The 488990-nt window shown below is 37.2% G+C and overlaps 12 protein-coding genes and 3 long non-coding RNA genes across 38 annotated transcripts; 10 read left to right on the top strand and 5 right to left on the bottom strand.

Moving 5' to 3' along the window:
- The first annotated feature begins 24935 nt into the window (after positions 1 to 24935).
- On the top strand, positions 24936 to 75829 carry BOLL (boule RNA binding protein). Of its 4 annotated transcripts, none has more exons than XM_034430141.3 (11): positions 24936 to 25177; positions 39272 to 39367; positions 40926 to 41017; positions 45883 to 45937; positions 46684 to 46759; positions 48613 to 48737; positions 57718 to 57789; positions 58421 to 58468; positions 67297 to 67425; positions 69536 to 69634; positions 72221 to 75829. In XM_034430141.3, the coding sequence occupies exons 1-11, from the start codon at positions 25160 to 25162 to the stop codon at positions 72377 to 72379; spliced, it is 969 nt and encodes a 322-aa protein (XP_034286032.1). In that variant the 5' UTR covers positions 24936 to 25159; the 3' UTR covers positions 72380 to 75829. The 4 variants fall into 4 exon arrangements, with proteins under 4 accessions (XP_034286032.1, XP_034286002.1, XP_034286011.1 ...); XM_034430111.3 differs by having other exon boundaries at positions 24966 to 25177; positions 39224 to 39367; XM_034430120.3 differs by lacking the exon at positions 24936 to 25177 and adding an exon at positions 25691 to 25908 and having other exon boundaries at positions 39224 to 39367.
- A 14229-nt stretch (positions 75830 to 90058) lies between these two features.
- On the top strand, positions 90059 to 121190 carry RFTN2 (raftlin family member 2). Of its 2 annotated transcripts, XM_034430097.3 has the most exons (10): positions 90059 to 90394; positions 90859 to 91005; positions 92999 to 93182; positions 96465 to 96573; positions 99132 to 99450; positions 101262 to 101465; positions 103241 to 103359; positions 106517 to 106620; positions 113464 to 113542; positions 120327 to 121190. In XM_034430097.3, the coding sequence occupies exons 2-10, from the start codon at positions 90867 to 90869 to the stop codon at positions 120588 to 120590; spliced, it is 1521 nt and encodes a 506-aa protein (XP_034285988.2). In that variant the 5' UTR covers positions 90059 to 90394; positions 90859 to 90866; the 3' UTR covers positions 120591 to 121190. The 2 variants fall into 2 exon arrangements, with proteins under 2 accessions (XP_034285988.2, XP_034285978.2); XM_034430087.3 differs by lacking the exon at positions 90059 to 90394 and having other exon boundaries at positions 90515 to 91005.
- A 3592-nt stretch (positions 121191 to 124782) lies between these two features.
- Positions 124783 to 137214, bottom strand: MOB4 (MOB family member 4, phocein). Its single transcript, XM_034430034.3, has 8 exons — positions 136796 to 137214; positions 132164 to 132226; positions 131629 to 131729; positions 130341 to 130383; positions 130070 to 130156; positions 128733 to 128812; positions 128511 to 128622; positions 124783 to 126991 (listed from the first exon to the last, which is right to left on the bottom strand). The coding sequence occupies exons 1-8, from the start codon at positions 136853 to 136855 to the stop codon at positions 126860 to 126862; spliced, it is 678 nt and encodes a 225-aa protein (XP_034285925.1). The 5' UTR covers positions 136856 to 137214; the 3' UTR covers positions 124783 to 126859.
- Positions 137215 to 137345: 131 nt separating this feature from the next.
- LOC117672964 (uncharacterized) lies at positions 137346 to 143036 on the top strand. The gene is made up of 4 exons (XR_015731187.1): positions 137346 to 138285; positions 138487 to 138639; positions 142062 to 142143; positions 142520 to 143036. It is a non-coding gene; the product is annotated as an uncharacterized LOC117672964 (long non-coding RNA).
- Positions 139365 to 144084, bottom strand: HSPE1 (heat shock protein family E (Hsp10) member 1). Its single transcript, XM_034430041.3, has 4 exons — positions 143933 to 144084; positions 141513 to 141677; positions 140665 to 140754; positions 139365 to 139572 (listed from the first exon to the last, which is right to left on the bottom strand). Exons 1-4 carry the CDS (start codon positions 143933 to 143935, stop codon positions 139522 to 139524), a joined length of 309 nt encoding a protein of 102 aa, XP_034285932.1. The 5' UTR covers positions 143936 to 144084; the 3' UTR covers positions 139365 to 139521.
- Positions 144085 to 144271: 187 nt separating this feature from the next.
- On the top strand, positions 144272 to 157331 carry HSPD1 (heat shock protein family D (Hsp60) member 1). The gene is made up of 12 exons (XM_034430023.3): positions 144272 to 144656; positions 146642 to 146817; positions 147828 to 148080; positions 148743 to 148825; positions 150013 to 150108; positions 150425 to 150518; positions 151589 to 151757; positions 152998 to 153097; positions 154556 to 154801; positions 155971 to 156145; positions 156470 to 156648; positions 156732 to 157331. The coding sequence occupies exons 1-12, from the start codon at positions 144338 to 144340 to the stop codon at positions 156879 to 156881; spliced, it is 2040 nt and encodes a 679-aa protein (XP_034285914.2). The 5' UTR covers positions 144272 to 144337; the 3' UTR covers positions 156882 to 157331.
- COQ10B (coenzyme Q10B) lies at positions 157190 to 171192 on the bottom strand. The gene is made up of 5 exons (XM_034430030.3): positions 170858 to 171192; positions 165617 to 165766; positions 163865 to 164057; positions 160530 to 160631; positions 157190 to 158906 (listed from the first exon to the last, which is right to left on the bottom strand). Exons 1-5 carry the CDS (start codon positions 170932 to 170934, stop codon positions 158739 to 158741), a joined length of 690 nt encoding a protein of 229 aa, XP_034285921.1. The 5' UTR covers positions 170935 to 171192; the 3' UTR covers positions 157190 to 158738.
- Positions 171193 to 172364: 1172 nt separating this feature from the next.
- Positions 172365 to 176521, bottom strand: LOC117672969 (uncharacterized). Its single transcript, XR_004593432.3, has 3 exons — positions 176373 to 176521; positions 172765 to 172945; positions 172365 to 172559 (listed from the first exon to the last, which is right to left on the bottom strand). It is a non-coding gene; the product is annotated as an uncharacterized LOC117672969 (long non-coding RNA).
- Positions 176522 to 176716: 195 nt separating this feature from the next.
- SF3B1 (splicing factor 3b subunit 1) lies at positions 176717 to 199629 on the top strand. 2 transcript variants are annotated; one of them, XM_034429995.3, is made up of 25 exons: positions 176717 to 176842; positions 180794 to 180960; positions 181171 to 181272; positions 182205 to 182319; positions 184107 to 184186; positions 185863 to 186030; positions 186329 to 186566; positions 187072 to 187284; positions 187734 to 187855; positions 188904 to 189101; positions 189191 to 189292; positions 189633 to 189812; positions 190506 to 190592; positions 190987 to 191257; positions 192094 to 192239; positions 192327 to 192473; positions 193085 to 193210; positions 193952 to 194173; positions 194768 to 194950; positions 195045 to 195156; positions 195244 to 195364; positions 196264 to 196395; positions 196994 to 197266; positions 198234 to 198450; positions 199026 to 199629. In XM_034429995.3, exons 1-25 carry the CDS (start codon positions 176815 to 176817, stop codon positions 199182 to 199184), a joined length of 3909 nt encoding a protein of 1302 aa, XP_034285886.1. In that variant the 5' UTR covers positions 176717 to 176814; the 3' UTR covers positions 199185 to 199629. The 2 variants fall into 2 exon arrangements, with proteins under 2 accessions (XP_034285886.1, XP_034285893.1); XM_034430002.3 differs by lacking the exons at positions 176717 to 176842; positions 180794 to 180960; positions 181171 to 181272; positions 182205 to 182319 and adding an exon at positions 182333 to 183792.
- A 4233-nt stretch (positions 199630 to 203862) lies between these two features.
- ANKRD44 (ankyrin repeat domain 44) lies at positions 203863 to 343295 on the top strand. Of its 8 annotated transcripts, none has more exons than XM_034429972.3 (28): positions 203863 to 204151; positions 253584 to 253667; positions 263513 to 263591; positions 272801 to 272871; positions 278704 to 278904; positions 279168 to 279255; positions 282670 to 282812; positions 284817 to 285029; positions 286125 to 286203; positions 289060 to 289174; positions 292711 to 292793; positions 295407 to 295470; positions 300121 to 300189; positions 301754 to 301894; positions 305844 to 305924; positions 308935 to 309046; positions 312924 to 312995; positions 314907 to 315108; positions 317092 to 317170; positions 318943 to 319060; positions 320344 to 320557; positions 321375 to 321462; positions 322825 to 322908; positions 326355 to 326500; positions 329067 to 329149; positions 331623 to 331705; positions 331911 to 332002; positions 337919 to 343295. In XM_034429972.3, the coding sequence occupies exons 1-28, from the start codon at positions 204125 to 204127 to the stop codon at positions 337975 to 337977; spliced, it is 2970 nt and encodes a 989-aa protein (XP_034285863.2). In that variant the 5' UTR covers positions 203863 to 204124; the 3' UTR covers positions 337978 to 343295. The 8 variants fall into 8 exon arrangements, with proteins under 8 accessions (XP_034285863.2, XP_034285846.2, XP_034285820.2 ...); XM_034429955.3 differs by having other exon boundaries at positions 295353 to 295470; XM_034429929.3 differs by having other exon boundaries at positions 336506 to 339712.
- A 5704-nt stretch (positions 343296 to 348999) lies between these two features.
- Positions 349000 to 403285, top strand: PGAP1 (post-GPI attachment to proteins inositol deacylase 1). Of its 3 annotated transcripts, none has more exons than XM_087882125.1 (27): positions 349000 to 349680; positions 358620 to 358773; positions 360438 to 360613; positions 361162 to 361333; positions 363503 to 363663; positions 364915 to 364967; positions 365095 to 365161; positions 366216 to 366321; positions 367412 to 367467; positions 368808 to 368891; positions 369735 to 369784; positions 373496 to 373547; positions 373747 to 373824; positions 374215 to 374290; positions 374614 to 374687; positions 374786 to 374837; positions 376284 to 376350; positions 378737 to 378842; positions 380422 to 380460; positions 382834 to 382927; positions 383964 to 384054; positions 384232 to 384417; positions 387005 to 387140; positions 387790 to 387840; positions 388789 to 389012; positions 389593 to 389697; positions 403218 to 403285. In XM_087882125.1, exons 1-27 carry the CDS (start codon positions 349381 to 349383, stop codon positions 403219 to 403221), a joined length of 2814 nt encoding a protein of 937 aa, XP_087738251.1. In that variant the 5' UTR covers positions 349000 to 349380; the 3' UTR covers positions 403222 to 403285. The 3 variants fall into 3 exon arrangements, with proteins under 3 accessions (XP_087738251.1, XP_034285798.2, XP_087738252.1); XM_034429907.3 differs by lacking the exon at positions 403218 to 403285 and adding an exon at positions 390456 to 393207; XM_087882126.1 differs by lacking the exons at positions 360438 to 360613; positions 403218 to 403285 and adding an exon at positions 390456 to 393207 and having other exon boundaries at positions 349475 to 349680; positions 360675 to 361333.
- A 729-nt stretch (positions 403286 to 404014) lies between these two features.
- On the top strand, positions 404015 to 405148 carry C1H2orf66 (chromosome 1 C2orf66 homolog; the record flags this gene model as incomplete). Its single annotated transcript, XM_087882127.1, is given in 3 exon segments — positions 404015 to 404131; positions 404872 to 404941; positions 404944 to 405148. Coding segments are annotated over 3 exon segments (261 nt in total), but the record flags the coding sequence as incomplete, so codon positions are not given.
- Positions 405149 to 405467: 319 nt separating this feature from the next.
- On the top strand, positions 405468 to 410702 carry LOC148116614 (uncharacterized). Its single transcript, XR_015731184.1, has 3 exons — positions 405468 to 405605; positions 407637 to 407687; positions 410608 to 410702. It is a non-coding gene; the product is annotated as an uncharacterized LOC148116614 (long non-coding RNA).
- Positions 410703 to 413239: 2537 nt separating this feature from the next.
- On the top strand, positions 413240 to 438329 carry GTF3C3 (general transcription factor IIIC subunit 3). 2 transcript variants are annotated; one of them, XM_034429882.3, is made up of 19 exons: positions 413240 to 413496; positions 414881 to 414983; positions 417203 to 417381; positions 417769 to 417892; positions 419537 to 419728; positions 421659 to 421824; positions 423293 to 423440; positions 424191 to 424263; positions 425595 to 425669; positions 426747 to 426847; positions 427090 to 427261; positions 428745 to 428947; positions 429143 to 429244; positions 431008 to 431134; positions 431388 to 431625; positions 432124 to 432314; positions 432873 to 432997; positions 433879 to 434031; positions 437565 to 438329. In XM_034429882.3, the coding sequence occupies exons 1-19, from the start codon at positions 413395 to 413397 to the stop codon at positions 437685 to 437687; spliced, it is 2697 nt and encodes an 898-aa protein (XP_034285773.2). In that variant the 5' UTR covers positions 413240 to 413394; the 3' UTR covers positions 437688 to 438329. The 2 variants fall into 2 exon arrangements, with proteins under 2 accessions (XP_034285773.2, XP_034285784.2); XM_034429893.3 differs by having other exon boundaries at positions 413363 to 413496; positions 417769 to 417914.
- A 1198-nt stretch (positions 438330 to 439527) lies between these two features.
- CCDC150 (coiled-coil domain containing 150) lies at positions 439528 to 470472 on the bottom strand. Of its 9 annotated transcripts, none has more exons than XM_034429864.3 (27): positions 470351 to 470472; positions 469656 to 470183; positions 467899 to 468069; positions 467326 to 467546; positions 465684 to 465862; positions 462009 to 462077; positions 461577 to 461693; positions 460432 to 460561; positions 459417 to 459460; positions 458965 to 459057; positions 458116 to 458223; positions 456451 to 456575; positions 456090 to 456258; positions 455266 to 455334; positions 454582 to 454674; positions 451190 to 451297; positions 447611 to 447739; positions 447237 to 447406; positions 446859 to 446949; positions 445959 to 446128; positions 445022 to 445148; positions 443530 to 443724; positions 442065 to 442133; positions 441837 to 441977; positions 441526 to 441612; positions 441119 to 441232; positions 439528 to 439954 (listed from the first exon to the last, which is right to left on the bottom strand). In XM_034429864.3, the coding sequence occupies exons 3-27, from the start codon at positions 468042 to 468044 to the stop codon at positions 439850 to 439852; spliced, it is 3069 nt and encodes a 1022-aa protein (XP_034285755.2). In that variant the 5' UTR covers positions 468045 to 468069; positions 469656 to 470183; positions 470351 to 470472; the 3' UTR covers positions 439528 to 439849. The 9 variants fall into 9 exon arrangements, with proteins under 9 accessions (XP_034285755.2, XP_034285751.2, XP_034285745.2 ...); XM_034429860.3 differs by having other exon boundaries at positions 470041 to 470183; positions 470361 to 470472; XM_034429854.3 differs by having other exon boundaries at positions 470041 to 470183; positions 470351 to 470470.
- Positions 470473 to 488990: the final 18518 nt, after the last annotated feature.

Below are 488990 nucleotides of genomic sequence, written 5' to 3'. Positions count from 1 at the left end.
CATGTTCCAGCATGCAGGCATCTGCCTTCTGCCTTCAGAGCAATCTTCCATTTACAGTATGCTGCACAAATCTACTCTGTTAGCAATATGGCTGGAACCAGCATACCAGTTGGAGGCCCATCTGACCACAACCTCCACCTACCAGGCAGCAATACCTGCATTTGAGAAATGATTAGTGGTAGACAATTCTTGGGAACATCTTTGCTTTTTAAAAATTATCTTTGTGGCATACAAATTTTCTGGAGAAATGAAATTGATTTTTCCCGCAGTTGTAGGAAGTTTTCAAGCCAATGATCAGGAATGATGGATTGCAGTCTAATAATTGAAGGCCGTAATTTGATTATCAATGGCATAATTTAAAACAAGTGAAATCTCAACTGAGCCTATAGTGTTGGATTGACATGCAAATGGGAGGAGAAAGAACACCCATTTTCTCAATTACTTCCAAGTTAATTGAGAAGTGTTATTGTTTTTGTCTTCACATTGTGCTTCCGAGTGTAATATTTTTAAGTGATCCAGACATCTATGATGAATGCCCTGCTTATTTAATCACAAAAATCAACCATCGAACAGATAGATTAACTGTAAACAGATAGATTAACATCAAAGTAAACTGAAAAGAGAGCAACATATAGGAACATGTAGAAATCTGCAGATTAGTTATACTATACTTTAAGAATTATTATGGTGATGTGAGGGGACAGAATATCAAGTGGCATTTTAGTACACTGCAAAGTCATCAATACTGTAGATCTGACAAATTTCTTTCCTACATCAGCTATTCAACTGATGGAGCAGGAGTCAAATTATTATAACCAAGAGGACAAATCTAGTACAGATGTCAGAATTGTTTGAACAAAGTTATCACACCAGAATAAACATGGGCATGGGTTCTAAACCTTAGGCAGAGATCATCATTACCTGTACATTCAGAAGGGTAGCCAGTTAGTCTGTTGCAACCAGTGACTACATTGGAAGCTGAAAAACCCAAGGCTGTATATTATCACAAGATTGTTTTATTATTTTGGACAGATACCTCCATTTCATTGCTTTAGTTCAATAAAACTGCACTCGCCTGTCAGCAGTCTTCATTTATTAAAGCACAATCTACTCCAATATCTCTAATAATAAGTTTATATTCACCAGCAGTGGAAGAATAGAACCTATTAAAGAATTTCAAAATGTGATATTTGTCAAAATAATGCGGCCTTTGCTTTCTCGGCCACTGCAAGTTATTTTATTCTATTTTTGTGAGATAGAAATTAAAAAAATTATATAATTTAGAAAATGCAGTTAAGGCTTCAGTTTAACCTGTTAGTCATGCATTTTTGCTAAATGTTGATTGAAACATTGTGTTTTAGTTTATTTACACTAATAACTACAATTCTCCAAACAGTTTAAAGTTATTTAAAACAGTAAGATTGTCAAAATAATACATTAATACAATTTATATAAATACATAATTTAATGAACAAACATTAATAAAACATAAAAATAAAAAAACAAAAAAACAATCTTGCTAGCAAAATGTTGGGGCCTAAAGTATTATTATTGTAATTATGTTAAGGAATGGTTTTATACAGTGCTGGGATTCAAATAATTTAACAACCGGTTCTCTGCCCTAATGACTGGCTGAGTGGGCGTGGCCATGGTGGGCATGGCCAGGGGGGTGTGACAGGCAGCACTCGGCCTCCTGCACCCCTCTGGGAAGAAAAACGGGCCACAGAGAGGCTGCCTCCCGTGCCCTATTTTGGGCTTAGTAGGCCTCCCTGCAGCCTCCTGGGAGCAAAAACAGGCCGCAGGGTGCTGTGCTGCACCCCACCCAAGCCCCATTTTGGACCCTGTACTTACCTGGGATCCAAAACAGGCCATGGGGGTAATCCTGGAAGGGAGAGGGCAGGAAGGGGTGGGGCCAGCCAGCAATTTAACAACTTGTTCGCCCGAACTGGCTGAATCCCACCACTGGTTTTACAGTAATCTAACCATAGATGTTTTAAGTTTTGGTATTGTAGACTGTAAGCTGCTGAGGATAATTTTGATTTAGAAGAATAGACCTATGTTCAATAAATAAACAAAATTAAAATGTACTATAAAAATCCTGAGATAAGAAAATTAAGCCACTTACTGCATTCAACATATTATTGTCATGGATTACAAATTTTAATTTTAATAAATCCAAAGTAGAGGCTGCTCTGGGTTCAGATAACATAGTAAGCCTACTTTAACAACTTCATATGACAGGGGAAGGAGAATAATGATGGCTTACATCAATTTGACTTTTGAGGCTTAATGAGTTGTCTGAAGACAGCCATAGGAATGTAGTATCAATCTATATGTCTGTGATGGTGAACCTATGGCACGCAGCGCTATCTATGTGGGCATGCGAACCATCTCCCCAACTCAGCTCTGCTGCGCATACGTGTGCACCTCCCACCAGCCAGCTGGTCTACAGGTCTCTGCCACGCATATGCGGGGGGGCGCATGCAGGGGGTCACGTGTGCATACGGGGGGCATGGGTGCTGTTCTGTCCCCAACCACATGCACACACACCAACAGACGTTCAGGAGTTAAAGACCAAACCAGCCGGCAAAATCCTTTTCCTTAAGATAACGGAACTTGGCAACAACCTAGTGGCTGCCTGCCAAGAGTTTATTATTTACAAAGAGGAGAGATAACTTCTCCCCACTTCTGATACATCAAAAGAAACAGCTCAAGACTTCCGGTTGGCGCCATCGTCGTTGCTAGACGGTCTCTTTAAGACTGCCAGCCCCGCCGCCCGTAAAGAGCCGCCTCTACAGCTGAGAGGCGGCTTGAAAAACCACGTTCTTGAAGAAACGGGAGGAGAGCCGGCGAGACCAGGTAGAGCCCCCTGTGAAGTCCCCAGATTGTCCTTTTTGCTTCTGGGGTGGAAGCAGGGTGAGGCTCCCTATCCAGCTCGCCAAGGCTCCAGACTCCAGGGACAACTCTGCATCCAGCAGAGCCAGACGACGTGACCAACATAACCAGCGAAATCCAAAAGAATTATCAAAAATAAACAGGGTGGAATCTGGACTTGAAATTCAAAACTGCAAGTATTTGTATTAGCCCTGTGATTGAACTTAAAACGGACAAGTGAAAGTTTGCTAAAATGGCGTCCGGCTTCAGCGATAGGAAAAAAGCTGAAAGCGAAAGTGGATTTGCCTGAGTGTTTTAATACGTTACAAAGTATCTAAAGTAATAGCGCTGGCTAGAAGAAAAGGGAAAAGTTTTTTTAAAAGTGATTCTGATCTGTTCCTTCTCCGTTAAGAGATTTGTTTAAAGCTGGGGAAATTTCTGAGAGGATTCTGTGGTGAAAAGGGAGGACTTCCTTTTTAGAAAGAATCAGACTGCGTGGCAAAATGGCTTCAAAGCAGACAAAGCCAGCCAGTAAAGCTGCAGGGGGGGGAGCGTTCCCCCACTCACAAGTCACAAGAGCAGCTATTAAGTTTGCAGACTCAGAGCCAAGCACAGGAGACTGGTTTTAAAGATTTGAAGGAATTTATTGCTGCGGCTCTGATGAATCAAAATGAAGTTTTGGACCAGAAATTTGAAAAATCTCAACAGGAAATTAAGGAGGTGGTTCAAGAAAAGTATGACAAGATGAAGCGTGACATACTGACAGTTGTGACTGGCTTGTCAGAAGTAGTTGTTCAGATTGATAAAAAAGTGGAAGAACTTAGTTCAGAAGTAGAATCTAAAATGAAGGAAGCTGATTATAATATTTCTAATATTGACAATAAAACGCAAAGGATTGAAAATGAGGTGACAATGATGCAATTTAGATTCATGGAGTTTGCTGTAAGACTGAGAGGAATAAAAGAAAATAACAGAGAAGATTTGAGAAGGGTTTGTGCTGATGCCCTGGCTGTGATGCTAAAGGTTAGCCCTGAGGAGATTTTGTGCAAGATGGACAAGGTCTATAGAGTGAATTCTTGGGTGGCAAGGCAAAGGCAATTACCTAGAGATGTGGTGATCTACTTTACAGATAGAAGAATAAGAAATGATATCTTGCAAAAGTCTTTTGTTTCTACTATTCAAGTGGATGGAAGGGAGATTGGGATTTACAAAGAGTTGCCGCCTAAGATGCTAAGAGATAGAAAGGACTTTGGATTTTTGGTGACTGAATTAAAGAAACAACAAATTCCATTCAGATGGGATGCTCCAGTTGGCATAATATTGAGGTATCAAGGAGAGATATCGATTAAATACTGTTGAAAAAGCGGAAGATTTTTACTTCAATGTTTTTAAAACTGGCGCAACATCTCCACGTACATCCTCAGTGTTAGGTATAGAGGAGGGTGAGAAAGAGAAGCAATTTGAACAAGAGCTTGAAGAGCAGCGGAAACAGATGGAGGTGGAGGCAATGGAAACTCAAGGAGCAACAGGGGGTTTTTTGGATGAACCTTTGCTGGATCTTCCTTTAGAGGCTTTAGGTGGACCACCCAAAAATACAAGAGAAGTGGCAGTGGCTCTCGAGTTGATGTCGTATAAAGCTAAAGACCAGCGTATAACTCGAGCAGCTTATAAACAAATTTTAGAGAAACAACAACAGCAGAGATCTAAGCTATCGCAAGATAAGAAGGGAGTCAATGGTAAAGCACAAAAATCCGAAGCCATGGGAGGAGCTAAGCCGAAGACTACCAGTCTGGAACAGAAACTTCAGCAAATGCTCTTAACGCTTCAGGAGACTACAAATGACAATTAAGTTTTTATCTTGGAACATGAATGGATTGAATTCACCACAGAAAAGAAGGAAGATATTTCATTATCTGAGACAATTTAATAATGATGTTATTTGCCTACAAGAAACTCATATTAGAATACAAGATCAAAAATATTTGATAAATCCTAGATTAGGAGCACAGTTTATAGCCTCAAATTCGGAGAAAAAGAATGGTGTAGTGATTTATATAAATAAAAGATTGCCAGCAAAAATTTTAGAAGCAGATGACTGTGGGAGATATATAGCAATTGAACTTTCTACAGATAATAGTCCAATTTTGGTGATTGGAATTTATGCTCCTAATCAGCAACAAGAAATTTTTTATAAAACCTGGTATTCTAAAATATTACAATGGGACTATAGATCTATTTTACTTATGGGAGATTGGAATGGAGTAATAGATCCCAAAAAAGATAAAAAGAGTTTGGCAAAGTCATGTGTTAAATTACCACAGATCTTTTTTGATATGAAAGAAGATTTGGAATTGAAAGATATATGGAGAGTGCACAACCCAAAAGAATTGGACTTTACTTTTTTCTCAGACAGACATAGATCCTTCTCTAGGATTGATTTTATTCTACTTACGGCTGACTTACTCTTAAAAACAAAGAAAATAAAAATATTTCCGAGGACTTTAACTGACCATAGTCCAGTATGGATAGAAATAGAAATGGGAAAGAATGAGAGAAGATCGTGGAGAGTAAATGAAAATTTGTTTAGATATGAAAAGAATGTAAATGAACTTAAAAAACAAATGAAGGAATTTTTTGAAATGAACTTGAATAAGGGTACCCCTATTGAAATTGTTTGGGATGCGAGCAAGGCGTATAAGCGGGGGGTACTGATCCATATGAATTCTAAACATAAATCAAATCAACAAAGAAAAAGATTAGAATTGGAAGGAGAGATAAAGAAAAAAGAACAGTTGCTTATAAAGAACCCAACAGATGAAAAACTACAAGGAATTATAAAACTTTTGAAAGACCAATTTCAAATGCTCACAGCGGAACAAGTAGCAACTAATTTACAATTTGCGAAACATAATACATTTTGCAACGTTAATAAGTCGGGCAGGTGGTTAGCTTACATACTGAGGAAACAACAGAGTACTCGGACTATTGGCAGTATTGAGTATGGAGGGAAGGAAGTTTTTCAACAAAGACTAATCAAAGAAGCCTTCTTAGATTATTATACTAAATTATATGCCAAAGATGAAATACAGAATAAATTTATAAATAAATATCTAGAAGAAAGGAGAGTTATGAAAATTTCTAGTGATCAAAAGGAAAGAACGAGTTTACCAATAACAGCTGAGGAGATTATTGTTGCTATTAAACAATTGAAAACAGCTAAAGCTCCAGGAACGGATGGTTTAACTGCGGTGTATTATAAAACTTTACAAGCAGAAATGATTGAACATCTTAAAGACTTATTTTGTAGCATACAACAAGGGGGTAAAATACCCCCTTCATGGAAAGCAGCTTTTGTTTCTTTGATACCGAAAGAGGAAGTAGGTTCTATAAAATCGGAAAATTTTAGACCAATATCTCTCCTGAATACAGATTATAAAATTTTTGCAAAAGTATTAGCCAACAGATTAATGCCAGTTATTCAAGAGGTGATTCATCATGATCAAGCAGGATTTATAGAAGGCAGATATATGAAGGATAATGTGAGGCAAATTATAGATTTATTGGAATATCTTGAGACGAATAAACAGATCCCTGCAGTGTGGTGTTTTTGGATGCGGAGAAGGCCTTTGATCAAGTGAACTGGAACTTTCTATTAAAGACTTTAAGAAAGATGGACTTTGGGGATCAGTTCGTGCAGGCGGTTTCAGCAATTTATCAAGAGCAAACAGCACAAATTATCATTAATGGAAGCTTAACTACAAACTTCAGTATAGAAAAAGACACAAGACAAGGTTGTCCATTATCCCCATTGTTGTTTATTCTAACTCTAGAAGTCTTGTTGAACACAATACGGGACTCAAGCACTTTGAATGGAATAGTTGTAAGGCAAGAGGATTACAGAACAAGGGCATTTGCAGATGATCTGGTTGTTACCCTAACACGGCCGATGGAATCAATAATTCAGATGAAAGACATTATAGAAGAGTATGGTATGGTATCAGGATTTAAATTGAATCAGAAAAAAACCAAGATGATAGTTAAAAATATGACAGTTGATCAAAAGAAGGAACTTGAAAGGAAGGCAGGCTTTGAAATAGTACCAAAGGTGAGATATCTAGGAGTTCAGGTTGCAGATTCAAATATAAAACTGTTTCAAAACAATTATGAGGTGTTGTGGCGAAAGGTACAAAAGGAAATGGAAACTTGGAAAAAACTGCAGCTGTCTCTACTTGGAAGAATAGCAGCAGTTAAAATGAATGTTCTATCTAGATTTTTATTTTTGTTTCAAATGATTCCGGTGCTTAAAAGTGATAAACAGCTGATGGAATGGCAAAAAGGAGTGAATAAGTTTGTTTGGAATGAGAAAAAGCCAAGAGTTAAATTGAAAATTATGCAAGATGTTCATGAAAGGGGTGGTCTTAAACTTCCAAACCTACGATTGTACTATGAGGCAGCAGTGTTGACACAAGCTAGTGATTGGTTTGGAAGGACAAAGACTGGAATATTGAATATAGAGAGTTATGATCTTGAATTGGGTTGGCATGCATATTTATTCTATGAAAATAAAGTGGATAAAGTATTCAACAGCCACATGCTTAGAAACTCCTTGATGAGAGTATGGAAGAAGCACCGGTGTCGACTGGCGGCCCCTAGGGGGAGAGCCTTCTCTGTGGGGGCACCTACCATCTGGAATGAGCTCCCCCTGGAGATACGGAGGATCCCGGATCTGCGCACCTTCCGCCGCGCTGTGAAGACCTTCCTATTCCATCAGGCGGGCTTGGCCTAATATCTTCCCTTTTTAAATATGTAAATTTTAATCTGTTTTTAAATTATTGGGGTGTTTTAATCTGTCTGGGCCAAAATGATTTAATTTGATTTTATTGGTTTTTAAATTTTTTGTATCTATGTAATTTATTGTTTGGCTGTTCACCGCCCTGAGTCCTTCGGGAGTAGGGCGGTATACAAATCAAATAAACTAAACTAACTAAAACTAAACCAGTTCAAATGGGATTATAAAATACCGTTGTGGTTGGATTTTGGTCATATTATACGGAATATAAATATAAAGTCACTCGGGGGGGGGGGTTATACAAAGAAGTACTTTTTAATGATGGGGCAGATGGCAACTAAAGACATTAAACACACTGTTGGAAGAAGGGATTAATTTAACTTGGTTACAGTATAATCAACTTCAACTGAGATAGAGAGAAGATAAAAAAACTGGTTTAATGTTGCATGAAGAAGAATTGGTTAGACAGATAAAAGAGAAAGGCCCAATGCATATCAAGAGGGTTTATAATGTTTTGTTAGAAAGAGACTCAGAAAATGAACTGGTTAAAGATTGTATGATAAAATGGGCACAAAATTTTGCAGAACCAGTTATGATGGAAACGTGGGAAAAAATATGGGTTCAGAATGTTAAATTTACGCAATCACAGAATTTGAGGGAAAATTTTTATAAAATGTTTTATAGGTGGCATTTAGATCCTAAGAAATTGTCATGCATGTATCCTAATGTTCAACCAAAATGTTGGAGATGTGATTGTTTGGATGCTACATATTATCATATATGGTGGACCTGCAAGAAAGTGAAGGCTTTCTGGATAAAAATTTGGTGGGTTATGCAAGATGTTCTAAAGAAAAAACTCCAATTTTCTCCTCAATTGTTTTTATTGGGCATAGTTAAGGGTTTTTCAATGGGTGAAACAAAATTGATATTGTATATGGTGACAGCAACTAGGTTACTGATTGGTCAATATTGGGAAAGGGATGTTTTGCCTACTATTGAAGAATGGATTTTGAAGGTGACCAGTTTTGCAGAAATGGCGAAGATATCAGCATACTTAAAAGACCGGACTCAAGAGACTTATGTATGGGAGTGGAAGAAATGGATAGATTATGTGTAGAATAAATACCAAACTAGGAAGTACCAGATAGCTTTTAGTTGAATGTTGCGTAGAAATGTATAGTATATAGGGGGTAGAATAGTTTAATGTCATGTAGAAATGTATAGTACACAGGGGGGAGAATAGAAGGGCGGTAAAGTATGATATAATATGATTTGGATTTCACCTTGGGGAAGTCATGGGAGGAGGGGAGGGTTAGGGAGGGTTAGGGAGGGAAAGGGGGGGAAATGGGAAAATTTGTATTTGTAAAACTTTTTCAATAAAAAAAAAGAAAGAAAGAAACAGCTCAATAATTACGGAGTTAATCAAGTCCAGAGATAATCCAGATAAGTCTTATAGCAAAAGTCCGGCAATGCAGAATGGCGTGGAAGCTTTCAGCTTTGTTCGTCACAAGGTTTGACTGGCCACCACACTCTCTTTTATATCCTGTGGGGTATGGTCCAGTGACTCAGCCTAATCTCGGGCATGCCTTTTCTTCTGTTGCGCGCGCTTATCTCTGCGACACTGGCGTGGATCCAGCCAAGACTCATTACCCTCATCACTGTCCATCTGTTGCTGCGTGGACGTGCTTGGCCCCGGCCCTATCTCTTGCCCTTCGGCGGACACCGAAGGCATTGCCAGAGAGGAGGGTCCTGGAGAGGGAGGCCTTGTCAACTCCTCTTCTTCACTCTCGGAGTCCTCTCCTGCCGATGACACAGGCTCAGGTAATGGAGCCACAACAGGTGCATGTGGGTGGCACACAGGCATGCAGCAGCGCAAGGAGCATGTGGGAGCATGTGCACATGCCCAGGGATGTGGGACGCATGTGGGGGGTGCATGCATTGCATTTTGGGAGTTTGCATGTGCGCACGCACGCTTTGGGCACTCGGTTTGGAAAAGATTAGCCATCACTGCTATATGTCATATGTTAGCAGCAAGTAATGCATGTACCCCTGCAAATGTATATGGTTGATTTGATTTGGATTGATTTGGGTCATTACCTGATACAAAATAGCAATTATAAATCAGACCAATATTATAATTTCCTATTAGTACATTTTAGGTGAATGAAAAAATGCTATGTTAAAAAGCATGCAATGCAAAACATTATAAACAAGAATAGAACTTCCATATACTGCAGAACATATTACTAAGTAAAACTTCACTCAGCATGATTTGTATTTTTGCATTTATATTTTTCCATTAATTTGCAAACCTAGAAATAGAATACCTTTGTGACTGTATATATTCTGGATTAAAAGGATGCCCTTAATGTTTGCTAGAGGAGGATTGGTGGTAGAGAGTATTAGGGACCAAAATGGGCTAGATAATTATGAGAAATAGACAAGACCAAATTAATTATACAGATGGTGCAGAATTTTTCTTTTTTCTTGATTCTGGGCAGTCTTCATTTTTAAACCTAGTATGCTTATTATAAAGTTCATTTTATTGTTTTCACTGAATAAATACTGTAGAACTGTATCCATTTTGCAATTTTTTGCAATTGTAAATAAAATGCAGTGATGCAATCAAGCTAGAAAAAGAGTTGCTGAACCCTGTTTTAGAATGGTGGGGAGAAACACGGCACTTGAGATTTGTCATTATATCTTTTGATTGGTGAATTCAGCAAAGAAGATTTAAATTCTAGGCTCAGAATACATTATTTGAGTAATTGTTTTCCCTATGTTGCTCATTGCTCAGGTCAAACACTAAATGCCTTCTACTCAAGAGTTCTAAAAAGAAAAAAAATATTTTGCAAACAAGGCAAGAATATTGTGCATTAAATTAATTGTGCATTAAATGAGGCAAGTCCCATGCAAGGGGTGCAACGCCCTTTTTTATAGCCATGTATAACAACTACTTTGCAAATACCTAATTCTATAAATCTCAAGTTTAACTTTCCAAATATGGTATAGCCCCGATTTCTCACTTTCTAACTGGTGTGCTTTATCTCGTTGTTGGAATCATAACAGTTTCTTCTCATTCCTTTTTAACCTGTTTGCGTGACTTTCTCTCGCCTCTCTATAATGTTGACATACTACCTTCCCTTCTAAAATGGTATTAGTTTAGTTTTTTTTAATAACTACTGCCTAACAACACCTAGGAGATGAACATTAGAGAATATTTGGGCCAAAGCAGTTTTAAAAAAACTAAAGACCTTTAATTTAAACATTACAGTGCTTTGCTTGATACTTGTTTTCATTCTTCTCTAAATAAAATTCCTTCATTTATTGATCCTGGACTGTCTCTTCTGGAATGTGCATTTTAAAGGCTAAATATCTACTTTGAAATGAAGTATCAACATAGCACTTTAAAAAAAAACATTTTATAATTTGGAGAATGCACACGTTGCAACATATTTTTTTCTACAGGTGATTCCTTAACTGACAACCTAGATTTCTAATACTTCTTGTTTATTGATTTTCCGTAAAAGAATAGCAATGATGGAACATTCCTGACAGTGTGCATTTAAAATGTATCCAACCGCCAGACATAAATGTAATCAAATCAGTATTACTCTCTAAGGAAACATTATAGGTCAGACTTTGACTAAGAGATGTTAGAACATAAGGAGAAAAAAAATATTAATAATAAATCATGAAGAGCATTGTAACTGACAATCTTTAATGGCTATTACACAAAACAGCTTTAAAACAAAATAATCTAGAAATGAAATGATTTTTCTGATTATTTTTTGTAACTGCAGTTATAGCATCCAAATCAATATAAATATCTTATGCTATCCAAGATTGATTGTAAGTGTTCTAAAACATAACTAACATGTTTCCAGCCACCATTTCCCGTAGGAAAAGTCGTCCTCATCATCCCTTAGTCTTCAACTAAAATATGTTTTCAAAACAGTTTACAAAGATGTATAGGTTGGTCTCTGCCTTTTTCCTTCACTAATTATGTTGCAATTAGGTTCCCCTACTCCTTGATATAATGCTTTTCCTGAGAGGCAACAAAGGGACACTTAGTCCAATGGCCAATGGGGGAATATAGCAGACCTTCTCCTTTAGTTCTGCAGGCAACTAATCATTCAAGCTGAATGTTTTTTCCTGAGAAAATTAGTTCCTTGCAGCTGCTTTGTTTCTGGGAAAAGGACAGAGCTAGGTTATATTGTAATTCATCATTTTACTGATATAAGAAGATGAAGAGAGTTGGTAACTCTCAAGTTTTACCCAGCTATAAAAATGGATTGTCAGTAACCTTACACATCAAATCTAGCAGATACAGGAAACAATTAATGGCTTTACTAGAGCTTTATAATGATGGTTTAATTGGGTGAGAAAGAGAGAACACACAGGCAGATCGCTTAATTATAATTACATTTTTGTAAGTACTTATTGCTCTGTTAGGTTTGACGTGTCCACAGAGATTGAGCTTCACTTTTTTTCTTCTTATGACATTCAGTGGCTAAGAAAGAGAATGAGAAACTTTAAGTTGAAATTTTAAAATGTCTTTTCATTGCATATATTTCTAACAGTATTAATGTTACGTTGTATTATTTTTAATTGGCAGAGAGTTAAGCATATGCTTTACTTTATGCTGTTTAACAATCAATGAGACAGATTGTCATTAAGTCCTGAAGACCACCAGGTGGCTTTACCCAAGAAAAGTATGATAGTCATAAGGACACAACCAGGATCCTTATAGGGGCCAGAGTAGAACCGTTGCTGGTAAAGGGAATTTGCTCTGCTCGTTTGCTCTTCCCGGCTAAAGTAAAGATCATACTAGCAATAGCCAAGTTTACTAGCCAAATAAATTCTGCCCTACTCAGGAACAAGGACCATAAACTGCTATTCGGACAAAAGTTTCACGGAGAAAGATCAACTAGCACAACTGTATGAATTGATGCAATTATTGTTTATCATTTCTTATTGGCCCTGAATCCCTTTTTCTCCATTTTATGTCCACTCTTTTCTTCTGCATCTCTTATATATTTTGATTTTTAAATTGTAGCTTGAGGGCAGGACCAGTCTGGGTCTTTTAATTGGAGCAAATCACAAGACATCATTTCAAAACAGCAATATACAGTATGAGACTGCAAATCAAATGAGTGAAGGTTTTAGGAATCTAAGCACTTATTCAGCCAAAATCCAACACGGTGACATTTACAGGGTTTCCAGACAGAATGTTTAGAACTGCCAGTATTATGATAATAATGATAATGCAGCTCTTCCACCTTTTACTCCTTAATGGTTTGATTGATCAAGAGGGAAAGAGGAGGAAACAATCCAAACTTTCCATAGGGTTACAAATGGAAGATCACATAATCTGCCTCCCCTCAACAAAATGAAGACTGCAAAATAAAAGCCTCTTCTGGATATATCTATGCAAACAAACAAAAAAAACCCCATATGGTTCAGCTCATCTGAATTGCATTCAAGTACAAAAGGAAATGCTATACAGAGCTACTGTTGCACCACATTGACCAGCCAAAACTGTCAGTGTTTTAATATTTTAAAACTTTGAAGGCCAATAAGGAACATTTTTAAGGGCTTCACAATGTAAGAGTTCACATAAGAGAAAATTATCATGAGCAAGATTGCCCCCTAGCTTTGATTTGCAAAAAATTAGCACACTGATGTTGCTCAAAAAGAATAATGTCCACTTTCAGTTCTTATATTTTCAGGTTTGTCTATTATTATCATGCCATAAGTCTTAAAATCATGAGAAACGTAAAGTAGAATGCTATTGATCTTAAATGTTAAGAACATGGGAACTGTAGTTAGCCTGGGACTATACATATCACTTCAGTTGTCTGCAGAGAAATAGATAAGATTGCACTTTTGATCTGAAAATTTAGAGATTTATCTGTATATTTAACTATTTGGCATATTCATTTGTTATGTTAAATATTTTAATTTCTCTTTCTTTTTTCAAATAATATTATTTAAATAAGATTATATTATATAACTAAAGTGTTTATAACCACAGAGCAAAGAAATACATTTACAAAAAAATAATAATAATTGAAAAGAATCCCATCTCACCCCTATGGCTGGTATGTGTCTTCCTCCATCTTGGCTCCTCTGGTAGAGGAGGAGGCTTGGGAGTTTGAGGGTTCTGCACAGTATCTTTGTCAGATGTAAATGCCTTATTCTCTAATGTGTAAATAGTATATGAACAGGGTATCAGGGGTTAATTTATTCTTCACTTCTTAATGTATTCATAGTTCACCACTCCCATGTCTAGCTCCACCCATTGTATATATAAGGAGCTGTTTGCCCCTTTTTCCTCGCTTCTATCTGTGAATATTCAGTGAATATAGAATGCCTAATGTAAATAAAAGGAGATATATTTAAACCTTTAACTCTTGCTAAATTTATTGAGTCTGATCCTGAAAATATTGCAACAAGCTGGTAGCAGAGGATGGTTAATTGACTCAATAAAAATTTAAAAAGAATGTCTAAGAGAGATAGGCCCAACACCAGGGCATACAGCAAAGAAATGGAAACAGAACAAGAAATAATCAACGAATCCACAAACGCGATTTCGAGAGAATCCGAAGAATACACCACTGAAGACGAAGAAATAATAGATGAAAATGATGACCAGGAGGAAATCGAAATAAAGAATAACGAACTCAGGTCAGAGATATTAAAACTATTGAAGAGCCAGAAGAATGATGAAAGCCTCATCGCGAACCTCCAAGATATGCTGAAGAACAGCGGAGCAGCGAGAGAGAAGCACATCACTAATGAAAAATCAAAAGACCCAAAAATAGTGAGTGATATGACTGCAGAAAAAATTATTGTGAAGAAGAAAAACGGTGATCCCGCGCGAAATTTTGAATGGCAGCCATCTTGGTTTCAACAGACCTCCAGGGTGAGCGAAGCAGAGCCAATCAGAAAACTCAATTCAAAATTTCTGGCGCGAAAAACATTATCAGACAACGAAAACGAAAAAGAAGATTCAAACACCTCAGAAGAATCAGAATCAGAAAGTGAAGGTGATTCAACAAACAATCAAATAAAATCAGCAATGAAAACGCTTTTTGCTGCATTTGGGCCAAAACTAAAAATTACTAAAAAGCTAACGAAGAAGCGAGCGAGCAAGCCAATGCCTCAAGACCTGCCCGCTCCCATCCTGACTACGAGAGCGTCGACACCCGAACCCAGAGAGCCCTGCCGATACCGCCTCACGCCACAGACCGAAGCAAGCACCAACGCCCTCAAAAGAAGAGGAAGAGCAGCCGCCATCGTCAGGACTCCCAAAATCGAGCCAGAGACCGATTCGTCTGAGGAGGAGCAGAGTGAGCGAGCCGCAACGAGGAGAACCTCTCACGACGACTTCAAGGAAGAAATGGACAACGCGCATGCACAAGACTACGCAGACGGTCCGGGAAGACATGAATTAACGAGGAGACCGTGCAGGCTCGTTGCGAGCATCCCCACGCCGTTTTGTAACTTTCTGCATTTACAAGACCACGGACTACCTCAGGTTGTAAGTAATGGACCTAATAATGTCGGAAATTTACCCAGTGACTTCCCAAAGCTAAGGATAGATGGCATTAATTTGCAAGAATGGTATCAGCAGCTCCAGGTTGTCTTTATGAAGGAAAACTTACTCTTTTTTATCACTAGTCCCCCAAAAAGACCTTGGACTCTAAAAATAGACTATTTACACCATAGAGCATTTTTCTTATTAATATCTAGTGTATCTCCTGCAATGTATCACAGCATTAAGCAAAATCTGACTGTTTCAGAAATTATTCAATGCATGTTCAATTTGTTTCACAGTGACAGTGTAGCTACCACCACAAGGATGTCTAAAGATTTCTTTTCATCTAGGATAAAACCAGGGGTTTCCATAAGTGAGCACTTAATATCTTTAAACAAAATAAGAGCTGAGCTGCATTTAAGGGGGGAGGTGATTTCAGACCAAACAATGAAAAGTGTTATTATCAACTCACTTGATCCATCATGGGACAATTATATGTCACATTTAGACACAATCAACCTAGGATACTTATCCATAGAAAGCCTATCCAATAAATTAATAGCAGAAGACAATTCAAGAAGGAATCGTTCTAACAATCACATAGAACACAAACCATATAGGAAAGTAGCTTTCCAAGAAAAATATAATGAAACATTTAAATGTCACAACTGTGGATCCAGGGAACACAATAGAAGAGATTGCCCCAAAATTTCAAAAGAAAGACATAGGTCAGAATATAGAAACAAATACAATTATAGACAGTCTTCCATGGAAAGACATAGATATAGAAGCCCACCAAATTACAAAGAGAATAGATGGGGCAGAGATAATTCAAAGGATAGAAAATCTGGTTCACTGAATGGATTAAATAAACAAGACATTACTAACATACAGCAGAATGAGAACAATAATTGGCTTATTGATTCTGGAGCAACTAATCACACCACTAATAACAAAAATATATTGTCTTCATTTGTAGAAGATAAATTTGTAATAAAGGTAGCTAACCAAGAAAAGGTTCAAGTATTAGGTAGAGGGAATGTAACCTTGCCTGGTCTAGGAAAAATAGAGGGGGTATTACTAATACCTGAAATACCTCATAACATACTAAGTGCCATAAAACTAAGTAGGGATTCTGATATTAACATTGTCTTTTCTAAAGGAAAAGCGACTTTGGAGAAAAATAAAATAGAGATAGGCACTGTGATGATTAAAGGAGGCCTACCTTATCTAATAACAAAGGAAAGATGGTTGCACAACATTGATTCAAATATGGAAGATTGTATTGAAGTAGATGAGGGAAACATTAGCAACAGTGACAATGATGAATGTAAAATATCTCATGATCACAAAGATGCACACAATGAAAAAAAACCAAAAATAGGTAAGCCAATTCATGATGAGTGTGCTCACATCTTACATAGGAAGTTAGGACATGCCAGTTTTCCTGTAGTACAAAAAATGACTGAACACGCAGAAGGTGTTAAAATAAAAAATTGTGAAAACTATCTGGAATGCTCAGTATGTAAATCTACAAAACTAAAAACTAGCCCCAGGCCAAGAAAATCTACTAGATCAACCAACAAAATTTTTGATTTAGTACACATGGACTTAGTTGGTCCACTAACTCCATCAATCACTTATAGAAAACGTTACTTCTTGACCATAGTAGACGATTATAGCCGCTATGGATTTGTTTATACATTAAAACACAAAGATGAAACCTTTCAAAAATTTAAAGAATTTTATAAACGCATAGAAACACAACACAATATCAAGATAAAACAAATCATGACAGATAGGGGATGTGAATTCATGTCTAAAGAATTCTCCCAATGGTTAAAGGACAAAGGAATGTTACATTACACGTCTAGTCCATTTTCTGCGTTCCAGAACGGGATTGCAGAGAGGAAGAACTCAACATTAGAAACCATGATTAGATGCACATTGGAAGATGCTGGCTTAAGCAAACAATTCTGGTCAGAAGCCCTACATTATTCCAATTACACACAGAATAGAACCTGGTCCAGCATTGTAAATAAGACACCATATGAAGTGATGTATAATAGGAAACCAAAATTGACACACATGCACATATTTGGAGTCACTGCAGACGTACACATACCTAAGCAATTAAGAAGAAAGGGAGAAAACGTGTCCAGGAGACTCAGATTTATGGGATATGAGACAGGCACTAAAGGGTACAGATTCATTGATAATAATAACAAATTTATAGTCTCCAGAACAGCTGTGTTCCATGAGAAGGCCAACTGGTCTAAAATACATCTTAATGAAATATTTCCAAGTAACAACAAAGATACAAAATCTCAAGAGAAAGGGACTATAGAAAAGCAAAATATCAACAAATATAAAAACAAAACCAAAACATGGACAAATAGCCAACACAAGATAAAGACAGACACACTAACAAAAAAGGAAGCAAGATATTTGCATGATAACAATAGTAAACCTGAAAAAACAATTAGAAACACCAGAAATCAGATGCCAAATAAATACAAGGATTACATAATGCATATGGATGATGAGTCAATGACACCCAATACATATGAGGAAGTGTTAAAACTCCCTCATAAAGAAAAAGAAAAATGGGAATTAGCAATGAAAAAAGAGATGGAAAGCTTACAAGGATTAAATGTATTTACACCTGCAATTGCACCAAAAGATAAAACAATTATTGGTACCAGGTGGATATATAAAATTAAGAACTTAGAGGGAGGCAATACCCTATACAAAGCTAGACTAGTTGCACAAGGTTATGCACAGAAATATCCGGAGGACTATACTGACACGTATTCCCCCACAGTAAGAACTGAGAGTGTCAAAACAGCTCTAGTGGTAGCATCAGCACTCAATCTCGATGTATTCCAATATGACATACAGACTGCGTATCTACACGCAAAACTAGATAAGGAAATATATGTAAGAGCACCTCACAGTCAATATACAAACAAGAATGAGACTTGGTTGTTAAACAAGAGTTTATACGGGTTAAAACAATCTGGTAAACGATGGTATGATTGTTTAGTAAAAGTACTTAAAACCATGGACTTCAATGCTACCACTGCTGATAACTGTTTCTTTGTCAAAAAGGGTGATAATTACATAGAATTTGTATTGATCTATGTGGATGACATTTTATACATAGGAAAACATAAAGAGAGAAGAGAAACTTTTGTAACTAAGTTAAATGAACATTTCTCATTGAAATCTTTAGGCAAAGTAAACAAATATCTTGGTGTTCAAATTAATAAGACTAAAAGAGGATTCAAACTTACTCAGAGAGATAAGATCATAGAGCTCTTAAACAAATGCAATCTAAGTGATGCCAAACCTTGTGATACTCCTATGCAAACTGACTTTCTAAAAAATGCTGATGAATCATCCCCTGAATTCAAAGATAACACATTTTATAGATCAGTCATAGGTTCACTTCTTTATATATCTAATTGGACAAGACCAGATATCGCTTTACCCCTCAATTTATTATCCAGACATGTCAGCAAGCCAACAATGTACCACTGGGAAGCTGTTAAAAGAATATTAAGATATCTGAAAAGTACACTAGACTTGTTTAATGTTGGAACCTAACGATAATAAAGAACCAAAGCTTACATGTTATGCAGATGCAGACTGGGCTGGAGACACCTCATGTAGAAAAAGTACATCTGGTTATGTATTCCTCTTAAATGACTGTCCAGTTTACTGGTACACTGGTAAACAAGAATTAGTGGCCACTTCAACGACAGAAGCGGAATATGTTTGTTTATCTAAAGCTGCAAATAACCTTATGTGGTTTAATGATTTAATTTCAGATGTTTGGAAAAAACCTGCTTTGCCTTTTGTTATGCATGAAGACAATAAAGCAGCTATTGAAATATCTAGATCTGACGCCATTGGACAAAGGTCCAGACACATAGATATAAAATTTAAACATGTGAGACAATTATCTCAGGATGGATTTATTAAAGCAGTGCATTGTGATACTTCTGAACAATTAGCTGACATATTGACAAAGCCTTTACCTTCTAAGCAGCATAAATACTTAACTTCTAAGTTGTATGTTTTGTATTGTCCTGAATCTGAATGTAATTGGTGTTGCATAACGAATCGGCATTTAGAGGGGGATTTGTCAGATGTAAATGCCTTATTCTCTAATGTGTAAATAGTATATGAACAGGGTATCAGGGGTTAATTTATTCTTCACTTCTTAATGTATTCATAGTTCACCACTCCCATGTCTAGCTCCACCCATTGTATATATAAGGAGCTGTTTGCCCCTTTTTCCTCGCTTCTATCTGTGAATATTCAGTGAATATAGAATGCCTAATGTAAATAAAAGGAGATATATTTAAACCTTTAACTCTTGCTAAATTTATTGAGTCTGATCCTGAAAATATTGCAACAATCTTATCTTGCACTCTTCTGGACAGAGAACTCTGATGTTGTTCTTTGGATGTATTGGAGCGACTCCAGCAGCTTAGGAGTCAAAGCCCTGAGTACTTCAACCACTACTGGGACACTTTGACCTTTACTTTCCACATCCTCTCCAGTTCCTCCTTCAGGCTCTGGTGTTTCTCCAGCCTCTCATACTCTTCCTGATGTTGCTGTCACTTGGCACAGCTACATCTACCACCACGACTATCTTCTGCTCTTGTCTACTACCAATGTCTTATTGATTGGTCAGTACCTGCATGTTGATCTGGATTTGGAAGCCCTGTTATTCTCAATTACAGGGAATATTTGGTGGTATTTGCCGGTTCTCCGAACTGCTCAAAATTTCCGCTGCCGGTTCTCCAGAACCTGTCAGAACCTGCTGGATTTCACCCGATATAAGGCCTTTAAAGCTTTAGATAAGAATATGCATTTAACTTGCTGCCTGTATAGATATTTCAGATTTATAATCTATATGCTATAAAAGGTGGGGGGGTTGAACAGTGGTGGAGGGAGGATTCCCAAGATAAAGAATCTAACCTGAACAATCAGTGAAGCAGATTTTATAACTACCATATAACAGAAAGGAGATGAATTTATAGCAAGTGGATTAATGAGAAGGCAGAATTTAGCATTAGTTAGCAACATCCTACATGGAGAGTCAAGTAGTATCTGCTCTGGGCTTGTGTACCTAGGGAAAAATGGACGGAAGGAAGGGACTTGAGAGTAGTTATGTCTTAACAAAAAAAAAAGGCTGAATAGTAAATAAAAAGGCATAAATTCTTACCTCTCCATTCATTTTTTATTTCTTATGAGCCTAGATGACAACTTTGCCATCCAAAAGGTAGAGGAGGGAACTAGAGGATCAGCTATGCTGGACTTAATTCTTACTAACAAAGATGAAATGATAAAGGGGGTTGAAGTTGTAGGAACTTTGGGACAGAGCGATCATGTCATATTGGATGGAATTCAATCAGTGGTGGGTTGTTACTGGTTCGCCCCGGTTTGAGTGAACCGGTAGCAGCAGTGGTGGGAGACTCCGCCAACCCGCCCGGACCTCATCAAATATGCTCTGCACATGCGCAGAAGTGATGCGCACGTGAGCGAAGCGAGCGCACGCACATGAGCGAACCAGTAGCAAAAGTAAGTGAAACCCACCACTGAATTCAATATAATGCAGATACAAGCAGTAGAACAAAATCAGACTAGTGTCTTAGACCAGTGGTCCCCAACCTTTTTATCGCCGCGGCCCGCTGAGCACGCGCAGGGGTGGGGGCACGGCCCAGGAGCTTTTGCGCACGGCCCAGTGCGCAAAAGCAGCCGGGGGACATGAACGCTGCAGCGCAAAGGCTCCTGGGCCGTGCGCTGCAGCGTTCATGTCCCCCGGCCGCTGCGCGGCCCGGTGCAGGTACTCCACGGCCCGGCACCGGTCCGCGGACCGGGGGTTGGGGACCACTGTCTTAGACTATAAAAGAGCTGATTCAGTAAACTTAGAGAGCTTGGGAAAGATTCCATGGATGAAAATCTTAAAAGGGAAAACAATTTAAGAAGCTTGGGAAACTCTGAAAAATGTCCAATCCACCACAATACTGCTGAAAAAGAAAAACAAGAAATCCAAGGAACTAGCATGGTTGCATAAATAACTCTCTGATAAACTGAAAGACAAAAATAATACGTATAAAATATGGAAAGGGGGGCACATAATTAAGACAGAATAGCAGAATATAGTCCGAATCTGCAAAGACAAATCAGGAAAGTTAAGGCTCACAATAGCAATAGCAATAGCACTTAGACTTATATACCGTTTCATAATGCTTTATAGCCTTCTTTAAGCAGTTTACAGAATCCCAAGGTTCTGTCTTAGGCTCAGTACTCTTCAATAGCTTCATAAACAAGTTAGATGAGGGAATAGAAGGGGAATTCATTAAATTTGCAGACAACACCAAGCTGGCAGGACTAGCCAATACCTCAGAAGATAGACTCAAGATCCAGAAGAATCTCAACAGACTTAAACACTAGGCCCTATCTAACAAAATGAAATTCAGTGGTGAGAATAGTAAGGTTTTACACTTAGGCAAGAAAACCTAAGTGTACAGGTATACAATAGGTGGAACCTGGCTCATTAGCAGGAACTGCAAGAGGGATCTTGGAGTCCTAGTGGATAATCACTTAAATATGAGCCTTCAGTGTGCTGCAGCCGCCAAAAACATCATACATCATGCACGCATGCACATTGCTCATGCAAATGGAGCTGCGTGCATGTGCACTTGCTAGCTACTTGCGTGGAACAATCCCTTCTCCCCTCCCTCCAATCCGCAAAACTGGAAATGTTGAGGAACTCTGGTCTAGAGTATAGACATATAACCAGGGATCATTAGGATATGAATGATATCTAGTCTGATATAAATGAATGACCTTGCCCAGTTGTTTCATGTAACTGTTAAGTAACAAAGGAAAGAGAATAGCATCCTGAATAATCTGAAGCATATAAAGATCTGTTAGATTCTTTTATATGACAAGTATGCACTAACCACTGAGTTCAGTAGGATTTACGTACTTCAGAGTTATCCATGCTGTTGTTCATATAGATACCTATCTGAGCTTCTTACTATTGATTAAACCATAATTTTTGTCCTTTTTTAGGTAAACAATATTGCATTAGCTGTTCAGTCTCTCTTATGATTTCTGCTGACTTTTCTTTTCTGGTAATTTTTTTTAAATTGTTGTCATTCCTAAACTGATTCTCATTCTGATTTTGACTGATTTGTTTCCTCTTTATACAGCCCGTCTGTTTTTAGGTGCTCCTTTTAACTGCTATTCTGTTGAAGCTGTCATATTTCATTATCATTTTAAGCATGACATCCCCATTCACAGACACTTGATTACCTTTGCATATTGAGATTTTAGTAGTTCATAGATGTTTGTGGTAATATTCATCACATATCTTATCCTGGATCTCATAATCATTATGAAATTAGATATTTTTTTTATCTTGTTATTGCTGTTTATTGATCTAGCTTTTATAATTTTTCTTCTATTTATTTCTGAATAGTAAATTTTCTTATATGTCACTTTAGCGCCTAATCCTGAGAGTATCTTGAATCTCACAAATGAAGGCAAATATACATATCCCAGGATAATGTTGCAGGATCCAACCTGGGTCTGTCAGTGGGACCAGAGATTTTTTCTTCCAAGCTTTCAGACTCATGCTGGAGCCCATCTTCAGAGAACTTCTCTCCAGCAGACTATGTGCTGATCTGTGTGTGATATTTATAGTGCCTGTTGTAAGTGGTTTTTTAGATGTTGATTGGGGTGTGTTGATGGCTGGCTTTTAAGTCATTAGCTGTCATTTGCTTGGGCTGCCCAACCCTCACCTTCTAAGTACTTCATAGGTTGGTGATAAATCGGCATTCCTGTTGATTGGCCATGGGCCTGTTTCTCAGGCTTTAATCATTTCCCTGGCTGTTTTTGTGTCTGCTCATCCAACAATCTTAGTTGCTGCAAAGTTGAAAGTGTCCTTGTTCATTGCAGTGTGAGGCTATCCATGAGTTCAGGTCTCCTGATCTGACTGTTCACTTGTGTTCTTGCAATTTGATGGTTAGTTTCCTCCCCATCTATCCTATGTAGTCACATGGGCAATCCATGCAGGGGATTCAGTAGATTACTTTGGAAGTATTCCTGCCTCCCCCTATCTGAATCTGCTTTTTTTCCTATTATTTCAATTACCATATTTTAATTTATTAAAATCTCTACATTCTGTATCTTATTCTATGCTTTGTTATTTATTTTACTTCCAGTATTTCTTTTTGTATTTCATAATATTTTATTATTTTTAATGTGTGCCACATTTTATTCACTTTTATAATTTAAAGTATTCCTCTTCATATCAGATTGTTCTGGAATTCTTTTTGTATCACTAGTACTGTTGCTAATTTTCTATCTACAGCAGTTTCCATAAAAAGGCATAAGTTGTCCCAAATTTGGAGTGACATTATTATAACATCCATTTTTCTTTTATTATATGGCATTTCTATTCAATTCAATTCCTATCTTATTGTTCTACTGAATTTCATTCAACTTTTCCTTTCACTACATTTGAATTTCTAGATTTTAAATAACTAACATAGTCTGTTATATTTGATCATTGCTTGTATGTTCTTTTCACTCATTGGTGATTGGCAATAATTAAATATATTTTCCTGGGATTCAAATTATGACTTTCACTTTTACTCCTTCCATTCAATCTGCTGTTTATCCTGCAGCTGCTATTTCTTCATTGACCATACTTTTTCAATCTATTTCTAATGTGAGATAAGAATCCTATACTGCATTGTAGATTTAAATTTTCATGACCCAATGATAAGCAATTATAAGCAAAAACAAGATTTAATATTTCACTGGCCCCCTCCAAGCATGAAGCAAGTTAGAAGGTGTCATGGACAGGTAATAAGGCACTGTAAAGACATGTTTTTGTATGATTCTAATCTAGACTGACAGATTTAAAATAGCAAAAAGATTGGCAAGATACCAGGAAGGAATTTGAACAGTTTAAAATGGTGTTATTTATAAATACAGTATTTTTACCCAAAATCACTGTAGCATTGACCTTCATCTCCTGTTTACATATCCAGGGTAGACACTCCTTTTGCAAATTTACCAGTTTAAATAGTCCATAATGAAAGAACAACTTCAAATGGATGCTGCCATTCCAAATTGTGAGGAGGAATACACTGATATGGTAGCTGAACCAATCAATTTACGATGTCAGTGTAAGGCAGGCAGTTCATTATCTCCTGATGCGCTGAACCATGGATTTGTGAGGTGAGTAAGGGTGACAATGGTCACTGACATAAATTACCAGTTAATAAAATTCACTAATATAATTTATTTCCTCTGTTAATAGGATAGGAAGATATGAAACTAACATGAAATTTATTTATTGTTATAACATTTGTGTGCCACTCTATTCCTAATGGCTCAGATGTAAATTTAAAGTACATTCAAAAATGTGAATTTACTATAATTAAGGATTATGTTAAGAATGTATTATAAAATTGGAAACTAGAAAACTCATACTCCAATAAATCATATTTCATACCAATATACATACTACAACCAGTTTACATAACTATTATTTAACACTGATTTATTTTTTTAAAAATGACGGTTTTTGTCTCAAAAAAATCTTTGCAATTATTCAAGAGGCCCAAAGGCGCACCCTACACAGGAAGGGATCGATAAGAGATAGACATTAAACCTCCCGCCCACCTCACTTTTGGAATTCCGGATGCCAGCTACAAGCCTTTTCCCTCAGCCCCACCTCTTGGGCCAGCGAGGGGCCATTGCACCTGTAGAGAGCTTGTCGCGCCCGCCCACCCCGTTTCCCGTGCCTTGCCCCTTAGTAACGGAGGCGCGGCAGCTGCGTGAGAAGGCGAGCTGCGTGCGGGAAACGTGCTGGCCAGAACTTGAGGCGTGCCGTGTAAATACGTGTGAAGCGAAAGATGGAGCCCGATTCCTCGGTTAGTACGAAACTTTGCAGCGCTCAAAGGACACTCCGACCCCATCGAACAGAGTTCGCGTCGCCTAGGGCCGGGGTTGGCCCACAGGGGGTTTCCTGAGGGAAAGGCACGCCTTAGGCTTGAAATGGGCCCTAGGAACGGACGGGGCGGGAAGCAGCACTCTTCGTTGGGGTGGAAAGTTGACGGCGTGGGGAAAGGGCGAGAAATCACTTCAGACCAAGAGCCACGAATGATTTTGACGTCGCTTTCCCGCCAAAATACGCAAGCGCTCAGGAACGCTGCTGTCCTGCTGCCGCCGCTGCTCCTCCCTAGCACTCTCGAGCGAGAAAGACGCCGCGCCCTTTCTTCCCGTTTTCTCTCCCCTCCCCGCCATTCCTTGAGGCGCTTCTGTATTTCCCCCCTCCCCGCGAGATGGGAGGGGCCCTCAGCTGGGGCTAAAGAAACGGCCCTCCTGGGCACGCGCCCCCTAACGGCAGCGGAAGGCGGTTGGGGTGGGCGGAGGGAAGGAGACGCGGTTCTATCGGGCGGCAGAGAGTCGAGTCTCTTGCCTTGTGCTGCCTTTCTCCGCATCCCTGTAGTTGGAGGCGCTAGCCTTTCGCTTTGCTTTTGCAATCATCTTTTTATTCTGCCGAAAGTGATCCTAAGGCCAATATTCTCGATATCATTAGGAGTATTTTTACTCCTCTTTACCTCTTTATTAGGTGCCGGCGCAATTTTTTTTTTCTATTTGGGTAGGTGAAGGTAAATTCTCCTTTGTTTTCAGCGTGACTCTGGTGTGATTTATGTGCATACAAAATACACAAAAGGAAACAGATGAAACAGATCTCTCCTTTAAACAGGAAATATGCAGGAAATATGAACAATATTTTATACCTTATCTCTTTTCCACTATTTTTGCATCAAAGGTTCAAAAAATTTGATACTCAAAAGAATGTTTTATTTTGTTAAGAAATCGATTAAAAAATATAAGCATGCACTTTTATAAAGGAAACAAGTTCAACTCAAAGAAGCACACTTTCATAACACATTTGCTTAACGTCTGCATTTAAACTGAACAGTCATTCAAAGTGCCCAGAGTTGCTTGCTGGGATGGGCAGTCATAAATTGAATAAAAAATTAAATATCTTATGAATTTTTAAAAAAATGAACAAAACATTCCTATAGTACAGTACAGGCATTTAAAATTCTCAGGTCTGAACTATAAAACATGGAAGCTAATTCCTGACATGATTGTTTTTGTGTGTCTGCACCGTCTTAATTGGACATTCTAAAAAGATTGCATCTTAAAATGTTTTTTCTGGTGATTCTCACCAAGCTTCATTCAACAAGAACCCTGGCGAAAAGCCACTTTTTACAGATTGGAAAACTTCCAGTTTGGTGTTTTTCAAATGTATTGAAATTTGGGGTTTGGTCATGGTGGTGAATTATTGTAGAAATCTAGAATCTAGAGCATCATATTCAAGGAGATTGCTTTTTAAATATTGTGGTTTAAATTGAGCTGTTTTATCATACTAAAGATTTGGAAGTTTCCAAGACATTTTTATATGTTATCCTGTACATCACATGTTATAGCTACCTACTGGCAGATTACCAGAACATAACTAAATTATACCAGGCTCTCTCTCTTTTCAGATAGGGATGCTTCTGATTTATTTGATGTTCAAGAGATATAGCCACCTTCAAATCAAATATCTGAGCTAGAGAAATTGACCACTTGATAACGATGCTTGTCAGGATTGACCAGTTACTGGATTTTATTCAGTTAATTACTCTGCTCATGTTCTGTTCCAGTAAGTCATATATCTCAACCATTGTCTTGATTTTGTATTAATATTAATTAAATCTTCACTCATCTTCCTGTACTGTATATTATTATCTCCTTGGTTCCTACAGATGTTAAATAGCTCAGATGATAATATGGAATGAGGAATTCTGATACATAACTGTCACAGAGTAAACCACCCTTTTTGTAATCTGCTATCCAAGTAGGAACAGAAGCGCTATAAAATAATGTATATAGGTTAAACAGCTGAACTAGAAAGATATCATAACTAATAATGTTGAAAATTGTTAAGTAAAACTACATATTCCCAACCATGGGGCGGCTCAAGGTAGGGGATGTTCCACAATGGGTTAAATACGGTGGCTTTAGCTGAACAATTGAGGCCCTGCCCCCTTTTTAATTTGCAACATTTATCAGTATATATTTTTAAAAAGGTGAGACATTAATTGCATGGCCAATCTTGATCCAAGGTATTTTCAATCCCCATTTATTCAAACTGAATTGAAAGTTATATTTGATCATACACTACTTAAAATAGGTCATTGATTACTTGCTAAAGATCTTATTGTCCATTTATTCATATTTAGATTTTTCTAGAAGTGGCCCAGTTGTTGCCCCTTTCAAAAGAACCTGGTACTGTTCCTGGTACTACTATAATAGACAGCTAAAGAAAGAATAGTAACTTTAAAGATACAAATAGTTATCCCCTATTTATTAGAAGCAACAAACTTTCAACATGCAAGTATTTGGATTCCTTTTTATAGTTAGTTTTAGTTTCTTTTATTAAAACTAATACAAACTTTAAAAAGTAGAAGGTACTTAAAAGAAAAAACAGGAAAAACAAAAAACAAGAACACAGTAAAGAAAAAGAAAAGACATATATAAAATCACTTTCCCCTTCATCACAAGAATAAACTAATAACTTCACCTTCTCTTAAAATGCAACAAATGATTTATTCTTCCCATACCCCCTTATTTATTAAAAAAATATCCTTAAAGTATTGTTTCAGCCCTGATTACCTAAAACCCATTACAGGTTACTAGGGATAACAGCATATCTATTCAAACCTTGATCAAATAAACCAATTTACTTTTACTTTTAACAATCTACAGTCCCTTCAAATAATGTTCTAAAAGTTGAATTCTTTTCATTTTTTTTCTTTATCTCTTCTCAAAATTCTTCAAAGTTTTAATTACCCTCTTTTTTAAATCCAATATAGGAAAATTATCACAGATCACTGTGTTGGTTTGTTGTTTGTACATCCTTCTTAATTAAGCTGGTTTCTTTTGTATGTCTGTGTGGCATCATTATCCATATAATTTTTGGAGCCGATCATTTTTAAATCCATTTTCAGATCAATTTCAATTTTGTCAGGTAAAATTTTATCCTGTTTCATAACATCTTTGAAGCAGTCTATCAATGAAGGTACACTCTTAAAATTAACTCCATTTTTTAAAAAAATCCTTCAATATTTTCAATGTTAAAATATTTTGCATCATTCTTAAATAGTGATTAAAATGTCAATATTCTCTTTTAATTGTAATTTTTAGCTACTTCTGGTTGTCTCTAGTATCTAACCTTCATAATCTTATCCTATTATGTTTTTTTAAGAGAATTCAAAACAAAAACATTTTCTCATGGGAAGAAGTTTTATTAATAATACCAAAATCAGAATAATACCAAAAACCAAAAACAGGCTCAGGCTCAACTCATCCAAGACCAAGTGGCTGTGGTTTCCGACGTCCTGATATAGTCAGTTGACGCCATCGCTGACTATTGGGGGTGAATCGCTGGCCCCCACAGAGAGGGCTCGCAACTTGGGCGTCCTCCTGGATTCACGGCTGTCTTTAGAAGAGCATTTGACGGCCGTGACCGGGGGGGGGGTTTCATCAGGTTCGCCTGATTCGCCAGTTGCGTCCCTTTCTGGATCGGGACTCCTTGCACACAGTCACTCAGGCACTCGTCATTTCCCGCCTGGACTATTGCAACGCTCTCTACATGGGGCTCCCCTTGAGGAGCACCCGGAGGCTCTAACTGGCGCAGAGTGCGGCCGCGCGGGTGGTTATGGGAGCGACATGGCACTCCCATGTAACACCTCTCCTGCGCGAGCTGCACTGGCTCCCGGTGGTCTTCTGGGCGCGCTTCAAGGTTTTGGTTACCACCTTCAGAGCGCTCCATGGCTTAGGACCTGGCTACTTACGGGACCGCCTACTACCACAAATAGCCTCCCACCGGCCGGTACGCTCTCATAGAGAGGGGCTCCTCCGGGTGCCGTCGGCCAAACAGTGTCGACTGGCGACCCCCAGGGGGAGGGCCTTCTCTGTGGGGGCACCCACTATCTGGAACGAGCTCCCCCCGGAGATACGGAGGATCCCGGATCTGCGCACTTTCCGCCGCGCTCTTAAGACCTTCCTATTCCAGCAAACTGGCCTGGCCTAACCTTTTTCCCCTTTTCTTTTAAATTGAAATTTTTAAATCTGTTTTAAATTATTGGGATGTTTTAAATTTGTCTCGGGCTAAATTGTTTAATCTGGTTTTATTTCTGCTTTTAAATTTTGTATTTATGTATTTTATTGTGTGCCTGTTCACCGCCCTGAGTCCTTCGGGAGTAGGGCAGTATATAAATCTAATAAAAAAAAAAAATCTGATTTCAAATCTATCTGGACCCGTAGTCCACTTTTAACTTTCCAGAATCAAAGTTCTAATCAGTCCTTTGCTGTTCATTCCAAAATAATTAAGTCTTTAACCTTGAATAGGTAGTTTTCGCCTTAAAACCATTCATTTAGTGAGTTATAACAGCACTGAAAAAAGTGACATAACTTTTTCACACTTAACAAGCGTTGTAGCATCCCCACAGTCATATGATCAAAATTTGGATGGTTGGCAACTGGCATGTGTTTATGATAGTTGCAGTGGCCGGTGTTGTGATCACTTTTTGCAATTTTATAACAAGCAAAGTTAATGGGGAAGCCAGTTTAACTTAACAACTGTGTTACTAACTTAACTGCAGTGATTCACTTAACAACTATGGCAAGAAAGGCCATAAAATGGAGCAAAACTCCTTTAACTATCTTACTTAGCAATAGAAAATTTGGGCTCAGTTGTGGTTTGAGGACTGCCTGTATTTAAAACGTATTTCATTAAAAATTGAAGGAAACTCATTTGGTATTGTAAAACAATGATCCAAAAGGTTCCCAATACCTAAAATGCAGTTAACAAGCAATTTCCATAAGTGATTAGAAAAGCATGTGAACCCATTGTCCTCTTGATAGCACTAACCATGGTTTCAGCAATATGGCTATTCCCTTCCCTCTCAGGACTCTGGATGCTGGTGTCTTGTATTCTCCTCATGAAGAGTAGCACTATGGGGTACTTGTGGGTGATTTTAAGCCCCCTCCTTGACCAGAGAAGAATTGTAAAAAGCCAATCTACATGGTGGCTCTTCATTCTATTGAAATATTCCAGGCGCCTGCTGTGGCTGAGGCACTGGAGAGCGGACATGAAGTCAAAGTGGAGGCTTGCATCAGCCCCATATAAAGGGACTCATCTTTTTGGGGAGGCGTTAGACCCGATTCTTGTGGAAGATAAGGACAAGCGCAAAGTCATGCCCTCGTCCTACCGGCGGACCGAGCGCAAAATACCTTCATACAGCCAGAGGCAGCCCTTTCGAGCTGAACCCGGATCCAGCGCGTCCTTCGCCACAAGACAATATTCCCATGGATTTTATCGTCCCTATGACAGATCTTCCTTCCGGGATTGTGGCAGGCGCTCGGCCACACCCAAACGCCCTTTCAGAGGTGCGGAGACCCGTGCCTTTCGAAGAGGCAAATGACACCCTCCATCACCTTCCCATTGGCGGCCGCCTCCAGCACTTCGCAGCCCAATGGGAATCGACAACGTCGGACGCATGGGTACTCCAGACGATCCAGCTGGGATTGACCTTGGAGCTTCGATCCTGCCCCCACAACAGGTTCATCCAGTGCCCGGTGTCGTCCAACCCAACCAAATGTTGACTGATGGAGGCGGAGATACAACATCTTATCAACATTTGTGCCATAGAGCCGGTTCCCACAGAACACCATGGGACCGGTTTTTATTCAATCTTTTTCCTGGTTCCAAAACACTCCGGAGGCTGCCAGGGGATCCTGGACCTCAAAGAACTGAACAAATACATCCTCTATCATTAGTTCAAAATGCAATCCCTGAAATCTATCTTGGGATGCATCCGAGAGGGAGATTGGATGACCTCAGTGGACCTCAAGGAGGTCTCTCTCCACATCCTGATCCGGCCTTCTCAACGTCGTTTCCTCCGCTTTTCTTACAATTATCGGCATTTTCAATACAGGGCGATGCCTTTTGGACTTTCATCCGCACCCAGGACCTTTACAAAGCTCCTGTCAGCCATAGCTGTACATCTTCGGCAGATGCTAATCAGAGTACTTTGTTATTTGGATGATGTGCTCATCTTGTCATCCACACAGACCCAAACAGCACGGGATCTGGCCACAGTTTGCCACTGCCTTCAGCACCACGGCTTCTCCTTGAACCTGCCGAAGAGCCACTTGTGCCCCACTACCAGGATCTTACACCTGGGCTCTGTTATAGATTCCAGCAAGGGGCTGGTCTTCCTGTCCCCGGACCAGTGCCACAACATCCAGACATTGATTCATCAAATTCTCTCGCTCCAGTCCGTCCCTCTCTTGCTCCTGTCTTGTCTTCTCGGGAAGATGATTTCATGCATCTCCATTGTCCCGTGGGCACGTTTTCATGGTTGCCAGCTTCAATGGTTCATGCTCCCGTACCAGCGTTCCCGCCACAGCAATTCCACGGCTCAGGTATCCCTCCCGACAGAGGTTCGCGAGTCTCTTCGCTGGTGGACTTCGTCGGCTCTAACGAAGGGCTGCGCCTTCTTGGAACCGCACCGTCTCACGATAACGACTGATGCCAGCCTGACCAGCTGGGGCGCTCACATGCATTCCCAAGTTGCTCAGGGCAGTTGGTCGCCGGCGGATCGCCAGAATGAGATCAACTGGCTGGAACTTCGCGCGGTTCGCCTCGCCCTCCTCCAGTTCCAGTCATCGGTGGAGGGTCACCACGTGCTGGTCCGGACGGACAACGTGACAACGATGGCACACGTGAACCGCGAAGGGGGCACCCACTCGAAACCGCTGATGGACGAGGCATCCCGGTTGCTGACTTGGGCAGAGTGCCACCTCCTCTCCCTCCGGGCACAACACATCTCCGGGACGACGAACATCACCGCGGACTGGTTGAGCAGAACGCAGATAGACAACTCAGAATGGCGCCTTCACCCGGACATCTTCCGTGAGCTCTCCCACCGCTTTGGGCCCCCCGTCATAGACCTGTTCGCACGTCGGGACAACGCCCAGCTCCCTCGGTTCTTCGCTCGCCACCCTTGTCCGCAAGCAGAGGGGATCAACACACTCGCAATTCCCTGGCCTCCAGGGCTGCTATACGCCTTTCCCCCGATTCCGCTTATTCCACAACTCGTCCGCAAGATCCTGCGCGAGAAGGCAGAAGTCCTGCTTATCACTCCACACTGGCCACGGAGGGCCTGGTACGCGGACCTACTGAATCTGTCAGTCGCCCCTCCATGGCGAATTCCGGACAACAGGATTTCTCTCAGCCAGGGGGTCATACTGCACCCAGAGCCCCAATGGCTGCAGTTGACCGCCTGGCGTTTGAGAGGATCCTTCTGAGACGGGACAACATCTCAGGGAAGGCTGTCTCTACTATCCAGGCGTCACGACGTCCCTCCACGTGTCGCATCTACAATGCCACCTGGACTTCATTCTGCATTTGGTGCTCCTGGGCCCATACGGACCCTACCTCCGCATCTGTCGCTGAGGTGATAAGATTTTCTCCAAGATGGACTGGACAAGGGGCTTGCCCCGAACACGCTCCGTCGACAAGTGGCAGCCTTGTCTACGGTCCTCTCGGCCAGGAACGACTTACCTCTCTCGCATGACACGAGGATCCGGGGGTTTCTTAGGGTGCAGCGAACCTAAGACCTCCGGTTGTTTACCGCTACCCGACCTGGGACCTGTCCCTGGTCCTTCACGTGCTTACCCAGCCCCCCTTCGAGCCCTTAGGCTCCGTCAGCCTGTGGTTTCTCACCTTAAAGACTGCCTTTTTGGTCGCAATCACCTCGGCCCGCCGTGTTTCCAAGCTGGCCACCCTATCCGTACAGGAGGACCTCTGCACTTTCTACCCTAACCGGGTGATCCTTCAGCTTGATCCATCGTTCCTGCCTAAAGTCAATTCCCTCTACCACCGTCAGCAGGAATTGGTTGTCCCGGACTTCTGCCCAGACCCGAGACATCCACAAGAGGCCCAATGGCACACATTAGATGTCCGTAGAGCCTTATGCAGGTATATTCGGAGGACTCAGCATTTCCGTAAGTCGGAGGCGCTGTTCGTCTCTTTTCTGCCCGCGACGATGGGACAAAAGGTCTCCTCGTCCACCCTCGGGAGATGGCTGAAAGCCTGCATTTCCAAGGCGTACATGCTTCAGGACAAGCTGGTTCCCAGCATGATCCTACCTCATTCCACACAAAGTGCATCCACCACGGCTGCTTGGGCGACTCAGGCCAACATCGCTAACATCTGCAAGGCAGCAACCTGGACATCGCTGAATACTTTCATCCGCCACTATAGAGTTGATACGTACGCCTCGGTTGACGCCTCGTTCGGTCGGCAAGTTCTGCAAGCTATGTGTTCTGCTCCGGTCACGCATGCGCAGCATTCCACCCTTCCTATGTAAAACTTGCTTGGGCATGTCCCTCGCTTTTGGATTCTCCAAGCAGCGCACTGGAGAACAGACGTTGCTTACCTGAACGTCCCTTCTAGGCGCGCTGCTGGAGAATCCAACCCACCCGGTAAGGCTGCTGAATCTGGAACTACACAGGTCTCCTTGAACTGTTTCTTCGTGAACAAAAACTCAGCCTCTGACGAGCAAAAGGGGCGTGTCCAAGAAATTTAAAGACACATACACTCAGGGCTGACTGCTAGACTGTTGAATAACCCTCGCTTTTGGATTCTCTAGCAGCGTGCCTAGAAGGGACGTTCAGGTAAGCAACGTCCGATTTCCATAAGTGATTAGAAAAGCCATTGTGAACCCATTGTCCTCTTGATGGCACTAACCATGGTTTCAGCAAGATGGCTATTCCCTTCCCACTCAGGACTCTGGATGCTGGTGTCTTGTATTCTCCTCATGAAGAGTAGCACTATGGAGTACTTGTGGGTGATTTTAAGCCCCCTCCTTGACCAGAGAAGAATTGTAAAAAGCCAGTCTACATGGTGGCTCTTCATTCTATTGAAGTTTTTAACTCTGCTTCAGTTTGCCATTTCTTCCCCATAAGTCCTCAAGTAATCAGGTTCCTGATTGCATTTTTAGGCTTTAATACTCAAAACATAGACTGAATAGTTCATTGCCTCCAATAATAGAGCTACAATGTGTATGGAGTCATGCTGAATATTGCTGATTCTTTCTTTAAATATCTGCTGAATTTCTTATAACGATTCACTTAAGGTAGAACCAGTTCCAATCCTGTTCTGATTATAATAAACCACTTACTGTCTGAGACATTGCTTTGCAGATTACATTCCAAATGCCATGGATAGGAAAGAGAAATCCTTTGGCATAATCACAGCATAGACTAGATAATACGATCTAATATATAGTTGCCAGTTAAGTCTTTTTCCTACTTGCTTTATTGTTCCTACTAATTAAGATCCTATATCGTATTAAGTTATATCTGGAAACTGATTTGATCTTGTCAAATCAAGATTAAATATATATATGCCATATATATATAAATATATGGTTCAGTCACCAAGCATATCAATTGGAAAACCACTAGCAGAATTAGTTTCTTAACTAGAATCATTCTAGTACAATCGTTTGCCACTGTAAAAGAAATAAATGAGAAAGTAAAAACCACAACAATATTTATCTTTTCATCATGTCTGTATCATTATCATCCTACCATCAACTACAGCACATGATATGTCTGAATTCAATGCTTTGTTAAGCTGTTCGACATGCATTTAAAATACATTGTGAAATAGCCCCTCTTCTCTCACCTTATGCTTCAGAAACATTTTGTCATGTTCATAGCAAGCAAAGTAGACGTATTCTTCTGTATATGATAGGAATTATCATACATACAAGTAGACCTCTATGATCAACATGTAATTTGTAAGGAGAACCTCTATTTTATTATGTCAGACTTGATCCTAAATAATATATTACAAAGATGTGTCCCTTCAAAAAAAAATAAATAAATAAGGCTTCCTCATTAAGGCAACCATTGATTACCTATAATTAATTAGCAGAATCCACTCCTTTGCCAAAAATATAGCCAATCATGTGTAAACTAATACTATATGTATATTCAGTATTGAACTATATTGTAACTTTGAATCCATGTGTTTATGTAGTCTGTCAATTTCACTGTGCTGTATATAATGCCAAATACTTCAAAACAAACATATTAGTTTTAGAAATATGAAATGTTAACAGTTTATAGTAAAACTGCATCATAATTATATAACAATATATTCTTTTCTTTAATAATACTATTGTAATTTCATAGTGTACAAACAAGTTATTCATTGATCAATGTTGGAAGGTTTCAAAAATATTTTTGTTAGTTTAGATATAGTATTTGAAATAAGTTTAGAAGCAAGCATTATAAATGAGAAAACATTCAAACTGATTTATTAAAAATTATCAAAATTCTGAGAGCTATTCTAATAGTAATAAGCTCTTTGTCAGATAGAGTTGTCTCCATTGTTATTTTATCCCTGTACATCTACATGTTTGATTTCCACTGTTATTAAAACTTACATATGACAAATCTCATTTGTTTACAACAATTCAATAAATATTTGAAGAAAGACAATACAGGTAGTCCTCAGTTTACAGCAGTTCATTTAGTGACTGTTCAAGGTTACAACAGCACTGAAAAAAGTGATTTATGATAATTTCTCACACGATCTTTGTACCATCTCCATGGTCACACGATCAGAATTTGGATGCTTGGCAATTAGTTCATGTTTATGACCGTTATAATCTCCTGGGGTCATGTGATCCTCTTTTGCAACCTTCTGAAGAGCAATGTCAATGGGGGAAACCAGATTCACTTAACAACTAACTTTATTAACTTAACAAATGCAATTATTCACTTAACAACTGTGGCAGGAAAAGTCCTAAAATGGGGTGAACTCATTTAACCAATGTTTCACTTAGCAACATAAATTTTGGGCTCAACTGTTGTCGTAACTCAAGGATTACCTGTATAGAAATTAAATTATTGGGCTTCAATAGTGATGATAGTATTACATATGATGAGGATTTTTAAAAAATTATATTATTTTAAGAAATTACTCTTTAAGAAAGTACTGTCGATTATCATTTCTAGCCCCAAAATAGAAGGATTTTTTTTAATTGTTTCATGTTTGTACTCTATAGTACAGTAAATATTTAAACAACAGTAGAAGAAATGTGAGTTCTCGTATTATATGGTTCTGATACTATCAGTATGTTAATGTATTTCAAATATTGGCTTTTAACTCCTTTTGCGGGTAGGAATACCTAATAAAAAGGACATGATAATATGAAAATCTCTAATAATCAATTAGTGCAGACTAGATCAGTTCTTTACAAGTTTATATCTATAGTTTCTGAAGCATTCCAGAGAAATACTGTTGTCAGAATTGTTCAGAGGAAAATTTTCAAATAATAATAGTACTAATTAACCACAAATGATTTAAATATGTAGTATGATATATTTTGGCAATGAATACATTATCAATGTGAGGAAAACCAGACTGAAAAAAATAATTTTATTGTTACTTATGTTTATAACTGTACCTTAATTTCTGAATTACCTACAGTATATGATTGAACTTTTATAGTATTTTTTCTCAGCTTTGTTTTCAACAGACTCAGGAAGCAGGACCTTGCTGTTCTGTTGCTCATAGCACATTATGCTATGCTAATATTTCCTGTGCATGCTTTACATAAACTACACTGGACAATTCAGATATTCAGGACAGTGGTACTTTTCTGGAAAATAAACTGACACTTAACAATTAGGAACCCTGAGATAAATAATTTTATTATTAATGGATTTTTGATATTTTTGTGACTCATACTATCAATATGTGCTTTCAAAGTAGAGCAGTTTTAGAGACAGAAGGAGATGAGAGGAAAGGACTACATTTGAGACTATTTATAAGTCAATACAAGAACATTCTATATTAGTTCTTTATTGAATAATAACTGAAAATCTATCATGTTTCTTAGTAAATTATTATTACCAAATATAACAATATTTGAATCTAATAAAGGTAAAAATGGCCTGGTGTTTGCCTTGAATTTACTAAAGTATGAAAACAATCTTTAGAGGGGAAAAAGGAGCAAGCCTAATTGGATTTAACTGCTATATTTTTATGAGTGGGAATATATAATAAAAAAAAGCATAGCTAATTAGGTTTTCTTTAGATTAATTTATATATATTTTGGAATATATAAATGATATTAACTAGTAATCTGGTATCTGATTTCATATCACTTCATTTTTATGCAGTGGAACTCTTTCGAAACAAATGATTTGAAATTATAGCCTAAGTAATGAGATCTTTCTTTAAAAGCTAAATGAAAAATGTTTTCAATGTACAATTTAATTATGTGGAATTCAAATTTTTATTTTAAATTAGTGTTTTACTTTCTAGGTTAGATATAAGTTTCATTACTTATATTTAGTTTAATTTAATAAAGCAGGGATAATGTCCATACATATTTTTTTTAAAAGGGTTGTATTCTTTTAAGTTAAGACAATATTTAATACACTTATAAAATAATAACTTTTAGAACTTTATAGAATTAAGAAGAGTTGAGTAGAGGTAATCCCTGGGTTAGCGAATGTTCGAAGTTACGCAATAAGCACCCCCTAGCGTTTACTAACAAGTTCCGAAATTACAAATGTTGCAGCACCATGGCAGTTGTTCGCTCTTACGAACTACCACAGAGGCTCTGCAACATTCACCCTGCCTATTCTCCCCCCCTCCCCCCCACAAGCTGGGTCTTCACAGGCACTTCGCCTGTGGAGACTCACCTTGCAAAGATCTCTCTGTCCTGGTTTCTTTACCTGTTTCATTGCTTCAGGCTTTCGGTGCATTCACAGAGAACAGACCTAATCATGCAAGATCAGTAGTGTAAGATCTTGTGCTACTGATCTTGTTTGATCACACATTTTAGCCTCATTTCTCTGTAAATTGAGGCCTGGATGTTTGCAAACTTCGATCCTTCAGGCCTTCCCTCTGTTTGCTGTTTCCTTGCCAAAACCTGCAGGAAGATTGCGTTCCTGTAGGCTTTGGCAGCCGTTTGCAAAAGGCCTTTGTTGGCACCAGCAGATCTTGGGAGGAGCAGCTGCGTCCTTCCAGAACCTACCAGCAAAGGCTTTTTGCAAAGGGCAGCCAAAGCCTACAGGAACGCAATTCTTAAGCACTTTGCTGACGAGAAAGGAGGCCCGGAATGGCATGCATCCCTCCGGGCCTCCTTTTTCATCGCCAAAGGCTGACTCATGCAGTTTGCCAGTGAGAAAGGAGGTGCAGAAGGGTGCGTGTAGCCCTCTAGGCCTCCTTTTTCATCGCCGAAAGCCAACTTCAGCGGTGAGAAAGGGGCCTCCTTTTTCATCGCCAAAGTTTTCTTCAAGCCCTTTGCTGACGAGAAAGAAGGGAGCAGGCAATGAAACAGAGAGGCTGGAGAGGAGACAGTTCTTCATAAGGTAAGTGACCCGGCGCAGCAGGATGGGATGGAGCAATTGTGGGGACCCCAGGAGAGGGAGAATGAGGTATCTGAGGGTCAGGGGAGGCCTTGGGTGGTCTGAACCAGGTGACCTGTTCCACCACTAGGTTCCCCTATGGGAGTTCCCCACTTCGAGATACCATTCAAAGTAAGAGATTCACTCCTACGAGTCCTCAGGTTACGAATGGAATGGGCATGCTCCATTACATTTGTAACTGAAGGACTACCTGAATATGAAAACATAATACAAGATAGAGAAGCTTTTGATATTGTAGCATTAAATTACTTCTGGATTAAAGTAAAAATGCTTCCATTTCCTAGAAATGATTATAACTATTGTTTGTTCTTTTTCTCATTATAATTTTTGAAAATCCATAATATATTAGATCGAAAATATATTTAACAAGAATATGTTCTTTTAAACAGCAAACTGCAAATCAGATGCAAACTGATTCTTTGTCTCCATCTCCTAAGACTGTGTCGCCAGTGCCTTTAAATAACGCCACCAGTGCCCCAAGGTTTGGAACAGTTATTCCTAATCGCATCTTTGTTGGAGGAATTGATTTTAAGGTAATTTGGATGACTTAATAACAGTCCAACTTTTATTGTAATAGAATTGTTTTTATATTGTTACATATATCTAAGAATTTATTCTTATCATTTTATCGTCTGGTAGATAGATACAGAAAATAAGTGTTACTTCTCCCCCATCTCATTCCTTTGTTGTTGTTGTTGTTGTTGTTCTCTATTAAAATGGCATTGTCATTACAGTAGATTCCAGTCTCCCACTCTGATCTATTTCAATAGGTTGTGGATCTATTTCAATAGGTTGTGGATTTTCCAGAACAAATTTACTAGTGTCTTTGTGAAGATAAAGGGTAGGGAATCATTCTAGCTTATTAGCCATGTGCTCTAATCATTCTACCTTTTATTTTACTGATTTTTAAATCTTTCATTCATCCATAAATTCGCTCAGAGGTATTTCACTTTTTAGTTTTTCAAATTATTCTTCTTGAGTTTTAAGTAGCATCCTTGAAAAGATCCAGGTAACGTCCTCTCACTGCCTTCATCCGTAGGACCTTCTATTGAGTATGGAAAAGTGCATTTTTTTTTCTATAAGCAATTATGAATGAGAAGATGTATGTTGAGAGAAGTGTAAACTAGCCACTTCCAATCCATTCAAAGGTCAGTGTTGCAATTAACTAAGAGCAAAAGCAAAAATATCTATATTCTTAGACACTAGACATACATTCTTGAAAATATTTCCCTCCCATCATAGTTTAGTAAAATATCTAAATATGCACCCAGCGTTAAAAACTTAAAAGTGCTACTCAAATGAGATATTAATTCTTAAATATATTATTCAATTTATATAGAGAGCCATCGTGGCACAGTGGTTAGAATTCAGTATTGCAGGCTAATTCTGCCGACTGCCAGCTGTTCGATTGTCACCGGCTCAAGGTTGACTCAGCCTTCCATCCTTCCGAGGTCGGTAAAATGAGAACCCAGATTGTTGGGGTCAATATGCTGACTGCAAACTGTTTAGAGAGGACTGTAAAGTACTATGAAGCAGTATGTAAGTCTAAGTGCTATTGCTATTCGTTATATCCTTTTCAGCACTTCCAAGGTGATTCATTCTTTTTTAAAAAGGCCAATCCTTCCCATTTTATTTCCTGCAATAACATTTCTTTATGTGTCTTTGCAGAGTAACTTTTCTGGGAAATGGTCTTGAAAACCATTCATTATCGGGCATGCCAATATATCCAAAGAAACTCTGCTGATTTTTCTCTCCCTTGTATTATTTCCCTTTTTTAAAAAAAACAAATTTCAGAATACCATGGAAGTGGAAATTATATACAATATGGGTAAGTCTAGAAGAATTGGCCCACTTTAGAAAAGACTGCAGGTATCCTTATTGTACAAACTGTTGAAGAATATAATTGGAAAGTAAAAATAGGGTATAAAAGATTGAAATTAGTTTTGATTGAGCAAACATGCCAATTATTAAAAGAATGTCAATATTAAGTGATAATTGTATTTTAACTAGATTTACTAGTATTAAATCTAGTATTATAAGATACAGTCTTACTCTCTCTTTTCCCCCTCTCCCTTTTATTTATTTCAATAGACTAATGAGAATGACCTGAGGAAATTTTTTTCCCAATACGGCTGTGTAAAAGAAGTAAAAATAGTAAATGACAGAGCTGGAGTATCAAAAGGGTTAGTAAACCAAAACATTTATTAAATTAATACACTGCTGAGAGGCTGTATATAGTCTTCCAAAAATTAAGAGCATGGTATAAAAGTCCTTCAGGTCTGTAATTCTGTAAGCAAATTATCTGGGAGTCAGTTTAAACAGTGTTAGGTTTCTTAGTAAAAATGCATAGGCTGTGTTTGGTTGAAAACAATTTCTAGAGGCCAAGTTGTGTTATTCATTTGCAATAAAACAATATGTCATGATACTTAGTTAAAATCCATTTAATTAAATTCATAGAGTATGGTCCTCAGAAAAGAGTATACGCAGTTATTTACATGAGGGAAGAAATGCTAAAAAGCTATCCTCTTATCATTTACTTCTTCATTCACATTCCTTTTATCAATATTATTATTCTTAAAGATGCCGTTAAATTTTTTGAAAATCATATAATTTATATGGAATTATTAAATTTACTTAGTTTACATACTATAGAGTTATTCCAAACAGATAGATGGGCAGTATATAAATTAAATAAATAAATAAATATGTTGCAGTTATGCAACATAACTGAAATGTTTATTAATAATCCTGTGTTGTCAGTCTGTTGTATAGTTCTTATTCAATAAAAGCTGTTCTAAATCATCTTTTTAATTATTTTATTCTTCACTGTGATATTTATCTATCATGCAAATGAGTCTCCATGCTGTGCTGTGTATCATTTGGAATGTTTCAGCAAAGCAATTTTTGGCATATTATATCTCTGCATCTTTGTCCATAGCAGCATCTATTGTGTTACCTCAGCTCCTTCTCAACCCCCAGAAGTACTTTCAGCAGCATTCTCTGATTTTTTTTTCCTCTTCATCTTCATATTTCCCCAAATCATTTCTATTTTCTTGTTCCTTGTGGTTAGTGTTATTGTTTTTCCTTATTAATCTACATTTGAAAAGGAATAATTTGGGGAAAAATAGATTTCATTGAGGTTTTTGTTCAGACTGTTCTACTTCTTAATAAAGTTTTAGAGTTTAGATAATTAAAGAAGCCTTCCTGTAAATATGCAATTTGAGTAAAGTTACTACATCTGACAAACGTGTATGTCTCTTGTGTTTATAGGCAAAGGCCAAGAAGTTGAGGCATGTCATCTTTGCTAAGTATTAGTAAAACAAACCTGATAGAACATTGCCCTTTGGTTTAAAACTGAAGAAGAAAGCACTGCCTAGCTCAGAAAACATGTGTGTATGTAAGGTTCCTTCACAAAGCAAGTGTCTTCCGTTAGCTGAAATAAAAAAAATTCAAAATCATTCCAAGAAGCATATATAGTACAATAATGTATTTTCCCAAAGTGCATTTTTCACCACCTTTTGCAATGGCTAAAGTATTCAACACCTCTGCAGAAGATTCTGCCTATTCTTTATCAAACCCAGGGCTGACCAGCTCCAATATATAGGGAAGGTAACAGAAGCTTTATAGAAAATTCCTTAGTCTAGGGGAGGGAAATTCCTTAGTCCAGGAGGGAAATGTGAGCAACTTGGAGTAATTCTGTCTTCATTATGCTAAGAATCAGTTGATCTGGAAATTACTTGAGTAGGTTTTCAGTATTCTGTTATATTACTAGCAATATAGATAGTTCTCATTTAGTGATTGCAGTTGGGACTAGCAACTTGATCATTAAGCAAAGTAGTCACTAAGTGAAACTTCAACTGTGCTTGTGATTTTACTTCAGTGTTTCACTCCTTCAAAGGCTATAGATTCAAGGATAGATTATAAAGTTACTTTTTTCATCTTAATCGTAACTGCAAATGGTTGTTAAACATTCCAGAAATCCAAGTGACTGTTGTTTTCTTAGTTTGCCAGCTTTAAATGATTTGGTACATACTGCACCAAAAGCTACCATATTGTCAGTTTCATCAGCGATGGCTTCTGTTTCCATCCTAATGTATTCCTAAAGTGTTGGCTATCATCTTCTGGGTTTAGTAGAAATATTCACAGATTTACTCTTCAATCTTCATTATTCAGTTTGAAGATAATGAAGTAGATTATATTCCAAAATAGACATACTGCCTGTCATATGGGTTACCACAGGTCTATTTTCTTGAATAATCAATAGTACTACAGAGCACATTTCCATATGACTTAATATTTCTTAAATATTTCTAGAAAAATACTGTTTCGCAGAATTCTAGAGGATTCCCACATTCAGTCAGTGGAGAAGAAAATTGATCACAGAAAGAAATATATTTGATTCACCAAACTAGCTTACATTGACATTATTTTTAAACATCACCTCATATCCTTTTACAAAGTTCAGGCAGATAAAATAATAGCTCGCTGTTGCTGTAAATAGCCATATAATGGCTATACCTTTTAATTGCCTCTTCTTTGGTACAGTCTTTTCATAGGAAGGATACAATAACACCAGTAACAGCTATGTAAAGAGTGCTAATTTCTATTTCCATTACTGTACTAAAGAGACAAGGACAGTCTCATCCTTTAGATCTTTGCAAATACATCAATCCAATGCATTTGCCTCATACCTGTTGTCCTTTGTACTCCTAAGAGTCTCTCTACAGTACTTTTCTATGTAATGAAGAAACCTTTTGAACTTCTTGTAGCTGTTCTGTAATATATTCTATCAATGAACATGGTTTTCCTTTTAGCCTTTGCCTTATAGGAGGGCAAGTTAGGTGGCTTTGCCCCAGTGGTGAAATGTAAAATTTGTTACTACCGGTTCTGTGGGCGTGGCTTGGTGGGGGGGTGTAATATGACTGAGTGGGCGTGGCCAACTTTTTTTTTTAACTTTTAAAACCATTTTTTCTACAACCTCTTCAAGCGAAAAATGCTTTTAAAGCCTCTGACGATCCCAGCTGACTTGCCTGATCGGCAAAGGCTTTTTTTCCCTTTAAAAACATTTTTTCTATAACCTCTTCGGCCAAAGAGGTTGTAGAAAAAATGCTTTTAAAAGCCTATGATGATCCCAGCTGAGCCGCACGATCATCAGAGGCTTTTATTTTTTTTACTTTTAAAAGCATTTTTTTGGCCAAAGAGGTTGTAGAAAAAATGCTTTTAAAAATAAAAAAAAGCCACTGATGATTGCACGGCTCAGCTGGGCAATGGGGGTGGGCAGGGATTTTTGCTACCGGTTCTCCGAACCACCCGCCTCCATCGCTACCGGATCGGGCGATCCGGTCCGAACCGGGAGCATTTCACCCCTGCTTTGCCCTCAGATTTATCGTTCCTAGTGTTTCATAAGATAAAACTTTATCTTGGCTAAGGTATGAGCTGCTTAATTATGATTATCTGTCCAAGATAAAATTTTACCTTCCCAAACACTAGGAATGATAATTTTAAGGGCAAAGCCACTCATTTACTTGCCCTCCTTTCATGTAAAGGCTAAAAGGAGAGCTATTTTCATTGACACAATATGTTACAGAACAGTTGCAAGAAGTTCAAAAGGCTTTTTCATTTAATTATGATTATCTACTCGATGTATTCTTTAACCACTAGACACATCTATATTCTGTCAGTGTCTATACGGCACTTACTTTGCACCTGAATAGCAGGTTGATCTTCCCTTTTACTTAGGCTCAAATTCTAGATAATCAGTTTCATTTTAGTGATAGATACTTTCTTTTTAACATACTGATCACAAGTACATCTTTATCAGAAGGCGCTTCATTTCATTGGTTTATCTCTATTGTTATACTCATACCTGCCTATATAGTATTTCGTCTCTATTATACTTTTGTTGAGGTACATAGGCATATTCATTTATTACTATAACATGCCATCCTGGTAGGAGCACATGAAGATTTTGGACAAATAAACTTATTTTCTATTGTTGATTGATTACAGTCCTACTTTTCTTCTATTTAGAATATGATATAAAGCATAATTGGTTCAAAGAATCGAGGAAAACAACTTCAGCTATATGGTTTTAATTTATAGTTCACTACAACCATTCAACTGTATCAAGAATTATATCATAGTTAAAAATAAGCATCCTATTCATCTATACAAATCCCACAGAAAAGCTATATGTCATTTTATGCAAATAAATTATTTCTTCATTTGAAACCTTATTTTAAAAATCATCATAGTTGCCAGATGTGTTTCGTTTTATTGAAAGTAATTCCAGAAGGATATCTTTTATGCTAATTACAGCTTCAGCAGTTGAATTTTATACTGAATGATTTTTCTTCAGCATTAGTGAACTTGGAAATTTGACCAAGAATCAAATATTGCTACACTCTTCTAATGTAAATCAGAAAAGGTCTAGAAATTACAGGTTTTTTTAAAAGGACTAAACAAAAACTGAATGTAGAACTTAACCAAAGCATTAAGGATGTAAGTTTATATTAACATTTATGCTAGTTTTATTTTATTTGCATACCATTCTGAGTTTTATCTGTTTTTGCTTTTGTCTCATATAAGCCTTACTTGAGTTATATGTCTATTGTCAAGCTAGAGTTACAGCAGAATCTACACGTTTCAATTCCACATGTAAAGTGCTATGGTTCTTAACTTCCAGAATTCTGTTTTGATTAACATAGGAAGCATGTTTATTGTGAGATAGAGGTTTTTTTCTTGTTAATAAGAATTTGTTTTCTGGCTACTGTTTTAGGCCTGTGTCTTAAACTTTTTCTTCTATAAATAAAAAAACCCATGGAAGTAACATGTTTCTTTTAGAAGGTCATAATCTGTCTTCTCTTTGGGAAAAATGTTTTTTAAAAGCCTTATTCTCAGTAGAGAAGTAAAACAAACACTTTGTTGCTTCACATTCCTTTTTTATAGACTACAAAATGCCTCAAAATTGTCAGACAACACATTAACATTTTGGAAAACTGCACATATAAAGTACTTTAAGGAAAATAATTTCTGTTATTTTACTTAGGTATGGGTTTGTCACATTTGAAACTCAGGAAGATGCACAAAAAATTTTACAAGAGGTAAATGATTATTTTATTTTATATACATAGACAGTAGTAATCCTCTACTATTACCGTATTTGTGAAGATCGTTATTTGAAGTCTGTAGGAACATTATTTTTCTCCAGATTTGGTGGGCACCATCACAAAATAGCTACCATAATGTATAATCAATATTAAAGCTATGTATACAAGAGAGAATCGTGCAAGTTACTTACAGGAGATACAGAGGGTCTTTTTAGTTACCATAGAGATTTGGGCTACTCTTATGTTCATGGGCATTGTGTTATAGGAATGGGATGTTCAAAAGCAGAGAAATGGATTGAAATGTGCAAAAAGATTTTTTTAAGCTGTCTTCATTTCCAGTCAATGTATCCATGGCAATCAAGCGAGGGTAGAAGATTTCTGATGCTCCCTTCTAGCTTCCCACAATGAAACTCAGTGGGGAAGCCGGCAGGAAGTTGGAAGTCACTCCCACTACTTTTTTGCCCTCCCACGGTCATTAGGTAAGAAAATAACTCTGATATAATGACCCAGTGGGGCTCTGATTGTCCAGTAGAAAGTTAAAAATCACAACAAGCCTAATTATTTGAAAAAAATAATTGTAATAGTAACCAAGCATCCCCCCCCAAAGTTGCAAGAGGTTTTTTGTAAGATATTTAATGAAATAAATATCTGAAAAAATAGTTTGATTGTTCGTAAACATTTTGTAAAACAAGATTTAGAAGTAAGTAATATAAATAACATAGTTCCTTTGTTTTGTTTAGGCTGAAAAATTAAATTATAAAGATAAGAAACTGAACATTGGTCCAGCAATAAGAAAACAACAAGTAGGGATTCCTCGTATGTATTTGTTTTATCTCCCTCTTTGCCCATCCTTCAGTGAAATCCCTTTCAAGCAGAGCACTAGACATAACCATTAAGCTGCTAGAATCAAGAGACTATTTGCTACACATGAGCCTTCTGATTCACCCTATTTATTCATGTTACATCAACAATCTTGAACAGTGATAGCTAACCTTTTTCTTGTCGTGTGCCAAAAGCACACATGTGCATGCCCGACAGCATGCACGTGTGCTGGCACCCATAATGTGATGCGGCCGCCCTGCGCATGACCCCCCACGCTCCCGCCGTGCACATGCAACCTCACAACCACCTCGTTTTGGGCCTGGTAGGCCTCCCTGCAGCCAAAAACAGGCTGCAGGGGGAGCGCTGCTCTCCCGCATGACCCCCCCCACGCATGCGCATGCAACACCCCACGCATGCATGCGCATCTCCCGCATGCACCTCCCCACATCCCAAAAAATCAGCTGGCCAGCAGGAGGCGCACGCACATGCATGGTGGAGCTGAGCTGGGCGATGGCTCATGTGCCCACAGAAAGGGCTCCGTGTGCCAGCTGTGGCACGCGTGCCATAGGCTCGCCATCACGGATCTAGAATCTCTCCATGTGGCATTCAGTCTGGCCACATGAGGGTTATGGGAAGGGCAAGAGATGCATATCTCTTTCATTTCTCTGTAGCTTCTCCACCTACTACTCCTTTCTCTTCACTTTCAGCCATTCAAACTGCTAAGGGAGAACCACAATATTTCTGTTCCACCTGATTAACAAATATTGTAAAACTTTGAAATTTGCCTGAAGTGGAACCTGTTGACCATGGAAAATTTTTAGACCTACACTTCTACCGTGCAAATGCTATAGACAATAAGTATTTTATTTGCATTTTGGTGAAATAATGTTCTACAGATAGTCCTTGCTTAGTAACCATAATTGGGACCAGGAATTCTGTCACTTAAGTAACACAGTTGTAAAGTGTGACATCACATGACTGCACTGATTTACTATAGGAGTTCCAGTAATCCCAGTTGCTACTGTCACATAATTCCCATATAGTCACAGCATCTCACAGTCACATGATCACCATTTGCAACCTACTGACTTCCCCGTTGGCATTGTGTGTCCAAAGTTGGCAGTGAATGTTGCAAATGGTAGTCATGTGACCACAGAACACTACAACTTAATTGCAAGCTGATTGCCAAGTGCCCAAATCACAATTATGTGACTGGGTGGTGCTGCAATGGCTGCAAGTACGACGACCCGTCGTATGTCCCCTGAAAGGGATCAAGCCTAGATTAACTTGGATTGGGGTAGGTCTTTAGCTAATGACCAATAGCATTCAATTAATGTGGCAATGGAAAGTGTAAGAATCCCTATTGCTAAGTGATGTAGTCATGTGATGATGTGCTTTATGATTGCATTACTTAGCAACAAGTTCCCATCCCAATTGTAGTTTTAAGTCGGGGACTACCTGTTTATCACTATTGCCTTAATTTAGAATTATATGCCAAGTTCTGTACAGTGTTTTCCTGTTACTCGTAATGCAGATTTAGATTTCGGTTTAGACTTAGATTTGTTGTAGCCACCAAACCGATTGACTCTGGGCAAATTACCACTGTATTTCTCTGTTCCATCAATAAAATCCTACCTGTAAAACGATTTGTATGTACTTAAAATTCCTGCTTAAGAAATTTGAGGAAATTTAATAGATGCCTCCATTTCTGATTATTTTTTTTGTCCCCAAATTTTCAAACTTACATATGTTGCATATCTGATTTTTACTAACTAAAACCTTGTTGTTCTAAGAGCACAAAATGATAAAATAAAAAGATACAAATTTATATTCTGTCATTATTTCAGGTTCCAGTATAATGCCAGCAGCTGGAACAATGTACTTAACAACTTCAACTGGATATCCATACACTTACCATAATGGAGTAGCTTATTTTCACACTCCTGAAGTTGCATCTGTTCCTCAGCCATGGGTAATTCTTTTTTATATAGGAATATCAGATTTTCTGATAAATAATATGCTTTATTTTATTACTCTTTGTTAGCATGCTTTGTAAACTGTGGTTAATGCAGCAGATTTATAACAGCGTTGCCTTTGCAGTTTTATTCCATGCAGCTGTTGCAAATGATGATGATGATGATGATGATGATGATGCAGGTAGTCCATGGGTTACGACAGCAAACCTGAGAAGTTTGGGTTGCTGTTGTAACCTAAAGATATATGGATCATTAAGCAGAAAGAGATGAGAGTCCCAGCTAAGGAGGGCAGGAAGGGAGGAAGGCCTGAGAAAGCTGGCGCAGGCCACGTAGGAGGCCTAGGAGAGCTAGCATAGATCACACCTAAATTGTGAAGACTGGGGAGAACCAGTATAGACAATGCATGCATTAGGGTAAGGGGCAATCAGATTGCCCATATCTCACAGAAGACAGGTAGAACCAGCAGAGACTGTTATGGGTGGGGGAGATGCTGCAGGCAGGTGAAAAATCAGTAGCAACTTAATGGAGCAATTTGCAACTTTCCTTGCCAGCTTCCTTATTGTGTTGGCTTGTTGAACACTGCATTCACATACAGCACTAAGCCAAGACATAATCATGATTAACTAACATAAACCAGTAGTGGACTGCTTCCAACTACTTTTCACATCAAACCAAAAACCAAATTATAGATAAGTGTTATATATAAAACAGGATAGTAGTTTTATGAAGGTTAATATTTATCATGGTCAATTTCGATTTATTTCAAAACAGATTTCAAATTTTATTTATCAAATTTGTGTATTGCCAAGTCTTCAAAGACTCGTTAAATACAATAAAATTTTACCCAATAAGAGAAAATAACACTACATTATACACAAATACAGATCTATAATAGTGTTAGCTATAAATAAATACTAAAAAAATAAAACTTAAGAAAAAAGGCAAATGGTTATTTTTTAAAAGCCCAAGAGTTTGGTCTAAAAGCTTCCAGAAAGCTGTTACAAAGGAGGCCCATTTAACTTCTAAAGAAAGCCTATTCCACAACATAGATGTCACAATAAAACTTTTTTTTCTGGTCTTAACCTTTTTATTTCACAGAAGTAGTGTTCCACAAGTGGCCACTATTACAGGGATCTAGGAAAAGTCAAAAACCCAGATTCCTAATAATAAATTAGTAGTGATGCATATGAGAGCCTGTTTGGTGTAGTGGTTAAGGCATCAAGATAGAAACTGGGAGTTCATGAGTTCTAGTACCACCTTCGACACAAAGCCAACAGGGTGACCTTGGGCCAGTCATTGTTTCTCAGCTTTTAGGTAGCAGGCAGTGATAAACCACTTGAAATTTTGCTGAGAAAACTGTATGGACGTATCCAGGAAGTATCCAGGAATAAAGACTGATTTGAAGGCAAAAAAGATACGTATACAAATTATTTATGTTTCACATTTCTGAACTGCCTATCTCCCTCAAAGATTCCCTCAAGGCTCTCCGGAAATGAAAGGATGAGGGAGTCTGCCATAGATGACGAAGCAGGTAGAGCACACAACCCTAGACAAGATGTGCATTAACTTACTGAATGAAACTTATTTATCCTCTTTTACAAAAAGTAGTATTTTAACAATGCAAGTATACAGTGCATTCAGAAATTACTCAGACCCCCTTCATCTTTGTCAATTTTGTTATGCTGCAGCCTGATTCTACAGTTGTTGAAATTCATTTTTTTCTAATTAATCTACATTCAGAATTTTAGAAATGTCTGTAAATTTATTAAAAAGGAAAAAAAAACCTGAAATATCACATTGGGATAAGTATTTAGACCCTTTGCAACAACACTTGAAATTTAGCTGCGGTGCCTCCCATTTCTCTTGATTGTTGCTGACATGTTTCTACACCTTGATAGAAGTCCACCTGTGGTAAATTAAATTGATTGGACATGATTTGGAAAGGCACACACCTCTCTATAGAAGGCCTCACAGCTAACAATGCAAACTGTAGCAGAGCAAAAGCCATGAGGTCAAAGCAACTGCCTGCAGAGACAGAATTATTGCAAGGCACAGATCTGGGGAAGGCTACAAAGGAATTTCTGCTGCACTGAAGGTTCCTAAGAGCACAGTGGCCTACATAATTCTAAAATGGAAAAAGTTTGGCACAACCAGGACTCTTTTGAGATCTAGTCACCCAGTCAAACTGAGCAATTGGGGAAGAAGGGCCTTAGTAACAGAGATGACCAAGAACCCAATCTGACTCAGCTCTAGAGATCCTGTGTGGAAATGAGACAGAGTTCCAGAAGAACAACTATCACTGCAGCCCCTCCATCAGTCTGGACTTTATGGCAAAGTGGCTAGATGGAAGCCTCTCCTCAGTTCATGAAAGCCTACTTGAAATTTGCAAAAAAGCACCTGAAGGACTCTCAGACTGTGAGGAATAATATTCTCTGGTCTGATCAAACCTACACTCTGTGCACAATTATTAGGCAAGTGAGTATTTTGACCATATATTTTTTTTTATATTAAATTTGTATACCCCCCTACTCCCGAAGGACTCAGGGCGGTGAACAGCCATAAAATAAAACATAAATACAAAATTTAAAATGGAGATAAAACAAATTAAATAAATTTGGCTGAACCATTTTAAAACCCCAATAATTTAAAACCAAATTTAAAATTCCCATTTAAAAAGAGGAAAAGTTTAGGTCAGGCCAGCTTGATGGATTAGGAACGTCTTAAGCGCGCGACGGAAGGTACGCAGATCCGGAATCCTCCGTATCTCGGGGGGGAGCTCGTTCCAGATAGTAGGTGCCCCCACAGAGAAGGCTCTCCCCCTGGGGGCCGCCAGTCGACATTGTTTGGCCGACGGCACCCGGAGGAGCCCCTCTCTATGGGAGCGTACTGGTCGGTGGGAGGCTATTTGTGGTAGCAGGCGGTCCCGCAAATAGCCAGGTCCTAAGCCATGGAGCGCTCTGAAGGTGATAACCAAAACCTTGAAGCACACTCGGAAGACCACTGGGAGCCAGTGCAGCTCACGCAGGAGAGGCGTTACATGGGAGCGCCACGTCGCTCCCATCACCACCTGCGCGGCTGCACTCTGCGCCAGTTGGAGCCTCCGAGTGCTCCTCAAGGGGAGCCCCATGTAGAGAGCGTTACAATAGTCCAGACGGGAGGTGACGAGGGCATGAGTGACTGTGCGTAACGAGTCCCGATCCAGAAAGGGATGCAACTGGCGGATCAGGCGAACCTGATGAAAAATCCTCCCAGTCACGGCCGTCAAGTGCTCTTCTAAAGACAGCCGTGAATCCAGGAGGACACCCAAGTTGTGAGCCCTTTCCGTGGGGGCCAATGCTTCGCCCCCAATAGTCAGTGATGGCACCAGCTGACTATATCGGGACATCAGAAACCACAGCCACTTGGTCTTGGATGGGTTGAGCCTGAGCCTGTTTCTCCCCATCCCGATCCGTACGGCCTCCAGGCACCGGGACATCACTTCAAGGGCATCGTTGGGGTGGTCTGGGGTGGAGATGTACAGCTGGGTGTCATCAGCGTACTGATGGTACTCCACCCCGAAACCACGGATGATCTCGCCCAGCGGCTTCACATAAATTTTGAACAAAAGGGGCGAGAGGACCGATCCTTGTGGCACCCCACATATAAGGGGCCTCGGGGTCGACCTCTGTCCCCCTGTCAACACAGACTGCGACCGGTCGGAGAGAAAGGAGGAGAACCACCGTAATACAGTGCCTCCCAACCCCAACTCTTCCAACCGGTGCAGCATGATACCATGGTCGATGGTATCAAAAGCCGCTGAGAGATCTAATAGGACCAGGACAGAGGAACAACCTCTGTCCCGAGCCCTCCAAAGATCATCCACCAACGCGACCAATGCCGTTTCCGTGCTGTACCCAGGCCTGAAACCCGACTGGAACGAATCTAGATACATCGTTTCATCCAGGTACTGGGGAAACTGTCGTGCAACCACACTCTCAACAACCTTCGCCACAAAGCGAAGGTTGGAGACTGGATCTTGCTGGGTCCAGGGAAGGCTTCTTGAGGAGAGGTCTCACCACCGCCTCTTTCAAGGCGGCAGGAAAGACACCCTCGCCCAATGAAGCATTTATAATCCCCTGGAGCCAGCCTTGCGTCAACTCCCGGGAAGCCAGCACTAACCAGGAGGGGCACAGTTCCAACAAACATGTGGTCGCATTCAGTCTACCCAGAATCCTGTCCACGTCCTCAGGGGTCACAGAATCAAACTCATCCCAGATAACATTCTCAGGACCTGCCTCCGTCATCCCCGCTGGATCTACCCAGTCGGAGTCCAGATCTTCCCGAATCTGAGTGATTTTGTCATACAGATACTGAACAAAATCCTCGGCTCTTCCCTCCAAGGGGTCCTCCCTCGCTTCCTGGTGGACCAGGGAGCGGGTCACCCTAAACAGGGCGGCCGGGCGGTTATCTGATGACGCAATAAGAGCAGCAAGATAAGTGCATTTCGCTGCTTTTATCGCCACTAGGTAATTCTTAATATGAGATCTTACCAATGTCCGGTCAGATTCAGTACGACTGGCCCTCCAACTACTCTCTAGGCGTCTTTTCCGGCGCTTCATCTCCCTCAGCTCCTCAGTAAACCAAGGAGCCAGTTGAGATCGGCGCCAGGTCAGAGGCCGCAAAGGCACGACTCGATCCAGAGCTCCAGCGGCCGCCCTATCCCAGGCGGCCACTAGGTCTCCAGTCGAGGCGTGAGCCAGAACCTCAGGGATTGGCCCAAGCTCCATCTGGAACCTATCAGGTTCCATCAGGCGCCTGGGGCGGTACCATCTTATCGGTTCCGCCTCCCTGCGGCGGGGTGCAGCGGTTCGAAGGTCAAGGCGAAGGAGAGAGTGATCTGACCATGACAAGGGCTCGATGACTATGTCCCCTATCTCGAGATCACTCAGCCACTGTCCAGAGACAAAAATCAAGTCCAGTGTGTTTCCCCCCATGTGCGTAGGGCCATGAATTAGCTGGGTCAGATCCATAGCCGTCATGGAAGACATGAACTCCCGAGCCACCTCAGACGTCTCACCCACGGACGGCAGGTTGAAATCCCCCATGACCATAAGTCTGAGGGTATCAACCGCCACCGCGGCAATAACGTTGAGTAGCTCGGGCAGGGCTGCTGCCACGTGGCAGGGAGCCAGGTACGTGATCAGCAAACCCCTCTGAACCCCATGACCCCACTTCACAAGGAGGGTCTCACAACCGGCCGTCTGAGGAACAGTGGCCTCCCTCGGCCTAAGGCCTTCTCTAATAATAACCGCTACTCCCCCGCCCCTCCCTTGTGACCTCGGCTGATGGAATGCCTGGAAGCCTGGTGGGCACATTTCTACCAGAGGGACCCCTCCCTCCGGGCCCAACCAGGTCTCCGTAATACCCGCCAGGTCCGCTCCCCCCTCCTGAACCAGATCATATCATCCTTTGTATGCATATTTTCCATCTCCAAGCTGTATAAACTTAAATGCTTAGTGGATATAAGTAGATCAGGTGATGTGTATTTGTGTAATGAGGGAGGGTGTGGCCTAAGGAGATCACCCTATATCAAGGTGTGCATAATTATTAGGCAACTTCTTTTCCTCAGGCAAAATGGGCTAATAAAGAGATTTAACTGACTCTGAAAAGTCAAAAATTGTAAAACGTCTTTCACAGGGATGCAGCACTCTTGAAATTGCTAAGATATTGGGGCGTGATTCGAGAACCATCAAATGTTTAATTGCAAATAGTCAACAGGTCACTGCTATTGGTCTGTATTGGTCACTGAATTTTTTTTGAACTGTCAGAAATGTTTATTTGTAAATTTTGAGTTGTTTGTTTATTATTCTCACTTTAACAGATGAAAATAAATGAGATGGGAAAATTTTCAGTTTTCATTTAGCCTCATAATAATTCTGTAGAGTAATAGTTGCCCAATAATTGTGTGCACATAGATATTCTCCTAAAAAAGCCATAACCTCACTTTTATTTTCTTAAATATTCAAGTTTGAGGTTTCATTTTGGATTGACCGAGAGCACTGTAGTTGTTCAATAATAAAATTAATCCTCCAAAATACAGTTTACCTAATAATTGTGCACATAGTGTGGATTGAACTCTTTGGTCTCAATTCTAAATGTTATGTATGGAAGAAATCAACTGCCCAATATCATCCCAACAGTGAAGCTTGGTGGTGTTTTTCAGCAGCAGGGACTGGGAAACTGGTCAGGGTTGAGGGAAAGCTGAATGAAGCAAAGTACAGGGATATCCTCAATAAAAACCTGTTCCACAGCGCTCAGGATCTCAATCTGCACCGAAGGTTCACTTTCCAATATGACAGTGATCCTAAGCACACAGCCAAGACAATGCAGGAGTGACTTAGGGACAACTCTGAATGTCCTAAAGTGGCCCAGCCAGAGCCCTTACTTGAACCCTATTGACCATCTCTGGAGGGACCTGAAAATGGCTGTCCACCGACAGTCGCCAACCAACCTGACGGAGCTTGAGAATATTTGCAAGGAAGAATGGCAGTAAATCCCCCAATCTAGGTGTGCAACACTTGTTGCGTGATACCCAGAAAGACTCTAGGCTGTGATTACTGCCAAAGATGCTTCAACAAAGTATTAAAGAATGAAGGGTCTGAATACTTATGCCAATGTGATATTTCAGTTTTTTCTTTTTAATAAATTTGCAGACATTTCTAAAATTTTGTTTTCACTTTATCATTATTGGATACCGAGTGTAGAATGAGAAATGAGAAATGAATTTCAACCACTGTAGAATCAGCCTGCAGCATAATAAAATTGACAAAAGTGAAGGGGATCTGAATACTTTAGGAATGCACTGTATTTCTAAGTAACATTGAAAATATGAGTATATATTTGAGCAAAATACTTTTTCAAATACTTTTTACTAAGAATTATAAATAAAAAATAAAAATCAATACAAAATATAAATAGAAAAGTATAAGGGAAAAAGTGAGGGGTGTGAAAAGGAAAAAAAAAAAGAAAATAGAAAATAAGTACTGTATTTTTTGCACTATAAGATGCTCCAGACCATAAGATGCAGCTAGCTTTTGGGGAGGAAAACAAGAAAAAAAAATCTGCCTCTTGCCTCCCAGCAATTTGCCTCCTTGCAGCAAACAGCAAACACAGCCTGGTCAGCTTCAGCACAGCCTGCTTTAGCATGAGCAGCTGATTGGCAGTTGGATCAGCCTCCTGGAATACCGCCAATCAAATGTTCCAGGCGGCAGGAATTGCCACTGCCTCCGCGCCCCCCATTTTTGGCCTCCGCGCAGCCTGTTTTCAGCCTCCGTGTGTCCCTTTTTCAGCCCGTTCCAGGTAGTGGGGATCATCACTGCCGCCTATCGCCACCAAATGGGGATTGCCGCTGCCTGGAACGGGCCCGAAAATGGGGCACGCGGAGGAAAAAAATGGAGCGTGCGGGGGTAGTGATGGACGGCAGCAATAACAGCAGTCTGGAACAGCTGATCGGTGGTATTCCAGGAGACTGATCCAACCACCAATCAGCTGCTTGTGCTAAATCAGGCTGTGCTGCAGCTGACCCTGCTGTTTGCTGCAAGGAGGCAAATTGTTGGGAGGCAGAAACCGAAGGGTGGGGGCCGGCAGGTAGGCGGGTTTCAGCAACATTCGCTCTATAAGATGCATAGACATTTCCACCCACTTTTGGGCGGGTGGGAAGTGCGTCTTACAGACCAAAAAATATAGTAACTTTCCTGTTCATCCTAGCAGATAAAAACAATTTTAGTAGCGCTTCACTATCTCAAAATATAATCTCTCTTCTACCCATACCATATCTCAAATAAAGAAAACAAAGTCCAAATTCTAGGTCAATCAATCTTTTGTCACCAAAAGTCCAGTAAAGGGAAACAGATATAGCTATTTTTAACAATGATCAAATAAGCCAATCTTGCAAACCTTTTCTAAGTTTTTAAAATTATACTTTAACTCCTTCAAAAAAGTCCTAGAGTTAGTTTGCCCTATCATCTGTGCTTCAAAGTGAAAATTCTTCAGAACTTAACAGATTTTTTTTGTATCAATAAGTAAAGTATCCCTTTGTCACTTCTAAAAAAAGTCTTTCCTAATCTTAGTAGAATTCTTTTATATATCCAGAAGAAAAAATCCAAATCAGTTTCCTGTTTAACATCTGTTTATCTCCTTTAGGGAATAAGTCATCAGATCCATTTCCATTACATTTAAATTTCCCTTCAAATTAGTTTCATAGACATTATGCTTTGTCAATTTTATCAAACATTTCATCCATTCTGTCGAAAAACCTATGTAGAGATATTCCAAAGCCTACAATTTCTTTCCATTTTCTTTATCCTCTGGCTCTTGTCCGACCTTCAAGGTTTCCTTATCATTAAAAAAAAAATCAAAGCAATCTCCATTTTCCCATCAGAAAATATCTTCTAAATAATTCAAAACTATAATTCCAAGTCCTCTAGCCCCTTAATTATTAATTTTCCAAAATCTATCTAGTATCCTTAAAACTTTTAAAGTCAAATTTACACCATCATCTTTTAAGGGGGTGAAAACTCAGCCGATGAATACAATAAGACCTTGCTGATCTGAAGGGTTTTACTCTCTAATATGCAAACAATTTTAAAAAACCAAGGGATTAAGATATAAGACTCGGTCAAATGTGATTTCTATAAAGTCTGGTTTATGAGTGTGAGCTTGATGTAATCCTGAATCCCCGCCAGACCACTCATAACCGAAAAAACTGCAATTTCATGATCTACACATGAGTAGATGATACAGAGTCATGTCAATGATCACCACAAATCTCTCCCTTGTTCCAGAGAGATTTTGCCAGCTCGGATCTAGCATTGATTTCCCTTGCAAAAGCTGTCTTGCTAACCAGCCAAAACTAGAAAGACATTGACTCACCATGTGCCTACAGGTAATCTCCATCTCAGCAAAATACTAATTGATGTTCTTCTCTTCTTTTTAAAGTCACGTTCAATTTCTAGTTCTCCTGTGATGCTAGCTCAGCCAATTTATCAACAACCAACATATCACTATCAGGTAACAATTAAAGATTGCATTTGTTCAATATGATTGTAAATAAGGGAAATCATTAATTACACTTCTTTTTGTTTATGTAACAAAAACACTGAAAAATTATCAATATATTCCATTTGGATTTTATTGATTAATAATAGTTTAGTTTTTTATTAATTGTAATGGTTTCAATGTTTATTTTATTTAAAGTTTGTATAGACAGTCTTTGACTTACGACCATAATTGGGCCTGGAACTTTCATTGCTAAGCAAGACAATCCTTAAGTAAATTGCACCCGATTTTATGACCATTTTTGCCATGGTTATTAAGTGAATTACATCATTAATCCAGCTTCCCTCATTAACTTTGCTTGTCAGAAGCCAGCTAGGAAATAGTGATCGTATGGTCTTGGAATGCTGCAACTATTATAAATATATGCCAGTTGCCTAGTGTCCGAATCATGATCGCATGACTGGGGATGCTGCAATGGTTGTGTAATGACCAGTTGTAAGTCAGTTTTTTCAGCATCTCCATTACATTGAATGGTCATTAAACATATGGTCATTAGTCAAGACTACCTGTATATACAGTATACATTGCTTTATAATTTTGATTAGACACAGTATTAATAAAAAATTGTTTTTATCTATCCTAGGCTCCTGCACAGTGCCTTCCTGGACAATGGCAGTGGAGTATTCCCCAGGTAAACTGGAATATTTTTCTTTCTTTCTTTTTTTTTTAAACCTTTATTAACATTTAAAATCCAAAAATTGGATTTAACTTAAATCCAAGTTAAAATACCTCTATGACAAAAATACATCCGTAATAATTATACAATTCAACGTCTTTCTGACAGTACGTAATTCTCAACTTTCTTCATCTATTCCCAAATATTCCTACTTAATCAACATATTTAAACACATCTTATTTTATTCTATACATTCCTTATTTTTAATTTCTATCCATTGATACCAATTTGCCCAAGTTAAGTAGTATTCCGAGTCTTCCTTATTATTTAATTCTAAAGTAAGTTTGTCCATTTCTGCACATTCGAAAGTTTTCCAGATTATTGCATAGTCTGTTGGTATAGTGGACATTTTCCAGGCTTGCGCAAGTACAATTCTAGTTGCTGTAGTTATATGAATGAGTAAATATTTTATCCTTTTAGGGTAATTTCCTTTAATAATCCCCAGAAGAAACAGTTCAGGTTTAAATTCTGTTTTATAGCGTGTAATTTCTTTTAGCCATTTTTGTATTTTAATCCAAAATTTTTAAACTTCTGGGCAAAGCCACCATACATGGAAGTAGGTACCTTGTACTTGGTTGCATTTCCAGCAATTAGGTTTTAGGTTGGGGTACATTTTTGCAAGTCTTGTTGGGGCTAAATGCCACCTATAGAACATTTTATACTGGTTTTCTTTATATGTGGCAGATTTTGTTAATGTATAGTTTTTTCCGCAAATTTTTCCCATTCTTCTAGCTCAATGTTGTGCCCAATATTTTTTGCCCATGCTATCATTGATCCCTTTACAATTTCTTCTTCGATTATTCCCTGTTCCTTTAATTCTTAGTTAGATTTTAATCTTCCTCCATTGTCCAAAATTTCATTATATTTTACCATTTTACCAATATCTAACGTGTTGGGGTAGATCATTGCCTCCATAGTGGATAACCAGCCTTGTATTTTGAGATAATGTTTCTTCCTAATTCCCTCCCAAGTCTGTATCAGTGAATCTTGAAGTGTATGTCTATAGAAGTACGAATGTGAATGTTTCTTATTTCTGGTGTTCCATATGAAGGCATGCCACCCCATCTGGAGATTATGTCCTTCCAGTGTTAAAATTCTTCTATTCTTTAAATTAATCCATTCCCTAACCCAAACCAAACTCGCTGCTTTGTAATAAGTTTCCCATGCAGGAGTCCAAAGCCACATCTGCTTCTTCTATCTTGAAGTGAGATTAATTTTATCCTCGCCTTTTTTCCAGGCCCTTACGAACTTCATAATCGTTTTGTTTAATTCTTTAAAGAAATTCTTATCTAATTTTATCGGAATCATTTGAAATAAATAGAGTAGTTTTTGGAAAATATTCATTTTAATTGTTGCAATTTTCCCTAATAGTGACAACTGTAATTTCCCCCATCTTTCTAAGTCTTTCCCTATTTGTTGTATTAATTTTGTATAATTATCCTTTTTTAATGCTGAACATCTTGCTTTTAACTAAATACCTAAATATTTCACTATTTTTACGGTTTGGAGTTCCATTCTTTCCTCGAGTTCTTCTTTTTGTTTTTCCGTTAAATTCTTAACTAACATTTTAGTTTTTTCTTTGTTAATTTTAAGGCCTGGGGGCACACACACACACCCCCAATATTTTTCTATCTCTTGCAGTACTATTGGTCCAGATTCCAATGGGTCTTCTATAACAAATACCATATCATCTGCAAATGCTTGCACTTTAAATTCTTCCTGTTTAATTTTGGTTCCTTTTATTTCCGTTTTCTGTCTAATTCTCTGTAATAATATCTCAAGGGTCAGGATAAAGAGCAGAGGTGACAGAGGATAACCCTGTCTAAGTCCTTTCGTTATCTTAAATGAATTTGTAGTCTCCCCATTTATTATTACCCCTGCCTTTTGCATGGAATAGATCGATTCAATCGTCTTTTCAAATTTCTGTCCGAATTTTATGGCTTTAATTTGTCGAATCATAAATTCCCAATTTACATTATCGAAGGCTTTATGCGCATCCAGGAACATCCATCTTTCTGGATGCGCCTCGTAATATTCCAATATATTAATTACTATTCTGGTATTATTTCTAATTTGTCTCTTAGGAAGAAATCCATTTTGATCTGGGTATATCTTATCATTTAGTATTTTTTTTATCCGTTCCGCCATAATGTTCATAAATATTTTGTAATCCGAATTTAAGAGTGAGATTGGTCTATAATTCTTGATTTGTTTATTGTCTGTGCCTTCTTTAGGGATCAAGGTAATATATGCCTCCTTCCATGATTCTGGTGACTTTGCTTCCCTCAGGGCTTCATTACATACTTCCAATAATAATTCTACCGAATCTCCTAAGTGTTTATAAATTTCACCTGGCAACCCATCTGGTCCTGGGGTCTTGTTACTTTTTTGTTTTTGAATTGCTTCTTTAATTTCTAATAATGTTATCTCCTTATTCAATGTTTCCCTTTCTTCTTCCATCAATGAAAACCCAATCCCTTCCTTCAAGAACCGTATTTTTCGGACTATAAGACGCACCAGAGTATAAGATGCACCTTAATTTTGGGGGAGGAAAACAAGAAAAAAAAATTCTGCCTCTGCCTACCAGCATCAGGATCACCGGCGTCCTCACTTCCATTTCGATTTTGACAATGAGTAGCACAGATCTTTTTATCAGTTTAAAACAAATCCTATGGACTGGGTAGGGTGGGGTGGGGGATGATTTTCATGGGGGCAGTAATCTCAGGAAGTTAAGGAGAAGTCTGCTGCTATAGGGAGTGGGGATCTCCAGTCCTCACACAAGTTATGAAGGCAGCCATTAGAACTGCTGGAGCTGCTCCCAGGCAGATCGTGGAGAACTCGGAGCTCTCGGTGGCTAAAGGGGAAGAAGAAAACTCTGGGCATGTTGAGAACACACACACTCTTGTTGCTAGAAGAAGGGGAGAAGGGCTGCTTCTCCTGCAGTCTCTCCCACCCCCCCGTCCTTGCGCCTTATGCCTACACTCCTCCCTCCTCAGCCACCTTCTCCTCCCAAACGGTCTTCATGCCCAGAGGGACTCCAGCCGCAGTCGAGGTTGGTTCTCCCCCCCTTGCTCTCTTAAACTGAACTGCACTGAACAGCTGGGGGGGCAGTGTGAAGGAGAAATGTCTCAGCTCCCGACAGCCACTTGGCATTTTGACCACCCGAAACGGATCAGCGGCAGCTGCTGCTCTCTCCCAGGATCATTTATCAACGAGTCAGAAAAGCAGTGCAGTTCAGTTTAAGAAAGAAAGGGGAGGGGGGAACCAACTTCAACCTTCTTCCAGCAACAGGAGAGTGTGCTTTCTCAATGTGCCCAGAGTTTCCTTCTTCCCCTTTAGCCAGAAGGAGGAGGGTGCGCGGCTCTGCAAATTGCATTGGAGAATCAGGGAGGGAAATGCCGGAAAATGCAATGCATGGAGGCAATGCTCTTGCAAAGCAGGTGCTTCTGCGTGGAGAGGCGTAAGGCAAGGTGCTCGCCGCCCAGCCTGCCCCTTCTCCAGACTACCCAGGCTGAGGGTGGTCAGCTTCTGCTCCTGGCCCGGGAGCAGGATCTGGCCAGGAGGGAAGAGAAAGTGAGACTGCAGAAGAGGAGGAGGAGGGTGCGCGGCTTTGTGAATTGCTTCAGGGAATTGGGGAGGGAAAAGAGCATTGCTTCCATCCATCGCGTTTTCCGGCGTTTTCCTCCCCATTTCTCTGAAGCAATTCACAAAGCCACGCACCCTCCTCCTCCTTTCTGCAGTCTCACTTTCTCTTCTCTCCTGGCCATATCCGTCTCCCAGGCCAGGAGCAGAAGCAGACCACCCTCAGCCTGGGTTGTCTGGAGAAGGGGCAGGGTGGGCGGCGAGCACCTTGCCTTACGCCTCTCCACGCAGAAGCACCCACTTCGCAAGAGCATAGCCTCCATGGATCGCGTTTTCTGGCGTTTTCCTCCCCGATTCCCCAATGCAATTCACACAGCTGCACGCCCTCATGAAAATGCTGCGGCGGCAGTTTTCAGCCTGTTCCAAGCAGCACCCCCTAACTATTTCCACCACCTATCTCCCAGAGTGCAGAGACCGAAAATGCGATGCTCATTTTTGGCCATGTGAGGATCCCCACCACCTGAAACCACCGGAAAATGCAACGCACGGAGGCCGACAACCTCCCAAGGGTGGGGGCCAGCAGGTGGGTGGGGCTACATTCAGAGTATTAAGACGCACCCAGATTTTCACCCCCTTTTTGGGGGTAAAAATGTGCATCTTATACTCCGAAAAATATGGTAATCACTTATTTTCCCCTGTTCTGTCCCTTCCTATCTATAAAGCCTCTCAAAGAAGTCTTGTGTGATTTCTTTTTTCTTCTCCATATTACTTTCCACAATTCCATTTTCATCCTGTAGTTGGTGTATTATTCTTTTTTCTCTCTCCTTTTTAATTGATAAGCTAGCCACCTCCCTGGCTTGTTTGCATGTTCAAAATAATTTAGTTTTGCAAGTTTTAAGTTTCTTGCCATTTCTTTTTGGTCCAAAATATTCAGTTTATGCTTGACTAAATTTTGTTTTTAATTTGTTCATCCCCCGGGTCTATTTGTAGTTGATTTTCTAATTTCTTAATTTCCTCGGACAAAATGTTATGTTCTCTCCACTTATCTTTATTTCTTTTTGCACTATATGCTATTGTAATCCCCCTTAAATATGCTTTCATAGTGTCTCAGAGATTTTGTAAAGAGGTGTGGTGTTTTTTGTTGTCTCTAAAAAATAATTCCAATTCTTTCAGGATCTTTTGAATATATTCTTTTTCTTTTAGAATTTGTGGATTCAATGTCCATCTGCTTTTCTTTCTTTTTTGCCCTTTCCAAATTATTTTGAGGGGATTATGATCAGCCCAGGTGTTTGGCATAATCTCTACCGTTTCAACATCTTTTAACTAGATCTCCATATATCCAGGCCATATCGATTCTCAACCAGGATCTATGAGGGTTGGAATAGAAAGTAAATTTTGTTTCTTCTGGGTTACGAAATTTTCAGATGTCTAATAGATTTAATTCTTCTGCCATTTCAAAAAAAAACTTTGGGTAAGATGTTCCTTTTTATTTTTGTTTTTTGGTTATTTGCATAATCTTTTTTTTAAATCGGCCAAATCTATTTAATTATTTTAATTTTTAATCATTGTTGTGTCTTGTGTTTTTAAATTGGCTGTACACCGCCCTGAATCCTTCGGGAGAAGGGCGGTATAGAAATAAAATTATTATTATTATTATTATTATTATTATTATTATTATTATTATTATTATTATTATTATTATTATTATTATTTCCACTATTGCATTATAATCACCAATCAAACAAACATTGTCATTCCCTATCTCTATTATTTTATCATACACTTTTTTATAAAAGTCTGCTTGGTTCTTATTGGGCGCATATATCACCACTAGCAAAATATTTTTTTGACCCATTACTATTTCGATTATCAACATTCTATCTCTTGTGTCTGTATATATTTGTTTAGCTATTATCCCCTCTTTAATGTTGGAATATTTTTCAATCTCCTTCCCACATTTTACTATTCTGTTTGACTCTCCATATGAAATTCTTAAAGAACAAAAATACGGTAGTTTTTCTCTGTTCTTTTGATAAAAATTATAGTATATGAGAAGCAGGATTGAAAGTAAAGACATAGGGTTATTAGTACCGTTTTTGATTGAGTAATCACTAAGTATAGTTTGTTGAAATGGTTACAAACAGGATTTTGATGTAACATGTTGAAAATGCCACATAGTTTTCTGATTATTCCTGGCAACTGACTGTAAGAATTAAGGTTGATAACGTGCTAAGTTCCTCAGTCACCCTCTTCTCAGTGAATCTCAAACAGATAAATTCACATGTTATATTGAGAAAGATTGCATCATTTCAAGAGTTTTTTAAAATAATGCTATTAATAAATGTACCAAAGAATGTAAGGATATGGATCATGTTTTGAATCAAACCATTTGAATTTAGGAATGTTTCAAGGTCAAATAGTGTTCTGTCATTAGAATCCAGCTATTTTGACCTCAAAGCTTTTCCCAAATAATTGAAAGACATTTGATTTGTGTGAGAAACAGTGCATTGTTTATTATTGTTTGATGCAATTTAGCTGTCACTAACCATATGTCGTAGTTTGGATTGCTTTTCAATTGCTTATAATATTTTGGAAGATAGAAAATGGACTACTTGTATGGAGAAGAAAGTCTAAAAATAGAACATTTTTAAGTAAGCTATTCAAACTAAGAGCTAGTTACATACATGCATGCACATATTTTTTCAGAATATACCAATTTTAAAGAAAATCTGCAATCTTTATTAAATAATAGCTCAACAGGATTTTTAAAAAGATTTTATAACAATTGCCTTCCGCCTTGAAAGAGGCGGTGGTGAGGCCCCTCCTCAAGAAGACTTCTCTGGATCCGGCTGTTTTGGTGAATTACCGTCCAGTCTCCAACCTTCGCTTTGTGTCAAAGGTTGTTGAGAGTGTGGTTGCGTGACAACTTCCCCAGCACCTGGATGACGCTGTCTATCTAGACTTGTTCCAGTCCGGTTTCAGGCCTGGGTACAGCACGGAAACGGCATTGGTTGCATTGGTTGATGATCTCTGGAGGGCTCGGGACAGGGGTTGTTCCTCTGTCCTGGTCCTATTAAACCTCTCAACGGCTTTTGATACCATCAACCATGGTATCATGCTGCGCCGGTTGGAGGGGTTGGGGGCACTGTATTACGGTGGTTCTCCTCCTTTCTCTCTGACTGGTTGCAGTTTGTGTTGGCAGGGGGACAGAGGTCGTCCTTGAGGTGCCTTATGTGTGGGGTGCCGCAGGGGTCGGTCCTCTCGCCCCTTCTGTTCAACACTGGGTGAGATCATCCGTGGTTTTGGGGTGCAGTTCCATCAGTATGCTGATGACACTCAGCTGTACATCTCCACCCCAGACCACCCCAATGATGCCCTTGAAGTGATGTCCCGGTGCCTGGAGGCCGTGCGGGTCTGGATGGGGAGAAACAGACTCCGACTCAACCCCTCCAAGACTGAGTGGCTGTGGCTCCCGGCGTCCCGATATAGCTAGCTGGTGCCATCGCTGGCTATTGGGGGCGAGTCATTGGCCCCCACAGAGAGGGTTCGCAACTTGGGTGTCCTCCTGGACACACGGCTGTCTTTAGAAGAGCATAGGACAGCCGGGGCTTTTTATCAGGTTCGCCTGATTCGCCAGTTGCGTCCCTTTCTGGATCGGGACTCCCTGCGCACGGCCACTCATGCCCTCCTCACTTCCCGACTGGACTACTGCAATGCTCTCTACATGGGGCTCCCCTTGAAGAGCATCCGGAGGCTCCAGCTGGTCCAAAATGCAGCCACGCGGGTGATTATGGGAGTCGCGGGGCGCTCCCATGTAACACCTGTCCTGCGTGAGCTGCATTGGCTTCCAGTGGTCTTCCGGGTGCGATTCAAGGTGTTGATTAACATCTTTAAAGCACTCCATGGCTTAGGACCTGGGTACTTACGGGACCCCCTTCTGCTACTGACAGCCTCACACCGGCAAGTATGCTCCCACAGGGTGGGGCTCCTCGGGGTGCCGTCGGTCAGACAATGTTGACTGGTGACACCCGCCCCGGGGGAGAGCCCTCTCAGTGAGGGCTCCTGCCCTCTGGAACGAGCTGCCCCCGGAGGTACGGAGGATCCCGGACTTGCGCACCTTCCGCCATGCCCTGAAGACTTTGTTATTCCAGCAAGCCGGGCTAGCCTAATTTTAACGGTTTTAAATTTTAAATTGGATTTTAATGGGATGTTTTAATTGTGAGCCAAAGTATTTAAACTGGTTTTAAATTGTTTTTAACTTTTATATTTATGTATTTGATCCTGGCTGTTCACCGCCCTGAGTCCTTCGGGAGAAAGGCAGTATATAAATATAATTAATTAATTAAATAAATAAATAAATTACTACAAATTACTAAAGCACTGTCTTGATGGAATTTCAAGTATTCTGAAATAACTTAAGGCACATAGTTGTTATAAATAGATTTAATTCACAGCTCAAACTATGTGCCTTTCCCATTCACTGTACATGCATGCCCTAGTAAACTCATTTTTCTGTTGCAATCCATGTCATTGCCTTCACCTTGTTTTCAGCTGAAAAGCTTGATAGATTTAAAGTCTTTAAATATAATGTTAGTGTAGCTTGTTTGCCAACTGAGTTATGAACAGATAGTGGGGAAAGGCTCTATACTTATTTGAAATTAAGGCATATTAAAATATGCATACTGGAGGACTTCGAAAGAAAATCAGCTTTATGTGTCTTGCTTGGTTTGTGACTTGCTCAGAGAGCAGTTGCCATAGACTCATGCTAGAAAGCAGGATTCCATAACAGGGATACAATGATAAGAAATTGCTGAATGAATAATGGGGTTCATCTTCTAACATTTTTGTTGATTTGCTGCATAGGTCAGAGTAACCCATGCTATAAATTGAACTTTTGTATGGGGTAGTCAGAGGACAAAACATTGAAGTAGCCAGGAAAACAAACAAACAAAATGTTCTATATGTTTTTAACCACATTGAGATATATTGTAAATCTTTTAAACTAAATCTGCTTTTATTGGCTGATGACCTTCATTGGCATAACTGGATAATAGGGCTTTTTCAGTTTTGTGGAGACATTTTATTTATGTATATATAAAATGTAGTCAAAGTAATAATGAACTTTACATTAATTTCCTGATATCGTTGAATTACCAGTATATGGTTTAAGTATCCACAGTATTTTGTCTTATTGCTTTTAGTCACCTGCTTCTCCTACTTCATTCTTTTACCTTCATCCTTCTGAAATTACTTATCAACCATTGGAAATTGCACAAGATGGTGGATGTGTCCCTCCTCCTCTTTCCCTAATGGAAGCTGCAGTTCCAGAGGTATTTATATTCGGTAAAGCATTTGTATCTGCTCTGTTCAATCTATGATTTTTAGATTATTTTTTCCACAGAAAATTCAACTTTAAAATAGGAGAATTTCTTTGATTAATTGAGAATACATCAAAGGGGTTTGGGAGGCAGGAAAAGGTGCATTTTAAATTCAAGATCGTCTACCTTCTGGTAAATATAAACACTTATTTCAAGTTAGATAATGGGTTTTCCACCAGGGGGCAGGATTAGCTTTATTATGGATTTGTGCCCTTCTGTAGCCTTTTCTTAAAATGAACAACTAGTATTCATCAGTACCAAATAAAGTAAAAAAAAAAAAAGAAGCAGTATTTGTTAAAAGTATCATTAGTTCCTTGTTTGGGGGAGGGGTAAGTGGGCAAATCACACAGATTTTGTTTCTCAGTTTATTGATTGCAGTCTCTGTCTTGAAGAATTTGGAGGGAGCTGTTTAGAATTTATCTTTTGTCAGTATAGGACATTGTGTTTTTTGTATTACCACTTCTCAATTTAATTTTTATTACTCCAGATCACCAACAGTCTATAAACTAGCTTTTATTTTAGAGAATTCAACACATTTTGAAAGCTTTTATACATCCATTCTTGTTATTGGGAAGCCTATTATAATTACATAGGGATGTGGAATCTGCAAATTATCAACCAGTGTCTCCCTCAATGAAATACTATTCATTAGGGTTTGTTTGTACTTTGGTTTTTATATTTGTTTGTGAGGGTAGACTATATGACAAGGTGAGCCCAGGCTTTCTTCTGGGCAAGGAGAAAGTGTCAAGGTTATCTACTTGAGCTCTGGAAGATAACTGCTCACATGCAAATCTGTAGGATCTAGAGAGAACCTCTCTACTTGCTAGTAGAGAGCTTGGAGCTGAGGAAGAAAATATGCTCACAGCTTCAAATGAAACCTGCCTAAAGGACACTCAGTTTGCAATATCAGGACTCAACCTTAGCAAAAAATTATCAAAAAATTATCAGCAAATATTATTAAATAATGATTATAAAATATTTACAATGATTTTAGCTGAAAGGTTGAAAACTTTCCTGCAAGATTTTATACATGAAGATTGGTGTTGCTTTTTTGCCTAAAAGACAATAAAGAGATAATATTAGAAATATTTTTAATATTTCAGAATTTTTGCAACATCATAATAAAAAATAATCCACATTGATCTTTTTGGATGCATGTCTTTGTTGACTAGGATTGCTGATTTAAAACTGCATTTTGCAGGCAGTGATTTGATTTGACTGAAAGAGTGGGTATAGCTGAGAAGTAAAAAAATGTTACAAAAAGAAGTATATAACCTGAGATTCAGGTGGCATGGCTTTTTATGGTACAACAAAGTAAAAATTATTGTAGATTTTAAAAATCATCATGTGAGAAGTACCATTTTAAGCATTTGGAATAAATAAAAGCCCATCTTGTATGTATTGGTCTCAGCACAAGAAACATTATAAGAAATAGTGGACAAAGAAAAATGGTTAAAATACCAAAATGTGTTAGTACGGGAACATGGAAAACTTAAAGATGAAGTCAAGAGAACAATTGACTGCAGAGGGATTTGTTTATGTCTCAACCTTACCTTCCCCCCCCCCCAAGAATGCTTCTAGGTGTTGTTTATAAAAGCCCACAGGCTTTTGTAGAAAATAAAGGTGGGTGATTACACCAGAGTTTTGCAAGTATTTTCTTCCCTTCAAAAAAATGGTAGAGATAAACCAGGGCTGCTGGATAGAATGCAGAAAATTTTTACTTTCTAATAAGAGTGACAAGGCAGCTCTCACCAAATAGGCAAGCTTTCCTGTCCCCATACATTTATTACAAATTTATCGATACCTAAAGAACATTTTCATAGAATTCCAAATGTGCTTGCCAGTCCAAAAGACTAACCCACATTGCATAATGATGATGATAAAATTAAAAAGTATATAAATTTGGAGGGCAGAATATTAAGACTAGAATCAGTGAAGTTGACTTGCAGCTTAGTAGAATGTGAAAAAGGGTTTAAACTGAAAATCCAGTTTTGGTTGTTGTTCATATACTGAAGATATATTTAATTCTAAAAAGAAGTTGAAATATTTGTTTGCCTATCAGCCATATACTGATCATGGAGTGCAAGCAGCATATCACCAAGTTTATGCTCCAAGTGCCATAGCCATGCCAGCCCCTGTGATGCAACCGGAGACTATTAAAGTAAGGCTTCTAATTTTTTTGTATCAGTTAACGTGTTTTAGAAATCAGGAAAAACTCAAGTTGGAAAGATTATTGCAAAAAAAAGGGGAGGAATATAATACCTTCTTATCCAAACAAAAAATTGGTTGGGTTTTGATCTGGATTTAATAAATGGAAAGCTCTTGCTATTTAGGAATGGTTTGATTCCTTCGGGTTTCCTACTAGTAAAAGAGAAGCATTTTTCCATTATCTGCTTCGTACCCTCCAGGCATATCTATCTAAAGTTTTCCCATATAGTTTAGAAATTCCAAGTTTTGGGAATATAGTGTAACAACATAATGACATTTTTGAACCTTAACCTCTTTCCAAGAACCTAGCAATATATTTTAATTTCCTTTCTCTTTTGTTTCTGCTATTCAAAGCAAGTTTTCAGAGAATGCAGGTTGCTATTGGGAATCCACAAAAAATTATACCTTTATTGTCACATAATATTTGCTTTTTCTTTGACCCTTTGAAAGACTGGCTATGTGATACAGAAAAATTATACTATATCTTCTGCCTCCTGAAGCAATGTATAAAACTCTCACAATGATATCAGCCTGATATTTTAAACAAGATTTCTGTGCTCTGATTCTTGAGTTTCTGTGCAAGTATACTTCATATACAGGACAGCACTCTATTGATACTGATCCTTTTAAATAACTTGTACCATTCCTGTGTGCTGTGCACTAGTTACAAGTATTATCATATCAAATTTCACATATATATTGTCACATCATATTTCTCCTGAGCTATAATCTCTCTTTAATTCTATATCCTCTGGGCATTGATGTAGAAAACGGAGGTTTTGAGTGGCACCACCTAGTGTTTCAGTTTTCTGTGAAATTCAGAGTCCCAGGCAAAATTTTGTCCTCTTGCTTCTCCCTTTGCATTCTGCTTTATTGACCACAGTTCTTGGCTGAGTATATGGTTCTGGGCCTTCATCACCCTTTTTTTTTTTAGTTTAATGCCATCCTGATGAGACTGGCAAGATATATGCCAAATATTTATTTTTCAGGCTTTGAAGATGTAGCCCACCTTTTCCCAAGTGTTCTTTCTGAAGGTGGAACAGGTTATTCTGGTAGAATTCAAACCCTATTTGTATTACATTTAGGTAGCAATTTGTAAATACTTGCTAATAAATTACTTTGATTCAACTTCTGTTCTTTTTCTCTGGTACCTCTTTTTTCTTTTAGGATCTCTTTTTATTTTTCCATTTATTCGCAAATATATTAACCATAATAGATTTCTTCCTTCAATAAGCAGTTCTTGTCATGCCTTGAGTCCTTTTTGAGTCCAGATGTCTCATGTTTGCATATGTAATTAGATATTTCTTACTGTAATTATCTTTGAAATAAAAAGCATTTGATGATGGTGCTAGTTGTAAAAACATTAGATTTATCCTTGCTTTTAAGTAAGTCCAACTTTTTAATAGATAACTCAAATTGTGAACAGTTTTTGACTTCTCTTTTGAATCTTGCAAAATTTTGAATTTTACTTTCATTTATTTTTTCCCATTCCATATAAAAGAATTAATTGAACTTTGTCAATCCTGCATTTATTTATCCAGAAATCAAGGTGCTGTTTGAAATAAGAAATTTATCTTGGCTAGTATATTAGTGCTTCAAGTCCTAGCCAGAAAATTTTTAAAGATTTTTTACCTAAATATAATTTTGTTTTATTTTTCCCCATAGTTTATTGAAATTGTTTTGAAATAAGATTTTGTTATATACTGTCAAGTATAGTCCTAAATGTGTCATTGGAGTTTATGTTATCTCACAGTCAGATTTTTTTTAATGAAGTTTCTTCCTCAGAAGTCAGTGCTTTGCTGTTATCTTTGGGGTTTCTTTCATTGGTTTAGAATCCGGAAAAGCAACCCAAATCTTTGATTAATTTCATTACCTACTTTATGGAGTTATGTGGTTTTGTGATTGCTAATAGTATTTCATCGGCATAAACTTTCATCTTGTATCCTTGATTTATGATGAATAAAAATTATGTGCTTATTTTTGGGGGATCCTGTTGGCTAAGATTTCCAGAGCAATTACAAATAGTAAAAGCAAGTAGATATCCTTCTCTTGTGACTTTGCTAATGGAAAAATTTATAGAATGTTCCATTGACTGTAAAAAGCTCTGTTTCAAAGGGTAAAAAAGTATTACTGTGCTGTTCATTAGTTTGCTTACTTTGGAAATTATGCATTTCTGCAACACTGAAGAAAGCTAATAAAAGTAAAATAACCAGACTCCCTAATAAAAAGTTGAAATTCAGTTTGACAAATTATTCAGTTTGACAAATTATAACTAAAGATGCCAGCATTCAATTTATTTTTGTTAGTAGTTTATCAAGGTAAAGAAATGAATTTAGTTAATAGGATTGTTTACATCATGTTGTAAATTATTGTCTTTCTTTTCAAGCTGTATTTGTATTTGTTCATTTTCCTTTTGGAAACTTTCTTTTTTTTTATTGAATAGATTTAGCAGAATTTCATGCTTTTATTTAAACTGTATTACAGAATAAAGCTGTGTGGTTTTGTGAATGTGGGTTTTTTTTTTGTTGTTTTTTTTTAGGAAGCCAGGATACATTCAGTGAGAAGAAATTTTTCTCATCCTTCATCTATGAGTTTGAAGCCTCGATATGCACGAACTCCTCATTTTCACCCTAGAAAAGATTACAGATCAGATGACAGTATGCTCAATACTTCTTCCTCTACAGACTCTGTTAAATAAAATGTTAGATATCTACCAAATATGTTAACTCTTAAAGGTATGTAATATTTGCTTATATTTGCTGAATACAAAATTCCTCTCTTGTGTAGGGGTATTAAAAAACCCTTGCTCTTATGAACATAAAGTTAGTAAACAAACTGCAGGATAAAAATCATGGTTACTGTTATCAATTGGTATATTACTATGGTGACACAGACCAATAATTTGTAATATGCAGACTGTGCATATATTGCTTGTTTTAAACAATACATTTTAAAACCAGCATCTTTATATTGTAAGGCAAGCCTAACATTTATCTTCATCTGATAAATTACAAGGGTGATGTAATAAAACAACAAAAAACATTTTTGTTAGACTGAATTCTAGCGAATATCAGATTCACATTATTTTATCCAATCTTTCCATTTCAGTTCAATTTATTTTATATATTTTTTAAAAATCTTTTTTACATCTTGAAATTAATTTCAGTAAGTTGGAAGATTATTTAAGATTTTTAAAGTCCTTTTTTAAAAACTATAGGACTGCCAGCTTATATATATATAACATTTTGATTTTTATGGCTGATAATTTTCTTAAAATTCTAAACATTATACATATATGTATTTTGTTTAATGTTGAGATTACAATAGGCATAAATAATACTGCATACACTTATAGCTTTTCCCCTGTTTAAGTGCAGAATCAAATAAGATCTCTGCCTATATCATGTCTAGTGTATTCCTCTACACTATATTACACAACACTACACAGATCAGAAAAGTTTGCTTATTCCTTTTTCTAGTAAATTTTTATTACAATCTCTCAAACTTAATATAGCAGAATAAACATGAAACAATTACTATAGAAGCCCATTCTTGTAATTAACAGTCAAATATTTTTCCATTTTCTAATTTTAACTGAAATATTTTTCATATTTTAATTTTTTTAGTCAGCTTTAGAGCTATTTTTGTGGTTGGAAGGTTTTATTTATTAATACTTTTTACGGGATTGTTTTAAAGCAATAATAGTTTTGCCAGCAGTATTTAAGTAATTTATTTTGAAATTTCTTTTCTGTTTAACATTATATTAGATGCCTATATGCAATATATAGCTGGCAGTTTTTTTGGTATATATTCAGACTCTTTAACACTGGCTTTTCTAGTAACATTAATAACAATGTTTATGACAAAAGATCAATCGGAAAAGTATTTTATACTTTTTGTATAAATGTTTATGATAGCAGACCTTAGTCATTTTATGTCAAATATAAATAATTTGAATTGTTGAAAATATCATACTAATGTTTGTGTTTTGATATTTGCAGAGGTTTTAAAATATATATAAAGATGTTGACATCTCTTGAAACGGCTTTATATATATGAAAGGATTTGCTCTGTTGTAAATATTCTCGTAAACAATATAGAAGTAGACATGAAAAGGCCATGTGTTCTGTTATTATGGTCTTATTACTATCATGAAACATCCAAGTAGTCAGGGTTAATTTTAAACCCTTTGCTTGGGTTCCCATTTTTTTCTTTGTAGAATATAAAAATAAAATGTTGATTTCCTGAAAATATTTCAGAATATCCAAGGAAGCACTTGGAAAACAATATACTTGAAATTCTTTATTCCAAATATTGTGTTACAGTTATTGATATGCCTATCAGGTAAGAAAATACATATTTCCCACGTGAATTAATTCTACATAAAAGAACAGTGAAAACATCAAGTTTGTTTCATATTTGGCCAAAAGTTTATTTCATGCCATTATATATAATAACAGAAATAATTAATAAGCAGTTCCCAAATGTTTTAAGTGTATTATGTCCAAAAGTATTAAAACTGCTTTCTTTAATTTGGTTCTATAATGGACTATCACAATTCTTATCAAATTGCATGAGCATTTTTCATAGACTTCATACATCACAGAGCTTGGAATACTACCTGGGAAAAACTATTACTCTTCTATTTTTTATTATGTTTCTCCATAAAAAGCCAGTAGTTCCTGAATATGTTTAATATTCAGTCATCTGTATGCTACTTGAAAGGCTAGATTTATAATATTTTAATATACAGGACTTACATTTTTCTGTTCAAATGTTTATTAAGAATACGAAGTAGAATCATACTAGCCATGGATTTAGAGATAATTTATTTAAATAATATGTCGATATGATCAGAACTCCATATTTTGAGAAAAAGAGTGCTATAATGTTGAATAAACAGGAACTTCCTGTTACTGGAAAAATGGCCTGTTTTGAAATTTGAAAAAAAATACAAACACCAAATGTTACCTTACGAACCAGAAAAATGTTCAGTTTAATAATAAATCATTTAACCTTCCACTTCAATTTTTCTTTATGCTTTCAATATCCTAAAAAATCCATTTAATAAATTACTCAACAAAGACATTCTACCTAAACCTTAGTCTTAAATAACAGAACACATGGCTTTGCAATATATATATTTACCTATATCTTAGCATAGTTTTAGAATGCAAGTTTATAGTAATACATGGTTCTAAGTGTTAAGTAAAATAAAATAGTAATTTCAGAGGTTTAGAATAATTTTTGTAGCATAGCAAATTTTAAAAAAACAAGTGACAAGCTATTTGAGTAAAATATGTATATGTACTGTGGAAATTTATTTTTATATATGTCAATTCTTTTATTATTGTGAAAGTCTATTTTTAAACAGTATTATTATATGTAAGAAACTTGAAAAAGTACCTTCTTTTGAACTTCAAAACAAGAAGGTGCTTTTCAAAATGGTTGATACATTATTCTAAAAATACCTTTAACATGGCAGTTACAAGTGGGCTTTAGGATTGTATTTTATAATATAGGGATATTTTCCCAGGCATGTATATATCATCATAAGAAGCCTTTCATAAAGATGTAAATCATAACCAATATTTTTTAAAAAATGCTTGCCTAGCCATAGAAATATTATGCCTAAACTGATAAATTGTCTTCTTTGCACTACAGTGTATGCATTTGCTATAATTACTACAGCCTTAAAGACAATAATATGGATGCACAGAAAAATGTTTTATCAGTATTGAAAGTTTTGTAAGCCTATTAGCTGAATGTTTTCTGTAGCCATTAGTCAATTTCAGGCACAAAGGTAGTACACAGAAGATTACAGCATTCTTTTTTGTCTTTCCAAATAGACATAATCCTCAGCATTACATATTAAAGCAACAAGGGGAGCTAAGCAGGTTCATTTATTAAAGACCTATTAAAGCTTTCTTTTTTTTTTTTTGTACACACAGAGAGGAGTAAGCAGTTCTGTTAATAAATACTGTAAAAGGTCTTTGTACAGGCACGCTAAATCTATGCTGGACTGGATTGTTTCATGAATGTACTGTATAATAAATACAGACTAACAAATCAGTTCCTGTACATTGCATCTTTTAATTAAAGTGGTTTTGTAATAAAGGTTTATCTCAATAAAGCATTCTGTATTTACTGTTGGTGGCTCTTTTTTTCTTTTTCTTTTTTTAAGAAAAAAACATTTGCATAAAATAAAACAAAAGCTAGCTACAGGATTTTTTCTTTTTTGTATGAAAAAGCAGAATCCAGCAAAGGGACATAGCTGGCAGCGAGAAATCCTGGAATAGTTTGATTTTTAACTTCTCCTTCCAGAAGAAAAACAAAAACAGGTAGTCTTCAACCTACAATAGTTAATTTATTGATCGTTCGAAGTTACAACAGCGCTGAAAAAACTGACTTATGACCATTTTTCACTCTTACGATATTGCAGCATCCCCCTGGTCATGTGACTTACATTTGGATGCTTGACAAGTGACTCACATTTATGATGGTTGAGGTGACCCAGAGTGATGTGATCCTGTTTTGTGACCTTCTGATGAGCAGTCAATAGGGAAAGCATCCACTTAACAACTGTGTTACTAATTTAAGAACTGCAGTGATTCACTTAACAAATGTAGTGAGAAAAGTTGTAAAATGAGGCAAAACTCACTTAACTAATTTGTCACACAGCAACATATATTTTAGGCTCAATTGTGGTTGTAAGTTGAGGACTACCATACCTTTCCTAGATATTATTCATTGTGGTCTCTGTAATTCACACTTCTGAATTTGTGAAGTTCTTTGTCTCAAGTTCCATCCAGAACATTCTAGAGCTTTGAAATACTTGGCTACATCATGCTCTCTATGTATGCCACATGATTAAGTGTAGTTTATGTCAAACCCTTTCAGTCTGTTTTCAACTACAGCAGCATTAATATTTACCTTAGCTCTGATTTCCTTTAAATGCTGTCTTAATTTTTTTTAGTTTCATGTTTTTTAAAAAAACTTGTCTTAGCTTGACGTCAAACAAATGAAAACATTTTATTGTTTGAGAATTGTTACTCAATAAACCATTGTCTTCCCTCATAATCTATCCAGCCTTCAACCATATTGCCTTAAAGGTCACATTTCACAAGTATCAGCATTGCAGGAGCAAACTTCGCTCACAAGACAGGCCCCCACAAGTCTTTTTATTTTGGAGAAGGTCATTCAATAGACACTTGAGGATTACCAGTCATTTATTAGACAGACTTATTGCAATTAGTCATCTCGTTTGTGAGCAATTTTCTGGGAACAAACTCTTAATTTTAAAGCTATTGTAGTCATTGTCTTACTCCATAGTTTCCATTGTGCCCTAAAAACTATGGGTTCATCTCTTTAGGAGTTCGATCAAATCCTTAAATCTTAACTGAAATTTAATTGGCACAGGGTATATTGCCCAATAAGGGCTCAAAACGTTCTAGCTAGACGGCCTTGCCTGATTCCAACAAGGAAAAAAAGAGGGGAAAAAAAAGATAAAGGCAACTACAGCCTTAAGTTTCTCACCATATCAGCCTTCTCAGTTCTGCTGAAGTGAATTCTATAGATTCCAATTTATGTATCTAATTTTTAATCAGCTACTCTTCACCTGACTTGAAATCGGGGAAGATTCAGGAGACGCTGGACAGCTTTTGGTAATATTGCTATTCTGTCTTCAGGATTTCTATCTTTTAAAACATTTCTTTGAGATTTTGTTTTGGAGTTCTAGGATGGCAAGGTCCTTTTGCCTAAAGAGATCAGTGGTCCCAAAGCTGCTTTTTCCCAAAGGAGCTGTGGTAACACAGTGGTTAGAATGCAGTATTGCTAGCTAACTCTGCTGACTGCTGATTGCCAACAGTTCGGCAATTTGATTCTTACCGGTTCAAGGTTGACTCAGCCTTCCATTCTTCCAAGGTCAGTAAAATGAGGATCCAGATTGTTGGAGGCAATACACTGACTCTGTAAACTGCCTAGAGAGGGCTGTAAAGTCTAAATGCTATTGCTATTATTTTCTTTTTTTTTATTAAGTTTTTTATTATATTTTTATTGTTAAGGAATAACAAAAAGGAAAAAAAATCAATACAAAAAATCAATAGTAAGGAAAGAAAAAAAAAATTTCCCCCCCAACGTGCTATACAAACGGAAAGGAAGTTTTAGGAACTTGAAGTCTTCAATTCTTCCAGAAATCTCTTTGATAAGGTACTGGTGCCGATTCATCCAATCTCCCAAGTGCAAAGTCCACAAATGGTTGCCAAGTGTTCCAAAAAACATTTTCTTTATATATACCACTTCTAATTTTAATATCACAAGTCAATTTATCATTTAATGCAAATTTCCATGTTTCATTGTACCATTCTTCTAATTTTAAGTCAACATTTAATTTCCAATATCTAGCAATTATAATTCTCCCCATTATAACCAAAATCCTCACCAGTTCTCTTTCTCCAGTTGTTAATGTTGTTTCATTCAATATTAATAATAATATGGTTTCCAATTTCAATTTGACCCTCTTCTTAATTATTTCAAATATTTCATTTTCTATCCTAGACCAAAAAAGTTCAACCCCATTACATTTACACCACATATGAACATATGTCCCGAGTTCCACTTTACATCTCCAACACATTTTATCCACTTTATTATCCATTTGAAAAAGTCTTATTGGGGTCAAATACCACTTCCAAATAACTTTATAATTATGTTCTTTAATCCTTATTGATAATGTCCTCATTATTCTGCTAACCCAATTCATATTCCAATTTTGATCAGAAATTTCAATACCCAGTTCTTTTACCCAATTCTCTTTCATTACCCTTTGTGAATTATTATCAGAGTTAATAATTTTATAAATTTTACTAACTAATCCCTTTGGCCCAATTTCATCTTTTATTATTCGAGATGTCAAATTTTCAAATTCCGTTTCCTTTCTGCTCTCATCGTTCCTTTCTTTGCATTTCCTATTCCATTTATTCATTTGAATTCTTTCAAACCAATTAATGTTTAATTTTCCATAAATTTCCTCTTTCCTCATTTCATTTTCTATAAATTTCAACCATTCACTAATTGTTTCCACTTCCTCTTCTATTATAATCCTCTCTGTTACTATTTAATTTCATTGGGCAATTCTCTTTCAGTTTACCTAAATACAATGCGTCTGGTATTAATTTTTTTGCTACTCTGTCCCAATTTTTAGTCAAACTATAATAGTTTAATAATTTTGGAATTCCTAAACCACCTTGTTTTTGGTTCTGATACCACATTTTCTTAATCAGTCTTGGTTTTTTATCCCCATTACAAAATTTATCTATTTTTTTTTTATATACTTCAATGTCCTTCTCGGTTAAAAAAATTGGAAGCATCTCGAATAAAAAGTTAAATTTAGGAAGTAACATCATTTTACATAAAGCTACTCTACCAAACCAAGATAACTTGAGTTTTTTATATTTCCCAATTTTCTCTTCAATTTCTTTTGTTACTATGTCATAATTTAGTTTCTTTAAATTTTTAATTTTAAGTGAAAGTATAATACCTAAATATCTTAAATTATCCTTTATCCTAATTCCAAATTGATTTTGTAATTTTTCTAATTTATTTTCCTTATCAATTTCCATTAATAATTCTGATTTTGCCCAATTTACTTTCAAACCAGTCATATCTTCAAATTCTTCCAAATGTATTTGAACTCTTTTTATATCATTTGTAATATTATTTAAAATGACAAGAGTGTCATCTGCATATAAATTAACTTTGACGCCTTTATAACCTATTAATTCTGAATCCTCTTCAATCAAAGTTGTTAAAATTTCCATTGCTAATAAAAATAGGGTCGGAGACAGAGGACAACCCTGTCTTGTCCCTGCTTCCAAATTTATATCTTGTGTAAATATACCATTTACCTTCACTCTTGCCGTACCCCTCTGGTACAATTTGGAAATAATATGAATAAATTTATTACCAAATCCTAATGCAGAAATCATTTCTTTTATAGTATCCCATTGTATAGAATCAAAAGCTTTAAAAATATCCAAGGCAAGAATACCTATTTTATCACCATTATTCTCAGCAACATCAATAACATTTAATACTCTTCTAACTAAATCACACATATAACGCCCTTTAACAAAACCTACTTGATTATGGTTTATATATTTATCTATAAAATTATTCAATCTATTTGCTACAATTGCAGTAAATATCTTAGCATCTTGGTTAATCAAGGAAATGGGCCGATAGGATTCAATTTTTTCTAGATCTTTACCTGGTTTCGGGATTAAGGATATAATTGTTCTATTCCAGGACATGGGAATATCATCTCCATGTAATATCTTATTATACAATATCTGTAATTTTGGGATCAAAATTTCTTTAAACTCTTTATAAAATTCTGCTGGTAACCCATCCTCACCTGCTATTATTTTCAAAAGGCAACTGGGCTTTCTTCATTTTTCCTTGAAGATGGTTCACTTCTCATCCAAGCCTCACAATCAGTATCTGCAGAGACCTCTTGATCTTGTCCATTTAGCAGAGATCTCTCCATTCATTGCTTAATGAACTACAGGCCCATCGCCACAAAGCCAGTGTCAGTTCTTTGAGGTAAGCAAGATTAGGAAATGGGCAGGGCAGGAATATTAGGAATGTATGTATTGTTGTAGAATAGAATTAACAATCCTGAAAATCTTACCAAAATTTTTTCTAAGCTGCTTTCACCAAACAAAAGTTGGGGTTACCTTGACTTTCTTAGGAAATTTTTGAGTCTCCCTTTAATGGTTTACTCACTGAGGTTAAGCAATCTGAGAACCTGGTCCATCATTTAGTACAAGATATTTCACCAGTCTTCATCCCTTTCCTTCCTGTCTTATTGAAGAGATCAAGAAATGTATGGGCCAAGCCAGCTACTTTGCTATCACCCTCTTAGTGAAAGAAGACCATTTCTATTAATTTGGTGCATTAACACCATTAACAATTGTCTGTGCTGATGGATGAGAGATACTCCAAAGTAGACTACCTTAGAGTCTCAGGAGCTTTTTCCTCCAAATTTCAAAATAAAGTGAAATGCCAACATTTCTCTTGGAAAATATTCTCCTTAGCTCTATCTCATTTGCTAATAGACCACAGGCAGATAGTCCAGATTTTCTCAGGAAGAACCGTAAAATAGTTACGGAATCCCTAGTTGTATCTAGAGAGAGATTTATGTATTTATTCAATTTCTATAGCCACCCAACTCAGCCAAGTGACTCTGGGCAGCTATAGATGTCTACTGTACATTTGTCTCTCATTCTCCCAATAAATAGAAAGATGTTAAAAACACTTCAATTCCACTGAGGTTTTGAATGTTTTAATGACTAACTTAGTTTGGGATCTAATTTTAATATTACTAATTTTATTTGAATTTTCTGTTTTATTATTCTAAACTGCATTGAGTTTTGGAATAAGTAGACATTTTGGATGCAAATTCAAAAGTAAAAAATTTAAAAATGCTAAGCAAGAGTTGGATGTTTCATCAGGCTGTTGACTCAGCTGCCAAAATTAAAAAGCCTAGCATTGCTTTGCCTCTATTTTGGTTCCACTCCACTGTAAGGCCAATGTAAGCTAATGCTAGGCTTGAGAACTTCCTTTCAATGATCATGCGGGGGGGTCGCGCATGCATGTGCCCATACCCACCATTCAATTTGCCCCATCCCCCGCACATGCGTGTGTGACCCCCCGCACTAGCCCGTTTTCCGCCCTCCCCAGGCTCCAGAGGCTTTCTTGGAGCCCTGGGAGGGCAAAAATGGCCTTCCCTCCCCCACCCGGGAGGCCCTCGGAGGCTGGAAACAGCCCATTTTCCGATTTCAGGCAGGCCCAGAAGGCCCAAAAATTAGCTGGCCGGCGCGCATATGCACGCTGGAGCTAAGTAGGGCAACGCTCACGTGCCCACAGATACAGCTCCGCGTGCCACCTGTGGCACCCGTGCCATAGGTTCGCCATCACAGCTGTAGGAGGTCTAGGCAGTATTCTCTCTTATTTTACAACAATCCTTTGAAGTAGATTGGGCTACAAAAGAGTGGCTGCCCAAACTCACATATTGAACCTCCATGGAGGAGGGTGAATCAGAACTTGGATCTCCCCTGGGATAGTCCAACAGCTATTACATTACCCTGGTTTTCTTAATAACAAATACTTTTTTTACTATTCAGCAATAAGACTGGTAATATCCTGAACAAAATTCAAAACTATACATAACAAGGTGAAAATGAGGTCTCCCTCAACTATACTTCCCCTTCACTGTTACGCATGGTCCTGTTTGTGTCTTGACTAGAGGCCACCCATGTTTCACAGAGATAACTACCAATCTATACCCAGATATTCATCCAGGAGAGCTGTAGGTTCCAGGCTCCAATGACATCTTTGACCTCAATATTATTCTTCAGCTTTTAGAGGGCAATCACAGATATGTTGGTGTCACAGGATAAGAGATCTAGGGTTTCATTTTTTGCAAAAGTAATTGGATAGACCTCATTGCCTTGACAACATCTTTTTCTTGTTTGGAATGGGTGTCCAATTGGTTTCTACCAATGGTATTCCAATGGTGATTGGATCTTTTTATGAAGAGTGACAGGGATTCAAACCAACTGCATTTTCATAAAACCTTGGTATCTTTCCAGTTCTGTTTGGCTTACATTTGCCTCTTGAATCATTCTAATGCACTCCATGCATCAACTACAGGTCTTCCATTTGTATCTCAGTTTTTATTAACCAACTAATAAGATGCTTCTAAAGAACTTGATACACTTCTATGTGCTGACATCTCTCCTGATTTCATCTTGGAGCCTCTCTCTTTCTTTCGTTGAAATTCCTTAAGACCATTTCCATTCACTTTCATGGAAAGCAGAATTTTTAATTCAAAACTCACTACAGAACAGTCCTTCTTTTCACAGAGATAAAGTAGTCCAGCTGTCTTCTTTCTTTCTAAATCAGTCTAAATTTTTCAATTTGAATCAAAATATTATGCTACCTATATTTTTCCTCAACATCACTTGATATTCACATTGCCCTTCTTTTCTGCTTGAGTTATATGGTGCCAGGGGCAGCATTTATTTCTGGACTTTCAAGGCTCATGGAAAGGGAGCATTCTTATTTCCAACATTCTCTAAGTATAAAGGCAATCATCAAGCTTTGTTGTGAACTGGCTAAGCAGCAATGCCCCCCTTCTAATCTGTACCCACTTTATAAGAGAGAGAGCAACAGTGAAAACTTTTATCTGAAAAATTTTCTTGTCAAAACTTTTCCAGCCAGCCCTGTGAGTTCAGTCTTCCTCATTATTAAATACTGTATGTGGAAGAAATGCCTTCTATCTTATTGTAATAATCACACTAAGAAGGTTGCTGGACTTATTGAATCACAAAGGCCACCATGAAAAATAATTGGTTAAATGGTTTCCTCTACTGCATTTCTTTAAATGATCATTTGTGACCAAACACAACCCATCTCAGCCCATTTGGTATGAGGTAATTTTACCATTCAGGTCTGTTATATCAGTTTTAACAAGATATTTCTCTATTTCTCTCTCTTTTCCTTTTTTCTTCCAAAACACTGCATTCAAAAATACAACCTCAGATGTCCTATTACGTAGATGGAAAGTGTGTTAGTTTTTATACTTCTGATGGGTGTGCAGCCATGTTTGTATCAAGAAAATTATCTTTCCCAGTGATTTAATTTAATACTTTGGCAAATTTCTCTCTTTTATCTTTCTTATATAGAATGGCTAGACACCTATTTCACATCATCAACATTAAAAATAACCATTTTTATTATTATCTCCATTTATTTTGGATATATGTTATCTAGAATATGTTAAAGAATCTTATGTAATCACACACTATTGGTGATTGCTAGGAAAGAAAGAAAAAAGGATTGGTAAGTATTTCTGAATATATACTAAAATGTGTATAACATCACAGAAGTCTTTTTAATATTTTGCAAGTACCTCTGTATGTTTCTGTGTCACATTATATTCTATTTTCTTACAGAATGGAGCCAAAGTATTCCATAACAGTTTCTCTGGTATGGAATCAACCATATGTGTTGTTACTACCAGCATCTCCACTTAGTATAGCTAATAGAAATCATTCACACCATCTAGTTATGTGGAAGGAAATTTTCAAAATTAGGTATGCATATTATGCAACGATCTGTTACTAACTTAAATTAGTCAAATCCAGTGGTGGGATTCAGCCAATTCATACCAGTTCAGCCGAACAGGTTGTTAATTTTTTGCGTAGTTCGGCGAACTGGTTGATTCCACAACTGGCTTGCTCCGCCCTGCCCACCAGGGGTTGCCATTCAGGGTAGGGAGGCCGCAGGGGCGTGACTGGGAGCCACGTTGATCAGCTGGGAGGCAGCGAATGGACTGGCCAGTCCGATCAGCTGGAAGGCTCCCCACCCCACCCCCACGGACCGTTTTTGGCCTGGACAGCTTTCTGCAAAATCCTGCAGCAACCACCATTCCCTCACCAACCTGCTTTCCAGCTCCATTCTCTGGCATACAGGGCAACAAAAGAAGACCAAGTTACTACCAGTTTAAAAAAAGTTCTGTCAGACCTTCCAACTTCATGAGATACTTTTTTCCCCAAGAAGTTGAAAGGTCTGACGAGCCAGTAAAAGAGGAATGGAAAATTCCCTATCTGTAGATCAGCGTTTTTCAGTCTTGGCAAGTTTAAGATGGGCAAACTTCATGCTTCCTTGGGGATTCTGGGAATTGAAGTCTATGCACCTTAAAGTTGCCAAAGTTGAGAAGCATGGGTCTACAATATAGTTTAGGATTTTCCATTCCTGTTTTATTTAGAGTTTGGTGCAATTAAATAAATCAGTTGTGGTTTCTTTAACAAATAGTGATTAAAGCGATATGAACCATTACTGGACTTCTTGTGAGAAACTGAAATTAAAAGTTGATCTGGGCTTTGATGATTAGATAAGGGATTATGGAAATAATGTAGACAAATGTTAATCATAGAGTAAGAGTCTGATGTATTTTTAAAATTTTATATAAACCTTAATATTTAACTAATTAAAAAAAACGCTTTGAATATCTGATTTATATGTTTTGTAATTATTTGTTTTTGGAAAAAAATAAAAAATAAAATGATATTATTTATGTTTGTTTTAATTTATACAGGCAACCCTCTCAGTACATGACTCAGGATAGCTTATAACATAAAAGGTTTAAATTTATAATACTGCTTAATTCAACACTGACTGAGCCGTATATGATAAAATCAGTAACTAAAATACAAATAAAACTCCCAAATAATACACAGGATCCACTTCTCATTCTAATTCAAGATCTGAAGGAAGAGTTAAGTTTTCTGGGATCTTTTAAACACAGCCAGGGTGAGAGATAAACTTCAAGGGGATTGGTTTCCCAGGTCCCATCAGGCGATACTGCTTAAAGGAAGGGACTTGAAAGCATCTTAACTCAGTCCATTTGTTCCTTCCTGGCAAAAACTATAGAAAACAGTTCTTTTGATAACCAGCCCTATTTTATAAAGTGCTTTATAGACACTAACCAGAATCCTCAATTGCACTGGATACCTAGTGGAAACCAACACAGCTCATAGACCAATGGTGCTATATGGCCATGACAAGGCTTGCTGCTGCATTCTGAATTAGCTGCAGCTTTCACATGTTTTTGGGGGACCACCTCATGTACAGCACATTGCAGCAGCCCATGTGCACGCTGACCAAAGTATGAATGACTGTCCAAATAATGGCACAAATAGCAGCCAATTTGGATTTGTGTGAAGGCCTTCTTAGCCACAGCTGCCACTTACTCCTTGAGAAAGAGTTGTGAATCCAAGAAAACTCCAACCGTGGACCAGTCTTGCAGAGAACAGCCTCAGAAAGCCATCAAGATCCCCTGGACAATAACTGCCACCCTACACTCCCAGGTTGAATTAAGACCATTTCAAAAAAAAAGAATAGATAAAATAATTGTAAGCATATAATAGTTTTTGTGCAATACCCTACTGTTTATTTGTTCTACTTACATTGTTTGTGAACTGTAGCTCTCAAGTGCATCTCAAGTGTGAGATCCGTGTGTGTGTGTGTGTGTGTGTGTGTGTGTGTGTGTGTGTGTGTGTGTTGCCAGAAGGAGAGGAAGGGAGGGAGGGGAGAGAGAGAGAGAGAACATAGCTAATTGTAAAAAATAACTCATGATCACTCATTTGCTTATATTAACAATTGTATCTTAAATATAGAAGCACTTGTGCACACAAAATCATGCCTATATGTATACCTTCCCTTCTTTGAGCAAACAAAGGAAAAAAACAGTGAGGAACAGGATGATGATGGGATAACAGTGTGATGCATAAGGAATGGAAGATGAAGGGAGAAAGGAACTGGATGAAAAAGGAGAGAAAGAGGTTCCTGGACTGAACGAGAGAAACCCTGCTAGGATGTCACAAACAGAATTTTCCTCCTGGAGAAATGAGCCCCACTTCAAAGGCAAACCATTGCTGCTCACTTCCTTGTTTTTTAATTTCCTTGCTTAATTTTTAGCAAAGTTATAAATACCCACCCTATTCTCAGATGGAGGAATCCTGGCTTCTTAACTAAATGTGCAAAAAGAGCATACCATGTTGAGCATAACCCCTTTTCATGTTAAAATCAGCCATATTTTTATATCTATTTATTTCATGTATGGTGTTAAGCTACTAGCCTTCAAGTCAGTTTACTTAACAAAGGAAAAAAATGGAAACTCATATAAACTTTTGTGTGCAGTCTAAATTTCTAAATAGTCCTATGCATGAAATTTCCAGAAGTAAAGTGTTTTGTTTGGATATGAGATCCAGAATGAGAATTTTGGATCACTGTTGGAGAATAAGCATCCCTCTATTCTTGTATTATTTTTATTTTTATAGTTCATTGCAGTCAGCAAGATGTTTAGACTCTTTGGCATTTTTATCTATCCAGCCATTTCCTGGCATAGGCAGATGTTATTTGACCTTCTTGCGCTGCGAGACTCCCCACCTCTCGCAGGCTTGGCCCTCCTCACTATCGAGGGCCTACCTTGATGATGGATTTTGGAATCCCGAGAGGTGGCATGTTGCGAGGAGGGGGTTGTGGGTTTTTTTGGGGAAGTTTTTAGATAGGATTTTAAAGGGTTTGGGGAGGGGGTGGGTTGTGTGGGTTCGGGGGATAATCCGCGGGGGAGGGGGCCTGGTCCGGCTGAGGAGTGCGGCACGGGAGGTGCGGGACTCGGGGTCAAGGAGTGGTTAGAGCTTGTGTTGTTGATGGACATTATATCAGTACTGTGGGTGGGAGGGGCAGACATGGCAGGAGCAGGGGGCCATATCATGTGGGCGCACGCGCTCGCTGTCTCCGAGCAGTGGCGCGCTCCGGTCTCCAATGCTCCTCTCGTTCCCCAGGTTGCACAGGCCCTCTGGCCCTGGGCCTTCAGCTGATGCTATGCAATGCCAGGTCCGTGATAAATAAAGCCCCCCTCATTTGCGATCTTGTTCAGGAGGGGGGAGCGGACCTGGCGGGTATTACGGAAACCTGGTTGGGCCAGGAGGGGGGGTCCCCCTCGTTGAAATGTGCCCACCCAGTTTTCGTGCATTTTATCAGCCATGGTCACGGGAGAGGCGGGGTGGTGGTGGTTGTCATTAAAGAAGGTCTTGGTCCAAGGGAGGCCACTGTTCCTCAGACGGCCGGATGTGAGTCCCTCCTTGTGAAGTGAAGTCACAGGGTGCAGATGGGCTTGCTGGTTACATACCTGGCTCCCTGCCACGTGGCGGTGGCCCTGCCCGAGCTGCTCAACGTTATAGCCGCGGTGGCGGTTGATACCCCTAGGCTTATGGTCATGGGGGATTTTAACCTGCCATCCATCGGTGAGGCGTCTGAGGTGGCTCGGGAGTTCATGGCTTCCATGACTGCCATGGACCTGACCCAGTTAGTTCATGGCCCTACTCACAAGGGGGGAAACACGCTGGACTTAGTTTTTGTCTCTGGTCAGTGGCTGAGTGATCTTGAGATAGGGGATATAGCGATCGAGCCCTTGTCATGGTCGGATCACTCTCTCTTTGCTTTGACCTTCGAACTGCCTCACCCCGCCGCAGGGAGGCGGAACTGATGAGGTGGTTCCGCCCCAGGCACCTGATGGATCCAGATAAGTTCCAGACGGAGCTTGGGCCATTCCCTGAGGCTCTGGCCCACAGCTCGACTGAAGACCTAGCGGCCGCCTGGGATAGGGCGGCCGCTGGAGCTTTGGACCGGGTCGTGCCTTTGCGGCCTCTGACCCGGCGCCGGTCTCACCTGGCTCCTTGGTTCACCGAGGAACTGAGGGAGATGAAGCACCAGAAAAGACCCCTGGAGAGCAGTTGGAGGGCCAGCTGTTCTGAATCCGACCGAACACTGGTAAGGTCTCATATTAAGACCTACCTGGTGGCGATAAAAGCGGCAAAATGTAATTATTTTTCCGCTCTTATTGCATCATCAGATAATCGCCCGGCCACCCTGTTTAGGGTGACCCGCTCCCTGCTCCACCAGGAAGCGTGGGAGGACCCCTTGGAGGGTAGAGCCGAGGACTTTGTACAGTATCTGTATGACATAATCGCTCAGATTCGGGAACACCTGGACTCTGACGGTAGATTCAGAAGGGATGATGGAGGCAGGTCTTGAGAATATTATCTGGGAAGAGTTTGATCCTGTGGCTCCCAAAGACGTGGATAGGATACTGAGCAGACTGAGAGCTGCCACATGTTTATTGGACCCGTGTCCCTCCTGGTTGGTGCTGGCCTCCCGGGAGGTTACATGAGACTGGCTCCAGGGGATTATTAATGCTTCCTTGAATGAGGGTGTCTTCCCCGCCACCTTGACGGAGGCGGTGGTGAGGCCTCTCCTCCAGAAGCCTTCCCTGGATCCGGCAGTGTTGGCTAATTATCGTCCAGTCTCCAACCTTCGCTTCGTTGCAAAGGTTGTTGAGAGTGTGGTAGCGCGATAGCTTCCTCAGTACCTGGATGAATCGGCTTATCTAGATCCATTCCAGTCGGGCTTTAGGCCTGGATACAGCATGGAAACGGCATTGGTCGCATTGATTGATGATCTCTGGAGGGCTCGGGACAGGGGTTGCTCCTCTGTCCTGGTCCTATTAGACCTCTCAGCGGCTTTTGATACCATCGACCATGGTATCATGCTGCACCGGTTGGAAGAGTTAGGGGTGGGGGGCACCGTGTTGCGGTGGTTCTCCTCCTTTCTCTCCAACTGGTCGCAGTCTGTGTTGACGGGGGCAGAGGTCGACCCCGAGGCCCCTTGTATGTGGGGTGCCACAGGGGTCGGTCCTCTCGCCCCTTCTGTTCAACATTTATGTGATGCCGCTGGGTGAGATCATCCGTGGTTTCAGGGTGAAGTACCATCAGTACGCTGATGATACTCAGCTGTACATCTCCACCCCGGATCACCCCAATGATGCCCTTGAGGTGATGTCTTCATCTTATAGTTCACCCCACAGTCAACCAAATATTTAGACTAGATTTGGCATTTTATCAACTCCTTCCCAAAGACCTGGGGTAGACAAATGTTTTTGATATTATTATTAATAAGAAAAAAACTTTCCATTTTTCTTCTATTAGTTTGTAAATTATGGATTATAATAAAGTATATAAACATGGTATAATATACAAATCTGTTCTAAGCTAAGCAGTATTGGAAATAAATGGTTATTTATTTAGATTAAGTACAGAGTTGCTCTGAGATAAAATATTCCTGTAAAACTCAAATTCTGTCAGATTCAGGAATTAAGAAATGTTGTATAATCATTATAAAAATGAATTCAGTTATCACATTATCTAATATGAATAATCAATAATGCTACTGAGAATTTGCTGAATTCCAACACATGGAATTGATGCAAAACCTCATCATTTGTAATAAAGATTTTTACTCTCTTTTCTTGGGGGAAAATTGTTTCTGAAAATGAAAGTGCAGTGTTCCAAGACATCTCACTAGGCCTAGGGGATGCCCAAAGAGGGGGGAAACAGAATACTGCGAATCCTGTTAATACTTTTCAAAAAAGACCTGTAAGATGAACAACAGATTTGCTGTTTTTCATGGTTGTGATCTTTTATAGGACAGTCCAGCTGCCATCTTCTGAGGTGACAAAAATCTTTGATCACATTCTGGTTTAACTTGATTACTGCATCTATTTAAAAATGAACATAAGTAAAAGTATAATAGTTAGAAACCCAATGCTTCACCTACTATTATAGGAAAGTCAGATAAATTTTAAAATATTGTTTTTACAAAATGTTCCAGAAGATAGTAATTAGGAAGGAACGTTCCCAAGATCCAATTTTTAAAATGATGTTGGATTACCCTGATGATTGCTCCATTCATTGTTTTCAAGAAGGCAATTTTATCATTTCAAACACTATGATTTCATCACTCTAGTCAAATCTTTTTGCTTTACTAGCATGATGTGTAGTTTTCCAGCTGCCCTAAGAAAAGGAAGTAAGCAACTAACGCTCACATTTAAAATAGAGTTGAACTGCTTTTCATTTATTTTCCTCCCCTTTGAGATGCCAAAAGCAATTTCCTTTTAAAGTTGACTTCCTTTCTGGAAATGATTTTCTTCTCAGACCATGGTGAAGCTCTCTATCCTATTTCTTTGACTTCATTTTCCCGTTTTATTTCTTTTACTGGTCATTGTACTGAAGCAGATCTTCTGACTGTAAGTAATCACGCTAAAGTTTTGCTCTAACTTTATTTTGTTTCTTTTCTTTTCTTTTTTCTCATCATTATCAGCCAGCCAAGAGAGACAGACAAAGCACTCATTGGTGCCCTCTGCAACAGAACACTATTAGGGGGCTGGCTGTAAATTGACGTGGCATGGAAAATCTCTGCTCACTTTGTAGCAGTTTGTATTTTTTTGAAAGAGGAGTAGTACTCCTGCTGAATTTGTTGCCTGGTATCCTTAAGAGCGGTTGTGCCTTGCTGTAAATATGGAGAGAAAAATTCTCTTTTTTCTAACTTGGGAGCAGAAGATTGGTTTCTGTTTGGATGTTTGGTTAACAGCAATAAAGAAGATCTAAAACAGATTGCTTGTTTTTAACCCGTCTTGTGAGAGAAGCCGATTTTGTGCCTGCAGAGTTTCTTCCTTAGCTTCTTACTGTTCTCCTTATACCCATCCGTCAGGTCTTAAGATGGGGTGTGGGCTGAGAAAGCTAGAAGATCCAGATGACAGCAGTCCTGGAAAAATATTTTCAACGCTAAAGAGACCGCAAGTGGAAACAAAAACAGACTCTGCTTATGAGTACATATTGCTGGATTTTACATTAGAAGGTATGTATGAAGTGTTTTAACCTTTCAGAAGAACTTACTGTATAAACCAAATGTGGTTTCTTATGGTTAGATACAGACAAAAAGTTTGATTCATTTTCCCCTACTGTTTATTAGATTAAGGATTTAGAAATGACTATTAAAACATTTCTCTGTCTGTGCTTGTCATACCTGGGTATCTCTGAAGAAATATATCACTTTTCAAGACCTTCAGGATTAAGCTTGAGCTATTAATAGTAAGTGGAACATTGAAGATATCAAATACAAATATAGTTGAACGTACCCTTCTTTGTTTTAGACTGTTCATGGACATCTGTGTGGTTAGAAACAGACTACCCTGTAGGGCTACTTCCTTCTTTTGTAGGGTGTCTTGTTTCTAACCAACTCCAAGTCTCAGAAAGTTGAAAAAATAAACAAATAGTCCCAGATGGCTTCCCACTAAGAACAGACAGCTCTGTTCTGCAAAAGTTGCTTCTGGGAATTTTTTGAAGAAGTTTTCATAAAGCTATTTGGGTTTGTACACCAGCTTTTTTGTGTAGAATTTAGTAGGAATTAATCCCAAACACAACTTGCATATTCTAGTCAGCGTCAACATGGTTATAATTTAAATAGAATGATTTTATAATGTATAGGATGCATAAGGAAGCATTATACAGTATCGTTGAACTATATGTTAGCTTTTTAACATTTTTATTTGGTTTTGGATGAAACAGCTTTTGTTCATTATGAGGAGAAAAAATAGTAACAAATACTCTGAGTTTCATGTTTGATTGTCTAAAATTAAATGCAACTATATTAGTTACAACTGTGATTTAAATCACACTTTGTTTTATTTTAATGGGTAGTACGGTAGATTTAAATATGTATATTTTCAGGATTATAGAAGTACTTTGATGGAGATTATTTCTTGTAAAAATAATCATATTGCTAATAATTCAAATAATTGTTAGCAATTTTATGCTGTTACTTTGGTAACTGAGGTGATAGATGAGAGAGAGAAAGAGAGGGAGAGAGGGAGATGATATTGCTATTTTTCAATCACATATCATAATGAAATAGGCAGTTGGATCCAATCTTGTCCTCCTACTACTGAAAGGCTCTTTCCATTTCTGGCAACTAGTCAAAATTCAATGGAGACTCCTATTGGGGCAAACATGGAGGTAATGAAATCCAGTAGTAGAACCGAGATGGTAAGGTTAAATATGAAGACTCCAGAAACAATATGAGACTAAAACCAATTGTTGGGGTTGCATTTTTTTCCTCTTTCCTTCATATTTTATTGATGGTGGTGGGAAAGCTGAACAAAACTGCAATTAGCTTCTTCTGCAATTGCCAGCTTCTTTATTTTGGAATACCTCTGAGTCTTGCTATATACTATTGGTTATACTGAGAGGTAAAAATATTCTGCCATTTATAGATGCAAGCTTCCTATTAAGCACAGGATCAGAGTATGCTTTCTTTCTAGTTGTTTTTTTTTAAAAGCAAGTTCCTATATCACAGTATTCAAGGCTTGAAAATAGTTGGACAGTGACTGGTGTCAAAAGCACAACTTCATATGTGGTAAGGCTCCGGTGTCTACTCAAACTCCTTGAGTGTGTATACTAGAAACAAATACCTAATTCAGATGTGCAATATATATAGACCAAAATCTATTGTTATATAAACTTCCTTTTTAAAAATCACTTAATAATTTAATAACCCTTTGTTATAACAACAAATATAATTTGTTTAACTTTATGCCTGAACCTGTTATTATAACTATTAACCGTTCAACACTTAAGTCCCTATATTCTGTTACTGCTATAGTAATAGAAGCCACATGCAATGCTGTGTTTTTTAAAGTAGTTTTTTCTTAGTAAATTGATTGATTGAAATATTGCTTCTTTTCTCTTACTTAATCTTTATAAAAAGTTATTTTAAAAATCTTTATAAAAAGTTATTTTAAATGTTTTTTAAATCCTATATCAAGTGTTTCTGGTTGTTTTAATTCTTTTAGTTATCTCAAATCCAGAAATTATCAAAATATGCTCTGTTTTGGATATTGCAAAGAACGTGGAGGAGTATTATAATAAAGGATATGTGGTAGGAGCTATTCATCCTGTTTTACTGTCATCTGGACAAAGAAGGCATTTTCCAGCAAGTCACATCTATCGAGTTGTGCTTGTGCGTCTCAAATTCAGGTATGCCATAAGAAATGCTTAAATTCCAGTAAGCTTTTGTATTGAGCAGAGTTCCTTCATCGAAAAAATTGTTCCCTGCTTTAAGAGTAAAACCATTATTATGACAACCACATCATAACTTTGTTGCATCTTAGAACCAAATTACGTTAAACTGCATGACTTAGTTTATTCCCCATGCAAATAGCTGTTCAAATCAGGAGACTTGCAAAAATAATATCCTCTCCATCCTCCATGATGTAATGATGAGACCCTGATTGTTCTTTCATATTGAAAACACTTGTATGCAAAGACATAACATGTAGTTAAGTCACAGGTACTTTTAAGCCCATTTATTAGGACAGAAACTTTGGGAGATGAAATCATTTCCATTAGACCAGGGGTCCCCAAACTTGGGAGCCTTAAGACTTGTTGACTTCAACTCCCAGAATTCTCCAGCCAAGTGTGCTGGCTGGAGAATTCTGGGAGTTGAAACCCACAAGTCTTTAAGCTCCCAAATTTGAATACCTCTGCATTTCCCTTTAGAAATGGGAAATGGGGGAGAGGGATGGAAGCAAACAAGCAGTAACATCAGATAGAAATAGAACTAAAATAGTATGATTATGATTGGCATTGGCAATGAAAGGCATTATCTGCCTTTCCTTGTCTTTTATTTCCTTCTGACATTTTTGTTCTCTTTGTATCCTTGCCTGTGCATATCTATTAGTGGAGATATTATTTTTTTTTTTTGCATCTGAGGAAGTTACATTCAGCCCATGAAAGTTTATGCAAAAACTACATTTGATAATCTTTAGCTATTCGATAGTGGGTACTGTAATTGTGACCAACAATGTGATTTCCAGCTATACTTCTGAGATTCTTAAATTAAATCTCCAATGAAGAATTGCTTAAAACTGAAGCTGAACTTAAACATAGTACATACAGAACATTAGGTACTGATAGGAAAGCAAGCTAGACAAATAGGCTTTGTGAAATCAATTTTAAGTAGCCTTTTATATATTCTGATATACTTGATATATTCAAGTTCATATATTTGTATATTTTTACCTAACTAAAATTTATGTTGTAGGAAATTGGGCATTATTTTACTTGTCCAAGGCTGCATTCTCTGATGTCAGCCTATTTGGGTCCCAATTGTTGGCTTGTTCTAAAATTATGTCAAATATCTGAGCCAAAAGTGGCTATAACCATCTTGAGAAACATCTTAGTGTTTCTTGTCTTCTTGCTGACAAGCCTCTTTTCTGTCTCTGATTCATTTTTTAACAATCTCTTTGTTCTTTTTTAGTCCTGCAGACTATTAGGGGAGAGACTGATTACTCTTGAAAGCATGATCAGAACTGCAAGTTGCCCTTTGTAGGGTTATTATATTTATTTATTTATTATACTTTTACCCCACCTTTATTACTTTTATAAGTAATTCAAGGCAGAAAACACACACACTGTTCCTTTCTCCTCATATATTTTCTCAGCATGAGAACTGTTGCATTCTTAAATAGGAGGAAACTATTCCAGAAACAGAACAAAGATTGCAAGAAAATACCCTATATGACCTTAATATATTGTAACACTAAAACTAACATAATAAACTTTATTATTGGCATATTAATATTAATATCATGATATATAACAAAAAGGCCACAGATATTAGTTCTAAATGTATTCTTCTTGACAGCTACTTACAATTAATTTTAATTTATTGAACTCCTTCAGGTTCAGCTCTTGAAACTCTTCTGAAATATTTCAATATAGCTAAAAACTGTATTTGTGTGTGTTACATTACCTAAATTTGAGTGTGAGATGTTACGTGCTGTTAAAGCTCAAGATAATGAATATACTAAGCTCCATTTAAACCTTAAAATGTTAACTTAAAGCATTTCACAGGCAAAAGTTTCCAGTTCTGTCCTCTCCACAGCTATCTACACTTCATAAACAATGTGGGACAAGACAGTAACATTTCCTTACTGTTAGCTTCTTAAGCTGAAATATCCTAAGATTCAAATCTTTAAATCTAACTAGTTGTTAGAAAACAGTTATCTTCTGACTTAGCACTCAGTCATTTATTGCTTGTGTCATTTTGGTGAACCTCAGACAATAACAGTTGTTTGTCATGATGATTGCAACTATTTTGTCTGGAGCTGCAAGCCAAGTACTTTTTTTTTAAAGGGAAAATTGAAGGATAGATTGAAATTATCCAATTCATTATCTCAGTTGGACTCATTTTTCACATTCATTGAGCAGAACTCTAGAAATCTTTTATGTTGCTGCATCACCTGGGGTTCCTCTGAAAACTAATGAAGATTCTTCAAGCTCCACAGGCATAACAAAACCACACGGGTCTTACTGAATCCAAGACAATTGTCATCCTCTTGTTACAAGTGGTAATGGCCTCAGTAAAACCAGAACCCTAAGAATAACCCCAAGTTTCCTTTTGGATGGAACCCAAAAGAATCCATCAGATTCCTTGAGTGGACTAATCAAATAGGTCCTACCTCCCTGCTCAAAGGTCAATAGGGAGTGATCTGTCCAAAACAAGGGAGTTTCAAGTCTCCCAGAACAATAAGCCTGGTGTACTCCACCACAAACCCAGCCCCAGATTTAAGCTACTCAGCTATGGAGGCCACTCCAGATTTCTCTGCTGCAGTTCTGGATGTCTTGGCAGCCAAAGACCTCCAATAACTTCCAGGTTACCTCCCCCACACTCTGCATAATTTGGGCTAACTTGGGGAGGTTCTGCTTCATGGTGTCTAAGAACTGGCTGCCATAGCTCTGTCCTATTCCCAACTTAACCAGTTTGCACCAAAACCTCCAAACTCTAACCCTCAACAACATTCTTAATATGCTGAAATTCCTGCATACCTTGCACAGACACGCAGCCCTGACCCCAGAACCATTACAAAAAAGTAATGCATTTATAGCTCAAATTAAGTCTCTCAAATCTTACCCTCACCAGGTCTGCATTACAGTTAAAATACCATCAATGAAACCTCTTTAAATATCTGAAGGAAATTTGCTTTTTAACTCACGTATTTATACTTGCATATTTCAACAGAAAAATATTTAGTATTTTAAATGAAATGTAAATAAGGTTGCTCAATGTGTAATTCAGTTCTGTTCCAAGCAACATGTTTGGGCAAAAGAATCAAGAATAACAGAAGAGCTACCCAAAGAAGAGAGTTGCCAACATTCAATTTATAATTTTTGGGAATGGAAAAAAGTGTTGCTTGCTAGTATTTTGCACAAGATAGGTCAAATTTCAACGAAGGCTGCTTTCTTTCTGTGTTTTAGCCACAAGAATCCACCAATGAGAGAACCAAGACCCAGGCTTGTGATTGAAGAGTGTCCTTTAACATACGAAAAACTAACAAATGAGGCAGTTAAGGAAGTGTTAGAGAAGGTATGACCATCTTCACTGAATATTTTACTTTTCCTTTAACTATAATGCTACTCTGAGAACTCAGATAATGTTCACGAACAAAAACATACATATCTAATACCAAACTTTGTCTTGATGCTAACATAACTACTTTCTGGATCTTCTGTTTCAATCACTTCTCATAATTCCACATTTCCAAGAGGGTGAATGGGTAGCATTGCAGTTCTGTGGCATCACCAATACTATAAAGCAACCTCCTGAAGGGCGTCAGGTTGTCCTGTTCCTTGTCAGTTTTCTAAAAGCCTAAAAACTGAGTTGCTTTTAGAGGGGTTTTCTTTGAGTCTTTCCCTGATGCCACCTTGCTTTTTGGATTTTGTGTGGGGGTGGGTGAGTATATATATATGTGTGTTCCCTTTTGGTTTTATGCAGAGCTAACCTGTTGACTGGCTTTATTGTTATGACTGTTTGGATTGGTTTTACATTCACACAAATGTTTTAACTTTTATGTAACCTGCAAACACTGAGAATCATTCGATTGCAGCAGAGGAGAAGCACTATAAATAATGCTAGCACCCCATTTATAGACTCCTGCAATTCAGTTCTCCCATAACTCTTCCCGTTCCCTGTTGATTCTGTTGAGTCAAAGATGGGTAGTTGAACAAAACTGGTGGCAGCAGCTATGGAAAATGTTTTCACATCCATTTCTTTGTGTTGGCCTGCTTTACACAGAAACCTGATTTCTAAATTCAGAAGAGAAAACTATGCTAGGATTTCTTCAGAAGAACTCCAGGGCCTTATTGATGAAATATTCTATTGAATCATATATTTAGTTCTGTATGATAACTGAGTCCCTCAACTGTTCAGTAAAGTTGTTGCAGAATGCAGCCTTGAAATATTACATGTTGACATTCCATGATGAAAAGTTGAATATCATGTTGAATGAAATGTTGACTGACAACCAGTTTGGTCTAGTGCCGTGATGGCAAACCTATGGCACATGTGCCCAGAGTGGCAACCGGAGCCACGTGCCTGGAACGCACAGTGTCACCTGTTCTCTTCCGGGTTTCTGGCATGCATGCACACGCGACGATCAGCTTGCCTTTGTGCATGAGGCAGTGCCAGAAACCGGAAGAGCTGGTCTGTGAGCCAGGAATGGGGGTTCCTCGAACTTCAGAATTGGGAGTGTCCAGAAAGAAGGAGGACCAATGGGAATCTCCCTTCTGCAGTGTCATTGGTCTCTGGGCAGAGTCTCCCTTGACTTCACCCACTGGAGGAGTTAGTTCCGTGCAGAGAAGAAGCCCAAGTTGGTTATTCAGACCAAGATCCCCCCACCCATTTTCTCCACTTCTCTCTCTCCGCAGAACTGTCTCTCCTCCTTCAGGTGAAGCCCCAAAGGACTCTGCCTGGGGACCGATTACACTCAAGCAGGGAGAATTCTCATTGGTGTTGCCCCTCATTTTGGCCCCTCCCATCTCAAAAGTCTGAGATAAACACTTTCCCCCAATGCAGAACTGCGGATTCCTCCTCTGGGGCTGGAAGCATCTGGCCAGAAACACATGCATGTGAGCATGCGTGCCGTGAGCATGTGGGTTGCCAGCTGATTGGCGCATGTGCATGCGCGGCAGTAACCAGAAGACTTGCTGGCTGCCGCACATGCGTGTGCCAGAAGCCAAAAGTACCTTATCCGGCGCATGCATGCCTCCTGGGCAGCTCCTCTTCCTGGTTGCGGCCCTGACAAGTGTGCACAAAGTGCTCCCTTTTCGGCACTCGGTGCCAAAAAGGCTCGCTATCACTGGTCTAATGATAAGGCACCAGACTAGAAACCCGGAGATTGTAAATACTAGTGGACCGGTCACTCTCTTGCACCCCAACTCACCTCACAGAATTATTGTTGTGGGGAAAATAGAAGGAATAAAGAATATTAGATATGTTTGCTACCTTGAAGTATTTCTAAAAATAATAAAGATGGAATATACATGAACAAATAATTCCAGAACATCAGCATTTATTAAACCTTTGCATTGATGTTTAAGACATTTCAAGTATGTTTTAAGAGCTAATTAAGAAGGAGTTAAGGCATCAGGCTAGAAACTGGGAGACTGAATTCTAGTCCTGAGTTAAGTAAGAAGCTAGCTGGGTGATCTGGGGCCAGCCCTTCTCTGTTGGGTCTAGGAAAGAGAGAATGGCAAATCAATTCTGAAATCTTGCAAGTAAACTGTGGGGATTTGTGCAGGGTCTTGTCAGGATTCAACACTGACTCAAAGGCATAAATAACATTAAAAAAAAATCCCTTTACATACCATTAATTTTTACCCAGATACAAATAGGCAAAAGAAAGACTCCATATATCGTGCTCTCTGTAAAACTGAAGATACATGTTTTACAAATAGTTGAAATTTTTGAATAGGTGGCTGTTTCATAATATTAATAGTAAAATAGATATGCTATTTTTATATATCAATGAATATTTCTTTCTGTGAATCCATGTAAAACCATCATACAGAAACTAGCTACACGCCTTAGTGAACAATATGCATATCCATCCCACTGAATTAGTACTGTCTTTTTGAAAAATATAGGTCAATGATGCTGCTAAAAGAGGAATGAAGTTTGTTGGGTTTATAACCCAATCTTGCTCTCAATCTAAAATCTGCAATGGTACAAACCTGGGCGAAGATATGGAGTCTGACTCGACACTATGCAGAAGGAACAGAGAGCAGAGGAGCCATGATTCAGAGGAAAATGTTAGAATCTGGAATGAAGGGACACTGAGTAATCAATCCTCTGAGAGTGGAATACAGGAAGAAATTCATCTGGACATCAGGCCAGCACAAAAGACTGATTTTCAAGAGGGAATAGAAGGCTGTCCCAGCCCAAATAAATTAAAGGAAAAAGAAGGTATTTAAACACATCATCTATATGGTCTACATCAGGGGTGGTATTCACTTACCTTTGCTACCGGTTCACAAATGTGAGTGCACAGAGCGTCAAAAACGAGACGCGATGACATCCAGGTGGGTGGGTGGAGCTTCCCACCACCGCTACTGGATCGCGCAATCAGGATAGAGCCGGCTGAATTTCATCACTGGTCTGCATGCACTATGTAGCTATCTCAAACTACAGAAGAATCCATTTTTAAGAACAATAGTTTAAGAGAAGGATTATCAAACAGTACAACCATATTTAGAGGTGTTCTTAAACCTTTCTCATGTATCCCTGTGTTTATTAGCCCTTTTTTCAGCAAGGACAAACTATCCAAATTGAAAAATGTATTGCCTCTACTTTTTTTAACAATTATTTTCAGTCTGGAAAACTACAACAGAACAAAACATAACATCATATGCTCTCCATTCTTAGTGTCTTTAGGATAAAAACTGGCTGAACAAATATTCTCTCAAAGGCTAAATGATATGGCGCATCAAATGGAAGTCAACAATTATCACAGAGCCCAGAACTTAGGTTGCCAAGGATACTTAGGAATCCCCCAAATATTTAAATATTCTTACCTTTCCCAAATTGTGAAAAACTTTTTTAGGCAGATACAGCATCCTTCCCTCTAAAACCCCACAAGCTCAGCACTACAAACCTGAGCAGATACAAATTGTACACCACATTAATATATTATAACTTCCATGGGATACTCAAAAGAATTATATATAGTCTCTGTTGCAGCAATTCTCAGAAAGTACTGATTATTATGTAAACCTCCTTCTTTCAGATTGTTTAGTAAATAATAACAAATAAATGAAACCATGGATCTTCCATATTGTAACTAAATTTGTGTGACTGCAATGAAAATCAGGCAATAGGTGATACAAAACTGAACACTATTGTTTTTCATTATGTTCTTGTGTCATCTGCTGATTGTTGATCAAAATAAAATAAATTAAATTTAGTAACTTAGAGAAAATTGCCACTGAGTTTATTAGAAAAAATTAGCATGGTAGCACCCAGCCTTAAACCCCTCACAAATTGTAAAACAAAGATCACCATGTTATAAAAGATGAATTCTGAGCAGAGAGAGAGAAAGATGAATAATGTGAATCATAAAAAGAAGTAGCAAACAGTTGAATGGGAGTAGGTGGAAGAGGAGGATGAATTTAGTTCAAGAAGAATGAACTTTAGAGAGAAATATCAGTGTCGTGGATAATTTGGCTGGGAATATTAGGATGTAAGGTTGCCAAGTTTAGTTTGCAAACTGGCAGTCCCAGGGAGATGTCCACAGCATAGTTACAGCTGCAAGATTATTGGTGAGATGCATGATGGTAGCAGTAATAGATGAGCCAATTAAAATTTAAGAATGGAAGTGTAGGTTTTGGACGCTAGAAAAAGACCGAGAAAGAAAAATCCCGTTAATACGATACAAAAAGAGAAGAAAAACATTTTGCAAATCACAATGTAAATTGAAAGAGGAAACCATGTTCTGTACAGAGAGAATGAAGAGTTTGGATTTAAGCCCCTGAATTAAGTTGGCTTTCATAGTAGGATTTTCTAACATATTTGCTTACATAATTGAAGGATTGATAGATCAATTTGAATTAAAATAGCATTCAAATGTCATGCTGGACTTTTATCCAAATGGGTTTTAATTTGTATTCTTAATGCAAAATGTAATTTTGTAGATTTTTAAAAAATCTGTAAATATAACCCATTGACATTTTTACAATGCATATTACCCTAATATCTTTATTTCATTTTTTTTCTCTCAGACACCAAACTATATACAGTTTTCAATGTCTTTGAAGATGATTCCATCAGTTGGACCTATCATGACAGTATTTTGTCTCTGAAAGTGTCACGGAAAGGACCTGTGATTAGTACATTGGATGCTGATTGGTTAGATTTAACCACATTTTATTACAAACAAGGGTTATCATTAATTGACTCCTTTGTGTGTTGGGAAGCCTCTAAAGGTAAGGATAATGATACTCTTTTTCATACTTAAAAATAAGGATATTAGCAAAATTCATTCAGAAAATTCAAAATGATACACAAAGTGTGTGCAAATTTTAAAATAGGCTGCAGAGTAAATAAAGACAGTGGTCTGTTTGATTCAGGATAGTTAAAGCTTTCAGATAAGGCTTGCATCTGTCACTCACCCATAGTTATAGATACTACATTTATCACTCATTGGCTTTCTCTCCCAGGGAACTATTAAAAGATCACCAGAGGGAAGGGAGAAGCAATGAAGATCCCCCACCAGCTGTTGTCTATGCGTATCACTTGTTTCTCGCTGTAGAGAACCAACTGTTTTGAGCAGAATGGCTGGGGGAGGGGAATTCTCACTTCCTTTCCTCCCACCAAGAGAGAGTCAAAGAGAGAAAGAGGGATTATTCACCCTTAATTTAGGAGTGAAAAATAAGAACTACCAATAGCTGGGCAGAAGAAAGCTATAAAGAGGCTTGGAGAAGATTAAGTAGTTTTTCAAATTTCCAACTTGTTCTTTGTAGGAGAGTTCAAGTTCTCAGATTGATCTGGCCTTCCACTTTGAATTGAATTGCTTAAAAAGATAACCAGAAATAAAAATCTAAACCTGAAATGTTTGCTGTCATGGAAATTTTTTGTTTAAAAAAAAAAGAGACATATGATGAACTCCCTATTACATACATCACAAGAGCAGCTGTCTTACCCATTTTTAAGTGGTTTCTACAGGAAGAATTAAACACGTGAATCACACTCAACGGGTTTTTTTAACGTTAGCCAACAGAAAAAAGAAACATGTATATTCAAATTTTACTCTTATTTATATCTAAACTATTTAATTTCCAAAATTTAATTGAATTTCTCATTAAGGGCTAAACTAGACATGAAGTGATTTAAGAAATGAACTAATACATCAATCTCACAGATGCAGACGAAGACTGTGAATTCTTAACATATGCAGTCTCCTTTTAAACTTAATTTTTAAATATAATCTTTCTAAAAGTAAAATAAACAGCAGATGACTTGCTTGAAGCAAGTAAGAAGGTCGACCTAGAATTTGCTTTGCTGCTGTATGTTATTTGCCATCTTATTTGTAAAAAAATGAGAATGTCAGATTCATTTTGTGCTTAAGAAATGTACTGCATGTTCTCTTTATATTACATCTACCAAATCAAAATTTAAATTGAACATAGCTGAAAATAGGACAACCAGATCTGGGGGCGGGGGTGGGGAATCAAACAGCTGCTTGATGGCAACAAGGAGTCTTTCACATCCAAGATTTAGTAGCCCTAATTATTATTTAGAAATGTGTAATTCAAGGATAGATAACTTCAGCCTAGTCTGAAAAGCTTTTGCGGAAGATTAGACACTTGTATATTATTTGAGCATGGTGTTAGAAATGAAAGCGTAATGTGTCAAAAAGACAATTTGGGGGAGGGAGGTAATAGCCGAATGCACTTTGGGCTCTGACCTCATTTCTGCCGGTTCCAACCCTACTCATCATAGGAACCCAAGATATGTGGCATTTGACAGGAAAAAACTTAACCACCCACAGTCACTTAGAAAGTAAGATAGGCAGTGTCTAAACTTGCATAAATAAGTAAGAAAGTAATATAAATTTACCAAATCCTGTTCATTGACAATCACATCAAAATGATCATGTGTGAGACAGAAAAAGAAAGCATACTCCTCTTAATACATAAGTGTAGTACTATAAAGTTTAGATATTATATACTACTTTTCCTTTTTTTTTTTCTTTCTCTAGCTGACTTTGGACTCAAATCATTAGAAGGGTTATTTATATATGAAGAAGAACCGGGGTTTCCAGGTTCGGAGAAGAAAGGAAATGATGCTATTGTTGTAGAACAATGGACTGTCATTGAGGTAATTCCCTATTTTTGTTTTTAACAATTTAAGTTACTCTTCCTGATTAATTTCAAGGGTTTACATAAACTCAGTATACAATTAGAAAATAATCAATATGTGAGCAAGTTTGTGATATCTTGAAATTTTAAACATATTTGAGGTTTCAGCAAAAATAACTCACAGTTCAATTATCATTTTAGATAATCATTCCTTGTATATATCTTTGTTTTCTAGTGTCCATAAAGGCCAAATCTTTAAAGTAACAATGGTAGGAGTGGTTGTCACAACTAAAAAGTTGTTGATGATAGGCAGTCATTAAAGATAATGTTCTGTTTAAATTTTAAAAATCCTCAAAGAAATGAATATCAAGAGTTTGCAATAACAAATAAATGAAATCTTCAATTTAAGAAATGAAACAGGTGGTTCTGTTAAAGTTGAATTAAATCCAAATGGGTTTTTTCAGACTCAAAAAGAGACATATATGAGAACTTGCACTTTCCTGAAAGTGATGACAATTACAGTCTAAAATACTGTACAATATTATCTAATACTTTTGCATCCTGGAGTTTGCCTTTTATATAAATGGTGGGGTGAATTGAAAGGAGAAACAAAAGGAATCACAAGGCTAAATTTGGAAGTGTGAAACAATTGTCATTTTCCTTCTCTTGTTCTAGAAAGAAAGTCATAGCACTAGAATCAGTGCATTGGCTTCTCTGGACACAAAAACATATTCCAGAACTTAAAGTGGGCAACTTAAGCATTGGTTCTGGTTCAAGGGAGGTGACCACAAAGGTTGCCCTTTATGCAAGGAAGACTTCATGAAAGGATTAATTCTTTGCCTTCATGCAGAAAGAGGAAGTTTCATCAACTAAATTCAGCCACTGGCCTCCCCATAGTTATCCCTCACAGATTTACAAAGCTGACAAGTTTCAGATAGTCATCTGTTCTTTGGCTTCCCATATCCATCTTTTCAACCATCCACTTTTTGTTAAGAGGTCTGGTCCTATACTCTAGTACTGTAATGGCGAACCTATGGCACGCGTGCCACAGGTGGCACGTGGAGCCATATCGGGGGGCACGCAAGGGTTACCCTAGTTTAGCTCCAGCGCGCATGTATGCGCCGGCCAACTGATTTTTGAGCCTTCAGGGCCCACCGGAAGTCAGGAAACAGACCACTTCCTGCCTCCAGAGGGCCTCGGGGGGGGCTGTTTTTGCCCTCCCCAGGCTCCAAGAAAGCTTCTGGAGCCTGGGGAGGGCGAAAAACGGGCCTACCGGGTCCACCTTGCCATCGCATACCAAAAGCGGTGGGAGCGTGGTGGGGTTGCATGCGTGGGGGCCAGGGTGCATTGAATTATGGGTATGAGCATGCGCGTGTGTCCCCCACCCCCCTTTTGGCACGCAACGGCAAAAAGGTTAGCCATCACTGCTCTAGTATCTCATTTTCTATTCCTCTGCTATATTCCTTCTTGTTAGCAGTAAAAGGTAGCAAAGTCTGTTCTTATACAGTAAATTTTGTTGGAACAACTCAGATCAGCATATTTTGTCTGTTAAATCCAAATTACATTGAGGACTGTTAACTAGAGGGTTTACTATATTGCCATTTCTGTGTCACATATATTGAATAGATCATGCTGAGAAGCATCCTTCATTTGGATTTGCATATTTTATATTTTGTAATGCAGGACTCTTTGTCAAAAAGTTTGTCTAAAGGAGCAGCCATTCGCTGACAATGCATATGTGCAATCACTTCCACTTGGAAGAACAAAATAATTATTCAGAAGTTACCCCACAAAAAAGCTGACCAGTTCAGTTCCCCAAGTGATTCCATAAATAAGCGTTGACAACTGGAATAAACATCTTTGATTAGTTTTTAATTATATCAGCAATCATTGTACCATATATGTCAGGGACAAATAATGGAGTCTTCAGAACTTTTAAACTTTGATTTAACTCAGCTGATATACTTAAAGATAAGAAAGGAGCTGTGAAATAGTCCAAAACATCTAGAAGTTGCCAAACTCTTATTATTGCTTCAAGAAACTCATACAGATAACTGTTGTAGTGTGACTTTTGGAATTCAGAAAGAGACAGGAATAAACTGGAAAAAAAAATCTCTATTCTAGAGAGTTTGCATGTGCAGATGAAGGAGAATTACACATTACGTAGTTTTTGTCCCTGTTCCTGCCTTTTTACGATAAAAAGTGGGTCCAATGGTGGTGATATGGCTGCAACGGAAGCTTCTCAAGTTTTTTTTTTTTTTAAATACTGTTTTATATCCAATAATTATGCAGAAATGGGTTTGCATGAATTAGAGCTCTTAAGAGGGAAAAGTCCTCTCTATATATAAACAGATAATTTCTTTGTTCTTAGCTCATCAATTTACGTACATCATTAAAGTCACAATATATATGTACTTTTAGGTTCAATCACATTTAGAAACTAAAGAGAAGATTAGGGAGAAAGGGCTGTGAGGAACAAGAACATTTCAAGACCACACACACACAAAATCTTTTGACATAATGTAATTAGATTTTTTTTTTAGGCCATACCAGTAATAATAATATTTGTGTAATATAACATAACACTTTAAAAACTATTATGCTGTTACAGAAACAAAATGATTATTTAACCAATGGAAAAGAAAATGATGTGTACCATAACTTTTAAAATGTTTGATAAGTCAGACATTAAAAGTATATATTAATGTAATTTCCAGTGTGTTTTAAAACTGAATAAGATTGCAACTCCAGGAATTGGATTTCATTTCTGATTAGACCAGCATTGGGTTGTTCTATCTATAGTAAATATTATAAAATCAGCTTTTGGCATGCATTACCACAAATGGACAGAAGTTTTGGCTTGTGTTTTCAGGTCTACACTAAAAATAAAATGGAACTAAACTTAATGGAACTGAATTTCTTTAGGAAAAAAAATATGTAATTGTCAAATTTCTTTCTATAAACACACCAGAACAGCAATAGGAAGAAAAAAACATAACTATACCAGAAAAGTATATGCATGTTCTTATTTTTTGTATATTAATGGTTAATAATCCTTTTTTAATATGCAAGGACCTTTGGGTTTCCCCTCCTTCCTCTCCACATCTCGTGGTTAACCTGTGGAAATGCTTACCCTATTCTTACATATATATTTCTGTATCTATTTTTGTTAACAGGGCAGTGAAATCAAAACTGATTATGGTCCTTTACTGCACACTTTGGCTGAATTTGGCTGGCTTTTAACATGTGTGTTGCCTACTCCTGTCATCCGACTGGACAGGTAGACGAAATAACAATTTCTCTTCCTATTCCCGGGAATGTAATTGAATACATCTATTAATATAATATATATATTAAGGGAGATGTTTGTGGCCTATACGTATAAAATGTTTTTTAAAAATATCAATGATATTTCAGCAATCTAATGTGCAAACTGCTGAGTTATGGGAAATCTCATGAGGTTTTGGTATTCTTGTGCATGATTTTGAAAGACTGAGGGGAGGAATTCAGACCATCATTTGAGATTTGCAGAATGGTGGCTGAATCAGAGACTAGCCCTACATTTTTCCTCTTCAATGGATTATTCAGAAACTTGAATTTGAGAAATTAACTGAACATTTATCGGTTTACAAAACAAAAAATGATGGCTTAAATTAGGAAATGTTTGTTGAAATATGAAGCTGAGGACTAGTTGCTAAATACAACAAGAGTATACAGGTAGTTCTTGACTTACAACAGTTCCTTTAATGACTCTTCAAAGTTACAACGGCACTGGAAAAAGTGACTTATGACCGTTTTTCACATTTATGACCATTGCAGCATCCCCTTGGTCACATGATCAAAATTCAGATGCTTGGCAAATGACTCATATTTATGACGGTTGCAGTGTCCCAGGGTCATGTGATCACCTTTTGTGACCTTCTGACAAGCAAAGTCAATGGGGAAGCCAGAACTTAATAACAGTGTTGCTAATTTAACAACCACATTGATTCACTTAACAATTGTGGCAAGAAAGGTTATAAAATGAGCCAAAGCTCACTTAACAAATGTCTCACTTAGCAATAGAAATTTTAGGCTCAACTGGTCATAAGGTGAGGACTACCTGTAAAGCAAACATGACAATAAATGGAATGATTCATGAATGATTCAGAACTACACAGGCAGTAAGACAGGGACATGTGATATCTCCTTGGTCTATGTATTTATGGGTGATATCCATGCTCATCTCACTCAAATGCCCATCTGAGAACACAACAAATAGTTTAGTTATCTGCAGGAAGAAAGCCTTCATATTTGCAAATATCTATATTGTCTTCCACATTGGTGATTTTTTCCCCTTTTTTAATGTCTGCATAGGACTGTAATGGTCAGCTGTAACCAATAGCAGATTTTTAAACATCTATTTGATATTTAACCATCAGTTAGCACAATTAAACAATCTCTCTCTATGATACCTCCTAGGCAGCTGGCCCACTACTTCAGTAACAATTGCTTGAGCAGAGACAGGCGGGGGGAAAACCTTTCCATATAATCTGTTGAAGGGCAGAATAATTTAGGAATTGATTCAAGCAATTATATATTTATTTCATGAGAATTGGCCTAGGTCCTGCACCAATTCTCTTTAACTGAAAGGCAGCATATTTTTATTTTATTTCTCACAGGGATAACAGCAATTTTTGAATTCCCTGTTTAAAAATAATATCTTAGAAATATTCATCTACAGATTTAAAAATAACATTTAAAGTGTTTTCTGAAGATGTGCATTTAAAGTTTGAAATGCCTGAATGAAATAAGTGTCCTAGGAGTTTCACCTCCTAGAATTATATTTTCTGCCTGTTGCACGCTAAAGTGATCAGCTGAGAAAAGTTAACAGGATATATATTATCCTATTATTTCCATCAGTATCTTTGCAGACCAAATAGCATGTCTTTCAAGAAAAACAAGCTTGGCTTATATAGAATGAAAGCAAATAGCCTCAGCTCATAGACTCCATCCTTATCTTGAGTATTTGTAGATAGCAGAAGGGACATTAGGGAAAAAAAGGAAGTTTGAAATTTTTTATAACTAAGGGACTGTTGCAGGAAATAGCATTTTAGTCATTAAATAGCTATCATGTGGTAGTAATGAATAAGCAAAACTGTATAGTATTTTTGGGGTCATAATAAATAGCAGTCCTTTGTGAAAATAAGGCATGCAAAGATGGATGCGGATCATGAACTATAACTTTCCTACACATAGAGGAGTAGAGGCTCTCATCACAGCTGCAAAATGTGATCAAAGTCACATGCCAACTAGCTATTCAGTATGCATATCTTTATCCATATATGCACACAAACATATCCTGTTCTTTATGCCAGGTTTGGAACTGTTCTTAATTCCACATATACTAATATTTTATTGTATCAAACTGGATTAAACAGCTCACCTAGTCTGAAGTCCCTTGAACTATTATACAAAAAAAGCAATACAAATACAAAACTTATTTTTATCATATGCAAATAAAGAAAGACTAGTCCAGTGGTCCCCAACCCCCGGTCCGCGGACCGGTGCCGGGCCGTGGAGTACCTGGCACCGGGCCGCGCAGCGGCCGGGGGACATGAACGCTGCAGCGCAAAGGCTCCTGGGCCGTGCGCAAAAGCTCCTGGGCCGTGCGCAATGGGCCGTGCGCAAAAGCTCCTGGGCCGTGCCCCCAACCCTGCGCGCGCTCAGCGGGCCGCGACGATAAAAAGGTTGGGGACCACTGGACTAGTCCACAAAGAAAGCAATCATTTCTTATGAACTGAAGATTTCTGAACATAATTATTTAATAGGAGAAAGAGAAAATTGTACATATTTAAAAGGAAATTAAATCTGCTTTTCTAGCTAGTCTTCTGAAAAGGACTCCCAAAGATAAAATGATTTTCAAATATATCTTTACTGATTTGATTTTATTTATAAAATTAATAGGCCACCCATTTTACCTCAAGGTAACTCTGGGCGGCTTACAATATAAAAGATAAAAACTATGTAAGCTAAAAACATAAATAAGACAACACAAAATCCAAACATTACGAGCCAATTAAAAGACAGGGAGGTTGGGAGCAGGAGGGAGGGAGGGTAGGTGGGATCTGTTGTTAATCAACCACCTCCACTGTGATGCTCCCCCATTGGAGCCCCAAGCTAACTGGCAGAGCCAGGTTTGGACTATTGTATAACTTATGGGGAATTGATAATTTCTCACTTTATACACAGGAAAAATATTAACATAAACAAGACATATTACTATTGTCTTCCTGATAGTTTCCAAATCACTGGTGTATCATTCCAAATAAAACAACAATCTACAAAAACCGGATGTGTAAAAGTGTATTTTGAGCACTTGTTTTCCAACAATTAGTTCAACCTATCTACTTCTTCCTTTAAAAACATAGATGATCAGAAGGGAAATAACCTCAATCCAATACAATGTGTTGAGTCAGCAACCTTTCTTAATCAGCTATCAGAAAAAAAAAGTTTTTTTAAAAGAGTTAAAAGCTTTCTTTATCAGCTTCTTAAAGCAAGCGATTCCAGCCCCCATTTACTGACTGTGGACTATGTGAACCTGCCAGGCAATTGGATCAGCCACATGAATGATACACAAAGCATTTATGCACAAAGGAATCTGTAGCCTAGAAGCCTGCTTTGGCACATTCATGGCTAAATGGGAGTCCTGACACATCTGGGAAATTTGTTATAAGATGTTATTTGGTTCAGTTTTAAAAGTGCAATCCAAATTACTGAATTAATTAAATCATCTTTTTTTTTAAAGTACTCTACCTGCCAGAATAGTCTGCTAGCAATTCTGAATTAGAAACGTAGTTACTACTTTCATTTTAAAAATTGAGGAAGTGCTGCATTAATTTGTGTGAAACACTTTATGCTCAGTTGTCATGCGATATTGCTCACATTGGTTAAAAAAAAAAGAATAACATGTTTTTCAGTCTGCAGTTCTGTTTTTCCCACAGACTTTGAACTCTGACCCCAGTACGCAAGTGGAATATTAATAGCTTTTACTTTCTGCTAAATGCAGAGAACTTTTCTTTTGCATCAGTTCACACACAGTTTGTTCAGAGGATTACAGGAATATTAGCATTTCCCCCAAAATAACTCTTTAAATCCTGTAATTAGAAGAGTTTCTGTTTTCACAGTAAGATTTCCTGTTGTTCCTCTCTCTAAAGTAGACCCACCAAAAATCAACTATTGTAGAAAAGGATTTCCCCCCCCAGAAAATGGGGACAGTAGCAAGAAGAGCTACTGGAACTTCTCCCTTCTTACCTACATGAAAGCACTTTTGCTTGCTCAAGGTTTAGGGTGTCACCCTGTGTACCCATGGGCCATAGGATACCACTTTCCAGAAAACCTTTTCAAGGATTGGAAAATCCCAAGTGAATAAAGCTTTAGAAAAGGGATATTGGGCTATTTCAGGGGCAAATTTTAAAAAAGCACTCTGGCTCTCCCAATTCTTGCCCACAAACCTGACCTTGGAGGGAATTGTAAGATTTCCTTTGCAGTGAAAGGTGGAAGATGTCAAACATGGATGGAACAGTACAAATGTTTCTCTGTCTTTAGATCTGCCAGCACGGATTTGGACATTTTAGCATGATTGACATTAATATGGTTCACATTATCTTTAGTAACCATAACATAATTTCTGACCATAACAGAAATCAAGGTGTCAAAACAGCATATAATGTATTTGATGCATTGTGTCATTTAGTCTTCCACCACATTTATTTTTTTCTTGTAGTTATTCCAGTATGAAAATAAGCAGAACAATAAGTATAACTTCAATTCTTACTGGTAAACAAGTCCAATAATGCCATTAAATATAATCTGCAAGTAGCAAATTAAAAAGGCAAAAGCTATGAAAAATATCTAGTTGCAGCAATGTGTTTTCTTCCTCATTTTTCAATCCAAGTCCACCTATATCTTTTGTTAAGACAAAATATAGGAAGAAAATTCAACATATAAAACAGATCCTTTTAATGTACTTTCTTTCCCTCCTTCATTGAAATTCAGGGGCAATCCCAACTTCATTCAGTTCAATTGTGAATTTATCCCCTGACATTTATCGTGTTCAGCATTTTAATAAGGCCAGGTCTATTTTAAAGTTGTTTTTTAAAGCAGCTTCAGTACTTCAGTATGGAGCATTTCTTTAAACTTAAAAGTTTTAGCCATGAGTTAATGCCTTTGATGATTCTATGGTGTCACAACATAAAATAGGATATAGAAAGATGACTTGTTTCCAGATAAATTCTTAACCTCACTTTTTTTAAAAAAGCAGAAAAATAACAGAATTCCCCTTTTTCTCTTGTCTTTCTAATGTCATCCATAAGCATCCTCAATGGAATCCCATGATGTTTACAAAGCTAATGATTGATTGACTGATTGTTTGATTGCCAGATCATACTGTTGCTAATATCAGGCACTGTACTAAGCCAATCTTCTAAATCACTGTTTGCAGAAGAGGGGATGCATTGACCTTGATCAATCTTGAACAAATTAATCCTGGTGAGAATTTGGTTAGTTGCATTGATGAGAAGCTATCAGGAAAAACAAGGGCTGCAGCATAGATGGGAAATCATCCTGGAAGACGATTTAACAAGCCGCTTTGCTATTGTTGCCAAAAGCAAAACACCCCCTCCCTTCAAAACAAAAACAGATCAACAAAAAAAGCCATGTATGTGTTCACAAGGAAGTGGGAGTGTCTGGAGGGCAAATTTAACTTTTTGGGATGAACTTAATAACGATGAAGCTCACATAATGTACCAAACCAAAACTAAACAATTCACATTGGTTCTCTGCACAATATGTGGACCCAGATAATTTGACAATACTTAGAATGAAGGAAGCTCTTTCAAGACAGACAGATGTTGTAATAATAAGCAGTAGTGAAATGTAAAATTCGTTACTACTGGTTCTGTGGGTGTGGCTTGGGGGGGTAATATGACTGAGTGGGCGTGGCCAACTTTTTTTTTTTTTACTTTTAAAACCATTTTTTCTACAACCTCTTCGGCTTTTAAAGCCTCTGACGATCCCAGCTGACTTGCCAGATCGGCAGAGGCTTTCTTTTCTTTTTTTTTAAAGCCTCTGATGATCCCAGCTGAGCCGCGCAATCATCAGAGGCTTTTTTTTTTACTTTTAAAAGCATTTTTTCGGCCAAAGAAAAAATGTAGAAAAATGCTTTTAAAAAGAAAAAAAAAGCCTCTGATGATTGCACAGCTCAGGTGGGCAATGTGGGGGGCAGGGATTTTTGCTACCGGTTCTCCGAACCACCCGTCTCTATCGCTATCAGATCGGTTGATCCGGTCCGAACCAGGAGCATTTCACCCCTGATAATAAGGTATCTGTATGTGTCATGTTTATGAAATTAAAAAGAAAATGTTAATGAAAACAAAAGCGCTGCCTTAAAATACTCATCAAGATCATTAATTCCAAGGTCAAATATGACTTGGCCACATTACTGTTAGGGAAAGACAAATATGTACTATTTACATTAACAGATGTAACAAATTTGGGCATGACTAGTTAAAGATAAGATAATTTTAGAGGCTGCATTGCCTCTGAATAAATTTTGCTAGTACATTTCTTTTCAATATTAAGAGAAAAATTTGCTTGAAAAAGCAGTCAGTAATTTCATAAATATTATATGTTGTTGTCCTCAATTATTCCCAAAAAATTAAAATATGATGGGGTGACAGCTGACTTAAAAAACTTAAGGGGGAGATTGTTTTAGAACAATGTATAAAGAAAATCATAAGCTACAACATTTAGCATTGAGAAGAATTGCTTTGTAGATAGGAATGAAGTGGCCCCTGAGAACAGGCCCTGATGGCATATGAGATTCCTCCTTTGCTGAAATAGCATATGATTGAATCTGTTGTGACTGTAAGGAGTACTGTCTTTTTTGCTGGATGCTAAAAGGAAGGCAATATATAAACAAACATGTTAAATACATGCACAACTATGTTTGTTGTATGTGGCACCTCACTAAGAAAATATCATCCAATTTCAACCTCATTCATTCCAGTGAATACTGTAGAATTGTATATGAACAAAACCAGAGAAAGACAGAATTTTAAAAACAGTTTCTTTAATGTTTCAGTGAAGGCAATCTAGCCACTAAGCAAGTTGTTTTCCTTCAGCGGCCAGCTATGGGGAACCCAGCTGTCCAGATACCTGAGGTAAGAATAACAATCTGAAATAATCCCTGCTTGCTCACTTAAAAACCACTCCTGTGTCTTGCCCATCATGTAAAGGGGCAAAGGGCTCATGTGGGAAAAGGCAGTGGTGGGATTCAATTTTTTTAACAACAGGTTCTGTGGGCGCGGCTTAGTTGGGGGTGTGGCTTGGCAATCATGTGACTGGGTGGGCGTGGCTAGCTGGTCACGTGACTGTGTAGGCGTGGCTAGCTCATCATGTGACCGGGTGGGCGTGGCTATGTGCATAAGGACTACTCAGAGGGCTGAAAAAAGTCATTTCTGACTGGGCCTCGCACTTTTGACCGGTCCTCACACTTATGACCATCCTCACATTTATGCCCGTGCAGCTTTCTTAACAACCATGTCACTCATTTCATAACTGCTTCTCTTCACCATGGTGACAAGATAGGGCAAAAACGTAAAATGTGAGGACAGTCGTAAGTTCGAGGACTGGTCAAAAGTGCGAGGACCAGTCAAAAATAACTTTTTCAGCCCTCTGAGTAGTCCATATACACAAAAGGACTACCCAGAGGGCTGAAAAAAGTGATTTCTGACAGGTCCTCGCACTTTTGACCGGTCTTCGCACTTATGACTGGTCATCATTTATGCCCATTGTAGCATTCTTAACAACCATGTCACTCATTTCACAACTGCTTCTCTTCACCATGGAGACAAGATAGGGCAAAAACGTAAAATGTGAGGACAGTCGTAAGTTCGAGGACTGGTCAAAAGTGCGAGGACCAGTCAAAAATAACTTTTTCAGCCCTCTGAGTAGTCCATATGCACAAAAGGACTACCCAGAGGGCTGAAAAAAGTTATTTCTGACAGGTCCTCGCACTTTTGACTGGTCTTCGCACTTATGACTGGTCATCATTTATGTCCATTGTAGCATTCTTAACAACCATGTCACTCATTTCACAACTGCTTCTCTTCACCATGGTGACAAGATAGGGCAAAAACGTAAAATGTGAGGACAGTCGTAAGTTCGAGGACTGGTCAAAAGTGTGAGGACCAGTCAGAAATAACTTTTTCAGCCCTCTGAGTAGTCCATATGCATAAAAGGATACAGCAATAGAGAGGAATGAAGAAAGGGAAGGGAAATTAGAATAGGAGGGAGGGTAAGAGAGGGAGGAAGAGAGGAGGAGAAGGAGAAAGAAAGAGGAAGTAGGGAGGAGAAGAAGAGAGTGGGGGGAAGAGAAAGTAAGAAGGAAAGAAAAGAGAGAGGTGGTAGGTTTGAGGAGAAAGATTGCTGTACAATAAAAAAGATGAAAGGGAAGAAAGCCAACCCCAAACAAATATTAAGATATTAAGATAAAGAATGAATTGTTAAACTTTAAAGAATAAAAGAGAACAAATATGAATAAATAGCAATAATTAGAAACACACATACAAACATACGGTGTATTTTCTTTGAACAGAGTATTTGGCCGGTTCACAAATTTAAACAGTGTTTAGTCATTTCAATTAAATTTACAATTTCTATATTTCCTTTTTGCCATATTTATTCCTCATCTATTTTTGTAAAAAACCAATATTACCCTTCATCCTCATCTCTAATCTTAATCAAATTCAATTTTTCCCTTCTATTCAATATTATACCCCTTCCCATTGTCATCTATTTTTATATCCATTCTCACATTGGTTAATTATGTAATATTAGTTGTTTAATATAAATTCAACATTTTAATATAAATCAATTAGTTATATAACTACCTTTTTTGTATATTAATCAATATGAACATGAATATTCCAATTATTTCCATGCAATCCAATTTCTTACAAATCAATTAATTATATTTACCAATAATAATAAACCAAATAATTTCCCCCATATATTCCTCCAAACCGCAACTTAACCATTTCTGCTCTCAGAAATATACAATTAATAGTATCTCAATTATTACAATTCCCTAGTTAAATAGAGCTTTTTTTTCTTTTGTGTTTTAAAATCTTTCCCTAAATTTCCCATTGTTTGCACCTATCTTTTTTGGTGAGGAAAAAGAAAAGAATTCTGCCTGCCTAATTTTCCAACGTTGCAGCAACAGTAAAACAGTTTCAGTTTTGTGTTTCAGAAGAGCTAAGGGAAAAAAAATCTGCTCCAGGACTCTTTGCAAGGAAGAAGCAGAGCCCTGAGCAAAACAGCTGAGACAAATCAGCTGAGAGCCGGGAGGCCGATAGAATCAAGGGGCTAGTTAGCCTATGCTGAAGCTCCGTGGGCCAAAAAAATTACAAAAAAAACACCGAACCGTTTGTTAAATTGCTGGCTCGCCCGCCCCTCGCCCACCACTATTTATTGGCAATAAATAGTGGTGCGGAGGGGCGGTGCAAGCCAGCAATTTAACAAACAGTTCGGCTGCACCACTGGCTATAGGGCGGCCCTTTGAAGCCCCGCGGCAAGAATTTGAACAGTTTTTATCCCTCTAGCCATCAGCTGGGACTCCGGAGGCAGCAATAGATTGGGAGTGGGCAGGCTAAGCGAACGGCCGGCGATCCAACAGAGCAGAGAGTGAGGGTGAGTGAAGGCGTGGAAGCTGCTTTCTCCATCCTGCTCTCTTGCGTCCGGAGCCAGTGGGGAACCACGTGGCAGCCCACATGGATCCCAGGCAGCGGAACTCAGGCTAGGGAAGGGGTGGGCAATTGTGGCTCTTTTACAATCTGTGGCCTTCAACTCCCAGAATTCCTGAGACAGCCAAGCTGTCTCAGGAATTCTGGAAGTTGAAGTCCACAGGTTGTAAAAGAGCCACAATTGCCTACCCCTGGCTACGGTAGGCTGGCGCCGCGCGGGTGGGAGGAGGGGTGGGCGAGCCAGCAATTTAACAAATGGTTCGGTGTGCTGCGGGGCCAATAAATTACAAAAAAACACCGAACCATTTGTTAAATTGCTGGCTCGCTCGCCCCATTTATTGGGAATAAATAGTAGTGCGGAGGGGCGGGGCAAGGAGCTGGGCGAGCCAGCAATTTAACAAAGGGTTCAGCTGAACCCCCTAGAAGCCCCAGAATCCCACCACTGGGAAAAGGGGATTCAGAGAATTCAGAGAGTTAATTGGCACAAGCAGAGAGGATGTGTAACTGTAGAGGTCAACTGTCTCCCTTGAATGTGTTTTCTTTCATTTTCTTCCTGGAGCTTGCTGCTATACAAAATGCGAGGTGTATATACCGTGTTTCCCCGAAAATAAGACCCTGTCTTATATTTTTTTGAACCCTGAAATAAGTGCTTGGCCTTATTGCCATGGGCTCAAAAGCCCGATTGGGTTTATTATCAGGGGATGTCTTATTTTGGGGGAAACAGGGCATATATATTTATAAAATCTAACTTCCTCTTGTTTATCCTGTAAAACTATCTGAAGCTCTTAGGCATGCCCTGGGAGTCTGCAACACCTATAAGACAATATGTGAAAGAACTCCATTATTGCTGAAAGCATTTCTTTTTTCCACACCATTATAAAGAGCGCATTGTGTAGAGTTATGCAATTACTAGGATGAGCTATGTGACAAATTGTTATCCATTTCCTTGTAAGATAAATAGAACATTGAAAATGAAAGATTCAGAATACTTTGCCAAAGTGATGTCCTTGGATGATCTTTTTGCCTGTTTCCTTATGCACACTGTCCATTATTCAGCTTTTTTAGCAGGATGTGGTGAAACTAATAACTGTTTTATTTCTGGCTTGCAGTTACGGTCTCTGTGTAGAGTTCCTAAGGGTCAAGAACTGATTAACATTTTTTTCTTACAAGGCATCTCACTGCATATTCCTCTGTCCTCTGTACTGCCACATCCAATCCCACCCCCTTAAATCTTTTTGGAAGCCAAGTTGCCTATAGAATGAATATTGTATTTTGAGATTTGGCATTGTTAGTTTATCTCATGAAAAAAAAAAAGAATCAAAGGAAATAGCCACAAAGGACTGTTAATGATCAATTGTTTTCTTTGCTCATTTTCTCTTTTCTTCCCTAAAGCAGTCTTGGCAACAAGTTACTAAAAATGCCTAAAGTCTGAAAGTGTTTTTTTTTAAAAAAAGGGGTGGGGAGGAGGAAAATACAAATTGATGACATGTTTTCATACTTAGTCTGGACACCAAAGAAACAGAAAACTGAATATGAGAAAGTTTAGCAGAATACATTTTTAAGAGGTTGCATTTTGCAAATGCAGGGCAAGCATGACTTAAATTCTTAGAGCCATTCATTCATTTCAGCAATCACTTCCCCAGGGCAGCCCCCTCCCTTCTCAAACTTCTTTTGAAAGGCTCTCCTGAAGAGGGTGAGCTATTATGCTAAGCAAGGGCAGAAAAGCAGTCTATTTCATGTTTCCTGAAGGAGGCCTTCATTTCTTTAAAAATTTTCTTTCTCCTGATTTTAAAATTATATTTCTTGGGGTTGGAAGCAAAGGAAATTATAACTGATGGAAGGGACAGGAAAGGAGTTCACATGCCACATTTTTGTAGATCAAATCCATCGTTTCAGAAAAGAAATACATAAAGATTTTCAGAAACTTTTATTCCTAGAATGTCTCAATGAAGTATTTCTTTCTAATTAGTTTTAATTTACAGCAATAGCAATAGTACTTAGATACAGTATGCTTCATAGTGTTTTACAGCACTCTCTGACAGTTTACAATGTGAGCACATTGTGTCAAAATATTCATGAACTGGATAGACATGGCAACAGGTCAGCCATTGGGGACTGGCTGGAATAGGACATGGTAATAAGGTCAGCCAATGTATAGGCATAGCAACTAAGTCAGCCAATGAGGGCTGCTTAGAAATCTGCTGTTGGTATTGTAAATTTACTTTATGTGTTATTATGTATATAAAGAAGTTAATGAATCTTGCTGCATCAACCTGCCTGTGTGTGCTTTCTGGATTTGATTTTTGTAACAAACTCTGACACATTGCCCCAATAATATGGGACTTCATTTTACGACTTCAGAAGGATGGAAGGTTGAATCAAACTTGAACTGGTCAGGATCGACCTCCTGGCAGTGGAATGCAGTTAGCCTGCAATACTGCATTCTAACCACTGCGCCACCATGGTTCTAATCTAAACAGACTAAGGTTTTGATTTGCTGAGCAATATCACATCACAATTGTCTCCATTATTTGTCAGTGCTGAGACTAAACTTTACAATATTTGGACTTAAAAATATGATACACTAAGCATACAGTTACCACTGTAAAAAAAACCCTACTTGATTAAAACAAGTTTATAAATCTATAATATTGTACTACTCATTTAATGTATTAATTGTTAAGCTTTTTCTTACAGAAATATTTGCTTCTAAATCGCTGAATTAACTGTATTATGAGAGTAACAAGAGATTAAAGGACCATTAAAAACTTTTGATCAAGAAATTTGGAGATTAGTATTTCAGTTTCAGTTAGTAATACTAAATATACAAAATAGTGGCCTTTGGGAACTGTATCTTAAAAGGTAAAAGGGTAAAAAAAACTCTCCATAAGACTAGGAATCAAACATTTAAACTGAACAACATAAGTGTGTTCCTGTTTCAATGCATCAAAATTTTAATTTATCGTTTTAGATTTAAATTGAGGATACAATCATCAAAGTTGCTATTTTGCTCTTAAAAATATTCACGTATGTATATAATGATGCTGTTTAATTATAAATCACAGGTGTTGTGATATGCAATTCAAAGACATTTTCCAATTCAGACTTCACTTTATGCAAAAAAAAAGGGTGTGTGTGTGATTTGCTAAAATAACTTGGAGTGAACAAGAATACTGTTTGAAAACCTTGTACAGCAGTAGCTCAGGAAGTAGTATGACCTAGCCAATCTTGTCTTGGATCAGACCAGGGGTGAAATCCAGCAGGTTCTGACAGGTTCTGGAGAACCAGTAGCGGAAATTTTGAGCTGTTCAGAGAACTGGCAAATACCACCTCTGGCTGGCCCCCGAGTGGGGTGGGAATGGGAATTTTGCAGTATCCTTCCCCTGGAGTGGGGTGGGAATGGAGATTTTGCAGTATCCTTCCCCTGCCATGCCCACCAAGCCAAGCCACGCCCACAGAACCAGTAGTAAAAAAAATGGATTTCACCACTGGTTCAGATCCTAAATAACATCAACCCTGATTTATACTTGAACGAGAGATTAGGGAATCCCAAGGCTGTATCCTAAACAGAGAAGTTGAAAAACATCTCACAAAAGCCTGTAAGGTTGGTAATAAAGTAGTATGGGCATGAAGTCAGTAGGAATCAAGTTCACTATGAAAGAACCTTTACACTGTATACTAACTCTGGAAGCTTAATTTAGAGTTTTATTTAAAAATCCTCCTAATAAGTTACCCCTTGGCAATTACTATTGTTAGGTCAAAATGAGAACAAGCGTTGTTTAATGTATACAAAACAGGACTAGGTTAAGGATCCAGTAGCACTTGGGTTTCTATACTGGAGTGCCAGATTTATAGCCTGTTGAATTAATGGTTGATTCCAACTACAGGATAGGAATGCGGTGCAGACACTGGCAGAATCCTCTCTTTTCAACATCTAAAATCTTTTCAATCTCCTGGGAACTTGGCAAGGCTCTGTGCTGGCTATACATAATTATGAAGACAGGGATAAGGAACTACATTTCATAATTGGATTTGGTTGTAGAAATACACAATAGATGTCAAAGCTTGCTTTGTAAAAACAGCCAGTGTGTGAAAAAAAAAATCTAAATTCAACTTCCACCCAGCCATTCTAAAATCCCAGCTCATATTCAGAATGATCCCTGCCTATATCAACTATAAATTAAGTTCTTTTTTATTTCAGAAAAAAACTACTAAGCAATTTGGAGAAGAAAAGTTGAACATAAGTGGAAAAATTGGATCAGACACAGCTACTTCTCAGCCTGTCCAGCACATGCAACCTACAGAGGAATTCCATATAGTACCTTCTCCAGAGTGTTGGCCCAAGGATGAATCTGCCCAGTATGGAAGCTTCCCTGCATTCAAGAGCAGTGATGGCATGCTTAGAGAACTGGAGGAAGGACAGTTTGACCAAGAAGATGGAGTCACTCAGGTTACTTGTATGTGACCAGAAAATTACTAAGAGGAACCTATAGGTATTTTTAATGTAAAAATGTAATATTTTATTAATATGCATAGGCATATTTGTTTGTTTCCTCAGCCAAATAGGTATATGTTGGAGTCGTTTTTGCCAACTGCGTTGAGGAATCTATGGAACTATTTCTATTGCATTTATAGAATTATTAACTTGTACATTAGGTCAATTGTATTAGTATGTTACATTCCTAGAACAACGCTATAAACTGCTGGTGGCCCTCTTTGCAATCTTCCTGGCAACTGGAAAGGAAACGGCTATAGACAAGCTGTTGACTTTTGCCCTGTTGGAAAGCATAACCTTTTCTATAGTGTGACAATATGATGCAATAATACTACTATACCGTTATAAACATAATAAGGATTAAGAATAAATTAAAATGGTTTCTAAACAACCGTGTCATTACTGAGCTTTACTTTTACTCTCATTGTTTTTAAAATACTAAAATTCAAATGGTGATCATAAAACCTTTTGCTGAAATATCTTGAGTTCTTTGTAACATGAGATTGTTGAGAAGTTGAAGAAATAAAGTTTTGCCCAAATGCCTTTAGATTCTGTCCTGGGAAGGCATGAGAGAGCTGTTCTGTAAAGCTAATTATTCATTTTAAATGTATTTTTTCATATCTGATTTCATTTTTTAAAAAGAATGTATTGCTTCAGTCTGGGGAAGGAAAAATGACCAGAGCAGGCAGAAAGGGAATTTAACTGCTGGTATTTTGTCTGTATGAATCCTCGCTTGAGGAATTTTCCTTAGAAATACACCAGGGAAGAAAACTATATGAGTTCTCTGTGCTCTGGACACAACCTATCAGCCCCTTTACCACGTAACATGATTTTCAATTTACTTCTGCTATTTTTATTATATTTGAATAAATGATAGCCTAATCAAGGAACTTTCTTCATTGAAAGTAGACCATGTATCCCTGTCCTGATATTAGATCTGAGAAAAATGGTCTCTATTTCCCATCTGCAATGGGGCCACTTTGAAAACAGGTGGACAAATTCCAGTCTTTCCTATACTCCTGGCCATCTGCTGCTGTAATCACCGAGTAGGAATTTGTCCGACATAGCCAGAGTCAGCTGCTCACTCCAGCATTAGACCATATTCTTTTTTTCAGCAAATGCTTACAGCTGACTTCCCAACTGTGTTAAATTAGGAGATTAAAACATTCCTGAGTGGACATATGCTTTAGGCAGAGTGCCACTATGCCAAACATTCATCTAAACCTCCACATGAACCTCAGCTGGCATGGTCAGAACGTTAAGGACCAAATGTTGCTTTAAAATATACTGATCCCTTTCTATCATCAAACTGCACAAGTACAGTAACAGTAACACAAGTGTTACAGTAACACAAGTCCAACATTAGGATTAGGATTGAAATGTTGCATGGCAATTACAAACTTGAAGGTAAAGCAGTTAAGACATTCCTATATACCAGAGCAACCGCTTATAAGTCTGTGAGGTTGTCCGAGCTTGTGGATTGGTCAGAAAATGAACCTTCACCCTCATCCTACACCTGAGGTACAGATATTCGCCACTATTATAAAGTCTGTTTCCAGGAGCATCTTCTTTTTACTGGAGAATCAGATAGTATCTTTATAAAAAAAATAACTCCTAAACCGATAACAATATATTGTTTTCATTATTCTAATCAGCGGATATTTTAAATAAAACTCCAACAATACAATCTTATTTATAATTGCTCAAAACTAAATCCCACTATGCTGAGGAGTTTTATTTCTAATACCTAGAAATATAGGCTCAATTGAGGACAATATCAAACCTTAAGGAGGAAAACATTGAGTTCTACTAGAAATATAGAAAGAAAACAAAAACTACAAAAGAACTTAGCAGCAAGTACTGCATCCATTGCAGGTGCATATTTCTCACTTCCTTAAAAGTCTGAAGAGAGGTGGTTTTGGCCTTGAGATAATAATTCTTAACTGCTGCCTTCAAGCAAGAGGAAGTGATCAAGATATCATCAGCTGGCACCCAACAACACTTCTGTTTGTTTTGGGATAGTTTCACCATGCTCGGCTTTAGAAGCCATTTTGTGAAAGCACATGCCCCTGCACAGCAAGTATTTTATGGTTCACCTATAATGTATGCTGTATTTTAAATTCCAAAAGTTCTTCTCAAAAGTAGTCAACCATTGCCTTAAATCTTCTCCAATTGGAAACAGCTCAGCTGTCTGTTAAGGGAAGACTTGGGCTATCCAGAATCAGAAATGGGATTCACTATGAGGTTAAAATTATTTTGAAACAATTACCACCTAAAGATCACACTATCCTTTAAGTCTACAATGGCATAATTATAGCACTAGGTTTCAATCATTCTGGATATTTACAGTATTTATTTAGTTGTATTTGATTTCCATATGCGCCCATCAAAATGAGTGATTTTGGGAGGCCTATATCATAAAACGTAATTTTTTAAAAAACCAATACAAAATAAAGATACATGGTTGCTGAGTAGAACTATTATCATGGCGATAATACTTCCAAGAAATGGGCCCCCTAACTCACTTGAAGTTCCAGACCCAGGCACACAACCAAGTCTTCATGGCCTTACAAAAAGGGTCGGAGTAATTCTGATCTGTGAAGGGAGGATGAGGTCATCAGCCGCCTGGGAAAGCCAAGGGAAATCTTCAAAACCATTATAAAGCTAAAGTTAGAATTTTTGGGACATGTGATGCCACACCTGGAAAAATACGGCATACTTCACTTAATTCTCCAAGGAAAGATTGAAGGCAAACGAGGTCCAGGCAGAAGAACACTATGGCTTCAAAATCTAAGGGACTGGTTTGGACAAAACTCAGCAGCACTTTTTTGTGTTGTACTGATAAAAATAGGATCACCAACATGATCACCAACATCCGATGACGGATATGGCACAAGGAGGAGGGAAAATATTCTAGAAAGCAGGGACTACAGCAGAGAAGGCATGTCTCCTGGTCTCCATCATCTGACATTCCTTAGCTAACGAGACCTGTAACAGACCCAACCTACCAGAACAAATTGGACTGGTAAAAACAATTAACAGAAGACTGTCCCTTAAGTAACCCATCCCTAAGCCATAAAGAACTTTAAAAATGATGTGGAATGTAGGAGGGATGCAGCCCAAAGAGGCAGCAAAGCATGGACTCTGGTCAGAAGAGGGAAAAAGTTGTCTATAGTAATGCAAGTGTTGCTTTAGTTTAGCAAGATTTCTGTCTATATGTGAGGAACAATAAAGGAAACTACTCAAAAGTAACATGTCTTTCTTGGGTTTTTTGGGGGGTGGGTGGGGTGGGGGGCTAACAGATTACCAGCACCTTGAATTTCACCCAGAAGCCAATACTGCTCATATAGCAATGATTTAAAAACTGGTCAAAATCAATACTCACTTTTCTTCAATACCGTATCCATATAAAAAGGTGCTTTATAGCTTTATTTTTAAAATGCTGTCTGATAGCCAGATGAATCATGTTCCCTCTTACAAGTATTCTCTTTCACCTCATAAAGTATTGCTACAAGTTGAATGTAATAAAAATTAGCAATGTTCTTCTTTAGGGATCCACTGATCTTCAAGCCTTTTAAGTAGCTTCAATAAAACTTGTTCATAAACGTGTTCTGCACATACCGAAACATCTTACCTCTTTGACTGTAGTAGCAAATTCCAGAACAGAAATATTGGAAATATTAACTACCTATTAATATTTATATTAGTGTGAATCAAGAGGGTTATTCATTGACTTAATAAGTTATACTAGCAATGAAAGTTATAACTTGTTCTGCTCTTTAGATTGTCTTAGGTTATTAAATCACATGTGCCCTTAGGCTCATTTAACTCCATGGAAAATTATAGTGGGTCTTATGCATTGCTTCAGTGACATAGAAACCATATTTTGCATTCTTGAATCATCTTCAATATTCACAATTCAGAGTTGGTATTACTCAAACTGATCTTAATACTCCAGTGTAAATGTTTTTGTTTCAGAAATGTATTTTCTTTGCTTTCAAAAGACTTAACATGCTTTCAGCTTAAAGTTTGCTAAACGTTTCACCCAGCTATTAAGATATCACTCTCATGTGTTACAGAGCATAGGACTTAAGTGTGGAGCACCATATTTTTTTGACATCTGAATGCTCTTAACAAAGGTAACCATCATTTTGCAGCCCAATTTTTTTTGGAAAAAGAAAATTTTTAATTGCAACCTCTACTTTTTACAAAGTATTTCAAAAGACAAACATAGCTCAGTTTCCCTATAATGCAGAATGTAAGTTAAACCCTCAATATATTTAGCATACAAATTCAATAGTTCACTTAAGCTTAATGAAGTTCTATAGTATCAGGCAGGCACATGTGCACACACATTAGAGGTACTCAAGTCAACAGCATTAAGAAACTTAATGTAATTGTAGGCCATTTACAGAACTTTGATTATAGTGCAGACAAATCAGATTTATTAAGAGCAAAATCAGTTTTTCCCCCCAAAGGCATGTATTGGAAGAGGGAGACATGTTATGATTTTATTGCAGCCTCAAAATTAATGCTTACTGACATTTGTCTGTTAACTAGGGGAGGCTACATTCAAATAGAGAATGCCAGCTGCATCTTGTAACCCCTGAAACGTAACTCCTCAACCACATGCTCTAACCAAATTACACATGGGTATAATTGCTGTTGCTAAGAACCATCTGATGTGATGACCCTGTTGACCATTAAAACCATTCCAAAATAGATAATAAAAGCAGTTGAAGAAGCCAAATCTGTCAGTCCAGTGAAGAACTTTCAACTTCCAAGAATATTCCTCTAGCACAGTCTCACTCAAAGTGTCTATCATCTGCTATGAAGTATCCAAATATCTTTTAAAAAGATTTTCTTTCTATTAGAGCAGCAATCTTGATACTCTATGGGACCAATTCATAATATCTTATATGCAATTAAGGCAAGAACATTATGTGCTCTGAAATCAAGTTACGAATAGTAGGAAATAAACTAGTTTGACCACATAAGGGCCAAACAAACCTATTTCAACAAATAAAGGGACATCTTTGATAAGAATGAATCAGCCTTCAATTCCCAAAAGTTAAAACATCATACCAAACTTGACTGAACAGTGCTAGTGCTTTTAGATTTCTGTATTCATGTACATCCAATGTATAGAAGCCTATTATAATTGTCTTTTAAAAATATTTAGCTCTACAGCACTCAAAATAGTTTAAACTCCATTAAATTCTTACTGAACTTTAGTGCTAATGCACATCTTAAGATGCTACGTAAAGAACATACAGTTGGATTGGGGGACATAATTGTGGAATTCATTGACTAGCATACAAAATATTCAGATAATATTCGGGCAATATTTGGATCAATAAAAACAACCTGCAAATGATGGATAAAACTTTTCCAAGTACATGGGACTTGTCCTACAAATGAGTAAGATTATTTTGGCACAATCTGCTGTAGTGTTAACATAAATGTTTAATGCGAGGTATAGTCTGTAAGCAATTACTATAAATATGCACAAGTATAAGCCACAGAGAACTTTACTGTAGGCCAGGAGAAAGCACACACTGTTTCATCCACTGGCGAGAAGTTCAGCTAGGGAATCTTTGCCTTAAAGGGATTGGACATATAACTATTTATGGATATGCAGAAGCCTCCATTGATACAGCAAGGCAAGTCCAGAAAGAAACCAAAAGTTCTAGAATATACTTTAGGCAGCATAATAAAAGCTACCATTTGGTATTAATACTGCAGTAACAAATATTTCAATACACATGTACTGTAACAGGCTAGTTCTATATATGCATACAGCCAAAAGCAAAACTAAATAAGGATCATTTCCATAAAATACAAAAGTTAGAAAGAAATGAAATGGACTTGCAAGCTTCTGAAGTGTCAAACTAAGGCTAAATTCCAACTTCATTAGAATGAAAAGCTCAGGTTTAAACTGGACATTGTTTGAAGACTAAGATCCAATGATTGTTTAGCAGCAATTTTACAGAACTGTAAATTCATTTATTAACAGGCAGTATAAACAGATAATTCTAATTTTATTTAAAAACCATGAGTGCCACATTGAATATACAGCTCATGAATAACTTAAAACCATATCCCATATTAAGAGGCAACGCACACAGCATACAAAAAGTATACTAAACAACGCTCTAAGGATACATGATTGAAATTTCTAAAATTATATATACAGTACACAATGTTAATTATGTGTTCATTTCAGTCCCCGAAACTCCTCATGCCTCACTTTCACCAGAAACTGAATTCTGCACTTCCTCTTCTAAAATTGGTACGATCAGGTTATCCTTGGACATCAAGTTATATTTCATCACAAATTTGGTAAACCGATGACATAAGAAAGTCTCATTCTGAGGACAGAAAAAATGTACATGTTAATACACATTAGAAAAGTACATGTTAATACAGATTAAAATTACTCAGGGACAAAAATTCCTTCATGGGGAGCACTATGTTGGGGGGGGGGATGTAGAATACAATTTGTACTGTATTCTGAAGCTTTCGAGGATGTAAGATAAAGCTACTTTTAAGATTTTTTTCCAACTAAAAAAGAAGGAACCACCTGATAAATGACAGAATGTGGAAATGTCTTCTTACAGTGCTTCTAACACTATCTTTCACAAAACATCAGCACCCTTAAAACATGAAGAGATAGTCCCAAGACCCCAATTTTTAAATGGATTTTGTATCCATTCAATTTCACTAACCAAATACAATCCACTGTGCATGAATGTTAACATCCACACACATAGTTATCACAGTATACGTTTTCAGGATAAACAACGTTAGAGAAACCACAAGAAGAACCAAAGATATTAAAAGCACAAGAGGAGAAAATTTACACCAAATCCATTCATTCCTTTCTACCCTTGATTCCATGATATCCATACACATTTTATTTAAAATTTTCAGTGATTCAACTTAAATGCTCTCTAAATACATAATTGAGTGCTCATCTTAGTATTCAATCTACGTTCATTTTCTAAACTCTCTTTTCAGCCACATATTCTTCTCATGTACTCCTTTCCTACTAAATTAATTTTATGTTTTTCCTGACATATCTAACTCTCACTTCCATTGAACAAAAAGGACAAAAATACATTTTAGCCACTTCTATTTGTTTGTTTCATTCTTTCATGTCTCTGGGCAAACTACACATTGCTATCTTTTTACCATTATTTGCAACCCATCAGTACCACAAACATTCTTTGTACATTTACCATACATAAGCAGCCAAGACCACATACCTATATTCATTCAATACACTCTGCTATTGACTTATTTGTTTAATGTCCCATTAAAGAGAATCAATCAAAAATTTACAGAAAAGTATTAGTTTTTAAGATGAAAGTACTTTCAGGTTTTACAATCCTTTCTTCCACAATTTTTGTGAAAATGCTTTTACAGGATATCAGATGATCAAAATAAACTAAATGCATAAGGTTTTGATAAAGAAACTGCAAGACACACTGACTTTCCCTAGAGTTTATATTCAAATCCCATATCCGGAGAACATTTTGAAACCATAATTATACATTAATTAATGTCATAAAAACAATAGCAACATTCAGTAGGCATGCACTCTAAACAACCATTCCAAAGATAGCAATATAAAAAATAGCAGACCAATAAAGCTATTCCACCATTACAATTTCTGGTACTAAAGTAAGAGCACAACCTAAAGGTTTACCCAGAAATAAAATCCATGTATTCAGTTGTCCCAGTTAAATGCATTTAAAATTGCCATCCCAAACATTTACAACCCAATCCGATATGCATCTATTCAGAAGTTAAGCTTCATATAGTTTAATAGAGCATATTCTAGAACACATAGCTAGAGGGCAATACTCTTTGTAATAAAGCACTTACTTCATATTCATCAAATATTTGACGATGATGAAAATATGCATGTGAAAATATTCTGTAAATCCTACGGCAAACTGATCCTAGTTTGGCTACAGATGATTCCTTTATACTAACCCTGCAAAAACAAGATTTTTTTGTTGCATTAAATATTCCCCTAATCCTCAATTGACAATACATGAAATTAATACTGAAATAAGGTTTCTATAATTCTGAGAAAATATTTACCTGCTGGGGAAATATTTATTGCTATTCAGAAGACATGCAGCACCATCCAGTGTATGTCTAGTGTAGTCAATGGCAGGACACTAGAAAAAAATAAATGAAAGTACTGCATTTACTATATATATAACATTTTAATACTTTCAAATAATCTAAAATCAATTTATGAAAAAAAAATCATCCTTTCCAAATTCCATTCTTCACACAGCTATGAAATTCACTGGGCGATATTACTATTATAGGAAAAATGAGGAATTGCCTTGTGCTCCTCAGTTGAGATAAGAATGAGAACAAAATAAATAACAATGAATGCCAAATTATGATTTGAATTGTGTATTTTTTATAAAATTTAATGTGGAGTTACATCATAAGGAAAAGCCAATGCCGTCTGCAATTACTCACTTGCAAGCATATAGCAATAGCACTTTAGACTTCTTGTGGTCCGCCAGCAGCCTGAGGAGCTGGCAGCAGAGTCGGACAGTGAGGAGGGTGGGGAGGAACAATTGCCAGTCCTGGAGTCTGGGGAAGGCTTGGACAAGGGCTCTGCGTCGGAGGCAGAGAAAGGGCCATCTGGGAGGTACATGCTGCCTCCGGAGCCTCCAGAGTCAGACCTCAGCGAGGCAGAGGAACAGGGGGAGCCTGTTCCCAGTGTGTGCATGCGCAGAGCTGCCAGAAGGCAAGAACAGCTAAAACAAAAGGGACAACTTGGGAGTAGGGCTGGGAGATGATTGGTCCCTCCCATAAGACTTAAAAGAGGAGGAAGCAACATTTGTTCATTCAGTTCAGCTTAAAGCCTGAAGCTCTGTTTGATTCTGGACTCCGTGTGACTTTGCCAATTAGGTCTTTGGCAGAGTGTCAAGGGAGATAAGGATGGGTGATTATACCGAAGGACTTCTCCTGAAGGACTCTTTATAACTAATTGGGACTCATCTGTGAATGAACAGAATTCACAGCTGTTGCAATGAGGTTTTTGGGACTACTCGTGTGTTTTAATGACTCAGAAAGGCTAGGACAGAACAAAACTTATATACTGCTTCATGGTGCTTTTACAGCCCGCTCTAAAGAGTTTACAGAGTCAGCATATTGCCCCCAACAATTTGGGTCCTCATTTTACCAATTACTGATACAAGTGGGGTGGGGTGGGGCTTATGCATGGAAGATCATCAGAAATTAGAAGAATGCCACTAATAACTAGAGAATAGCAACTTATCTACACTTCTGTAGATGAACAGAAGTGTAAAATTTTGTTTCTGAACATACAGTATAGGAAAATAACATTTGCAGCACAGTAACACAATTAGTAAAACATCTTTAATTATTACAGTTCCCATTTTCTGTCTTACCTCTTTGGGAGTTTTATGGGCTGCACAAAGAAAAATCCATTGTTCAGTTGCTGTCATCTGTGTGCATGTGTCTGGGTGGCATTCACTCTATTAAAATAGTTGCACAATAAATACTTGTTGAGCCTATGTGAAAAATACATTTTGTGCAGATAATGTTCTTCCTATCTGATCATTATATATAGCTAAAAAACAAAATGTTAAAAAAGTGTTCTGTTTTAACTAATTTTTAAAAAGACTCTTAAGTGCCTAAAGAAAAATGAAAAAAAGTTACCTGAAGTTTAACTGCAAGACCATTTAGCTCCAAACAGAATTGCCTAAAATATTTAGGAAAAAAAAGTTAGATCATCACCCTTTTTTCTCTTATTTGATATAATTATAAGCCTAGGAAATACCACAAACATTGTAAAATGCTGTTAATTGTTACCTTTGGAAAGAAGCATGAAAAAATATCTTAAGTGTTATTTATATTCCTGTCAAAAGACAAGCGTTAAATATTTAAGATTTTCTAAAATTTTAATAAAAACAATACTACCATGTTTCTACAAAAATAAGACCTCGTCTTATATTTTTTTTGAACCCTGAAATAAGTGCTTGGCCTTATTGCCATGCGCTGAAAAGCCCGATTGAGCTTATTATTAGGGGATGTCTTATTTTGGAGGAAACAGGGTATTTAGTAAATTTGACAAAAATTTCTTCTATAGCAAAATTAGGTTACGCAGAGTTGACCAAAGCCAATAGCCTCTATAAAGAAGATGGACTATTCAGATGACCTGCCTAGATCTCTGATGGCTGATAGAGGGCAATACTGTGGAATACTTATATGGCCTCTAGAAAATATGTTATCCATCAGTTTGGGGCAAGGTTCAGTGAGTATATTTCTACCTCAGGCTGAGTGGGGAACATGGTAGAATATGAAGTTGAAAACATGCCACTTTGTATACCCACACTATTTTATTATAGCCACAAGACCCAGAGTAAAAAAGAATACATTTTAAAATACACGATAAACTATATTAACAGATAAACTATATTAACAAATATTTAAACAATCTGAAAATTATCTTTTGACACAGAGCCAATGAGGTAAACTACATTTGTAATGTTAAACTACATTATTATATTATAGTAAATTTGAATAGGTCAGTTATAGCAGGGATGAAAAAATGCATAGTTCATCCACCTCTAATAACCTACAGAGCTGTTTGTGTGTGGGGAAAACAGGCCAGGATTTTGGGGAGGGAGGGGGGGGAGGAGAGAATCTCTTGTAAATATGCATCCCACTCAAATCCCATGCCCACATGATTAAAAGAATAAGATTAAGTAAATGAATAAGGCATTTTAAAAGGATGTATCTTTGCCATTTCTACTTAACATATGTCCCTTTCCTTAAACATCTCATCACTAGAATCTCAGAAGCAATTAGCAATTTTCTTAATGAGAAAGTATTGCTATTTTCAGTCCTTTTTGTTTACTTGGATTGCAAATGGTGCAAATGAACACAATTTTCTTAAGAACAAACTTTTTTTAAAAGAGCAATTTACCTTAAATGTTGCAATTACCTTAAATGTTCATATTTCCAAACACCTTCGTCCTGTCCTTCTGGAGGTTCAAGAATTTTATCAATATTTGAACAGTCTGCCCTTATATTTTGTTGGATATACTAGAGAGGGAAATGTTTAAAATATATGTATTATGAATCACAGCATTAATAACCGTATATTGTATATGTGTGAAGCTAGCAAAATTTATATTGAACACTTCCCAACTAACCTTTTTACCTGCTCTGCTAATTCCTGTTCTCATTGTTTTGCATCTATGTTCCAACACAGATAACTTACTAAATGTACAATTTACTTTGACTAAAAACTGTCAGTCCTGTAGCTGAACTTATTAATTACAGGGCAAAACAATAAAACAACAGGCAGCTCAGTAAGCATGCAACATTTATGTATTTCTAGTGTAAAAATGATATAATAAGCACTAAACAGCAAAGCTGGTAAAACTACACCATTAATGCAATCTAGTCCATTATAAATCCATAACTGTCAAAAAGTAAATGAATAGAATACCAAGATATAGTTAAATGCTGAATACCTGTTGAACTGCCAATGTGCTATCCATCTCTTCAAATGATTCATCAGGCCAATTATAAAAATCCTAAAAACAAAAACAAGAAAGACTGACGCACAACAAAATCAAATCTTAAAAATACTCAAGTTTATAACAGCACTTGGTTTGCCTTTTAAAAGAACAAATCGCCTTCTAGTCTGTATAATTTCATGTTTTTTGTTACCTATCTCACTGAATTTTGTTCTAATACCAGAAATATCTAGCAGTACTATGAGTGCTTTTATGAAACAAAACCTCTTTAGAAGGACATCCCCAATCCTACCATCTCTTTTATATATTTCTATTACTAGCCACTCTATACAATGCAAATAGTTAAATTTGGGGTCTAAATATGATAAATACTGCAATAAACAATACATACCCGAATCAGTACAATGTATGAGTTAGAAAATTACAGTAGTGCAGTCCTACAAGTTTAACACTACAAAGATGCAGAATTTCTTGCATCTTACAATTGTTATTAAAGCAATTAAGCTACTAGACTCCATGTAGCATTAATGAAATATTAAGGGAGGTGCTGAGAAATAATAAAAAGGCCCAGACATCTTTGCCTATTACCAAAATGTATTTAAGAGTTTTGCCAACTTAAAAAAAAATAGCATACTTTTATTATAGTAGTATAAGTAACTCAAGGTGATGAAAGTATCAATTCCTTTCTCCTCCTATTTTTCCCATAATAGCCTTGTGAATTGGGTTGGGCTGAAAGAGAGTGCGCAACTGGCCCAAAGTCACCCAACTGGCTTTCATACCTAAGGTGGGACTAGAACTAGTCTCCTGGTTTCTAGGTCAGCACCTACATCAAACTGGTTGTCAATTTACCAACTCTCAGTTGTACACCATCCTATGCAAATTTAAGGTGAGGTAAATAACCAATGAACTGATATAGCACGATATATATTATTAAAATTATTAAAATGTAATACAAAGATAGGAAGAATAGCAAAATATTTTTTTCTATAACACCCATGTAAGACTATGTAAGGAATCACTGCTATTCATGTGGACAGAAAGTTGGGCAATAGAAAGGCATTTTTCTATTACATGTGGACATTTTAGCTGTGTGTGTGTTAAATGCTTCTGAAATAAAATTTAATAGCAATAGGGCTTAAATGTAATCACTGTATTGGTTAATCTAAACAATTTACTGCACTGCATTTTGGGATGCATTAGAGACATTTTCAAGAAAAAATATCAAGCTGTTTTACAATTAAAATTATATATGAATATATTTCACAAATACATTATATGCACTCTAACAACCCATGGCATTTTACATAGGTTTTATCAGATTTCCCCAAGCTATTTTGTGAGGATAACCCTAACAATCTTGGTTACTAAAAATTATAAATCCATAAATTTAATAGGAACAGACAAGAAAAGCCAAATTATCAGAGCCAATCTACCATCATGTTTCCATTTAGAGAATATTATACAGGCTGCAGGAAATAGATGGGAAAATAACCAACTTTTTGCCTCATTATCTGTTTTTGCTTTACAATATCTGAAAAATCACCTTAAAATATTACATGCTAATTTATACATGTTCTCCAACTGTTTTGTATTAATAGAGGCTAAGACTAATAGACTGAAAATAAAAACTAAGATCTTCCAGAGATGCACTATACAAATTCCATGTAAGGTGAATATATACATACAAACACACATATTTTATATTAGTTTCAAAGAGAAAAATCAGAGATATCACTAAGTATTATTTTTTTAAAAATTCTAAGTGCTTCAAGATGACTATTTCAACTTCGATTATAGAATATAATCAAAGACTAATCACTGTAGAGCAGGGGTGTCAAACTTGATTTGAGGGCCATATCAGGATTGTGTTTGACCTTGGGGGAGGCAGGTGTGGGTGGGCGGGGTGGGCATGGCCAGCTCAACATCACTAGTGTCGGGGGGCGCCTTTGGTGGCCCAAATGCTCTGCCAGCAAAAATGGGTTCCCAAGCTCCATTTCCAGCTGCGATGGCCTCCTGCAACCCGCTGCCAGGGAAAACGGAGCCCCAGAGTGCAGCCCACTCTAACTCTATTTTTGCTGGCAGAGGCACTGCGGACTGGTCCTTTGCTGTTTCCAGGGCGCCCCCACTCCCGGGCCAGATCTAAGCACCCTGTGGGCCGGATCCAGCCCCAGGGCCTTAAGTTTGACACCCCTGGTGTAGAAATCTTATTGTGAACTTTATATACTAATGTGCCCCTCTGATGTCTACAGAATAGCTTGAAAACCATTTTGTTGAATCTTGTTTCTAATATAAAATAAACTCCTATTATTTCTGTCTACCAAATAAGGTATTTTACTATTTAGAACGCTTCCAAGCACAGAATTACAGTATCATCTTCTCAGTATCTTTCATAGTAGAAAAACTTGTTTGATAGTAAAAGAGGAGCTTGAGTGACATACATATTCTATTCATTATAAACTAGTCTCAAGAAAGCAAGATGGCACCAGATGTATAGAAATCTAGCACACGCAACTACAGGTAGTCCTCAACTTATGATCATAATCGAGTCGAAAATTTCTGTTGCTAAGCAACAGTTGTTACGTGAGTTTCACCCCATTTTACAATATTTCTTGCTTGCCATAGTTCTTAATAAAACCGTCATTAAGTGAATCTGGCTTCCCAGTTGATTTTGCTTGCCGGAAGGTTGCAAAAGGTGATCACATGACCCCCTGGACACTGCAACCATCATAACTGAGTCAGTTGCCAAGCATCTGAATTTTGATCATGGAGATTCTGCAACAATCGTAAGTGTGAAAAATGGTCATGTCGCTTTTTTCAGTGCCTTCTAACTTCGGTCACTAAAAGAACTGTTATAAGTCTAGGACTACCTGTACACAATTAGTATACAAATGTTCTATCAGAAGTGGACACCTTAGGTCTGTGATGGTGAACCTATGGCACGGGTGCCACAGGTGGCACGCGGAGCTGTATCTGTGGGCACGTGAGCGTTGCCCTACTTAGCTCCAGTGCGCATATGTGCACCGGCCAGCTAATTTTCGGGCCTTCTGGGCCTGCCTGAAGTCGGGAAATGGGCTGTTTCCAGCCTCTGAGGGCCTCCAGGGTGGGGAAGGGAAGGCCATTTTTGCCCTCCCAGGGCTCCAAGAAAGCCTCTGGAGCCTGGGGAGGGTGGAAAATGGGCTAGCGCGGGGGGGGGGTGTCAGGTGCACATGTGCCAGGGGTGGGGCAAATTGAATGGTGGGTATGGGCAGATGCATGCGCGACCCCACCCCCCGCATGATCCTCACTTTTGGCATGCGACAGCAAAAAGGTTAGCCATCACTGCCTTAGGTCCTTCAGAGAGTTTGGAATTTCTAGTTCTAGGCAGCAAAAAGTCAGCTTCTGAGAGCTACAGTTCCAAATGTTAATCAAGTTCATTACATCTGCAGTAAACAAGCTGCCACTGGAAGAAGGCAGGAGAGGACCAAGAGAAATCAAGTAAACCTACAGACTGCACCTAAAAACCCTTTCAAGTTTTCAATAAAAATTCTAAAGCTTCCAAAACAGAAATCTGAAGAACACCTTCCAAAAAGGGAGAATCAAACAACTTATAACAATAACAATCGGCTATGATAGCATTGAATTATTGGAGAAAAGGTTTGTTGGTATCAGCATCGGGCAAAAACAAGCCCTTCCCAGCCTCGGCAATCCCAAAAGCACTAATTCTGGACAGGAAAGGACAAACGATTTCCAATACCGCCCATTTCTTCTGTGGGAAGATAGGAACACGTTGTTTCAGAAGCACTTTGGCACCATAACACACCCTGTAACATTCATCCACACCCAGGTTACAAGCCCACTTTGTGCAGTCAACTTCCGTCTTTCCCTGCTTTAGTCACGGCTCCGGCCTTTCCTTTACACCTTCCTCCTCCTCCTCCTCCTCCTCCCCAAATAGCCCCCGCCGTTTTCCCTACAGACCCACCCGTGTTCTACTCTCTTCCCGCTTCTTCGGGGGAGGAGGAGGAGGGGGGGGCGCCCGCCACCCTGACCTTGTTTCCAAGGCTTTTCTTCTCACGTTTTTCAACCTTCTAATTTCTAATTCCAGAGTGAAATCTCTTTTTGGCGGTTGATGCAGGGAGGGAGGGAGGGAGGGAGAAGGAATTATAAAAGACCCGAATCCTTGCCCTCTTGTTGGTTACAGCGCCCTCCCCCAAGGGCTTCGGGCCCAGTGACTAGTTTCTAACCCCGGAGACAGAGAGAGGGTTGTCAGTCCCGTCCCTCCCACACATACACACCTGCGGGGACGCCGCATTGACTAACCTTTTCTCGCCCCGCCTTCCGTTCCCACACCGGTCCCTGCTAGCCATGGCGGGGAGTGCCCTTTTTGCCCTAGCTATCTCCCAGCGGCGGACACCCCGCCCCCGCCGCCCTCCTGGTCCAGAGCAAGCAGAACGGCCGTCTTCCTGGGAGGGAGGACCGGGTGGGGTGGGGGCTACAAGTAGGCCTCCGCCACCAGCAGCTGTTTCCCCCCCACACACACACACACACCGTCCCGCGGCAATACCCGGCCCGTCTCCTCGCCGCAGCCGCGGTCCCCCACGCCCCTGCCCCTAAGCGTTCCCAGGCCTTGCGGGAGAACGACGGGCTTACCTGGGCCTTGGTGCCCGGCCTGTTCCGCCTTAGCACAGCCGTCCCCTCCGCCATGACCATAGTGACAGCGAGCGGCGCCAGGACCCGGATGCGGCGGCGGCAGCAGCAGCTACCCAACAGGCGGGGAGGGGAAAAAAAAAAAAGAGGCGGAAGACGCGCGGAAAGACGCGAGACGACGACGAGGCCGACTTCCCCCGAGGGGCGGGGAAGGAGTAGAGGGGCAGAGGAGCCCGCGGGGATTCGGAGAACTACGTAGCGTCCTACATCAGAGGGGCGGGGCTAAGGAGGGAACTTGGTGTGGGACTGATAGAGCGGGTGCTGCGGAGAAAACAGCGCCCTCCAGCTCGGGAGGAGACAAAGTTCAGCGGAATAAGTCAAGGGAGGAGGAGGAGGAGGAGGAGGCGAATGCGTGACGCAAACGACACCGGAAGGGGCGGGGAAAGCCGAACTGAAAGGCGTGGAGGAAGCAGGGAAGTAGCGCGTGCGCTGAGAGCTTGTCGGGGCGGGAGGAGTTTTTGAAGGCTTCCCGAAAAGAGGGCGGGGCGTCTCCTGTGGAAGATCTTTCGGGCGGCCGTCTGGCGCCTTCGGACCCTTCTGTCGTTATGCGCGCGCGGCTCCTTGAAGCTGGGGAAATTCGCACGCGTCAGTCAGGGGTCTCTTCCTCGGCTAGCAGCCGCAGAAAAAAGACGCCCCTGATCAGACTGCTGCTCTCTTCGCTACTCTCCGGACGGCCCGTTTATCGACCGGAGATGCGGAGCGCTGAGCCCTTCTCCCTCTCAGGGGGAGGCCGCTCCCCATTCGTTTGGTGTTTTGAACGGAGAGCGACCTAGTGCGCGAATAGTAAACCCTTATACAGATGTTCATTTATTGTTACTTCTGTATGACAATGAGGAGTTCAGAAAAGCTCGCGCCAAGTTAACCGACGTTGCCCCGAAAGAGGAGAGAGCCGGGTGAAGTGCTGGAGGGCAGCTGTTCCACAGGAGGGGCTCGCCAAGAAAGCCTGGCTGCGGATTCCCTGTAGATGGCATCCCTTCAGAGGCTGATGGGCCATTTGCGAGCCGCAGGCAAATCTGGAGGGGGGACCTCGCTCTCCACTCACCCAGCAGTTTGTCCAGCGTGGGCCTTCCTTGATTGAGAAGATGCGCTGGGAGGACAAATGAGCTTGGTCTATACAGAGCAGCTCTGGAAGGGCTTTAGCACCCATCTTCTCCCTCATACAAGAGGTCCTCCCTATCAGCTGGCAGGCAGCTACTCCTAATCTTGCTGAGTGTCACCTCTAATTTTATTAAATTTACATGCTGCCTACCTCACTAATTTGGAGATGTGGTAGCCGTTAATGAATGGCAGGGGTATTGCTGAAGCAAGATATTTGCAATTTCAAGCATATGGCAATTATAAGGTTTCTTTAAAAAAAATGCTTTTGGGTACATCTGGAATGTAAATACTTCACTACTGTACTAAATTTCCTGGGAAATTGAATTAGAACTAAGGTAATCAAAGAATTAAACCCTTACATTTTTCACAAGGATAGTTGGGTGCAGTGAATTTTCTATTTTGGCTGTTAAGAAAATATGAACAGATTTGCATTAAGAAAACCGTTGTAAACACGTAAGAATTAGAACCAAAATAAGTGTAATTTTAATCAGGGCTTTAATTTTAAGTGACTTGTATATTTTTTTATTTTTTTTCAGGGAGAAAATGTAGTTTCAGGAGGAAGAGAGAATAGGGAAGTTATTTGTTTCAACTACTTTTGTGGAGGAAGAGAATGCAGAATCTGGTTTCCATCACAAGCCTTGGAAAACTATCTTCGTGGTTCAAGCCATGTTATTCCTTGTGAATGAAAGGTGTGTTCATTACTTTAGATCACTCAATGATAGGACTAAGCTATCTGAGGGACTCCCTATCACCAGGCATTTCTACCCATCTGGTACATTCAGGCACAATAGCTGTGCTTCATGTTCCCTCAAACATTGTCCTATTGTGGATGCCTTCCCTGTTGCTATCATTGTACTTCGGAATAGGATTCCCCCCCCCCCCCCGCATGATATGAATGCCCATTCTTCTGGTGTTCCAGAAGACCTTTAAGATCTGGCTCCCTCCCAGGCCCTAGATGGAGCTGGGTATTTGTGAGGCTCCTATGGCCGTGGTGGCATGCAGGTGGCATGGAGAGCCCTCTGTGGGCACACGAGCTGTAGTCCCAGCTCAGCTCCGCCGCACATGCACCTCTTGCCAGCCAGCTGGTCTTCAGGTCTCTGCTGCACATGGACGGGGGCGCATGCGGGAGATTTGCACGCACACACAGGGGTCGTGTGCGCATGCACATTGCATTATGGGTGTGTGCGTGTTTTCAGTACTCGGTGCAGAAAAGGTTAACCATCCTTATCCTATGGTAACGTGTGTTTATTATGATAGTTTTTAATCTGGACCAACATTTTCTTTCATGCTTTTAACTATTCTAATTGTTTCTGTATAAGATGCCTAAAGCTTTTTGGGAATAGGTCATAATAAATTTAATAAATAATTGTAACAAGTGCTAAAGCAGCACCATAATGAACACATTAGCAAGAAATATTTTCACTATACAGATAAGTTTTATTTCAAGGTCACAATATCATTTGAGAAATGTTGCATTTATTAAGAAAATAATTATTTACATGATGGAGCAAAAGCATTTGAGCACTTTTTGTGGAATGACAACTTCATGATAATGCCATAGTATGAACTTCTCAGTCAAGATATTTTCCAAGAATATCACCATCTCTAAATATGAAATAGTCCTGCAAATAGAGAATATAAATTAGCATTTACCAAAGACAAAAAGTTACTAGTTCAGAAGTCAAGGCAATTAAGTTGTTCTAGCAGAGATGGATTTACGAGCACAAAGTGATTAGTGCTCTGCAAGTAGTGAGGCAAGGACATGTCCTTCACATTGTTATTTCTTTGAAAACTGGGGAGAGAAGAGATAATTGAAACTAATTTCCCGTAAAATAGCCTTCATGTGGACTGAAATATTCCAGTTTAAAGCAGACTAAATTACAAGTCCTAGCCACACTCTTACTGCATACAAGATTCCCCACTTGTGAGGACATTAAGAGACAGGAAGTCTTTTTTTAAAAAACAGTAACAGAATTGGAAGGGACCTTGGAGGTCATCTATTCCAACCCCCTGCTCACACAGGAGACCTGTACTAGGGATTTGAACTGCCGACCTTTCTGATCAACAAGCTCAGTGTCTCAGCCACTGTCTAGTCAGGTCAAGTGAAGCAAGGAGTGTCTTGGGCTGTACTAGGTCTCCCTCAGCTGGGGTCCTGTGTTCCACGTAATGATTTACGCTGTTTAATGACCAATCAGGGAGACAAGTGTGGAAGTCTTTAAGCAAGGCCAACTCACTTAGTGGCTGTCACATGCAATTGGGCAGGCTCCATTATGATCATAGATGGAGACATGTTTTCTAAATCCAAAAAATTCTGGATTACAAGATACCTTCATGACCAGATCTACAAATAGTAAATTATGCTTAAATACAGAATTGATAAATGCATTCAAAATGTATGTTTACTCTAGACTTCATGTCTGGACAAAGCAGAAACTAAAAATGCAATTGTCAGGCTCCAAGTAATGCACTCATCACAGATATTTTAATAAAGAAAAAGGACAAGCATTTTAGAAATAAATATGAATATTTGCAGCTAAGGACTAGTCAGATACAAATGGGCACACAGTTGAACACAAAAGCTTGGAATGTCAGGTATTTGAAGACTTGCCATGGTAGCTTTAAAGAAGTGGTGTCTAAGCATAAACTTAAACATAATTACTTTTTTAAAATTAAGCTGTGGAATTGAAAGAATGAACATTTAATGTAAAACTAACCTTATCATCCAGAATAACTTTTGTACCCCCGTACTCAGGTAGTAGAACCTTCTCACCAACTTTTACACTAATTGGTTGAGTGTTTCCATCCTAAAGGGAAGAATGTGAATTGTAAACATTACAGCACACTAAGAAATATTTTGTGGTGAGAATACATTTTAAATTCAAAGTTGCAAAATTAAATTAAAAAGAGTTCCTGGACATGGTTCTGTCTCTCATCTTGAGAGGTTTACTATAAACCAAACCTAACCCAGTGATTTAAATGACCTGTATGTCTTTTTAACCACCCCATTTCATGATAAAGTGAGTTGTAATATTTACTGGATTTCTAAAAAAGGAATATATCTGTGTGAACAAAGTAAGAAAACTAACATCCCAAAAATTGCCAAGGGCTCTCTGAACTAACCCCAGGCCTAGGAACAGAGCTAGTTCTTTAAGGACACTTTCAGAATTTTTAAAGCGCGGTAGTATACATATCTCCAAGGAGACACTTTCAGAAGGTGGGTGCTTCAACAAAGGTGGCATACTTCTTCAGTTGTGTAAGAAGAGATTTAACTGAAGGAGCCCAGAGCACACTGAATCTGGCCAAACATACTGGATGGGCAGAAACAATTAGAGACTGGTGATTTTTTAAATCACCTTGCTGTGGCATGAAGGGCCTTACAGATAAATTAGACAATCCATGTTCCTTTGGGTCATCACTTCAGATATATTTTCTTACTTAAACAATGACCATGGGTGGATAAAACAGCAGCGGGAAAGTGATTTCTGACTAACTACAGATTCCTCCATTGAACTCCTCTGAAAAGTTATGAAAAATGTAATTATAATGCTAAATTCCTACTTGCCTTGTTTTTTGAACCTGATCCAACTGCCACAACAGTGGCTTGTAGCACCTTTCCTTGAGATTTTTCTGGAATCATGATTCCCCCTTTAGTTACTGTCTCAGCCACACATCTTTCGACCAGTACTCGGTCAAAAAGAGGAAGAAATTTTTTAAATGCCTGTCCTGCCTGTTAAAACAAAACCAGAAATCATCATGAAGCCATAGCAAAAATAATTTTTCACCTATAAGGTAACTTAGGGCTTATATAGCTTGTATGAAATATGAAATACATTAAGAGCTCAGAAAAAAACTGATACTGAAATTACAGTTAAACCAATCTGGCTTCTCCATTGACTTTGCATATCAGAAGGTCACAAAAGATGACCCTGGGACACTGTAACCATCATGAATATGAACCAGGGGTCAAGCGGCTGAATTTTGATGTGACCATGAAGTGTGAAGAAATGGTCATAAATCACTTTTTCAGTGCTGTCATAACTTTGTGTCACTAAGCAAATGAGTATTACTAAGTATCTTATTCTCTCCTCCAACTTTTCCTTGTCTGTTCTAGACAATTCTCCAATCTTCTGCAGAGGGGAGGGAAGAACAGAGAAATTGATCTTTGGCCACTCCAATGATAAATGGAAAGAAATGTGAGTTAATTGTAAAATATCTGAAGAAAATAATTAACTGCAAGATAATTTAAGTTAACATTCAACAGTTCAAGCATAGTGAACTTTGGATGTGCACTTGGAAGGCTTGGCTACTACCGGTATTTTAGTGTGATTTTTAAAAATTCTGTAAATGCTTTATTCAGCTCAGTTAAATGCATCAAATCAGTTAACTGCAGATTCATACTACCAGCTGTAAATTATCATGCAATATAGTTAAGTATAAAACTATGTTATGCAATTTACTTGCACAAATAGTAAATGATTTCAAACAGTAACCACTTTAGTTAAGTGAAAACAAAATAAATCAAAAGGAAGCCAGCCAATTTACTAGGATGTTTCTTTCAATACATTCCAGATTATGGCATGGATGGTGGAAGAAATTACTAGAAGATTCTTCTAGTGTACTCTAGAATCCTCTAGAGGTCACTGTTGCACCAGCAGAAGAAAACTGAGCACCCCCTCATATAGAAAAATATCCCTGGCATGCAAGTAACTGGAAAGGGATATAATACTTGTAATATCTTTTTTTCTATGGGCTTTTCAGCAGTCATCAAAACAGCCATCCACAAACACCTCCAAATACATCCATTGGTGCCTACAAGGATAATCCTTCTTAATAATTTTCTGAAAACAAATTATTGATAGAGGGCTCAAAACTATGCAATTTATCAGTCGTTTTGAAATAAGATTTCTTTTGCACCAAGAGATGGGAAAGGAAATTAAACATGAAGAGGACAGCAGGGAGGTTTTTTCACTAAAACATTTCCAGTCCAAAGATCATTAAATTCTATTTCCCATGAAAACCAGTTTTAAGCAGCACTTACAAGTATTTTTGTTTTTTTTTTTAAATAAAGCCTCTTTCTTCTCTCTCCCCGTTCTCTTTGACCTGTATGTCTTTAAATGGGCGTTTACTACTACAGCTGCCCTTTACAAAGCATGGGAGCTGGCTCTACACACCAGAGAAATTTCACACAGCAATTTTGTAGTTATTAAACTTCACAAAATTTCAAATAAAACCCATACATACACTCATTTGCCAGGCAATGTCCCCCTGAATTTGGTGGAATATTGATTTCAACAAGAACTGGCTGCAGATACGCTATGCAAACATGCTATTTTAAAATCCAACGTGAACAGAACAAAGCTTTTAGGATGATGCCTTAGTTTTAGCAAAAATATTAAATAAAAGGAAAAAAACCTATTTATTTTTGAATGAATAATCCCATCGCACAAGGGCATAGTAATGTTCTTAGACGCAAAATAAATTTTGGCTAATTTATACATATCTTTTTTTAGAAGTTAAGTAACATTTCACTTCTGCCTGGTAACCCAGAGTTATGACTTATAGCTAATTTTATTAGAGAAGTCTTAGTCATAAGCAATATCACTTTCAAACAATAGAGGAAGAAGACGAAGCCACGTGCAAAATTTTTCCTCCATATAATCTCCCAAATATTTCGGATCAAAGTCTTCCCGTTTCTGCATTATCGCTTATTTTAGCTCAAACCAAAAGTTTGACGTATCGAGTGTCTCAGGATCCAGCCAAAGGCTTCTGAAGAACCAGAGGGCAGGAATAACCTTCCGGTGTCCTCTACCCTTAGGTAGAAATCTACTGAAATCACAGTGGACAGAAGACCGTGGAGCTCATGGAGACCCACATCATGCAAGGCCAAAAAAGGGTCTCAAGGCTCGTTTTCTTCCACTTTCCCTGCTGCTTTGCTCCACGGATGACAAAAGGCTGAGCGGCAGAAGCCCGTCAATCACTCACCATGCCGGCTGCTTCCAAGCTTTCCTCTCTCTCGGTTCCTGCCTTTGCCCCGGTTCGCGCTCCCCCTGCTCTCGGCGGGCAACCCACACGTGAAAGGGTCAGGGAATGCGCATGCGCCAGCCACACCCACTCCAAGGGGAAACTGCTTCCCGTGCCATCAGGCGGGAGAAACGTTCGGCTTTCCTTTCAGACGTTGTTTTTTACATTTCTCCTCGTTCCCTACGCGGTAAACTCCTTCACTGTTTCACTCACGCATTTGTCTCTCCCTGAATTCGGTGCTTTGCCATCCGAACAAGGCGAGACATGCCCGGAAATGATGTAATCCTGAGCACGACCTTTGGTGAGCATGGGCATTCCAGAAAATTCTGGAAGTACGGAGCCCGGGAACCTGCATAACCATCAGTAATGAAGCCTTGGGAGGAGTGGGCCAATCAACGCGGGCGGCTCGTTCGCAGGGAGGCTTTTGGAAGCTCCGCCCCTTCCCTCCCGTGGCCTGCCCGAATGAAGGCCGAAAGGGCGTGGCGCAGGGAGTGGGCGGGCCCGGCAGATTTGCTGCTAGACTCGTTCCCGGGCGCCCTCCCGCGCCAACCTTTCACGTGGGGAAGGAGGTGGGGCAGTGCGAAGGAGGTGAGAGCGCCGCGCTGCTTCCAGCCCCCGCGAGTGGTCAAGAGGAGCCACCTTGTTCGTGCTGCGGTATCTCGCCCGTTGCCTGCGCCCACCACAGGTAAAGCGGGGCTCCCGATCCGGGAGGAGGACGGGTGGCCTGCGGGGAGACCCAGGGCATGGACGGGAGAATCGGTGCTGCTTTCACGTGTCCCTCTCCTGTTTGGAAGGAATGGCCCAGCGCCTGCCCGCGATCGCCCTGCGGAAGCGCTGCCCCATTGCCCCTTTCGTCGTCCCCCCCCTCCCCGCCACCTTTGGGTGTGCTTTGAAAAGATGGGATTTGTAGTCCAAGGCATCCAAACGTTTAGAAAGGCCGGGAGGTGATTCCGTCAGTTCAGGGGCTGCGGAACAGAGGGCCGGGGGTGGCTAGATTGCGGGTCAGGCTGATCGGGGGCCGATCGTGAGTCTTGGTGCGTAGAAGTCTTTCTCCCGCCGGGTTGCATTGCGATCAATGGAGGCGGCCTTGGCCCTTCCCCGACCGGCCTGGTGTCCGCAGGCGATGGGTTTGGGTAACAGCTTCCAGCGGATCCACGCGGTGGTGGCAGTCCTTCGCTGCTGGAGGGCGTCAGGTTAGCGGCTCTAGGAGACTTAACGCAGCCCAGCCAAATCTTGAGCCGGTGGATCTCAAATTAGCGGCCTGCAATTCCTGTGCTTGGCCCTTCACACACCCGTGAAGCTAAGGGAGGGGGGGGAGTCTTCTGATGCCCCCACGAGTTTAGTTCAAAAGGATTGGTGAGCTGCAAGTTTCACTGGCTGTAGTACCGCTTTCCGAGTGCTAGGGGGCGCTGCTGCTCTTTTGACCTTGTCCTCCGACCTGGTAAATGAATGAAGCACGTGTGAGATCCAAAAGATAGGCTTGGCTTGTTAGTAGACTTTACTCTCTTCCTTCCCTCGCCCTCTTTTCTTTTGTTTCTCCCCCTTGCATTTTTTTGTAATGATAGTGGCTGGGAAGCTGCCTTTCATGCTTTGATGTTCTTTTAAGTTGATACCAATCCATAGATTAAGCCTGTTTCCCAGTGCATTTTGTTCCAAGATGAAATGGGAGGCGAGGTATAAACGATATCTGTATCATTCATTCGTGTATTTCTTTTAAAAAATGAATTCTGATAGGATGCGACTATTGTATATTATTACAGTTTAAAGAAGATTATCAATGTTTTTGCATTAGATTTGGCATTTTGAGGGATGTTTATGAGCAGTCTCACAAAATGGTTGCTGGTGTTTCAAATACAAAATATTAATATAATAGAAAGCAAAAAAAAATCCTGAACTGCTTCAGCCAGCAACTAATTTGCTTTATGTAGATGAGCACAGTATGGCTTGTACTGACTGTGCCGGTACAAAATTACTTTTATTAGGTAGTACTAAATAGATTTGTTGGAAATAACACCTGAATCCATATTCCTACCTCCCTGGTTGAAAATACAGTACATTTTCAAAGATCCTTTAAGAGCCAGTTTGTTCTAGTGGTTAAGGCATCAGGCTAGAAACTAGAATGAGTCCGGCCTTAGACATGAAATCTGGCTGGGTGACTTTGGGCAGTCACTTCTCTCAACCCAGCACACCTCACAAGGTGGTTGTGGGGAAAATAGGACAAAAAAGTATGTTCACTGCATTGGGCTATTATAAAAAAAATAAAGTTGGGATATAAATAAACAATCCTTTAAAAAGTTGTAAGCCAACATGTGATCCCTTTTCATGGAAGTGACATGTGAGTTGAATTCAAGGGCATTGAAGTTGGCATAGGTACTATAGTTCTACTGTAGTGATTGATCACACTAGTTATATACGTTCTATAATTGGGTATTTGCCATTTTAAAAAGGCAATCCTATTTTGATGTGTTGTAGCAAGTCACTGCTCATAGACTTACCATATTGTGCAATTCTTCTAAACCATGCTGGGAATGAATTGGGGATTTCTGGCCCAGCATATCCGTTGCGCATCAGTTTAGGAAAGATTATTTTGGCATTTATTAGGCATGATCTGTTTCCATTCTTGATTATGTTGACACTGACTTTGCATTTTTTTAAAATTTTTCTTTATAGAAATGCTGCGTTTACCATCAGTGCTACGTCAACTAAGGCCTGTATCCAGAGCCCTGGCCCCACACCTTACAAGAGCCTATGCAAAAGATGTGAAATTTGGAGCAGATGCCAGAGCTCTTATGTTGCAGGGAGTAGATCTTCTAGCTGATGCTGTAGCTGTCACTATGGGACCAAAGGTATTTCAACAAATAAGTCCAGCACTATGTGGATATTTACTTGTGAAGTGTCTTGATTTGATGAAGAACAAAATCCAAAGTAGTTTTGTGGCTTGATTTATCTGAAGTGACATAATTTCAGCAGGAAAATAAAATGTATTATATGGAAATCACTGGACTTAAATACATTTAATTTTTACGGTACCAGTTAGATTTTAATTAACATTTTTGTGTAAAATGTTTTGATATTTACTTCCCTGTGGCGTGTTAGAATATGCTGTCAAGCAAGCATATGCAACGTTCCCTATAAATTGATCATTCTTGATATCAAATTAATCCGATGAGCTTAAAAAAACTAGTGAAATTCTCCTGAATTTATAGCCATGTATGAGGTCAGTAAAAGTTGCCCTAGTCTAATGCAAGTAATTATAATAACAACATCAGGCCCAACTATACAATTGTATGGACAGTAATAGGTACAGATAGCCCTCAACTTAATGACCACAATGGAGCCTGCAATTCTATGTGACGGGGCTCAATTTTTGTCACCATTTTTACATAAGATTTTCAAGTGAATAAAAATTTAGAATAAAAATACTCCTTTAAACAAATGCAAACTTACTCGATAGCATGATTGTATTGTTGCATATTTCCTTGGACATATCTCCTTTTGTATGCCAGGTGGTTTTTGTGCACTGTTTTTGCAGATACATAATCCTGTTCATGCATAACTTTTTGCCAATATATGTACTTTAATGGATATGTGGACAAGCATGCTTTGTTCCTGATGATTCGCATTTGGCACTGCTAGCATTTCCAACTCTTGTTTACTTGGACGCTCTAAATATATTTTATTTATTTCATATTCTACAGTAACACATAATTAATTATGATACCTTTCTGGTATGTCTTAATAGCATTTATACTAATAAATTGTTGTAAAAATATTGTCTAATCATTAAGAGATCTGAATGGAACCTAAATTTGATATAAGTTCTGCAGACCAATATTTTAACTTTATGTTATTTCAGGGAAGAACAGTAATTATTGAACAGAGTTGGGGAAGCCCAAAGGTGACAAAAGATGGTGTGACAGTAGCCAAGGCAATTGACTTGAAGGATAAGTACAAAAACATTGGAGCAAAGCTAGTTCAAGATGTTGCCAACAACACCAATGAAGAGGCAGGAGATGGTACAACTACTGCAACGGTATTGGCACGTTCAATTGCCAAGGAAGGATTTGAAAAGATCAGTAAAGGAGCAAATCCAGTGGAAATTAGAAGAGGTAATACTAACCTTTCTGATGTGAGTTTGGTAAAAGAAGGTGTAGTCAGACTTACTCAAACCTGATTTTTTAAAAGTGTTTTGAAATAGGCCATTTTTGTTAGGGCATCCATAATTACCAAGGAAAAGTGAGACATATATTGATATCTGTGCATGGTGTTACTTTGATAGATAAAAGTGTTCTATATATTTTCATATATTGTGGATTGTAATCTAACTGTAGCTAGGTCACTTGGAGTCATATAAACACAAATACTTATATGCTGGTTATAAAGAGAATGAGGTTCTGATTTAAATTTCTCAATTTTTAATACACCACTGTTTCTAAACTCCCATAGAGTCATTTAAGACTCCCATAGTCTTAAATAACTATGTCCATTTTCCCTTCACTATTACAGTGCTGGATAATGTTGAATGGGAAAGTGCAAAATAAAGGAGTTTACCTCAGCTTCCTCTTATTATTTCTTGTGAGGTATAGCAGATTTGAACATGGTCATCATAATAATAGACTGATGTCTATTTATTTGAGACAAAATTGTGTGTATGTGTAAAGGAATACCACATATAACTTTGATATGGGGAGAATGTAAGGATAATACCTCTTAAATACCTATTTACTGTTAAATCCATGGATTATTTAAATGAATACTTTTTGTTTTTCAGGTGTGATGCTTGCTGTAGAGGCTGTAATTAATGAATTGAAGAAATTGTCCAAGCCAGTCACAACACCAGAAGAAATAGCTCAGGTAATGACATCTCAGCCTTAAGCAACTGATTCAGTTTTCCAACATGTTTTGAAAAATGAATACCGTATTTTCCGGCGTATAAGACGACTGGGCGTATAAGACGACCCCCGACTTTTCCTGTTAAAATATAGGGTTTGGGCTATACTCACCGTATAAGACTACCCCTCTTCCAACGCACACCAAATAAAAATTAAAAAACATCAACTGGCTCACCCACAATGTAAAAGCAGCTGTGCTAGACCCAAAATGGCCCCTGCAACAAGCAGGAACCTCACACAGCCACAAAAAGCCCCAAAAAACAACTTTCATACTTTACACACACAAAATTCCACATACAGCTTTGTGAGATTTTGTGTTTGTGTAGTTAGTGAAACACTACAGAAACACACTAAATCTCAGAAAGCTGCACAAATATTATTTTATTTTTATTTTTATATGAAAACTAAATTTAAAACTTCCTAAATTTTAAATGGCTAGGTCTAAAAAAGAACAACTAAAAAAACCCCAATTAACTATTTTTTTTAAAGATCCCAAAGGGGGAAAAAACTTACCCAATAGAACAGGGGTCTCCAACCTTGGCAACTTTAAGACTTGTAGACTTCAACTCCCAGAATTCCTCAGCCAGCTTTGTTTTGCTGGCTGAGGAATTCTGGGAGTTGAAGTCCACAACTCCTGCCTGCTTGATTGCAGGCAGGGAGTGGCTTGCTGATGGAATGGATTCAGGCAAGCAAAGCAAGGCAAGCGTTGCGATTAGCAGCTAAGGTAAGCAAGCTGGAGGGGGAAAACTTTTTTCCTTTTACAGGGCTCTGGCGATCCCAGCTGAGTTGCCTGATTGGCAGGCAACTCAGCTGGGATCGTCAGAGCTTGGATCGCCAGAGCCATTTAAGGCTCGTCAGAGTCTTTCGGGCTGGTCTGTCTGGTTATAGGAGAACGACACCCGGCGTATAAGACGACCCCCGACTTTTGAGAAGATTTTCATGTGTTAAAAAGTCGTCTTATACACCGGAAAATACGGTATATTATTTAGGCTACACTGTTTAATATGCCTAATAAAGCCTTCTAATTTGAGAACATACTCTTTAAATGTGTGGTGGGATGTCATGTTACCAACTCTTTAAAATGAGATGAGATTTTTGTATTTAGTTTAATTTCCTAGAGTATGTGATGTATAATTTGTCCATGTGCAGGTTGCCACAATATCAGCAAATGGGGATAAAGAAATTGGTAACATAATCTCCGATGCCATGAAGAAGGTTGGACGGAAAGGGGTTATTACAGTGAAGGTAAGGGTTGCACAAGTACAACCCTGTGCTCCTTGAATTATTTTGGTTGGTTTTATGATAGCATTTTAAGACTTACTGAGAGCATCTAATGAAATGTGAAGCATGATGTTTAGGATCCTTCATAGAATTTGTTAATAGGAGATTTAGGTTGGGGAATAAGATGCACATGTTATGTACCAAAATTAAGTTGGGTTTGGTAATTTCAATTACTACAAATTAAGCATTTTCCTCTTACTCAGTGAAAACTGTTAGCTGATAGAGCAATCTTGTGACTTCCAACCATACTAGTTAATTTTCCAAATCTTTCAAAAAATAGGATGGAAAAACTTTGAATGATGAGTTGGAAATCATTGAAGGTATGAAGTTTGATAGAGGCTACATTTCTCCCTACTTCATTAATACAGCCAAAGGTAAGATGCCATTAATTGAACCACATGTCTTGGTCTGGTCCATCAGTCTTTTTGTTTTAATGATAGGAATAAACTAATTCATGATTTCCCCTGGTCCTATTCATTTATTTTTGTATTCAAGAATGTTTTGCTACAAAATACAGCAATTTAGTGCTCTATCTTGACCCCAATTGGACAAGATATTGTTAATATTGGGCTTGGGGATCCTAAGGACGTATGGAGTCCATTAAATGGTTACATTGTATATAGTTAAAATGTACTCTTTTCTGCCTTATTATACTCTTAAATGTAGCTTTTTAGTTTTTTAGTATTTTAACATTGCATGTCACTATTATTATTTTATTGTTGTTTCCAATCTTAAACTGTTTTAACTATAGATTGCCCACACATAATAAACAAAATAATACGAAATGAAGGAATTAAAATGTTCTGGGATTTAGAATTCAGACAGACAAGTACATGCCATACAACATTCCAGATTTAACAATTCTGTCAATAAGACAGATTTTTTAAAAAGTCGGAATACTGGACATGGCAGAATAGCATGTCTAAATAGCAGAAGAGAAAAAAATGGAGAAAATACAAAAACCTTCAAATAAAAGTAGAATAACTGTGGCAAAAGAAAGGAAAGGTAGTACCAATAGTGATAGGTGCTTTCTTCAATCTCTATATCTGGAGCACCACTTGAACCTCATTGGCATTGACAAAATCATTGGTTACAAAAGGCAGTTTATTGGAACAGTTTACATTTGTAAATTAAGTCTTTAATATTATTAAATAATATCTGCCTATGCCAGGTCATTGGAAAGTACTCAATACCTGGACAAAAATGCTGAATGCGGTCTAAACATCTAGCTGACTATACATGCAACTATAAAAACTATTGCAATTGTGATCAAAGCACTTCTACGGGGTGCCATAATGGAAATTTTCTTTCAGCTAAAAATTAAGATAGCTTTGTGGATCCATCTTTGCATGGAATTTGAATGTGCATGTTTTGCAATTGCCACTGGAGGGCCTCTTGCAGACTCCAGATGTGTTGCCACTGCTCTTATTATGTTCCTCTGCAGGACAGAAATGTGAATTCCAAGATGCTTATCTCTTAATCAGTGAAAAGAAGATTTCCAGTGTTCAATCCATAGTACCAGCTCTTGAAATTGCAAATAATCATCGTAAGCCTTTAGTCATTATTGCTGAAGATGTAGATGGAGAAGCCCTCAGCACACTTGTACTAAACAGGTAGGTTTGATATAAATCTTTTTTTTAAAATGCATTTCTTCCAAAATATTTTCAATAAAAGAAGCTGCATTCGTACAATCAGTTTCAAGAAAGGAAGTCGTCTCCTTTGAAGAATTTGTGATGTTTGTGTTAGTGGAAGCTGGAACAGAAAGGGTATTTTTTGGCATTTGGGAGCAGATTTTGGAAAAAAATAATAGGGTGACAGAGCAAAGTGCTAAATGAGAATGTTCATACATGATATTTACTTTATCCTGCAGTATTAGAACAGCGTCCAAGGATAAACTTTGTCTGACAAGAAGGGAAACCTTGTTCTTGATAATTAGTGGTAGGAATTATCAAACAATTATGTACCTATTTTAACAAGACAATTAAATAACTTGTTAACAGAGCAGCAGAGCAGTAAAGATAACCGTATAATAGTTACGATTTTGGTATTACCAAGCAAAATAAATGAAAGATTAGCTAGTTGCAGTTGAGACTAATGCTGCAAACTTAAGGTAATCTGTAGTTAAAATTTGTATTCATTTAAAGCACAGGTTTTTAACCTGGGTCTGCAAATGTGGGAAAAATTACAACTTTTATCTTCACCAATTTCTACTTTAAATTTAGCTATACATTAAACGATTTTGGCCCAACTCACTTCACAGGATTGTTGTGGGGAAAATAAGAAACAGGAGGAGGGGGAAGGTGTGTTGGATGTGTTTGCTGCTTTGACTTGTTTATAAAAGTGATAAAACTGGACACAAATGATTTCTATATCCAAAGTAATTTATGGCTTTAAAATTCCTCTAAGAATTTTAAAAAGATAGTTTAAAAAGAATATTTTTATGATTGATTTCAATCAAAGCACATTTGATTACTTCGTTATATTCCTGTTACTTTTTAATATTTTGATAAAGGTATTTCAGAATAATTGGTAATACTAACTATGTATAATTTATTTTAAATACATTTTGAGAAAGGGTCTATAGGTTTTCCTGGACTTGGGTCCATAGGACAAAAAGGTTAAGAACTGGCCTAATGAGATTCTCGGGAGGGCAAACTGAATCTTTACTGGAAATCAGGAATGCAGTTTATATCAGAGGTTATTTTGGTCTGTAAATAACGGCCAATCGTTTTAGTTAAATTGTCATATTAAAATAAGCTCTAATTAAAATTGTACGTGAGGTATCTTGGACTAAGAAATATTAAAAAGATTTCAGATTTAAAGTGCACCCTGCTTACTGATTTTCTTTCTCAGATTGAAGGTTGGCCTGCAGGTGGTTGCAGTAAAAGCACCTGGGTTTGGCGACAATAGAAAAAATCAACTTAAAGATATGGCAGTTGCTACTGGTGGTGCTGTAAGTAAAACCTAAAAAGAAATGAAAAGGTTCTTAAGCCACAGAAAATTGGCAGCATTAATGCAAAATTGACACGTTTGTATTTGTATTATATCTAGAGCTGTAGGATTCTAACCTACTTTTATTATATACTTGACTTATTATAATATTTGATCCTTAGTTATATCAAAGGAGAATTTGGGAAGGTGTTTTATGCCAAAGCAGACTAGAGGTGTGAATATACTACAGGTAGTCTTCAACTTACAACCATTCATTCAATGACTGTTCAAAGTTACAACTGTACTGAAAAAACTGACAACCATTCTTCACATTACGATTGTTGCAGCATGCCCTGGTCACGTGATCAAAATTCAGATGCTTGACATTGGCATGTATTTAAGACAGTTACTGTGTCATGGGGTCATGTGATCCGCTTTTGACAAAGTCAGTGGGGAAGCCAGATTCAGTTAATATGTTACTAGCTTAACTGTGGCAAGAAAGGTCGCAAAATGGGGCAAAACACACAACTATCTTGCTTAGCAATGGAAATTTTGAACTCAATTGTAGTCATAAGTCAAGGACTACAAGGACATGTACTTCCAGAGGGTGTTGGGATTTAAATCACGGGTGCTCAATTTTGCATTCTTGCAATGGTATAATGGGCCCCACCATTTTAAGGTCAGCTATCTAATTGAGCCAGTCACTTGCTCACAGTCCCAATAAGACAGCAAGGGTAAACTATTCCTAAAAATCTTGCCAGATAACTGCAGGGACTTGTCCAGGCAGTAGCCAGGAGTCAACACTGACTTGAAAGCACCCAAAAATTGAATGCGTAAGATCTCCGACCTCCATGTATTTCGCTGTGCCCTCAAAACCTTGTTGTTCCGCCAGGCCGGGCTATCAATGTAAAGATTTTCATTGGTTTTAAATATGGGGTTTTAAATTTGGGGGTTTTATAATTGAGCCAATTATTTAATAATTTTAATTATTTTTAAAATTTGTTCGTCTTTGTGCTTTTAATTAGGCTGTACACCGCCCTGAGTCCTTCGGGAGAAGGGCGGTATAGAAATAAAATTATAAAAAATAAATAAAAAACAAACAAACAAACAAAACCCAATTATCTACTTTGGAAGCAAATGGCTTTCCATGTTGTGAAGCAGAAATGAGTATGTGCTCTGGTGCAACTCAGAACTGATAACACTGAAGCCTGTGCGGCTTCTTGAACATGCAAGCATGCAACTTATAATTTCATCTGAGCTACATAATTGAAAATTTTACACGGTTGAAGTACCTGGGCTGTAAATGGTTACTTCATATGACATTTAGTAAGTGTTTTTAATTTGGGAAAAACTTTTAGGTAGGAGTACTGAAGGTAGGACTAAGGAAGCAAATAAAGAGGGATGGTTTAGTAGTGATTATTAAACATTTGTAAAATTGCAACTGGTAACAAAAAACTTTGTTCAATATAACCTATTTCAGGTGTTTGGAGAGGAAGGTTTAACTATAAATCTGGAAGATGTTCAGCCTCATGACTTTGGTAAAGTTGGAGAAGTCATTGTAACCAAAGATGACTGCTTATTGCTTAAAGGAAAAGGTGATAAGACTCAGATTGAAAAACGGATTCAAGAAATAATTGAACAACTGGAAACCACAACAAGTGAATATGAAAAAGAGAAGCTAAATGAGCGCCTGGCTAAGCTTTCTGATGGAGTAGCTGTATTAAAAGTAAGGAAACTGTGGGTTTTCTGTCTGGGTAAAATGAAAATGTAATTTCATCTTTTTATGCTGATTTGGCCTACTTAATGTTTTCTTAGCTGGGCACATGCAAATTTAATAAATCAATAGAAGGTAGTATAAATGGCATCAACATGTCTGGGATTCGATTAACATTACAGCCTAGTGTAAGATCCATGAAGTATTAACTATAACCTGAATGATAATTTACCTGGTTAAGATAGGGATAGTAATCCATATCCAGAAGACACTGGGTTGGACATAATTGGTTTAAGAATTTGTTAAAAGTGGCTGTTGTGAAAACGTAACAACATATAGAAAGACTTCATACTTTCCTCCAATGTGGTTTATGACAGTAATGATTCGTTTAACAAATATTCATTTATGGCCTGAGACATCTCTTAAAACTGGAGAAGGTGGAGTTTTTCTTAAGCGGTAAAGGTAGTAAAATACTTAACCATACCACAGAACTGAAAACTAGTATAATTAGTTTTTTTTATGTCAAAGGGAGCTGTAACATTTATTTCTTGAAAAGCAGCATTCCAATCATACAAGAGAAGTTTCCTTTCCCAGTCAATTCAGATTTCACGATTTTGCAGATAACTTATAAGTACAGGTAGTCCTCAACTTAAGAGCAGTCATTTAGCAACCTGTTACAACCAACTCAAAATAGGGGACTTGTGACCCAGATTTGAAGTTCCACCCATCAGGCCTTCTTCATGGTCATGTGATGGACTTTGGGCACTCAGTAACATTTATGTGTTAGCATATTCCCCTCAGCAATCTGGGTCCTCATTCACCGACTTCGGAAGGATGCTCAGTCAACCTTGAGCCAGGGAATCGAACTGCCAAACTGCTGGCAGCCGGCAATCAGCAGAAGTAGCCTGCAGGACTGCGTTCTAACCACTGTGCCACCAGAGCAGTTGCATTACTGTCTTATCTCTGCTTTGCTGAAAACTGGCATTTTATTTTCTGCGCAAAACCACACCATAACAAATCCTTGGTTGGCTTAATGACCACCACAAAAAATGCAAAATTGTATTAGTCAGATGACTGACCACTTCGACTGTTTTAACAAAACTACCATAATGGGCAGGCTCCATTACAGTTGTATGTCAATGATTACCTGTAAGAACTTGATAATTAGGGATTTTTCTTAGGTTGGAGGAACAAGTGATGTTGAAGTTAATGAGAAGAAAGACAGAGTCACTGATGCCCTGAATGCCACTCGTGCTGCTGTAGAAGAAGGCATAGTCCTAGGTGGTGGCTGTGCATTGCTCCGTTGTATTCCAGCACTGGATACTTTGACTCCAGTCAATGAAGATCAGAAAATTGGTAAGTTAATACCAGTTACTGTAGCACTTACTTGGACACTTAGATTTTAAGTAACTTCCAATTTTCCTATAGTGCGCTCTCTTGTCCCCAGTGTAGCTGTCTTTTCTTACCGTCAGAAATTTACTCCCAACTATCCAGAGCTTGTTGAGAGCTGGAAAATAGATGAAAATTAATTTCCAGAGTCCGACTGGAAATTTTATACCTGGAAGTCTTCATTTTGAAAGATAGGCAATTTATCTGAATAATGGTCAATGTTGGTTCCATCAGCAGCAGTGAAATTAGTGTAGCTCCGTTTTTATAATAACCAGAACTCATTCGTTTTAGGCATAGAGATTATAAAAAGAACACTGAAAATTCCAGCTATGACTATTGCCAAGAATGCAGGGGTTGAAGGATCACTGATAGTTGAGAAAATCATGCAAAGCCTGCCTGATGTTGGTTATGATGCAATGCTTGGTGACTTCGTGAATATGATAGAAAAAGGCATCATTGACCCAACAAAGGTAAATACCGAATTTTCTAATGATTCTGTGATAGCGCTCTTAGTGTTTCAATATTTTACAAAATACTCTTAATCCATTCATAGGTTGTGAGAACAGCGCTGATGGATGCTGCAGGAGTAGCTTCCCTTTTATCTACAGCTGAAGCAGTTATAACTGAAATCCCCAAAGAAGAGAAGGATGCTGCTGCTGCTATGGGAGGAATGGGTGGAGGAATGGGAGGTGGCATGTTCTAAAGCCTAGGCTACATGGATGCGTATCATGAACTACAATGCATGACCTGATAGTTTAAGAGAACCTTGGGTCAGAGTCAGAAAGGATGGATAGTGACTGCAGAGAAAGGGTCTGTGTTTAAAAAAAGAAAGAAAATCACTGTAACATTGTTACTGGATTTCAGTTGTATGATTATTTACAGTCATTGTCCATGCCTACAGATAATTTATTTTATACTTTGAATAAAGACATTTGTACATTCCTGATACTGGGTGCAGATCCATGTACCAATCTTGTGCTCTGAACTTAAAACCAGTTGAAGCACTTGCAATTCTGCTAAATAAGACTTTATTGGTGCCTGCTGTCACTAAAAAATGCAGAAGCCATTGTGTGCAAGACTGAATAAAATTGTGTACAAAGTAGACAAATATACAATTATGTGACAACTTTATGTAATAAAACAATTGCTCTAAGCTATGGTATGTATTAACTTATTCACAACATAATCTGTTCATCCCAAGTACTAAATTTTCCAAGACAACATTTTTTGGATTTCAGAGCCAACTACAGTAACTAATCATTAAAGTCTTATTTTTCAAGGAAAGAAGTTATTCCTCAAAAGTTAAACTTTCATATAAAATTGTCAAGTTATTTTTCTTTAAATATGTGAAAATAGAAAGCAGGATGATTGAGCTGCCTTCCTACTACAAAAAGTTTTAATAACATTTTTGTGACAAATTAGAACTGCACTGAAGCAATTTAGAATCCAGCTGTACTTCAATTTGATCTACAAACTTTTCTTGCCTGAGTAACCATTTTTCATGATTAAGGGTCCAGAGCTAACTTGATGATGGGACTTACGACCATTGTGAAGCAGTTCGTAGTAAGGAATACAGCTGACCAGAGATTCCAGTACCCTCACATTTATGAAAATAAACAATGAGAGGAGTGCATAGTATCAAAAATAGTCATAGTATGTTTATGAATCTAGCTATAATCATCAAACTATTACAAATGGTAAGTGCAGCAATATATAAAATTAGATGTTAAATTCAAATACACTGTTTTAACTTAAACTATATTTACATATAGTTAATGCCAAAGTTACAGAAGCCAACTCTGGCAAACAGTAATATCCTTTTTCCTGTTCATTCCTAATTTATTTTCCAAGGCAGATGGAGAGAACTATGGAGGAAGGTAGGGAATGTGCTTTGTTAGCACTGTCAGTTCTGCTGGTAGAAGAAAGCCATAAACCCCCAGGCATTATGGTTTGTCATTAACTGGAACATTTTAAAAGCTAGAGTTCATGATTATTCATAGAAGACCCCCAGTATAGGTAGTTACCTGTTGGAATCTTACAACAGTTTACTACAGTACCATATTAAATAATGTACTGATGAAGCTGAGCCCTTTCTGTAGAATTCATACAACTTACTAAAATACTGCATATTAAGTTTGCTACCAAAGTTTATGCACTACAAAAACACTTTGTTTTCAGAACTGCACACTGCTTGTTAAAGCTAGTTTTGAATACTAAAAATAACTTAAATATGCATTTAAAATAATAACTTAAAACTTGATTTCAATAGTAAATATTAAACATTGTCAAAATAAGGCTATAGAACTGGTAACAGTGCTGAGTTTTATACATGCTGAAAAGATGAGGGGAGGCCATTGTAAATGTAGCTGCCACTCAGTGAACTTACCAGCACCTTAGAATTGCACTTGACTGAAGCTTCTATGTACACCTGCATCTTACATGCATCTTTTATACAGTAGTATTATACATAATTGGCAAAAAATGCCCCATATAATTGGAAGCCCACATGAGAAAAACATCTCATATGTAAAGATGGTGTCCAAGAAATTTCAAAACTACTTTATGTATGATGCACTTCATGAAGCATTAACTCTCGAGGTATTCTAGTTTCTGGACCATAGAGCTTGCCTGCTCTTCTTTCAAATGCAGCTACCATCTGTTTAACAACTTCATCAAAGAACAATGTGGCAAGCTGAGAATGCAGGAGAGAGCGAAACTCGAAAGAAATCTGTAAAGGAAAACAAATTATCACTCACCTCTAATGATTAAGATGAATAGGCAGTTGTTTTTATGTTAAATCTAACCATATTGGGGAATAGTGGCTAGTTACAAGATCATAAGAAAAACTGAACATTCATTTTCTGCTGTAATTTCAATTTAATATTTATAGATTTCTAACCATGAATCATTTTGTCTTCATTAACCTTAATTGCCATTCAGGTTGTGGTAGTTCTCAACAATATATAGACAAAATCAGTATCATAGGACTTACAACAAAGTAACATTAATTGGTTACATAGTTACATAGTGCTCTGCAGTCTGCACACAATACAATGCTTTCTTTGTCTTTTGTTTGGATTCCCCCACATAATCATTCTAGGTTTGCTATGTTCTATGTATTTCCAATTCAAAATGCTTCATGGTCCTTTGGGCACAGTGGGGGCATTCCAAAGCTCCTGTCTGTAATTGAAAGCAGCTGTGTGTTCTAGGATTATACAGCTGTCTTGCAGTCCAATCCTAAATACCATTTAATTTAAGGAAGTGCCAACAGGTATCATGTGCATGCCTATATATGGTCACTTCTAAGGACCCCTTTCTCTTTAGAATCAAAAGTGCTGCACAGTTAAAAATACCTAATCAAGGAATATATCTCCATAAGAAGGCTAAATAGTTATATTTAAATAAATAAATACCCTGGTCCACTGATACATTTTACTAGTCTTCTATATTCTAAAGAGTAATGTTTGTCAATAATAGGCAATTATTTGGCCAGTTCTGACAATTTCCTGTTCAATACAACAACATTAAAGATATAAAAAAAAACCAAGTTAGTCCTTGCTTAATGACCAACTCATTCAGTGACCATTTGAATTTACAATGGCACTGAATGAGTCCTGCAATATTGCCATTTGCAATCTTCATTGCAAGCTTCCAACAAGCAAAATCAATGAGGAAGCTGGCAGGTCGCAAATGACAACCATGTGACATCACTCTTAATGATAATGCAGGATTTGCTTAATGATGGCAATCAAGTGCCATCACTAAGTGGTGTAGCCACATTATTTCACATATACTTAGCGATGGTCATTGTCCCAATTATCATTAATTGAGAACTATCTGTATTCAGAAAAAAAAAACCTGAAAATACCTAAAGCAAAGCTGTATTTGAATGAAATGCTATAAAAATATTGAAATGATAATGAAATTACTAATGCTAATGGAATAATTTATTCCATGCACATTACGAGTTGCTTGGAAATGAGCATTCTTCGTTGCTTAAAAACAAATTCATTGAAGTTGGATTGCTGCAACTAAAAATTATGGTTCACAAAAGTAATTTTGCAATCATAATTAAAAGCAAACTATGCAAAGCCAGTCTGGCAGAGTGGTTCAAGTACTAAACCAGAAACTGGGAGATCATGAGTTATAGTCCTGCCTTAGGCACAAATCCAGCTGGATGACTTTGGACTCATCACTTTCTTTCTATCCTAGGAAGCCACTTCTGTACCATGCACAATAACATACAAATTTAAAATACTTATTTGTACTTATTAAAATACAATAAAGTATGGTTTCAAAAATACATTTTTCTTTGATCTCAATAGCTTGGAAGGGTTATTTTGCTACTTACTGAAAAATCCAAGGTGCATGTCCTTTGATAGCCAGGAATTCCTGGACTAAAGCGCCACACAGTTTCCAGATGATTAAATAATTTTCCATCTGTACACGATGCCTATGAAAAAATTTAATTAAGTAAATTTATATTGCATTCAAAACTTTGAACCCCATACTTTTAAAATGTCTTAATTTTGATACTTTGTGTATTATACGATCATCACCACAGTAACTTCAAGAAAAAAAATGTTTTTCAGCATGGAGCAAAATTGAAAGGAACATTACATTAATATTTTAAAAACTCCAAAATGAATGATTTTTCTCTTAGAATAGTCCAGCTTCCTTTGAACATTGCAATTGTTTCTCAACAGTATTTTTTCACTTCTGCAAATACAAAAGTGTTTTCTCAGGTAAAAGAGACTAACCCAACAACTGGCAAAATAATCAACAACTTGAAAATGGGTAATTTCTTTAAAAGTATAATCTAGGTCCATGCAATTGCTTTGTTCATTTTAATTTCTTCTCTCTGGGACTTTTTTTTAAATTTTTCGTCTGAAGGATACGTTTTGAAAAATATATCATGTTGGCCCAACTATAGCAATTATTTATGGGAAAAACCTAATCTTCACAGTGACTTAAAAGAAGTTGAAGTATGCATTACAGAAACAGCCTGGAGGTAAATAGAAAATATTGAACAAATACAGAAGGGTACTAAAAAGCTGGTGGAAGAATTTTCTAGCTTCAGTCCCTTAGCACCAGTACTTAAGATAGGAGCGATATGATCCAAGGCAGGCAGTGCCAATTTTAGCAGACAATAGAAATTCAAACATAGAACTAGTTCAACCTGGTATAATGCAGCAATGTATCTGTCATTATACCAGTCTATACAAGCAGAAAATGACATGGGGGTGAGGGTGGGCGGAGGCTTTTAGAAGATTGACAAGTTAGGAAATAAGATAAAAGTTTACTTTCTTAAAAGCCATTTTTAGATAGCTTCAGAGTTGTAGAATTGAAGAATCAGTATTCAGATCTTTATAGCTTTTTTTTTTTTTAAAAAAACTATACTTTATGGGCAATTTATTGGCTTGGCAGAAATAAAAAGAGGTACTCCTGGTAATATTTAATGTACAGTTTTAAGAGCAATGGCTGCATAATCTCAACAATTATGGTCTAACGTATGAGAGTGCAAAATTAAGTGTAAACTATTTACATAAATTTGGTAGGTAGCAATTCTGAGCAGTAGTGTAGTTTTGAATGTTTCATTCAATAATGGGCAACCTAATTGTATCTTGCCATTGGACTAGTTCTTTTTAATCTATTCAGTAGAGTTTATACCTGCTAATAATGGCTTTTATGCTATGGCATGATCTCAGCACAAGAAAAGTTATTCTGGAGCAGTGGTTAGAACACAGACAGCTCTAGGACAACTCGCCACAGCCAATTTTCCATGGCCAACTCACTATGGGATAAGAGTTACACCAATATCGGAAATGATGGAACTGAATCATTAAAGACAGGGCGCAAAAGGAGGGATGAAATAAATGACAAAAATTAAAATAATGTTTTAATTAATTTAAATAATTAAATTGAATGATTGTCCCATGACGATTTGGCCGTGGCAAATTGTCCCATTCCGTTGCAGGCTAACTCTGCCCACAGTCTGCAGTTCGATCCTCATGGGCTAGAGGTTGACTCAGCCTTCTATTTTTGTGAGGTCGGTAAAATGATGACCCAGATTGTTGGGAGCAATCTGTTGACACTGTAAACTGCCCATAAAGCACCATGGGATGGTATATATTGCTATTGCAAGAACTATGACTATTGCAAGAAGCTAGCAGTAGTGCTACTTTTGGAATTCATTCAAGCATTGGGGTTTTCTGCTTTAATTTCAAGCAGTATAGGGGAATTTAAAAGGACATTTCCACCCAGCCTCATATAAGAAAAATAAAGTCTATTTGCAAATTCAGGGGATTTAAAATTTCAGGTTTTCTTGGGTGGATTTGATTTTTAGGTAGGTTTCAATCATTTCAGGCACGGCTATAAAACAGAAGTTTTCAATGCTATTGACTACAGCATCCTCCTAGACAGGTTTCTTGAGCTGAGATATAGTAGCACTCTATGGTAGTCTACTCCTACTTGAATGTCCAACTAGTGCTGGGGAATTGCCATTCTGCCTCATCACAATTGGGCTGGATGAAAGTCAATAAACTGAGACTCAATCCAGACAAGATTTGTTGATGGAGATTCTGTCCAGCTGGGTGGTGCCCTGCCTGGCCTCGAGAGATCCACATTCACCCTAAAGGAGCATATTTGCAGTTTGGAGGTGATTTTTGATCTATCATTGTCAGAAGCCCAAGTGGCCTCACTTGAACAGAGTGCCTTTCAACAGCTTTCGCTGATTTATCAACTGTGGCCTTTTCCAAACAGCCTCACAGTGCTCTGGTAATTTTGATTGGATTATTGCAATGCACTGTATGTGGAGCTACTTTCAAAAACAGTCTGGAAACTTCAGTTGGTTCAACATTAGAGTGACTAGACTACTCGACTGGCTGATATGAATATATTATGCCAATATTTCATCATCTACACTGACTCTCAGTATATTTCTGGATCCAATGCTAAATATTGGATTTGACCTTTAAAGATTTCAAGGCTTAGGATCTGATTATCTGAAGGCGCACTTTCTCTAGTATGTACCTAAATTGGACCTTTAAGATTTTCTAAGGCCCTCCAGATCCCCCACCAAAAGAGGAAGGATCGGTTTCTACAAGGGAGGGCAATTTCTGAGGCTATTTCCCAAGGTAGACTCAACTGGCATTCACGTTATTTTAGTGCCAAGTGAAGATCATTTTATTTTCACAGGCTTTTAAAACATATTTTAATTATATTTTAACATATATTAATTCACATTGTTTTAGAGTGTTATGACCCCCTTACTGCCTCCTGGATTATATGGTGTATTTATGTAGTATTTGATTTGATTGGATATGTAGTAACTCAAACTGTATTCTTTCTCTTTTTTTTTTTGGTGTAAAATGCTCCGAGAGTTTTGACTATTGGGCATTTTAAAAATTTAAATAAATAAACAAACTACATATATACTGAATTAGTATACCGCTTACTCTTTACAGCAGACTTGCTTCTAGAGCTTTCCCTCCACATCCTTTTCCAGTTTAGTGCTAGTTACATACATCCAAATATCTTCCCAAGCCATAAATTATATCCAGATTTACAAGGAGAAGAATAATCGGAGGGAGAGCCAGCCCAAGATTTCTTGGTTTTATGGTTAGATCCCCTATTGACTACTGGCAACTCTTGGAGTTACATATAAAAACAACAAATATGCATTACCTTAACCAAGTGAGGTCTGACTAGTGTAACAACTGATGTATATCTTTCCAACACAGGAGGAAATCCTACTTCTAATTTAGCTTTGCAGTATCCTGAACGTTTGGATAATACGTCTGATTTTTTGCACCAAGGAACAAAGTTCTTGTATTCGCTTACAACAGCTACCACATCATACATTTCTTGCATAGAATACCTAGTAAATAATGCAAAATGGAAAATACAATTATTAGAGATATGTAGTTAAAATATATTTTATTTCTCTCCTTCCCTTTACTGTTTCAATCATTCTACAAACAAATATGGAATTTTAGCTAGCTTTCTCACAAAAGGTTGTACTTCAAGGACACAATCCTGCCTGTCATTCCAGTATTTAATTACTCTGAAACTGTTCAAACTTTTCCTCTGCACAAGTCTTAGTCCCAATGGATTTAGCAGAAGGCAATGTAATGCTGTGTATACAATACTGGCCTTTAAAAGAATCCTTAGTTTAATCATACCTCCTCTCAGCTTTGACTATTTCCTTATAACACAAGGATATTAAGGATTATTTAGAGTATTTTAATTCCAAAAATTAAACATATTGGATGGAAAGTAGAAAATAGAAGCTAGTAGTCAAAACTTTTGCAAACTGTGTTTGACTTTCCTTAAAAAGGGTATAAAAACTCTTAATAAAAAGATACAATAGTTAAAAAGTAGATCTTCTGTTGATTAAAGGGAATTGCAAACATTTGGGGCCATAATTTTAACTCATTATTATACATGGTCTAGGCAACATATTGAAAGGAGTTGTGGACTGCACCCTAACCTGCTACCAGAAGAGTGCATCAAAAGTAGAGGTAGTCTGTGAGCTAAGACCATAATAGAACCTGCCCATCATATTCGTAACTTGTGATGTTCGTAAAGCAGATTGGTCATGTGACTGAACTGAGTTTATGATTTTTTTTTGGAGTGCTCATTATCAATGCTTTAACTCTGCTTTTTGGCAAAACTTGTAAAACACAGTTATGTGACTATGGGATACTTAAAATAGTTGTAAATCTAGTCCAGTTGCCAAATGCCTGAAGTGTAGTCGTGTTGCTGTGGGGCAGAACTGTCAGAATTTCAAATCAGGTTTTAAATACCTCCCAGGTAGGCCCATTGGAACTATTAAGTTCCTGTCCTGCTACCCTAATGCAATACAGATATACATATGTTCACATACATATCTGAAGGAAGCATAGTATGTTCTCCAACATCATTATGACGGGGCTTCTTCAACGATGTTGACAAACCTACCCAAGATATATTGTTAACTGTATGGGATAATACACTACACTACACTGTATATACTGCCATACTATATCATTATCTCAAGAAAAGGACAATATATCTCATTCATAAATAACAATGATCTCAAACTAGAATTACATTGTAAGCAAGGAACTATAAATCTTGTATTTGCTTCCACAAATGTAGAGCTGCCCTAAAAATTATATCCTGTGAACTTTAATCCTGTTTATATATAGTCAGACTGTAAACTGCTCAGAGTGGATTAACAACAGCATATAACTTTTTAAAAAACAAATAAAATTTAAGGGTTGCTTAAATGATTTCAAATTAAAGTGTGAAATTCAAGAACGAAATAGATAAGCATCAATTTTAACTATATAAACAATGTGAGCAAAGGCAATTGAAAATGAGACTGTTTTCATCAATGCAATCCATTAATATCTACTTCTGTGTAACTGTACAATGTATTTTTCTTATACAAACCCTATAATTCTTCTTTCTGAATATTCTTTCCTTTTGTTCCCGAATGGTGCAGTAAAGCTGAAGTAAGTCCTTCTTGGAAAGGCACAATTTTTTGCTGGTATTTGTGGTAGTGGTGCTTTGCTCACCAATATTTCCCAAGAAGTCAAATGCCTGGAATGATTTAAATATTTTCATCAGAACAGGCATCTGGTTAACACAATAAAGATGAGCCAACAAAATGAGAAAACAAATAAAGAGTAACACAAGGACAATCAGACTCAGGATTAGGTTAACTTTTTATGCCTTGGACAAGCTAAATATATCTCAGTCATGAGAGAACCTGGCAACAGTACAATATAAAGGCTGTCCCTCTTAAAAGTTGGCTCTGAATCAATCTGAGGCCACACACTACTCGGTTCATATATTTGAAAAGCAAGTTTCCTGTCAGGATGGCAAGCATCAAATATATTGAGCCTTTCTTCTATAGTTATAAAACATAGCTTAAGCAGAAAGTATTTTTCATAAGATTATTTTTTTCTCTTTTAGAGGGCCTTAGGTTTTCAGTGAGAATATAGGGTATACAGATACAGACTGTTAGAATGATAACTATCTGTTATATTTTTTAAGGCCTTCTTCCTTTCAAATATTCTCTGGCACTTATCAGCATATTCAGCAAGGCATGGGTCTTCTATTATAAATATTTGATTCAGTTAACATTTTCTTCCATAGCCATATACTTCACTGAAAGAAATGCTGCTTGCTTAGATTTAGCTGTCTGTATATTCAGAGGTAGCTATGAAGGCATGAACAATTTCTTGCTAATGGTAATCTTATAATAAAATACTATATCCACCCAAAAGTTCAGCTCCTGCAATAGCACTTCTACCAGGAGTTATTGTATGTCTTTAAAACAGGAGTAAGAAACATTTCTCAGCTTGGGTCCTTGCCTTTGTGCCCTGCCTGGAAGGTACAGAAAGTTTTGGTATTACAAAAAACAATACCCCCAAAAATTAGTATTTTTTTACATTGAAGGAGGATTTTAAAGGTCAAATGGATGCTTTAGTTTAAACCTTACTGAGATACAAAAAATAAAGGACTTTTTAATATTTTTCCATATTCATTCGGGGAAAGCCCTGGCGCTGTAACCAATTCACAAACCATAAATTGCCAAGTGCTATTTTAAAAGTACTCTCCTAGAACTCTTTCATTCAAAAAGAAACTGCAGGAACCCTAGTCTTAAAAGCAAATCTGGATGGACATGGGAAGGGCTGCAAAGAGAAAGGAAAACCAACCTTTTTCACTTCTGCTGACAGACTGGAATCTGATTTGACAAGTTCACTCAGTTATCATATCTCATACCTTACTTCCTCCACAAATTTATTTAGAAGCATTAAAGCAATCTCCTTATTGATTATATTAATCCTAAAATATTTGCAAAGAGTCAAGGGGAGGATGAGATTTAATTCATTTCCCTGATCTCAAGGATTCCAAATTACAAAATAGTCGATATTAAATATACTAGTATTCAAATATGCACTAAAATGATTTAAACAGCTTTTAAAACTAAGAATTTAACATTAAATACTGGATAATTTCCAGTATTTAATCAGAGGTATATCATTTAACATTGCTTCAGAAAAATCACTAACAGCATTCCTAATTTCAACACAAAAATCAAATAATGGAAATTATACAATTTAAAATGACATTAAACTATTGTCTTATACTTTTAACTAATAAATTCAAACTATCTCTTTAGTATTCCTCTTAATTGCCTACACTATTGTTTGGAAAATTAAACAAAAATAACACTTAACAGAACATCTGATAAACAAATTTGTCAGGCCAGTTTTCAAAGGAGATAAAGCAATTAATTTAAAAGTGGTTTCATTTTTGCAGTTATTGAAGTTGTGAAACTCTTATTAACTAAATCAAAGGCTAAACTTTTATTTTCAATCACAAAAGTCTTGATCAATCTGAACTGTAACATTAGAATCAAGAAGTCATAAGAGAAGTTAAAAATGGACTTGACCTTCCTCAATTAGCAAATAGTTTTATGTAGGAGATTAAAGGATATATTTCATTGATCAAATGTAAGCATAATTATCTTTGAATTATACCACAAATAAGCATTCCAAAGAATAAAATTTATTTTTCTGCTTCTGAGATTGTGAATTATAATTCATAAATAAAAAGGAGGAAAATTTTGCAGTAGAAAGAGGAATATATTTAGTAGGAAATGTTTACCCTAGCCTTCATTGTATCTCAAGTGTCAGTTTTGGAAAAATGTCATCATATGATAATTATATGACGTTATGTTTGTATCATTTTAGTCTCTGAGGAACAGCTTTACATAATCTACAGATACATTAAAAGTAGCAAGAACCATTTACATTTAATTGAAGATAAGTAATTCTAATGACTGAAAATGTAGGTTATTGTCTAGTTTAAGAGGGTGTATGGTATGTTCAGAAAGAGATAATATCTCTGGTGGAGGGGCCTAAGGTGCCCTTTTTAGGGCTGCTTGTTCACCTTTGATACCCATCTGGGATGGGGACAAGCAATAAACAAGATTTTGCATGCAGCTCACTGCTGTAATCCAAACAAAGAAAATACTAATTATACCCATAAATCTCATTTGTAGACATAAATATGACTCTAGGATAGAAATTTTTAAATACTGCAATTTAAAAGAAAATGTGAGTTTTATACTTTATTCATATTTAATTCAAGCATGTATTATCCCAATTATGATTGTAGCGTTTTTAAACTTTGACTTTCATATATATATATAATATTAAGTTATGAATTACCGGAAACACAGGAAAAGTGAAGGTCATTACTGTCTTCATGTGTGCCAATGCACACAGCAGTAGTAGATAGAAGAAAAACAATACAAAATTACTGAGACTTAAGTTGCTCAGTAAAAATCAGAAAGTATGCTAGGATCAGATATATAATAACATTCTCAAAATATCAATTATTATATTTTACCATTCTAAATCATAAACCATGAATATCTGAAATATCAGAGTCTTTTAATTTTGGTACAATGCAAAAAAATAAAATTTTGTTCTTCAAGACAACCACTGTGTTTTTCAAACTTTGTGTTGAGATGAGAAATACCTAATGGAGAGATTAATACAAGATTTTATGAACAGATAAGATCTTGAGAAAATTGGAACATCCATGCCTTCATCAATCAAAACACAGGTGATATGAGTAAGAAAATATCTTTTTTTTGATAAAGATTTACAAATTAGCAAACTTTCCCCTATTTTACCAGAATAATCTGATATGGAAAGAATTGCTGCTTTACTTTGCTAAGGTATTCTTGTGTGTGATTTTTTTCAAGATAGGTTTGCTAGATAGGTTTTAGGACTTATTCCCCAAAGTATTATGATTAACAAGTATAAGGAAAGCAAGTGAGAAAGTGTGATTAAAACTAATATTTTTTCTTCAATTGTTAAAATTGTTAATCATTACCAGGCTCAAAAGAATACTCCAGATTAAATTTGTATACTGAATTACAGATTGCCAGATATTTCAATGCAGGACATTACACAACGTTTTCCTTACCAACTGGCCCACCTAATACATACAACTGACAGAGCAAAGTGAGACTTAGCATATATGTAATAATTTATAGGAGGAAGAGTGAATAAGTATAAGATCTGGAGCAACCATCAGTTCAGTCATATATTGAATTTGTCCAATAGCCTATTAGAATTACGGTATACCATATGTAGCCAGCTAAGAAAAGGCATACAATACTTGTTTCTCCAATAAGAAATGCCCCATTCCCCATGCTATTCATTTAGAGGTGCATGGAGAGTCTAAAACTTATGCCAACTCTCTCTCAATGCTAGTCTGGCTTACAGTTCCTAACTACCGGTACATATTAAATGGAAACAGTAAAACAAAACAAAACAAAAAGGAAATTTAAGCAAGTCAGAGTTACACATATGAGAGAAACTTAGAGATGTAACTTTGGACACTGTTTTCCTAGTAATAAATATCACAAAAATTCAATTTGATGTCATTCTCTTGATGGCTGACTAGCTAACATACAGTTAAGTACCTGCTCTTAACCAAGGCAGTTATAATACATACAGCCTTTACTTCTTTCAAATATAACACTTTTCAATATGAATTATTACCTTTGACATAAAGTATGCATTTTCTAATATATTCCTTATCATTTTCAAGTCTGGGATTTGAAGGGTGGATAGTTTTTAAAATATGTCTAAAGTTTCAGAAAAATATGAAGGTGTTAAATGGCTCCAAAGAGCAAGAGCTGAAGGACAATATTATGTATTTATTCTGCTTTAGAATACTGTTGATAGCACATGACAATATATAAGTGTAAGTCACCAGATAGCCAGGTACTTCATAGATTGAAAGAAGTAAAAAGAAAAGAACTCTATAAAAAAGGATAGTCACATCATTTAGACCAGCTCAAACTTAGAAGACTTAGGGAAGGGGGAATTTGCTTCTTTATCAGTGAAATGGTGAACTAAACTTAGCATGCAAATACATTAAAATATATAATGTACTTCCTTTACAACATTTGTGAGACACGTGCATACTAATAACACAATGGACTAAAAATTAGATGACTACCCCATGAGACCATTGATACTTTCTACAATTAATCGTGAAATTAAATATCACAGGGATAAAGGAGATATCCAATCTGTTCTATTACAAAAGTGTTTATTAATGTTAGTACATTTTAGGTTGGAAATCAACAACTATCTGTCATGGCAAACAACCTGAGTCTTTTGTCGCTTCTATTCTACCCACCACCCATTACAATAAAGTTGGCTATTAAGTTGATAAAAGTCGGTATGGGAGTTAAGCTGGCAATTAACGACGGGGGGGTGGGAGAGGGAACGAAAGCCAGCGGGGCATCAAGCTCATCAGGAGCTCCCCAATCGCGGGTCCTGTGGCTTTTCCGAGCCGGTGGACGAAGTGCCAGGAAGGCAACCGCGCCTCGATGGGACTATGGAAGCGGGCAGGAACTCTTTGACAGTGACGGGCGGGGAAGGAAAAAGCGAAGACGACGGGAACCACCCTCGGCGCTCGTGACCAGGGAAAGGAGTCTCGGAAACCGCCAGCGGCGGCAGAGCCGCTTAGCCGCCCACTCGATCTATGGGACGCCCACCAAACTTTCCTGCCCGAGCAGAGAAAAGTGACGGCTGGGTGGGTGCTTGGAGGGTGTGTGTGTATCCAGACAACCTGAGCTCCCTCTCGCCGTACCTGAGGGCTACTCTACGCGAAGGCACTGCCAACCTCTCCACGAGAGCCTTGCCGAGAGCCCGACTGCTCCGCGCCATATTCGACTTTCCGCGGCGCCTCCAACCGCCTTCAGTGCCCCATCCTATTCTGGCTCCCTCTCCCTCCGCCGCCGCCTCAACGGCCTCCCAATACCTGTCCACACCTCCCTCCCGGATGCAGAGCCAATCGCGGACGAGAGCCGCCTAACGCTAGCCTATCAGCGCAGAGTTCTAGCCGAGCGTCAGCCTTCGGATTTCACCGCCTCCTTAGACACTCCTATGGACTACTCCTTACCCTCTTCCTTTCGCCCCCAGCACGTGATTTACCGGACTCGCGCAGGAGATAGAGTTCAGGGCGTCGGGGCCGCGCCCGATCACAAGACTTGTTACCGGGGTTATACGAGGCCCTTGGGTTCGTGAATGTTACAATTGGCATACGATTGGCTCTACGGAATGCCACTCGCTCGCCCTTTTAAGCGACGTAGCTTGAAAAGCTAATAATATTAGAAAGGCATGCAGAGAATGTCCTTGTTATTCTTCCTCCTATTTAAATAATTTCTTGGCAGCAGAAGCACTCTTAAGGAAAAAGCTGCTGGGTTCGACCGTGGCTTCTGCTTTCTTTTTGCACTGAGGAGAACTAAAGACAAGATTTTGTGTCTGCCTTCCCCCCCCCCACTATTGACAAAACTAGTGGGCTGGGTTAACCAGTAGTTCAGGGTTCAACTATGGAGTCCTTGGTACCCACTCAGCTTGTTTTCTTGTATTAACATCTAACATTTTCAGTTGGTCAGGAAATGGGGGGAGGGACCCATGAAGCTCAATGAGCACCAAGGACTCCACAGTTTTGTCCTTTGACATTAATGAGAATAAGTCCACCACCAAATATAGCTGTAATGTATACACTTCTTCCCTTTTCAGTAGTAAGTGACAAACTGCTCAAGTGTAAAGAAGCCTTTGCTGCAAATAGAGTTGCAAAATGTGTTATTTACACTTCACAAATTTTATATCCGTTAGAGGAATATGAAATTCAGTTGAAGTCGAGTTTCACCAAAACAAGGTATATGGGTTTTTTTTAGAATAGAATGAGATGGAAGGGACTTCAGAGGTCTTCTAGTCCAGCCCCCTGCTGAAGCAGACCTATATACCATTTCAAATAAATGATTGTCTAGACCAGGGGTGTCAAACTGGCGGCCCGCAGGCCAGATGCGTCACGCACAAGCCACACCCACCCCAGTTCCGTGAAGGGGAAAACCATCTTGATAAGTCACGTGATAGCAACGTGATGCCGCGAGTTTGACCCCGTGGTCTAGCTTCTTAAAAACATCCAGTGATGGAGTGCCCACAATTTCTGGAGGCAAGCTGTTCCACTGGTTAATTGTCCTCACTGTTTAGGAAGTTTCTTCTTAATTCCAGGTTGCTTCTCTCTGTCATAGAAGTTTTCAACTACTGGAAACAAACTTAGAATTGATAAGAATTGATAAGAGCCATGCCTTGTGCCGTGAAGTAAGTTGTACCAGTGGTGTCATTCCTCTAGAAGAGGGGCATCAGCCTGTTAACAGAAAAGCCTTCACGTTTTCTGTATGTCTCTGCTGCTTATTCGTGGTCTGGAGTTTTGCAGCCAGGATGTGGTGGCATATTCTCCACCCCACACTTGCTCACATCATTTCCACATAATTGTGGGCAACCTAGAAGTTCAAACAGAATCAGGAGAGAGAACTAAGAAAAAAGTGCACTTCCGTACAGTTTTTTTTTTTTTAATTTGATTTATATGCCGCCCTTCTCCGGAGACTCAGGGCGGCTTACAATGCGCTAAGCAATAGCCTTCATTCTTTTGTATATTTATACAAAGTCAGCTTATTGCCCCCACAACTGGGTCCTCAATTTACCTACCTTAGAAAGGATGGAAGGCTGAGTCAACCTTGAGCCTTGGCGAGATTGTTGATAACCCCCTGTCTGTAACTTCCCAAACCAGGCATCATTCTGCCCTACACCATGCCATTCAAATCTCTGCACTCTTTTCAAAAGAAAGTCTGTGACTAATTGGTTGCAACTGTCCCTAATTCAAGGATACCTAAAACAAATAAGAAGACATTTGTTAATCACATGAGCTTGTTAATACTGAAAAACATTTCTGCTTAAGCAGGCTCATCTGTTCTATATTTAGCAATACATTTTTCTGTATTTAGCAGCAAGCATTATTGTAATTCGACTCTTCATTTCGCAAAATGGGAAATTTATACAAGCATAAATTAGACTTCCATATGTGGGCTGCAAAAATCCAGATGACTACTACATGGCAACAGAGATATTTTTCTGCCACCTAGTGGTTATCTGGATTTTTACAACCCAGATATAATAGGCCTAATGGGAAAACATACTTGCATGGGATTTTTCCATTGAAGAATCAATCCTTAGCAGAGACAGCAATCTGTTACAACAGGGGTCTCCAACCCTCAAACCACGGCTCACTGGGCTGTGGCTTATTCGGAACCAACCTTCATGAGAATCGGGCCAGTGTGCATAGCTCCACTCGTCTGACCAGCAAACCAGCACACACGCACATGCATGCTGATCCCTGTTTATGCGAGTGAAGTTGCACACACATCGGCCCACCATTCGTGTGGCCTGGTTTCTCTCTCCTGCCCCCCCCCCCAGCCAGGCCACCAAGCCACAAAGGTTGGAGACTTCTGTGTTAGAAGATCTAAATATTTTGCATTTTCCTTAGTATCAGAAACGTTACGTTAGTAAATATTATATTAGTTTAGTAAGCCAGAATGTAATTCTGGCTTACCATAATAATGTATCATCTATCTATCCTCCCTTTTTACGAGCCTGTAATTCCTTAATTTGGAGTAGAGTTGGGGCAACTGGATGGAGCTGAGTGTTTATTGGCTAGATACCCTTCCTGAAGCCATGCGGAGTTTGCAGCAAATATATTTCTTTGTACCCTAGGAGACAACCTAGAATTGAACTCTCAACCTTCTGAGTGGGAGGAGAGCATCTTCACCACTAGGCCACCACGCCACTCATCCATTCATCCAGTCTGGTCTCCTGCACTTGAGCTTGTGCTACATGCAGCATTACACATTCTTCCTGACCCTTGCCACAAGCCCATGCACTCTCTCCAATTCGCATGACACTTCTTACACACCCATTGCACCCTGCATGATCTGTGCAGTGCCCTTGCATCCCCAACCCACACAGTACCTCATCCTCCATACCTTAGTGATCTGCACTGCACTTCCATCCACCCTCCTTGACCCGTTCAGTATCTTTCATGCACACGATGTGCCCTTCCCTGACCTGCAGCACACTTACAGAAAGATTTGTATTTTAAACACCATTATTTAAAATGTAACTGAGTTGGATACAAATTTAAACTCCGTTATCCAAATTCTGAGAAGTATCAATGAAATTCACATTCTTATGCAGCATGCCTATAAGCTTCCATGATTCCCATTGCTTAAAGTTGACTCACTGAAAAAAAAATGCCAAAATGGCCATGACTGAAATTCCATTTATTGAAATTAGTCTTCTCTAAGCCTACAATCTACTGAATCAGCCTACAATCTACTGAAATTATGATGTTCATGTTTGGAACCAAGGTAAAAGGCAGCATTTCTCATCATATTTTTATCATGACCAACTAATGCTATGGCTTATTAAACTATGATCCAAAATAATCCCAAGAATGTCTGCTAAAGCCTGTTTGAATGAGTCCAGAATTTCTATGCACTTTATTACTATCAACTCCAAATATCAGAAAGTATCAAAAATCAAACTACTAGGTAATGACTCAAGCTGTTAATTATTGAACAATGTAAGAAGAAAAATGCCCTCATTAAAATGTAATTAAAACAGAAGGTAAGTTCATACTCCCCTGACACAAACAGCAAATTTTCTAAAGGTAGGTATTTTCTCTTTCATATCTACTTTTATGTTGTAATTTATAATCCAATCTAAGATACCTCTAAGGTACATCTGCTCTTAAGATACACACCCCATTCAAAAAGCATTACATTCCAACTAAGCATGCTCATTAAACCAATACTATTTTTCTACATATAAAAAATTGAATGTGATATATTAAAAATGAGAGCTATAATTCCAAGTGTTTTGCAACTTCTATCCAGAATTAGACGATCTGGACATCTGTGTTTGTCCCGGAATTTGCATATGGATTTTGCCAGATTTTGCTGTTCCAGATTGAGATTGAAAAAATACAAATCTTAAAGGAAACAGCATAAAAAATATTTAAGATTACTAAATGATTTAGGGGTAAAAGGAAACCAGGCCAAACATGGTGACTGGACACTTATCAGAGCTGACACTAACCAGAGCATAGAAAAACTCAAATACTGCAAGATCAGAAGATATAGAGAGACCTGGCCCATAGAATATCTAAGAGTAGGACTTGACTGAATGGATAACATCATCATCAAATGATTTAGAATGTTGTATATTTTAGGGCAGTTGAAACCAGATGTATCTGTTTAAAAATTCAAAATCATGCTAAATATTATGTTAATAAAAACATTAATCAACAAGTTCAATTCCTGTGGGAGATGAAAACTAAACTGGCAAGAGGTGGAATGCCTAGAGGAGAGCTAATTTATGAGACTCTGTAGCACGTAATCTTTGTTTCAGATTAATAAAGGCTGTTAATATTCCTTCCTTGTCAGCTCTTCTACCACAGAAAATAGTATGGTGTTGTGGTTAAACTGTTGAATAAGGAGCAGGGACACCAAGGATTTACTCCAACTTCTTGCATGACTTTGGGCCAATCCTTCTTTGTCAGCCCAACTTCAGGATTTTTGTTGTGGGAAAAAATAGAAGCAGCGACTTCTATTTTTAGTTATTAAATAAAAAGCAAACTTTAAAAAAAGGTAAGAGATGGACCCAAAAAAAGTAATTTAGCACTAAATGATCCTTGACTAAAAGTAGCTCTTCTTAACTGTCTGGACCATTTAATGTGTGAAAATGATCAGCAAAGAAGATAGAAAGTTTTTCATATGCAGTTGTTTGGCTGCAGAGATTTGTAGGAAACTGAAAACATGACATGATTGGTTGGGTTTAAAAAAAAACAGCTGTAAATATAAGGAACAGGAATGGGGAAAATATCTTTGGATGATGGAGCAAAAACTAGAAGCTAATATATAAAAGACACACACACACACAATGACAACTGAAAAGAGCCCACTGCGGTTGAAAGAACATAGAGTATGTATATTTCCAATTTGCATTCTAATCTTGTTCAAGAGTCTCAATAATATCCTGTATTTAACAGTCACGTATGTTATTTTTTTAAAAATAAAAAACATATTGCACTTTTATCCATGAATGGATCCGGATCCATAAGCAGACAGAAATGAAGTCCATCATTCAAGCTTCGCCTGGATGGTGCAGCTGTTATTCTTAATCTCACACTCATAGAGCAATCGAGGCTCAAAACCTCCTCTCGCGTTTGAACAAATGACAACCGCGTTTAAAATAATTACCTCCGATTCAAACTTCCCCCCACCAAAGTCAGGATCAAGAGCGTCAAATCTCTGGACTGGACTGGGAAATAAAGTTTGAAAGTCTCACTTAAATAAAAAACAAACTTACTCCTTTTGCCACCTATAAAGATCTCTGTGTTTTTTAACCTATAGGGTACTTACTTTCTCGGGACACACTCGCAACGAGTTGCTTCCGACAAGCAGGCGAAGGACGTGGTTATTACATAAAGGGCAAAATTCCAAGAGCAGGGACCTCGCCTATCGGTGCATTCGAGCGACTCTGAAAGTTTCACGATCTACCGTTTTACTGGCCTCCCTTCTTCCCCGCCTGCGCAGGAGTTTCCCTCGCAACCCCGCCCACTAGCGGAAGTTGACGTCGTCGCGAGAAGGCGCTCGGCGCCCCCTTCCATCTCGCTTCCCGTTTTTCTTCGAGCTCCACAAAATGGCGAAGATCGCCAAGACCCACGAAGGTAAGAAACGGTCGCGGTCTTTCACGTTTGGGCCGCGCCCCTTCTGGCCGCCTTTCCTCACCTTCCCTTTCAAACGGTCACCAAGCCCTCGAGAAGAAAGTGGAGAGTGTGAGGGGAGTCCGGGCGGTGAAGCGGTTGGGTCTCCGTCGGGCCTGGGCCTGCGCGTAATGGCGTCGCGGAGCGATTTTCTCCCGCTTGCGCGCTCCTCTTCGTTCGGCCTCTATGTCGTCGGTAGCTCAGTGCGGGGAAGGCCCAGAGGGCGGCTAGAGAAGTTGGGTGTGAGCTGGAAAGCCACGGGCGTTAGGATGGGCCCGTCAGATAACCGCCATCTGTTTCTTTCCCACTTCGAGGTAAGCGCGCACTCTTTGGTGTCCGCTCACCGGATTAAAACGGGGAACGTTTTTGTTCGTTAAACGACGAAGACTTTTATTATTTGACAATAATGGTTCGTTATGAAACTTGCGCGACCGGAGGAAAAACGTGCGAGAATAACAAGATTCGGGTCGACATGTGTTTGGGACGTAAGGCCCGTTTTTTCTTTTAATATCGGGCGTCCGACGAAAGGTAGCCTGCTTTTGGGGTAAGGGTGGGCTCTTTGTTTAACGTAGGACGGTTAAAAGGTGCAAACGGGGTTTACCAAAGGAAACCTGCGAGAGATGAGACATGAGAAAGGGACCTCAGAGTATAGGAGGGGTGTGGTTAAGGTTTTGAAGTAGGATGAAGAGACCACTAATAACAGCCGAAGCACTCTTGCGGTAAAGCATACCCTTAGGGTTACTACTAGGAGCATGATTTACTCTTAATAAATTAGTAAATTTATTAAGCACACTTTAATAAATTAATGGAGGTTTTTAAAAAGAGACTGGACAGTCACCTGTCTGAAATGGTAGGGTCTCCTGCTTGAGCAGAGGGTTGGACTAGAAGATCTCCAAGGTCCCTTCCAGATCTATTCTGATTGATTGATTATGATTTACCCTTAATAAATGTATTAAGCATACTCTTAATCTACGTCACTGGGTTGTTATTGTTGAAGTCTTGAAGATTAAAAACATAGATCTAGCATATGTGTACTTTGATCCTTCTGCCTTTCGGAAGGATTATAAGCAGAAGACAAAAGGTTATTTGTATCTGTTATGTGAACCTAGCCAGTTTGTAATTTTCGGTATGTAGCATACCATATTATAGGAATATAATTTGTGAGAGTATCTTTGGGCACATATGGTATTCTCCACCTCTTCGGTGGCTTCTATTAAGAGAGGAACACCTTGCAGCTCTTTTTGCATTTTTCCTGCCTGGGTTATTTATTAACTTTTTATTTCAGATTGGCTTGTTCTTTTCAATAGGAAGTTCAAAAGGTATCAATCCAGTTGAGCATCTTAGGTTTTGTTTTGTTTTTTTTTAGATGAGGAAATGGATTTTTCACTTTAAACTGCACATGTCATAAATGTTGATTGATGTACATTGAAGAGTGTTATATAATTTCTAGCTTTTCTAAAATCTTTAATTAGAAACAATTATAAAGATATTGGAAAAATTAAATGAAAATTCAGTGTTCCCATTACATACAAAAGGAGCTGTTATTTATGTAATGGGGAAAATGATCCAAAATAATTTAATAATTATCTAATTATAGCAGTCAGTGAATGTACCACATAATGTTTTAAAATTAATACCATATATGTAAAACTGATCAGAATTTTTTCATCAATTTCCCCCCAAAATTGAAGTGGCATGTATTTTGCATGGCATTAAGATTTCTGGAAATGGTACATAAAACATACATGGAGGGCAGGACCAAAGAGAATTCTAAGCATAGAATCTTCTGTATAAACTAGGAATGGAAAGGGAGCCAAATTTGGAGTAAATGTATTCTTTAATCAGAGATCTGAGAATTTTCCTAATAGTCTAGTGAGTCTTTTTTTTTAATAGAAAAATTATTTAGCTTGGATATAGGCTGAAAATATTCAGGGAAAGATTAAAATTATATGACCTATCACTAATAAAGCAAAAACGATTGATTTTTAATAAGTTGGTCTATTCATATTGAGAGTTGGATAAAAATAACAATGCATTTATTGAAATGCCTGGATATCATAGTTAGATATTCATGTATTACTTGCTAGATACCATGTATTATTTATTTAAGAGACAGTGTATTTGCATGTCACATTAAGCAATAACTTTAAGAGTTCCTGCTTAACTGGGGTTGATCAGAATGGTAGGGTATTTTGCTCAGGTGCTTCCATTTGGCTGTTGCTGAAAGCAGGATAGATTGAAAATCAACCATCCAAAGTGTATTATGATGTCTGAATTCAGACTTCTGATTTGTTCCAGTCTTACGAATCAGAGTTGAAAGTCATGAACAAAGATTCTAGAATGAATTCTAAGAATTAAAATGATGCAAGCACAGCCTTTATTTATAGAAGTGTGTTTCTTAATGTTCTTAGTGTGTTTTTCTCACTTCAGTGCACATGAGTAAAAGTTCTGGCATATAATATCTTCTCTGATATCTTCTTAGAAGACCTTTAAGCTTCTTAAAAATTATCTAACTTTTTTGATAATATGACCCATTATTTTTATTCTAAAAAGTAATGGGTAGCATTTTTACAAAATTGGAATATTGATTAAGCCAGTTGTTTGGTGTGGGGAGAGTTACTTAAATTTGCCAATGTTCAAGATCCCAAGCCCCGTGCAACTGTTACTTGTGCCAACTTCTGCCAACTAACAGTTTGAAAGTATCCAAATGCAAGTAGATAAATAGGTACTACTTCAGTGGGAAGATAACAGTGTTCCGAGCACCTTGGCATATAATCATGCCAGCCACATGACCGTGGATGTGTCTTTAGACAACATTGGCTCTCTCAGTTAGGAAACAGAATCACGCCTTAGAGTCAGACATGACTGGACAGGGAAACCTTTACCTTTTTTACCTTGCCCTACTGTACTTGTTGAATGGTATGCTGGAGAGTGCCCTTAATTAAAAGTTGGACATATGTGCTCTTTTTCCTTTGTGCATAAGAACAAATTAAAGTTTTTCTCTCTTGAAAAAATGTATTTTTGCATTATGGATGAATATGGATTTGGAATATATTGCAATATGGTTTAAGCAAAACATGATTTGACATATTGAATACATTTGGCTAAAACAGAATGCATTCCCCACATAATGTGAAACTTAAGTTTTCTCTAAAAATGCTTTAATACTTGCTTTTCCTATACATGGAGGAGAGGGCAAGCTGACAATATAAACCATGGTTTATTAATTGTAAGCATTTAACATGCAGAGTAATAGAAGGCAGATTATCTGTGCTCTCCAACTCAAAATCTTAAAAAAGAGGGTAGAAAAATTGGGAAACTTTGGGACCAGTCCCTAATATGTTGGTATTTCCAATCTCTAACAGTGCTAAAAATGCTGCTGTGGGACACCCAAAACCAGTTGTCCCACAGCACCATAACAGAAAAATTGATTCTGCTAGACTCCTTTGACAAAGAACCGCCCCCGCCCCCTTTTATATGATGAATTAATATAGGAGGTTTTTCCTGGCTGTTTTGTGTTTTCAGACAGTTGTGTGATTCAGATTAGAGTGTAGTTATATTCTGTCATTCAAAAATTCATTATGGTTTATGGAATTGCACAAATCAAATTTGACTGGGAATAAAGGTAAACTTCTCAAAATCAGGCAGAAATTTCCCCAGAGCATAAATGTGCATTTGATGCTTTTTTAAGCATATTCATATAATTGTTCTTAACATCAAAATGTGTGTACTAGAACATTCATCAAATTATACATTTAAATTGATCTTACACAGAAATAGTATGTAAGCTCTCAAAATCAATTTTGCCAAGATTCATAAATTAAGAGAAGATAAAAGTTATAGAAAAGGTCAATGTAATCCTTTCGATATGTTGTTTTGAAATGTATATAATGTTAGCTTGTAACTTTTTCACAGACATTGAAGCCCAGATTCGAGAAATTCAAGGCAAAAAAGCTGCGCTTGATGAAGCTCAAGGAGTTGGCCTTGATTCTACAGGGTATTACGATCAAGAGATCTATGGTGGAAGTGATAGCAGGTTTGCTGGATATGTAACTTCAATTGCAGCAACTGAACTTGAAGATGTAAGTGTAACTTATTTAATTATTTATTTTTTAATTATTTAATTAGCAATAGCACAACTGCATTGTTTAAAGACTTCGTGGATTCAGTTGTTTAACAGTTATGCTTAAACAGTTCCATTTACATTTTTAAAGAAATTTTGAATTTTTTAGTACAAAAATATATTCAATAAATATAGTGTTGATCTCTCCTAATCATTTTGATTTATGTAGGATGACGACGACTATTCTTCTACAAGTTTGCTTGGCCAGAAGAAGCCTGGGTATCATGCACCGGTGGCATTACTTAATGACATACCACAATCAACTGAACAGGTGATTTTAGAATATATTAATAATATACAGATGTATTTATTATATATATATAATATGTAGAGTATTGACAACCCCTGTGCCAAGAAGAAAGAACACAACAAGAGTCAATGGGGGTCGGCAGAATACAGTGGCCTCTTTATCAGCTATCCTGTGCAGGGAGTCCAAAAGACCAAAGGTGGAAGGGGTGTAATAGATAGGGGAGGAATTGAAATGGAGGCTGTTTGTGCAGGACAAAACAAATGTGAGGTCTTTGCCCAAGGACTCTGGCTTAATGACCACAGCAGAAACTGCTTCCACTAAGAGGAATGATTACATGATTTCCTGTCCAGCCCATATGAGGTCAATTGGAAATTAGAAATCAAATATACATGTATGCCATGAACGCAATACAACTGCTTCACTTTTATTTTGAAGGTGACTGTTTCAATTTACATATGTGCATGTGTGTCTGCCTATGCACCTTTATAGACCTGTTTTGGCCTTTCACAACATTACCTATTTCTTATGTGACCCCTTGGGAAAATTAATTGCCTACCCCTCTTAAGGGGATTGATGGCACTTTAGTGTTTGTAGAATGCATTATTTGAAAATAATTGTGCTGAAATCTGAAGGATTACAACATCATCTTAATTCATCTGACTTCCATGATGTAGAAAGGTGACTACAAATTAAAGCATTTTTATCCATATGTTGACATTTTACCATAAAGAATTTTTTAAAGAGAAACAGTGCTAATCACTACCCTTTTAGACTGTTGAAGCAAATGCTAAGTATAGCTACAAGAAGGGTTTTTTTTACCATAATTGTCTTCAGTTTATCTTTTCCCTGGTTCTCCACAATGTCTTTCAACACTCCAGAACAGATTTTGAGTACAATAGAATAATCTATTCCAGCCTTTATTGAGAGTTGTATCTTATTTATCTCACTTTTAGTATGATCCATTTGCTGAACATCGTCCACAAAAGATTGCCGACAGAGAAGATGAATACAAAAATCGGAGACGGATGATGATTATTTCCCCCGAACGTCTTGATCCCTTTGCAGATGGTAAATTATTTTCATTTTTCACTCAATTTTATCAGTTTTGTTTCCTTAAATTATCTTTAGCCCTTTGATTTCTGTTGGCATGCTTGAAAATTCAGGAGTTTTAGTTTATACACTTTGAAAGTTGTTTGAAATCATAGTTTGCCATTTTGTTCATCCTTTATAATACAGATTTTCTTTCCAGGTAGAAGGACAAGAAAATAATGAACCATTGCCATAGAAACACAAAGGGTTAAAGGTTTCTCTTTTCTTATTGCTTTGGTTATATATGCTGTACTTTGAGTGATTTTAATATTTAGTGCTCAAGAATCTTCCAACTTACTGGATGCTTTCAATCCAAAAGTAGAACATAAAGAATGACTGCTTTTAAAACGGTGCCTAGCAAACTGGAGCAGTTGATTCTCACATTTTGAATTTTCAAGAAGTTAAGCTTAAGAGAAACAAAAGTAACATTTAAAAACGTTTGTTACTTTTAGTGGTTCAGATATATTCTGATAAATTTTATAAACCTAGCTTAGTGCAAGGGGTATCTGTGGGCCTGATGGACGCTTTCCTTGGGTGTGTTAGTTTGACAAGAAACCTTAGAGCACCTGTTGATTAAAACTATAACTGGTTGCAGGTTTTTGTAAATTGGCATTTCAGCCTGCATGAATTAATAGGGATATGGATTTTACTTGCTTAACTGTCATTGATATAAACATGTATTGTCAGAATTCACAGGCCCATACTAACTGTCCTTAATTTCTTTCCTACAGCAGTACTGCTATATGCCAGTCCTGTCTGCATTCTTAAGGGTGCAGTTCAACACATCCTGTGTAGATAATGGTGAAAAAGTATCCCAAAGGAAAGTCCTATCAAAGCTGGTGTCAGAATGACACTGCCAATTGGGCATTGATGTTCAGCATAGAAAATGTATTAAGAATTATATTTTGTCCTAAATACTAATGCTATACTACTGGTATAGCCAATCTGCACTTTAAAAATAGTGCTTCCTAGATAAGATTGTTACTATATGGCTGGGCTTCTGTAAATATTTGAAATTAGAATAAATTTCAAGGTTCAAATTAATATTTATGATGTGGGGAAAGACTTTTTGCCTGTGAGTATCCTTTGGTAAAAACACTGTACTGCAATCAGTTCACAGTTGTAATTATACCTTCAGAATAAGTGGGGGGAGAAATTGGGTGCTCTTAAAGTGAAGCCCTTTTAGCATGCCTCCACAAAGTAAGAATCTGGGGTTCATTGTCCAGATTCATCAAACATATACACTGATCTGTATGATAAAACAATTTGAGTTATTTAGGTTTACAGTAGTACGTATAGTCAGATATCATAGGCTTTATCAGCTTGAACAAGGTAATGTGTTGATTATAAATATCTTTCCAAAGTGTTACTAATGGTAAAGAGATAATTTTCTAGGCTTCTATTCTGCTGCTTGAAGTCAGAACTGCTGATGGAGACAAAAGGCACGAAAGTGTACGTATTCCGGATTAGCAACCCAGGAACCCATCACTTCTGAAGACTCTTAACTGTGCTGTCATTTTATCATTCTTATCTCCTTTAAAATATTTGTTTTAAGCTGTTGTAGTTATGTTTGTGTTCAAACAGGTTAAATTGATCAGCAAAGTGAATAAAAGTAAGATTCATATAACTTCTTAAAAATCAGTCAAAATATTAAAATTAATTGATTTTGAAATAAAATAAAGTTAGAATAGAGCAGTTTAAAAGCCAACTTTTCTGCCTTTCCTGCACTTATTATGCTTTTGTCCTGTTGCTGTTCTCTTCTGCAGGTGGGAAGACACCTGATCCTAAAATGAATGCCAGAACATATATGGATGTTATGCGTGAACAACATTTAACAAAAGAAGAGGTTAGTTGGTTAAGATTGTTATTCTTAAGTTTCAGTTTTCATTATCTTAGGCAAGGCTTTTCTTAGTTCATGGCATGTTGAGTTCCTGAAGTACCACTAGTATTGATGTCTTCTTTTGGTGTATTTCCTCTCTGCTTTATGACCACTGCTTAGTTCCTGCAATGCTTTGGAGGCAGAACACGTCAGAATATTGTAGGAAAATTTAATGATACGCAACATACAGAGAGGTTCCTCTAACATTAAGACTTACCAAATCTAAACATGAAATATGGATAATATACAATTATATGAACATTTAAAAGCCTGGCAAAATGCCTGTCTCAACAAATAGATTAAAAATTCTAGCTTGGTGTTGTACATAATAATAAATTTATTTACGGTCACAGACCAAAATGCAAGCATAGCTACAGAAAAACATAGGAAAAAGAACATCATGAACAGCCGGCCACCGGAATGGGTTGATACAGTTGATCTGCCCAGAGTCATAATTTTGGTGGCCATGCCTCTATCGACTCCAGTTTATTTGACTCTGTCGATCTGACGAGACATATTGGCAGTTCTCTCATTCAACTCATTCCTGACCACCAGAATCAGATGGTCTGGACTTCAGGGTTTTTTTGTTTGTTTGTTTTTTGCTGTTCCTTGTGAACTGGTCAGTTTAGCTTTGGCTGGAAACGCCGCCGCCGCGCTGCCACCCTTCCCCCCCCCCGGACAGTTTAAATTGGCGCTTCTCAGCTGGGGAACCGTTTGATCCGCCGCGTTGCGCACCGCTCGGTCTGAGCAAGCCAGAGATCGCACCGGGTCTGGACTACAGCTTTGCTGATTCAGCGGCCGCCTGGGCAGCTAGCCGACGATCACCCCAGGATCTAGATTCCAGCAATCGCTAATCAGCGGGTCGCACGTGCCTCAGCCGGCTGCCTGTGCTACCCGCCACATTCTCTTAGTATATATAAAAAGTTGTAGTTTAATGTATTGTAAATTCATAGATGCACACACATGCACATACATAGTTCATTAATGGAACCGCATAAAACATGTTGCAATCACATATGTAAGTATAATTTGGGTATAAATTATTCAGCTAAATATTTGTTCAAATAAAAATAGTGATTTGCACTAGCCAGAAAATACTGTGATAATTTAGAAAATTTAGACCAATATATTCTGTATTTTGCTTCATATATACCACTCTCTTTATGTACATGGTTTGGGTCTATTCATTTGGCTATACAGGTAGTTGTCACTTAATAATGGTAATGGGACTGGAATTACTGTTGCTAAGCAATGTAATTGTTTGACATGCTGCTTAGTGGCAGCAGTTCTGGTCCTTCCAGTTGCCATTTGTTAAGCAAATCGCCATTCGTGACAGCTTCCCCATTGATTTTCTTCTTGGAAGCCAATGGTGAAGGTCTCAAATGAGGCTTGCGTGACCATGGGGAGACTGGCTAACATAAGTATGAGGACTGGTTGTAAATGCCACTTACTCAGTACTGTTATGAGTTTGAACAGCCGCTGAATGCTGGTTAAAGGAGGATCTTCTGTAATTGATTAATACCAATAATTAGAAATGTATATCCCAAATTAAAATGTGGATCCATTTAGAAGATATGAATGTACCAATAACTGCACTTATTTCTTTAGTTCATGGTATTTGAGACATCTTTTCTCTTTAACAGAGAGAAATTAGACAGCAACTAGCAGAAAAGGCTAAAGCTGGTGAACTTAAAGTCGTCAATGGTGCTGCATCCCAGCCACCATCAAAACGCAAACGGCGTTGGGACCAGACTGCTGACCAGACTCCTGGTGCCACACCTAAGAAATTGTCTAGCTGGGATCAAGCTGAGGTAACATCTTAATGCATATTCTATTTTTTTATTCATTATCTGCCAAGTTGGAAATAAAATATAGGACAGGCTATAGTGTTCAACAGATACCTGTTTCAAGCACGGATAACGTTCTTCTGTAACATTTTTAAATTAATCCATGCAAATGAATCTGCAGGTCTAAGACTCAACATTTTTAAAAAGAATAATGTATCCTGTCATTTGAACCAGACATAAGACTGTTGACTGAAAGATATATGTTTTTGTAAAACGTTATCTCGAAGTACATTTTCATTAAACCCTGTTTTATTTTGTTCAGACACCTGGACATACTCCATCACTGCGCTGGGATGAAACACCTGGTCGTGCAAAGGGTAGTGAGACACCTGGAGCAACCCCTGGATCTAAAATATGGGATCCAACTCCTAGTCATACACCAGCAGGAGCTGCAACACCTGGGCGTGGTGATACACCTGGTCATGCAACACCTGGGCACGGAGGTGCAACTTCCAGTGCTCGGAAGAATCGATGGGATGAGACTCCAAAAACAGAAAGAGGTATTCTTTGTGGAACATACTAAAATAAGTTCAGTCTACTGTATCAGTAAATTAGTACATTATGTTTAGCAGATTATCTTAATTTCAAATGAGACCAACTGTTTATTCGGTATGCTGTTGGAAAGCTTTTGCGTTCAGGAGTTTTTATTTTTTTAACTTGATTTTTGTCCCCCTAGTTCTAATAAGCTTTAGCTATATCTTGATAACATATTGATACTTATGCTAAAAATAGAATGTAGGTTCCTAATAAGCCACTTTTTAAAAAAGGATGTATTTGGGTATGTCGAAGGAGGTCTTTTGCTCAGAGGAGCAAGACAATATTGCATGTTAGTAAGCTCCCTGTATATCAGTCCCAGAAATTAAACTAATAACCTAATATAACTTTGCTTGGACAAATTATTATAGATAAATCTGAGATTAGGAGTTTAGATAAAAGTACTGTGAAAGTTTTTACTTCTATTTGTGAACTGAATTCAATTTGAAATGGTTGGATTTTGTTTTCCAGATACCCCAGGACACGGGAGTGGATGGGCAGAAACTCCTCGTACTGATCGAGGGGGTGATTCCATTGGTGAAACACCAACTCCTGGAGCGAGTAAAAGAAAATCACGTTGGGATGAGACACCGGCAAGTCAGATGGGTGGCAGCACCCCTGTATTAACACCAGGCAAAACACCAATTGGTACACCAGCTATGAACATGGCAACACCTACACCAGGTAATTTCAGTTTCCTTAAATAGCCAAAATTCTAATTATATCTGCTAGATTCAGTGGTATTATATGACAAGGGATCTTTGACCAGTAGAATTTTCATTATTCTTAAAGTTTAATTAAAGCGCACATGCACACATCTGCCCTGCTTGACATTTGCCTTGAATAGGAACATACTAGAGCATTCCGGAGACAGAAAAAGGAAAGTAGGGAACAAATGAAATCCTATTCTATAATCATAATTGTTTAATGCTGAAGTTAGCTTGAATATCCATCATACTGTCATACTACTGTTTCATATCTGTGCTCTACTTAAACTTCAGTTATCAGGTGTAGTTAAAGCATTTTTGGAAATATAATGCTTATCACAATGACTTGAAAACTTTGCCAATAATTTTTTAAAAAACATGCATGTTGTCTCCATGTACTTCATATATTGAACAAATTCTTTATAGGGCACATAATGAGCATGACTCCTGAACAACTCCAAGCCTGGCGATGGGAAAGAGAAATTGATGAAAGAAATAGACCCCTTTCTGATGAAGAGTTGGATGCCATGTTTCCTGAGGGCTATCGGGTAAGGAATAAGCCATGTACAATAATAGTATCTGTGTGCTAAATTCAGTGTATACATAAATCATCTAAATGTCACTGATGGGAATAAAATATTTTGATTCTATATGAACTATGAAAAAGAAATCTCTTAAAAGGCCAAAGAGATTTCATTCTAAAATTTAGCATGATCTTAAAAATTAGACTGAATTTCAAAGATCTATTTAGAATGAACCAAAGTACTTGAACAGCTAATTCATCTCCCATTTGTTGATTCTATTGTCTCTTAAGCTACTTTTGAAATGTCTTCATTTCTGATTAAATGGTAAGGGAAATAATAAATGGTTGAGGAGGATCCTTGCTTTCAGCTCTTTTCATGTTGTTCTTTCTTTGACCACAACATCCTCTAATGCAGTTTCATCAATAGGAGCTAAAATTACCTCTAATAATTCTTTGAAAAAAAATGTAGGACAAGATATAAGCACATTTTATAAGATGCCAGAGCTACCTGCCTGGCAAATTCCTACTTTCCCAGTATTTAAATAGTGATGTTCAAGAAGTCCATATCACTGATGCATGTTTTCTGGGGAGAGAGACTTCGAATTAAGAAGGGACTGTGGTGGCCTGGGTTATGGTTCTCTACCTCACATGTACATTGGACAGAATTCTCTATCTCACATGCACCTTGGACAGAAGAGAGCTTGAGGACCAGCACTGTTCAGTCCAGAAACAATGTACAGTAGTGCTCAGGGTAAAATGACAAAAACTCTTGAGTCATTACATTGGTTGCCTTGGTCTGGAATAGTAGAGCTATGGAAGGTCATGGAATGACTAGTTACTTGCTTTCTGTTGGGCCAAGTTGCCTTACAGGCGTCTTGTTTTAGTGAAACATTAGGAATGCTATATAAATCATCTTGAGCTTCTAGAATAAAGGCAGTGTATAAATTAACAAATAACAAATCTTAACAAACAAATTGAAACTATTCCTAGAAAAAACATAGCTTTTTTTAATTTGAAGTACGGAATTCCTTTTTTCTTCTGTGATGTGACAATGTGCTTATTTGTCCATTCAGGTTCTCCCTCCCCCAGCAGGTTATGTTCCTATTCGTACTCCAGCTCGTAAACTTACAGCAACACCAACCCCCTTGGGTGGTATGACTGGATTCCACATGCAAACAGAAGACAGGACTATGAAGAGTGTCAATGACCAGCCCTCAGGAAATCTTCCTTTCCTAAAACCAGATGACATACAATATTTTGATAAACTGCTGGTGAGTTCTTTGGTCTGACAGTGTTGTGTTCTTTGATGAAGAAATTCAAGTGAATATATGTTAATATTGTACATATGTGACAATTACAGGTTGATGTTGATGAATCAACTCTTAGTCCAGAGGAACAGAAAGAAAGAAAAATAATGAAACTGCTTTTGAAGATAAAAAATGGCACCCCTCCAATGAGGAAGGTAAAATAGTCTACTTTCATATCAATGGCATTTTCCTTTTATTCCCACTTTTGGTTCATTTTATCTTTTCTTTGTTCCTAGATTGCTTTCAGCTTTGTGTGTGTGTGTGTGTGTGTGTTCGCAAAGACATATACATACATATACACACACTCAGTTTATTAATAAACTGCTTCTGAAATATGCTTGTTTGCTTTATGTGCCATAACTAAAATGCTTCCTTTGTAGAAATGCACTGTGATGTCAAATGTAATAGCAATGTACCTTTATAACTGATTATTTGACTTGGTGGAATTTTGGAGTTTATATATAATAGTATGCTTTCTTTCTTCTGCTTCCATAGGCTGCTTTGCGACAGATTACTGACAAAGCTCGAGAATTTGGAGCTGGCCCATTGTTCAATCAAATTTTGCCCCTTCTGATGTCTCCAACCCTTGAAGATCAAGAACGCCACTTGCTTGTTAAAGTTATTGACAGAATCTTATATAAGTTGGATGACTTAGTCCGGCCATATGTGCACAAGGTTTGTGTCTCTGAATGTAGTATTTCAGTGTGTTGCATACTTGATCAGAAGCCTCTTGTAAACTCATAATTGTAACTATATTTTGTACATAAATGTAGAATGACTCTGGCTATAACGCTATTCTAGGATATAGGATTTCATGTGCAAGCTTCTAATCTTTGTGCAATTTTGATTCATGTACTTTTCCCTCCCCTTTCTTTCAAATGACAGGAAAATTAACACCATGTAAAAAGAGAGAATTGTTTAGAAACAAATTATAGGCTTTTTTTTTTTTAAGTCCATGGGGTTGGCAGGTGTTTTTTTTTTTAGCAATTGGTTAAATGTATCATTTTAATAGGCTAAGAATTGAGATAATTGAAACGAACCTTAATTTCTTCCACTTCCTAGCCATATAAGCAACAGAGAATGAGCAGGCAAGTCACAGGTTTTAAACAGCCCTTCTAAAGACTCTTTAGTGTTACCTATGAATTGCTATCTTGTTAAATGATTAGTTCAGATGGTTTCAATATATATGTGTGTGTACAGTTTTCCAAAATTAACCTTTAAATGGAATTCTTAAGCTGTCAATTTAGGTCAGTAAATGTTTATCTTACAAGAGACTGAAGCTTCATTTGTGCTTGCAAAATTAATATTACATTATTTGTATCAAACATTAATTTCCATGAGTTTTGACTTTCATTCAATTTCTTTTAGATTCTTGTGGTCATTGAACCTTTGCTGATTGATGAAGATTACTATGCTAGAGTGGAAGGCAGAGAAATCATTTCCAACCTGGCTAAGGTAATATATCTTTCTTAATTAATGAACAGATACTAGCTTAGAGATGAAGGAAGATATGCCAAATGGTTGTGTACAATTTGAATTTATGTATGGATATGCACACAAAATTGAGCTGTTAAGAACAAGAATGTTTCACTTTAAGCCATATTCTATCACTGAAAAGCAACCAATAATGGCAAAATATGGAACATATTTTAAATTGGGGCGGCCGTTTAATTTATTTTTAATTATTTTAACTTTTATATTGTATGTTATTTTAATTCTTGGCTGTTCACCGCCCTGAGTCCCTTCAGGGAGAAGGGCGGGATATAAATTTAATAAATAATAGTAATAATAATCAGTATTTTTGGTTTTTGGTTGGATTAACAGATTCTTATGTTTTTGGTCCATTCAGGCAGCTGGGCTGGCAACAATGATCTCTACCATGCGACCTGATATTGATAACATGGATGAATATGTTCGTAACACAACAGCTCGAGCTTTTGCTGTTGTTGCTTCTGCCCTAGGAATTCCATCCTTGTTGCCATTTTTAAAAGCTGTGTGCAAAAGCAAGAAGTCTTGGCAAGCCAGACACACTGGCATCAAGATTGTGCAGCAAATTGCTATTCTGATGGGTTGTGCAATTTTACCCCATCTCAGGAGTTTGGTTGAAATTATTGAACATGGTAGGTGTGTTAAATGTTCTGTAACTATGAGATTGAATGATTTAGAGTTGGATGTCAGTAATCTGTAACAATTAAATGAAGTGGATTAAAGCAGTCGTTTTCTCTATTCCTTTTGAAATGTAATAGTCTTTATATTTAAGAATCAAACTTACAGTTGATTTTATCCTTTAATTTCTCAGTAAATTAGCCCTCATGACAAATCAATACTGACTTGATAGGTTATAAGCAGTATATATCAATTAGATGGATTTTGCTGAAGTATAGAATGTTCTTTTAAAAATGAGGCTCTCTGGTAAAACTATTCAGTATGTTGATATTTGTCTCTCATTACAATCCAGGAAAACTTCCTGCTTATTTCTTTGCCTTCATCTCTTTGTGTGTTGGGCTCTATCTCATTCTGAAATCCCTCAAAAAGCCCCTCCGCTGCTGGTCTTGCCTATCCCAAAGTTTATAAGACCTAGTACCTATTGCAATACCCTAGTAACATCATTGCAGACTTTCCATCTGCCATAATGTTCCTCCAAAGCTATCATCACCTAGACTTCTAGGAGGATAGTTGCTGACTTCCCACCAAATGCTATCTCAAAAATTATTCTAGATGGTTAACCTGCAGAGCAGATCCTTGAATGTCTGAAAAAAACAGACTTTCCCTTTATCTGAAAGCAGTAAAGGAAGTTGTCTGAACCTTCCTTATTTAATAAATTAGATGTCCCCCCCCCGCTCCTTAGCAATATTTTTAAAAAATGGTAGCATAGTTTCCCCCCCACACACACACACACACTATAATAGGTAAAAGAAATCTGAAATACAGAATAAACTACATATTTGTTTTGCAGGCTTGGTTGATGAGCAACAGAAAGTACGCACCATTAGTGCTTTAGCCATTGCTGCTTTAGCTGAAGCAGCAACCCCATATGGTATTGAATCATTTGACTCTGTTCTAAAGCCCCTTTGGAAAGGCATACGTCAACACAGAGGAAAGGTATGTCCAATTTAACATCAGTCGGATAATATTCGTTAATAGGTGGTATTTATAATAATATTTGTTTTTTATATATATATATTTTAGGGTCTGGCTGCTTTCTTGAAAGCCATAGGATATCTTATTCCACTTATGGATGCAGAGTATGCCAACTACTATACCAGAGAAGTAATGCTCATTCTTATCAGAGAGTTTCAGTCTCCTGATGAAGAAATGAAGAAGATTGTGTTGAAGGTATGTAGGTATATTTGAACATGGAAGATTTTGTTGGAGTCTGCTTTGTTCTGTTGGTGGAAGCCTCGCCATTGGGAGGTAAAGAAAAATGGATATGACTCTGAAATGCATAAAAGTAGAGAGGTGTACATAAATGTAGAGATGATGGTAAAACTGAGAACTTCAGTTTCTTAATAAAAAAATATTCATGATTAGCACCTACGTTTCACTTTACCTGAAGAATTAGACTTCACAGTGTTAAAAACTATGTTGATACGTTCCTGTCCATTATCCAAATAAACCTGAGATTCTGAAATAAAAGTATAGCAGCTTTTTAAGATTTGCTAATGAAGTAGTGGTTGAGCTGAATTTTGAACTAATTGGTTTCTGAGGAGATTCTAAAGATTGTTAAATGTAAATATGAGAAGCCCGTAAGCACTCTGGATATTGCTAAATTCCCAGGTCTGCATTAGTATAATCACTACACATACGCAAATACATTCAGTGTTGCCCATTCTTGCTGTAAAGCTCTTCCAAATAATTTTATTTATTTGAAATGCATAAAGCACACTTGGTAGAATAACATCTTTACTTTTTGGAAAATTTTACATTAGCTTGTCTTTTTTTTCCAGGTGGTAAAGCAGTGTTGTGGCACAGATGGTGTTGAAGCAAACTACATTAAAACAGAAATTTTGCCTCCATTTTTCAAGCATTTCTGGCAGCATAGAATGGCATTGGATAGAAGAAATTATAGACAGGTATTACTATTATTGACACTAGTACAGTAATTTTTAGCAGAAATTCCTAATAATTACATTAAGCAGAATATAGATAAAACTAAAGGATGCTTATTGTTGGTCAAAATTTAATTCCAATTGCTAGGAAGTGGAATTGGGAACATCCGTAGAGGTTTCTAAGCAGAGATAATCGGCTTAGAAGAAAAATGAAAAGGAATATATATTGTGTGCCTGATACATACATACCCTAAAGCTGTGGTGGGTTTCAAAAAATTTTACTGCCGGTTCTGGGGGCGTGGCATGGCTTGGTGGGCGTGGCAGGGGAAGGATACTGTAAAATCTCCATTCTATCCCCAATCCAGGGGAAGGTTACTGCAAAATCCCCATTTCCTCCTGATCATCTAGGACTTGGGAGGCAGAGAATAAATGGGGGCAGGGCCAATCAGAATTTTTACTACCAGTTCTCCGAACTACTCAAAATTTCTGCTACCGGTTCTCCAGAACTGGTCAGAACCTGCTGAAACCCACCTCTGCCCTAAAGGGGAAGAAAATGAGGGGCTGTTCCCGCATGTTTTACTTTGTGATTGGTTACCTGTTATGTGGCAGCTAACTTGTGATAGTATCTAGAGTACTTTTCAAAAATCCAGATGTATCCATTTTGCCTTTATCCTTAATACATTATTTTTGTTTGGAAATGGAATTGAGATGGTTCCAAATTTCTAAATTGATCATTGATTCCATAAACTTTTGTGTTTGTTGTAGTTGGTTGACACAACCGTGGAGCTTGCAAACAAAGTTGGAGCTGCAGAAATTATTTCCAGGATTGTGGATGATCTGAAAGATGAAGCTGAGCAATATAGGAAAATGGTTATGGAAACTATTGAAAAGATCATGGGGAATCTGGGTGCAGCTGACATTGACCACAAGTTGGAAGAACAACTTATTGATGGCATTTTATATGCCTTCCAAGAACAGACTACAGAGGTATATGAATATACTCATAAAAGCTATTCTGGATTCAGATTCAAGTTATGACAAATATTGGGAAATGTTGGAAAGATATATTTATGCCATCAAAAATCACTTAATTGTTGCAGATGGCAAATTAATAAATTTTAGAGGTACACAAGGTCTGTGTAATGAGAGAACATTTCATCTCTCATTAGGGTTATGCTTGGACTGAGATAAACTATTCTCTGCCCCAGTAAATAATCAGCATTTTTTTCGTGATGGGAAAGAGCTCTCAATCTTTCTTCATGTAATACGTCCTGCTTTTGCGGTCAGCTTAGTCTTTTTTCCTGTAGAATAGAAATTAACATTAAAATTCTTAAATTCTCTTCGATGGGCATCATTGCTAAACATTCTCAAAATGGAATTGATCTATTTCAGTGTAAGAGCTGGAGTTAAGTTATAGAATGTTCTTGCATTATTTTGCTATCAGAGGACTACAGTAATATTTCTTGCTTGTCAAGTCACTTCAAAAGATGACAGCCTAGAATTTAATCTTGCCTGGAATGTGACAATAAAAACCCAACAATGTCAGTATTTTAACACTGGTCTAATTTTTTTGATTGATAGGACTCGGTGATGTTGAATGGCTTTGGTACAGTGGTAAATGCTCTTGGCAAGCGAGTGAAACCATATTTACCCCAGATCTGTGGTACAGTGTTGTGGCGTTTGAACAACAAATCAGCCAAAGTGAGACAGCAAGCTGCCGACCTGATATCTCGTACTGCAGTTGTCATGAAAACCTGTCAAGAGGTATTCACTGTTTGCTATCTTCTTCCCTAAACATCTGCTGTTGGTTTAAAATTGTTGGAGTCTATGTATATTTTTCTTTGTCTTTTGGTTCTAGGAAAAATTGATGGGTCACTTGGGTGTGGTATTGTATGAGTATTTGGGTGAAGAATACCCTGAAGTATTGGGCAGTATCCTAGGAGCTCTTAAAGCCATTGTGAACGTCATAGGTAAGTATGTGAGTTGTGGTTAGAGTGACATTTTTACTTTGAAAAACAGAAATGGAGATTAAATGTATTGTTTCTTACATTTAACAGGTATGCACAAAATGACTCCTCCAATTAAAGATCTGCTGCCAAGACTCACACCTATCTTGAAAAACAGGCATGAAAAAGTACAAGAGAATTGTATTGACTTGGTTGGACGTATTGCAGACAGGTAAATTCATTTGTAACAACATTATAAACAGTTAAATATGTCTTACGAATAAAATGACTTCTTAAAATGGATTTATACAAGTAATTCTCGACTTACAATATAGTTCATTTAGTGACCATTCAAATTTACAATAGCATTGAAAAAAAGTGACTTAAGACCATTTTTTCAACTGTTGCAACATCCCCAATGGTCATATGATAAAAATTCAGATGCTTGGCAACTGACTCATTTATGACGGTTGCAGTGTCCCGGGGTCATGTAATCACCTTTTGCGACCTTCTGACAAGCAAAGTCAATGGGAAAGCCAGATCCCCTTAACTGTGTTACTAACTTAATGACTGCCGTGGTTCACTTAACAACTGTGGGTAAGAAAGGTTGCAAAATGGAGCAACACTCACTTTACAACTGTCTCACTTAGTAACAGAAATTTTGGGCTCAATTATGGTCGTAAGTCGACTACCTGTACAGAGTTTATGAAATCCTAATGTTCTGATGAAGATCATGTGCGTACTATTATTGCTTCTGTCCTCATTAAATACCTTCCATCATTGCTTTTCCCTCAAAATTTAGCAGTGTATTTCAAAGATTTAGAAAAATTTCCAACCGGCTGACTGCTGTATCTGTCCAAGAGAAGTCAGGACAAGGCTGTTCTCCTTCCCAGAAATCCCTTATTCAGTGCCTTTCTCTGCATAGAGAAAACCACAGAAAGATTTTAGCATAAGGAATGTGACTGCATCTATCAAGATAAATAATGCCATCTTGGGGAGGTGCTTTGGTTTAGAGGTTAGAGTTTTGGGGAGGGAAGCCCTCTCTGTCTTCTCTACTATTTCACTTAATTTGGCAAATGTATTTAAATGTTCTTTATTACTATTATTAATACCATTTCCTCTTTCTTCCAGAGGGGCAGAATATGTTTCTGCAAGGGAATGGATGAGGATTTGCTTTGAATTGCTTGAATTGTTAAAAGCACATAAGAAAGCTATTAGAAGAGCTACTGTGAATACATTTGGTTATATTGCAAAAGCTATTGGGTAAGTATAAGCTTCCTGTACTGATTTGTTTAAATGGGGAATGAAAAGTTAATGTTACAGTTAACTCTACTGTAATTATCTATGTCTTGGTTGTTAGTGGCAAGACATTCTCACATTAAACATTTTACCTACCTTAGATTTTATGCATTTATCTGGAAATGAATTTCTTGGACAGAATCTAACATCTGAACCAGAAGAGAGCATTGATTTCATTTAATGTAATCATGTGACAGAATTGGAAAGAAGAAGAAAAGAGGAATTAAGTTAGCAGTAAAAAAAAAACCCTGATAATCTGGCGCACATTATATGTAATAAAATTGTGGATTGATTAATTATAAGCAATTAGAATTTTTACCAAGGAAAATACTATGCATCAAACATTATCACATGAGCTTCCCCATGATTATTGTAAGCTTGTGAAATAATTATATATAAAGTTACTTAGTTTCATATGATTTTGTACGTGTATTCTAAAACTTTTCTGTTAGCAAAAATACAAGAAATCTTTCCTTGAGAAAGATTAATTATGTGGATAGGCAGGCAGATAGATTTTTAACTGTAATTTTTCTCTAATATTTTTATCTTTCCCTTATTTTAGGCCCCATGATGTGCTTGCAACCCTGCTAAATAATTTGAAAGTACAAGAAAGACAAAACAGAGTGTGTACAACAGTGGCAATTGCTATTGTGGCTGAAACTTGTTCCCCTTTTACAGTACTGCCTGCACTTATGAATGAATACAGAGTTCCAGAGTTGAATGTTCAGAATGGTGTATTAAAATCTCTTTCTTTCCTATTTGAATATATTGGAGAAATGGGAAAAGACTACATTTATGCTGTTACCCCCTTACTTGAAGATGCTTTAATGGACAGGTAATTTTTCCCTCCACACTAAATTATTTTTTTTTCCTTTGCTCTTATCTGCCAGGTTATAGTAAACCTAACAAATATTAAGCCAATTACTTAGGTTCATGATTGTGGCAGTATGGAAAGACCACAGAGACATGTTCATTGAGATGTGAAATTTTTGGGATAGTTGAAAAATGTGGTTTTCTGTTTCTTGGACATCAGGAATATACATATATGTAATAATTACTTTTGGACCTCCTTTATGTATTTAAATAAATTAGTACATTCAAGAGTTATTCTACAGTATATAGCTTTTCTTGAAATACAGTAATTACAATGGTCTGGAGTTAAATAATCTTAAATGATAATTCTATTATATTCCTTTACCCCAACAGTAGAAGGGAAATGAGAAGGGAAAGAACAGTCCCTTTCTTACCCTTGTTTAATTATTTGAATAGGAATTCAGCTCCAGAGCACAAATAGGTGCTGGGATAGAGGGTGCCTCTATTGCTATGGTTCCTTATACTGGTTGTGTAAGTAAAAGAGAAGCAAGGGTAGCTTTGTTCTTTGATATTCTTTTTATTCTCTACTCATCCACCTACTAGCAAATCCACCCTGTCTAGCAACTTATCTGAGCTGGGGGAGTCAGCCCGTTGGACTGTTGAAGTGCTGCTGCTCCCTCTCATTTTTCTCTTTTTGACACGCCTTCTTACATTGATCTGTTTTAGGAATTTGGTTGACCTGGCAATGTTTCTTTTCTTCTTTTTGTGGTATTGAAGCACAGTTTTGACTTGGAGTCAAAAGGGGGGAAGTTAACTGTGCCAGCTATCAACCCAAGACTATTGAGGAGAAAAGGATGAACAATCATGTTTGATATTAAAAGATTTTATTTTATCAAACTAGAACAACTTCTGGCTCAACTTAAGGTTGAATGAAAGAAAAAATAGGGAGCAAGTTACTAATAATTTCTTCTGTACAATTTCTTTTTCAGGGATCTGGTGCACAGGCAAACAGCTAGTGCAGTAGTGCAGCATATGTCTCTTGGAGTATATGGGTTTGGCTGTGAGGACTCTCTGAATCACTTGCTAAATTATGTGTGGCCCAATGTGTTTGAGACATCTCCTCATGTCATCCAAGCAGTTATGGGAGCACTGGAGGGCCTAAGGGTGGCTATTGGACCTTGCCGGATGTTGCAGTATTGTTTACAGGTAAATTGGATAAAAATGCCTATCTAGATTTCTGAATATTTTTTAAAAACAATATTAAATCAGGAAAATTATTTAATTGAAAAGTATCCTGCAACTGTCTTAAAGATTTCTTTATATTGAACTCTAGAAAAGAATTGTAATGTAGCAAGGTTCCATGTATATGGTTTGCAAATGAACATAGATAATGAAATCTTCCAAGATCATTTTTTGCTAGTAGAAAATTTTCTGAATGATTCATATGATAAGAAATAATATCTAGCATGGGCAACAGATACATTTGCCTTAATAAACAGATAAATTATTTTAATAAAAGACTACATAAACCACAAAGTATAAAATCAACATAAGTAGAAAGGCAGTGGCTACATATAAGAACTTCTGCAACTTATTACTGCTGCTTCTCAAAGCTTTTGCCAATTATTTCTAGGAAGGAGGAGCTAGACAATAGAGATCGAGCTGAATAATGTATCCAGATTTATGACATGTCAAAAAATGCCATTTCTTTGTAAAATGATCAGTAAATAAGATGATTCACTTAAGTGCAATTTAATTTCTGGTTCTATTTTTTTTCCTAGGGTTTGTTTCACCCTGCCAGAAAAGTCAGAGATGTGTATTGGAAGATTTATAATTCCATCTATATTGGTTCACAGGATGCTCTAATAGCACATTATCCACGAATCTACAATGATGAAAAGAATACCTACATTCGTTATGAACTTGATTATGTCTTGTAATTTTATTTCTCATTTGTTTTGTGTTCAATAGACAGCTATTCCATATTTGGTTCAGAACTGGTGATGTACAATTTTTAAGACACTGCAGAGTACCGTAGAATGGTCAGAGGCAGAGCTTAGAAATCAATAGCATGATTTTTAAATAACATGTCTTTGTTTTGGTGTTAAAGCCAGTAGTGACCAAGAACACAATGATTACAGAGAATATGGGAGGGAAATCATCTTGATGAGGATTTAAGATTCTGTTCCTTGTGTTTAAAGGGGCTGTTTGAGAAATAAACATTTGTGTATAAAATATTAATGGTTATTTGTGTGTGAGCATTTTTGGGCAGGGAGACATATAAGAAGTCTCAGATCATCAAGCAATTCATGTAAAAAGGTGGCATATTACATTTTAATTGTCTTTGTCATACCCTAGCTTTTGAATAAATAAGAAACGTTCACATTTTGATTGTTGTGTCTTTATCTTGAAAAAGCACTTGTTATAAAATTGGCTTTTGTACTGAATTGCTTTGAGGTTTGGGTCTTTATTTTTTCTTTTCTCCACCAAATATTTTCCTATCATATATCCACTGTTTTCTTCCATTATGATTTGCTTTACTGAAGCAGTAATGAATACAAAACTGGATATTTATTGACTATTGAAACATGGCTGTGGATTATACACTAAAATAGATGTATATGTGGGGTTGAAATGTTATTAGGAGGCTATGTACAATATGTAATGTTCAGTGGGTAAACATTACACCAAATATCCACCAGCAAATTTTATGCTGGTGCTTCTTGCTCAAAAGGGGAAAATGGCACAGATGTCTAACTGATGATAGTAGCCATTGTATGTGGGATATGGAAAGATTGAGCACATTTCAGGCCCAGTATAAAAGAAAAACGAAGTCTATGGTTAACAGATGCCATTCAAGTTGTCATTTTGTGGCTGCTATTCCCACTTAACTATCTGGAGGTTGGAAAGGAAAATTGACAATTGATTAGCCAACATTCAATTCAACTTCAGATGACATTGCAAACCTGGGGTTTAAATGGGATGTCTGCTCTAGGCTCACACATTGTGGTAACTTGAATCAAGGGTTAGCACGGGAAAGCATTCATTTGTTGGTCAGGGACAACACTTAATTTGTTTAATTGGTCGTGTTGGTGGATGATCTCTGGAGGGCTCGGGATAGGGGTTACTCCTCTATCCTGGTCCTGTTAGACCTCTCAGCGGCTTTTGATACCATCGACCATGGTATGTTGCGCCGGCTGGAGGGACTGGGAGTGGGGGGCACCGTTTTGCGGTGGTTCTCCTATCTCTCCGACCGGTCGCAATCCGTGTTGACGGGGGCAGCGGTCGACCCCGAGGCGCCTTGTTTGTGGGGTGCCACAAGGGTCGGTCCTCTCGCCCCTCCTGTTCAACATTTATGTGAAGCCGCTGGGTGAGATCATCCGTGGTTTTGGGGTGGAGTTCCATCAGTACGCTGATGATACTCAGCTGTACATCTCCACCCCAGACCATCCCAACGATGCCTTGGAAGTGATGTCCCAGTGCCTGGAGGCCGTGCGGGTCTGGATGGGGAGAAACAGGCTTCGACTCAACCCTTCCAAGACCGAGTGGCTGTGGCTGCCGGCGTCCCGGTATAGCCAGCTGACGCCATCGCTGGTTATTGGGGGTGAATCATTGGCCCCCACGGAAAGGGCCCGCAACTTGGGCGTCCTCCTGGATGCACGGCTGTCCTTAGAAGGGCATCTGACGGCCGTGGCCAGGGGCGCTTTTTATCAGGTTCGCCTGATACGCCAGTTGCGCCCCTTTCTGGATCGGGACTCCCTACGCACAGTCACTCAAGCACTCGTCACTTCTCGTCTGGACTATTGTAACGCTCTCTACATGGGGCTCCCCTTGGGGTGCACCCGGAGGCTCCAACTGGTGCAGAATGCGGCCGCGCGGGGGATTATGGGAGCGACTGGGTGCTCCCATGTGACTCCTCTCCTGCGCGAGCTGCATTGGCTTCCGGTGGACTTCCGGGTGCGCTTCAAGGTGTTGGTGACCACCTTTAAAGCGCTCCATGGCTTAGGGCCGGAGTACTTACGGGACCGCCTTCTGCCACCAATTGCCTCCCACCGGCCAGTTCGCTCCCACAGAGAGGGCCTCCTCAGGGTGCCGTCGGCTAGACAATGCCGGCTGGCGACCCCCAGGAGGAGAGCCTTCTCTGTGGTGGCACCTACCCTTTGGAACAATCTACCCCCAGAGATACGAGTGATCTCCGACCTCCGGACCTTTCGTCGGGCCCTAAAAACTCATCTCTTTCAGTTAGCCGGTCTCTCTTGATTTTATGATTTTATGGTTGGTTTTAAATTTTGATATGGATTTTAAATTGATAAATTTTAAACTATGGGCCAAATTTAATTATTTTAAATCTATTTTTAATCGTATTTATGTATAAATGTTTTTATTTTGGCTGTTCACCGCCCTGAGTCCGAAAGGAGAAGGGCGGTATAGAAATTTGAATAATTAATTAATTAATTAATTAATTAATTAATAATTTATAAGGAGAATATGGCTGCAGCTGTGCAGTGAAAAGAATTGCATGGGACCCATGCAATGTTTATGGAAAGCTTCCAAGGCCACATTTTTTAAAACTTGTGTCTCAATTGCTACTTCAGATTTTCTTTAAACATACCAGAATTTTATGACACTTAGATTCTCTATTCTTGAACATTCATGGAAAACTTGCAGTCTCACATTTTAAACTTTACCCTGGAGTTTGACTAAAATAATGTGCATCAGATGCTTACATATCTTTTACTGGAAGAATATTTTTTTAATTCCAAAATTGCATAGGGTTCAAAACACTAAAGCTTACTAGTTAATCTCACTTTTTTTTAAATCCCTGTTGCTTCTTTACCCCATGGGGAAGACAGAGATGCTTTTCAAAGTTCCTTTAAAGGTGCCCCATGAGAGTCTAGGAATTATCTTTCCCCTGGGTCTTTTAAATTCATAATGAGCAGGGAAGTATGTAAACATTTAAATAAAGAGTTATATTTTGATTTTGTTTATATGGATTGCACATATGCACATTATGAATTGAAAATAATTGTTTAAATTCTCTTCTGACCCTTCCCATCTCTTATTCAAACAGAAAACAGTTGAATGGATCAGTAGTGGGTTTCAATTTAGTTTGCTACTGGTTCGCTCGTGCAACACTTCTGCATATGCACAGAAGCGTCCGGGCAGGTGGGTGGAGCAACCCACCACTGGAATGGATCCAATAAGTGAAACATTTTATGTATCTTTCATACTACCTGGAGAAAAGAAATTCTTGTTTCTTAGGATCCCCCTCTTTAGAAAGGCCTCTCTGATGTTACTTTATTGCTCACATCAGATATTTTTCAACTGGGAAATCCAAACTAAGTTTTTTTAGATATATGTATATGGCTGGTTTTCAACGTATTTTTAGGGCAGCTCACAGATAGAAAGCAAACAAGTTTTATTACTATTCAAAGAATAGCAGTCGAACAAAGCACACATACAAAAAATGTAAATAGAGCCAACATTTTATTGTATTTTTATGCCACCCATTTTGGTTTAGATTAAGTAAAAAGCAAGAAATTATTAAAATATTAGAATATTACCTTTAAAATTGACATAAAACCACCTCTGACAACATGGTATCTTCCAAGCGTCAGACAATGAGACTCGCTTATCTCCAGCCAACATGGCCTTAAGTCATTGATTTGACCTATTACATTACAACTGTACATTTAGTACAGTTGCTAAAGGTGAATTTAAACCATCACCTTTGTGGAAGGGGTCAAGGCAACATTGGAATATGTCCTTTTAAATGGTTCAGTGGAACATCTCTGTGTGAGCATGAGTCCTACCTGATAGGTTCAAGGGCTATTAATAAAAAAGCCACAGGATTTTAAAAAGGTGCAGGCCATCTACTCTTTTTAGCAGCTTTAGATGTTTACCTTCCACCAGCGCTAGCCTGATCCTTCCCCCAATAGTTCCAGTCCCCTTTAAAAACTCTTTAACTTTGGAGCCCATATCCACATTTGATGGCTGCAAATTTCATTACTGTAACTAGCCACTGTGTCAACAAGTATTTCCCTTTAATCTGTCCAGAAAGGAAGAATAGTTTTTCCACATCAGGCTTGATTTTTATACACCTTATCGTACAGCTCCTTATCTTTCATTATAAGACATGTGAAATTTGCCCTCCCATTAATCACGAAATGGGGATTTCATCCTAAATCTTAGAAGCACCCCAAAGTCCAGGATCGACCCCGGAAGCAAGAGGCTGCGGCCCATATAAGCGACGAGCTCCAAGGACAAAAAGGCTGAATTCCAAACGCAATGCCGTCAGAAGCTTGAAGGAGACACATGGTGTATCAGAATTTTATAGCCTGGCCCAACTACAACACCGAACCCAGCCGCCGCTATTTTAATTGCCGATAAATTGCGCATTGACCAAGGAAGGAGAGCAATCGCAAAGGGCAGATTTCGCGCTCGGGGGCGGCTGACACCAGGGAGCGGAACAAAGGAAACGATCCCGACGGGCTCTCCAGCAGTCGGGAGGAGCAGCTTCGCATTTCCGGACATGGAAGAGGAGGAGAAGGAGGAGGAAGGAGGGGGGGGGAGAGCCAAAGGCGCAGTTCCAAGCTACGCTCGGCAAGGGGCGCTCTTACTCAAGGCGAGCGCGGCCCGGAGAGTGTGTTGGAGTGATGTCAGGGCTAGCTGGGTTGAATGCATCCGTACTTCCTGTATCAGAGCAGGCTTGGCTAAATACCAGCGGGTTTTTCTCCTCCTGACCTAGCGAGCTGCTGCGGGAAGAGGAGGAGGAGGAGGATTGTCAGCCCGCGATCGCGCGCGTCTCCCCTTCGGAACGTGGCTTGGCATCTCCAGGCGGAGAGAGCTGCATGTGGGCGAGCAAAGCCCGGGGGAGATCATGGCAGTGCTCAAACTGACCGACCAGGTAAATAAAAAGAGAGACCACCAACAATAGAATCGGGGGACGGAGAAGGCGGGGGAAGCCCACGAAGAGCTGCTGCGTTGCTGGGAGGCTTCTGGAGAGCAGCCGCCGCTGCAGCAGCAGCAGCAGCAGCCGCCAGCAGCAAGTGAGGAGGCGGCGGCGGCAGGTCGCGTCGGAGGCCGGGTCTTCATTTTTGGGAGGTCGGGGATCCCAAACTGAGCGCCGGGTCTCCTCCTCCTCCTCTCGGGGGCGAGCCTTGCAAGCAAGCCATCTCGCGGGCTCCTGGATGCCGCGCTGCCCCAGGGGCGGGGGCAGAGGGGAGGGGAGTGCGACGATACGGCCGAGGCGGATCGCCCGTCAAGTTTCTCATTGTCTCTAGGAAATGGGAGCAGTTGTCAAAACAGGAGGCGGTGGGGCGGGCATCGCGGAAACGGCAGCGCTTCGGCCGCGTTCGCACAACCGCACAGCCCCGCCGCGCTTTCGGCGTTCGCACGGCCCGCTGACCTTTAAATGAACCACACGGACAGCCAGTCCCAGATCTCAAAGTAGCGGATTACGTTTCCGTGGCCCCCCGCTCCCTTCCCCCAGTTCCGACCCACGGCTTTTAATACCTACCGGCGCGTTTTGCCCTCCTCTTTCCTATCTTGGGATTGATCCGGCCAGAGACCTGCTTTCACGTGTTGACCTGCCTCTCCAGTGTTGGGGATGGGGGGAAGGGAAATTGGATAAGGGCATCTCCTAATAAACGTGTAGTGTGCGCCGGAGCGAGAGGGATCGAGAGCAAATCGCTGAATTGTTCTGTTACTTGTAATGCCTCTTCAGTCCCAGCTTTTTGACATGAATGGCTTCACCCGAAATGTTAATGCATCTTTATTGCGCCCCCGCCTCTCTCGTCTTCCCTGTTCAAACGTTTACACTTTATAGCGATCTGCGTTCATGGCTGTTAATTGGCTGCTCAGTCGGGGCCAGAGCCCAGTTGCTGATGAGCTCAAATATTTATGCAGCTTTTATTAAGCCAGAATTCTGAAAAAAGGAGCCGCTCCTAATAGGCTGTTTGGTGAGCCAATCCTCGGAACTTTTAGATTGGTCGAAGGACAAGGCTAGGAGGAGTGAGTTGGAGGGCTGATTGCCTTAACTTAATTAAAGCGCTTGGTGGGATGAAAAGCCACACAAGCCCCTGTTAAAAAGTGCTCTTGAGTGCATTCTTGCCAAAGAAAATAAGAAGGATCGACCTCACTGTTTTCCAAGCACAGGGATGCTATGTTTTGGATGCCAGGCAAATAGGCCCCTTTAATTCTTTTCTAGGCTGCAGGCGGTGGGTGAGTTTGGCAGAGATTCAGATGGGTTTCATAAATGAGTGAAATGTGGGGTGTGAGAGTTAAACTTCCTCCGCCTTCCCCAAGTGTGCTCCAAAGCCCACACATTATACATCTAATTTGAAAAATAGAGATTTATAACACATTAGCTTTGGAACACACCCAAAGAACTAAAAGGAAGGTTTAACTAGCGCAGTTCAAAATGTTCAGTTTAAATATTATCCTGGAATTTTGTAATAAAATTGTCTCAAAAATCCCAACAGTAGGGATTATCCCTTTAGATTTGCAGAAAAATGAAGAAATTGTTCATTGTCCTTGCATGAAATCGTATATGCTATTCATTAGGCAGGAATTATGTTTTCTTAGAGATGTTTGGGAAAGAACTTTTAAATGCATATTAAGAAGCACTTTGACCTAATTCATTCTAAATCATTTATTTCTATTAAATAGCACATTTTTTTCTAATTCTCTGATCAATAGTCAAGCAAAGCATTTAAGGGCGACACTAAGTTCCTTTAGTAGTCTAACTTGTCTCTAGAATATGCTGACTATTTTGCATTCAGTTAATTTAATCTACTAATTTTGGTTTAATTTAGTGTGTGTATAATTTGTCACAGAGGTTTTGGTCTCAGCCTTGTCCTAAAAGTATTAAGTTTTGTTTATAAGAACATAGCTTCTTCTCTACATCCAATACTGTACTGCAACATAGTGTTAGCTAATAACTTCGTGTAGTCTTACATGAAATAGTATGTATTTATTCTGTAAGGTAGACAATACATTTTGGTAGCTTAGATATTTTTTTTAGAGTTGTAAGGCTAGTAGCATTTATAAGTGCTGCCTCAGGTCTACCTCTTGATGCTGCTTTATTTTTATACAGATACTTCTAATTTTTAACAAAACACTTTCATTTTGGGTGGCTTTCTCTGGCCTCCACAGGGTAGGTCTAAATTCCATTAATTCAGCTAAGATTTGTAAATTGAACATCTTTGCTGCAGTGAATACTAAAGGTGTTTGTGCTTTAGATGTCATTTCAATGCTTAGACTTTTTCTTGAAGCCAGATTTTCCTGGGAATTAGTTATAAGGGTTTTAAAAATTTAATGAGCCTTGATGATTAATGGTATTTGTCATTTTTTTTCTTCAGAAGTGATTTTATTTAAGTTGCCCAAAGCCACTAGAACTGGGTAAGAGAGTGAGAGAAACAGAAAGAGAGACAAGACACATTCATAGGCACAACATAGTAAATCCAAACTAAATGAATAACTTTAAGGCTTAGCATTCTGTAAAAATCATGTTTTGGCTTAGCATGTTGTGATTTATTTAAAAAAAAAACATGAGAAGGCAAAGTAATATTTTAGCACAAGGTGCGAAGGAGTTTACTTTTTTCCTCATGTTGCTTAGTTTTAGTCATAGACTAATCAGTTTTAATCAGCCAAGCTTAGCAATAAGAAATCTAAGATTTCTCTGGAAGGTAAAGGCAAGAATTCCTGCTTTTCCTGAGCTGGTTCCAGCAACCCCTCCCCCTCTCCTCTCCATCCCACCCCAAGTAGGAGAACTTCTGATTCCCTGGAACTTTTTCGTTGGTTAAAAAAGAGAAGAGTCAATCCTTGCCAGTAGTCTTTTCCTCTGAAGGCTGGGGAGCAATCTAGAGTGGTGGGAGAGGTACAAGGAGAGACTGTTTCCATCCCTACCAATTGCAATAAAATTAGACATGTTGGGCTTTTGAATATTGACAAGAACAGCTTGACTGGTCATCTTAATCCAGTATTTTACCCCTCAGAAAATGGGCAACCAGATGCCCATTGGGTGCCTAATAGAGCAGAGACCACAGACATACCATTTTCCCACTCTTGTTTCCCTGCTGGTATTTGGAGGAGTGCTACATTCAGTCTTCAGGATTAATAGTTTTTGATAGACTGGTCCACCCTCTACCCCCACTCCCCTTTTGAGACCATTGTATTTCAAATTCTGTTTTAAATTATCATTGTTAACCATTTTCAAATAGCAAAGCTGGGAAAGAACAGCAAATAAATAAAATTTCTGTCAAAGGAAAAAGCATGAATAGAATATCATACATTCAACAGCCAAACATTATGCATGCTTAAATTGCCTCCCTTACAAATAGACTTAGATAATCTCTTCTGTGCGATACAAATATGGCCATTATCTTAGCTGTGATCCTAAATATATCCCAAAATTGTTTCCAAATTATTATTCTTAATAAGACAAAATGACAGAACACTCTTTTTAAACACATTTAAATGTAAATAAAATTTTAATTACATTTTTATTCTGGCTCCAGCATGACTACCTACAAGCAATTCAAATCTATATCAACTCTCCACCCCTCAAAAATTGCACACTTGTGGCTTATTGCAGCTGTCACAGCAGACACTATATGTTCATCTTGTTGAATTGATTGATTTTTGCCAGATGTCTTTAGCTATACTGTCCACATTTGCTACTTAAGGCTGGCGGTGCTTCAGCAAAAGCCCATTTCAGTCAGTGCGTTGTCCTGTTAAGAACTAATTTCTGCTTTTTAGGGAGAGAAGAGACTTGTGGTTTGTGTCAACATCCTGCTTGTGAGTGTTACATGAAGGTTGATGCAAGAACTTCTGCAATTAACTCTTGTGACACGCTACAAGACACCATGCCCCTGGATTTGCTTCAAGTCTGTGAATTTGAATGCAGTGTTACTACATGCTTAGCCAGAAATAAATGTGCCTCTTTTCATGATATACTTAGCATGGTACATTGCATGAAAAACCATTTCTAAACACAGATAAAGTTCTGTGCAGGAGTAGAGTATTGGTTCTATGATGAAACAAAGACGTTATTTTGCAAGTGACAAGCCAATTCTGCTTAACTAGTAAAACATCCAGAGAAAATACCCAGCAAAATCATATATATTCATTGATAGAGTTGTATAGATAATTGCTAAACTAAGGTACTTTCAGATGAGAATCCTGTTGACGTAACTCACAGATTCTTCCTAGATCCACACATTGATTAGTTTTGTATGTTTTATTATGCTGTGGTTGGCTCCTCTATGGTATATTGAATAAATCACAATAGGAGAGATTACATATTTCACCAAACCCAGTGATGAGTTACAAATAGTAATCATGTGCTTGACTTAATATGCTAATCCAAAACCAAATAATTTTTTCATACAAACTGATCAGTGTGATCCTCCATTACTAATCCTCCCATGTTGCAGGTAGTCCATGACATACAACAGTTCATTTAGTGACTGTTCGAAGTTACAATGGCACTGAAAAAAGTGACATGACAATTTTTCAACTTACAATCATGGCAACATCCCCATGGTCATGTGATCAAAATTCAGATGCTTGGCAGCTGACTCATATTTATGACAGTTGCAGTGCAACTGCATGTGAACACCTTTTGTGACTTTTTGATAAGATAAGTCAATGGGAAAGCCAGATTCACTTAACGTCCATGTTACTAACTTAATTGCAGTGATCCACTTAACAACTGTGGCAAGAATGTTCTTAAATGGGGCAAAACTCACTAAACTAAACAAATACCTCGCTTAGCAACAGAAATGTTGATCTCAATTATGGTCGCAAGTTGAGGACTACCTGTATTTTTGGAGTGAGTGCATAATGGAGTGAGTGATCTGTATAATGGAGTGAATGCTCCACTGCTAGAGGTTTTTAAGAGATTAGACAGCCATTTGTCTGGAATTTTATAGGGTCTGCTGCTTGAAGCAAGGGGGTTGGACTAGAAGATCTCCAAGGACTCTTCCAACTCTGTTATTCTGATATCTGTTATTTTCCTCCTGTTGTAGATGAGCCATTAAAAACAGAAAGGCAGAATAGTGACTGGTGGGAGAGGTAATATCCTTGCCTCACCAGACTGAGTATGGTTAAGGAAGCAAACAGCCGTAAACTGAGTTCAACCTAGAGTAAAATGATCAACCCTCTCACTGAATCTTAAATATTCTTTAAACTGTAACTCTTAGATTATGGTACTTAATTCTACCGCAACCATTTGTTGTACCCCATATCCCACTAAAGCCACAGGAACAATAAGGAGTCCATTTATTAGCGCTAGAAATAGCTTTAATGTCGCCTTCAGAAAATATCGCAATATGTTGAAGAAACCAAAATGATCCTAAATTTGACAGAAACCATTAGTGATTTCAGGTGACTTATATTGTATTCTGGCATAACCCAGCCATCACTGAGGGGATATAAACTCTTTCTTCATTACTATTCTGTCAACACAGTCAGGGTTAAATAAATCTAGAGGAAGCACTGTAGTCAATATGACCAAAGGCCTGTTTCACGCAACACTCTGCTCCCTCAATGGGCAAGGAGATGCCAGTGGAAAGCCCACAAGCAGGACTTTAGCCCAACAGTCCTTTTCACCACAGACACTGCTATTAGTATAAAGTTCAGCTGACAAATCATTTATCTCTGTTTGCATTTAAAGATCTCTCTCACAGTCACTCTATAGCCTGTGGTCAAAATTCAGTATTTTGCAAAAATGTGAACTCCGCAAACTTGTTAACCAGAGTAATGATGCTTTTAAAAATGCCTTTTTCTTTTATTCGGTTCATTGTTTGCTTTTTGAACACAGAATTTCAGAGAATCGCCATACTTTTATGACATTTTCAGAGCTAAAAGTATGGATTAGGAATAGGATGATTGCCACCATCTCCTCAGAGCCTTGCAGATAAGATTTGTGTTTATATTTTAGCCTCAAGGAGGGAAGAGATAAAATTAACTGTGTTTATCAAATGGCTCGTCCAAAAGAAATCTAATCAAAATATGTGCCTCTCCCAGAAAGTAATTAGCTACAACTTTGCTTTTCGAATAGGGAAGTGCAGCAGTCTATAAAAGTCTATTATATTATGTGTATCCATCGGTTGGGTGTGCATGCTGGGCAGGTTGCGCTTTCTCGAAATATAAATGTCATTCACCAAAACTCTTGATTCTTAAGATAGTTTTTTTCTGTGCCTAATGTGTGACTTGTAACCTTTTCCACCTAACTGCAGCAGAGGGATTTGGTTGTCATGCCAACGTTTGAATAGACGGGAACCTTATACTGTGCAAGCATTCATAGATGTCCCCTGGTAATCCCAAGGCCATATCTGACCTTATAACGAATGTTTTTTGGTTAGGTCTGGAGAGGCAGGTAAATTTTGCTTATAGCTTTCTTATAATATGGTTCCTTCTGTAAAATGGCAACATAATCCCCACTGCAGCTTTAACCAGCATAAACGTTTTGGAATCATGAATGGAGTCTGATTTGTCTGTAAAAGTTAATTTAATTGCAGATTAAATTAAATTCTTCTTTCCTCCTCTTTATCTTCCTTGGATCAAGCTGATCTACCTATGTCAAAAATAAGCAATCTAATGTTCTCTAGATACTTTCCCCAAACCTTGGGTGTGCCTCAGTGATACTAGTAAAGTGTAATTTTTAAGATAGATTTACAAACACCATAAACCCATCTACATATTAAGGAACCAGGTTTATGGAAATTTATAGTCAAAAACAACAACAACAGAAAACAGCATATTGCTTATCTGGTCTATGCATGATACACATTTTATAGTTTCTCCTTTTCCTTTTCAAGCTTCAAGGGAATCATGAAACAGATATTGAAATATATTTATTCACAATATTGTTTAGGGTAGGCTGTTAAAAGCATGAGAGAGAGAGAGAGCGAGAGAGAGAGAGCATGGCTGGCTCAGGTATTCTGGGAGTTGAAGTCCATAAATCATAAAGGAAACATAATTCCTCACCTCTGGCTTAAGTATTTATAGAGAACAGCAGGTGAATGAAGGCTGCTGTAGGAAGTCCTGTTTATGTTCAAATGAAATCCTGTTTCAGCTAAAAGTAAAGATATGGATATGTAGGAGATAGGCCCAGTATCTATCACTTTGTCCCCTTGCACAGTTTGAGCCTACCTGCATTTCAGAAGCACCCCTAATCTTCAGAATAAATATTAATAGAATATTACATTGGATGTATTGGGAACTCATCAAATTTGCAGATGATACTAAACTAGCAGGAATAGCCGACACCTCAGAAGATAGGTTCAAGATCCAGAAGGATCTCGACAGATTTGAACACTGTGCCCTATCTAAAAAAATTAAATTCAGTGTGAATAAAAGTAAGATTTTACACTTAGGCAAGAAAAACCATTTGTACAGGAATAGATTGGGTGAAACTTGACAGTATACTTGAAGTTTCTTTATCATGTGATTAAGAAATGTAGACAATGAATGCTGATTGATCCTTTGTATGTATTTTTCTCAGATACATGTAGAGCATTCAATATTCTATGCTGTGTAATAAAATGAATAATGCAACAATTAAAATCATAACTCCTAAAATAAAACATACTATTGAGGAAATAGTAGGAATTTCCTACTGGAATATACATTGGCAGATTATTCAAGATTATTTATTTTTAATTGAATAAAACAGTATTTCTGAAACAATCTTTTTTTTTTCTTTTTTAGATGAAATTGAATGCATTGCAATTGGGGGCAAAGAAGATTTAGAGGATATACTTAGGTGGCAAGCCAGCTAAATTTATTTCTTTATTTCTGTTAGCAAGAACTAAAATAGGAAACTCCTGACTCACCCAAATACAGTTGAGCTCATTGCCATCTACTGGTAGTGACTAAATGATACCATGGCACTATCCACACCAAAGGCATAATTTTAGAAAAAACATGCCGTCTTTTGAATAAAAATTATTTTAGAATTTTTCTGAGAATGCAGACTGTTCTTCTGCAGCATTTGTAAGTAGAGTCTTGATAAATTTATAAAATATTTAGAGTGGCATATAGATCTGAATGAATAAATAAGCACAAGAATTGGAACTGTATGTGCCATTTGGCCGGGCTAGTTGGAGCTAGTCTCAAACTTGGGAAGATAACAGATTTGAGAAAGCTGGGTTGAATAGTTACATAAGTTTTTATAGTAATGAATGGGCTATTCTTTTGGGAAATGGTTCTCAAATCCTGTACTGTTGTTCAAAGAGAATGAATGTTATGAAATGCAGCCTAATCCTAAACCTTGTAGTTAGGTCACTGTTAGTCTTTTAGTAGAACTTTGACTAATTCACCATTTCACTCTCTCTTTTTTTTTTTTCTATGATGATCTGCAAGTCTGAGAGTGTCAGTTTCTACATCTTTCTTACTTCCTCAAAAAAAATCATTTGGTGCACGCATATAAAGAGGAAGTGAGTATTTTGTAAGAATATTTTGTTAACATATGCTGCATTGAATATTAAGAGTCAACATTCATTTCTTATGATATATTTAATAGATGAGGAATCATTTTACCAGTTGCATATACCAAGAGTTTTATGAGTCCTTTAGGTAAGTAAGAAAGAGCTTAGAAGTCTTAAAAAGCCACTCACTACTGTAATAAAGGAATATTCATTTTTGCCTTTGACTTAAATGTATAATCATAAATCCAGTACAGCTCTCTAGTGTTGCCTTGTCATTTTCCTGTTTACAGGATTTTGGTCACATTAGTCTTATACCCTTGGCCAATAGTGTATTTCTCTGTTGTAGGAAAGAAAATCTAACAAGACTTGCTAGAAGATAAGAATACTTGTTGTTTGTGTTAGGCCTCCTGCTTATTTAATAACCTGCCCAGGTTATTGATCTTTAACATGGTAACAAGAGAGGTTTTACTAATGATAGCTAGCTACACTGCCAAAGCATCATCACATTTTGCCAACTTGAGCATGCCAAATTATCTGGCTGTTTTCATCTTCACAGTGGGCCCTTGTTAGTCTAAGACTAGCATTATTGTGGTAGTACATCAATTATGAACTTTGGCTTTGGGCTCTTCCTCATGACTTCATTAAGGCCTTGAAGGGACAGAGAAATAGAAAAACATATTTTGCTGAGCCCTATTATGCTTTAATAATGAAGCCAGGGGGTGGTGATGTTCCTACAGTTTTAATGGTGGATTTTCCTGGTTTCATTTATTCTGTCATTTATTTTAATATGGGGTAGGTTGTGTCAGATGGTTAAAGGAGTTGGGGGGTTAGTCCTTTGTCAAACCTTGTTCTGTCTTTGTGTAAGCGTTAAGAGGAAGCCGGAATGGTTTTTTTAAAAAAGTGTTAAAACAGCAGTACTTAAATATTACTTAAAACTATTTAGAACAGGTAAAATCTAATTAAGGGATACTTTTCAGTCTGCTGCTGGGTCACACATTTTATAAAGTAAACAGTTAATGCTTCATTCCCTGTGAAAAAGTTTGAATATATTTTGAGATCTACTGGAGTTCTAATTGTCTAATTGTAATTCCTCTAGTCTAGGCTGAAGTTTACTTAGCTGAAGTGAATTTACTTTCTCTTGGCTTGCCCTTGAAGGGGGCATCTGAACACATTAAGAGCCAGTACTGTATCTGAAGGGAGCAAGTTCTGGTACAGAATCTCTGTCTGCAATTGGTGGTTTAAATCTCTGGTTCATATGCAAGCCATATGACCTCACCCTCAAAGACCCCCTGTGGTAGGCAGAGATCAAATGCTCTGAAACTGCAAGCAGTGACTCCTTCAGCAAATTCTGGACTGCAGCTTTCTCCAAAGATGAAACTGCAAACAATTGTCTTGGGTAGGATTTACTCTTTGCTTCTGTCGTGATTAGTATATTGAGGTTTATAGTTCCTATGGCTGGGCTGAGACCACCCAGAACCAGCAGGTCAATTGCAATCCAGGCCTCATTCTTTTGCACTGGTGATTAAAACCTGGTGACCTACTAAAGAGATGCAGGGTCTAAATAATGGCAGACATCTGTCAAGAGCTGGTTTCACACTGTTTGTATAGGACCAATATATATATAGAGAGAGAGTCTGCAGTTTAGGCAAGCTCACAGTGTAGCATGCATTGCCAACTGGCATCCCTTGCTTGCTTGCTTGCTTTCTCTCCCCCCCCTTCCCCTTCCTTCCCTTCCCTTCCCTAAAACAAAAATAGTAATCCAATCAGTGCACCAGATTTGCCCTTCTGACATCTGTTTATAGTTACCTGTTTAGTATGAAGCAGGCAGAGTTTAAATCTCTAGCTGTAAACATTGAAACAGCAACCCCCTCTCTCTGGCCATATGTGCTCTTTTCCAAGTACCAAGAATCTAGAAATAATTGTTATCTACTGAGATTGTATGTTCATGCTGTTATTTTGCCAGAAGGTGTGGGTTTGGAGAAATATGGCTTCAATTAAGAACTCCCTCCTACTTTTTCTTAACACTGCAGCATCAAATTCTACTTTTCCTCCAGCATGTAGCCCTTTTGGGCCTTGGCTGTACTTTTTCACTTGTGCCGTAATGCATCTTGCCCTGTTTTGACACTTTCCAATTCAATTTCAGGTGAGTTGGAACTGCAGCTCCCAGAATTATGAGCTTGGCTATGTTGGGTGGGAATTCTGGGAGTTGCAGTCCCCGCAGAGTTGGAGGGACCAGCATAATAATGTGCTTATGGCAAACTGTGTAATAGATCCTGAGCTATATGTATCAAATCTCATATTGTTTCATGTTTTTTCCCCCTGAAAACTATTTAAAGGAATTAGGGTCCAAATGCAAGACCAGATTTGGAGGCTTTACCTATACATGCTATAGAACAGTTTTCCTCAACCTTGGCAACTTTAAGATGTTAGACTTCAACCCCCAGAATTCCCCAGCCAGCATGAAGTCCACACATTTTGAAGTTGCCATGGTTGAGAAACACTGTCCTAGATAATGGATTCCTGCAAAATGTGATGTTAAAGCAACATATTAAAAATGGCATACCCAAGAACGAGAACTAAAAAAGTTATACATTTAAAAGAAACATATTAGACACCAGATCTGAATATTTATTATTTCTATTTAAAAAATTTTTTAAATCGACTTATTTAGGCAGAGCCATTTCCTTTGGCAGAAAAAGAAAAAACAGTTTTCATTTTTGAAATGCTTTTCCTTGTTTTTGTCCTCTGTACTTCCACAAAACTGCTGTAACAACTGCCTCTGATTCAGCTATACTGTATTGTAGGATAAAACCAAAAATCACGAAACATATCTATCTCAAGAGTCCTATTTCTAGAAGTAACATCCATGTACTCGTGTACTCCCACTCACTGTTTCCTGTCTTTTGGTCAGTTACTTCATCATAAAGCAACCTGTTTTGTTAACCAACAACTACTAAGCTTTTTAAAATTTATCTTTATTATTTTTTAATTAAAAGGGGGGCATAAAAATAGTCCAATCTTTATGCAAGGTAATATTAGTTTTATTGTTTAATTCTGTTAGCTGGTTCTATTAATACTAGGAGCAATATTTCAGGTTTTGGATATTCTTTTTTACTGATGAAAATACCTGTCATCTTAAGACTATTTCTGGGTTAGAAATTGAATCTAGCCAATACTATTAATGAGAAAGCAGATATATCATCTGTGGGGCACTTATGATGTCCAACTTTTCCTGGTGTTTTTTAATTCCTTAGAATCTTGCAGAGTCATGCCACCACCAACAATTTAGTTTCTTGATGGAAAAAGAATAGGTATATTAAGCTCTGAAAAAGGCTTAGCATAACTAAAATGGCCCAAACCCATCTAGAATAACTGTAGCTCCACCTACTTACATGGCATCAAGATATCTGGGAAGAATGTTGAACCAACTCTGTTCTGGCCAGAGTTGTAATGTTTGACTCAACTCTCTTTTTTATTCTGGAAACCACAGTGTTCCATAAATGGTTGCAAGTATTTCATGTGTTTGTGTTTTAGTGTGCTGAAGTAATGTGATTAAGCCTGCTTTATCACCTAAGCTTAGATTTTCTTTCACAGATGGACTGTTTATTCCTTTTTTCAATCATTAAGCTGGATATCATTAAGCCATATTCATTTATTATACTTTGGGAAAGGGAGGAGCTAAGTCAGTGTTGAGTGACCCATCAGCTAGCATTGTGCCTAAGGCAGGACTAGAATGCACAATCTCCTAGTATCTTACTTGTTTCTTTACCAATACACCATATTAGATATCTATTAGATATTAAGCCATTTATTAAAAGTATTTGTTGCCACTTGGCAAAATGGCAGGTACTGAAAATTGGTTGAGTCCTTTGGTTTGCCAAAAGTCAAGGTACAACTATTATATCTTAAGTTTATATTTTGCCTTTTATTCTGGAGTTCATAGCAATGTACAGTAGGTTCCTTTCTTCCATTTTTCTCAATAATAATATTGTGAAATAATGGCTGAGAGAGTGACTGATCTGAAGTCATACAATGAGCTTCCATGGCTGAGGTGACTAGAATCTGGGTCTCCATTCCTATTCCAAAAATTTAACCTCTGTGTCAAAAATAATTCAATAAAATTATATTAAAATAAAAAATATCTAAAAGATCAAATTAACTTTAACAATCCTAATAGACACACACATTCCATCTTTGTGTGTGTGTGTGCGTGTGTGCGCGTGTGCACCAAAAGCTAGGGACAGTGAACCAGCTTTCACAAAGACTTTCATAATCAGGTGTTGGTAAAGACTTGTGTCATCTATTTCTAACCAATATTTCTGAGTAGTAGAATATACAACAGCCTCAGATGGAGATTCAAGATTATGAATAGTTTTATATACAGGAGAAAGGAATTCCAATGTGCATGTATTTTCTATGTGTACATGCACTATATCAAGTGCATGTACACAATACTTATTTCAGAATGAAAATAATATTTACACAAGGAAACAGAACATGATTAAGTAATGTGGAGTTGAGATTGATGTCAAAGCTGTGAAAGTTTCTAGTTTCTAGAAGAAAGCACTAAGATCTTAGTGAGTTAAATGAGGAAATTCAACAGGACTGCCTGCAGTTTCAAAACTGCGTTAAGATTTATTGGATTTGGGCAGATGTGGTTTTCTACTGTTTAATTTAAAAGCTGCCCTTGTGGCTAATTAAGTCCTGATGACAATGTAAATCTATTATTATTTTGCTGAGCTACTGAGTGATATGGGCTGCTAGAGTGACAGAATTCGAAGGACCTGGCTTTTGATTTTCATGATCTAAAATGTCTACACAGTTGCCCTCAGCCAACTTTCAACATCTTGCCATGTGTCAACAATTGCTTTCTCTTTCCTTGTCTCCTTCCCCTTCAGCTAGATGTTGCATATCTTTCCTTGTGAAGCATACTGCTCTGTTTTCAGCAGTCTTGGACTCGTCAAGAAAATGATTGGTTTAGAGGATAAAGAACTCTACACTAGTGGAAAGAGTTGTCTTAGAAGTAATTGGTATTTATTCACGGTCTCATCATTATTCAGTTTCTTTATGCTGATTTCATTTTGCCTTGGGTCCATATTCCAATGTTAAGATAATTATTTGTTCCTTTCCAAACTATGTCATTCTAGCTAACATGAAGTGAATGTTGTATAGAAGATTTCTGACCTTACTGATAGAGATCCGCTGTGAACCATTTCCCTCCTCAGCTGCTTCCCCAAACATCTGGCTTCCTTCAAAGAGAGAAAACACAAACAATTTTTCCCCCATGCTGGTAGTTTGTTTTGGTTGTAGGCATGATAGCAGGAATGGTAGCAACTTCTTTGAGTTCTAAGGTTTTCTAATTTAGTTTTGTATTCTGGGTTCACAAATTATATGAAGGTTGCCTTTCCTAAGCTGGTAGCCTCCAGATGTGTTGACTGAAGCATGGCCATTGTTGAGAATTCTTGGACTCAAAGTCTATATGATTGGAACACTTGCAGGTTGGGGGAAGTTACTTAAAGTCATAATATATTTTGTTTGATCTTAATTTAATGTGTTTTGTTAACGTTGTAAGGCATAGTTAAAACTTGATATGCTATATAAATCTAAATAAAAAATAAATAATGTATTTAATACAAGTGTGAGCAAAGTCGTATGGGACATAAAAAAGAGGCGGGGATAAAAATCACAATCTATACAAGTTGTGATGTAAGTTGTCAATAGTATCAGTATGAGCAGTGATATTGGTTAAGATCTACAGAGTTGTTGGTATTGGTTGCTACGTAGCTTTGAGATTAATAAATGCTAGAGTGGAATGTGTATCAGACATTAAAATGAAAATCCTGTAGGGAAAGTATAGTTGGGAGTAAGGGTGACATCAGAAGATTATCATCCCCTATTGTGCTAAGCTGTCAATTGTGTATATATCATTTCTCAATATCATAAACTTTGATTTACAGAATATAAAGGCTCTTGGAAATAACCTGAAAAGGGAATCAAATCATATCACTATCATTTATCTAAGATTCATAGTAATGAAAGAAATTTAGTAGATTCTTTTTTTTCTTTTTACATTGCAGAATCCTAACCTAAAGCAACCCTAAATTTTCATTATATTTTTAAAAACTTTCCTCCCAAAAGGTATCAGGTAGCAAGTGATGGTTAAATTCTTCACCTGAGACATTGAAAGACTCGCTTAGTCCAGTAAAAGAAGACCAGGGGAAAGTTGACTACAGATATAGTACATAAGAGCAATTTAGTTTTCTGCTGCAGCCTTAACATCCCTCTATAACCCTCAGGAAAATATATATGGTTAGACTTTAAAATTAAAAAAATCCCGGAACAAAGCTCTCAGCTCTCTCTACATGAATATCCACTCCTGATATCTCTATTTCATCTCATGTGCTTTGTTTCTATGGAAAACTGGCAGTCAGAAATCCCTGCTGGTTGATTTTTATTTTTATATTTAATCGACATCCTATCTCTTATATATGAATTAAAGAAGTGTATATAAAACTCCTCTTGTTTATCCTTCATAAAGAACCCAGTTGAGAACCACTGGCCCAAAGTCTTCCACTGAGCTTCCATAACCACAGTGGACTAAAACCCACTCCTCTTCCTAGACCAACTGCACATTGTAATTTATCAGTCAGTTATCCAGTAATTTTCAGTAATCTCAGTATCAGCAGATTCAGAACTACTTCCTGATGGGTTTTAGAGTAGACAGGATTGAGGTATAAGCTTAAAAGTATGCATTTATTTATACAGTCAAAAACCGGTATATAAATACACAGGTGTAGTCAACGTTCATGCATGTGTCTGAATTAATATAGTCTATGTAACTGCATGCAATTGAACAAACTCTTTACAACAGTCTTTGTTTTCCAAAAAGTAGTAGAATTTCACTGTTCAATGTTCTGCCCCGGTACAACGTGTGAAGAAAGTACTGTGCAGAATCCAATTGAAGCAAAGCCCCTTTCAACGCAGAAGGCAGATCTTCACTGAGTGTGAAACTACACATACTTTAATTACATAACATACTACATACTTTTTATTTACTCTAAGTGTATGGGGTTAAATGCTTATATATACCTTGTTCGTTTTATTTAGATATTTAGATTGTGCCTAAATATTTAATTTAAATCATTTTCACTCCGTCCCTTTCTAGTCCTACAACTGGACTAACAAAACAACAAAACCCTGTAATAATTACAAGCAATGTTTGACAAACTTTATAATTAGAGTAGTAAATAAAAAAGAAACTCTTGATGTTTCAGTGTTGCAAAACTGGATTCAAATTGTAAAGCTTGGCTAAGTCAAAATAGTTTTACTTAGGGCCAAAACCACATTTGCATTGCTGCCTGTTCGGTCTTTCTGCTTGGTAAGTGAGATGTCATGGCAAAAAAGACCTTCTGCAATGAAGACTTTCTGTGATGAAGAAGCATTGGGGGAAGAAGGTTTAGGGATGGAGAAGTGTAGTAGATCTGCACTTGGTGGGAAGGTAACAGTGTTCCGTGCGCCTTTGGCGTTCAGTCATGTCGGCCACATGACCACGAGACAACTTTGGACAGTGCTGGCTCTTAGGCTTTGAAATAGAGATGAGCACTGCCCCTAGAGTCAGGAACGACTAACACATATGTGCGAGGGGAACCTTTACCTTTACCTATTTTTATTTTCTCTTTCCTTTTTTTAAAGTAACATTTTTGAAAAAAAAAAAGAAAAAGAAAGAAAGAAAATACACTTCAGAAATAGTTCTATTCCAAGTCCACCCAGTAGACTGAATTCTGGAATCGCAGTGATGGAACAAAACATTTGGAGCAAAAGCTGACGAAACTTTGTGTTTGTGGAATGTTGATTGCTGGTAGGAAGCGAAGGAAAATGTAATATGGGGATGCCTTTGATAAAGCTATGAAGGATGGAATAACAAACGGGAGGCTGTCATTTCCTTTACAGTGCCCTCTAGGCTTTTGTTATCAGACTGATGACAGAACTTGCATAGGTTCAGGCTACCATAACTAAATGTATTATTTGTGGCTTGCAGAGAGAGAGAGACTTTCAGTGCAGGTTTTTTAGATGAAAAGAAAGCCTGTTCATGTCTGCCATTTGAGATATGTTAAAATATAGCAAGAGTATTATATAGTTCTAAAAATAAATCCATAACTTACTATTTCTGAAACACATCCAAGGGCTCTGTGTTATTGAGGCTCACCTTAGCAGGGGTCCCAGTGTTGACTCACCAGTAATATTCTGTCTGCTATACTGCTCTTCCTTCTTGCTCTCAATGTCTGCACAGGCAAACAGAGATGAGAAGTTGAAATGCATCAGCATTTTCTCTTCACCTTCTGGCTCTCCTTCTTATTTAATGGTGGTGATAGGGACTGGGGGGACCTTATCCAAATCTGTAGCCAACACCGACACATCAACAAATTGTATTACACATACTTTTGAGTATATGTAGACGTTGTGGCCACTGAATCCATTCAGAATTAGTGGTCAAATTATCACTTGTAATGTGAAAAAGTAAAAAAGATAAATGTACAAAGAATAATCATACAGTCTACTGAATCGATTTTAACTATGTTTACGTTTAAATCAAATCAAATTTATCTTTTTCCTTGTCCTACCAGCACTACTTCATCTTGGAAACAGCATGCCATTTGAAAGCCAAGCATGTTGTCAGCGCTTAAAAAGTTATACACTCTTCCTGAAAGGCAGTTATAATTATGTGGTATAAACAGACTTTCATCAGCATCATATGTCCCATAGTATAATATTTTTTTGAGTTGTATTCAGCCTATCTATTCTCCTAGTTAGTAGAAGAGATACTTTCTATCCCCTTCCCCTTATTTACATACACTTATTTACACAATAAATCAGAATAGAATAGAGACAAGTATGCGTATAGAAGAAAATGTAGGATCAAGTGAATGAATAATGTGAAAAGAAGTCTCATTACATTGTTTCAGTCTTTTTAGGTGCTGTGTTTTGTTCAAAGTACAGGAAGGGCTGTGCTTTTCTACATGTGATCTTTGACTCTGATTGCTTTAGAGAGCAGAGAACGTTGTGCTGTTATTTCATGTGCTTCCAAGGTAAGGGGAATGTGTAATCCAGACATTTCCTACAACTTGAACATGCACACTTGACCACTTTCTCTATCTTGAAAAGCAACCACAATAATTGATGGACAAGCACACAGTTATCTTGGACATCTCCTGTTTTTTATTAGGTTTCCTGAAGTGATTTTCATAGTTGTTCCTGTCTTTGTTTCTTCAATATTCCACTTCAGTTCAAGAATCTTGTGTACCTTCATTTGTGTGCCCTTTTCAATAGTTTCAATAAATATTTGCATTTTGAGTCCAGGAGTCCATTCTTCTGTATCATGTTGCTGTCCAGATGCTTTTAACTGCAATGTCTCATGTCTCCCAACATCCCCAATACAGAACACCTGGGTTGGAAAGGCTATGCTGGCCATTTGCTGTGGCATATATTCAAACAGCTTACATTGATTGATTGATACTGATTGATTACTTGATTATGTGCCATCAAATTGCAGTCAACTCTTAGTGACCACATAGCTTTCTTTTCATGATTTTCTGTCCCTCGCCCAGGCCTTCAGCTGTTTCAGTGGTGCACTCATTGGTATTGTAACTGAGTCTATCTACCTTACTGTTGTATGACCTCTTCTCCTTTTTCCTTCTACCTTTCGCAGGATTGCAGCCTTCTCCAGAGTTTTTATAGATGTGGTCCTAAACCAATGAAGCCCCAAATCGGTATATACAATATAATAAAGTGGCAGATTTTTAAATGTGTTGCTTGGGATTGCAATGGGAGGTGTTTTTTTTTTCTCCAAATCAGCATATCTGCAAAGAGAGGTTTGGAGCAGTGGTGAAATCCAAATTTTTTTACTACTGGTTCTGTGGCGTGGCTTGGTGGGCATGGTGTGGCTTGGTGGGTGTGGCAGGGGAAAAATACTGCAAAATCTCCATTCCCACCCCACTCTAGGGGAAGGATACTGCAAAATCCCCATTCTCTCCACACTCCTGGGGGAAGGATATTGCAAAATCTCCATTCCCACCCCACTCTGGGGCCAGCCAGAGGTGGTATTTACCAGTTCTCCAAACTGCTCAAAATTTCCGTTACCAGTTCTCCAGAACCTGCAAGAATCTGCTGGATTTCACCCTTGGTTTGGAGCCCATAGCTCCTGCATGCTCACCTGCGTTCCTTTCAGATTTATGTTACCAGAAGCTCACACTATAGTATTTGCAATTTTTTTTTCTTTATTTCAGGTCTGCATTTGGAGCATAGGTAAAATCAGATTTATTGCATAAAAATCTTTTGTTTAATATTCTTAATATCAGAGAGTACTCAAAACCTGCAATCTCATTTCTAATTTCAATGATATAATCCATTTTATTCTGTTAGCTTTGTAAGCCAGGCCAGTTATTATAAGCTTAAATTATGACCATCTCCTACTCACTTCAGTTATATTCCCAGTAATATAAACAGTGTTGTTATCACCAGGTGACATCTGAAACCATAGCAACAATGAGATAAATACCTGGGTGAGATTCAGTTAGGTAGTTTGGACATTGTCCCAAGTCATGAAATTGGTCTGACAGGAATAATGTAGTAAGTCTTGATGGGGAAAGGGAGCATTTAAGCCAACAGCTGCCCCCACATCCAGCTTTTATTGTTGCTCTGCTTCCATTCTAGGAGTTACATCAAATGCATTGCTTGTATGTCGCAAGTGATTTCTAATGGGCAAATTTCACAATTGACCATAAAATACAGGTAGTCCTCAACTTATGACCGCAATTGACCGATAAGTGAGTTTGACTCCATTTTACGACCTTTCTTGCCCTAGTTGTTAAGTGAATCACTGCATTTGATAAGTTAGCAACCTGGTTCTTAAGTGAATCTGGCTTCCCTATTGACTTTGCTTGTCAGAAGTTCGCAAAAGGGGACCACATGACCTTGTGACCCAGCAAAGGTCATAAATATGAACTAGTCACCAAGCATCTGAATTTTGATCACATGATCACGGGGTGCTGCAAAAGTCGTAACTATGAAAAACAGTCAAGTCACTTTTTTAGTGCTGTTGTAACTCTGAATGGTCACTACATGAACTGTTGTAAGTTGAGGACTACCTATATTGGGCCACGGGTATTCTAGAAAAAAAATTCAGAGCTGCTTGTAGGCATTCCTATCCCTTTGTCCAGGTTAACTTAAACTATGGCTGCTGTTCTCCTTTGTGCTTGCGATAAATACACTTTTTCTATGTATCTGTGGCCTGAAGCACTATCCTCAAATATTTGAAACTTTTAACATGCCATATTTCATTTCCCTCAATAGCTGATTTAATTTTGGGAGGATTTTCTAGCAAAACATCATCACTTTGGTTTTTCTGATCACTGGCCATTACTAGAAGGTGCGCTCATTAGTAATAAGTTAAAACCTCTTTTGGGTTGGAGTAGTGGTTTCCACTTGCCTCTCAGGCTGTTTGTGTGTGACCATCTGAGAACTTGTTCTCATGCTTGGTTTATTGATTTCCAAAATAGATTCTCTTCCTTTACTCTTAACCACCTTTGCTGTCACAATGCCTTCCCACCATTAACGTTTTAAATTTCTCTTTCAGTTACTAGTTTAATTGTGATATGAACCAGGGCCATATCTTGGCTTGATCTTATTGACTATCTTGTGGTTAACTGACCCTGTAGTTTTGAATAAAACCAAATACGATCATTTCAAAAAAAAGGAGTATCATGAAATCCATCTCCGTCAGAGTAGCACAGATGGAGGAGCTAAAAGCCACAGAGGAAGGAAAACTGAGTAATTTATTCTGTTAGGGTTGCCAACTATTGACACAGAAAAATAGAAGTGCAACATAAGCAAGCACATATTTGCCTTGTTTCTTTGAGTAATTAGGAGTGCCAGAATTCCTGATTTTACCTGAGATTCCATTAGGAGGAAGAATAATTGGAAAGGATATTTTGCACCATTTGTTTATAAATTAACAGATTTCAATGGAAGCAAGGTGCTTCCTGACAAAACTTTTATCATATAACCTTTTTGCTTCATTCATATAATTTTACAGGAGATTCGGATTATATTTTTTCCCTCTGGCTTCTCTTCAGATCATGTAAATTGTTAAATTTTCCATTTATAAATCTTCCCATCATTTCTTCCATCTCTCTTTTCTTCTTTCCAGAAAAAAATAATTAAAGGAAAAAGAATACCGCCTTTGTCCTTACTTTCACAACAACTGTCTGGAAAACCGAAATGTTATTTTAAGAACCGGAATCCCTAGCTTGGGAGAGGGCTTGCCTTTGGAGGACATTTTTTGTTTATTGCTACTGTTCCTGAGGATGACAGGGGAATGATGTCACATTTGGTCCTGTTGTCCCAGTGAAATCCCACTACTTCTCACCCCCTTTCTCCATGGTAACTATTAAGGAGATATCTAAAAATAACTACCCTCATCATAGCATTTTTAAATGGTATGCTTAGCATCAGATTCACTTTAGCCTCACAATGAGTTCTTTCCTTGATCTTGCAGCCCAACCTAGTTATGGTCTTGATTAACTAGCCTGAACCTGTTTGCTAAGCTTTCTATATCCAAGGCAAACTCTGAATGTGGAGCCATCTGTATTTCCAGAACTTCTGCACCATAGTAATGTCTCTCCCTCCCCACAATCTTTCAGAATACTTCAATATTTCATACGTCTGAAACATATTTTGTATGTTTACCTGCTGTTCCAAGGTTTTTGTCTTGCAGTGACTCATTAATAATGAAAGGTATAAATAATAGGCAGTGCTAACAACCCTGTATGAGGCTTTTAAAGAGAGGACTGGGTCTAACATATAACTCAGTGAAAATTAATTTCATTCTTTTAAAAAAATCTTGTTGAAAGTAGATGGAGAATCTTCCCTTCCGTACTGAAATATAAAATATGAATTGTGATTGCTAGGAGTACATCATTGTAAGTAACTAAAGTAACTGGGAATTACGGGAATTGTAAGGTTAGTTAAAAGTGATGTAAGATAATAGCTTCTTGCATGTGGAAAAAAACAGGTTAACTAGATTGGTAATGTCCATATTGGCTTTGTAGCAACTCAACAAGGTTTTTTTCCACTTTGGGTGACCAGTGGAAGCTAGAGATTAAGTCTTGCATGCATGGAAATATCAGTAAATAAATTATCCCATGGATATTACTGCACTGCTTAAATATGGCCCTTTAACTAATTGAACCTTAGTATGAATGTCTAGTTCCATGTTCCTTATGAATTCCTGGCTTATTAGCTACTTATCTTAACTTTAATGGCCTATATCTATCATCTTCCTGGCTATCATGCTGCAATTATGTCTTTTATCTATTTTATTTTATTTTATTGATAAAAAGAGTGGCAATTGTGTGGCTTTCCTATAAAATTCCATTCCATGAAGCAATGTGATAGCACAATAAAGACCTTGTCTGAAAATGTCACAGGATAGGAGAATCAAATCAAATAGATGTGCACTTATTAAATACATTTTGGCTGTCTGACTGGGTGGGGGTATTTTTTAATGCTAAAAAGAATGGTAGGAGACACAAAAGCAAAATTATTGCTGCTTCTTTCCTTTCTTCTGCTACTTTACTTCCATTTCACCCAACCTGGTTTAATACATAAGGGGACGGCATGTGTGTGTGTGTGTGTGTGTGTGTGTGTGTGTGTGAGAGAGAGAGAGAGAGAGAGAGAGAGAGAGAGAGAGAGAGAGAGAGAGATGACTTAAGGAATAGAGGACAGTATGAAAAAACAATGGACAGGATGACAGGATGAGAGGCTGTTGCATTGCTTGCAAGACCCTTTCTAGTATCAACATTTAATCTTAAGAACGACACTTGATCAAGATATAGTCGTCGTCCCACCCTCCAGAAATTAACTCACTGAATTTGTGTTGTGTTTGTGACATATTACCTTCTCTCCATGTCCTAGTTAAATAGGTCATACATACAAACAGGATTCTAATATTGTGCTGCATACAATTTTTAGAAATGTAATATGGTGAAAACATAGGCACAGAGTGAGTAATCCTGACTTTTATATAAACATGGCAGATAAATGTTAAACTGAAATTACGTATTATCTATATAAAATCTAATATGTTTCTGCTGTATATTGATAAGATGGCAGTTCTTTGTCATTCGTCACTGCTGACCTTATGACTGCTGTAGCAGTCATCCTCCCAGCCAGCCAGCCCCCCCCCACTCTGCAGTCCAGGCATTGGTCACTGCCTTCCATCCAGAATAGGATTGATGGGAAAAGCTTGAGAAATGAAAACCATGGGTTAAAGACCCACCCACAAAAAGGAACATGATTGGTGTTGGTGTTGATTGTCCTGGCACAGGTACATGGGGGGGAGGAGTAGCAGGGGGATCTATAAATCAGGATCCATGGTAACCGCTGTCTGGACAGAACACCTGACTACTATCATTGCCAAAGCCAACAGATTAAAATCCACACAACAAATTCTTAAACTAGCTTCATTTCCAGCTGGGTTCATCATAGGAGGTAAGCAGTTTAAGGTTGCTATGTGGATGAGCCCTGAATATTTTAATCCTTAAAAAATGTATTTGTGGATTGTTTTGTACATACTTTTTAAAAATAAAGCAAACTTTTCTCAGGGATTTTTTTCTGTGGGCATCATAACAAGAGGAAGTCTTTTCTCTGCTCACCGAGTTGGTAACACGTGATTGTTGATGGATTTAGCATATGTCAGCCAATATTTTCCTGTATATTTCTGAATGTTTGTTTTGGTAACTTGGAAAGAACTTTGGGCCAAAATGGAAGAAAAAGACAAAATAAAAGTCTAGATATGGAAAAGAAACAAATTAAAACTGCAAGTTTTAAAACATGTTGTCTTAATCACTCATTTCTTTTTTCTATCCATTCACAATTCTTTCTCTCTTCTCTGCCTCCCCCCAAGAGAAATCAAAGATGAACACAAACAGGAAATGATATTAAGCAAGCTTGGTCTATCCACCCCAGAGTTCATATACTATTTTAGCATCAGGCTTAAAATCAACAGACTATACTGCTCCATTAGGAGAGAATTTCTTTTTGCAAATAATAGACAAATATTGAAATAACAGGGAAGCAAAACTTGTTATTTCCCAGAAATAGAAGTTGTGCACCTTTGAAATTTGTGGACCTAATTGTACAATTTAGGGAGAATTTCAACATGGTCCTTGTTTTAATATTTATCATTCTTGATTTCTGTGATTTATTTGCATTCAGTCTGGGAGCACATGGTATAAAAATGAATATACACTTCTTGTTTTTTAAAATTGCTTGTTGCCTCTAATATAAATAGTCTGAGCAAAAAAGGGTTTCATATTCATAATGTCATCTTTTGCTGGAACCATTCCTTTGTTTTTTGTGCATAATAGTATCTCATTTCTTTAGAGATCATGGACTCAAGTGAGAATGCACAGGGACTCTTTGATAAAGGTTAGCATATTAATTCACTTTTTGTTTATAACAAATTTGTTGTCCCTAAATTTATGTAAGAAACAAATAGAAAAAGTGTATACTTGTGTACTTTTAAAACAGAAGTGAAGCTAGTAAAAACCCTGCTGGATGTACGGTAGTGACTGGAGTTTGATGGATGTTCACATTATTTTTGTCAAAGGACACTTGCTGCTTTTATTCTACCACTGTTATTAGAACCTAGCCGTGCTTTTTCACAATGAAGCTGGAACGTAGAGCAATCCCCAAAACGAAGAGAACAAAGTAAGCTTCAAGCCTTGGGGAATTAGAAAAGTAGTGGAAAGGAGAGTAATAGTGAAATCTGCCCGATACATCAAAGTCAACATGCAAATTCTGATTTTTTACTTTGGTTCCAACCTTTGAGGGGCTCTTGCAGACATCCTCATCACAATGATCCTCCAGACCTTAAGCCAGCATGTTGGCATAAATTGTCCTGTCCCTATTGCTTTTCTGCAGCAGTAAACAAGCAGATAAGGAATGCTGTCCTTATGCACCTGTTGCTGACCAAGTTAACATGGAAATGGTTCCCCTGTTTCTTTTTCCTCCCACTTGCTAATGAGAAAACAACCAGTTACCACCCTCCCTAATATAGGGTGAGGTTGATTGGGATGCTTGAACTGCAAATTTAGCTCTCTATCAAGTTGCTAGATTAACAAGTTGCAAGCAGAGTGGGATGCCAGGGGTGAAACAAGAGGAAGCAACACCCAACCCTCAGGCTGAGCACAAATCCTCCATACTTGTGACCTGTTAACTAGGCTGTTTCTGAACACAAGTCTGCCACTCTTCTGAAAGAATGCAAAACATGTTCAAAAACAACCTGTTTGACATGTCCCAAAGGTGCTTTTTCAACCATGACCTAGATGACTGAGAATCTCCATAGACAACATGTTTGACAAGTCTCAGGCCTGGAGGAGTGGTGTACAACAAAGCAGAAGGGAATGATAATTGTGAGCAAGCACCTTCAGTTAATACCACAAGTAAATGGCATGGCTGGCAGTTAATAACGAGTGTGGGTGGAGTCAGGTTCTGTCCTCATGGTCAGCAAAATCCATAAGTAGATGGCAAAACTGCAGAAAACATTAGGGCATCTATTGCAAGCAAAGTCAGAGTAGAATAGGCACTGATCAAGGTAATAAAAATAGTAAATTGTGCAGCCGCTCGAAACCCCTTGTTATCAGAAGCACTGAAAATGTGCCCATCAGTGACAAAACTAGCATGGCTGGCAGAACTTGACTTTCTTTCAGGATTTGCATTGGCCATCTGCATAAATTGATCCCTGACCGTAACAGCAACCACATAATTGGTGAAGTGTGCCAGATTGTATCCACAGCAAAAATTGTATCAGGAGTACAATAACAACAACAACAACAACAACAACCCCTTTAAAACTGGAATTGTTAAGAATAATTGAATTGCCTCTGCACTGGCACGGGCTGTTTCATGAGGACACATCAGAAGAAAGCAGTTAGGAGAAAATGAGGAGGAGCCCAAAAATGACTAGAAATAAAGTGAGGCAGCTTGCTTCTATGTTTGTGAAAGGAGCCACAATTTTATCACTTGTCTGTCTTTTGGGATGATCTTCCCCTGAAGTTGCTGACAGTCACGCATCCTAGTGCTTTGGTTTTTAAATTTTTCTCTTGCCACTAGTATTTATCTTGCTTTGGTATGCACCTGAAAGGTTCTAGGACTTCAAAATTCTAAAATCCTAGAAGCAGAGTTAGTAACCCAGTTGTACTTCATTGCTGAACTTCAGTTCCCAGCATCCCTTCCCTTCAGCCTTGATGGCTACGAGTTGCAGCTGAGAGTGGTAGTTCAGCAAAAGCTGGCCCCAGTTTTCCACTCCTGCTGCCCTGGTTTTCAAGGCTTTCCTCGTCCTGCAAGCGAAACACTCCATGAGGCACCAATAATAATCTCTTGGTTCATTTTGTCCTTAATCAGCCCTTCTAATCGCTTCAGTACTTATGTGAAACAGGGAAAGGAAGTGCAGTGTCCCCTCCCCAATTCAAAATCTTGGGGAAATGGATTTTGAAAGTCCCATAGAGGAATACAACTGAGGAGAATATTTATGGTAGTACAATTCTACAAGTCAGTTTTTGAAATGCTACAAATATATGCCAAATATCTTTGACCAGAATCTGTATTGGAAGCTTAGTAAGTGAACACAGATCCTTAAAAACCATGGTCTGCATATCCTGGAATTTGGTAAAAGGAAAAATTCCAAATTTAGGAACATACATAATTTTCAGTGGAGGAAATAAGGTTTTTCTCAGATACGCTTAGTTACAATTAAGCCCATTCTTGCTTGTTTAATTTTGCTCTCTGGTCGAAGTAGAAACCTTCTGCAGAAGAAGTATTGGCATTCTAAGCACCACATGGCAGTGTTCTGTGGTTTGTTGTTAATCCTGGCTATTTTCAGAAATCCAGTACTACAAGAAACTCAGGAAGGCCTTAAGTGCCCAACGGGCTTGGCTTCTGGCCAGTCTGAGGATTTCATGTTTTATTTTCAGGAGGATGAGGGCTAGAATAGTCTATGTTCTTGAATGGATTATTAATGTTGCCAGAAAACGGAATGTACTACAGGAAGTGGCATCAAATGCCTTCATTTATTCCTGTAGTCCTTACTCACCCATGCCAATCCTTTATTTCTTTTTACATAGCTCTGAAAGGACAATTATTCATAGAGGGAAAGCTGCTAATATATTTCACGTCTTCATATCCCGGCATTTCAGTTTTTATCATTTTTAAGAAGACTTACAAGTATTCTGAACTAAGGAGAGGCCTGTCATAATAACACAATATTTAAAGGTGTTCTCTGTATTTATTGCAATCATCACTGTTCTTAAATCAGTAAATTAAATGACTTTAAAAACTTTGGACCATAGATATATGCATATTTGAAGTCTTGCATTCTTTCTTTAGCTAAGAAGGCAAGAGAGATTTATTTTGGGACCATTTTCCTCATATCTTGGCTGCTTGACAGGGGCAGTGAATACTCCAGTTCATTTTTCATGTAAAAATGCATGTTCAGTGACAAGCAAAACTTCATCTTGGTCAAGGGCTTACCATCCCAAATTAATAAGCGAAGAATTCACTTTTACTCTGTACTTTTGTGGAAGAAGAAATTTGATAGTAATTTAACATTTCTAAAGTAGAACAAAGAGTACTTGATATGTAAACTTCTAATTCATTTCCCTCAGAGAATTTGGATGCCCTGTTTATTTCTTATAACTTTTACAATAATGGGTTGCTGTAGCACACTTCAAAACCTGTCCTCATTTCCTGTGCCAAAACTTTAAAAGGAGAACTGCTATTCTTCATGTCATTGCTTTTTATAACAATGAGGCTATGCTTATGCTTTATGTTGAACCTGAGGCGACGTCTCGCCAATCAGTATGAAAGATAAGAGTACTGTATGCAAAAACACTCTTCTCAGTCAAAAAATGTGTGACTTTGGAGGTCTTAGTGAATATACTTTAATATATGGGGAGGAAAGGAATTAACAGGCAACATTCTTATGAGGCAGTCCACAGTTTCTTGCAGAGGATTGTATTAATCCATCAGGAGAATGCATTGTTTATTCAGTTTTTAAAATTGTCATAGCTTTTAAAGTGATCTGTATGCCTCTTTCTTATTATTTTCCCTTTATGTAAAATATGCTACCTTGCCAGCATTGCTACTAAATTCAGAAAGTTTACTGCTGCACTTCTGCAGCCAATAGAGCTGACTTGTTTGCCATAAAGCGAATTGTCACTGTCTCCTGGTCCTCTTTTTCTTCATTCCTTTGTTCAGTAACTGTTTCATGATTAACCAGAGCACATACAACAACTTCAGAAAGTTTTCAGTGTTCTGTTGTCAGTGTACTAATCACTCGGAACTGATCTCTTTTCCTCTCCCACCCTAATAAGTTTAATAACCAGCCAATTTGATCATATTTTAGATAGATGTTCCACTTTAGCCAGCTACAAGGAAGTTAATAAAGGCAGAGTCATTTGTTAGCATTTTAAATAACTGTACTTCCCTCATGCCCCATTCCTGTACAGAAGCTTCTTAGAGATTTGTTAGGCACAAGGCAAATGACTGATATTTGGATAATTGAAGGAGGTGTACATCAGTTATTGCTTATCCATGATTGGAATGGACATTTGACTGTTAGTTAGGTTGAGTCTTCAGAAGAGACTTTTGATTAGTTCATATTCTTTTTGACTATTATTGATGTATTTATAAGGTAGAATTATAGACCTGTCCACAATTAATAGCATTTGAAGAGCAGCCTAGTACTAAAAAAGTACTAGATTTTATTGTACTATGTTCCCAGTTTTGACATAGGCTGTGAAGCTTTGGAAAAGAGAAAAGCAGATAGGAAGTTTCAAGATGAGTGCTTCCTTTTGTAGTCAGGTGCTGTCACCATTTCCGTGGTCTGCCTGGCTTTGGAGCTGAAGGTCCTTCACAACTATACGACTCCTGGAGAGTACAAAAATCATGCTTTTTAAAGCACCAGCAGTTGATCTCTATCAGGAGTATCTGATCTTCCCATTCACAATGCGTTGCTGAATTTAGAGCAAGGACCTGCAATTCCCAATAGAGGGGGATGATTGGTGGCCAAAAGGAATGAGGCAATGACACATAATGGATGGGGCTGTAACAAGATTGAAATTTCTCTTTTTCCAATCTGAGGAAAAAGGATTATGTTCATTGCTGATTACAGATACCGTTAGGTTGCTTCATTTTGCTGTTGTAATCAGTGCCAATAGAAGGGCTCAGGGAGCACGTGCAGGCCTAGGACACAAATTGGCCAACCCAGGCATGGTATGAACTCAAGCTGGTTAGATATGTGGATGAGCCAGACTCCGACATATGTGACAGCTATGGACCTAATCCAGCTAATTCATGGCCCTACCCACACGGGGGGGGGGGGAACACGCTGGACCTGGTTTTTGTCTCTGGACAGTGGTTGAGTGATCTTGAGATAGGGCATATAGTCACCGAGCCCTTGTCATGGTCAGATCACTCTCTCCTTCGCCTTGACCTTCGAACCATTGCACCTCGCCGCAGAGAGGCGGAGCTGGTAAGATGGTTCTGCCCCAGGCAACTGATGGAGCCTGCCAGGTTCCAGATGGAGCTTGGGCCATTCCCTGAGGCTCTGGCTCACGCCTCGACTGGAGACCTAGTGGCCGCCTGGGACAGGGTGGCCACTGGAGCTCTGGATTGGGTTGTGCCTTTGCGGCCTTTGACCCGGTGCCAATCTCATCTGGCTCCTTGGTTCACTAAGGAGCTAAGGAAGATGAAGTGCCGGAAAAGACGCCTAGAAAGTAGTTGGAGGGCCAGTCTTTCTGAATCTGACCGGACACTGGTAAGATCTCATATTAAGAATTACCTAGTGGCAATAAAAGCAGCAAAGTGTAATTATTTTGCTGCTCTTATTGCGTCATCAGAGAACCGCTTGGCCGCCCTGTTTAGGGTGACCCGCTCCTTGCTCCACCAGGGAGTGTGGGAGGACCCCTTGGAGGGTAGAGCCGAGTACTTTGTACAGCATCTGCATGACAAAATCACTCAGATTCGGGAAGGTCTGGACTCCGACTGGGTAGTTTCAGGGGGGAAGACTGAGGCAGGTCTCGAGAATGTTATCTGGGATGAGTTTGATCCTGTGACCCCTGACGACGTGGACAGGATTCTGGGTAGAATGAACGTGACCACATGTTTGTTGAACCCATTGTTGAACCCTCCTGGTTAGTGCTGGCTTCTCGGGAGGTGACGTAAGGCTGGTTCCAGGGGATTATAAATGCTTCATTGAGTGAGGGTGACTTCCCCGCCGCCTTGAAAGAGGCGGTGGTGAGGCCTCTCCTCAAGAAGCCTTCCCTGGACCCGGCAGTGTTGTCTAATTATCGTCTGGTCTCCAACCTTCGCTTTGTGGCGAAGATTGTTGAGAATGTGGTTGTGTGACAGCTCCCCCAGCACCTGGATGAAACGGTGTATCTGGATCCGTTCCAGTCGGGCTTCAGGCCTGGGTACAGCACGGAAACGGCATTGGTTGCATTGGTAAATGATCTCTGGAGGGCTCAGGACAGAGGTTGCTCCTCTGTCCTGGTCCTATTAGATCTCTCAGCGGCTTTTGATACCATCGACCATGGTATCATGTTGCACCGGTTGGAAGAGTTAGGGGTGGGGGGCACTGTGTTGCAATGGTTCTCCTCCTTTCTCTCCGACCAGTTGCAGTCTGTGTTGGCAAGGGGGCAGAGGTCGACCCCGAGGCACCTCATATGTGGGGTGCCCAAGGGTCGGTCCTCTCGCCCCTTCTGTTCAACATTTATGTAAAGCCGCTGGGCAAGATCATCCGTGGTTTTGGGGTGAAGTACCATCAGTACGCTGACGATACTCAGCTGTACATCTCCACCCCGGACCACCCCAACGATGCCCTTGAAGTGATGTCCCGGTGCCTGGTGGCCGTGCGGATCTGGATGGGGAGAAACAGGCTCAGGCTCAACCCATCCAAGACCGAGTGTCTGTAGTTTCGATGTCCCGATATAGTCAGTTGGTGCCATCACTGACTATTGAGGGCGAATCCCTGGCCCCCACGGAGAGGCTCGCAACTTGGGCGTCGTCCTGGATTCACGGCTGTCTTTAGAAGAGCATTTGACGGCCGTGACCGGGAGGACTTTTCATCAGGTTTGCCTGATTCACCAGTTCTGGATCGGGACTCTTTACGCATGGTCACTCATGCCCTCGTCACTTCCCGCTTGGACTACTGCAACGCTCTCTACATGGGGCTCCCCTTGAGGAGCACCCGGAGGCTCCAACGGGCACAGAGTGCGGCCGCGCGGGTGGTAATGGGAGTGACATGGTGTTCCCATGTAACACCTCTCTTCGCGAGCTGCACTGGCTCCCGGTGGTCTTCCGTGTGCGCTTCAAGGTCTTGGTTACCACCTTTAGAGCGCTCCATGGCTTAGGACCTGGTTATCTACGGGACCCCCTACTACTACCAATAGCCTCCCACCGGCCGGTATGCTCTCATAGTGAGGGGCTCCTCAGGGTGCCGTCGGCCAAACAATGTCGACTGGCAGCCCCCAAGGGGAGAGCCTTGTCTGTAGGGGCACCTACTATCTGGAATGAGCTCCCCCCGGAGATACGGAGGATCCCGGATCTACGCACCTTCCACCGTGCTCTCAAGATCTTTTTATTCCATCAGGCTGGCCTGGCCTAATTTTTCCCTATTTTCCCTTTTTAAAACGCAAAATTTAATTCATTTTTAATTTATTGGTGTTTTAAATCTATCTTCGGCCAAATTGTTTAATTCGGTTTTATTCTGTTTTTAAATTTTGTATTTATGTGTTTTTATCTTGTGGCTGTTTTCCACCCTGAGTCCTTTGGGAGTAGGGCGGTATATAAATCAACTAAACTAAACTAAACTAAACTAAACTAAACTAAACTAAACTAAACTAAACTAAACTAAACTAAACTAAACTAAACTAAACTGAGTTTCTAAATTCTAAACTTCTTCTGATACAAGAAATAAATCAGATTTTATAAATGGCAAGTATTGCTCACTTACACTTTTTATTTTAGATAGAAACAGACATGAAAACTACCCCCTAGAGTTGGACTTGATTGGACAGGGAAAACCTTTACCTTTTCATAAATATATCAAGGCAGGTATGATTCTTTTCTGTGCCCAGTTTCTGATTAAAAGATTAATAGTAACAATTCATTTTCATTCATTGTGGGAAAATATTTCCTCATCTCATCATTTTCTGTTGATCCAACATACACAAAGTTTAGTTCTATCTATGACAGTTTACAGACTACCCTAGAGCACCTTAAAATTCAGTGTAAGCGTGGCTTGCATTTGCATGCATTAAAGGCAAAATCAGATCCCCAAGTCTTATCTACAGGGTACATATTTTAGGCCTATACCTAGAAATATGCAAAAATAAATTGTTGGCCCCCAAACGATTAATGGTAAACAGGTATATTCTGTAACATTTATTTGCAAAGCTGAAATGTATGTAAGATAAGCACAAAATATCATTTGCAACGATTTCATGCTGGCCTTGTTTCAAGTACTTCTGCAAAAATGAGAAATCTCAGTAAGTTTGATTCTATATATTTGAAATGATTTTACAGCAAGGTTTTTTCTCTTGTGGTAGGTATTAAATTACCATAGAAAAGCTCTTTTGCAGACATGTCTCTTCCTGTTTGTCTCAGTGAAGCAATTCAACAAAATCTTTAAAACTTACAAATTGTAGGATTCTAGAAATGTATGATCTGGTCCAGTTGCTGAGCCACAGCGAAACAAAAATGAGAAACGAGGTGTCACAGGTTCTGTATAAAAATTTGTCATGCCAATCCAGTGTAAGAAAATAATAAGAATGGACACCAGTCTTCTGACAGTTTCTAAAACAATAGCATCAAACCCTTTGCAGATGGTGGTTGGTCATGCAGCAACTAAACAAAGGAGAAAGTTTCTTTTCCAGGAAGTCATCTCTTTGAAAAAAAATGCTCCATGAGAGTATGCTTGTGGGAGCCTAGGTGCTAATTAGAGGCATTTCAAATCTTCAAGGAGTCAGATCTGGATCCACTTCCTTGGAATAAAAAAAGGAAATTGTGCTACTGACCAGTCCTAGAAGATGCTGGCATCAGGGTGTGTAGTCTGTTTGCATCCAGATACAAGAAAAATGCCTGTTGAAGAAACAAAAAACATGGATAGCTTATAAGTAAAGGAGTATTCCAGTTTTCCAGTGTTAACCACCCTCTAGCTCCCACATCTCAGTATGTTGCTTCATAATTTATATATGTATATTTTAACTGTATTTTAATATTTGTACTTGATGTTTTTACTTGGCTGTTCACCGCCCTGAGTCCTCAGGGAGAAGGGCAGTATACAAATTCAAAATAAATAAATAAAATAAAATAAATAGTTGTGGACATTGACTCCTGAATATCCCCTGGAACCTAGGCAGTGTATGGAGATTAGCAGATGCACAGAGACTGCATGCAGTTTTTCTGGCTTCCATCTCCTGTGCTTTGGCTTAATTAGCAATCTGAGAGAGCCAGCTAGGTATGCAAACAGGATTGACTTTGCTTGAAGCAAAGCAAGATAGTCTAAATGCAGGATCTCCTGGGCATTTGATTGGAAAAACACTATATTGTAAGAAGAAAGAGTCAGGTTAGAAAGCAGGAGACCACATTCCAATCCTGCTTTAGGTAGGAAAGCTAGCTGGGTGACTTTGGACCAGTCACTCTCTCTCAGCCCAACTTACCTCACAAAGGTGTTGTGGGGAAAATAGGAGGAAGAAGAAGTAAAAGGCCAGTTTTAAAAAATCTGAAACTGACAGGTTTTCTACTGCTGGATTTGGAGATATAACATAGAAGGAGTGTGGAAACCAAGCCTAAAAATGAAATAAACATGGTGGTGTAGCTGGTAAGATGACCAAAAGCCATTCTTGGCAAAGGCTAGTTGAACTAATTTGATATCTGTTTCCAGCAAAAACTGTTACGTGTAGTTATTGTAATTACCGGTATATGTTATGATTAATAAAAGGAGAGCCTTAATGAGAGCCAACTTCTTCAGTTAGTTTCATTGGATCCTTTTCATGTTAACAGAGTTCATTGTCATTCTTGACTCTGCTTTACATACAGCTATGTAAAAATTGAAATCACATTGTTCCCACTTCTCTTTCTGACTTTAATAATTTGCTAAACAGATGAACATGTTGCATAGAGATTAGCTTGTCATTCTATTTTCACATAATGATGCAAATTAGGGATGGATACATCAGGTATGTATTTATGGCCACCCAACTCCATAAAAACTCAGAGCAGCATACAAGATTAAAAACAGTAAGAACAATAAATGTACTCCAGAGAAAAACATTCAAACTAACATATAAAGTACTATATGAGGTTCTCTGTCCCTGTAACCCAAATTCTTGGGGAACATCTTTAAAAACTTTAAAAACTTTTTGTTAGGATGAAAGCCATGTAAATCTTTGGGGCAACATAGTTCCAGAGGGCAGGCATTTGGATGGAAAAAAATTCTGTGTGTGTGTTTGTGTGTGAAAGCCAGGATAGTATTTCATAGTTATAAGAGGGAGACAGAAGGCTGTTCTTAAAAGTATGCAACATTATTCATCAATTGCAGTTGTTCTCCTTATCATTAATACTGTGCAATCAGAGCAACAAAACCTAGATTCTCTGGACTGGGCTTGAGAATTCTGCCTTGTTTACTGTGCTTTATCAATGTAGAGGCAAATTACTATGCAAAATCCCAACTCGATTTATAATATTTTTTAATCCAGATTTCTGTTGGCCATAAAATACTGTAAACCATTCACTTTGTTTTTGGAAGTAGTTTCACCTTTTTTGTCCAATGTGGCATTTAAATTCATAAATATTCTTCAGAGGACATTTCTTCCTCATTTTTTTGTCCAAATAAGGAGAAAGTAACTGCTGTTGGAAAGAATGCAATTAATCTTTAATGCACATATTAAGTATACAAAGAAGTGTCAAGAGCCTTTTTTCTACTTATACTCACTGAAAAAAGTCTTTGTAAAAACTATCGGGGCAATAAATCCAGAGCAATTAGATGACTTTGTGTGTGTTTATGTGTATGTGAGTGAGAGAGAAAGAGAGAGAAAATTAATAACTTGCTGCTCTATCCTGTCAAAACAGTTGGATAGATATTGTATATCTTGGAACCATTTTGCTTCATTCTCTCAGGAAGGTTTATCCTGGTTTCCTTTTCTGAAAGACCCAAGTATGCATATTAATTAATTCATTAATCTGTTTGTTTTATTTAAATTTATATGCTGCTCCAGTTGAATACTTAAGCTCTTTACATAACTGTTATTGAAACAATAGAAATAAACAATCCAATAATGTTTTTTTATCATTTACAGAAAATAATAAATGATTAAAAATAATAACAGTCTAATTAAAAGTGAGGAATCAAAAACACTCTTCCAACAGAAGGGAGCTAAATCAGTTTGTCTCCATCTGAAGGATGGAGCCTTGTTGAGATAACTGAGACAAATCAGTTCACCAGGCATTACTACTTCAGATGAGTAATGATCAAGAAGACTTTCCTCAGAGAGTATGCATGATGTTACTTTTTCAAAGAGGGGATCATGGAGGGAGCCGCCCCCCCCCCCCGATCTTATTGGGTGAGCAAACTATTAGGAGAAAGTGATTCCCCAAATATTTATTTTATTAGGCTTGGATGATTCTTCAGTCATGTCTGATTGAGCAGCTTATAAATCTCCAAAATAGCTATAAGATTAAAACTAAACGAATTGGATACGCATAAGAATAAAATCAAAATAACAACTTAATAAAGAACAATATCCAGGTCTGGAGCATGAAAGGTTTATAACAACATGGGTGCCATAAGAAGCGCTGGAAGGTAGGTTCCCTCCCCCATCTCAATCAAAGTACAGGTAATCCTTGATTTACAACAGTTCATTTAGTGTCCGTTTGAAATTACAACAGTACTGAAAAAAGTGGCTTATGATCATTTTTCACACTTGCGACCTTTGTAGCATCGCTATGATCATGCGAACAAAATTCAGATGATTGGCAATTAGTTCATTCTTATGACTGTTGCTGTGTCCCAGAGTACTGTGATCACCTTTTGCAACCTATGGACAAGCAAAATCAATGGGGAAGCCAGATTCACTTATCGACCATGTTACTAAATTATCAACTGCAATGATTCACTTAACAACTGTGGCAAGAAAAGTCATAAAATGGGACAAAACTCACTTAACAAATGTCTCACTGAACAACAGAATTTTTGGGGTCACTTGTCGTAAGTCAAGGACTACCTGTAAAAGACTCATCCTCTTTCAAAAGATCTGCAACCCATTCCAAAGAATAGTTGCCAATATCACCCATAATTAGAAACAGTGTTGGTGCTCAAATGTTAATAATCGTGGTTATTACTTTTTTTTAATGTCATAGCGCTTTTTCTATGTGCTGAGAGATTTTGGGTGCAACCTCCCAGCCTTCATTCCAGCCTGGTGAGGAGATAGGTACATTATCATTCCTCTGCACAGAGAGAGATGAAATCTAGGAAGTCAAAACGGCAGGCCGATAATTCCTGATGGAGTCAATCAAGCATAAAAAGAGGTTTGAGCTAGAGCCACCTGCTGCTATTGCTGCAGACTAATGACTGTTACATTACCCCAGTTTAATGGCACATTTTAATTCCTAGGAAGAACCCTTTGAAAGATGTAACCTGTAGAGGAAAAGTTATACCTGTAGAGGAAAAGTTATACCTGTAGAGGAAAAGTTATGTATCTTGCAGGGAAAAACAACATGGGGCAGCACATTTCCTTCCTGTATTCCTTTCCCACAATCCCATTTTGCTCAGACTCAGACTTTGCTATAGACTCATTATATGACAAGGACATGGAATCAAGGAAGTTGTAGAGGAGACCTTGAAACTGCAAAATAGATGACTGTATAATCTAAGCACTGGGAACTATTGGGTGCTGTATAGAATAGGAATTTAAAAACCCAACATTAATAATGCTATTTTCTCTCTTTGGGGTAAAATACCAAATAGCAATAAATAACGTAGAGAAGGCCTAGCCAGGAATAAGCAGACAGGAAGAGTTATTTAAACGTGAGCAGAAATGCTTGTCACTTGGAACACATACAAACCAAAATTACACAAATTCACCTTTAGAAATAGAACAAGGCCTTTGGAAACCGAGGGCTGAATGCAGTCAGCAACTTGTTTGCATGTATCATTTGGTTCTCTGGAGCTGTTTTTGCTCTTTGGATCACATGTAGGAATGGTTTTAGCACATGTATAGTCTCAAAGGTGACTATTCGCGCACTTCCGAAGGTAAGTAGATTTTACCCCTGCCACTCATCCGAATTCATCTCTGCCAGGCACATTATACCTTCTATGAACAATCTGACCTTTTGCTTTTATCTTCATTCTGTTATTTAGATCTGAAGTTCTATTCTTATTTACGAAGAGTTTTGCAAGCTCTTGTTACAGAATGAAGTGGATAAAATGTTCACCATCAATAATTCATAGATAGTGAGCTTTGTTTGAATTGGTGGTTCAGACACGCTACCACCTAATACCATGATACTTCTGCTTCTCTATTTCATAGTAAGCCTTCACATATTTTCTTGGGTTAATTTGGCTTTATTATAATATGGAGCTTTCGTTTGTTGTATATCATTGCCATATTCTTCTAGTATAATTGGTTATTATATCAACTTTGAAACAGACAACAATTGAAGTTTGAATATTGGTAAGCAACGTCTTTTACGAAAATTAAACACAGGTATTCCACCTGGCTGACTTGGTGTGGGATCAGAAACTGGGCAGAGTTAGACCTGATTTGTGCTTGGATAGAAAAAGATCCTAGAGATCTTTATGGGGTATGAAGAAGGAAAATAGCAAAAGGAAAACTCATGGGATTTCCTGTAAAAATTTAAGTTTGTGTCATGGTGATTGAAAAAATAAGTGCTATTATCTTCTTAATGTGCTATTCCAGTCATCAACTGAAGTTTTTTTTTTTATATTTATTTTTTAAATAAAAATGTCAAATCAATGTGTGAACAGTATGGCATCTCGGCGCCATACATTCCAATACAAACAAAACTGATCAGATTAAACATTGTTACATTCAATCAATTTATAAAATGCCCATAGCAATACACATCTGTATTAGGTTACAGTCTATCATTATTCAATTATTTCACCTATTTTTCATTATTACTTTCATTTTATCAAATAAAAATGTAATACATTAATATTCCCTTTATTTCTATCACTTATTCTAGCTTTTAATCATATCACCCTATATTAAAAAGCTTGTTTTTTCTTTCCTGTCTAACTTCTAATCATGTCACCTGCCCAGTGGTGAAATGTAAAATTTGTTACTATCAGTTCTGTGGGCATGGCTTGGTGGTGGTGGGTAATGTGACTGGGTGGGCATGGCCAACTTTTTTTTTTAACTTTTAAAACCATTTTTTCTACAACCTCTTCAGCCAAAAAGGTTGTTAAAAAAATGCTTTTAAAAGCCTCTGACAATCCCAGCTGAGTTGCCTGATTGGCAGAGGCTTTTTTTCTTTTAAAAACATTTTTTCTACAACCTCGTCGGCCGAAGAGATTGTTTTAAAAAATGCTTTTAAAAGGCTCTGACGATCCCAGCTAAGCCGCAGAGGCTTTTTTTTTACTTTTAAAAGCATTTTTTCGGCGGAAGAGGTTGTAGAAAAAATGCTTTTAAAAATAAAAAAAAAAGCCTCTGTTGATTGCGTGGCTCAGCTGGGAATGGGGGGGGTGGTGTTAGGGATTTTTGCTACCAGTTCTCCAAACCACTCATTGCCATCGCTACCGGATCGGGCAATCCAGTCCGAACCAGGAGCATTTCATCCCTGCACCTTCCTACAAAAAGAGAAAACAAGAAAAACAATAGAGAGGGAGTGATAGGGAAAGATAATTCAAAATAGCAACCAAGAAAAGGAATCATTCAACCATCATCTCTTGCCTGCTTTATACTTTAGTTCGGTGGTAGGTTTCAAAATTTTTTATTATCGGTTCTGTAAGTGCGGCTTAATGGGTGTGGCATGGCTTAGTGGGCGTGGCTTGGTGGGCGTGGCAGGGGAAGGATACTGTAAAATGTCCATTCCCACCCCAATCCAGGGGAAGGTTACTGCAAAATCCCCATTTCCTCCCGATCAGCTGGGACTTGGGAGGTAGAGAATAGATAGGGGCGGGGCCAGTCAGAATTTTTACTACCAGTTCTCCGAAGTACTCAAAATTTCCACTACCAGTTCTCCAGCACTGGTCAGAACCTGCTGAAACTCACCTCTGCTTTAGTTGCTATACTTTAAAAGAAAGAAGGGTAAAAGGAAAAGCAAGTGAAAACAACAATAAAGGAAAAAAAACCATCTACCCATCGCCTCTTGTCCACTTTGATACGTCAATTGGTATGTGTATGTGTATGTGTTCAAGTGTCTCTTTACTTAAATCACTTCCTTGTAGTTTCCTCTTTTGTCAACAGGTGGCACTCTGCTTTTCAATTTCAGTTTACTAGTTTACAAGTCCATTGTCATTTGGGTTGTACAACAAATACAAAAGCAGAGTAAGTTTTTTATATAGATAATTCCAATGTTTAAAAATACCTTCCTGGTAGCCTGTCTTCCCAGTTTAGGAGTCTGTTTATTTCATAATTTGTTTATTCTCCGACAACATTCATTTCTGGTTAGGTATTTTTTTTTTCAAAACATCCCAACATCCCAAAATGCTTAGGCACCGCTTTAACATTCAATTCTGAGCAAAAAGTTCTGAGTTATTTCTTGGGGTTCAATTTAAGACAAAAGAAAAATCCTCTCCCCCAGTTCCACCACGGCTCACCTTTTTCTCTCCAGCACCAGTCTTAGCTGTTGTTCTTCGGTTGTCCCAGCTTTGTAGCGGCCATCTTTAGGCTGCTGCTTCTTGCCGTGGCTGAGAGAAAAAAAAAAACCCAGGCCAGACAGGACAGCTGAGACTCTCCCCAACCTCACAGGGTGTTCCTCTTTGCTTCACTACCACTTCAGGGCGGCTTAGGCGCCCTCCAGAGCCCACAAACATGAAGAATTCAGCACAGGGAATGCAGAAACCCGTTCCCTTCTGTCTATATCGCCGTGATGTCAACCGGAAGCCCCCATCAACTGAAGTTCTGTTTCAATTGTATAAGTCTGGATTTCACTGAGACAAATAAATCTTTCAAACACCCTTGTCTTTTTCAACCAAGAAATGGCTGAATTAGGAAACCACCTGCATAGCCATTAATGAACTTTGGCATGGTTTTACTGGTAGCCAGTAATATGCTGGTTGCATGCTGCTTCACCAGTACTGAAAATGGAAATAATTATATATTTTCATCACTAAATTCATCCACTTCTTTCAAGAAAACGATAATTAAGAAGGAAATTATCCCGACATTCATTTTCTTGAAAGTCATTTTCTTCTTTGAAGCCATATTGATGATTCGTTCAAAACCTGTGCAATGGCACAAATTTAACTTTTCTGTTAATTATAAATATATATCTACCTAGCACATCTGAACCTTAATACTTATTTCTGTTGCAATATATAACAAGACAAGAATTTACTTGGTCCTGTGACTAATTTGATGCATTCAGGAAACCCACAAGCATTTCCTCATTCTGCAAATGGGAGTCTAAGTGAAAATGGTTGTGATCACACTTCATATTGAAGCATAATGCTTTTAATTTGGTTTTGGGTCTGTGTGATGGATTAGCCAATGTGATTTTTAAACCATTGAATTAATGTGAAAATCTGACTCCATGGTTTTGTGCCTTGAGCCATGACTGAAGCAAACTTTAAATTAATGTCATGTGTGAACTGAGCTAGTGACCTGCTTAAGGCCTGCCTTCCCAAGAGAAACCATAACTCTATGTCAGAGGCAGTATCTACTTTGCCTTCAGAAAAGTCCTAAATTCTATCCATTATTTGCAGCTCAGAGGATCAGGGAGCGGGTTTTGATAAAAATCCAGAGTCAGGAATCTATGCAACCTTCTACATTTTCTTTCAGGTTTAAAACAAGCAGCATTACACTCATTTTCTTGATTAAAATATTTATCAGTAAGCTTTTGCATAAAATTTAGATATGCTATAGGTCACAATGGTTTAAGTCCACAACTCAGCATTGCACTGTAGGGTTGTTTATAATATTTAGTATCTAGTATGCTTCTTATGAATATGGCACTGGGGCAAACCAAGCAGGTTGTTAATCACACAGTGTGTTTTTGAGTGCATGGTTTTTCTCTCTGAGTAGTCTGGGCTTCTGTTTGTTTGAAACCATATTATTCAGCATGTGTGTGTGTGTAATTTTTGAACCTCCTATTGTGGGCCTTACCTTAACCATTCTTCTCCTATGCTTGCAACCTGATTGGGGAAAAGGTTCCAATTAGACAACATTTGGTACCTTTCTTCCAGTGCAAAATAACAGATGCAGGGTTTCCTAGGACAAAATAGGAATAAAGCCTTTAGTCCTAATTGGGATTGGATTCCTTTACAAGTTATTTCTAAGCAAACACTCCTGCATACCTGGATAAACTAAATGTGAAATGCCACATCCTTGGCTTTTTGATTTGAATAAAGACAGATAGCTTATTTTTAGATATGTTATTAAATTGTACACATACTTTATTATTATTGAGAAAGATAATTGTGTGTGGGAAAGAAAGTTGCATATACATATGAGTCTCTTTAAAACTTCCTTATGACCCTTTCTTTCCACGTGCATATGGCAAATTCACTCCATATGTTCTCAGAGATGGTATTGATTTATTTAGCTGCATGAGCTCACTACAAAAATTACATCTTGAAAAGTTTTAATGAAAACCCAGTTTATAAAAAAAAAAAAGAAATGTTTGAATCCATAATACGTTCTGTGGGGTGCTGGTTTATTGACCATCTGGATTTGCATATAATAAGAATGATTGCATTATTATGATAGACTTTGATAATGATGACGATGACAGTTATTGCTATATTTAACATATGCAATATTTTTTTCCACTATTTTCAAGATTTGTGTCCCAAAAGACATTTTTATAGATAAAAGACAGAGATAATTATTAGGAAATAATGTGGCTTTACAATATAACTATAAATAGAGATCAGATTGGAGAGGAACAGTCTGTAACTACGTAAAAAATTATCAAAGACTCTTTGCTTATATTTAATTTTTCAGCCAATGCAGTTTCTTATATTTGCTATGCTGTCCATCCAAGAAAAAAGTATTATTTTTGCTGTTTTGCTGGAGTAAATCTAGTATTAACAAAAGAAATTGAAATAATTGTTTATATTGTATCGTTTTATACGTATTAAAAATAACAACCTAGAATTAATTATCTTTGTAACTGGGTAATTTTTCTGATTTCTACCAAAGTATGGTTTTGCTGTGGACACTATGGTTAAGGCACCAGGCTAGAAACCAGGAGACTGTGAATTCTAGTCCCACTTTAGTCATGAAAGCCGGCTGGAAGACACTCGGCCAGGAGTCAGCAACCTGTGGCATTGGAGCCGCATATGGCTCTTTCACCCCTCTGTTGCAGCTCCCTTTCACTCAAAATATGCGTCACAACAGCCAATGTGCGACACCCACCAGCACACGATTTATTGAGCTTTTCAACCCCTGGTAGGCAAACCATGGATAAATCCAAGAAAAGAAAAGTTTCAGAAGAAACAGAATGTTCAATTCAACTACATATGCTAGTTTTGTGGCCGCTCAGGAAATAGTCAGGCATGGGAAGGGTTTTGTGGCTCCCGGTGTTTTCTTTTCTGTGGGAAACGGATCCAAATGGCTCTTTGAGTGTTTAAGGTTGCAGACCCCTGTACTGGGCCAATTACCTTCTCTCAGCCCCCAACATCAAGCTTCAGAAATAAGCTGGTCAGTCAATTCCTGTCACAACCAATGGACCAGTATTCGGTTGATTCCAAAAGCAGATTCTGCACTTGCAAGAAAAATACGGGCAGGATTAGCATTGGTTTTGTGAGACTCAAGCAAATCTTGGAATCACTCAGAACTGTGGATAAAGTTTGTAAAATTGATCATGAAGATTATAAGTCAAGTAGTATAATTGAAGAATGACAACAGAATAGCGCTTTCATAAAAAAACAACACCAATTTGACACTTGTGTCTTTTCATCAGGTTTTTCAGTAAATCCAAAGAAAACACCAATAAACTAGTTGCTGTTACTGTTTTTACTAAAGGAACTGCTACAATTTTTCATTTTATGTGAAGGGACTTGTTTTATTTAATGCTTTGTGTTTTCATCCAAAGAAATTCCCATAGATTCTGAGTCATGACTAAAAACATATTTTTAGGTCCCAATAGAAAAAGGATACGATAGAATCAATGGGTTAAACTGGCTCTGGGCTTCTTAAATTCTCTTCTTTTTATGTAGGTTTAACCATTTATAAATGTATACAGGATTCTAGGTGAAATCATTTTTTCAATTTGAACTGCTTTATATATAAATAACATAAATGGGCAGACAAAAAAAAGGAAGTTCTGACTTTTAATTTTCATTGCCATCATTAAAAATAAGAAAGAGTTGGATGACTTATTTAATCTGCCTTTACGTCACTGTGGATTTTGAAAAAAAAAATCAGGTGGTTGTTATATCCAGCATTTTTGGAAGGCAACTGAAATAGCAATTAACTCCCTAGAGGGTTGACATTGAAATATTGCAGAATTTTACCCTTCTAGTTAAATACGTTGAAGGAAGGAAGAATATGAATTAGATAAATAAGATGTGGAAGATTGTTTCTTTTTGTCATTCAGTTTTAGGGCCACCAAATCTGGTTTGAAAAAATCTGGACATCTGCTAGATGGCAAAGAGATTCAAAAAAGCCTTTTGCTGCTCCCTAGTGATGGCCAAGATTGGAAAGAGTAATTTGTCATTACTCTGCCTTTTTTTTAGGCAGAGTAAGATAGCTTGGAGTGCTAGTCCATGGAGAGTTGTAGGAAAGTGCTTGAGAAAAGCTATGTATCATTAGGCTGGATTTGCATCCACTAAGCTGGGCTGCGGTTCTGAATGTATGGTGGAGCATGCTATGTTGTTGGCAGCATTGAAGAGCTATCCTAGCAGGTACTGGAAGAGGAACATTTTGTATCATCAGGCACTAACCTGTTCTGCTCTATTCTTACAGCTTTTTGGACATTAACTTCTCAAAGTTCGTTCTTCTCCTCCAGAATGTTACTAGGGCGAAATTATGGAGGGCAGCTATCTCGTTAGATGGGCAGATGTCTGCTGTTTGGAGGCAGCTCCCCTCAGGCATTGAGAAGGGAATTAAAAAATATTGAGTTGGGTCAGTTTTATGCACTATGTGCGCAGTACTGGATGTTTTAGGAAATCGAGTCCTGAGTATGATTAAAGTTGTGAATCTCTCAGCTTCATTCCATTTCCTGCCTAAATGTGCCATGCTTAAAAAATTAGCAAATTTTTTACACTCTCTAAAATTGCTACCATTTGGAGATATGTTGTCAAGCTTCCTTCCTTCCTTCCTTCCTTCCTTCCTTCCTTCCTTCCTTCCTTCCTCCCTCCCTCCCTCCCTCCCTCCCTCCCTCCCTCTCTCTCTCCCCCTCTCCCTCCCTCCCTTCCTCATGCCATTAAAACATGGGCTGTGTTTTTATATTGCCTCAGAAAAAGTTTCACACATGGTTCTAGTGTAAAACAAAAATATTCAGCCTGTGGCTTTGAGAGAAAACCTCATTGCATTAATTTCCTGTTATCACCAAATGAAGCAGAGAAGACAGTGAAGCTTTAGATTTCCGGAGCTTAAATGTTCTGAAGGAGCTTGTGTAAAATACCTCTGCCTGAGGCTCTTTTTTAAAAAAAAGTTTCCCAATTGCTACTCAATGTAGCAAATGAAATTTGAAAAGGCAGTAGCAGGGGGAATTAAAGGAACTAAAAAGGCAGTGAAATCAGTGGGTGCTGAAATTCTTTAGGGGAGATGTCTGTAGCTAAGGAGAAGTTGCCCTATTTGTATGAAAACGCTTTGGCAGTTGGCAGCAATTCTAGATTTTAAGGGGTTAGATTAACAGACATTTCCTGATTACATGCATCCACTTTGCTGGCATTGATGTCCTTGGCTTCAAGAAAAACACAGCCAATAGCAAGGAAGATCAGAGTACAGTTGAATATACTTCACTCAAAGCTGAAGATACTGATGATAGCAGTGATGAAATGTAAAATTTGTTACTACTGGTTCTGTGGGCGTGGCTTGGGGGGGTAATGTGACAGTGGGCATGGCCAACCTTTTTTAAAACTTTTAAAAGCATTTTGGCTCTGACGATTCCAACTGAGCCATGTAATCATCAGAGGTGCTTTTTTTTTTTTTACTTTTAAAAGCATTTGTAGAAAAAATGCTTTTGAACGTAAAAAAAAAAGCCTCTGATGATAGCGCTGCTCAGCTGGGCGGGGGGGCAGGGATTTCTGCTACTGGTTCTCTGAACCACCCACCGTCATCGCTACCGGATCAGGCGATCCAGTCCGAACCGGGAGCATTTTTTGGAATTTATTTTTTTAATGTAATTTTTATTAAAGGTATTTTTAAAAAGAAGATAAAAACTAATACAAATAATAAAACTAATATAAAGTAAGAAAAATGCAAGTAATCAAAGAGGAAGCTAAAAGTGCAAGACAGGAAAGAAAAAAGTAAAAAAGAAAGAAAAAAGACACGAAGTAGCTTCTGATCTTTTTTATATCAGTTATAAGTACAATTATAAATTTACCTCCAACTTTATGGTTACATTATAATATTCTTCTTTCTATAATTTATTTTGTCTAACCATCAAAATCATAAACCATAAATTTAATTTTTTTATTTCACACCCAAAAAGTCTATAGGGGGTTTCCTGTCAGCAATAAACGTAACTATTGTTTTTGATCAAAGAAGTCAGTTTAGCCATCTTAGCATATACCATATACCATAATAATCCCACTTCAGTTACCAGGTAAAAAAACCAAAATTCTATAACTTTTTTCCAACTATTTATCCATGAATCCTATAAGAAAAACCTCTGGCCTCAATTTCATATTAATCTTAAAAATCCTCTGAATCAGCATATATATTTTAATCCAGAATTTTCTAGCTTTTTCACACATCCACTAAACATGATAAAATATGCCTTGTGTTCATCTTTCCAATGTAAATGTGAAGTACCTTTATACATTCTTGACAAGATTTTCCTATCTGTATACTATAACCAAATTTTGGTTATCAATGTATCATATATTCTTTTACTTGTTCTTCAATTTCAAATTTCAGTAAAAGTTCATATATTTTAGCAATTACATGTTCATTGTAATCTATTTGTATCTATTCTATCCTAGTGTGGAATTTATTGACCCAACTGCCAATCTCTGCCCTATCTTTATCTTCCCTGGTCTGTTTCATTGCCAAAAGGTGATGTTTTGAAAATGTGTGCACATCACATGATACGCAAGGTGGTTGGTTGAATCATCTGTCTTTGTAACCCCTCTATACTGTTTATCCACAGTTGGTGATAAAAACATCCACCAGTCACGGCTTTGCTGAATAAATGGTTGCCAGGCTGTGGGTCTTACCAGTTTTTTCCACCTCCTTGATGGAAAGCCAGGAGGAAAGGCAAAGGATGCTTTGATTTACTCCCTTCACACATTTTACATTTGAAGTCAGGGGAAACAAAGTTCTCATGTGAAAGAGTTCTCTCTTCCCCCAAAGAAAGGGAAAAAGAACAAAGAAGAAAATTTGAATCACCTTCCCAAGTGATTGTCCCTCTGGACTCATGAAACAGATGACCAGAGTCAAGGGGCCTTATCTGAATCAAAGAAGCCCCGGTATAGATTAGTGATTTGCTCTAGGAGGCACTTGGGTACCAACATGTGCTTTAAAGAATCGGGAGTGAGCTATAACAACTTTTGTCTCAAATTCTTCTCAGATGGCTTCATAGACATAGGAGTGAGAGAGGAATCCTATGTTTCTTCCATTTTTCCTTCAACAGAAATAGAAGACTTGGAATTTTAACTAGAGGCAATAGATTGGGAATAAATATGTCTTTCCTGGAAAATAAAGCTTTCCTTTGAAATAAGACTATCTTCAGCAACAGCCTTTCTAATACTGTAGGACCAAGGGTGGGTTCTAAATTTTTTTACTACCGGTTCTGTGGGCGTGGCTTTTTTGTGGGCGTGGCTTGATGGTCATATGACGATTATTTAGGATTTAGCAGAGGTACTGGTCTACCAGGCTTTTAACTGCTTGCAGAGCTGTACCAATCTACCCATTTATTTTTGCAGGCACTGGTCTACTCATGTATTTTTGCAGGCCCCTGTCTACCCATTTATTTTTGCAGGCACCAGTCTACCCATTTATTTTTGCAGGCACCGGTCTACTCATTTGTTTTCTTTTAACACTGGTCAGCTGCAGGGCAGCCCTTTGAAGCCCCGTGGCAAGAGTTTAAACAGTTTTTTTCCCTCTAGCCATCAGCTGGGACTCAGGAGGTAGCAATAGATTGGGGGTGAGGCCAAATAAAAGGTAAAAATAACACGGGGGCAGAGGGGCCAGAACCGGTTTGGTGATGTCATATCGTCACCGCTACCGGCTCGGCAGAACCGGGAGGAACCCACCACTGTGTAGGACCCAACGTCACTTATCCTTCACCAGATTGGTGGTGCTTCTGGGAATGCAACAGCAGAGGGCCCACCAATGATAGATTACAATAGAATTATTAAAAGTAATTTGTGTGTCGCCATCCCGTACCTAATGAATCAGTCCTGGTGCAGCATTTGTGATGTCTTAAGTATGTCCAACTCATGAGTAATGGACAAGATGAAGGTCAACAGCATGAAGATATTTCAGGAAAAAAGATGGTGCCAGGACATGTATATGCTATGGGGAAAAGGCCTTTGCTTGGTAAAAAAGAAATTAATCTTCAGGATGATTCTATGCAAATTATTAATCTGTGTTTATGTGAATGGACAGCCTGATTATTTCTGCTGACTCTTATTATTTCTTCTCAATTCATCTTGGATATTCCTGATCTTAGAGTGCATCCAGAAAGACACTAGTAACTAAAAGACATTCTTCAGCTATTCTCTCCTTTAATGGTTTTGCATATGTGTGGTTAAAAGAAGTTGAAGAAACGGTGTAAAAATTATTTTGTTGTTTGAACGCCCCATGAAACTTTGGAAAGGAGGCAGAAAGACCTGATTTGGAACCTCTGTTTCCTCATTTTCTTGTTTTTGAATTTTACTGGAACTTTTTCTTTTTTTGTGCTCTAGCTTTTTCCACCTTTATTTGTACTGTATATTTTAAGAGTAAAACATTCTTTGAATGAATAATTATCTAATTATAATGTAAAACTCTATATATTTGAAGTGCCACAAACTAAGGGATTTTTGGTGGGGGATGTCAGTCCAAAAAAAATGGTTCAGAACAGAATATGCTTTTGATATCTCTCCTTTCCAGGAATAACACACATTTTTAAATGCTTGTCAAAGCCCTATCTGAGGCATTTGAAAATGTAAGTTATTTTGTTGTAATTTTCTAGGATAGGAAAATGGCCAGATTCCAGGGCATTACAGGAAGTGGCCTCTCTTTCACCTGGAAACAGTGATCCTGAGGGTAGCAGTTTAGTTATAAAAATAAAAATGGATATTAGCCATTTTGGAACCATTTATGCTCTGCCTAAAAATAGTGCAGGAAGCATAAAAGAACCTCTATTCTTGTACAAGTATAGTTAATCTTTATTTTGGTCAGGAAACATAAAAAGAGCCAAGTCTTTTAAAGAAAACATGTCAAATAACATCACTTCAGATGATATCCTAAATATGGATATATAATATTGTTAACAAAATATTTATTTTAAAACTACAGTCCCCAAGATAAAGCCATAATATCGTTTAAAACTAAAACTGTAGTCCCAACCCAGAATCTGGAAAAATAGAATCTGAAAAATATTACCTTATATTACTGACACTAAAATATGGATACAATTAAGAAATTTAGGTTTTTTATATATCTGTCCTTTAGTACAATCGATGACAGGATATTAAACTGAGTGATGAAAGCCTTGTATGTACAAGTATCCATTACTTATATTCTGGAATGAACTTGACATAACACTTGTAACCTTATTTATAGAATTTGGAGAACCAAAATAACTTGTCCTTATTACAGGTAGTCCTCGACTTACAACAGTTCATTTAGTGACTGTTTAAAGTTAGAACAGTGCTGAAAAAAATGACTTATGACCGTTTTTCACACTTACAACCAGCAACACCATGATCATATGATCAAAATTCAGATGCTTGGCCACTGCTTCATATTTATGACGGTTGCACATGGGGTCATGTGATCAGCTTTTGCAATCTTCTGACCAACAAAATCAATGGGGAATCCAGTTAGTAACCATGTTATTAACTTGATTCCCCATTGATTTTTCTTGTCAGAATACTGAAACCTTCATAAATATGAACCTGTTGCCAAGTAACAACCATGTTACTAACTTAACAAATGCAATGATTCACTTAACAACTGTGACAAGAAAAGTCACAAAATGGGACAAACTCACTTAACAAATGTTTCACTTAGCAACATAAATTTTGGGCTCGATTGTGGTCGTAACTCGACGACTACCTGTATTTGATTTCTTAAGTAAGAGGTTGAATGTGTCTATATTTCTAGGACTGAACCATCAGCTGCATTAAGGAGTCTTTTTTTCTATGAAAGGAGGATGTGCAAGACAGCTCAGTTGTTTTTATGTATGCAACGGTTTGAATCTTTGTTGATTGTAGAGAGGAATAACATTTACCTCTCTCTTTCTACCATTACCCCACTCCTGTTTTTATCTCTTTAGCCACCGCTGGTCCAAGCAATTTTCAACGGTGATCCTGATGAGATACGTATATTAATCTACAAAACTGAAGATGTTAATGCTTTGGTAAGCAACTTTATACATTTCTTTTCTAATTCTTTTGGTATTTCATCGATAGGAAGAAAATGTCTGGTGGAGGTGAGATAAGATTCATAGCATAGCTAATAATTTTTCAGAATAATTTTCTCTGCCTCCTACCTTTAAAGTACAATTGTGATTTGGTAAATTACAACAAATAATCCTCCTTTTTAATTAATTTAGTACATGCTAGGCTCATGCAGGTGTTCCTATAATGACCCGTGTGACTTTGTGCTTGGAAATAGAACCAAGCATTATTGCTCCCATCCTCTAAGTTGTGCCTACGCCTTCAGAATTATGATCACACAAGTCTATCCTCATATGAATGTGATGGAAATAGAAATGTCCCATTGGACCATAAGTGTTGTTACATTCAAATTAAATTAAGTTGTATATCAGAAATGTTTCTGCCTGACAGCTTTCAGGGTATTCAATCTGATGCTTTAACTACTTGCTATAGAATAACATATAAGTGGTAAGATGGGGGGGGGGGATAGATAGATAGATAGATAGATAGATAGATAAATTTTTCCCTGAAGGTTTAACTTGGAATTTTCACCTGAGCAGTTTGTGATCTATTCCATAATCAGCCCCTGGCCATGTGCTTGCTCTTATAAATGAGTATTTTCTACTTCCTTGTGCCATTGATAGAGTCAATTTGATATCTCTATGTACTCTATCTGGTAATGCCATTTACATATAAAGATGTTCTGTATGGCAAAATCAATAGTTACATATCCTAAAGGCTTTAATGTAGCTTTGTCATAATCACTATTAGTATTCTGAGAAATCCTCAGTTCTTCCTCAGAAGCATGCTGAGTACCATCCATCATGAAGGGGCCATCATCAGGCACTGTATCACCAATCATTTTTATATTTTACATTCACATGGTCGTCTTATAAAATATTGGTAAAATAGAAACCGTTTACCATCATCTTCTCTACTACAATATGAAATGATGCCTTGATCTTCTGCCTTCAGTATCTTTCCATTTAGCTGCTGACTAATATAAGCACCTGCTTGCTTTAGATGGGTAGTTTGGATGACTGTCACTTCTTGGATGATCCCACTGGAATTGTATATTCTTGGCATGTGCTTCTCCGCGCCCCCTCATAATGAGGCTACATAACAGTTCTTGGGGAGGGTGGGTTGATTTCAACTGAAAGTGATAGAGTTGCCTTTCTTGAAAAGATGTAATTGGTTGGTTCTCTTTTAAGTTTCTTTATTCAAGAAAGAGCAAATAAGAAAAGTAATTGCTTGTCATTTAGATTAGCTTGCATTTAAACATCTAGGTTGTTCTCCAGTCCTGATCTGGAATAAAGCAAATGAGCCCTGATGAGTTCATGCATGTTTTCTCTCACTTTAGATATTTGTAAAGCAGGGCGAAGAGAAAGATTCAGGGTTTGGTTTGGCAATGCATTTTTAATGGCAATAGAACTCTTATTACATAGGTCTTCTGAAGATAATGAAAATAAAACAATTAAACGCAATAGAATTTTGCTACATAGCATATAATAAAACAGAATTTAAAAACATGGATGGATGAATAGATAAAACTGTCATCCCATATTTAAAGTATCTTTTATTCTTTGTATGAAAATATACTAAATATACTTTTCAAACTTTAAATAATAGGACATTTAGATATAAGCTAAAGTTCTCACAGCATGAGAATATTTAGGTCTTGTGTGTTTCCTATGGACTCTCTTTTGTTAGGTCAGGTAGAGCAATAGCAAATTTATGATGGTTGAATTTCTTATCATTCTTATTAGTAAGGACTAGGAGTAGAGCTTAGAACAAACTCTACTAGCTACTTAACAAGCCAGTGATTCTGATTTATTTTACAACCTAAGTTTATTTTAAAGCACAGAATAGTTCACAATAAGGAAAGAAGTGAGTCAACGTTGTGTAGTTATCATATTTATTTAATTTATTTGTAGAATATATCTTTAAAAATCTGGGCTGGGAGAAAGAGAAATTAAATTAAAATTGCTGGGAGAAACATTAATAGACTTGGATATTTTAAAGATACCACTTTGATAGCAAGAAGTGAGGAAGACTAAATTATAATAATTATAAATTATTATGGGTAAAAGAGTACAAAAGTTGGTCTGTTATCTCATATTTAAAAAGTCCTTAAGATTATGTCAAGCAATGCCAATCCAATGGAAACAAGAAAATGCAAAGTTGAAGCAATGAAAAAGTGGGCTCAAAATTTCACAAGGTTGGTGACTAAAGCTATGATATGCAAAGATCAAGCAGCCTTGAGTCTTCGGAGAAAGGCGGCATACAAGTTGAACAAATAAATACAAGTTGAACAAATAAATATCTGCTACTTGAGCAAAAAATATGACAGAACTAGACAAAATGTGAAATTATAAAGATATCACACTAATGAGTATTGTCATAGTTTCTTTAATTGCAGTATGTGACTATAACAACTGGACAGTCAGAAAGGCTGAATGAAGAAAAATTTATGCCTTTGAATTGTAATGCTGGACAAAATTCTTCAGGATACTTTGGACCACAGAATGAACAAATAATTCAATACTAGGTGAAATCAGGGGTGAAATGCTCCCGGTTCAGACCAGATTGCCTGATCAGGTAGGGATGGCGGAGGGTGGTTCAGAGAACTGGTAGCAAAAATCCCTGCCCCCCCCCATGCCCAGCTGAGCCACACGATCATCAGAGGCTTTTTTTTTTTCTTTTAAAAGCATTTTTTCTACAACCTCTTCCAATGAAAAAATACTTTTAAAAGTAAAAAAAAAAAAAAGCCTCTGATGATCGCGCGGCTCAGCTGGGATCATCAGAGGCTTTTCAAAGCATTTTTTTTCTGCAACCTCTTGGCCGAAGAGGTGGTAAAAAAAATGCTTTGAAAAGTCTCTGATGATCCCAGCTGAGTTCCCTGATCGGCAGAGAGGCTTTTCAAAGCATTAGAAAAAATGCTTTGAAAAGTTAAAAAAAAAAAAAGTTGGCCACACCCACCCAGTCACATTACTCCCCCCACCAAGCCACGCCCACAGAACCAGTAGTAGCAGATTTTACATTTCACCCCTGGGTGAAATGAAATTGGGTCACTCACTGGAAGTGCTAGTAATGAAGTTAAAACTTTAAAAACTTGGATACATATCATGAAAACAAGGGTCATTGGAGAAGATGCAGATGCATGGAAAATTGAAAGCAATCAGAAGAGCCTTATAAAAGATAAGGGCTTAGATGCTATTACTCATGCACAAGCGGGAGCATACAAGAAATCAAGCAGTTACTGACAGACAATCCTGGCGAAAGGAAGTCCATCAGGTCTTGAAGAATCTGAACTGACTGACTGACTGAACAACAGCCACAACATGCAATTCAGAAGTTAGAGAAAATGGAATTGATATGTAAAACTGGCTTTTACATATTTTCACAAAATATACTGAACTATGGTTTATATGCTGCCCAGAGTTGCTTTGTAGAGTGAAATGGGCGGCATATAAATTTAATAAATAAAATAAAATAAAAATATTTTAAGCAGGATTGGTGAATAAAGCACAGCAACTTTGTTCAGACATCAACAACCTTGTTCAGAATACCTGAAAACCAAACAATGCACATTAAGTTTTATTGTGAGGGTGAATCCATTTCTCTTTCCAGATGTAGAGGAGCAGAGGAGAGGCAAGAATATATTAGCAGCTAAGCTTGCTTAGGGATTGCAAAAGTTCATGGATCTAATATTTAATATTAAACACAAAAGTAGGTCAATACTAAAAAGTTGTTGAGACTCTAAGAGAAGAGCAGCAAAAATGATTAAGGGACTGGAGGCTAAAACATATGAAGAACGGTTGCTTGAACTAGGTTTCAAAAGAAGGACTAGGGGTGACATAATAGCAGCGTTCCAATAACTCAGGGGTTGTCACAAAGAAGAGGGAGTCAAGCTATTCTCCAAAGCACCTGAGGGCAGGATAAGAAGCAATGGATGAAAACTAATCAAGGAGAGAAGCAACTTAGAACTAAGGAGAAATTTCCTGACAGAACAATTAATCAGTGGAACAACTTGCTTCCAGAGGTTGTGAATGTTCCAATACTGGAAGTTTTTCAGAAGAGATTGGATAACCATTTGTCTGAAGTGGTGTAGGGCAGGGGTGTCAAACTCAAGGCCCAGGGGCCAGATCCGGCCCGCAGGGTACTTAGATCCGACCCTCAGGGCCGCTCTGGAAACAGCGAAGGACCGGCCTGTGGTGCTTCTGCCAGTGTGTGGCCCTCCTGAGCTTCGTTTTCACTGGCAGAGGGTTGCAGGAGGCTGTGGCAGCTGAAAATGGAGTTCGGGAGCCCGTTTTTGCTGGCAGAGCATTTGGGCCGCCACAGGTACCCGTGACACGAGTGATGTCGAGCTGGCTATGCCCATCCTGGCCCCCCAAGGTCAAACACAACCCTGATGCGGCCCTCAATGAAATTGAGTTTGTCACCCCTGGTGTAGGGTTTCCTGCCTAAGCAGGGGGTGGCACTAGAAGACCTCCAATGTCCCTTCTAACTCTGTTATTCTATTTCTAAGTGTGAGTAGATGATCACATTCTGTATGCATGTGTAGGAGACTTCTATTTGAGTGATCCTGGCCATTATGTAATTTTTTTTAGGGCTTTCTAATTGTCTCTTTCTTACTGCATAGTCAATGCTGTTTGCTGTTTCAACCTACCGGTATGTGAAAAAAAATCTTACTTTTTACTGATGAAGGACTGGTGTTGGGTTGTAATTCTCAAAACCAGTAAGGTGTGATTTTGGGCTTCCTGCAATGATAATGATCTTTGCTGCATAATGTCGTAAAAAGAATAGATATAGCATTTGTTTCCTTTCCTAATGTGAATTTGTGTAGAAATACAGTGTGATTATATGTAAAGAGTGTTTCATTATGAATTTACTTGGTTTAGCTTGTTCTTGCTGATTCAAATATGTCAATTGCTCTATTTTTTCCTCAAAAATTTCTCTCTGTACGTCTTACCTCATGGTCCTGGTTGTTCATGCATGTGGTTTCATAGACTAAATATCCACAGAGAATAAGGGGACTTAGAATTCCTCATAGTGAATTTATACAGCTCAAATATATGGGCTTAATCTAACAATAGTTTAGAGACCTGGCTGGTTCCCATTATTGTAAATCTAAATTTCACTGAAAGTCAATATTTCATGGCTGTAATTAATATTAAGTTTGTTTTATATTGACAGGTCATTTTTCTCATTTATTCTTTGCACAGTCTAAAATCCATTGTATCTTATGAGGATTTATTTGGTTATCCTGAGCCTCAGGGAATATGAAGCTGCCATAAATTGGCAGTTAGTGTAAGGGTTTATAGGATTTTTTTCAATATTTTAAGATGGATGGACCAATTTTGAGATTGAGCCACTTTGTGTCCTGAATTTAGAGCAGGTGGGTTTCATATTTTGGAGCTATGATCCAGCCCCTAAATTTATTTTGGCTGTATTCTCTTCTACTGATATTTGGCTATAGTGTTCTGTTATCAACAGTGTCAAAGTATTTTCGTGACTCTTGTGCTCGTATGTAGATGTATTTCCCTAATTGGTAAACACTAGCAATAGACTTTTTGATCCTGCTTGAACTACCACTTCAGAAATGCAGTCAGTATGTTAATGTTTTTGTTTTTCCTGCTTTTGAAAAGTGCATGCAGTTTTCTTGGCAATGTTGGAAAATTGGTTATTTTCACTTCATTACAGAATAATTGAAAATCCATGTAAAGAATAGCTTTTCACAATTTAGGGCCCACTGGCTGGACACTATTAAAGGTGACACTGGGATGACCATGGTGAATCTGAAGGAGGCGGTGCAAGAAAGAGGGGCATGGAGAGTGTTGATCCACATAGTGGTCAAAGGTCGGACATGACTAAATGGCTGACGACGACCATTTAAAACTCTCCACTTTAGTTGGATTCTAGTTCCCATAATTCCGTATTGATCAATATTCTAGTCCAACATATTTGGATTTAACTAGATAAAGGAAGATACGTTTAAATGATTGAATAATACCCATATGCAGTTGTCCTTCGTTCATTGTTCTTACGATTTTCTCAGCAAAAGTTATCTTCCTCATGTATCAGTCTGCTTTTTTTTTTTAAGCACAAACTTATACAACAATTCAAAATACTTTTACTGAAGGTTGAAATAAGTGTAGCTATTGTTTTGGGCCATCCTTTTTTTAGTTTGTTTAAGATCTGTTTAAAACATACCATGCTTATTTTAATAAGGTGAGCTGTCCTTCCTCTGCAATCAACTTTCTTTCATTCAATTATTTGTGTAAGCTAGAATCTTTCAAAATATTTATGAAGGAAAAGAGATGTCTTCAATATATGAGCCCTGATATTTCTTTTTTCTGTCCTTTTGATATACAACTTGATAACTTCTACATATTGCAAATTGGTCTCCAGTTGCCACTCACTTTTGAATATCTGGCCTATTTTAACTGATAGTAAAAACGCCAAGTAGGATTAGGCCTACCGGTAATTAATAGAAGGATTAATAAAAGGTTATCAGGAAATGCCAGTGCTGTAGGCTAGATTGGGGAGATATGAGAAGGAAGGCAATATAAAATATTTCTATATTGTTGGCAAGAAAATACAAAGGCATGTGCATATCATCATCAAGAGTCAAGTGCAACTTGTGAGAATGTTTGATTGATTAGTTTTTAATTTTATTTGAGCTTAATGCTATATCTAGGATGTCCACATACAGTATTCCTAAAATATGATCTACAGTAAAAGTGCTGCAACTTTAATGAAACTCAGAATATCTGTTTCTAGCTAATGGCTACCTTTGTAGTTTCTGCTTTGAGCTCTGTGATTCAAGAAAGCCCCAGATGGTAGATTTAAGGATAGTACTAACTTATTGAGGTATAGACGTTCTGCAGTGATGCAGTGTAACATATTTCCAGATAATTTCAGAAATTTAGACTTATTTTTTTAAACCATATAAGTGAGATACTTTAATAATGACAGGAAAAATTGAGTTTGTTCTGATTAGGCCTTAGTACCCACTGACAAATTTTGGATTTACTTGTTTACTAGTATCTTCTGACACTGTTTTCTTCTAGTGCTTTCCAAACACACAAAAAAACAAAACATGGTGCTAGAAGGTGAGTTAGGACCCTATAGGGGTAGGATTCTATTGTGTAATGGATTGGAGATAGTCGGACGTATAGTTTTCTTGTTTTTCTTGCCTTTGGTTTTACAGTATCCTGGAACCATCCAGAATTGTGCTTTATAAGATGGGCATTTGCATAAATCTTTTAAATAAATGAATAAATAGCCACATAAATTAGTAAAAGAAACAGTAGGGAATGGCTCCTTTCCCCTTGCCTTTACCTTCAGAGCAACTGTACTGATTGGACACAAAGCAGAAGGCAAACAGGTAGACAATAGCATTCTGGAGAGAGATCTACTACAGGTTGGGGCATTGAGGACATTCAAGTAGTCCTCAATTTACAACAGTTCATTTAATCACCATTCAGAGTTACAAGAGCACTGAAAAAAGTGACAGCCATTTTTCACACTTACGACTGCTGCAACATCCCCATAGCCACATGATCAAAATTCAGATGCTTGGTAACTGGTTCCATATTTATGACAGTTGCAGTGTGCTAGAGCCTTGTGATCCCCTTTTGCAACCTTCTGACAAGCAAATTCAATGGGAAAGTCAGGTTCACTTAACAACCATGTCGCTAACTTAACAACTGCGATGATTCACTTAACAACTGTGGCAAGAAAGTTCATAAAAAGGGACAAAACTTAAATGTCGCAATTAGCAACATAAATTTTGGGCTCAATTGTGGTCGTAAATCAAGGACTAGCTGTATTGCCAAGTAGGTAACAAAGCCTGCAGACAGCACTCATTTAGAAATTCCAATGCATATAAATATGGTAAAACTAATGTAAATAATGGAGTGCTGCTTACTCACCATGGAAATACACATGAATTATTAGTAGTATTAGCACCATAGGGACAGGCTGTTTTAGGATCAAAGACAGGAGGAGAACTAGACGGACCTCATAGCAGTTCATAGGCCACAACGCACACATAGAGATACCAGTTTCATTTGGATCCTAATGTACATAACAAGCTCATTTTATGGGGGAACTGCCTAATTCACCATATGCCTGTTATTTGCAGAGTATAAGGCAGGTGCTTTCTTATTTTAAAAAGATAGTATTTACAACGCAGTCCAATTTCTCTGAGATTAATTCAAGCTACCATCCTCAGCAACATGATATAGATATAATTTAAACACAGTGTTGTTTCCAAATTTGACCTCCATGCACAAAACGATTTGTAGCATTTTGCAAACTAATAATAATAAAAAAATAGTCCTAAATTCTCTCCCCTGAGAATTGAAACCAGACCTAGTTACAAATAGTTCAAGTGGAATAAAGAGTTGAAATCAAAAGCAGCATAGTGGGAAAAAACTGTGGGAGCTGTGTAAACTACCTTAGAGCTTCATCTCAGGTTCACTAAACAAACAAGGTGCTCTATAGGCGAGCTTGAGTCCCACCAAACATTTCTTGTGGCATCCAAATAGATGCTACCTGCAAGAGAAGGAAAGGGCCATAAACTAAATTCTACCTGTTGTGGAACTGTGTTGTTACATCATTTTGGAAAAATGGAATAATAAGAATAAGGAGTCTGGTTTTTTTAACACTTTTAAGTGTTAAAAGTGCAAGAAAGAACAAGAACAAAATAAAAAAATAGATGGTACACAATGCATAGATATTCTCTTTTAAACTTTCAAGTAGCAGTTCATAAATTTAAATATTCCATTGGCTGTTTTTGGTCACATAATTTGCAAATGTGTTGTTTCTATAAGAAAAATTAACATTCTCTTCAAACAATAAGTGCATTTTTGTATTTAATAATCTTAAACTTTGATGAGATACCAGCCATCATTAACTAATTAAAATCCAGATGGCAATTTAAATTCAACTCAGCCCCCAAAGTATAAACTACATGTCTTTGATCTTTATGCTTAAAGTCTTAAGCAGATAAAATGATATCAGGAACACACTATATACCTGCAGTAATTACAACTGTGTTGTCTCATTTGCAGATTAATCTTCCTTCAAATCCACTGTTTTAGATCAAAAGGTAAAGTCCCAACAGTATAACAACATATCAGAGGCCCAAGGAAGGAAACTCTGAATTTGATTTCAATTAAAGGAAGGTGGGAAGTCATTGACTTTCTAAAGATTGGCTGCATAGACCCAACTTCCTCACTCCTGTCCCACTAGCAATGCCATATCACTTTGCATAATCCATCATTTATAAAATAACAAGGCAATTTCTGAAGGTCTTTCTTGGTCCTCAAGTCAGTACTGTAGGGGTAACAAATATCAGTACCACACATAGGGAAGCTGTCATTATGATGCTGATTATTTGTTAACGGAGGTAAAGGCAGCTGGAGCAAGAAAAAGTGTGACACAGAAGTCTCCACCTGTCATTCTGTATTCTGCATTGATTTCAAGAGTAAATAAGCCCTAACCATTCTTTTACCACTGACTTAAGCCTGCAGAAAGAGTCAGTTTAGTGTATCGATTAAGGCATCAGGCTAAACTTTGAGTGGGTGACTTCAGGCCATTCTCAGCCTAGGAAATCATTTCTAAAAAACCTTACCAAGAAAACTTCAGGGGCTAAACCAAATAGTTGCCAGGAGTCAACACTATCTCAAAGACACCCCCTCTCTCTTAAAAAAAAAAAAAAAGGTCTACACCACTTCAAAATTACGGTCTTAACCTCCTAGTTCCCATGGCACAAGATCTGCATTGACCTTTTAAAACCATTTTTTCTTTTTTTTAGGACACGGAGAAGCGCACCCCGCTTCATGTTGCTGCTTTCTTGGGAGATGCAGAAATTATTGAGCTCCTTATCTTGTCCGGTACGTTTCTTTTGTGTTAGACAATTATGAATGCAAAATAATTGACATGCTCATAAATGCTACAGAGTGAAATGCCTCATTTGGTAATGCAAACTAAGAGGTTTAATACAGTATATGTAATACCGTACATCAGTTGCTACATCTGCCTCTCCCGGCTTGTACCCTCCATATATATTGAATTTCAATTTCCATGCCAGCTGGGATTTACTGGAGTTGAATATGTGAGGGCCACCAGGATAGGAAAGCCTGCAATATATGTCTGGGTTTGTAACTGCACAATGTTTTTTTGTTGTTGTTGTTGAAAGCATTCTAAATACTACTTTTTCCAGTGTTCAATCTGTAGCAACTTGGCACTGTCAAATGTTAAGCTACTCTAAAATACTGCTTTGGCTCACAAAATGGTTTTTGTAGCTGATTACATGTTAATGCCAGAGTGTTAGCCATATAACTGTAAAAAATGAACAGTAATGCCATTTTTTTTCATAACCCAACATAAAGACTGGATATAGTGTTATGAAGGACTCAGTGGAAAGCTTATTTTATTTAATCACTTTGAAAAGTTGGTTATATTCTCTGTTGCTGGAATGCCTTGAAAAACTGTGGTTCTGAAAGCAGCTTTTTGCAATAATGTGTACTCTGGAGTTTGGACTTCTGATTACACTACTCTGAGCTATTGTGGAGAGTTTACTCTGAGCCTTAGGCAGGGTTTATGGACAGTGGTGGGATTCAAGTAATTTAACAACCGGTTCTCTGCCCTAATGATTTCTTCCAACAACCAGTTTGCCAAACTGCTCAGAAAATTAACAACCAGTTCTCCTGAAGTGGTGCGAACTGGCTGAATCCCACCACTGTTTATGGAGTTGTTGCTAGCGCAACTAGTGGGCACAAGGTTGTAATCACCTGGTACAAGACTAGGCTTTGAGACAATTCTTGCCCTATTCTAGTAATATGTGCCAGCCAAATATTTCTGATGGCATTTAGCTCTTAATAAATGGCTATCTCCATCCAAATATCACTAATTCTAAATCCTTTCTAGAAGTCCAGAATTTCGTAACTACCTATGTCTAAAAAATAAGGAACGTTCCATTATCATATAAAAAGAAGGCAACCATTTGTTTCCAATATACAAGTCTGTAAATATTTTCACAGCCCTCTTTTTGACTTGTGCAGTATACAGGTCCTCAATGAAAGGCAGGTTGGTAGCAATTGTTTTTTCTGCAGTTCTAAATATCCTCTGAAGTCTGTGTCTGTCTTCTTGGGTTGCAGAACCAAACCAGACAGTTATAGAGGTGCAGATGACAGACTCAATAATTCCTCTGTAGAACTGTATCAGTAGCTCCTTGGGCAGTTTGAGCTTTCTGAGTTGGTGCAGAAAGAACATTCTTTGTTGTGCTTTTTTGATCACATTTTTGATGTTAGCTGTCCATTTTAGATCTTGCAATATGGTAGAACCTAGAAATTTGAAGGTCTCTACTGTTGATACTGTGTTGTCTAGTATTGTGAAAGGTGGAAGTACGGAAGGGTTTTTCCTAAAGACTACCACAATTTCTACGGTTTTAAGTATGTTCAGTTCCAAATTGTTCCGGTCGCACCACGAGGCTAGTCGTTCAACCTCCCGTCTGTATGTGGATTCATCATTGTCTCAAATGTTTCTTTCAAGTATTCGATAGATCTAAATGGGCATTTTAACACTCAACACTGTCAAACTATTTACTAAGTCTGCACTACTATTAATCTTCTCATCATTCCTACCACCCATCTCCTTCCATTTATGACTTTATGACTGTAACTTTGTTGCTTGGATCCTTATGATTTATATTGATATTGTTTCCTGATTGCTTATTTGTACCCTATGACTATCATTAAGTGTTGTACCTTATGATTCTTGATGAACATATCTTTTCTTTTATGTACACTGAGAGCATATGCACCAAGACAAATTCCTTGTGTGTCCAATCATACTTGGCCAATAAAAAATTCTATTCTATTCTATTCTATTCTATTCTATTCTATTCTATTCTATTCTATTCTATTCTATTCTATTCTATTCTATTCTATTTTTAAAGCACTGTAAAGCGGTATATAAGTCTAAGTGCTATTGCTATTATCTGAAGTAGGCAACTTTCTTACAGTAAAGAGCTGTACAGTTTCAAAATGTATATATTTGATCCTGGAGGCTGGAGGCGTGTTGCTGATAATGCCATGGGGCTCAATTTGGAAGGATAAGGGATGAAGAAAACCCCATTTTACTCCTCAACCTTGGGAAAGGTTTCCCAACCAAATTGGGAAAGTCAGACGTTGCTGAGATTAACCATGATCCATACAGACCTCTGAGAAGACAAAACACAGGTTGCTCATCCTTGCTTTATGTAGATGTAGCATCTTTCTAACTTCTTACTACTATACAGCATGGTATCACATGAGAAATCTTGGCTAGAATTTTAACATTTTGATGCATTTGTTCAATTCTTGCAGATTCCAAATATGAAAGCATTTGTACCATGGCTGATTGTAGAGACAGGTAATTTGTGCAATGTCAGATTAATTATAGTTCCTCCAGATTTATTAAATATTTTTATTAGCTATCAAAACTCAAGTCATATGTTTTGAAGACAAAAAAAATCCTATTTTAGGATATCCTATTTTGGGTATTTTAGAATGAAACTGGGCTTGTGGGCTGGTTCAGCGCTCTGTGTTTTTTTAAAAGTTTGAATAAATAAAAGTTTTTTTATTCTACAATTAAAATAGTTGTATTAAAAACTTAATAACATTCTATCAGTTTTATAAAAATGTATGGTCATTACTTTTTCACTAATGAGCCTAGCTGCTTAATGTTATTCAAACGAGATAAAATAATGGGAGAAAACAAATAAAATTAAGCAATGGAATAGAAAATCTATACAATTGGGGGAGCACCAAATTTTTTTGTTAAAATTATTTCTTTCCTATTATGAATAATTGATATGCGGCCAAGAGTTATTCTTCTTCAAATAAGAGCAGATACTCAAAAGAGAAAACCAAAAGCTAATTCTGAATGTGAAAATTCACACATCTACTTAATAATACTTTATTGTTTAACTATTAGGCAGCCCTTACAGTGAATGTATTTGTATTAGCAGAGCACCATAGATAGAAGACATAACACATATATTACAGCATTTGAATGTCAATTGTATAAGAAAGAGATATCTGTTATCTGGACTGCATATTAGACAAATGACCTATTGGGATCGTTATATTAAAACAGCATATTTCATATGCGATCAGAATGCAAAACTTACATATAACTTGGCCCTTTATTTGTCCAAAACAGTACAGTTGAGAACTGCATATGTGGATCTGATTGGGTTAAATTGTGACACGGAAATATGATTTGCATTTTCTTATTGCTTTTATTCCATTGTTAATGTAGGATCTTATTACTGTGTGTTTTATGTTTTGTATTCTGATATGGCTTAATGGCTAATCAATATAGTATTACATTATTTCTGAGAAAAGATAAAAGATAAGCTTAGGAAAAATATAGAGTACAAAGTTAAGAAAAACAAACTTTTTAATAGTTGATGCTAAGAAGAAAAGATAAAGAAAAAGCACAGTAGATAAGAGAAGAAAAAGAAAATATTTAAAGAAGCGACTTCCGATCTTCTTTGCAGAAGTTACAAAAACATACTTATTGTCACTCTCTCCTGTGAATGTTATATCACTGTCTAGGCTATTTCTTAAACTGAGGATTTCTGTCAGAAAAGTACAAAACTCAGGTCTAATGAGTCTGATTAGTGAAGCATAAAATAAGACGATTGAATGTTTTCCCATGACTGGATCCCCATTGTTGTCTTCAAGTTACTTTGAAGAGGGGCCATAGTTCACTGATTGCACGTTCACCCCTTAACATTAACTATTGAAAAGATGCTTGGGAGTGGATTAAATAAATTGCGATTGTACCTTAAGAGACAGAAGGAAGAACTGCAGCCAGTGCAACTGTCTGACAAGTGATATCTCAGTCTACAGAATAAATGTGGGTGGAGAAAGGACCTTCCCTAGTTTGGGGAAGAGTAAAAGTAAGGTAGGGAAGAGGTGCTTTCAGATTTGCAAGATTCTGTTATTATAATCTTCCAATAAAAGTAGTATAAGACTCAGGGTTCTGGTTTCCCATCTGGACTACTTTGAAGGTCTTATAGTGGTAGATCAGAAATATCCCAATCTGTGCATTGATTTGATTTATGTGAAAGATATATATGTAAACATATGAGTCTAGGCCAGTGATGGCAAACCTTTTAGACACCGAGTGCCCAAACCATGCACGTGCATGGCCAAACCAAACGGTGTGTGCAAGTGCAGACATGAGCTGACATGCACAGCAGAGACCCAAAAACTGGTGGGAGGCGGGGCATCCCAATACTGACAGCGCGGCAAGAGGTAAGATCTTTTTCTTTCATGAGCTTCTGTTTCATCGTTTGCAGGGAAACAGAAGCTCATGAAAGAAACGCCATCACCCGCCAGACCTGGGGTGATGGTGCACATGCCAGCAGAGAGGGCTCTAGGCTTACAACAGTTAAAAACATTAGTACTTAAATAATAATAATAATAATCAACCAAGTACAAAGACATTGAGGTCAGGGGTGGGTTTCAAAACCCGTTGCTCCTGGCTCGCTCATGGGTGTGCATGCACGACGCTTCTGCGCAGAAGCATCCGGGCGGGTGGATGGAGCCTCCCACGCCGCCACTACCGGTTCTCCCGATTCGGGGCGAACCGGTAGCAATCCACCACTGATTGAGGTCTAACTCAACAACTTCCCAACATAAAAATAATAGAAGCCAGGCTTACTTAACACTTTAATTTAAGGCTTGGTGGAGCAGCCAGGTCTTTAAGGCCTTAAAGAAGGCAAACAGGAGTAAGGCCATCCAGATCTTGGGAGTAACTATGTCCCATAGGAGAGATGCCATAACAGAGAAGGCACATTTCCTGGATCCCATCAGATCACAGTGTTTAATAGAAGAGACCTGGAGCATGTCCACTTTATCAGTTCTTGTAGTTCAGGCAAAATAATTGAAGATAGGTGGTTCCACCAATTTTCTGCTTCTGTGCCATGTGTAGAGCTACCACCTCCAAAGTAGAAAAGGCAGGGCTAGATGAAGTGATAGTTAGAACTCAGCATAAAGCATCCTTGCACATTTCCCCTCCTACACATCCTCTTTTCTCCCAGAAAACATCCCAATTGGAAAAGAAGGAGAATTAGAGTATGGAGGAATAATATCTGCAGGAAATTGCTTCTAACTTAGTGCTTCATAGTTATTACAGTCAGTCCTTGACTTAACAACCACAATTGGAATTGGAATTTTGATTGCTAAGTGATATGATTGTTAACCAAATTACTAGACTTGATTTTACTGTGATTGTTAAGTGAATCATCCAATTATTAAGCAAATCATAACAGTTGTTAAGTGAATCATGCTGCTGTTAAACAAATCTTGCTTCCCCTATTGACATTGCTTGTCAGAAACTCACTGGGAAAGTCACAAACCATGATTATAAGTAACAGCTTTAAGGGTGCGACATAAGTCATTTTTTCCCATACCTTCATAACTTCAAATCACTGTTAAATAAATAGCAATAGCAATAGCACTTAGACTTATATACCGCTTCACAGTGCTTTACAGCCCTCTCTAACTGGTTTACACAGTCAGCATATTGCCCCCAACAATTTGGGTCCTCATTTTACCAACCTTAGAAGGATGGAATTGACCTTCCTCCCAAGATAGTGTGTAAGGATTGTGGAGATAATGAATATGAACCCATTGGGATGCTTGAAATATGTTTTCTGGATGTCAAGCTTTGTTTTGTGCTTCAGTATTGGTGAAGACATTGGTGCAAACATTGAAATACTATATTCAAAGACCTATTTTAGAGAACATTTCCTTCTAAAGTAGTAATTTAAGTTATCCTCAAAGGAAATGGGTGGCATACAAATGAAATCAATAAAGTAACAGATTAATAAATATGTATATCAATTAATAAATACATCTTCCTTTTTTGACCTGGCAGGACAACCCAATCATGTTTTTGAGGTTTGGTCAATGCTGCCTTTTTGTGTTTGTGTGTGTTTTCTGGTTGCTTTCTTCCTGCGAAACTCTGAAGTGCCATTATTTATCAAGGACATCACTGTTTGTACCCCTTTTGAGTAATACAAGGTTATGACTCATAAATTTCTTTGCTGTAGTGCCTCTCTCTATCAAACTAATGCATTTTCGTTTATTAAAAATAGGTCTACATTTTGGATGATGCTTCATAAAGGATGGATTGGTTGAATACTGATCAGCATAAACAGCAAACAGCAAAACTCCTCAAATCTTTTCTGTTCATTTTTTATATTTAAAGTAACGCAAGAAGGATTTATAACCTGTAGCAGTCTTGCTGGGGAGGTTAGACCCTGCAAAAAGAATTGGCCCATTGAATTTCCCTCAAGGCTCAGGAGAGACATTTGGTGAAATATGTTCATAGTTAGTCTTGTGGCACATGAACTGGTGCACCAGCAGTACAAATAAACATAGCATGTAATGAATAAAGCATATGTCCTTTGCATTGAGACATATCAGGAATGGGCCTCTGGGTTACCATTAAACAGAAATTATTCAGAGTTAATTCAGAAGACCAGCAGCCAGATGTCTCAAAACAGCACGGTGAAACTGTAGCCAGCGTGACTGTTTATGTAGGTTGAAGCTGTCAGACTGAGATTGTGAGGCGGGGGATAAAAGGATTTTGGAAATCCTGCTTGGATTTATATACAATCAAATCACAGAACCCGTGTTTTCACATCAGGGATTTACGGTTCGATACCTGAATTATTTAGCATCAAAAGGCCCCTACAAAAAGTTGCCTGTTCTCTAAGGCTAGCAGCCATTTCTCTAATTTTTAAAATTGAAAACCATTTGGGCGAGACAGATATCTATCAGGAGCATGCTGCAAAGAGAGAAAGTCTACCCTTCTCCCCTTTCTGCCACCCTGACAAAAATAGCACTTGCTTACATAAAATTAGTTTTGGCACAAAGGAGACTTCCCCCACCCTACCCCCAATGTTAATTTATTTATGTATCTGATTAAATTTTTATACCATCAAGGGCCACGGTCTCATAGTGGTATAAATCTCCCCTCCATGTTGGCTGTGCCCCTGTTGAAATCACCCCATCAGCACAGCTTTAAAATTAATAAAGAACCATGTTATGATATGATTATTAGCTACACAATTCAGAGCAGATTAGGTTGCTTGATTCTTGCTAGCTTTGGGCCAAAGGCGGTGTTCAGCAGCACAGCAAACTTCAAAGAGAAGCTTGGCTCTTTGAAGCTGCTAAAATGAATGTCTGAGCACATCTGCAGGACGCTTAATATTGGTTAGGACTGTGTTAGATTTGTTAAAGGGTGAGCTGCATAGTGTCAGTTCTACCCTGAGATTCCAAAGAGTTACAAGTGCTCTGATTAGCATGGTCCCTAGTCCCCAATTCAGTACCGTGCTATCAAATACAGAATATCAGCCAGATAATCAGGAAGGAGGACTTGGTTTATGGATTCATGCTCTTCTGTCAACCAACACTGTCTTGTCCCTGAGTGTGAGGTGCAGAAGCAGATTTCTGAGAGTTGCTGGTTGAGACTTATGGAAGTTGTAACCTAAAATATGTTGCCTAATAGTGGTCCAGAGGAATTTTATGTAACAGAGCCATGTTCTTTGAGCCAGCAAGGCAGTATAATATCAGGGTGACATGATTTTAAAATAAAAGGTAATTAATTTGAATGGCTCTTTTGCAGCAGTGGGAAAGGTTCCATTCTTAATCAGAAATTCTGAATAGTTGCTTTTAAAATACATCAATGAAATTGGATGTGCAGATAACTTCTCCACGTTAGATAAACAGCACCTTGCAAATTTGCAAAGGCGGGGGATGTGGAAACCAGATCTGATTAACAAGGCATCTACTATACTTCTGTGGTTTGTTTAGAAACGTGTTTCATTTCCCAGAAAAATTTACCCCTTATATTTTCAAATATTGCAGTCAAGCAATCAGTAAAAATGTGAATTCCCTTCTTTTTCTTTTTAAAAAAAAGATATTATATCCAAACTACGTAGAGTATTGGGCCTATTGATGACAAAAAGATTTCTTCCATTTTCTGTTTAAATCTTATTAAACAACAATAGGACACAAGAAATAGAAAACACAACATTGGAAAAACAGCCTATTCACAGAATGGAAGGGATTTGGGGTGGAATGAAGAAAATAAGTAATATTGATAAGGACCGTCTTTTATTTAAAAAAATAGTAGAATGAGGATTCTACTAATAGAATAGGGAAAAGTCACTTAGCTGAGATGGGCGGTTATAAAAATTGAATGAATGAATGAACGAAGGAATGTCCAGCTTATTTTAGGTTTTAGACAATGAATCCAATATAGCAATAAAATGCTGTCTCAGTGGAGGTATGAATTCTGGACCTTCCCCTGCTTCTCCGCTTTCTCATTTGCTCCAGGTATAGATTTGGAAGGCAGTTGGCCAGGGCACATGAACTAAATTCTTGTATAAGTATGGATAGCCACAGAATAGGATGTGTATGAGCAGCATCAGTCGCAACAATGTAAATGATAGAACTGCCTGGTCTTTGACAGTGTTCCAAGCAAACTGCTGATGCCATTCATGATTTTTTAGTAACTGGTTAAAGCATTAGGTTAGAAACCGTGCGACGGTGAGTTCTAGTCCTGCCTTAGGGCCAGTCACTCAGCCCAATCCACCTCACAGGGTTGTTTTGTGGGGAAAATAAGAGGGGAAGGAAAGAGTATTAGGTATGATTATTTATAAAAATAATAAAGGCAATCAATCAACCAATCAATAGCTCTGATTACATTTTCGATGCCTTTGATCATTTTCAAAATAGTATTCTTTGGATATTTCCATCCCTGGCCTCGTTAGGTCTTTCCTTCTGCTAGTTTTCTCTGTAGGAGGTATTAATTCAAGAAAGTCAGACCTTTTTGCTTCTCTTTCCTGCTCAACTCTCCAGGATTATTTTGGGAGTTGGCAAGGTTACTTTGCCTTCGTTATCAGCCATCTTGAAACAAATGTCAAAAATCGGGCAGTATGGTCTGGAACACATTCCATATTGCATGCTGTTCTGTTTACCAAACCTCACTGTTGTGTGAGGTGGTATTTAAGAGATGTCCATTTGATTTGCAGGAGCCCGTGTCAATGCCAAGGACAACATGTGGCTGACCCCTCTCCACCGAGCTGTTGCTTCAAGGAGTGAAGTGAGTAATACAGCCAATGCTTCAGCAATATGTGCTTCAGAAGTTTCAACTTTAAAACATGCACTACTGTTACTTCATCTCTTGTACACATATCCATAAAGGAGTGACTCAATATAATTGTCTATGTAATTCCAAGTTAGGTGTCTTGAATAATGGGCTACTATGTATATATTTAATGTGTTAAATATATTTAATATATTTAAGGAGGCATATTTGGGGGTGGGGGGGAGGAAAGGAGGAAGTGGGTATATGCTGCATTGGAGGTTATGTAGTGTAACATTCACCATTAGGTCTGTTGTGTTCTGTATTGTCAACTTATTCATGTGCCAGGAAGATGCAGCTCACTTGTATCCATAAGGCCCCAATAAACATTCTGTCTTCCTGTCAGCTTGAGACTTCCAAAGGGTTTATAAATAAAATTACAGCACAAGCTTCTTTACATTAACCATTTAGTGACTAAATAAAAACATTTTCCATTTTCCCAGAATTCTTTGTGGCCCTGGTAATGATTGCATTGTATTCTTTGATGTGGTTATCATTTTTGTCTATGACACAGATGAATAAATGCTGAGTTTAACCTAAAAAAGGCTAGCAAGCAAAGCTTGTGTGGTTTAGATGCACATATCTGGTTTACTTAATAGATTTTGTACCATGAAATATAACTCCATAGTCACTAATAGAAAGCATAAATGTAGGAAATACAAACACTTACTTGAGAAGAGAAATAGAATTAAAAGTTGATATCACATGCTGATCCATAATTTTGCTTTTGGACAGGCCTGAACAGTACTAAACATTCACCAAGTTCCATTGTTGCTAGCAGGGAAACTAATTGAAATCTATTTGAAAGTTTTAAGGTTTCCAGAGGCTTGAAGAGCATAGATGTTTTCAAGAAACAGAAACTGATATTTTCTTTCTTTCATAATTACGAATCCAGAAATTGTACTGGATCCCAGCCTTCACTTTGCCAAAACAACTGGAAAGAAGAGAACTTCCATTATCCTTCCTTTACTTTCTTTGTACACAAGGGGCAAAGGCTGGTGGATAAGTTGCAAATAAATACCACTTAAAAAGTAACAGGTCTAAGAGAAATGCTTGGCAATGTGATTACAAAGCACATTAACTTAATCAGTTCAACCCAGCCCTATTTTAGACAGTATGGTTACCTACATTGTAGTCAGTGGCAGAAAGAGAGATATTCTCCGTAAAAGCACCCTGAACTATTTATTTCTTAAAGCAGAACTATGTACTTGCCAAACTGGCTTGATGTTGTCAGGTTGTTGACCAATACTGTCTTGTTACCAGTCTTGAAATAAGATTGCCAGGACTACTTCAATTGAAATTAGGAAATCATCCACAATTTATTAATCTCTATTTTGGTGCTAGGAAAGAAAACATGAACCAAAGTACCTTGAGCCACTCTTGCTTACGATTTATTTCCTGAGTTGTATTAGGAGTGCACAAGTTGTCTGTAAAAAAAAGGGAAATGGATCCAAAGCATGCATTTGGTAAAGTAAGAGAGACTATAGAGAACGCTTTGTAGTTGTTTTAATCAATGGTAGAATCTTTTCCAACCGTGTTTTATTAAAAGGCCTCAGTTTCCATGTATGATAACTTACTTTATCAGATCAAAAAGGCATCTGATGGAGTGAGCTACAGTTCACAACAGTTTGTTTGTTTGTTTTTTTAAAAATAAAACTTGTTAACCAGTAAAGTGTTATCAGATTCTGGATTTATAGAGAATGCTGAAACTTCAGCGATATTGCTTGGATACTCTTGAGGGAACAATCCAGGAAAAACAGTTATTTCTGTAACTATCTCTCTCTCTGATGGAGGCTTTGAAATTGATTGAGGAAATATACAGGAAATAAAGTGTTCGAGTTTCTAGGAATTAGCTTCTGTTTAGTTTGCTCTCATGCTGGTGTCAAAATGGAATAGAACCAGCGTACTGAAATCTCTTCTGCTGGTTTCAAACCCCTGAAGCAACCATTACAATCCCATTGGTGAGCATCCTCTTTCAAGTCCCAGTAAGCTCAGCAACAGTGCTGTTGCCACAGCATGCAGAAGACCTCTCCACCCCCTTCTTTTCCCATTCTTCTTTCACAGATGAAACAACTACAACTGCCTGCCATCTCTCCACCACTCCTGTTGCTTCTAGGATCTCTGGGAATGAGCCAGCTACTACCATCACCACCTTGTTGAGTTCTGTACTTAAGACCTCAGGAAGGTGGTCTACCATGCAAGGAGCCATTAATTCCACTGAATAGGGAAGCCACCAGAGGGACAGAGGGAATGTGACAAAATGTCCACATTCCACTGTTTCAGAAGCAGAAGAAATGACATCTTTGCCTTTGTTAATTGACCACTTTGTGAACCTTGGGCTCAGAGCAAAACTTATTTTTAACATGCTGATTGATACATTTAAAATCCCTAATGATTTTAGCTATAAATAGAATTAATCATTTATAATGTTCTTCACTTTAGCTAGCAGTTTTCTAAAGTCAGACTCTCTTTGAAGAAAGAACACTTTCGCTAAAAGCGATTTCATTTAAAAAATACTCAGGAATAGTCACTTACTGCCTTCCAACATCCTTGCAGAAAACATTCCTGCACTTTCCTGTAAAAGGAAAAGTTATGTGATGTGATGAGCCAGTAAAACATGGCATAACTTTACCTTTAATGGAATGTTCCCAAGAGATTAGGATACCTGCTTAGAACAGGACTATATTAAAGAGAGACAGCAGTGTGCCAGAAAGTAGTGTCGTGAAGGTTTGATTGTACACATTCTCCTCCCCTCCAATCATTTCTTATCAAAATATTGAAAATAATGCCCACTCCAACAAAACCTGTCTGACAAGTTTCCTTAGGTCTACTCTTTGCAAGTCAATTCCATCTTATCCTGTCTGGAGTTATTTTTTTAAATAGCTCAGAATGGTATTTTTTTTATACTTAATATCCTATCCCCTCTTTTGTTTTACTCACTGAAGACTTAATAAGTGAGAGAAATAACCAGGAGTAGCTAAATTTTCATTTATAATGTGCTCCCATTCTAAGCTGCCATTTTGCAGGGTGTTTTCATTTTCCAAAGTTGGGTCTACACAATTCATGCTAATGAATTGGCTGTTGAGAACGTCTTCTTTTTCAAAAGTTGCCAGCTTGGCTTTTCTCCAAAGATTGGTAGAATTGCTTTTGCAACTATCTGGGTCCTTGCCAAGCCTAAGGGGATGAATTCTTAGAATTTGTTTCTAAATCTGAGTACTCTTTGGCTGCTACAGTTTTGGAGTTTCCCAGCTGTTGGCTTCTGGTAAAAGTCCACTGAAGGGGATTTCTAATAAACTACAAATCCTTGAAAAGAAAGGAAGGTAGATAGAAATTGCCACTCCTTGGTTCATATTAATGGCATAATTTAACATCTATTTCAAAAGAAAAGCGATAAAGCTACGAGCTTGACATAGAAGGTATTGGACTTGTTTTACCTGCCAAACCTGTTGGTTTCTATTGAATGTGTTTAGATGGTTTGTAATCTGTCTCAAATATAGTTGAACAGTTAAAAGTATTCACATACTTTTTTTGATTGTTTTTGCAGCTCAGTTATATTTCTGTAGCTCACATATATATGTATATGTAGATTGATCATCATTCTGCTTTAAGCATATAATGAGTCTGAAGGGCCAATTAAAAGAACAGTGGAGCCACACTGTTGGTACAAGTCCTGAAAGCTGCATGTTTTCCACTATACCTATTGTCAGTCATGCATTGTGGGCAGATGTCTGCATGTCAAAAGTCTTCATGTAGCAGTCTTAGTCAGTGGGGAAACCACATAACTATATAGCCAAATAATGTCCATGTGAATAAAGTCATTGATTACAGATAATTTTCCCAGGTAAAATCGAAGTTATCTCAAGCTGAAAAGAATATGCTGTGGTTCATTTAATCCTTTGCAATGGCAGCAGAAGCAAAGTTGTAGTGACTCAACTCATTCACACAAGGCCAGAATTCTTCAGAAGGCTACTGAAACAGCTAACTACTATATAATCTAGATTAAACCAGTAAAAATGTACTTTTATTTTGCCATTTTTACGCCCCCCCAATCCCTTAAAAAGGATTTTAAGTGACCCACAACTTTCCTCACTGCTTCTGCCACTCACACTGCTGAGAAACATTGTCTTTTATTTTTTTTGTAAATTTTTTTTATTTTTTCCAACATAAACATAAAACATAATTTTTTTTTCCAGAATGAAGTCTTGGTCCGGTCACAAATGGGTACACTAATTTAACAAATGAAAAACAAACAATTTTAACATAAATTTCAACATCTTAATTAATCTTTTTATTATCTCATCATACATCCTAATCTCCTACTAAAACAAATCTCCTTTTTATATTCAATTATAAATTCAATTATAAATCGAAATTCAAAACCGCTTTATCTAAATTTTTTATCCCTTGCTCCTTTTAGCATCAACATTAAACACAAAAACAATCTATTCTATTAATCTATATATTTACCTAACAATTTTGTCACCACAAATCTTAATTTCAAAATATATACAACTCAATTTTTATTTCAATTTATTAATCAAAATTTCTTTCTATTTTTCTTGTTTTCTAAACCCAATCTATCCTGTTATATTCTTAAACTTTTAACAGAAATCTCAAAATTTACCATTTCATTTTAATTATCACCCAACATTTTCTTTTTCACCCCTTATTAATAATTATTCTTCAATATATTCTCCTCATTCTCCTCCATTACTCCACCTATTATTTGGCTGATTTCCAGCATAGCATATTTTGGCTGAGTTTTCAGCATATTATCCTCCTTAACTCCCCCTTTTATTTGGCTGATTAACAGCATTTTTTGTTTTACCTGATTAACAGCATTTTCCTCCTCGACTCCACCTAATATTTGGCTGATTTCCAGCATTTCATTATTTGGCTGATTTCTGCTGAAAAACATTGTCAATCAGTGTCCCTTCAGCTGATCAATCATCAAGCAGCTAAGACTGTTCAGTCAGTGCCTCATCTCCCCTTTTCTTTTTTATTTGCATGTTGTACGGTATGTATTTGATTGGTAATTTCTTCCAAAAAATTGGAAAGTTATCTGGCCAAGTAGAGGGAGCTACAAAGCCACCAAGGCTTTGTCCCTTGGTACTTTTTAAAAAGTTAATAATAGCGTATCAGTCCGAAGCAATGACAGCTGATTCTCTGTGGGAGGAAGGAGAGGCTAGATTGAGCTAAGGAATTTGGAGGGAGGGTAAACAGAAGAATTCCTACCAGTGGAAAATTGACAAGCCCTCCAGAGCTGTCAGCCTAACAAAAGAGAAACCATTTAAAGTGTGATTTCACTTAATGGGTGTAGAGTACACATTTGAAAGTGTTTTCAGTTACTTAATAGTCCAAATCTAAGCCTACTGATAAGTAGTCTCCACTAGGTTGGATTTAATTTTGAATAAACATGATTGAATATTTAGTCTGGGAATGATGGAGTTTGCAATCCAGGCTGGAGAAGTATTGGAGAAGTATGATTACAGGAAATCGTACAGTAATATGAATTTATCTCAAAGCAGGATGTCGACCGTAGCATTTTCTTCCATATTGAGCACTGTTGGATTTAAACATTTCAGTCAAGCTAGAGGAACATTTCTATAGCTATTCAACACAGTATGCATAAAGGTAATGGAGTCCATTTTACTTTACAGGAGAGAAGTAATATATATATATATTACTATATATATATTATATAGGCAATTGTTCAGTATAAGATTTGTAAATATAATCTATAGTGTCTAATAAATGCTTTCCTTGTGATTTCATTGTGCGATCTTCTAGGAAGCCGTACAAGTATTGATTAAGCATTCAGCTGACGTCAATGCCAGAGACAAGAACTGGCAGACACCCCTACATGTTGCAGCTGCAAATAAAGCTGTGAAGTGTGCTGAAGTGATAATTCCACTTCTGAGTAGTGTCAATGTCTCCGACAGAGGAGGTCGGACAGCATTACACCATGCAGCTCTGAATGGCCATGTTGAAGTGAGTGCCTTAATAACATTGTTCTTTTACTTTGAAATCTGTCTGGTCTGGCAAAATCATTTCCCTTTATGTGATGTGAGCTGAACACCGGACTCAGAAGTGTTCTGCTAATTTGCATCCAATGGATTGGGTAAAATGAATAAATAATCAATCAATAAATAAAAGTAAACACATTTGTGAAGTACAAATCAACATTAACTGAATTGTTGCATAACCTATAACTGTTAACTGATGTACATTTGGGGGCTGTTTGCTTGTTTTAGATGGTGAGTTTACTTTTGGCTAAAGGAGCAAATATTAATGCCTTCGACAAAAGAGACCGAAGAGCTTTACATTGGGCAGCATACAAGGGTAAGAGAGTTTTTTTTTCTTCTTGTTAGCAAAATGTCTGTAAGATGATTGGCAATTACAGTCATAATAATTACAATACTCAAGCTCTTTCCTTAATTTAATAAGCATATTTCTTGTAGTACTTTGAATTTCTTCTGTTGTTTGACATATTCTTCTAGTGCTGATGTTTGATAATTTATTTCTGTTTGTATCTTAGGGTTAATTAAATCCCTTTAAAGGTTTATGTCATATTTTAAGGAGAAAAAGTTAAATGTCTTTAAATTAAAAATAATATTTGCTCACTGTTCATTTGAATATTTTTAAAATATTTCAAACTAAGTGGTTATTCAACTCTTGTATGATTCAGAGTTCATGTAGTAATAAATGAAATATGCATCAGAGCCATTGCAGGTATCAGTGAAACTTTCTGTAGAGACCTCAGCATCTTCCTTCACAGAAAGTAGACTCAATCTTACCTCGGTCAAGCTGAAGTCGACATATGTTATCAACAATTGGATTTTTTAAGAAGAACCCTCAAGGATACTAACTTTGAAAAAATCATGATTTTTTTTAAAACTACAGTATGTTGAAATTACAAGTAGAAAAGGGATCCTATCTTTGAACTGAATCATATCTATAATTTATATCGGAGAGAGCATGTAATTTATTGTGTATAGAACTTCATCTTATAAAATAGACTAAGGAAACTATTCTTTAGAAATGTTACTTTCAATTAGCTCTCTCTTGATCAGGAATCCATGTGTTTTGCTGAAAGACTGTTCCCTTTTGGTGACTTACAAAAGAGTTCTCTCTATGTTAGTTGAAAGGCAAAAATGTGTAAAACATATGGAAAAAGATCAAGGTCATTAGTACATGGAGCTCATCTTTTAGATTTAACAACCATATTCTGCTGCACAAAGAAGACTTTTCCTCTTAATTGATACTTTTCTTTGCAAAGCTTTGTAGGCAAGTCAGCTGAAAATGGTTGGGGCAGTTTTTGAAGAAATTACTGATATAAGTTTGATGTTGTCATTACGCAGTGATGCTGGTTCAGGAACTGCAGTTTGCAGAAATGCAAGATGATTTATCTATAGAGGCAAACACTCTTAAAAATAAGTGTAGGTCCATTCTTCAAAAAATATCCTCCAGTATGTGCAATATTAAAATAATTTGTTTCCTCCTGTACTTGTAAGTCAAATGTGTGTTTTTCTGCTTTAATTGTAATATTTAGTTTCTTTTAGTTCCCTGTAGTGTCCAACTTTCAACATAATTTGTTTCCTCATGTACTTGTAAGTCGAATTTGTGTTTTTCTGCTTTAATTGTAATATTTAGTTCCTCCAACTTTCAACATTCCAGCCTGTCAATTTTTTTTAAAATTCAAAATGAAAGGTTTTTTCCACGGAGAATTCCAAATTCTTATTTGAAATCTGTTTGTAACTTTCCAAAATCAATGTTTTAATTAGCCTTTTGCTGTTTATTAAACCTGTATTTAAAGCTTATTTTGGTAAGGATTGAAGGAAACTCACCTGTTTTTTTCAGATTTGCCAATCCAGTAGTTCCTTATACCTGAAGAGCAGTTAACAAGCAATTTTTAAAAGTGATTAACAAAGGAAGTATGAGAACCCAGTTTTAAAGTTGTCAACCATGGTTTGAGAAAGTGGCTATTCCCTTCTCTCCCAAATCTCTAAACCCACTGGAGATTGCTGTCTTGTGAACTCCTTGCAAGGAACAGCTGTATTGAGCACTTGTCAGCAATTCCAAATCCTTTCCTTCTCCAGAAAGGAATTACAAAGAGCTGATCTACATGGTGCATTTTATTTTGCTGTGCTTCTTGGCTCCAATTTTAGTGGAGCTGTCTTCAGTTCACCATTTCTTCCCCAGAAATCCAAAAACTCAGAACTCTCAGTCAACTCCATCTTTAAATACTGCTGTTTATAGGATATTTGAAAATGGGATTACTAACTAACCATAAGCATCAACAGAATTAACAGTTAAGGAAAAGAAATTAACATTTATTTACTGTATCGTGAAAGTCAACAGAAGCCAACACAGTTCTAGGCTGCATTAACAGAGGGATAGAATCAAGACCACATGAAGTGTTAATGCCACTTTATAATGCCTTGGTAAGGCCACACTTGGAATACTGCATCCAGTTTTGATCGCCACAATGTAAAAAAGATGTTGAGACTCTAGAAAGAGTGCAGAGAAGAGCAACAAAGATGATTAGGGGACTGGAGGCTAAAACATATGAAGAACAGTTGCTGGAATCGGGTATGTCTAGTTTGATGAAAAGAAGGACTAGGGGTGACATGATAGCAGTGTTTCAATATTTCAGGGGCTGCCAAAAAGAAGAGGGAGTCAAGCTATTCTCCAAAGCACCTGAGGGCAGCAAGAAGCAATGGGTGGAAACTAATCAAGGAGAGAAGCAACCTAGAACTAAAGAGAAATTTCCTGACAGAACAATTAATCAGTGGAACAACTTGTCTCCAGAAGTTGTAAATACTCCAAAACTGGAAGTTTTTAAGATTGGATAATCATTTGTCTGAAGTGATGTAGGGTTTCCTGTCTAAGCAGGGGATTGGACTAGAAGACCTCCAAGATCCCTTCCAACTCTGTTATTCTATTCTATTCTAGAACAATTATCACATATTAATTACCCTTTTTTTAACTTTTCTTTCGCTGCCATGTACATGATGGTAATTTGATTATTCTGAAAACAATAATTCACAGTACAACAATTCAGCTGTTTAATAGCAGAAAAAGGTGAACTAATTAGCGTTCATATTTTAAAAAGTCTTTTTATAGGATCTTCCCTGTGAAAGTGAAACACTCACAATTGGAGTAATTACGTTAGAAGAAGTATAAAGAAAAATATAGTTCCTTAAAAACAGCTATTCATGTTCCTTTTTCTAACTGAAAAAATGCAACTTTTGAATTGTCTTAAAAATGCAAGTAAGCCTGAAGTAGAATACAGTGGAATTAAAATAATTTCTTTTTTAAAAAAGGGAAATGATTTATGTGAAGATCTCTTCAGTATCGGATTTCCTAAAGCTGGACTCTTGGAACTGTCTGTGGTTGCTTTCCCTTTTTTTTTTCAAAGGGCTGAAGATAACTTGGAGGGTTATAGATGAGTGTGCGTGTGTGTACTACAATTAAACTTCCATCTTCAGATACACAGTTTTCATCGATTTTATTATCCTGTACGGGAACAACAATCATCCAGGATTTTTTATATTTTATATGCATCGTATAAAATTAGAGTTCTCAACTTCCTTCAGTTGTTTTAAACACACACACTAACAATTGTCTAATGAATGAGCATCGTTTGTTTGAGATTGAGTTATGAACCTAGAGTGGCATGCCAACAATGAGGGCCATATTAAATTGCACTGCTGAGATAGACAAGAAATACTACATTTTCCTTGTCTTTTTTAGGCCACTTGGAAGTTGTTTCATTACTAATCAGTCATGGGGCTGAAGTGACATGTAAAGATAAGAAAGGTTACACTCCACTTCATGCTGCTGCATCCAGTGGTCAGATCAGTGTAGTGAAACACTTGCTCAATCTTGGTGTGGAGGTAAGCTGTTAATACTACTTTTAACAAGCTAGTAAAGATTGAATTGTTGTAAATCCTGACTGTTGAAGCTTTAATTCTTGTATAGAATGAATGCATGGCCATCTTTTAAAAATGTGTGCTATCTTTGATAAGGTTGATGAACCATTCTTTGGATTATAGATTATTTTAATTATTCTGGATAATGATATTATCCGTGGAGCCGTGGTAGAGCAGTGGTTAGAATGCAGTACTGCAGGCTAATTCTGCTGACTGCCAGCAGTTCGGCAAATCGAGTCTCACCGGCTCAAGGTTGACTCAGCCTTCCATCCTTCCGTAGTTGGTAAAATGAGGACCCAGATTGTTGGGGGGCAATATGTTGATTCTATAAACTGTTGAGAGAGGGCTGTAAAGCACTGTGAAGTGGTATATAAGTCTAAGTGCTATTGCTATTGCTTTATTAATATGGATAGTTGTTGAGAGTGACAGCCACAAATGTAATTCTCCAACTTCCTTTGTCCCTTAGACTTGATATAATAATAAAAATATATCATATAGAGGTGCCACTGAAGCATGTGATGTACAACTGACCATATATGCTTATACAGAAATAAGGATGATTGCTCCTATATGATTGGACAAATTTTCTTCATTATTTCCCTTAATTTATTATATAAATAATCTATTTCAGCACTGACAGCTTTAACCTAGATAACCATACTATTTTTTGTATTTTTTTCTTTCTTTCTTTTTCTTTTTCTCTTTTTCTGCCACCAACTAACATATGTCCAAGTTTGAATGAATCTAAGCAAAGATAAGCACTTACAAGCAATATGCAAGATTTTTGTGCAAACCTAAAAGCCTGGGAAAGATCCAATTTCTTGAAAAAATGCAATCCTGTTCTTTTTTTTTTTTTAAGAAAAATCTTGTTATTTTTAATTTACAATTTCTCTACTTGGAGAAGCCCAAAACAGTTTGTAACAGAACAATAAAGCAACATTAAATAAAGCCATCAAAGATCAAACCAACATACCTTAAAACAATAACAATATAACAATTAAGGTTCTTTTTAAAAGTTATTTTAAAATGAAGTCAAAGGAGCAGCCAGGCCCTGGAATTATACTATAAATGCTAGAGCAAAAATTCCAACGTTGTCTTAAATATTGTATAAAGAAGACTACATGGGGCCAGCCATATTTCCTTTGGAACAAATTTCATAGAGTTGAAATAGAGTGCTGAGATGGAAATATGCAGTACACTATCTGTCTCTCTTTAAGTGACAACATATTTTCTCTCCTGTTTAAATCCAAATTAAAATAATCTCATTCTTCCAGGCCTGCTTTAAATGAATGGCCACATTTCCACTTTTTTGTTTGTTAGATAATAGTTCTAACCTCAGAGTTTGATATCAATATTATAAGAACAAGTTCAGGAGCACCCTTGTGGAGGGTATAACATTTTTTGGGGTTTTTTTTGCTTTATTCATAAAAATGAATGATTAAAATTTGTAGCCACAGAAGGGAACTCATTAAGTTGAAATTATTTTTTCATATGTTTTATGTAGTCATGTGATATTTAGACCTTTTATTTGTATGATATAATTTTTCTTGAAGAAATAAATACATCACCTTCTATTTGAAATATCAAGGACCATTTTATCTTTACTAGAACCTCTTTTTCTTTTACACAAACTCATATGGCATAGTTAGTATTTTATAGTATTTTATAGTTAGATTATATTTTGTTAATTAATAACAAACCCTTTCTCCAGCTAAGTCAACACGCAATGTTCTTTTCTAGTGTGCTAAAAAGAGCCAGAAGTCAACACTTTTTTTTCTTTTTCGTCTTCAACCCCACACTTTCTCCTCTTCCCTTTTCCCTCCCATTGCCCATTTTTATTTTCCTTTGTATTTTATTTTGTGATATACTAATACTAATAAAAAAATTGAAATAACACACAACGAGGATGGGCTAGACAAAACTAATGCCTTAATGTGAGAGATTTCATGTGATCTTTTGCCGTTGCAGATTGATGAAATGAACATCTATGGAAATACTGCCCTTCATATTGCTTGTTATAATGGGCAGGATTCTGTGGCTAATGAGCTGATAGACTACGGAGCTAATGTCAATCAGCCTAATAACAGTGGATTCACTCCCCTCCATTTTGCTGCTGCGTCTACTCACGGGGCCCTTTGTCTGGAACTACTTGTGAATAATGGGGCAGATGTAAACATTCAGGTAAAATTATAGGTTTCACATCTCTTCCTTTTGATTTCCATTTCTTACATCTTTAAACAGCAGATAAATGGAACGGAGATCAGGTAAGTGAAGGTTATGTGTTACACCTACACATCTAAATGCTGAGCTTTGAGGTATGCCTGTTAAATACAGAGTACATTTCTTTTCTGAACAGCATGGGAGGCATGACTATTGAAGGAGGGGGGGGGGAAATCACGACTATTGAATTTTTAACTTTCCAATTTAGACATATTCCTTTTGTGCAAAAATCACTTGGAATGGGTAACTGTTACATTAAAGTCGCTCTGGACAGCAAGATGGGCAGCTTATAAATTTAATAGGTGAATAATAAATAGATATGAATTTACATGGAGAACAAAGAAAAATGAGGCGATGGCCTTCACATGGTCCATAAGCGAAGAATTGAAACCAAGGGCTGTTCAGCTTCTCTTAAATACTGCCATCATTATACATGTTGCCCATTATAGGTATTCTATATATCACAAATGGGATCAGAAACAAAATGTTCCTTTCTTACTCCATCCTTTAGCAGGATTACTTCCAATTACAATATTGTAGTCTGAAAATGTTTCTTCTTCCCCACCTTTTCTTGCAATATTACTTAGAAGGTTGGCAACCATCCCTGAATCTTTTTGTTTCATAATATCACTAGATAATTTAGAGTTGGGGAGAAAAAGTAAGATTTGTGGGGGGAATGTGATTCATTAGGCTATTGCTATGCTGTCTCTTCTTAGAAGAGTATGTTAATTTCTTCTTAACCATCTTTTCTCTATATTTTAAATGTTTTCAGAACATGAACCCAGTTATTTATTTAAAAAATTCCCAAAGGCCTGATCAAGAGGCAAATACAGTGTAAAAAACTTTATTCTGTTCTATAAAGAAGCTCACCAAGCCATAAATGTTAAGGTGCTTTGAATATTATTTTGATTGATAAACATCCTTCTTTCTGTGTGTTTAGGAAGTGTCTAATGTTGCCATTTTATTTCTAAACGAGCACCTTAAAGGAACTAAGCACTTCACTACCAATAGGTGTGGTCTGTCTTATGTTTGTTTGTTTGTTTGTTTGTTTGATAGAGTAAAGATGGGAAAAGCCCACTGCATATGACAGCTGTCCATGGGAGGTTTACACGGTCACAAACTCTCATTCAGAATGGTAAGATAGTATTTTTAATATTGTATCATTTTAAAGCATCTTTACTAATTTTGTCAAGTTTTAACCTTTCATCTTTTTAGAAAAATGAACAATTGTATATTTTCTTTCTTTCGGATATACAGTCCAAAAGAAGCAAGAGTGAAAAATAGAACAATTTAAATTTTATTGTACCTTATTTATTTCTTTATTTATAGTCCGAGACAACTGAAATGACTAGGAAGAAAAATAATAAGTAATAAAATGAACTCAACTAGAATCTATACTTAATTAAGACATCAGCAGGGTAAAATCATAAACCACAGCAATGGCAATTAAGCAAAAATTAGCAACCCTTCTAGAAATTGTCAAAGACCCACTAGATAGAGGGAGGAGAGAATATTGTCTATAAGGTTAGGGTTAGGCATTTTTAGTTTCTTGTTATTTTTTTAATGTTCATTGAGTTTGCAGACAGTTGCAGAACATCTCCAAAGAAGATATAAATAAGCAGGGCACAGTTGGAATGTCCATAAATCTGGTGTAAAACTACTATTTTTTAATTGGTCTGTTACATGGAGAAGTTCTCGTGATTAAATTTATATGTTGATTCATCTCTGACAAAGTTGCCAAAATGAATGTGGTAGATATAGAAATCTTAGGTTATAAAGTCAGGAAAATACTAGAAAAATATTTTTAGCGAAACTAAAAATTCTGGCATATGCAGGTTTTGTTACCAAAAATAGTACTGCCCTGAGTTCTCTCCATTTGTCATCATATCATTAATAAGGTTCATTCCAGGTCATGATGTTCTCATTAAGAAAGTCTTTGTTTCTACTTGAATGCTGTCCAAGCTGTTAGTATGATGAATTATCAGAAAGACAGTACAAACTGGAAACAGTTTTAGCCCTAAATCCTAATAATATCTACTGCCTTTTACCAAGGAAATGGTTTTTAAATAAAAAACCTAGATATCTGTTTGCTTAAATCTAAATAAGAATTTTGCAGCATGTTTAGGTTTGGTATTGATCAATGAGATTACCATAATCAGGTAAGAAATATTACCTGATAACATGGGGAAACAGTAGAAAGAGAAAATATATGTTTGACATATATTGTAGATATGGATACATACACACATGGATATCAATTTAAAAGGAAATACAGCCAAAAAAATCACAGTGAGAATTTAGTCCACTATATAGTTTATTACTATGAATGACCAGAAAATCTACATCAAACACCCTGGGTGGGAGATAATTTCTCTCTCTTTCTCATTCTCTTTAGCTTTTTGTCATCCTGTTCTGTTCAGAGAAGGAATAGATTGCTCTTATCAGAAGTCTGAATTCACCCTTTTAAAAAAATTAGACCTCTTATACTAATCCATAGGGACTAAATATTGTTCTTAGTTTTAGTAATATTTTTAATTATAAAAATATTGAGGATGGCAGGGACCTACAGATCCCTGCTTTGAAAGAAAAAATCTTTCTTCTGTTTCATGTGGAACTGAATTGTGTAATAAAAATACAGTAATCTCATTATAGTTTAAGTATAACTGGCAAAGCAGTAGAAATACTAGCAAGCCAGAAGCAGACTAATGAATTTCTGAATTTTGTTAGCAAAAAGAAAAAAGAAAAGAAAACATACGTTGAGCAATATGAGTTGACTAAAAATTCATGGGAAATTCTGAAAATCAGCTAACTTATTTGTCAGATTTACATACCTGGTAAATTAATTAGAGAAACTTCTAAATTGGATTCTCGCAAAATGCTTACCTAAGTAAAAATGGAGATGGGTAGGACCAGAATCTGTGTTATATAAACTTCTATTTATTCAAATTCACTTTTGAACTTATTGTCTTACAAATTCTGCCTTTATAATTTATGTTGTAAAACATAAGAATTCTAAATATGCATTCAGTTGAAGAAAATTTACAAGTATTTAAGGGTACTATTTTGTACTACCTGTAAATGCAGGACACACATGCAGCATGTTCAAAATGCACAGAAATTGTCAACATCCCTGAAATCTTTGTAACATTCTAAAAGTGCATAATTCATGTTTGCTGCAATAAAAATATTTTTGGCTGGGGTTAAGGCACAACTTCTGTGCACAAGCCGAGTTGGGATCACATAAACTTCTTCATTACCTTGGAGAGGATGCAGCCTAACTCTTAAGGAAGGTGTTTGAAGGCCAAATGTGGCTTTTGCTGGAAAGGCCCACTAACCTAACCTGTGACTCTTATTTGGACATGCATCCTGTCATATTGATTCAAAGTATTTCCCCCCTTTTGTCTTGGTACTCTTGATTTCAATTGATAATTTTGTTTCATTTAAGTAAGATATTGTATGAGAAATTAAAATGCCACAGCTTTTCACCTGAAAGAATTGTCTTATTTTCTTCTTTTTGAATTGGTCAAGTCCTTCATTGATGGAATTTGGTACTTTGTAGTTCATAATGTTCAGGGAACCCAACCATTGCCTTAACGTGTTATGGTGATCAGGCCATCATATTAAGTCATAATGTGTTCTATTTGTGTGGAATTATGGTTTGTTAAGGCTTGTTAGCTGTTTTTGTGTACCAGTATCAAAACTGTATGGTAATGTACTTTGGTTGCCCTTTCAGGATATATAGCACTAGATCTAATAGTGTAGAATTTCTTGATTAGTAATATATAGTAAAGTAATTCAATAAATTCATTGCTAATGTTTTCATATTTCTATCTCAAATAATATATTGTAAATAGTGAAAAGGCAGTTGTGTCATATCTTCTACTGGCTGTTTGGGTGAAATTCTCTACTCCTTGCAAATAATGTGTTAGTTTTTCCATTAAATTGCATTTGATCCTTACGTAATATTTTCATATTCAAATGACATATCCAGGAGGTGAAATTGACTGTGTTGATAAGGATGGCAACACTCCCCTCCATGTGGCTGCAAGATATGGACATGAACTTTTGATTAATACCTTAATAACCAGTGGAGCTGATGCTGCCAAGTAAGTTGCTGAAGAAGTAATATTCTAAAATGTAAAGTTATATCCAGTGGTGGGATTCAATTTTTAAGCAACCGGTTCTGTGGGCGTGGCTTAGTTGGGGGTGTGGTTTAGTGGTCATGTGACCGGGTGGGCGTGGCTAGCTGGCCATGTGACCGGGTGGGCGTGGCTATGTGCATAGGGACTACTCAGAGAGCTGAAAAAAGTCATTTCTGACTGGTCCTCGCACTTATGACCATCCTCACATTTATGCCCGTTGTGGCATTCTTAACAACTGTGTCAGTCATTTCACCATTACTTCTCTTCACCGCGGTGACAAGATAGGGCGCAAAACGTAAAATGTGAGGAAGTCGTAAGTTCAAGGACTGGTCAAAAGTGCGAGGACCGGTCAAAAGTAACTTTTTCAGCCTTCTGACTAGTCCATATACACATAGGGATTATTCAGAGGGCTGAAAAAAGTCATTTCTCACTGGTCCTCACATTTTTGACCGGTCCTCGCACTTATGACCTTCCTCACATTTATGCCCGTTGCGGCATTCTTAACAATTGTGTCAGTCATTTCACCACTACTTGTCTTCACCATGGTGACAAGATAGGGCGCAAAACGTAGAATGTGAGGACAGTTGTAAGTTCGAGAACTTGTCAAAAGTGCGAGGACCAGTCAAAAATAAATTTTTCAGCCCTCTGAGTAGTCCATATGCACAAAAGGACTACCCAGAGGGCTGAAAAAAGTGATTTCTGACAGATCTTTGCACTTTTGACCGGTCCTCACCCTTATGACTGGTCATCATTTATGCCCATTGTAGCATTCTTAACGACCGTGTCACTCATTTCACAACTGCTTCTCTTCACCCAGGTGACAAGATAGGACGAAAAACGTAAAATGTGAGGACAGTCATAAGTTCGAGGAGTGGTCAAAAGTGCGAGGACCAGTCAAAAATAACTTTTTCAGCCCTCTGAGTAATCTATATGCACAAAAGGATACAGCAATAGAGAGGGATGAAGGAAGGAGAAGAGAGATGGAAGAAAGAAGGAGAGAGAGGGAAGGAAGAGAAGAGAAGAGAAATTAGAGTAGGAGTGAGGGTAAGAGAGGGAGGAAGAGAGGAGAAGGAGAAAGGAAGAGGAAGTAGGGAGGAGAAGAAACAGGAGGGGGGAGAAAGTAAGAAGGAAAGAAAAGAGAGAGGTGGTAGGTTTGAGGAGAAAGATTGCTGTACAGTAAAAAAGATGAAATGGAAGAAAGGCAACCCCAAACAAATATAAAGATATTAAGATAAAGAATGAATTGTTAAACTTTAAAAAATAAAAGAGAACAAATATGAATAAATAGCAATAATTAGAAACACACATACAAACATACAATGTATTTTCTTTGAACAGAGTATTTGGCCGGTTCACAAATTTAAACAGTGTTTAGTCATTTCAATTAAATTTACAGTTTCTATATTTCCTTTTTGCCATTTTATTCCTTATCTATTTTTTTTTTAAAAAAACTAATATTACCCTTCATCCTCATCTCTAATCTTAATCAAATTCAATTTTTCCCTTCTATTCTATATTATACCCCTTCCCATTGTCATCTATTTTTATATCCATCCTCACATTGGTTAATTATGTAATATTACAGTTGTTTAATATAAATTCAACATTTTAATATAAATCAATTAGTTATATAACTATATTTTTTGTATATTAATCAATATGAACATGAATATTCCAATTATTTCCATACAATCCAATTTCTTACAAATCAATTAATTATATTTACCAATAATAATAAACCAAATAATTTCGCCCATATATTCCTCCAAACCACAACTTAACCATTTCTGCTTTCAACACAATATACAATTAATAGTATCTCAATTATTACAATTCCCTAGTTAAATAGAGCTTTTTTTCTTTTGTGTTTTAAAATCTTGAACTCTCCTCTTTTGCCCTAAATTTCCCATTGTTTGCACCTACCTTTTTTGGTGAGGAAAAAGAAAAGAAATCTGCCTGCGTAATTTTCCAACGTTGCAGCAAACAGCAAAGCCAACAGCCTGCTTTACTTTCAGTTTCGTTTTTCAGCATAGCTAAGGGGAAAAAATCTGCTCCAGCACTCTTTGCAAGCAAGCAGTAGAGCCCTGAGCAAAACAGCTGAGAGCAAATCAGCTGAGAGTTGGAAGGCCGATCTAATCAACGGGCTAATTAGCCTATGCTGAAGCTCCGCGGGCCAATAAAATTATAAAAAAACACCGAACCGTTTGTTAAATTGCTGGCTCACCCGCCCCTCGCCTACCACTATTTATTGGCAATAAATAGTGGTGCGGAGGGGCGGGGTAAGGGGCGGGGCGAGCCAGCAATTTAACAAACGGTTCGACCGAACCGCCTAGAACTGGCAGAATCCCACCACTGGTTATATCATTAATTTTAGAGTGCATCATCACTTTGGATTGGGAAAATGGCCTATTTAGCAATAGTTGACAATATTTTGAAAATATTTAAGGTGGATTAATGGTTGCTGGACTCTTTTTAATTTGTTAAACCCATTAATTCTGTATGACACCAGTAGCTTTGACTAAAGTCCATAGCAAGACAGGATCAACAAATTGTTTACAGTTGTAATTAATACAAATTAAAATATATTTATATTTCAACTTTTACCATTTCTATACCTAATATTATAATATGATTGGAGTCTACAACTCAGAACTATTGCTATATTTTCTTTCTGGTTAAAAAAAAATACCATAAATGGTTATTATTTGTTTAGATACAGAAAGAAGGTTTAGAAGGATACGATCTACAATATTTTGGGCTTATTTCTATATGAATTTTAATCCATTCCTTTTCTAACTGCTGAAGATAGAAATGAACATCAGTGAGAGAAAAGGGTTCAGCAATCCAGGTTATCCGCTCAAAATTTCTATTTCATGCTTCAATGACCTGTATGTTGATCAAATAAAACACCTCTGTCAGTGCCTGAGATGTCCAGTGAAGTGAGAATCCGGCTTGGAATCATTAGGTAGACATCAATGTCAGGATGGGATAATATATCTGGGACCTAAAATGAAAATTTGAATTGTTCTTTGTCAAGATCACTTTGTGTCCTTCCAGATTGGCATCCAGAAGCAGAAGCTTTGCTAATAGAATGCTTGAAGAAGCAAAGTGGAAGGGCATTATCTGAGATAATTATGTGTAGGGGGATGAAGGAGTAAATAACTAAATTTGACTTATTTATATTCAGATAGGAAATTTTTAAGACGTAACCTGGATATTATGTAATAAATTGTTCTGATGAATCCCAGTAGACTATTCCTGTACATATTTGTATGACAGGGAGATTATAAATTGGTTCTGGAAGGGATTGTTATTTAGGAAATGTTTGTAAAGCTTTACCATATATCACTAGAAAACATATTGCCGTCTTATCACTCTGAAATAAACCCAAATTTTCCTGTAGCAAATAGATGTAGAAGAGAGACATATATGGAGAGACGGGTCTACAAACTTTATTTGAAGAAATGTTTATATCAGAGGTTTGTTTGTTTGCTTTGCAGATGTGGCATCCATCGCATGTTTCCTTTACACTTGGCAGCACTTAATGCACATGCTGACTGCTGTAGGAAGTTGCTTTCATCAGGTAAGCAAAGGCAAAAGAGAATATAAAACTAACCTCGTGAATGAGCTGGTTATGTGTCACTAATGTATGTCCGTGTACTTAGCAAGTCAAGGCCTTACATTTTGTTTCAAACACATGCTGTTGTATGCTTATATGTGCAAATATATGTGTTCCTATTTGACTGTGTACACAATCCTGTTTTATGCATTGTCTGTGTTTAAAGCATGCTGAATGCTGTCCCCATCTTTAATGGCCATAGAGAATGGTCATTCGAGCACCTAGGATATTGTACTATTCGAGCACCTAGGATATTGTACTATTTCTGGAGGAAAAGAGGGAGTGATTTTTGTCATTTGCTGTTCTATCTGCGGAACCTTACAAAATCTACAAGCAGAGGGGACAAGGTGGAGAGCAACTCTATGGGTCTTGATTGTGGGTGGAGGAACACCGTTGCAACATTGAACAAACCTTTGTTAAACTGAAATCCTTTTTATGAATCAAAGGAGCTTTTTGTTTATGAAACAACTACCTGATTACCTGGTAATAAGCTGGCTCTTTCTCAATAATTTGCCACAGTGTAAACCAGGTTTGTGCGAATTTTGGTTCTTAGTTCTTCTCACCACCAGGAATTTACTAAATCTCCAGCTGCGTCTGGTTATCTCAAGCAAATGACGATGACTTCTGTCAGTCAAAATAAGGTTAACTTTACATCCAAACCCAAATTGCAAAGTTTGAGTTTCATAACTTATTTACTATTCTGGCTTGTTAGAGGATTTGCAAATTTCACCACCAATGTTAAGCTTTCTATGGCTGGTATGTTTCTGATTATTTTTCCATTCTGGCTTATAGGTTTCAAGATAGGAATATCTGTGACGTAGGAACTAGCTTGCTTGACTGTTACTGTTTAATAAACCAAAATTCTCAACAAATCTAGTTTAATAGTAAGCCAATAGAATCTACTTTAGAGTAGACATATGTAAGGCTGTTTCTTTTTTGGTTCCCAGATTCAAGACAAAAATTTAATGCATTATATAAACAGGAAATCAGGTTGTCCCTTTTAGTAGCCTTCACTTGTTTTGTTACCATATCCTTTGTGGAGAGTTTAATCTTATTTTAAACTTCTAATTTCAATGTCACTTGGCTTTTATTATTGACTTGTGTGGCGCTCTGCAGTCCTATAGAAATACATAACTAATAAACTAGATTAAAGGAGGCTACATATAGTTATTTTTTGTCTCATAAATATTTTTGATGTCATAAATTAGGACAATTTAATTCGACTATATGGGAGGACCAGACTTACAACAAGCAATGCTCAGGGACTCTATGTGCAATTTTTCATCTCCATTTTTGATGAACAAGAAGACAACAGAATTAATGGTTGTTTTTACTATCCAAGCCCAATATGCTACTCTTTGATTTTGGAATATCAGTTTCCCAAAATATGGGCTAGTTAAAGGGCCTACTTGCTCTCCAAAATTAGTGAAGCAGCTGTCCCTTGGTCTGGCCTACCAACTAGGTCTTGTCCTCCATTGGGCAAAATCTACCATCAGTTCTAATCCTTACAAGACGCCTTTCTGTAGAGGGAGCATTTGTTATTTTGTCCATTAATGTTAAAATCAGTACAGTATGGCAAAGGAAGGATAATGGAAGTTGCTTTTACAAGTACATTTTTAGACATTTTTAGTAAGATAGTGATTGATTGCATTTTCAAATGCCCAATATTAGAGCAGTTGTATTCTCTAGAGTGGAAGAGATTGCAGAAGTGTGGGAGAATTATGATGAAACTCTTTAATCTCTGAGTTCGTTATCTTTGTCGTCGTCATTATACTAAACAAACATTAAATCTAATTTTGGAGCTGTAGAATATCTTAAGTGAGGCTCAGTTTTTTTTTTATTAGTCACTTCAAACAATTTGTGGCCTTGGCCATTTTCCATTGCTCCATCTCTCTATGGCAGAAGCCCCCCTCAACTTCTGGTGAAGGAATGAGGTGGGGATAATGCAGATAAAGAAGCAGACAGAAGTCAATTCGACATCCTTGTGTCTGTTGCCTTAAGGGAATTGATAATCATTTCTCCTTTTTTGCAATTTCACAGAGATGATCCACCCCCTCCTTAATTGTGGATTTTATTAGGTTCTTGCTGCAGTAAAAAAATGTGCTGCTCTCCATACAAAATATCTGTCCTTCTCTAGAAAGTGATTATTTCCTGTTCCCGTGCAAAATCTGAAGCCATTAGTAAATAAAAACTCTCTTTGATGCATGCTGAGACAATTCTTGTGACTTCCTCATTTTCCTCACAGAGCTCTCTGCCTTCATGCCTGCTGTCACTTCTCTTGAAAGTCTCCCCCTGAAATGCCTGCTGCATGATTTAAATACTTCAATAGCAATGGGGTGGATGTGAAAATAGATTCTTTTTGACTTTATGGTTCTTTTTTTTTTCTGTAGCGGCCAAGCTTGAACAGCCACTGTCCGTTTCCATAACAACCTCTTGCTGACTACAGTTGTGTCTTCATTCTGATTTTTTTTTTCTGACTAACTGATTTTTCTGTCTCTGCAATGTTTCTTGCGGTTTAACTAGGACAAAAGTATAGCATAGTGTCCTTGTTTAGTAATGAGCACGTGCTGTCTGCAGGCTTTGATATAGACACCCCTGATAAATTTGGAAGGACGTGCCTCCATGCTGCTGCTGCAGGAGGGTGAGTAGTTTTGAAATTACAACTGCAATAGATATATGTAATTTTAGCCCTGTGGTTTCCCTGCAATTCTTTTTCCCAAAGAGAAACAACAAAACGACACAAAAACTACTGTAATTTATGAGGCCCCTGTTTTGTGTGGAATGCATGAGTGTGCGCGCACACACACACAAACCTCACTTTAGAGGGGGAAAAACCCACCTCTTTTTGCACATAACAAACTATGTTTGTTTTGCTTCAGTTAAGTAGGTATCACTCTTCCCCTATCACAGACTAGGCTTCCTTGCCCTCAACTGATTTTTCTTCCTTTTTTGGTCATTGTATTCCTAACCCATCACACAAACGCTGCAGTTTATCGTGCTGAAAACCCCATTTGTAAAGATGAATCTTTACAAATTAATGGCAGGTTCTGGCTCTTACATAAAATGCTTTGACAGGCCAAGTATTGTGGGAAGAGATCAAAAGAAGAGATATGAGGCCCAAATCGAGCCACTTCTCTTTTGCCCCTTTTTATCCACTGACATGTAGGGGCATTGTGCGATCCTTCCCAGGGGCTAGGGGCCATTTCTCTTTACCATTTCCCCTTACCCAGAAACAAGGGTTGCCATTCCAGTGTATTGCAAAGAATCAGCTGCTGTGCCATAAAGGATAAGCAGGACAGGGACAGTGTATTCATATCCATTCCTATACTGAGCCAAAATTCTTTCAGGTTTCTACATTTGCAAATTTGAATTAGCCCAGATAGTAATAAACACATACATACACACAAACACCCTAATGGACATGCATTCAAGGGCAAAAGTTATATTCTAGGTTTGTTTATTTTCTCTCCTAAATGGGTAGGATTTCTCTTCCTTGCACATTCAGGCTAGACCAGAGAAGCCCATACTTTGTTCTTTAATATAGGCCAAATTGTAAATTATTGTCCTGGAAAACAGAGTTGCCAGACAGGAAAGAAAATAAACACTCATAGTTCCTCAGCCAATCACTCCTTTTAATAGAGTGCTCCTTCCTTTGTATCAAAGGCAAGCTATAAAAAAGAAGGATGAACCTCTACCATTCTAAAATTTATGCATCTGAAGACTTGTTTTAAGAGGTGAGAGTGGGAAAAGCAGGCCACAGACTACATGGACTGCACAGTAACACAGTTCTTTCAGCCAAGAGCTTGACTGAAGAAGAATATGAACTTAATTCCTTTAGTTACACTTGAAATAGCTGATGCATCAAATTTATTTCAAGGTTTCTTAGCTCATTCAAGACATTTCTCACCAGAATGTTCCCCTGCACCTTATAATGAATGTATTGAAATGATCCAGAGCTGTGCTTTTTTTTCTTTTTATGCTGTTTCCATTCATCACAGTAGGCTGTGTGCAGGATAACTTCATGTCAAAGGGGTCTTGAACAAATTAAGCAGTGTTAAAATGAATAGAGTGCAGTGGTTCTTTCTGACTAATGTGATTTAATTTAATTTTAAAAGAATGCTCTTGTTATTCACGTTTTTAAGTAATAATTGTTTAAAGGTTCAGGGGGAAAAAGATTCTTTAAGAGTATGTATCATAACTCTGAACATGGCTGATAGGTATTGGTAATAGAGAACAGAGCAATCTCAGTAGATCTGGGAAGGATCAAAGTGGAATGTCTACTTCTTTAGCCAGGACAAAAAAAAAGAGACTAAGGGACTTCCTTCCTTGAGCTATTCAGCAAGACATGTCCTTCCATACATGGGAAGGAAACAAGGTATTGCAGCTGCAAGCCAGCTCCTTCCTATTCCTGCCTTGCTTTCATTGCAATAAGCATAACTAGGACTCATCTAGAATGAAGCTCTTGTATGCTGGCCACATGAGAGGACCAGTTTGCTGTAACAGTTAAGGTACTGACCTAAAAATCAGGGAACTGATGCTAGTCCCACCTTAGGCATGAAAGCCAGTTGGGAGACTTTGGGCCAGCCAGTCACTGTTTCCCACAAGATTGCTGTTATGGAGAAAGGAGGAGGGGAAAGGAGTATTAATGTATTTTTGCTGCCTTGAGTTATAAACTAATAAAGGCCAGATAAAAATATAATACATAAATAATAAATAAAAATGCTAAACATTAAGATGTTAAGATTCAGCTGTAAACTACTAACAGCTGTTTCTAGGGTTATATTGCTAAATGTATTTAACTGGAACTAAGATTCTCTGAACGTTGGTGAGGTGTCCTTCTAAATCAGGGGTGTTAAACTCATGGCCTACAGGCCGGATGCGTCATGTAGGTGGCCATCCCCCACCTCTATTTTAGTGAAGGGAGAAAAAGTCACGATATGTCACGTGACGACAACGTGACACCGCGAGTTTGACACCCCTGTCCTAAGTAGGCAGATTTGCTTATGTTGCATCAAGCAATGAAATTTAAATACTTTTTTTTTTTTAATAAAAAGACCATTCTGGTTCAGAAACCTGAATGTATTTGGAAGGTACCAGGTTGGAGAAGGCTGATCTAACACATGATGGATTCTTGTCTAAAAAATAAAGCTTTACTGCCATAGCAATCTTGACAGGTGTATGTCCACAAATTATTATTTTGTTTTTTTGTTAAGTAGCTACTCCATTGTTTCAAGCAAAACAACAGTTCAATCAGTTCTGAATGTGCAGTGACAGTGACTATGAAGTTAAGCCTTTACAGTACTGGTTTAAATACACTCAGATTATTTTTGGAATGTCTTTACCTTTGCACTTGCTAACATTCATACCACTATATCACAGAGAGGAGAGAATGTTTGAGTACAGCAGTGAGTCAATATTTGGCCAGTCATAAAGTACAGTAATAAAATATTTTTTTTCAGAGAGTTGAATTAAAATAATATGCTATACAAATTTTTTACCATGGTGTGCACGTTCATCCCACTGGAGAAGGTTTTTTGCCAATTTTAGAATTCTCAAAAAATCACAGGAAATATGTGCCGTTATTTGGTATGTTTCTATCATATCATCTTCAATACTTTCAGAACATATAGTTTTATGGTTGATGAAGCTTAATTAGAAAATAATTAATTAGAAATTAGCAAGTCTACCTTAATAAGTGAAGCAAGACTTCTGTTTTTAATAATGCAGGGCTGGTACATAAATTTAGAAGCTGCTCTCAGTTTGAGCCAAATATTTTTTAACCTTGTACAGACAGCAATTAAGACGGCATATTGGGATCTCTGTGTGGAAATTTTCACATGATTGTTTCCTTTGAAAATTCTTGATTAGATTTGTAATGCCCAAGTCAGAGGCTCACATATGCAGGTGTGAATTCTGAATCTTTCTTTTCCACGGGCTGATTGTATTGTCACCTAAAATGAGCACTGGTTCATTCTGATAAAGGCTTTGTGAACAGTTCCTATACATGCTAACCAGTACAAATGATATTTTAGAGTTTGAGGAAGACATGCTTAAACACTGTTTTCTCACTTAATTTCATTTTTATTTATTAAATTTGTTTGATGCCCATCTTACTATGCGGTGACTCTGGGTGGCTTACAATGATAAAAAGAAAAACAATGCAACAACATGTATCCAATAAGAATAAAACACTATAAAAATACAAATTAGCTATAACTAAAAGATGGGGAGGGAGGGAGGGCATAGGAGAAGTAGGGGAGAAGTGGGATCTGTTATTAATCTATCAATCACCTCCAGTGTGATGTTGTCCTATTGGCCAACTGGCAGAGCCAAGTCTTCAAAGTCTTGCATGAAGGTCAGGAGGGTGGGAATCGGGTGAAATGCTCCCGGTTCGGACCAAATTGCCTGATCCGGTAGCAATGGAGGCGGGTGGTTCGGAGAACCGGTAGCAAAAATCCCTCCCCCCCCCATGCCCAGCTGAGCCGCACAATCATCAGAGGCTTTTTTTTTTTACTTTTAAAAGCATTTTTTCTACAACCTCTCCAGCCGAAAAAATGCTTTAAAAAAAAAAAAAGCCTCTGATGATTGCACAGCTCAGCTGGGATCATCAAAGATCCCAGCTGAGTTGCCTGATTGGCAGAGGCTTTTTTTCTTTTAAATGCCTCTGACGATCCAAGCTGAGTTGCCTGATTGGCAGAGGCTTAAAAGGCAACTCAGCTTGGATCGTCAGAGGCATTTAAAAGAAAAAAGCCTCTGCCGATCAGGCAACTCAGCTGGGATCATCAGAGCCTTTTGAAAGCATTTTTTTACAACCTCTTTGCCAAAGAGGTTGTAGAAAAAATGATTTTAAAAGTTTTTTTAAAATGTCCACATCCACCCAGTCACATTACGACCCCCAAGCCACGCCCACAGAACCGGTAGTAACAAATTTTAGATTTCACCACTGGTGGGAACCGTCCTCATTCCAAAGAGATAGATATTCGAAAGGACAAGCTTTTCTCCTGGACCCCACCAACCGGAATTCCTTGGCTGACAGGGCCTGCAGCATGCCTCCTCTGGCAGCACGGGTGGGGTGGGCCAATCCCATTGAGATTAAACGTTTCCTGAAGTAACCTGGAACCATGTCATGAATGGCTAATTGTTCATGTTTTACTCACATTTTATCTTGTAGTTTGTTGCTCCCTAAAAGTTCCTAAAAGGTTAACCATGATTTTTTTAAACTTTAGACTTTTTTCCTCATCAGCACTATTTTATTTTATTTATGCATCCTTTTCTTTCTGTATCTTTTCAGCAATGTTGAGTGTGTGAAACTCTTGCAGAGCAGTGGAGCAGATGTAAATAAAAAAGACAAATATGGAAGGTTTGTAACTTAATAAAAACTTCAAAAATCAATGTGGAAATCTAGATCTTAGTTTCATGATGCTGGAATTAACTGAGCAGGATTAAGAGGAGCTCATGCTTGGCTGCCAAACTTCATCTTTGGAAAACATGTAATGCAATTCTTAATACCAATAACTTTCTGGCAAGATCAAGAATATCACATAGGATTTCAGACAAGGCTGCTATTGCTCAATTGCTTATCCTTCTTCGTTTGTGGGATTAGCACTGAATTCAGATGTGAACATTCTCAGTTTGTAATCCTCTTGTCTTTTCCCATCATTTTTCTGTCATATTTTATTCTGAGGAAATCTGTCATGGAGGAAAAAAATATAATGTTTGCACTGTATCTTTTGACTGATAATGCAGGAGACCTCTGTTTGGCAACAGGGAAATAGGTTGTTTTCAGACTGGGAATCCATTGAAGGATGTAGATTAACTGGTCCTAATCTCTCCTCTCCTCCTCTCCCCTCCCCTCCCCTCCCCTCTCCTCAAAGTAAAAGTAAAAGTTTGAGATTGTATAATAACAACAGCAATAATAAATTTACTTATACTATACCAACTAGGTGAAGTGCAAACATAACAAGATAGAATTAAGACTGAGACATATGACAGCAATGGCTATGTTTATTACTGTATAAGGTTACAACTTCCTTCATAGGAAATAAACCTTTCCTGTCCAAAGTGTAATCCTAAAAGAGAGAGATGCATGCTATATTAATGGTATATTCTTTCCCCTTTCCTAGTAAGATTTAAATAGTTTAGTTCTATATTATTTTGCACCAGAATTCATCTACCCTGTTTCCCCCCAAATAAGACATCCCCTGATAATAAGCCCAATCGGACTTTTGAGTGCATGGCAATAAGGCCAAGCACTTATTTCAGGGGTCAAAAAAATATAAAACAGGGTCTTATTTTGGGGGAAATACAGTATATGGCAGAAATAATAATTCAGTATAAAAATATTAAGTGTAGAATAGACCATTGCTCTGTCTCTGTCATTATTTAAGCAGCTGAATCAGAGTTTTTTAACTTTCTTCTAGTCACTCTTGAGTTATCCCTTGTATTTTTGCACCTTAACCAAGCAACTTTTTGTCATCTGGAAGAGGAAACAATGCACTTATCCTACCTTCTGAAAGTATTTCCCCTAAAATTAAATCATTAATTTTTCACTGGGCATGCAATAAAGGCCATATGAGTATCTTCTAACTACAATAACAACAGCTTCTGTATAATGTTTTCCTTTATAACAAATCTTACTTATTTTTACAATAAGCCAGTGGTTTATTATGGTTTATTCTTTGTTTATAGTTAGCTGAATAGCACTTCCTACCCTTTTTGTTTGCTCAATTCTTAGCCATTTCTTGTGTACTTATTTCAAATCTTCACTGAAAAAGAAAGAATATGTTCTGCATTCAATTAAATACTGCTGTTGTATCTCGAAATGGATTCTCCCTATAGTAACGTTGCTGTCAGAAACAGTTAACATAACCGTATCCTGTTACTCAAGTAGTGCCTTGGCTAATATGTTTCTATTTATTTTGCAGAACACCTTTGCACTATGCAGCTGCAAATTGTCATTTTCAATGTATTGAGATGCTGGTAACTGCGGGGGCCAATATTAATGAAACTGATGACTGGGGACGAACAGCTTTACATTATGCTGCAGCCTCAGACATGGACAGAAAGTAAACAAGCTTATTTGTATTCCTTGTTTCTAATTCATTTCTGTTCTCTTTTCTGTCATTTCTATTCTCTTCATCCAGCAATCTCATTTAAGCAAAAACTCTCCTTTGAATCAAATACCTCTTTAATGTCCCAGCTGCTAGAATTGCTTTCAGTAACTACCTGCTCCTCCATATTGAGTTACTTTTGCAATTGCATAGTTTCTTCCAGGTTGCTGATTTCTGCATAAACCACCTTCAACTTCTTTATATTTTATTCCCTTATTTGTGTTTATCTTGCTACTGTTTTTCACATGGTTAGATATGGTATATAAATGTTTTATATGCTTTCCAAAGTGTTAGCAAAACTACTGAACAAAAAAAATGACAGCTGCTTTTTTTTTTTTGTCCTGTTGCTCAAAAATCTTATTGACTGGTATTCTTAAGGCTTTTTTCCCCTGAATATTGAATTTTCTTGAATTAGAAGAGACATTCAGAAAACTCTTATCATATAAAGATGTAAAATAGTATTAAGTTTCAAGCAATGGGATGAAAGTTTGTAAGGAGCATGACATGATGGAGTTAAAATATCCTCTTTATATGCTTAATGCTCCTGATCCCCATGATTGAATCTCTAAATTTTCTTTCAGTTTGAGTGAATGTTGATATTATAAGCATGTTGTGTTCCACTATGCCAGAATATTTCTGGCTTTGATGCTCATTTTGTAATGTAGTTCTCTATATCAGATGCATAAGATTTCTAGCAAAAATATTCTTTAAAATGATAACTTTAAATGAAGTATTTCTCTATAAACTACTTCTCAAAACATAAATATCCTATAATATCTGAAACAATTCCATCAAATTCTAAAGAAATAGTTTTTTATTATGATGAAATTTAGGGAATAGAGAACATTTATAATTTCATGCATTGAAAGGAGTAAATATGTATTTTGACATGATTTGCAAAAATGGACAGCTGCAGACAATCCCTGCTGTCCTTATAAACTTACTGTTTTTGGTATATGTATCTGATTTATAGTTACATGAAGAAGGCTTGCCATGTTAACATATCAAATAGACCTTATGAACTGAGCATTTCCTTAATTAAGTATGCCTTAAGAAAAATACTAGTCTACCCTATATATATATTGTAAAAGGAGCTTTTGCTTCAGTTAAAAGAACAATTCTACCATAGTAAATGGATGAATAGTATAGTTCATGTGTTCTTTATTCTTCTCTAGTTTCATTAGCCAAGACCCCAATATTATCTCCTATGCTGATGTGAAGTGTTCTCCAACCTCCTAAAGGACCATTATCCTAACAAACCTATCTTTTTATCTCAGTGTCAGCAGAACTTCACTGAACAAACACGCACACATCCTGGCATGTATACAGATACATAGACATATGTATATCTGTACCACATGTGTGAGCACACACACATTGTTATCTAGAAAACTGAAATTGGAAAGAAATTTCTGGGCTCAGCCAAGATTTGTGCTTATGAAACAGAATAGAGTCATGATTTAATCATATTTTAAAAATGATAAACTTCAGGCACTTTTGCCTCTATTCTGAGAGCAAGTAAGAATATCTTGAGCTCTGGGGAAAGGCTATAATTGAATAGCTGGTTTCTTTGGAGCTATGAATTTCCATACAGTTGAAGTAAAAAAAAACCCTAGGATCATCTCGCCCATTGGTAGTTGAGTTCAATATAATTTAAACATTAAAATCATAAAAATTCCCTGGTGGATCATACTACTATGTGCCATCAAATTCATGACCTTTTCCCCAGTAGGTTATTGGAAAAATGTTTAAATCTTGAGAAAAAGATTTATTTGAAAAGTGTGTGCCTGAAGACAGAGAATTATGATGAATGACTGAGTTAATCTCCTTCCCCCTTAGTTTTCATTATTGAAAAATAAAGTCATGCATAGAAAAAATACCTAGTTTAGCATAATATTACTTGGAGCTGTCTTGATAAAAAGATTGCTTTAGAAAAAAAAAAGCTTTTGTAATTCTAAGCGCTACACAGTTCTGCAAACAGTGACCTTGAGGGGACATATACAGTATTAATTAAACCTTTAAGGGTGATGAGAGAACTGGTTTAGTAATGATAATAATACTGTATATTAACCAGAGATACAACCAGTTAACATTTAAAAATTCCATGTTATATCATTTTCCAAGTAGTTTGAGTAGACTGTGAAATCTAATTAAATAATGTCTCACGTATGCATGGTATTTATTTATATTGTCTTTTGAGGGTAATATTATATGTGAAATTATTTATAATGCTTTAAACCATCAATCAAATAAAGCCCAGTTCCACATATTGCAAATTTTCTACTTGTGTGTACAGTTGTACACATAAATTAAAATACCACCTGTATTTCTATAATTGCTTGTATTTATTCTCCATCACTGTGAATACACACATGTGGTATTTGGTCATTTAGATTTTTTTTTTTTTGTCATTTTCAGTAGTGTTTTTGTCTATGTTAGAATTAAAAATTAACAAATCAATTTCAGAAGAATTTAAATGAACCACAATGTTTTTGTTAAACATTTGAGAGAAACTATGGCAATGTTTTCTTACTGCTGTTAGCTCACTTGTCAGTTGCAAGTTAAATGGATACATAAAAGGTTTCTGTATTGAAGAAGAATATGACTATAATAATGGGCAAGCTAAGAACATCATTAAGATGAATTAATAATGTAATGCCTTGCTAAGATAGCAATTATGAAGCTGTAGGCCTCATGCCTCCTTCAATGAATTAGCAGGCTATTGCAAACAGGTATTTCATAGATCTTAGTTTGTGCTTACATAAGAAATGGTGTGTGGATTTAGAGAGGAGGAAACTATGGCTGTCATTGTTACTTGTTCTGATTAGCTATTCTACGTGTTTCATCTATACAGGTAGTCCTCGATTTACGACCATAATTGAGCCTAAATTTTCTGTTGCTAAGTGAGAAGTTTGTTAAGTGAGTTTTGCTCCAATTTTTTTTCTTGCCACATTTGTTAAGTGAATCACTGCACTTCTTAAATTAGTAACACGGTTATTAAGTGAATCTGGTTTCCTCATTGGCTTTGCTTGCCAGAAGGTAGCAAAAGATGATCACACGACCCCAGGACACTGCAATCATCATAAATATGAACCAGTTGCCAACTATCCAAATGTAAATCACATGACCATGGGGATGCTACAACAGTCATACGTGTGAAAAATGGTCATAAGTCACTTTTTTTCAGTGCCATTGTAACTTTGAATGGTCACTAAATGAACTGTTGTACGTCGAGGACTACCTGTACTTTTGCCAATGGGAAAATAATGTCTTTAAAATTGAATAATACTTTTATACCCTAGTATTCCCAACAACTATTTTTTTAATTACTCCACTGTCTTCCAATACTGGTGTCACAGCTAACACCAATTCATATTGTACCTACATTGAATTAGACATGATTGCAATTTCTGCCATTGCAGAAGCCTTTTGGGAAGAGTCTAGAATGGAGAAAATTGTAGAGGAGTTGAACACATAAGTAGTATTTGTGTAGAGTATCCAATAAAACGTTCCTTCTAGATTGGATACACTACTTTCTCCATGGAAATATGGAGCTTCATGGAGACTTTTATCGGTGAAATTATATAGCTGAATCGATATTTAGGACGAGGTTGGAATTAGTGAGGGAAACTGTTTCTAGCAAAGATGAGCAGAAATGATAAATATCAGAAAGCAATTCCAACAATATTGTAGCTGAATGTGATGCTGTGGTGTAGAACGAGGACCCTAGAAATACTTCCCATTTCTGAGTGCTCTTTATGACTCTTGCCACGTGCCAATCTGTGAAACATTTATATTAAAAAGTTTCCTGGTAGCACTCATAAATGTATTTACTGCTTGAAGTGAAACGATAAAGAGTAGTTTATACCAAAGAATCTCAAAATGAGTTGCCTTTTTCATTCAGAAAGAATATTTTGGGTAACTCCCATGAAAACTCTGAAGAAATTGAAAGATCCAATGAAAAGAAAGAAAAAGAAGCTGCATTGTAAGTTTGGTATCAGTACAGCGCTTTGACCACATCTCTGCATTATGCTTCTCCTTCTGTGGATTGCAGTTATGTCATTCCTTAGTTTTGTTCTGTGTCTCTGTTTACTGCTGGATTTGACATCTGAAACCATAAAATGCTTACTGTAGGGTTCTTGTTTATTGATGTAGATGTATGTTTATGTGTACTGACATATTTCATATTTAATTATTTTAAAAAGTTACGTAGCATCTACAAAATGACAAAAGCAACATCATGACACAAGCACAGCTCCTTTCATACATGCATCATGGCATTGCATGCAGAGCTAAAAAGAGCAATGCTTACAGTTTGGGGGAATAATATTGCTTTAATCATTTTGACTGAACATGAGTCACTTATTCACCTAAATTGTTTACCGTCCATTAACAAAACTCCATCTTTTTTGGGTTGAGGATAGATTTACTGGCTTTTATCCAATAAACCCCATTACTGAAGTGTTACATTAACTAATCTACCTGAAACTGATAGGGTGCTACAGAACTGCAGGTTATCAATAAATTGATGGGACTTCATTAAAAACTTCATATGATCTCCCCCAGCAGTTTAATGTAAACATTGAACAGTATGGCACCAAAGCCATTTAAATGATATAGCCTTGAGCAGAAATTCCCCAGTAGCATTGTCTAGAGATAGACCTAACTCAGTCACTCCAAAATAATTGATTGTATTAGAAACACTTGAAAGGTCCTATAGAATTCCACATTTCTCTGCTTGTAAAGAGAGGGGATTATCCCACCACCTAATCAAGGCACATTTAGTGCCAAGACCACTAAGACCAAGGCCAAGGTATACTTCTGTTAAAAGTCAATTTTATTCAAGACTGTCTGGATCTGATTATCTACCAACAGCTCAAGCACCCTTCCCAGAAAGATGTTTGCTTACTTTCTTTAATTAAAATTCTACTATTCCTGCTTTTAAGAAGAAATGTATAAACACCTGGATCTAGCTAAACACTCCCTTTCTATTACCTGAATAAGCCATGAGAAGCAACGTTTGACCAAATAAATGTCTATTTGAACTCTATACAGTTCCTTGAACGCATTGTTATGCCTTGAAGCTCTCCTGGACTCAACTACTATCTAATTGCCAAAACTGCAGAATCCAAGTCAAGACAATTACAATAAATTTTGCCCTCAAAGGATCTTGGTGGCATGTCACATGAAACTACCTTAGTTAGGTTCTACATTCTTCTATTTAATGAGAACTCGAAAGGTTCCAAGTCACTTGGAAAAGTTCCACTGGATATCACTAAGAGAATACAGTGGTGGTGGGAAAATGTAATGAGATCTTAACAGTGTCCAAAAATGAGTTTTTCTGCAGGTGTCTCTATTTATTTCAGCTTGGTATATACCAAGGATTTAGAAGAAGAAGTTCAGAAACAAACATTTGCTGTCTATGCCAGAAAATTTTCCTTTGTTATCTGGAATCAACTAGAATCCATTAATTTTCAGAATCAAAATCTTAATTCTAACAGATTCCCCATCCCTAAAGCAGGTAATAATTGATAGACATCTAAAAATCTCAGCAAATCTGACTTTTGTAAAGGAATAGATTTAACATCCCCTAATTTCAAAGTGCTATACTCCTTCCTGGCAAACCCCACCCCAGAAATCCATAGAAGATTGTCTACATGTGTTGACCTAGTTATGTCTATGTATGTTGGTGTTTTTAAAGATGTGTGTGTGTGTGTGTGTGTGTGTGTGTTAGTTGTTGTTGTAGCCTTTTAATAAGGCTTGAAAATTGGTTCTGTCGTCTTTATGTCAAGAAGATTGTAATAAGTACTGTAAGGAAAATCTTTCCTTCATAAACTTGATACTTCAAGTTGGTATATCTTTCTGATTATTGTTGTACCTTTTGTTATATCAATAACTAATATCTTGAATATGCATAGTGGTTAGTGATGTATCAAATCTCTGTCATAAAGAGTTTCCTTAAAAAAGGAAACAAAAGGAAAGGAAACATAATAAAAACAGTTGACATTAACATTTAGTAATTATTGAGAACTATGTTAGACTCCAATATCCAGAACAGTTTCTTCAGTTTGAATAGCTGTATAGCAAATAACATTTCAGCAGATAGTAATTGAAGAGCTAAAGTGACAAAAAGCATTTCTCATTATCACTGTGTGGTTATTTGAAACACAAAAGCTGTCTCTGGCTGTATAGATAGCAACTCTTATTGCCACATATTGGAACCCTCAGTTGAGAAGAATGTAACTAAAATCTGGCTAATCCCCAGCATAGGAAAAAAAATACCCTGTTTTCCCCTGATAATAAGCCCAATTGGGCTTTTGAGCGCATGGCAATAAGGCCAAGCGCTTATTTCAGGGTTCAAAAAAATATATAAGACAGAGTCTTATTTTCAGGGAAAATAAGTGAGTGAATTAACCACATATTAAATACCGTTATTTAATATGTGGTTAATTCACTCATAGAAACAAAACATTCTAGAAAATGGTATAGTGGGAATGCTTTTAATTGGATCTTATAGCAAGACTATAACTTCCAGGCCATTACTATTGTACAAAATCCCAGTGAATATGGTAGAACTGAAGATTCAACAGGTACAGGATTCTGTTAAGCATCACAGGCCTGGCAGCTCAGCAGACTGATAGCATTGTGATTAACACCAGCTGTCTGCAATTACTGTAAGTTCGAATCTCACCAGGCTCAAGGTTGACTCAGCCTTCCATTCTTTCTAAGGTAGGTAAGTTGAGGACCCAGTTTGTGGGGGCAATAAGTTGACTTTGTATAAATATACAAAAGTATGAAGGCTATTGCTTAACGCATTGTAAGCCGCCCTGAGTCTCCGGAGAAGGGTGGCATATAAATCAAATTTAAAAAAAAAAGTAGAAATAAAAAGTTGGTATTACACAGTTTTAATATTACAGTGAATGTTTATCTCGGTATCAGTCATTACATATAGTTAAATGGTAACATTTTGGTTTATATTTCTAAACAATTCACAGGTGTCTAGAATTTCTTCTTCAAAATGAAGCGAACCCTTCAATCCAAGATAGAGATGGCTATAATACAGTGCATTATGCTGCTGCTTATGGACACAGGCAGTGTCTAGAACTGGTGAGTAGGCCTGAAACAGTGCTGAAATGCTGCATTGCAAAAGTGACTGCCAAATAAAAGATATCCTTAATTTTGCAGAGCTATTATCATTATTCTTTGACACTGAACAATGTTACGCTTGTAAATTTGCCCAGGAATATGGCTATGCAGGAGAGCATACAAGCAAATACAAGCATTTTCATTACTTCACTACTTCAACATAAAGTTGATAGAGAAGCCAAGCATATTCAGAATCAAGGTGTGAAATTCTTCTGGATTGCAAGTTCAGAAGCCTATGGAAAGTGCTCCAAAACCTTCAGCACATCAACCCCTTCATGAGATTTCAGATAGTACAATTACCTCTATTTATGACTTGAAAATAATTTAATGCTACTTCAATTAATAGTACTGTGAATTACAATAATCATAATTATAGTTATACAATATATCAGCAACAATAGCAATAGTGGATAGTCCCTCAAGCTTCGGGGTTGATATTGATTACTTTATGGAATCCTGCCCTAAAATAATAAATGACCTCTCCCGACTGTTTCGTATAGAAGTTAAACAGAAGGGTGAGAACATTAAGTCCCAAGGCCCATCACCAGTGAAACTGAAAATTTATTAGTGCTTTAATACGCATAATCTCAGATACCTAATTCGTGTGATTATAGTTGCTGATCAAACACGGAGGAGTCAGAGTCATAATTGTACTCCCCAAAGGCACATTATTCCTTTTTCAAATGTGTCAATAAATACTTATTATGAGCCAGTTTAGGCTGACAAATCCTATTGCCTGGAGGTATTTATATAGAAACTTGGCAAAAGCATTTTTCCAGGACATCAATTTTAATAGCATCATATAAAATTATAGAAAATTCCCATGGTAATTTATCTTCAATTAGTATGAAGAAATAAGTTTGTTAAGAGCTGAAAAACTGTTAGCAGTTTTTTTAAAGTTTATTTTTTTCAGTAAATTTGTCATTGCCTATTTTCTTGCTGTGTGCAGCTGAAAACCTAAAGAGCTCTCAGTTTTAAGTTTGTGTTTATGATTACATTACAACAGATTTCAGTATTTTCAGCAGCAAACCAATTAACCTTTATTTACCTGTATCTCATCTGCTTTCTGATTAATAGCTTGACTGTATTTTAAAAAATACTTCTATATCTGGATTTCTTTCCCCATGAAAAATGACTATCTCCATCCTTTTTTTTCACTCTGAAATTGACTTGTCACCTTGTATAAAAAAGATTTCTAGTGTTTTCATGTTGATCCTTGGGAAACCTGGTCATAATCATGGACTGAGATAAAACTAATTAGAAATAATAAAATTGGCTTTTTATTTGGAAGGCCTTTTGAAGAATGAGCAGCAAAGACCAAGAACAGAGTTAGCAGGCATTTTATTTTTAGAGTTTATGTGCCTGAGATTAATACAGTCATAGCTCATGAAACTGAAAACAAATGGTTGAAGTACTATACTCATACTATGCACTGGCAAAATCTAATAAAATCTATTGCAGCTGTTACCGAGGTCTGGTTCTCTTGACATCTTAACTGAAACACGTTAAAAGAATGTTTAAAAGTCAATGGCATCTGCCTTCCAATGAAGGTGGCGGCTTGTCTGTCTCACACAGATTGAAAAGAAATGTACCGTAGTGACAGTCAGCATTCCACTCAAAGTGTTCAGTTCAATTATCATTCCATGTGTCAGTACGCTGCACACACTCTAGTTGGTGTCACACAGGCAACAATGTGTAGCCTCTAGATTAGTATTCTTAGCTTGAATAGAATAGTGTGAGTGTGCTTGTGGTGAACAGGGCTTTGACTGAATTCCTGATATCCTACACAAAATTTGCTAAATGTGCTGGTATTATCCTTACCATTTGTATAGAATTTGCATCTGGCACAGATACAATTGTGTTAGGTAATCTGATAAACTGATCTACAAGTGAAAAGTACTAAGAATGTGATCAAATCAAATCTTTATTACATTGTAATCCAGCATAAGGTGGGTAGGATACAATCAGTTTAAGTGGGATTCACAGGATTAAAAACCATAGAAGATATATCGAAATCTAATTTAAAAGGAAAAAAATGCTAAACATATATGTTATGTATATATAAAACAAGAGTCTAAAAAAAAATCTAGAGGGATGGAATCCAAAAATATATATGTTCCACTACATCTACTTAATGTTGCTATTCCTCCAGATTTGTAATATGTGTAAAATGAAACAAAAACTTTATCGATGGTTAAGGAAAAGGATACATAGATCTGAATGCAAGTAATCTGATCTTGTGGGGCAGACTTGATGAATTCATCCTTGTGAAGTGATGAAAAGGCTAAAATCATGTCTGAAAATATAAATTAGTATAATCTAAATTGTTCTGGTTGTATATGAAGTAGAAATCCATAGGTTGGTGATAGTTGCATGTTATGTTCCAGTGAATGGCAGTAATGTAATAACCATAATAGTTTTGGGGGGAAATTATAACATTCAAAATTACAACATTTTGAATGAATGCAATTTGCTCAGGCATTAATAACAACGGTATATAAATGAACATAAATGAACAATTGCTGCAAAAAACAATGAAAGTTTTATAATGTGTATGTAGACAAAAAGATAATTACAAAGACTGAAATTAAAAAATCAATTTACAGTTAAATGTTAAAAGGCAGACAAAATGTAGGGTAATTCTGAGAGAAATAAAAATTTGTTTTGGAAGTACAGAGGAGGCTAAACGAAAAGCTTCCATCAGAATGCATGACATTAAAAATAGAAGTGATTTAGTGATTAAATTATTTGGGATGAAATTGAAGTGAAAGAATGGCAGAATGAGTTAAAGATTTACTATTTGTTCTTCAGTAAATTATTGAGAAATACATGATTTGTAGTAAATGTTATTTAATTTGTGTGATGCAGTAAAAAGAGTATGAATCTGAAAATTTATGTATAAATTATACCTAAATAATTAAACATGAGAGTAGGTAGATGACTTTATTTGGTAAATGTTTTCTTAAGATGGGACAATTATTGGAAAAAGGAGAAATATAAAAATAATGGATAATATGTGATAATATTTGAAAAATATTCATCCTTAATATTCATTAAGGAATGAATATTTGTCAAAAGCAATACTTTTTATTTATAAAAGAGTGCTTCTGGACTTGTTTTCTGCAAGTAAGTCAACTGGGCCTGGTATGTCAGGAGAAACCTAAAAATAGTTGAATACAAAAAACAAGAAAACATTGAATCAAGAAGATATGACTGACTGAAGGCAGATTAAATACCAAAGTGAGTAAGTGCTACAGAAGAAATGCTTTGAAAGGTTCTGGTTAGAAAGAGAATGAATGAGGGTATAATTATAGAATTATAGAAGCTATAATTGTTGTTGATATGATTCGGAAAAAGAGATGAGAAATTTAAAAAACACAAGATAATTAATAACTGAGAGCCAGTTTGGTCTAAGTTGCTGAACTAGAAACTGGAAGACAGTGAGGTCTTCTTTCGACAAGAAAACCATCTGGGTGATTTTAGTATAGTCATTCTCAGCCAACCTACCTCATAGAGTTATTGTTGTGGAAAAATAGGTGGGAGCATTCTGCATCCAGCCTTGAGTTGTTTAAATGAAGACGTATTATAAATGTTGCTGTTACTATCTTCCTTGCAATCTCTGCATAAAATTCTCAGATGTTCTGAAGAATCCCCAGTATTTCATAGCAAATTAAAAGACAGGAAAAGTTTTAGGGAAGAACAATTCATAAACATCAATTCCTTTCCATCTAGGTTTAGTGTCTCTTATTAACTCAGGGGACACATGTTAAATATACATGTTATGTACTTTACCTCTTCATCATAGATATAAATGATTTCCTTCTTTTGTTTGTTCTAGCTTCTGGAGAAAACAAATAACTTTTTTGAGGAAACAGATTCAACATCAGCAAGAAGTCCTTTGCATTTAGCTGTAAGTATAGGTTGGGCGAAATGCTTTCTAATAAGATCAAATAGCCTTCTGTTTCTTATCTAAAATATACTGGTTGTTACTTATGATGAGTCTTCTTTTCTTTGAGGTATATCCAAATCTCTCCAGCCAAATTCAAAGCCCAAAATCCCCAAGTGAAAACATTGCTATTGCATGAAAGCTAACACTTTCTAAACACCTCCTCTTAGAGATGGGGAAAGAGTTAAAGTCAGTTTTAGTTAAGCTAATTTGGGAGCTGATATAAATATGCTACTACTTAGAATAACAAGTTCAAGAACTGTGTGATGGTTTATTTCTTTACTATGTTCAAATTATTCATATAAAGACTATCTATAGTCTGTAACCTTCAACTGGATGAAATTATGTGTCTCAGGGCAAAATGTTTTCAACCAAAGTACCTCAAATGAGCTAACTTACAGAATGCTGGGACCTATTACTACAAAGAGAATGAAGTTTTTATTTATATATTTGTTCAATTACTATTTCAGTCAATGACTCTGGGGAATCTCTGGCTGCTTCAGCATTGTCAAACTTCTGCCGCTACCACACTGCTGCGGTCATCTACCTGCCTCTTTAGAAGGAAAAGGGGAAGGAGGGAGGGAGAGAGGAAAGAAGATTTCCAATGCTCATTACCAATTTCCCACAAGGAAATTCAATGGGGAAGTCAATAGGAAGTCATAACTCACTCCAGCTCCAACTTATTTTTTTATGCCACCCATGGTCATTCTAGTTCTCTGTTTAGTTAAGGAAATATCTCTGAAATGATGATCCAATGAGTCACAGGTCTTCTAATTAATATTAAAAGCAGTTTTGTGCACTTCAGAATATCTGTCCAGCTGCAGCTCTGCATACAATCACAGTTAGAGAAGCAAATGTGGGTAAGCAAACAAAGCAAGCAAAACTGTACCATAGTGAACAATGGGTTCACTTAATGACTGTGCCCTTTGCTTAACTACCTTGGTGTTCACACTTACGGCCACGTCCGTTTAATGATTGCCTCAAAAAAATCATAAAATTGTCAAGCAGGTATATGGCTGGCTCCATGAGGTGGTAACTCGAGGGCTACCTGTAAAATACTGACTATGGAATCTGAGAAACTTTTGAAGGTTTAAATTGAATTGTTTATATGTTATTTACAATTAATGTGCCCATTCCTGAGCTGCCCCCTCAAACTGTTCTAAGGATTTTTTTGCAAAATAGTCTGCCAATATTCATTACCACATGTACAGAAATACATACACAGAACAGCTTATGAAGTATTCCCCCTCCCCAAAGTATGTGTAGCTTCCATTTTGTTGTGATTATGTAAACTGATTAAAACTTTTCCTTCAGCTTCTGGTCCAGCTGACGGACTGTGGCATCTACCTTGCCTTTTATCTGAGACTTTCTTAGGTTTTTTTTGGGGGGGGGGCCGCGGGGATTGTACTTGTTGATGGTTCTTGGATTTAAGTATTTATTAGTATTCCATTTCTCTGTTTTCTTTGTTGTTTGATGTTATACGTCTCCCAGGGTTCTTTTGGATTGGTGTAGGTTATAAAAATCTACTTTTTAAAAAAATTAAAAAATACTTGTCACCCAATTCAGATTCCTTTCTATTAGGATGCATGTATTACTTATTTCCAAAAATTATTCTAAATTCATTTAATTTTAATAGGTTAAAATCCCTACCGGGTTAGTTTATGTACCAGTTTTAATCATTTTTTTAAAATGCAATTCCAGAGAAAAACCCTGAAAAGTATAGTTTATTTTGAAGAGATAAATACCACATTGTGAAACAGGTTTCACGAGACTAATGAGATTTCTTCCCTGTTCAGTTTTCATATCAGGAGAAATCTTGGTGTATTCTCAGTGTTTGAAAATCACTGGTCTTAAGTACCTCATTTTATTTCCTAGGCCTATAATGGTCACCATGAAGCATTAGAAGTGCTGCTTCAGTCACTAGTAGATCTGGATATTAGAGATGAAAAAGGACGTACTGCCCTGGACCTTGCTGCATTTAAAGGACACATGGAATGTGTTGAAGCGCTCATCAATCAGGGTGCTTCTGTCACAGTGAAAGATAACATCACACAACGAACCCCACTCCATGCCTCAGGTAGGTGAGATGCTATTATTTTGATACACTGACTACAGTTAAAAAGAAATGTATGCAGAAATGTATGCTCATGGGGATATCAGCTTTGACAAAGTTTGGTTCCTTCTCCAGCTACAGCTGGCTGGAGAATTCTGGGAGTTGAAGTCCACAAGTCTTAAAGCGGCCAAGTTTGAAGACTTGTGGTGTAGTGGGAGATAACTGCAGCAAAAATTGCAAACTGTAATTTATATCTGTTCTGTTCCCGCTGTTATGATAAGATCATTTTGTGTATTGCATGACCTGAGTTCTACATAATAATTCAGGTTGAAGAAAGAAACAAATTATAGCAATTTTAGAAAATTACTATTTCACGTGACTTCTTTATGAATAAGAAAATATAAGAGTGAGAATCTCTATAGTTTTTTGCCCCGGAAATACTCCTTCTTTCTTAATGAGCTATGCTAAAAATGAATTATTACTAAGTCTCCAAAAATGAAGAAATAAAGTAAGCACAACATATTACAGGTAGTCCTTGATTTATTACCACAATTGGAACAAGGGATTTCCTTTGCTAAATCCATAAGTGAGTAATCCCATGATTGTGCCCAATTTTACAATCTTTTTATGTAACAGTCATTTAGCAAATAACTCTGGCCATTAAGTGAATCACACAGTCCTTAAACAAATCCAGTTCTCCCCATTGACTTTACTTATTGGAAGACAGCTGGGAAAGTCATAAATGGTAGTCATGTGACACCCCCCACCCCGCCCAGGACCCTGCAACCATCATAAATACATGCCTGTTGCCTAGCGTGGATTGTGCTTTGGGGGCACTACAATTTTAAGTGTGAAGACCAGCTGTAAGTCTCTTTTTTTAGTGTCACTGTAACATCAAATGATAGCTAAATAAATGGTTGTTAAATCAAGGACTACTTATATTACCCCAAAACAGAGATGGTGTGTGACCAGACAACTATAGCGAATCATGATCCTTGAATCTTATTACCAGTTGATCAAATTATCATGTTTTATTGCAGGGTGAAGCAGTAATAAGTTTACAGATCTCCTGATCCCTAGTTGCACATGATCATTTTGCTTAGCCAAATGGTACCCTAACATTTCATAATTATATCACTGAAATGAAGAAAGCTTAGCATAACCAAAATTGGCCCGCGAAGTTCCACTCAAGTTCTAGTCCTTAGAACAAACTCCTAGGTTCAGAATTCTGCCCCTCCTGAACCAGACTCCAGTTGGTGATGTCAGCATGTTGTGAATTAGATCTGTTTCTCCTCTTGAGTTGTACTTGCTGTTAGGCATTTTGAATTTAGATCAGCACATCTGTAATTGGATATACCTACTTAATTTTCCTTATGCCATAGTTTAGAACTGATTATACATTGCCATTTATTTTTAGAGTAGTTAACAAATAAACCAAGTGCTGTATATTATTTTGTATTGAAATGATGCATTATCTTAGCATGGCCTGATAGAGACCTCTGTTGGCTAAATACAGGTTTACATTGTCCACCAATAGTAGTTGAAGCAGGCCATATTTGACTATAATTAGATAGGATTTCTTTATAGTAGAAACTCAAAATTGTTGCTGCTGCTGCTAGTTTCCGTATGTCTTTGGATAATACTGCAGTGGTCAAAACAATCTTGAAAAATATAATGCATGTACAAAAATATGAATGTCATTTCTCAATTCTCTATTTTCTCATCCCATCAAAGACAATATATATTTTGGCTCTTCTTCCTAATGGCAGTCAATATTTTTGGAGAATAAGCATTACATAATTAAACTTTTAATGAATATGAATTAAATCATCAAAATTCATATCTAAATTTACTTCTTATATTAAAAGATGAACTTCAGGAATGAATATTTTTCTTTCTTAATGGATTATTCAAAAACATTTTCTCCTAAATATTATTTGATACAAGTTTGACTCTTTCACGGCTTTTATTTGAAAAACATTTAAAGTATGTCTTTCCCCTTCATAGTCATCAATGGGCATACATCATGTCTACGACTTTTATTAGAAGTAACAGATAACCCTGACGTAGTGGATGCCAAAGGACAGTAAGTTTATTTCATTTTGAAATTTATAATTTGAGTGACCTTGAGATCATTTTAAGCAGTATCACTTCGATATCAATCGTGGTTATGTCCTCATTCAAGGATGTTCAGAAGTTAATTTAATATCTTAAAATTAAGGATCGCCTTCCCACGCCATGGCTAACCAATTAATGCTGCTGCTATCTGTTCTTCAGCTAATAATACTGGAGTCAAAGAGGAGAAAAGCAGTTGGACACAACCGTTACAGCTGTAAGAAACTGGTAACCAAGGACAAGAATCATGGTTAAGCCTCTGTGAGGCAAGAAATAGAAAAAGCAAATCTGCAGCAACCCTGACGAAATGAGATTATAATTGGTGTTGCACTGCCAGTGTATGTCCAGTAGATGTCCTCTGGGATTTCTGCTACAGAAAACATTCCAACCCCATGCCAGATGCCAGAAGTGTGTTCTTTATTTTACATTTTAGACAAATGGTAGTGAGAATAAAAGTTTGAAGTAAAGGACTCTTTAGAAATGCAGACTGAATGTGTCTCCTGTTAATATGAACCAGAATCTTGAAAGATGGCCCTACTCTAGCTCCCTGTGAATCTCGCTTCTTGGAGTCAGTTCTTGTATATGTGATTATATCCGATAGCTTAACCCAGGAAAGCCAGCTGGGAGACTTTGGGTACCGAACCCTCTCTTTTAGCCTAGCCCACGTCTCAGGATTGTTGTTGTGGGAAAAATAGGAGGAGGGAGGAGGATTAGGTATGTTTGAACCATCAGCAATTTCAAAAGGAATACAGGTGGAATAAAAATCTAGCAAATAATAAAAATAAATAAAAATCTTTGTGCATGTAGAAAAATAGCACATATTTCTGGATGCAATGAATCTCTCTCTGGCTTCCCCATGCCTCTTCCCCTGAGAACATACAGCTGTCAATTGCTGAAGGGCAGAAAACATTTTTTCCTCCAGATTTTAAAAATTGACTCTGATAATAGTGCAGTGTGACAAAGAATTAAAATCCAGAAGTTGGTTCATAAATATAGCCATGTGTTATGGGAAATAGGATAGAATGGAATTACCATAACTTTTTGTCTATCCATTTCCTCCCAGAATGGACAAATTTGAAATGGGCAAATTCCCAAATAGATATGGGGAAATGTTTCCACATAAACCTTTTTATGTAGACTCTGGCCTGTTCCATAGATTGAATTTTACATTTATTTTTTCAAAAATAAAATTAAGAATTAAGCATAACCTTTTACAAATAAATGATTCAGTGATAATATGAAGGCTTTTTAAATGCAGTCTCATTTCAAATAAAAATCTTAGCAATGGTTTATTATGATTAGCTATAGATTTATTTTATTTATGTATAGTGTTACTACTATGTTTTGATTTTTTAAAAAAAATAATCCTAGTGGGAGATATGTTTGGGATAGAACTTCAGCATACTGTTATATTTCCATAATTGTAGGTTGGATTGATGTCTATTCCTTTTCATGTTCATTTTAGAGTTAAGAATATCCAAACAGAAACAATTAAGTTAGGAGACACAGCACTAGGTAAAGCCAACTAATTAGAAATAAACATTTCGCTGCTTCTTTTTAGATAATGGACAAAGTTTGAATATTAATGCTTCATGAACCTCCAATATTACCAAATCTAGCTATCTCTGGAAACATATATATATACTAATGAATTTTACAGTGTTTGGAGAAGTGGCAAATACTTTTGAATAAAATCACAAATCAGGAATATATGATGACGGTTATGGGCCTCTCGTTGTTTAGAACTCCACTGATGCTAGCTGTGGCTTATGGGCACATAGACGCTGTTTCTTTGTTACTTGAAAAAGAGGCATCCGTTGATGCAGCTGATATCCTGGGATGTACTGCTTTACATCGAGGGGTAATTTCTCATTTTATCCTGTGTTTCTGCTGTATGTTTTTTCAATTGCACATATGCTTAATAATGGTAGAGAAGAATACAGAACACTAAAGCTGACTTTGATTCTAACATATATCACGTAGAGTCTCTGAACGCAAGCAACAATGATCTGCAAACCTTTGCTGGAAATTGCTCTTTTAGATGTCTCAATTAATCCTTAATTTTTTTTTAAAGCAGTATTTTATAAAAGAATGGATATAATACATCTCTTGATTGGTGAAGAAAATATGACAAAAGCTGTGCAGTCCACAGTTATATAGCACTACCTTAGAGGAAGAGTTTGGTCATATTTAGAAATATATGTTAGAGTTGGAAAAGGTATCAGAATACTGCCTTTGTGAAGATGCAATCGAGTTTTTTAGGCAGAGAGGCAGAATTTTGGCAACCTAAATTTTAATTGGTTTTACTAAGGCTTTAAGGTTTTACGACGATTAGAAAAAAGACAGTCCTTTTGGAGGGGGCTCTGCTCATAGCTTTACATATAGGTTTTGTCAATAATCCTTTATGCAAAGCACAGTGGGTTCATAGTAAGATTGTGTATGCCTACTGACATATGTTAATGTATTTAGCATATCTAATTTTCTAAGTTGTTCCTCTACTTTTCAAATTTAAATAATGAAATTCTTGGAACAAGTTTTTCAAAGATGTCTCATCCTCATATTTAATTAATTAATTATTATTGTTTTCAAGTAACCCAATTTTTAAAAAATTCTTATATTTCCAAGAATGCATGGGGAAAAATTAAAATAATTTCTAGCAGTTCAAGATGCATCATTACCATAAACATTTTAGATTGGCTCTTGTGGATGTTCACCAAAAATGTCACTATTCCAAGCATGCTTGGAACACTTTTGAAAGTTGTTGGGTTTGTACTGGTAATGTTAGGGGCTCTTTGTCTGGAAGAACCCTTGATGCAGTATGTGAATATATTTTTATAAAGAACACTCTGAAAAGTATTTATTTTCATTAAATTTTTAGAGAAGATAGTATCCAATGTCCATGTTTCCATATATGCAAGTTACTAAAAAAATCTTTGTCACTGACCACCCAAGTAGAACATGTTTTATTCCAGAAACAACCCAAATCTTTATCATTAATATTTCAGACAAGTTTTTTCAGTTACTAAAAAAAAATCAGTTTTTGTTTATATTTATTTAGGATTGTTGATTATCTTGCATAGCATTATGAGTTGAAAGGCATATTTTACTAAAATCAATCTAATTTTTAAATCTTATTTGAAAAAGATTATGACAGGGCATGAGGAATGCATTCAAATGCTGTTGGAACAAGAAGTATTAATTCTGTGTAAGGATGCCAGAGGCAGGACACCTCTACATTATGCAGCAGCTCGTGGTCATGCCACATGGCTGAGTGAATTAATGCAGTTGGCACTTTCGGAAGACTACAATTTTAAAGATAATCAGAATTATACACCATTGCACTGGGCTTCTTATAACGGTAATCTTTTATGCCAAGCAGATATTTATTACTGGCTATTTAGTGTTGTATGGAAATTGCATGCAAAGAGAGATTACAGAGCTTCTAAAACAATAATTGTATCTTGTTGTAAATTATTAGAGATTTGGCACCATTCCCAGTTCAACACCATGTCTTTATGATCCGCATTGTCTCCATTTGACAGCTGACCCAATTTCTTGTGAATGGTCCAGTTTTCAATCTGACACTGAAGCTCTAAGCAGTTTTTCAGTTGGTCAGAATTTCCCCTTCCCTGCCACTGAGATGCAATACAGCTAGTCTCCAGGTTAAGAAAGCCCCAGTTTAAGGATGACTATAGTTAAGTTAAATATACAGTGATTCAAGTTAAACTCACAATAGTTCAATTCATTATATCATACTACTTAGACAATATATTATGCAATAATGCTCTCCTAGCTTACATACAAATTTGACTTAAGGACAGACCTGGAGACATTCTTAAACTGGGGGATATATGTGTTTTGAACACATTGATGCTTTGTATTGAGCAATATGATGGAATTGTGGCCCTCCCATACAGCAGTCCCAGTGACTTTTTATATTACCAAATGAATAAAATTATTTTATTTTTAAAAAATGGGAATCACAAAACATATGCAGACTATCTCAGGTTTAGTAACTGAACAATATGCTGACTTGAAACAGAGCACCGTTTTGATGCTGGATAAAGTATCTTCAGAGAATCAATATCAAACTGAATGATAAAGCATAGTTCTTTTGACAATATTAAGCACTTTTTTTGTTTTGGAACTTGAAATTATCATCTGATCTCTTACAGGAAATGAAAACTGTATAGAGGTACTGTTGGAACATAAAGCTTTTCGCAACTTTCATGGAAACTCTTTTTCTCCATTGCACTGTGCGGTGTAAGTAGAAATAGCAGTAAATTTCACTTCCTATAGCCTAGGCTGTGTGCCAAGTTAACTTGGAATTTAAAAACAATAAACCTTTGAGATAGTGCTATTTTTATAATATTAGTCCCCAATCCACCCATGCACACAGTTATGAGCAATTAAAATGCCTTCTCAGCAAATTTCTGTACTAGGAAATGAATCATTTTCATTATAGTTTATGTAGTTTTGATTGCCAGTTTTTCTGGCAACTTTAATAAACTCTATAAACTTTAATTTCAAATTATGGTCTGAGGTTTTTAATAAAAGCAAATGTAAAGATGGCTTTGACCTGAACTGAACATTAATGAGACATGGTCATAATTATTTTCATTTTTTGCCTGTAATACAAAAATGGTTGGCAATTACTTTAAGGCTAATATCCATAGCCTACAGTCCAATATTCTCTGTTGATTCTCATCCAAGTATTAAATGGGCACAGATCAGAAAGAGGAAAAAATCTTGGAACATCTTGCACATGTACATATTAATTACAGAAACTTTTGGAGTTAACTCATGACAGCTGAGTAGGTGTTTGATTACTGGAAATAAATTGTGGAAGACTTACTTAGTGACAGTGATATTGTTTGATTAGTGATACCATGTTGAGAACTCCCACTCTCTCTTCAATCAATGCCTGGGGATGTTATTATTCTTAATAATACTGATGTAGTCAAAGTAAAAATGGGGACAGAATTACATCACAGACTTTTTCAGTATTTAGCTCCCTTGTCTCCTTTGTAAGTGTATTATTGTGGTTTTGTCGTTGCTGCTAAGTAGCTATGAAAGTAGCATCCCAGACTGCCAGAGTTACATGAACAGGAAAGCTATAATAAGAAACAAACTTAAAAAATATATTACCTTGCTTTAAATGAATATCTTTTAAGGAAGTCATTTCACACATTTCTATTAAAAATTATAGGTCTATATACAGTATGTAATATGTATAAAGGGGAAAGTGAACGTACAAAGAAAGAAGAAAGGGGGAACTGTCCTCACTCATGTTTTGATTCCCCCTCTGATCCCTTATACATTTATTGAGATTTCTGAAAAAGCCAATGGAGTGTGGTTGTGTACATTGGTAGTTCCTTGTTCATTCACGTGCACATATAGGCAGTTGAGGAGAATAAAGGTCAGTGAACCAGTTCATAAATTTGTACATGTTTTACTGGGCAAACTATGCTATGGACAAAGCTATAAATCCAGGGTACCAACATTCTGGACTGAAGTATAATGGCAAGCCTGTATTGAAAGTAAACCTAGGGAAATCTAGTTGAACTATGCTATCAAATTAATGAAATAAATTACATGGAATTAAATCGTATCCTTCCTTAACAGAATAAATGATCATGAAAATTGTGCTTCACTACTCATTGGGGCATTTGGTGGTGGCATTGTTAATTGCAAAGATGAAAAAGGAAGGTAAGAATTACTTTGATGAAATGTTGTGTAGTTTATTAATTTGTTTTATTTATAATGAATTATAGTTCCATTTAAAAATTGAGGCAGAGGTTTGTATTCATTTATTAATGGAGAAGCCTTTCATCTATCAGTAAAATGGAACGTAAAACATTTTAACAATGTTTCCTCCCTATTGAGCACCTCACCCAACTCTTCAAAGAGGATGCTAGAGGAAATAAAAGGAACGGGAGTCTCCATTCCACTAATAAAGATTTCCACCAAATCAAAGACATTTGCTTCAGTGAAGAATACCAAATTTCATTTAATGGGTTGAAATAAAACTAGTGAACACTTAAAAAGCTGGGGTTACCAATTTCATAGATGAAGGGAAGGGAAGGATAAAATTTATTGGCCAAGTGTGATTGGACACACAAGGAACTTGTCTCCAGTGCATAACCTCTCAATCATACAACAAAGTGATAGGTCATAGATCATAAAAATAATTACAATAATTAATCATAAGATACAAACAACAAGTGATAAATCTTAAAATACCAGTAGGAGAAGATAGTAGGAAAGATGAAAAGATGAGAAAGAATGAAAAATGAAAAGATGAGAAGTTGAGAAGGATAATAGCAATACAGCCTACTACATGGGTAAACATCTTTAGCCTAAAACAGCATTGTGGGAATTAGATGATCAGCAGAGTGATGGCATGTGATACTGTTGATAATTAATCCTGAACTCAGCTAAAAACAAGTATTGACTGCCTTCATAAAGAATTCTTCACAGAAATTTTATAGTAAAAATTTGTCTGTTGTGGTTCCTTGCTTTGGGAAATTCCTGTGCCTTCTATTAATTTGTCTCCTTTTAAGTAATTATTAAATATCTATCCCTTTTCTTTAAGATTTGAAGATTCCAGATGGAGCTTGGGCCATTTCCTGAGGTTCTGGCACACGCCTCGACTGGAGACCTGGTGGCCGCCTGGGATAGGGCGGCTGCTGGTGCTCTGGATCGGGTCGTGCCTTTGCGGCCTCTGACCCGGTGCCGATCTCAATTGGCTCCTTGGTTTACCGAGGAGCTGAGGGAGTTGAAGCGCCGGAAAAGACGCCTAGAGAGTAGTTGGAGGGCCAGTCTTTCTGAATCTGACCGGACACTAGTAAGATCCCACATTAGGAATTACTTAGTGGTGATAAAAGCAGCGAAATGTAGTTATTTTGCTGCTCTTATTGCGTCATCAGATAATCGCCCGGCCGCCCTCTTTAGGGTGACCCGCTCCCTGCTCCACCAGGAAGCGTGGGAGGACCCCTTGGAGGGTAGAGCCGAGGATTTTGTTCAGTATCTGTATGACAAAATCACTCAGATTCGGGAAGATTTGGACTCCGACTGGGTAGTCTCAGGGGGAGAGACAGGGGCAGGCCTTGAGAATGTTATCTGGGATGAGTTTGATCCTGTGACCCCTGAGGACGTGGACAGGATTCTGGGTAGACTGAACACGACCACTTGTTTATTGGACCCGTGTCCTTCCTGGTTAGTACTAGCTTCCTGGGAAGTGACACGAGGCTGGCTCCAGGGGATTATAAACGCTTCACTGAGTGAGGGTGACTTTCCCGCCACCTTGAAAGAGGCGGTGGTGAGGCCTCTCCTCAAGAAGCCTTCCCTGGACCCGGCAATGTTGGTAAATTATCGTCCGGTCTCCAACTTTCGCTTTGTTGCGAAGGTTGTTGAGAGTGTGGTCGCGCAACAGCTCCCCCAGCACCTGGATGAAACGACGTATCTGGATCCGTTCCAGTCGGGCTTCAGGCCCGGGTACAGCACGGAAACGGCATTGGTCGCGTTGGTTGATGATCTCTGGAGGGCTCGGGACAGGGGGTGCTCCTCTGTCCTGGTCCTGTTAGATCTCTCAGCGGCTTTTGATACCATCGACCATGGTATCATGCTGCACCGGCTGGAAGGGTTGGGGGTGGGAGGCACTGTGTTGCGGTGGTTCTCCTCCTTTCTCTCTGACCAGTCGCAGTCTGTGTTGACAGGGGGACAGAGGTCGACCCTGAGGCCCCTCATATGTGGGGTGCCGCAGGGGTCGGTCCTCTCGCCTCTCCTGTTCAACATTTATGTGAAGCCGCTGGGCGAGATCATCCGTGGTTTCGGGTGGAGTACCATCAGTACGCTGACAACACCCAGCTGTACATCTCCACCCCGGATCACCCCAACGATGCCCTTGAAGTGATGTCCCGGTGCCTGGAGGCCGTACGGATCTGGATGGGGAGGAACAGGCTCAGGCTCAACCCATCCAAGACTGAGTGGCTGTGGTTTCCGACGTCCCATTATAGTCAGTTGACGCCATCACTGACTATTGGGGGCGAATCATTGGCCCCCACGGAGAGGGCTCGCAACTTGGGCGTCGTCCTGGATTCACGGCTGTCTTTAGAAGAGCACTTGATGGCCGTGACTGGGAGGATTTTTCATCAGGTTCGCCTGATTCGCCAGTTGCGTCCCTTTCTGGATCGGGACTCGTTACGCACAGTCACTCATGCCCTTGTCACCTCCCGCCTGGACTATTGCAACGCTCTCTACATGGGGCTCCCCTTGAGGAGCACCCGGAGGCTCCAACTGGCGCAGAGTGCAGCCGCGCGGGTGGTAATGGGAGCGACATGGCGTTCCCATGTAACACCACTCCTGCGTGAGCTGCACTGGCTCCCGGTGGTCTTCCGGGTGCGTTTCAAGGTTCTGGTTACCACCTTTAAAGCGCTCCATGGCTTAGGACCCGGGTACTTGCGGGACCGCCTACTACCACCAATAGCCTCCCACCGGCCGGTACGCTCCCATAGAGAGGGGCTCCTCCGGGTGCCGTCAGCCAAACAATGCCGACTGGCGGCCCCCAGGGGGAGAGCCTTCTCTGTGGGGGCACCTACTATCTGGAACGAGCTCCCCCCAGAGATACGGAGGATCCCGGATCTGCGCACCTTCCGCCGCGCCTTAAAGACCTTACTATTTCACCAGGCCGGCCTGGCCTAATTTTCCCCCTCTTTTAGAAAAGATTTTTTAAAATTTTAAATATCTTTTGTATTTTATATATTCAATTTTAAATTGGTTTTAAAAGTTTGGGGTTTTAAATTTGTCGGGGCCAAAATTATTTAATTTGATTTTATTCTATTTTTAAATTTTGTATTGTATGTGTTTTTATTGTTTTGGCTGTGCACCACCCTGAGTCCTTCGGGAGTAGGGCGGTATAGAAATCTAATAAAATGAAAATGAAATGAAGGAAATGAAGGAATCAGATTTATGTTGCTATTGATTTATGTGGCTTTTGTTCTGTGCTGAATTTTGTTTTACCTTGAATAATACTTTATGTTTTTCCTGAAATATTAGATTAAGAGATGAATTAGAAATAAATAAAAATAAATGATGGGAAAATGATGGGAATGACTCAATTAATCAAATGTTTCTATGATCCATTTTTTTCCTAGAACTCCACTTCATGCAGCAGCCTTTGCTGATCACGTAGAATGCTTGCAGCTCCTTTTAAGTCACAATGCACAAGTAAATGCTGCAGATAATTCAGGGAAAACTTCACTTACCATCGCTGCTGAAAAGGGGCATGTAGGAACTGTAGGTAAGGAATTGCTTCCTAGAAACTGAACATAACTGATGTCATTATATAGGTCTATCTGTTCGGTAGGAAAAACACATCTTTATTGTAGATTGTTTATTACTTGGCTGGAATGCAGGCAAAGGGTTAATTGGCAACTTCCTTAGAAGAAAGGTGGGCCAATAGAAGAAAACTTCAAGACAAAAAGGCGGAAGACAGGAGAGAAGCTGTTGAGAGTTGGAGGGAAAGAAAAAGTGATAACCTGTATGTAAGAAAAGAAAAGAAAATATACCAGAAGCTCTAAGCAACCACTCTGATTCTGTAAATAAAGTATAAAGGAGGAATTTACTGAGACGCTGTTCAGAAGCATGCATGCATATACACTCCATACACAGATATGTGTATTATGGTATTCCTTTACAGATAAGCAACATTAAGCAAAGCACAAAATAGTTGAGAAGTAGTAAGTAGAAGATTACAAATAAGTGAAAAGAAAAGAAAAACTAAGTCAATCTAGTTTACACTGAGTAGATTTCTCTGTAGTTTTCCATATCTTTCTATCCTTGCTTCTACCCACACATCACTTCAAATAAAATCTTTAAACTTGCCATCTCTCTTCTTTTAGGATCTCCTTAACTCTACCCAGCTATATCTTTCTCTATTTTCTCCTTCTTTTCATTTCATTCCAATATCTATTTCTTTAGATATTTGTTTTGCAATTCAATTTTATTAATTTTTTTATGACCAGGTCTGTTCAATGTATTTTCATACTGGCCATTCTCTTTTGTAGATGGGCCACATTCATTTATCCAGCACCCATTTATTGTAAACTATCTCTTCTGGTTTTACCTCCTATATTTTCAACAAACATTCCTTACAATATATGTACCGAATTTTTTGGACTATAAGACGCTTCGGACTATAAGATGCACATTAGCTTTAGAGGAGGAAAACAAGAAAAAAATATCTGCCTCTGCCTCCCAGCAATTTGCCTCCTTGCAGCAAACAGCAAACAGCCTGGTCAGTTTCAGCACAGCTTGATTTAGCACAAGCAACTGATTGACGGTTGGTTTGGCCTCCCAGAATACAGCCAATCAGCTGTTCCAGGCTGCGGGAATCGCCACCCACCGCAGCCTCCGCGCATCCCGTTTTCAGCCTCCACAAGAGCCTGAAAACCTGGCTGTGCCAGATGACTTGGACACCAATGGGGGAGCATCACACTGTGGATGGTTGATGAGTTAATGAGCTCATCACCTCCCCATCTGTGAAACCTGTTCTTACCTTCCTATCCTTTAACTATAATTCTATTTTTCATTGTAATTTCCATTTTTATTGTTACAGAAATTTCTTTTGTGATTTTAATGCTTTTAATGGTATAACTCTTTGAATTGCTTTGAAATGAGAAGGATGGCAAATAAATGTAATTAATTAATTAAATGAATGAATAAATAAATAAATAAATAAATTTAACTCTAAAACAATTTAGAAGAAATTATGTCACATATAAATTGTTTACCATGCAGGCTTATGGATGTTCAGAATTCAAGAAACATGAAATATGGAATAAAAATTGATTGTTTGAGCAACTGAATTTGTAAGCTGCCCCAGGGGTGAAATGCTCCCGGTTCGGAGCGGATCGCCCGATCCGATAGCAATGGCGGCCAGTGGTTCAGAGAACCGGTAGCAAAAATCCCTGCGCCCCCCACCCCACCATGCCCAGCTGAGCCGCACGATCATCAGAGGCTTTTTTTTTTTTACTTTTAAAAGCATTTTTTCTACAACCTCTTCTGATGGAAAAATGCTTTTAAAAGTAAAAAAAAAAAAGCCTCTGATGATCACGTGGCTCAGCTGGGATCGTCAGAGGCTTTTCAAAGTATTTTTTTCTGCAACCTCTTGGCCGAAGAGGTGGTAAAAAAATGCTTTGAAAAGTCTCTGACGATCCCAGCTGAGTGGCCTGATCGGCAGAGGCTTTTCAAAGCATTAGAAAAAATGCTTTGAAAAGTTAAAAAAAAAAAAAGTTGGCCACGCCCACCCAGTCACATTACCCTCCCCCCACCAAGCTACACCCACAGAACCGGTAGTAACAAATTTTACATTTCACCCCGAGCTGCCCCATTCCAGATGACTTTGGACAGCTTAACAAAATTCAAGCAACAGTACCAAATACCCATAGCAAAAAAAGTAGTAATCAAAACCCTTCATCCATGTTCCTGATAACACCCCGAGCCCATTCATTCTTCTAACCCAAGGTGACATCCTGGAACCAACATGATCCAGACAATATCATTCACCATTTGTGATCCTACCTTTCCTACAGTTTCTTCCAGCATTTTTCATGCTACAGAAGATCAATTGAGAAGGAAAGTTAGAATACCTGCACTGTGCTTTTTAAATAGTAACACTAAAAGCCCTTTTGGGAAAAACATTGCTTTATGTCGCGATTTTATTGAATTTTGTTTTAATCTCTTTTACCACAGTTTTATTTTTCTTATTAATTTATTATGTAAACTTCATCTCAAGAGTCTGAAGATACTTGAATTTGTGTTATGGATGTAAACTTATGGAATATTTTGTTTTTTTGGTATTTTAGATTTTTTGGTGAACAGTGCTAAGGCTGATTTAACCTTGATGGATAATGACTTGAATACATCATTGCACTTGGCTAGCAGTAAAGTATGTTTAAAATTGTGTTTGGTTCTGTTTGTGAGCATGTCCTCAGAAGTGTGCAAAATATGTCAGATGTTGACACTTGTGTTAGAAAGTAAATAATTCCTGTGTAAATTAAGCGCTGAAACAGGGTTAGTGTAAAGTATATGGTTATATAGTTTTTTAATATATCATATAACTTGCAGCAACCAATACATCCTAGTTTCAATCTATATATTTTATGCATGTGATAATTTTAAAATCTTTATATTAAAATACAGTGCATAAAACTAAATGAAATTATGATGAGAAAACAGTTTGGTTAAAATAAATCCTCATCTAAACTTTCAAAAGAATTTGCCCTTTCTCATTGAAAAGTCCATTTTTATTGTTTGTTCAGGTAGTGCTTACTTAGCAGCCACAATTGGGACCAGTAATTGTCCCTAAGCACCATGATCATTAAATGAAATAACACATAACTGTGATTTATTATTTTACTTCTGCTTTCACTATTAATTGCTGGTGACCTTCTACTGCTGCACCATAGAGAGTATTTTAACTTACTGCACCTATGTATGGTTTGCCAATTGCACTGTGGCAGATAGGACAGTGCTCCAGAGGGTTAACATCATTGCCCAGGGGATCATGGTTGCCTTCTCCCCTCTTTGTAAGAGCTTTATAGCTCCCGCTGCCTTAGAAAGTTCAATACATTCGTAAAGATCCATCTCATCCTGGGCACCCTTTTTTTGAACTATAACTATCTGGCAGATGGTACAGGACAATAAAAACAAGGACAAATAGGCTGAAAAACAGCTTTTATCCCAGAATTCTACTGTATAGTGCAATATTAATGCAATATCAGGAGTTTTCAATTCAATTGTATAGAACGTGAAGAATGTGTGTTTTTATTTTTTATGTATAATGTACACTGAATATGGCATTTAATTTCGTTGTACAAGGTGCAATGAAAATAAAGTAAACTTAAACTTAATTAACTACTTGTTACAAGCCAGTTGCAAAGAACTCAATTGGTGATCACATGACCATATGATGAGACAATTGATTGGTTGTAAAACTTTCATACCACTTGTAACTTGAGTGGTCCTTAAACAAGGCAACTGGAGGATGAGAACTACCTGTATATTCTATGCCCTGGAAATGGCAACACTGAAATACCACAGTCCTGTGCCATACTGATCCCCACAGGAACTGATGTCCATATTGTGCATTGCACATTTTAATAGCAAATTATTTTCCTACTAATATAGCGTTAGTTAAATATCACCGGAATCCTGAGGTACTTTCACATTTTGCATTAAGAAAAATGACAGTAATAAAAATGGAGAGATTTAAAACAATCCAGTGATAACTACTCTTCCTCTTGGTTATTCGGTGTCTGGGGTATGAAGTGAGGCTAAAAGAAAGAAATAAGAAAAACAGAATGCCAGATTTTGGAAAAGATTGATATGTCTGCTAACAGTCTGAAAAGAGCCCCATAATACTGCATTTTTAAAATTGAATGTTCCATTGGTGTAAGATGCAGACAAATGATAAAGTTTAGAGTATAGTTTTTTAGCTTGTAGATAATATGGTAGATTGTTTGCTTTTTGTTAGTTCTGAGAATTTCTAATTTTGTATGAATCCATAACCCAAGATAGCTTTCCCATTTATATATTTACTTATCAGCTCCTGTGAGTCTTCACTATTATATTCTTAAGGGAAATAATCCTACAGACAATAATCACTCTGTCTTATCCTAGGGAACTCCTGTTATTTGATTTTATGGTTTTATGATTATGATTTTATGGCTAATTGTTTTATTGTTGTGAGTTGCATTTAAGATAGGTGCCAAAAGAAATCTTTTAAATAAGATAAAACAAGGTAAAGTGAATTTTAAAAAACAACAACAACCCAGATTTATAGCAGTATTTTTACAATTCTTGGGTTTTCTTTCAGTCAGACATTACTGAGTCAAACAGTTAACAGTCAATGGTGACAGAGGAAGCTTACAGAACAAGGAAAACTCTTTAAACCTGAGGAACAATTTACATCATTTTTTCCTTTGCTTGAATATCATGATTTGCTGTAACTGATTGTATCCCCCCACCCCCATCTGCAGTATGTTGGCTTTGGCTAAGTAGAAAACAAGAGGCAGGTGGTGACCTTTCATTATTTTTCATTCCTTCTACTGTAGAACTTGTAGCTTGTTTGTCTCCCCAACCCCCACCCGCAGTACATCACTGGCAGGGGAGGGAAATATAGACAAGCTACAAGTTCTACCATTAGAAGGAATGAAAAGTTCTAATAAACTAATAAATACATTTCAATAAAAGCATCTCATTCTTTCAGCTTAATGCATTTCCAAAGTTTTCAGATGGAAATCTCTGTTCTCATATCTGCTAAACTTCCTTTAATAATTAACTAAGATCAGATTTAAAAAACTATGCGTTCTAGAATGTTCCAAATATAGTTAGATATAATGTGTGTGTTTGTTTTTCAGGGTCATGAAAAATGTGCCTTGTTGATACTTGACAAGATACAAGAACCGAGCCTTATTAATGCAAAAAACAATGCATTGCAAACGTGAGTATAATTTTAATTAACGTGTATTTTTATTTAACAATTTTGATAACAGTAAAGTGTCATATAATTTATACTTTTGCAGTTAGAAATCAGAGTTCACATAGTGTTTTAATGTAGTTAAGCACTTGAACAAACTGTGCATAGTATTATAGTAGACTTTTTGAAATACATCAAACCTACTGAATCTAGATATTACATTTTCTAGACCTCTTCATATTGCTGCACAGAATGGCTTGAAGATGGTAGTTGAGGAATTGTTAGCAAAGGGAGCATGTGTACAGGCAGTAGATGAAAATGGTAAGTGAAGATATTCATATTATCATTTATGAACAATACATTAGCAGCCATTATTCATTACATATTAATATGTGTTTCTAAATATTTTTAAGCTTGCTGACATTGGTTATTAATTTCCAAATTGCAAAAATAGAATTTGTGTTATCACAAACACAGTTCTATTTAAACTATTATATAAAAACAAGTCCCATTATTTCATGTGCAACATTTTGTTGACTATACCTTATGTAAAGTAACAAAACATAGAATTTTCTAGTTTTATAAAGGCATCCTATAAGGAAGAGGGCTGCATTTTAAATGTATTAAAATACATTCATTTTATGGAAGAATGCAAAGGCTATAACATAATTTTTAACTGTATCCTCATTCTTTATGAAGTTATAATTATTTCCTGTTCATTCCACAACAAGTCACTGCCATTTTGTGGCCTTGGGTGAAATGTAATGAATAATATAATGAATAATATTTAGGCAAAACACTTTTCATCTTGAACTCACATATACTATTGCAACTGATCATTAGATGGTAACCTTCTAGAAAAAGTACACTAATCTATGATCAAGCATATCTCAATCTGGATCTTATGTGCTTAGCTTTGCAGGCCCTGAGTGCTTTGGATGAAGGTTTCTCATAAATCATTCCTATATACTACATTACAAATCATTGAGAGAAGCTTAAATCCATTTGGCATGTACTGTCATGTTTGAAAGGAGATTTATATTAAATATGCTAAATATTCATATGGATGTCTGAAGCATATACTTAATACTATTGGCCAGATATTGCACATTCACAAGTAAAATACTAACTAGAATCCAAAAATAGGAACTGAACTTTTGAAGAAAAGCTATACCAAAAAATACTGGCATGTTTTTATGAAGTCATTGACTCCTTTCCTTACTTTTTAAAGAAGAGATATTTTTCTTAATATTCAAAAAGGCCATACAATTCTAAAGGCATTTCATGGGGGAAGGAAGGCCTGTTACTGTATGCAAAGTACTTTTTATTAAAAAGGCAAAACTAGTTCTTCAACAAATAATTTTGAATTGTATGATGGCAGTTAAACATTTTAATTTCTTTTTAATAAGAAGAAAGGACTGAAATAAGATATGCCTACAGAAACAGACACACAAACACATACCAATCTTCTTCCTCAGTTTTTGGAGAAGGCATTTTTCCCAATTCTGTGAAATCTTGAAAAAGATTAGTAGTTTCAATCTGTGATGATTTCACTTAATGAAGGCAACTGGAAGTGCTGACATTTCTGTTCCTAAACAGCATGGTGATGGAAATTCTGGTCCCAGTTACCATTGTTAAGCGAGACCGCCTTATAAAAAGTATTTTTGTATAATTACACAACTCCACCAATGGTTTGCTGATAAATGTATAACAAATCCCACTGTTGACACTAGGGCAAAAATCCCTAGATCCAATATACAAGTGAAAACCATCTGCTTCAGCCAAATTTATTGAACTTTACAGGGGACAGAATACAAGGCTCTGCCCACTAACAGGAGGAAAGGCAAACACTTACATAGAGATTTTTATAATAGAACTCCTTAACAACAGAACCCATCCTCCCAGCAATTCTTCATTACTAGCCCTGATTCAGTTTATTCAGAAAGCTTTAAATAAGATTCAAGCATTGATTTTCTTATTTCAGTAATCATTCCTAGAGGTTGCACTTTCATCCAATGAGATGAGTAACTTATTTGTAATTTTGTGTGCTTTGAAGGAATTTACTAAGCATTATAACCATTAAGGCATATCAGGGGTGAAATCCTACCGGTTCGGACCGGTTCGGGTGAACCGCTAGGGATTATGGGCATCAGTTCACTGAACTGGTAGTAATTACCCCTCCTTGGCCCCACCCACCATTGGCCGGTAGCTGCTCACCTCTTCTGGCCGCTCGATATTCCACAGAATTCAATGTTAAATGTAGCAGAGAGAATGCTAACTTTTCTCCCTCCATTCAGAACAGAGCTGCTGCAGCCTGTCTCTTTAAGGTAGTCCCCAGGAGGGAGGGGGACAGGGTGGGGAGCAGCTGGAATGGAGCCGTTTTTGTGAAAGGCAGGAAAATGGGGAAGGGGATTTTCCTGCCTGTCATCCATTCCTCAATCTCAGCACAGACTGAGGGAAGGATGGTAGGTAGGAATATTTCCCTCCCAATTTTCCTGCCATTCGTGACAAGGAGTGGCTGGGAGGAGAGGGGCCAGTGAGGAGCCTCTCGATGTGAGTGATGTCGAGTTGGCCATGCCCACCCAGTCACATGACCTCCCCCAACAAACTAGGCCCACAGAACCGGTAGGGGGAATTTTTAATTTCACCCCTGAGGCATATCCAAAACCATTTTGTAGGACAGGCTGATTTAGCAAGATCTAAATTTTAAAAAAAAACTCCCAACAAGATTGGGCAGCTGCAAAAAGTTGGCAAGGAACAAGACATTCAGACTATTTTCACAATTTTGAGATCATGCTATAATACTGGCTTACACTGTCTAGCTACATTAGTAGTTGACATCTGTGAAAGCCTCACAGTCAAAATGGTTGGGAAAGTCTTAGCAAGCAGCTAGTAAGCACCAGCATAAGGCATGTATTCCAGTAGACATTACAAGTGCACAGTTGTTGCTCTGATTATGTGATACATATCTAGTGCTGCTGCTATTGCTGAAAGGTTGCAATAGTGATTGGCAGCCAATTGATGGTACACAAAAGAGGATATACTAATGGCTGCCCTGAGTGCCCTGAGTTAGTCTACCACTGTCTGTGGTAACGAATGTTGTCTTACAGTTTTGAAGTAAAGTTCAACTACTTTTTCAATTAACATTCTACATGAAACAGGCTACGGCACTATGTCCTTCATTTCCATCGGAAAATGGTTTTGTGCCATTTATTTATATAGATACAGTTTTTGAATTAAAATGAAACTGTAATTGGATCTGTATGGCTTCAGAACTATTCTGCAGCTTCCCTTTATTTTCATAGCAGATAGAAAACATCCATTAAATAACTTAATGCTGCATGGAAGTCCATATTCTAAATAAATTATTATTATAAGTACAGATGGCATCCGTATCAATTTCCATATTATGTGTGTGTGTGTATAAAAGGCAATCCACTAATAGTAGGTGTATTGGTTTTTTTTTTTTAGCAAATATGTAGTCTATGAACATCTTTTGCACTTTCATAGCATGTTGATGGTTTGCTAAAAGCTGTGGTTTTTTTAATATCATATCTTAAATAGGCAATCTAGCATTTAGTGCACCACAATAATTTTTGAAATATTGACTGTAGATTGCCCATAACATTTGTGTTTAGTCTTCATTCATTAGGTTAGTGAAATGTAATGAACCTTTTCTCCCCTTGGGGCTGAATATTCTTCCTATTTCCTGTCTAGCAACAGGGAGTTCTGAAAAATTCATCTGCTTCAGCAAATATAGTTTTAACTAATATTAAACATTGCTTTAGAAAGCCATATTTAACCAAGAACAGAAGTGAAAACTTTTGATTTCAATTTCCTGAAAGTTAGGAAAGACCTAACTGGGAAGCTAGTCTCATTTGCACTGTGTTTAAACTAAGGAAAGGAAATACCAATGTCTTTTTCTATAGATTGTTATTGTTCCTGTTGTTGTTGATACTTTATTTCTCTTCTATGTGGAAAGTTATAAAGCCTCCTTATCATTGCACAGTGCAGAAACTTAAAAAAGACTGTGTATGTGCTTGTATGTGTAGTGACATCCAATTTCTGTAATGCTATTTGTCATGGAATATCCAACAAGCTTCCCTGATATTCTGGAAACATATAAGCAGAAGGAAAAAACTAACCACTTTCTTAAGAAGCCACCTACTTTTCGCTTTCCATACGAGAGAAGATTTCCCTATCTTAATATCCAATATATAGTAAAGAGAACATTGCTTGTCCTACAGAGGGAGACTCAGCTGTCACATTTTAATAAACATGATTGAATTTAGCTAACATTGAACATCTGGATTATTTATTTAACTTTCTAATAGAAAATATTGCAGAGTTAATCATCCACTATATTAATGCTAATCAGATTATTATTTTTGTAAAAAATACAATAATCTATGTTACTAATTTGTTTTCTTAAATATCACAGTTTCTTTTGAGTGAAAGCCATTGCTCTCAGAATAACTCTTATATGAACTTCTGTCTTGTGATTTAAGTCTAACAGTGTCTTGGCTCATATTGATTCACATTGTCCTCCAGGACTGTGGTCTACCTGTTTTTATTTCATTTTGTGGAGAATTTAAGTTGCCTTTTGCTTTATATTAAATAGTGCTTGTTATGAGAACCACTTTGTGAATTATGTACCTTCCCAGCATGTCTAATTTTAAAGTAACCCTGGCTTTGTCTGCTGTGATGGTGACTAAACATACATCTCCTAGCTATGAGCTCATCTGGAGATGTATCCAAGGAATGCTCAGATCTTTTCCTAGTTCCCTTAGTACTAACCATGGCTTTGTCTGCATTTGTGCCCAGGTCATACACCAGCCCTGGCTTGCGCTCCTAACAAAGACGTGGCTGACTGCCTGGCACTCATTTTGGCTACCATGATGCCTTTTTCTCCTTCCAGTACAATGACGCCACTCAACTTCGTTTCTTTTAAAAAAGACCATTTGAGCAGGACTCTTCTCTGCAATAGCTCCAATATGAGCAACACTCTTAACTCATATAGTAAAACCTTAATGAATGATGAAGGAGCAGAAAATGGATACAATGACAATGATTCTGATTCTGAAACATTTTGACTTTTTAACATTCAGTGCCCCTTTCTTGATTGCATTTGCATTTAATCTGAAATTTTCTTTAGAAACACCTGAATTTCACCTCACCATCATTTATGAATGAGAACAGCAAAGACTAAAATTTGCAAATAAATAGAGCCTTTTAGAAAATTTAAGGATTTTTTAAAAATGCACTCTAGTTAATGTTTTGCTTCCAGCACTACTGTGCTTTCCATAAATTCTAAGGGCTCCCCTGGAAGTCTCTACCTCCTATTATATGCAGAAAAAAGAAGCTGCCTTTTTCTGTTTTGACAGCACAAGTAAACAGGGAACTGTTATGTTTATATTAATATGTTAGCTATATTAAACTGCTGATATAAAGTCATTTATCAAGTAGGGTGTTTCTGGATTATCAGAAGACCTTCCCATTTCTAGTATCTCTTGTATAGATATATAGTCTTCATTTGTAGGTATCTTTGTTATAAAAACCAAAGGTAAAGCCACAAATTTTGATTTGGGTTTGAACAAATACTGCCAACATCACCATTTTCTGTGGCAATTCAGACTTCTAAATTCATCACAGTAATACCCAATAGGTGTTTTAAAACAATAGGTATTTGCTGTTTCCATTTGCAATTTAAAATCATTAGGATCAAATCTTGTTTGCCACAGTCGCAACATACCCACCTGCAGCTGCAGCAAAGAGATTATTGTAAAGGCAGATGAGATATGCCTTATTTTTGTTACCATTCAGCACAAGCATGCATGGTTTATTTGCACTCTCCAAGTAGGGATCCTTGGGAACTTGTCTTACCTGTGCTGTCCAGCAATTATTTGTTTTATGAAAAATCAGTTCTAAATATAATGCCTAACGCACCTAAATGTTTCACCCTGCTCATTTGAATTGACTTTTTGTTATCTTTATGTGTAATGTGATTTTTATCATAAGCATTGTCTGACTTTTTTGGAAAATATACCACAAGATAGATTACAGTCCTTCTTATTTACCATTGCTGTGCTAAGATGCAAACAGGAGACAAAACCAAAACATAAAGTGGAAAAGTTAAGTAATCATACAGAAGGGAATTGGGTTGTACTAAACAGTCCTGCTGGCGTCAATTTACTTTTTAAACATTTGCATTATGAATATCTACTCCTTCTGCCAAAGCTTCTAGGTCAAACGGACCCTTTTCCTCGCCTGAGAAAGGTGTACAGAAAGAAGAGTGAGACTCTTAAAATATAAAGAACTAACCAGCTATACCATGAGGACCAAAAGGCTTCAGAAGACTTTATTATTTTTTTAATAATGCAAGGGGAAAAAATCAAGTAACTTTTCTAATCACCAATGCACAAATAGTGTTTTCTGTAATTAAGAGTCTTGGGTTATTTCTAGTAGATACTTTGACATTTGTAACCAATGATGATGATGTGTTGATCACAGTTTATTTTTCCAGACTAGTGTTCGTACTTGTAATGTTAAATGTGTTTATATTTATTTGAAATGAAACAAGTGCCCAGAAAAATTGACCATGGTTTGTCCTCCTTTTTAATTCTATAATGTGTTATTAGCTATGAATTTAAGCAAATTTAGTGTGCTGAGATTGATGGAACAAATGCACACAGTTATCATTTTCAGCTCTTATGCAGCCAGCTGGGAATAGCTTCATGCACATTTTGTCAAACGCAGTGGAGGAGTACATTGCATAGTATTTTTTGGCAGAGCAGAGGGGAACATATAAAGGAAAAAATGTGTGATTTAGTCTTTAAAAGGGTGGTGGTGAAAATTTGTCAAAGTTCAAAAGGAGAATTGTGGAATCAAGAGGAAAGTGTACTTCCTCGTTTATGGAAGCAAAATACAATTTTTAAAAAAACCCGAAACAGAAGTAGTAGACTATCTGCTACTTTGTTATCTATTCTACACAGATATTTGAAATAATTTAACATAACCACTCATTGCTATATATCGAAGTATGTTAGAGACAGAATATGTGAATTGATTCTTGGATGATCAGTAAAACGTAACAAAGTTTCACTTTGCTTCTATAAACAAGATTTGCCGGAAAAGCTTCCATCTTGAGACTGCATCTTCATCTAAGTCAAATGTATTTTCATTCTGGGCTATACATTGCAAAAAATAGAAACAGACATCTTGCATTGTAATGGAAGTTACAAAACATTTCCAGTTTGAAACAGCTGTTTCTGCACAATATTGTTCTGATTTCACTGAAACTGTTCTGTTGCTCTACTGTACCAGTATTTGAAGAAGTGTTACAAATTCAAAATGCTTTGCACACATCTAAAACGTAATCCTCGTAGGAGACTCTTTATTCTCAGATAGGTGACAGTGTTCCTCAGATTTCAGCCATTTTGTAGTTACACTCATAAACAAAAATGTCTGAGATGAAAAGGTACCACTAAAACTGACTGAAACTCTCAGTTGTTCCTTTTTTTAACCCCCAGCCAGTGTATTGAGAGAAAATTCCCAGCAAAATACCAAAAGAAAAACTAGGATCAGAAATATTCCCATAAATCAATTGATCTTTTTGCCACATGACTGATTTTTTTTTTGTCCCAACTACTGATTAACATATCAGAAATTAATTTTTTTCTCACAATATAAATAAGCACAAAGTTATGCACTTCTATTCTAGGAACATTTACTACCAAAGCTCTATTTGAATGATTTAGGGCAGGGGTGTTAAACTCGTGGCCCATGGGCCGGACCGTCATGTGCTGGCCACACCCACCCATTTTAGCAAAGGGGAGTTGTGATACATCACGTGACAACAACGTGACACTGCGAGTTTGACACCCATGATTTAGGGTAATAAAATATTCTCCAGGTTTTCAATTTGATCCATGTTATTAACAAAATTCTCCATCATGACACACACTTTCAACCAGGTCTTAGAGAAGTTTTTCATACTACAATTTGCATTCTGTAGCATTGATAAAATAAAAAGAGACTATGATAAAATAAAAAGAGACTATTTTTCTGAAGAATGCAAGTGTAGAATTGAGTAAAAATTGTTACAGACCTCTAAAATACAAAATGGTAATTATGAGTTTTTAAGAAAAAGGCAATATTTATGCACACATTTTGAAATTGCAATATTAGCATATATGTATTTTTAAATGATATTTGTACATGACTAGGAACTATAATGTAAGAGGCCCTCACTAGTTATTGCCTTGATTCCTATTAAATACAGAGAATGTTAAATCCTATTGTGGGTTTTAAGGTGTTTGTTAAATTCTGAGGACTACTGGATATTCCTTAAAACCCACAATTAAAATTTTGCAGTGAAATTATGGGTGCTTCCCAGCAGAAATACCGTAATCATTTATAAAAAGTAGTTTTACACCTTAGTTAGTTTTTGGAAAAAAAAAAAAGGAAATGAAAGAAGTGAGGATAATGTAGAAAAGTCACTTTGTTTTCTTGACTGTTCAGCAAAAATTTCACTTGGATATCTCCCAAGGCTGCACAAGTCACAAACTTCATTAATGAGCCAATCATTAAGAGTACCTTCATTTTATAGAGCATAGTAGCCCAGTTTTACGGCACTTCAGGAAGTGAGATATTACTGTATGTTCTAAATGTGCTTTAAGAGGAAAAGGCTAATATTGAGTAATTTCTGTTTGTTAAAATCTTTTGGCATAGAACAGTGTTACTTTTTTTCTCTCTCAGGATCTCCTCCCTCTTTTAAAAATCATGGAGGACTCCAAAAGAATTTGTGGCTGAATGGGTTATATTTATCTATAATATATTTAGTATATTAAGAATTAAAATTGACACTCTTGCTTCTTGTGATTGTTGATGGGATTTTAATACTGTATTACTTTTCAATCTAGGTGGGCAAATAATTTTGATTTTATAGATTTGAGGGGACCCCCCCTCCCAAGGGTCCTAAGCAGCAGTGGGATTCACTTACCTTCTCTACCGGTTCGCAAATGTGAGCACACACACCTTATCTGCACATGCGCACAGCCTTCTGCACATGCGCAGTAGGCGCGTGTTACATGAGGGTGGGCAGAGCCTCCCGCCGTTGCCACTACCAGTTCATGCGATCCGGAGAGAACCGGCTGAATACCACCTCTGGTCCTAAGACCACACTTTAATAAATTCTGGTATAGAAGAACCGAGAGGTTTCATGCCACACTTGCATCTGAGCAACACTCTATAATTTCACATTATGATTTTTATTAGGTAGCAGAGCTCAGCTGTAGCTGAAAGAGAATTCCCTCATTTTCCACTTTTCACATTAGAGCTTGGGGATAGGCTGTTTTCTTGTTGGTGGGAACTCTCACCTCACATTTTCCCATAACTCCTAAGCTGCCATAGCACTATCGCTTCATGTCCTTTTGCCAGGCTTTAGTGTTGTAGAAATGTGGCTTTGCAGCTCCAGCTATAAAGACCTTACATTCTTGTGCATGTTTTTTCACTGTCTCTCTTTTTTTCTCTTTTTCCGCTTTTCTAGAAAAGGAAAGTATGGAAGTAAATTGAGGGGGTGGGGCACAACTTGAATGTCATTTTTGGTACATCCCTGTTGGTCCATTATAAAGAAAGTTAATCAACTCATGAGGGGTTTTCAGCAGCTCAGGACTATAACAGGTTGATGCCAGAATAATTCTGAATTTATAGAATGGCAATGGTGGTTGCATGGAGATGCCCTCATAGTTGTGAGTCATCTGGATCCTACTTATCATCTAATAACAATAGTTTGCTGTTGTGGGTTTTTTTTTTTCCAAAAAAGAAGCAATGCATTTGGTTATAATGGTATAACTATGAAGGAAGACATGAAATAAACAGAATGACCAAAAAAAATGGATCACCAAACAATCAGGGAAATCAAATTACACTTACAAATCTATAAGTTTTCTTTCTTAGTATTATAATGTTTTATAATTGAAGTGAGTTCTCTAGAACAGTACTAAATATTATTAAACATCACTTGAAACAAAACACCAATGTTTCCATGTAGAATTGAGTAAAAAGTCTCATTTTCTTCTTCCTTCTTCTTGGCTGATCATATCAAGCTAGTCACCAAGAAACACACACACACATACACACTGTAGCCTCCACAAAACATCAGGAGGGTATGGGGAGAGCAAATGTGGGGAACAGAGGTCAAAGGACAGTCCACCATGCAAACAGAAATCTTCTACAGCATTGGAGTTATTCACAATACAATGATCTACTCACCCGAATGATTTGATAGTGACTTCTATAAATACATTTTTCAACACTTTATGCTAAAAATCCTCTGCACAGCTATGTAGAAATATAATAGAATATAGTTTGAATTCCTGAGTTCAGACTACATTATGTGTTTCTGTCCTATCAACAATCCCAGCCTACTGTCTTGAAAAGACTATTGGGCTAAAATCCTTGGCTATACAATCTTTTGAACTTAAAAGAGATTGTTTCTGAATAGACCTATATTCATTTGTAGTGCCATCTTCTCCAAATATATGCTTACCTATCTCTTTTATATGTATTATTTCCATATAAAAGAGTAATAAAACCATCTTAATTAAAATGGGAAATTTGCAGTTAGTGTCAGTGGACTATGGATTCCATTCTAATTGCTTTCTTATCTAAATGGCAATACGGTTTAGTAGCAGATAAGGTACTGTATTTTAACTATAATAATAAATGTCAGTTATGGCCTGTTTTGATTTGTTTGATTAGCTTTTGTCAAAAGATAAGCACTATTCTACTGACATCAGTGGTGTTGATTTGATAAAGATTGAGAAGCATGATCTAGAAGGTGAGTAATAACGCATGCACCTCTCTATAGTTACAGTTCTGTGTTAGCAGCTTGTATTCCATTCATGTGAAACTTCAGCTGCCAGGTTACAATGCATGGCACTTACCCCTTGCTGATCTGTATTGTTTCAAGTGTTAAGATAAACTAGCTCAGGGGATATCTGTATCACTACTAAAAGGGCACCATGTTGTGTTTTGGTACTATTATAGCAAACCTTTGTATTTAACTATGAATTGAGTAAATTCAATTTCTTGTCTTCTCTGTTTAGAAACTTGATAATGCACCTGAGTTTCATAATGTAAGAAACTTTTAGAGTGCCTTTTTATATTTGTGTATGCTGGATATCTATTGTGAACATGTCTTTCCTTCATTTGAGTCATACTGAAGCAATATAATACCTATATGTTTTCGTTTCAAAGCTTTACGGCTTTGTCTTTTTTAAAAAAAAATATTTGTGTTGACATAAAATTAATATGCTAAATTTGTATAGGAATTTATACATTTTCTTATTACACAAAGCAAACCTTAAGTCAGTGTTATTGGGAAGGATGTTTTAAAATGGTGACAATCTTGAGTGTGTATTAAATGCAGCTATCTGTGTTTGTAATGCAGTGACATACATTTTAAAAAGCCAATATCTAATGTTTTGTAGTTTTGTCTGTATATTTTATGCTTTTAGCATGTGCAATATATCTTTACAAACCATGGTGTCATGAATCTGGTGCCAGTGTTACATTTTGTATGAAATATTTGTAATAAACAGTATGAAATATTGTTGAATGGTTTGTGCTAATTTTTTAAAATATGGAATTTGAATTAATCAATGTGTTACATTATGTGGTTTTAAAAATGGATATGAAATATTACTTTGAACCATAGGCTGGGTGCACTCAAGTTTAATATCCTTTCAACTACTGAATGCTGTATTATTGTAATGGGCTCGTTTATCTGCAAATTACAGTAATATTAAAATGCATTCAGATGGATATTTTTACAAATAAATGGTACAAATACCATGGCAACTCCAAATTCATTCATCGGTACTTTTACATACATTCAGGATTCTGAATGCCTGTAAACAATAAGAAATACATAACTGCAGAAAAATACTAGTGAGTACAGCTTTCTGAACAGTGCTTAAAATACATTATAAAAATACATACCTAAAACTATAAAAACATAAAGCAATGCAATTGTTATGAATAGCATAAATGAGACTGATATATCTCAAAATCACTAATGAAAAACTTTGTGAAATAATAAAATGGTACTCCAAAAATTATCTATTCCTCCAGATATTAAACACCTGAAAAATAAAAATGTGTTCTTCTATAGCAAATATGCCTCTGGAGATTTTGAAAAATAGGATTTTTTATAAACTTCTATCAATTATCATACTAAGTTCAGTTGTTTAGAAGTGTACAGTAAAAGTTTGAAAGGCCTGTTCCTTATTCTTGAAGGAGCAGGCATGAAGGGAGAAAGGATTTTTAGAGAAGAACCAAATATGATTGGAGAAAGGCATTTGTATGGATGTGGCCTGTTGCTTATTTCTGTGTCCAATAACTGTGCATAGGTAGTAAACTGTACAGAAACCAGAGTTGAGTATTGTAGTGTTATCCAGAAATAAGTCCCAAGTGAAAAGATTAACAACAATTTTAAAATCATTGTAGAAGGCGGCTGTAGGGTCCTCCATTATAAAACTGATTGCCTAATGATGAGACAGCATTACATACAATGGATCTCTTGGATCATTGCCAAAAATCAAAGAATTCCAAAAATCAAAGAATTCATCCAGCTGCTTGTCTGTTTATCTGTTTCATTTATATCCCACATTTTTTTACTGGAACGTAATGTGACTTACATAGATTCCTTTCTGTTTTCCCCACAACCATTACCTTGGGATTTGGGCTGGCCTAAAGTCACCTAATGACCTTTTAGGCCTGAGAGTGGAATAGAATCTGGGTCTCCACTCTCACTACTAGTCCAACTCCGTAACCACTCTACCACACTGAATGGAAGGTGAGGCAACAACCACTTTATATGTACCCTCCACATCTTCCTAATGTCTTCTCACTTCTGCTGCCAATATGCCCACCAATTTACAACTGTAATTGAGCCCAGAATTGTGGTCGTAACTCATTGTGATAATAAATTGAGGTACCATACAACCATTCAAAGTTGCAACTGTTTTTTTTTTTTATTAATTAAGACTTTAAATTACAACCCCAAACTGATAGGCCAGTGTAAAGCCTTCAGGAAAGGTGTCACAAGTACCCTTAAACACCCATGAGCACTGAAGTCACTACATTTTGCACAAACTGAGCCTTCAGTCTGGTCCTTAAAGGCAGCCCAATGCGGACCAAGTTGCAGTAATTTAAATGTTTCAATATTCCAAAAGCAGAACTAATGTAAATTGCAGGAAATAAAAAGAGTAGACCACATACTACTTTGAGTCAATTTTATACAGGTCTTTGAAATAATTTAATAAAATCACTCATTGCTATATTCAGAGAAAGTCAGAGATTAAGAATAGTGAATCTATCTTTTTGTTGCTTGAAGGCCCATAATCAATTTGACTTGAAAGCCCATAATCAATTAATTATTGGATTGTTAATATGTAAGAAAGGAAGTTACAGCTATCATTTCCAAACAAGAATAATTTGCTGGAAAATTTCTTATATTATTTTGTTTTGCAATTGTTTTTTCTTTTAAATCATCTGTTGAAATATGATTTCTATTTTTAAGGGTCATCTTTGAACATAACTAAAAAATGTCTGATTGAAACCCTTGTAATCCTGGTCAGAAAGTACTTTTTTAACTGAGTTTGCCTCATTTTTGGGATAAAAATACTGTAAATAATAGGGAAACTGTTTGCAAGCTTCCAGAAGACATCAGGCTGACTGTTGCTGGAACCATAATGTTGGATGGTTTTGCATTACCAAATTATTTGGTACATAAGCCAATTGTACAGAAAGTTACTGTTTGTAAGAAACAATTTTATATTTATGTTCTCTAAACTTCATGGTTGGAATTTTATGTATCATTAAACTCTTAAGATTAATTTTTCATCATTCTAATTGCCTGATTTCTTCATTTCTTCCTACAAATGTGAAGCATGGGTATTTGATTTTTACAACAAAATAATTCATTGCACATTTAGCAATAGCACTTAAACTTATATACAGCCCCATAGTGCTTTACAGCACTCTTTGAGTGGTTTACAGTCAGCATGTTGTCCCTAACAATCTGGGTCCTCATTTTACTGCAGTCAGAAGGATGGAAGGCTGAGTCAACCTTGAGCACATCAGGATCAAACTCCAAACTGTGGGCAGAGTTAGCCTGCAATACTGCTTCTAAGCATTGCTCCACCAGTGCTCTTTTAGACAGAGCATTTTCACATAGTGATTCTATACTGGTTTGAGAAAAACAAGATCAAACCTCTGTAATGCCATGAGGTTGGCTCATTCAGGGACTGAGCTAATTTATTTCTAAACCACAAATATCTAGATAATTTAGATAGATAATTTTATTTCTATACCGCCTCTCTCCCGAAGGACTCAGGGCAGTGCATAGCCAAGTAAAAAACAATACAAATCCCAATTAAATTTAAAAATTATTAAAATTATTACATTTATGGCCAAGTTTCATTAAAAACCCCAAAATTTAAAAATTTAAAACGAATTTAAAACTACTTTACAAAGATAGCCCTGCCTGTTGGAAGAGCACGGTCTTGAGGGCACAGCGAAAAACTTGGAGGTCAGAGATTGTGCCCCCCGTATTTCTGGGGGCAGTTCGTTCCAAAGGGCAGGAGCTCCCACAGAGAAGGCTCTCCCCCTGGGTGTTGCCAGCCGACATAGTTTGGCTGACGGCACCCTGAGGAGTCCCTCTCTGTGGGAGCGAACTTGTCGGTGGGAGGCTATTGGTGGCAGAAGGCGGTCTCGTAAGTACCCAGGTCCTGAGCCATGGAGCGCTTTAAAGGGGATAACCAACACCTTGAATTGCATCCGGAAGACCACTGGAAGCCAGTGCAGCTCGCGCAAGAGAGGTGTTACATGAGCACAACGGGTTGCACCCATAATCACCCGCGCGGCCGCATTCTGGACTAGTTGGAGCTTCCGAGTGCTCTTCAACGGGAACCCCATGTAGAGAGCATTACAGTAGTCCAGCCGAGAGGTAACAAGGGTGTGAGTGATCGTGTGCAAGGCATCCCGATCCAAAAAGGGACGCAACTGGTGGATCAGGCGAACCTGATAGAAGGAACCCCTGGCCACGGCCGTCAAATGCTCTTCTAAAGACAGCCATGTGTCCAGGAGGACACCCAGATTGCGAGCCCTCTCTGTGGGGGGTAAAGATTCACCCCCTATAGACAGCGATGGCGACAGCTGACTATATCAGGACTACGGAAGCCACAGCCACTCAGTCTTGGAAGGGTTGAGCTTGAGCCTATTTCTCCCCATCCAGACCCGCACGGCCTCTAGGCAGCGGAATATCACGTCAAGGGCATCATTGGGGTGGTCCGGGGTAGAGATGTACAGTTGCATATCATCAGCATACTGATGTACCCTCACCCCAAAACCACAGATGATCTCGCCCAGCGGCTTCACATAAATGTTGAACAGAAGGGGCGAGAGGACCAACCCTTGCGGCACCCCCCAAGCGAGGCGCCTTGAGGTCGACCTCTGCCCCCCTGCCAACACAAACTGCGAGCTGTCGGAGAGGAAGGAGAAGAACCACCGCAACACAGTTTCCTTCTATTCCTAACCCCCTCAACCGCTGCAGCATGATACCATGGTCGATGGTATCAAAAGCCGTTGAGAGATCTAATAGGACCAGGACAGAGGAGCAACCCCTGTCCCGAGCCCTCCAGAGATCATTGACCAATGCGACCAATGCCGTTTCCGTGCTGTATCCCCGCCTGAAGCCCGGCTGGTACGGGTCTGAATCTTCAGTACAACAATGATCTTTTGGTGGGAAACACACAACAGCTCTATGACTTTTTCTCAATTACAAAATCTTCTGCCTCACCCTGATTCCTGAATTTGCACATATTTCAAAAAGAAAGGACGCCTTTCCTTCTAGTAAGTGGAGGTGTTTTGCACACACCTCTCATAAAGAACATGAGCAGAGAATATGTGTTTCATTTATTTGTTAAACAGGCCTGATATTAACTAAGGGATGGGCAGAGATTTTTTCACCATGATATTTGCATTTCAAGTTTGGCAGGTTTCAAGGTAATTGTGGAATGTCTTCAACTATCTTTTGAGAAAAAAGAGGGAGCAGAATTCAAGTAGAAGCATATACATAATTTCTTTTTAATCTAATGAAATTTATACAGTTCTTACTTTGAGGGCATTTACAGTAATTTTTTAATTGGTCGTATTTATTATTATCCAGCATAGTTTGAACAGAGATATGCTTATGGCGCAAATGAAATCTGATTATGCATTGCATATGATTTGTTTTGATTTTGCCTATTTCATAAATTTCTCCATAGTAGATGTCAACCACGATATAAAGTATAGGACAGTATGTTGTGCAAATCCAGTCAATTATGGCTTAGTCAATAGAATGCAAGTAGTCCTCAACTTGCAACCATTTGCTTAGTAACTATTCAAACTTACAAAAGTACTGAAAAAAATGACTTATGACCGGTTTTCATACTTACACTGTTGCAGCATCCCCATGGTCACATGGTCAAAATTAGAAAGCTTGGCAACTGTCATGTATTTATGATAGTTGCAGTGTCCTGAGGTCATATGATCACTTTTAAGATAGAAGCAAATTCAATAGGGAAGCTAGATTCACTTAACAACTGTGTTAGTAACTTAACAAGTGCAGTGATTCACTTAACTGTGGCAAGAAAGATCATAAAATGGGGCAAAATTCACTTAACTGTTTTGCTTAGCAATGGAAATTTTGGGCTCATTTGTGGTGGTAAATTGAGGATTACTGTATAGTCAAGCATAGTATGATGTAGCAACTCATCTATTCCAGATGTGACTCAGCCTTTTCAGTGAGCCTCAGTGTCCTTTTTTTCTCCTATCATTTTATCAACTTTGATTTTGCTATCGATCATTGTTCATGTTACTGCCAACAAGTTGCAAGCAGGGTTAATTTGGGTTAAACGCCACTAAATTTAGTTTCTACACAACATGTGGCTTTATAGTCAGGTGAAGGATTGGCCAGTAAGAGATTAGGAGGAAAACGGGTTTGATGAATCCAAACGACCAGATGACAGCAAGAAATCAAAAGAGTTTCATAACTCTAGCAGATTGTCCGAATTTTTTGCAATCTAGCAGCCACAAAGCAAATTAGCTTCGCTCAGGGGTGATGTTCAAGAGTTATTCTTTCCTATGTGTTAATTATTATTTTGTTATTAAATAGGTGTTATGATTCAATAATACACGTTTCGTCCAACAAGCCGCTCACGTCATCTTTCAAAAATGTGGCTTAATTTCCCAACGATAGTCGGAACTCTTCCTCCTTCCCGTTTTTTCATGTCCGTGCTCGTTTACGATTCGGGTTTAAATTGGTATTAGATGCGAGCCTCCGCAGCTGCTAATCGGGCTCCCCAACCTCCGATTCCCAGTTAGCGACCTCCGCGAAATCTTCCCCGCTGGAAGTCTATGGAGATTCTCAGTCATCCAGGTCACGGTTGTCCCAAAGGTGCTTAAAACAATAAAAGCACCTTCGGGGTTGGTTCCCCGCTGAAAGCCGCCAAGGCTCAGCCACCGGCCGTCTCGGCAGCCCACTCGCCCCGCCCACCCCGATCCGAGTGACCTTCCCAAAATGGCGGACGGAAAAGCTCCCTGAACCCCGCCCGAGAATTCCGAGGCGGTTTTGGGCCGACCTTCCAAAGATGGCGGAAGGCCGGGCTCTTTCCACGGCTTCGCCCCGCCCGGCGAGGGAGGAACTCGGGGCGGTTCCCCGCCTCCTGGCGGGTGTGGCCCGCCGGCGAGAGGGCAGAGGCGGCCCTGGCGGCGAGAGGGCAGAGGCGGCCGCCGATGAAAACGACATGTGGACGGCGGGAAGGGTGACCGGAATTTTGTTTCACGGGGTCTTGGCGGCTCTGGTGCTGCTGGGAGCCCGGGACGTCTTCTTTCAGTATGAAGAGAACCGGTGCAGCATGACCTACATGTTCGACTACCCGGAGTACCTGGTGAGTGGCTGGGTGACAGGCGGCGGCATCCTGCAAGGTGTCCCGTTCTGCCTTCCCCTCCGCCAGTTCTCCCCGAGAGGCTGGATCCGTCCGTCCGTCCCCCCCGCACCCCTTCCTATAAAGAAAGACCTGCTTTCTCTATAATGGAGTTCCTGAGGAACTTGGTCCCCGGCAAGACCAGAGCCCGCGAAGGCTCCTCTCCGCAGCCGACGGCAAAGCCGTCTCAGGGACAGCTCCTTCGGAGGAAGAGCGCCTTTGCCTTGTGCCCTTCATCCGCACAGAGCAGTGGTAGCGGTCCCTTTTCAGCCCCTTCTCATCTTCGTAGGCTTGCTTGGTTTCCTTCCATCGGCGCCTGTCCGTCTGGGGTGTGTGTGTGTGGTCTCGCCTCTGTTCAGTGGGAGCCTATATAGCACCTATGTAGGATGCCCTAAAGCAGCGGTTCTCCAAAGGTGGCCGGGGGACCCCCGACACCATTTCAGGTGGGGTCCGTGAAGCGAAAAATAAATATTTTAAAATGTTTCAGGTTTTTTTATTATTATTTATTTTATTTATATGTCGCCCTTCTCCGGAGAGTCAGGGCGGCTTACAGTGCGTTGATGCCTAATAGGGTAAATATTGATAGACATAACTACTTTAACCAAAACTCTTTGGGGTCCTCACTCATTTTTTTTTTAAATGCAAAGAGGGTATTTCTGTGGAGATTTTCAGTCATCCAGGTAAAGGTTGTCCCAAAAGTACTTTTTCAACAGGCATCTGGGCTTTGTGGGAAAAGTCCAGTTGCCTCTTGAAAAAGCACTTTTGGGATAAAGAGAGACCAGTTTGAGACCCACTGCCCTAGAGCAGGGGTCAGCAACCTGCAGCTCTGGAGCCGCATGTGGCTCTTTCACCCCTCTGCTGCGGCTCCCTGTCACTCAAAATATGCATCACAACCACCAATTGCGACACCCGCCAGCACGCGATTTATAGAGCTTTTCAACCCCCAGTAGGAGAATCATGGATAAATCCAAGAAATTAAAAGATTCAGAAGAAAACAGAATGTTTACATATGCCAGTTTTGTGGCTGCTCAAGAAATAGTCAAGCATGGGAAGGGTTTTGTGGCTCCCTGTATTTTCTTTTCTGTGGGAAACCGGGGTCCAAATGGCTCTTTAAGTGTTTAAGGTTGCAGACCCCTGCCCTAGAGGAATAAAGCCTTCAGTAAATTGCTTAATTGTTATGAAAAACCAGCCCAGCTCACCTTTGTGGAGAACATGCTTTTCAAGTTGGCGTGACACTTGGCTCTCAAGAGTCAATGTTTCTATTTCCATGCACTCAGCCAAAAGTCAAAGATGCATTGACCCTTGTTAACTCGCTAGAAAGTTACCAATTCGTTTGCTGTTTAGTAATTGCTTAATAGTGAGAGAATGTGGATGTTGAACTGTAAGGTTTCATTGGATTCATAGCAATAGTCACAAAGTATTTTCCCTGTGAATGTTGATAAAACTTTTCTTTTTCCTTGAAGTGAGTACTACAGGTAGTCTTGACTTACAACCACAACTGAGCCCAACTTTTATGTTGTTAAGTGAGACATTTAAGTGCATTTTACCCCATTTTACAACCTTTCCTGTTTCAGTTGTTAAGTAAATCTCTGCCATTGATAAGTTAGTAACTCAGTTAGTAAGTGAACCTGGCTTCCCCATTGACTTGGTTTGTCAGAAGGTCGCAAAAGGTGAACACATGATCTTGGGACACAGCAACGGTCATAAATCTCAACCAGTTGCCAAGCATCTGAATTTTGATCACTTTATCATGGGGATGCTGCGAAGATTGTTATTGTGAAAAATGGTCATAAATCACTTTTTTCACTGCCATTGTAAGTTTGAACAGTCACTAAATGTATTTTGTTTTGTGGCTTCCTGGTTCTCAAAGCGTTCTACTATCATTATCTTTTTCTGAGGATAACTATGATGAAAAAAATGCAATGGTCTTTTCAAAAGCAGAATAGGTCAATTTTATCCTGAAAAGATTTGTGCTGGACATAAATCCTCCTTTCTGTCAGTTTTTCATATCTTCCTTTTAAAGATGGCTATAATGTCAGCAGTTTTACTATTATGAGTAATGCAATGCAAAATTTACAGACCAAAACCAGTGTAGACATGTATCACAAGTAATTGGTGTGATGGTATGATAAGAAAGCAAAAGCAGAAGTTCCTGAAACTCTTTTTCTTCAGTATCATTTTCTTTTCATGTGGTTGTTTTAGGCTTGGGAAGTGAACCAATTAATTTGCCTTTATAATTACAATATGTGTTATTCAAAAATTATTTTTGTCTATCTTGAAGTGATATTCTTTATATAGCATATTTAGCAAGCAAAAAACTGGAGGTGTTTTTTTTTCTTCCCAAGTTGTTTGTTTAAAATATCCCACATCCACAAAAAATGATTATTTCTAATGTAGGGAATGAACATATAATGAACATTAATACATAGAATAAAATATTAAAGCAAACAACTATGTAATAAATCGTAATTTGAGAATGCAGGGCCGCCCCTAATAATGTAATACTTTCCCCAGAAGAATACGGATTTGACTCCAAGAAATGTGCCTTGGATAGCATTCTGATTTTATAATTAATTTTTCTGGCAAAAGGATCTCAGAGATCGCCCTTATCCAGTGTTCATAATAAATAGGCAGGTTAATGTGAGAAGAAGTGGTATACAAGCTTTTTGGATCCCAAGTTGGTCATCACTGAGTTACTACAGAATACACAATGTTGTTTTTCTAAAAGCATGTTCTTTCTGAGATGCCTTAAGAACTTTGATACTTAGCTTTAAAATGCAGGTTACTTTGTATTTGATATCTCCCATGCTATTTCTTGCTGATGCCTCTAATGGAAAAGGATCTTGAGAGATATGCTTCATATGGACTCCTGTAATAAAACAATTACAATTTTGTTTTTGGGGAAAAAAATGATTTTTTTTGTGGAAAGTATTTTAAAATATGTTATTTGTAGTGTAATATATGGAACTGATGCCACAATGTTGACCAGGACTTAATTGGTTTGATTCAATTTGTCAAAACAAAAGTTTGGTTAACAAAGTAAATATTTAGCATGCTTTCAAATATAAAACTTATATAGGAAACAGTTCTACACTGTTAAAGTAGTCAATAGTAATAGTTTCAGTGAGGTTTATTCCAGGCAAATGGGTATCAGTCTATAGGCCCTTGCCATATTCATATATATATATATGCGGGAGAAAACCCGAATAACCAAAGACACACACACACACACACACACACACATATATATATACATACATATATATATATATATACACACACACACACACACGTGTGTGTGTGTATGTGTGTGTGTGTTTATTTATTATTTAAATTTTTATACCGCCCTTCTCCTTTCGGACTCAGGGCAGTGAACAGCCAAAAATAAAACATTTGTACACAAAAGTTAAAATAGTTTTAAAATAATTAAATAAAGTTTGGCCCATAATTTAAAACATTTCAATTAAAATTAGTATCAATTTTAAAAACCGATATAAAATCAGGCCAGCCCGGCTAACTGAAAGAAATAGGTTTTAAGGGCCCGACGAAAAGTCCGGAGGTCTGGGATCATTCGTATCTCTGGGGGTAGATTGTTCCAGAGGGCAGGCACCATCACAGAAAGGCTCTCCCCTTGGAGGTCGCCAGCCGACATTGTCTGGCGGACGGCACCCTGAGGAGGCCCTCTCTGTGGGAGCGAACTGGCCGGTGGGAGGCAATTGGTGGCAGAAGGCGGTCCCGTAGGTAACCCGGCCAAGCCATGGAGCGCTTTAAAGGTGATCACCAACACCTTGAAGCGCACCCGGAAGTCCACCAGAAGCCAATGCAGCTCGCGCAGGAGAGGAGTCACATGGGAGTGCCCCGTCGCTCCCATAATCCCCCGTGCAGCCGCATTCTGCACCAGTTGGAGCCTCCGGGTGCACCCCAAGGGGAGCTCCATGTAGAGAGTGTTACAATAGTCCAGACGAGAAGTGATGAGTGCTTGAGTGACCGTGCGTAAGGAGTCCCGATCTAGAAAGGGGCGCAACTGGCGTACCAGGCGAACCTGATAGAAAGCCCCCCTGGCCAAGGCCGTCATATGCTCTTCTAAAGACAGCCGTGCGTCCAGGAGGACGCCCAAGTTGCAGGCCCTTTCCGTGGGGGCCAATGATTCACCCCCAATAACCAGCGATGGCGCCAGCTGGCTATACCGGGACACTGGCAGCCACAGCCACTCGGTCTTGGAAGGGTTGAGTCGAAGCCTGTTTCTCCCATATATATATATATATATATGTGTGTGTGTGTGTGTGTGTGTGTGTGTGTGTGTGTGTGTGTGTGTGTTTTCTTTCCTTTTCGTAGCTTTATGTGTATTTCTCTTTAGCCAGGTTCTTCCTACGTAAACCAAGATTTTTATGCAGCCCTAGTTCAGTGAAATCACAATCCACTAGTTTCTAGGCTTTTTTTTTTCTGGCAGCCAGCAAACACTCTGCTGCCCATTGGGAGACTAAGGAGACAAAGATAGATCTATTTCTATCTCCCAATGGGCAGCAGAGTGTTTGCTGGCTGCCAGAAAAAAAAAAAAAGCCTAGAAACTAGTGGATTGTGATTTCACTGAACTAGGGCTGCATAAAAATCTTGCCTTACGTAGGAAGAACCTGGCTAAAGAGAAATACACATAAAGCCTACGAAAAGGAAAGTATATATATATATATATATATATATATATATATATATATATATATATGTATGTATGTATGTATGTATGTATGTATGTATGTATGTATATGTATATATATGATATCATATGATATGTATATGATATGTATATGTATATGTATGTATATGTGTATATATATATACACTATATATATACACTATATATATAGCTAGAGCAGCCCCACAGCAAGATCGGTGGCAAACAAATTTAGCAAATAAATAAATAAATGATATACCTTGTGGTACAGCTTCCTGGTAATATATATCTACAGTGTTATTACCTAAAACAATGGATTTTTTTAAACAATACAATGAAATGGAGACTATTAAAAGACTTTAGAGAAGAGTTCTGCAGATGTTGTACTCATGACTTAAATTGGTAGTTGGAAGCTGCTGTGGGCTAAATTTGTTAAGTATAATAAATAGCTAGTTTAACATATGGTGGGTGTGGGAATGTCAGTATAACTACTAGAATTTTGCAGCAAATTCAACAGGAAAGACAAGTACTGGTTATCTTTATGATGTGTTTATCTGATTTCTGTCAAACTTAAAAAAAACTATTGTGTTGTTTAAAATACTTCGGGTGAAATTAAGTAAAAGGCAGAAGATGTTTAAATATTAAGAGTTAATAGAGTTATGCAGTAATGCAAATTTGAAGTGGAAAATTGCTCAGAAAACTGCCAGAATTCTTTTTCTATATGCCTTGTATAATATGGAATCTCAAGGCAAGGAAACCATTTTATTTGCTATTTTTGTATGTAGTTTCAGATTGATTCTATACCAATTCTTATGATGTCATCCCTGATTGGTATAAAAATTGTTCAATTATAACAGCAAACATGTGACCAGGGTTGACTTTAGAATAGTAGAATAGATAAGTTGCAAGTTACAATTTAAGCTAAAGTGGAAAAAGAAAACCAGACAGTTTCCAGTATATAATCTTGAGCATATCCCACCATTTTCAAGGAGACTATCAATAATTACTTTGAAGGTTTGAGCCTCATTAATGAGGAACTAGAAGAATTATGGAATGAAATCAAATAAATTATTAAGGATGAATGTTAAAAGATGCTGACAATGATCAAGAAAGAGAAGAAAGCAAATGGATTATGAAATAAATGTTGGAAATTGCCAAAAATGCAAGAGAAGCCAATCAGGATTTCACGAAGAAATTTAACAAAGAATTGTTAATAATTCTTAACTATATGCTTGCTAGAAGCAAGAGAAACAATATTACATGAACATATTGAAATTGAAAACAGACATGGAAATACAGGGAAAACTTTGAAAGATCTTCACACTCAGGAAATACCAACCTCATGCTGGTGTAGAAAAGGATATCAATGGATAATTAATAACCAATTCCAAGAAAACCAACAAAGATGGAAGGAGAATTCTGAAATTTGATAGTAGATATGTTAACATGCAAGATAGCTTAGAAAAGTCATGTTACTTAACAAGAATATCTAATATAAGAAGATGAAATTAGATCAGCACTATGATCATTACCAAGGCATAAAGTTACAGAGAATTGATGGAATATCTACAGAAATATGAAGAAGAATCAATAAAGGTTTTTACCAAACTATGTTTAAAGCTAAGATAAAGTAGAAAAACATTACAAAATTTAATTACACAAAGGTATTGCAATATTAAATTAAAGCCTTTCATAGATCATCTTCATTTTATGTTGGTTTGATAAAACAAAAGAAGCTAGTTGTAATAGTTAAGGCTCAGACTTGGTAAAACTGCCTAATCTAGTTAATAGCCAAATTGGAATAGGTAGATTGTGTACCTCCAAAGAGTAAATTCCCATTAATCCACATCGGATTCTGAAATATACTATAGTCTTATTGCCTCGTTATCTCAATGTCATTTGGCAAGAAATAATTTTTATAAAGAATTGTTCTTTTCCCATGAATATCTTGAAAATCACATTTTACATAGAGCAGCATATGAAATTTATGTGATTGTATACAAAGATATCTATACATTTACTATATTTACATATATTTATATATGAGGGGGTTTAGCATGGTGACTTGAGGATCCCAGAAATTAATAAGAGGTAACATAACAGCTATTGTTCCTTTTCAGAAATGTAGAAACTGAATTTATTTTAAAAAATATTTAATGATTATATGCCATCTAAGTTGGTCTCAAGTCTTAGCAACCACATAACAGATTTTATTTTCTCAACCTGGTACTTCAAGTCTTATAGCGACACACCCTTTGGCTTTATAACTGAGTTCATCCACTTTCTTGCTGGTCATCCTCTTCTTTTTTCTTTTTGCCATTAAAAAATGCACCATATACAGTATATGATTCAAATAGTTTCTGTCGGTTTTCACAGGTGATTTTACTGTCTTTTGGGATTTCCTCTCTGTACTTTGTTTTCTATTTTGCGTTTTGTGTATTTCTACCCTGTATCTACAGGCACTTTCAAAATAGATCAGAATCATAACATAACAATATAGAGCTATTAAATATTGTACAATGTGTAGCTTGTGTACATAAAAGCTAAATAAGAATCCCCCAGAACAATTCCAATCAACTGGAATAGTTATTATTTTAATAGCAGAATTTTAAATCTGTGTGATGGAGTGTCTAACAGACTCTGGGGAAACAAAAGAGGAAGCAGAACCATTATAGGAAAGATTACATACGACCAGGAAAGGGGGAGGGGTAAATGGGATTCAGAGTGATTTATCTTATTGGCTTATTTGGCAAGCAGATTATGTTACACCACCCTACTAGCAATAAGTAGCATTCCAGCAATTCAAGTATTCCTTGATTCCTGAGTCTGATAGCTATGAAGGGCTTGGCATTTCTACAGTTTTTGCTATTCATCTAAGGAGTAGTGAAAAGACAAATACAAGTAGTCCTTGACTTACAACTGTTCATTCAGGGATTGTCCAAAGTTACAATGGGATTGAAAAAAAAGTGACTTATGACCATTTTTCACACCACCATTGCAGCATCCCCATGTTCACATGATCAAAATTCAACCAGTTGGCAACTGGCATGTATTTATGACAGTTGCACTGTTCCAAACTCATGTGATCACCATTTGTAAACTTCCCACCTGGCTTCCAACAAGTAAGGTCAGTGGCAAGGGCCAGATTCACTTAACAACCACATGATTCAATTAACAACTGCAGTAATTCCTTTAATGCGGGCAAAAAAAGTCGTAAAATGGGGCTCAACTCATTTATCAACTGTCTTGCTTAGCAATATAAATTTTTCGTTCAATTGTGGTCATAACTTGAGGACTATCTTTACACTTCTTTTGCTGTAATAACTTGCAAGTAGGCTTCATCTGCCTACTTCTCATAGCATAATTGCTAATAGAAAATAGTACACACAAGCATTAGATCTGTATGAGTATTAGGGTAGCTTTCACTGCTACGATTTGTGTTACACATTTCACTATTTCTGGCTGTTCAGCATGGGTCTATGACAATTTGCCATGGCCAACTTGCCACAGCTAATTCACCACGGCCAATTTGCCGTGTGTAACAACTCACTGTGGGAAAAGAGTTACACTAATATCAAAGAAATGGTGGAACAGCATCGTTAAAGAAAGGATGCAAAAAGAGATGACAAAAATATTTTTTTATTTATTTTAAATAATTGAATTGTTAAATTGCCCTGTGGCAAGTTGTCTCGTGGTGAGTTGGCCATGGCGAGTTGATCCATGATGAGTTGGCTATGACAAATTGGCCATGGTAAATTGGCCATAGTGAATTGACCATGGCAAGTTGGCCCATTCCAGTTCAACATGCTGTCTACAGCTAATGAGAATTCCAAAAAAAGATTGGCTTGGGGAAGGCTGAACTATGTGTTTAAATCTGTTGGATGTGGAAAATAACACTTTCCCCTGCTAGTGCCATAAAGTTTATATACATACTTGCAAGGTTACCTGTGTAAGCAAAGTTAAGTTTTGGTTCTCCATTTCAGGGTCTTCTCCAAAGTTACTGTCAGAAGGAAGAAGAATGCAAATGTTTCAGATTTGCAGTTCTTTAGTTACATATAGAAGATAGTGAAATATTAAAAAAACTGTCTTATTGTTTCAGACTTTTTTAAAGTATCTCTACTTCATATTAATAGCACAGTACAATTTATTATGTAAATTCTATTTACGTTGTGATTGTTTTCCTGTTAATACCAAAATGTTACCTTTCTTCTGCTGAAATACATCTTTTTTTCAGAGAATAAAATTACCTAAGAAAATATCCAAACGTTACCCAGCCTACGAGCTATATCTCTACGGGGAAGGAATTTCTGCAGAAGAAAACAGAAATCTAATCTTAACAGGAATTCCTATCCTTTTTCTTCCTGGCAATGCTGGGAGTTTTAAGCAAGGTAAGGTATCTCCGAAGGAATAGAAATATCTCTGTAGAATACCTAAAGAGGAAATAACATGGGAATAATAATCTTTACATGAATCTGTGTTTACCTGGATAATAAATGGCTTGCATTTACAGTATTTTGTTACATTTATTAATTACATTTTTAAAATGCCATAATTAAAACTAAAAAATGCAGAATAAAATGAAGTAACAAAGCCAGGCTATGACCTTACCAAGATGGAATCAAGGACCAAATGCCAACCAAAAGAGATCACTTTTGAAATATTTCCAGGTGGTAGCCAGACGAGTAGTCCACTGAAAACCATTCCAAAAGCAGTGCTAGGGAGCCACTCTACTACTATATCCTTAAAGCAGAGGTCCATTTGTAGTTTCTCCTGGTCAGCTTGAGTTAGCTGGGCAAATTCCATTGAGAAAATGCAATCCTGCAAATAATTTGGAGCCAAGCCACATACATTATGTAAGTTATCAGGAGCACTGTAAATTGCATTGGGAAATCTGTCTGTAACTAGTGTAGCACCCATAGCATTGGTGTAATGTGTTCCCTCTAGTAAATTCTGGTTAGCTGCTACATTGTGAATGAACTGAAATATCTGAGTAGTCCTCAAAAGATCCCCATATAGAGGTCTTTGCAGTAAGGTAAATGGATGGTAGCAAGGGGATGAGTCATTATAGTAAGATCCAAGGTAGGTCAAAAACACCACCCCAAACTGGGAGAAGCCAGCACTGGCTGCAGTTTTCACCTTCTGTTTTAAATGGAGCCACAATCCAGAAAGACCAAAAAGTCACAGGCTTGCTTGTTAGTCCCTGTCAAGAGACTACTGGAGCAGACAAATATCTCTGTTGGACAATAAGTGTCTTGTTAGGATTCTCAATTTAAGCCTCCAAGCGTCAGGATAGAGCTTCAATAAATTCTAGTTTGGTCTGGAGTTGATACTTAATGATATACAGTTGTAAATCATTAATGATACCCAATCCCAAACTATTGTATGACCTTTTCCAGAGGCTGCATGGGAGAAGACTGATATCTGGCTTCCACAAAGTAGTAGCCACAGGTCAGCCCCTCCTTCCCTGTCCTCCCTTCCCCTTCTCTGACTGGTACAACTACAACATATTACCCCCAATCTCTCATAGGCAGTCCAAAAGTATACCATGGATTACAATATTGAAGGCCATGGAGAGACCTAATATGGCATAGATAGGATACACTATCTTCATCTTGAGCATGGTAAAGATAAATTACTACTATCATTGCTGTCTCTGTTCCACAGCCAGGCCTGAATTCTGACTACAAAGGTCAGATAATCCACTTTCTTTGGAGTACCATACATTGAATCCCCACCACTGTTTCAACTGCCTTTCCCTGGTATTAATTGTTTAACATCTCTGAATCCATGGAACTCACTAAAATTGCTGAGAATGTTTCAACTTTTCTAAGGTTCCATTTCAAAGTAACATTGTTGTTCTCAAATTACACTGCATAGTAAGCATGGATTTTTAGAACTTGGAGTTTGAAGACATAAAAATTAGAATGAGGATTTTAAAAAGAAATCCTCATAGTTTTGTTTTCTGCCTCCTCACTGCCTCTTTTAGGGATTTACTTCACCATCCAAATCCAGGATTTTAATTATCTCTGCTTCTAATATATGCTTTTTTCAGTACGTTCTCTTGGATCAATAGCATTGAGAAAGGCAGAAGATATGGATTTCAAATATCATTTTGATGTCTTCAGTGTGAATTTCAACGAGGAACTTGTTGCACTATATGGTGGAAGCCTACAAAGGCAGACGAGATTTGTGCATGAGTGTATTAAAATAATTCTTAAATTATATAAGGTATGAAGATAAACACAATGTTAACTTTTTACTGTTTTGTGCCATTATCTCCATGATGCAGAAAATATGGAAGATGGCCTTGATGAACAGAGAGAGCCATTATCATGCAGTGATCAAATATATGTGGCTTGAGCCCATACCAAGAAAGTGATTTAAGAAGACACCTCAGACAGGCCCTCCCCCCGATTCACCTGAAGATAAACGAGGGAGTATGGGAAGCAAATTCAAACTTGAAAGACTCTGTTATTATAGCAGGGGTGTCAAACTGGCGGCCTGTGGGCCAGATGTGTCATGCAGACCATGCTCACCCCAGCTCCATGAATGGGAAAAACATTGCAAAATGTCACATGACAGCAACGTGATGCGGCGAGTTTGACGCCCATGTATTATAGCTATTCTAATAAAGATAGTTTTAGGCAACAGTGTCTGTTCCTTAGTCTGGTCTACCTTAAAAGATTGACATATTAACTATTAAATGGGAAAGAATTTTTGCTTTTATATGTTTTCATTGTGCCTGATGTGAGATTATTTTTCTTTATTTTTTGAAGGGTCATGAATTTGCTCCCAGCAGTGTTGCAGTAGTAGGTCATTCCATGGGTGGTCTTGTTGCAAGAGCACTAGTGATTCTTAAACATTTTAAACCCGAACTTCTCAATATTCTTATTACTCAAGCGACACCTCATGTTGCACCTGTATTGCCTTTAGATCAATATCTTGCTGGTAAGTTCACCCCTAAGAATTTTTGGATTGGTCAAGTTTTGTTTTGCCTTTCCCCTCTATTTTGCTTTTACTTTTTCACTTTTGAGTAACTGAATAAGCTTCATTCCCATTGATTTAATGAAAAACACTATTGGAAATTCTAGAAACTTCACCTTCTGTTATTATACTTACTATTATTAGCAGTTTCACCAGAAAAGTGTTGTAGAGTAGAATAATGTGGAAGATATCAATATTTTCTCTCACTACATACTTGTTTAATCATGGTTTGCATATACAGGTAGCCTTAAATTTTATGATGAAAATAATTGTACTTAAATATGTCCTGGCAGCATCAATGATGGCCACTTATGTGCCTGCACTTAAGCAAGACAGGGGCTTAAAAACAATCATATTCTATTTCTACATAGTGTTTGGATTGGATCACTAACTTTTGATTCTGAAAAATCCAAGGTACTCCAGAATTCTTCAGATATTATTTTCAGATCCCTCACCTCTGTGGGCAATTGGATGATATTGTGACATATCCATATCCAAGACTCTTAAAAATTAAAACAAGGGTTATTTCTGATATTAATTGGAAACAGACTACTAGGAGAGTCTGAGCATGAATATTAAGTTCTTACATATCAAACTAGAGACCACTTCTGATAGTTTATCTATTTGATAGCAAGGAATATCTCCAACAGTATCCCCAATTTTTCTTGTTAACCCAAAGCCAGTTTCTTGTAGCTAATCCTGTTCCTGGAGAATAGCATTTCTTCTGACCCCACAGTCTAGGCTTCACTTAAAAAAAACTAGTTTGGTAGAGTTAGACCATATCCATGCCATTAGCTAACTGATCTATGTTTCAGTATTTTATCTTTCATTTTTGAAAGAATCATATAAAATCATATAAAAGGGGGACGGAAAGAAAATTCTTTTGAAAGCCCACATCAAGTAGAATTTCAGTATTTCTTATTGTTTCTATTTCCTGATCTGATCTACCTTGAAGCACTATCATGCATGTTGAAGGTAAATTAATTTTTTTTAAATTCTCAAAATCTTCAAAATAGCCAGCTAATTTAAAGTATTTACCTCTTGCTTAGCACTGGCATTTCAATAGAATATCTTCCCCACTATATTTAGTAGAATTGGGCTGCATCTCTTCTGGGGCCCATCGAAGAATATGCCTTTTAAGGTCTCGAGCAAGTAAATCTTTGGGGGGGAGCCCCTTATCTTGAACTGTGAAGGCAAATTAATCAACATTTCATGTATTGTGGATTGCTTTACTTTAGACTTCAATAAATTTTTTAGCAGAATTCAAACACAGGATCTCAGATTCATTAAGATAAAACTACATTTTTCCATCTCTATTATATTACAATTGCACCATCATCCAGGATTTACCCAGACTATCTTTTCTAAGTTCATGCATACTTCACATAGGAGACATTTTTCTCTGGCCCAATTTGATGCATTATCTATCAGGGGAACAACTGGAATATATTTCAATCTCCCACATCAAAATGTTTTTTGTATATGTTCAAATAACCCCTTGGTCTATAAAAATGCCCACTTTATACACAATAGCAATTAAAACATATAATCCAAATTATTGCAATATATGTATGCATGTGTGTGTCTATGTATGTATGTATGAATGTATTGTATGTATGAGTAGGATTTAAGGTTTGTTTGATTTTTATAAAATACATGGATTTATATGTTGAAATATGTTTAAATCTATAGAAGTAGATGGATGGATATGGTGAAATGTCACATTGGGATAAGATTACTGCTGTTAAAATGATTACAACTTTGAAATTAATGCATATCAATATGAATTTTCATTAAATATTTTTTACATATAGATAATAAAATGTTTATGGCAGGCAAAATTCTTTAGAATATCTTTAACCAACTTGTGATTATATTATATAGAATAGAGGCTTTAATCTGCCAGATTTAAATTATCTTAATTCTACATTTTTCTGGAATGAGATTTATTATTTTGCCTTATTGGTATGCTGAGTTGGCTTAGTTTTTTCTTGTTTGAAATTGGATAGTGGAAAAATGAGGAATTATAAGATATGCTGACATGTGCTACAAAATGATCTATACTGAAGATATTGCTGAACCTCAGGAAACAAAACTGCTAAAATGATATTTAAAAGAACATTCTTTTCATAGATTTTTACTCAACTGTGAACCATAACTGGATTCAGAAGGCTCAAGAAATAAGGAATCTAACAACCCTTTCTGTAGCAGGAGGATTTCGAGATTATCAAGTTCGCTCTGGATTGGCTTTTCTGCCCAGTTCAAATAGTCAAAATTGTGCTTTATCTGTTGCGGTAAATTCTTTAATTGTTGCTTTTAAGCCTCAGATTTTTTTTTTTAATTTGATTTATATGCCGCTGTTCTCCGGCGACTCAGGGCGGCTTACAATGCGTTAAGCAATAGCCTTCATACTTTTGTATATTTATACAAAGTCAGCTTATTGCCCCCACAAACTGGGTCCTCATTTCACCTACCTTAGAAAGGATGGAAGGCTGAGTCAACCTTGAGCCTTGGAGAGATTCGAACCAGCAGTAAATTGCAGGCAGCTGTGTTAATAACAGGGTGCGTAGACCACTGTACTATCAAGGCTCTTGATGACTGTTAAATATTACTGTTGATATTCCTGAATAGTTTAGTCCTTTCTTGCCCTAACAACTGCCGTAATTGAATGTGACATTCTAAATTGAGATCTCAATTTGAGTGAAAGCAGTAGCATTCATTGCTACATTTATCTGGAGATTCTTCCATCCTCAAGAAATAGCACTTTATATTTGATTTAGAATTTTATCTATAGAAGAAAATATATGTAGCTCAGAGTTGAACTTGATTGTTTTCTTACAGACATTTCATTACCCAACTAGTAAATGGAAACTACTATATATAAACAGGGAGTAAAACGTACCTTCACTAGCACTGGTGATATTATCTAGTTGGGGAATGAAATGTTTGCAAGCAAAGAAACTCATAGAACAAAGATTCCACAATGTTCTTATTTTTTTGCCATGTCTAGCTTGGATTTTACTCCAAATCCCTTGAACAAAGAACCTGTTTAAAAGAGGATGTCTAAATCATATTAGCTGTAACTAAACTGTTGGCTCATGCTAAGAATTAGTTTGTATCCAATTTATATAATTGTACTTCAGTTTTTAATCTTTATTGCTTCAGTGAATGAGGCGTCTCAAAAATTCATTGAATCAATAAAGAAATATGAATCTGCACCCAGTTTAAATTAATAATACAGAACTCTTATGTGAAGTATACAAGACCATATTTTCCTGGTGCTTCTCAAGCAAGAGTACAGCAGCATCCAAATGGAAAAATCAGCAGACATTTCAAAGTATAATAAGGCAGAATTGTCTGCTGTTCAAAGAGGGAGGAAAGAGTCACATGTTCTATATAACATGCTTGGTTTTTTGATTTTAGTCATAACAATGTAAGTAGGATTTCAGCCGTATTTTTTTCAGCAAGATATTAGCTTCTAGTAAATAAATAAATGTTTGGATGTTCAGTTTTAAAATGAATAATACAAATCTTCTTTTAATCAGAGTTCAGCAGTTCCTCGAGTCTGGGCTTCCACAGATCATCTTTCCATTGTTTGGTGAGTAGTTAAAAGCTTTTTGGTATAAGGACTGATATACTGCTGTTCAAATATTTTTATTTGACTATTATTTGCCTTTTAATTTGTCTGTTTTTTATAAGCATATTTCCCTTGTATTCTTTTTTAGGTGTAAGGAATTGAACTTGGCTACCGTCAGAGCATTTTTTGACCTTATTGATGACAATACTAAACAGGTTTGCATTCCTTGAAGATCTGTGCATGCTTTCTGGAAAAAGCATGTGTTTGATTTTTTTTTTTTTTACATTCTTGCAAATAAAGGAAGATAGCAGTGTTAGGAATATTACCTACATTACAGATCTCATTAGAATTATAAATACATTTTTCATTAAGCAGGCTGTTACTGCCATTGTAGTGGCAGGGCTGAGTTCATAAAAGTGTAAGAGTCTCAGTGTGCTTTCTAAGAAGCCCACTTCATACCTAACTTTCCTCCAGCCTTGGTGTAAATATTTTTCAATCTAATGAGATATAGACAAAATTAACAATTAAAAAAGAAAACATAAAAATCCCTTTTCAACTTCCTTTTCATATTCAAAATACCCATCAGTAGTGGAAATAGAAATAAAAGTTATTCAAAAATCACAGATTTATACTGAAAAGGAAATCACATAGAAAAATTATGAAAGGCACTATAAGGCTCTGGGCAGATGCCACAGATTATAGATTTGCTTTTCATTTAGGATAACACTACTGTAAAAGAGCTTCCAAATTGCATTAAAATATGTAATATTCCAAATATGTATGGAGAACATAAACACCAGGAAAAAAAAATGAAGCATTGACCAGGCAACACAGAAATTAAAATTAGTACAAAATTAGTTACCTTTTTTCTATTCCTTTAGGGAATAGAGCAGCCTTGGAAATAATACTACCTCTATGTTAATTTTCTGCTGGAAAATTCTGCTACCTGCAGATTCAAGTTTAAATCTAAGCCTGAGGGAAAACAATTAATCCTCTTGACTTCCAACCTGTAATCCAAAACATTTGCTTTTTTTTTTTTCCAAAAGGAGAAACTTTTCTGTCTATCTTAGAAAGGAAAGGGGCTGGGGAATTGTGGTCTGCTTTTTGCAAATGTGCCCAAACCCATGTGATTCTACTTGAAGCTGAAAAGTTGTTGATTTTGTGTCTGGGAAGTATTATCTCCCAATGTTATTAATAATGGTTAGCCTCACATTAGGCCTCAAAAGCTTGTTAAAGTTTTTCTTTATGTGTTTGTTTGTTAATTGATAGATAACAGAAAATCCCCAAAGAAAAATTCTGGTCCTGAATCACCACTTTTTAAGGTATCCAGGAAAACTCTTTGAAGAAAGACCTGAATCACTTACTGAGTTAACAGGTTAGTGTGTCCAGTGTTACTGTGTGTGTATGACTTCCTTTGATGAGTAAGAGTAACATTAAATCCAAAGGAATTGAATCAATATATTCCATTCAGTTTTTTCCTCTTAAGTTATGGGAAGTAGCATAGGAACATTTTCTGCTGCAAAGCTCAGATCATTAAGCCATTCAAATGATTTAAAATCTTCTATTCAAAATCACTATTGTTAATTTAAAAGCTAATTGAAAAAAGAATAGGAGACTGAATTACAACACTCAGGTAGTCTTTGTTCAGTGACTGTCTTGTTTAGTGCTAATTTACAGTTACAACAGTGATAAAAAAAAAGTAACCAATCCTCACATTTATGACCTTCACTGGCAAAGGAAAGCTGAAATACGATCATAAACATAGCACTGGTTTCATTTAGCAACTGCTTTACTTAGTGACCAAGTTGTCAGTTTCAATTATGGTCACTAAATGAGATTACCTGTAGGGTATCATAGATCAGATCTTGTCTCAGCTCTGAACTTGTTAGATAGCTGCTTCTTTTTTGCTAAGGTTCTCATGTGCAATGCTGGCGTAACATTGTAGCATTACAAAGCTCAAAGGCAGATTTATCTCTCTGTATCTATGCTTATTCCTTCTCTGTATGATCTCTGGGCCTGGGCAAATGCATAGGTTAAATAAGTGTTGCTGTTCCATGTTTTCTCATAATGTTGTTCTAAGCAGACAGCATGATGGTATGACCAAAAAAAAAAAAAAAACCTTTTGAAGTAGGTTCCTATGTTGTTTTCATCATTTCAACCACCAGTGTTTCATGATTTAATGTTTGTTACTCCAGCTAAACTATTAAATATAAAGATGTAAAAGCTTTACGTATTTATAAAAATCTTGAAAAAGAATATTTGGTAATGTTTTGCTAATTTGCCTACTCCGAACTAAAATTAGAGGAAAAGAATTTAGTTTTTATCATTTCAAAAATATTTGTTTTTCTATGTTAAAAAGAGGCATGCTATTTTAGATTACACAACAAAATTATTGTGGTGTGGTACTGCAGGACAGCAGAAAAAAAATAATCCAGTATGAAGAAAAGTATTGGTTTTTTTTCCAGAAGCATCAGTTTGGATTAATATAAAAACTTCAAAATGGTCCTACAAAGGATACAATGTAAGTAATATTTTTCACTTAAAATGGAATTATTTATTAGCTTACGTAAACATTTTTTTTAATGAGGTCCTTTTTAAGTTTAGGCAGGTTTATTTTTCATCTCTAGTAGTGCTACTGTTTGAATTTAACACCTTCCCTATGAAAAATATGTGCTCTACCACTTATTTACAGCTTTTTCTCTGATGGAAAATCTAGAATTGAAAATAGTATTGTAATTATTGAACCAAGGTTTCCACATATCCAATCTAGCCGTTGAGATGTGCAAAACCTTTGTAGGTTTGAAAAGTTTACAAGTCAAAAAGACAACGAAATGTTCCAAGCTCAGAACAAATCACTCAGGACAAATCACTCATTTCATTTTACATTTCACATCTGCCTGGATGTTTTTAAAAAACTGTCCAAGCCAAGGAGATTTGACAAGTGGATTAGTGAATAAAAACAGCAGACATAATAAAAACAGCAGGGGAAAGCATGAGGGAGAATTATGTTACATCATCATAGTGTTCATAGGTAGGTTTACTGATGAATTAAATTCTTTGCTATGGAATTCATGAGTTGTTAAAGTACATTATTGTCCCTCTATATATTCCTTTTATATTAAACTGTCTTTTTCAGGCTTGTTTCAAAATGTAAAAGCATGTAATAGTCACATGCCTTACAGATGTTGTTGGTGCCCTGTTGAGCTTTCAGATTGCAAATAAAAAAGCTATTTCGCTTTATTGAATTTTGCAAGCAAATATAGAAGTTCTCTGTGCATATTGATGGAAAAGATGCCTCAAGCCAGTTGTCAAAAGAAGTGCAACATTGTTTGTGGGCTAGGTTGAAGCAAATCTATTGCTACCGGTATCAAATTTTAGCTTAGTTTAGTTTCATGGTTGTGCAGGCATCTGCTGCGACAAACTTGCTTAATCGTTGTTTCCATTTTTTTCTATGTAAATTAGAAATATTTTAATGATTCACTTAGCTGATTTTTCTGTAGTTGGGTGATAAGTACCCTGTTTTCCCCGAAATAAGACATCCCCTGATAATAAGCCCAATTGGGCTTTTGAGTGCATAGCAATAAGGCCAAGCGCTTATTTCAGGGTTCAAAAAAATATAAGACAGGGTCTTATTTTCAGGGCAACACAGTAACATTTAACATGAGTTATCACTATATTTATATTTGTGGCTTTTGCATGGAAAACAAAGCAAATAACATCCTTCAATTTCTCATTTTTGTCTATGATAAAATACTTTCAATGTTTAAATGTTTTACTCTATCATTTAAAATATTATAGCACAATTTCTCAGTGTAATAGTTTATTATGTTCAACTAAACATTTATGTCTTTTTCTAAATAGGAATCAGATGGAAAATATTTTAGTTTTTCCCTCTCAAACCAAAGAAAATCATTCACTCATATTTACTGCCAAAACAGTATATTGGTGAGAAATTATTTCCTTCCTAACATTCATTTTAATTGTTATATTATAATGCATCTGTTTTAAGAAATTTTAAGGCAACAGCTTCTCTTAATCTCTACGTAAGATGGATGATGTCATAATGGGAAACTAGACCACAAACTTTCCATGACATTGTCTTTTTTAAAAAAAATTGGATGTTGTTTCAAAGTATTAGTAGCGCTTGGAAGCATTAAGAAATGTTTTTAATGCCTGCTTCAACAGAATGTTCAATTGTTCTGTTCTTTTCACTCTTAGAAAAAACTATCACTATCCTAGCAGCACTTCAACAGTCCTTCACTTACAGCAGTTCATTTAGTGACATTACAATGACACTGAAAAAAATGACTTATAACCATTTTTCACACAATCATTGCAGCATCCTCATGGTCATGTGATCAACATTCAGATGCTTGCAAATATCTCATGATGGTTGCTGTGTCTCGGGGTCATGTGATCATTTGCGACCTTCTGACAAGTAAAGTCAATGGGGAAGCCTGAGTCACTTAATAATCATGTCACTAACTAAACAACTACAATGATTCACTTAGCAAGTGTGGCAAGAAAGGTCATAAAATGAAGCAAAACCCATTTAATAACCATCTCACTTAGCAACAGAGATTTTGGGCTCAATTGTCATCGTAAATCGAGGACTACCTATATTTACAAAGCTGTTCGCACCATTGCTAGTAGCCAGGGCTGCTTTTGATAAATATTTTTAGGAAAATTTAAAGTAAATTATTGATAGGTTAGGTTAAAAAAATACAGTAGGAATCTACATACATTTTTATTTTCTCTTTATTGTTTTCTTCTCCTCTTAAATAAAAGGATACAAATAGCTGGATATTTGGTTGTGTAAACAGTACTTCATCAAAGTGGTAAGCATATTTTATTTTTATGAGATTATGAAAATAATTTCCTTTTAAAAATATTTATTTAATTGAATGAAAACCCCCTGGAAAAGATATGATATCTCCACAGGTATATGACTAGACTTTTGTCAGAAGTAGGTAAGATATGTGTTGTGCGGTCTCATTGAAAACTGATATTGTAGAAGCCATTAAGTCACAAACCCCTCGTTTAATGGATGAAAAATTTCAGTGTTCTTTTTTTACTCATGTCAGAAGTACCTTCAAATTCTAGATATTTAACCTTCAATACTGAGAAAATAAAATAGGTGTAAAATAGGTCATAAAAGTTTAGCACATATAAAAAGTATGTAAAATTAAATAGAACTAAAATTAAATGACATTCGCCCAGTATTGGGCCACATCGACAGCATTTTCCCTCGCCAGTATGACGTCTTCCTCCATACATATTGAAAGACATTGTATGCTCCATAGCATATGTGAAATGGATTGTTCTTCTCCACATTCACTGTTAATGTATGTTCATCACATGGTTCTTATTTCCCGTATCAGGAATGATCTTTGATGATTATTGGTCAGACTAGCTGACTATTGCGAAAGGAAAAAACTGAGGATAACTTATAGTAAAACACAGGGAGTGTCTAGCAGAAGAAATATTGAACACAGCTGGACAATTACTGTCAACAGATAGAGGAATGCTACATTTTTAAATACCTAGGCATCACTTTTCATAAGTTCCTTATGTTGAAAATACATTTAATTACTATCTTAACAACTGCCCAGAAGTTTTTATATTCTAAAGGAGGGCAACTGAATTTAAAATATTCCAGAGCAAGGTGATAGCCCAGATGCTACATGAAGCTAAGATCTGGGGGTGAGATGAAAAGATTATTGTTCAATTGGTAGAAATCCAGGGAGATTTTGCAAGTGCCCCATTGAAGAACATCTATGTCCTTGTGGTGTTGGTCAAGTGGAAGGCATTGTTTATTATGTCCTCCCCTGCCCCATTTATAAGGAGTTTAGGGCCAAATTATAGCTGGTAGGTAAATTCAAGGATCAGATCTCAAACAATTAAACAGTCATGTTGCAGACTGGTTTCCAATTGTTAACAATCAGCTTGCTATTTTGCTCTGCTGTCATTTAAATTTAGAAATAAATTACTGAAGTTCTGAGTTGTACCTATGGCTTTATTTTGTTTTAATCTTCTTGCATACAATGCCCTTATTACTTTGCAATCTTACTAATCTGTTACTTTATTATATTTTATGGTATACTGTATGTTATGACCTATAATTACAACAATAAACTTACTTGCCTACTAATAAAAAGAGTGATAAAGCCATCTTAAAATGATAAGATACAATACAATATAAAATATAATATAAAAGATGACATCTGAGGTATATAGTAAATAATCATTAAATAGCTCAGTAATTATCATTAATGAAAGAACTGCTGTAGTGGGAGTGACTAGGCATATCATACAGGTAGTATGACTTAAGATCAATCGTTTAACAATCATTCACAATTATGACAGTCTTGGAATGGTTTCCGGGCATAAACCATGGTTCTGCCACCCATGGTCACATGACCGTAACTCAGGTGCTTGGCAATAGGCTGGCATTTACAACTAGTTGCCAAGCCCCCTCCCATGACCATGTGATTTCTATTTATAATCTTTACTGCTGGATTCCCCAGAAACTGAATGAGGAAGGTTGCAAGCAGAGGGGACATTAGTTTTCAGAATTTCAGCTGCATTCCTGTAGCCCCATGAAGGATTTCTCTCCATATGTGGAAAGAAGTCAAAACTCTTTGGTGACCTGCAGGAAGGTTTGAGAGTGAGAAGATTGCATGTTGCTTTAATTGGGCAAAATAACCTTATCCCATCTAATTACCGTGTTTCCCTGAAAAATAAGCCCTATCCCGAAAATAAGCCCTAGCCTGAATTTTAAACATGATCCTAATATAAGCCTTACCCAAAAAATAAGCCCTACTTAAGGTTATCGTCAGCGGGGGGGCATGGCCAGCACTGAAGGTGGTGAGGGTGTGGGGTCCAACAGTGTCTGGCAGCAGCCACAACCTGTGCAGCACAGGTGAGTTGATTACCTGTCCAAGCAGCAGGCAGAGGCTGGGGGAGGCATGTGATCTGGACGTGCTGGGTGGGCTGCAAGAAAGTTGAGAGATGGTGGGTCAAAGTGGGCAGGTGGCTGATCTTCACACAGCAGCACTGGCAGCAAACAGAGCCAGAGGCGGGGTGGGGGGAAGTCAGGTGATCTAGACGCACCATGTGGGCTGTAGGAAAGCCGAGATTCGTTCGGCTGGAGAAAGTGGGCAGCTGTGGGAGGCTTGTCTTCATGCAGTGGCATTGGCACCTCTACACATTTGCCTCAGGCAAATGTAGAGGTGGAAGGCAGGTAATTCCAACACACTGTGTGGGCCACAGGCAAACTGAGAGATGCAAAGACAAGCCTCCCATGGCCATCCGCCCACTCTGCCCCACCATCTCTTGGCTTGCCTGTGGCCCGCGCACCACATTTGGATTGTATGCCTCCCCCACACCTCTGCCTCCATCTGCTGCTGGTGCAGTCGCGCAAAGACAAGTTTCTTGCAGCCGGCTGCCTGCTAGGGCCCACCGACTCTCAACTTTCCCACAACCCACATGGCGCAGCTGGATTGTGTGCCTCCCCCCACCATGCTTCTGCCGCCGTCTGCTGCTTGGACAGTTAATCAACTCATCTTTGCTGCACAGGCTGTGCAACCCTAGACTGGGCCTATTAATGGGCCAGTGGGCTGCAGCTGCTGTCGGACAATGTCGGCCTCCACGCGCTCACATCCTTTTGCCAGGATGCATGCCAGGGGGGTGGTGGGGCACCCAGCTGGGCTGATCACCCTGAAATCATGTTCTCCCCAAAATAAATTCTAATGCTTATTTTGGAGCCCCCCCAAAATAAGACCGGATCTTATTTTCAGGAAAATATGGTAGGTTATCCCATAAACCTTCCTAGCCTTCTCATCTGTTCTACAGCTCTTTTTCCATGACAGATCAGTCCATATCCCACTGTCACAAGTATCTATTTCCCAAGATCTTCCTGGTCCTTCTCTGGTGTGTCATTTTCAGCCTACTCTACTCTGCAAACTGCTTCTACTCACTCTATAAATTTAGTCCTAGTCCTCTTTCAGTCTTTAGTTAGACTAACTAATTTAGTTACTTCTAGGCCTGTTTATCTGCTGCCATCTCCAAAATGTACCTGCTCTAATAATATCTTGCTTCTTTCTTTCCTAGCTTCATCCTATGTTTATTTCCCCAAAAAAATTTGCAATGGTGTTTTTTGCAATATGTTTAAATCCTTATCATTATACATCAGAGTTGAATCCAAGCTATTTATTAGTAAATACAGTCTACTTCTTGTGTCTTTATCTCTTCGCAAATTAGTACCACAAAATACTCCTGTCCCTTTAAAAAAAATAGCATTATTTTTAATAATAAAAAATAAATGCTTTCTGAGAAACTGCTTCCTGTGGGCACTTTGTTTTTACTATGTCTCAGCTGCTGTTTTCAGTATTAATAATAGTGGAATTAAATTTATTTTCTAAATTTGTTGGTCAATTGAAGAAAAGCACTAGTCTTGAATGGATTATTATGCATTTCATTCTGAATACATATTCATGAATATTTTGTATAACAGCTCTAATATTTTCATTTTAATATACATTTCACAGTCTGCAAGCAATTGACTTGTCTTGGAATGCTGAGTTACTACCAACGGTCAAGGTATTTATTCTGAACCTCAAAATTCACTAGGTATGTGAATTTATAGGTATGTGACTTATTATGAAAAGTATCATCTCAGACTTAGTAAAATGTTTCGTTCTAATGTTATTATAGATTACACAATTAAATATTAGATAATCTTTAACCTCAATTTTTAAAAACATATTCAAGCATTATTATTATTTGCATTGTTTTTCAGATTGTGACTTTGAAACTTCAAGATTATCCATCTTTGACTCATATTGTGCTTCATGTTCCAGTAGTTAATGGTATTAAGGTAAAAAAAAATTTAAACAGAATTTTCAGAAATGAAATGTGAGTATCCTAAATGAATTTACATATTACATCATGGTGAAATTGCTACAGCAATAATCTTACTCTGTTTGACCATAGCTGCAATAAATGCGGAGAGTTGATATCTTATATTTATAATGGATGAAGCCTTGCTTGGTTTCAGTTACAATGGTAAAGGGTGCATCACTGGAAGCTCTAAAGGTTGAAGAAAGATTTCTATATGGGTACACAATTGATCAAGCTTTCAGGGTTTTTTTTCTTCAGTATCTGGGTTAAATAAACACAAGTTCTAAATGACATACTGTATTTGGAATGGATAGAAATCCACATATTAGTTTTAATATGACAATAAGTAATTTTGTTTGTCTTGCAGTTTACTTTGGACTGTGAGTTCTTTAATGAAGTTTCAAGAACAGTGCAACTCCCTGTAACCCATCTTTTTAGCATTGGTAGGTTCAGTTCATTGCATTTGACATATGGATTAATTTTTCTTCTTCCTTCTCCTCCAATTGTGATTTTAAATCTATAATCCTATACAGACTTCTCTGAAAATTGCTCTCACTGTTTCTAGATAGATATAAATAAGATTGTGTTCTTGTCTTTTAACAAAACATTTTTATAAAATGGTTATTTTTTCCCATCTTATTCTTTATGTTTTATTAATAAGGAATTTGTGTGTCTCTGTACAGCTAACATTCAATAAGTCTTCTAAAAATCCATTTTAATTTTTATCTTTTGTTAATTCTAACTAACAAAGCAATAATTTCTGCAGGATTTTCTTCAAGCAAAATCATACTAAATTCAACTGGCCTTATTCACATTGTTCAGCTCCAACATTTTGGCCAGGTATTAATTTTTGAAGTGTATACATTTTTTGTTTGGTAGAATCTAATATGGATTAGTTTTGGGAAGTAATACTAATATAGTATGTTATCTTTCTTTAGATATATCAGGCTTTTAACATCTTTATAGAGAGTAAATGCCAGATTCTCAAAGGTAAATTTATTTCCTGAATATCATTTTATATATAAAAATGCTTCTTGTTTGTTACTTGCACATCTTATTGCATTCTTATCATTTGTTAAATTAGACTAGTCGTATCAAAACAAGACAAAATGAGAAATTACTGAAACCAATAACAGAATAACAAAATAACAAAGTTGGAAGGGATCTTGGAGATCTTCTAGTTTGTCCCCCTGCTCAAGCAGGAAACCATGTGCCATTTCAGACAAATGATTGTCCAGTCTCTTTTTAAAAACCTTCAGTGTTGGAGCACCCACAATTTCTGAAGGCAAATTGTTCCACTGATTAATTATCATAACTGTGGGAAAATTTCTCCTTAGTTCTAGTTTAGATTTAATCTGAAAGTATGTATTTAGGAGCCATAAATCAGTCAGTCAGCAGGGAATCCCACAAGTAGAGGGCCAACCACTGAGAAAGTTTTAATTCTTTTGCCTACCTATGTTAAAAGAGGGCTTATCATCAGGACCGCTACAGTTGATATCAGAGTTCAGGCAACTCATAGATAAGGAACAAATGCTTATAGTTTTTATACAAAAACGATGCATACTCTCATTCTCAAGATCCAGCAATATATGGCCCAATACAGTCAGAAGTTATGACAACTGTTAAGTGAAATGCCCATGTGACTGCTCTTCCCAATACAATCATTAAATGAAAACACAGGTTAGTGACACATGGAGTGACTCAGAGGCCCTAGGAGGTCTAGTGTAGACCCTGTCTAGGGCCTCCCAAAGCCTTCCCCACCCCCTTAAAGCATCCTGTGTTCCACTTCCCACTCCTCAGGATCCCTGCATGCCTTGGGTCTGCTTCTCACTCCACTGGGTCTGACACCCTCCTCCTTATCCCGTATCTCTCATCTCATACTGAAAATCTCTGGAGCTCAGATTAGGGAAGGAAGACAGGCCACTGCGTTGCTGAAAATGGTGGCCACTTGCAAGATCACATCACGCAACCCAGCAATGGAGCGGCCTGTCCTTCTTCCCCAATGCAAGCACCAGAGTTCCAGGACTCTTTAAAAGGTAAGTGCTTATGGTGAGCTAGTGCAGGGGATGGGGGAAAATAGGCTGGGGGGGAGGGGCTGTACAGCATTGTTGCAATCTGTCATAAGGGCAACTGACTGGGGTGGGGTACTGCAGTGCCTGTAATTTTGGGATCAGGTTGTAAGAAACTTTTTGGGGGTCCACCGTAACTTCAGGATTACAAGGATTACCTGTAACGGGACCTCTACACTCTACTTTCGGGATTGGGGATGTTCATAAACTTCCACAACTCCAAAAGGAGATTTTAAGAATAAATTGTTACTGTTCAAAACTATTCTTTTGATAGGAACTGATTGGCTATTACCCAATTATCCTTATGATTTGTTAAACTTGAAGTACTTAAAAATGATTTATTTTGTGCTTTCATTTGTCCCTTAAGAAAGAAAACCCAGTGTATATCAACTTCATATACCATGGTCACATGAAGATTCCTTAACTTTGTCACAGTAAGGATTTCTCATTCTTTATTTACAGTGTTGAAATATAATAGGCTATAAAGTATTTTCTGCCTATTTTACAAAACAGATATCTTTTTACTTCTGATAGATAGATATGCTTCATGAAAATTGTAAGTTAAAAATCCAATTTACGTATACAGTCATTTGCCTAAACAAGTAAGTAAGGGGAATCAGGCAGGAATAACCAGGAATCTTGGCTTCTGACAGAAATTGGGACCGGATTTCTAGTCATTATGGTATGTCATTATGGTAGTAAGTTGAGGTACCTAGATGACAAGACCCAATTTTAAGACACTTGTTGTGGCACTTGTTAAGCAAAATCACCGTGATCATTAAGCAAATCCATGGTTCTTAAACATGGTCATAAATGGAACCCATTCAGAATGCCGAACTGGAAACAGGCAAAAATACTGAAACAGGCAAAAAACAACGCAAATTGTGGCCAAGTGACAATGCAACCAGTTGTAAAGGTAAGATGGTTGTAACACACCTGAAATGCATTTATGTGACTGCCAGGGGGGTGGCACAGTATTTTATGATGGCTAAAAGTGCTTTACAGGCCATAAAGCACTAGTTCCAGGCCTCTTGTAATCTTGAATAGTCATTAAGCTGAGTACTATTTGAATAATTTATTTGGTTTACATCAAAACAGTCCTAATTTTCTTTCCCCAAAGGTAGCTTATAGATTTACCACAGCTTTCGTGTACTGATGATGTAGTTTTCCTATCTGAGACCTTAACTGGATTAAAGTGTGCTTTGAGAGCCTTTGCCTTTTATTGTAAGGACAAAGAATTAGTAATACATTTTGAAAAAAATAAAAAATGAAAATCCTAATATTTGCTAAATGCTCTAGGTGGCAATTAAATGGCCACGTAATTGAGCAAATCAAGGCCTTTCAGTATCTTAGACTTATTTTTCAGACTTCCAGTAAGGGAAGTACTATGTCATTCACAATCTTCAAATATTAACTTTGGCAACTGGAACGTTCTGATTGGGAGTAGGGCATTACTTATCCTTATCTACCAATGTGCCCTTCCAGCTCTTACATGTTCATATGTATGTTGAATGTTTTACACTATGTCTCAAATGTAGTCCTTTGTTAAGAGTGAAAGTAAAATTTAACTAATTTTTTAGCTATTGCTTAAGGCTTAAATATTGCCTGCAAACGTATCCCTTTTGATACTAGATGATTATTTCAGTGATAGTTAGAAGAGATATTTACTAAAGAAACTGTACTTCTTTGGATTTTATGAGGGAGATCATTTATTTGTTTTAGAGTTCTCTTTGAGCTTTTGGCTGAATTGGATTGGAGAAAACATTACTTGTTTGATTTGCCTGTTAAGAGAGAGGTTATGGGATGAAGAGCTATTTGTCACCTCTTCCTAGTTAACAAATAGGTTAACAAGGAAGAGGTGAAGAGATTATGAAATTGTTTATACTTGTCACGGTGCAGATGGAAAGTTGCTTTCTTAGGGGGGAGGGTTTATTTTTGCTTTCTTGCACCTTTTTTTCTTTCTTTTTAGTTTGTATTATCTTTTATTGTTCCATCTACAGCAGTTATAAATGTATTACAAAATATAAGCACTGTAGGTCCTTGTTTTATCAGTTTTTATTAGAATTTCAGCATTATAGCCTATTGAATATACAATATTTGTGTGCACAAATACATGCACATGCATGTGATGTTGAATATTTCAATTTTTTTCTTTACGGGAATTCTGAAAATATTCAAATGTATACATGCAGATACACACACACACACACACACACACACACACACACACACACACACACCATGGTGAAATTTCTCCATCAATCCATGATACTTCTCATTTGTATGTTATGGAATAATTCCAAAAATGACAGCAGTCTAAGAAGAGGCTGTATCACTCCCTTTAACTCTTATTTTTCCAAACACTTTCCATCTTCCATTTGCTGTTTTCAATCCTGGTCTGATTATTTTTATTTCTGACTAACATTAAGCAGGGTTCATTAGAGTTTTTAATTAGATTGTATCATCTTTTAAAGTTTCTTTTGCAGTTAAATGAAACTAAGGGGCCACTTATCAAAATATGAAATTGGACCATTCTAGAGGTTTTTGTTATAAAATGTATTGTTATTATTTTTGTTTATTTCTTGTGAGCTGCCAAGAATTTTTTGTGATTGCAGTAGGGTATACATTTGATTAACATATAATAAATAAAGATGGAATTGCACAAAAATATTTAGTGTATGCTTTTTTAAATTAAGTGTTAATGTTTCATGTAGTTGCTCCCTCGTGACTGTAGCACTTATCTCCATCTTAAGTTTGATTTGTGTTTAGATGTGATGCCTTACTTTGCAGATTAATAGTTTTTAAAATTAACTATTTTAGGGATTCTTTGACTGAGATTTCTGCAAAATTGCACATTGCACAGCCTGAAAATGACTCTACAGTTCCTTTGTTGAAAATATATTCATCTTCAGATTGTCAATATGAAGTAAGTAAAAACTATAAAAATGTTCAATTCCTTCAGGTTTTCTTCAGAATAAGGCAGCCTATATTGTTTATTTGTTTATTTGTTTTATAAATTTATATAACACCTTAGTCACAAAGTACTTCTATGGATTGTATACAAAAATAATGAAAGTCTTTTGAAAAACTAAGGCTAAATGATCTTTGCTTTCATCTTTAATGTACTGTATTTGTGACTTACGGGCCCATTTTAAATGTATAAAGTTCAGTGACCATTCAAAGTGGCTTATTGAATGAGTGGTCCTTGAAATTCTGGCCATTGCTGCAGTCAAACACTTATGAAATCCTGTAGTCATATGATTGCTGTTTGTGACTCCCCTGCATGCTTCTCACAAGCAAAGCCAATGAGGAAGCTGGCAGGGAAGGTTGCAAGTTGCACTGTGATTCCCCCCAGTCTTTATGCACTGATACTGCATTATCCTCTCCCAGTTTTCCTGCACTCACACCAACCCAACAATCTTCTGCTTGCACAGTGCCACAGCACCAGCCTCCCCCAATTTGTGCATGAACTTTGTCAGTTTCCTCCACACACCTGTATACCCACATGCACCTTTCCTGATATTCTTTCCACTTTCTGTTTTAACAATCTGCATGTCTTGGGGTTACAATGGCAACTAGGTTGCTGGGATTGTCCTTGCTAAGCGATACAATTACATGATGTCTCACTTTGCAACCATGTTGCTTAGTGATGGCAATCCTGGTCCCAATGTCTTTGTGACTGGACGACTATTTATATTGTATTTCTTAAAAGATATAAAAATAGCAAGAATGAAGTACATCTATCACTGTATAAACGGCACAGCTGAAGCCATGAAACCAACATAATGACCTTCTAGTTCTAGTTGAACTTCTGGACTTGGAAAAGCATTAATGCTGATTTGGGGTGGGGAAAGGAGGGGTAGTTTCAACCTAATGGTGAAATAGGTAAAATAGTTTCAACCTAATGGTGAAAAGCATCAGTGTTCATATGAGTTAACAAGCTCTCTGGGAGATGTGTGACCTGAGACACTCGATCCTTGGAAGATCTGACTTGGACAGTAAAAAAGACCCAAAGAATATCTGATTAGTATTAACAGAAGGACTTCAATCTGTACTTGGCAAGAGACTGGAAGCTTAAGGTAGTTTAATAGGAGAGAGAAGCTATGAAATTCAACCTTCAGAAGTAACTTTTATTTTTGTAAAGCATTTTAGTAACCTTATATGGAGATCACTTAAAATGTGGATCACTGTGGACAAGGAGTCTTCATCTACCGTGTTTCCCCCAAAATAAGACCCTGTCTTATATTTTTTTGAACCCTGAAATAAGCGCTTGGCCTTATTGCCATGGGTTTAAAAGCCCGATTGGGCTTATTATCAGAGAATGTCTTATTTTGGGGGAAACAGGGTAGGAGAGACTGGGCTGGGGTTGATGCACAATCTAAACTAGAAGGCATTTTGGTACTATGGGCACTTACTGCATTTAACTTTCCAGTAAAAGTTTTTAATTTTTTTATCTCAAATATTTGTTTTTAAATAATAACTCTTCAATGTATGTGTTGAACTAGGTAACTGTCAAGACCTCTTTTCTGCAGGTCCTTGGTCAGGTAAGATTTTATTTAATAGCTTATATACAATTATGTTTAAGTAGATTAAGAGAAGTAAAATTTGCAACTTAATGCAATTTGATACATTTTTTAATTGATCTGTTACTGTTAGAGCAGTGTTTATTATTTAAGGCTTAATAGTGGCTTTAAAAGGTTAATTATGGCTTTATAAAGCCCTAAATAAAATTCACTTACTAGACTTCTCTATGGAAGGTTTGTGCTCAATAGATTTTGATAATATTAAAATTACTTTCAAACAATGAATTTGGGATATGGATCACCAAACAAATTTAAGCAAGGTGTCACACCCCAATATTCCAAAAGGGTTCACTCCAACCTCCTACTTATTATTCATTACAATTCTGACATTTCATAAGGCCCTCATTTTACCTGGGCCCTCAGCAGTTATTTTGGGATGTTTAAAGGTACTCATGTGCACCTTTGGTTAGGTCCATGCAGTGCAATAGAAACTCTTAACTCTCATGCTAGTATGCTGCTCTCTATATCCTATTTTATTTGAGTATATCTCTTCTTAATTATTTAGATCCTATCATTGTTTTCTATTAGATATTTTATTGTATTTGGCCTTGGGGTCATAATAAACTGATTGATTGAGGAAATTGTGTGAATAACTGATGCCTCCAGCTGCTTTTCACATACTATATTTTGTGACTCACATACTATATTTTTCCAACAAAATGTATCAGCAGAATGGGACATAAATCTGCCTCGTTATACTGTATTATAAATAAGCAATCATGAATTCATAGAATCCTCATTTTCTGTTAAAATAAATAACGTGTACCTGCCTGTTTTAAGGCAGAATTTAAAGTAGTTGTGTAATTACTGTAAAAATATTGTGGGAGGGAAGTGCGCTAGGAAAATAATTTAAAATGGCGAAATGTTCTGAGCAAGTGTAGTAGTTACCTTTGCCACTGGATATATGAACATCTGCTGCACCTTCTCTCATAGGAGAATTTTTTTGTATATTCAAAAATCTTTGAGCTATGCTTAATGCAACTACTGTATATAATTAAACAATTGCACTAAATTGAATTCTGAGCTAGCATGTCTAGGGTCATTAGGTATAGTATAATATGAGATGATTCCTATAGTTTAATTACAGATCTGTTACTTGTTTACAGGAAATATTGAAATTACATATATATATATATATATATATATATATATATATATATATATATATATATATATATATATATATATTTGCTGAAGTAGAAATTTAGATATTGAGTAAAGCAATGTTACTATTTTTAAGTAAAAAGCATAAACTGAAAAACACACATTTCAGAAAGTTTCAGCAAGCTTGTAAAATAGTATTGTCATTGCTACAGTGAAATTTACTGTAAATTATTTAAAGTAAGTTTTGTAAATGACACTTCAATATTATAGATAACATTTTAAACAGGTTGAAAAATTCCAATGAGCTGTTTTGGAGCAGGATGGGACAGCAACAAAATGGCAGTTGATATTGTCTGTTAGTGTATTAAAATTCCCAGATTAGTTTCATTTAAATCCATCTTGCCTTAATTTAAACATTTTCCACATAAGTGGTCACATTCTAGATACTTTAGGTACACATATCACCGTCCATGCTTTTTTTTAAAAAAATAATGAAGGTTAGATTCTGATCATTCAGCAAGACACTAATGAGTCCCAAAGTAATCTGAACATTTCCAAGCTTTTTTGTAAATTGCTAACCACACTTTGATATTAATATTTATGCTGATCTGATCTCATACATATTGTGATAGAATATCCACCTGAAGAAGCATTGGAAGGGAATCTTGGCAGCACAGAGCTTTCTCAGGAAGGAGACAGTATATTCCAGAGAGAAGCTCAAATTAAGAAACTGCAGTCCTGAGCTAGAATTTCTCTGGATATATCTAATAGGCTAGAGGGTTATAGCTTTAGCTCAGCAAGATTCTGTCCATTAGGATCATTAGGAGAAAATAAAGGATTGGACTCAATTGGATTTCACTGTGCCGTTTTTGGGCTTAAAGCACTTACTAAAGCTCATAGACATGTAGTTTTCTACAACTCATGCTATCTTGCTATTCTTTAATATTTACATTGGAACATATGATCTTCCTACAAATCAGTGAGAAAATAGATTCACTTCCTAATCTTTTTTGCTTAATAGATTTTTGCGAGTGAATTGGTTAGGATTGGAAATCTTTTATGCAAGTCTTGCTCTTTCCATGAATACTCAGGATGATCTCAAACAAGACACTTTGTTATATTTGTACAAAGAATTGTAAGAATGACTAAGGTAATTAATATAGGAATCAAGGAAAAGGTGGAATGAATTTTCCATGTTCTTGTTTTCCAAAAAACATCTTTGTTTTGTAGGTGATAAGATTCCATGGTGGCACTCTTCCTATGTACATTATTTCTAATATTCTTCTTGCCTACAGAAGACAGTTAAGGTCCCTAGTGTCAACAGGTAACATTACATGAAAAGATTTTTAAGCAAGGTTTGTTTATCGCTAAAAAAACTAGTTCACATTGCGTTTAATTTTATGTTTTTTATGTTCTGTGTCATCGCTTTTAAAACAAGGCTGACATTTGTTAGAAACTATTTATAATGAAACAAATCCCTTTTAGAATGTAAAGAGATAAAAATGTTTGCATTATTAGTAATTAGTGAATTATGAATATTTCATAGCTTATTGACTTTTACAGGATCATATTTTAAAATAAGGTTTTTACAACACAGGTAGTCCTCAAGTTACAATGACAATTGGGACCAGAATTTCTGTCACTAAGCAATGCAGTCATAAAGCTCGATTCCACTTGACTGCATCCCTTAGCAACAGCAATCCCGGTCTCCCTTTGTTGTTGTTGAATCCCACCAGTCATTAGACAAGGACCCATACTGATCCAAGCCATTCCTGTCTAGATCCCTCCCAGGCTCGAGCCCCAGTTCTTCCAAAGTAAGGGACTACCTCTCCTGCAATGCCCCCCAACTGCCTTTAAATCATCTGGGATGGGGAGAACACAGGGAAGCAGGGGCCTGGGAGTGCAGGGGGCCAAAAGGGCAGAAATGGGGGAGAGATAGGTAAGTAAGAGGAGTTAAAGCATCCCTGTGGTTGATCTTATGGTCGTAACTTCAGGGACTGCACTTAAGTGCCATTTGTTCAGTGCCTCCGTAATTTCAAATGGTCACTGAATGAATTATCATAACTTGAAGGAATAAATCTTTTGAAAAGCATATTTCTAAAGAATTGCCTTATACTGGGCTTTTTAATAAGACTTGTAAACTGGACGTGGAAATGTATGCATGGAACTAAACATTATTTTAATTTAAATATAGATATTTAAATATCTGTTTGTGCTCAAATAAAAAGATAGCCTGAGAAGTAATTGATTTTAATAGTATAATTTTTAAGCATTTTCAAATGTACTCTAAAAAGATAAATATTAACTTTATTATTTAATTTGTGAACATGTGGTTTCAGATATTTTTTCTTTTGTTCCAGGTCAGTGTTCAGACTTTGTTCCTGCACTTACTAAAGCAGCTAAGCCTTATAAAGTAGAACCCATAGCATACATGATTAAGTTCTTGTTGGGGTATGTTTCTTTTTAATATATTTAACATATTTTTATCTTAGTTACATAATTTTTCTCGAACATTTGCATTTTTGTAACTATTTACAACGTTAATTTTGCAGCTAAGATTAATTACTAGTTTTGGGAAATGCAGGTAATCAAACCAAATGACTATCATGCTATTTTTTTTTTTTTTAGACTTAACTGGTTTAAAGGACTCAGGAATTCAGAGCTGGATCGTGTCACAGTGAATAACCAGGACTTGTGGTTTCCTTTTGTATCCCTGATTCTCTTTATGTTTGGGACTGGCATAGCCTATTGGGGTGGCATACTTCTTGAATCGTCTATAAGGCTCTTATCTTCATTGCAATTAGTTTTGACAAGGTAAAAACCAATAAATAAATGTAAATGTTTAATGGTATTGCTGGAAACAACATTTGGCAAACTTGCTGAAGTATATGATATAGTATCTCCCTGCCGTATACAACAATGCAATATTTTCTGAATTGACATTTTTAAAATCATCTTAAACCTGAAGCACCTGTAAATATCACAAGCACAATGCAAAGGTTTCTGATGTAGCCCCTAGTTTGGATAAGTAACACTCTCTGAACCTGTAGTTACTAGTATTACACACAAACCATTGTATAACTTAAAAGGCAACAGGAATCAATTATTTACTACACTTCTGTGTTCTACAGGCAACACTTGTACAAAAGGTAAAATGACTCCAGCAATTTGACAGATTGGAAATGGGTCATATTTGTTCTAAATGACTTGATCGTCTTTTCCGAGAATGGAAAGTTAACAACACTTGAAATGACACACACACACACACACACACACACACACACATAACAGAAGTATTGCTGCCAAGTAAACTATTTGGATGTGTCTAAGATCACCAAGAATAGAACTTGAAAATGTCTTTATCTTTTAATAAAACAATAAGAAAATTGGGAAGAAAAATCTCTATGTATTCATAATACATAGTAATTTTTTGCTAGGCCAATGAAAAATTCACAAAATTATGTGCAAACTTTTGAATTTTCTAGAGTTGTTAATTGGATTAGGGCAAAAAGGAGAAAGGGTAAGTAATTAATTCTGAATATCAATATTTTCCCACTTTTGGCATGTGGGAAGAAACTTCAGACATACAAATTTTGTCCTGATAAATGCTTCAATTCAAAGAAAATGCCTGTCTTCATTTCTTGCTTCATTGAGAAGCAAGAAAAATTCCTCCAAATAATCTAGCTGGGTTCTACTAATCATAGTTCCAAGACACTATGGATCTTGTTGGGAATTTTATTAAGGTGACCAACTTTTTTACAATGAGAAGGACGACACGTGTGTGTGCCATGTCGTGTTTTGGTAAGAAGTAAACAAAGCCACTTGCACGCAGTGCACTCTCTCAAAACAATTCTCCTGTGCAGAGTGCATGTGTCTCATAATCACGTCTCGCCACATGGTACTGAGCCTTGACGAATCGTCATGTCAAATACAAATACATCACATCGCACGCAACGGATCGGATCGGCATCGATCAGATATGGAGATTTACAGATAAGTCTTCAAATATCGAAAAGGAGGACATGTAGGAGGACAGTTTTCAAGAGAGGACAGAACTTACAAAAGAAGGACTGTCCTCCCTAAAGGAGGACGATTGGTTACCTTAATTTTATGAAATTGAAAAGTTGCGACTTTTAAAACTTTGTTGTTATTGTTATTAAGAAAGTTATTGATCTTCCTGAAAAGTACTTCTGAATTCAGAAACAGTCTTTTAAGCAAGGCAGGATATATTATGCATAGAATGTATTCATAAACAGACATGTTAAATTTTAAACTCATTTGGAAGAACTATAACAATATATAATATGAGTAAAATATTCTACCAATTAATTGATAAAATCCTCCCACCCTTATATCATAGACCAAGGATAGGAAATATAGTAGCTTCCAGATGTTTTAGATTTCACGCCTATCAGTGTAGGTTATCAAAGCTGCTGCCAATTTGTTAGGAGTATTTTAGTTTGAAATACTTCAGCCTGCCTACTCTTGCTATACACAAATTTGTAGTTTAATTAAACGGTACTTTTAAACAGTAATTTTATGCTAAGTAGAACAACCAGCTGTTCATTCGTATCTTTTTTGTGTTTGTTCTATTGTTTCCCTCGGTGTATTGTTATTACATACTAAGTGGAAAAAGGATAAGGTGGGGTGGGGTGAAATGAAATGAGATGAGACGAGATAGCCTTTATTGTCACTTTTTTCCATGAACACACTGGCTCACATTCAGGGGTTGGTTCCACTTACCTTTACCACTGGTTTGCAACGGGAACGTGCGCACGCACTTCTATGCATGCGCAGAAGCTTCTGCGCATGCGCAGATCATCAGTAATGATGGGGTGGATGGGCGGAGCCTCCCGCCACCATTACTACCGGTTAGCAAGAGCCAGATTGAACCGGGAGCAACCCACCACTGCTCACATTAAAAAATGAAATTCTAATGCCTGCTTTCAAAAGAAAATAAGCCAAGATGTTGAAAATCCACCCATATAATGGTAAACTGTGCAACAAAATCTGAAAGAGCTAATTGTAGGAGGGATAAGCTCATTATGCATAACCTGTGTCGCTATGCATTTAGGTATCATGGCAAACTATGATTAAGAAACTTAGCATTTCTGATTTGGCAAAGCCAAGGTTGCAATTAAATAACAAATCATTTCAAATGTTGACTCCTGCTGAGACTACTGAATCTCAATTTAATATTGAGTAATCAAATAATGGAAAACAGCCAAGCAACTTTCAACCAACATTTGAATGTTAGAGCTCTAAAAAGTCAGTCTGCAGCTTGAGTCACAATGGTACTTACCATAAACCACTGTTTGATGTGAAGTTTAAACTCTGTCATTTTGTTTTTTAATATAATTAATATTTTATTTCATAAATGTGTTTATTTTGTATTTGTTAGACCCTCTGGACTTCCATCTGACAACAGTCTGATTACCCGATTAAGGTTTTCTGTTGCGGTTTCAATGTTTTTTCTTAGCTGGACTACCTGTGGAGCACTGGCAATAATGATGACTTATTTTCATTATATATTCAAGGTATTTAAACAATAAAAGTTATGTGATATAATACAATACAAACATAGTATTGACACTTTTAGACTACAGGTTGATTAGTTAATTTCCCACTAGTTTATGTTAAGCATGGAAGATCATAGGCTTCTGCTAGTTTGGCCTTTAGATCATCCACCCTGCCTATATATGAGTCTATATACAACCTATGTGTAAAAATTTACTGCTGATGTTTCTGGTAATCAACACAGAAGTGTCTCTAGGGAAAAGTCAGAAGGAGAGAGCGCTTTTGGATAATTCTCAACCAAGTTATACAATTTGTCCCTTTGCCCCTGAAATAGGCTAATGCTCCCTGCTCATTAATCTTTCTATCCAAGGAAGAAAGCAGACTGAAATATTTTAAAAATGGATTATAAATAATGTAGCAGTAAAATCCCAAAGAAGGTCCAGGTATGCAGGGATTATATATGAATTCAATAATATGGTAAGAATGTAAAGTGCTCAAGCAATACAAGGAAACCACAAAGATGCCAGATAAGAGCTTTAAAAATATTTAAAGAGTAAACTGTAGAACAAAGAAGTACAGAATAGTAGAGCACAACCATTAACTTTAAGGAGCTATGATCATAGGCATATAATGTTGTGGCAGAACTAAAATATATGCTTGTTGTTACAGGTTGTTAATTTCCATTCAAATTTAAGATCTGAACTAAGTGTTTGTAATGCGGTAAGTCTGTTTATTGTATGCTTTTTGTGGTTGGCTTAAGAACATTCATGTCTTAACATATACAGAGTTCCTGTTGTTGCCTACTGCTTGCAGAATATCATTACGCCACATTGTTTCATGGGGATTTACTATTTCCCCACCCCCATGGTGAAAGGCTGAAAAAAAAATCTATTAGATCAGGTTTAGTTTGCCACTGTAATCTTTTGTCTCCGATCTCCTAGCTTCTTTTTAAAGAAGAAATAGATTACTTGCTGTTTTATTTTAGTGTTTCCAATGCTTGAATAAATCTTCATAACAATGCAGTGTCAAGATAGCACCATGAGAGGAAGTCCAAGCATTTGAGCAACTGAACACCATGAGAGGAAGTGAGGCAGAAAATAGGTTCATATGAGCATTGGTTATGTCACTGTTGGCTCTCTAGCTCTTTGTATATTATTTCTTTTCAGTTTATGTCCCATTCTTCCCCAAGTATTTTATAGAAGAAACAATAATTATAATTCTCAATCTTAGGATCACTATCTAAAATAGGGGTCTATAAGGGTTTGGAGACCCCTGATCTAAAAGACACAATATATAAGGGAAAGGATTGGAGAAAAAGAAATGATCTACTTCTGTTCAGGGCAAGGTAGTCCCTCAAAACACACACAAAGAGCTAATTATTTATTTATGTTTTAATTTATTTTTAGTATCTCCTGCAAAATTTTGCCGTAGAATGAGTGCTAAACTGCAAGAAATAACCAAGAGGGGGACAGCAATTAAAAATAGTAATAATCCTTCATCAGGAAGGAGTCTGATTTAAAATAAAACAATAATATATAATCTCATGAATTTAAACGACTGAATTATGTCATGCTATTATTAAATTATTTTGTGGGCATTTCAATTTACTCTTTATACTCGTATTAACTAATGCTGAAATTTTTTTGAAATATATTTATATTTTTATAGCCCATAAAGAATCCAGAACCTAAATCAGATGATTCAGAAAACGAAGGGAGGAACAGCTGCAGATCAGAGGATTGCCCTTCAGAAGCAAGAAACTCATTTAGCACCACCATGGCCAATGACAGCATTATAGATAGCCTTAAGATGCATGTTACTGTCATCAACTTAATCACATGGATTGTGCTTCTTAGTTGTCCATCTTTAATTTATTGGCTAAAAAATATCAGGTAATCACCCCAAATTTGCAAGTTTTATTTTATAAAATCTGTTATGAGATGGCCCTATAAGCTAATGTATGTGCTATTAGAAGACTTCATGAAGTATTTGGATGTGTAGATGAAATCAACCCAGATGATTTATGAATGTGAGAGGCAGTCACAGTACATTAGCAGGCAGAAAACTAGAGAAAAAAATATTTAAAAGTTGAAAGAAAAAATGGCTGCAAGAAAATGTAGAACCACAAATGTTTTAAATTTTAGCATACTGGGAACCTATCTTGAAATGAAAAATCCATTATAAATATTTTTTCATTATCTTAAAATTGGCATTGGTTTTTTTTACAGTTTCTGAAATATGAGGTAGTTCATAGTAATTCAATATTTTTATTGTTAAAGCAGCTTTAATTAAGAGAAAAAGTTGCATTTGGGCCATCTAATGACATGGTATTGTTTTCCCTATTTCTCTGCTTGTTTTATTTTAAAGAATCTTTTCAGCTCCTTACTGCATTTTGTTGTTGTTACTAGAAAAATAATTTTGCATGTGAGTAATACAAATTGCAAATTTGTATTTTCTTTCTTTTTAAATTAGATACCATATCAGACTTGATCCTGATCCATGCAGATTTGTTGCTGTTATTCTGATAGTCATTTTGGGTATACTCATGAATACAAGTACTACAAAACTTAAATCAAGGTACTTTAATTATCTTTGTTTTAAATTGTACTACATTGAACACTCTTGTATCACATTGTATTCCTTTCTTATAGTATATTATTAGGAGTTGGACCAAAGCAAAGAAGAATCTTTTAGCTTTCAGAACTGCTTTAAATCCAACAAAAGCTCTCTGCAGCAAGAGGATGGAGATGAGATTTGTTTATCTTCATCTTGTTCCAAACCTATTTTTTTTTCTTTTCCTACACTAAAAATAAAGTAAATTTTACAGATCATTTCAGATCAGTTTGTAATTCTGCTAGCTGACAACTCTCATAGTAATTATTACAGAAAATAAAGAAATTCTATGAATTGCTCTCTTATAAACTGGTGAGGGAGGGAATGGAAGTCTATATTGACTTTATACATTGTTTTCTTTTAAATGTCAGCCATGGGGTAGATGGTTCTCCTACAAGCTGAGGTGATACAATTCCAATTTCCCATCTTAGCATATTCTAGGATGTTTTACTGCAAAGAAATTCTATCTTGAACATTACTCCATAGTATTGCTTCAATAATATCTGTTGTTTATTTGCTACATTAGCCTTTCCAGCTTGATTGCCCATCTACCAATAAATTGTACCTGAATCTCCAGTCAGCATAACCATGTTGGCTTGGGAATTGTGGGAGTTGAAATCAAATACCACATGAGGTTAGGAAAGACTAAGACTAACAAAAGTACTCATACATCTTATTGCTTGAATAATTTTATTTTATTCTCTTTCTTTCTCTTCCTACAGTAAATTATTGAAGATTGCAGCATATTTTCCAGTTCTTTTCTCTGTTGCTGCTGTAGTTTTTGCACCTGTTTATTTATATCAAATGCCATACTTTGTAATAATTCCTCTTTTTTTACATTCATTGTGCAGCATTGTGTAAAATCTTTAGCTGGCCAAAACAGTAATAGATGCAGAAGTATAGATAATATAAGAAAATCTAAGCCACATCTTCTATCAGTGGTAGAAAATGGAAAGGCTTTAGGTTTCCAAAGGGATATTTCATGACAAGAGAACAATATTTTTACTTACTAATTTTTAAAAGAAATGCATAAATCTGTTACTCAGTAAGCACTTTGTTCTTGATACTGAAGGAAAACATGGTTGCATCGGTTCCTTGGTATTGAAGCAAATGGCTTATACTTATTTATTTTAAAATTGCAAGTTTTTATGTCCAATATATTTCTGTGTACTTACTTCATTGAATCACCACTCCCATATTTATTTTGGCAATATTACTGTTGGAGTAAATAAGATATCAGTTTGTATTGCAAAATAACTTCATACAACCAAAACCTTTTGCATAATTATTTGAATTCAAGAATTGAAGAATTAGACATCCAGCCACAGTAGAAATGGAACGTTAATAGAGTATTTTCTGCATAGAAGCCATTTTATTCAAGGGCAGTGAAACCCTGCATTGTGTAAATGATCATTTCTCGAATACATTTCTTTCTAGATACGTCACTGGACAATTCTTATAATTCGTAATAACCATGTTGGAAAGACCAGGTTAAAGATAGACAAACAAGACAATTCAGAAAACTTCCTTAGAGCCACATACAGAGATTTTAAAAATGCATCCAGGAAGTATTTCATTAGAGTAATATTTTGCTAATATCATTCAGCACCTCTTAGGTCCATCAGAACTTAGTATAGAGCTAGGCACTTCTAGTTCATTGGGAAAATCTTTCAATATTATTTGGATTGATAAAATGTAGGCATCAAATCAATACTTATCTGTGCACAAAGAAGTTTTAAAAGGACTTGCCTTTCGACAGAACTATGTTAATGTTACATATAACCATTCAAAAAGCAGCAAATATTTGGTTCTTTAAATAAAATGTATAAGGCATTATATCTAGAGATAAATTTTTGCTGCTTTTGCATATTGCCATGAGCTTAAAACTTGGCAATCATAGTATTTCTTAGCAGCCCTTTTACATAATGGCTAATTTCCTCTTCCTGGAGAGATTCTTCCTCTAAACAAAGTTATAATATGTATTTTCCTTACTTGTATCCACTATAATTCCTGCCTAAAGTGCCTTTGGTTAGGTATTTGTCTCTCTTGTTTATCATTTTTTTTACCTAATTTATTAAAAAAATATTTATAGAATTGTTCTGTAATATTAACAATTTAGTAGATTGTGCTATGTGTGAATCATTACATGTGTTAATGTTACCATCTTTACATGGAATGCTTCAAGGTCAAGCCAGTCTTGGTATTCAGACATACTTTTAATAGGATATTAAAACATTCTTAGGTAAGTCTCTTGAAAAAAGTCCTCCAATATCTAATTTTCAACTGATTTTATGGCACTAAATTGAGCTATCGGTATATTCTATGTCCTACTTAATGGATGACTTACAACATCCGCAACGAGTTTCTTTTTTTACTGCTAATACTGGGCTTTTTGCCAACAGCTGGCAGAGCATTAAGTAGTGCAATCTATTCTCAGACCTCGTTCAATGAAGACTGACCTTGGAAAGCATTTCTATGTCTCTCATAGCTGTATGCTAAATAGGATTTTGGCAGTGACCTTTTGTCTCTTGTCAGTGCTACAGCAAGGGAAATGGTACTTGCCAAATTATCCATTCTCAAGCAGAAGCTAAGGGCACAAAAGTTCTCTTCAAGTTCATGCATTGGCATCTCCTGGGAAGCTTGTCCTTCTAATCAGATGCCGATGAGAACTTCAATTGTTAAAAGTCATAATAGATTTTAGTAAAGGCTCTGTTTGACTGTATAACTTGCAGTGCATATGGTGTGGATATGTGTGTGTCATAGTAGCTAATATTTATTAACATGGTGGTAGCTTATTGCATACCAGTTCATAATCTATGGCTATTCAGACTGAAAGCATTAGAAGTTAAGGAGCTATCCAATACACTTTAGAATCTGTAAAACACCTTTGGACAATCTATTATGGATTTACCGGTATGTATTACTAGAAAATCAAAGCTGCTGATTGTGGTCTGATACCTGTGTATGAGAAGTGGGTGAATTGAGAAATCTCTAATCATATTCTTAGTGAATGGCTGCTATTTTACATGCTATGTGAATTGTGCATATTTAGGATGTATAGTACTTTTATTATCCTTTTTACATATTTTTGTACCTGCCTATAAATGAATAATTTATAGTTTTAGATTGTATATTGAGAGTAGTTTTACACTTTTATCTGAAATGTTTTGCTTTTTTCCTATTTTGGATCCCCTTCTCTTTTTGCTTTTAATTTGGATTTACAGTGTCCATTAAAAAAATAAGAAACAGTGTAATTGTAGCCAGGCTATGCACAAGAAAGTCCATTTGAATGACATTTTCTTCAGTTAAACATGCAACTGTGTAGGACTGTAGGTATTTCAGGAAAGTAGTCTAAGGAAATTTTAAAATTAAAACATCACTACTTTTTAATAGAGTCTAGGCCAGGGGTGTCAAACTGGCAGCCCGTGGGATGGATGCATCATGTGCAGGACATGTCCGCCCCAACTCCGCAAAGGCAAAAAATGTCACAATACGTCATGTGACGTGATCGGGTTTGACATCCATGATCTAGGCAGTCTCAAGGAATCAACAGGAGCAGCCATATTAAATTCCCACAGCTGAATTAAACATTATCATCATCATCATCATCATCAGTAGTAGTAGTAGTAGTAGTTGTAGTAGTAGTAGATGGCAGTGTTACATTAGCCAGAAGAATACAGTGCTAATGCAGAGTATTAGTTTGGCTGCCAATCTCTGTTGTACACATTCAGGTGCACCACAGGAGGGTGAACTAGATTTGCACTAGAAAGAAAGATGAGCAGTTCTTCTTGCAGCTCTTCCTCATCCAGGGCCCCCTCCTACCAGAGCCACCTCACAAATGGGTGTCACAACTGTTCAGGTTCAGAGCCAGCAGCATGAACTACCAGCTCATCTCCCCACCGAAGCAGTATTGGTTTATCTATTTGCATAGAGCATGTTTTTAATTGCTAGGTGGGCAGAAACTGAGGCAAGTGATGGGAGCTCACCCCACCATGCAATGTTAGGGCTTGAAGCACTGGAGCAGAAACCATCTCCAGTTTCACAAAGCTACTGAGCCACCGCACCTCAATTAGACTTTGAGAAAATGCTTTTTCCTAAAGATTCAAATTGACTTCTGTATATCTTTAGGATCAGAAACCAATTTGGAAACTGTTTAAGAATAAAACTTTGAATTCTTACATGTGTAATTGGCATGGAGGGTTAAACAGTAATGAGAACTGTTGGAGAAACTAATAAGAAAAGAGGAGGGACCATATTCAAAATCTCCATGCCTAGGTCCATGTGATTCAGGGATGTCTGTTTTTGGTTCTGGTTCCTGAAGAGCAACTTTCTCATGTAACCACTATATTAAAAACATGAGAAACTGAGTAGACTTTCGAAAATTTCAGAAGGGCCTGGAGGGTTGCAGTTGAAAGGAGGGCATGTTCCAATCCTTCAGCTCTTGGAATTATGCATTAAGCATAAATATATTGTGCAACTTTGATTTTCAAACCTGCTAGTTTTTTTAATATTGCTTAGCCAGTGGGCTACACATGCCTCAAACATTAATTTATAAATACCTCTATTCAGAAATGCTAGATGTATCCTTAAAGATTTCAATCACCATTTCTGATCTCTAGTGCCTCTAAAAAAAAAAAAGAGTATCTGCCAAAAGAAATTATCTAGCAAAGAAATAATTTGCAGTAAAGGATGACCTGTTTACACACTTGGATCTCAGACCCATTTTGTGCGATACAGTTGATAGAATTATTCATTTCATAACTCATAGCTCTTAACATCTGCATGGGCTCTGTACTGTTCGTGCAATAAAGTATCTTTCTGTCCACTGCACTATATTCTGAACATTATGAAATATTTTAGTCCCTAAGTAGCCTAGATTTTAGGGTTAATTTTGTAACTTGAGAGATGCTTCTTCAGTTGCAATATTAATCTTTTGCTTCCTTTTTCTAGAAAATAAGATAGTGTAGCTAGATCAACATTAATATTAACTATTTTAGAAATACATGACGTTTGTTAAAAGTATTTGTAATTGTTAATATATTTCTGGATATTTATGCCACGGAAGTATGAACAGCTTACCCATGCTTTAGAACGAGTAAAGAATACCTTTTTAGTTAATTTTTATAGATTTTTGAAACTTGATGCTAATCTGCGTGATAAATATTTAAGGTGAGAAACATACTTGAAATATTTTCATTCATTAAAAAAAGCGTAGCTTGATTATTCAGTAGTGGCATTTTAGTGAACCAACTTGCAAAATATTATAGTTAAATTCACAGTTCTAGTGGTTTTCATCTTCTCGTGAACAATTGTTCACCCAAGAGCATATGCTGTAATATTTTTATAATGAATACTATTTGAAAGTCCAGCAGTATGAATCCTGTTTCAAAGTACTGACCACTAAACTTGGACATCTAGATAAGTTTCCTGAATTTTAATAATAGCTCTACTTTCTGTGAATGACATGTTGCTTTTAAAGTTTAAAAAAAGGTGCAGACTATGATATTTCAAGGGATGGAGGGAAGTCAAAATTGTGACAGGAATATGTGTGGAAGCTCTGGGATGCAGCTAGATTTGTGATTTCAGTTTCTAAAATATAGTGGACAGGAAGCCTTGACTTATGATCTTATGACCCCAGAATTACAAGTAGTAAGTTGTGCTAGTCATTAACCATGTCACCATGAGACCATCCCCAACTTTGCTACGCGTAATCCTGAATTTACAACCACAATTGAGCCCAAAATTTTTGTGGCTAAGTGAGACATTGGTTAAATGAGTTTTGCCCTTTTTATGACCTCTCTTGCCATGGTTGTTAAGTGAATCACTGCAGTGGTTAAGTTAGTAAAACAGTTGGTAAGTGAATCTGGCTTCCCCACTGACTTTGCTTGTGAGAAGGTTGCAAAAGGTGATCATTGCAACTGTCATAAATATGAATCAATTGCCAACCATCCAGATTTTGATCACGTGATTATGGGGATGCTGCAATGGTTGTATGAAAACTGGTCGTAAGTCACTTTTTTTATTGCTGTTGTAACTTCGAACAGTCACTAAATGAACTGTTGTATGTTGAAGACTATTGGTGTCTTTTTGCGGTGGTTGTTAAGTGAATGCTGCAGTTGTTAAGCAAATCCATTGTCCACAATGGACATTTTTTGCTAGAAAACGTAAGTAAATGCTAGTGTTTGTCAAAAAAATCATAAATTGCGTGCCAGTTGCCAAGTGCAATCACATGACCACAGGGGGTAGGGTGTGGGCTCTTTATGTATATGACTGCCCTGCCCCATTAGGCAACTGGTTGTAAATCAAGGATTATCTATATTGTCTATTTTCTATAGGCTACTGGATTAAGTCAAACTTTATTGGCATACTATCATAAAGAAAGTTGCCACAAGACTTTTAAAAATAGTAAAAGGGTAGAATCTGATATATCACTCATAATATAATTAAAGTTTAGGAGGAGGAGAGATGTTTAATTCCCTCTGCTCCCCTGTCCCTTTGGAGATTTTAAAAATCTTTTCTAAGTCTAAGGTAAAGGTAAAGGTTCCCCTCGCACATATGTGTTAGTTGTTCCCGACTCTAGGGGGCGGTGCTCATCTCCGTTTCAAAGCCGAAGAGCCAGTGCTGTCTGAAGACGTCTCCGTGGTCATGTGGCCAGCATGACTAAACGCCAAAGACGCACGGAACGCTGTTACCTTCCTATCAAAGGTGGTCCCTATTTTTCTACTTTAATTTTTTACGTGCTTTCAAACTGCTAGGTTGGCAGAAGCTGGGACAAGTAACGGGAGCTCACCCCGTTACGCGGTACTAGGGATTTGAACCGCTGAACTGCCGACCTTTCGATCGACAAGCTCAGCATCTTAGCCACTGAACCACTACAACCTAAGTATCCATTGTTTAAAATATTTTTTACTCTTTTCCTTTTCAAAAATTTACAGAAAATCATGTTGCAAAGGATTCCATCACTAGAAAAGAGAGAGAGAGAGAAATTGTCTCTTGAAACCCTTGATATACATACCCATAATGGCTCATATCCTCTTCATAATTTGATTTGAGTGGAATTTTTTTAGTGAAAAAAGCAAAGTGGGTACTTTTAAATAAACAATCCTGAATGAATTTTGCAGTACTACAGCATAGAAAGGAAGGGATTCAAAAAGGACTACTATCCTTTATCAAACAATGACATTACTTCACATTTTTACAAATATACATTTAAACATTTATTTAGTATAATTAATTATATTTACATGTAAACATTTACATGTAAACAAGTAACATTTAAAAATGTAAAAAGGGTTCATCACAAATGAAATAAGCCATTGATTAAAACAAATGTATAAAGATTTCCATCCACTAAAAAAAGTTTAAAAATGTAGATAACAGATAGATAAAAGTATTAGATAGTATCTCCAAAGTATTTCCAGATGTTGGAGACAATAAACTTCAGAACATTTTTATAGCAATGTATAAAAACAAACCAAAAATGTAAATTTCCTTACAATAAATTTTAGTTGTATTGTTGCTCAATAGTGAAATGGGCAGCATATACATTTAATAAATTAATAAATACATAAATAAAAAATTCTGTCCCAGAGACACTTGCAAATTATATGTTCTTAATTATTTGAAGACAGAGTTCCTTAGTCTTTTGTAGCCACTAGGCATACTTGGAAATTTCAAAGCCTGTTAGCAGGCATTCCCACTAAATGTTTGCTATGATCGGCATATCCAGTCATAACAGAAGGCAAACAAACACTGGATTTTACACACATGCACACACAAGCTCTTTATTTTTCAGGTTGGTCCCTAATATAGGGCTCAGAGGCATCATTAGAAATATAGGTTGGTTCTGGTTCTTGCAGCATGCTAGCTTACTTTAAAAAAATAAAGGACTACAAGTAAGTTGGGGAGGAAATTTATTAGCTGGGAAGATATGTTGACAAGCACAGTGCTGCGCTGGGTACTATTATTGGGGAATGCCAAAAAAGCCATAGAGGAAAGAAATGTAGTTCTCTTCATTCAGTTCCAGTGGAGGTTAATCTTCTCAATAGAATCTTTTAATTCCACTGACTGACTCCTTCATCTTACTTAAACCCTGTGTCAATTACAATAGGCATTTCTGTTACAAAATAGTGTACTGATGGAATGGCCAATATCTTAGTGTTCCTGTTACACAAGGTTCTCTTCATTTTTGGGAAGCTTGATATGCAAAGTCAGTTATTCTATAAAGTGTTACACTAAGCAGTTTTGACTGATTTTTAGTGGTTTGGTTAGGGTCATCTTATAAGCTAGAATAAGATTTGTTGTCTTTTACAAATATCCATGATTAAAGTTTGTGAAGCTGATGATTAGCTGAATTAAATATATTTTTGAGTTTTTAAAAACAGTTATTTTTCATGTTAGATAAGTTCATTTTTGGTGCTAATTAACAATATAAAGATCAGTTTTTAAATAATCTTATTACTATGGTCAAATGCTTATTTGTAGATACAGATGCTGTAGTGCACATAATAGAATTACAGTCTCATAAATATGCTCCTTTTATGGATTACTAATTTCAGTAGATAAACGCAGCCCATTGTTAAGTTTCTCACCATGTTCTTGTTGAATCTTGCCATAGGCAGATGTGTGCATATTTTTGAGCCTACATGGATCTCTGAATGGAACCATTCCATTCCCTGAGGCAATATTACACATTTGAATCAAAGACAGTTACTATCAATCATCACTTAAATGATTCAAGGGTATCATATTTCTGTCAGCATTTGAATATATTTTCATTTCTGAAATATGTTTGTGTGTGTGTGTGTGTGTGAGTGCTAAATAACCTACACTATTCAATTTAATTCTCTATTTCAAATGTGAAAATTAAAATATGGCTCTCTAGAGAAATTAGGCATCTGAAAGTAATGTTCTTAACATAATTCTTTGTTGACAACTAGTTTCTCTTTGTACCTGACTTTTCTTATTAATTTCTTAAGACAATCACTGGCTTGATTGTAGGATTATGCAAGGATGAAAGAAGTGTGGACTTGTCTTCCATATCTGTCTATCACTTCTTTCAGTTGTAGCTTCCATTCTACAAACGTCACATTGCATATTCTGCAGATTTCAGAAACAGTTTTTAGAAGAAAGAGCAGGACTGTTCTGTTGCAAAAGAATTCTGCTCAAGCATTTTTGCACTGGTCATTCTTAGATTATAAATATCCGTTTCTGCAATGTGTTGATGTACTACTCTGAAAAAGATTACATTTGTGAGACCATAAACTTTATTTTCATAATAAACATGACTAGTTTTGTTGGCTTTTTCTGTTATATACAGTAAGTGACCATGGTATCACTTGAAAGTAAAACATAGGATTTGATGTTTGTAAACACTATTGAACAGTGTAATTTATACTTGTATTTTAGTTTTCAATTATAGATCTGCAAATCAAAAGTTGATGTGATAGGCTTTTTACCTCAGATTTAGATCTGTAGACAATGGTGAATAGGGCTTTCTTTAGCTGTGTTGAATGTGGTTTATACATTATACAATTCAAATATGAATTACTGTTATGGGAATTCTGGAAATTTTGGTGGAGCAGTTAAATGTACCAAACATGCTTAGTTGGAGACTTTCAGCTCCTCCACCAGTACCGTAATTGCCAACATGTGATCTCCCAGAAGAAGATGGAGTCCTAAGACTGAAAGAAGTATTTCATCCTGCAGAAAAAGGAGCTGCACATGCTCCTTGAGAACAATTTTGCTCCAATCAAGCCAGCAATCACAGAATGGATATCAAAGCTTTCTTTTGTTTCAAAAAATGCTTACTCTTCTCTATGTCCAAATGATATTTTAAGTAGTCAGTTGTAAGTGTGCATAATTTTCCAATATTTTATACATCAAGTTCCATTACAAATCATAGTATTGAATATCTTAGTACTTTTTCAATGGAATACATGAGATTTATGAAAAGTGCCACTCAAGAGACCATTTACCACAGTCTGTGAATATTGTTACCTGCATTTCTATTTTGCTCAAATGCTTTTGAATGTAATGATGAGTGTTTTTGCCTTCAGTCTGCTCAGGTATTTTATGTTAGAATATTTGGGTGTATTTTTTTCAGTTTTAATATTTTGTGTATTAAATAAAAGGAAAAAAATTAAATCATGTTTACCGTGTTCTTCAGCAATATAAAGCTAGCTTCAATTTTCACACGCAGTTTTTTAAGCAGTGGGTAGAACTAGCTCTGAAAGCATTTTATTGCTAAATTATTTGTTCACTTTTGTTTAGCAGTAACATGTTGTATTACAAACATTGATATAGGAAAGAATTGTAAGGTTTTTTAGCTTGGAATTACTTGGACTGTTAATTGACCAACAATTAATTAATTAATCCATCAAACTGTTCTGTTATGGATAAGCAGTGTTATACAACATTTACTGAAAGCAAAAGAAATTAAAAGCAGGAAATAAAGGAAACTAAATCAAGTTTACATCAATAGTTTTCACCAATACCTTTCCTGGTAAGAAATATAGTGTAATAGAATGGATTAATCAGAATCCCTCCATTTATAAAGGCTCCATTTGCATGCAGATGAAGCTCTGTCAGGTCTCCATCTGGGAGAAAAATGTACCAGTAGTGGCAGAAAGGAGTTGGAGGGGAGGAAGAGTAGGGGACAGGTGTCACAAACACTTTTCGCATCCAGGAGTTTCCATCGACTCTCCTCTCCCTCAAAGCAAAAGAAACCGTGGCAGAGAGGAGACAGATCTTTGCAAGGTGAGTCCGGTGTGGCAGGGAGGGGGAAGCCTGGAGTGGGTTGGGGAGGCCTTGGGGGCCTGTTCCATCACTATGCTCCCCATGGCCTTCCCCACCTTGAGATACCTCTTGTGCACTTAACGAACCGTGCATTTGCCCATGCATTAAATTAGAGAATGCGTGGATGAAAACAGGGAGTGATTTAATTCAAGGTACAAGATTCACTCCCACAAGTCCTCAAGGCATGAATGGAATGGGCAGGCTCCATTACATTTATAACTTGAGGACTACCTGTACTGCTGCTCTTTAGGCAGCTTTTGTTAATCTTGAAGCAGTATTTGACTCTATCTTGGATTAAGTTATAGAACAAGGTGTACAGGTAATCCTCCACTTCATTTTGTGACTGTTCGAAGTTACAATGCCCATGGTTATATGATAAAAATTCAGATGCTTGGCAACTGACTCATGATGGTTACACCATCCTGGGTCTTGTGATCACCTTCTACGATCTTCTGACAAACAAAGTCAGTGGGAAGTTAGATTCACTTAACAACCATGTTATTAACAACTGTAGTGATTACTTAACAGCTGTGGCAAGAAAGGTCATAAAATTGGGCAACTCACTTAACAAATGTCTCACTTAGCAACAGAGGTTTTGGGCTCAATTGTGCTCGTAAGTTGAGGGCTACCAGTATAACACCACCATTGCTGATTGTTGTATCTTATTTGTGCATTAAATGAAAAAAGAACACTTAAGATGCACCTATCAAGGATATTAGATAGCACCTTTTCAATTACCAAGATTGTAAAACCAGCCTGCATGTTGGCATATCTCTTATTTAATCTTAATATAAATGATGTGAGAACCCAAACATACACCCACCCAACTAGCAGAGAGAGATATTACTATACTGCTATTAACAATCATGCCATTGAAAAAGTGGAATATTTTTGATACCTGTGAGTAATCTTCCAGGTTAATGGAAATAAAAATACCCCTGCTATCTAGGCATCATAAACTGTACATAGGAATGCAGCAGCCATTTTAAGATTTCTTCACCACAGAAGTCATCAATATATACTGCCAGCCACAATGCTCTTTGAGGCCAAGCCCTTAGCTCAATTATAATATGGTTCTCAACTTTGACTACTCCCCAATTTTCCAAGTCTCTTGATGTGTCCCCAATGGTGAATTATACATGGATGGAATGATGAGACCGGAATATGACAAACTCTGCAATGCTACTGTTGAAACTAACACTTTCCCCTATAGGCTTAGTACCACTGACATTAGAGGGCAGATTTCAAAGTGGGTGGAAACAAGTTTACAACAAGCTCTCCTAGGACTTTATTCCACTTATTTACTGTCTCTGGACTATGAGCAAGCAAGGGCACACTTAAGCAGCATTTGTTTGACATACACCGCCAAATGGATAATAGTGGTACCACTCAGCTTCCCAGGGCAGATAGTATGAGATGCTCTGTAGCACAGCTATCACACACAGGTTAACATCCCAAATCAGAGAGTGGCCTTTACCTTAGCTTGAGGTAATGCTCCCCCTTCAGTAGTTCTGACTGGAAAAAAGAAAAAGATACCCTATCCATTATAGATATGTCTCTGAGACTCAGGAATATATTGAAACTATAGAACAATTTCTTCTATGTTGCCAGTTTTATACAAAATTTAATTTAATTTAATTTAATTTAATTAATCATATTTCTATGCCGCCCAACTCCCAAGGGACTCTGGGTGGCAATCTTGGAATGCTCTAATTACCTCACTCCTGACCAGCAGAACAGGATTCACTACAGTATAAGCACTTTCTAACATTAACCCTAAAATGCTACACAAGGTTTTACATAGTGATATGAAAAATCAGGCAAGGAATCATTAAGAATAACAGAATCTGCATGATTATGGGTACTGAGAAATGGCTTAGGCTAAGCATTAACCATTGGTTAATTTTTAACTTTTTTATGCTTTGATGTGTATATCTCATGTTAATTATTATACCACATTAGCCCTTGATTTATGGCCACAACTGGGACAGGAGCACCCATTACTAAATGATTATAGTCATTAATCATGAATTGTGCCTGATTTTACAACCTATTGTCACAGTCGTGAAGTGAATCATGCTGTCTTTAAGTGAATCTGACTTCCCAGGTAGATTTTTGTTTGCTGGAAGTTCCTTGGGAAAGTTGCAAACAGCAATCATGTGACTACGATGCTGCAATTGTCGTAAATACAAGCTGGTTGCCAACTGCCTAAATTTTGATCATGTGACACTGCAATGTTTGTAAGTGTGGTTGGAAGTTACTTTTTCAGTGCTGTCATAACTTTGAGCAGCTGTTAAATAGTTGTAAATCAAGGACTATCTGCATATTCTCAGGTTTGACAGAGGTCTGTAAATATATAGGGTATATTTATAATCCTCAATCCCTTATGGATAATTTGAATGTTTTATCTATGATTTTTTTGTACTTGCATTTTATGTTGCCATTTTAAAGATTACCACCTGGATTGCTATTTTTAATCTCTTTCCTCTTTTGTTGCACATGTGTAGCCTGAACAAGCATTTTAGCATTTTTCATTTACTGTTGTCTTTTAGCTACAATTCTTTGTATGTACCTTTCCTACGTATCCTAATATGGTCAATTTAAACCAATTTAATTTGGTTATTTGAACACTGATTCCCTTGTGCTGGTTAATGACAGCACTAAAGCTCTTTCCTTCAAATTTTCAGATGAAAAACAGGTTATGGCTGGGAAGATGCACAAAAAAACCATCTAGCCAAATCATTATGGTCACTACACTGATTGTGAACAAAGTCTGGGATTTGAAATTCAAAACTTTGTCAGAAGACTCAGCTGGAAAAAAGCCATCTTTGACATTAAAAAACGAAATGTCTTACCCCTATTTTATTAAGTAAGAGATTTTTATTCAATGATATAATGGATGAGGCAGAAGTGTTTCATCATTTTGAGCTTGTTCACTATTTCAATGCAGTTTGGATAATGAACCAGTAAGTATGGGGAGGTGTATACAAATCTGTTACTGTCTTTTGAAACCCCACTTGCAAGTCACTATCAATTACTGACTGTTATTTTTTCTAAAACTATAAGTAGGAGATAGATATGACTTACTTGCAACTTAGTAAGATGCTGAACAGAGACGGGAAAGCCAATATTTACTGGTAAATTTTATTTCTAAGAGGCTTTATTTTTAAACAATAGATTTGTACATCTGGAGGATTCTCACATTTTTTTCTGAATCATTAATTTTACTTAACTTATGAATAGCATGGGTAATTTAAGAACAAAAGCTTGAACAAGCAAGTTAAGAGTTGAACTATGCTACTGATATTCATTTGCTTACAAATGGATATTGCAGTAGTCAGAGTTTAATTATTGCTTGAGACAAATTATATAAATTCATGAACCAGCTTGCATAATTGCTTCAAATGTGTCCTGAACATTCATGCAGAGAATCCTTTGAGCTGTTGTTACTTGCCCGCAGTCTGCCAATCTTTCCGGTATATGAAAGCTGTTGATCTTGGTTCAGTGTACTATCCTGATGGTAACAGAATTGCCTCAAGATCCTCCCTTAAGGCCTGAGGAAGTATGGAAATCTTTGGATAACCCCAGGAACAGAGTTCTGGTAACGAAAACTTTGGAACAATCTGTTATACCAGTTTTTCTCAATTTGGTATGTTCCAGATGGATTGGGATTACAACCACCAAATTCTCATTCTTAAAGATGCAATGATTTGGGGTGATTGAGAATTCCAGGACATCTGGAATAAGGTTGGTTGATAAAGATTGGTCTTAACTTGTGTTTGCTTGTGTGCATTTATCTATATGTATACCATAAGTAATATTCAATTAATCTATGCTAGCATAGAATCACAATTCAGATGTGATAGAACAATATGACATTTATCTTATTTTTCTTTAATTAATGTCTAACAATTGCTTGATGAGGAGTGGCAAATGACCTGAAATAATCTTAGAACATATTAAATAACAAGCAGTTAATTAATGGCTATTCTAAGTAAGATGCAATTTTCATTACAATTCTTTTATTTAATTACTCTATTAATTCGTGATAAAACCCAATGTGTGGATGGAAATAACATTTATTTGTCTTCTGTAGATACACTGTCAATCAGTGTCTGACAATCCAGAATTTGGAAATAATACATGTGCACATTTATAAACAAAACAACTGTTTCTTGCACCTACTGCATTGTGTGAAAGTTCTGAACCAGAACTCAAAAAATCAAAATGGTGCCATTAAACTGTCTCAAAATAGGATAAAAAATTATCTTGCAAAAAATGAATAGAGATAATAGTTGAATGTTACCATTTCATTCTTCTAAAATCTTACATTTCATATAGTTTTTCAGAACTTTTATGGCTTACTTTTCTGAGAGAGAGTTTGCATTTGGAAAGTTCACAAATACCTTCTCATGAATAATGACAAATCAAATCCAGTTTCTTTTTACACGGATGTCAAGTTTCCAAGTAACACCACCAACCAATGAAGACTCCAAGGCCACCAGTTCCTCAAAGTTCCATTTTATTAAAGATGTCATATTGGCACATCTGGAAAGCCCAAATTTGAAAGCCCCTGGCTTTTCCCCACCTAAAGGAAAGTCAAAGTCCCTTCCCCTGCACCCACATGTCCATCACATGGTCCAATCAATCCACTGTCCCAACTGGAGATGTTCCCCCAGTCACGCCTCTCCAGGTGCAGGCTGAACCAGTGGTGAGTTGCTATTGGTTCGCCCCGGATCGGGTGAACCGGTAGTGGCGGCAGTGGGAGGCTCCACCCACCCGCACGCTTCTGTGCATGCGAGCGTGCCTCCAAACAAAACTGGTAGCAACAGGTTTTGAAACCCACCCCTGGGCCCTTGACTCCCAGAGAAAGGAATGTTGTTATGGCTATATATCTCCACCAACGCCATGCAAATCCTCTCCCGTTCTCCCACAGCACTAAGTGTGGCAGCCCTGAAGATCCATAGAAAAAGATGGCCTCCTGACAATGAAACCGGTTGCTTCTGCATTTAGATTATGAAGAAAAGAAAAACCCCTTTGGAAACTATCTCAGAAGCTGAAAAAGATGGATCAAGGTAAATTGTTTTCCTTATAAATCACCCCCAAATTAGGTATTAAATCTGGATCATTTCCTGTTCTAAATTTGGTTCATGACCAAAGCTATAATACATTATTCCATCAATGAAATTCATTTAGAACCCCTCTCCCAGGCTTTGTCTCACATAAAACATAAGTATTTTATAAACATCTGTTTTTACACAAATGGGTTTTGCATGAGTATAAAATTGTTTTAATATTAAACCGTTGAACTCATATTATTCTGGAAGGTGTTCTGTAGATTGACTAAATCATATTGCTTAAAACCTGACAGTTTCCCTTTTATCTCAATAATGTAATGGAGAATATTGATTGCAAAATGAGAGATTACATGACAAAAAAGGAGATTTAAAGGATCCAATAATATCAGGAGCACCTCAAAATTAATGTTCTGCAATGCACCTGCAGTCAAACACAATAATGTCCTAGTAACTATGACAGTTGTTGGTATACTTATGTTGCATGTTTTTCAAGAAATTAGGAAAGTTTCAGGAATGTATGAAGGACCATATGGGACTTAGGTTCTACAATCTATACTGACTGCGTTCATCTCCATCTTTTCTTCCATTTTAGACTTATTAAAGGGATGCGTAGAATGTCTCTAATTGGAAGTAAATTCATTTTGAACCAGCCTGAGCTACACTGGGCCTGGGTTGGGATTATCCATGAAATTCATAGTCCACCAATGTAGTTTAAATCAGGGGCGGGTTTCAAAACCTGTCACTACCGGTTCACTTGTGGGTGCGCGCTCATGCGCCGCTTCTGCATATGCGCAGAAAGGAGCAGAAGCACAATCAATAGAGTTGCCAGGTCTGCTTCCAAAAAATAGCGGACAAGCGGGGGGGAGGGGGTTAAGTAGTAAAAAAATTTAAAAAAAATTACAATTAAATTATATATTTTCTTACATTTTAACACGTATTAAAATAATCACTTCAAAACTTTACTTAAAATTCAAAACATCAAATATAATAATATGTAAAATATTAAATTACATTTTACTTTGCTGTCATGTGTATTTTTTATTTGACTGTGCAGCTTTGATCAATTCTTTGTGTTTAAGGAATAATTCTTTAATTTCAGTACAACGTTGAGAAATATTAAAAAATATACAAAATTCACTTCGAACTGATGGTACAAGCAGTTGGTTACGTTCGTCAGTCCACAGATTTCCCATGACGCTGAAAATTCGTTCAACGTTTGCATTTGATACCAGAATTGATGCACAATACTGGAACAGTTTCAGTAAACTCGGAGCTGGCTCTTTCTTGAAAAAGTACGTCCACTTATCAAGGGATGAATCGCCCTGCAGATGAACATAAACTTCTTCTAAGGCAGAAATTTCATCGAAGAGAGTGTTGGGTGGAAGTTTTTCTCGCCATGGTGATAATAACCAGATGTTTGTCATTTCTTCTAAAGTTGGAGGATTATTGCGATCAATTAGATTGAAACAACTTAGCATCTCATATACTGAATCGGTGAAATTATACCACTTTTCTAGGTATGCAATGGCTTTTTGATACACGTTGATGGCTTCTTTCTTGAACTTTTGTACGGCATTCTCAGGCAAATGTTTTTTACGTAAGGCAAATAAAACTTTCATCCCAAAAAGCTGCTCATCGTATTTTTTTTGCAAAGAATCATGCAGCTTACACATGATAATGTGAAGATCACATGCAAGAATTTTCTTGCTTTCCAGCTTCAGTAGGGTGTCTTGCATTATTGACATGAAGAAGATTTCAGAATTCTGAATTTCAATAATTCTGAAATTGTTGGTTCATCGTCCTTTGCGAGTTCATTTTCCTGATCCGAAATAAGGTTCCAGATAACCTTATGGCACTCATCAGATCCAAGAGAAATAAAATACGATTTTAGAGGTATCCAGTTTAAAAGAAGTCTTTCGACTGCTTTAAACAAACCTAACCAACGTGTTGGAACATGGCACAAAACTTCATGGAATTCTGACTCGCAAAACTCAAAAAATGATTTCAACTCTTCTCGTTTCTTCGCAGAATTCGAAAATTCGGCAAAAACCTTCAGCACTATATTTTCAATATCAAAAGGTAACTGCTTTAATGCATTTTTTGCGCTGTTGTGTAAAATGTGATTATTGCAATGAGCATTCGATTTTTGTCTCATTCTAACTTATGAAAAAAAAAGACAAAATGCGATTCTCCTATCCTTACTCTCTTAGACTGTACAGCTTTAGATTACGTACCATTTCATCATAAAGCTTTTGAATAAAAAAAATGTCCACTATTTTGTGAAAAAAAATAGTGAACATAATGTGAAAAAAGTGGACTGTCCACTCAAATAGCGGACACCTGGCAACCCTAATCAATAAAATAAAACAGAGGACTTCCGGGTTGGCTCCGCAGCGCCATTGACAGTCTTTTTAGACCGCCGCCCCTGCGATTCCGTTGAGCCGTTCTGACAGCGCTAATCAGCTGTCAAACGGCTTGAAAATCTCCCCTTCGGGAAAAGAAGGGGAGGAGAGCAGGTGGGTGAGGGTAGAGCTCCCCGAAAACCCCTGGATTAATTCCAGGGGTTAGGAGGGTGAGAGCTCCCCGTTCAGCCCACTGAAGCTCCGGATCCGGGGGGACTCTGTTTTTTTTTTACAGAGCTAGGCGTTGCGTCCAATTTCTGCTGTCAAACAGAAGATTAAATGATTTCAAAAAAGCAGGCGGAACAGAAGCAGGAGGACAAGCTTTTTGCAAGTATAATACTTAACTCCGGGGATACAATGTTTCTAATTGGATTTTCTGAGCGGAGTAAAGATGGTGTTTCTTTGTTGCGATTTTAAAAGGGAAAGTTAGAAAGGAAACTCTTCGCTAATAGTCTTGTGCTCAGAGACTGGCTTTAACTTGCTGGAATAGATTTTGAAGAGCTGTTTGGGAAAAGATTATTTCGTTTGGTGATTTATAAAGAAATTGCTGAAAGCTGCTCAAAAAGATGGCTCTGACTTTATGATTTTATGGTTGTGGGAAGAAAGAAAATCTTTTTAAAATGGCTTCTAAGAAAGAAGATCCTGAAAGTGCTGGCAGCTATTTGGAGGTGTCAGAAATGGCTGATTTACAGAGTTATAAGGATTTTGATGCAGAATTTACAGAATTTATAAAAGAAGCCATGAATAATCATACTGCAGCTATAAGTAATCAAATAGCAATTCTTAAAGGGATAACAACAGAAATGACTGAGGAGACAAAAACAAATACGGAGCATGATGACAATTCAGGAGATATTTTGATTGCAGCAGAGAAGGTGGAAGAATTTTCTCAAGAATTTTCGAGCTTATTCTCTGCTCTTTTTGAAAAAATTGATAGAATCTTTCAAAATTATGACTTGGTTTGGAAAAAAGTAGTAAATGACCAGACTTTTGAAGTTTCAGAAGATGAAGGAGATTTGCCAGTGGCATTTATACATTTAATAGAAAAGAAACAACTGAACTTTTTTTCACAAACTCTTGATAAACTTTGGTCCTACAGACGAAGGAATGAACTGATTTATATAAGCAAGAAGAGGCGATTTGGGGGCTCTAAATCAGAGGAAATTTTCTTAAAAAGGGGACAATCTTTGCAGTTACACCAACCTCAAATCAAAATGAAAAACCTCCTCAAAATAGAAGTAGGAGGGATGCAGAAAGACTGGAAAAAATATAAAAAGAAAGCAAGAATGGAAGATTAACTTTTTCTTTTGGCTTTGCAGTTGTTCTACTTATGGTTAAAAATGATTATGTTTTAGGTGTTATAACTACTGAGGGGGAAAAAGCATAAAGTTCATTAATGGCTGAATGTAAGATTAATCCTTTTTGGTTTTCTAGTTTATGTATTAATGGTTAATTATGTTGATGATTATCTTTTAAAATTCTAAAAGTTGGAGGGAGGAATAATGAAGGGGGAAAATTTAGGAACTTAAAAAATGTAGAAATTTTACTGAATATTTAAGGTTTATTTTTTGTTATGAGATCTTAAAATATTTGAACTTTGAGAAAAGTAGGAGGGGGGAAAATGTTTTTGCAAGTGAATTGAATACTTTACTGATATATTAAGAGAATTTTTAAGGCTGGAATGTTTAATATTTCCTTTTCTTTTGGCTTTGTAGTTGTGCTATTCATGGTTAAAAATGATTATGTTTTAGGTGTTATAACTACTGAGGGGGAAAAAGCATTAAGTTAAATATTGATTTTTAAATATGATGCATTAATGGTTCAATGTAAGATTAATCCTTTTTGGCTTTCTAGTTTATGTATTAATGGTTAATTATGTTGATGATTATCTTTTAAAATTCTAAAAGTTGGAGAGAGGAATAATGAAATTTTAAAATATCTGAACTTTGAGAAAAGTAGGAGGGGGAAAAATGTTTTTGCAAATGAATTGAATACTCTACTGATATATTAAGAGAATTTTTAAGGTTTGAATGTTTAATATTTGTTAATGGCTTTAAAACTTTTAGAGTTATTGGATTATACGCTACTTTGGTCTATAAAAAGGGAGGTTGATGAAATTGTAAAAGGGGAGTTAAGGGGTCTTGGGAGTTATTAAATCTTGCAGTTAGCTAGTTTATTTTAGCGAATGTTTGGTGAAACCTATGCCCTGTTTTCTGTTCTGGGAAGTCGGGGGTGGGGGGTGGTGAGGAGGGGTTGCAGATTGAGTTTATCAAGGATTGATTTTTTTTCTTTTTTTTTTTGATGATAGTTTGAATGATTGTTTATATTGTATACTTGTTTGACCAGAAAATAAAAACTTTTTTATTAAAAAAAATAAAAAAATAAAACAGAGAGTAATGTCTAGTATGAGCATGAAATAGTTTTTAAATTTCAAATATTAGAACTTCTCTTATATTCATTAAAACACAAGTCCTAGAGGTTCAAAGTAAAGAGAAGGAAAAGAAAGATAAATTAGCAGTCATAGTTTATGAGACCCATTTTTAATCTTACTAAAACTCTTGTTTATTATACTCTTCCTTTCTTTCTTATTTTTATAGGTGGCTGCTTAAGCATGCAAAATTATTCAGAAGCATCTAGAGAAAAGTATTTATAAATCATTCTCCAACAATTTTATTTCATGTCAGATGCTGGAACCTGCTCTGTGTTCACAATCTTGCATTTGCTTAAAGGAAAACAGAAAGAAATTCAAATTATACCTATTGAGACTCTCAGGAAAACAGTTTCTATAGCAACATATAAAATTGTTAAATGAATTGATTTTAGTTTTTTTTAATCATATACATTTGTGCACTATTATTTGGTTCCCTTACAATTCTGATTCCTTTCAAAATTAAGTATGCCATGAAATATCAACATCAAACATCTGTAACCAAATTTTGTACTTGGCATGCTTCAAAATGATATAATGATGGAATATTAAAAACAGCGTAATATGGTTCAGCGGTCACAAACACACAAAAACTTTGAATTACATGTCAGTTTTCCAGTACAAAATGTGTATGTTTGTGTGTATATATTTTTAATCACTTCAAGGGTAGATTATATTTTTTAGAAATGTCAATTCAAAATAAACAAAAAAACCAAAATATTATTATGTGTACATTTATGATCCAGAATAGCAAAGAGCAAGACAGTGAAACTGAAAAATAAATTTACTAAGGAGTAGTGGAAGTGTTCCTCATCTAATGCCATGCTCTGGAAGAAGAATTTTTATATTTCTTGGTCCTGGCTCCATCCAACCTTATTCTAACAAAAAAATGGACAATGGGCTTTTCTTTTTTTTACTACTGTCTTTAGTTCAGTTGACTCCCATGTATAAAAAGTCTAGAAATGAAAATAAAAGAAAATAAAAGAAGAAAAGAATCCATCATCACCATATAGTCCCAGAGTTCATGGATTTCAGAGGAGGACCAGCAACTGAGTAATGCATAATACTATGGACTACATTGGTGGCAACCAATGACTAGAGAGAAGGACATACATTGTACCTATTGGATTATTTACATATACGTGCAATGGAATGAAATGCAGCAAATAAACATCATTGTTTGTGCCAGCACAAGTGGGAAAACACTACTTTTGATGTGAGGCAGAAAAAAACTGGAGATGGCCTTTCTAGTAGACTGGAGAGATTATAGGATTGCTGCAGTTTTTTTGGCAAGATTATCAGAAGTAGTTTGCCATTGCCTTCAGACTAACAGATGGAAGGGACCTTGCAGGTCATCTAGTCCAACCCCCTGCCCAAGCAGGAGACCCTACATCTGCCTCTACCTAGGATCAAATTCGCAACCTCCCAATTGTGAGGCAAGAGCTCCACCTCTAGGCCACCAGGTCATCTTCTTCAGAGGATGTGATTGGCCAAAGTCACCCAACTGGTTTTGTGCCTAGCTCACAGCCTAGCCCAGAGCCCTTAACCACTATACCAAATTAGCTTTTCTACAATAGCACACATCTCCCCTTATTTAAAATCATCCAAGGGCAGCTTGAAGCTATATTTAATCCATTAGCATTTTGGATTTGAAACAGGCAGTAGAGACAGGCTAGTGAATGATAACAGGGACAGCAAGTTTTATTCTAGAATATTTTCTGTAAATCTAAGGATAAGTAGTTAGCACTTAAATTCAGTATTGCAGAAAGACTCATAAAAAATAAGTCAGATGCAACTAAGAGCAAATCACTGGCATTTTTGTAGTAGCCAACACAGAAGCAAAGTGAGAAAAGGCAGACCATCCCTAATCTCCATGGAAAACAGTATTCCTGTAGTTTGGATGATAAAGTTCTCCTCTCCGAATCTTTGAAGCAACCTTGCTTGTCTTTTTTTTTTAAAAAAGGGGGTAGGTTGTATTAGTTTTTCACAAGTGAAAATTGAAAACCAGATGTCAGAAAGTATTTTGCATTTCTTTTGCCAGGAAAGTGGTGAGAACCTCCCCCCCACCAAAAAAAATCAGAAATCTTTTGCCTCTACTAGAGTCTCTTTCCTTTTCCACCTGACAAACTTCATCCAGTATTTCACCTTGCCTGCTTCTCTTTATTCTTTTTCCACCCACAGATACATACTGTAACAGTAATTAAACCCTGCCAGCCGTTACTTATTGGAGGGAAGTCAGGAGGGACTCAGAGAAGAGACAGTGCAGAGTTAGGAGATTGCTGCTGCTAGACTTTGGCGACTTGCTGCCATCCTTCAATTTTTGGACTACATCTCCCATAATTCCAGGTAGTCAACTGAATTGAGTGAGGCTGATGAAGTACAAGGACGAGCGCAGCCGGTCGCCTATTCTTGACAAAGAAAGTTAAAAAGGTGGCTCCAAAGATGGTACTAATGGATGGTTACAACAGAGCTGTTTGACAATAGTATGACAGAAAACGACCATTTATTACAATCAGGGCCGGATTTAGACGAAAAGAGGCCCTAGGCTATTCCACTTATGAGGCCCTTTCACCTATAGTGAAAGTGTAATTTTAATTTTGCTAACAATTTGAATGTAGGCCCCTCTTGATCTTGAGGCCCTAGGCTGAAGCCTAGTTAGCCTATAGGAAAATCCGGCCCTGATTACAATATTTGATTGACGGTCTTCCCCTTTAAAGAGATAAATCCCTCCACCGATTTTAAGCGCTTGAATGCAAGAAAAGGAAAAATTCTCAGCGCTTCTTCCCGTAGCAACCTCAGCCACGAACGCATGCGCAGTAGACAGCGAAGTCAGCGGGGCTCCGTTCTCTTCATTCGTAGTCGGACTCTTTTCGGCGAGGGAATTGCGGTCCTTTCAAAATAGGTTCCCCGCCGTTCGCTGGAGCGGCTTACGGTTGTTTCCTCGGTGGAGCATAAAATGTCGGGGTTCAGCCCCGAATTAATTGAGTACCTGGAAGGGAAAATCTCTTTCGAGGAGTTCGAGCGTCGCCGAGAGGAGCGTAAAAGCTGCGAAAGGAAGGTGAGGCCTCTTTTGCCTCGCAGTTTTATTCACAATTTCCTTCGTGTTCGTGTCTATAATGAGGTTTATAAGGGGGTTTTATGGCTTGCCCTCCCCTCATTTTCAGCAGTGTGTATGTATTCAGGTACCCGATATCTTGCTTGCATTTTAAATAAGGATCATTGGCTCATAAAATCCTAAAAATAATTTTAGTAGGACACGCAAGGTAGACGTTTTATCCATCATTTCGTGGTGTTTCGTTCCTCCTAATTAAAAACAAATGCTGGACGTAGGGCTCGTTTTCGGGCACAAAAATCCGACTGACTACTAGGTGGGAGCAGTGGAGTAGGATTTTCGGTGTGTGCGGCTGTTTAATTCGGATTTTTGCAGCCCGGTCCAGATTTCATGAATTTGAAGACTTACCAGTATTACTGTTTATGTTGGGGACATAAAAGCAAGGTTTAGGTTGTGATTGTTTTGCTTTTGGGCATTTGGTTAATGCAAAATACAAGGGAATCCCATTTGAGCTAAGGCAAAGGGACATCAAAGGGATTATTATAACAATAAAACAGATTGTGTTACATTACCAGTTTGTGCTGGCACATGTTCAACCTGTTCAATTTATTTAAATTACTGTTCCATTCTGACCAATTCTGTTTAGGATGTTTACTGTAAGATACACATGATTCTGTTATCCAAAGTGTAGCCAAATTTTGTTAAGTCATTTGCAAAATGCAGTCAATTGAGGAATATGTCCAGTTAATGATATAATATGCACTTATCCATATATACATAGCCTATTTTACATTACTTAGCTTTATTGACTATTGACTGATTCATATATTTTTTTTTTAAAGTTGACCATTTAACTTTCATAAACCCTTCCAAAATAAGTCATACAATGAAACCTCGTTTAATTAATTACTCATATATTGTTTTTCTTAAGCAGATATGTATTTTAGTACTGAAAATTCTATTCACAATACAGGCAGTCCTTGACTTACGACAACAGTTGAACCCAAATTTTTGTTCCTAAGTAACACAGTTGTTAACTAAGTTTTGTCCCATTTTATGACCCTTTTTGTCACAGTTGATCACTATGAATCACTGCAGTTGTTAAGTTAGTAGCATGGTTGTTAAGTGAATCTGGCCGTCCCATTGACATTGCTTGCCAGAATATCACAAAAGGTGATCACATGACCTTGGAACACTGCAACTGCATAAATACCAGTTGTCAAGATTCCAAATTTTAATCACATGACCATGGGGATTCTGTGAAAACTGGTCATAAGGGACTTTTTTCAGTATTGTTTTAATTTCGAATAGTCACTAAACAAGTGGTTGTAAGTTAAGGACTACCTGTAACATTATAAAATTAATGTTATTTCCTTTTTAATTTTTACAGGGACAAAATGTACTCACTGAAGAAAATGCAGAAGACTTCGATGGCCCCTCTACTTCTGGGCAAGGAATGTCTACTGAAATACAAGGACATATGGAAGCAGAAGGTATATTTTATGCTCATTTACCAAGGAGTAAATATCTTGAACTTTGCTTTTCTGTTGCATTTATAAGTTAGAAAATGGGGGTTCACTGCCACCTTGCAGTGAAAATAAATCAAAAATTTCCCAGGTTCAGAAATCTGTATGTAATACTAATTATTATTTGATAGGCTTTAATTCAAACATATATGTATGTACTTTGTGATCAGTCTACGGCACCTTGAGGCAGAGTAGGACATTTTTGAGGTCCCAAAGGTGCTTTTTCAACTGGTTTTTCTTCTGGTTTTATTTTAAATTTTTGCAGGTTTCTGCTAGTTGGTGTAGAAATACAAAAGATGTGATGAGCTAGTAATATGATGTTTTATTATATTATTTTTCAAGTTTAGCACTTTATTAATAGAAAGAGAAGGGAACCTGTTGCCCCTCAGTTCTCATCAGTCTTAGGTATTGTGGTCAATGATAACTGATGGTAGGCGGTATAATCCTAACCATTTAGGAGGCACTGAATCAAAGTTGTCTCCTACTCATTTCAAATTCTCCCCCCCACTTCCCCTCCCCCCCTCGCAGTGATTTGAAGGATGCAAGCTCTGCTTTTTTGGATCCTTTTCCCCCCCAGATGCACTGAGTGTTGATCTATTGGTTGCAACAGGACTTGACTGACTGGCTTGTCGCTCAAGTTTGTCTACAAGATTATAGGTTGAAAGAGAGTGACTGGACCAAAGTCACCTAGTTAGCTTTGTACCGAGGTTGGGACTAGTCTCCTGATATCTAGTCTAGTGCTTTAACCATTAGGACAAACTGGTCCTCCCTCATTTCAAATTTCTTGTTAGGAAAACATCATTTTATAGTTTTTCATTGTATTACATTACTGCTCCATTCTTGGAGTACTTGGACCTTTTTGCTTTCCTAATGCTGAAACAATGCTCTTAGAATATTCAGTAGTTCCATTAAAAAAAATAAAAATGGGAATGGGATTGATTTGGAGGACTTTTGTTTCCACTGTCAAGTTGTCTTTAGTTATAGGCAGAGAAGTTTTGGCTAGTTGTTCTGTAGCTGAAAATGATCTATAGAAACGGATTTTTGGAAGATTATTATTTATTACTCCAAGTGATAAAGAAAACTAAAACAAAACATAAAAACAACGAAAAATCAAGATCAGACAGCCAGCCCAAACTAAAGCAATTGGATAAACAATGAAATCAACAAAACAATGGCTTTAAACAAATTATAAACATCAATCCCATGCCTAGGACCATTGTAGCAGAAGACATTCTTTTGTATAGAATTATAACAACATTTAGCAATAGCATTTAGATTTATATACTGCTTTACATTGCTTTACAGCCCTCTCTATGCTGTTTACGGAGTCAGCAATTTCCCCCCCAACAATTTGGGTCCTCATTTTATCAGCCTCGGAAAGATGGAAGGCTGAGTCAACCTTGAGCCTGGTGAGATTTAAATTGCCAAGTTGCAGGCAGCCAGTAGTCAGCAGAAGTAGCCTGCAGTACTGCACTCTAACCACTGTGCCACCATGGCTCAGTAGGTAATTAGAAGTAGATAATAACTATAAGTCAAATGCAAGGAGTTTTTGAATTTACTTATTATTTATACATGTTCAAATGATTTTTCTTTTTTATTTCATTAATTTTTCAATTTATTATTTTCGTTAATTTATTGTTTAACTGATATTAGTTATTATAATTTATTGCATTTCTGGACAACCAACTAATACCAATTCTCTGGGAAATATACAACTCAAGTTAAAACATATGCCAAAAGAATTATATTACACGAACATGAAATGAAAGCAAAATAATAGTTGACTTTATTTTTGCCATCATGTTTCTGGGATGAGGATTGGTGAAGATGAAATATATAGATTCTTGCTAATTCCTGCTATCTCCCCAAAATCTTGTCTCTTTACTTTAAAGACTTGAATTACTCTTATTGATTCTGTGGGTATTTGATTACATTTATGTTTTAATACAAATACTCCTTGTTTTGATACTGACAATATGGTATTAAATGAAGCAGTTGCTAAATGAAAATCATATGACCATGACAGTACTTACAATTTTCCTTCAATTTTCCTTTGCTTCTTGCTATTTCCTTTATCTGAACTGGGGTTCCTTCTCTCTTTGAGGATAACTTTTATGATTTTATGACCCCTCCCTTTTTTACATGATTAATTAGACATCATTATTAATCTTTTTCTCTCTGAGCAGAAGAGATATCAGATGGTATCAGTAAATCTGTCCATCGAGTTTTTGCCTCCATGATGGGAGAAAATGATGATGATGAAGAAGAGGAGGAGGAAGATGAGGAGATCTCTGAGCAACCTACAGCTGGTGATGTTTTTGCACTAGAGATGGTGCTTAATAGAGAGACTAAGAAAATGATGAAGGCAAGCAATATAATAGTCATTTAAGCAGCTACATCTTTTTTCAGGTTTATGTAGAAGCCTAAAAAAAAAAAAACAAAGTTGCCCCAAAGAATGATTCCCATTCCTGTGCATTCTGAAGCATCTCTTCTGAACCCTTTTTGAAGCATACACATCCTTGCTGCTTAGTGGAAAATACTTATGATAGAATTTGATTAAGTGGGTTCTGTGTGGATGTATGGTATAAACTAAATATTAAATAATGTACATGGTTATTGCACAAATAACAGTTTAAATCAGCAGCTCAATAAACACTCTCAATTCAAATATATTTATTACTAAGAATATTCTTTGTAAGTAGTAATAAAAACTGAATTTATTGAAATATATTGATAACAATCTGTTTTCTAGGAAAAACGTCCACGCAGTAAATTGCCTCGTGCCCTGAGAGGCCTCATGGGTGAAGCTAACATTAGATTTGCTCGAGGGGAACATGAAGAAGCCATTCTAATGTGTATGGAGATCATAAGACAAGGTATCTTTGGATGCTTCTATGGGTGAGATTTGTTACTGTGAATAAATAGAAGGGACACATAACATTAATACAAGACAGTTCAGTGTGTCATTATAGAGCTGACCTTGCATCTCTTCTGTGTTTTTATTTATAACTACCTTTTCTTCTGGGTTTTTTGCAACTTCTTAAATTTTCCCAATATAGAAGATGTGTGATTCAAAGCCATTTTGCTCTAGTACTGATCTTTTGCTTACATTAGTGTTGTATGGTAGCATAGGTGCACAAATGTAACCCATACATACTTTCTGAACACTTTGGGCTCTCAATCTGCTATTGCCAAACTTTGAAAAGTTTACTTTTAACATTTCTTTTCAGGAAGGTGGAATAGAAGAAATAAACCCATAAGGAAATAAATGGCTATATGTTTTTTAAAATGTATTCTTTAAAATTGATGTATGACCACTTTTTGCTTTGGCTATGTTTGTGTGGAAATGTTACATTGCTGGACATTTTGAAAGCACAGAAAATATTTTCCTTTTTTTAATGGAAATTTTGGAGAAAGTTAAAATATATGCTGTGTTTATTTTTATATTTGCCTCTACTGATTTAAGCTCACTTTGGTATTTTAACAATTTGCAGTACAATATGAACAGCCTAATTTAGTTTTACATTAACTGTATTTGGCATAACAATTAAATGTAAAAGAATAATTAAGCCAGACAATAATGTAAACTACATGTACTAATTGTGTTTTGTTTAAAATGTTTTGAATATTCACTATAAGGGGATCTACAATCTATGAAACTCCAAAAGTTCTAGACTCTCTTAATTTTGCCAGGTTGTAAATTAGAAAAAGAAGTTGAAGTAGGAAACCATCAACCTGATAATAAAACAGTTTTATTCGAAGCCTTATCAAGAGCAGACCCACTGATCTTTAGATAAAAAGTCAGATATAGACAACTGAATCCTTTCTTTCCTACTTTAGTGCATCATGCTATCTTTGCCCTCTTAAATATAGGAACTATAGTGCTAGATAAAAGCTTTCCCGTTACAATTCTCAAATAACTAAAGGTTATTTTTTTTAATATTTTCCTTTTTTCGGAGGGAAAAAAGGCTTAGGGAAAAATGGGAAAAGGTCACATTTTTCCCCTAAGCCTTCAGATATTTGTAATAAATAAACTGCTTCTTTTTCTTTAAAAAGTTCCCATATTTGAATTATGCTTTTGTTTTGTTTTTTTAATTAAAAGCTGCCAAACATAATATCATCAGTGGCAGTCAAATAATTTAAAATTTGACAAAGAACAGAGGGAAAAGTCAATTAAAATGCTGCTGTTTTTGTGTCATGGAAGAAAGTTTGGAAAAGATCCAGTCTCTGTAACTATCTGACTTCTCTCTAGACTACAGTATCTGAAGCAGGGTCTCACAATAAGATCTTAACAGTTGGGTGGGTCCATGTAGGAAATCCTTCTCATGTCCCCTCCAGGCTAAGCTGCTACAGTTTTACAGGTCAAAAACAGTATTTTGCATTATATTCAGAAATGAGCTGTTATCCGTCTTTAAACACTTTCAAATGATTATTGTTGCTAGATGCAGCATGTACAAATTTAGGCATTTTTATTGACATTATTATGAATTGTAACCTATTTTTCTTTTGACATCCAACAGCTCCACTTGCTTATGAGCCATTCTCCACTCTTGCTATGATTTATGAAGACCAAGGAGATATGGAAAAATCTTTGCAGTTTGAACTGATTGCTGCTCATTTAAATCCCAGTGACACAGAGGAGTGGGTCAGGCTAGCTGAAATGTCACTTGAGCAAGACAATATTAAACAGGCTGTCTTTTGCTATTCGAAAGGTAAACAAATTAATGTCATTGTAGATCATTTAATGATACTGTACTTGCTTTACTGTCTATTTTGCATCAGGTGTCAAGATATTGCTTTCATTACAGATTAGTCTTTTTATTTACTGAACCTAATTTCATTCAGCTGATTTTCATGGGCATCTCGTAAATTAATTCGTTGAGATATTTAGACATATTATATATTTACAGTCTCCTTGCCTTTTGTTATCACATACCAAATCAAGATGGGAAACTGATTTTGTACGAGGTGATAGATAATCCTGATACGGCAGATAAAATGTATACTGTTTTTAAAAGCTATATGATAGCTTGCCAGTATTCTGCTAGAAAGCTTTTCAAGCACTCTGAATGAAATTGTATGGGAGAATATTAAATTATAATGTCACAAAGAAGTGGCAGATAATATGAAATGAAATATGTTTGAAATCATTGACTTGTGGAATAACATCAATTTATCATGCCTGTCTAGCATTCTGTTTTCAGCATAGCACAAGTGAAATATATTTTTTTAATCAATTTTTTTTTAAAAAAAAGTTTTATTAAGTTTTATTAGCCTTTATTACAGCTTAAAATACAGTGAAAATAATAAAGGGATGAATGCAGGATGGAAAAAAGGAAAAAAAGGGTGGACTTCCGACTCTTTCCAACATTAAAATACTAATACGGTTAGAACCAGGGGTGAAATGCTACCGGTTCGCTCTGGTTCGGGCGAATCGGTAGTGATAAAAACTACCGGTTCAGTTGAACCGTAATTTAAAAAAGCTACAATCTGACAATCAGCTGGGCCGCACGGTTTAGTTTTGCTAGAAAGCAGGAAATCCTGCGTTCTAGCAAAGCTAAACCGCGTGGTACAGCTGATTCCTCCCTGCTGTCCCAAGCCTCCTTTTGGTGTATACTGCGCATGTTAAACCGCGCGGCACAGCTGATCGTTAGATCGTAGCTTTTTTTAACCACTGGTTCAACTGAACTTTTAAAACTTTTTAAGCTTTTTAAACATGCAGTGTGCGTTTGGTGCACACTGCGCATGCATAACCAGCAAACTGGTAGCAAACCGGTTCAGATTTCACTACTGGTTAGAACTCAACTGTTTACCTATAATTATTGCAAGCCAATCTTATAACTACACAATTATAAAATCTTCAATCTAAATTCTGAAATTCATTTTTTTGTATTCCAAATCTAAAAACCAGAAGCAATATTCGAATAGAAACAAGACTAAATAAAATTTCTTTGTTTATCTCATCATCTTAACCAAATCCATTTTTTCTCCTGTTTTGAAAAATGATATATATTTCTATTTACACATATTAATATTTCTACTATCATTATTTATATTAACAAAAACCACTATACTCTTTCAAATTTTTAACCTTAAAAGGAAAACTTTTATATTCATTTTAAAATTCTAAACATTTCTTTAAAAATTCATCTTTATAACTAAAATAAATTCTACCACAGCTTTTAAAACTTTCTTTTAATATATAAGTACATACTTTCAAATTCATTTTCAATAATATTTTGTAAGGTTTAAGAATTCTCAAGCTTTAAAAATTAAAAAAGTGGAAAAAGACCCATTTTCAAACTCACTTTATATAAACAAAACAATGCACTGGTACTATGTTTAAAACTACATAGGCCAAACCAATTGATCCTAATTCCATTTAGCTTGCTAACTTGTTAAATTTAAGTTGTTCCCTCCATCTTATCTTTATATAATAAAATCTTTTGAAAATGGATGTTCAGTATGTCATGATAACAGTCTATGCAGTGTTCAGAATTTTTTGATTTCATCCCTGGATGACTTTTTCAGGATGAGATTGTTTATATTTATATTTTATTTATTCTATTGAATATATTTGCATATTGCTTCCAATAATTACAAATATCAAAATGATTTATCATACTACTTCCATTTTTATAGCTCTGAAGTATGATGCTACTAACGTGCGTTATTTGTGGGAGAGATCAAATCTCTACAAACAGTTAGGGGAACACAAACTGGCAATGGATGGCTACAGACGCATTTTAAATCTTCTGACTCCTTTTGATGGTGAACGCTTTATGCTTTTGGCGAGAGATATGGCCAAGTAAGTAGAGTGGAACACTTAGTCATGCTGAAGTGATACGAAACATCAGCTTCTAATGGAATAATTTTTTTTCTTCTACTTGTTGGTATAGTTTAGGGGTGTCAAACTTATGACGACATATTGTTGTCACGTGACGTATCACAACTTTTTCCCCCTTTGCTAAACAGGTAGGGATGGCCAGTATGTGACGCATCTGGCCTACGGGCCACGAGTTTGACACCTCTGGTATAGTAGTTAATTGCAGGATACAGAAATGATATGTTATGATTGGATAGATGCTTTGAAATGCAGATATCCTCACTTAACAGCAATGAGACTAGAATTTCTATTGCTAAACAGGCGGTAAAAGAGTGCAACATCATGTGACTGTGCTTCCTAGCAGTGGAAATTCTGGCATTCCCAATTGCCATTGTTAAACAAATCATCCTGAGTTAAGAAAGACATCACGTAGTTGCTATTTGTGACTTCTGCCAGCTTCCCCATTGGCTTTGCTTGTTTGAAATTGGCAAAGAAAATTACAAATGGCAATCACGTGACTGCAGGATGCTGCGACATCACAAAGTGGGTGCCAAGCCCATGGCTTGTGATCACACCTTGTCTCAAATCATGGTTTAGAGAGGTATGAATTCAGCTAATCTTGCCCTAGGCTTGTCTATCATCACCACTCTCCTTCTTTGGTATTGGCCAGGGGGTCAGCAACCTGCGGCTCTGGAGCCGCATGTGGCTCTTTCACCCCTCTGCTGCGGCTCCGTCACTCAAAATATATATCACAACCGCCAATGTGCAACACCCGCCGGCACGCGATTTATTGAGCTTTTCAACCCCCGGTAGGCCAACCATGGATAAATCCAAGAAAAGAAAAGAAAAGTTTCAGAAGAAAACAGAACTACATATGCTAGTTCTGTGGCCGCTCAAGAAATAGTCAGGCACGGGAAGAGTTTTGTGGTTCCCGGTGTTTTCTTTTCTGTGGGAAATGGGTCCAAATGACTCTTTGAGTGTTTAAGGTTGCAGACCCCTGGTATTGGCTATAAGAAAGAATCTTTGCTTTCACTTTTGATAATTACATTTTGCAAAGGTTTACAAATCTGTGGCTTTAGACTAATTTTAAATTATGTTGACTTAGAGTTTTGGGTTTCAGCAATATAATAGGGTGTCATCAATCAGATCTTCTCCTGTGATCAATCACAGCTTCTTGTATGGGTTGTATATTTGTGAAATTACATTAATTTCTTTCTTGCTGAACCTAATTTTGGATAAAACCTATAAATTATGTTGAAGAATCATGACTTGCTTTTAAGTTTACAAGCACAAAGGACCATGATTTTGATATTCGCAATAATAAATAATGTTTTTCAATGAGGATTATTGTTTTTCTTCTTGCCCAGAAAATATTGTAATAATTTTTTAATACAGAAGATGTATTACTATTTGCATTTACTATTGACCTGATTACTAATGTATTCCACAGAAGTTATTATGAAGCAAATGATATCACTGCTGCTATTGAGATAATGGAAGAAGCTTTTACGAAACATCAAAGCCTTGTATCCATGGAAGACGTTAATATAGCTGCTGAGCTGTATATTTCCAACAAGCAGTATGATAAAGCATTAGCAGTAAGCATATTAAATTAATCTGATTGCTGTCTGTTTATAATATAATGAGTATATAAATGCATATGCATAAAGAGGTGTACTTTCTAATACTATCTGTTATTCAAGGAATTAAGATTGCCCTTCTACCAGTTGTGAGTTGTTTTTACTATGAAGGTTTCCCACTTACAGATTCCAAAGGAATAGTTGTTGAAAAGAGTATGTCTCCCCAAGTTGCACACAGAATATCAGCTTCTCCCACCTCTGGGTTTTGGACCAGAGAGTCTCAGTATCTAGGAGAAAAATGGAGAAGATCTTTGTTCTGCTTTTGGATGAGTTGTCATTTTCTGGAATTAGAACATTCTGTGTTGCTCTAAAGCTCTTGTGTTTGTCCTCTTGTCAAAAGTTATGGGTCAGGATTAACTTTTCTTTGGAGGTAAATTGAGTGTGCCAGAGTCATATTTTATGCTGAAGTGAACTCGTGCTAGTGATCTCTATACAACTATGTTGCTTTTAGGCTATGGCTAGGGAGGAAGTGGTGGGATTTCATATTTCTTACAACTTCTTTTAATTTTTTCCCGTTAGGCAGCACACTCTCAGTGACCTTCCCCATACTTTCTGAGTTATTTCATCCCTGTAGTGACTCTATGTCATTTGCCGCTTTGAATCATTAAATTACCTCTTAGTTCTCAGGGTACTTTCCTTCTTAAATCATCCTTTCTAGGTTCATTCATTTTATTTCTTGACAACCAAAATCATTTCTCCTTCTTTTAGGTTATTACAGATTGTTCAGGAATTGTACTCGAAAAGCAAGAAGCAGAAAAAGATTCTTCAGCAGATAAAAAAGGTATTAGCGTGATTGAAGACCATTGCATTGAGCTGTATATGGAACAGTTAATCTTCTGAAATAGTCTGGTTTTCTGGTGTTGTTATAGATGTGCTATTACCGTATTTTTCAGAGTATATGACACTCCAGACTATAAGACACACCTTCCTTTTTTTGGGGAGGAAAACAAGATATATGCTAGTGCATGGATATGGGAAATAATATAAAATTTTACCAGTTTGGAACTGTTTTAAGTTTTTTTCTTTGCATAGATTTGTATTGTAATCAGAATCAGTAAGTTATTCAGCACGCAATCTGTTAGATGTAACCCCCCCCCCCTCTTATTTTCCTTCAGGTAACATTTTAATTAAATTAGTGAAATGCTTTTTAAATTCCAGCTAATTGTTGATTTTAGACAGAAATTTTACAACAAAAGGACACAAAGAAGAAATTAAGGCACATCAAACACTCACAATAACTCTGCCTCTGCCTCCCAGCAATTTGCCTTGCAGCAAAGAGCAAACAGCCTGCCTTAGTTTCGTTTTCAGCACAGCCTGATTAACACAAGAAAAAAAATCTGCTCCCAGCAATTTGCCTGCTTACGGGAGGCCCGTGCAGCAATAGGAAATGGCAATCCCTGCAGCCTGAAACAGCCGAGGGTCGGGAGGCCGATCCAACCAACAATCAACTGCTTGTGCTAATCAGGCTGTGCTGAAGCTGAAACAAGCTGTTTGCTGCTTGCTGGGAGGCAGAAGCCAAAGGGTGGGGGTTGGGTGGGCAGGGCTACATTTGGTGTATAAGACGCACCCAAATTTTCATCCTTTTTTGCGGGGGGGGGAGTGTGTTTTATATTCCAAAAAATATGGTAACTCTTTCCTGGCAATATAGCAGTTAATAATAAATACACATAGTCTTTTTAAATAAAAGTAACAGAGTTTGAAGGGACCTTGGAGGTCATCTTGTCTAACCCTCTGCTCACACAGGAAACTTATAATATTTCTGACAAATGGCTGTCTAGTCTCTTCTTAAAAGCCTTGGGACACCTGCAACTTCCAAAGGGAATTTGTTCCACTGGTTGATTGTTCTCACTCGTTAAAAATTTTCTCTTAGTTCTAGTTTATTAAAAATTTAATAAATAAATAGTTGCTTCTTGATTAGTTTACATCCATTGTTTCTTGTCTTACCTTCAGGTGCTTTGGTAAATAAGTCCCCCCACTCCTTTATGTGTATTTATGTCCATTGATAAGACTATTGAGTAATTTTATATGGAGTAATTTTATAGTTATTGAATGATTTTCATAAGCTCAGCATATGCTTTATTTTTCCTGTTCTTCCCCCTTGTTCCATGGTAGAGGCAATGGAAAATCAGGAAGATCCAGGAACAACAATTGATCAGCAAGAATTTGTGCCTGGGACCAATTCTGCATGTGAGTATGCAATTCTGTATCTTAAAAATTGCTGAGATGAGCAATTTGCATCTCTCAGGATATAAATACCTGGACATAATAGTGGCACTGTATAAATAAATGCAGCTGGTCCTTGTTGCTGTAAGAAGATTGTTTTATTTTCATTTTTCAGCCCTCTTTCTCTACATAAATTTATTTCTGTAATACGATTATTAAAGTTAGCTGTTCACATGCAGTCCTCCCAGCTGGTTCCTTCTGCTGTGCCCCATGAAAGTTAGAAACAGCTGCACTGAATTGTTCAAAAATTGCTGGATTATAATCCTCCAGACACTGTCATCCAGCCTCAAAACAAGCATTGAGATATTTTATAGGTTTTTTCCAAGATTAACAAAATCAGCGGATATGGACAAATGATACAGTAAGATTTAGGCAATTTAGGAACACCTGCTTCAAGGCTCAGAAGAGGAAATTGCAAATACTGTATGACAGTGTGTCTAACCCTATTAACTGTACGGAACATATTTTGTGAATGTGGTTTGTTTTCCTTTCCTCTTTACATCACCTTATGCTGGGAATATGAGTAAATAAATAAAAATTGGATAAATGCACACAAAAGAAAAACGAATAAAATAAAAGAGTACTAAGTCTAATACATTCCTGTGTTTGAATATTTATTCTTGCAATAGATTGAATTCTTTCACATTTATTCTGAGACAAACAATCTGTTTTATGAAAAACATATTTTTGTGTGCAGAAACAAAATCTATTGATGGTTCAAAACTCCCCCTTTAAAATTATGGATTACAGGTAGGCCTCATTCTAGTGACTGCCTTATTAAACAACCATTTCCAGTTATGCTGGTGACGAAAAAGTAGCTTTGTGACTAATCTTCACATTTATGATGTTCACAGGTCTGTAAAGCAAGGGGAAGCTGAAGTAAAATTATAACCACAGTCATGGTTTCACTTAGTGACTGCTTCAGTTGACAGCTGAATTGTTGTTAAATAAGGACTGCTGTATTTATTTGGAGAAAGTAGTTGAAAAAAATATACATGATATAAAATATTTAGAAAATGTAATGATGTTGTTATTTTCTAGCTTCAGAAATTACATGCTCTATACCTGATGGTGTTCCCATTGATATCACTGTGAAACTCATGGTGTGTTTGATTCACCTGAATATCTTGGAGCCTCTCAATGTAAGTCAAGAACCAAATAAAGAAAAATATAAATAATTTAATACGCGATCTCATTGTATTCTGTTGAAGCAAAAACTGAATGAACGTGAAAGTCTGTACTAGCTAATTTAGAATTTTAATTAAACTAAGGAATTTTCCCTTTTTTCCATATAGAAAGTAGTATGCCTGAGAAATTGCAAAATCTGCTTTTGAAATTCCCTCAGTTTGCTAGTTGTATTCTTAATTTTGCTCTTCTTTGCAAGTCCCTTTTGACTACCTTAGTGGAGCAGAATCCTGAGGATATGGGAGATTTGTACCTTGATGTTGCAGAAGCATTTCTTGATGTTGGAGAATATGATTCGGCCCTCCCCCTCCTGAGTTCTCTGGTGTGCTCTGAACGATACAATTTAGCTGTTGTTTGGCTCCGACATGCAGGTAACTGCTTCCTCCTAATATGTGATAAGTTATTTTCTGGCTCAGTAATAGGTGTTGCATTTTATAATTTAAAGCTGCAGTTGAGTGGGCACGTTGCTCTGAACTACCCCAAGGTGACATGGGACTCTATTCATGTGTCTTCAAAGGGATGTTAGATTTTCCTGGCATTAAACATGCATATACATTTTTGTGCATAAGTGATACGTTTGCATGTTATTTGTGATTTGATTATGGACAAGGGTTTTAGATGTATGCATCAATCAATTTTGAAAGACCATTTATTTAAAACATAATATTGGAGAATAGCTGCAATTTTTTAACAAAATATTATTCCTAAGTATACTAAAATACACACACCCAAAATAGATGTTAGTTAAAACTGGAGAATAAATGTGTCCCATGTACTTCCCTCTGCTTTCCCTTAGCAAAATAGCCTTGTGAAAAACTTCTGTCTGTCTGTTCTGTAAATTGTTGTCCATGATATCGAAGCCTTGTTGCTTTCATTAAGGGCACATCAGCCCAGCCATAATAGTTGTATTTACAATTTGATTGAATGGGGCATTACAATAGCATGTTATTTAGCCCTTAATTACGTAATAAAATGATCACAATTGAAGTGCTGTATTATGGCTTCTCAGCTCCGAAAAACAAAATATGAAAAACCATAACTTAAGACTTAACCCTGAAACTTCAACATCTTAAATTCTATTATCTGTTGACTTGATTTTTGGTCTGTTAACTATTTCTTGGAACAAAATAATTGAAGTATGTATGCATATTATTATATGTAATTAGTAATTACTGTACCTGATAATTGAATTCAGTTCAAAGTAGTGTCTAAAAACAAGCTGCCCAGGTTCAGATTTTGTCAGGTTCATAAATCTAGCAGGTGACCGTAATCATTCTTTCTATTTATTAGATAATGCTTACTTATTTTACAAAATAGTGGAAGATATACTGAGGTACTATGAAGTGCTTAGCACCTATAACTTTTTGATTGCTAGTGTGTCAATTAATGAACAGCAAGAGAACAATTGTTCTCTTTAAATAATGTGCATGAAGCTGTAACAGTTAACTGCTGTTCCTTAATGATAATGTTTTAGAGTCTCATCATTCTCCTGTATGGTATTTTTTTAATAAACAAGATCAATGGGCATAGCTTTTTTCCCTGCTACTTACTTATGCTCCTGTTTCTTAATTATTACAGTTCCTAACTCCCATTAACATCTTCCCTATGGTGCCCATGTTTTGTCTGGCTCCCTTCTTCTAAGATAAGAGAATAGGCATTCAGTAGCAGTATTCATGTTTAGAATCATAGGTGTTAATTATATTTGTGACCGCTATAGTTTTGGAAACTTAAAAGAAACTTAATATTACTGACTGGATTTAAAGAAATTCTTGTATAACAAATAAAATAAAAATTAAAGATTCTGTGCTACCTCTTCAGAACACAAACTATTAAAAAATGTCTTTTCCTTTCTAGAATGCTTGAAAGCGCTGGGCTATATAGATCGTGCTGCAGAGAGCTATGCCAAAGTGGTTGACCTTACCCCTTTGCACCTGGATGCAAGGATCTCTCTCTCTACTCTACAACAGCAATTGGGCCGGCCTGAGAAAGCTCTAGAAGCACTTGAGCCCATGTATGATCCAGATACCCTGGCACAGGATGCCAATGCTGCTCAGCAAGTAAGCATTTGTCTTATGGTGTGAACTCTATTCTGAAATCTGAGATGGGAGGGCTAAATTGCTCAAAGAATGAAACAAGATGCTGGAATGAAAAAAAAAATGTTAGGAGGGAACCGTTGTCTTGTTCCAAGATCTGGGACCCAGATAGAAAGCAGCTAAAGTTTTTGCCTTTGTAACCCAATTTTCTGTATTTAGGAATTAAAATTGCTGCTTCATCGATCAACATTGCTGTTCTCTCAGGGCAACATGTATGGTTATGTAGATTCTTTGCTCACCATGTTAGCCATGCTGTTAAAGGTAAGTTAATTTTTATACCTCTTCTGTCACACTGCTCATGTGTTTCTTTCTCATTTAGTTTAATGAGAAAGACTAGGATTACCCATTCTAACACTCAACAACTTCCCTGATTACTTGGTCCCCAATGTAGTATTGCAGAACCCTTCTTAAGTGGTTGCAGAAGAGGCCAATATTCATGCTGAGGCTGTTCTATTAGAGAAGATCTGTGATTTCATGTAATCTATGGTAGCTATAGACAGTTTCATACTGTCATCACACTAATTTATAAAGCCGGGCATACCCTCAGTCCACTTTTTGCTTTAAGATATGGAGGGAGTGACATAATATTAGATATTAGTGAGGATTAGAGTTATCTCGCTTGATTTATTCAAGCTGGTCAAAAGAGTTTAATTGCTTGGGAGATGGAGTAATGCCATCTGCTCTGGAGAAGACAATGATCTGTTTTTTTCTGAAGAAGCTATTATAGATCTATAAGATTATGCTAATAGATGACCAGATACAAGTACCCTGTTTTTTAGGCAAAGATCTGTCAAAATAGCTGCAGATTTCTTAGAGAATAGTTATTATCTCAGTCCTTTTCATTCTGGTTCAGTCCTGGTGTCAAGACAGAATCAGCTACAGCCATTCTGATATTTTGCTTTAAAGGAATGCAACTGTGTTCATCTCTTAGCATCATTTGATATTACTGTCCGTAGCATACAGAATAACAGAATAACAGACTTGGAAGGGACCTTGGAGGTGTTCTAGTCCAACACCCTGCTCAAGCAGGAAACACTATATCATTTCAGACAAATAGTTGTCCAATCTCTTCTTAAAAATCTCCAGTATTGGAACACCTACAACTTCTGGAGGCAAATTGTTCCACTGATTAAACTAACTGTCAGAAAATTTATCCTTAATTCTTGGTTGATTCTCTCCTTGATTAGTTTGTATACCAATTATGTCCTTTTCTGGAAGCAAACATCTAATCATAGCTGTTCATACCCTAGTCATCATAGGCTTTAGATGATTGTAATGTATACTATAAAAAATTACTATTGCGCTCAGTCCAGAACTTAGAGTTAGGGAAGACTGTAGGAGTCAGATTGCTGATTGGAACATGCACATGAGGTTGCTGTTGTTATAACTAGCTATTGTTTCATGTTAAGGATTTAACCTATTGTTTCAGGTTAAGGATTTAGTTTGGTATATAAGATTGCAAACAACTTGAGGCCCTGTCTGAAATGTGTGAGGTCCCCATTGTCCCTTTTTTAGGTATCTGATGAAGACTTATGAATTTTGAAATAATATTTTTCCCCTCCCACCTATTTTAATACAAATGTTTAATATTTTTTTGTAAATATTTTAATAGCTTTTATGTAACTCTCTTCAATAGGAGATTGTATAGGAAATAGCATAGAAGTATACATTAAATAAATGTGTGGTATTTAGTGCATGTGGCAGAATAAGAGAAAAAGTATTATACATTTAAAAGGTAATGTGCAGGGTTTTTTTCAGATGTGAGTCTTTCTGTATTGAGCTATAACAGTTGTATCTATGGGTGACTTCAGACAATGAAAATTTATGGTTTCTAGTCAATTTTAATCTGCTTCATAATTGGATCAAGCCAACTGAATCATAGATCTTTGGCACTTTTTATTGTTCACTTTGTTAAATCTGGGATGCAGTTACAAACTGAAAAATCAATAAACTATTAGAAAGTAAACAATGGGCTACTGTAGGGTATTCTTTTTTCAGATGTGTTTTAAACGTTCAATTTGCAGGTAGCCATGAACAGAGCTCAGGTATGTTTAATATCTAGCTCAAAATCGGGAGAAAGACATCTCTACCTTATAAAAGTTTCAAGAGATAAAATCTCTGATAATGATGATCAAGAAACAACAAAGAAAGGTAAGACAATTTAAATTGTTCAAATTGTGGAAACAGTTGTCTATTGCAGTCTATAAATGTTGATAACCTGGCCTTTGTTAAGGAGGCTTTGAGCAAATTTTTCAGTGATAATAGGCTTTTTGATATTCCTTCGGTTTTATTGAATCCACACAAGTTAACCTCTACTTTAGACTTTTATTAATGTTTTTAATTATGTTTTAGTTTTATGTTCTGGTCTGTGTAAAAATTAACAGTGGTTTATGGTTGACTCTAGCAATATTTTTGGTGCTTACAAGTGTTCTGACAAAAGAGGATTGGTGGAACCTTCTCCTTAAGGCAATCTATGCATTGTGTGACCTTACGCGATACAAGGAGGCAGAATTGCTAGTGGACTCCTCACTGGAATATTATTCATTCTATGATGATCGGCAGAAGCGCAAAGAACTGGAATACTTTGGTCTCTCTGCAGCAGTTTTAGACAAGAATTTTAGAAAAGCTTATAATTATATCAGGTGGGTCATTCTAGCAATCACATTGGGTTAAGGCAAATTCAATTTAAAACCCCTTTAAATTAATACCTTGTTACTGATATAGTATTTTTCTATATAATTTAGACCTTTTGTTTCTACTGAGAACTCATCTCAAGCAAACCTACCTGTGTGCCATATCTTCAGAATGCCATATCTTCACTTCCTCCTCCTTCCACAGAGTTAAAGAAATTTAGTATTGGTGAAATAATAATTTTAGTTGAAGGGTCTAGTGATGCATTTTGTCTGTTGAAAGAGACTAGGTCAAGTACAGTAACATAGTGGTGAGTGGTCTGGCCTGCCTTATTTTGAGTGTAATTCTGTGAATTGTGCCTCCGTGTGGAACATGCTCATTATAGGAGATATACAAAAGGGATGAAAGAGGCCACCTTGTGACTAGATCACACCATTGTCCTCAGTGATTGTAGACTGATCTTTTCTGTCATTTGCAAGCAATCTGAAAAGCACCTGTTTCTTCTCTAGGATAATGGTAATGGAACATGTCAATAAGCCTCAGCTTTGGAATATCTTTAACCAAATCACCATGCATTCCCAAGATGTCCGGCACCATCGCTTCTGTCTGCGATTACTGTTGAAGAATCCAGACAATCATGCACTATGCATTTTAAATGGCCACAATGCTTTTGTATCCGGTTGTTTCAAGCATGCCCTTGGTATGATTTTTACTGTTATTAATTAAAAAATTGCAATTGCAGTGTGTGAAGATGTATGTAGAATTATTTCTTGTATATTTGTAGATAGGTAAGAATATCAAACTGGAATACTAGAAGCTGTGGTTTTACAATTTTGCAAAAACAAAATTGGAGAATAGCTGCAATCAATGCTTTGAATTAAAGCAGGACCATTTCACCCGAACAAAGGCCAAACTATGATGAAACAGCAGAGGGCATCCTTGGGCATAAGTAATAAACAGCAACCTCATCAATATTCCTTGTGATAAATGGGGGCTTTGTGATTTGTCATTTCCATCTTGCCCATATGTGGTGGAGTTTGCCTACTCATTAAAGATAGACAAACTCCACTAGAGCCATTCTATCAAAATTTCAGACATGCCCACTGACCCAAAACTGCTGCTTTTTTTTTTACGTCAAAAAAAAAAGAAGAAGGTCCAGAGATGTACGGCTGGTTTAAATTTTTTTGAAAGCTTTTTCAGTAAAATATGTGCAGTAATAAATGACATTGCAAAATCTTTGCTGCTTGTTTCTTTGCAGGACAATATGTACAAGCATTCCGTTCTAACTCAGATGAACCCCTGTTTAGTCTTTGCATAGGCTTGATCTTCATCCACATGGCATCTCAGAAATATGTGTTAAAAAGGCATGCCCTCATAATACAGGTGTGTTGTCTTTCTCTCACAACTTTCACGTGCAGAGCCTTACCTCATGTTAAACAGCGTAAAATTCCTTTAAAATTTATTTAGGCAAGTCTTAAAGAATTGAAAAATAATCCATATATTCTTGTAAAAGTTATGTTGCATGAAACATCTTTTATGTGGTGCTGGGTTGTAGGCAGGTTGATTAGAATTACCAATTGTACTGGAAATGTTTATTTTGTTTTTCCTTTTGGTGCAGTGTTTCAGAAGAAAAGATAATTAACCAACAATATCTGTCAATTAATCCCATTATTGTTTTATTATCCATATTTTCCAAGATTTATAAACTAGTGCAGTTTAATAGTCTTATAGGTGGGAGATTTACTACTGCAAAATGTTTTGTGGAATATTTATGTACATCATTGTGGGAACTGATTAAATGCCATCAAGTTGGTGTCAACTCCTTAGTGAGCACATAGATTTTCTCAATGCTGCTGCTTCTCTTCTCTTTTCTTCCATCCTTCCCAAAACCCTTTTCCAGAGAGCTAGGTCTTCACATAGTATGTTCAAAGTAGGGTAATTTGAGCTTCGTCATTTGTGCCTCGAAAGAGAATTCTTGGTTGATTGTTCGATAATCCATTTGCTTTCTTGGCTGCCTGTGATATTCTCAGAAGTCTTCTCCAACACTAAATTTCCAAAGCATCAATTCATTTCCTAGCCTGCTTCTTCAAAGTCCAGCTTTTGCTTCCATAGTGTATCATATGGAATAATATTAATGTAAGATATTTTACTGTATTTAACTGTACTATATGTGAATTTAAGTCTGACAGTATTACTTCTGATGTCTCAATTGTTACTTGTATTTTTTAATTTTTGCACTAGTGAAGTTTTCCTTTTGTATTTAGGGGTTTTCATTCCTGCAACGGTACCTGAGCCTTCGTGGTTCTTGTCAAGAATCTTATTACAATTTAGGACGTGCCCTTCATCAACTGGGATTAGTACATCTTGCTATTCATTATTACAAAAAGGCCCTGGAACTACCTCCATTGGTCCTAGAGGTACTGTGTGGAACAGCAGTTGATTAGGATTTAAATGTTAAGACACACAAACATTCTCACAAAGTGCCACCCTCTATACGCTCACGTGTTCCTGTATCCCCCCCTTCCAATTCTGTTTTCAGCACCAGTAATAGACAGAACATGCATACCTATGTTGGCTTCTTAGGATTTTATTTATTTATTTATTTATTATTCAAATTTCTATACCGCCCTTCTCCTTTCGGACTCAGGGCGGTGAACAGCCAAAATAAAACATTTATACATAAAGTACGATTAAAAATAGATTTAAAATAATTAAATTTGGCCCATAGTTTAAAATTTATCAATTTAAAATCCATATCAAAATTTAAAATCAACCATAAAATCATAAAATCAAGAGAGACCGGCTAACTGAAAGAGATGAGTTTTTAGGGCCCGACGAAAAGTCCGGAGGTCGGAGATCACTCGTATCTCTGGGGGTAGATTGTTCCAAAGGGTAGGTGCCACCACAGAGAAGGCTCTCCTCCTGGGGGTCGCCAGCCGGCATTGTCTAGCCGACGGCACCCTGAGGAGGCCCTTTCTATGGGAGCGAACTGGCCGGTGGGAGGCTTTTGGTGGCAGAAGGCGGTCCCGTAAGTACCCTGGCCCTAAGCCATGGAGCGCTTTAAAGGTGATCACCAACACCTTGAAGCGCACCCGGAAGTCCACCAGAAGCCAATGCAGCTCGCGCAGGAGAGGAGTCACATGGAAGCGCCCCGTCGCTCCCATAATCCCCCGCGCAGCCGCATTCTGCACCAGCTGGAGCCTCCGGGTGTACCCCAAGGGGAGCCCCATGTAGAGAGCGTTACAATAGTCCAGACAAGAGCTGACGAGTGCTTGAGTGACTGTGCGTAGGGAGTCCCGATCCAGAAAGGGGCGCAACTGGCGTATCAGGCGAACCTGATAAAAAGCCCCCCTGGCCACGGCCGTCATATGCCCTTCTAAAGACAGCCGTGCGTCCAGGAGGACGCCCAAGTTGCGGGCCCTTTTCGTGGGGGCCAGTGATTCGCCCCCAATAACCAGCGATGGCGTCAGCTGGCTATACCGGGACGCTGGCAGCCACAGCCACTCGGTCTTGGAAGGGTTGAGTCGAAGCCTGTTTCTCCCCATCCAGACCCGCACGGCCTCCAGGCACTGGGACATCACTTCCAAGGCATCGTTGGGATGGTCTGGGGTGGAGATGTACAGCTGAGTATCATCAGCGTACTGATGGAACTCCACCCCAAAACCACGGATGATCTCACCCAGTGGCTTCACATAAATGTTGAACAGGAGGGGCGAGAGGACTGACCCTTGTGGCACCCCACAAACAAGGCACCTCGGGGTCGACCGCTGCCCCCCTGTCAACACGGATTGCGACTGGTCGGAGAGATAGGAGGAGAACCACCACAAAACGGTGCCCCCCACTCCCAGTCCCTCCAGCCGGCGCAACATGATACCATGGTTGATGGTATCAAAAGCCGCTGAGAGGTCTAACAGGACCAGGATAGAGGAGTAACCCCTATCCCGAGCCCTCCAGAGATCATCCACCAACGCGACCAATGCCGTTTCCGTGCTGTACCCAGGTCTGAAGCCGGACTGGAGCGGATCCAAATAGACAGCTTCATCCAGGTACTGGGGAAGCTGTCGCGCCACCACACTCTCAACAACCTTCGCAATAAAGTGAAGGTTGGAGACTGGACGATAGTTAGCCAAAACAGCTGGATCCAGGGATGGCTTCTTGAGGAGAGTCCTCACCACCGTCTCTTTCAAGGCAGCCGGCAGGACACCCTCACTCAAAGAAGCGTTGATAATTCCCTGGAGCCAGCCTCGTGTAACCTCCCGGGAAGCCAGCACCAACCAGGAGGGACACGGATCCAATAAACGTGGTGGCGTTCAGCCGTCCCAAGATCCTGTCCACATCCTCGGGAGCCACAGGATCGAACTCCTCCCAGATAACACTCTCAAGGCCTGCCTCAGTCATCTCGTCTGAACTAACCCAGTCAGCGGCCAAGTCTTCCCGAATCTGAGTTATTTTATCATCCAGATACTGTACAAAGTCCTCAGCTCGGCCCTGCAAGGGGTCCTCCCGCGCTCCCAGATGGAGAAGGGAGCGGGTCACCCTGAACAGGGCGGCTGGGCGGTTATCTGATGACGCGATAAGAGCGGCAAAATAGCTAGATTTTGCCGCTTTTATCGCCACTAGGTAGGTCTTAATATGAGACCTTACCAGTGTCAAGTCGGATTCGGAACGGCTGGCCCTCCAACCGCTCTCTAGGCGTCTTTTCCGGCGCTTCATTTCCCTCAGCTCCTCGGAGAACCAAGGAGCTAAGTGAGTTCGGTGCCGGGTCAGAGGCCGCAAAGGCACGACCCGGTCCAAAGCCCCGGCAGCCGCACTATCCCAGGCGGCCACCAGGTCATCAGCTGAGTCGTGAGCTAGAGTTTCAGGAAATGGCCCAAGCTCCATCTGGAACCTATCAGGATCCATCAGGATAGTTATGCAAAGGTATTTATAAATCAAATACCTTGACAATATTTATGGTTTCATGTGTGTTAGTTTAAACATGTGAGAGTTAAAACCATAAATATTTTATAAAGTGAATGTCAACTATCTCATGGCCTTCTTGATGAAAAGCAAGAATAACAAATCAGCATTTGACAAGCTGCCCCTTTCAGTTGGATCCCGCACCTGATCACCCAGTTTCAATTTGGCCATTCATATCCAATGCCAAATTTATTCTCTTTCATGTCTTAAGTATTTAGAGTTTTCCTGATAATGCTGATGACAATTCCCCAAAATGTTTGGAGGGAACCTGTTTTGCCTTCTTTGGCCTATCCCAAAAAGCATTTATGATTCCAAACTCTGCCCTGAAATTTAAGAAAATTGTAACCAAAGCCATCATATTTTACTACTGTTCCAAGTATAGTCACATGCCATTTAAAACTTTTGAAAAGGCCAAGCAGAATATAGTCAATTTTGCAATGTGCTGAGGTAAAAGATTTACCCCTATAGTTGTTTTAGAAGATTCCAGAAAATGTAATTGCTATGTTACATTTCCATGTGCAGGATTTTTTTTTCAAAAGTAAACTATTCTAAAGATTTGGATTCAGGGAAAGACAATGTCTATGTTTATTGCTGACTGGAAGCTGCTTATGTACTTTTTCCATAATTAGAAAAAAAAATCAACTTATAATTTATGGTTTTGATGATTAGATAGATTATATAAAGAAGAGAGTCCATCTTGTAACCATAGAATAAGAGTAGAGTTATAATTCTATTTATAACTGCTGTAAATCAGATTTGTAGCCTCTTATTTGTATCTTTTTCTTTTCTATTTCTTTTTTCCTTTCTTGCACTTTTAGCTTTCTCTGTATTTTTATTTTTCTTAGTTTGTATTGGTTTTTAAACTTTATTTTTAAACTTCCTTTTAAATTTATTTAAAACGTTATAAATTCATATATAAATTTATGCATATGAATTTTGGGAAAAAGATAGTTTGTGACTTGTTAAAATAGATTTTTCTCCTTTAAACTAGGGAATAGAAGCTGACCAGACAGACTTACGAAGAGATATTGCTTTCAATTTGTCGCTCATTTATCAGAGCAGTGGAAATATTCGAATGGCTCGCAAACTGTTGTATACATATGGAACTGTATGAGGACAAAGTTATACACTTGGTCAGTGGGATGAATTACTTTCCTTGATTCTAAAGGAAAAGCAGCTCTATAAACGACATCTGCTTTTTGCTTTTATGGGAGACTTGGAAGAGACTGATGGAATAATGGTCAAGACAGAGACATTGTAAATGGACTCCAGCCTTTTGAATTGTATAATTCAACACTTTGATTCTCCTTAAAACTGAATGAGAAATACAAGAAGACTTAAAACTTCCTCAATAGAAGAAATTCAAGAACTTTCTTGATAGAGTTGAAGGTTGAGCTGTTTTCCTCTGGGAAACTTAATCCTAACACTCTAACCAACAGCCAATTTGAATCTGTATAGGAATCAAGAACATTGAGCTTTTTGATACACAAAACTTATTCCAGAAAAGTATTGGCTCTTACTGACCTTTACAATACCCAATGTTTAGGCCAAGGTTGGGATTGTCATGCCTCTTGTTCTATTAGAGTACATGATTATTTACAAGAGTCGTGAATTCTTAGCAACTTCTGCTTCTTCATTTGGAAGAAATGAACACTCAAATTGTTATGCGTGTTTTTCTTATTTAAAAAGGAAGAGAAACTGTTTTACTGTTTGTTAATTTCAGGACATGATAATAATAAAACAAAGGCCAAAATCAGGTTCTTTAGACTAAGTTATATTTCTTTACATTTAACAACCTATTGAAAATGAATTTATTATAAAGATGTGGCAGTCTAAAGTAACTATATGTCATAGTATTTCCTAAGAAAAATAAACTCTATTGACTTTTTTACATTTTATAGTTTAAGAAGAGGAATAACTGCTCTTTTTTTAGAACAACAAAATACAAACTGCAACTGTTATAAAAAAATGTTTTATTCTTAAAAACAAATTCCACACCCCTACAAGATATATAGCATGCTTATATACTATACAGTGGTTATCTGCAACAGAGAAAGTTCAAAAATATATAATTGTTATCCATGATTTATGGTAATCTTCCTCAATCCGGATTCCCTTGTCATTTCTATATCTGAATACCAGTTACCAGATCATTGCTGAAAATTCTGGGAGTTGACGTCTGGAGGACACTGAGGTAAGGAAAGGTTGATTTAGGGTGAAAATATTTGGAAAGATCAGTTGTTTTGATATTTATGAACCAATTCCTAGTAAGACTTTTATTTGAAAGTCTCAGCAAATATTTTATAGTTTGGTGAATTGTCAAATGACATACTTGTTTAAGTTTTTTTTTAAATGAAATGCTGATTTTGTACTTCATGTACATAAATATGAAAATCACCAATGTTATAAAGGACTACTAACTTTCTGGATTTCATATTTTTTTCTCACCTCATACTGAATAGTTCAATTCCCAAATAATGATGGATGAGGATTAGGACAAGCAGGTAAGAGCAGATAGTAAAATATTTTTGTGTGAAAAAGTTGATCGAATTATGAATTTTGTTACTATCATTTTAGTATGAAAGTATTTCTGTCACATCTTTCCTCTCATGGCAGTTTATCTCGGGAGGTGATGCATTTGCTCAAACTATACCTTGTATTGAGAGAACTCAAGAAGACCACCCTTTGTGAAAAATGTATTTGGATGCCAGCCTTACTTTCTATAAAATTTAGCCTGGTCAAGGCTTCAGACCTGCCACTTAAAAAGAAAGAAATCCAAATAGTTTTCCTTTCTTGAAATATAAATAAAGCATAACTGTTAATATACAAGATATACAAATCATATTAAAGTTTATAATGTGTATATAACAAGGTTGATTCTGTACACTTATCCCCTGTGTAGATTTGAATCGTATGTGTAACTTTAAAAATGGAAGTTATTCGCTCAAGAAGAGTTTAAGATTGAGGCACATAATTTATTTTTAATAAAACTTGAAGTTTTCCGGTCTGAAAAGTTCCACAGAAGCATTTTAAAGACTTGGTAGTTGAAACCTAGTGCCTAAAGTTTAGAGGACTTTGCTTCATTAGTGTAGAGCATTCCTAGTTCATACAAGCTCTCCTCTGTTAACATCAGTATGTGGAGGACCACGCTGAAATGATCTACCATTTGGCTCCTTCCAGGTACATCACAATTCCTGGGGCCCTAGAGCTGAGACATGATGTTCACAGGTGCAGGGTCATCTTTTACATCCTGGAACCTCCTGGGTAAGCAGGTCATCAATTATTTTGTTCTGTTAAATATTTTCTGGAGATGAGCTTCAGGTGATTTTTGGTCTCCCACCGCTTCAGGCAGGCCTGGCTAGGGATCTTCACTGGCTTATTCTGTTGATAGAATATTTGGTCAAAGCTGAGGATTATCAGAAAATGTCAAATCTACTGAGGACATCATACTTTGATTCTAATATGACCAAAATGAAATATGTATCTGCTAAAACTAACATTTATTTGAGAACCAAAAATCTAGTTAGTACATCTCCACAGTGAACATTCTTGGGAGAAATTAAGAAACAGAGCTATCAATCTTAATTTTCAGAATATTTTTTTCTTTAAAATAGCTGTAGGTGAAACTTAAATTATACCTTAAATCAGATTTTTTTAAGCTGGGAAAGCAATTGATTAGGACCAACGAATATGAGCAAATGAACCATGGCTGATATAAAAGCACAATTTACATTTTTGCCAACTTTTTCCTCTAGCCCAGTAAGTCATGTCTCATTTTCCTCAAGCCTTAAAAAGTTGACCCTAACCTCAATTCTAGATTTTTGAAGTAGTCTCAGATAAGGGGAGGGTGATCCAAGAAATGAACTTCACTCATGTTAAATGCAACTGATAGGTACTCAGTTTTCTTTTCTTGTTTCATATATGAATGATGATACAATATAGTAAATGTTCCAAATTGGAGGTAAGTTGTATTTTTTTCTCTGCATAAAACTTCTAGCTTTTGAAGAGACTTGAGAAGTCCAATGTCAATAGTGTGCGGTTTCCATTCTCAGGTTATAAAATCTGCATTTGTTGAATCTGTTCCCTCAGGCAGCTCTTATAATCAACTGGAAATCATATCTTTGGTGAATCCTTCAGTGTTTCCTAAACTTTATTTTAGTTAAACTCTGTGTATCTCTTTAGTAGAAGTATGTTTTCTACAGTCTTCTTTGCAATGATCAGCACTGAATTTTAACAGCTACTGATATTGGTGTCTACTGTTCACCTCTGGGAACAGTCCTAGACTGGATTGTATACTGTGCCAATGTTTGTTCCCTCTTCGTTGACTGAATATATGGTACTTAATGAATTCCCACAACACACTGACACATGAACCGGTTTCACATTAAAATGGCTGAATTCACAGAACATGAAGTAAAGACCAAACAAGCCATACCATGGCTTAGCTTGATGTGCGAAGTCAGCTGCTCTCAAATGGCATGGTATATACTATGACATGAAATAAACAGCAAGTATTTCATTTGTGGACATTGTTCCAATACTGACCTCCTCTTCACTTTCTTCATCCAGTTTTGGTTTTCGGTTTTTGACTAGCTCCCGCTGCAGACAATCAAACTTGGACTTGAACCAGTGATGAGCTTCTTCTAGGTTAGCAGAGATCTAAGGCAGAGAAAGGATATCAGAAATGAAATACTGAGTATTTATTAAAAAGAGTGGCGTTTTCCTAGGCCTTCACATCAGTAATTGATAATATATAAATATTGGAATACTGATAAGTTCCTAAACTTTAAATCAAATCATAAAATTTGCTCTTACTTCAGTAATGAGATGTTCAGAAATGCCAAGCCAATTTTACTCTGATTTGTAAAACTAATTCCTTTCCAAGCAGAGTAATTTCAAGCAAAATGGCAACTCTGCCCCAGGATTTTTCCCCTCTTTGTCTATGCATCTACCTGTTGAGACTCAATGCTGGCTTCTTTTAGTTTCTCTTCAGTAGCCGCCTTGCATTTCTTGAGCTCCTTAATGGTATCTTCCAAAGTCTAAAGGAGAAAAAAAAAAACCAAAAAACCCCCCAAACAAAATAAAACAATTATTTATTCTTCTACAGTAATTTCAATATGATTTAAGATCAATGCTAAGAGACATTGCTTTCTATCAAGCAAAAGGACAGAAAAAGAGAAACATTAGACATGCCACTAGCTGTTACTAGAGGCAAAATATTAGGATACTCAGTTGAAATAAACTGAGCTCAAAAGAGGCTTACTCGGCACTCTTCTTCAAACTGTTTCCGCTTCTTCCTTTCTTCTTCCAGCTGATTTTCCATCACTTGCTGATTTTTGGCCAGTTGCTGCATCTCACTTTGTAGGCTTGTTAGTTCGGTAGCAAATTGTTTGATACTATGGGACTAGAAAAAAGAAGAATGAAATTCCGTGATCAAATCTAGCATTTTAGTTTAGCCAATACTTAACTTGCTACAAAAAGTTGATGCTACCTGCTCATAGTTTTTCTTCTGGTATAAGTCCTTCAGATCTTCCATTTGCCTCAATTCCAATTCAATCTCCTGAAAGTATTTCACAACAATGAGAAGAAAGCATCCAGGCATCTACTGTGTCAGAGTACACCTATACGAAACGATAGTGTCTGCTCTCTCCTGCCAGACACCAAAACTCCAAAGTACTCATTCTGTTTTCAGGCTGCTGCCTAAAGCATGCAGGCAGGTATTTCAATTTTACAGTGCTCCAGAGCACTGCTCCAGAGTGAAGAACCCAGTAGTAAAAATTCAAAATATAAAAGACTGCTCTAGGGCTGTCTTCTAGAATGTCCTCAGAAATAAATAAATTTAAAAAATGGCACAGAGATCTGGAGAAAGAAAATCATATTACTTTGCACTGGCCCCACCATATTCAGGAATGTCAAGACCTTTTCTGTAATATAAGGGGCCTTAATAGCTGCATAGCTGGGAACCTTTTTCACTAGCCCTTCTTCTGATGTGAGATGCAAGATACTAAAGGCCCAGAATTTTAGTGATACCGCTGGAGGCCCCAAGCACATTTTCTCATTGCCACTTGCTCCTGTTTACCACTTCACCTAAAGTATTTCAAACAAGCAGAAATTCTGAAAAGAAATCCATGATAGGAATCTCAAAAATACAGGTTTTGTAAGTTATGCGACTTTAAACCAGTTCGTAAACTAGGCTCAGACTATTAGGAAGGCTCCTCCTTTTTCCTTTTCAGGAAATTGGAAGCTGCAAATATTATTGTGATCCTGACCAGGCTTGCCCAGAGAAAGTAGAAACATCAAAGCCAGGCTTTGCTCTTCACTTTGCCTGAATCAGCTGCCAGCAATCAGTTGCAGTACCAACAACAATGGAAAGCCGCAATTAAAATTTAGCTATTAAAACTACGCTGTGTATGAATTTCTTGCCCCATCCCACCCTAACTCTAATGAAATCATGAATTTTGCTCACGATGAACAGGCCATACCTACTCATTTATCCTTTCTGGCTGTCACAGTACTGCCAGGTTTCCCACACTCTGCAGAAAACTATGATTGACTTTATTAATCTAAATCCTCTTCGGAGAGAAAATGCACACTTTTTACCTTCAAAAAACTTAGTTTTTCTCAGCACCACTAAAGAGCAAGCCATTTCACAGGTAGAGATTTTGCATCCAGACCACATTCTACTGTTTTATTTAAAACACGGGTGTTGAACTTGTGGTGTTACGTTGCTATCACGTGATGTTTTGTGATTTTTTTCTTCGCGGAGCTGGGTGTGGGCGTGGCCTGCGCGTGAAGCATTCAGCCTGTGGGCTGCCAGTTTGACACCCCTGCTCTAAAACTTCCATTCTAACTTTACATATGATGTCCCACTGATAACAGCTGCAGCAAAAGTAGATGCAGGCTCTACAAAAAATTATTTTCAAAGAAGGCAAAGGAAACCAAATCCATCAGCTTACCTTGATTTTTTCTGCATTGTGTATATTGTTGGTCTTGGAGTTGAAGTACTGGGTGATTAGTATTTTCTGCTTTTTTACCTTCTCCTTCTGATTTGTCAATGCGGCTTCCAGGTCTATCACTTTTGCCCGCAGTTCTTTGTTGCAGCGTAGTATTTCTGCGGACTTAGAGCAGGCCTCTTCAAGAGCTTTTTTAACCTATCGGGTAGAGACAGAGGCAATTCATATTCATCTGAAAAAATGCAGAAGATAAAGGCCATGTCTGAATTCTTACTTTGTCCCTTCACTCTAAAAGCTCATAGATTTTGGTTTCCTACTTGGAGAATAATTTTTATCTGGCTTGTTTAGTGATATAAAGCTTTTCTAGAGTATTAGGAATCTCTGCTCAAATCCTAGACTCTTTCTGTTAGAGGTATTGGATCCATCACTCATAACTGGCATGCAGAAGATTCTGAAGCAGTCAGTGGTCTCTCCTTATTAAAGAGTGTGTGACATAAACCAGGCTTAACTGCATCTTCTTAATACCACTGATATGAATCCCAAAGGAAGCATGTTACAGGTATCACTTGAATTAAGACCATTTGTTCAGCAACTGTTTAAAATTACAGCAGCGCTGAAGGAACTTACGACCATTCCCAAAGTTCAGGTTGCCAAGTTCAGAACCCAGGTGGCCAAGCATCTGACAATCACATGATTGCCATTTACAACCTTCCCTACTGGCTGCTCCAGAGTGTCACTGGGGAAGCTGGCAGGGAAGGTCACGAGTCACTAAGCTATATCTCTCTCCCCCCGCTCCCCCATGGCCTTTCTTTACTTGCCTGCACTGCAGTCGCCTTGCCTCCTGCAATTGCACTTACCCTTTAGCCTCTTTCTACAACTTCCTTGTAATTGCACATACATATTCTATGCTCTCCTTCCATTAATTCCCTGTGATTGCATACATCCTGTGCACTCTTTTCATGGCCGCCCTGTCATTACACACATGCACGCACTTTCTATGGTGTCCCTGCAATTGTACACATGCTTGCACCCTGCTTCCATGGCCTCCTTGCGATTGCACTCAGGCACTCACCTTCATGTCCTCTTTCCATGGCCTCCCTACAATCGGATGTATGCCACGTCCTCATTCTCCAGCCTTTCTAACTTGTGCTGCACCAAGCATCTTCTGGCTCGCCCGTAGACTGTGCCAGGCCTCCCCGCCATGGCACCCCCATGTTCCCTACCTGGGACTCCCTCTGCTTTCCGCTTAATGATCTGTCCAATAGTGATAACTGGGACTGCCTGGATTGTCAGTGATTGCTAAGTGATGAGGTCATATAACATTGTACTTTATGACTGTATTACTCAGTGATGGTAATCCTGGTCTCAATTATTGCCGTAACTCAAGGACTATCTATTGCAACTAGCATGCAATGAAGACATAGGACCATTATTTTATTTCTTATTGGAGTAGAATCTATCAAGAACTCACTTCACAGCCCTTCCCTTTCCTCACCTCGGCTGATTCTTTTTGGGCTGATTTCTTCGCTACCTCTCGTTCAGTCTGAAACTGTTTCTTCAGGGTCTCCAGACGATCCGCATAGAACTTTGTCTCCCGCTTGGTTTCTTCAATGAGCTGGTCCCTTTGAGGAGGGAAAAGGAATTCTTACAGGACATCAGTCCCATCTCTTCAGTTTTGAAAATACAATCCTCAAATAGGCAAAAGAGCTTATTCCAAAGTGTACATGAGATTTTCTCTTCTTTTCATTTTGTTTTTTTGCCAATCCCTCCAAGGCAAAGGCAGCCTTCTGAATGCTTGGGATAAGAGGATGGTTTTTTTGGGGAGGACCTCTGGGGATTAATTAGTTCCAATAGATTTATGTTTATAATTGGATTGTAAAATTCAATTTTATTGTATTATCTTTATGATGTTGTATATTATCTAGAGCAGGGGTGTCAAACTCAAGGCCCGCGGGCCAGATCCGGCCCACATGGTGCTTAAATCTGGCCTGCGTGACTGGCCGGGAAATAGCAAAGGACCAGCCCATGATGCCCCTGATGCCCCCCCCCGTGCCTCATTTTTGCCCTAGACAGTCTCCTGCAGCAGGGCACTGCTGGCCAAAATGGGCACGGGTGTCCACGTGAGGCCCCTCCGCGCCCCATTTTCGGTCTGGACTGCATCCTGCACCACTTTGCTGGCCAAAACAGGGAGCGGGGGCTCGTGTGGCTCCCCAGTGCCCTGTTTTGGCTGGCAAAGTGTTGCAGGCGGCCACCCAGTCTGAAAACGAGGTGCTGCTGCTGGAGGCCTCTATCCCCCCCCCCCCCCCCCCGGCCAGCCTGTCCACTGAGAACTACAATGCTGATCTGGCCCTTGAAGAAATTCAGTTTGACACCCCTGACCTAGAGGTTCTTAAAGCAGAGGGAAATGCATATATAAGTAAACAAAATCTGACCTGCATTGTACTAATTGCTGGCATTCTGCTTCTTTGCTTTCCAACTCATCTTGAACAAGAGAGAGTTTGCTTTCCAAGGCACTATTGGTCTGCAGAGTTTGCTCTAAATTTTGGATAAGTTTCTTCTTGTCCAGCTTGGAGGTTTCCAGGGATTTACGAAGTGAGTTCAACTTTCATAGTACGGAAGAAAGCACATGGGGACAAAAATTGTGTGAAATGCAGCCAATTACTAGAAAACCAATGTGCCCAAAGATGCTTCACTTGGCATTTGCCAGGCTTCCTGCACCAACTATATTTCATATATTTAAATATTTCATGTAGCCATAACTGCATTTGCTCTGGCAACCATTTTGTGAACGGGCATTGCCCTCCCAACAGTCAGTTTGCAAAATGCCAGGCTAGAAAGCAGGAGATTATGAGTTCAAGTCCCACTTTAGCCATGAAAGCCAGCTGGGTGACTTTGGACCAGTCACTTGCTCTCAAGCCAACTCACCTCACAGGGTTCTTGTTGTGGGGAAAATAGGAGGAGGAAGGTGTGGATATGTTTGCTACCTTGAGTCATTTGTAAAAATAATAATAATAATAATAATACACACACACACACACACACACACACACTTGATTTATATATTTATATTCTGCAATCCTCCCTCCAAAAAAAACAAAAGAGGGCCTGGGAACATCTTTATTACAATTAGTGTCAACCACTTACCCTGTTATCTACTTCACACTGTAAATGGCAACACAAAGAGTAAGCACAGCTGAAAGAGCCTTCCATTTCAACCAAATTCTATCAATACTTCATTAACAGAGAATATCATTTGTCTTGCCAACAACGTCCCAAATCCCAGACTGAACAGACTGTCTATTTTAGTCACTGGGAGTTGCTTTGCTTTTTACCTTCGCATTCCGCTGGGAGTCCAAAGCTAGCTTGTTCTGATATTCTTCCAGCTCTTCTTCCAGCGTCTGAATTCTTTGCTCGTTCTGGGTCCTACACGAGAAGAGAAGTAGCCCAAAAAATGGGTGTACTGAGAGAATGTGCTTGTGTTTTTCCCCCAAAAAAATCTCAAATATTGCCTAGTACTTCAGAAGATTTTTTTAAGCAAGCTCATATTTGCCGAAATAGAATATCTTGAAACATTTCCTAACAAATCCTGATATTGTATATTTGACTTTTTTTCAAAGTGGACACTGATGGTATTCTACCACACATATAAAAACCATTCAGTTGGTCATACTGAGCAATATATAAAGTGGAAGGATGGCAAGCTCATTTACCTATCTTTCTTCAAGCCAGCAATATCAGAATCTTTGTGATCCAATTCAATCTGCACCTTTTCCAGAGCTACCTGCATCTTGTTATGAGAAGCCAACACATTTTGTAGAATTGTGGTCATTTTGATGTTATCTTCCTTCGATTCTTCCAGCTTGCGTTGTAGATTTGCCAGCTGTAGAGTAACAACATGGCAGGCAATGAGCAATTGGTGTAACAACTATTTTGCATGTCCCAGGCATAGACCAGGGGCAGTGTACTTGTTTTTACAAACAAATGGTCCTAGATGAAGAATATCAGACAATGCGCTTGTAAACATCTCATCCTTTGAAAACCTGGAAAACTGTAGCTGCCACACAGAATAGACAAGTTGTGTTACCTTGCGCTTCTCTCTTTCTTCAATGGCACCTATTTGCCCTCTGAGCTTCTGGTTCTCTCTTAATGCTTCATCATGGGATTTGACTGACAAAGAAAGAGCTTCCTCTCTACAGACAAGGAGAGACTGTGTCTTTTATGAAAAAGAGAGAGAGAGAGAAATGTTATTTTTCTAAATGCCAGGAACTAGTCTCTGGGGGAAAAATGTTACCCTCAATTTTGTGCAAATAAATCAGTAACTCAACAGTAAAGAGAGACTGGAATATTCAGAACTAGTTACCATTCCACATATATCCATGAGCCACAGAATATGTTCAAGCATCATTTGAAAAACAACAACAATTAGCAACCTAAATACAATCATTTTTCAAGACAATTTAATCTTATGGTTAATATTAGGAAATGAATTCCCCCACCTAATTTTACCAGAAAAGTACTCAACGCATTTTTTTAATCATAAAAGATGCCAAAGCACAAAGGAGATGTAGACTAATTGCTGACACAAAATACTGTATATTACAATTAAAAGCGGATAACATGTTATCAACTACTAGTGTGTGGTATAATAATAAACTGTCCTACTGTTTCTATCCACTGCCCATGGAATGGTATTATTCTCTCTTATAGAACTAACTGTAGGATAAAACAATCACAATGCCAAATAATAAAGTAACATACAAAGTGCAAAGTATAGCTTAAAGTAATTATTAAAAACTAGCAATGGAACCAAATTTCAATTTAAACAAAACCAGATTTCTTTAATAGCTACACACTCCCTAGTTTAAGGATGAGTTTGATGTAACACTTCTGTAAACATGAACTTTTAATGGATTAAACTATCCTCTAGTTTCACAGGTGAATGACATAAGATATGTTTCCTTAACACTCCCGGCTCTTAATGTAACACTTTCACTTCTCAAATTCCAGGTAGAATATATCATCTTCTATTTTTATCTATATTATGATTTTTTTAAATTACATTAGTCCCTTAGAGAAAATTTTCAAATCAAATTTCTGAATCATACACTCTATGTACAGTATGTGTGGGGAAGAGACAGAGACTGAAATGAACCAGGCTGTTGTTCAAAATCAGGTGTGAATAAGAACATATGAATGGATGTGGTCTCACACACACACACACACACACACACACACACACAGGTCTAGTATAGGCTAGTGCTTCTAGGGATGAGAAAGAATGACTGATCCAATGATATCCAGCTGGCTTCCCAGCCTAAGGTAAAAATAGAACCTGAATCTCCCTACTTATATATGATTGGTTGCTGATATCCTCTTTCTGCATATTGCGGTTTTAAACTCACCCTCTGGAGATCTGTTCCCTCACTAACTACATCCCTGTCAGTTTCTAATTGTTTGCGGGTCCTGATTTTTCTTCTACGCTCCAGCTTTTCATCCACAGCCATGGCAGCTTTGAAGAAATCACATCGAGAGGCTCTGCGATTATCACCGCAGTCAGAGACAGATTCCCTTCCAGGCAGATCAGTCATGAAACGAACTCTACGTGTTGGAGAATACAGGGCAGAAGTTTGTTCCCTAGGTTCCAAGTTGTCCTTTATGTCACAGGCCAGGCATGACCTAAAATGGTTACTGGACTTCTGCTGCCAGCAATTTTCTGAAGACTTTCTTTTTTTAAGAGGCATTTTCGCTATAAACTTTGTGGCTTAAGGAGAAATAAAAATCCTGGAGAAGGCTGATCAAGTTTCAAAAGAGTGGTGTCCATTTTCAAATACAGATTCTTATCCCCAACTACATACTGTTTTAAAAAGCTGTTACATTACTGAGGTCTGAAGGGAGCCATTTTAAATCTGATTTTGTTCCCTTTCCCCATCAATGGCTGTTGAAAAGTTCTATGCTCAACAGCCCTTCTTATTCAAAGGTAAATCTGTATGTTCTCTCCCATATCATAGAAATGCTGGGACATCACTCTGTTCCATTTGTGATGTCATGAGACTCCTCCTCTTTGGTCAGAATGTAATTTAAACAGTGTAATATTGCACAATCCACTTTTTGTAATGCACAAATTAAGTGAAAAAATTGTGCAGATTGACAAATTGGATTAAATTTAACTCATTCTTTTTTTTTCTTTTCAAAATAGCAACATTGAGATCTGCAATGGTATGTCCTGGGAGGTTAAAATGCTCTGATATTACTTGACATACCCTACGACCCTATGAGTCGTGATATCAATTTGTGTCTGTTAATTATTTTGTTTTAAAATAAACTCAGAAAACCTTCCCTGCATAAGAGAAGAATAGAACTTGGGTCTCCCTACTTCTATATGATTGCTCCATCTATTTCTCCAAAATGTGTTTTAATGCTCTAAAATTATGACTTATTATTTCCATTCAAAAATCATCTATGGTAAATCAAAACTGTCAATATATGTATTAATTTAGTATTGTAAATTTTACCAACAGGAAATATATATATATTAATATAAATGATTATTTTACTATGTATAATGTATCTACATTTGATTTTGTAGCATTTAAAGTCTCAAAAATCATAAACAAATATAATTCCGAGCAGTTTGTCCCCTCCCTCTTCCCCCCCCCAAAAAAAACCCTCGCAAGTTCTTCTTGTTTCCAAGAAGTTGATCCTTGTGGCAACCAAAGGCTACTTCCACTTTCTTGGCTCTATATCTATTGGATATGGAGCTCCCTGGATGACTTCAAGCCAGTCACTTACTCTCTTCAACCCAACCTGTTTTATAAAATTGTTATAGAAGGGTAAAATTAGAGATCCCCATGCATGCTGTCATAGAAAATGTGGGATTTAACTGCAATAATAAACAAATAATGTACAGGAAAGGAACAAAGACATAAAACCAAAATCTAACATATATATTGCTATAGGTAGCTAAAACACTATAGACCAGGGGTGTCAAACTCAAGGCCCACGGGCTGGATCTGACCCATGGGGTCTTAGATCTGGTCTGCGGGGCCACCCTGGAAACAGCAAAGGACTGGCCCGTGGTGCATCTGCCAGCAAAAATGGAGCTCAGGAGGGCCATGCACGCCCCCGGGTCCTGTTTTCGGCCGTGACAGCCTCCTGCAGTCCTCTGCCAGCAAAAACAGAGCAGAGGACTGCAGGAGGCCGTTGTGGCTGAAAACGGGGCCCAGGGCTCCGTTTTCACTGGCAGAGGATGAGCAAAACAAATTAAAAACAAAACAAAAGGAGAAATGTTTCCCCTTTTGCATTTGAGCATGCAAGAAGGGACAGGAAAGGGAAAGAGGAAAGACAAAGAAAATGAGTGAAAGATGGGAAGAAAACTAAGGAGAGGAGAAGGGAGAAGAAGAAAGGAGAATGAAGGAAGGAAAAAGAAGGGAAGGAAGGAAGGAAATTATAATGAGAGGGAGGGAGGGTCTGAGGGAAGTCCTGTCTTAGCACTTGGCCACTACAGGTGTCCCCGACACAAGTGACATTGAGCTGGCCACACCCACCTTGGCCATTCCCCCCCCCAGTCCCCCAAGGTCAAACACTATCCTAATGTGGCCCCCAATGAAATCGAGTTTGACACCCCTGCTATAGATGCTTTATGTCTATGACATTTATGGAGTACCTGATCATATTCAGCCTTCAGGGCTATACAAAATGTGCGGAGCTGATTATTTTCTGATTGCACATATATGAGGGACTGCAGTTCTTCTTCCAGTTGCTGTACTTTCAGCTAGGGGAAATGAAAGATTGCTCTCAGCTTAAAAATTTTCTAAAATGTCTGGAGAAACTATTATGAACAGAATCCCACAGAATTTCCAAGTAAATTGCAAAAGGTTATGGTGTAAGATTATAAAAAGTCAGATTCCAACAGGTGAAATCAAAATAGTCTATAATATATCAGCAGGTAATTATTGTTATTTAAATACATCTATTCCTCATGATGTCATATACTTTTGCACACTTAGGCATATGCCTTATTTTTTACTGAGCAACCTCTCTAACTCCTTGTAATATTAAAGCGACTGTCATTTCAGTACATTCAGTCCATTAAAATTACAGGCGGTCCTCATTTAACATCTGATTGGACTTAACGACAATGCTGAACAAATGGCACTCACATCCAATCCTTGAAGTTTTGGTTGTCATAGCACCTCAAGAGTCATGAGGCTTCATTTCAGCCACTGGTCCTCACTTCCATTTGCCATAGAGTTGCACAGACATATGACTATGATTTGTCACCTTCCCTGCCAACTTCCCACAAGCAAAGTCAATGGAGAAGTTGGCAAGAACTCAAAAGCCACCGTCACATGAGTCACTTAATGACTAGCTAAACAAAGACAACTAGAACTGCCTTTGCTAAGCAGTGCAGTCACATAGTTATTCAACGTATGGCTGCACTGCTTAACAAGAGTTTTCTGTTCCAATTAGAATTGAATACCTGTAAGGTGATATTTTTAAGTAAAAGCATTTATAAGATTACAGTATCAATTGTGACATTATCAATTTAATGACTAAAATGTCATTATTCCTTGGTATGTCTTCACCCTTATTTATTTATTGTTCCTCTTCTTCACTGTCATCCGAAAATGTCCATCATCTCTTAGACAACATAACCAAGTCACAGGAATGATCGACTTTGCGTCTACAAAGTCTATTTTTTAATTTCTATTCTTTGTTTAGTTTTCAGGCCTATAAGCTGTTTGTTTATAATATGTTTCAAACAAAAAACAGTGGTTGGAAATTAATGAAAGAACCTGAAAGAAATTTCAGATAATGTTCAAGTACTCCAGAAGTGCCACAGAAGCCACTTTCTATGCTGCAGGTGTAATTTTTTAAAGTCTGCGAATCAGATTGGTGACGTTAGGGAACAGCACTTGCTCTTGTCTTAAAATCAAGAATGGCTTTAAACACTGCAACAATGGGATGAACTCTAACACTTAAAGTGGGATCACATACAGATTTCTCATTCCTGGCTTTAAAAGCAAACTGCCCCAACTGTCAAGCCAACTGTCTTTTTTATACAACATTTCATAATATACAAATCTAGTAAAAATTCTAAGATATCAGAAGCAATTATTATTTCTCTTTTTTCCCTTTAAAAAAGTTTGAGAATTCCTTTTTTTAAAAAAGACACTAGAGGCACAGTCTACCATGCTTCAGCCTAAAGAGGTCTTTTTTTAAATTTATGGACACATGAGTTGTCTTCATGCAGAGCAGGATTCAATGATAGAAAACACAATATGGTTCAAGCATTCTCAAAAACAGAATTTATTCTTCCCACTCATCTCCAGAAATAAAAAGATTTTCAGGAGGGCAGCAGCAGAAGTGTCTCTAAAGGGATTATGCTGAAAAACAGTATCAATCTAATGATCAGGAGAAAGTAAGAGAAGGTGAATAGGAAGCTCAAGAATGATCCTCCTTTCAACAGTTCCTGAATTTTCTCTTTAGATATGCCCCTTTTTGTTATCTTTTAACTTTTCAAACTTGTTTTACTGGCTGATAGGCCAGTCATTGTCTTATGCTCACTAAGCTAAAGCACGTGGCTTTCCCCAGTCAGGCTTAGAAATTTCTCTCTCCTCACTCTTTTTCTTTGCTTTCATTCAGCTGTGATTCCAGTATCTTTAGCAAATGGTGAAGAAATGAAGCAATCATAAATTTTCACCATTAGCCTGAAGCATAATAAAAGAGAAAACACTGGTTATCAAGATGAAAACAGAGGAGCCTGCTCTCTCTAAACCAAGGATATCAAAACTACAGTTTGGGTAGTTAGGCCTTCCATTCTGGAGATATCTGGAGATATGTTTCTTTTCTCCAAAACATTGATTCAATTTATTTATTGAAATATTTATAGTTTGCCCTAAGAATCTCAGGGTGCGTCACTACCCATAAACTCAAAAAAAATATTTTAAACACTCTTCTTCTCATGCCTCAATATAAAACTCACAAGAGTTTTAGATGCCAAAATATATCCAAAAAATTGTATTTGGGTTATCTGCGGTACTGTATATACAGTAATACTTTTTAAAAATTAGCCATATATCCCATATACATTTGCAGATACACCCACCTGTGGATAATTAACCAAAAAACTATCAAAAATATGCCACTCACAGATAAGGTGAAAATTAAAAAGCTACAAAAATGTCAATGTTACCTTATCTTTAGGTGGCACATTTTTCATGGTTTGTTTGTTTGTTTTTTACATTTTGAGGGTTGGTGATCTGCAGATGGGCTTATATGAGAGTATAGATTATTTTTCAATTTCAGCAATGTTAAGATGTTTGGACTTCGAGTCCCAGAATTCTCTTGTCAGGATACTGGCTGGAGAATTCTGGAGTTGAAGTCCACCTATCTTAACTCAGATGATAATAAGGTTCTGTATTCTCTTCATATTATTGCATAAATAGACAACTGCATTGCTTTTTGAGAAGAAAAGCTGAATAGGTTGCACATAAAAGTAACCACTGTTATTGAGTCAGCTCCATTCCCTTGTAGTAAGGGAATCAGTTTCCTGTACTATAAAAAGAAATTCAAGGATTTATGTGGAGTCTCATTAAGGGAACCAGAAGTAAGAGAAGATAATGGCCCAGAACACCTTAGTTCAAGTCACATCCTGACTGCAGAATCTCACTTCAATGCTGACCACAGCATAATGCCCAATAAAACTGAGAGAACAAGCAGGCTGCTGGGTTAACACAGCAATGTCCTCTAACAACAATGAACCTGCAGAGCTGACAGGAAACAGGTGAAAGGTTATCACTAAACGTCTCTTTGTCTGAGACAGAAGACCAGTCCTGAATGTAAAAGTAAAATGGGGAACTAAGTCAAATGAAACAGATGCTGTGAAAACTGCAGATATGATTAAAATAAACCTTTACTTCCAATGACACTGCAAAAAAGTATTGATTTCTTTCAACATTCCTTTTGTTGAGAGTTGTTTTTTTATTGGAGGAGAAGAGAGATCATCAAATGACTTTATATTTTATGCTATGTTGTACTTTTTCAGTTACATACCTTTTGGTGCTTAAGTGCAGCATCCTGCTCCAGAAATTCCCTTTTTTCTTTCTCTAGTGCTTTCACTGATTCTTGCAGATAATTAATTTCCAACTTAAAAAGGAAACAAAGACTACATTTCAGGTGCCATAAAATATGGTTAATTGTTCACAGTTTGAACCATCTGGTAAATGAAACATATCTAGATAGTTCTCTACCAGCAGAGGGAGCCAGATAATTCCTAGTTATATACAGCATCAGGTGTTAACATCTAAAATTACTAAAAATGACAAATAATTAGTCTCCTATTTATAAACATCAGTTTAAAATTAATATCTTTAATGTGGTTATCATGCATTTATCTAGAAAAATATATTGTTTTTAAAAAAAGATGTTTACATGTTTAGCTAATTGTAGAACTTAGTAACACAAAAAAGACCCAGTTTTGAACTGCTGACAAAGAATTTTAAAATAACCCTAACCTACTGGATCATTTCACCAAATAAGTGTTTGAACTAAATCTTGAACTAAATAGAGGTTAAAAGCAATAGGCCAGGTTTAGGGGTGCTTCCTATGTTTTCCCAAGTTTATTCCAAGCAAATCTGGATCTACAACCCAATGAACTGCAAATCAATTGACAGACTTACGGTAACTGTTGGCCAACAAGAACCTCAATACTTTCAACGCTTGTATATAATGCTGTACCTTTTTTTCCGTTAGTTCGGTTTCCAACTTTTCAATAGTTCTTCTTGTTTCTTGTATTGTTTGCTGCGACTGCCATTAAGAATTAAAATAGTTTTTTACCAAACACTTCAAGGAAAATCTAATTTATTATAGATATTTTTCTTGATGTACATTAGGAATGGTTATTTTTGTAAAATTAGCGACAACTCATCAAATACCATGCAGACTTTACTGGTTTTCTATGCTATTTTCTAGCATAGAAAATTTTTTATTTAAATTTTATTTAAAAAATCTAGCACGGAAGTATTCTTTTCAGTCAATTCAAATCTTCATATACTGTCAGTACAGGTAGTCCTTGACTTACAACCATTTGCTTAGTGACCGTTCAAAGTTACAACAGCACTGAAAATAGTGACTTATGACCAATTTTCACACTGATGATCGTTGCAGCATTCCCCTGGTCACATGATCAAAATTCAGATGCTTGGCAACTGGCATGTATTTATGGCATTGACAGTTGCAAAGTCAATGGAGGAAGCCAGATTCACTTAATGACTGAATGATTCACTTAACAACTGTGGCAAGAAAGGTCGTAAAATGGGACAAAATTAACTTAATAATTATCTTATTTACCAATGGAAATTTTGCCCTCATTTGCAGTTGTAAGTAAAGGACCACCTGTATGTGCCATTTTGGTACTGGTATATTATACAAAGCAGCAAACATCTTCTTGGTTTTTTTACTAAGATTCCAAACACAAGTCTGCCTCTCTCTAATGAACATGTAATGTCCTTCTGACAAAAATGTGGATTTTACCGTAAAACCACAATAAATAGCCACTGTACCTCTTCTTCGAGTATCTTTTTCTCATTCAGCAAAGAATTTCGGTCCTGTATAATTGTCTCCAAATCATTTTGGGTCTGGGAAACTGTACGCTCCAGGCGGGCTTTTTCATAGACAATTTCTTTGCAGTCCCTCTTCTTGCATTCAGCATGCTCAGTTCGCAAGTCTTCTCTGCAGAATAAACACAACTGTGTGGCAGTCCTGTTATCCTCTACATTCTTCAAAAATTTCAGAAGACAGTGCAAAAAGCTGAATAAGGTATAGCTTGTGCTAAACTAAGGGACAAATACAGAAAACAGCAGGACAGGAAAGAAAGCAGGTCACACTTGGGAAACAACCACACAAATTTCAATTGCCTCTCACAGTTCTTTCTCGAGCTGAGCTTTTTCTTTCTGCACAACCTGCAGCTCTCCCGTAACACTGGCTCGAACAGCATCCAAAATCAAGTCTTGTTCCTTCAGTTTCTGATGCATTTTTTCCTCTTCCACCTTAATGGGGAAAAAAAAAGAATTTATGAACATGTAGGTAACAGTAATGACAGCCAGTTCAGTCTAGTGTTTAAGGCACCAGGCTAGAAACCAAGAGACTGTGAGTTCCAGTCCTGCCTTAGTAATGAAAACCGGCTGGGTGGCTATGGTCCTATGGTCCTTCTCTCTCAGCCACACCCAACTCACAGGGTTGTTGTGGTGGGGGAAATCAGAGGATGTTTGCTACCTTGCTATTTATAAAATAACAAAGGCAGGATAAAAATCAACCAATCAACCAACCAATCAGTTATATCTGCTGTATCAGCTATGATCATTCTGAATTGGCAGGCACTGCTCAGAGTAGCTCATGCTTTTATTTCCTCTCCATGGAGCTGCTTTGAACACCATCCAGAAGCTTGAACTGGTGCGGGTTAACATCTAACACTTCTATGTCCAGAATGCACTGATTACTAGTTGACTTCAAGTGCAATTCAAGGTCTAGAATTCTTCAAAGCCCTTTATGGTTCAGGACTTGGATATCTTTGGCCTGCCTCCTCACAGTTGCACCTGCCCATCCAAAAAGACTGAACAGGGCAAGCTTGCTTCAGGTCCCTTCTCTAGAGGGTCCAGAAGTTGAGCTTCTCAGTTGCAGCCCTCTTCACTAGAATAGTTTACTCCCTGAGATCAAAATAGCCCAACCCTGCTGAGTTTTATAAAAAGTATAAAAAAAATGCTTTTTTAAAAAAAAGCTCTGGGAAGGAAACTTGAATGAATTTGGGGTCCACTTGACTTGTGTTTGAATGCTTATGGTTCTTCAGTGGCCATGGTAATTTTTGGTAATTGACAGATGATCTTTCTAATATTGTTTTGCTATTTTAATTTTCTTATTAAAGGAAAGGAATGGAATCTATTCAGAATCCCTCTGCATTGGAGCAACAAATGCTAAGCAAGCAAGGAAACAGAACATAAATAAAGGTATGAAATGATGAACTAGTTTTCAAAACAAACTAGATCAGCACTTCCCCAGCTTTGTCAATGTAAGGGCTGCCCAGCTAATTTCCCTTCTGTTTCCAATTTCACAATGAATAAACAAAGCCTGACATTAGCAGAAATGAGGAGCCAGCAATTCTTTGCTTAATTTTTCTTTCAGCAAGTTTTTTAGTTTATTTATTATTATTTTTCAACTTTTTGAACTGCCTATCTCCCTCAAAAAGGGGATCCTGTGCAATATACAATACAATGTTTGTGAGACTGCTACAAGACAGATCTCAAACATCAGCAGTATCTATGTTCTCCCTTTCCTCCTTCATAGACTTCTTGAAATCTCAGCTATTTAAACAAATACACGGGTTCTTCTTTGTCTACCACATTGTTTCCATCTAGTTGATCTGTTACAAAACATGGCTGGATTCTTATCTATACGGCCACCCAGAATCACATTAACCGATGGGTGGCCATATGAAAAAATAAAATTTAAAAAAGGCTAGGCCATGCACCTGAAACTAATTATTGACTCTTTTTAACAGACAACTTACTATATATATTAAAATGTGCTCCATACCTGAAGAGCAGCCTGATGATCTGAAGTAAGTTGAGCATTTTCCTCAGTAGCTTTTTGAAGAGCATCATTTAGTTCTGTGCACTGTTGAGCCAACTGCTGATTAAGTTTCTGAAAAAGAAAACAGATTTTCTGCAGCAATAGACACAAGTTCCCTGACAAGATAACTAGTTTTGGCTTCCACCTTTAAATAAAACAGCATACATCTAGTCCTGGGGTTTTGTTCATAGATGGGGGATAGGTATTGTTTCTTATATTTTACCTATAAGAATCTTCCCAGGCTGCTTCTCTTCTTTTGACAATAAATGGATAAGATTCCATGAAATTGAAGGGGGTGTGTGTGTCTGTCAATCCTAGGTCCCTTGCAGCTGTGCAACCACCACCACCCCACTTGATCCTGGTTTCCCCCCTCCCATCCTCCTTGTCTGGCTGATAGTTTCCCAAAGTCCAGAAGTAAAGTTTTGTGATGACCATTTCCTACTCTTTGACCAGTAAATCTCACATCCCCAATTTTCCTAAGAACTGAAAACTCCTTTCTCAGAAGCAAATTAGAACAGCACATAGAAAAAATACTCAGATTTTGTAGATATTTGTCTCTTGTGCCCTATATATAGGTAGTCTGCATTTAGCAATTGCCTCACTTAGCAACCATTTACAATTACCATGAAAAATAAAATTACAACCAGTTCTTACATTTACAACCTTCACTGGTCTATAAAGCAAAGGAAAGCTGAATCATAAGCACTGTTTATTCCTTTGCTTAATGACCAAATTGCCAGTCCCAGTTATAGACACTAAAAGAGGACTACCAATAATATAAGACAAGCTTGTAATAACAGGAATATTTCCTACCTGTGCCTTACTTGTTACCTCTTGTAAAGTAAATATTTTTGACCGAAACTTTGCATTCTTTTCTTGTGCCGCGTTCAAAGATAGCTGTGCAGTCTAGGTGAAAATAAGGTAAATTGTCTTTAGGGAAAAAAATTGAAAACAGACAAGGGCTGGTGGATTGCAAAGCAGAATCATCAACATATCCTGCATTTTACATAATGGTTATCTCCAGCGCAACTCTTTATGTATTAGCAAAAAGCCTTCTTTTGTAGTGTAGTTAAAGTCAGGTTGACTTAGCCTTTCATCCTTCCGAGGCGAGTAAAATGAGGACCCAGATTGTTGGGGGCAATATGCTGACTCTGTAAACTGTTTAGAGAGGGCTGTAAAGCACATATAAGTCTAAGTGCTATTGCTATTACTATTACTATTTCTATAATATATTTTCGACCTGCTGATTTTCTTTTTATACTTACTTGGACTTCTTCACTTAGCTTGAAAATGGTCTTGTCTCGGAATTCTACAAAAAAATTAAAATGCAACTAGCTGTTTTAATCAGACATGTAACTGCTTAACTAATATTCTTCCCTAATAAAGAACAATAACAACAACAACGAAACAGATACAAAGATTTTGCACTCCAAGCAAGCTGTATTTTTAAGTAACACACTCAGGATTTGCCTACAGATTACTGTATGCATTTATGAAATCCAAAATAACATTTTTCTGCATGTAGATTTAAATGATTTGATGAGAGCATCTCCAAGACATTTCCTGTAACATCTATAGCTACTTATATGAATGATTATGCTGTCCTGTTTCAATCTGCCACAGGTGGCCTGGTTATTTTTTTGAAGACCTACATCAATAGATCATTTACTAACACTTCAGATAGCTGGTTCCATCATGAAACCATTTTAAAATTATTGTAATAGCAGATGTACAATGCAATCAGCTTACAAGAGGAGCAGTGGCTTACCTCAATGAAGACCTTCCAGTGAAAACTAGATATTATTTTCTTGACAATACTCTACCTCTGGAATGCCAGTAGACTTTATGACTGAATGGCTAATAACCAATTTCTCATTTATTTCATGAATGATTTTTCAAGTATATTATAATTTTCTGTCTTTCCAAAAAGCAGCAATTAGTGTGATTTTTCAGTTTACTCAGATATTCCTCTTATATTCGTTTCATTCTAAATGTGGACTAGCATTTTTGTTTAAATATGCAAACCTTCCTATGTTTGAATTTCATACATGATAAAATATATTTTCCACTTCACTGACAAGGGATAAACTTTATACAACTATCTTAGAACTTTGACCTATACTTTCTTTGTTCCCTTGAAAAACAGTTACAGCTTAAAAGAAGTCAAGAAAAAAACAGCAATTAAAGATATTTTTAATTAGCTTATCTATCATTGATCATCAAGTGATAACTAGAGTTGGTTTAAGAAATATAAAACATCCAAGGCTTTGATTCCGATACCTAGATCAGCTTTAAGATGTACACATTCCTGCTCTAATTGAACTATCTTCTCTTGTTCTTTCTGTAATCTCTCCTGAGATAGCTGAATATCATGGCGTAGAATGTTACAATCCTGCTGAAGAATTTGAACCTGTAATGGCATTTGAAACATGCATTCTATAAAATACAGGCATTTCTTAAAACAATTAAGAAATACAAAAAATGAATAAGATAAACGAAATTAAATTATTCAGTTGAATAGCTTATCATGTAGATTATTATCCTTGAGGATAATAATAAGAATAATTCAAGAGCAGATTTGAATGCTGGCTCATGGCTACATTTTTAAAATTAAAAAAAAAAAAATCAGGGTCCAAAAGCAGCAATAGGTATGTACTGATGTCATGGGAAGAGGAAGATTTGGGGCGGGGGGGTGGGGTTGTAGGGAAATTGTGGATGATTTTGATGGGTGGCAGGAATACCTTGCCTTTGAAAATCATTGGTGTTGTCATCAAATTTTGATTATGTGATTTGGAAACTGCAAAATGGGGAGTGGAATTTGTTGTCCACCTCAGATATGAACATCTACTTCCATTGACAGCTGACCCATCATTTAGACTGACACCAACACTGTATCTGATGGATTAATAACAGAATAAAATATACCATAGAACTTGTTCATTATTGAATTTAGTTGATTGTCATGAGGCAGCCTATATAACCTCTTTCAAAATCTGGCATATTAGCCAGGTAATGTAAACTATGATGCTGGACAACCATCCAGTACTTACATTCTCTGATTACTTCTTGCTAGTCAAAAAAAGCATACATTTTCCAAATTGCAGCATGCTGACTATCCTCATAAACTGCACAAATACGAGTAACATATGATTAAGGGCTGGTAAAGGAAGATTTTCTTAATGATATGCAATCATGTGCACAATACAGATGGCCTTCCGGCATTCTGCTTAATAGCGAAAAAATGAACATTTATATACATCAGTTTGCATTAGTAAATTGTCTTAATAAGCCTGGTTGTAACAGCAATAGTAATTTAATATTCTGCTTTAATGGTATGCTGTTGCAACCTTACACATCAATATTAGCCCATCAGCATCCTGCAAGCACATTCTTTGGTCCTATCCTAGCAGAAAGGCATCTACTACCTGCTTCTGTTCTTTTTCCACCATTTCTTCCATATCACGCATCTGATAAAGAAGGACAACCTGGCCTTGTTCCAAAGACTCTCTTGAGCTGGACTCCTTGGATAATTTCTCCATTATCTGGAAAAAACGAATGTAAAGCAGAAAGGCAACACAGAAAACAAATCTGGGAGTCTCACTTTGCAAATCACAATACAGAGAATTTCACAATATACTTGATGGGCATGAAACATATGTTCTTACTCTGAAATGGTTTTATCTTATCTCTGCAAAAATAATGCTGGCCTTTCAATTGAAAACCTCTTCCCAAATGATACAGGATCTCTTGGAGAATATTCTAAGAACCTTCAACTCATGTATTCCCTTGTGCCTATAGCCCTGAGTTATCTAGTATTTTTTAAAATGTATTACTCTCCAATTTTCTCCTGCTCTTACCTCTTGAAGTTTATTGTTCATTTTTTCTTTTGTAGCTCTCAATTCTTCAGCTGAAATAGTTACATCTCTCTACAAAGATCAAAACAGCACCTTTAGACAACTCTAACAGAATGCGCAAACATTTTTCAAAATATTTCTTATAGCTTTTAGCTGTGATGTTTGTCTCCAGTTCCAATAAACCTCTGGCATTTGGATTTATGGGATACAGCATAGCTTTCTTAAGGTCCTTTTTAGTAGTCAAATCTCTCTTTCCCATTAATTCATTCTTGAACCTATAATACCGTTTAAGTCAATGAAATCTATGCAACCTACAGGTTTCATTAATATAGAATCATATAGGAATATGAACAGAATTAAAAATGTATCTATAAATTGCAAAGTATATAATCAATAAACAAGGCTATTGCCAGCAATCTTCACTCATACCTTATTCCCCAATGCTGTCTGAAACAGCTAAATTTTTTACTTGCTTCAGAAAAATAAAAATGTTATGTTTTGGACTACAGATAAACCTCAGTTAACAACCATTTGTTTAGTGATGATTTGAAATTACAACAGTCCAGAAAAATGTGATTTACAACCAGTCTTCACAGATGTGCTCATCGTAGCATCTCCATGATCATGATTGTGATTCAGACACTTGGCAATCATGGTTGCAGCATCCTGTGATCATGTCATTGCCATTTGTGACCTTTCCAGCCGGCTTCCGACAAGCGAAGTCAATGGGGAAGCCAGCAGGAGGTCACACATTGCAGTCATACGATACCTTGGTTAACAAATAGAGGTGATTTTTTTAACGAATGCAACTGGGACTCCTAGAACTGCCATTGTAAGTTGGCAAAGTCACTTCACTTAACAGCTACTTTGGTTACTGATGGATTGCTAGTCCTAATTATATTCATTAAACAAGGACTATCTGTATTCCACAGGAATGTTCCATAGGATGTTGAAAAAAAAAGGGGGGGGGCCTGCAAAGGTATAGCTGAAATACCACCTATTTTTAATATGCATTACCTATGCAAGACATATAAAAAACAGGCAGAACCTTGATCACACAGCTGCAGCCATCATCTTAACTTTTTTGACCACTCATTGCCAATATCCCTGGACTACTCTTATTTTCTAGGGACATGTTATTCCACCACAGGGAAACTCCAACAAAGGCGGCTTTCTTCCCTCATGGGATTGAGGACACTTAGCATACATCCTTTGCCTGAACATTTTGGGCAAGCAGATTCTACCTAGAGTAAGCAGACTTGCGTATAACCGGACTCCCCATATTTAGGGCTTTATAGTTGTGATCAGCAACCTCAATGGCATTGGGAAGCAAACCAGCAACCAATGCAGCTCTTGAAATACCGCTGTACAATGACAATAACAGGTTATTCCTGTTTCTAAGTGGCCCTCGAGGGCAGTCCCATGTAGAACAAGATACATAATCCAAGCATGAAGTGACATAACCGCCATTGCACCACCCAGTCCAAGAAAGGCTGGAATTGGCACAAAACTGAAGAACGACTTTCATTGTTGTGGCCTGCTGGACTTCTGACGAGAAGGAAGAGGAAGTACAACCAGAGACTTCTAAGGATAACTGTCCTGGAGGGTGATTCTAGTAAAGTCGAAGCCAGTAACTCCATCCTGCCTGAGGCAGATCCAGCAAACCCCCAGGACTCCCTGCCTGAACCCATTCACAGCCTCTCAGATTCTGAGAGTCATTCAATCAGTCCAAGCAGAAACATACTTAAAATGCAACATCATTTGCAGGGCTGCATACTGAACATCAGATAGACTGTCCAAGAAGTAGGCTAGCATCGAATGAGTAATATACCTCGGCTATACATCTGGGTGTTGGCTCAGCATGGCTTATTTATTGGCCTCAATCCCTGAGGGAATATGCCGAGAATAACTTTTCAAGCCACAGCTCTGTCATATTTGCCTTGTTCTGCCATGGTTTGAACTCTGGATTCCACCCCATGTTGTCTATTATCTTCTCCCTTGGATTTGTCATTTTTTAAAATTGGATTCGAAGTCCTGAACCAGGCCAAGCCTTGACCATCTTTAGCTATAGTTAAAAAGGACTGTTTGCTTCTAAAAATTCTGCCTAAGTTTCCCCAGAATGCTATCTTGTTGGCTGGCAGCCAGCAGTTCTGGCACAGAAAATTTATTACCATGGCTTCTACCTCTCTTCTAACAGAAGCAGGAGAAAAACCTTAAAGCTCCAGAACAGCTTTCTGGAACAGCATGACCCCATCTAAAGCTAAATCTAATACCAACCCATATTCTCAGCAACGTTCCTGTTGGGTATGGCCAGTCCCTTAAGGAAAGGGCCTTAGTAAGGACAGTGGCAATTCTACTTCCCACAAGAAGATATTTATTACAATCTGAGTCCAGCTTCTCCCCAGCTGCGTGCATCAGCAAAAAAGGGTAGGGATCCAGCCCACAGCTTATAGAGTTCACCTTATCAAGGACTATCTTCTTCATCAGGATCCTTAGGCTCAAATTCCTCTGAGATGACATTGCAAAACATCACCTCTTCCTAACTGTTTGACTTCTGTCCAGCTGGTTTTTACATTCAAGCAAATTTTATCTGCACAATGTCTAGCTATCAGGTCACTGCAGCCCATTTTTCGCTCCTCCGGCTATCCTCCTCCAAACAATTCCAAGCCATTATAAAGAGCGTCAGTGGACAGACAGCATTCCACAAATCCAGTAAAGACATATAAATAATTGAACTCAACACCTTTGCTACCACAGTGGTAGCTGTGTGGGCTGAATGTATTTGCCCACTCAGATTTGCTGTTTGTTTTCTGTCAATATTACTCTAGAATATCTTTTGGCACTTTCTCACGTGAAGCTTCTCAGCACTGAATAGAAGAGTTATCTTACTATGGGACTTCATTACCTTCATATTCCCAAAGATTAAGAAGGCCGTCTACAGAATCATACTTCAGATTACTAGGAACACCTAAGCATAGGATTCATACTACTATATCCTATTTTGAATTGTTGAACATATTTCCTCTTGCCACTATTGCCGAACTTTACGGATTTGAATATTTATGTCTGTGAATAAATAGATATATGTGCATACACAACAGGTAGATTGTACCACAAAGCATTAAACCTAATAGTATTATAACTTCACACAATGAATTAGGGAAATCTATCAGGAACTACATATTACAAAATCTGTAAAATTTAGGACAGGGCTAAAAAGCAAGGAATTTCAAATGAGCACAGGGAAACAGGAACATATGAAGCTGTATTTGAAAGAATCAAGAGTATTTATTGGAGATCCCCAAGTTCCTACCATGGCATCCCATTCAAGTCTGCTTAACTCTCCTCCCTCGAAAAGAATCCTTGTCATGAGCTACCTCAAAGTGTACAAATAACATTGACTATCACTTCATTTTTTTTCCTTTTAGAATGATGGTGATCTTATAGCCTTAATACATCTAATATCCTAACCAATCTAGGTGGAATGAGTATGAGACAATACAGTTTTTATTCCTCTGTCCAGTGCAAGTAAAGCCATAGGATTTCTGGCCTTTCTGTAAATAGCAAGAAAAACAATACTAACAGTGGAGTCCTTGGTGCTTTCTGAGCTTCGTTGTTTGCTTGCAATGATTTACATTAAACTGGAGATTAAAGAAGCAACAGAAAGAAAAAGTATACCTTCGTTGTGGTTGCCATTTCTAGGGCAGCGCTTAGTTTCTTCACTTGATCTCTGGCTTTTTCTTCTTCTTCTCGAGACTCCTTCAGCTGCTGGCACAGCATTCTCCCTTCCATTTGCAGCACTTTTAGCTCTTCCATGTGCTCCTCCTGTATTGTATTCAGGCGCTGTTCTAAATTGGCTACAAAATAGTAAGGGAGAACGGAGGCATGGTTGTATTCAATAAAATTGCCCAAACTTCCCGTAAGAGGCACTCAAAAAGTTTATAAGATGAAAAAAAGTTGCCCACTATCCAAAAACACTTATTATAATTTGATAGAAAGCATTATCCTGAATTGGAGATCTGGATCACAGATTATCTGATGTAGTGCTATTTCGGATGGTAATAAGAGATCCTATATCCAATCATATAAAAACAGCAGTAAAGCTGACTGGGGCTCTCAAATTGCCTATCCAAGTCTTCATAAATCCCTCAATTCAAGATTGCTAAAAGCTGACAGCACATTTCCTCACCATATTATGATGTGAAACAGCTATAACAGTTACATATAAAAATATATGTCAAGTAAGGCCTAAAGTAGGCAGATCATAGTTAAAAAACAAAGAGGTTCTTTAAAACTCAAATTTTACCTATCTGTGTGATGCAGCTATACCAACTTTATATTCTTTGGTCTTCCTCACAAATATTAACGGTGGTCCTTTGTTACCAAACTCCTACCAACAAATCATACAGAGATGAATTGCTTTTCTGCATAACTATATTTATGCTGTTCAGTTACCCAATAAAGCTCTCGAGTTAAACCAGCAGCTGCTGCTTTGGAGACTATAGACTTGGCACAAAGGAAAGAAGGTGTACAGGTAGTCCTTGACTTACAACATTTTTCTTAGTGACCGTTCAAAGTTAGAACAGCGCTGAAAAAAGTGACAATTTTTCACTTATGACCTTTGAAGCATCCCCAAAATTCAGATGCTTGACAACTGACTCACATTTATGATGGTTGCAGTGCCCCGGGATCATGTGATCCCCTTTTGCAACCTTCTGACAAGCAAAGTCAATGGGGAAACCAGATTCACTTAACAACCGTGTTACTAATTTAACAACTGCACTGATTTACTTAACAAATGAGGCAAGAAAAGTCATAAAACAGGGCAAAATTCACTGAACAATTTTCTCACTTAGCAACATAAATTTTGGGCTCAATTGTGATCATAAGTAGAGGACTACCTGTACAATTGAGCCCAAAATTTTCATTGCTAAGCAAGACAGTTAAGTGAGTTTTGCCGTGTAACGACCTTTCTTGCCACAGTTGCTAAGTGAAACACTGCAGTCATTAAGTTAGTAACATGATTGTCAAGTGGATCTGGTTTCCCCATTGACTTTGCTTATCAGAAGGTCGCAGAAGGTGATCACATGACCCCAGGATACTGCAGCTGTTTTAAATACATGCCAGTTGCCAAGCATCTGAATTTTGAACACATGACCAAGGGGATGCTGCAATGGTCGAAAGTGTGAATATGGTCGTAAGTCACTTTTTTCAGTGCTATTGTAACTTTGAACAGTCACTAAATGAATGGTTTTAAGTTGAAGACTACCTCCAATAGATATGTATATTGCTGCAGGTTTCCATTGTCTTCCTATAATACCTGCATGCTTTGGATTCAATTCTTTTTCTGTTTGTAATCGGAATATGTTCAGTTTTACGGTCTGGATAACACTCTCGAGCCGGCATATTCGATTCACCAGAGTTTCACAGGTTCTCCACAGTGAGTTATTTGGTTCAACAAATGCTGTTCGAACTTGGACAGGGCTGATGGATTGGTGGTCCTCAGAGTTCACCGGGTGCTTTGCAGCTAAGAGTTCCATGCTGGGAAAAGACCAAAGGAATATCTACTTGTCTCGAATCATCACTGGCATCTCATCAATATTTAATGTAATTAGCTACAATCTGGAACACAACAAAGCCACAAAATCTATTTCTCATTTCTCAAATTATATTAATTCAGCAACCGGATTAAATTAGAATAGAGAAACACTGTTAATAATTAAATACTAAGGGAAGAAGCTCAGAAAGAGAAAAGGATATGAAAGAAGGCAAACTCAGAATTAAACTAGCGTTCTTGAATAAATTTTCCTAAAAACAAGTCTCATTAAATTACCATGGAACTTACTTCTAAGGAAACCTACCCAAGATTGTGCAAGATCCATTTCAATCATACCTGTGTCTGTTCACTCCCATTTTCTGCAGATCATTCAACAGTTCACTTGTCTCCTCTTCAACTACTTTCATTCTTTGGTTCAGCACAACAAAGGTTTCAGGAGCCGTTGGTTGGACATCCATTGGGGAAATTACTGGTCTTGCCATCACAATCTCAGCTTTCAACTAGTATCTGATTTAAAAACAATTACATTTAGAGGTAGTAGTTATGAGTTCTCTTAAAACCAGCTCATTAATCATTGAAAAAATATAAAGACACGATAACTGCAGAGAGAAATAATAAAATGGTTTTTATAATGTTCATATATTTTAAAAGTAGTAAAAATAGATAATTTTTATAGTCAGCTGCCACACACTATTTTTTTGCATGTCTGGAGAATGAAATAGGTGTGATAAAAATTAGTGCTAGGATTTCTAATTTTTTCCCTTTGATTTTTCTTTTAAATGTCAGTTGTAAGAGACTATATTTTTATGTTTCCCGACTCAGAATAGCAAGAAACTGCTGTAAAGTTTTAGCTTTTTCGGTCAGAAGCAGTTTCAAGAGTGAGGATTGGGGGTTACATGTGTCCCAAGAGCCTTAGGCTATCCACCCTTATCCTGTAATATGGGAACAGTATCTCTTTTCTTGAAGCTGAGTTAAAAGGATAGGTTTTCCTAATTTTCTTTGATAATTCAATAAGTAATACAAGTCAATAAATGCCAATAGAGATTTTCCAAACAAATCTTCTGAAAAAAAGGAGAAGCAACTAAGGGTTTTTAATGAAATTACTATTGTTTACAGTGAATAATTTCACTAGTCTTGAAGCAGAAAGAGGAGACTGACAACAGAGTTATTATTTACAAAGATATATTATCACTAACATTGTGACGACTCAACCCTTTTGTCCGATATACTGAACCATCCAGATCTGACTTTAACTCTGGTGTACATTTCATTTGATATTAAATCCCTATCAAAGCCATGGGATTCACTCAAAATTCAGCTTGTTTTAAAAACTGACATATTTGACTATTCTGAGTTTTTTATTTTCTCTTTAAAAAAAAAAGATCCAGAACTGATTAAAAATAACCCATTCTACTGCACAGAAGAAACTTAGTGAAAGTATTGCATGAGTGGCAAGGTCAATCTTCTAAACTCTGGAGTTTTTAATTCAGAGGCTGAAGAAGAATAGCCTTTTCTTAAACTGACATTTTATTCTGTGTTACTTTATGCTTCTTACATAATCCAGAAAACTTCATTTTCTGAGGTAAAAATATGTAGCATGAACAAAGATTGCAGTTAATAACTACAGCCAGTGGAAGACTGACCCGGTACAGAAGTAGGAAAACCCAATGCTATTGTGCTGTTGGTGGGGGTGGGTTCCCCACATCCAGGAAAGCAATACTATAACTCAACAAAAAAGGTCACCCTCCCACCTTCCCATGGTGAGCCCACCTTCCCATGGTGGTTAAGTCCTGCTAAATTCAGTAGCTCTTGCCATCATGAACACAACCACTTAGAGAGTGCTATAAAGCACTATGAAGCAGTATATAAGTACTATTGCTATTATTAATAAAGAGTCCCCCTATGTCAGCAGCTGAAAACATGATTAGAGATGTTGCCAGAAGGAAGAGAGCGCTTACTCTCCACATCAGAAATCAAAGGCACAGGGAATTGGTAACAGACCAATGAGGAAATCAGGTAAGAGAATAACAGAGTTGGAAGGGACCTTGGAGGTCTTCTATTCCAACCTCCTGCCCAAGCAGGAAGACTTATACCATTTCAGACAAACGGCTGTCCAATCTCTTCATAAAAACCTCCAGTGATGGAGCACCCACAACTTCTGGAGCCAAGTCATTCCACTGATTCATTTTTCTCACTTTCAGAAAATTTCTCCTTAGTTCTAGGTTGGTTCTCTCCTTGGTTACTTTCCATCCATTGCTTCTTGTCCTGCCTTCAGGTGCGTTGGAGAATAGCTTGTCTCTCTCTTCTTTGTGGCAGCCCTATAGATATTGGATACTGCTATCATGTCACCCCTAGTCCTTTTCATTAAACCAGACATTAAACTGGATCAAGAAAAGTCTTCCTCCGTGCCACCGGCTATACAGTAATTTTAGAGCCAACGTCTTGTGCAGGGATATATCCCCCTTCAAAGTTGATTACCAAGAGAGGGTCCGCATCTCAGTCGTCAAGCCTGCATGCAACTGGAGGCTCCGGATTCAGCGCCGGTCATCTTCCCTGACAAAGGCAGTTCTTTCGGCCTCGATAAGAGCTGACAGGCCGGAAGCCCCTTCGGATCTTAAGTCCTAAAAATGACCAAAAAGGGGATTAGTTAGCAGGGCGAGAGCTCCGTAGGTTCAAAAGGAGGCTGGAGTCCATCTTTATTGCTTTCTCTCCCCCACACTCTCAAGCTCTTCCGCCTGACCCTGCAAGCCGCCCTCCTCAGCCCCTTTCCAGGAGCGCAGGAGCTCACCCGAACGGACCCTGATGTCCCGCGGCCTGGTTTCCATGGAGCTCGTCTTGCAGCTTCAAACTCACCCGCTTCCCGAGTGAGCGCCATCCCACGCACGCGCGTCCCGCGTCCCGCTGCATTGTGGGGTTCGTAGTCCCGCCACTCCCCTCTCCCTCCTCAGCCTTCGGGAGCTGTTCTTCCAAGGGCGGTGTTAGAAAGGTGACGCAGGCAGGCGCAAGGAAAACGATATGGGAGAAGAAAAGGCATTCTGGCTGCTGCAGGCTTTTGGAAGGACGGGGGTAGTCGTGGGAATCATCTTGTAGCTTAATGTAAATATTAAATAAGAGAGGAAAAAGTACTAAACTCTGCAGGACCCCGCATAGCATAGGCTGCAAGATGGACCTCTTCTCTCCTATCAACACTGATTGGGTTTGGCTCTGGGGGAAAAGGAAGGATAACCAGCAAAACACTGTGTGCTGTCCATGCCCAACTCCCCAACACCAGTCCAGAAGGATACCATTATTGATAGTACCAAATGATGTTGAGAGGCCAAGAGAAGCAAGGAGCACCAACCATCTCCTGCTTCCACCAGAGATCAGTGTCCTCTGAGTCCCATAGTTCATTGTTTGTTTAATAATGACACCCAAATAAGCTAATTTCTTGTTTCTTGTTTCTTATTTTAAATGCCCCAGGTTGATCTGATGAATATGATGCTTTTCTTTCATCAAATAAGAAAACTTTTGTTACACATAAAGTTGCAAAATGTTGCATTGTCAATATTTATAAATATTAAATTCCACTGAATAAAATGCTCATGGAGACTTCCTTAGGCAATTTTACAAGATTGGTATTTAAATGTTTTTTATTGCCATTTGTTTCCTTGGTGGGACATAATTTTGGAGTGACAAAACTGACATTTAAAATACAGATAGATTTGAGGGCTTCAGAAGGTGAGAAGGAGAAATAAATGTATATGCTGTTTTCAATGTAAGTATATAGTTTAATTTTAGTACATTAAGCGGCCAACCAAATGCACAAGGAAGCCCAATAATCTCCGAGAAGATGGCCTTCACAGATAGTCATACTGCCATCAAGACTAATAGTCATTGATCTTCATGACTTCCATGAATGGGTCCAGCCATTTTATTCTGGTTTGGTCTTTTTATATTTCAATAATCTCTCTGCTACAATCTGTCTGAGGGTTTCTATGCATTCAAGATACATCTTTGTGGTTCAAAACAAACAGTAAATATTGTGGTTGGGATGAACAGAAACAAAAGAAAATTTGGGAGCTAATGGGTATGGATGGTTTAAACCGATTATGCTCTTTTTGATAGCAATTCAAATGCTGTTTTCAATAGGTGAATAGAAACCCCAAGCAGGAATCATGACTGTCTTTAATATTCTGGAATATGAAAGCACCTACTTTCAAAAAGAACAATGTTTAGCATAAGAGCTATGTTTTCCTCTGTTTCGGGGATTATAGATAATGAACAGCAGTTTGTTTTGTATATAGAAGCTAACATTAATGTTGAAAAGAATTGTCTATAGAAATGTATAATACCCTATCACTAAGCAAGCCACCCATTTGGTATCAGAAGCTTCAGGTACAATTAAAAAATAAATTGTTTATTCACTCTGTATGATTACGGAGACCAGATTTTTTCTTTTCAGGAAGAGGCACGCAGCCAATTTACTGGATTAAAGGAATTCAAAGCATTTATGACTACAAGCATAATCTGATTTCCCAGGAGAGAATCTGGCCAGAAGTTATGTTAATCTGAGTCAAACTCTCTGGTTCAGGAACTTCACTGCAGTTGTTTCCTCAAGGAATTTTGAGACAGCCAGGACTACGCTTTATTGCAAGCAGGGTTAGTATCCAAAATTGACAACTGAATAGCATCAGTTGTTAGAGGAGATTTTCGAAATGGATTCAAACAACTTTGTCTCTATCTTTCACCATCCTCTGGCCAATCTCAAACTAACCTCTCACCCTACCAAGCCTTTTCTTTGTATTTTCTCATGTCTGTAGACAAGGTGACAATCCTGTCTTCATGTGAAACTTCTCTTTTTTTACAGAAGCCTGACAAAGAGAGTGAATTTATATCCCAGACACACAGATCAATACTTTGGTTTTATCAGAATTTAGGGCCATTTTCACATATTACTCAGCTTGCAATAAAGCAATTCACAGCTATTCACAACTGTCTGTCAGGATAAGTATATATGGATAGTTTGTATTTCTAAGTACAGTTTGTTCACATATTAATAAGCATCAGGCATAGAGAGCTTGCTGCACTTCCAGATATTGAGCTACATCTGTTAGTAGGCTTCATCATTAGTTGTGCTGATTGGAGTTGCAAGAAATTGTAATTCGAAAGCATACAAATGCAAGTAGATAAACAGGTACCACTTTGGTGGGAGGGTAACAGTGTTCCATGCACCTCAATGTATAGTCATGCTGGCCATGTGACCATGTAAGAATTTTTGGACAACACTGACTCCCTCAGCTAGGAAATGGAAATGAGAATGCCCCCCCAGAATTGGACATGACTGGGCAGGGAAAACTTTTCTCTTTTTTCAGTTCTGTTGTACTGTACTGTAAAAGCTGAGTTTATCTTTGAATACTATGCTAGGAGCATCAGTCCATGTGGGTACAGGAAAGACAAAGAATTAGATGAAACTAGGATGAAACCTGGATATGTTTCAATTTAAATGTAAGGCTAATAAAATTATATTTTGGAAAAAAATACTAATTCAAAATTGATGTTGCCATCAATTATCCTTTAGAATGTTGATTTTATGAACGAATTCACTAAACTTTTTGTTAAGCTTATTTGCTAATAATTAGAGTTCTTCTTATCAAATTCATTTTTGGTGGAATATAGAAGCTGTTTTGAAATTGTATAGGTCTCTAGACTATCTAACTATTTCAATCTTATTGACCTTTGGAGAATCTGTTTTATTGTATTTTACTAATAACTTTACTTTCTAAGTGTAATTTATCTAATATTTTTTTCTTTTTTAATTAACACCTTTTTGATAAATATATTCTCTTATTACTCTTTCATGGCTTTCCATCAAAAGTTTCTGAAATCCTAATGCAAGTTAAAGTTGTACTTATTATGCCAGATTTATAACTGGTCAATATCATGAGTTTGTGTTGTTATTTTTCCCCCCCTTTCCGCTTGTTTTGTTGGAATTCTGTAATCTTTCTTTTGCCTTGTGTCTGTTTATTTTAATCTCAAAGGTAATTCCTTTTGCCAGCATTAGGTGGCATCTTCTTCAAGTCTGCCAGATGTTAATATCTTGACTATGAGGAATTATCTTTACTCCTTGATCTTTTAAAAGTATAAGGCTTTACTTAATGCAGCTCTACTTATTGTCACTCATGCCCTGAGGTTGTACTAAATGTAAATGAGTAGAACCTCAGTGTCACTCATGTCCTGGTCACCTCTAGAATGGATTACTGCTACATGCTCTACATGGGGCCGCCCTTGAAGAGCATCCAGAAGCTTCAGCTGGCGCAGAGTGCAACTGCATGAATAGTTAAGTCTGCCTCTAAGATGGCATATTTTATACCTCTATTTCATGAGCTGCATTGATTGCTACTTTGCTTCCAGGTGCAATTCAAAATGCTAATTTTGACTTTTATAGCCTTACAAGGCATGGGACCAAGTTGTTTGAAGGACCGTCTCTGGTTATATCTGCCCATTCCACCAAGTCCAGCAAAAGAGGTATGCTCCAAGTCCCATCTGGAGTTCCATCTGTCTGGATCCCAGGTGAAGCACCTTTTCTGCTGTACCTGCGCCCTCTGGAACATCATTCATTTCCCCTGAGGTGAGGTTAGCCCCATTTCTTTTAGTCTTCTAGAAAGCCTTGGAAGTGTAATTCTTCCATAAACACTAGTGAGTCTGCAGAATGGTTGAAGGAGACTAAATGATGCTTGTCCTGTTACTCTCTTGGGGTTCCTTTTGTTTTTATTTATTAGTTTTGTAGTTATTTATGTCTGATTTTTTAAATATTGTGATATGGTTTTAATTGTTATTTTGCTTGTAAACTGCCCAGAGTGACTTTTTGTGAGATAGGTGGCCATATCAATTTGCTAAAAGTGAACAAAGAAATAAAATCAATTTGAATGAAATCCTTGTTTACTACAAATTTCTATTTTTATCAGCATTCCTGTTAGAGACATTAATACAATTCTTGCTTTACCATGAAAAAGCAAAGTCTTTTCACGTTCTCAATTTATTTCCATTAATTTGTAGACTTCTGAGTAATGTACATCAGATATATTCACTAAGAAGCTTAATTATGATAGCTCTTAATTATTTTCAACTTTGCAAAAGTGTTTGTTTTTTAATTCTGTTTGGATGACCACGTTATTTTCATACAAATACAGATACTGAGCATTGATACCATATCTATCAGGTTGTCATTCTCAATCTTTTTACCATACAGACAGAGGTTGTTTTGTTTGTTAAGATCTTCAACATTTGCCAGAGGTATTTTAACATCCCCCCCCCATTTTTTAAGCTAGAGGATTTCTTTTTTGTACCTAATCATATGATAGAAAAGCTGCCTGATCAATATCAGCTAACACAGACTTAAAACTATTAATTTTTCAAACATACTTGATATATATCTTCTTTTAGTGAAGTAAAGGATGTTTTCTTTTTTAATTTCAGAGCCTGTTTAAATACTTTAAGTACCTGCTTGGTAATGTTAGAGTCCTCTTAGGAATAATAATTCAGAGACTGAAGTCCATGTCTCGATCTCATCTTCCTCTTCTCCACCGGTGAACAGCAGTTGGTTGATTGTTTTTGTCCTTTCTGGTTTTGATTTCTGTAGCTTGTTGTTAGAGATCCTTCATGAACATTTTGCACTTCTTAATGCTTTAGAAGAGAATTCATGGCAGCTAAGCTATTGACAACATCTAAAAATAACAGATTCATCTGAGCCTCAATTGTGAATTTGGATAAAAATGAAGGAGAAAGGTGCTGTCGTGCTCATTGTTCAGACTGGATCTTTACCCAGTTTGGTTGAGAAAGCAATTGGATCATCTTGTCTCCATTCTTTCTTTCAGGAAAAGCAGTCTGATGATTTTGATTATTTTTTCAGAGGAAGCATCAGTAGATCTGGTGGGATAATTTTCAGTATTTTTCACAAATAATGAATGCCATTGATTATGGGAAGATTTACACTGAGGCAGCTGAACACTGATTACATCAAATGGGGTGTTAGGCTACAGCCTGAGCTTGGATATGTAACCTTCTCCCAGAGGTTCCAACAGAGACTAGGAATTTTATCAATCATCTCACTCATTGAGCTAATTCCTTGATGGCTTGTTTATAGGTTTAAGGCAAAGTTCTGGCAACTGAAGTTGGTAAACTGTAAGGGTTTATGGCTCAAACATAAACCCATAATTTGAACACTTGTCTAAAGTCAATCACTTGGTTAAGTCTTTTCCAAGACAAGATCTCCTTAAAGTAGTATCAAAGATACACCAGATTTATCCTTACCCCCATTATATTTTAGTTTCTATTTTAACTGTATTGTTCAGTCTCTGTCAAATGATGAGTTTCGTCCTTCAGAGTGACCCTTATCCTTATACTTTATGGAGCTGGTGATATCTAGTAGTAACAATTAGGCAGAGGAGCTTCCAAATACTAGCTAGCTTGTCATCATAAAAAACTTACAATCAATTATTCAGAATGATAGGTAATCCTCTTTTCTAAGACCTTGCAGATGCCTTCATAAATGGCAAATTAAGGGCACTCAAATATAACTTTAAGTATCTCCTTTCAATCAACTTCCACATGGAAGCAACAAATTGGCAAAATCTCCTCTTTTGTATAGAGTTACTCAGATGTAATAATCAAATATAATCAGACACAAAAGGCATAAATTCTGTCCCAGAGGCCATTCCATGATTTATAACTACGGTAATCTTACTTTTACTTTGTGGTACAACAATTTTGCCTTATAAAGATATAAGATCCCTAGAAGTAATTCAATCTATATTCATGAGGCCCATTCTCCATAGTTCTTGATTCATCTCAAATGCTTTATTAGGACTCAAACTGGGATTTTCTATACTCAACCACATGTGCATTTGCTTCCTGAAATACTGATTGAAAATTAAATTTGCAACTATTTAGCTTATTCTTGCAGAGAAATTCAGCTCTTTTTGGAAGAAAGCAATAGTAAATGCTATTCCTTTTTGTGCCCTATCAAACCAAACACTTAGAAATGGGCCTGGAACAAATTATTTCTATGGCAAAGCAATGCATGTTAGAACTTGATTTGCACATTGACAGATCCAAAGTCCCATATTATATTTAGGGGGTGTTTATCTCAACTCTTTTGCTGTTCCAAACTATTTTAAGATCATTCCCCCTCACCTAGAAAGGCATTCTCATTAGTAAGATACAGTATAATGCCATACTAATGAAACTTGAAAAGGGTGGATTAATTATACTCTTTATTTAAGATATCACTGCATATGTTCAGAAGTAACAATTTAGTCAATAGTTCATATTCTGCTGCACTGCCCATTATTTGTGTCAGGCAACCAGTTCTGATATATCCCTACTAGCCATATGGGCTGACCCCCACGATGAAGATGATAAACTTTTATTAGCAGACAGTTCCACTGAAATTTCTAAGGAAGTTGCTAAATCTTGCTCAACTTCATTTGCAGTCAGAAGCCAATGGGTTTTAATTTTGCAGGATCCAATCTGTCGGTCACAGAGACCAGACGTTTAGTCTTCCAAGATTTCAGACTCATACTAGAGCCTATCCTCAGGGAACGTCTCTCTAGCAGAACATCTGGCAAGAGATGTGAATGTCATTCTGTTAGAGAGACATTCCCTGAGGATGGGCTCCAGCATGAGCTCAGAAGACTAAACCTCTGGTCCCAGTGACCCACCCAGACTGGATCCTGCAATATTATCTTGGGACCTACCGGTATATATTTGCCTTCATTTGGGTTTTAATTTGTTCGTATCTGGAGTGCCTGGATATCTGTAGATGCCTAGATGCCATTACATTTTACAACTACATAGTTTAGCAATGGCAATCCTGGTCCCATTGTAGTCTGAGGAATACCTGTGTATATGTATGTGTGGTTAAAAGAAATAAATATAAATTGGAGATAAATAAGAAAGAATATAAAAATGTTTAAAAATTGAGATAAAGACTATAATAATGGTAAAGTAAAATAACATATAACAGAAGGAAATTTATGAAACTCCAGATCTTTACTTACAAGTAAAGTGAACTGAACAAAGACACAAAACAGGGCAACTGGGAACATATATGTGAGTTTTTATCAGATAGGAGGAGAACAAATAGAAGTCATGCTCTTTGTCCAGAAACTTCTTCAGGATGAAGTGGATGGATAGAGAGTCATCCAAGAGCCCCTGTAAAGGGAACAACAAAGGAGCATATGGCTCAGAGACTTTATTCACTGTTCCCACATGGGCATGGGTACTGGTGGAGACGAGAGGGATATGTTTGCAGTATAGTATCCAAAGAGGAATACTGAGGAAAGCGCATTGAGCCTGCATATCATATGCTCAGCAAATGTTCATTATTGTTATGTTCACTATAGGTACAAAACCTTTTGAAAGAAACCCCAAATTTATAGAACTAGACTTTAGGGTTAGATTGATTTGGAGGTCAATATCCTAGATGTGTTGCTTGACAACATTCTATCATTTTAGAAATTAGTGAGATGTCAGCCCTACTAGATAGATCAGATCAAGATATCAATCAACTCCATAGGAAGGTGAAAACTACTCATATTGAGATTGACTATAATAACAAAATGTTGCATGACTGATTGTGTGGTACCTCCTCCCCCATCTTATACTCCAGTGAATTAGGGACATGTCTCTCTGAGTCACATCTAAGTCTTATCTGGGCATTGTGGACTTAGAAAATGTTTTACCTCTAGTCACCTTAGCAATAGAATTTAGAAAGATTGGATAACTAGAAGCAGCCTTTTGTCAATGGTGGATCACCTTAATTTTTCCCACAATCTGTTTTTGGGAATTAAATTCAAAGTCAATGTAAAGTTATCAAAGGTTGCAAAAACGGGAAAGTGTTTTTCAGCCAAATTTAAAGGTGCCTTCTTTCGCAGTAGATTTAATGCAAAATGCAGCAACTTATTTCTGGACAAGTAGAACAAACCTTACTTGGAATTCCTTTACTTTGTAAAGGCAAAAGTAGACACCACTTTTACATCAGGACTAAAAACAAGGTCAAATTTGTAGCAGAGCATTCCAGCCTCCCAGGATACTTTATTGCAGATCCCAAAGTGACAATTTTGGAAAGCTGATACTTTAACAGCAACATTGGGCAACAGATTGCTGAACTCACAAACATCAAAAAGTTTCAAGACACCTCAAAAGGTTTCAACAAACACAATGGGTTTTTAACTAACTACAATTGTTAATTGATAAAATATTTTAATCTGTATCTGCTGTTTCGTATGTGATTTATATCTGCATAACCTAGCTACCTTTCCCTCCCTTTTCCTCCCCTAACCCGAATTAAATCCTACATTAGTCCAGCCACGCTATGCATCTGATGAAGTGAGTTGCAGCTCACAAAAGTTTCTATTTTTTAATAAAATTGTATTATCAGACTAATATGTTTTGCCTAATTTGCATTTTATTATCTCTTAAGGTATTTTTAGTTTACTCTAGGGTGTTCCCATTTATTAAAATGTATTACAAATTTGAGTTCACAATCTCTGCCATATTAATATCTTCAATAACAACGAACTAAATAATTGAAACTATATTATTGAGGGGAGCAGAGGATCCAAGTACATGTGCCCAGTACATCAGATGTCATCTTGGAACCACTGAACAGAAGCGTGTTACTACTGATTCTGTTACTAGAATATTTAGGAATTGTTGAAATGGAGACAGCGGTTTTATCATGACTGAATGTAATCAACAGAGTTACTCTTTAGTCCATGTATAGCCATGAAAGGTAATCTGCTTCTCCTGTTGTTATTAGATTTGTTGTCCACCCTTTTTTTTCAAAAGTACATTTTGGGGTCAACTCATGGCAGGAATATCTTAATATACCTGTCTGCTGTTATACATGTGTGTAGCCTTGTCTGCAGCTGTCAAATAGCTCTGCATCATCCTGTTCCACTGAAAGTGTAAAGTGAGATAAGCTGTCTATCCTTTACCAAAGCAACAAAGGAGAAAAACATAAGTCTAAAAGAAGAAGAAGTGGTTCAAACAGACACCACCCTAATTTAATGGATATAAGAAAGGGACGAGGCATTGACAATCAGACTTGCAAGATTATGTTATTGTAGTCAATCTTAGTAAAGGTAATTTTAGCCTGCCTTCCTTTCATGGTCTGTTCTGTCTGGTGAGGCTGACACTTCTGATATGATGCTGAACTAGATAATTATATTTTCCTTGTAACTCTGAAATGTCCCTGAGTGTAGATACTTGTTTACTGATATCCTTATATTAGAAATTTTAGTAACAAGAATAAAATATACCTTTCATAATATTTTCCTCTCCTTATTAACATTAATATTTTAAATCATAGCTAATATTGATATAATATTTTCTCTTCTCTATCTTTAAAGGTCTAAGTTATCTAAACATTATAGTGTTAATTATCTCTAGTCAACACTGTATAAATACCGATATATGAACATGATATAATGTATCAAAATAAAAACAATACAATAAAACAATTTTTTAAAAAATATATTAGGTATGTTCCTGGAGTGGCTGAATTACTGCATGAAACAAGAGTGCTAATTAATTTCTTTCCTGCTGTAAATGTACTCTTTGGCAGCTGGATGTGATAGTGCCATTCTCTAGGAAATTACCTGAGATGTGTTGTGTATATCAATATACTGTTATTTCAGTCTCTCCATATATTTGTGCTTAGAATCCAACTCACAGTTTGAAGAGTATTCAAAAGTTGGACTTGAAAGAAGCAAGATAGGAAGTGTATTGATACTTTTGAACTTTGGTGTTCAAGACAAGACAAGACAAGACAAGAAAGCAAATGGGTCATTGAACAAATGAAATTTTGTGTGGTCATCAAGACTTAAGGCCACCTCAAAGGGTTGATACCAATTTGATGGCACATACTGATATCAAGTGGAATTCAAACAAACATTAGCCTGACTAGGTGGCTCAGTGACTAAGACACTGAGCTTGTCGATCAGAAAGGTCAGCAGTTCAGCAGTTCAAATCCAGGTCTCCTGCAGTACAGGTCTCCTGTGTGAGCAGTGGGTTGGACTAGATGACCTCTGTCAGGGCATTTATTAATCCCATGTTTGGCTCTGGGACTAATTACCCTGGTTTAGAGGAGATGTATCGTGGCTTATTCCAAGTTGCAATAATCTGAAAAGAAACGCGAGGAAAAGGTTTCTAATAAAACTCATTTATTTGTTATAAAGAAAATAAAACACCTCACTAACTAAGAAAAGTAATTGTTACATTTTTGAAGTAATTTGGGCCGGCTATCTTTCAGCCGGACCTTGCTGGAAAGAGAACAAAGGAAAAAGTGTGAAAAGCAAGTGAAGGAATGTGGGTGGATGGACATGCGTAGTAGCTTTTGATAACAATTCTTGGCAAGGTACGGAGAGTCAGATAGTCCAGAAATAATGAGCTCAGCTGGTAAATAAAATAACGCAGTGACAACCTCCAAGGTCCCTTCCAACTCTGTTACTTTTACTATATATGTTAGTGCCCAAGGGGAAAAAATACATGAAAAGGAAGTCATAAATGTTGCAAGAATGTTGGATAACAGTAACTTGCAGGACTAGATGGTGTAGAGAAATGTTAAAATATGACTGTGGTCACGTGGTAGAATGGCTGTGCAGTTTGACATTAATGTCTACCCGAGTATTGAAAGAATGATGATGTTGGTGCCCTACATAAACAGAAGGTGACCATATGAGTGACTGCAAAAACTGCAACATAAGTGAGCTTGGAAGACACGTCACAAAATTCTGATTTAAAAGAGATGAGAAGTGACACAAATGAAATCTAGTAAACACAGTGTAACTTTCTGCTAGTCAGAACAGATCTCTTCTGCTCTTGTGTAATCTCTGAGAAATGTATGAGTATCAGAAAGAAAAAAATATGTAGGTTTGTTGTTTCAGAGACAGACTATAATTAAGCAACAAGATTTTAGTTGTATCTTGCTTTATGTGAATAGGAAGTTTAGTTGCTGAACACAAAAGACAGTCACTGAGGGAAACTGAGCAAGCACTAGAAAAGAATGCTTAGCAAATTATTCAACAGTGAAAAAGAACTAAAATAACAATATATGAGGACCCCCTTGGTTGTTCTATATATTTATATATAGCTATATAAGAAATATTCATAGTGATGTTAGAAGAAGAGTATGTTGGTCGATGTGAATGTGCCTATAGTTTTGTATGCAGAGAATTTGCAATAAACATTAGATTATATGATGCCATGAGAATCATAGAACTGAAATCTATTTTAGACTAAGTGAGCTATATTTGGAATGAAGAATTGAGTAACTAACAGGTAGTTATGAAAATAAATGGTGGAAAAACTAGAGAATAAATGTGAATTTGTGCCCTTGGCAGAAAGTTTACTAATGATTTACTAATTTTTAGTAGCTAGTCTATTTACTTAAGTGCACCAAGATATTTTAAGATCTGTACCTTAAAATGTATTTTAAGGTCTGTATCTTTGTTGATTGTACAACACAGGTGGGTAGTAGCAGTAGCCGGCTGAGAGGAAGTAATGTTTGTTGAAAGCAGTGAAAATGTATTGTGAGAACCTGCTAATGTCCATTTTGTTATATGACAAATGTTCAGTATATCAGAAAAAACAAAGAAGCAAGTTAGGCATTGTATGGATGTAATTAAAAATAACTGATGAGATTATTTGGAAAGAAAGTAAAGTAAGAGAATTTTGGAGCACACATTTTAGGAAATCTAGATGTTGAATATTTATTGAGGGAAATTGGATTAGAATATGATAAGTGTGGTTTTAAAATTTAAGAAAGCAATGTTAATAACCATGCTATGCTGATGACACTACTCTCAGAGATGAAAATTATCTGCAAGCTCTGGTAATGAAAGTTAAGGAGCACAATGAAGAAAAAAATTAGACTATGATTTAAGTTTGCCAGATCTTCACCTAACTAGGCTGAATGCATTACCTTTTTGTTGGGGCATTGAAAAAATACTCCCCTACATCAACCATTTCTCCCTGTATCTGAAAAGTTGATCTCACTTTTGTTTAGCTCATAACATTTTTAAAAAAATCTGTTTTATGGCTATAATAATGGTTTGATTTGATTTGATTAGATCACCTTTATGCAAATGTATTGCATCCTTCCCCTTTCTATTAATATAATGGGCATACAAAATCCCTGTGTACTGTATTTAATTTCATTTAAACTCATTACTTCATACTCTTTACTATTTTATCCTTTTACATTCTAAGTCACAATCTTCCATGTGCACGCTACCCAACATGCTGTTATCCTCATTCCACCAGCTAGGATGAACATATAGTTTAGTGATATATATTCTGGATATTCTGGATAACAAAGGCTGCATATTGTTTATCTAATCCATGTTTTAAATGGTCAGCCAAAAGGTAATATTGATATCTTCTGCTAATGCTAGGCAGTCTTTAAATTGTTCTACATAAATAGATATAGAGGGCTGATACTAGCATGCAAATGGGTGATGGGTTTTGTGTCTTAGATTCATTTGCCACAGTATTCACCAATATATGGAGCCAATTTATGTTGTTTGGGTTGATAATAGCTGTTGTCTACTATTTTTGGAAGATATTGGGTTGGGAAAGGCTACTACCAAGGTGGCAAGTTCCCCCAGGTTCCTCAGTAGTATTCCTTACTGTTTCATTTTCTAGAAGGTTGCATGAAATATTATTGCTGTCTCAAAAGTATCTGAAGGGCTATTGTGTAGAAGAAAGGGAAAAGTTTAGAGTTGTTTAGGGTTGCTCAAGAAGACAGGACAAGAAATGCTGAATTTTAATAACAAGGAGATACATTTTGATTAGTCATCAGTAAAATCATTTTAGGAGTAAGAGGTGTTCAAAAGGAAACAGGCAGGTATGGGAGATGGTGGTAGGCTCTCCCCTCTTCATTTGAGGGGATTAAACAGAAGGTGGATGGCTATCAGTCAGAGATGTTTGTTGCTGTGGATTCTGGAACAGAGCAGAGACTGAACTAGATGATTTCCAAGATCCCTTCCAAAGGGATTGTTTGGATAGCCCCCAACATTGCTTTCTGTCCTTTATTCAGAATGTTGATGATAAGATACAGTCTTTGACATTTGATAGGTTGAATCCAAAATTTCCCCTATCAAATATATCATATATATTCAAAATAGTTCTAGGACATTTGGTGTTCCTTGGGTTGTTGATTGGAAAGTAAAAATAATTTTCTGAAATTAAGAATGTTTGGAAATCTCATAGCAGACTAGAAACTAGAATCTAGTTTTTTATTTTGTTAATGTTTGCAATATGTCTTCACCTTCTTGCTTGCTTTTTCCTGCATGATTTAAAAACGCAAGTCATGTATGCTTCATCTGTTAGTTAAAAGCAATTTTCTAATGAATATTCTAATTGTGGGAACATACATACATCCTTTAAGGAAATTGGAAGAATTATGAGGATTAGTATTTTGTAATGGGAGATCAGGTTGGAAGGTGTCCAATATGCTACTGGGGAAGAACAGAGGACTAGTACTAGTAGCGCCAGAAAGAGTGAAGTGACTGGGCCAAAGCCAAAAGGATGCTCAGCTGTGGATGCATCTGGTGGTGAAAGGAAAGTCCGATGCTGTAAAGATTTTTTCTCTATAGGAACCTGGAATGTAAGATCCATGAATCAAGGCAAGCTGGATGTGGTTAAACAAGAGATGACAAGACTAAACATCGATGTCTCCTACATGAGCAGGGGGTTGGACTAGATGGCCTCCAAGGTCCCTTCCAACTCTGTTACTGTTAAAAATCTTAGGAATCAGGGAACTAAAATGGACAGGAATGGGTGAATTTAATTCAGATGACCATCAAGTATACTACTGCAGGCAAGAATCCTTCAGAAGAAATGGAGTAGCTTTCATTATCAATAAAAGAGTAGAAAAAGCAATACTGGGATACAATCCCCAAAATGACAGAATGATCTCAGTTCAAATCTAAGGCAAACCATTCAATATCACAGTAATCCAAGTCTATGCCCCAACCACTGGTGCTGAAGAGGATGAAATTGGCCGGTTCTATGACGGCCTGCAGCACCTTATAGAATTAACACCAAAAAATGATGTCCTTATCATCATGGGGGATTGGAATGCTAAAGTAGGAACCAAAAAATAACAGGAATAACAGGCAAGTTTGGCCTGGGAGTACAAAATGAAGCAGGGCACAGGCTGATAGAATTTTGTCAAGATAATACGATGGTCATAGCTGATTGTGGCTCAGATCATGAGCTTAGATCAGGCAGGATTTCGAAGAGGCAGAGGAACTAGAGATCAAATTGCCAACATACGCTGGATCATGGAGAAAGCTAGGGAGTTCCAGAAAAACATCTACTTCTGCTTCATTGACTATGCTAAAGCCTTTGCTTGTGTGGATCACAAAAAATTGTGGCAAGTTCTTAAAGAGATGGGAGTAGCAGACCATCTTATTTGTCTCTTGAGAAACCTATATGCGGGTCAAGAGGCAACAGTGAGAACTGGACATGGAACTACTGACAGGTTGAAACTTGGGAAAGGAGTCTGGCAAGGCTGTATACTTTTGCCCTGCCTATTTAACTTATATGCAGAGCACATCATGAGAAAGGCGGGGCTAGATTAATCAAAAGTTGGAGTTAAGATTGCTGGGAAAAATATCAACAACCTCAGATATGTAGATGATACCACTCTAATGGTGACAGATTTTATTTTCCTGGGCTCCAAGATCATCGCAGATGGGGACTGCAGCCAAGAAATTAAAAGATGCTTGCTCCTGGGGAGGAAAGCTATGGCAAATCTAGACAGCATACTAAAAAGCAGAGACATCACTCTGCCAACAAAAGTGTATATAATCAAGGCTATGGTTTTCCCAGTTGCAATGTATGGCTGTGAAAGCTGGACCATAAGAAAGGCTGAGTGTCAAAGAATTTAGGCCTTTGAACTATGGTGCTGGAGAAGAGTCCTGCGAGTCCCTTGGACTGCAAGGTGATCAAACCAGTCAGTCCTACAGGAGATCAACCCTGACTGCTCTCTAGAAGGCCAGGTCATGAAGATGAAACTCAAATACTTTGGCCACCTAATGAGAAGGAAGGACTCACTGGAGAAGAGCCTAATGCTGGGAAAGATTGAGAGCAAAAGAAGAAGGGGACGGCAGAGAATGAGGTGGCTGGATGGAGTCACTGAGTCGGCGTGAGTTTAAATGGACTCTGAGGGATGGTAGAGGACAAGAAAACCTGGAGGAACGTCGTCCATGGGTCGGACACGACTTTGCAACTAACAACAACAACAACGGGAGATCAGATTCACATTCCCTTAAAACCACAAATGAGGACTCTGTTAGTGCTTATTCAGATTATTACAGTAAAGTACACAAGCTTTCATGTAGAACAGCTCACTTCATTGGATGTATGAGGTGGCTACATTGATGTAGGGTTTAAATTGTGATGAGGTGAACAGAAAGGGGGGACGGAGAAAGGCAGGGTGGTTATCAAAGTACAAGTTATATGTAAGGCAAGTATTTTATCAATACTTAACAATTGTAATCTGTTAGACATACCATTCTTTCAACATAGAACAAACAGTCCAAACTTTGTACAAAATAATTAATGGACATGTTTGACATCAGGACTCAAAAAAAGGACAAGGCATATCAGAGGATTTTAACCTCTCAAAACAATCCATTACAGATTTCAAAGTGGTTACTTTGGGGGAAAAAACACTTTTTAACAGGACAATTGAGCAAGATATTGATGAACTCATATACATCAAAAGGTTTCAGGCTATCTCAGCAATACAATGGAATTTTAACACATTACAATTGTAGTTTGACATAGTGCTTGTTATCTGTCTCACATTTAACTTGCACCTTTTTCTTCCACTCCATGGATTGCTGTTATCTAGTTTTTCATAGATTATGTCTTCTTTATTTTGATCAGGAAAATGCTATGCAGAAAAGTAATGATATTTATTTTGCAGTTGCCTTTTTCATATAGCTTTTATATATTGTTATTGGTTAGTTAAGTTCTATATATGGAAAGGTGATAAATATATCTGAATAAAAAATAAATAGCATTCTTTCAGTACTGCTGAAAATGTATTTATAGCCTTATTAAAAACAGTCCACCTGGTTTAACATTATTTTCCAGATGCTTCTTTTATTTTACAGTCTTTTGAATGAAGTTTAATATTTTCAAAAGAAATGTTTGGAGAAGTTTTCATAAATTACTTGCCATGGAGTGTATATTTTGTTTTGAAGGTTTAGAATATATTAATTGTAAGCAAAGAAACTCAAAGCAAATTGTCCTAAAATTTAACATTGCCTGCTTAACTGTCAAATGTTTATCTGTGTGCATCCCATTCAGGAAAATATTTGATTTACTGATCTTGAATGAACTTTTTCCAAAGTGCTGGAAATGTCTAGTTGGTGTTACCTTTCTTCAATAGAATCTGCCTTTCCCTATCAGCCTGCTTTATCTCTTATCATTTGTTCAGCTGTCACCAAAGACTTTAGGCATTGATGAAAGGAATTGGAAACTTAGCGCTCATGAGAAAGATAGTTCCTAGAAGCTATTCAGTGAGGACAGTTTTGTATCACTAGGAATTAACTGGTGCTAGAGTTCCACTGCTTTTTGCGGCCTTTCAGTGATCCACTTATTGCCTGGAAGTTACTAATTTTATACACCCACATTGAAATTTAGGTCAGCTCAACTCAAGGATCATCCTAGTTTTGCTGTGGGGGAAAGGAAACAAATAAAGCTGAATTCCTTATTTTTAGAAATATAATATCTAGTTCTTATACTCATACCTCTTTCCAGACATAGATAAGAATATTGTTTCCTTTGTCACTGGAAAACAGAGAAAGCTAAACTAGATCAGCCATTCTCAAACTCTGCAATATTAGTACTACCATTAATAACACTAATTATGTCAAGGGAGGTGAAATAAACATGCCACTTGCTTTTAATCATTTTTATCTATATTTCCAATCAAACAATGGTAGACCTTTCAAACTTTATACATTAAAACCATGTACTTAGAATCCAACATATTTAATGGGAAAAAAGGATCTGTTTGCTTGCTGTTGCATAATTTCTGAAAACTGATCATGAGATACTCACTCTCATTTGATTTTCCTCTCCTGTTCATTCAAAGACACAGATAAAACAGAATGTAATTGGTGAGCTGTATCCTTATGCTAGAGAAGCAATGTATTTAAGTAGTAGTTAAATATAACACAGCACAGAGAAGCCTATACATTTTCCAGATAGATAAACGTAGACATTATTTCCTATGATTAATTATGTTTTCCTATCATTTATACACATGCCAAGGAAAGCTTCATTGTTTTTAAACTTTTGAATACGGTCTGCAGTCAGCCGTGGAAATAATCTCAGATCAGGCACAATGGTAACCTACCATTGTGTGGTATATCCATATTTTCAGAAAAAAAGCATCATTTTAAAAAAATATAAACACTGCACCTAAGCTTTTGCTGGCATTTGTGAAAAGGCCACAATTTCTCCATACAGCCTTCAAATCTGTGTCATGAGATCAATGGCTTTTATACTTCTGCTTGCAATGCAACCGAACCGAATGGTGTTTCAGACTGGAAGGATTATTCCTTCATGCAAATGAAAGGTTTGCTATAGGGCTTGGGCTGCTGCATGGCTTACATGTCATTACTTTAATAATTTTCCCATCTCAAATTATTAGCAATCTAAGTTGAATTACCTCCCAATTTGCATATGTAAATATTTTCCATTTACTATTTTCTCCAGTATTTAAATATGATCTATTGAAGCACTTTTCTTCAATAAGTATTGAACATCCAGATTAATGTTAATTTTGCACATTCAGCTTTTATGCAACTGACATCTTAAAAGCCTTGACACATGGACTGCACCACTACTCAGACTGTATTTGGAATAAAAATGATAAGTACTATCATTTATGAATTGACCACAAATAATTTACTGAGTGCAGCACACTAAATCAAAATCAAGCAAACCACATTATAGTTTAGCTCAGACTTCAGGCAGAAAAAGTGGGAAGGAGATATCACTGAAAGATATAGCCTTGACACTCTCACTAAAGATATGCCTTTTTTATTATAGTCAAGTTAATCACAATATAGGTATCCCATTGACTATTCTGCAGTATATCTACTCGTGTCCCTTCATTATTTTTTCAGAAATATGCTCTGAATACTACTTAACCAAACTTTTAAAAAATATAGTATTAAATATCTTTGAACAATCATTCCATGCTTTTGCAGATATTTAATAGGGTCTGTGCACTTTACTTTTACAGTGGAGCCTTCATTTTATTCTAATTTATGTATTATATTATTTATATTCTATCTTTCTGCTTATTTTGCAGTCAAGGCAGTTTACAATAAAAATATAGACCATTGCATAAAATA

The sequence above is a fragment of the Pantherophis guttatus genome, chromosome 1 (genome assembly GCF_059756535.1).
Source record: "Pantherophis guttatus breed Tessera chromosome 1, ASM5975653v1, whole genome shotgun sequence".
Taxonomy (NCBI): Eukaryota; Metazoa; Chordata; class Lepidosauria; order Squamata; family Colubridae; genus Pantherophis; species Pantherophis guttatus.
This window is presented reverse-complemented; position numbering and strand designations above follow the sequence as displayed.

Excerpts from the sequence above, each read along its gene's own strand:
- BOLL (XM_034430111.3), top strand. Across the intron at positions 46,760-48,612 it reads ACAACAAGTAGGGATTCCTC|GTTCCAGTATAATGCCAGCA; the intron begins GTATGTATTTGT and ends TCATTATTTCAG. Across the intron at positions 48,738-57,717 it reads CATCTGTTCCTCAGCCATGG|TCACGTTCAATTTCTAGTTC; the intron begins GTAATTCTTTTT and ends TTCTTTTTAAAG.
- RFTN2 (XM_034430097.3), top strand. The coding sequence starts at position 90,867 with ATGGGGTGTGGGCTGAGAAAGCTAGAAGATCCAGATGACAGCAGTCCT. Across the intron at positions 106,621-113,463 it reads CCTGTCATCCGACTGGACAG|TGAAGGCAATCTAGCCACTA; the intron begins GTAGACGAAATA and ends TTAATGTTTCAG. Across the intron at positions 113,543-120,326 it reads CAGCTGTCCAGATACCTGAG|AAAAAAACTACTAAGCAATT; the intron begins GTAAGAATAACA and ends TTTTTATTTCAG.
- MOB4 (XM_034430034.3), bottom strand. The coding sequence starts at position 136,855 with ATGGTCATGGCGGAGGGGACGGCTGTGCTAAGGCGGAACAGGCCGGGC. Across the intron at positions 128,813-130,069 it reads CCCATAAAACTCCCAAAGAG|TGTCCTGCCATTGACTACAC; the intron begins GTAAGACAGAAA and ends ATTTTTTTCTAG. Across the intron at positions 128,623-128,732 it reads AATAAATATTTCCCCAGCAG|GGTTAGTATAAAGGAATCAT; the intron begins GTAAATATTTTC and ends TTGTTTTTGCAG.
- HSPE1 (XM_034430041.3), bottom strand. Across the intron at positions 140,755-141,512 it reads GATCAGGTTCAAAAAACAAG|GATGGAAACACTCAACCAAT; the intron begins GCAAGTAGGAAT and ends TCTTCCCTTTAG. Across the intron at positions 139,573-140,664 it reads AAGTTATTCTGGATGATAAG|GACTATTTCATATTTAGAGA; the intron begins GTTAGTTTTACA and ends CTCTATTTGCAG.
- HSPD1 (XM_034430023.3), top strand. The coding sequence starts at position 144,338 with ATGAAGCCTTGGGAGGAGTGGGCCAATCAACGCGGGCGGCTCGTTCGC. Across the intron at positions 146,818-147,827 it reads CTGTCACTATGGGACCAAAG|GGAAGAACAGTAATTATTGA; the intron begins GTATTTCAACAA and ends ATGTTATTTCAG. Across the intron at positions 150,519-151,588 it reads CTTCATTAATACAGCCAAAG|GACAGAAATGTGAATTCCAA; the intron begins GTAAGATGCCAT and ends GTTCCTCTGCAG.
- COQ10B (XM_034430030.3), bottom strand. The coding sequence starts at position 170,934 with ATGGCGCGGAGCAGTCGGGCTCTCGGCAAGGCTCTCGTGGAGAGGTTG. Across the intron at positions 160,632-163,864 it reads TCAGACCTCACTTGGTTAAG|GCATCGTGTACAGATGGAAA; the intron begins GTAATGCATATT and ends ATTTTTTCATAG. Across the intron at positions 158,907-160,529 it reads CATGCACCTTGGATTTTTCA|ATTTCTTTCGAGTTTCGCTC; the intron begins GTAAGTAGCAAA and ends TTTCCTTTACAG.
- SF3B1 (XM_034429995.3), top strand. The coding sequence starts at position 176,815 with ATGGCGAAGATCGCCAAGACCCACGAAG. Across the intron at positions 182,320-184,106 it reads TCTTGATCCCTTTGCAGATG|GTGGGAAGACACCTGATCCT; the intron begins GTAAATTATTTT and ends TCTCTTCTGCAG. Across the intron at positions 192,240-192,326 it reads TACGTCAACACAGAGGAAAG|GGTCTGGCTGCTTTCTTGAA; the intron begins GTATGTCCAATT and ends TATATATTTTAG.
- ANKRD44 (XM_034429919.3), top strand. The coding sequence starts at position 204,125 with ATGGCAGTGCTCAAACTGACCGACCAG. Across the intron at positions 286,204-289,059 it reads ACAAACTCTCATTCAGAATG|GAGGTGAAATTGACTGTGTT; the intron begins GTAAGATAGTAT and ends TGACATATCCAG. Across the intron at positions 331,706-331,910 it reads AAAAACAATGCATTGCAAAC|ACCTCTTCATATTGCTGCAC; the intron begins GTGAGTATAATT and ends TACATTTTCTAG.
- PGAP1 (XM_034429907.3), top strand. The coding sequence starts at position 349,381 with ATGGCGGAAGGCCGGGCTCTTTCCACGGCTTCGCCCCGCCCGGCGAGG. Across the intron at positions 363,664-364,914 it reads ATTGTGCTTTATCTGTTGCG|AGTTCAGCAGTTCCTCGAGT; the intron begins GTAAATTCTTTA and ends TCTTTTAATCAG. Across the intron at positions 384,055-384,231 it reads ATGATTAAGTTCTTGTTGGG|ACTTAACTGGTTTAAAGGAC; the intron begins GTATGTTTCTTT and ends TTTTTTTTTTAG.
- GTF3C3 (XM_034429882.3), top strand. The coding sequence starts at position 413,395 with ATGTCGGGGTTCAGCCCCGAATTAATTGAGTACCTGGAAGGGAAAATC. Across the intron at positions 417,893-419,536 it reads TATGGAGATCATAAGACAAG|CTCCACTTGCTTATGAGCCA; the intron begins GTATCTTTGGAT and ends GACATCCAACAG. Across the intron at positions 427,262-428,744 it reads TGTTTGGCTCCGACATGCAG|AATGCTTGAAAGCGCTGGGC; the intron begins GTAACTGCTTCC and ends TTTCCTTTCTAG.
- CCDC150 (XM_034429864.3), bottom strand. The coding sequence starts at position 468,044 with ATGGCAAGACCAGTAATTTCCCCAATGGATGTCCAACCAACGGCTCCT. Across the intron at positions 465,863-467,325 it reads ATTGAATCCAAAGCATGCAG|CCAATTTAGAACAGCGCCTG; the intron begins GTATTATAGGAA and ends ACTATTTTGTAG. Across the intron at positions 458,224-458,964 it reads AGGTAACAAGTAAGGCACAG|AAACTTAATCAGCAGTTGGC; the intron begins GTAGGAAATATT and ends TTTCTTTTTCAG.